This window comes from Lepisma saccharinum, chromosome 5 (assembly GCF_977018435.1).
Source record: "Lepisma saccharinum chromosome 5, izLepSacc3.1, whole genome shotgun sequence".
Taxonomy (NCBI): Eukaryota; Metazoa; Arthropoda; class Insecta; order Zygentoma; family Lepismatidae; genus Lepisma; species Lepisma saccharinum.
Window position 1 is genome coordinate 74,280,612 of NC_139233.1, and position 437,993 is coordinate 74,718,604.

Genomic DNA, 437,993 nt, shown 5'->3' on the forward strand with positions numbered 1-437,993 from the left:
GACCAGTATTTGGGTGACGGGTGGTCAGCCCGTCGAACCCCCAGCCGATGTAGGTCTTCTCGACCGGGTTACCGCTCACTCATTCGGAGCTCCCCAATTTCCTCACGATGGTGGGTTGCCACCGGCCCTATACGTAGGCCGTCCCGCAGCGAACGATCTCAAGACGAGTGAACGCCTTAACCCGCTCGGCTACGGAGGAGGACAAACGTCTTATTAAGAATGATTTAAAACACACACGGAAATCCAATTCTTTGTTCATTGTCCATGAAGTATTCCTAGGCTAATGAAAGGCTATTTTGACAAAATATCACTCATATGTAATAAACAAGTGAGATTGAAAAATCTGTTCAGAATTGAAGAGATTATTAGCTAAGTTGCTATTCGTTTTCTGAACTCTCATGTATCTAATGCGGGAGAAGATACACAACACACGTATGGTTACGTGAACTTTTTTGAGGTAACAAAATGATTTAGGAAACAAGGAATTCATCGAAGTTGATCACCGTAACAGCAATAATTCATCTATTTTTTTTATAGATGACTTGGGTTGTATGGCGTGACCATTTCGAATACACTAGAATGTCAACCTGTACAGCATACCCTGGAAACTTAATTCTTTCAGGGCAACGAGTCCCTGGAGCCTGGAACCACTGTCAAAGTAATAATTTATGAGGGTTTGTATTTTGAGTGTCAGAATGTATTTGTTTTCGCCCCTTCGTTACTTTCATCTAATCACAATTGAAATGACTTAAAATAAAACAAATCAACCACGACTTACTTTTCCAAAAATGGAGTTTCATTAGATCGTACCTCTTAGAAAGTTGAGGTGACTAGTTTCAATTGCACAGCTTTTCATTAGTGGATCAAGGCATCTAATTCCGTGGACAATGACGTTATTTTCCGAAAGTCTCAATTTGTCTCAGGCAATCACCCTCTTAAAATGGACGCATCTTCTGTGGTGATAAAATGACACGTTTGCTGCTAGTTCTTTCTGTATATTTTTTTCCCAGTGGCAAAACGCTGTCGCATTATAATGAAGACGTCATGTGTTGAACTCCCCCTCTTCTGGTGGAAGCACAATGCACACTGGTTCGGACTACACGTTAAACTGTAGGTTTAGTCCCGATTAGCCCATCTGAGCATAGAAGAGGGCTTAAAAACAAACTAACAAAATCGTCTTCTGGATACTTCGTGACATAACTTTTTTTCTTTACTTCAGCTGCATCTGCAGATTCTGTCGACATTTTCGGCTGATTCCTGTGGCAAACTTTGTGTGTCGAAAGAGGATAAATATGATAAGCCAGTCACTACAATTGAATAATTCTGTAGCTTTTTCTATACATAAGTGATTTATTAAAATGTATTCACTTCGGTATTGTATTGATTATTGTGATTCGTTCTTATTAGTAGAATGAATATAAAGTTGATATTTCGCATACCATATTGATATTTGAAGATGACAGGTATATAAAAATTGTAATTAAATAAAAATGAAGTACACTTCTGGAATTTCAATGCAGAGCTAATTAAAACTATACTATACTCTCTAGCAACCCGAAGGTTTATGGCTGCAGAAACACAAGCCTTCCATCTGTTTCTATCCGGGGCAAGATCAATCCAATCTTTCCTATCCTTACCAATTTCTTTTATGTCCATCTCAACGTTGTCCCTCCATCTTCGTCTTGGCCTTCCTACTGGTCTCTAACCATCATGTTTCCCAACATGAATCCTGTAAACTTTTATTTCCTCTGCCATTCGTGTCACGTGGCCTGTCCATCTAAGTCTTCTTGATTAAATTATTCTAATAATAATAATAATAATAATATTTAAAAAGTCGAAATAATTTATTGTGTTACTGGAGATGTTTTTATTTGGAGATTATTTTAACCATACCCAGGCTGGGATTTATATACGTATGTGGAGGAAGAAGCTTACAGCACCAAGGCCTCACTCCAATCCCCTCTACACAGTTTCAGTTATAACTTCTTGCCAAGTTACATGGTGTGGTTTGTTATTATATTTTTTACCACATCCGAAGTACCTATTTTTTTTTATTATGTGATACTTTTCAAAGCAGTCTTTCCCAGTGAAGGCCCGGAGCTGCAGTCCTCAAGTTTACCCTAAATTCTGATCTAATCTTGATCATACCCTGCATAATTTTGAGCCTCCTAAGCCTACTAGCTGCTTTTAATCATGGAAGTATTCATTTGATCACAGTTTTTGTTTCAATAGCTCTGGTAATTACTTTCACTTTCTAATGAGAAAATTGGCTTTATAGAAGATGATATGTGAACATTTCTAGCATAGATAATATTCACAAGTAAAATGTACATGTTATGAACACCAGAATACACTTATTTATTGAATCATTCATATATATCCAAGTATATGTACTTATTGAATTTGATAGGGTGGGCAATCGGGTGGGCACAGGAATTTTTGGGTGGGCGCTTGCCCACCCGTGCCCACCCCTGTCGCCGTCCCTGATCGTCAAGTATCCATTAATCGTTCATCCTCATCGTTTTTATTATCCAAATATGCAGAAAAGCGACGTGCAATAAATAAAACACATTATATATATATATATAGGCTTGTACTCAAAGGAGTAGAAATAAGAAGATTGATTGATTTGCTTTATTTTACTTCGCTTCTTGTGCCACTTTTGGCTAATTTGCGTAGATGGGGATGGGCGATGATGTGAGGAATTTAATGAATGGACACTCACAAACATCCATGCCCAGGCCAGGATTCGAACCCGGGACCCCTAGCGTCGTAGCGGGATGTGCTAAACACTAGAAATAAGAAGAAACAGCGAAAATAAATGTACTAATATTGAGTCTGAGTCTTCAAATAACCGTGAAATAGTGAAATTTTTCATCAAATTATCCTTTTCTCCTTTTGCCTAAAATTCGGTCCGAATTTCTCTGCAAGAGGGAAATTTCCCTGCATGGTTCACCCGAAGAAGTCTCCGGTGGACACCCCTGCCGTGGCTATAGTCACGATCTCCAACGATGTTAAGTGATAGCTATGTTCCGCTTCTGGGAAACTCATTACGGCTCCTACATCCTGGTTGGCGAGCGTGAGGATGAGTGATCCCCCGTCCCCTTGCAACCGGAGAATAGGAGGCAGGGACCAAGTCGTGACTCTGGAGGAATATTCCCCCCCACGGAAGTCCAGCGTCCAATGGCCTTGACCGTGCCGAAGAAACAAAAGACGGGCAAGATGAAAAGGTGTCTAATGAAGAGTGTGCACGTCAAAACGACGACCCATCCGGGACTCCCCCATCCCTCTGCCCCTCTCTATGATGGATGCGGATTTGCCTGCGCAAGGATTAAAATAGTGCAACAGCGTAGATACTAAATGATTAGATGCTCAAACTGCATCGTGCTCTCTCTCTCTCTCTCTCTCTCTCTCTCTCTCTCTCTCTCTCTCTCTACCTCTTCTCTCGGAACATGATGAAGAGATTCATCATAAATAGACCTCGGATTTGAACTTCTTGACATACCGGGTGTTTCTAAAATAACAACTCATTTCATGGAAAAACCTAACATCTGTCTTTTCTTTTAGGTCTAAATGAAAGATGCTCACAATAGAAGAAAGAACCAGTATTGTTTGCTGGAGACTGGCTGGCTCTTCTTGGAACCTCAGTTGCTAGCCGACGGCATCCTGGGTACTGTGTCCTACCAACAGATTGGTGCCCTTCCCCACTTTGCTCACATTGTGAGAGATTATCTGGACGAGACATTTCCGGACCGCTGGATTGAACGAAATTCACGACGTATATGGGCACTAAGATCACCAGATCTCACACCCTTGGACTTTTTTTCCTTGGGTTTTATGAAATCGCAAGTGTACAAGGTCAAGATCAACTCCGTTGAACAACTTAAGGGACGAATTATTCAGGCTGTGAATAACATTACACCACAAATGCTGGGATTTTTAGGGACTGTGTTGAAAGGTGGGGTTCCTGTGTTGACATGAAGGGTGGCCATGTTGAACTGAGGTGAACGTAGATCTAGTGGGACTGTACATTTAATCTGTGTTTGTTTTTCTTTCATTAAAGGGTGTTTTCACAGAAATGAGTTGTTATTTTAGAAACACCCTGTATTTTTCCTTTGCAGGTAAATAAGAAATAACAAGTTACGGCAGCGTTTCATTAAAAAACGCAACAACTGGTGAAGTTTTATAGAGCCTAAAATAACCTATTTTCCTTTTGTAATGATAGAATCAATACATGATCCTTTTTTATTATTAGTTTTTATGTATGTTTAATATTTTTTTTTTAGTGACAGCTCTACCTTTTTTTATGCAGTTTCAAATGTAACCTGCTGTAGGGCTGGTCTACGTGACGGTGAAAGCCAGCTTGTAGAAGGCGGTTAGTTTTAAAATCTTGTCCTTTCAAATCTGAAGGGGGTGGAAATGTCCAGTTTACTGGCTTTTTTTGAATCGCCTATATAAGAGAACCGATTGAGTAACTGGGGTTGGCATTCTCACGTTTTTTGGGCAAGAGGGGGAGACCTTTGGAAGGTTCTTTCGGTGCCGGTAGAGTGGCTGGGCTAGTCAAATGGCTAGCGGTCACAGATCAACCATTCGCTTTCTTCGAAATTCATAGACAAGTCCACGCATTTTTCTTGATTCGTTTGGTGACAAGCCAACGCTTAGTTTTGGTGGACATTTGTATTATACTAAGAGAAATGTCGTATCCGAGGGAATTAAGGGACGCGTTTAATTACTAGAATATGTCTATCCGTTGGTGACAAGCCAAGTACTTTGTCGTTGCGCGGAAATATTAGTTTAAATTTGTAGATTCGACACTGTCAAGGTGTCCGGTTTTTATTTAATCTGGGATTAAAGGGACTGTGACAGGGTGGAAATAGAATCAACGCAGCTTTGTTTTATATAATTTCAAGAATAGCGCATAATTAGTTGTTGTAATTTCAACCAAATTTAGTCTCCTTTTGCGTGGCATTTCTCATTATAAACAAGAAGGTGAGGGAATTAGAGAAATATGTCATGTATGCTAGTGACAAGCTAGATACAGTTTTTGAACTAGTACTGCTGGTCTAGCGTACGAACTTTTCTTATATATATATATATATATATATTACAGTGTTTCAATTAAAGAGGATCATGTCATTTCTTATGGGGGTTATTTCATTTGTAATTATTTGTACATATTTAATCTAAAAAATAAATAGTATTTTTATATATTTTTAAACTGAACGTCTGGGTATCATTGAGATAAAAGAACTGAGTTCTTTCTAATATCCATGGTAAAGAATATGGTAGTTATTCTATGTCTTTTAATTCGATTGAACCGTCTTTGTTAGTTTTTTTTATGTGTTATGCTAATTATTTACATGAGGAAGTAACGAAGACAAGTAACAGGTCGGGCCAAGGTAGGTTACTCTCCCCAGAAGAGAAATAGAGCATAACACTTGTTACAACCTATTTTAGGTTTATACTCTTTTTTTATATGTCTTCAAAGTTTTTTCAGGATTCTTGTGTGACACAGAGGTATTTGGCAGTAGCGTAGCGTCCTAATACGCCCATACGCCCGGCGTTCCCTGATTTAAAATTTTAAAAATGCGTAAATGCTGTAAATATAAAGTAAAACGTGACTAATTATATACATGTTTGAGCATAATGGCATTATAAAAGCTATTTTTCGCGATCCGTCTAAAACGCTCCACTAACAGCTCTCCTTGTAGCATTTCTCTAATGTCTTTGCTTGCCGGACGCCGGCTAGGTTTGGCGTACAGTACCATGCCTGCTTGTAGGCAGAGAGAAGGAGGGAAAGCTTGTGGCTTGGATCTCTACAGCACGGGCGAAATGCTCTCGCCATACGCTGGCGTACGGAGCGGAGCACCTGATTGGTTCTAGGGGCCATGTGACCTTTCCTGCCTTCCGATTCAAGGCGCTGTACTTCCGATGCAGACGACAGAAGTAGAATTTCTACCCGGTTTTTCGTGCTCCTGCCTCTGCTCGTGCTGTGTGATGCTACAATACGCAATATTGACTGACGTATCTTTAATGACCACTGCATTGGGCAATTTATCGCAAGAACAGTGAAGTGCATTAAAAAATTAAAAGAACAAAACAGTTTTTGTCAAACAAGTTGATAAAGTCCTCGTGGTAGAAGTTCAGCCTGTGGCTGCTCTACCACCTAACCCACAAAACTATTTATTTTAAAAAATATATTTTTTCGTTAGTATCTAACTGCCTAATATTGTGCCAGTGGAAATGTTTAGCATTCATTTCAAAACTCTTAACATCGTATGATCTCTTGACAAAATTATTTTAAAATGTTTATCAGCATTCTCAAGATACAATAAACAGTGGTCTGAAACTCTGAATTACTACTAATAGGCACTGTTACGTCAGTAGAGTGTACGATTGTTGGATCATCCACCCACCTTCGTGTCAGAGTGTTTTGCACAGCGCGCTAAGACGCCAGAGGTTTCCGGTTCGAATCCCGACCTACGCATGTTCTTTGTGAGTGTCTCTTCATCAATATCATCACTCATATTCATATTTGCGATTAGCCAAAAGTGGTAGAAAGTGAAGTAAAATAAACCAAATCAATCAATACTTGTATCATCCACAACAATGAAGTCTACTGTTGTTCTAGAGGCGCTTGTGATTCAGGTAGGTTTTTTTTAATTACTTGCGTCATGCCGAAAGGTTTCAGTGATTATAAAATACCGTTTTGCTACACATGTGTTACGTGTGGAGCAAAATACTCCGAATGGTGTACGGTGTTTCTGACTTGAGCAATCTAATTAAAAATGGTATAAAACACCAGTTCTCCAAGCATTTATTGCACACTGAGGCATCTTATTTTCTAGATAAAACAAGCATGGATCATGTTTTATCGGAACCCGTCTGACTTAATGTAATAAACACAATGAGATTTTAAATAGACAATACATATGTCGGCTAATTCCATAAGTAAACTCTTAAGCAAAAAAAAGAAGGCCTACCCTTCCTTCTAACTTGGCGTTCCCATCCGAAATGCTCATGCTACGCCACTGGTATTTGGTACCGAAAAATTCAATAACTAACGTGCTTGAAACGTACTTTCTCTCGATTTCCCTCCCTCCAAGTCAATGCTGTTTTTTTTCAAAGCTGTAATCGAAGCAGAATATCTGGTGTCACTCTTACCTTTATAATCCAAAGTGCAAGCAAATTTCTCATCTGTGTGGTCTTGCTCACTTTCACGTCAGTTCGGTGGTTTGTGGCATTCATGGATTGCAATAGGCCCGTAGCCAGAATTTGATTTTTTTTGGCGGGGAAGGGGGTTCATCCCTTACCAGCACGTGCGTTGCTAGAATATTTGTAGATGGGGTCAGGCCATATGTAAAACTTGATTAGTACAAATAATAATGACAATAATAACTATGATAAGTTATTAAAAATATACCACTTTCAATCCAAATTTATTGTTATTAATACATAAATCGAGAGACTGATTCGTTTAATGAATATCTAACACAATTGTTGTCCATTATACAGTATGTCTTATATTTTGTACAGTTAATGTACTGAAAATCAGAGTTATTGTATTTTATTCTCAACTTTTACACAATCATTAAAAAATGGCTTTAACAGTTAGTGGTAAATTTTACTCATGAAGTTTATATTCTGTGACCTCTCACAAAGAAAACTATAAGTTTTGGAAGCTGTGGATCCATTTATTCTTTGGATTAAATGGTAGAATATAAAAAATATAACGTAGTTCCTCTCTTAGACACTAAACCTTTTTCGATGTAATGCAGTTTTTACTGTGGTTATAATTTTATTTCTGTTTTAACAATAAAAATAACATTTAAATTATATATTTGTAGGATTTCGGGGGGATTCAACCCCCTCAGCCCTCCCCCTGGCTACGTGCCTGGCTTTCAAAGTAATTTTTCCCTGCAATTCAAGAAATTCCCGGTGAGTGGCCACGCTGGTATTGTGCAGCAAATTATACATACATAATTCATTCTTCAAGTAAATTTTGCTAACAGTACAAATATGAGCTGATTGAAGATTTTCTTCCGTTACAGTAATTAGCGTATAATTTTGAAAATGATGTATACAAATGAAAATTTGGTTAGGAAATTAATATTTGGTTGTTATATACCTATTAAAACTTCTTGCGAAATTTCTTTTGAAATTTTGTTTCTAACGATTGTGCCTTGTCAGCATTTTTCAGGAATTTTGAACCATTTTAAGTTTTTTTGAACCTACTTCAGGATTTTCGAATCTGATTTAAGATTTTTAGAACCTATTTGAGGATTTTTAAAACCTATTTTAGAATTTTTAGAACCTATTTTAGGAACCTAAAAGCACACTTTTTAGAACCTAAAAATCCGAGGTCTAATCATAAAGTAACGGAGTTAGTGAACCGTATATACTAGAAGCCGAAGAAGCACCTAGGATTAAAATTAAATTGAAAATAATATTAATGAAGTCACTTTTCTTTTGTATACGAGACGTACCATGCAATATTCTATTGTTACAAAAACTTTCAGGAAATTTTCAAATGACAGTGAGATATTGATATTCATAATGCTCATAATTAGGGCTCGAAAGTTGAGGAAAAATCCTTTTTTTCCTATTGTCCGAAGACGAGGCTCTACATAATATATGTTCATTTTGGGTCTTTGTAGGCCAGAAAATGGTGGGTTTTATTTGTCCTTTTTTGCCTTTCTCGGCGTTTTTTTAGCTTATTGGTCCTTTTTTTAGCCTTTTTAGGTCTTAACGGCTTTTTTCTTGCAACTTCACCTTCTTTCGACCTTTTTACTGCCCATTCTCAATTCGAATCATCATCAGTTCATCAGCTCTTAAACATTCTTTCTGTAGTAAAGAAATAAAAAAAAGAGAGAAATAAATATATTTGAACAGATCCCTGAAACGAGAGAAAAAACATTCTTGGACGACTGAAACAGGTAAGGTACAAGATCCTTTAACCGTAACTTGTCTGGAAGGTCGCACTGTAAGTGGCAACTTTCTCTTGTTTTGAAGCTTTCAGCACGGTGGATACGACCAGACAGCACACGCCTGCAAGGATCTGAAGGTGCCGCGCAGAGGAAGGGGGGTGGGGAGGTTAAAACTGAAGTCATTAATTAATTTGGATCACATTTATAAGTCCTTTTTTCCGTTTTTAGGTCCTTTTTTTAAAATTTTAGGTCTTTTTATAGGTCTTTTTTTGGCAATTTATAGGTCTTCAACTTCCGAGCGCTACTCATAATCAACGGTTCCGTTAATATTTTATAAATTCATAGGATAAACAGATGTAAGATGTACACGTGATATCTATCCTTGTCCAATATACGCGTATATATAGCCCCAATCCCAACACTGACTCACTGACATAAATGTTCTCCATGAATGAAGCACAGGAGGAAGAAAATGTCCGATTACGACCTCCCATGAAATCGTCCCAAAAGTCCGAGAAAATTAAGAAATCGCTCACTTGGCCCTTTTTTAAGAGTGAAAATGCCCGTTCCCACGGGATTTTTTTTTGCACACATTGTTTCATTAATGTTTTCATTGTCAAACTACATTATTTCTCACAGATAAATAGCTCGCAGATGAATCAACTCCTGGTTAGAAAAGGTGCTTCAAACAAGAGTGACATCTACATAAGGAGATTCAGTGCAGATACAATTAAATATTGGTATACTCAAAGTGAAAATGTCTACAATGAGCTTGTTTTAACTAAATGTTTAGAGGTATAATAACAAACAATTATTTAGAGCTTGCCGTTCTTGTTGTCCATGGAAACGGACGTTGCTGGGGAACGTGAGGAAAGTTATTTTTACCCCGAAATGCTAGACTTTTCAAATTTCAAAATATGAGCGTCAGAATTTATTACAGAGGGGAGGTAGGAATTTGATGTGGAAAACAATTATTTTTCAATTACGTTTACAAATGTGTCAATGACAAAGGAAATAGACAATTTTGAATATTTGTACCATATTAGAGTCCGTACACACATAACGTTACGTTGCAAACTTTTCAAATAAGCAAAACACGTCGGCGAGCGCACAAGACGTGGCCAATGGCCACGTCGGAAGTGCACGAGTCATTCATATAAATCATATCGCATCTGGATACCTGGAGGAAATTCTGGGGGGTAAAGGCGGCCAGGGGCGTGGTGCTGATCACATCACCTCAACTTTGGCTGTGATCAAGAAAGTGTGAGGCCCTAACTCCACACCCCTGTACGCCTTCATGGCATGGTGCTAAGCACAGTGCAGCACTTGACCTTTTTTTTTCTTTTATATCACATCTTACCACCTTTTCTGTCAGTTTTTTTTTTAACCATTTACCATTGTATAGCGATATGTTGTTAGAGGCTTCAAGTTACACAGATAATTTGCTCGGCATGTATTTTGTGTAGGTTACGCGTCATTAGCTAGAAGGCTGGATTTTTTTTTAAAAAATAATTTTTGATTATTTTTTATTTAAATCTAATTTTACTTATTTAAATATATTTTTTAATTTTTTTAAAAAAAAATCATGCTTAAAATTGCTTCTATGGTTTTTGGCACCATACATGTAGATATACATTTTTTCACAGAAAGACTTTTTCTGGTAAACGACCCTGTGAAATATTTTAAGAGTATGATTAAAGTAAATAAAAGAAGCATATTTGTAAATATACATTTTTCTGTTTCTAACACTGTGTACATGAACCTACTATGGAAATGTTTGTTGAGTGTGTTAGTGAAACTATAATAATTTCAGTAACTTTTTCCCAGTGAAAATAAAATATTCTGGATGTACTATACTTATAGCTGCGACATAAAATATTTTCTATAATATTTGTAGCTGAATTTTGGCATTTTTTCAATGATATTTGAGCAATATTAGCTGGCATATTTGTTTACAGTTTAATGATAATGACACTATTTACAATTTAACATGATTAGTATTTTTATATTATTCTACAAAATGTTTGCTATTTTTGCTTATAAAAATTACTGAATTTTAAATCAAGATAAATTTAAGTGTATTTATAGTTTACATATTACATTTCCATTCGTATGAGCTTCACCCCATCTAACTAACTAACTAACTAACTCCCTAGCCTTCTTAAACCCGAAGGTTCATTGCTGCAGCAACACAGGCCTTCCATCTTTCCCTATTTTGAGCAAGTTCTATATACTCTTTTCCATCCCTACCGATTTCCCTCAGGTCCATCTCAACGTTGTCCCTCCATCTTCGTCTTGGCCTTCCTACAGGTCTCTTACCATCAGGTTTCCCAACAAGAATCCTGTAAACTCCTCTTTCCTCTCCCATTCATGCCACATGGCCTGCCCACCTAAGTCTTCTTGATTTAATTATTCTAATAATATCTGGACATGAATACAAATTATGTAGTTCTAAATTATGTAACCTTCTCCACTCACCTGTCTCCTAATCCCTTTTAGGTACAAAGATTTTCCTAAGGATCTTATTTTCAAATACTCTCAATTTATGTTATTCTTTCAATGTAAGGGACCAAGTTTCACATCCATATAATACTACAGGCAAAATTACTGTTTTGTATATTTTAACTTTTAGTTTCTTAGATATTAAACGAGAAGACAAAAGTTTATGAAGAGAGAAGTAACATGCATTTCCTGAATTAAGCCTACTTTTTATTTCCTCTTTAATATAATTTTCATTTGTTAATATTACTCCTAAGTATTTGAATTTGGAAACTGGTTCAAACGAGTTGTTACCAATAATTAGATTTTGATTATTGGTTTTAGCCTGTAAGCATATATTTAGTTTTCTCTTTGTTAACTTCCAAACCTATCTCTTTAGCAGTTTTGAAAAATATTTTAGCATTATTCTTAATTGTATTCACATCATCCCCCAGTAAGTCTACATCATCTGCATATGCTAAAAACTGAGTCACACCATTTAATTTTAGTCCTTCTTTAGTTTCTTTTACCTTCCTAACAGCATATTCTAAGGCAAAATTAAAGAGCAATGGAGATAATGCATCTCCTTGTTTCAACCCATCATGAATTGTAAATTTGTCAGACATATTAATACGCACACGAATTTTACTTTCAGTTTCACTGGTGCATATTTTTATCATACTAACAAGCTTCTTAGGTATTCCAAACTCTACTAATATATTATATAATTTATCTCTTTTGACCGAATCATATGCTTTTTTGAAATCAATGAATAGCTGATGGACATTTTGATTATATTCCCACTTTTTTTCAAGTGTCTGTCTGATGTGAAAAATTTGATCTGTAGTTGATCTGTTACGTTTAAATCCACATTGATAATCACCTATAATTTCATTAGCATATGGGATTAGTCTTGTTAAAAGAATGTTAGATAATATTTTATATGTTGTTGAGAGTAGAGAAATTCCACGGTAATTATTGCAGTTCATTTTATCACCTTTTTTAAACACAGGAACAATTATGTATTCTTTCCACTGTTGAGGGATTTCTTCTTTATTCCATATTAAACAAATTAATTTATGAATTTGACATATTAATGAATTTCCACCATATTTAATTAACTCAGCTGGTATTAAATCAATGCCAGGTGGTTTGTTATTCTTTAGCCTTTTAATAGCATCTTTAACTTCAGTCAAGTTAGGTTCTGGAACTAAAGGTTCTGCTGTGTGGACTTCATATACTTCTGATTTATGTCCTACATGAACATTTAAAAGGTCATTAAAGTAGTTCTTCCATCTATTTAGAATATCGCTTGGGTCAGCTAGAAAATCACCGTCTTTATCTTTCATCAAGTTTACTTTAGGTTGCCACCCCTTTCTAAACTCATTTACACCTTTATATAAATCTCTGATATTTTTATTTTTGCTGTTTGTTTCAATTTCGTTAATTTTGCTTTTCAAGTAATCTCTTTTTTACTTCTAAACGTGCGGTTAACTTCTCGCTTTATTCTATTATAATTGTTTAGATTTGTATCATCAGAGTTATTTAACCACCTAAGTCTAGCCTGATTTCTTATTTCTATTAGATTATGACATTCATTATCAAACCATGGATTACTTTTTCTCGGTTTATGGTATCCTATACTTTCTTTAGCTGCTGATTCTATTGCATTACGTATGTGCTCCCAATTCTTATTTACGTCTGTTTCATTTATATTTTCATCATCATTTAAATCCTGCAAAACATCAAATCTATTTGACAGTTTGATTTGGTAATCTTTCTTAATTCTTTCATCAGTAAACTTTCCTGTATCAAATTTTAGATTCTGTTGCTTATGATTTATCATTGAGAGTCTTTCTCTTAATTTAGCAATTACTAAATAATGGTCACTGGCACAGTCCGCACCTCTATGTGTACGAACGTCAATTATACTAGTATGCCTTCTCTTATCAATGAGAATATTATCTATCTGATTATGAGTTTTACCATCTGGAGAAGACCAGGTATATTTTATGGATATCTTTTATGTTTAAAAGTGGTACTTTTCACAATTAAATTCTTTGAGGTTGCAAAAGTAATCAATCTTATACCATTATCATTACTTAATTCATGAAGACTTTCTTTACCAATCGTGGGTTTAAATGTCTCTTCTTTGCCAATCTGTGCATTACAGTCACGTAACAGAATTTTCATATCATACTGAGAAAATTTATCAAAGACCTGTTCTAACTCTGCATAAAAATCATCTTTAGTATTATCATCTTTGTCTTCCGTTGGTGCATGTATGTTTATTAAAATAATTTTACACCACCTACCCTGTAAAACTGCATATGATATCCTATCATTAATAAATTCTACTGTTTTAAGAGCCGAGATAATTCTATTATTTATGAAAAAGCCTGTTCCAAAATTATGATTTTCAGTACCACCATAGAAAAAAGTATAACTTCACCCCATCAGTACGTATATTCTGTTTCCTTAGTTTTCCAATCTTAGAGCCTAATAAACACCATTAAATGATTCCGAGATTAATGTACTTTCACCAAATGTGATTCTGATATCTACAAAATCCTTATGTACGTTATTCTATAAATTGTTTCTCTAAAGTGATTTAAAGCAGCGATTTCTTTTTTTAAAAAAATCGCCTCATTTAAATCTTGATTTAAATCAATCCACGTTGTTCACTAGTGACCTATTTGACGTGGAAATCAGCTTTTTACGTCTGCATAATGTTATTCAATAATCCAGAGTTATGAGTTTAAATTGCTCAAAAAGATCATCTGGTATTGCATTTCGACGAAATAAGTCAACGCGTTTCAAAAGAAAAGACTTAAAACCGATTTTACCTAAACGTTGGAATATACACTTGCAGTTGAATCGCGCAAGCTGTTCCTTTCAAATATTTATAGTTGCTGTGCAAAAAGCAAGCAAAAATGAAGAAAGTCTCTATATTCTTCAGTTTCATTGACATATTATCATACATGCCAACTAAACGTTGATGGGTATTTGATGTAGTGTTCCATTCTTTCTTTATTTTCAACATCGCACCCCATCGGCGCTCCTAGATCATTATTCCTGGCGCTGCCACTGTCAGGTAATAAAAATTGAAATTTTAATCTCCAGCTGCACAAGCACAGTTGCTTTCACTGAATTCGCTATTAAGAGGAAATTTAAAGTTCTATGATAACAACACTTTTCTATATATGCCTGAACTTTATTAGCGGAGAGCATAGATTTGATACAGGCCCCTAACCAGGATTTTTTTGAAGCCCGAGACTGTGTATACATATTATATTTATATGTGTGTGTGTGTGTATAAATAAATTAATTCACTATATTTTTATACTAGCCAATTTATTCCTTTAACAACTGGTTCAAAATATCAAGAAATTAGAAGACAAGTGATAGCCTATGTTTTTAATAAGTGTTAGATTTTATTTAATTATTGTTATCTATTAATAATTATCAATAAAATTTCATTATTTTATTGTATTATGTTTCTATAATGGTGAAAAACTGTTAATGGTCTCTCGAAAGGAAATATTTCCTTATCAGAGCTGTTGCTAGAGATTTCAGCGCCCAGGATGAGAATAGATTTTCGCACCTCCCTGAACTGAATTTGCACCCCCCTGCCTAGATGTAGCTGGCATACTTAGACACTGAAGATATATTATGTACCTGCTCTTTTCCGTTGAGTCCGACTAAAAGAAAACATACCATTCATGAAATGGTTGTGCATTCCACCTCATCTTCATTCAAGCAGTTTGTGGTAATATTTACATCTGCAAATTCGATTGCAAATTGAAGATTCTATTACACTAATGCTATGAACAATGTTTTACGTAACTAGGTGGAGGGGCAAAAATAAGAGACATAAAGATGATATTACTTCCTATTAACGTAGCATGTAAATGCTATGTGTTGTTTATACGTATATGTACTTTGTGGTAGCTAACGAAAGGAGTGAGAAATGGAGGAGAAATAACAGGTCGGTCTAATTTCTGTGTTCCACGGATAGTAGGGGTCAGTTTCCTTTCATTTTGGTCTTTTTGTCTCAGCGCCTAGAGCGACAATCCCCTTCGCAGCTTCTGTCCCGTTCCTTACTAGTCCAATTTCATTTAACTTTAAAATCTTATCTATGACTATATTAGTTCGTTTTAACTCCATATTGTTACCAGCTGTAAAGAAAGATAGAGAGAGAGAGAGAGAGAGAGAGAGAGAGAGAGAGAGAGAGAGAGAGAGAGAGAGAGAGAGAACAAGATGTATGCAAGAGGACTAAAAGTGGTAAACATTGTAAGTGCCAAAAGCGAAAGTGTTGGGAAATCGCATCGTTCCGCACATCAGACCGTAAGAACGTGCACACTAGTGACCTCTTTACACGCCCTTTGAACTACTTAGAGGGCTACCAGCCACATTTCATTTCACGTTTACCACATTATAAAGCATGGCAAATTTCACAGTTTAACGTGGAAAACGGTGTTTGAATTATTGTAGCACTTACAGCGTTTACCAATTTTAGTCTTCAATTCACACACCAACAGACAACATTCTTTATCTTTGTAGGTGCTGCTTAGAAAAGTATGTTTGAAGTCAAAACTAATTGCTTATCTTTGTTGTTATAACACTAACTTTTCCCCTCAGGAAATGTTGATGTGGGGAAAATTTTAGAACAAAATTGTCGGTGGGATGGTGGGAGATCCCCTTTCCCCCATGGGATTTTGTACCCTGGATGTGACCACCAACGCTTTGGTAGCATTGCAGCTGGACGTACAATTGTAGAGTTCAAATATTTAAGTCCAATGCAACGGGAAAAATGCAACTCAACCTGATAGCCTCCTCTGCCTGACCCAATCATGAAGAGAATGGCTGTCACACGGCGTACAGCTTGGTGCTTATTGCTTACATTCAGTTCTCAAAAGCATTCAAATAGTACAGTATTCCCATATTAACAATGCTTTAAATTTCCCTCTAATTGTCCTATACCAGCGCCATTGAACAGCTATAATTTTATTTTATTTTATTTATGAACATGATAATCTTTGTTTAGAAAATAATATATTTATAAGTTAAATTGTACGTATTAGGAATGCTTCTTATAATGAAGAACATGTCTGAATGTGAATTAACGAAAAAAAAATAGACATTTTCTCATCAGGACAGTGATTAAAAATAGTGAACTTCCCGACCAAATTAGGACGTCGGGTGGCCTTGCATGAATGGCTATAAAACCAAAACTACTGAAGACTTCTGGAGTCTGCCTCTCTCCAGAAACAAACTTGTTCATTTAAGCTTGGCGTACATTGAGAAGTGGCGAAACACGCAAATATCCGGCAACAGAGCTTCTGTTGTCTGCTTCTATTGAAATCAAATTGTATAGCCTATCACCCACTACAGGGAATCGCACGGAACCGAATCTGCAGGTTATCTTAAGGGTTATGGCCCACTGGGACAACGGAAGCGAAACTGTTCCGTTCTTTTGCCGCGCTTCCGGCGTCTCAGTGGGCGTTAAGCTTTATGCAAGAAGAATATCAAAATTTTTGTAGGTGTTTATACTCACATCAAAATATTCCATGGTTCGAGGGGGAAACCATGGACCCTTGCCACCCCCACCCCCTTTTGGGTACAGGCTTGCTCTTTGCCACATGCAGTAAATCATATTGGTTACTACAACACACGCACACACATCGGCCATAAGAACAGTGAAACATTAATCAACAATTAGCATTTGTTGATAATTACGACTGTAGCTGCGCAACTACAATCAAAATTCTGTGCTGTGATTTATTTGTCTTGCATTTTAAAATGCTGGTGTTAACAGGATTCCTAATGAGGCAAGTACATTTTCTGCGGTTTGACTTATGAGAAGGAATGAATTAAATCAAAATTTTCTGGAAACACTCGAAATGAACTGATGCGAAAAATAGAAATTAAGATTGTGCTGAAGTAAAATTCCCCTTTGTATTTTGCAGCACGAAAGTACAAGCGTGAAAAAGTGGAGTGTGTTGCGTAGTGTATGCGAAATTTCTTTATAAGTATTAACTATCACATTACGTGAAATAATTTACATGTTATAGTTTCAAATATTAATGTTATGCTCGTACTTGTCGTGTGTGAAAGTTTATAAGTAAATTTAGGATAGATTTCGAAAAGACAATTGCATTTTCTTTGTCATGGATGCTTTCTAACGAGTTAAATTATTCAGTTTCTCTTCTTTATTCTAAATATAATGACTAATGCTCCTGGACCAAATCTCTGTGCAAATGATGGTAAATATTTTTATAAACAGATGCAATTTCAAGTTCCATACAATTAAAGGCTATTCCTGTTCACCGTGTCTTCAAACAATGATTCTTCTCGTGATGATATTTTCAGAATGTGTTTATCGTCTGATTAAAGGTATAGTTTAAGATGTGTAAGGGGCAGTGGCGTAGCAACATATCGCGAGGCCCTGGACGAGATTATAATGCGAGGCCCCCATCCGTTCTTTAAATTTGAGATCTGAATGTGAATGTATACAACATATTCAGGTATACGTCAGCAATTTATCATTTAAATAATAATAATAATAAATTATTGACGAAAATGATATTTAATAATTTTACTCACCCTAAAAATGTCTTTCTCTGTTTTCCGGAAGCTAAAATCTGAAGCTGTAGAACAGGTCCGTACCCAGGAAAGGGGCCATCGGGGCCATTGAAGTTGACATCTGCTTTGTGGCCTTTTTATTTCAACCCATTATATGACACTAGAAAACAACACTGAATTAAAATAGTAATGGCCATATTACTTTTTCCGTTGGATATACACTTGGCACTAGCTGCAATACTGCCATAACATTGGTGGTGGTCACATCTAATATTACAACAGCATTTCGCTGACCACCGTGACGGAGTGCTTGGCAGAGGCTCTACTATGCCATGAGTCCCGGGTTCGAATCCTATGCGGGGCATGGAGTGTTTTTTGTGAGTGTTCCTTTATCCATCAACTCAAGCATTTAAATGCCTCACATATATAGACACACACACACACACACACACACACACACACATATTATTGTCATTTAATATACATAAAGAAATTAATTTGCTAATTAATAAAATGTAAACTAGCAAATTAATTCCTTTAACAACTGGTTCAAAATGTCAAGAAATTAGACGATAGGTGAAATGTTTTTAATAAGTGTTAGATTTTATTTAATTATTGATTTCTATTAATAATGATCAATAACATTTTATACTTTTATTATGTACTATATTTCTATAATGGAGTAAGTCTGTAATGGTCTTTTGAAAGGAAATATTTCCTTGACGGAGCTGTAGCTAGAGATTTCAGCACCCAGGACAGATTTTCGCACCTCCTGCTGTTCTGCACCCCTGCACCGAATTTGTTTCCCCCATGCCTAGATGTAGCTGGCATATTTAGACATTGACTCTTTTTTCGTTGAAACCGAGAAAACAAGGAATTCAAGAAATGTGGCTAATAAAAGGACAGTCTGTCGGTTGTGCATCCCACATCATATTTATTCAAGAAGTGCTTGGTACTTTTCACATCTGCAAATTGGATTGCAAATTGATGGTCTCATAAATGAATAATATCATCAACGTTTTACGTAACTAGGAGGGGCAAAAAATAAAATACATTAAGAAGACATTAGTTTCCTCTTAAATATAAGGTTCTGAAAATATTTTCAAAGAGGTGCAAAGAAGGTGCTGATAAAATGTCTTTGTTCAGGTCTAAACCAGTTACATTAACATTCTTTATTCAACACTGTAGCAAATAACAGAATTAGTTACACACATATTAGATACATAAAGTTACATAAAGTAACCAGTATATAGGAAGTGAACGTGCAGGGGCGGCGCCAGAAATTTTCGACCGGGTGGGCAGAAGCTCCATATTGATAGATAAGGGTGGGCAGTATAAATGTAAGACCATATATATGTGCATGTAAGACGTATAGTATATGTATCCCCCCTCTCTCATACACGCCCGATTTTCAACTTGCTTCTTTTCCCTTTCATTTTCTTGTTTTCCTCTTTATTCTTTTCTAATCTATTCTTGCAACTTGTTCCATTTCCTTTCGCGTTGTCTCTGATAGACACAATTATTCCAACGAAGTGTTTATCCATGCGCAGCCATACATTCACAGTCACATTTTCATGGATGTTAATATAATGAAATAAATGTGAATTAGGTTTAAGCTTGTGTTGCATCACATTTTGCCCTTCGAAAAAAAAACAGCACATACTTGATATTATGTATTCGGCGACAGTAATAGAAAGTGCGATGGTAGACAACAGTGATGTTTCTCGTAATTTATATGGATGTTCCTGAGCATAGTATTTTCATTGTATGAGTTTTTGACTGAAAGAGTTCTCTTACTCCTTAGGGGTAGCTTTTCTTAGCTTACAAGGTTTGTACAACTGAGAAATCTATCTGAATGTTTGCAGTAGGGGCGATTGGGTGCCAACATTTGAGGGGCAAGGGCAATATACTTTATTTCAGTAGAAAAAGCTTAGCATAAAGAGGTCAGAGTGCGGGGGCAAAAAGTGGCAAAATGTGGCGGGGGGGAACTGCATCCCTCACCTCCCGCTCCCTCTAATCGTCGCCACTGAATGTTTGGATAAAATTAACGTCTTATTAGGAATGATTTAAAACACACACGGAAAACCAATTCTTTGTTCATTGTCCATGAAGTATTCCTAGGATAATGAAAGGCTATCTTGACAAAATATCACTCATAAGTAATAAACAAGTAAGATTGAGAAATCTGTTCAGAATTATTAGCTAAGTTGATATTCGTTTTCTGAACTAAGCCACAATAAAACTTTAATTTAAATTAAAAGGAGAGGTGCATATTATTACATAAGATGAATTATATTATATTAAATTATAATTAGGAACAATATCACGAAAATATCCCCCAATAATATTTCCTTATTTATATGTTAATTATAACAGTGGGTTAAAAAATGTTTATTATATTTTTGTTTTATGTTTAACTAGAAATACTAGAAATAATCAGTGGCGTAGCGTTATAGTACGCCCGTACGCCCGGCGTTCCCAGATTTAATATTTAAAAAATGCGTAAATGCTGTAAATATAAAGTAAATCTTGACTAATTTCATATATGTCTGACCTTCATGGTATTATAATAGCTATTTCTCGCGATCCGCTTGCAACGCTCCACTAACAACACTCGTTCTAGCATTTTTTTTAAATGCCTTTCCTGGCCGTACGCCGAGCAGGTTCGGCGTACAGGACCCTATATTCCTTGCTGCCTTTCCGGAGGGAAAGCTTGGATGTCTAAAGCACGCGCCCAAATGCTCTCTCTTACGCCCGCGTATGGAGCAGAGGGCTACGTGATTGGTTCACGTGACCCTTCCTGCCTTCTGAAGCAGACGACAGCGGTAGAATTTCCACCCGGTTCTTCGCGCTCGTGCCACTCGTGCTATGTGTTGCTACAATACGCAATATTGACTGACGTAACTTTACCAAACCGAAATATAGCACTTCTTAATGGCCACTGCATTGTATAATTTATCGCACGAACAGCGATGTGCATTAAAAACTAAAAGATCAACACAGTTTGTGTCAAATAAGTTGCTGAAGTCTGTGGCTGCTCTACCACTTAATAATAATAAAAAATAATAGTTTTGCGGGTTATTATTTTTTAGTTATTATGTAACTGCTTAATATTGTGTCTATGGAAATGTTTAGCATTCATTTGAAAACTCTTAACATCGAATGGTCTCTGGACAAAATTATTTTTAAATGTTTATCAACATTCTCAAGACGTAATAAACAGTGGTCTGAATTACTAATCGACACTGTTATGTTAGTAGAGTGTACGATAGTTGGATCATCCGCCCACCTCCGTGACAGAGTGTTTTGCACAGCGCGCCAAGACGACAGAGGCCCGTGATTCGAATCCCGGGGTGAGCACGGGTGTTCTTTGTGAGTGTCCCTTCATCAATATCATCATCACTCATATTCATATTCGCGATTAACCAAAAGTGGTAGAAAAGCGAAGTAAAATAAACCAAATCAATCATTAGTTGGATCATTCACTACAATGACGTCTACTGTTGTCCAGAGGCTTGTGATTCAGGTAGGTTTTATAATGATTTGTGTCATGCCGAAAGGTATAAAACACCAGAGTTCAAAACATTTGTTGCATAGTGAGGCATCTAATTTTCTAGCTAAAAACTGCATGGATGATGATGCTTTATTGCAAACCCAGCTGACTTGAGGCAAATAAACAACACCTGTGGCGACTAATTCCATAAGTAAATTATTAACCAAAAAAAGGGCCGACCTTTCCTTCGGACTTGGCGTTCCCACCCGAAATGCCCATGCTACGCCACTGAAAATAATACATAGGAAAGTCATATTGATTTTATAAATGTTGATATTGTTAGGCAGGCAATATAGAGGATGTTTTATTTGTAACAATGTTACTCATGCGGGAGAAGCAATACACGTATGGTTACATGTATATATTTTTTGAGGTAACAAAATGATTTAGGACACAAGGAATTCATCGAAGTTAATCACCGTACCAGGAATAGTTCATCTATATTTCATAGATGACTTGGGTTGTATGGCATGACCATTTTGAACACACTAGAATCTCAACCTCTGTTCTGTACAGCATATCCTGCAGACTTTATTCTTGAAGGGCAATGAGTCCCTGGCGCCTGGAAACATAGTCTTTATGGGTGTTCGTATTTTGAGTGTCCGCGTGTGTTTGTTTTCACCCCTTCGTCACTTTCATCTAATCACCATTGAACCTTATCACCGTTATTATAAAAATTAGCAGTTTCTACTAATCATATTGACAAGGGTTAGGTGGCAGAGCAGCCCTTGGCTGAACCTCGCCCGCTGAATAAATACAATTTATTATTATTATTATTATTATTATTATTATTATTATTGCACAGTGTTAATTAGTAGATCAAAGCAGCTAATTCCGTGAACAATGACGTTGTTTTCCAAAAGTCTCAAATATTTGTCTCAGACAATAAATACACCCTCTTAAAATGGACCCATCTTCTGTGGTGGTAAAATGGTACGTTTGTTGCGAGTTCTTTCTGTATATATTTTCTTCAATGACATAACGCTGTCGCATTATAATGAAGAGATCCTGTGTTCGACTCCCCCCTCCTCAGGTGGAAGCGCATTGCACGCTGGTTCGGACTACACGTTAAACTGTAGGTTTAGTCCCGATTAGCCTATATGAACATAAAAGTGGGCTTAAAAACAAACTCACAAAAACGTCTTATGGATGCTTCGTGACATAACTTTTTTTCTTTACTTCAGCTGCATATACAGATTCTGTCGACATTTTCGAATGATTCATGTGGCAAAATTTATATGTCGAACGAGCTTTTCTAAATATGATAAGCCACTCATTAGCAATTGAAAAATTCTGTAGCTTTTTGCATACATAACTGTTTTTTTCAAAATTTATTCAGTTCGGTATTGTAATGATTATTGTGATTCCTTCTTATTAATAGAACGAATATAAAGTTGATATTTCACATACCATATTGGTATTTGAAGATGACAGGTATATAAAAATTGTAATAAAATAAATAAAGGGACACTTCTGAAATTTCATTGCAGAGTTTATTAAAACTATACTACACTCTATAGCATACTTAAACCAGAAGGTTTATGGCTGCAGCAACACAAGCCTTCCATCTGTCCCTATCCGAAGCAAGATCAATCATTTTTTTCCCATCCTTACCGATTTCCTTTAGGTCCTTCTCAGCGTTATCCCTCCATCTTCGTCTTGGCCTTTCTACTGGTCTCTTACAATCAGATTTTCCAACACGAATCCTGTAAACTATTATTTTCTCTTCCATTCGTGTCACATGCCTTCCCATCTAAGTCTTCTTGATTAAATTATTCTAATAATAATTAAAAAATCGAAATAATTTATTGTGTTGCTGGAGGAAGTTTTTATTTGTTTATTTGGAGATTATTTTAACCATACTCAGGCCGCGATTTATATACGTATGTGGAAGCCCGTAACTTACATCACCAAGAACCTCACTCCAATCCCCTCTACACAGTTTCAGTTATAACTTCTCGCTAGTGTTGCCCACGGGACGAGACGGGACAGGCTTTTAAAAATTCGAGACGAGACGAGATTGATCATGTGTCCCTTTGACAAACGAATATTTTCGAGACGAGACAGCATTTCACAGCATTTCCACGAGACGAGACAGGCCAAAGTCTCGTCTCGTGGGCAACACTACTTCTCGCCAAGTTACATGGTGTGGTTTGTTATTATATTTTTACCACATCCGAAGTACCTAATTTTTAAAATTGTTTTCAAAGCAGTCTTTCCCAGTGAAGGCCTGCAGCTGCAGTCCTTAAGTTCACCCTAAAATCTGATCTAATCTTGATCATACCCTGCATAATTTTGAGCCCCCTAAGCGTACTAGCTGCTGTTAATCATATTGATTTGATCACAGTTCTCTTGTTTCAATGCCTCTAGTAATTACTTTCACTTTCTAATGACAAAATTAGCTTTTTTATGGGTTGATAATATTCACAAGTAAAATATACATGTTATGAAAACCAGAATACACTTATGTATTGAGTCATTCACATCCCCAAGTATATGTACTTATTGAATTTGATTGGGTGGGGGTGGGCGCTTGCCCACCCATGCCCACCTCTGTCGCCGTCCTTGTGGCGTTTACTGGGTTTCAAACAACTTGTCATACTTGATTACGCTCAACATTCTATGTTTTAGAATGTAAGTCGCAACCGCTTTGAGCTCAGCGACATTACCTTGGAAGCTTTTTGGACTGCAATGATTATATTACGCCACTTTATAGCTCTCGTTCTGCTCTACAAAATGAGACTGACTATAGGATTTTATGTAGATTTTCAAGAAGAGTGAAAATAATCTATTTTTTTGTCCAATGTTTTAACAAAATATGAAAGAAAAGGAAGGAAAAGGGTACTGAAGCATCAGAGAGCGGGGGCGGGGGTAAAAAGGTGATAACTGTGCTAATATTACGAAAAGGTGGAACAAAGAGTGTTCATTTTACTTGATTTCATGTCCTAAAATACACATCTCAAACCATGAAAACACTTATATTTTTGAAAAAGTAATGCACCTTAAAATCCGTTCTCAAGTAATAACTAAACTAAACCCACAGCGCTACAGCCCTTGAAGGGCCTTGGCTTACCTACCGACTGCTGGTCTCCCTCCCACACTGTTCCTCCGTCACCTGTTATAGCGTGGAGGTCTTAGACCAGTATTGGGGTGACGGGTGATCAGCCCGACGAACCCCCAGCCGTTGTTGTAGGTCTTCTCGACCGGGTTCGCTCACTCATTCGGAGCTTCCCAATTTCCTCACGATGGTGGGTTGCCACCGGCCCTAGACGTAGGCCGAATAAATTCCGACCAGAGCCGGATTCGAACCTACGCCGTCCCGCAGCGAACTATCTCAAGACGAGTGAACGCCTTAACCCGCTCTGCTACGGAGGAGGACGTTCTCAAGTAATAAGTGATGATAACATTACTGCCCATAAAACATATTCACAGAACAAATTAAATGCGCGTAATAATCATGATATGTAAAGATTAGTACCTTACGATGTTTTTATTAAGAGTATGAACTGGACATGTCGATGTAAACAATGGACAGAGAAAAGTAATGTTGCTCAACTTCATTAAGGGTCTGAAGCAATGGTTTTCAACCGAGGTCGCGGCACTGTATTTTTTTTAAAAAAGTCGATGCTCCAACCCCAATAATATAACTTGTAAATATTTTTCTAACTTATTAACTTTATACGAGTAGGTACATTAGTTTATAAATTGTAGTATATAATCATAAATTGAAAGATAGATTGATTTGGTTTATTTTACTTTGTATTTATTCCACTTTTGGCTAATCGCGAAGATGAGGATGATTGATGATATGATGAAATTTAGAGACATTCACAAATAACACCATGTTCAACCCTGGATTCGAATCCGGGAGCCCTGGAGTAGCGCGCTATGCTAACCACTCCGCCAATGGGGTCGGCATATAATCATAAAGAGTAACAATTCACTTATGTCTGGGCTTGTTGTCAAATATAAAATTTGTTGTCAACCACCGGATCTAATGAAATGTAGTTTTCTCAGACCAATATCACTTAATTAATTTGTTAAGTACTGATTGTCACTGGCATGTTGCATTTGAACTTCGAAAATTCCAAACAATTAATTCTAATTGCAGATCGAATTATAATTATCAAAACTTGTAAAATTGATAATTAGGCCTACATTAAATCTTAATGATGCTGGTTGGAGAAAAACTAATGTGAGAACATATTTGTGCATTGTAACCCACCAATTCTGCCAGCTGAACAGGGGAAAGCAGCAGAATGACATCAACTTGACCAGAATAGCTGTGAAATGGAAAATTAATGTAATTAATGCAAGCCTGTCCGTTGAGAAACGCTGGTATAAAGTGTAGCCAGACCAGTACGAAAAACCAAGATAAGAGCTAGAAAAACTACGGTTGATCTCAGCGAATAGAGTAAATGACTTTCTTTCTCACCTTGTAGTGAAGTCTTATTGAAATGTATTTATTTATACCAGCTCGTAACGTTAGAAAAATAAGTGAAGAAATAATAAATTGTGTGCATATCTCTCTTTCAGATAGTTATTTGTTACAAAATATAAAATAGCATTCAGTGCAGCCGAAGAACGACGAATAGTGACATGAGAGTTGTGGTATTGTTAATCTCGATGATATCGTTCAATGGTGAATTAAAAAAATAAATATACTATGAACGAACATAATGAAACTATCTTGCCCAGGTTTCCAACTTTGGCTTCATATTGGAATTAAATTATGATGTTTTGTACAGGGTATCTATTAAAGAACTCCTGAGTTTAAAACAATCATAGTGCGCAAACGGTATTAGATAACTCAGGTTAGTTAATTACTTTGAAATCAGTAGCTCATCAAGTTTTATTCACGCCGTTTGGAGTTTATCCCAACAAAGGTTTGCAACGCTGCGCAGCGTTTACCTTGAAGTGGCCGAGCCGAGCCGAACACAGTGCAGTTCAGTGCAACGGCGACGCCACAACAGAAGGCGCAGTGTGTGATATGGCTAGTAGAAACTGGATCTGTTATTACTGTACAGCGGCACTTTCGATGGGAGTATGGTGGTGTTTAGCCTTCGGACAAAACCATTCGTCAATGACTTAAGGCGTTTAAAGAAACTGGAAGTGTGGATTGGAAGGAAAGAGCCTATTTCATGGCCTCCACGGAGTCCCGACCTTACTCCCTTAGACTTTTTCCTATGGGGACATGTGAAGAACATGGTTTATGCGGAGAAATTTCAAGATGTCAACCATCTAAGGCAAAGAACTATCGCATCTGTGGCAACCATCACCCCAGACGTGCTGGCCATGACGTGGCAAGAAGTTGATTATCGTTTGGATGTGTGCCGTGCTACAAACGGGACACACATTGGAATTGAATTGTAAACAAAACTTGATAACATTACCTTCAGAAATATGTATTTAATTTTTCCTGAGTTTCAGTTTTTAATAAAGTATCTAGCTTCAAAACCCAGGAGTTTTCTTATAGATACCCTGTATTTTCCCATTTCTGGATATGTACTTGTTGGTAGAAACTTTCTTTGTAGCATGCACATCTCATTATGTGCGAAGAATGTAAAACCAAACATTTTTTTTTGTTTTTTAATGCGTAGAGATTAGGAGTAGAAGAACTGCATAATTTGAGAGGGAGGGTAATTTCTCAAATGCTTATAAATGGATGTGATATAATCTAATTCCTTGATATCTTTGAAACCACTGTAGGAACAAGTATAACATTTGGACATAGTGCAAGTGAACTGTTGATATTCATGACCATGCTATACAAATTCTTAAATATGAATAATATCATACAATATAGCTTACACACGTTTATAAATTATCCGTTGCCCTTCAATTGAGTTCAAGAAACAAACCTAATAACGTGTCAAACTTTAAGTCAAATGTATAGGCTACTCAGATAGGCTAATTGGTACTTGACCTACAGTTTCACGTCCAATCCGAGCTATTGCCGAGGATCAAACCTGGGACCCATTGATTGCATACTGACGTGATATCCGAAATAGAAAATGATCAAATAAAACGGAGGTACAAATAGTGATATTTTACAAATAGAGAGTAGTGGATACATTTCTTAGGTACTATCTGAAAATATTCTGCATTCTATTACAGAGTTCATTCCTTAGCGGGCACTTCTAATTGCCGAAGAGTTTACGAAAAATCTCTAAAAGAAGGGGTAGCAGAAGTGACCTAAATAGTGGACTAGACGATCTTTGTGGTGAATTCAGGCATTCAAGAACTCAAGAATCTGTCCGAGCGATCTTTGCAGTAGAATCTGCCACCCAAGATCTCCAGAGTCAGTCCGAATGATCATTAAATCAGATCCGTCCGAACGATCTTTAAATCGGATCGCTCGCCACCGAAGAACTCCAGAGTTCGTCCGAACGATCTTTGAAGTTGACTGAGGCTCCAGAAAACTCGAGGATCAGTTGGAACGATCCATACAACTAAGGAAGCAAAGGAGTGTCCGAAAATCGTTTGATGAATCTTTATTGTTAATTTAATTAGAGGAAAGCTTATTTTGAATATTCCCTATTACTTGAAATGTGTTTTGGCTTTTACAAAACAACTTAAATAAAAATGTGTACGATATTTAATGTTTTTATACATTCATAGAAAACTACTAAATTTCTTAAATGACGATCATTAAATGGTTGGTCACATTTCCGTTTGTCATAATTGCAATTGAACATAGCCTATCTGAAGTATTCTCCAGTTTCAGAAATGTTTTTTTTTTCATTTTTTTTTGTCTCGTTTCTAAGATAAAAGTAAAGGAGTTATGATTCCGACCGAACGATCTTTATTTTATTGTTTTCATCTCCATTCGTTGTTTTGTTCTATATTTAAAATTGATTTGTGTAATATCTACATCAACTTTTATAGAATAATCTTTGTTTTGGACAGGTTGCTTTGAAACTTGTAATAGTTTTAGATTCATTTTGTTGCTTTGTTTAATTCAAATTTGTCATGTATTTGCCATCTTCATCGTTTCTATTTTGGAACAATTTTGAAAAAACACCAACATTAATGTTTGTGCCATCTATTGAGTACGTTACAATTTTAATTACTTTTTTCTGATATGTTTAATTTCCAAGGAAGGGCACAGGTTGTGTTTAGGTCAAATGTTTTTTTCTGATGATAATTAGTTTTTTCATGTAAACATTTTTTTTAGCAAATAATAAAATGTACTAAAATTAGGTGTCAGGTTTCATTTTATGATGTGTCATTCATATCATTCATTATTATAGATAAATGAGTCATTACAAAAATATCTCGTTAACTTATATAAATATTAATTTATTACTATCGTAGATACGGCCTACTCAAATTTAAAGCCTAATATTGAAGCTTTATTTGCATTTTATTAAAAAGAATCTCGAGTGTTTTTCATTGTGCAAGCGCGATGTCCGTAAATCTTGGCAGAGGCTTCAACTTCAAATACATTTGAGAGTGGTACAAGACTGATATGAACGATATTTAATATTTACAATAGCTGTCCCTTGTAACAAATTTAAGAACAGAATGTACTTTTCAGAAAGTCGCGCCTTTGCTCCATGTGTACTAATCAAAGACCGGCAAATCGACATTTCATTCGTTACAATTTTCTCAGCAAACTGACCAATCACGTTCATTTATATTGTTGTAATTTTGTCTATAAATCTGTTTCTACACTTTATATTGTCATTGTACGAGTATATGCAATATTTTCTGAGTAATTAGGCCTATACAAAATCCGGTTGATTATTTTACCAAAATCTCAATTGGACAGGCATTTATTTATAACGCATGAATTTATGAAATTTCTAGGTTTTTAGGCTCTCTTCCTCAGCTTCATATTTGTGTCTTTAGTTGTTTTGAGATATCGTTCGATATCAATTACTGACTTCTTAATATTCGTGTGCCATGAACAAACAGTCGTACCGTGTTGTACTACACGTGTTGTAGTAATATTGTATCAGATTGGTCTTGTAGTAGCCTATAATAAATTTCATCTTTGAACGAGGGTCATTTCTCTTGAAGTGGCAACATATGTGGTATACAAAAAGTTCGAAAGTGACTGACCTGTAAGTGATTTCACATTGAAACTCTTGCTGCTGCAAAAACAAAGTCCCAAACGTCGGGCAGGCAGTGGATACCTTCGAATTTGTGATAACGTGCGAAGAGAGTGCCCTACGGCAGAAATGATGCTCCCATACTTGGGCGAACATAACTAAATGGCTATGAATTTGTGTGAATAATTATTTTGCAAAATGGCGTCAAACAATCCTTTTTTTCTTTTTTTTACTTACAGAAGAAGCTGCTAAATAATTTGTAGTTCAGTACCATAGGTTCAAAAAATAGATACCGTGTGCTCTTTAGTGAAGAAACAAAGGCGACTTATTTTATTGTTTCTAAATGTACGGAGATAATACAATGCATTGGTGCCATTTACAAAATGGCGACAATTTCTGCAAGTTATTTGCTCCTATGTGCTAATTTCGTATCCGATCTGAGCTAATGCTTTGTAAATTGAAGCACTCTTTAAATTTCTTTAGAGTTTGTCATTACTTCCGAATACGAAAGCTAAGGAATTTTGCAAAAAGTAAAAATAAATGTGCAAAGTATGATAGACTATTGTCACCGTTGTATTTGTCATGAATTTAGGGCTCATGTGCTGAAACTTTTACAGATGCTAGAAAAATTTGAGAACTCCTCTGGTATTGCTTTGATTGAAATCAGAGAAAGCATTTCAAGATGATGGATGTGTAGACTACTTTTTCTGAGATAAGCAGAGACTTGTTCTCGTTCGCCTGTTCCACAGATAGTTGGGACAGAGTATAGCTGCGGAGATTCTTATCAGACAATGGGAAGTAGGCTAATCAGTACAAAAATACACCAAAAAAATAATTATGCAAAAAAAGTAATTGAAATTAAATTAATATATTAAACACTTGAGTGAAATAATTTATTTGCTTTGTTAATTCTGTTTCAACATGGCCTAAAGTCTTCAGGAAATGATCTGTGTGTATGTCCACTTGCTTTGTGCTTCTCTTCTCCTTACTCAGTTCCATTAGTGCCTGACTTGAAACAATACAACCAATTGAAATGAGAATAATAAAACAAATTATAGGCGTGGGATATACTATTCACCAGCATCGGCTGCTAGAAACATCACTGTTTATCTTATGGTTTGGCACACAGACTTTCCTGTTTATTGGTAAACTTCTGCCATTCAATTATTTATTAACATAGAAGTACAGTGCGTTCAAAAAGTCCCCGCACTCATACTTTAAATAAAAGCTACCAAGGCATTCATCTATTCTATATGAGCCTGCCAGGAGGGATTGGTATGACCTTGAAGAACGAGTTTATGCTATATTTAGAGCAGTGCCGCTGTCTGTTGCTGCGTTGCTCCGCGTCTCTGTGGGCGTTAAGCTTTACGCGCACACAGCGAATCGCTATGTTGGAAGCATATTTTGAGTATATCATATGAAAGATGTGTGGCGAAGTGGAGAAGTCTATTTCCCGATGATGCGGCACCAGGTAAAATCGCAATGGATGATTGTTTCAAATTTTGTTTCAATATTCTTTTTCTGTATTTCGGAAAGTGGTTTACCGTCTTGTCAGTGTGTTACCGACCTCAGAGATTGCAGTATTACTCACATTTAGTTTACAAAATATTTTTGGTTCACTTCAAGACATAGTTAACAAATGCATGTATTCAATACGTTGAGAAGTTCAATAAATTATGAGCAAAAAATTCTCAAACTTTGAGTGCGGGGACTTTTCGAACCCTCTGTATAATTTATGTAGTATGAAATTGTACGTAGTAAAGTTGGCTAAATGAATACAGATTATTTTTCTCAAGTCCTGGCCAAGTACATGACCTGCAAGGTTTACTCATGTAACCTCGAATTGTTTTATATAATTTCTTAATGGACGTCTGACTGCCACACAGGAGACCCGGGTTCGATTCCCGGAGTGGGTGGTCTATGGTTTATCCGACCTTGACCTGCATAAAGTGGCTCTGGGGTTCACCCAGTGTCAAATCAATTGGTACCTTAGGGCAACCTTGGGGGGTTAAAGGTGGCAGGAGCGTGCTGCTGATCACATCACCTCCAAAATGGCCGAGATCGAGAATGTGTGGGGCTCTACCCCCACATCCCCTAAATGTGCCTTCACGGAACGGTGCAATATGCACGGAGAACTTTACCTTTACGTTTTACCTGAGGAAAGGTAACGTAAATCCGTTCGAGGTTGTAGAGAATTTTGTCCCCGGAGGCAAAAACATCTCTGAACATGAAAAGTTATTCAAATTTTGAGTGATTTTTCAGCGGATAATGGATTACATGCAGAGGCAAAGTGACCTTGTGGAGAGACGGGTCTTTGTTTTCGTGCAGAAGGGGTCGTGATGCACAGTACCTCCGTGCTGGAATGCCTACCGGAACTTCAGCCACATTAAAATTCCACATCGGCAGAGAAGCTGCGTTCAGAAAATCCGGAACCCGTGTCCTTTTTGAATTATGTTTGTTTTGTTGGCTCCTCCGTAACCGTGACAGCGACGAAATAGTAGCCTTGACGAGGATACGCTCTTCTCCACGCCAAATTATCGCCGCGTAGGCCAGGGCTGGCAGACGAACGGACTGCATGCATCGCTAAAAATAGCGGCGCTTCTTGTATTTTTAGGCGGGTTTCGCTTGCATAGATGCGTAGGTGGATTACAGGACTTACGCCGCTCTTACAAACCCGGCTACCAGAAAGACAACGCATTAGCGCGTTTACATATATCTTGCTCGTTTATGGTCGCTTTGACTGCAGTGTTGCCAACTGTGCTATTTAGGAACCAGATCTGGTCTTTTTGAACCTCTTAAAAATTATGAACTGTGACGATGCTAAATTGAAGCAGATGGCGTCACACTAGAAAAACAAAAACAATGCCCTCCCTTTTGTGCATCCCATTTTTTAGAACATTATTTTAACTGTTAATATATCATTATCAGTGTGCGGTATTTGCCTTTTTTATTTATTTGTAGTAAATCATACCCTTTGTGATTATGTTTGAAATTCGTTTCGTGTTTTTTCGAGCCTAATAGCTCATTAGAGTACCTACAAAACCTATTTTGAGATTTAGTGTCTATTTCTCATTACATTACCTTAAAATGGCCTGTTTGGTGTGCGTGTGTGTGTGTGGGGGGGGGGGTGATACTGCCTTCGATCTACAGTACACTACAGATGTAAGATTTTCTTTTGTGCATAGGCGTCAGTAGTTTCCATGCGAAGGTGGAAATTTTGTTTGGATATTATTGAGTTAAGCTAAATTGTTATTGCCTTATCGGTATAACGTTTATTATTATTAGAAATAATAAAAATATAATATTATATATTTTTAAATGTGGTTATTTCACATGGTTCTTCTTTTAGGTTGATCGACACTAATGTATTAGGCCTATGTCTGCCAGCAACACTACTACATAGTATAAAATTTATTTTGTTCTTTATTATTCTCGCTTTCCAACAGTAGATTTTGCTTTTAATTTTGTTCACTGAAATCAACTACTGTCATATATATTCTGGTTAATTTTAAAGATACATTTTTCAAACTTTTGTAACAACTTCAAACGACACACTCAAATACTTATTTATAAATTGTATACTGCGTGACACGAAAATGCGAGCCTCACGGTTACGGTTGCCGCAGCACTGTTGCCATTCCTCACTCGGATTACAATATTTTATACTTTTACGTTATTACGTACTTCATCTTATATTTTTCTTTAAATGTATTAAATGACAGAAAATAAAATCAGAAACTCTTAAAGAATGTATAAAACATTTAAAATACTGAGCAGAATTCGTAACAGGGATTTTTTTTTAACCCGGAAAGTTTATTTCTTTTCTGTTAAATCAAGTCTCAATTTTTAAGCAGTTGGATATTCTGCACGATCATAAAAACTAAAAACAGGCCTACGCACTACTTTTTTCTTTACCAAACTCATCTAATACGACCGGGTATATTCTTCTTTCTTTTGCAGTGTTTCTATACTGTATGAAATTGATTTAATATTCTTCGCATTCTCTGTGGCTCCTTTTAATGATTTGAACTATGACAGTATTTAGAAGGGGGGGCGTTAGGGTTCAACCCCCCGAAACTTCTGGCATGTTGGATTCATGGGAGTTCAGAAACTAAAATTTGTAACACATTTTCAAAAAATTATTCGCAGTTTTCACATAAATACAACAGAAAGACAATTCTGAAATGATCGAGCTAGAGTTTTCAAACATTTTGAATTCTGAAATTTGAGCGAAACTGGTTTAATTCTCAGAATCGCAGCCCTCCTCCTGCGACCCCTTCATTTTCATTTCTGCTGTCCTCTTTCCAGTGGATCAGACTGAAAAATCCTTTGTGATTGTCCCAAAATTCCCGTTCCAACTTTTAAATTCCTTGTTTGATAAGGGTTTAAATCCCCATTTATAAGAGTTCAAACCTAGGATATCCAGCTTCGTAGCACATTACATAGTACATAGGTTACATTTAACCTATATGCGGTCCTATAAAACACATACTTGTATATAATGCTGTTTGGTAAGTGTAGGAACAATATGAGCGTCTGAGAGTGGGATCGAACTGGTCTATAGAAACCCCCCCCCCCCCGATTGACATTGTTTATTACAAATTAGAAAACAGCAGAACGTTTGTTAGTTTTATTGTTAATAACGGAAATAAAGTCCAGTTAGTTAGTATTCGAACAGAATAACCAAAGAAGAACAGCGTTAAATCGAAAAATTGAGGTTACAATACACAGGCATCAGGTTATGTTTTACCATTTAATGCAAAGAGTAATTGGTTTCCACAGTTTTCAAAATTCCAAAAATTAAGTTTTATGTGAATGGTCAAACAACATAAACTTTATGACTAAAATTTCTCTCTCTTTTAAAGCTTTTTCTTGAGGTACCTAAAACTTAATAACAAAATATAACAGATGTGCATTTCAAAACACATTGCATGAAAAAAAAAGTAAGTAAGTTGTGCTGCATATTCACACTTCTGATGGATAGAGCAGAAAAATCTCCTCAAGGATACAAGGACAGCAATAATAATAATAATCGTTTATTTTAAGTGTTGAGCACAGTATGAAACCTAATACAGCACTAAGTCAAATACAAAAGTACAAAGTTACACGAATAAAATACATAAGCTGTAGAATAACATAACATAACAAGTTAGCATATTTACACTTCAAGTTACAGTTTTCAATGAGATCTATTATATCTCTGATACTAATAATTGTTTATTGTTATATAATATTGTGCAATTAACTGTGTATTGTTCTAATAATAATAATGATCATATTTATTGAAGTGAAGGTTCGATTAAACAACCACTATGTTATACAAAATTAAAAAAAATTGAATACATAATTATAAAATAAAACAGTGGATCCTACAATTTTATACATCAACATAAATTCAAATTGTATGTTTCAACAAGATCAGCTACTAAACCTCTTGCTTTGTTTAGGCATGTGAGAATTGAGATATACCTATGGGAATATCTGGGAATTTTATAAGCTATATTATTCAAAAAGTATTCACTGTCAACTTGGAAATTTAATATCTTCTCTACAAAATTTAACCTTTTCATTTTTCTTCTTTCTTCTAAGGAAAACATATTCAACTGTGATAACCATTCAGAGTAATGTTGGTCATAGTAATTTTTTTTAAACTTTGTGCATAATAACCTGATAAAAAGTTTTTGAACTGATTCAACTTTTTGAAGGTGACTGGTTGCAGTCAAAAACTATAATTCATTTGCATATTCAAGAATAGGACGAACTATCGTTTTATACAGGAATATTAAGGTATCTTCCTTTTCAAAAACTTTCCATGAGAAAAATATATAACCAAGCATTCTCTTTGCTCTTTTGCAAATTTCTGAAATGTGCTCATCAAAAATGAGAGAGGAGTCTATTACTATTCCTAAGTCTTTATGACTGTCGCACACTTGGATTTTATTTTCATAAATAAAATAGTTGGAGACTATATAATGAACTTTCTTAGTACATCTTAAAACTTTACACTTTTTCAAGTTAATTTCCATTTCATTAATCTTGCACCAATATGTCATTCTATCGAGATCAGCCTGAAGTTGAGCGACATCATTATTTGTTAAAATACTCTTAAATATTTTTATATCATCTGCATATAGTAAACATGTGCTAGATTTAAAACATAATGTAACATCATTGATAAAAACAGCGATAATAATAACAATAATAATAATAATACTTTTGGAATCAGTTATTTATTATGAAATTTCAATTATTATTATTAATTAATAATCATTATTGTTATTATTTCTATTATTCAAATTTCTTGCGACGCCCATGGGAACAATTATGAGTGACTCCCCCCCCCAGAAAATTTTTCCTGCCTACGGCCATCCTTTGAACAGTCGTCCAATGAAATCGTTACAACTCGGAAGTGGCCATCATTGTACAATCGGCGGCACAAGTAAGGGAGGTTTCAGGCCTAAGCGACACGTATCAGTTGTAAAAGGACATTCAGAAATAAATGCAAGTTTCTAACCGTGTGGCACAACGAGCTGCAAATGGCAAATGTCGCTTGTCGCTGTTTTACTGCAGAATTTGGCTAATCGGGACGATTCGAATGAATGGTGGTAAGATGAGACGAATGAAGGGAAAACCACAAGCATACAGGGACGACACAAAATAAGTCCCATAGCGGGTAGTACTGGCTGTGAGTCTAGACACCAGAACCTCGTTAGTTTATAAAATACAGTCCGAGGTGCACTGCAGTGCTGCATCCCAGAGGAAGAAGCACACGACTGTTACTATGCAATAATCTGAGCAAACAAAATTGTATTTGGAATGCAATTTCGTTAATACGTATGTAATGGTGAAGTACACCCAACGACAAATAAATAGTAGGCGATTTGTCCTCCACCATTTTCATTCAGTCTGTTTTTCACAATGTGATGATCATGAATTGGAATAAGAACGTCAATAGCCAGAGAACAACACCTGCTTTGCATCAACAGAATTTCATCCCTCAAAACAATACAGGATATGGAATAAAAAGTAATGAAATTAATGATGGACAATTTGCCGTTGACTGTATGCTGTTTGTGAGTTTCCATAATAAATTAAGTTTATCTTGATTACGTCTGTGTTTACATAACACAACATGTGGGTGACTTCACAAAGGGCCAACCTTCGCAAGCGTGCACCTTGTAGCTCGGTTTGTTGAATGAAAATTACATTTTCTGGAGCTTAGGAAACGGAACTTGAAAGAGTGTCAGAACATAACTTTCGCTACAATTTGGAAGCAAAGCCTTTGAACTTTGTGACCAGAATAATTGCTGTAAATTTAGAGCTTTTGAGCTGAAAAGCTCATTTCATGTTGATCTCAGCACACTTGTCTGATATTGCATTTGAGCCAATTCAGTCAACGTGTTGCCCTCGAGATAACACACTTTGAACCTATGAAAATACAATTAAAGCGGTTGAAGCGCGAAAGACGTATCTTAATCTTGTAGTTTGGCAACACTGGTTGGTGCATCACTTGTAGCTTTATGGAAGGACCTTCGGCTACCGCCAGCGTCTCTCAAATGCCCATTGTTTCCTAACTACCTTCTATCATGTTCAACCTTTGACTTTCGTCACGAATTATGAACAAATATATACAAACCACGTTGGTTGGTATTTGCAATAAAATACAGCATAGTATTTGTACGTAAATTATAGTGGTCAAGCAACGAAGCGGATATCCAATGCATAATTAAAAGGCTGAATTGGCTATATTTTTATTAGTGTTATCCATATTTGAGTTATTTTCCATTTCTTTCGACCTATTTAAATAAACTATATCGAAATAGCTATGGCTGGAAGGAGGCAGCAATTCCTCCAGATACTGAAAAACTGTTATGTGGAAAGCAATAGGAAACCATCATATTATCCCCCGCACATCTTGAGAAATTTAAAATCTTCTGATGGTGTTCTCAAGAGAAAAAGGTTCCGATAATGTAATAAACCCTTTTGGGATCTCTGGATGGATGGACTGTCGGAAAGGACACGTCAAAAACGATAACATCTAGAAAGATTTCAACTTGCTATGTAATGCAAAACCGGTTATAGTATATAAGCAGAGATTCAGAAACCAGATCAGGGATAGTAAAACACATCCTGGCACATGTATTGTCACCAGCAATAAAATTAGAATATCTAGTTTCTGAAATACTCTCTTCTTTGCATTGCAAAAGTGTCTCCATACTATATGGAGATTACTGATCTTTAATAGCAATCTTCAATAGCAGATTCGTGCTTCGCCGTAGAGGTAGGCAAACATACATAACATTTTTCAGGGAATTGAGTATTTCAGGATCTAGGTGAATCTAGAATTGCGTATGACTGTACCTGTAGACATGCAAATCTACTATAACTGCGGTATGCATGAAAAACTACTTTGAACTAACCATCAATAAAGTTATATGTGTGATTTTCAACAATTTATTTAAGTTATTTTCAATTATAACACTAGCCAACAGAAGTTTGGGCAATGGAGGATTCTCATTGTATTCCAACCTCTGATGTTCGAATGCAGTATAAAATTTTTTTGGCATGCACAGTTTTATTTCTATTACATTTAAAGTTAGAAAAGTGCTACTCTTTTACTCTTTTATGTAGCATAGGTAAGCACGACATACAATTATTCTGCCTTTTTTTTCTACAAGCAAGTGAGCTGTCGAAAGAAATGTATTACGGTCAATGATATTCCAGTACTGACATTAGTGACGCATAACATCTTGTGTTAGAGATTGCTAGTTTTCTTCCTATGATTATTTCCTTTGCAACAAGACAAGCAGGTAAGGTAGATGATTAGATGTAAAATAATCGCCTAACAGTTAGGTGCGTGGGTCGTTTGTTCCTAAGCCACAGAAAATACATATTGGAAGAACAGTGAAAATAGCATACAAGCTGATCAGGAGAAAGACTGGGCACCACACGTATTCTGTAAGAATGTGGTTACATGGTAAAAAACAAAAACATATGATGACATTTGCTGTACCTATAATTTGGTGAGTACAAAAAAAAACACTATAATGACTGTTATTTTTGTACGGCAGCTATATATCTCCGTATCCAGGAGAAGTAAATGCAAAGTTTCGTACCCAACCTGTCCATCTGGCATGAGGTCTGTGGCACCTGGCGACAGTATGGCAGTTCCAAGTGTATCAACTGAATCTGTACTAGATGATGGGATTGTCATTGTAGTTCAGGATTCTCTGATTAGATGTGGATTTTCTTTGCTATTTGTATCTATTAGTGATTTACATCTTGATCTTCATTGCTTCTTCAAAACTTCTGAGACTAACTGCATTTGCAATAACAAAACAAATAGCCTGAAAAGTCATTCTGCAATGTTCAACTTGACATTTAAATGAAATTTTCATTCTGTTTGCTAATGTGACCTTTAGAACACCTTGTACGAGGAAAAACTCATATCAAGCAACATTTGTTTCTTTGTCATTGCTTAATATATTTTTTCTCCAAATATTGTGAGAAGTGAAAAATATATGTACTTTTAGCAATTTCATTAATTTTGTTATTTTGACTTTATGTACTGTACAAGGGAAACTAAGCACGTTGATACAATGAATTTTTATGTACTGAATTTTCACTTAAGGTTTTGTGTTTCAACACAGTATTTTGTTTCAAAAAATACATTTCCATGTACCTAGGTACATAAAAGGTCACAATAAATATCGCTTGTACGTATAATCACATATATATTAATATTAATGTTCGGTCATTCCATACCAAGCCATACAATGGTGGATGCATAACCATTTTAGAAAAAAATAATGTTTAGTATATAAATTTGTACATGTTTCTAAATATCAAAACTAATGTTAAAAAAAGAATCCTGACCTTGGTTCTCCTGGGGCGGTCATTTTTCCCATGTCGCATGGCTTTTTTTGCTCATAAAGCAGTTTACATAAACCTTAATATCTCAAAAACCACTAGAGCTGGAGACTTCAAACAAAAATCATTTTGTAGCTAATGAAGTAAACTTTCTATGATATTCAAGTATGTTTTGCTCAAAATTGCATCCTAAGTATGAAAATTATATTGGAAATTTGGGTAACAATAGTTAAAAAAAATGGATTTTTAAGTCAGATTATTTTAATGAAGGATTTAGTCTAAGGCTTGATTTTCCTTTTATGTGTAGACCTACGTGCAGGGTGTCTGCAAAAAAATTTCAATGCACCCCTTTCTTTCAGCATGGGTTCAAACATGGCCGTTTATGGAATTTTGACTGTTTTCGGGGTTAAATATCTCAGATGGATCCTCATGAAAAAATCTGAAATTTGGCATAAAGGAACCCATGCATGAACCTAACTCACAGTAAAAATCTCAACTTTACACTCAACTCGTTTGGTCAATATCAGGTAGCGTATGTGACTAATTTGTGGGTATTTCAAGGTATGACAATTGAAGATCTGTGAAATTTCATTGCAAAGGATTTGGTTTATTTGTTAGCCACGACCAGTTCGTGTTGCCAGCTTAAAATCTGTGAATTTCCGCAACATATTTAATGGAACCCAAGTGTCAGCAAGTGATTTTTTAAATGCAGCAGTGCATTAAGCTTAAAAGTAGGCTATTTATTTTGGAGGGACAAAGCTGGTAGAAGATATCATTTTATGTTGCCTGTACTTTCCACTTATTTTTTTCCAGGGAAATACATTTGTGGAAGTAGATATGAGGCATGCACAGCAGAAGATTCAAAGACATGATGTGATAGGATTTGAGGCAAGCCTGCAGGTGATCTTTGCATGAACAATCTGTGCTGTCATTCTTCCTTTGCCTAATTTGCTGAGAGGTAGTATCTTACGAATGTTAGTTATTTGTGTCTGCAAATGGAGTATTCTGTAGGATTTTTGACTTGAGGACTGTTATAAATACACTTTTGGTAAAGTAGCCAAAAACTTAATTAATCTTAACTTAGAAAAAATGATAAAACGCTTCTTAGGTCAAGGCTACAGACTGAGAGACAATATGATAATGCCATTCAAAAAAGTTCTTAGGTGTAATTTTTTTAAACCACTTAAAGAAAAAGTTAAGTAAGGGAATTTTTTAATCAAATTGTATCGCATGGCAGGCCAACAAAGTGTCAAGTAAGCCTTAGACCAGGTAAATCAATATGCCCAACGTATTGCAGTAAAATTTTCGTCTCTGGAGAAATTGACTCACATAAATCCCAGAATGGAAGTGATGATGTCTTTGTGCCATCGCAAGAAGCACTGAAGAAAATGGATGAAGTCTGTTGTCTTATCTATGTATCTTCTGTTTCAAAACTAAGGAAGCTGATCGTAGAAAAACAATAAAGTGATCTTGCTTTCAAAACTATTTGCATGACACGGATTGCAAAGAAAACTGGAAAGTTGTTTTTTCAGAAAGAATTAGAACTAAAGAAAAAGAAGGTTGTTACAATCCTTCTACTGATTGGTTGAGTGTCTGTTTTAAGTCCAATTTATGCACAGATAGGCTAATTAGAACTGGACCTACTGTTTAAAGTGGGATCCGAACTCCTACGTGCCTCCACCGGGTATCGAATCCGGGACCCTTGATTACAAGGTGACGGCATTAACGTTACGCCTTCGGGGGAGGCCCGACAAGGGAGTGCAATCATTTAATTGAAATGTTAAAAAGAAAAATGTAAATTAGAAAAAAACTAATGATTCTGACCTTTACACTTGGTCAAGAAAAAATATGTGATGAACTGAAGATTTCTGATCATTTAGTGAGAGTGAGTAGAAGCTTAGTGAAAGAAGAAGGAATTCTGCCTGATTTTACAAAGTGAATGAATAGGAAACTAAAGCTGACAACACGAACTGGACGTGGGTATCAAATAAATCAAACCCTTTGCAATGAAATTTCACAGATCTTCAATTTTGATACCTTGAAATTCCAATTTCTGGTAAGTCAATCATTAAAATCTCATGTTATTATATTTTCTGACATTTCTTTACCCTAACTTTAAAAAAGAAGGAGAGATGGCTTAATTATTCTAGAGCTTAACTTTACTCCGCAACGTCACAAATTAGTCACATACGCTACCTGATATTGACCAAACGAGTTGAGTGTAAAGTAGAGATTTTTACTGTGAGTTAGGTTCATGCATGGGTTCCTTTATGCCAAATTTCAGATTTTTTCATGAGGATCCATCTGAGATATTTAACCCCGAAAACAGTCAAAATTCCATAAACGGCCATGTTTGAACCCATGCTGAAAAAAAACGGGTGCACTGACATTTTATTTTCAGACACCCTGCACGTAGGTCTACACATAAAAGGAAAATCAAGCCTTAGACTAAACCCTTCATTAAAAAAATTTGTCTTAAAAATCCAATTTTTTAACTATTGTTACCCAAATTTCCAACATAATTTATGTACTAAAAATGATTTTTTTCTAAAATGATCATGCAACCAATTATATTTTAAAATTTTGTTGGATTTGGCATGGAGACAAGAGAAAGTCACTTAACACACATTTTTGATCTGATTTTTTGATTAAGCGGGTTGGAATTGTTTAAGAATACCCATGATCATGACTTCTACAGAACAAAAGTTAAAGTTTGTGGGCTGGTGTAATTTTTGGTCATTCAAAATTATACCCCCTTAAATACATTAGTATGTTTTTTGGTCTTTCTGGTGAGTATTTTCAGACTCATTCATTACATTAACTGCGTGCTCTCGTGATTTTCCTATTCCAAATTGAACTTTCACCTTAAATAAAGAAAGCATGATTTTGAGGACCTGCACTGTACATTCACAGTCTTTTTTTTATAAATCTCAATACATTCATCATTATTTTTACATAATTTGGCAAAATGTGTGAAGGGGGCTGGGCCAGGTGATCCCATGCTCGGTACGCCAATGGTGAAAACGTTCCTCTTTTTTCACCATCACTAATCGTAGCGATCTTTGTAAATTGCTAATAAGCAGGTTACACAGGCATAAAATTTCCAAACACGAAGCAAGAACAAAACAGCCATTACCCCTGTTAAGTACAGTTTGCGATACCAGTCATCACGAAGCATAGCTGCCATTTTTTACCTGCAAGTGTTGCCAACTATATAAAAACACTGCTATGGACGTGTTTGAAAATAATCTGTTAAAGTTAGAACTTTTCCACATTGGGATGTTAATTTCGTTATTGTCCGACTGCGAAAGACGAGACTAGATCCAGTAGACGAAAGGGAAGGTAGATATAATTAATGCAAGAAACAACGTTGTAGTTTTCAGATCAGTATTTCGGCTGTATGTGTTCGGTTGCTTTATTCATTATTCTCCCTTTGTTGTGTTTGTGATGTGCGGTGGCTGTTACATGTCGTAGTGTATCCTCTCTTAGCGTATTTTGGTGGCGACGTTATTGCTTGAGAAACTTTCAAGTTTTACCGAATATTAAGTGGATTTTAATAGCAAATTTTCAATGGCAACTTCTACCACCGCCGTAGAGATAGGCAACACGCATAACACTTTGCAGGTAAGCTAGTACTTCCCATATTTCCGGTGGCGTGTTCTCTTCCACTATGTTACAAATACAGAGATTTTGTATAACTGAACACTTTGTCTAGTATTATTGCAGATTTGGTGTTCGTCTTTGTTGTCTTGTTACAACCACCATCAATATGGAGGACTGCCACAGTCAAATTGGGTGTTTGTTACGCCAATTGTTGTAGCTTCTTAGTTGCCACCGTTTCATTAGGGCTATATCTTTTTTAGTGTTGAGGTATAGTTATAACCAGTGTCATGCCCAGGAGTTTCGTTATAGTGGATATCAGTGGTGGGATTGACATACGTAGGCTGAACTTCGCTCATGAGTAAGGAATTTCTAATAATATCTGCTTCTTTTCAGAAGTGAGTTGAATATTTGATATCTTTTCCCGTTTTTTATGTTTTTTCTTAGGGATGCTAGGGCAATGAGGGAGTCATGACCACATGACTTCTGCAGTATGCTATTGGTTAAAACCCCATTTTAGATTCCTTTTATCCCATCTTTCTTTGAAAAATAAAAGAGGTGTACATGAATACATGTGGAAACTGAATTGTAGACTAACAAAAATTTGTCGCCTGTACCTACCCTAGCCAGATTTTTTTTTTTTTTTGCCATGTGTTGTACTTATGTGCGTTGAGGGTCTCTCGACAGCATCAGATTTTATAGTAGGTGTGGAGAAGTTAAACCTCAAGTACTATTGGCCTTTTTTAGTTTTAGGTATGTGTGTTGACTCTAGTGATGGTAATACTAATGAGTTTCTTTCTTCTACGTTGTTTGTTAATCCATACACAGGTTGTTTTATTTCCCGAGTCTTATCCCAGTTTTCTTATTCTTTTTTTATAAGGGGCTTCATCGCATGGGACAGGTGCAAAGAGCCAAGGGCTGACACATCCAAAATTTTAAATTTTTGCCAGTCCATCCTGCAAACAGAAAAACGAAATAGAAAATCACTAACCATACTCTTTTACGTTTTCCCTCCACCGTAGTTATGCTGTTACTTTTTTCTTAACAAAAAGTTTGCATTTCGTAAAACCAGTTTATGATTTTGACAGTTTAGATTTTGAGAAACACTTTTGTGGGTCTCAAAATCGGTTTTGCTGTTTTAATTTTATATTATTTCTTTCACTGCTGTAGATCCGTCTTGGTGGCCTAGCGCGTTGAATTAGTCGACTCACGATCTCACCACCAAAGGTTCAGGGTTCGAGTCCTGGGGAGGTCATAGTTGTTCCTTTCTGAGCGTCCCTTTAAATATGTGATCTAATCATCCTTCATCCTCATTGTTACGATTAGGCGAAAGTGGATAAAAGCGAAAGGAAATTAGAGAAAAAACATGTTTTGTTGCTGAAAGTTTGCAACACTAGTTCGTAGGGAGAATGTTTTTTTTTCAAACGGTTGGCAACACCGTCTGCGAAACACATGGCGGAGGGGGTGCGCACAAAAATTGAGCCGTCGGTTGGTTGGTTGCCGAACGATCAAAGAGTGCTTAGGGATGAGAGAAAAGAGCATCAATAACAGTACCTGAAGAATTCCTAAAGATGGAATTCCTTTGCCCACGTGACCTCCAGATCCGGGTCGATTCTCGGTATGGCAGGAAGACGGATTTAAATTCTGTGTGCGCGCTTTTATTCGTGAGGAAATGAAAGGTTGAAAAAAAATCTTTGTTTCGTTCCCCTCCTTCCCCGCAGATTGTAAAAGACATTCTAGTCATTCACGGCCGAATTATACACAACGCCCTCTCTGCTTTGTGAGGGTTGGGGTGGCTCTAGGAATGTCCGTTTCGCTTTTGGTTTTGCTCCGTGCCGTATGGACTATGTGTTATGGTGACAGGCGCAGGCTTGTAGATAGGCACCGGGGAGAGAGGAAGCCTACAACCTCCCTCTCCTGGATGTGTTATCGTCTTTCAAAGTCTCCTTCCTTCATTTGATTCAGATATTGCAACGGAGTCTTAGATCCCGTGTTCGGATAAGTACATTCTAAAAGTTATCAGGCGTGGCGTCAATGGTGGGCACGAGTGGACAATGGTACCCAAAAATATTATCGTCAATTAGTATTTGCAAGATCTTACGCTCTAGAAATGTTTTGATCTTCACATTTACTATAGCTCTTGTTTATTCTTACGGCGAGCGGCCTACATGCTAGCAGGAAAAGTGGGGAGCGGGGAATACGCCGCAGATCAACCAGACAACACCGGTGGTGCCGAGAGTTACGACGTCGCGGGAGGAGCTGCTGCGCGCACCTCGTTCTACAAGCTGCTGCGTTTCTCATCGCTCTGGATTGGTCGCTTCTCAGATGTCAACAAATCACTTTAGATTGCTTGTTGTCTGTGAAGGCCAGACAGGCCGGTCGAGTTGCTCTACCGTATATATTGTGTTGAGCTGCTATTTGGAAGCTTGATCAGTCAACCAAAATATATCATTATAGCTCTAGTTGACACGAATGGGCGGATATGACCGTCCATAACGGTAGGTTTTTTTTACATATACCAATTAGGACCGTAAAAGTAGTTATTTTTATCGGAAGGAAGTATGTCTTGTTTCTCATGATAGAATCTGAGAATGAATGTAAGGGATTGGAAGATTATTGTTGCTTTTCGAATTGCTTACTTGACTACAGCGTAAGGGAAGGTAGGGACAGCTTTTGGTATGATCAAAGTATCAAAATTCAATCTGGCACCACACAGAAGGTCACAATTTTATTAAATTAGGTCTATCTATGAACTTCTATCTTCCTTTCATAAAATGAACAGAAAAGTATTTTTAAAAGCTATTTCCACCTTCACTTCACTAAGAATTACAATTCTGGAGTTAGTATTCTTCGCCTTGCTACAAAATTAAAAATGACATCTTCGGCGTTGATTTTAATATTAGATTGATTGATTGATTTAGTTTATTTTACTTCGCTTTTGTGCCACTTTTGACTAATTTGCAAAGATGGGGATGAGTGATGACATGATGAAGTTGATGAATGGACACTCACAAACACCCATTCGAACCCGGGACCCCTAGCGTCGTAGCGCATGTGCTAATCACTCCGCCACGGGTGCCGGCGATTTTAATATTCCTATGCGTAGTCACATACATTAAAAATGGGACACCTAGTACTGAAATACTCGCTTCCCTGCAAGGCGTTGTGTGTGTTGCCTAACCCTACGGGGCTGGTGGAAGTTGCCATTGAAAATTTGCTATTAAAATTCACTTATTACTTATAGTGCAGTCAAAATAGGAAAAATAAAGGAACTAAATCATAACAAGCTGAAATTTGGTACGTAGCGTCTTTATACCAGTAATAACAACATACCAAAAGTCCCCGGCGATCATCCTGCCGCTAGGTACGCCATATTGAAAAATGGCGGATAAATTCCAGATTTCCCTAACTAAAGAACTATTTGGCAATATCTTGCTTTTGGATATATATATATATATATATATATATATATATATATATATATATATATATATATATATATACAGGGTGTCATTTTAATGGCGCCCACAGACCACGGAAACGTGTAGAGGACATCAAAACAAACAACTTTTGTACTTGATACAGAGTCTGAAGAAGACCTTGCTAGAAGGTTGAAACGTTACTTTTAATTTATGTTTTTAATAAAATAGATTACTGCCTTGGTCAGCATATTTAGTTTTTCATAATCATGGAAACAAGGCTTAATGGTGTTATAACTTTTCTCAGTAACATTTTTCTCATTGGTGCGTCGTTTCGGCGCTACATTCGTTCAAAAAATGCCCGTTTTGCCGCCTGAATGCTGGCAACCACACACAACATTTGATTGCATTTGTGACGTCATATCCCGTCGTGAAGCGATGCGTTCCAGGATTGCCAGGAACACACATATTCTGTGAAAAATGACATAGCTACAATCAGCCATATTATGTACCGTAAAATTAAACGAGAAAACACGTTTACCAGGGAGTAAATAAACGATACTAAAAATGGTAGAATGAAAATCGAATTCAAGTAAAAGTGGTCATATCGAATTTTGTCTCAGCTTACATGTTAGATATATGCAAATGTACTTGTAGTTACAAAGTTGGCATCTACGATTTAGTCTTATACACTTCGTCCTTCTGATACTAGTTGTCTGTGACACACTGAACAGATGACAAAATAGAAATGATAAAACTCAAAATTCCAAAGGTAAGCAATACATAGATAAATATAATGTATATTCAGGGCATTATGAGGCAAGTGGTAAAAATGGTTGAAAATACAGGGATATAAGTAGTAGTAATACAAGCTCTCCGACGACTGTGTTTATCTATGCACCGGATACACATGTAATAGTTTGCAATTGTGAACAGGACAGTATATTCGCTACTGATTCATCATTAGATTGTTACTGTGGTTGTACGTGTTTTAGCCGAAATGTAACAACGTGAACCTCGGATACTTCCCTTATCAGCACAAAAGTACCACATGGCATCTTGACACACACCTGTAGATATCAACCTTGCAACGAGATTTGCATATATTTGACATGTAGCTGGGCGTAAGCAGCCACATCTAAACAGCCACATGTAAGCTGTAAGTCCAATGAAATTTATTGTTGTTGATATTTGATATGTACGCTGAGACAAAATCCGAATTTGACGCTTCATTTTGAATACGTTTTTTTACCATTCTCATATCGTTGGTTCACTTCTCCCTCCTCGGAGATGACTGCTGATCTTCTGGCTGGTAGGCTATGATGTTCGGTCTTCTGGACGCGTTTCTAGCTTCGTTTTACAGCTAATAATGTGGTTGGTAGTTTGTCATTTTTCACAAAATTTGTGTGTTCCTTGCAACCCTGCCGTGTGCTGTTTCGCAGCAGGAAATGACGTCACAGATACGATCAAATGTTGTGTTGGGTTGCCAGCATCCAGGCGGCAAAACGGTCTTTTTTGAACGACTGTAGCGCCGAAACGACGCACCAACGAGAAAAATGTTACTGAGAAAAGTGGTTTGTTTTGATGTCCTCTATATGAATCTGGGTTCCGTGGGCGCCATTAAAATGACACCCTGTATATATATTTCTTTTAACTCTACTAACATCAATTACAACGTGTTAAGTTTTCTGCAGATCATTGACACGGTAGGTAATGATGCCATATTGGAAGCACGGTGGATAATTTCAATATTTCGCATGAGAATGGAATTGACTTGTAATAGAATGGAATTTGGCAAACGGGTTTGGTATGTAAGATATGACAATATTCTTTAATATTTGCCATCTCATCAGGCAGGCTGTTGTTTTCATGTGTCACGTTCTGTTCACAAACTAAATTTGATTGTCACTATGGTAATGCACTCCTCTAGGTAACATACCACAAAAACATGTCTGAATCAAAGAGTTCGTCGCTTTCATCGTTGTCATGTTGATCATCGACGTCTTTACCATGGTCTTATCTGGAAACACTGAAAACGAGAATGAAATTTGTACAGGAAATATCTTGGTAAGGGAAACATAATCTGCTTGGATGCAACTACATTCTCCATCACAGTTTTTAGAGTTTGGAGCAGGTGGTGTCAAAGTGGTGACTGGGGCTATAACTTGATCTTCTAGTTTCAGGTGTCAGGGGATTTTTCTCGCCAGTCAAATACCATTTCTAAGAAATAATAGAAAAAATCGCCTAAAGTGACTGCACTATTATTGCCGCAGAGTTAGGCAACACACACAACATCTTGCAGGCAAGTGAGTATTTCAGGATGTAGGTGTCACATTTTTAATGTTGGTGACCGTACAATTAACAGAGCAAGGCCCGTTAGTCGAGTATCTCCCGTTGAATTTCGAAACCATGATAAGTATAATATTTAAATAAAGCTGGTCACAAATTTCTACTGGCTCTAATGCAGTCCCTGAGAGACCATTCAGGTGAGAATGATGGACTAATACATGTTTCATAATATTTCTGTAATTGTTCTGCTTTTGATATAAGTTGTCATGAGTTGGGTTGGGTTAAGTTTGATGACCACCAAGTGAATAGTAATTTCGTCATATCCACGGGATTTTCGTCCCTTGCACCGCTGTGTTGGAATATTAGTAAGACCCGTTTCATCTCGTAACTCATATGTAGACGCATACAGTACAATTTCAACTAGCAGTCCCAAGTCCCACAGCACAGAGCTACAGAAGAAAAAACTCGCGGTTAGAAAGAAATTAATGCTTAGTTTGAGGTATACCGAAATCGAAGATATCTTAGCCAATTTAAAATTAATAACAAATCCTTTCACATCACAATATTCTCTCTGCTCTCCGGTGCTGGGCAATTAATTTACTACATGTTTATAGTTTTACATACACATATTTGAGTATGTGAAGGGCATGGCAAGGCTCCCTAAAGGCTTGCCCCCGTCCCCCCTCCCGCACAGCTGGGTCTTGAGGTGTATAGATCCGGCACCGAGCTCCATCATGCTCTTAATGTCTCATCGCTTGCTGGTGGAGTGTTCCTTGAAGGGGGTGTTTCCTATGAAATTTGCATCTCAACTCAGGGCAAGCTCTGGTACCCACCGACCCCTCCTAGGAGACCATCTGTGGGAGTTCAGCTGTCCACCTCTCTTCTGCTTCTCTGTCTGTTTTATGGTTGATACCTTGTCTTTCTTTAGTGTACAGAGTAATCTTCCTACGTTTATCAATTCATTCTTGTTGTTTCGGGTCCTCAGATCTGCTTGCAGAACTCGTTTGGCGCCCTGCCATCTAGCTGTGAGTTTAGGAATCATCTGAGACTGCATCTGCTTGATCCGTAGGCTGTTGTATCGAGGAATTCGCCGAGTTCCTGGCCGGTGCATACGTTGTTATATGGACAAAGAAAAGAAAATACATATTAATTGACTATTTAGTACATTAATAAGCATATGCTTGGTATTCACAGAAAGGGATGTTGATCAAGGTTGCCGCCCCCCTGGGCATTGCCTGTGTGGTAAGTATGTCGAATAGACCCTTTCTAATAGAAATACGTATAATACCTTGTTGGAAAGGGTATGAATCAAGGATTCTGGACATGCAAGATTTAGGTTGAGGCAGGGCCAGAGGCCGGACTGGCCCACCGGGCAAAATCCCGGTACGTCCTCTCCTCTTAACGAGCTTCCGAGAACATTTTTTAAATATTTTTTTTTATACTGCTCGTTTCTCATTTCTAATGTTCTAAAACTCTTGCTAACACTCCTGCAAACATTGTGAAAATCCTTAAACATTCGGAACAGACACCGATGGTCTGCTTGAATATGGACCACCGCATCGGTAATATTTTTTCTTAAGAATTATATCATTCCATCTGTAGAAATTGAAAAAATTGCTGCTAGATGGAAATCCTTTCATCAATTTATAATAATGTTATATATTTGTTCCTCATGCTAACAACGTCTCGTTAAGTATTTTTGCACTAAATCCTGGAGCAAATTGCCATTCAAATGTTATCAGCATATACTACTAATTGTTCTTCAAAAACGTATGACAATGCTAAGTAAAAATTTTCCTGTAACTATTAAATGTAATTAAATCCTGAAGAGACGAAGTTGGAGGAAGCAGGTACTTTCAACACATTTACAATTTTGATTTACTTTTTGCCGCGTACACATAATCTGCACTGCACAGAGGGTTTGTACCTTATTAGTAGAGCCCGGAAGTTCAGGCATTTATTTTCGTTAAAATAGGCAGGCAAAAAGGCATTTATAATGTGGAAAATAGGCACTAAAAATGAAAAAAAGGCAAAATAAACCGAAAAAAGGCACATTTGGAAGTCGCTTACTTTTATCTATAATTTCTGGCAAAATGTTAAAATCTACATTGGGAAGAGCATTTCAATTTTCTCCGTCTTGATTGCACATAACTACAAGGTGTTTTTTTAAGTTCTCAACATTCATTGATAGTCGTCTGTCAGAGAGAATGTTTTTCATAATAGAAAATGATCTTTCTACTTCGACAGAAGTTATTGGAGCATACATATAACAAGCTAATGTAGCTGCAGGGACGGCGCCAGGGGTGGGCACGGGTGGGCAAGCGCCCACCCAAAAATTCCTGTGCCCACCCGATTGCCCACCCAATCAAATTCAATAAGTACATATACTTCGAGATATATGAATAATTCGATAAATAAGTGTATTCTGGTGTTCATAACATGTATATTTTACTTGTGAATATTATCTATGCTAGAAATATTCACATATTATCAACCTATAAAAAGTCAATTTTGTCATTAGAAAGTGAAAGTAATTACTAGAGCTATTGAAACAAAAACTGTGATCAAATGAATACTTCCATTATTAAAAGCAGTTAGTAGGCTTAGGAGGTTCAAAATTATGCAGGGTATGATCAAGATTAGATCAGAATTTAGGTTGAACTTGTGGACTGCAGCTCCGAGCCTCCACATTACGTATATAAATTCCGGCCTGGGTATGGTTAAAATAATCTCCAAATAAACAAATAAAAACATCATCTTAGCGTTACTTCCTCCGGCAATATATTAGTTTGATTTTTTAATTATTATTATTAGAATAATTTAATCAAGAAAACTTAGATGGGCGGGCAGGCCATGTGACACGAATGGCAGAGGAAAAAATAGTTTACAGGATTCTTGTTGGGAAACCTGATGGTAAGAGACCAGTAGGTAGGCCAAGGCGAGGATGGACGGATAACGTTGAGATGGACCTAAAAGAAATCGGCAAGGATCGAAATGATTGGATTGATCTTGCCCCGAATAGGGACAGATGGAAGGCTTCTGTTGCTGAAGCCATAAACCTTCGGGTTTAATTATGCTAGAGAGTATAATATAGTTTTAATTAGCTCTGCATTAAAATTCCAGAAGTGTCCCTTCTTTATTTCATTACAATTTTTATATACTTGTTATCTTCAAATATCAATATGGTATGCGAAATATCAACTTTATATTCATTCTACTAATAAGAAGGAATCATAATAATCACTACAATACTGCAGTGAATAAATTTTAATAAACCAGTTATGTATGGAAAAAGCTAAAGAATTATTCAATTGCTAATGAGTGGCTTATCCTATTTAGAAATCCTCTTTCCATACATAAATTTTGCCACATGAATCAGCCGAAAATGTCAACAGAATCTGTAGATGCAGCTGAAGTAAAGAAAAAAGTTATGTCACGAAGTATCCAGAAGACGATTTTATTAGTTTGTTTTTAAATCCACTTGTATGCTCAGATAGGCTAATCGGGACTAAACCTACAGTTTAACGTGGAACCAGTGTGATTGATTGATTTGTTGTTTTAAGTCCACTTTATGCACAGGAAGGCTAATCGGGACTGCACCTACAGTTTAAAGTGGGATCCGAACCACTGTGCCGTGCCTCCACCGGGTATCGAACCCGGGACCCCTTGATTACAAGGCGACGACGTTACCACTACGCCATCGGAGAGGCCTAGGAACCAATGTGCATTGTGCTTCCACCAGAGGAGGGGGGAGTCGAACACAGGACGTCTTCATTATAATGCGACAGCGTTATGCCTTCGAGGAAAAATATACAGAAAGAACTCGCACCAAACGTGGCATTTTATCACCACAGAAGATGCGTCCATTTTAGGAGGGTGATTGCCTGAGACAAATATTTGAGACTTTCGGAAAACAACATCATCGTTCACGGAATTAGCTGCCTTGACTTGATCCACTAATGAAACGCTGTGCAATTGAAACTGCCATCTCAACTTTCAAAGAGGTATGAACTAATGCAACTTCATTTTTGGAAGAGTAAGTTGTGGTTGATTTGTTATATTTAACCTTTAAACAGCCGAGCCGATTTTCGAAAGTAACCACTCTCTCGCCTCGGCCTTTGCGCGCGATTTTTAAATTTTTACACTTATTTCAGAAAAACGTTATATCTCTGAGACTATTTGAGCAATCTACTTCGGATAAATTTTGTTTGAAAACAAAAACATTGGAGCACGCGACCGTGTACAATTTAGAAAACCCAAGGGAGAAAAACGGGGTTGGGAGAGGCCAAGTCCCCAAGTTTCAATGAAAAAATCGCGTTCGCCCCCTCTTCTCCCGTTATTTTTGGAAAAAGGGCGCAAACTTTTGCATTGTTTTCAATGAATAGACATTTTGCAACAAAGGAAAACTTCTTTCAAGTTTTAGTTCTCATACAAGCTGAAATATGACGCAATATGTACAATTTGCATTTTGGCTAAAAATAGCTAATTTGCATATTAGAGAAAGGGGGAGGGGGTGGGTTTTCTTCCATATGACATTTCAAAGTCTTATCTCAACATCTGTCAGCGTTTACAACCTCACATACAATTATGAAGGTCCTAAAAGCACGTGAATGTTGTAATCGGCACGATGGGTCAATATGACCCATTGGCTGTTTAAAGGTTAAAGTCATTTTTCTGCTAATTTTGATAATGATGACGATAAGGTTCAATGGTGATTAGATTAAAGTTAGGAAGGGGCGAAAACAAACACAAGCTGACACTCAAAATACAAACCCTCATAAATTATTACTTTGACAGTGGTTCCAAGCACCAGGGACTCGTTGCCCTGAAAGAATAAAGTTTCCAGGGTATGCTGCACAGGATAGAGGTTGACATTCTAGTGTGTTCGAAATGGTCACGCCATGCAACCCAAGTCATTATGAAAAATATATGAATTATTACTGGCACGGTGATCAACTTCGATGAATTCCTTGTGTCCTAAATAATTTTGTTACCTCAAAAAATATGTTCATGTAACCAACCATACGTGTATTGCTTCTCCCGCATTAGTAATATGACAGTTCAGAAAACCAATAGCAACTTAGCTAATAATCTCTTCAATTCTAAACAGATTTTTTGATCTTACTTGTTTGTGAGTGATATTCTGTCAAAATAGCCTTTCATTAGCCTAGGAATACTTCATGGACAATGAACAAAGAATTTGATTTCCGTGTGTGTTTTAAATCATTCCTAATAAGACGTTCATTTTAATCCAAACATTCAGTGGCAGCGATTAGGAGGAGCGAGAAGTGGGGGATGCAGTTTCCCCGTCACACTTTGCCACTTATTGCCCCCGCACTATGGTCTCTTTATGCTAAGCCTTTCCTACCAAGAAAAGTATATTGTCCCTGCCCCTCAAATGTTGGAACCCAATCGCCGCTACTACAAACATTCAGATAGATTTGTCAGTTGTACAAACCTTGTAAGCTAAGAAAAGTGACCCCCAAGGAGTAAGAAAACTCTTTCAGTCAAAAACTCAAATTACTATGCTCAGAAACATGCATTTAAATTACGAGAAACTTCACGATTGTCTACCATCGCACTTTCTATCATTGACGCCGAATACATAAAATCAATTATGTGCCTTGTATTTGCAACACAAGCTTAAACCTAATTCACATTTATTTCACTGTATTAACATGCATGAAAGAATGTGATTAGAATGTATGGCTGGTGTATGGCTGCGCATTGGTAAACACTTCCTTGAAATAATTGTGTCCATCAGAGACAAAGCAATAGGAAATGGAACAAGATGCGACAATAGATTAGAAAAGAATAAGAAAGAAAACAAGAAAAGGGAAGGGAAAAGAAGTAAGAGGAAAATCGGGAGTGTAAGAGAGAGGAGGATACATACGTCTTACGTACACATACATGATCTTACATTTATAGTGCCCACCCTAATATATCAATAAGGAGCTTCTGCCCACCCGGTCGAAAATTTCTGGCGCCGCCCCTGTGTAGCTGGATTCATTTTGGTAACAGCATTTTCACCTTTTAGAATATCACAAATTGTTTTCAATTGTTTCAAGTCCTCATTTGCACTCACTACCCGTTTGCACTTTTCCGCAACAGCTGACCCCTTTTCTCCTGGCACTTCCATCATCTGCTGCATAGATTCCTCGTAGATTTTCATGGATGCTATAATTGTAATTGTCTCTGGCAATGCACCATAATGTGCAAAAATAAACTTGAATAGCACAGGAGTTTTTCCACTTCAAGAATTGAAGCCGCTTCATTTTCTGTAAGAGCATCTATCACCTCACTGATTTTTTCAAGGTTGTTAGCATAATATGTAGCTGCTGATATCCAGGTTCCCCATCTGGTCAAGACTGGTTGCGGAGGTAAACTAAGCTCAGACGCAACTTCCTTAAATTTTCGGGTTCGAGAGGGAGATTTCAGAAATATTTTCTTTGTGTTCGAAATCAACCTGTCCACTTCAGCAGTCAATCATGCACAAGGAAATGTTAACCGAAAGGCAATATCCTAACTGAGCATGAAATACATTTTTCTCACACTTTTCTCCTTCAGCAATGTTGAAACATGCATGAGTTCAATATTACTTAAATAAGGCGAAAATTATTCACATAATAAACGGAAGAAAAATAAATGCCAGCAACGTTTTATAAAAAAATGGTCAAATTTCATTGAAAAAGGCAAAAAAAGGCATTATAATTAAAAATAGGCAGCGGGGTCCCAAATAGGCAAAATAGGCAAAATGAAAAGGCTTCTAAAACATTCGAAACAACATGAGAAACGTATATCCGGAAAAAATTTATGAATATATGAAGTAGATAAAAAGAGGCATTTTGCCAAACTTCCGGGCTCTACTTATTAGAATATAAACAAAGAGACACCACATTTAGAATAAGCATGTATCGCATGACGTAGATTATGCCTTCAAGAAAGAAGGACCACTAAATACGGAAAGGGGATCATGACAGCAAGAGCCCCCCAGGGGGTGGCAAATTGGGCACCCACCCGAGGCCTCACGCTCCAGGGGACACCGCGCTAAATAAAAATAATAGTTTGTGTGAGGTTTTTTTTTACGAGTTTATAGGATGCTGCTGCTTCCAATTAAGTAACTAATGTGATATAGCCTGCATTCGTAACTTACGTATTTTGACATACTTAAACATATCCAAAATTACTGACATCATAAACAAAGTAGAAAGATAGTGTTCCAAATATTTGTATCAAAAATACTTAACATATGTTGTTTGTTTACTTATAGAATGATATGAAAATATTATTTTATGGAAACAATGCAAATTCACTACAGTGTCAAAATTCAATGAATAGTAAAGAAAACAATTATGTTGTTGGATATGATTAAATATTGCTACTTTTTAAGTTAAAGTAACAGTATGATATTGAACATTCCCGGTTTTGCAGTTAAATATGTACTAGGGGTACATGAGATTGATTAAGTGATCGATTTGTTGTTTTAAGTTCACAGTGCCCGGATAGGCTAATCGGGACCGGACCTACAGTTTAAAGTGGGATCCGAACCACTGTGCCATTTGCCTCCACCTGGTATCAAACCCGGGACCCCTTGATTATAAGGCAACGACGTACATCAGAACGCAAACGAAATGACCATGTAATAGTGTTTACATTATGATTTCGTAGGACACCTGTACTTCAGAGTAAGGAACAAACATTGAAAAAAGAAATGAATTATACTTCCCGGAAATATTTTATGCCCCAGGCCCCGTAATTCAACATTATGGTCTGCCAAATACTTAAGGACATACAGTATTCGTTTGAAGACCTCACGCTAGTGCTGCTTTTCCTGTTAAATCAACAGTCCCTGTTGCTCATCAATAGTTACGTTTTTCTGCAGTCCAAATTCACATTCGGTCCATTTTTTAAGGCATTGAATTTGACTTCCTGAAATTTCATGGTTTTGTAGTCGATAGCTTAAATGCCTTCAATCATCGCACCCTTCATTTGCCAGCATGCCCCCACCCTTCTTCCCAAACAGCTTAAAAAAAACAACAGAAAATCTTATCTTTCATCTTCGAGTACACCAACCACCTTCTGTCGACCGTTTCCCCATTTTCATAACACGCTTATAATGTCCAGGTGAGAAGTACCGATTATCACCATTAATTGGGTATCATGATTTATGATGCGAATAGGGCCCTTTTGAATGATTGAATCAAATTCGGAACTGTTTAAAACTGACGTCCACTCACCTGGATCTAAAATCAGAGGTGATCTGTCAACTTGCTCAGAAGATGAACATGAAACATACTCCTCCTCGCAATTAGTTACTTTTGGCGTCTGGTTCACAGACCAGGTCACCGCCGCTACTGGTACATACGACTTGGACTATATCGAGAACACATTCCGTAACACCATCATCACCATCAACACTAACACTAAAACACTTGAGGTCAAGTGTATCTACATTATTTCCGTCTATCGTGGCGAAATTTGAAATGGAAACTGTATTTACAGGCAGCAATATTTTCTTGAAGGCACCCTTCTGACTTTTTAAAAACGCGTCCTTTTGACCCCCCCCCCCCGCTTCCTATTTTTACCCTTTTAGAATCCAGCCAGATTGAAATTTACGAAATGTGTCCCATTCCCTAGACATTCGAATAATCGCGATTCTACACACCCTGAGGCACTACTGTGTCAAACAAGAATGACTTGATATTTGTTGACACTTCGGCATGGTTGTAAAATCTGGCAAAATCTGGAAACGTTCCTGCCCTGGGTGGGTTTGAGAGGCAATAAAAATAAAGTACTCATGGTGCAGAAACTTGGACGTTGAGAAGAAATGAAGAGAAACGACTCGAAGCTTTTGAAATGTGGACATGGCGAAAAATGGAGCGTGTAAAATGGAAGAACAAGGTAAGAAACGAAGCCGTACTGAAAAGAGTTGGTGAAAAAAGATCTATACTGGAGACCATCAAGAAGAGGAAAAGAAACTGGTTAGGACACTGTCTAAGAAGGAACTGCCTGCTAAGAGATGCCTTGGAGGGAATGGTTGAAGGAGGAAGAAAGAGATATCAGCTTATGGATGATATTAAATTAACTGGGTCGTATGCTATTACGAAGCGTAAGGCAGAGAATAGGGAAAGCTGGAGATTGCAGTGAAAAACCTGCCAATTAGGCAGAAAACAATGAATGAATGACTCTCCAGATCTTTACTTTTATTTCATCTGCGGGGGCAATATGCCGACCCAAGGTCCTTTGACCTGCACACCGCTTGCCTTGAGAGGCTTGTTTCTAAAGCCCCTTTTTCGAAATGGATGAAGTTGTAAAGTTTGACGTCAGAGGGAGGGAAAACAGCGAAAGAAAACACAGTACACCCCTGATTAAAAAGTGAAATAACCTTGTGTAATTTTTGCTGTATTCGTGTGTTCCTTATGGTTTATTTTTGTAGGATTATCATTTCATATCTAAGTTTGAGAAATAAATACTGTCGTCAAGTACAGTAAAACGCAATATTAAGGAACGGATATTGTTTCCCATGTTTCCTTCCGACGAGTTTCGAAAAATTATTGAGAAGATAAATTTGACGTGGTAAATTCTAAATTTGCCGTTCATCTTTTTACAAGCGCTATTCACAATCTGAAGTGCTTGGAATATCACCAAATAAGGGACAAAAGATGATGCCAATCCTGTGGTGCTAATTGCTTGCCTAAAAAATAAGGAAATTATTATACATGCAGAAAAGCTAAAATGAAAACGCAATGAAAATGAATTTTTGTAAACTGAGGTTTGCCTAAGTACTGCAGTCACATTTCAGTGCATAAAAGTGACAGGCAAATTATTGATTGTGCCAGCAATGGGACTGTTCTCAAACTATATTTATGCCTACTTTTCTTATTTTAGGTCACTTTTCTGCCTCTTTAGTTAAATCGTAACTATGAGTATATATGACGCTTATATAGAATTGAAGAAGGAACACTCACAAAGGAACATCCAAGCTCACGCCAGGATTTGAGCGAGTGCAATTTTTGAGAATCAGGTATTTGAATAGTACCGTAGAAATTAAAAAATGGGATGATATGAGTGAAGCAAAAGAACTGAACTTATCTTTAATCTCGAAATTCTTCACAGTAATGCTGCTACAAGCAAATCCGTGGCGCAAGAGCCGTCTTAGGGGCACAGCCTGCCAATCAGCTTTTCTTTGGGTGACTCGTGGTGAGCGTATCGAATCCCATCGCCGCTATTTTCTGGCTTTCCAGACTGGAGGCCGCTACTGCTTCTTTTCACTTAGCTTCTTCATTGTTCTCACGATGCTGGGTTAACACAGCAATTTTGAGAATTCGTACTACTGGGAATCGAACCCGGGACCATTCGCACCAAAATCTAGAGCGTTAACCAGTAGACTTCGCGGGAGGCCTTTTTACAATAATAGGTACGCTTAAATTTATTCCTTTAATATAAAATAACATTATCCTAATTTCATCGAATCACCATTCATCATCGTCGCCACGATCAGGCCAGAAAACAGAGAAATGCATTTTTTTACCCTTTGGGTGCCTATTTGCCTATTTGATTCAGAGGTTTTTGCTGACTACAAATCCGCACCCCTACCCATTATTCTCGAAAACAAGAGCGTTACGTGCTTTGCACTAATGGGGTATTTATTAGACACTCGGTAGACGGTTTCATCTTACCGCTGCGGTTGTAAACACGAGAGATTGTAGTAAAGGGCCCAGGGGACCTTCAAGGCTTTGATGCCGACTCTTGTTTTCGTCTTTTCGCGGAGCGGCACACCCTGAAATTTGTTGGGCCTTAGTTTCCAGACAAATAACCATTATATGATGCCTGTCCTCGGTCGAACATTAGGCTGGAAATCAGGGAAAGTTGGAGTCACAAATAGGTCGTTGATCCTTGTCGGCGAATTTTCACTGGTAGCTTGACAAGAGGGGACACAATTGTCCGTTACCAGAAATACAACTTTGTTATGACGCAATTTTTCTTTTCACAACAATTATGTTTTTCTTCCTTCTATTCGAGTGCAATCGCGTTTGCACAAAATATGAGCAAATAACTGATTTGGAAGCGCGAAGCACCTCAAGGCGCGAGGCCCTGTGCGGTGGCACGCGTTGCACACCAATAACGTCGGCCCTGCGTAGAAGCTTTGGTGGTAACCCTGAGAAATTGTCAATTTTGCCAAATATGAGTTGTGTGTAACTCAGATATACAAATATAATTTTTGACGAAAACACAAACTGTGAAATAACACATTGCAATGTTCATTTTTATTTTTTTCTGAAAGGTGTGAGTTGCATTTTCATACCATGTTTTGTCACGAACTGATGTGAAATGAACTGAAAAATTCAAAATATTTAGTGTTTATTTACTGACGCGACACTTTCTGAAGGCAGAATTATTTTAGAAGTTATGAAAAATCGTGAAAAATTGATTGATTAACTCTGCTCTAAATATCCGAGAAGCAAAATTTCATTCCTTTACACAGGAATAAACTTAATACTCTGATAACTACATACATGTAAATGTGCTATTAGACATGAAAGGTTTATTTTGTGTATTAATAAGTGTACTTTCAAAAATCAAATTTAGGGTTTTATTCACAATTTTAACACTGAAATGATATTTTATATATTGCTTTTGATTCTACTCGGTAGGGCGTCTCTGACTGCCAGACAGGCAGTGTTCGATTTCCTGGGTGGGTGAACTAAGGTTGGAATTTTCCCGGACTTGTTCCTGCATTAAGCGGTTCGGGGGCTCACCCAATCTCAAATAAATGGGCACCTGGGGGGAAGGGGGTAAAGGCGGCCAGAACATGGTGCTGATAGCATCACCTCCAGTATTGGCCAAGATCGAGAATATGTGGGCCCCACATTCCTTAAGAGTGTCTTCATGGCACGGTCCTATATACCCGGGGAACGTTACCTTTCATAATAAATTAACAAATACGTATGTGTGTGCCGGCCTCTGTGGCGCAGTGGTTAGCACATCGCGCTGTGACGCCATGGATCCTGGGTGCGAATCCCGACCAGGGCATGGGTGTTTGTGAGTATCCATTCAATAATTTCTATCATCACGCATCCCCATCTTTGCGAATAGCCAAAACTAGCAGAAAAGCAAATTAAAACAAATCATATCAATCAATCAATATGTATGTGTGTGGGTGTGAATTAAAACTTTCCTCCACCAACCAGTCTTAAATTATTTCGCAACCTCTTTCTAAACCTATGAGGTTCCAATACTTGTCGACGATTTTAATCTTCACATTGGATTGCAAATATTTTCGTCTTACATATCATTATTGTTATTTGTTTGGGGATTTTTGCAGTTTTTCCCACGCCTATCGCCTTAGACAAATATTTATAGGTTTCTTCCTTTTTCTCCTTTTTTGGGGGAGAGGTCTTGCCAGCCATGAGCCAATTCTCGTCTTATTCTCGATTTTTTCTAATAATAATTCGAACATTTCTCGTAACTTAAACACAGTATATCTACAAACACAATAGGAGTAAATTGAGAAATGATGAATTCTTTAAGACATTTGTTCTTTCGGTTACTTCCGATGTTCTGCGTTTGAGGGAGATCTCTTAGCTCAAAGACAGCAAATCGTAAGTGACTGAAGAAAAAAAGATGCCTAAAAATCATCATTGTTCAATTTACTCCTATTGTGTTTGTAGATATGCCATGTTAAAGTTACGAGAAATGTCCAGATTATTATTAGAAAATATCGAGAATTGGACGAGAACTGGCGGGTTATTGCACGGGAACACCTTCAACTAGCATGGATCTGATTGGCAAATAGGTTTCCATGACAACGAACTAGTTTTCACTACAACTACCAGGTGGCTCTGCACGCTAAATTTTGTCACGACAAAATTTCGCAAAATTTACGTCGAAAGCATAGGAAGTGACCAATCCTGTTTATTCTTGGTTTACCTTCTATATTGATTAAATACCATCCTCTAAGAAGTCTCAAATCACACAGGTTGAGTTTGATCGTTCTAAACAAAGGTAGAAACTCTACATATTTTATGTGTGTGTGTGTAATTTAAATTCGTGTAGAATTAAATTTAAGTTTAGTTGGAAAATAAAACTTTCTTGTGTCCTACAAATGAGTTTTGGTTGCATTCGTGAATAGTTATTGTTTTAATGGTAAACCTAGACATATTTACAACATTTTGGAATAGTAAATGATTTTTAATTAATGCCAGTAACAAGAAGACAATGTGCAAGTTCAACGTTGACGAATCAAATAAAAAGAACGTTTTACATTATGTGACTAATTCTTCCTCTATATTTGCATACGATGAATTTTCATTGGAACTCTACAGTACAATATTTCTTCCTTGGCAAATATGCTGCGTTACGGGTAGTTTGTTATTTTAGTGCAAGGGGGAGATATTTCGGTTCTATTATTGTTCATCTCATTGCATATCACGTAGATTGCAATCATTAAACTCCAAGGTAAATAATACAAAAATCATGAAATCAATTACAATAATGAACCATTAAGTAAGATTTTTAGTGTAAGAATTAAAATGTTGGTTCTTGTCTTGAATTTTATGAAAACCAGAATATGACCCAATATCACACATGTTTAGTAAATGTATAAGAAATTAGAATATTTTTCTAGATATTTCCTTTGGACAATCCAAGACTAGACTCCACAATTTTAATTATTCCTTTTTTAAATTTATTACATTCCAATGAAAAAAGTCGATTTCCTTTCTAAGTATCGAGCTCAAACATCGATATGCGTATTAATCTATAGTTCCTCACTGTTCGAGTACGTTGTCTTCCCCCGCCATATGGCTCTGTTTGTGCTGGGTATGAATAATCTGTGGTTTATAAGACCTTAGAAAAGTGTTCGCACAAGTCAATGGAGAATATATTCAGTGTCCCATTCTGTAATAGATAATCCTTGGTAGCGACACAAGGCTCGTGTCACTTGGCAACGAACCAATCAACAGCAACGTTTCACACCATAGTAAAACGACAACACTGTACACAAGACTACATTCGGCTGGTGACATGTTACAAATGTCGGTTGTCAATTCAGTGTGTGACACAAAGGCAACGAAATTATCTCACTTCGAAGTTACTTGAGACAAAATGCAGCCAATATGCTTTAATTCACTAAACAGAACATTCGTTTGGTAATGATAAACTTAATAGCATTTGAATTCAATTAATTCTCATTGTGTGATCATTTTCCCTTAAACACTTACGTACATGTTCAAACCAACCACTTGGCGGCGCTAGTAACTTCTCATTAACAGACGCAAGTGACGCATCCCATTATAAAATCTAATGTACAGTGGGATTCCTGAGTATTACCGTGCAAATTGTCCATGACTATTTTCATTAATTTTTCTCTCGGATTTCTACGTATGTATGCTGGTGCAGAAGTTGTCAACAGTTGGTTTTGAGTTTTCTCTTGATTCTTGAAGCTCTTAATGGGTCAAATAAAGTTCACGAACATGGTGATGCAGAATTTGCACGGTAATTCTTATGGATCCCACTGTACATACCTGTACATGAATTATTTCACAAACACCATCCCAGGGCGGGAACATGTGCCTTGGGTGCAGGGTTCTAGGGTGGAACAAATTACCAAGAACATAGTCTGTTTAGCTAAGAGGGGCAAGGAAAAAGGAAATATTTGTTCTTCAAATACGTTGTTTGTTTCAGCATAAATAAACGTACCAATGGCTCAGTGTCAACCATTGAACTATGATGCCAACCCAGGAAAGGGGTCCTTTGATGGATTTACAATGGGAGAACGTTTCAGTGGTTTGGTTCCCATTTTAAACTGTAGGTCCAGCCCCGATTGTCCTATATGAGGGTAAAACGCCCTTAAATGGTATTTTACGAAGCAAGGAAAAGTTTGTAATATTTCATGTCTACCTTAGATGTGATCTTGTAAAAGGTAAGTGAGCGACACACACACACACACGGAGAGAGAGAGCTTCCCCGATGGCGCAGTGGTAGCGTGGTCGCCTTGTAATCAAGGGGTCCCGGGTTCGATACCCGGTGGAGGCACAAGTGGTTCGGATCACACTTAAAACTATAGGTCCAGTCCCGATTAGCCTTACTGTGCATAAAGTGGACTTAAAACACCAAATCAATCAATCAAACAGAGAGAGAGAGAGAGAGAGAGAGAGAGAGCAGTTCTCTAGTTTAAAGCCTCTAGCGTTTGTTACGATGGAGAAAAGCATATACAAATGTGAAATATGAATTAGGAAAATGAAATTATGAATGTTGGGAAAGAAATACTGAAAGTGGTTAAGACCGAATAAGAAAATATAGAACAAAGAAAAGCAAGAAATTGGAGGGGAATATGGAAGAAAATACAGAACATTTGAATTGTCCATAAATTGAAAACAATAAGGAAAATTAAACTCGATTTTGATACAGAATTTAATTTAAAAAAGATTGAAAATCAAGAAAGAAAAGAAACATGAACGTTAAAAATTAGGAAAGAGTAATATCATAAGACTAAGAGAATTAGGGCAAAGAAACATCAACATAAAATAGATAGATTGAATGTAAGGAGGAAAAGAATTTTAAACCTCATTAATTGTCTGCGGTTGAACAAAGCATGTTTTCAGTCCACTTTCTGCTCAGCAGGCCTTTTGGGACTAAAAACCAACTGCTTTAAATTGAGTTCCGGAACACTTTGCATTGTTCTTCCAAAGGGGATTGAACCCAGGATCGCTTGATAACAACGTGACGGCGTTACTGCTACGTCATGAAGATGGTTCGAAAAGATACGTTAATTTCACTTAGAATTGTAAGCAGATAATAAGTTTCAATTTTAAACACTCAGTGCAATCTTTTGAAGAACAATTATTTCTTCTCATCCTACACAGTCGTGTGAAAAATTGAAGTATAGGTAAAATGACATTAGCAAGACAAAACACACAGTAGAATAACATAATACCAAACGTTATCTCTCCTATTTAAATTTGCCCGTAAATCTGCGTTATACGTAATAGTTTCTTACCTTCAAATGTTCCACACTGCACTTCAATCTCTGAGGGTGTTGACGACGTCAGCTCTCGAAAAGTAGGGATGATATTGATGCCACTAGAAAATATTTTTTAACATTCGTTGCTAAGAAATTTAATGAGAATATTATTGTTTACGCAACAAACGAAGGTTAATTATCCTTATATATACGATATATACCTAGTCTTACCATAAATACTGTCCCAAAGTTGTAAGTAAATAGACACAAAATGGTGATAGATATTGTAATATCAGAATAACATGAGGTGCATGGATGCATTAAGAACCAAAATCACAAATAATTATTCGAAATGGCCACCTTTAGCACTGACAAACTTCTGAAGTCTTCGTGGCCACGCATCAATGGAATTACGCAACACATCAAGTGGAAACTCCGCAGCTGCCTTCTGAAGAGACCGCTTTAAACTGTCAATATTGGGATGTCTCTTCTTGCAAGCCATCTCCTGAAGCTTGGACCACAATTTGTAGGCCGAAGGGTTTAAGTCTGGACTGGCAGAGGGCCAATCTGACGTGGAAATGAAGTCAGGAACATTTGCCTCCAACCACTGCTGGGTGGTGCGTGCTTTGTGTGCTGGGGTTGAGTCCTGCTGGAAGCTCCAGTTCTCTCCATTGAAGATGGTGTCGGTAAGATTCTTGCATAGTTTCTCAAGCACTGTCTGCTGGTACACTTTAGCTGATGTTTTTACCCCTTTTTCACAGAAATGGAGCGTGCCCTCATAGCAAATGTTCCAAACTTCATTTCCACTTCAGATTGGCCTTCTGCAAGTCCGGACCTATACCTTTTGTACTACAAATTGTGGTCCAAGCTTCAGGAGATGGCTTGGAAGAAGAGACATCCCAATATTGAAAGTTTAAAGCGGTCGATCTCTTCTGAAGGCAGTTGCTCATTTTCCAGTCGATGTGTTGCGTAATTCAATTGATGCGTGGCCACGAAGACTTCAGAAGTGTGTCAGTGCTAAAGGTGGCCATTTCGAATAATTATTTGTGATTTTCGTTCATAATGCATCCATGCACCTCATGTTATTCTGATATTACAATATCTCTCACCATTTTGTGTCTATTTACTTACAACTTTGGGACAGTATTTATGGTAAGACTAGGTATATATACGATATATATATATATATATATATATATATATATATATATATATATATATATATATTTTTACGTAGAATTATGGTAGTCTCGTGAAATTGGCACAAAAAATAGTATGCCAATATTTAGTGCATAATTTATGCTAATCTGTGCACGCTATCCTGGAATGGATTAGAAGCATTATAAATTCTGAGATAGTTATCTCACCAGCCAAATTATGGTTCCCGTGGGAGATTTTCTGGAAGAAAGGATCGTGTTCCTGGGTGAATGAACCCCAGAGGCACTTCATTCCTAGAAAATGTACCTGAAATCACGCACCCAGGGAATCGAACCCAGAACTGCTGCGTCATGGCAGTCGGATGTATACCGGTACGGATTAAACCACTGCGTCTCAATCTCTCTCTCTCTCTCTCTCTCTCTCTCTATCTATATGGGGGGAAGGGGTTGTAATATTGTATAATGAGTAAAGAATAATATGTATCCCTAGCCCCTAGCCCCAGGATAGATGCTCAAAATTAACATTATCACACAAACCTTGCCTCTGGGTAAGGAACGGGGCTTCAGCCCCAAAAGCTACGTGACTGCACCCATGTCAACGACTAATGAATTTTCAAGTCGGAAGCTACACATTTACGAAGTTATTGTAGTCAGAAAATTTGACTGCCGCGTTCTGGCGAAATTTTATGTGCTTTATATTCTCATTTACTAGAGTATCGAATTAAACTAGATTTTCGGATATAGAGTCTGATTCTCGAATCGATTAAGTAGAATTTCGAGACAATATCGAAATTTGTCTGTCTCGATACCATCACTACAAAAGTGAAAGATGTGTGTAGGTAGATACTCGTTCCTGTTGTTGGTCTTCCACAAAATGAACACACATACTTCGTGATGTAAAGTTGGCCTCCGCAACCTCTTACTGAGAAACGTTAAGAAGCGATCCGCGAAATTTTTCTTCTCCGAACTCCGTTTTCCCGAACCACTAAAGTAAAGGAAAAAATCCTCTTCTTGCTCTACTCATTGGATCCCAGGAACCGGTGGAAATTATAACCTGGATGAGTACTGGGAAATCGTAAAAGTCACGGGAGAGTCTGTCTGAAGATTCTCTCAAAATGAAAGACCTAGTATAGCTCGTAACGCATCTTTTGGTCTATTGAAAACAAAAAGATTTCATCGGAACAGTATCGGCGCCATGATGTAGCCTCTATGGCAGGGCCGGATCTGTAGATAATTGATTGATTTGCTGCTTTAAGTTCACTTTATGCACAGAAAGGCTAATCGGGACTGGACCTACAGTTTAAAGCGGAATCCGAACCACTATGTGCCTTCACCGGGTGTCGAACCCGAGACCCTTAGCACTGTAGATAAATATGAAGCCTGGGGCGCATAACTTGCACGTGCAGAGAGCCCTATGATCAAAGTTATCCAGATGAATTCTAGAAGTCTGGAAAAATGGGAAATTATTTGGTTTTCAATTAACTTATGTCTTCGGTACAATTGCGTGATGCAATACAATAAGTTTTGGTATTATAAATTGGACTTTAGAAGCCCATTAAAATATCTTAAACCCATTTGTGCCTGGATGTGCTAATTTTGAGCACATATAGGCTAATCGCGATTGGATATACAGCTCAAATTTTAATGTGTGAAAGGAAGGAAGTGGCATTTAAATCAGCCTTTACTTTGCAAAATTACTAAGGACGAAACACTAGTGGAAGACATAGTCGTAAGGGGATTGGTTAAGCCCCTTGAGTAATCTCTCGGTCCATGCAGGGGTCGACTTTCGATCTCGTCACTGAAGTTCCCGCCCGGCCTTAACATGGATGTTCTTTGTGAGTATCCCTTCATCAATTTCATGTCACCGTCACTCATCCTCATCGTCGCAATTATCCAAAAGTGACAGAAAAGCGACACTAAATAACAAAAATGCCAGGCAATATCTCGGGGCTTGTCAATCAGTGCAGGAGGTCAGAGAGACACCTTACCACCCTAGCGAATAATATGCTGTTTTGTATGGTATTTTGGGGTATACTATTAAATATGACTTATGTGACTGACTGTGGTCAGTGATCAATCCAAACTGCGTTTTCTCAATTTGAGTGCTCTTGCTGAAGCAAGCAAACACACCCGATGTAGTTCTAAATTCTCTCACCATATCTCATGTCAAATAACTTCGGTTTTCTTCAACTTTTGACAAATCGCGAAGATAAGGATGAATGGTGATACGATGAAATGGACGAAGAAACAAACACCTAAGGTGAGCACAGAACGCAAGTTCCACAGAACATTTATTCATAGCGTATGTCCTCATGGCGCAAGAAAATGCTATGATAATTCGATGGGGGGAGGGGCAAAATCATGACAAGTACCTGGATCCTCAATGTTTTAGTTATAGCACCGAGTGACCCTCCCCCTAATATGTGCATTGCGTTGATATTTGTTAGTTCGAATTGTTGTTTTAAGTCTACTTTACGCACAGAAAGCCTAATCGGGACTGGACCTACAGTTTAAAGTGGGATCCGAAACACTGTACTATGTGCCTCCACCGAGTATCGAACCCGAGACCCCTTGATTAGAAGACGACTACGTTTCCACTAAGCCATCGAGAAGGCCCGTGTTGAATTTTATGTCACTGATATAGTGAAGATGTTTAAAACTCTTATATCAATTATGCGAAGACTACCGTAGCAGAATAGGATATTTTCATAAAATTGGAGAAGTTCACTCTAGTGTGTGTATAATTAAACTTTTAGTGTAAGAATAGTGATGGGTTTTTGTTTCGAATCGTCTTTCCTTTGTATGTAGCAAAATATGTGGTCCATTTCAGCATCAAATGTATGGCATGTATATAATTACTCCCAAAATTACACTAAATGTAATACGAGGGCGTGCTGAAAAATAATGCCTCCTATTTTTTGTGACGGTGTAAAAACATTTTGGAATTCGAGCAACCATACATTGTACTCACAGAGATTAAATTCGTAGCGTGCACAAATATAACACATACATGTTGGTGTTGTATCGTTGCAGTTAAAGAGACTCACAAATTATTAATATTAATCAACTTACCGCTCAAATTACACAAATGTTTTCCCCCCATCATTGAAGAGCAACTCCCTACTTGAACGTCTAAAACAAACAATTGCCGTCCGAGTGCCATGGCCGCCACGCATGCGGGAATCCAACGAGGAAAGGAAGAGAAATGTCTGTGTAATGTAACTTTGAAACGAAAGCAAGATGTCATGTTGCTGAAACTAGACAATGAAACTTTAACGTTATCATACATTGTTATGTTTCTGAAACAGAACTGTGACTTTTTGTGGTGGTTACTGTAACGTCAACGTGAAGCTATGATGACAGAAACGTAAATGAGAGATTGTAATATTTCAGAAATATAACTGCAACTTGGTGTGCTGTATGGGAACATAGCCACATGTCTGAGTCTGTCACACCGGTACTGTCTTCTGACACCACCAATGTTGCCAATACACCTCGTAAATTCGAAGAAAAAAAGGAAACAACGTTTTTATGAATTTGTCATAATTAACCCCTTAAATGCACAAAATGCGTAACATATTGAATGTTCATGTAGAGAATAATTTTCATGTTTAATGTTTAAAAAACATCCACATAGACGAAGCTAATACTCAGTGCAAGGTTCATGTCTCTACCTCTTTTTGTACAAAAAAATCCACACATTCAAAATCTCTGTTGTGCGAATTTTTGGCCATCCTAGTAGTAGTAGTAGTAGTAGTAGTAGTAGTAAGTCGATTTTTGGCGAGAGAGGAGAGTAAGAAAAAAATGCACGTTATTGAAGAAAGCATCACGAGGAAGAGTAATGTATCCTAACGCTAATCATGGATGTAGACAGGAAATATGTTTGGAGCATAACGCAAAAAATAATCTCTGATATCCGGGACTATGAATCTTGTAATCCTGGGATTACAAGGAAACGGGATCCCGGGAAGTCGGGATATCGGGATATCAATCCCTAACACACCATATTCCTATTCGTACTTACTGTCTTATTACGTTCTCCAAGACTTCTACTTCATATACTTTGGCTACCATGGGATAGGAGACAAGCTTATATGCTTCGTTATCAATTGTAACAAATCCTATTCTTCATACATTTCTCTGCCATTGTCAATTGTTTCTCTCATTTCACTAATGTGCAAGTGCATTGTTGTTAAATCGACATTGTTATTTGTTTCCTTTCTTGACAATTTTGATTTCATTCAAGTTGTTCTTGGACGCTTTAGGTCAGGCCCGTACCCAGGATTTTTTTAAGAGGTGGCCAAGCCCGAAACCTTGGTTATATATCATATTAATCGATATATATGTCATCTGTCATATGTCAATTATTAAAAATTAAGTAATATCATTAATTAATTAATATATATATATATATATATATAAACATATATAAATATATATATATATATATATTTATAAACATATATAAACAAATTAATTTGCTACATTTATAAACTAGCAAATTAATTACTTTAACGACTGGTTCAAAATATCAATAAATTAGAATAGGTAAAATATTTTTAATAAGTGAATCTATTAAAGGTCTCTCGAAAGGAAATATTTCATTATCCGAGTTGTAGCTAGAGATTTCAGGGAATGATTTTCGCACCCCGTGCTCTGAATTTGCACCCCCCTACCTAGATGTAGAAATTTTATGTACTTACTCTTTTCCCCTGAATCCGATGAAAAGAAAACCTAGCATACAAGAAATATCGCTAATAAAAGGACAGTCGGTTGTGCATCCCACACCATCTTCGTTGAAGCAGTGTGTGTTCTTGTTCACATCTGAAAAATCAATTGCAAATTAAAGATAACTAGGTGGAGGGACAAACCATGAGAAACTTTAAGAATACGTTAGCTTTCTATTTAATTAACATGTAAATGCTATGTTTTATTCCCGACGAAAGGAGGTGAGAAATGGAGGAGAAACGACAGGTCGGTGCAAATTCTATGTTCCGGGGCCTAGGGTGTCAATGACAACCACCTTCGCAGCTATGGGCTCCATTTCTTACTAGTCCAATTTGATATAATTTTACAATCTTATCTATGACTGTAGAAGTACGTTTTTACCCAACGCTGTTACCAGCCCTAGAGAGAGAGAGAGAGATGCAAGGTCCCTCTAGTGCACTTCTTAAAATAAACTATACCACGGCTACAAATATCTTAATCTCAGGGGATAGGTTCTTTATTCGAGAATTTTAAATAAGAAAGCGTTTTATAGCCAAGAGGATATAGTTAAATGCGGATCTATATTCTGAAAACTGTACACAATACAGAGAAAATATATAGCGAAGCTTGTATATACATTGAAATATATATATATGCTGATTCCAAATTTACGTCGGTTATATTCTTCTTATAAATATATGTATAATTGAAAGGAAATCTTCTTCTTCTTTTCTTCTCACAATTTTGGGGAAAAGGCTTCTTCTTCTTTTCTTCCTTCTATTTTGGTAAAAGGCTTCTTTTTCCTTTCTATCTTTGATTAGGGAAAAGGCTTCTTCTTCTTTCTATTTTTGGAAAAGGCTTATTCTTCTTTTCTTTCTTCTAATTTATTGTCCTTGCCTTTAAAGCGTAATCTCATTTATTACATGTATGCGCTCGTTTTCCCCGCTTCTTTGGCGTTATACAAACGACACAAGCTATACTTATAAAAAGATTAGGGGCGTCTAAACTGACAGTAGCGCCACCTCCTATGTAACGACCAAAAGGGGAATAGCCCAGGATCGCTAACAGCAAGCGCTGCCTATGGCTACAGCGCCTTGAATAACGTAGTGTGGAAAACGACCCAAGAAACTGGTTCCTCGAGACGATGACAAGTAGATGGCAGTGCGATCGACACAGCAGCTAATTTTGTTATGAAAGTAATGCGGCTTAGTTAGTTTTTGGAATATATTGTGTAGATTTGTTTATCTAGAAAGGCGGTAAGTGAATTGATGGAAACAGTTATATTTGTGGAGTGATTTGCAGTCACGAAATGGTATTAATTTACACAGAAAAGTAACATAAATACGTTTTATGTGCAACGCAACACGAGCATCAACATATCGCATGTGAGGCTGGACGTCAAACGTTGGATTGTGTACACAAGTTTATTTTTGTATACTAATAAAATTGAAATAGTGTCATGAAGGGGAAAAAATGTTTCGTGGCGTACATATTATGAAGTCATTTTCCCGAAATGCAGATATTCGAAAGAATTTAATTTCATATTCCATGGAGTTGAAAAAGCCGATTACGATGTACCTTGTCATCTCTATCAACAAATTGCTTTACATTCGTGTCGATTGGTAAGTAGAACTTTGGTGTTAAGGATTGTGCATTTTTACTCGTGACTTGGCTGTAAAATGTCTACCTTGTACTTGATGAAAATAAACCGCAAATTAATTAAATTAATTAATAATAGAATTAATTAATTAATTAATTAAAATAAACGAGTATTGTCTGTGTGAATTTCCATAAAAATAATATTTGTGACAATGACAATATTAATGAACCTTTCAGGATAATGCATACACAATACTAATTCTCGCAGCAATTGTCATGTTACGTGTTACAATCCATACCTATGTTTTCTTCCGTATTGTTAATAAAAAACTCAAGGACAGGTCATGATCGACGGTTCATAATATTCTTTAATATTTTCGCGACTACTGTACCAAATATCATAACAATTTTCTGATGCAAAGAAATGTTACAAAGAAAAGAATCAGACGTTGCAGCAAAAACCCCATTTACTTCCATTATAAGCAGTCGAGCGCTGTACCCCGGTGTCAACACCAGCGCCTCTAGCGGATTTAATTTTCGAGTGGAACCAGCGAGAGAGAGCAAAACCATGCCGTTTTCCACACTACGTTATTCTAGGCGCTGTAGTATGGCCCAGTGCGTCTAATAACGAGCGCAACCGTAAGTGCTTCGGAGCGTCTAATTTGACACAGCGCCACCGAGGGACGGACAAACACAAAAGCTGACTATATTCTCCTCGTCAGAGGTATTAAATCAAATTTTGATCACTCGGTTCAGAAAGGAGATACATTTCTGAATTCATTTGCTCACTTATTAATTTTCCTAATTGTTTCATATACGAGCATATTCTTATTTATCTTAATTGGCTATTTACAACATTTTATTTACTCCTTCTATAATTTTTATACTCTTCCTTTATGTATTTTGCATTTACTATAATATATATAATCGCTCCTCTCCGCTCCTAGATTCTACAATGAACTCTGCTCTTCTTTGTATGGCGTGCTGCCATCTATCGTCGCTTTCGGGAAACAGTTCTTCCTTGCATTTTTCATTGTGTCGTCGGAACTGGCACGTGACAGAGAGAGAGAGAGAGAGAGAGAGAGAGAGAGAGAGAGGGGAAGAGAGAGAGAGAGCAAGAGCAAGAGATGTATGCAACATTCACACACAGGCTGACATCATTCATTGTTATTCCTTCTTTGTATGTGTTTATGATATTATTCTTAGTAAAGTATGTTTCAAGTCCAAACTAATTTCTTATCTTTGTTGTTATAACACAAACTCTTACCCTCGGAAAATTTTAATGGGAGGAAAGTTGTAATAGAACAAGATCGTTGGTGGGAAGGTGGGAGATCCTCCTTTCGCAATCGGAATTCGTACCCTGAATGTGACCCTCAACGCTATGGAATTATCCTTATAATGAAGAACGTGTCTGAATGTAAATTAACCACAAAAAGAGGACATTTTCTCATCAAGACTGCAGTTCGAAAGAAGTCAAAACAGGGAGTAAATATGGTGAACTATCTCGACCAAATTGGAACATTTAGTAGCTTCGCATAAATGGTTATAAAACTAAAATTACTAAATATAGTAGCCTGCAGGCTTCTGGAGTCTGCCTCTCTCCAGAGACAACCCATTAATTTATACAGGAAGAAAATCTAAATTCTTGCAAAATCTTAAAAATTATGCATGTTATTTTTGAAGGTTTGCATCAAAATATTTCATGGCTCGAGGGGGGAGGCATAGCCCCCTTGCCCCCCCCCTGGGTACGGCCTGTTTTAGGCTAATCGAAACAATGAGGATGTAGGGTTATTAGGTGAAACGAGGACAGGAAACAGGTGACAAACCCAACTGAAGATTATACTGGCTGCGAGTGTTCAGGCATCTGAGCTTCGTAATACTCGATCGTGAGAATTTCAGAAATTATCTGGTTCCCAAATTCCCTACAGATTATTCCTAGCACCTTTTTCAGCTTTGTCTCCAACGGTTGAGGAGAAAGTGAGTTTTTTCTTGCCCACCCAGGATTGCACATGTTTAAGCATACTAGCGGCCCCGTGGTGGAGTGGCTAGCACATCACGCTACGACGCTAGGGGTCCCGGGTTTGAATCCCGGCCTGGGCATGGGCGTTTGTAAGTATCCATTCATCAGTTTCATCATATCATCACTCATGAATTAGCCAAAACTGGCAAAACAATCGAAGTCAAATAAAGCAAATCAACCAATCGAGCAAGCATACTTTTGCACTGTGCGAATTTAGCGTTTTGCTTTGGATGGAAAGCCCACGCTACCCAGTGGTGGATTTGTAATTTCAGTTTGGGAGGTATGTTTTCTTAGGTATTGAAATATGCACATATTACCAGTCGGTAAAATAAACTATTGCCTCGCGGTTCTAAGTACCTTAGAATATGGGTTCATTAAGTCTTATGATAGCATTTCCACGTAATTTAGAAACTAAGTATATTTACATTCTAAGAAATCCCAAATTCATATACAACAATAGCTACCGAACTAATAATACCGAAAACTTGACCAAGCTTAAACTTTATGTCCATATAACTTACAAGTTTCTTGTGAACACTTTAATGCATGTAAAATATCAGCACCATGGCATGAAAACTTAAGTGGAAAACAGCCTGTTATCGCCTCCTCTCGGCGAGGTTGGTCACTTACAGAAAGGTGTCCTTCTTTAATCCACAAGGCTGCATACTTTTCCAGAGTGAAATATTTTATGACTGTACCATAAATTGACACGAATTATTTGTAAATTGTGTTTATTACATAGTCACAGGTATACCAGAGGCGCAACCACGATTTTTGTCTTGGGGGGGTGACAAGTACCAGCATAAACGTACCAACAACAATAATAACAATAATGACATTATTATTATTATTATTACTAGTGATAGTAATAGTAGTATCAACAACGTTATTATCCTCATAAATTGCGCAAAGAGGGGGTAGAAGTCGGTACTAAAGCGTTTGTTTGGAACTATTTGAAATGTACTTTTATTTGCATAAATTTTGAAATCGAATGGTGCAATTCTCCTCTGTGCCCCCCTGCAGGTGCCCTTGGCCGTCAATGTTTGCCCCCCTAGAATTGACTTCCGTCGAAGGTTGGGGGGGGGGGCAATGCCCCCCTGTGGTTGCGCCACTATATGCTTTCAATTCAATTTTCTTTCAGGGAGATAAAAACATCCCTGGCAGGGATGGATAACAATAATTTTCTTTTACCGGTGATAACATTTTTTATGGGAGGGGAAATCACCGGCATCCACTCCCACCGTTAATTCGCATACTGTAGTTTTGTATGCAATACAGATATTCATTCGTTCCATATCCACCCCTAACCAAGTAGATGTAGTTTTAAGTTTCTCCGCATAGCATTTTATGTCGCTAGAATTCAGCTGGTATACAGAGTCATCTAGCGGTAAAATGAAGTACGACAATGTCCTGTTGAAGAAGGTGTACCAGACAGTTCGCTTCACGAACTAATAAATGTAAAACTTTCTTTGCGGCAAAGAATTAAATTTCTAATAGATTAGTGGCATTTTTTTTGCTAAACACCACCCCCCCCCAGCTAACCCCAAGGTTCACCAAACACCCCAAACAGTATTTTATTAATATCCAAATATGGCATGGCCACAGTGGCGCAGGAACGGGGGGTACAGGGGTACATTGTACCCCCTAAATTTTTGAAGGGGGTACTGTACCCCCTAAATCCGTAAATCTAATTGTACCTCCTGTACCCCCTTAGATAATTTCACAGACGCAAGGTACTACTGTTAAAATAACCTATTTTCAATTAGCTCAATATAAAAGTTTAAATTGTTTATAACTCATAACCATTATCTTCCTTACCACAGAAATTCAAACCATTGTAAACTTATTCTACTACATTGTGCTTGCTGATTTAGTTCATTGACCTGTGTTCTTGGAAACTTCTTTAAGGAGATGAAAATTGTTTAAAATGTGTGTGGAACAGTCATGAGCGTCCGGAAGGGGGGCAAGGGGGCCCTGGATAATGAAAGTCAACCAAAAATTATATATTTCACACATATAATTTCATTTTAGCCACAATAATATGTGTTAATTATTGCATGAACATCATAAATTCAAATTTAAGCAATGTTTTTTTTTTTATGGAACAACACTATTTTTGGAGAAAATGTGCCTTGTTTGGCCCCCCTGGGAAAAAATACCATCCTTGCCCCTCCCTGGAAAGAATCCTGCGGACGTGCATGGGAACAGTGGAATCAGGTAAAGTTTAGCCTCCTCTCAGAAAATCACTCTCCAGGCGAATGCTCTTTTGCTTATGGGGGGTATAGTTTTCTTAAGAAACTGTCGCGTCTATTCGAAGAAGATGTAATCTTAGTCAGAAGAGTATACGACTGACCTCCTTTTCTTTTGAATTATTCAAATGGAATTTTCCGAAATGAAATACTTACACAAACGAGACTAAAAACGACTGACCAACTTGGAGGGGGGGTACAATCTACTCCTGTACACAGCAACAAAAAAAAATAGGTGTGTTTGGGGTGAGTTTCGCTCTTTGGAGGCTTCGAAGGTCGGAATACTCGGAATCCTCACCCTTTTGAGTGAGTTTCTCTTCCCTACCCTAGGGTGAGTACAGATCTGTCGTAAAAACCTTCCCTATATACCTCTTTTGGTGAGTCTCGGCTGCACCGTGATGCCACATTACAAACTTTCCCACTGAAAATCCACTCACAGGCCTTGTCATAGCGAAAGAATGTTACCAGCATGACAACGTTTGTGGTCCTGGACCCCTGCTAGGCTCTCCGAGGCAATTTGTCTACCTGCTGAACCCTTTTCCCAACAAATTAGCACCCTGTAGCAGTTCTCTAAATATTCAGCAGAGGCGCTGTACTGCAAGTGGTGAGACGAGGCTTAGATTTATCTCGGATTGATCATGTCGGATTCCCTAATTCGCATTTGCATTAAAGTGCTATCCTCACGTGTTATTGCCTTTGAATTATTGTAGGGGCATAGCACAGATAAGGGTGTATATATATCCTTATCTGTGGGCATAGTGCATCTGTCATATATATAAAACACATTTTGTGGAGTATTGGGGGACAGTCCAACCATCTCATCCCTTCGACTCCCGCTGTGTTATACAAATTTAACGAACCTATGGTGTTTTTTGGGTGGTTGCTTGGAAGCACTGAATAGTTTATTATACGTGTATGTTGAATGAAGTGGAGGCCTGATTGATTTATACAGTCAATTTAACAAAAGTCTAGTAATATTGTTTTTAAGTTGGTAGATGTGGAAGCACGTCTTACTCAAATTATCCACGCACATTCCAATACTGTATTGTTCCGATGACTCTCTTTTCTTGTCAGGAATATGCATTCCTTAACAACTGTACTTCGAGAGGCGTGAAGTGTGTGATGGTTGCTTCTTCACACTTGAGATGTGTATTGAAATGGTGCCTCATCATTAAACAGCATTCATTTTAGACGAAACGAACTTGAAAGTTCTTGTTACGCTAACTCTCTCTATCTATTTCTCTCTCTCTCGATACACTATCACAGATAGAACAGAAATGTAACCTAAGTTTCGATATTTTATACTGAACACCTAGAATATGTTTTTCTGCTGATTGCAAGATGGACGAAAGCAATGGAAAGATTAAAAACTATAGACTGTCCTATGGTGTTCAATATTTAGAAGCTTCGTCTTTTCATGGCCTAAAGTACATCGCGAGCAAGAACAGTTACTGGATAGATAGGTAGATATTTCTTCCTTTTGTTCTCTTATTTTGAATCCGTGTTGAATTTTCGGATCTAAAAACTTTGTTTTAGACGCATCCAGAAATTGCTTTAGATGACCAATACCCCTTAGAGAAGCTGTTTAAACATATTAGCAGTGCTCTGCAAAAATTTTAGTGGAATTTTCGACTTGGGGTTAAAATCCCGGGCGTCTTTAGCTAGGGAGGGGAGAGGATACAAGGAAAACACGTCTCCTATAAAATAAAATAATCCAGACAAATATATATAGATATATACATACAGTATGTAACATTCTTATTCGTACACACGGATTTTCAAAGATAATGTTTTAATATCTGAAAGGAAATACACTCTTTTGAAATTGTTTCTTTGCAATTCAATAACTAATATCATTAGGAACATAAAATCTTACCCAAATTCTGTATAACCAGTGACAATAATAAATTAAATGAAACTGAAAGAGAAACATGCCATTTTTTGTACAACTTTTCTATTCGTACACTTAATAATATAAGAGAAAGAAGTATATTCAGAGCAAATTGACTAACAGTTCTAATACTTTGATGCGTATCCTTTGGCTTTAATTACTGCTTGACATCTGTTCTTCATAGAATTAACCAGTTTCTGACATGTTTCAGAGCTTATTTTATTCCACTTGGCTTGCACAACAGTTTTCAACTCTTGTTTGGACTTGACGCCTGCTTAATGGACTCGCCTCTTCAAAATTGCCCATAAATGCTCAATGGGATTTAAGTCTGGACTTTGAGCTGGTGTTTGTAGTAGTTTGGTCACATTCCATATTAGCCAATTCTTGTTAACTCGCGCCTTATGCTTACTTTCATTGTCTTGTTGGAATCTGTAGATAGGCGACATGTCCATTTTTTGGGCACTCTGCTTTACATTGTTCTTCAATTTGTCCAAATAGACATATGCATTCATGATACCATCAATAAACTGGATGGTACCAACACCTTTGGACGACATACAGCCCCAAATCATTAATGACCCACCACCGTGTTTAACTGTTGGAACTGTGTTAATGTGATCATTGTCTTTATTTGATTTTCTCCAAACCCTATTTATCCCATCTGACCCGTATATATTAATTTTGGACTCGTCTGACCATATGACACTATCCCAAAATTCCTGGTCCTTGTGGATGTGCTCTTTCGCGAATGAAAGTCTATTCCTGCGATTCACCTTATTTACATACGGCCTCTTTCGTGGTATTCTGCCATGATATCCATGCTTCCACAAGGCACGTCGGACAGTTTGATCGGACATCATCTTGCCAACAACATTTTCTACTAACGGTCGTAACTGAGGAACACTTAGTCAGGGGTTTTCTCGCACTCTTTTTAAAATAAAGCGTTCATCACGTTTATTCAACCGCCTCTCTTTTGGTTTTCTCGGCACATTCTGTGTTGAACCTTCCTCCCTATATTTGTTTACTATGTATTGAACTGTGGAGTGTGATTTATTGACTGTTTGTCCAATTTTTCTTAACGAATAACCTCTAAGGGCCAAATGTATACCTAGGTAATAACATCCTTCAGATCGGAACTACGTTCCTTCACCTTGCTCATTTCGAACACGCTGATAGATAGACGATAGGCCTACAGCAATACCTACGCCAGCATTCCGCTTGACGGGGAGCGCGCCTTCATGTTCAAACTTGTTACGAAGTTGCAAACTGCACGAAATCGCACGAACAGCGGTGGCGCTGTATGCGAGGAAGATTGAAACTCTTGCCTGTACGAATAACAATGTTGCATGAAACGGCGTTTTTCTCTTTTCACACAAATTATATGCACTGTTTATACACTTTGAACATACATTTTTATTGACATTTGTTGGTGAAACCTTCATTAACATAAATTTTCAGGTACATATGAAAATGATTATATTTACTAGTAGATATGACATTTTTTCCTCGGAAATTCTATGTGTACAAATAACAATGTTACGTACTGTATGTGTATTTTACAGTATTCTTCCACCGATAATTGAAAGGTAACGACGCTGATGATTGATATTTTGTTAAATAAATTTAATTTTTAAAAGTTATTATCATTTTGATGTTGTTTCGTAAGTTTCGAACTTCCAAACATCCCCTCCCCCTTCTCAGCAATAAGAGCTCTAAACTAGACGTACATGTTATATTGAAGATCTGCGATTGATTGGTCGTCAACATGCCACAAGCAACCAGATGTCGCTAGTAATCGTCTCGTGACCGCCTATTTGAGCTTGCGTGATTATGAAAACGGTTCGTACACATAGATGATTATGACTAGTTTAATTTTAGGTTTGAGGCTGAATTATTCAGTCTATCTCCAATCTCAAATTGCTATTCAAAGAAGGAAACTACAATACATTATCACGTATGTACTGCAATTGACTCTAATTCCATACCTTGAATCAGAGGACGTTATTGTTCTCTTTGCGCTACAAATTTATTACGTGGAAATTTGTGGTAAATAATTCTGTTGGTGCTTTTTTTTTCTCGTCTGCATGCACATAGGGTTATGTAATAAGTTGTCTCAGATGGGCGTTTACAATTGAAACTTCGTAGATGCTATAATATTCTTTCAGTCATTTTAAGTAAATATAATTGTAATCAAGATTTTTATTACTACTAGCCGGACCCTGTGGCCGAGTGGTTAGCACATCGCGATGCGACACCAAGGGTCTCGGGTTCGAATTCCGCTCGGGCTTGGTTGTTTGTGACTGTCCATTCATCAATTTCATCATTTCATCACTCATTAGCCAAGAGGCAAAAAAAGCGAAGTAAAATAAACTAAATCAATCAATTTTATTACTACTACTTGTTGCACAACAATTTCTGAAGTAATGCACGGTATTTATTGTTTATATCTGGGGCGTACTCAGGGGAAAAATCAGGAGGGGTATTAACTGAGTCATGTCTGTCATATTGCCAACATTCGTCAGTGGTGCCAACCAAGATCGTAGACGTAGTAATCATCGTACAGTGGGATTCAAAAGTATTACCAAGCGAATTGTCCATCATCGTGTTTATTCACTTTGTTTTATGCAATGAGAGATTCAAGAATTAAAAAGGAACACGAAACAATGGTCATGGACAATTTGCCGAGCACTGTTTGTGCAATCCACTGTGCATGAATATTAATTATTGTGCTTCTCGACGTTCTATTTCAGATGCCTGTGGCTTCTGAACTTCCTGGCGGCTACAATCGGAGCCTTAGTCGTGATGTGGTTCACCTGGGATTCTTTCCGCAACCTTCCCACACAAACGGTGATCGACACCACAACGTACCCTGTGTGGAACATTCCTTTCCCGGCGGTCACCTTCTGCAACATCTATAAGCTCCAACATCGGCTGCTGTCCAAGTTTATGGACGAGTACGTAATCGTGTTATTACGTACGTAGTATATTTGAAAACTATAATTTTTCATAAAATTGTAACGGGTGGGCCTTATTTGGAACAGGTGCTCCTAAAAATACATATTTCAAGGCGTTCCCAAAATAATTTCTTGCAGGTATGCTATTTACGTTATACAAATTTTATGGTTTGCACTTAAAACCAACGCCTTTGGTAAACTTTTATTATTATTTTTTCCAACTTGTATTTCGCTCAGATAAAGTTAGAAAAATACCAAACATTGGGTGGCCTACACCTTATGACACTGCACCACTTTCTCGTAATACCATCTTAGGCTACATTATTATTTTTCTATTTACTTTTATTTGGAATTACCGCTTTTTGCAGTTTTCACCATACTATGTAAGCTAATTTGTATTTATAATTTCTAAGGGTTGATGTCCTTTTCCCTACATGTACCGTACAGTACTTTTCATATTTGAACTTGTGGAGCGCTCTATCGACATCTATGGGAACCGTCGAACATGTAATAATTCGAACTGCTGAGTCTCAAATGTTATGAAACTGCAATGCTGTTTTAATAGGAACGAATCCGTATGATTTTTTCTAAATATCTATACCTATATTCTACCTATCAGATATAAAATTGCAGTGTTCCATGCAATAATTTCGACGGTGTTGATAGGTTATTTGTATATTCATTTCCTTGGAGGGGAGTGTCCGCTGACATGTTCTTCCTTTGACCTTCCTTGTTTTTGTGCCTGAAATTGTGCACTTTTTTTCAATACAGACTTATGAACAGCGTTCTTCTTAATTTGAGATAAGTTTTGTCCTTGCACATTCTGACTATATCCAATGGCTGTGATTGTGCCGTATTTGGGTGTATCTAATATGGACATATGGCTTATGTAATACAATAATAAATAGGCCGCGGTGGCTCAGTCGGTAACGCGTCTGACTACCATGCTCAAGGTCCCGGGTTCGATCCCCGGCCGCTTCAAATCCGGGAACTTTTCTAACGTTGGAAGCGGTCCCGGCGCTCACCCAGCGTCGAATAACATGGGTACCTGGGGGAAACCCTGGGGGGTAAAGGCGGTCAGGGGCGTGGTGCTGATCACATCTCCCCTACTCACGACCGGATCAAGAAAGTGTGGGGCGTTACCCCCACACCACCTATACGCCTTCATGGCGTGGTGCTGAGCACAGGGGAACACTTTACCTTTTTTTAATATAGGGCAAATCCATTTCAATTCAGGCAGATTTGAGAAAATCTGTCAGGGTGATGTTACAGATATCCATGAAACTGAAATATATTATTCTAGATACAAAATTATGAGACACATATTTTTTTGTTTCACAATAAAAAATTTTTTGACTGTCTTAGGCTGCTTCAAAGTTTGGGGCCAAATTTTCACAAGTTTTGGCACCAAAAATTGTAAACGGCTGTTTCTCAGGAACTATTAAAGATATTTGGATTCTGTTATGAATGAAATTTTAAAAAATTAGCCCCCTTTTGGACCCCCAAAATCTCCAAAAAGCCACCTTAAAAAATTTTCAAAATTTTAGGGCAGTTACAGCAATACCTCAAGTTGAACATATATAAATTTCACGGGGTATATATGCCTGGTTGTAGTTTTACACAATATTTTAATAAGCACATTGACAAGCTGAAAACTTAAACGTAAAACATTTTTTATGCAAGCTAGGCGATGTGAACTCCCAGTACCGGCATTGCATATGTTAGTTCTGTTCATGAAAGCTTATCTACACATGCAGTTTCAGTATTAGAGATAGCATGCAGTCTTCCAGATTGTCCAAGGAGGTGTGGTGGAGAAAGAACTTTCAGAATATTTTGCAAAGGTATCACGCACTGATGTTAGTGTTGCCTAATTCTATCAGGAAAATTATAGCCCTTTGCAGGTCCATGTGGCAGCATGAAATTTACATGCACTTCCTGCATCTCAAAGTACACTTTAGTTGCTTCTTCAACCCACCAGCAGTCATCATACATAACAGTCAAAAACGTTCCCACTTTGATGTCGTGAATTCTACAATACTGCATAACATGTGAGCTGTTTCCAATAGTAACATTCACTTCTTGTTTCTCATTCTGGGCAGTTCTTGCAATGGAAACTACAATATCATTTCCAGTTCCCTCTGCATGCCACACATGACTTTTATGAATCATTCGCACTGCCTGCACATGTTCCCACTCTTTGTGTTTCATATCACGGAACATTTGAATCTCTGCAGATGGAATGTAAATCAGTGTAACACCTGATGTATATGTCTGAACAATAGTCTGAAATTCTTCTGCAGTCTGAATTCCTTTAAAATGCCCTGCTGATAAATTGTGCCGTGTAGCAAGGTGCTTAACTGTATAACGACCCTGCGTGACCATATGTTCAAGTTGTCTGAACTTCCAACTCTTGCTTTCATATACACATTTTTTATGCCTGTTCTCAAATCAGGTCACTTTATTCTTTTCTCAGAAAACACTGCTTTTCCACTTGTAAACATCTTCCTAATGACTCAAAACTCAAGCTAAGAAGGAATTGACAGCAATTTGTCTCAAATGAAAAGAAACAAATGAACATGTAAATATGAAAAACAAATGACCTCTAGTATGTTCTATAAATAAGAAATGTTGAATATGATCAGCAATGTGATGATATACCGTGTGGGAAATAACCTTTTGCTAGGGGTCCACAGTAAAAAGTAACAACAATTAAGAAATTATGGTAATACCAAATGTTTACTACGCCAATTGTGGTTACAAAAACAAAATTAAAAGTTAGTATGTCCGCCGTTTGCTTCTCTCACAGCACGAAGACGATCAGGGTAGGAGCTCAGAAGATTCGCAAACAGTCCGTATTCCATTCCATGTCACGGAGGACTTGTTCCAGATGGAGTGTTGCCCGGGAATAGCGGTCCGGTCCACGTTCCACTATCATCAATGACTCAACTGCGTCCTTCAGAATAGCCCCCAAGTGCTCCGCTGCATTCAGGTCCGGTGATTCACCCGGCCATTCAGAACTGCTGAAGAAGTCAATGCCACTTCGCCGAAGAAGGTCTTGGTTTTAGCATTTGCCTTGAAGGAAGGTGGTTTGTCGTGAACTAACTTTTAATTTTGTTTTTGTAACCACAATTGTCGTAGTAAACATTTGGTATTACCATAATTTCTTAATTGTTGTTACTTTTTCCTGCAGACCCCTAGCAAAAGGTTATTTCCCACCCTGTATACCAATTTCATGAAATATTCGGTGATGGACTCTTATGATTTGTATATTGTTTACCAATAATAGCCTGATGAAATAAGGTTTGTCTCCTTCAATATTACGATTGTGTTTAAGTTTTCAGCTTGTCAATGTGCTTATTAAAATATTGTGTAAAATTACAATCAGGCATATACACCCCGTGAAATTTATATATGTTCAACTTGAGGTATTGCTGTTAACTGCCCTGAAGTTTTGAATTTTTTTTAGGGTGGCTTTTTCGAGATTTTGGGGGTCCAAAAGGGGGCTAATTTTTTAAAATTTCATTCATAGCACACCCCAAAAGCTGCATATAAAGTTCGTTGTATATGCATTTGAAGAGGCTTTCAATAAACTTTCAGATAAAAAAAAACAGAATCCAAATATCTTTAATAGTTCCTGAGAAACAGCCGTTTGCAATTTTTGGCACCAAAACTTGTGAAAATTTGGCCCCAAACTTTGAAGCAGCCTAAGACAGCCAAAAAAATTTTTATTGCGAAACAAAAAAATATGTGTCTCATAATTTTGCACCTAGAATAATATATTTCAGTTTCATGGATATCTGTGACATCACCCTGACACCCACTGCCTGTCTGCATTTGGAATAAGCCTATAGTGAGTTTGACGTCAAACGTTTTTGGTGTTTCCCAGTGAAATCATGTGCATGTTTTCAGTGAAAATTAAAAGACATATCCCCACGCTCGCTCCGACAACACCAAAAGCGCAAGACAAGTTTACGTGCAATATTATCAATAACAGGGGTATGCTCAGGGTTGTAGAACATTCTCCGTGTTGCCTCCACATTATCGTCACAATATTTTAGTTCTTCGACACAAGAAGCCAAAAGCCTCATATTATCTAGTACGTATATCTAAAGAGCGTCCTCTTCCGTAGTCGAGCGGGTTAAGGAGTTCACTCGTCTTGAGATCGTTCGCTGCGGGACGGCGTAGGTTCGAATCCGGCTCTGGTCGGAATTTATTCGGCCTACGTGTAGGGCCGGTGGCAACCCACCATCGTGAGGAAATTGGGAAGCTCCGAGTGAGTGAGCGTAACCCGGTCGAGAAGACCTACAACAACGGCTGGGGGTTCGTCGGGCTGATCACCCGTCACCCCAATACTGGTCTAAGACCTCCACGCTATAACAGGTGACGGAGGAACAGTGTGGGAGGGAGACCAGCAGTCGGTAGGTAAGCCAAGGCCCTTCAAAGGGCTGTAGAGCTGTGGGTTATGTTATATCTAAAGAGCAAAATTTCGTGCGGGGGCATCCAATATACCTAGGTAGACAGATTACAGTACTCTTATACAAAAACACCTTAAATGGACTGGGTTACCGAAGTACCATTCTTAAAAATATACAATTATCAATAATTCTGTCGAAAAACGTCCTTTTTACACATATATACCGGACAACAAAGCACAACGATTGGCTAACATCATTTTCACTTGAGGAGACGCTGGTTCAGAAATATTGTCGGGTAACGTGCGTAAAATCATTCCATGTAAATAGTGAAAAAACTTTAACCCATTTCATTCCAATTGAAACGGTATATTGGCTAAAATAATTGCTCATTGAACACAAAAACAACACAGCGTGTCACAACTTCCAGCATTAGCAGGAAACATCGCCACAGATGCAATCTAGCATATGCCCTTATATATAACGAACTGATCCATCTCTCCCGGAAATACCCTATATATACACGGAATTTCGGAACTTATTTTGAATTGAAGTGGTGGAATTTTTGCCCACCCACTTCTCCTTCCTACTTCAAAATACGTTTCGACGTCTTTGGTACAGGTAGCTCTCAGTAGTTTATAAGCCCCACAACGGCGTCAACGTGGCTACCATCTGTGGGGGCCCCTTTGTTTTCAGTTGGAGAGGGACACAAGGCCACTTGTACCTTGCAGCCTTGCGCCGAAGAACCAACGTGTCAACTATGCACTCCATCAGTACATGTTGACATTTTCTTGACAGATCACACACTTTCCGTTAAGAATGTATGTGCAACCTTTAATTTTCTTTTGTGCCATCTTGTATTTGCTTTGTTTTTCTGTTGTTTTTCTGCTGTATAGTTTAAGTATAAAATGACCATTCAGTACTGTATCTGAGACTTTAAGTAAACAAGTATAACCAGATTCGCATTAATTATGAACAAAGAATTACAGCTGCTTTATTATTAGACAATTGTTTTTAGTATTTCTCTTTCCTCAGGATATAAACACTTTAAATATTTTTCCATCACATCACCGAATTTTCAGTCCTAGCCTGAGCATGAATGTTATTTTTGGGTGTCCTTTTATAGATTTCATCAAATAATCACTCATCCTCATCGTTACGATTAGCCAAAAGTGGCAGAACAGTAACGCTTAATAACAAAAATACAAACATATAGGTATGTAAATATACAAAATGGCTGATGCTCTTAAGGCATTTTTGGGAGAGTGCCTTGCTCAAGTAAGTCGGCGGTATGGCCACTGGGAGAGAAAAAATAGACAGCAACAAAGTTTATGTTGAGGGAAAATGCACAATTAGAAATCATAGCAAACATAAAGAACATAGAAAGGTCTGTAAAAAAAGGTGAAACAAGAATAGTAAAACAAATCATGTCAGATAATTAGATTCTATTTCTTGTATTTAAAGAACGTATTAAAAACAAATTGAAAACAAATCGTTACTTTTCTTTCGAGATACTAAAAAAGAAGATTGTATATAGTTCAATACCGGATTTAACTTACATATAGATGTGAAGATATCTTCATATTTAAATTTATTTACGCTGAACAACTTCAACTTATAAGTAAAAGTAGAATTTGTAGAGGTGTGTCCGTCGGGTGGTTTTTGTTTTCGGGAATTCTCAGCTTATTCGTTTGTGATGTTAATGAGTCCTTACAATTCACAGGAAATAATAATGCAGGGATTCATACTTGTGTTTTCCATGGAAAATCCAACAGATTTAACATATACGTGGGAAGTGAATTGCATTTCATTCAGAATGGAGTAATGTCTCATCCAATGTTCAAAAATATGTATCCACGTTTATGTATTCTAACTGGGATGAAGCAAATCCATCACCATTGATAAATTAAATGTAATAGATCTCAGTAGATGGCAGGACAAATAAAATAAAAAAAGTTAGCGTGTAAATATATATATAATATGTGTATTTCATGTATGCTTAGAACTTAAGTTGCAGGAGCTTGAAAATAATAAACTACTTAAAACTAAGCTTACTGCTTGATTCTTTTATTCATAAGTAATAAAAATCTGGAAAAGAGTCCAAATTCCCAGAGGTGATTTTCATATTATGTATTGTAAGATGTCACAGGTGTCAAGATTTTCTACCCTCCTAATCCTATAATTTTTTACCAGGGCACGCATCCTCCAGTGTCGCTTGTCCGTTGTCTCCTGAAAAACGGAGGCTTCAGGCAGAGGCACTGTTGAGCGTGCCCGCTTAAATAATATAATTAATGGGCAGCATCCTCAGTGAACAGACACCCACGCTCTATAGGACGTCCATAGCTTCTACAGAGCCTTATTAGGATATCACATGCTTTTAGGTCATGATAGCATTTTGCAATTATCTCATTGAATGATTGTCTGACTATTTTATATGCGTTATGTAATCAAATATTTAAAGCACATAAATTAATTTATTTTTTCACTTTAAGTAGTATTTTAATCAAGAAGATAAATAATTTTTAACTAAGCGGATCAAAAACCAAATTAATTATTTTTTGAAAAATCACAGGTTGATAAAAATATGTTAACCACCAACCACCAAAGAAAAATATCACTTTTCATGATATTAAATTTATATTGATAAGTTTGTCTTCAAATTTGATTTTGATTTTTTTTTTTTTGAAACGTGTGCCTGAACCTTCTTTCTGCAAATGCAATAAAATACATTGACAAGAATTTATTTCTAAGAACAAGTTGTTTTGACATGGCAACTCTATTATTTTGGCATCTTAGAATTTAATAAAAGCTTAATAAAATGTAATTTGTCGGAATATGAAGCATAATTGTGTAAGAAATAATGAATTATGTAGGTTGCACCATCTCACCTACCCTGCATGAGCTTCCGATACAATTCAAAAGCGCAGGAGGCATCGGATATATTGACAGCGAAAATTAATGCATAAATTAGTTCTGTTTCAGTATAAACATACCATTTTACAATAGAATTATCATTTACTTGAGTTATGCATCCATCGTAAAAAGTTTATAGACTGGTTGTTTATAAATGTTTTATATTATAAATGTTTATAAAAAAATCTGAAGACAAGGCCAACGCTGTATTGACGACTTTCTTGTAAGTACCGGGACCATTGAGCCCTTGTCTTATGAGCAGCACTTCTCTTGCTATAACCTGGGTCGACTGTCGTCCGGGATTTCATGATAGATAGAGTTCAACAAGCCAGCAGAAATTGGATTTAGTTACTTAAATATTGATAATAAATATTACGTTGCTATACAATTTTCCCTTATTAAGTGTAGTACATTTGTAAATGAAATCAAGAAATTTTGATTATTTTTCGGCTATACCAATCCAAATTAATAAATGACTGAAAGTAGAGTGCACTTGACTTCTTTTAAAAATTGTTTTTCGTGCATTTTATATCAATTATTATTTTCAATTATTATACCCTATTTCATCTACTGATTCTTAGGTTTCAGACACAATTGAAATTATATATTTGTATACTAAATAAGATATGTAATTTGCAATATTTCGGTATAATTTAGCCCTTATGTTGAAGGTATATCATTGAAGGGTGCTTTTAAACTGAAACAATGAATATGATGTTTTCCATACTTATGTGCATGGACCAAAGAAAATAAATTATTATTTCAAGGAAAGATCAAAGCATTGAAAAAGACAAAGTAATGTAATGTTAATACAAGTCTGAGAATAATATTTTTTTCTTTTGAGCTTCTCCGTATTTTCAGTTATTGTGATTGTGTTATTCTGTTAATTTGTTAAAAAAAAAAGAGAGTTTTAAAATAAAAATCTAAAGCCCTGTAGTAAGCTAATGACTTGGGACGGCCTATAAATTAGTAGGTCACGTTACACTCTGGCGATTTAGAAATTAATTTAATTATTATAATATAGTAAAATACAACAAAATACTAAATTTTCATTATCGTGATTTTGTTTATACAGTATTAGCATATAGTAGATAAATATTAACATTTCGTGCTTGTAGGGCAAAAGTTGATCCTTAGAGTCAGGGCCGCCGTTAGGGGTGTGCGACGTGTGCCACCGCACTGGGCCTCGCGCTTTGAGGGGCCTCGCGCTTCCAAATCAGTTATTTGCTCATATTTTGTGCAAAAGCGATTGCACTCTAGAAGGAAGAATAACATAGTTGTGAAAAGAAAAATTGTGTCATAACAAAGTTGTATTTTTGGTAACGGACAACTACGATGTCCCCTCTTGTCAAGCCACCAGTAAAAAATTCGCCGACAAGGATCAACGACCCATTTGAGACTCCAACTTTCCCTGATTGCCTGCCTAATGTTCAACCGAGGACAGGCATCGTAAAGTCGTTATTTGTCTGGAAACTGAGGCCCAACAAATTTGAGGACGAAAGGACTAAAACAAGAGTCGGCATCAAAGCCTTGAAGGTCCGTTGGGCTCTTCACTACAACCTCTCGTGAACCGCAGCGGCAAGATGAAACCGTCTACCGAGTGTCTTAGACTCCATTAGTGCAAAGCACGTAACGCTCTTGTTTTCGAGAATAATGGGTAATGGTGCGGATTTGAAGTAATCAAAAACCTCTGAATCAAATAGGCAAATAGGCACCCAAATATACAAATATTTGGAACATTATCTTTATATACGTAGTAGCAGCTTCTTTTATGATTTCAGTAATTTTAGATGTATTTAACATCTTAAGATAAGACACGAAACATCAGATTAGTTACTTAATTGGAAGCACCAGCATTCTATAATCTCGTAAAAAAAAAAAACTCACACAAACTATTATTTTTATCTAGAGCGGTGTCCCTGGACCGCGGGGCCTAGGGTGAGCGCCCGAGTTGCCACCTTCTGGGGCTGACTCTTGCTGTCATGGTCCCCTTTCCGCATATAGTGCGTTTTCTGGCAGAAAAAATACATATCAACAACGTGGGCAAATTTACAATACATGACTGCGAACACACAGGATACATTTTTTCTAGAGCTTGTATCGCTAAAACAAGATCTCAATCAACAGTCATTAAGAAAAGCTGGTTGCCAAATTTTAAATTTTATTAGTGCTATACTGCGAACGCGCGCTCGTGCTTAACAATAGGTAATAATTACACAATTCTAATATACAGGTTGGCGCTAGAGAAGAATTTTACGAGAAACGGATGCTATCGATATTTTAACATTACATAACACATAGACCTCGCGTTCCCTAACGGCGGCCCTGCTTATAGTTATATAAAATTAATAATAATAATAATAATAATAATCCGTTGCGCAACAGCCCATGAAGGGCCTAGGCATACCTACCGACTGCCGGTCTCCCTCCCACACTTTCCTTCGTCACCTGTTATAGCGTGGAGATCTTCAACCAGTATTGGAATAGTCGGGGGGTCAGCCCGACGTATCCCCAGCCGTTATAGTAGGTCTTCTCGACCAGATTACGCTCACTCGTTCGGAGCTCCCCAATTTCCTCACGATGGTGGGTTGCCACCGGCCCTATACGTAGGCCGAATAAATTCCGACCAGAGCCGGATTCGAACCTACGCCGTCCCGCAGCGAACGATCTCAAGACGAGTGAACGCCTTAACCCGCTCGACTACGGAGGAGGACAATAATAATAATAATAATAATAATAAAAACTCAGTCACTGTGTATGATAGATAATTGCATAGCTACATCGCGTTTTGTGCCATGATACACGCATCGCACTACTCATAGTAAGCTCTGCATTCCCAAGATTCCACATCTTGCCATCACTGATGCCTAGGGTTATCAGATCAGCATGAGCCAGAAGTAGAACACAGAGTTCCATAATGTAAGAATCTAAGTAACAACGTGTGAAGTCAATATGCCCTCTTCGTATGATGAGTGGAATAAAATGCAGCCAAAGGTTAAACTTAAAACACTAAATTAATTCTACCTTATAATACAATACCTGTAAGAAATGCTCTTTAACTCACAGTTTCGCATGCTGTGGTCTCATAGCAATTCTCTTCCCTTTCAACAATGTCGAAAAATTGTTCAAACAAGGGTGTAGTTAAGCTGATTGTAGTAAACACAAGAAATATTTTATATAATGGAGATAATACCCTTTTGCTTTATTGAATTATTTTAGGGGAGTAAAAGGGACAATTTCGATTGAAGGGTTTAAGGTAACCCCTGTAACTGCTTCACTGGTTGTAACCGCTTATATACAACTCGTTGCGCAGTGGCACTCGTTGAGGAGTTTGTAGTTTTGCTACTTTTATTGTGATGATTTTATTTATTTATTATGTGTCATGCCCTGAGATGTCTTGGTGCTCGTTGGGGCGAGGTTCGTGTGGAGGACTACAAGTGGTACCACAAGCAAAGAAACCTGCGCAGACCCGCGACTCCTGTGCACCGTACTCCCGCGTGGAGAGGAGGGGGAGAGTGGACCATGCTTCCTTATGGCCCGGAGGAAGGGAAAGCTGCGCGGGGACTTTTCGTCCATTTTTTTTCCTTGTGGTGGAATGCACCCTACTGCCCTCTCGTTCTATTCATAACTCGTTTCCACCCTGGCACTTGTTGAGGGTCTCTGTGTGGACAATTTATTTGATTTATTGTGTGTATTTTTACTTGTCATTATATGCTTTTTTCGATTGACGGGACCTGTTTGAATTGATTTATTGTCTTATATAGTTTTGCTATTGCCCTTGTTGTACACTTATGTACATTTTGATTTTTTAAATATTATCTATATAATTGAAATAAAGAAATAAATTCCTGAATCTATATTTCAAATGTAAGTTATGAGTTTTGTTTTGACTGCAAATCTTAATATTATTCCGTTCTTTGCGAGGCGTCATTTGTATACCATTATAACATAACCCCACAGCTCTACAGCACCTTGGCGGGCCTTGGCTTACCTACCGACTGCTGGTCTCCCTCCCACACTGTTCCGCCGTCACCTGTTATAGCGTGGAGGTCTCAGACCAGTGTTGGGGTGACGGGTGATCAGCCCGACGAACCCCCAGCCGTTGTTGTAGGTCTTCTCGACCGGGTTACGCTCACTCACTCGGAGCTTCCCAATTTCCTCACGATGGTGGGTTGCCACCGGCCCTATACGTAGGCCGAATAGTATACCATTATAGAGTCTCTTGATATTCATGATATGTAGTAGACCTAATATTATTATTACCACAAATATATTGTTGCTACCGTACCCGTCGCAATTATTTGTGTCACCTTGCACGGTTTAGTCATGTCTTCCGTGCAGATACAATTCTCTTGCTTCAGTTTGTTTATTAAATAATTTGCCTGAAAAAGCCACATTAGGGACAATCATTTTAGTTAAGCATTCCTATTTAGCACTGCAGAATTATATAAAGTAATTTTTACGGCCTTGATCTAATTCTCAAATAAGATGTAAGGAATATGGGAATTGGCAAACCCTGTCGTTACGCAGTGTCAGCGTAGGTTGGAAATAGTTTAGGATATTGCTAACAGTGGCGACAGCAGTACGATTAACGAGAACGATTTCGTTTCTTTACAGGTATACGAAAGGACTGGATGCCGAAGAAGTTCAGGATTTTTTTACTCTCGTGTCAGACCTTGGAGTCCAATATTTGGATTACTTCCGATATAACAATCCAGTTTCGAACAAAACGAAGAAAAACAAGAAGTGGACGCAATTTAACATCAGAGATTTTATGTTGAAGGTAAGATTATGAAGAATAAAATAATTGGCCCATTACACTAGCACTGGTCTAGTTATATCAATAAAGCCATTTGGCAAGAGAAATTTAGCTATCTTATTACTTCTATAAAAGGAAATTACATACATTTTTCTTTATGTCAATTAGAAATTAAACTTTGTTATCTTCCTACATGTGGTTTATCTTCTCAATTTCAAATACAATTCTAAATTCTGTAAAAAAGATCAAGATACGTATTAACTCATTTCCACCGCAGTAAAACATTCAGAAACAATAAAGAAAAATGTTAGAAAAATACTCATAAGTCCAGAGCCATCTATTGTTCACCATAGCAAACCATATCCCAACATAGTAGTGATTTTTTAAAAAACCTATTTTATTTCAAATTATTCAATAATAAGTTAACATCAGACAATATTGTAAAAAACTATTCAAATTTGTTAATATAAAACTTTGTAGAAATTATGTCAACTTGTATTCGATTCTGGAAAGAAAAAATATCAATAAAGAATGAGGTGAAAAATTATCATCACGACTACTGAAATAAGATGGCTGAAGACTAAAATCGAAAAATTGTAAGTAGTTTCTTCTTTCTTTATCCCAGGTTGCGTTTGTGTTTTACCGAAGCAATGTGACGTGTAATATTTGTGTATTACGCCTAGAGTGCTTGAAAAACGTCATAAATAACGTCTCATAATCTTATTGATTAAAGATCAAAGATTACCCTGCCGAAAAGTATTGTGGTGCATGATCGATCGCCTGCCCTAGCTCGCTTCCTGCGTATACAATGTTAAGTCAGCAGATGAGAAGGTGTTTCGCCCCGACTTTCCGCAAGGACTGAGAAGGAAATAGGCGAGGAGTCGGGGGAGAAAGTCAGTGCTTGATTGGGTTGTGTGGTTCCCGAATATCGCGGACATCCTCTTTTACATAGACCGCCCCAAGGGGCTCTGTACAGTATGCAGCATTGTGGTTTAAAGAAGGACACCATTCTGCAACTGGCCGAACTGAGACAACACAGGCGTTTTCCACTGAAGTTTTCATGGCAGAGTGCTGATATTTTACAAGTATTAAAGTGTTCTCAAGAAACTTGTAGGTAGATTGGATGGACATTAAGTTTGAACTTGAGAATATAAATTTGGTGAAGTTTTTATAGCTCTTAGGTGAAGTTTCGATAGTTCTTTTTGTGTGCGAGTTTGGGTTTTCTTACAATGTAAATACTGTTTCTAGATTACGTTATAATGTTGTTATCAAATCTAATCATCTAGGTTAGCACCAATTTCCTCAAATACAGCAAGGCAATAGTTTAGTTTACTCACTGGTAATATGTAAAAATTTGCAAACGCAAAAAATAAAAAGCATCTTCGTCCCGGAATGAAATCTCAAATACTCCACTGATGCGCACCCCCCCCCCCCCCCCCCAAAGCAAAAATCTTAATTCACACAGTGTATACAACTGTATACCCTGTCCCAGCTAACTATGGAGCAAGGTCGGGCATAGCGTCAGAGAAGCGAGGGAAATCTATTGGCCAGAGCGAAGCAGTATACCTCACTCATAATTTTCATAACTTTGTAAGAGGGTATTCGGAAAACTATACTTAAACCTATATACCTCGTATTAAGAGATTTGTTGAAAATACACATGTTACTAAGACAAGAAAAACGAGAATGAACTAAATCTGCAAAATCAAAGCGAGACGATACTTGATGTAAGAGACGATCTCGTTGGAAACTCTGGTTATCATGTTTGAAGGTAAAAGGTAAAAAAAAAAAAAGTAAAGTGCTCCCCTGTTCTTAACACCACGCCATGAAGGCGTATAGGGGGTGTGGGGGTAACGCCCCACACTTTCTTGATCCGGTCATGAGGGGTGGGTGATGTGATCAGCATCACTCCCCTGACCGCCTTTACCCCCCAGGGTTTCCCCAGGGCGCCGGAGCCGCTTCCAACGTTAGAAAAGTTCCCGGATTTGAACCGGCCGGGGATCGAACCCGGGACCTTGAGCATGGTAGTCAGACGCGTTACCGACTGAGCGACCGCGGCCACTCTGAAGAAATTGCTTAAAATAAATTTAAAATGCTATCTCTTTTTCAGACACACCAAGTGTATATCTAATTTATTTTTCAAATTAGCCGTGTATTTTATTTATTGTAATTGCAAGGTAAATCCAGTAGTGAAAATTGCAAGCCTGTGCTGCCCATTTTAATCTGTTCAGGATAAAATTCCGTACTTCGATGGTTCGCAGTGTCGAAACAAGATGTAAAGCAGAAAAACGTTATTAACTAAAGTTTTTGCTTTAATGAGATATTGTACGTTGTGAGCGTGGTGACACAATATACATGTTGCTTATACTAAACATTTCGTGGGTCAGGACGAGACACCTCGCCTTGTAATTAAGGGGTCCCACATGCACAGTGCTTTGGATTCCACTTTAAACTGTAGATCCAGTCCCGATTAGCCTATCTGAGCATGAAGTGGATCTAGAATAAGTTTTAATAACTTCTGATCCGAAACCGAGACAAGAACAAGCACAAACAAGAACGAGAAGGGCCTCACCACACAGGAGACGAAATGAGGTTGTGACAATTCTCGACTCGTCTCATCTCGATATCATTCCTATGTGAAATGAAATGCTTCCTACACATTAAAACAGTGCGATTTGTGATTTTATGAGAGGGAGGAGGACTTATTTTTACCTATGTGTTAGGTATACTTAGAATTAGACACTAATTGCTTAAATCTAATTTGATATACAATGAAACACAAACACAACGCCATTTTAAGTTAAACCCTAAAGTCAAACTGTAAGAAAATCAGATGAATGTTTATTGAGTTTGAGTTTGAGTTTATTGAGCAATTTTCACACCGAAAGTACCCCTGAGGGGCATTGGTGCATGTACATTACAAATACAACATGTTGACATCGCACATAATATATACATATACATATATACATCAATTTGGCAGAATTTTTTATAATATAACATAATATAATAGTAAAACATAGACTGACAAATTATTTTTGAAGTGAACTAGTGCTGTAAAAGTACATATTATCTAGTGTATACAATCTACATTTATTTTATAAAGTTATTTAATTCTTGAAATTCTTGAACTGAATATAATGTGTATTCCAATAACAATTTTTTCACTTTACTTTTAAAGATTGTGGATCTTTCAAAATTTTTGTAACTTTTTGGTAATATATTGTATAACTGGATGCCTGAGTAAAAAGGTCCCGTTTGGTATGCAGTTAGCCGCACTTTGGGAATGTGGAAGTTATCTTTTTGTCTGGTATTGTAATTGTGAGTGTCTATGTTCTTTGGATAGTTCGATTGTGTTTCGTGTATAAAAGTAAGTGTTTCAAGTATGTACAAACTTGGAAGTGTTAATATACGGAATTTTTTGAAAAGAGGTTTACATGTATCAGTTTTGTGTGCATTTGCCAAAATACGCAATGCTCTTTTTTGAATTTTAAAAATCCTCTGCGATTGAGCCGAGTTCCCCCAAAATTGGATACCATACCTCAAAATACTTTCGAAGTTTGAGAAATAGATATTTAGCATACATACTGTATTGAAACTATTTTTTAAGGTTCTTAATTGGTAACATACGGTGTTTAGCCTCTTGCATAAATGATCTATGTGAACTTTCCAGTTTAGACACTCGTCTATAAATATTCCAAGAAATTTTGTATTGTTAGTAGCTGTTATAACGGCATGCCCTACTGTGAAATTATCTTGCTTAATAGAAGAGTTTTTGGCTCTAGATACACCAAATTTTATTATATTAGTTTTTTCGTTGTTCATAGAAAGTTTGTTTGCTGAAAACCAGCTTTGTAGTTCAGTAAGAGCTTCTTCCGTTTTTTGAATTAAAGTTACATCGTTAACAGAATCTACTAAAGCCGTAGTATCATCAGCGAAAAGAGTAACTTGGGCAGTTTCAACATTTGCTGGAAGATCATTTATGAACAATAAAAACAATAGGGGTCCTAGTATCGATCCTTGGGGGATTAGAATAACCACATCTTTCAATTCGGAGTAATATGTTGTTTGCGTCCCATTATTGGATAAGCTATTTATTGTAACGCTCTGTTTTCTATTCGATAAATAGGATTCTATTAATTTATTTGATAGACCGCGGATTCCGTAGTATTTTAATTTCTCTAGTAGTATGTGATGATTCACACAGTCAAACGCTTTTGATAAATCACAAAAAATTCCAACAACAGAATACGTTTTGTTTATGGCGGAAAGAATATTATCAATTACATCAAAAATGGCATTTTTTGTTGTTTTCGATTTCACAAACCCATTTTGTTTCTTTATGAGTAACCTTTTATCTTCTGCATACTTTATTATCCTATTATAAATTAATTTTTCGAAAATTTTTGAAAAAATTGACAATAAGGAAATTGGTCTATAGTTTTCAATTTTTGTTTTATTTCCTTTCTTATATAAGGGTATTACTTTTGATATTTTTAGACAATCTGGAAAGCTACCATTTTCCATACACTCGTTAATTAATTTAGCCAAAGGCTCGTTAATGTACGTGCAAATCTCTTTGATCACGTTAATCGGCATTGAATCTAGCCCTGTTGACTTTTTGTTTTTCATATTTCGAATTATGTTGGAAATTTCTTCGTCTGTAGTAGGGGTCATATAAAAAGAATGCGTGAAAGATCTTTTCACGTTATTTAACTTTTCTTTGTATGTGTCCGTTACGCTGATGTTACGTTGCAGGTTAAGTGCTACATTAACAAAATAATTATTGAAAGTATTAGCTATTTTTTGAGGATCTGTCTCTATTACATTACCTGCTTCTAATATGATATCTTGATTCGTGGTCGTTTTTTTACCTGTTATATGATTAACTATTTTCCATAGTTCTGCAGTTTTGTTTTCTGAATTATTCAACTTTTTATCAACATACAACTGTTTGCAATGTTTTAATGTTTTCTTGTAATTTTTGTTGAACTGTTTGTAATGATCTTTAAGGGTAGGGCTGTTTGCATATTTACTCTGTTTATGCAATGATCGTTTTAATTTGCTAAGATTTTTAATTTCCTTGGTTATCCATATGCAATTGGTTTTGTTGTGAACTCGTGCTTTTTTTATGGGGAAACATTTATTAAAATGGTATCTTACAGTATCAAGAAATTTTTCGAATTTCGCGTTTACGTTTACAGCCATATTGTTTATAAAATCCCATGTTTCTGATTTAAGCGCGTTTCTGAATTTTGAAATGTTCTCATCATTGTTTGTAGGTCTAATAACTCTGAATTTTACGCGTGGTTTATGATTCCGCTTGTCTTCTATTACGTTTACCTTAATAAGCTGAGAATCATGGTCAGAAAAACCTATGCAAGTTTCTACTGAATATTTATTAACGTTTATATTGGTAAAAATATTGTCTATTGTACTTTTTGTTTTGTTGGTGATTCTAGTTGGAGTTGTAATTGTATGAAACAGACCAAAAGAGTTCATTACATCCAGAAAACTATTTTTTTCTGCTGTGTCTTTAGATATATCAATATTAAAATCTCCACAAACAACAATATTCTTTTTGGAGCTTTTTGTTACGAGATCTAGTACTAGTGTTAACTTGTTTAAGAATGCATCCATATTTCCACTAGGCGTTCTATATATTGATATTACACATAAGTTGTAAATAGCTATTTCAATCGCGGCGCATTCAAAGTCTTGTTCTACTGACAACTCAACAGCTTGCTTTATTTCAACTACGTTACTTTTAAGTTCATTCTGAGTGAAAATTAAAGACCCGCCTCTTATTATATTAGGCCTACTGTAACTAGATGCAATACTTAAATTATCAATATAATTAAACTTTGTTTCATCTTTCACTAACCAGTGTTCAGTGCAACAAAAAATACTAATTTCATTGCTGTTTTCTTTTTGTTTGTTGAAAAATATATCTATCTCTGACGCTTTTGAAGTCAACCCTTGAACGTTGCTATGAAATATGGTGATAGTTTCTAATGCTAGGTCACTGCTCGATGGATTCTTACCTCCCCTTTGTCCCGATCTCCCACTCCACAGGACTCACTTGTTTCGGTTCCTCAGCTGCATCCTGGAATCCTCGGAGTTCGATAGCCGGGGGTGACGTGGGGTGGGGGTGGGGATAGCAGCAGACACTCTTGATTCACGTTCGACACTAATTCCAGGAATTTCCTGCGTTGTCATATTTCTTTCAACGGAACGCGATCTTGCATATTCTTCGCACTGTTGCAAGGAATAACGCACACCGTTAACAACGAGATGATCGTAACGAAGGAACGCACTGTCACCGCACTTCCTGGCTTCTTCGAGATGAGGTTTTAGCTCGTTTCTAATCTGACGCACACGATCAGAGTAATGCTCCGAAACCGCTACACCGCACTGTTTGAAACTTTTAGATTTCATCAGTATTTTCGTCCTGTCTTTGAACGAGAGAAACTTGGCTACAATCGGACGGCAGCCTCTTCTTGAGCCAAAGCGATGGACCCTCTCGAACGAATTTCCTCCTAGCGCGATGCCTGTATTCTTTTCTATCACTTGGCATAGTATTTCCTCAGTCCTCTCCCATGTTTCCCGTTCTTCCTCCTGGACGTTGTAAAAAACGAGGTTGTTCCTTTTAGATTGGGACTCAAGGTAGGATACTTGATCATTTAACCTGGCGTTCTCTTCTTTTAAGAAGTCCATTTCTTGCTTAATGGCCTTCACGTCTTTCTTGAGAGATGACAGTTCTTCCCGGAAACACAGCACGTTCTTATTTATCTCGTTCACTTGGGACGATAACTGTTCCTGACCTTCCTTCAGCAACTTATACAGATTCTCGATAGTCATCTTCTCAGAGTCTGGACCCGGGTTTTGCTCTATTCCTCCGATGATGAGCAGCATGCAGAGAACTCCGAAACACAAAACACATTGGGCAAGCCATTGCCCGTTACCAGCCCCGTTTCCTGTGATTTTCTTCCATTTAGAAGCGTTGAAAAGTCCTATACGGGCTCTGTAGGATTCCACGCCTATCCCCATGGTGAAAGTGGGTCACCCAGGAGCGTCTTCGAAACCGGTCTGTGCGAGAGATATGAGAATCACTGCAGGTTCTATGGTTTGCCAATTTGCTTGTCAAGGGCACTGTGATGCTTAAGACTTGATCCAACTTCTTGCAAATTTTTCTGCATGAAAACAATGCACTGGGGGTCTATTTATTGAAAGGAAAAGTAGTTTTAAAACTTATAAATCATTTCTCTAATCAGGTAAGTTAGGTTTATTGCATTGAACCCACTTTCACATTCAGTTGATTTTGGATTGGATTCATAAGGTCTTTGAATGAGATGGGAATGTTTGATTGATTGATTTGGTTTATTTTACTTCGCATTTCTGCCACTTTTGGCTAATTACGAAGATGAGGATGACTGATGATTATGATGAAATTGATGAAGGGACACTCACAAATAATACCCATGTCCAGGCCGGGATTCAAACCCGAAACCTCTGTCATCGTAGCGCGGGCAATGCTAACCACTCCGCCACGGAGGACGAAGAATTGGCATGTCACCCTAAAACACACGCATGTACCTACATTCTACATTTAATACCACGACATATGAAAAGAAACCTTTGCTGGCTCTTCATATTGTCCACCAAAGATTGAAATGAAAGAAACTTTCGAGCGTATGGTTTTCCTTGCTGCTTGCTCTGAGATCTGAAGGATTTCGGTTTTGTATGCGTAATAATTAGGGCTCGGAACTTGAGGAAAAATCCTTTTTTCCTAGTGTCCGAAGACGAGGCCCAACGTAATATATGTTCATTTTGGGTCATTGTAGGCCAAAAAAGTTGGGTTTTATTTGTCCTTTTTTGCATCTTTCGGCGTTTTTGGCTTATTGGTCCTTTTTTAGCCTTTTTTAGGTCTTAAAGGCTTTCTTTTGCAACTTCACCTTCTTTCGACTACGTTTTTACTGCCCATTCTAAATTCGAATCATCAGCAGTTCATCACTTCTTAAACATCCTTTCTGTAGTAAAGAAATAAAAAGAAAGAAAGAAAGAAAGAAATATATTTGAACCATCCCTGAAACGAGAGAAAAACCCTTTTGGTCGACTGAAATAGGATCCGAAGTCCTATTTCTGTAACCCTAGTGTGGTTAGGCCAAATATGATTCTTCAAATATGATTTTTCAAATTATTGTTAATCTAAAAAAGAAGATGCATTTCATTCATATAGTTTTTTCGCACTGTGTGTTCCATATCACCAGAATTTTGTATTTTTTATTCATTAAATACGTAATTAAAACTGAAGTTATTCATTAATTTGGATCACATTTATACTTCCTTTTTTCCGTTTTTAGGTACTTTTTTGATATTTTTAGGTCTTTTTTATAGGTCTTCAACTTCCGAGCCCTAGTGATAATAGTACTTTCAGTGCTTGAACAGCGTCATTAGGTACAGCTAATTATATTACAAATAAATGCTTTACCATGAATTTTTTAAAGATATTTTTATATGTAGGCATGGGACATTAAAATGATATGTAGTGAAGTGGAACTCTATAAGTATGATATATTCAATAATATGGTTTCTATATCCAGTAGGTGGGAGATGATTTTTCCGTGTTGGAATGGCTTAAGATAAGGGGGGGGGGGGATCTTCCTCACACCCTTTAAATCGCAACCTGCATTAAAATGAATAGATTTATCTTTGTTCGCAATTTTCACATTTCGAACTCCTGATTTTCCGTTCCATTAAATTCAAAATGAGCCCAGAACAAGGTCCAGAGCCTTATAGGTTTCGGAATTATTATCTGATCTTAAATTATCATGAATTCTAAGAAAAACAAAAATAAAAATTCCTTGTTCAAATTTACCATTAAAAAAACAGGAAATTCGTGTGTGCTGTTCTGCTGTTCTAAAATGCAATATTTCCCATGCCTTCACATTCTGTACATAGGAATGAAAACATGTGAAGTAATAGTATATATATATGGGAGGCTGAATTTTGTACCCCCCAAATGAAAAACGTTCCTGCGCCACTGCATGGCCATACGAGGGTCACTATTTATATTTTGAGCCTTTTGACCATAACGTACTTCAAATGTTTTGTCAATAGCTTCATTTGTGTTGTTTATGTTGCCTTGGAGATTGCGCGACAACAATGAAATGGAATTAACTCGTGAACATTTTCGTGCGATGATTTTTTTACGATTTTCGACGTGGATTATCAAGACAAGAGTGCATCGATCAACTTACTTCCACATTTGGCGATGAAGCCCCATCCTTTGCCACTGTGAAACGCTGGTATAACGAATTTAATCGTGGCCGCCATTCGCTCATGGACGAGATTCGCGAAGGTCGTCCAAAATCAGTTGTTGTTCAAGAAACCATTGATGCTGTGCAAAACCTAATACTGCAAGATCGTCATGTGACATACTGTGAGATTGAGGCAACCATAGGCAGGGACGTCGTTAGGGAGGGGTCCGCGGGGGCACCGGCCCCCCGAAACGTTCACGTGGCCCCGGCAAACTGTTCTACATTTGCTGAAAATTTTACTTTTATGACAAATAGTGCAAAATAGGATTTTAATAAATTTTGCTTTCAGTTTGAAACACTGTTCTTCAATTTCAGTTTCACGAACCCCCAAGCAATACCTTTCTTTCCCACTTGACTGCTATAGTGGTTCCGGCCAAAGAATGGACTTGGAAATTATATTTTTATCTTTTCCGTCGAAAGCCAAGGAGGGTCACACGAACGGCTGAACCAATCGGCTTGACTCAGTTGCCGTGGTGAGGGGAAATTCTTGTGGTACTCTGCGTTGCCAAATTTTTAGTTTCGAGTCGTTTCCGAAATAGGTGGCACTCTCAACAAGGCCGAGGGCGGCGAAGCCTAAGGGTAAAAATACAGTGAAGCACAGAACAAGTCTCACATTGCCAGAAACTCGCGGGGAGAAGTTTCAGGCAATTCAAACCCATGGAGTTAAATGGAGAACAGCATAGTGGAGCCCCGCTCCTGGCGAGAGGTTCCCAAGAAGAAACAAGGTTTGATCTTGGGTCCCTTTTTCCAAGTGGCAGCTGTGTGGTTGGCCCACTCAAGGTTACTCCCCCTCCCTGGAAGTAACCCTTTCCTGCCCTTTTCACGTGCTACTATGACATAAATAGGGACTGAAAATATTTTAATATGAATGAAACAAAAGCTCAATTCGTCACGGTACGTAAATAGAGATAAACCTGCGATATGCAATAAATTGCATGAAATTTTGATTGAATGATTGATTGATTCGCTTTATTTTACTTTGCTTTTTGTGCTACTTTTGGCTAATTTGCGAAGATTGGGAGTGATGATAGCATGAAATTGATGAATGGACACTCACGAACATCCATGCCCAGGCCGGGATTCGAATCCGGGACCCCTGGCGTCGTAGGGAGATATGTTAACCACTCCGCCACGGGGTCCGGCAAATTGCATTAAATACCATCTTGCGAATGTTGGAAGCATGATCAGTGGCGGATTAAGCTTCCTCGCCGCCCCTAGGCACAAACTTAATGTGCGCCCTTCTCAAAAGAAAAGTAGTAACTTATTTGCAGTATTTTTACAGGCTAATATAAAAATTAGTGAACATACTGAAATAAAAAACAAAGGATAAAAATCAATAACAAACAATTCATTTTCTGTATGTGCTATACCTAAAATTATGTAATGTATTGAGAAATTAAATTCACCACTCACCAGTCATAAATGAAGCCGCTTCCGCCTCACTTTGGTTGCTGCAGACTCTTGTATAAGTTCTTCAAAGTTGATGTGTCCATCAGTCAAGATGTCTGCTTCGATGTGGAGAATAGATAACTCGTTCAGTCTTTTATTACACATGGTTGAACGGAGATAAGTCTTCAGTCTTTTTAGGGCCGAAAACGACCGTTCAGCTGAACAGTTTGTTACAGCAGTACACAAAAAACACTATTATTTAAAAAATCTTGTCTTACCTGCTATGAGTCCTTGCGATTTAGATAAATCGTTTTCAGCATTCTGATTAATTCCACGTCTTAGAAGAATGTCAATTGTAGACTCATTCAGACACCACTCGGCAGGATCGTCACTAACGAAATTTGCACTCTCACTGTCACAATCAGGAACTCCTACGAACTGAGGGGACACTATACCTCAGGTGCACTTTCTTCCTCCACTAAACCCACAATATTTTCGACATTTTGCGTTTCACGGAGTTCACTCGATGTAGCCGCTTACACTTCAATTTTTGGAGTGCTTTCGTAAATCACTTGTTCCTTTCGCCTAAAAAACGTGTCCGCTGTACCAAGCTTTTTCTGTAAGGTTGCTTCTCTTTCACGCTTTTCGTTCGCAAGTTTACGGTAAGCCGCCCCACTTAACTTCGTTCGCTTCATGCTGCCTGCTTCATTAAAAAAAAAAAAAAAAAAACAAAACACCAAATCGAAAACGCACTAGCAACAAACTGAATGCACCAGCCAGAGAATCCAGTAAGACAAAAACTAGTTGCGGTCCACGCGAAAGCTGCACTCACTCACTCACTTATCAGCAGTGTTTATGTGCTTATTTTTTTAAGACTGGCATTGTTACAGGTGCGAGTTTCAAACAATCAGTCTTCTTTCCTGCCTGGTCATTAACAAACGCTTAGTGGAAGATCGAGGGGTATGTATTTACAAAAACAAACCAACAAAGGCTGGGCGGCTTCCATTGTCATTGTAAGCGATAAAACCCACAGTACGGGTTAAAAACAAATTGATTGGCGCCTGAAGGAGGCAGAGCAGACGAAACATTTCTTGATAACACATTAATCCGATACATCAAGATTTCTTTCGTATGAAGCGAAAGTGTTGCAAACCGTTGATTTGAAACATTGGTTTCATAGGTCTAAATTGTCACTGTGTACGTAAGACATTTCTTTTATTATTCTTGATATTCTGGAAAAAAAAGATTTGCCGCCCCCAAGAGCTGGCGCCCCTAGGCACGTGCCTAGTGGGCCTATTTGGTAATCCGCCACTGAGCACGATGCTCCATAGATCGGCAAAGAAAATGTTTAAGTGCCCTTTTTTACGGATATATAGAAAGATTCATAGAGACCGATATATCCCAACAATATTCCTAATTAATCATTTTAACTGTATCTCTATGTTTAGTTATTCGACGTCCCTTTCCTGCCACTTTGGTTAATGTCGACGAAGAGGTTTAATGATGATTAGATGTAATTGATGAAGGGGCACTCACAAAGAATACTTGGACTCGTGGCATCGTAGCGCGAACTAACCAATCCGCCACGGAAATATACATTACTCTCGTAATCACCACCATAATGGCTCCATTAGTATAAGACCCATATGTGTCAAAGAAGAATGTGAAACTTTTAAATCAATTTGTGGTATTCTCAGGTGGAATACTAGTTTTATTTATTTACACATCAAGCCTTACACCACATGAAATATTTAAATTAAGAGTAAAAATATTAATAATAAATAATTCCAAATACTACTCGCATTTGCAACACTGCATGTATTTGTAGACCCATTGTTATTCCATCCAAATAGAATTATTTACAGTAATTTTATTTGTTTCATTTTTTTGTCTCGGTTCAACCTTCGTGGCGGAGTGGTTAGCGCAGATATATTGTGCTAGGTATTTTTACGTGAACAATTTTACTTTCTACAATGCGATAGGTAGGATTATAACAGGACTCTCAAATAGGAGGCTGCTTATATTTAAGTGGGTGGGGGAGCAGAGTCGGGCGATCACATTTTACTCCTAAGCTTCGTAATTGATAATTTACTTTTAGTTTTAGGCATCTTGGGAAGCAGTGTCGAATTTATGCAAATACAAGACTTTCATTCCATATTTTATTTTTTTCTTGAAAGTTTATTCACACGAAATTACACAAATATTCGAAACTAATACCAAGCTAATCTTAATCTGCACTACCAATATCACGGGACATTTTATCTAAAAGAAAATTGCGTAACACGGTCACTATTGCCGCTCAACTGAAACAATTGGCGAACAGAGCGGTTTGTGCTCAAAGTGTGACCATCTGTTCATTGGATCTAAAAAATGTTTATGACCTGACCTGTCTCCGTGTCGATGAGCAAGGGTCCTTGTGCTTCACCGAGTTTAATGGTTAAATTGATGAAGGGACACTTACAAATACCCATGTGCAGGTCGGGATTCGAACCGCACCCCTGGCGTGATCATAAACCGCAACGAAACCAGAGGTCCCAGGTTCGGACCTTGGAGAGTTGTGGTTGCATCATGTCTGTCCCATCGTCATTTCATAGTGTCATCATTCAATCTCATCATTGTTTAACCCAAGAGGTAGAAAAATGATACACTATATTAATAGCTTGTTAATTGTTAATGGTTTGATAGAAAAAAATCTTACATTTTGGTTTTGGACCCCCCAAACTGATCAACCTAGCTACGTCCCTGACCATAGGCATTAGTTCCACCAGCATATTTAAAATATTACATGATCATTTAGCTGTGAGAAAGGTATGTTCTCGTTGGATCCCACACAATTTGACAAAAACTCAAAAAGACGCTCGCGTCAATTGGTGCAAACAAATGCGCAATAAATACAATTGTGGTGCTTCAAAAGACGTATATAAGATTGTAACAGGTGACGAATCATGGATATATGCATATGAGACGGAACGTAAACAGCAGTCGACTGTATGGGTGTTTCAAGATGAACCCAATCCAACAAAAGTTGTTCGCGCTCGAAGCACATCGAAACAAATGGTTGCCTGTTTTTTCGGGAAAACTGGTCATGTGGCAACTGTGCCTTTAGAGGAACGTAGAACGGTCAACTCTGAATGGTACACAACAATTTGTTTGCCAGAGGTCTTCGGTCAAATACGGAAAACAAACAAACGCCGTCGGATCATTCTTCATCAAGACAATGCCAGCTGTCACACATTTCGTCTAAAAACCGACTTTATGAACAGTCAAAAAATCGAATTGATGGGTCATCCGCCGTACAGTCCTGATTTGGCACCCAATGACTTCTTCTTGTTCCCGAATGTCAAGAATAAATTGCGTGGACAACGATTTTCGTCGGCGGAAGACGCCGTTGATGCGTTCAAAAACCATATTATGGAGGTGTCTCAAGAAGATTGGAAAAACTGCTTTGACAAATGGTTCGAACGAATGCAAAAGTGTATTGACCATAAAGGAGAATACTTCGAAAAACAATAAAGCGATTTTCAATTCCAAATTCCTGTTTTTTCATTGTTAGGCTCAAAATATAAATAGTGACCCTCGTATTTAGAGGGGATGTTGGGGGGTTCAAATCCACCCCGAAACTTCTGGCATGTTGGATTAATGGAAGTTCAGAAACCAAAATCTGTAAATCATTTTTAAAAAAATGTTGAAAGCTTTACAAAAATACAACAGCAAAACAATGCTGAGACGATCGAGCTACAATTTTCAAACATTTGGAATTCCTGAAACTAGTGTGTTATTCTCGGAACTCCTCCATTTTCAATTCAGCTGTTCTCTTCCCAGCCTTGTTCCTGGTTCAGACTGAAAATTCCCTTTTGGTTCGCCCAAAATTCCCTTTCGGCATTTAAATACCCTGTTCGAAAAGGTTTTAATTCACATTCAACCTATATGCAGTCCCATGAAACACACACTTATATTAATAGCGTACAGTGACTGTATATTTGTATAATGCTATTTGGAAATGAAAGAACAAATATGATCTTCGGGAGGGGAGGATTGAACAGGTCCAAAGACCTATTGGAATTGGTGTCGTTTATTTCAAGTTACCAAATAGCAGACCATTTGTTATTTTTATTGCTAACAAGAGAAATAAGGTTCAGTTAGTTAGTGTTCCCGCAGAATAACGGAAGTAAAAACTGCGTAGATTGATAAATTTAGTGTACAATACAGAAACTAGTTTATGTATTTTCCACAATCTACTTTTTAATCGAAAGAATAAATGGTTCTACAGTTATGAAAATTCCAAATTTTCAGATTTATTGGAGAGGTTAAACAACATAAACTTTTTAACTTAAATTTCCATCAACTCTGAAAGCTTTTTCTTGAACAAGGAATCTGAAATATAATAACTTATGTATTTCAGTACAGTGATATTATGAAAAGTAAAAAAGACAATAAGAACAGTTGTGTTGGATATTCACTCATCTGTTGTGTTAATAATAATAATAATAATAATAATAATAAAGGAATAAAATTAGTTTATTTTTAAAAGGTTTTAATTTCTATTGCATAATAATATTCATTATCATTTCTATGATTCAAATTTTATCAATAGCCTGATCCCTCCTAAAATATTCTGGCCAACCCATCCGCTCCGAGAAATGTTTTCCTGTCTATGGCCATTAAATATTGTGTTGTACTACCATAGGCTATGTTGTGAAGTGAAAAAGAGGACGTTATATTTTATTTATTTGTAAATTCGACACCAACTGTATTTGTTTCTAACTTGATCTGTAATCATGTAATCTCGGTTAGGTATTTCTATTTCCTAATGTAAGTGTGAATACTACACGATATCACGTTCGCTTTTATTTTGTTTTTGTTTTTGGTCGGGACCGGTTATGAAGGGGAAATCTTTAAAATCATGGCGTTCTGGGTGAGAAATGTTCAATATTTCCGCATACGGTGAAAATTTCAAATTCTACACACGATTTTTCCTTCAAGTGATTATTTTTACATTTCGTGAATGAACACGGACATACCAAGAACCTCTGACACTTACAGTGCAGAAATAATAAAAAGATTAACCAGTTTTAAATACGATAATTTGGAATTTCGATAAAACTGGAAATCATTTCCTGAAGTCTGGATTTCATGGTGAGTTCGACTTGGAGCAGAGGTGCCCACAGAGGAGGATTATGGCGCAGATTGCGCCATAGAAATTATATATATAAAATTCAACATTTATATATTTTTCCAAAATATATGTAAAACTTTTACACATTAAATGCACAATATTTAATCCATTAGATGAAGAAAATAAAATGTTTAAGGGTATTATCGAAGGGAAGGGGGTGGGAGAAAAATCCACCTCCAAAATATTAGGCTTTATTTTACACGTGGTTCTGGGGGGGATTCTGAATTAAACGTTGGGGGGGGGGGCAGTATCCAACTCTAGGTCTTAGATTATGGCGGCTATTTTAGTTAGAGGGGGATTTAGCATTAAATTGAAGGGTGGTATCCAATTCTTGGGTATCACTATGCCCCACGACAGGTTAAGTTTGCAGCAGGTTTTATATATTAATCCAAGCGAGAACGGCGCTCAGCATCTTCCATGCCAGTCTTGCTTAACCAGCGAGCTGTTCATATCACAGACAGTGAGGAAATCGACAGTATTGCAGCGGAACAATATTCTGCGCGCACGATTGGGTCTATGTATGCGACAAGTTGCTGCAAAGTTAACCTGTAGCGGGGCTTATTGTCTAATGGCCGCGTGCACCAGCGCCGATTATTTCGAAGTTCAGATGAACAAGATCAATTTTAATCCACTCTAAATGAACTTGGTTTAAAGATTTGCATTGCACCAACGAAAAACGACGTTCAGGAGATTCCGTTCAACTGATCCGAGATTAATTTGTAAGGCCATACCTGATTGGTTGGCTAAGACAAATGACAATCAAGAACCCCATAGAGTAATGTGATGTGTTAAAGTATAAACATGTAGGAGAAGAAAATAATTCGGGCTGCAAACTTCTCTGAATTTGAGAGATGTACTAATCAACCTTGTCAATATGTACAAGGATGTAGTGGAGTGTAAAAAATATAATAATATTAAAAAAGAACTGACCGCACAACACAAAAGGAGGAGAAAGCATGGAACCTTCTTCTACGGGACTTTAATGTCTTACGAAATGCATTCGATTTTGAGAGAGAACAGCGTACGCTGAACCTCGCCCGCTGAAATAAAGATATATATATATATATATATATATATATATATATATGTATATATATATTATTATTATTTCTATTATTACTGTACTGTGGTAAGTATTTGAATTTTTCATTTCTTAATTCTTATATATTTATATTATCGTGTCGTGTAAATAGCCAGTAACATGTATTTTCGAAAATTTATACAATCATATTTCCAACACCATGTAGCAATATCGTAAACATTGCTGTGTTCTATTTTACCTTGCACGTAATATATGATATTTATATATGTTTTGTGTTCTGAGATAGAAAGTACAGTATTTATAAACATTACGACTTTGCACCACAGAACCACAAATTATTATTATTATTTTGGCAGTTTTTAGTTTACATAGTTCTCGAATTATCACCATTGTACATCCAACATCTCTAAGCGTTTGCACGTCCTCGATATCACTTTCCGCTGTTTTTATATTAAAAAACAACTGCCTGCAGTCGAAGCGTCAGTATCGTGAACCAGGATCAGACACCAAAACGGTGGCGAATGGCCGATCAGAAGATAAACTCGTTTTGATGTTCCTAGATCGCGATCAAGTGTTGAACCGTCTTCGTGCAATGGAATTTTCCAGTGATCCTTTCCCGATCCGAGTTTAAAATTTGATCTTCGTTCGTGCACACGGCCATTATTCCGGCGGACTAATCAACGTTATAGATCAAAGTATACGATATCAGCCAAATTTCGGTTTTTCAATGTACAGTTAGCTCGTAACTGGAACTCTGGTGGCGATTATCTTTACTGGTGCTTCTTCTTGCAGTTACCAGCCTAACTGGAAGTTACGATGCAACATGGATGCCTCGTGCAGCTATCGAAGTTCCACACTCGCAACTTCACTGTCAGATTAAACAAGATATGATTCATAAAACTTTTAAATTGGTACAGAAAAATACTCGTTTTGTTTGGCAGACCTTACCAACATCCATGCAAATATGGAAATTAAGCAGCATAGTTGCTAGAATTCGTTTGGTAAGGTTGTGTTAGGGCCGGTTTTTTAATGTTCAGTTAAGGTTCATGTTAGCATGTAACTGGAAGTTAGTGAAAATTTCGGTTTTTCAATGTACAGTTAGCTCGTAACTGGAACTCTGGTGGCGATTATCTTTACTGGTACTTCTTCTTGCAGTTACCAGCCTAACTGGAAGTTGCGAAGCAACATGGATGCCTCGTGCAGCTATCGAAGTTCCACACTCGCAACTTCACTGTCAGATTAAACAAGATATCATTCATTAAACTTTTAAATTCGTACAGAAAAAGACTTATTTTGTTTGGCAGAGCTTACCAACGTCCATGCAAATATGGAAATTAAGCAGCGTAGTTGTTAGAATTCGCTTGGTAAGGTTGTGTTACAGAATTTGTGTCCAGGATATCCGGTCTACCAGGCGGGATAATCTCCAAATAGTAATTTGGTGTAGTGGTTAGCGGCACCACATTTCGTAGCGTGTTTTGTTTTGTAATACGAGTTCGAGACCTGGTCACGAGTATTTTTTTTCTTGTCAATTATTTATTACGTGTGTTGCATTCAATTCACGCTTTATTGTTGAATGATCTTCTCGGATAAATATTACAGTAAATTTTAAAATTATTTTTACTCGTACCTTTATATTTTTAGAAGTTTAGAAAGCATGCTTACTATTAACATGTTGTTTCTTCGCTCAACAACATGCATAGAGAGGTACCAAGCATGCAGTCAAATGTACAATATTTACATATTAATAATAATAATAGTGTTTGTATCAATAAAACACAAACAGGTATTATTAATGTCTCGACTTTCGAGTTCCTCACGCTTCTTCTACAAGAAAGTCTGCGCTTGCGCCACATAACATCATTTCCCCTACGTGGAATTGGCCTTTATTAGAAGAAAACCAAATTTGTAGTGCTGTCTTTCGTTAATTTATTTCGTAAGCATGCAAAATCGATACGCAGCCATTGTTCCTATCGTTTCACAATGCAATAATGTGCTTTCGAGCGCGGCGTGCTTGTAGTTCTATATTTAAACGCCAGGCTGAGTGCCAGTCGACACAGTTTGAAACTATACTAACAGATGGCGCGCAGATCGATTTCCAGTAATTTCCGTGCTTCAGAATTGCCAACACACTGTTTCGGAGAACGAACCATGGTTTAGTTAACTGGCAGTTACTTTCACGTTGAAAAACCCGGTACTGGTTAAGACTGGCTGATATCTCCAACTGGCAGTTAGTTAACAAAAAGATTAACAGGACATTGAAAAACTGGCCCTTAGAGAATTTGTGGTCACGATATCTGGTCTAATAGGCGGGACAATCTCCAATCGGTAATTTGGTGTGGCCACATAACATCATTTCCCCTACGTGGAATTGGCCTTTATTAGAAGAAAACCAAATTTGTAGTGCTGTCTTTCGTTAATTTATTTCGTAAGCATACAAAATAGATGCGCAGCCATTGTTCCTATCGTTTCACAATGCAATAACGTGCTTTCGAGCGCGGCGTGCTTGTAGTTCTATATTTAAACGTCAGGCTGTGTGCCAGTCGACGCGGTTTGAAACTATACTAACAGATGGCGCGCAGATCGATTTCCTGTAATTTCCGTGCTTCAGAATTGCCAACACACTGTTTCGGAGAACTGTGTACTCGCTCGCACCTGTTACTCGCCCACCCTACCGCCATCATCCCCCTCACTCCCAAACCAAGTTTCCCACAGTAGTCGCCGCACTGAACCACCGCTGGCGGAACATTGCTTCTAATGGGGCCTTCATAAGGCGCTGCTGACCGGCCAAGCCGCCAGTCGCTGTGTTTCAACAATCAGCACACTTCTGTCGGTGTATGTATTGTTCATGCAAAATGCGTATGTAATATGTACATATTTTTGTTTAATAAACTGTACCACATACGTACTATATATTCCTACTAAAGTTGCCTTTGTACGTTACTTTGTAATACTTAAAGAGATGCCTGTTTTTATGAATAAATTTACTGTACAGTACTTCTTTTTGGCAAATAAACATGTACAGTTCGATTATCCGAACAAACCAGTTTTCCGAACACCCATGTCCCCCAATTACTTCGGATAATCGACGCTCTACTGTAATTTCTGTAATGAAGAGAGAGTTCAAACATTAAATTTTGAAGACTGTATTTAGCGACGTTTAGACCTGAACGTGCCAAAAGAGATGCTCGAAAAGACTAATTAATTATCTCGGGATCCTAAGAAAGTATTGACACCTCATTAATTTAATATTCTTGAACGCCTCCAAAGAGATGGATATAAAAAATTTCTTGCTCGCTTCGCTCGCAAAATTGTGTTGAAAGAAGGCGTATTTCTTTGGCATTGTGAAGTGTTATACTATAGGTGCATTACAAAACATAAGCTACATTCTCGATATTAATTAATAACATCACTTAATGTTTAGTGTTGGTATACTGATTAATTTAAAGCAGGTGCATCATTTGGAACCAAAATATATCGAATCCGCATTTCTAACTTCACGTCACAGAAAAATTTTACTTTAACAAGTTAAATTTGCATTGAAGATAAAATCCACGTAATTTTTGTTGTGGGTTACTAAAATAATTATATTTACCCCAAGAAAACGGGGAGGGGGGTGAGTTCTTTCAAATGAACAGCATTATATTATCGTCCTGAGCTTTACTTTGTGAGAATAACTACGTATATGGTTTGAGTGCGCGAATAATATAATTTGGGGGGACGCATGAATATCGACCTATCGGCCACTATCGAAGTTGTGTAGGGATGATCCCACTTAAGACTGTAGGTCCAGTCCCAATTAGCCTTATTGTGCATAAAGTGAACTTAAAACACCAAATCAATCAATCAATCAATGTTTAGGGGTGATCGCATTCCTACTCTCGTGCCAAAAGCGAGCTAGTTGTGACTGGCTATGCTTATTTTTAGTGTTTGAAATCTTTTGATTCGGATTTCTAGGAAACCAGGGCACCCTTTTATTGTCTAAAATGAGGACGTGGTAAACCTGGCCGTTCATTGCATGAACGGAATGCCAATGCCAATGCTTCATTAACAGGTTTTTTGTAAGTATCGGGACCATTGTGCCCTTGACTTACTATCATGTTCTTACAAAGTAGTGTATATACAACATTTCTCTTGCTATAACCCGGGTCGACTGTCGGCCGGGATTTGGACAATAGTTCATCTGTATTATTTCACTAATTTGAAATTGTTGAGTTCCTTGTTATAATTTTGCATTGACAGAGGAAGGAAATAATCACTATTATTTTTCAAACCATACAATAGTTCGGTGCACTGATAAAAAATTATAATCACAAACTAAATTTGCACATGACTTTAAGACACAAAACATAAAATAACCACATAGAATAATAATAATGATAACAATATATAAGTAACAAAGAAACAACAAAATCACAATCTGTGCTTTTATAGCTGCACTATCAAGGAGCACTAATCTGCTCCACTGAAAACAGTACTTTGAAGTACTCATAAACAGGGATTATATGTAACACAACATTTTAATACAATAGCATTTTTTGAATTTAGATTTGTTCAAAATTTCGGGGCATGGAGTGGGACATCCGAACCTGTGGTCGAGTTCCAATGCCCCGAACCGCTGGATTTGGATGCTGTTGGATCTGGCTCCAGAAGTTGTAATACAGGGCATATATAGCAGATTGAACATAATCTAGTTCAAGGTCCTCATGAATTTGTGAGATACGAGTATCTCGACTATGACCAGTAATAAGACGAGCAACATTATTCTGTATAATCTGCAATGTCCTTATGACTGAAGGTCGGAGATGACCCCAAGCTGGTGCTGCATACAGGAGTGTGGGACGTACCATCATCTTATACACATGCAAGCGAGTCGTCAGTCCCAAGGTAGGATTTCGTAAAACTGGGTACAATTGTCCAACTCGAGATTGTGCTTTTGCTGTCACAGTTGAGATGTGTTTATGGAAATTTAGTCTTCGGTCCAAAATCACTCCTAGATATGTGGTAAAAGGTTTGTCCGGTATAGAAGACCCCTGGAGTCGTAGAATCTTTGGTAGTTGTGTATGTCGACGTGTAAATAAAACCGCAGCACTCTTCAGTGAATTATACTAAATGCACCAGCGAGTAGACCAATCTTCCAACTCTAATAGTTGTTGTCTCATCCTGCTATAGCAAAGATCTTGTAAAGGGCTATTTGTAAAGATGGCAACATCATCTGCATAGGTAGCTAACATGCATCTATGAGTAGCAGGGATATCACTGGTATATAAAGCAAACAGAAGTGGAGATAAAACAGCTCCCTGAGGGACACCAGCATGTATGATCTTAACGGTAGATCGAGCACTTAAAAATTGCACCTGAAATTGTCTCTTTTGTAAATACTGATCCAATAATTGCACCAAATAAATAGGAACTTCCAATTCCGATAGTTTCACAATTAATCCAGAATGCCAAATTCGATCAAAGGCTTTGTCGGAGTCGAGAAATACTCCTAGAGTATCTCGACTGAGATTAAAGTTTCCTGTAACATACTCCACTACTCGGACCAGTTGCGTAGTAGTACTGTGCTGTTGACGAAATCCAAATTGATGATACGGTAGCAAACCTTTTTCATCCACCACGGCTTGTAATCGTCTGAGTAGTATATGTTCAAAGATTTTGCTATCATGGCTCAGAAGACTTATAGGTCTATAATTCTGTGGTAAAAGAATGTTCTTTCCTGGTTTTGGCAAGAGGATGATTTTTGCTAGTTTCCAACTTGATGGATAATAGCCGGTAAGAAATATAGCATTGAAGACTTTTGCTAGAAAAACTAGCAATTTTCTGGGGCCGTTCTTCAGTTGTAATGTAGTAATAGTATCAAAGCCAGGTGCCTTACCAGGTCGAAGAAGATTCATAACACCTTTGACCTCCTGAGGGGTTGTGAGAAGTGGATAAGCTGTGAGTGGTTCATGACGTAATTGTTCCAGTCGATGTTGAATCTTCTGGATATAATTGCCATTATGCGGTTGATCTGGTATGTGGAATTGGTCCTCCAGATGTGTGGAGAACACTTCAGCCTTCTCCTCTGGTGTATACACTATGCCATTTGGACCCTGGAGAGGGTGGGCAGCAGATTGTGGATTCTTTCGCAGATAATTTCTTAATAATTGCCAGAATCTACTATCCTGCATTGATATCCCAGAGAATTCGGTGTCCCAATCTGCCTGTCGCTGCCGAATGAGATATCGGCGAAAACGATCGTGAAATTGATTATAGAACTGTTTGTAGCGATAGTTATAAGTTTGTTGCCATTTCCGTCGGAAATATTTTTTACAGTTCAGGAGGATCATACCCTCACGGGACAGACAGCCATAGTTATTGTATAACTGAGGGGTTCTGATAGTGGAGTGAAGATAAGAAGTTTGTATGCCTGCTGTAAGGTTTTGTAAAGCCGAATCAATTTCGGCTGGGGTTTTTAAAGCTAAATGCAAGTCAATGACAGGCACTAATTGTCGAGTGTAAGCATCCCAGTCTGTTGTAACGTGATATTTTGGAGGAGGAGGCTTCAATAAATTATGATGAACAATTTCAAAGAGTATTGGTTGATGGTCAGAGTCTAGATCATGAATAACATATGGACCAGTCATAATATTTACACCTTGGTATATCAAGATATCCAACACATCTGGAAGTCCACGTCCTCGTGGATAATGAGTGGGTTCTCTTGGGGCAAGAATGGGCAAGTTCAATTGTTGGACACTTTGGAGAAGAGAGGCACCTCCACGGTTCACTACACGCGAATTCCATGCAGGGTTTTTACAATTTAGATCACCAGCTAAAATCACTTTGCGGACCAAGCGAAAAACAGTCTCTAGTTCTTGTATAGGAATAAGCTGTTCTGGAACGTTATATCCTGCTATAGTTCAATTATTGTGATTTCTAAAGCTTCTAGAGCTGGATTTGGAAGTTGACGTGCAAATAGCGAAGATTTCACAACTACAGCCGTACCTCCTTTCCGTCCCGGGAACCGATCGTTTCTATAGATGGTATAATTTGCAATTTTCCATTTATTACGGGGTTTCAAGTGCGTTTCATTCACCAGGGCTATATCAACATTATATTCACGTAAAAATTGTTTGAAAGTCAGGAATTGAGTACGAACTCCATCAGCATTCCACTGAACACACGTCAATGTTCTACTTATCGGAGTACCTTTACGGGCCATTTCCGAAAAGGTTATCCAAAACATCCATGGCAACACTGAACTTATCTACGATTGTCTTGGCATGACTAATTCGCTGTAGACCAGATTTAATTTTTTGAAGAAAACCCCTGAAATCGAAAATTTCTTTTATGCTAGTCCAAATGTCCTTAAATTCCTGGCCTCTTGTATTCGTTTTTGTACTTGCAGCAGTAACATAACTCCTAGTGTTTGGTAGTGCAGGGAAAGCTGTCTGGTCTTGTAAGGAAGGAGGTGATTGCTTAGGAGTGTCGGAAGAAGACTGTACACCATTTTTGCGGAGTTCTTGCGCTCGTTGTACACGTTGGAAAATTGGACAACCGCGAAAGTTAGCAGGGTGGTCATCTTCACAGTTTACACATTTAGCAGGTGATGTACGGTCTTTTTTAGGGCATTTCCGTGTATCATGTAATTGAGCACATTTGACACAGCGAGCTATGGCATTGCAGTTCTGTTGGGCATGTCCAAGTCTCTGACATTTAAAACACTGTATAAATTGCCGTGGGTGGTACTCCTCTATCACCACACGGTGTTGTTCAAAGTATGGTTCTTTATAGATTCCTTTAGCAAATTCAGTCTTTTTAATGGTCAGCAGAAAAAGCGCTAATGGCATGAGTTTATGGGTATTTTGATCCTTCTGTTTCAACTGAGATACCTTGAGCACATCATAACCTAGTTCTTTATAGAATCTTCCGATATCCATGATATTTGTATCCTTTGGAAGTTTTCGCAGTACAACTCGAAGTACCGGAACCCCTGTTTGAGTCCCGGTTGCATATTCAAGATTATGACTTTTCAGATGATCAATAGCAATATTATACTCCTCCATAGTAGCAAAGTGAATTTTTGATCCAGTAGAAGTATGGTATATTGTAGGATTAATTTTAAGTGCTTTGAAGTGTTGGGAGAGGGCATAGAAATTGTTAAGGTTAAACACATATATGGGTGGTGGTTTCATACGACGGGTGTCTTGAATATAATTTCGTGTGGTTGTATCATCCCTTTTATCACCACGAGCATCCTCAGTTTCGTGTTCCTGAAGAGCACTAAATTGATTATTCAGTGGGATGGATATTGGCTGATATATCGGTAATCTCCTTGCCGTCTTCTTGCTGAGCTGAAAGCCCTCAGCATCCACTCGGGAATCCTCACCAGATGAATCGCGACTATCACGGGGCCTCTTGTTGGAAACACTAGTTGTAGATTCGGTTTTCTGTAGTTTAGGGTCCGTAATAGTATCCGGGAGCGAATTCGTGGAATTATGAAGTGATTTTCTGGAGCGGAAGTTTGGAGCAGTCGATCCTGGTAATGTGTGTGGACCATGTATTTCTGTCAGATCCGTATCAGATGAGGAAAGCTGTAAACCACGTCGTCTGTATCGAGCAGTCCTGATTGGAGGGGATTTAGGTATTTCAAAGGCCTGTTTTTTCATTGTCGCAGCTTGAGGAAACGGGAAGCAAATTACGAAGACGCCTAAGTTGGTGAAAAACACCCCCCCCCCCAATTGCGTTTTCGAACATATTATCGGTGCACACAACGCCTATCAAAGTGTACTCCACGATTGTATCTTCCTGTTGTGTCCGGAAAGAATGAAGCAAATGTGCAGTACGTTGTCTTTGATACAGCACGATTACCCCGCACTCGCGAACAGTTTTCATTTTTATTTTTCGAATTACACGATTACACGAATATACTAGTTCTCAGTTCCCCCAAATACAGTCCGATGTGAGATTTTAATTAGGTTTTAGACACTTCAATCACCAATGGAAGGCTGACGAACCACAAATGTGGCTAACGGTGTATATATGGCGATCTGAGTCCACTGATTCAAAAGAACTGTTCTTTTGAATCAAAACAAAGCACCGTCTGTGTACTTCGCTAAGCACAGTTTTTAGCGATTTTTGTACAATTATTCACAACCACGGAACCGAGTGACTTACATAGGGCGTCTGACAACTTCCGAAACACTAGAAAATATCCGGATAACACTAGAACTTGATTCTTCTTACCGTAATTAGCGAAAAATAGAGAGCTCAACGCAACACGTCCGACTCACTTATTACCGCCACCGGAAGTCCACGAACGGAATGGAAAGTGTCTGATACGCTTGATGTGCCGAAGATCTGGAGATGAAGTGGAGTAGACTGTGCAGAAACTAAACACTGTTTCAAAATGCAAAGAGCATTAGTGGAAATTAAACACAGTGCAAAATTAGAGGAATCTTTGCACAAGAAGACACACGCGGAAATCTCTTTCTGCCTGCGGAAAATCGGGAAAGTAGATTTGGACTGGAGTTTGGCATATGACCTGACCAAGAAGATCCATACAGTTGGCAATGAGATTACTGCAAAATTTGATGAACAGTTGTGTGAATTATAAACCTCAGCTGAAAAGTTGATCCTGGGAAATCCGAATTCGAATAGACACTATTTGGAGATTTTCGCAAAGAAGCAGCAGCTAGAAGCGAAAAAGACGTGCTTCACTTTGGAAAAGTTGCTTCGTGAAGAGCTTACATCAATTGTGGCTGCCGGTGGAGGAACATTGTGGTTCGGATCTCACTTTAAACTGTAGGTCAAGTCCCGACTAGCCTTACTGTGCATAAAGTGGACTTAAAACACCAAATCAATCAATCAATCAATCAATTGTGGCTGCTTCCACTCAGAAGAAATCGATTTTCCCCCGTGATTTGTAACTTCATATCTTGTGATGGCTTGATCTAGCTACAAACTAACTTTAATTACCTGATGACCACGTTTACCTGCTATGACGTTATACATGATTGAGACTTCAACCGCTAAAGGCGGTATCTACTTGGATCTGCGATGTAAATAGTTTGGTTATAAAATGTAAATAGTGAGGTTATGAAATGTAAATATAGGATATATAATTTAGATAGTTAGTTAAGACTACAAATGTTTATGATAAAGGTGTAAATATTAGTTTAATTCAGGAATAATCAGCTGTGTGTGCCAGTGCAACCCAACTTGATATGTGGCCAATTTTAAGTCATTATTGAATTTGAAGCAGCCGAACAGATCTTTGACAAGCATTCCTTTCATTCCTATGAAAGGTACAACACTAATGCATTAGCATAAACCGGGAAGTGACTTGATGGAGTTAATTGACTAGAAGACAGTGTATATGTATATGATGACATGAGGTACTTGTAAAGGACAAAAAATGGCGGTTTGAATTCCTAAGACAAAATAGTCTAAACTTCAGTAAACTGATAGCAGAACTAAAATAAAAAGAACGAGTAAAAGAAGTAAGTTTAAAAATATTAGTGAAAGAGACACTTTAAGATCATTAATATTTCAACGTAGCCGACACCACGCGAACCAAATAGTAAATAAAATTACAATGTAATTGAAATCTGATTGCGATTCTTTTCATTACATCTTAGAGTATTTGCTTACACAAGGATAAAACAGCCACCACGGTGGCTAATTTTGCCACAAGAGGTTTCTGGTTGGGATCCTGGTTTGTGTTCGTTCATTATCGTTTCATCTGATCCGTCATTCATTCTCATCAGAAATGTAATACCAAATACGAGAACTAAATATTGAAATTAAGGAAAAAATAGCTGAATTTCGAACATAATCCATCTGCAAAATCATATAATCCATGGCTACACTATGTTGTTGCAATTATCTCCTGTACAATTTAAAAACTTGATTTTATGCCTTTATCAAGAACCCCACTCCTGCCCGTCTCTTCCCGTTTTGCCGAATCCCCTTTCGAAGAATGGCCCAGAGATGCATTATATCAGGTTTTTCACCAAGGAAAATTTTCAGCGAAAGGGGAATTTCCGTTTCACTGAATTCCCTTTTGCCGAATATTTTCAAGGGAGAGAATTTTCCCTCATCTGGGAAATTTCATGTTAAAACAAACAAAATGCTTATTAAAAAGTTATATCGTGAAAGATATCTAGAGGAAAGACGTCTTTACAGTTTTTGTGGATCTGGATAAATCATTAGATACCGTGAATTGAACGAAACTTACAGAAATAATGAAAAGATTGGAGCAGGGCCGTACCCAGGGAAGTGGCCATGGGGGCCGTGCCTCCCCCCCTCGAGCTATGAAATATTTAAATGTTACCCTTAAAGAACTACGAAAATAACATCAACGATCTTTAAATTTATAAAAATTTCGATTTTGTCCTTACATAAATGAACGTGTGTTCTTTCATCAATATCATCATATCATCGCTCATCAAAGTCATCGCGATTAGACAAACTTGGCAGAAAGTAAGCAAAATAACCTAATTCAATGAACCTCATAGCATTTCTGTTTCTCTCTTTGTTACACATTTTCGGATCTATCCCCCTCCTCCTTTAAAAAATCCTGGGTTTGGGTCTTGCAGCAACATATACAAAATAAAGATAAAACACGACTGTAAGACTAATATAAGTATGAAATCTTAACTAACTAACTCTCTAGCCTTCTCAAACCCGAAGGTTCATGGCTGCAGCAACACAGGCCTTCCATCTGTCCCTATCCTGAGCAAGATCTATATACTCTTTTCCATCCCTACCGATTTCCTTTAGGTCTATATCAACGTTATCTCTCCATCTTCGTCTTGGCCTTCCTACAGGTCTCTTACCATCAGGTTTCCCAACAAGAATCCTGTAAACTCTTCTTTCCTCTTCCATTCGTGCCACATGGCCAGCCCACCTAAGTCTTCTTGATTTAATCATTCTAATAATATCTGGGCATGAATACAAATTATGTACTTCTAAATTATGTAACCTTCTTCACTCACCTGTCTCCTCGTCACTTTTAGGCCTAAATATTTTCCTAATGATCTTATTTTCAAATACTCTCAATTTATGTTCATCTTTCAATGTAAGGGACCAAGTTTAGCGTCCATATAATACTACAGGCAAAATTACGGTTTTGTATATTTTAATTTTTAGTTTCTTAGATATTAAACGGGAAGAAAAAGTTCATGAAGAGAAAAGTAACATGTATTTCCTGAATTAAGCCTGCTTTTTATTTCCTCTTTAATATTACTCCTAAGTATGGCAAACTTTTGACCATTTCACTCTGTTGGTTGACTAACTGCAGTGAACAAGCCACTGGGCCATGAGGTCGTCACATCCATACGCCGGCACAGTAGTTTTATACACACATTTGTTTTCAGAGGAGCTGTGTATAAGAAGTATACAAGCTGCCTGATAGATGTGTATCAATGTGATACACGTGGCACATGTGTTGACACAAATTTATTAAAAAAACTTTTCTTTTTTGTACGTCTGACTTGGACCATAAGTATGAACTCTTATTGATACTTATTAATAGAAAGCAATAATTAAATAAAATCTAACACTTAATTAAAACATTTCAACTATAGCCTCTCTCTCTAATATATATATATATATATATATATATATACAACAGTATGTCCGTAAAGTCATGGTGGGGTTTCAGAGTCCTATGTGTATGTACGTGTATACATATTTATTTATTTGTGTATGTGGAGGGGTTTACACATTTTCGAGTCTGTCCCCTCCCTCACAAAATCCTGGGTACGGGCCTGGATTAGAGAAGAGAGACTCATCAATCTGTACATGAGCTAAACTCATAGTATGGAGAAGAAATGACAGATGGAAGTGAAATTGGGGGACAAGGATGCTGCCGATCAGCTACAATATTCACCATCTAATTAGAAGAATGGGCAAGGTTCTTTCACCAGAATATGAAGGGTTAGTAATAGGAGGAAGAAGAAGATTAAAATGTATACGATTTGCGGGCGACATGGCTTTACTAGAAGAACACAAGAAGACAGTTACTTGAAAGCCCACTGTGAGCATTCTGGATGAAAATAAATGTAAACATGAGAGATGTTATGTGTATTGGGAGGACACTAAGGAGAATTAACGTGAGAATTTAAAGCCAAAGTAATAATAAAGTTTATCTGGGATGTATCATAAGCAGGGGTAGAAAAAACTTAAGTTAATTCAGGCGCCAGCCCCTTTTTCTCAAGAACCAGCCTTTTTTATTTTGGAAAATACGGTCTAAGAAAATCACGAATCCATTTAACATAAAGCTACACATTTTGATATATGATCTTAAAAACATTTAATTTAATAATTAATACAAGATTGGATTAAAAGTAATTTATTATCGCGCCAGAGTGGCATTCCTAATAAAGGTTCTACTAGTAACAGCATAAATAGCAATGCAATACATTCTAATATGTGGCTGGCTCTACCATACCATTGCAGATTTTAAAATTTGGTTAGCAACACTGCAAAAATGTATAATCTCGTGTTTAATATTCTGATTTAATGATACACGCGATACAGAAAACGCACAAACATTAAAGCACACATAGACGGCAACACAATGGGGGAAAAGGCGGCCAGAGGAAGATGCTGATCACATCACCTCCAGCATGACCGACATCGATATAATGTGTGAGGCCCTCATGGTATGGTGTAAAGTGCAGGAGAAACTTTACCTTTACCTTACTGTACTCGTTATTTTTTTAAAAAACAAGTAATGGGAATTTCCATAAGCGAACTCGAAATGTTAAATAAAATACATTTTTTTAGAACTGATTTGAACATCAGGCGCCCGATATTTTTCCACCCCAGATCATAAGCATTGACATGAGCCTTAGTCAGTAAGTGAAATTGAGAATAGCTGTAGCAAAAGAGCCTTTAATAAAATAAGAAGTGTGTTCGTGGACCTATAAAGCGACTAATGAAGTGTTTTGTGTGGAGTGTAGCGTTGTATGGGTAGCCTGTAGGCTACGAAGAAGTGAGGAAGAGAAACTACAAGTTGTAGAAATGTGGCTATGGCGAATAATGGAGTGTGTGAGATTTTCAAACGTTTATATTTATAAGAAATAAAACCGCGTTGGAAGTAGTTGGTGAAAGAGCAATCAATGCTGAAAGATATCAAGGAAAGGAAAATACATTGGTTGGGACACTGTCTATGAAGCAACTACCTGCTAAAAGACGCACTGGAAGTAACTACTACTTCAGATTCACTTTCATCAGCCAATGAGTATGTACGTTGAGTTTTTGACTTCCTTGAAATTACTTTTCACTTCAGTCCCTGGAATTTTCCACAGAAGGGAAAATTCCCTCTCTTCAAAATATTCGGCAAACCAGGAATTGCAGTTTTGCCGAAAATTTAGATCAGGTTAGATATTTGCCTATGGGGCCTTCGGCGAAAGAGGATTCAGCCAAACGGGAGTAAATCCTCCTGCCTAACCTACTCACGTGTTTATTTTGCGTGTGAGGAATTATTTCCCGCGGTTGTACATCAACAAACGAGCAAAAATTTCAATTATTTATATATGTTCCTTTGTCGCCAACTCATCCAAATCGTTATCCTTATATAAAAAGAATTAAATGTCTAAAAATAGCTATCCAAGCATGCGGTCCTGTATGCTACGACCCTGGTCCAGTACTACACCTTGTGCCCAACCAACCTTCTACGTTTCCAATTGTGATTTATCTTCGGTAGCTTAGATTGATTGATTAACTTGGTGTTTTAAGTCCACTTTATGCACAGTAAGGCTAATCGGGACTGGGCCTACAGTTTAAAGTGGGATCCGAACCACCATGTGCCTCCACTGGGTATCGAACCCGGTACTCCTTGATTACAAGGCGACGGCGCTACCATTGCGCCATCGGGAGGCCGCTGTCTTTGGTAGCGTTCGGCTGATATCGGCAGTCGATCACGCAATACGCGGAGCCATTCATTCACTAGACCTCGGATTTTTAGGTTCTAAAAAGTGTGCTTTTAGGTTCCTAAAATAGGCTCTAAAAATCCTAAAATACACTCAGACAACTAAATGCATCATATCGATTGATGCACCAGAATGCATCGATTGATACACTAAAGTGTGTTTTATGGCTTCTTCAAAGAATCAGATTCACATTTGATGCATTTGGGTGCATTTTTGTATGTCGTGAGAGACACACCAAAGTGCATCATTTGATTTAAGTCAGGATTCCTTTCAGTCGAGATGCACTTCAATGCATCAGTTGATGCGTTTTGATGCATCTTGATGCATTTTGATGCACCAGAATGTATATTTTTTGATGATGCACTTAAACGTTTCGTCTGAGCTACATAAACTCTGTAGCTCAGACTAAACGTTTAAGTGCATCGTCCAAAAAATGCAGGAAGGTGTGTAACGAGTGCACTCACGGTCCCCGAAATGACGTGTCATTCATACCCCGTCACGGGGCCAAACGTCGTTATGTGTACGGGAAACCGGTCGTGACTCTTACGGTCCAGGTTTTCAAGTTCGGTACTGAGACGGTCATTTATTGTCGTACTATTGCGAGGCGGAGATAAATACCTTCAAACATTACACTGCTTTGTTTACCTTTGATATGTAGATTCGAACAATCATAACACACTAATAGCATAATATCCGATACCTGAAAAACGTCAAATAACAACACTGACGAACGGTAAAAAGTGAATATATATTGTAACAACAAAAAAATTATTGCAATCAACAACTGTTTACATACCCTCCTCAATCTCTCACTCATTCACTCTTTCTCTCTCTTTCACACATCTGAGGTATTTTTACATGTGAAGTATAGATACAAATCATGGATCTCATTAACATATCGTTCCTTTTTAGTTTTAAACCTTTATGTGAATTTAGGGTATTTGTCTGCCAGCTCCTGTGCTCTTTTAAATTAGTTTATGTGCCAGTCCTCGGAAAGCGGTTAACTAAGACAATTGGGTCGGCGTGGTTAAATCTTTCGTTCGAAGGAACGTATGAATCCAGTCGTAAGCACGACATTTAACAAGTTTCTCGGACGGGGGTAATACACATAAGCCTCTCTCGTCCAATGAGAACAACTTCGCCATTACATAGTGACGCAAAACTCAATCGGCTCCTGCTGCCGGAATACACAAATCAATCGTTGCGCGAGCAAAAATACATCAAAAACCACTATGCAACAAATAATACTACTTCACGCGCACGACCTTGCAATATAAATTACGCTTTCCACAATTAAAAAGGACTCATCAGTCAACTATTGACAAATCAAATGGCGCGACGGGGCGATCGGTTACACAAAAATGGAGCACACTTTGACAATTTACACTAAAAATTAAAGTAATGGAATGGAGCTTCTAACTCTGAATGCAGACAATTAAATTAGAACATCTGAACATGAAATGACCCTTTTTTTTATAACAATAACAAAATTTTATCAGACACGGAAGTTAGGTTTGGGGTTCCTGAGTCACTTTGCAAATAAGTGAGACTTCGGCGTTAACAGTACGGTGTTGATACTAACAATGCACGTTTAAATGGACATAGACCATCTGAAGAATACTCTACCGGACTCTGCTACATTGCGTGGTCATTCATCTCTCCTGGACGCGGGACTTGCACACGGTTCCTTTGCGGCGAAATGGTTCTCCGAGGTCGATCGCGACGAAGGATGATTGCGACGATATGGTGTACTTCCACCTCCTTAGAACTTCGGGTGTTCCTCTCGTCACTAGCGTCGGGTGTACGTGGTCACGCGCCTGTCCGGGATCTCTCTAGTGTCGGGCATCAATCAAGCGTCGATCTGGAATCATCTCTCTCTGGTAACGGACTTCGATTGGAACGTCGAACTGGAAACGTCCTTCGGGCTTTGGGCAGTGACTGGCTTTGACGTCGTCTTTGGCGCTTGCTGGGTGGCTGGCTGGCTGACCGGATGATGATGATGCATCGTTGCAGGCGTCAGGGAAGTCGACGGACTCCCTTCTCTATCTCCTTTAGCTGCCCATTATTATGTAGTCCACGCTTGGCAAAAACAAATCACCGCGTAATACTTCACCAAAAATAAGGCGCACACTGGTAACTCTCTATCTGCAATTCGCTCACGGTACGTAGGAAAACAAAGTCCACGGAGACAAACACTAGTCACACGAGAGTGTAGCGCGGAGATGCTCTCTCTATGAAATCCGGGTAAAAACTGTGTCCGACTCGAGGTACTCTCGATTTTATACCACTTTCGAATTCGTCCGTTGAGAAGTACGCTAAAGTGGCTTGGCTTGGGTTTCCGAAGAGATGGAAATGACCTCTGTCCATTGTCTTGAAACGCGGTCACCAGGCGCGTCCTCGATTCTTGCAGGCTTGGGTTCCAGCTGATTTTTCAGGTCATCCGTGAAGAATGGGTTCGCCCACCCGCTGCGACTCCTAGCCCGGTCCCGACGAAAATAATCCTTCCTTTTCTCCGTGGGCCCCGTGTTGGTGCAAATATGTCATGTTCTAAGCAGCAATGACAGTTCGGCTGTCACTCAGGAAAAACCCGTCTCCCAACTCCCGACGTCTGGCTCGGATACAAATTTATCCACAAAATAAATCAAACCTCACAATTTTATATTTGAACATAAAATGAATCAATAAACAAAAAATAATTTATATCGAACTGCGTTTCACATGTCACTGGATACCGTGACAGGTGCATCAAGGAACATCATCTGATGCATTGAAGTGCATCTCGACTGTAATAAATACTCACTTGAATCAAATGATGCACTTTGGTGTATCTTTCACGACATACAAAAATGCACCCAAATGCATAAAATGTCAATCTGATTCTTTGAAGAAGCCATAAAATCCACTTTAGTGCATCAATAGATGCTTTCTGGCAGCGGAGGCTGAAGGGGTAGAGCCGCCGTGCCATGGCACTACCCTCAGAAGAAACGCATACCTCGCCAAGTATTGTTAAATGAATACATTGATAGTTTACAGACAAGGAGATTCGAATCTTGCAATCAGTCAAGCTGACGTGACGACCGCCCCAACCTCCTCACTGCATCGCCAGCCGTTTCGTTCGTAACCTCGCGAAGCAACAGTCCGTGCCGCCCAGAAGCTGGCCAAACCCATGGACCTAACCAAGTTGACACACGTGGAGAGAGTTGAAGAAGTCTCCGTGAGGAACATTTCCACCATGAGCCGAGAACAAAGTGGCAGGGGGCGGGGTTAGCTCATAAGATACCGTACCCGTCTTGGCTTGGCACGGCGAGGAAACTTTCGCAGGGTTGACACAGTTGCCACCTTCACAGAAAAGTCGCTAAATACGACTGATTTGTAAGACGGGAAGTAATTTCTGCCTACTTTTGGAGAAACGAACCTAGTATATTTCCAAAGTTAAATGAACATTTTTAATAATAGATAGATGCACCAACAGGGCCATCCAGACTTTTTTTATAATATAAAAGTAAAAAATCCTATGATGATGCGAGTTTCCTTTGGCATTTCGAAAATTTCTTATCATAACAAAGATATTTTCGACATCCAGTTAGAATACGTTTGCATGGGGGGAGGAGAAGGTGATAGGAGATGTTTTTCCATTCCTCTTGTAATTGTTATATTTTTAGGGAAGTGTCCTGTAGTGTATAAAGATAGGTTAGTGAGTGAAGATGAATCGGATTAGTACGTTATTACTTAAACAAACGTTACCAAACGAGGATAAACATCTTGGCCAGTGGCGCAACCTCAAGGAGGGGCGGGAGGGGGGACATTGCGGAGATTTTTTTTTTTTATCACGTTGACACTACCCATCCTATTTGCCGCCGGCCGCCACTGCTTTCTGGTGCATCAATCGATATGATGCATTTAGTTTTCTGTGTGTAGGTTCGAAAACCCTAAAATAGGTTTTTAAAATCCTAAAGTAGGTCCTAAAAATCTTAAGTTGGGCTCGAAAAATCCTGAAGTAGGTTCAAATAAACTTAAAATAGTTCCAAATTCCTGAAAAATGCTGATTTGATTAGGTATAGTCATCGGCAATGAAAATGGGACACCTATATCCTGAAATACGCACTATCTTGCATAACGCTATGTGTGTTGCCTAACTCTACGGCGATCGCAGAACTTACCATTGGATATTTGCTATTAAAATCCACTCTTTGCCGTATAGTGAGGCAACAATCTTTTATCATGTTATCCACAGTCAAACTCCGCAAATTTTGACTGTGAGGATAATATAGAATTACTTATCAGTATGTTAAAAATAAACTGAGGCCCTGAACAATCTCTTCCTGTGCAACTCCCAGGGAGATTTCACACCGGAGCGACAAGCTACAGTGGACACGTGTCACTTAACGATTTCAGCAATCGAACGCAGGCTTGTGCGGCATGTCAAGTCGCTGCGGTGTGAAATGTTGTTGCTGATTGGCTCGTTCCCAAGCGACATGCCTCGCCTGTCGCTTTGATGCGAATTCTCCCTTGAAGTTTGGGGAGGTCACCTGCCTACCTCTTGGAGTATGCTGGTAGGTTAGTCCTTCACGTAAAGTTATTTTCGTCGCCCCATTCTTTCAGCACTATCTTTCACTCCTTACCGCCCCGCTAAGTACTGTCTTGTCATGTGTGTCGTAAAATACCTCAATGTTTGTATTAATTTATTTCAACTGTGCAAATTACTTATCATCAATATCTGAAAAAAAAAAAATACCATTGTAAGGACGTCGCCCACCAGCACCGCATAGGGTCCTCGAGAGATGTAACCCCCCGTGCCCCCCTTTTTATGTGTCTTCAAAATTCCAAACTGTTTGTTGCATTTTATTCCAACTGTGTTTATTCCTTATCAATATAAGAGATAGATAGCCTCCTCGATGGCGTAGTGGTAACAACGTAGCCTTGTAATCAAGGGATCCCGTGTTCGATACCCGGTGGATGCACATAGTGGTTCGAGTTTCACTGTAGGTTCAGTCTAGATTAGCCTTTCTGTCAGTGTCGGCAATTAGGGGGCAGCCGCCCCCCACTTTTTGTCACCGCATTATGCTAAACCTTATCTTCGAGGGAAAAGTAAACTGTCCTTGCCCCCCCCCCTGTTTTGCCACCTTGCCCTCCTAGTTTTGGAACCCAATCGCCGCCACTGCCTGTGCATAAAGTGGACAACAACAAATCAAACAATGAATATGAGAAACATAAAACAAGACTCTCAGAGGAAGTCGCCGACGACGCCCCATCGAGAACTTCAGAGGAGGGGCGAGAGTCCCCTTCGCCCCTTTCTGTAATCTGCCCTTGCGCACGGGAGACTCGGGTTCGATTTTCGGGGTACTTGTGTTTGAGAGTATTTCAACGGCAGCCATTTGCTCTACTTCTGTATCATCCATTCCTCTGACGTTGATGAAGACCAGCTTTGTTCGTTCCAATCTTCCTTGTCATAGCTCATTTTACAGCACGAATAAGCAGTAAATCAATGTAAATGAAATTCTTGTTCCCATAAAAGCAAAATAACAAAAATAATACACAAAATAAACAATATATCACTGACCTTGTTCAGTGAACTATACTGTCGAGAATGAAGTTCAAGGTCACGGCATAAATAAACTGGTTTTATAATCCTTTGTTATTGTGTAAACATTATTCCATTCTGTCCTACCCTATTGACGATTGATAACGTTGAGTTTTGGGGGTGGGAAAGGCATTGTTGACCCTACCGCCACCTGCTGGTTTACACTCGTACCCATCCGGATGGGTCCGTGGACAGGTGCGCTCCTGGTGTATTCTCCAGGAACTATTATCCTACCTGTTCCGACGCCAGATGTCGACGGTGTGCTGTTGTAACAGACTGTGCCTCCAGGCATTTTCAAGGTGTACATTGACACACAGTGTGGTATGAGTGTAACGTAACCGGTGTTGCTAATAATTTCTTAATGTGTTTCTGTGTTCTTTCAATCTATGGAGTTAGTGGATTTACATTTCTGACATTTGTCGGCTTCTTGGACAAGGTAGGTGAACGATATTTTATTCAGTGCTGTTATCCAGGGTTAAAATGTTAGCCTCTTGGGTGTTAGGCTTACGAACACAACCTCAAAACCAGATTCCTTCGTGTGCGTGTCGTGGAAGTTTGACGTAGGCTCATTTGAGGGTTTTTGGTTGCTGTTTTGTATCAAAGTACGATATGTGCTTGCTTGGGTATTGTTTATTTATTTCCCTTCGGCACCTGTGCTTCTGAAATCTCATTGTGGTAACGTTTTTCATAGTGGGACTACCGGAAACGGCGAGGTCAGACGTGTGACCTCGAGGGAAAAAAGGAGTCAGTCATCCGAACCGTACACCAACAACACAGCACCAATGTTAACTCTGGGTGATCACGGCATTTCATTTAAAGACCTGAAAAAGAGATATAGTTGGATCATGGAACAACAGCGTCACGCAGATAGATAGGTTGCGAATTCTACTTCTGATTGTAAACTGACTCTTGCATTTGCGAAAATTTCAAGTTTCGGCATTTCGCGTGGGCGTGTGAATTCTGCTGTGTGTGTTGTTAGACGCCCACGATAATAATTATATCTATCACCAATGGCCTTCCTTCATATGCTGTGGTTGAAAATGTGTAAATTCCCAGTGCGGCGGTTTAAATTTCCACATCTAGACTAATCGACACAGTAAAGAAATACCGAAGTATAAACAGGCCGGGGCCGACTTCGTAAATGTGTATCCAGAGTGATATTAGATGGGGGAGGGGTGGAATTGCCACCTCTAGTTTCTATATTCCCCTTCTGTTGCTAATTTTTGGCACACGTATATGTACACAATATAATTTAAAATTTATTTAATATATACCGATGATTGAAGAGTAGTTACTCGAATTTCCTCTCTGTGCAAAATTTTCAAATACCACAAACCGTATATATCTTGAAACGAACGCAGGGTGTTTGGTGGAAAGTCGATAAACGTATATAGCTATATATCACCAACTTGGAAGGAAAAAAGAAGAAAAAAATGTAGTCCTCCGCCATTGTCCTGCATATGAAACGAAATATCACCCCAGAGAGGATATTCCAGGGACGAGAGGGTTTAGAAGTGGTAAAGATTCAGTGGTCGTTCCAGGGCACTTGTAGAAGGCTATTTTCGCCCAGAAATACATTGTATCAAATATGTGCTTAGTTTTTAATATAAATAATGAATGGTACTATAAGTCTCGCGTGACTCACGGGGAAAATAAGATACATAGTTTCGAATCCCGGATAAATTATTGATAATTTATTATACTTTCGTCCCTCATTATCCCCTTGTAAGGATAAATCTATAACAATATAAACATACAACGTGAAATAGGGTAACTAAGAAAACAAGTCTTCTTATGCTCATGTGGCCCCTGTTTAACCGGCCAAAAAAATAAAAACACATTTAACTCTAGGATGGTACGAGGGTTTTCCCGAAAGTAAAACTATTTGAAACTTTGAGAACAGACTAGGGGGTTATCCTGAGATTTCTACCTGTGAGAGGGGTGTAAGTTCGATTTTAGGGTAAATTTAGAGGTAGACACCATCAATTTGGCCTTTGTGATGAATTTTAGGGGTTGTTGCGGAAATTTGGGATGTGCGTGGAAAAATCACTCCAACCTGAAAGCCTCAGTACAGAATAAGGAACAGTTTATAGCACATTCGGAATTACAAACCTTACAAAAATGTACACCAATGAAAAATACTTAAGCATGGCTATAGATTCAATAGAAGGCGTAGAAAATATATGCAAAATCTGAACAGTTGGGAGGGCCAACGCTCTCCACCGTCCCCCTTGTGGTCGTGGATCCACCACACCTTTTTAGATTTCTAAATTGATTGCCTGCCACAAAGATCTTCGAACAATTTGATATCATTTTTTTTTTTTTTTACTTATTTAGTTTTTCAAGGGTGATTTCATAAACGCAAATCCATTAGCATATTATATAGTACATAAATCGCCTTGATATCTGTGCCCGCGTTCGATTTCCGGTAGAAGCACTGAACAGTGGTTTGGATCCCTCTTGTAAATCAAATCCCGTCCCGATTAGCCTATCTGAGCATAAAGTGGACCTGAAACAAATTTTACATTGGATCATGTCCACAGGCGGAAGTAGGGCCTGGATCCCTGGGTGCAATGTTTATTTCATCTATAGAAAAGCCATTAACTATATATTTATTTGTTTCAAACATAATGTGCCTCAATTATATATATAATTGCAGTAGCCTTAAAAACATAGTAGCAGTGGCGGCGATTGGGTGCCAAAACTGAGAGGGCAAGGACAGCTCTCTTTGTAGACAAGGTTTAGCGTTAAGGCGAGGAGGGACAATTTCCCCTAGGTCTTTCTCGCTAGGGCAGCTGCCGATCACTGTTGCCAACTTCGCTCTTTTGGAGCCAGATTTTGCTCTTTCGTGCACTCGTTTGACTGTGAACTGTGGCACCCGTCCTCTGCCCCACTAAGATGCCACCACTGGCTCCGACCCATAAAGAAGCAATCTTTGCCATGAGTGTACATTTTGCACGTGACGTGATATTAATATATAGGCTGCGTCACCCACCCCCTTTTTCCTCCCCAGTTATTCTTATATATAGCGCTGTGGCTAAGGTGAAGATGACAATATTATTATCCGGGAATCATTTATTTTCCATTTCATTAAAATTTCGGTAACCACCAAACGTCTCTAATTCCCTTATTTTCGTATTTTTCACATTGATGCTTACTAATCAACTTGAAAAACAGTTTCCACTTGCAACATGGAGAGAAATTCATACTCTCTTGCATACTAAACCCTTTTTTAAATAGCAGTGTCCAATCCGACGATATTGAAATAAATGCACAACTATAGTGGAACCACAAGGAAAGAAACCTGCGCAGACCCCATCGCGCTGGCGGGTGGGGGAAAAATACAGGAGGAAGAAGCCTTCAGAGTCGCCAACGTCAGTGTTGCCAGACCTATTGATTTCTCGGTAGGATTCCATAATAAACTATTGCTATGGCACCTCCGACGGCCAGCTCAAAAACACGTTTCCTGCTCATCTTTACTTGAACATGGAGGGGAGATGTGGAGTGGAACTCCACTCAGCCCTGAAAAGTGCTGTTTGAACTGTGAAATTATGTCAAACGCTACTCAATTGTGCTAGGACATTATTTTTTTACTTTTACTACATTACTATTTTTAGATGGCTGTATTTTATCCCATCCTAAACTCTATTTCTATTTTAGTTATTTTACGTTGCTTTTGTGCCTCTACGGGTAAGTACGACAATATGGATGAATGAAAAACTGACGAAATGGATGAAGTGACACAGACACAGTGAAAAACGTCCTTGCCTTACTAGGTAGAAACACTGACTTCGTAGCGTGGGCAAATTATGTTATACATATATGTGTTTGTGGGTGTGGGTGTATTTCTAGCAGATGGGAAGGATGGGTGGCACCCTAGCATAAGCGTTGCTATCTTGAATTATTGAGGAAGACATGCTGTCTAATTCACCAAATATATTTCACATACGTAATGCATTTTTTCATTATGGTGCAGGACGCGTGCCCACCCCTATCGATAGCTGCACACGAACACCATCATAAGGCAAATTGATTTGTTATTGTTAGCATTCGACTTGAAAGATTGTGGAAAATCGCTGACAACGAAAGGCGGCACGTTAGCTTCATCTGTGAACACAACTTTCTACCATTTCCTGTCATAAAAATTCCTCGGGATAATAGAGGCATCCCAACCCCTTGTGTCGATGCTGAGAAAGGGCAAATTTGAGGGTGTTTTCCACGCACCCTCTAACCGGAAAATGCGGAAGAGATGAAAGATGTTGGTCGGTTCCTTCGGGCGGTTTACTTTCTTTTGTTTGAAACATGTCCACTCCTGAAATGGAGATCTTCGGTATATTTTCGCCAAACACAGGGTGCTGGGTTTAGCACCATTGTTACAAAAGTATCTGTGACGTTTACACCGTAAACAATGCGCGCCACTCCCCCTTGCCCCCCCCCAGTGCGCACAACTATGCCGCCCTTCCCCCCCCCCCCAAGAACGTCGTTCATCCTCTTCTATTAGATCATCGGATTTTGTAGCAGAACTTCTGGTTTCCAAGGAACAATCTCCCGAATTTTTCAAATCTGACCTGGCAACACTGCCCCGAATACCGATAACGGCAGGGAAGTTGCGCGAACGCTTTGGACGGAAGGTTTTTTTCCTTGTGGTCGAGCTATAGTGCGTAATTGTCCCTCCTCGCCTTAAGAGGCCATAGTTCGGGAATACGCTGTTGGCGAATGGCGGGAGGATGGGACCTTATTATTACCTTGAAATGTGTGTAACTTTGACTATTAATAACCCGTGGCTCTGCAGCCCGCAAGGGCTTTGGCCTATCTCCCGACTGCTAGTCTTCCTCCCACAATCCTACTTAGAGGTGTGGATTTCTTCGACCAGTAATGGAGTGACGTGTGGTCAGCACATCGAACCCCCAGCCGTTATAGGAGATATCCGTGACCGGATTACGCTACTCACTACCCAATTTCCTCACGATGGTGGGTTGCCACCGGGAAATTTTAAGGTTTTACAGGTCACCTCAGTGGCCAAGCGCGTAGTGTGCTGGACTAACCATCTCGCCACCGACGGTGGTTTGGACATTGATGCTTCTTTGCGAGTGTCGTTTCATGTAATCAGCATTCATCCTCATCGCCGCGATTACCTAAAGTGGCAGAAGCGAAAGTAAGACAAATAAGACTGAAATATTTTTTTCCAAGGAATTCATTCTCCTTTTTTATTTTTCATATTTTACGTCGCTTCTCTGCCACTTTTGGTTAATCGTAACGGTGAAGATGAATGACAATTAGATCAAATTTATGAAAAAGTAAAAAAAAGTAAAGTCCTCCCCTGTGCTTTGCACCGCGCCATGAAGGCGTATAGGATTGAAGATCAAATTGATGAAGGGACACTAATCATTTATTCCATTTTTATCGTAGCGTTAAAATCCCTCTGAATAGTCACGATATGTCTACAAATGGAAGAATTTTCAAGGATTCCTTTTTATACTCAGGGCGAAAAACAGTCTCTATCTACATGTGTGTAGCATGGCGCGTATATCTACTTGGAACTAGGTTAGTGTCACAGCCCGTTCTAATTTGTTTGCGTATTCACCCGAAACTTCTGATTAGTACAGATTGAACGTATTGCGATTACGCATCTCAATGACATTAACTACCGCTTGAACTTGTTTCTTTCCAGAAGCATCCTTTATGTGTGATTATGTATGCTTGCTTCAGCGTTTGAAGCTGGTATCTCACTTTGCTATCTTTTGCAACATTTAAGCACCCAAGCTGAATACTGTAAGCATGCAGTGATTTGATTTGGGAATTTTACTAGTGCCCTTGCATGGAGCGTCTGTGGGGTTCACCCAGCCTCCAATAAGTTGGCACGTAGAGGCAACTCTGAGGATGCCTCCATATGCCTTCGCGTCATATAGCAGTGTACAGGGAGTAGATTTATCTTTTTACGCCAGCCTCCGTTGCAGAGTGGTTAGCACATCGGGCTACGACGCCAGGGGTCACGGTTTCGAATCCCGACCTGCGCACGGGTGTTTGTCCATTCATCACTCATCCCTATCTTCGCGATTAGCCAAAAGTTGCAGAAAAACAAAGTAAAATAAACCAAGTGAGTCAATCAATCTTTTACCTTTATGCAACCTGTTTCAACATTAATTTAGATAAGGTACTCTTTCTCTAGTCTTCAGGTGAACAAATTTATTTTTGACGTTGGTTGGGATCGATTCTACGATGGACCTGTGATGTAGCTACTGCAAGTCAGTGTCTTAACTATACCTCAAAATATTCATTATTGTACAGTTCCCGCCAACGTGTGGTTTGTCTTATGCTGGAGGACATTGGAATCCATCTCGTGAATGGTCTTCTATTCTCCCTGCCTCTATTGCGATTAACGACATACGAAAAAGGAAAGATCTTCCTTGATATGGTTGTGTTAACGTTGTCGCCTCTCAACCAAGGGGACCAGGGTTCGATGCCCGGTAAAGACACGTAGTGGTTCGAATCCCACTTCCCAATTAGCCTGTCTGTGCATAAAGGATACATTAAAAGAACTAAAGAAGAGAGAAACGGAAAGGACTTGCAACTACAAGTTTCGAACTACTTTCATGTTTACTGCAGTTCCACACTTCACATAACCAGTCTATCGCCTATACGCTGGTATCACAATCACATGTTAAAATTGTATTCCGTGGAAATAGCTGATTTGAGCCAATTAATCTTTATTTTGATTGGTATTCAGCGCAGAAGCAGTTGACCATGATGCAAGGGGTGGATGACCTGTCCCTCTCGCTGATCTACGCGTTCAGATGCATTTGCATTCTAAGACGGCCCGTCGCCTGTTGAGCGACTTTGTTTCTCAGACAAACAAGCATGTTGCCAAGACAGGCTAGAAAGTTATCAAGTAGTTTCTCCTTTCTTATTGTGTTTCTTACCTCCCTTTCAAATTACCCACCATTCTAATCCTTCTTTCACCTATTTGTTTCGAAGATTTAAGATCAATCTAGTTGCTGTTCTTAGTTGGTAATAAAGTGTCCGGTTACTGAACCTGACGGTTTGTAATTACAAATAAAAACAAAACTCTCTCATGAAACGAAGTCAGTTTAATACATGTTGTTGTATGATATAAGTTAAGAAAAAGATAAACGTTGCCAATTGTAATGATCTTCAATTAGGCAAAACGTTAACAGAAAAAACAACATTTATTTAACCTATAACTTCATGTTATAAAAACTACATGAAAGACATTCAACAAAGACAAAACACAATCTATATCTAACTAGACTTGTTCACAGTATATCTGCTTAAATCCTTTATCTTTTTCTTAACTTCTATCATTCTACATCTGAAAGCATTTTAGGAAAATGGCATACAGTACCCGCCCAAATTATATCATATTTGGTTTTTTGAGGATAACTTATTTGAGCATACTTCAGTTCATCTGCTAATTTCAACATATTATTAGTGAGGTATATCACACAGTTGAAACAGGTATACAGCATCGAGAACTCTTTTTCAAATTTTACAGAATTTATTTTCTCATTTTGGGCAAAGCAGCAAAAAACTAGTCGTCATTATTAGACTCAAAGTTAGCCTACTATGCATAATCTGCTGTGCTATAACAACTTCAACGTGAACAATCAGTTAATACTTCCTAGGAAATCCCTTGCTATCAATCACAGCCTGGCATCTACGTGGCATGGAATCGAGGAGAGTATCGATGACAGATTGGTCGATCTTCTCCCACTCCTCCTTCAGCTGTCTGAACTTCTCATCCGCAGAAGTGGCTCTGGTGCCTCGGAGACGTCGGCTGAGCTCCTCCCAGAGGTGTTCTATGGGGTTCAGATCGGGACTCTGGCTGGGCCACTCCATAACTGGCACTCTGCGCTGCGCGAACCACCCCGTGACATCCTTTGATCGGTGCTTAGCGTCATTGTATTCTTGGAAAACCCATCTTCTGCCCAAGCTGAGACGTGCCCACGACAGCATGATATTTTCCAGGATGTTCTTGTAGACATGCCGATCCATGATTCCATTGATGCGCTCCAGGGGGTCAGTGCCGAGGGAAGAGAAGCATCCCCACACCATGACCGATCCACCACCGTGCTTGACTGTAGGAAGCTGATACTTATGGTGGAATCTGATGTCTGTATGACGTCGTACCTACTGTATGCCGTCAGTCAGGGACAGTAGGTACTACGATTCGTCACTCCAGATGATGGTATTCCACTCACGACGCGTTCAGTTCAGATGTGCCTTGGCCCACTCGACACGTGCCTTCTTATTCTTCTCGGAGACAAGCGGTTTCTTAACTGGCAGACGTCCATTCAGTCCAGCAGCCTTCAGCCTCTTATGTATCGTCCGTATGGATGGCTGGCAATGTTATGGACTCGCCAGTTCCCGTCTAATATCCACTGCAGTAAGTTGGGCATTCCCCCGAGACAAGCGCAGTATATTCCCATCCGCGACAGGGTCTGTGATGTGTGGTCTCCCAGTCTTCTCCTTCTTTACGTATCCTCCCTGGACCCGCCACCACTTCAGAAGTTTGCTCAATGCCGACTGGCTGATCGAAAACTGCTCTGCCAGCTTCTTCTGAGTCCTCCCTTGGCGATGGCCTACCACAATCGCATCTTGTTGCGCCTTGGTGAGATCGAGCGCTTGCTTTGTTTTACTTATCACTGAAATGATTATTATAACACATTTCAACAAAACAATTACAGATTGAGATAGAAAAACACTTCTAAAATGACGGTTGAAAAATTACGGAAAAACGCCATTTTCGAAAATCGGCGAAATAAACACTTCTGCTTTTTACAATTGCACACTACGTTGGGCTACGGTAACTAATACACAGTTCATAGTGCTGTGAAAATTTATGAGAGACCGGATAAGTCCCTAAAATGCTATCCTCAGAAAACCTGAATATGATATAATTTGGGCGGGTACTGTAAGTGGCAGTTTCATACAATTTCTTGACAAGAACAGTTCATTTTTGAATAGCACACCTGTGAGGAGCGGCAACTGAATCTGACTGTTTTTAAATCAACAATAAACTGAAGTTACTCGAGATAATGACATTTACTCTAATCTGCACGTTCCCAGTCGGAATATCATTTAACTGTGGGTAAGGAACTTCAAGAAGACGGCGTCAGCAATGAAAAGAACACCTGGTGGACATCGTAAGATTCGAAATTCCGAGGACAACGAACGAGTTCCGGTCTGTTTTGAGAAGTCATCGAAGAAATGACAAAGTTGGTGGAGCTTTGACTTACACAAGGAAGACGGAGGTTCGATTCTCTTCCTTGGTGATCTCAGGTGAGGTATTTCCGAAAATGCCCACGACCTCTAATAAATGGGTACCTGGGGTTCAAAGGCTGTCAGAGCGTGTTGCTGAGCACATTACCTCCACTATAACCGAGAATTCGTCAAGCCCTCTACCCCCCACCCCTCATGGCACACTGAAATGCACAGAGGAGAGCCTTATCTTTATCTTCCTTTCCTACCCCTTCTATTCCCAGAATCGGTATGTATGTGGTTAGTAGCACCTTGTGTAGTACCTTGTTATAGTTCTTGTCTAGTCTTACGGCTGGCGGCCTACATGCTGGCAAGGGAAGTGGGGAGCGGGAAATACGCCGCAGACCAACCAGACAACAGCGGTGCCGCTGAGAGTTACGACGTCGCGGGAGGAGGTCCTGCGCGCACCTTGTTCTGCAAGCTGCTGTGTGTCTCATCGCGCTGGATTGGTCGCTTCCCTGCTCCCCACTTCCCTTGCCAGCACGTAGAGCGCCCACCGTAAGACAGACAAGAGCTTTGGTGTTTTTCTAATATTCCGGAAACTTTCGATGTCACCATCAAATTTCTACCCGATTGCCCTCACTACAAAATTAACCCGGGACCACTTGCACCAAAGGTAATAAACATTTGGGTACGCAGGAGACCCAAAGTGACAGAAAAGCGACATTAAATAACAAAGACAAGATACAAATACAATACGAAAGCATGGTTGTCACCGGCCTCCGTGGCAGAGTGGTTCGCACATAGAGCTACGACGCCAGGGGTCCCGGGTTCGAATCCCGGCCCGGGCATGGATGTTTGTGAGTGTCCATTCATCAATTTCATCGTATCATTACTCATCCCTATCTTCGCAAATTATACAAAAGTGGCACAAAAAGCGAAGTAAAATAAAGCAAGTCAATCAATCAAACAAACAACCATGGTTGTCTTCCGGCCTTTCTTCACGCGGTGGGGACAGGGAGTGAGGAGGGTGGAGGAAATTTTCACACCATGTTGGACTATACTATCTTTCTTACGTTATGTCACCTTTCTGCATCCTTATGTTAATCGCGACAATGAAGAACGATGATTACAGAAAAACTACAAAAGCCGGGAATCGAACCAGGAACCTTGAGACAACCACTCGGACCAAGGATTGCACGAACAAGATACAAGTATATTTATGTTAAGTACTTAAGGAGCTAGTACATCCCTCCCCCTCCCAAGTTTGACCGTGCTGTTCTTTCGATGTAAGACAATCCTATGTTACGATAAGTCTTTAAGAACAGCATCGGTGCCTGTAAATTGGTTGAAAATTTCAGGCAAAATGAAATCATCCAGCAATTGAATCGTAGATCCTGAACTTGTGGCCTGGTTTAATTGCGAGCAATTGTGAAGATATCTCGAGGGAGAAGAGTGTCCGGGATATCCGCAAATAACCACACGCCGGGACGATGCAAGGTAATAATGTAAATTTACTGCCCAATCCACACATTAAGAGCCTTCTGTTAAATTTTCATTCCTTTGCTTTCGGGCTGGCTTCCTTTCGGGACTTGGATACTTGCAAGTGCCGTTGCCTGCCGCTAATACTATCACGGATGCAACCAGCGTTGCCACCATGCAAAATGTCGGATTGAAATTCAGTTTCATCTTATTCAACTTTCATTTCTCTCTCTCTCTCTCTCTCTCTCTCTCTGTGTACATGTGTGCTGATCTCTCTATCACTATCTTCCTATTTCATTAATTTATTTATTTCTCTCTTTATGCCAGTCTCCATGACGGAGTGGTCAGCGTGGAGCTGTACAAAGTCCCAGGACGAACCCTTGTCAGGCATGGGTGTACGTATCATTGTGATTGGCTAGTAGAAACCAAGATGAATTCAAATCAGGCGATTTTTTGAAAGAAAATCACTGGTTTAAATCACTTTAAATAAATAATTTATGGAATAATGTACATAAGGATTTTGTAGATATTAGAATCACTTTTGGTGAAAGTATATTAATCTCGAAATCGTTTAATGGTGTTTATTAGGCTCTAAGATTGGAAAATAAAGGAAATAAAATATAAGAAATGGTGTGAAGCTCATACGAAAGGAAATGCAAACACATTTCTCTTGATTTAAAATTCAATAATTTTTACAGGCAAAAATAGCAAACATTTTGTGTGAAAAAATATACAAACTACTAATCATGTTAAACAATAGTATCATTATCACTAAACTAAATAAACATTACAGCTGATATTTTTCAAACTATCATTTATAGAAAAAACTCTAAAATTCAGCTACAAAGACTATAAAAATATTTAAGTTAATATTTTAAGTTATAATTATAGAGTACATCCAAAATGTTTTATTTCCACTGGAAGAAAAGTTATTGAAATTATTATTAGTTTCAGTAACACACTTAACATTTCCATAGTAGGTACAGTATCAGAAACAGAAAAATGTATATTTACGTATATTTTTTATTTAGTTTAATCAAACTGTTCAAATATTTTACAGGGCCGTTTACTACAAAAAGCCTTTCTATAGAAAACATATATCTACTATACATATGTTGCAAAAGATCAAACAAGCAATTTTAAGCGTGTTTTTTTTTTTTTTTTTTGTAAATTAAAATCATGATTTTTATCCACCCTGGTAGAAACCCAACTGAAATAGCAATATTCTATTTTGTCCCTCTACTTTCACCTCCTCTCTCTTTGTCCCCTCTCTCACACTGACCACATATTTCTTTCATTATCTTATCACTTTCACTATCTTCTGCTTCCCATGGACGTCCAGGAAGGGCGGGAGCAAGGGGGCATGCCCCACTGGAAGAAGTATGTCAAACCTAAACACACATACTTCACACATATTATCTGATTTCAGCTACATTAATAACTTCAAACTGAAGAAGTGTTTTGACGGGGGCAACCCTATTAAGGGACAAAGTATGCCTAGTTTTTTTTCCTCCCTGGAAAATATTCTGCGGACGTCCATGCTTGTGTCTACTTCCTTCTGTTTTGTTTCTGATTCACTCATCTGACACTCTCTCTGTCTGTCTCCCTGTGTCAATATGCATGCCTCTCTGTCTCACCATCATCCTCCCTGCTTTTCGTATCTCCTCTGTCTCCCACCGTTTGCTTGTCTCAGCCTCTCAAGTCCCCGAGTGCACCCAACATGTCCCGCTAGAAATCACGCTGATCCATTTACTGCCCCATCAGTTTAGGTGGCAATTTGTATGGAAAAGATTACAATTTTGGCAGAATAAAAATGAAATTGGATATTTTGACGACTAAATCCCAGGATTTCGCGGCTCGACCAGACTGCCTCTGCACGTTCTCTCTCTCTTTAGTGTCAGTTTTACTAGAGAGCATTCCCTGACATTCGCTACGAGACACTGCGGAAAGCGGCCCGGCGTCATCGCTTCTCTTTCCCGGCGAACGGTGTCCGCGACAGTCGGTAGAGTCGGCTATTAAAATTACAGTTTTCATATTGTGTACTAACCTTGGCTACAGAAGGTGTTGAAAATTATGTCCCTCTGCTGCAACACATTCCTGGCATCTCCGAAGGAAATTGGCATTTACACTTGCAAGTTCGTCTACTGTAATTCTCCCGATTTTTCATGCAATACTCTCTCTTAACTCACGTATGGTGTGCGGATTGTCTTTGTATATTTTATTTTTTAGATTTCCCCATAAATAAAAATCCCAGGCTGACAAATCGGGGGACCTAGAGGGTTTTTGAAACACCGTTCAGTTTCTTGTGAGAGGCGGCGGATAGATTTCCGAGGAGACTGTTCTAACATTTGTCCTGTCTCATCGAGTTTTTCCTCAATAAGTACACGTGGGTTTTTCTTTCCACTTTTATTCAGAACTTACCCTGTTACTCTAAACTTTTTTACGAGGTTTAATATAGTGGTCCTATGTGGAACGGGAACACCAGGAAATTTCGTTGCAAAACGTCGTCGCATTTTTCAACAATTCCTCTTTCCGAAGTAACACTCAACAAGATAAATCCTTTGTTGTAATGTGAACTTTTGTGGTGCCATATTAAGCCACAATCTTTAACACACAGACACAACACAACACAACTTTCGAGGGAGGATTATACTGGCGTCAGTCTGCAACGTCAGCAGAAAGGGAAAGAGAGCGAAAGCAGGGAGAGCGAAAGAAACAGACTGTCGCGGACCCCGTTCACCGGGAAAGACACGCGCTGACGCCGAGCCGCTTGCCGCAGAGTCTCGTAGCGGATGTCAGGGAATGCTCTTAGTAGATGTTAGATATTTTTTTTACCACGTTCATTCATTTATTGAAAGTTTAAGTAAGAATTCAGTGGTGTACTTACTTTTGGTATGTTATTTCCTACCTTCATAAAAATTAATAATGTTTAAATGAAGATCATTTTTCGCTCTTGTATCTTTCTTTTGGCATGCTTTTTAAGTCCATTTTATGCACAGATAGGCTAATCGTAACTGGACCTACAGTTTAAAGTGGAACCACCTTCTCTCTATAGCAAAAGTAAATATTTTGTACGTAATTGTATTATATTGTACGAGCAGCCGAAAAACAGATAACGTACATACAATTGTGCTAATAACTACCTAAAGTATGAATGCAACAGAGAAGTATAAAACATAAAAAATATGTGTGTAGCTTTGCCCTCTTCTCTTCAACTCCATTTAAAGATATTGGGATCATGAAGTATTTATATACAGAGTGAACCAAAAGTAGGTGGACAGTGAATGATAACATTTATGGTAAATGGGGCTTGAGTACCAAGTGTTTCAACCCATTTTCTTGTAACGGTTTCAGCATTTGCAGACACAAACACCATAGTTATAATGAACACCATTGTTATAGTATAACCCTAACACAAACCCTATTCCACTACTGTTCACCTACTTTTGGTTCACTCTGTATTTTAAATAAATAACGTTTGCTTTCATCACACAATTTGCAACATGTTACAGAATATCCAAAGATGCGAAGTGTCTTGTTTTAAATTTTGTATAACAAGCTGTCTTGCCAGGAAGGGTAAAAAATCTTCAATATTAGGGTACTCATTTTATTATTTTAACTGAATGTTCATTAAAACTAATGCGTGATTCTATCGAGCTTCAATTTTAGTCGAGTTGATTCACGGAAAATAATGGTAATAAGTTAATTAGTTATTCAAGCGAAGATGGCGTGATCAACAACCGCTATAAAATGTTACCTAATTTTATGGGAAATCCTTTAAGGGAAAGTTTATTATTATGGCATCATGCTGAGGAAATTGACGCAAAAATGTGAAATGAACGGATTTTCAAGAACGTTGTACATGCCTGCATATTGAAGAGGAAACCATGCTTTATGTTCAAGTACGTGTTTTGTTATCTGGTGTACATACGGCTAATGTAGTGGTGTAAGCAGGAAAATAAGACATGAAACAAAATTGTGAGTGATGGGACACAGTCTTTACAAATCGATGGTAAAGTAAGACAGAAAAACGCAGGAGATTGCAATATTGCACTGTGCCATGAAGGAACGTCAGGGATATGAGGATGTGACTCCACATGTTCTCAATCTTGGCCATGCTGGATATGTAATGAACACCACGTTCCGACAGCCTTTACCCGTCTCGGAGTCGGTCCGAGTTACCAATGAATGAAAGGCTGGCCGAGCCACATATTACGCCATACTGACTAAACCACCGCGGTCACAAAAATGTGAATATAATTTTAACGATTGTAAGAATGTTCATGTAAAGCAGAAATAAGCCCTAATCCCTCAGATATACGTTTATATGTACTTAACATTTCTTATGTTGAAATGTATTTATAATGTATATTTTTGAGGATGAGAATTTTTATGAAGAAACTAGTTTTTAATACAAAATCTACCGTCTAAGTCACCGAAGGGCAGCAATGTCCTAGAAATCTTTGGAATATTGACGTATTATGAGAGTTGAGGAGGTTCATCAATTTTATTTTTGCCTCAAATTCTGTTATTTTGTACTACATTTTGTTTTTTTTTTTTAGTGTTCTCTCTCTGTTCACATACAAAGTTTCAGTAAATAAAGTGTTCTAAAGTTTATAGACGGGCCATAACTTTTTTTACAAAATTAATTTTAGTGTTTGGCTCAGTCAGAAGTGAACAAATATACCAAATTAGGAATGCACTTCATTGCAGAGTGAATATGAAATATTAACATCTTAGAGCACAAGCCTTGTGTACCAGGAGAATGTAAACTCTCCCCCTCCACCCAGTCGCCGCCGCCACTGTTTATTTTCACAGAATGGAATTAGCTGTATTTTCATAATTTATTTATCTTTAGTGATATGGTTCGTGACTTTCCATAACTCAACCATTTATTGCAAATTTTGTCATTTAACACAAAATTTGGAAAATCGTTTCTGTAAGTTATTCTCGCGTTTTGGAATGATCGTATTGGTGGCGTCTTCATGTTTTCTTGCGAAGATTCTGTCTCCTTACTTTAACATTATTGGCGGTGAATGATCAGCAATGCCAGTAAAAGTAATTGGTTTAAAGAAACTCTCCAGTTTAGTTATTTTTTCTCGATAATGTGTAAACTTCTGTATTGTTCTCACAAAATGGCCAACTTCGCGTTATTAGTTTTAGTATACGTACAACCTGCCTCTTTAACATTGCCAACCATAATTTCACAAGTGATTGTTGGAACTCGAAATACCTGCAAGCAGTGACGGTGGCGAAAAAAAATCAAAAAATCTCAAATTGTGATTCCAGTTAGATTCTCAGATCTTTTTTGCATTGCGAATATTTTGAAAATTGCATGCTTGGAAATGATTTTAAACGCCGCATGAATGCGGGGCAGGTGAGGACAAGTCACGCAGACATACATTCATTGGAAGCCATGGAATTTCCCGTTGGAAGTCCAGGCTGATCACATCTCTGGCCGAAAGTAGTCGAACTACTTTGCGAAAACAAATTGATTATTTAAAGAATTTACACTTGCCATTCCTAAGAAGTGTTGAGGATATTACTCTGTTTCATACAGCGAATCTCGAATTTAAAAAAGGGCCTGTTTCCAATGTCGTTTTCCTTTCTCCCCTTGAATATTTTGGTAAGCCCTGACCAATCTTTGGTGCCTTTTTGGCCAGGTTGTTTCTCTTTTGTTGTTTTTCTCTTACCCTGTTTGTATAAACTTTGTTGTTATTATTTTATTTCACACGCACTTAATTGGTTGTTACAATATTGCATAACTATTGCTTGGTGAAGAATTGTATACCTGATGCCGCAGGGTGCGAAATCGCTGCAGATTGGTGGGGGAGAAGGAGCAGACAGACACACACACACGACTCTTTGTTGTCGTTCTTTGCGTATGTTGTTGATATTAAAGTACATTCGACTCGCAAACTACGTAATTGTTTGTTTGTTGTTTGAAGAAAAACTCTCCCCCTGGAAAAGTTTGGTGGGAGGGAAATTTCAGGATAAGATCGTTGCTGGGGGGGAATTAATTCCCCCTGTCCCACCGAGATTTCGCACCCTGCCTGATGGTATTCAGAATGTGTGTGTGCTGAGGGGGGGGGGGGGCACCAAAATGTAAACCTCTCTCTTCCACGCAATACACACACCTTGGACTGACTGCATTTTGCAGACAAACAAGACTGGCGCATGTGTAATACTCTGTGGGGATCATGTTGTTTAATGTCCATGTGTGTTTGTGATTGACATTTCATCAATTTTATCTTATTTCCTAGCATCCTAATCTTTGCGATTAGCGGCAAGTGGCAGTAGTGCCAAGTAAAATAAATTAATGAAAGAATGGTTAGATTTTGTGGGAATATAATATCATGGAGAGAGGCAGGTAAGTGGAGAGTATAAATTTGTCCATGTCTGGGGCCATTCCCTCCCAGTCAGAAAATTACAAATGATTACGATTTTAAACAATTAGCTCCCTCCCTGGTGATATTAGCATTTTAGCTATATTGAAGTTATGCCTTCTAGGAGAATTCTGAGTTACTCCATTCCGCTCAAGGTTCTCGAGTTAAAAATAATGGAGGCACTAGTCTATCGCTACATTTCAGTAAGAACCAGAACACAGTGCTATCTATATATTTTTACAACCTTGTTTTTTTTATTGCCACTTTTCGCTAGTTTTACAGTTTTGCAACGCATTAAAAATCATGTTGTTTTTTAAAACTACGTTTTACTATTTTGTGCAAAAAGGCTATTTTGATCCCGTAACATTACATGGGGTCAGACCTTAGCATAACTAAAATCAGCACGTGTCTTTGAGAACTAAAATCTCCTTTCTCAGTCAGTTAAACCCGAGACTGGAAAGGGTTATACAGCATATAGAAGGTCAAATACAGGACAACTCGCAACCTTGGATTATGCTGGCTGCAGACAGATGCCAGAGGCTCGTTACCCTGCAGGAATTCAGTTTACCGGGGTGTACTATGTCGAATTCTACAATGTAAAATCTCACGTTTGATTTGACAGAAGTGTATAGTTCAACTAGGCTCTGGTTGCAGAAAGCAAGAGGTAGCAAGAAGCCGCAAATGAAAAGTTCGACACCACTCAACCTCCACCCCCTTTAGCATTAGTAGTTCAAAGCAAGAATCGTCGAATTGCAACAATACCATTGATTTTCAATAGAATCGCAACCATCCAGAAGTGTCCGTGATGTAGCAGCCACTAACACAATTAGACATTATTTTTAATTGTAATTTTTTGTTGTTGAAAAATTCTCTTGCACTAGCATAGTCTCAACTTTCTTACAAACTCGTTTAATATGTACGTACTTCTTCTGGAATGTTAACCGTAGCTCTAGTTGACAAAGGTTGGTAACCGATCTCTTAAGTTGTTATAGGAAGAACAGTCCGTATATACTTAATCAGAAGTTGCTTGCTAAAGTAAACGAGTTCTTCCATTACATTAGTTGCAGTTTGTCCCTCCTATTGTGCTATCGAACTGAAATACCAGTATAAATAACTTCAAGAACAGCACTCCATGTATCAAGCAAGCCAAGCATTATGCAATTCCTCAATATATTGATCAATAGTTCTAGAAAATTTGGCTACTCCAATTTTCTACTTCATTTCAATATTAGAAGTGTTGTGCATTTTAGATAGCAAAATTAACCTCGAGTTATAATGACAGTCGTGATCGCATTCTAAGAATCTCAAATTCAATCTTCATTAGTATATACATCTATGACGTTCCTTCATTTCAGAAATCATTGAAATACCAAAGTTAATGAAAAACCCACTGGGTTTTAGAATGGTTTTTTAAAAGTGGGCCCAACCCGAAAAAACCCGCTGTTTTTTTTCGGGTTGGGCCCACTTTGGCGAATCCTGGCAATTGCTCACAGTACTTACTGCGACAAAAGTGACAGGTAATATCTGATTTACAAATTTCTATCTCAGATGCCAGATGAGGTGGAATGCATGCGAATCAACATGGGAGAAAGCCCAAAAGAAGTTGAGGACGGAAATTAAATTAATAACTTTAGTTTCCCCTTATGCAGCACAGACATTCGAACAGGTGTTCTCGGTTACCAACCAGGTTAGATTGGAGTTAAGCTTCCAACGTTTCGAAGACATACATTGCTCTCATCAGGGATATTCAGGGATGATAACCCGAGAACACCTGTTCGAATCACGTCGCCAGGAAAGCTACAATTCCTTTTTTCGATTCCTTTACGGGGAGCACAGACATCTTTCCTGAATCTCCCGTAATGACATATTAGACAGTGGAAATTAAACAAAAAGACTATCGAAGACATATATTCTAACAGACCAATTAACAAAGCCATTAAAAGAAAGGAAACAATGCAGGCCCACATCTTCGCCGGGCGTGTTGCCTCCTGCAGCATCCTAACCTTCATCTTGATTCGACGAGATATCCAGGTAACCTAAATTCGCTTCTTCACTTACTTTCCTGAGTGAGAGAAACACGGCTCCGTTCCGCTGAGCTGAATTAGCGGAGACAGCCACCTCTGCTTTAGCAGCCACGCCATTTAACCTCCTATCCACGGTGGCGGCGTTGCCAGGTTTCTCTCAGCGTTGCCAAATCTTGTTTCCCTAATGGATTTAAGAGTACTCATACGCCAGGAAAACTGGAAATAATTAGAATTGTGTGACTGTGGTTTCGCCCGTCAAGTGTAGGTGTGTAAGAGGCAGTAAAGAGGCGCGAAGACAAAATTCGGTGAACTGACACCTAACTAAAGAGTTTATTTATTTATATAGTGTTAAGTATATACATCGTATGTCATAGATGCTTATTGACGACGCTGAGAAGGCCGACCTCTTTGGCGGAGTGGTAATCACAGCGCGCTGCAACAACAGGGGTCCCGGGTTAGAATCTCGGTCTGGGCATGGGTATTCTTCGTGAGTATCCCTTCACCAATTTCATCACATCATCATTCTTCCTCATCGTCGCGATTAGCCAAAGTGGAAGAAAAGCGCAGTAAAACAAACCAAATCAATCAATGATAACGTAGCGGAGTGGTTAGCACAACGAGCTACGAATCCAGGGATTCCGGGTTCTAATCCCAGCATGGGTGTTCTTTGTGAGTGTCCCTTCATAATTTTATTATCAAAATAAATAACAAAAATCAAATCAAGGCTAAGTCTCATTTTAGCTAAATGTTATATTTTATATGCCCACAGATCTCTTTGAGAGTCAAAACAATTGACATCTTGCAAACCTATCCACATCTACGAAACTACTAAAGATACAAATATGAAATTGATGGACTGAAAGGTTAGTAAGTAACAGTGGCGCAGGAACGGGGGTTACAGGGGTACATTGTACCCCCTCAAATTTTTGAAGGGGGTACTGTACCCCCCTAAATCCGTAAATCGAGTTGTACCCCCTGTACCCCCCTTTGGTAATTTGACAGCAGACGCAAGGTGCTACTGTTAAAGGAACCTATTTTAAATTCGCCCAATAAAAAAGTGAATATTTTTTATAACTTAATCTTCCTTACCACAGAAATTCAAACCGTTGTAAACTGATTCTACTACATTGTGCTTGCTACTAATTAGTTCATTGACCTATGTTCTTGAAAGCACCTTTAAGGAGATGAAAATTGTTTAAAATGTGTGTGGGACGATGGAATCAGATTTGCTCTCAGAAAATTACACTGGAGACGAATGCTCCTTTGCGTAAGGGGGTACATTTTTCTAAAGAGGTGGTCGCGTCGATTCGAAGATAAGATACAAATCTTCATCTGAAGAGTGTATGACTGATCCCATTTTCTTTTGAATATTTAAAATGGAATTTTCCGAAATGAAATACTTACCCGAACGAGACGAGACACGACACACCAACTTGGGGGGTACAATGTACTACTACTGTACCTCACCCATATTTTTCATAACTTTGTAAGAGGGTGTTCGGAAACCTATACTTAAACCTATATACTGTATTAAGAGATTTTTTATAAAATAAGAGTCCCTAGGCTATCTGAGCATGAAATGGATCAAGAATGTGTTTTTAATAACTTCAGAGTGGAAACCGAAAGAAAAATAAACACAAACAAGAACGAGAAGGACCTCACCACACATGAGACTAGATGAGGCTGTGACAATTCTAGACTCATCGCATCGGGATATCATTCCTAGGTGAAATTAATTTTTTCCTAGACATTTAAACAGAATGCAATCTGCGATTTTATCAGATTTTTATTTTTACCTATGTATTAGGTATACTAATAATATAATTGCTTAAAATTTGATTTTGGTATCGAACACAAACACCATGCCATTTTAAGTTAAACCCTAAAGTCAAACTGCAAGAAAATTTCATTAGTCAGATGAATGCACGAGATAAATGAGACACTGCAGGTTCTATTGGTAGAATTTGGATTGGATTCACAAGGTCATTGAGTGAGATGGGAATGTTTGATTGATATATTTGGTTTATTTTACTTCGCATTTCTGCCACTTTTAGCTAATCGCGAAGATGAGGATGAGTGATGATATGATGGAATTGATGGACACTCACAAAATAACATCCATGGCCAGGCTGAGATTCGAACCCGGGACCCCTGGCGTCATAGCGCGCTATGCAAACCCTTCCGCCACGGAGGCCGGCGAGGCGGGAATGTGTTTTGGATTTTCATTGTAGATTCAAAAATCTTTAACTGTGACGTGCATGCTTTTGTTTACATTAAAGTTTACCTTTTCACATAAACTAGAAATTGACATGTCATCCTAAAACACACGCATGTATCTGCATTTAATACCATTACATACGAAAAGAAGCTTTGGCAGGCTCCTCATATTGTCCACCAAAGATTGATTGATTGATTGATTGAAAAAAAAAATTTGAGCGTATGGCTTTCCTTGCTTTCTCAGAGATCTGAAGGATTTAGGTTTTGTATATGTAATGATAGTACTTTCGGTGCTTGAAGTGTGTCATTAGGTACAGCTAATTATATAACAAATAAATGCTTTGGCAAATTTTTCACAAATATTTCAAAGTAAGAGTTCTTACGAGTTGATCGGGAACCATCTCAACTCAGTTTTTTTTTTGTTTTTTAATACAACGCCCTATAGATGTCCGAGAAAATACGAAATACATGGCTTCTAAAGGGAATTGGATGTGGTACACATCTGCCATAAATTGTTTAAAGATATTTTTATGCGTAGCTATGGGACTTTAATATTAGAATGAACTGAAGTGGAACTCTATAAGTATGATATATTCAATAATGTGGTTTCTATATCCAGTACGTGGGAGATGATTATTCCTGGTTGGGGTGGCTCAAAATCCTCCTCATCCCCATTAATCTCAACCTGCATTAAAATGAATAGATGTATCTTTGTTCCCAATTTTCACATTTCAAACTCCTGATTTTTCGTTCCGTTAAATCCAAATAAACCCAGAACGAAGTCCAGAGCTTTATATGTATCAGAATTGTTATCAGGTTTTAAAATCTATTTGGGGTGGGGGTCCAAGGGGTCTTACCAGAAAGACTTACCAAGTAGTAAACGTAAATAATCAAAATATAATTGTTTAGCATTAGATATATAATCGATGATTATTTCCGCTGAACTTATTGGAAGGCAAGGAAATTGGCTCATACAGCTTTGAAGGGTTCCAAATATTTATGCACAGTACTAATGATAATATCCATAAAATATTGATCAGCAACTTTACTTTTCGATGATTGGATCTAACTCCTTTTTTGTTATTCAATAAATATTCAATTATTTTTCTATTTGACATTAAATCCTTGCCACGGCAGTTGTTTTTATGCAAATCTTGGCGATCTTAACTACACGAACGCTAGATAATGAGTACGTGCTGTTCTGTATATCTATTCTTTTACTATCTTTTACCTATTCATGTAATAATAAAAATGCAACATTAATTAATTTACATATTTAATTAATATTATAATTTAATTAAATATAATTATTCTAATTATTATTATGTATTATTATTATTATTGTTGCGACACTTTGTTGGAACCCCTCCCCAAATGTATTCCTACATACGTGCCTGCTAGGTATAGTAGTAGTAAGTGTGTGTATATATATATATATACACTGAATTTTGTACCCCCCAAATGAAAAACGTTCCTGCCCCACTGGTAAGTAAGGTACCAATTCGATGGAACATATTTCCATTATATATTTTTTAGAAACTATGGTAAGTCAAAGATAATACTGTTTGACTGAAAGGGCTACCAAATATTAGTCTATTGTGATGTGAATCATCCTCTGTAACCAATTCGTTAAACAATCTGTAAGTAATGAGTTTCAGTAGGTGTGGTTGTGATTGCTATGTATTCATGGTTGGTAACATGGCCCCCAGCACACACAGCTGCAATCTGCTTTTCAATTGATACTCGATTGCCGTTCTTCGGTGATTTCTCGACGAAATTTCTTTGGTGGGAGCTTGATTCCACCATGTTGTACTGTGGTGTTCCCTCAGTGGGTTTCCTCCGTAGCGTAGAAGCTGATCCTGCTGTTCTGAGGTATATTCCTGGTGGACAGCGGCGACTGCAGGATTAATTATATATATAGGGGTGCTGAAGGGGTGCGATGTTGAAACTATAGGAAATTTAAACATGCATGCAACCTTTAGCCACCACATCAAATACCAATCAACTTTTAGTAGGCATCTATGATAATATGCCAATTAAACTGAAGAATACTAGTTACTTGCGTAATTTTTGTTTGATTTTACCACAACAGCCACATGTTTCGAAATTTGAAAGCAACAGCTTTTGAAGGCAGTCCAATGACACATATTGTGTGTTTACACTCCAAGAAAGCGGTCATGGAGTGTAAACATTCAGACACAGTTACGAAGGGGCTATAATATAATGACATGACAATGTGACACTGCAAGAGTTTATAGTGCTTTCGGTTGAAAATCTATTTTGAAATAGGAGTGCTGAAGGGGCTGCCCTCCTTCGCACCCTCCTGCACTTCAGAGATCACAACCCTGCTGGTGGAGGCACGCCATCTCGATGACCGAATGCACTGAGTAGCCGACTCAATACCTCTACACCAAAGGTTCTGGAATCGAGTCACAGTGTGGACACGGCTGCTCATTTGTAAGTGCCCCTCCATCAATTGCATCTACTCATAGTTTGATCTCATTGTCGTGATTAGCTATAAGTGGTAGAAAAGTGACACAATAAGAAATATATACAAAGTTTGTGTTGTAAGTCAACTTGATGCACAAATGGGTAAACTGGGACTGGTTCTACATTTTAAAGTGGGATCCGATCCACTGTGCAATGTGCCTTCACCAGTGACCTCTTGATTTCCAGGCGATCGACACTTCGAATGCAAGTTCTGGCGAGTCAGGGACACCGCACAGACATGAATTTTCCACATCAAAGCCTCGTCTGAACTTTAGGTGACGCCAACAAAGCCGTTTTTGAAATTCTTCTTTCGAAAAATCGCTATGATATTCGAAAATCTGAAAAAAATATACATCTGCTTAGATTTCCTCTTGGAGCATTCACGTGAATCTTCGTGTGCTTTGCTTTCACTGTTGTTAATTGCTACGTAAGCCTATTACACTATTGCTATATTTTTCTCCTCTCTTCGAGAAACATTTTCAATAACTCTTCACACAACACTTAAAGAAGACCGCAGTGACTCTTCTCGCCTGGGACATTTTGACAAAGCTTTTCACCTGGACACCAACTCGTCTGCCTTCGACAGTCTTTCCAGTAACTGTCCAACTGGCAATCAGTCGATGGCATCGTGTAACTTAGGCTTTAAACTGTAGGTCCAGTCTTGAGTAACGTATCTGAGCATAGCAGTATATTTGGGCTAAACCTTGTCAGATTTACCTTACGACATGGAATATATTATACAATGGAAAATTATGTTCCTCTGTAGTACACTATACTTGCATATGAGTAATTTCAACCACTATTTTCATGTGTGTCTTCTTCAGTCCTTCCATTCGTCTTTGAGAAGATGGAAAGTTCCTAATGTTTGCAAAGCTGCATAAATTACACGGTACTTCTGAGTTCTTGGAGTGGACTTTTAAAGGAAACAGCATGTCTTTCGAAAGTGTGATCTCTGAAGTGCAGTGTCTCATTCACTTGTAGATTTTCCTCTAGGCACACGCGTGTTCGGGATAACCGGTTGTTGTTTCTCAACCTCCAACATTAGAGTTCCTCATCAATTGATAGAATTGGTGTCACGGTCATTCAGTGCATTTCCCGTGTTTTCTTTTTTACGTGCAGCTCGTTTATTACCGCACGGTGTTATTAACGTTACATGATTTGTTACTTTTTGCACATTTCTTTTACGTCGCGTACATCTGTTCGCATATTAACTGCACAATAAGAATATTTGTTGATTAATAGGCCTAGTATTCCCATGACTTTGCGCGCGTCTATGTAGTGATTACTACATGGTGCTGTAAAAAATGGATGTATACAGGGTGTCTACCAGTCTGGAAATCCTGGAAAAGTCAGAAAATTGATTTTTTTCTGGTAAAGTCATAGAAAGGTCAGGGATATTTCTTATAACACCATTAAGCCTTGTTTCCATGATATGAAAAACTCAATATGCTGACCAAGGCAGAAATTTATTTTATTATAAAACATAAACTAAACGTAACGTTACGAACCTATCCCTTCTAAGTCATTTCGTTGCAACTAATATAGAAGAAAGAAAGCAAGTAGATGTCATCTATACAGATATATCCAAGGCCTTCGATAGAGTAAACCACGATATTTTGTGGAGACCTCTCCAAACTGGCGCTAAATTTATTTGCTTCTTATCTAAAAGCCCGTAAGCAGAACATATATTTTAATGGAATTTTAACAGAAGAGTTCGCAGTTTTCTCAGGAGTCCCCCAGGGTTCGAATCTCGGACCTCTGTTGTTTTTAATTCTAATCAATAACTTACCAAAGTACCTGTGTGACTCATTCAGACTCTTATACGCGGATGACTTAAAATTCGGTAGGACTATTTGTAATATTGATGACTGCAAATCGTTACAAAATGAAATCAATACAGTAACAAAATGGTGCAGAATAAATTATCTTAATCTGAACATAGAAAAATGCTGCGCGATGATATACTCGCCCAACAGAAAGCAAATTGAATTCAATTACAAAATAAATAACACAAAAATTAAAAGGGTTAACGAGATGAGAGATCTAGGAGTTACATTTGATTCAAAACTTTCATTTGCAACACATGTTAAAAGGGTCGTAAAGGGTTGAAAGGCACACAGGAACCTAGGGTACGCAATTAGAATGAGTAAAGAGTTTATGAACAAAGAAATAATGAAAATAATATTTAGCGCTTTAGTCCGAAGCAAAGAGAATATGCAGCAGAAATGGGGCCTCTTTTACTGTAGTAACAGAAGATCGAACATTATAAATAAATCACCTATCAGGAGAATGTGTGAACTGTACAACAGATGTTCCGAAAGGGAACCAAAATTAGATATATTTCACATGCCTATTGCGACATTCAAAAAAGTTATTCAAGGAATGGAAGAATAAATGTCAACAATGTAAACATAAACGCACTTTTTGTAAATATATATTTCTTTCGTAGTTTATGCTCAATTACGTATATGTACGTACTTCCTAGAGTGTAAATTATTTACAGATCCTTTATTACACACATAATTAATGTACTTCTTCAAGGTAAATAACTTCTATCCTTGATTTATACTGTGTTTATTTTATTTCCATAATTTATGTAATTTATAATATTATATTAGTATATCCTTTTATATATATATATATATATATATATATATATATATATATATATATATATATATATATATATATATATATATATTACAGGGTGTCGCAAAACTCTTTCAACAACGCTTAGCTGCTGGTAGATATCATAAAAACAAGCAACTTTTCCCTATAAAGTTTACCTCCAAAGCGCTTAGTTTCTGCGCTATAAGCGCTTAAAATCTATCCTGTACGTATGCAACCAAACACAGCAAACGCTTGCTCTGACATAACTACCAGGGGCGCGTGGCAGGGTTGCCACTAGCGTTCCTCGTTAATTGATTGATTGATTGATTTAGTTTATTTTACTTCGCGTTTTGTGCCTCTTGGCTAATTTGCGAAGATGGGGATGAGTGATGAAATGATGAAATGGATGAAAATGGACATTCACAAACAACCATACCCGACCGGGATTCGAACCCGGGACCCTTGGCGTCGTAGCGCGATGTGCTAACCACTCGGCCACAGGGTCGGGCTGTTCCTCGTTAAGAGAGACGACTTGAAAAAAACAACTTGAGAGTCTTGCCTGAGCAAAATTCAAAACATTAATGATACTTGCGATGTTGTAAGAAGCATTGACAGTATTTATAAACTGACCAAGACAAATAATGGGCAGACTGAAATTCAAAATTACTCATTCTAAAATATCTCCATAATTGACTGATTGATTTGGTTTATTTTAATTCGCTTTTCTGCCACTTTTGGCTAATCGCGAAGATGAGGATGATATGATGAAATAACAAATGACACCAATGTCTAGGCCAGGATTTAAACCCGAGACACCTGGCGCCGTAGCGAGCTGTGCTAACCACATCACCACGGAGTGTTTCGTGTATCATGCAATATCAACAACTGCAAGGGACACTCGTGAGATAGGGGAAATCCATGAACGAACAAATGTAAACATGATGTGCCGGGATTCGAACCCAAGACCCCTGGCATCGTAGCGCTATGTTCTAACCACTCCTCCCCGGGGGCCGGCTTTTAATTTAACGAAAACGTCGTTTAGACATGAATAAATTCACACATTAAAACTAGTGCTTATTAAAAACCAAAGCCAAGAAATGCAAACTTATATCAAGCGCTGAACTGTAAAGGGCACCTGTATTATACTGTAACATTTTCAGAAGGCACCAAAATGTCAACTTTTAGTTCACCCTGGAAAGGGACACTCGTGAGATAGGGGAAATCCATGAACGAACAAATGTAAACATGATGTGTTTGCTGCCTCGTTTCGAACACTCAGACTGTAGTGTTATTACAATTTATTTATTAGAAAATTGTGAAGTAGCGTTATTGCGAATCGAGTTCGTTATGAAAAGCAGGCAAACCTCTATACTGAAAAGAAACAAAAATCTCCGACAGATTAATATTCTTGAGCCATTTCGGTGACTGAGTACGTTTAGTGATCAACACATGATCTCACTACCGAATGTTCCGGACACGATTTCCGACCTGAATAAAGGTGTCACTGGATCTTTCGTCCTCGTATTTACTATTTGCCTGAAAGTGCAGAAAAATGACGTACAATGAGAAGAATAGAAATTTACAAGAATTATCCCTAAAGTTCATTTAGATGTCAAAATCTCGCTCCTTTGCTACAGAACGTTGTTTCCAGGGTGAACTAAAAGTTGACATTTTGGTGCCTTCTGAAAATGTTACAGTATAATACAGGTGCCCTTTACAGTTCAGCGCTTGATATAAGTATGCATTTCTTGGCTTTGGTTTTTAATAAGCACTAGTTTTAATGTGTGAATTTATTCATGTCTAAACGACGATTTTCATTAAATTAAAAGCCGGTCCCGTGGCGGAGTGGTTAGAACATCGCGCTACGATGCCAGGGGTCTTTGGTTCGAATCCCGGAAAATCATGTTTACATTTGTTCGTTCATGGATTTCCCCTATCTCACGAGTGTCCCTTGCTGTTGTTGATATTGTATGATACACGAAACACTCCGTGGTGATGTGGTTAGCACAGCTCCCTACGGCGCCAGGTGTCTCGGGTTTAAATCCTGGCCTAGACATTGGTGTCATTTGTTATTTCATCATATCATCCTCATCTTTGCGATTAGCCAAAAGTGGCAGAAAAGCGAATTAAAATAAACCAAATCAATCAGTCAATTATGGAGATATTTTAGAATGAGTAATTTTGAATTTCAGTCTGCCCTTTATTTGTCTTGGTCAGTTTATAAATACTGTCAATGCTTCTTACAACATCGCAAGTATCATTAATGTTTTGAATTTTGCTCAGGCAAGACTCTCAAGTTGTTTTTTTCAAGTCGTCTCTCTTAACGAGGAACGCTAGTGGCAACCCTGCAACGCGCCCCTGGTATATAGTTATGTCAGAGCAAGCGTTTGCTGTGTTGGGTTGCATACGTACAGGATAGATTTTAAGCGCTTATAGCGCAGAAACTAAGCGCTTTGGAGGTAAACTTTATAGGGAAAAGTTGCTTGTTTTTATGATATCTACCAGCACCCAAGCGTTGTTGAAAGAGTTTTGCGACACCCTGTATATATATATATATATATATATATATATATATATATATTGTACATGGTGGTAAAGATCTGAAATACTGAGTGTGAAGATAAATACGTTGTGCATTGTACTTAATAATTTAAATATTGTATTCATGTAGGCTATTTTTGTAGATAATAGTTAGATATTTTATTCCACTCCCTTCAATTAACATGTATTATTATAACTCTGTTTGTTAACTGTTGTATACACATATAATTTAGCGTTGACATTGCTAGTGTCGTAGAGGCTTGAGCATTTTACATTATACTCAGTAAATAACTGTTCTACTTCACAGCAAATTATGAAATAACAATAATGTATATAGTTCAAAATCACAACACTGTTCTCTGATGAGTATACTTATTATTTGCACTGAATAAATACATTAATTATGCACCAATTACTATGATTCGAACTATATGCAAAACGTTCTTGTTATCTCCTTCAATTGTTTTCAACAACTGGTTGCTACGCAACAAAACAGTATGCTATAACATTTCTTTCTTTTTCTTTTACACAAGAAGTGATTATACATTTTACAATTTGAAAACAGTCACAACATTCTCCCTCCTTCGGAGAAAAATTTTAGAACATCGGTTTTAAAATTTTTAGATAACATGAAAAATTACAAAGAAAACAAACTTTCTCATGACATACATATTGTCATTAATTAACACAGAAAATATTTAAAACATATCATAATTATTTAAAACATATTAACATTTCTTAATAAAAGGCTGTTGAAATCTTTTGATATTACTTAAGTTTACATAATTCGTCCTCTCTTTCCTGACTACAATTAAATTTCTTTAAATTGGATACATTATGTGTTTGTACAGTTCTCTTTCCATCCAACGATAACAATTCACAACAGTTACCATTAATTTCTTTAACTAAATATGGACCAAGCCACAAGTCCATAAATTTGTGTATTCGTTTACACTCAGCACTGCTTTGTCCATGGTTTTTGACTAATACTATATCATTTCTCTCTATCCTTGTGTATCTATCACTAGTTTCCTTAGGCTTAATTTTATATTTTTCCTTCAAACGAGATTTGGCAATTAAACATTTATATTTCCAAGGAACTGCTTTCAATGTCTCAGGCCAATCAATTTGGTTTAAAACAGGATCTCTTATTTCATAATGCAAAAATAATTCATTTGGAGCGTATCCCGTTACTTCAGATACGGAATTATTTAAAAGTCCTAAAACAAAACTTAAATATTTTGACCAATGTTCATGATTTTTGCTTATGTACAGTCGTAATAATCTAATTAACTCCTTGTTGTATCGTTCAATAGGATTGGCAAACGGAGAATAAACTGAAGTTGTGATATGCCTTATTTTAAATTCTTCAACAAAAGTTTTCCATTCTTGTGACTTGAATTGCGAACCATTATCAGACAGTAGACTATTACATACAGGATAATGATAAAAATATTGCAGTTTAAATTTATTAATTACTTCTCTAGATGTTGCTTTCCTTAAAGGATATGCCATAAGAAACTTAGACATTACATCTATTACAGTCAATATAAATGTGTAACCTTGAGATTTCGGAAGTGGTCCTATCAAATCAACTGAAATCAAATAATGTGGACTGGTAGAATAAACGTGTAAATCATCCTTTTCATTTTTCAAAACAGCTTGTTTAGTTCTGGCGCAAGTTAAACAATTATTCAAATACTGTTTAATACTGAAGTTCATCTTTGGCCAATAATATAATTTCTTACATTTACTGAAAACCTTTCTATATCCAAAATGTCCTTGCAAATCATGCAGTTTATGTAAGATTTTCGGTATTAATGAAACTGGTACAACTAATCTCCAATTATCTTCAGAAACACATTTTAAAAATAAAATGCTATCTTGGAAAGCATACTGAGTCTTACAAGACTTGGAAAGATTTCCGTTCTCAATCTTCTGAATTAAAGCACTACAATATGCGTCGCGATGTTGAGACTCCTTCCAGAATTCCAAAGTATCTTCTTCAATAATATCCAATTTTAAGTTATTAATAAACAACTCGGATAAAGAAATATTTCCTGTAGTAGTATCGGGATATCGACTTAATGTGTCAGCCGCTTGATTGTTTACACCCGAAACATGGTGGATATCATAATCAAAACCTTGCAGTTTTAAACACCATCTATTTAAACGTGGATTTAAAGTCCTTGCTGACTCCAGCCAAGAAAGAGATTTGTGATCTGTGAACAAATTAATTTTAGTTCCGTCTACATAAATATAAAATTTCTCAAAAGCAAAAATAATTGCTAAACATTCGATTTCATGTGTACTGTAAGATAACTCATTACCACGAAGAACTCTACTTGCATATTGAATAATCCTGGGATTATCTTCTGGTGTCTCTCCATTTTGCCATAAAACACCTCCAATACCTTTCTTTGAACCATCTACATTTATGTTAAAAGGTTTAGAAAAATTAGGCTGTGCTAAAGCTTCTGGAGATATAACCAAATCACGTAACCTTTCAAAAGCTTCTACATGCACTTCCTTCCACGTCCAGAGAATATTCGACTTTAGAAGTTCATAAAGTGGATGGGCAACTTCCGCAAATTTATTCACGAACTTTCTTCTCCAGTTAACTAAACCCAAGAATTTTCGAAGTGACCTTTTGTTATTTGGTGTTGGAAAATTTATTATAGCAGAATTCTTGTTACTATCTACCTTAATTTCATTTCCAGAAACAATATGTCCAAGAAAAGCAATTTCTTTAGAAGCAAATTTGCACTTTGAAAACTTGATGGACATATTAACATCTTTCAATTTTTGCAGAACAGCTTCCAGGTGTGTTAAATGCTCCTGCCAAGTTTTACTAAAGATCAAGAGATCGTCTAAATAGCAAACAACAAAGTTGTTGAATTCTCTCGTGAAAATTTTGTTCATCCTGTCTTGAAAAATAGACACAGCAGATCGTATGCCGAAGGGAAGATATCGAAATAAATATTGTCTACCACGATATGAGAAAGCAGTATAAAGATGTGATTCTGGAGTTAAAGGGATCTGGAAATAGCCACACGATAAATCAATAGAAGAGAAATATTTTGATCCCAAAAATCGTTGTAACATTTCATGAATTGGTTCAACTCTAACTTGAGGACTGATCACATGCTTATTCAAATTTCTAAAATCCACTACTGGTCTCCATAAACCACCTTGTTTTGGCACAATGTGTAGAGGATTTAAATATGGGGAAGATTCTTGATATATGATACCCCAACTTTCCCATTTGGCGAGTTCTTCTTCTAAATTCTTTCTCCTAGAAATTGGTATAGGATAAGGTGCCGTGGCAATAGGTACGTTACTGTCTAACTGTATCTTATATGGTTCTACCTTGGCATGTCTTGGTTTGTCAGAAAATTGTTCATGATAATTCCATAAGAGTGAAAATAAATCACGTTTCTGTGAATCATCGATATCTTCAATTGCAAATACTTTCTCGTGAATATCCCTCTGGGAAGGCATATAATTTGTTTCAATATCTAACATATGTACATATTTTAACATTCTACATGACTGGAATTCATTCTCAGTTATGCAAGTATCATGCTTCACATCAGATACAAGCTTGTCAGATTCAACATTTATCGTACTAGAATTCTTATTATCTAATGTTTTACACACTTGCTTTCCTGATGAAGTTATTAAACTTATATTCTGATTCCTAAAATCCACAATTGCTTTGTACTTTCGTAAGAAAGGAACACCTAAAATAATGTCTGCATTAAGTTCTTTTAAAATGAAAAATTCCATTGGAAAGTATTCGCTGTCAATCTGAATATTTATCGTCTTACAACCGACAATTTTGCACTTTTTATTTCCAGCAAATCCACCTAATCTAATGTCATCCACCTTGTCCAACGTAAGATTACCAATACATGATGATATCTTACACCAAACCTCATAATTCATAACATTTGCTTGGCTACCACAATCTATTATACAAATGATAGGCAATTGACATATAATTCCATGTACAATTGGAACTTCTGTTAAAGGTACAGGGATATCTTCATCGTTAATAACCCAGTCAGGTTCTTCCTCAAACCATTCTAACAAAAAATTAATTTGCAAGTTACTTAATGCATTTTCATTCGAAAATTGCATAGCATCACAAACATTAAATAAATCATTTGACTCTTCCTTGTGCCTCTTGTAGGTAGTGCAGAGGGAAAGAGGCTCTTCCGACTGCCACTTTAATTTAAAGTAGACTGCCTTTCCAACTGCTGTTGCCTAGCATCATTTAATTGTAAAGACTGAACACCAGAAGTTGGATTTTGAGTCAAATTAGGACTTACACCAATATAAGATGTACTCGTCATTATATTACTTTGCATATTGCTGGGCTGATTCCTCATTGTATCACTCACCACTGGCACATCTCGATTTTGTGGTGGACAGTTTTCGTAAACAGAAGGAAACAAAGATCTGTTACTATTATAGTAACCATTCCTAGAAAATCTGTAGTTAGGCTGCCTAAAATTAAGACCATTATCTTGTCTGGAATTCTCATTCGGGATATTTCTATTATTATTACGGTAAAACCTGCCAGTATTGTAAAAATTCCTAGGAAACATCTGATTTCTATTTCGTCGGAAATTTCCAAAATTAGTAGAATTATTTACATTATATCTTGAACTCATAGATTGGTTTACATTGTCTGAACTATTTCCAACAGAGGCATCCAAATTATCAGAAGGCAGAGTTTGAGTAGAAGAAGAACTAGTACTTCTTGTTTGTCGAATATTTACTTGTCGTACATTTAATCTTTGATGTTCATTCTTCTTAATACCTTTGTTAGACTTGTCGCAATCTAAATCTTCAGGTAAATACATAAGTCCTTTCCTACTAGTTCTAATAACATCTAATTTACGAAGCATATTTGTAAGCTGATCCATCGTCTGAACACTATGACAAGCGATATTGTTAGCAACATTATCAGGCAACTGGCTCATTATCAATTGTATAACGTCAACATCATTCGGATTGTTCACTAAATTACAATATGTAGAATGTGTTTTTAGTGCAAAGGTTTCTAAACTTCCATGTGCATTTTGGTCGTATTTTTGATTCCTTAAAACAGCTAACTGTGACTGTAACATTTCAGGCGAAGCAAACTGCTGAATAAACTTATTTTCGAAATCAGTGTAAGAACAGAAATATCTTTTGTGTGTTCTAAACCAATAAGCTGCTCGATTTGTAAAACAATTCTGAATGATCTGCAATCGTTTATCAGCAGGCACTCCTATCAGATCTAATGTTGAGTTTAATTGTTCCAAGTATTCTCTTGCAGATTGCTTTTCAACTCGACCTGAGAACTTTGGTAATAAAGACAATTCATTTACCTTCAAATGTCTATCTTTCCTCATGTACAAGGGCAAAGAATTAGAGTTCGGTCTTGCATTACAATCTTCTTGAAAATTATGTGTACCATTACAATTTTCTATTCCATTCACAAATGCACTATCATGACTGTTTGGTGACTGTTGATTACCAGCAAAATATGTGCAAGGGTAAGAACGATTAAACAGTTTCCTTCTAGACTCATCGTTATCATTATGAGAATTAAATGCTCTCTGTGTATTATTCATTCTTGAAGCTGTTTTATCAGACCTGTCTGGATTAATTTGAGTATAATTAGTAGAACCGGAACACCAAGTGCAAGGATAGTTTGTGTAATTCAAATTACAATATCCTCCATAACTGCGGGAGTCCTCTGGCCTACCTAACATATTTGATGTTGTTTCAGGAAATGCGTTATTCGAGGAAACATCAATGTTATTCTCAGTTTGTACTCTGTTTTCGTTTAAAATACAACTAGTTCTGTTCATACAAGAGCAATTAGAATTTTCTTGCGTCTTTCTAGCATTATGTAAACTAGATTGTTTGCGATTTTGCTTCCAACTTACATGCTTAAGATGCGGTTCCCTTACATAAAACGTCTTTACTTTAGTAGTATCCGTAGAGTTAATAGAACTTCCATCTGAATCACTCAAACCAGAATCATGATTATGACCAGTTCCAGAATCACGCCTTACATTTAATCTTCTCGATTTGTAACTTTATCAATACCATGAACTTGAGTGTTCGTATTAGAATATTTGTTATGAGAAGTACCTGTAACAGCACAATCAGCACCACCATAATTTACATTAATTGGTTTGTGCATATTATTCTCAATGACATCAACACGTAATGCAAGCTGTTTCAAATTATTATCGTACTGATTAACAATTTCGAAACACTGTGAAACCTTAGAATCGAATGTTTCAACTTGCGTACAACAATCATTAATTCCGCATTTGAGTTTACCTATATCGTCTTTTGCACCTTGTAGAGAACCTTCAATTTCATTTATTTGTTTCTCACGAAGATCTTGTATACTAAGAATGTCTGATATTTTACAGTCATAATTTTGCATGCTTTCTTGCAACTTCTGGTTTAATTCTGCATTTGAACTTACACACGTTTCTGCTAAAGATTCGATTCTTATTGCCACATCAGAAGCCAACATGTCTATACGGTTATTAACCTGCTTAAAATCAAAATTTATAGATTCAATTTTAGACTGTAATTCGACATTGGAAGCTTCAATTTTGGATTTTAACTCTTCGTTGGAAGCTTCAATTTTGGATTTTAACTCTTCGTTGGAAGCTTCAAGCTGAGATTTTAATTCCTCGCTGGAAGATTTCGATTCTCTATTGGAAGCTTCAAGCTGAGATTTTTTAATTCTTTACTAGAATTAACTACCTCGAACTGAATGTTCTTGATTGTTTCTAGCAGATCGTTAAAATTAGGACTAATACTCTCTTTGTAAGCTGACAATTCATATGTATTATAGCTAGGTTCACAAGATTTACAAAAGTAATTCTCTACCGTAGTAGAATAAATAGACCAATGTACAACTGACAACTTAAGACAAGAAAAGTGAAACCATGAAAGACATTTATAGCACTGAACAAATCTGATGTCAGCTTTCGTATCACCACAACATTCCACCTTGCGAGTACTGGTATCAGTCTTATCATCAGAATTAACTTCTTGACTTTGAACGTTTGTAAACGTTGCTAGATATGTGCCCTCGTATTGCATAGCAGTCTTCTTTCTGCTACGAGATTTAGATGAATCTCTGGAAGACATTTTTCATTAACGAAAAAAAAACTTACACACACTTAAATCAATCCCAGACCTACTGATATTATATTTCACATCATTTATCCGAAGAACTACTTAACTTCAGAGTCCTGTCACACGGTCGCCACTTTTTGCTAGTGTCGTAGAGGCTTGAGCATTTTACATTATACTCAGTAAATAACTGTTCTACTTCACAGCAAATTATGAAATAACAATAATGTATATAGTTCAAAATCACAACACTGTTCTCTGATGAGTATACTTATTATTTGCACTGAATAAATACATTAATTATGCACCAATTACTATGATTCGAACTATATGCAAAACGTTCTTGTTATCTCCTTCAATTGTTTTCAACAACTGGTTGCTACGCAACAAAACAGTATGCTATAACATTTCTTTCTTTTTCTTTTACACAAGAAGTGATTATACATTTTACAATTTGAAAACAGTCACAACATGTTTTATGTTTATTTAAATTTTTGCACAATAATATTTCTTATCAAACTGTAAATTTACAAACTCAAAGCAAGAAATGTAGAACACTGTAATTGGGCATCGCCTGTTGTGTTTAATAATAATAAATAAACAACAATAAATAAACCTTCTAGCAAGGTCTTCTTCAGACTCTGTACCATGTACAGAGTCTGAAGAAGACCTTGCTGGAAGGTTGAAACGTTACGTTTAGTTTGTTTTATAATAAAATAAATTTCTATCTTGGTCAGCATATTGAGTTTTTGGATATTTCTTGTGTGTCTGGAAAAATCGAAATTTTTATTGTAGTGCACCAAAAAAAAGTTTGTAAAGAAAGGAAAAAGGGGAAGCAAGAAATATTAAATTTGTTGTGGACAAACTATAACGTAGAAAATAGGGTCATGTTTTGAACTGCGTTCATTTAGAGCTCTACTACAATAAATGGCTATTGGAATTTACCACTTGTGTGTGTGGGTGGGGGGACGTTGATAGTTATTGGGATTAATTCATATATTACTCAATTTTATCATAACTATACATTATTTATGCTATAATTTTTGTTTTCTATAAATATATATTTATTCATCATTAGTCAATACATGGTAAGTATCACATGAAAGCTAACCTCTGATATTTATTTGCCTCCCTTTACCTACCCAACAGCCAATTATTGTTGGGTTTCCCTTCTTGTTGTTACCTTTACATGTGATATATATATTCTAAATCTTCATTAAGTGGGTTTCTAACTGTGAATGTTTAGCTAAAATATTGTGATCTTGATCCAGACATGTTCATCTAGCTACACTAATTGCTCTGATGATTTGGTGTAGAAAAATTTAGTTCTTGGTATAGAAAACCTGGAAAAGTCCTGGAATTTTGTTTTGACGAAATTGCAGACAACCTACGAGGCGCATCCAGAAAGTAAGTTTCCCTATTTTTTTCCCGTGAAAGTAAACATAATGAGCCGTGTAAATTGCGCATGCGCAGCAGAGCTAAGACGTATCAATCATATGCCAGGCGGACAGATCCCGCCCGGCGCCAGTAACGAGGCAGCAGTAGTCCGAAATGGAAGCTCGTATTCCTTCTCCTGCCGCATGCCAGTAGCGAGGCAGCAGTGGTCCGAAATGGAAGCTCGTATTCCTTCTCCCGCCGCATGCGAGGTTCGGTCGGTGATAAAGTTCCTGAATGCACAAAGCATTGTGCCAATTGACATTCATCGTCAGCTCTGTGAGGTCTATGGGCCGAACATTATGAGCAAGCAGATGGTGCGTCGCTGGTGTCGGCAGTTTTCGGAAGGTCGTCAAAGTGTCCATGATGAAAAGCGCAGTGGGCGTCCGTCCATCATCACTGACGATCTGGTTGAGCTGATGCGGCAGCGCATCGTAGAGAACCGTCGCTTCACGATTACGGAGTTGAGTAGCCTTTTTCCGCAGATATCGCTATCCGTGTTGCATGAGATTGTCACGCAGCGCCTGCTGTTCAAAAAATTGTGTGCCAGGTGGGTGCCGAAAAACCTGACACCCGAACACAAAATGAAACGTTCAGGAGCAGCACTGACATTCCTGCAACGGTACCATGATGACGACGATGATTTCCTCGACAGGATCGTCACGGGCGATGAGACTTGGATTTCGCACTTCACCCCGGAAACCAAGCAGCAGTCAATGCATTGGCGGCATAGTGGATCTCCGGTCAAGAAGAAATTCAAACAGACGCTGTCGGTACAGAAAGTGATGTGCACCGTGTTTTGGGACAGGAAGGGCATTTTGCTCATTGACTTCCTCCCCAGAGGTGAAACGGTGAACGCTGACCATTACTGTGAAACACTAAGGAAATTGCGACGTGCCATTCAAAACAAGAGGCGTGGCATGCTTACTGCAGGTGTTGTGCTCCTCCATGACAATGCTCGTCCACATACGGCTCGGCGCAAAGCAGCTGTTTTGACGGAATTTGGCTGGGAGTTGTTTGATCATCGACCTTACAGTCCTGATCTGGCTCCCAGCGATTTTCACGTTTTCTTGCACCTCAAGAACTTCCTGTCCTCCGGTGAGCGTTTTGGCAACGACGAAGAGCTGAAGACGTCTGTCACACGCTGGTTCCATTCACAAGCGGCAGAGTTCTACGACAGTGGGATCCAAAAGTTGATACCACGATACGACAAGTGTCTCAATTCTGGTGGTTGCTATGTTGAAAAATAGCTGAACCTTTGCTGTACCTGTTGCCAATAAATGGTTTCCTGAAACTGTGTTGTTGTTTTTTTTTTAAAAAAAAATAGGGAAACTAACTTTCTGGATGCGCCTCGTATATACGAGAGGCTAATCTGTATTGGAGCTACAGTATTAAAGTGGTACCCGTTGTGGTTCCCACTGTGAATCGAACCCGAGACTTCTTGATAGAAGGTGAAACCTTTTCTTGGGAATCAATCAAAATATCCATGTTCTGCTACAGCACCATGCAGTAAGCACTGGTCGGTGGATAGGTATTAATCGGTAACAGCAAAGCATTTGTTTTATTGCACGTTGCTTTTCTGCCACTTCTGGCTAATGGCGATGATGTGAATGAATGGAATACTTGGAAATAATGAAGTTACAATCTTACATGGACAGGTCAGAGAATATAAACCCCTGGAGGATTATACTGACTGTGGGCTTTGCCGCCAGAACCTCGTTAGCTTGCAGAAATGCTCGGCAAATTGTCCATGACTACTTTGATTCATATTACTCTTGCATACGTGTTTTTAAGGAATGGATTTCTACGAATGCTGGTATTGCCAAGGTCGCTATCAGCTCGTTTGGCGTTTTGTTTAAATTTCTCAAGCTCTCATTTCATAAAACAAAGACACTAAACACGGTGATGGACAATTTGCTTGGTAATACTGGTGCATTTGTGTGGAAGAGAGGTTGACATAATTTTATGTGCTTACTGCCCTTAATTCGTCGCCATGGCGCCTGAAAATTTTCACCTGGCACCTGAATTTTCTAATTCATTTTTTAAAAAAAAAACGTTTTTTTAGAAATATATCCAGTTCGCTTATGGAAATTTCCATTACCTTTTTTAAAAAAATAACGAGTACAATATGTGTTTTTTAATGCTTGTATGTTTTCTGTATTAAGTGTATCATTAAATCAGAATAATAAATATGCTATTATACATTTTCTAATGTTTCTAACAGAATTTTAAAATCTGAGGCGATATATTAGATTCGGCCTTATAATGTAATGCATAGTTTTTCATGCTGTTACCGGGTGAGCCTTCTTTAGGAAGGTCACTCTGGCGCAAGAAATAATTAATTTTATTGCAATATTGTATTAATTAATAAATTAAATGTTCTAAGATCATATTTCAAAATGTGTAGCTTTATCTTTGTTGGAATCATGGCTTTCTTAGCTCGTATTTGAAAAATAAAAACAGTTGGCGCCTGATTGACTGATTTGGTTTATTTTACTTAGCTTGTCTGCCACTTTTCGCTAATCGCGAAGATGAGGATGAACGATGATATGATAAAATTAATGAAGGGATACTCACGAAGAAGAACATCCATGCCTAGGCCGGAATTCCTATATCTGGGACACCTGGCCTCGTAACGCGATGTGATAACCACTCCACCAAGAAGTCGCCAGTTGGCGCCTGAATATTTTTTTTCTTCTTTTCTTTTCCACAACCACTGGTTAGGACCGCTGAAATTCCCGAGCCGTGAATGGAAATTCAAGTTTATTCCAATAAGTAACCGAACAACTGCTAACTTGTGATGTGAAGTGGGTATTTCTAGCATCTTAATCGAACACCCAAGGTGAACGAGTGTGGGCAAAGTCCTGGACGAGTATGGAATGTGTAGGAGAGTCGACTCCCAACAAATCACCTCATCATGCTTTCGCTAACAACATTGCAAATCTAACCTAGAAGTACCTTGTTATGTGCTGTATACAAAAGGCAGTACAAAGAGTTTTTGCGCCCACGTTTTGAAAACTTGACATGGATTTATAGAACGGATTTGTGCATTTATGGTTTTGTTTCGTGGCACTACTGCAGTTTTTGTATTGCAACTCCAATACGTTAATGCAAATGCCCTGGTAGCACACATGATGTTAGCTAAGGTAAAAATCTGTAGATGACCGGCTGCTTGAGGTTCGGTTGTTGCTTATTCCATTTCCATCCTTATCTTGTTTGCATTTTGTTTTTTAATATCGCTTTTCTTCTCGTTCAGGTTATTCATAACGTTGAGGATGAACGATGACGAAATAAATGGGAAAATAAATACAATGAAATACCCATGTCTTGATGGCATTCGAACCCAGAATCTTCGAAAACTCGACACGCTTGGACACTAATTCAGACGTAAAATATTATAAAAAAGGAGTGAACGAGTTCCCTTTAACCATGAGCTTATAGTGAGAAGATAAAAGCCGGCTCAGTGTTGAAGGGTGTTAGTGGTCGACTTTAGGTCTCACCACTGAAGTTTCCGGGTTCGAATCCCTGCATGGGAGATCTTTATAAGTGTCCTTTCTCCAATTTCATCTTCATTCTCATCGTCGCGATTAGCCAAAATCTAAAGAAAGTCGGCGTAAAATAACAAAATTACAAACAAGAAGATATAATAATAAGAAGAGATGCAATGCGTAACATGTAGTTTTCGATGATTACTCTCAAGAAAGGGTCCAACACACTTCCACGCAGTACACCGTGGAAATGGCGAGGCTCTGTCGCCTGAACCCAGAACTCGGGTTAGTTGGGGAGTAATCATGTCCTAATACAGCCTAGTTTTTTATCATAGCATAGTTATAGGAAATTTGCCATCAGATGTAGGCCTATGTGTTGGTTTTAGATGTTGATAAGTATAGGGAAAGGATTTCAAGGCCTGAAAAGGGGAAAAAAGGTTCTGAAAATGTTTTCAAAAAGGTGCAAAAAAAGCTGATAAAATGCCTTTATTCAAATGCTCTCTTTTTCTGCCCCTTCTGTATATAATGCGCGCGGACTGCATAGAGAACTGTGGTTCTGTTGGAACTGTAGGTTTTGTTCAAGTTTGTGTTTTATCTCGCGGGTTTTGCTACATTATCTTGGTTGGTAACTCTTGGTGGCTGGAATGATTATATTATACCACTTTATAGCTCACGTTCTGCTCTACAAAATGAGACTATGGGATTTTATGTAGCTGCTCAAGAACAGTGAAAATCATTTATCTTTCTGTCCAATTTTTTTTTAACAAAACATGAAAGAAAAGTGAAAAAAAATGTGCGAAACATCAAAGGAGTAAAAAGGGGATAAATGTGCTAACCTCACAAGAAGGAGCAAAAATGTGTAACGAAGTGTATTCATTTTACTTGATGTCATGTCCTAAAATACATATCTCAAACGATTGGTATTAAAACATCTATATTTTTGAAAAGGTGCTGCTCCTTAAAATAAGTTCCATATCGATTAGGAATTGATCTTTATCGTAGTCTACCATTTGTTTCTGTTAAGAGCCTCTTCCCAGTATTTTGTGCCCGACGCAAATAGCCATTATGCTAACGCACCAATAATATTAACATAATCAGTCAGAATTGGAGATACTCTACTTAATTATTTCGAAAAAAAATTGAGAAAAAAACTTTGATTGTAATCAACCTTTACACAACAACATACAATTTTCTTCGGATCTGTTGCCTGGATGTTCACACAAAGTAAATAACTTGTCGATGATGTATATAAACACTAAATCAACAGTATATATATAATTTTGTATCTATACATTCCAGATTTATTATTTACATTTACATTGAAATGTTTCATCTTTCGTGGTTTGAAGTGGTCTAAAATGGAATGCTTCCACATGGGACTTTCTTTTCAAGGCCACTTAATAGCATTCATGAGAAAAGGCAATTTGTAGTTGTTATCCGTATTACCTAGGGTGTTCATACTCTTTCGTATAAGAAGGCTAGTAGGAGACATGTTAAAAAGGCCCATTTGAGACAACCAGCACGTCCCTAGTCGACATGGACGCCCGGTGAAACCTACTATTTGACAATAGATTTGTGTTAGTAACACACATGAAGAACATGACGACAATGTAGCGGTTGGAAATAGAATGAGCACACAAACATAATGTGGCTCTGCAGTGTCCATGTCCCTTTATGAAAAACATGCTAATTTGCACAAGCGAGATCGGAACTTGCTTTTCTCCCTGTAGGGGCAGGTTCCTTATATAAGGTAGTATGTTGAAAGTTAAAATACGCATGCGTACTTTCTTTGCCAATTCATAATTCTCTGTGTCCATAACAAATAACCATACATTCAATGGCCTATTACGTTAATTGAAATTGGGTACCGAGACGTCACGAGACTTGGACTAGTCTCGTTTATTAACGAGAATGCCTTTATCGTTCTCAATCTCGTGTAGATAAGTCCATGTCCTGTCTTTCTTGGCATAATCCCTAATTGAAAACCTACTTTTCTGTTTTAATTCTCCTTCATTGTTGCTGCATACATTTCTTAATTGGAGTTTCGAGAGTAGTCCAATCATTTTATGGTTCTACCTGGGAAAAAATTATAAACTGGTAACGTTGGCTGCGAGTAGTATATAGTAGTGGTCATCAATAAAAATCCAACACGTGTGCAGGTTGACATCTTTGAAAATGGCTGCAATTTCTTTTGTTTTCAGATGTATCTCACAAACTGTTGAAAACATAACATGTTTCGAACAAAAGTTGAAGGGGATTAAAAAATACACATTTTTTGTTATTACTTCTTTAAAAAGTCTATCTACAACGGTTACGGAGCTCAGGACCAGTGAAAATACGAACATTTGCAAGTTAGAGTTTGCTGCAGAAAAAGAATGCCTTTTTTTTTTTTTGCCCCAATCTAATCCCAGCGTAGCCTAATGGGTTAGCACTCGTCTTTGGTGCGAGCGGTCTGTGCTGGATTTACAATGGAAATCCTAAAAATATCCTTGTTTACCCAGCGTCGTGAGGACAATTAGTTGGCTACTTGAAAAGAAGTAAGTCTCGAAAGCCAGAAGACAACCACGATGGCACTCGATCAGCTGACCACGCGTCACCCAATGGCAAACAGCCCTCAGAGAACTGTTGCTCCACGGAGTTTAGTTTTCAAATTGAACTAATTCCGAAAACTATTCTTCATGAAATTAAAAAGAAATGGTTTACCAAAACCTTTAAACGTCTCACTAACTACCGTTAGTACCGGAATCTTTTCAAATGGAGAATCGTAATGACTCGAGGAACTCAAAGCGACAAGTGTGACGTAAAACTGAAGACAATAGCAATGATGTTTTCCCTTGTAACACTTCCCATCGCGAGCTCTAAATATCATGTACAGAAAAGAGGAATATGAGGTTGTCTCGTGTGGGAAAAGACGAAAAAAGCTGCATTTATGGGGTGGTCTCTTTCAATGTAATAAAAGCCAACAAAGCTTGAAAATGATTCTTTTTGGAAGTATTAACTTTTATTTGTATAATATTCGTTAAAAAAATTTAGATTTATTAGACTTTGGCCTCTACATTAGAAGTATTATTGTTATTAAGGTCACCTTTCCACCTCTCGCGACGACGAGGATGGATTGTGAATTTGCCGACTAATGACTTAAATAAAGGAGTGATTTGTCGAGAGAAATTGGCGCCTTAGGCCAGAAAGTTTCAGAGTTCATAACAAGGACATTTATTTATTTTAACAAAGATCAACGTTAATTTTTATTCGTAAAACCTACAAAAAATTTGGCATGTGTGCAATTACAAATAACCAAGTAATAACACACTTATATACAATAATTTTATAATCAAATCTGTAAATAAATTTGCACATAGCGAATTACGCACGATAAAAAGTAACTAAAAACTGATTAAACCAATAGCATTTAAATATCCATAATGTAATGACAAAATAATCGTAAATTTTTTAAAAAAATATAAGTATAAAATTATTTGTTTTTTATTCTCTTATAAAACTCCTCAACTTCATGAAACACAGTAGTTGACATATTATGTTGGTCCTTTATGTTCGAATATCGAAAATAATTTTCTACAATTATGATTTTTTTTAACATTGACGATTTTTTTTCTTATTAATTTATGGATACTTAAATGCTTTGCAGATTCTTCAGTCACTTTTTAGTTATTCAGTTTATCAAGTTAAAAATTGATTTAACGATTTTAAAGTTATGATAGATGACGTGCAATTCAGGGTGCAAAATCCTAAGGGGATAGGGGGATTTCCCCCACGAACAATCTTGGCCTAAAAAATCCCCCTCCCCACCAAAAATTCTCGAGGGGGGGAGAGTTTTTGTCAAATAAACATAACATAAGGAATTATTTTTTACTTCAAATATACTTCACTGAGGATAATATCGAAAAGGCACACAAAGTAGTGGTGTTGCGAGTGTTGATTGCTTATTTTATCCCTCTTTTTCAAGAGATCCCCTCTTTTTCAAGAGATCATTAACAGATCTACACACCAATGAGCCGCCCCCGTGGCGGAGTGGTTTGGACTCGCGCTACGGCGCCAGGGGTCCCGGGTTCGAATCCCTGCCTGGGCTTGGATGTTTGTTTAAGTGTGTCCATTCATCAATTTCATCATATCATCACTCATCCCCATCTTCGGAAATTAGCAAAAAAGTGGCACAAAAACCGAAGTAAAATAAAGCAAATCAATCAATCATTGCACACCAATGACAAGAATTGGTGTAATAAATAAAAGTAAAACAAGGATGCAAGACAAATAAAATTTAATTAATTTATATTAATAGAAAGCAAAAACTAAGTAAAAACTAATACATAATACAACTATTCCGTAATTTTTTGACATCTTTAACCAGTTATAATGGAATAAGTTTGTCATTTTATAAATATCTGATAGTAACAAAATTAATTCCTTTATATGCATTTAATAATAATGTTTAAATATTTACTAATTTACTTTATATTTAATAACATAGACACACATATATACACACGTTTGTGCGTGTAGATTAAGATCTTTCTTCTCCACCAGTTTTCAATGATTTGCACTCTGGACTTACTCATTCATTTACAAATCCATCAAATACTCCACTGCTTATCGGGAGGTGGGGAGTGTGTCAAATCCTATTATCCATCGACGACTACCGGTCTAAGAAGGTTTTGTATTTCTTTTCGGCAGCCAGTCCATCTTTCTTTCTGCAATCGGCGTTCCTTTTCTTAGGAACCTCCTCCTTCCTGAAATGCCACCGTCTCTTCGAAAGTTTGCCATGAAATTCTGCAGGAAGGAGACTCCACAGCGAGTACAGAGGAAAGGACAAAGACATCAAGGAAGAAGCAGGCATGAGTGACGCAATCCGAAGAGACCACAGTTCAAGATCAGACTTATAATTACCTTTCCTTATGACATACCTTACGTCACCGCAAGTACCTTATCTTTTCCGCAACAGGGACATAAACAGTAAAGCAGTACTCATTTCCATTTCCTCTCGAATGCTTTTTGGACCTCAAATCCGGTGCAAGGAAACGAATGTTCCAGTTGTTCTAAATGTTCAAAGATGCAAAAAATAATTAATAAACAAGATGTACAGCAAAAAGCGTACGTAGGACTGAAGCCGGCTCCCCCAGAAAGCGTAAGAATGTTTTGAGGAAATTGGAAACAATTCTGGAAGAATTGGATTGTAATTTCTGGATCAAATATTTGATGTTAAGTTATTCAAGTTCTACGTTGTATTACTGTCAAGAATTTTTATTGTTTAACACAAAAAAACACGCACTTATGTTTATCCTATCGATATTATTAAAACATTATTTTGACTGAAAATGCAATTTTATTTTTCAGTGATTTCAAATATTGTGTTCATCGTCATTATAAAAACATAAACGTTTATATTCCTTCACGTAAGTACGTACTGTTTTCTGATATATTCTCCATATAGCGGAGCGAGTAGGGTATATTCCTGTATGAGCAAAGATGTTTTAGACGTTTTTCTATTTCAATGTTTCCGCTGTCATGAAAAACCTGGAAAAGTCAGGGAAATCAACTCAGGAAAAGAACAGCCGTGGAAAGTTAAGGAATTATGTAAAAATATCCAAAAACCTAGAAATTGAATTCTTATCATTTTGCTTGCCAGGATTGGTAACTAAATAGACGTTTCTCTATATCTTCTCTAAACTGGCTTCTTATTTTGGATATTAACCTTGTTTTATTATACTTTTTGTAATTTATTTTTTAACAATGCCGAATAAACTGTGTTATTAGTAGAGCCCGGAAGTTTGGCAAAATGCCTCTTTTTATCTACTGCGTATATTGATAATTTTTTTCCGGATATAAGTTTTTTATGTTGTTTCAAATGTTTTAGAAGCCTTTTCATTTTGCCTATTTTGCCTATTTGGGACCCCACTGTGTATTTTTAATTATAATGCCTTTTTTTTGCCTTTTTCAATGAAATTTGACCATTTTTTTTTAAAAAAAGTGTATATAAATTATTTTTCTCCCAAAAAACGTTGTTGACATTTATTTTTCTTCCGTTTATTATGCGAATAATTTTCGCCTTATTTAAGTAATATTGAACTCACGCATGTTTCAACGTTGCTGAAGGAGAAAAGTGTGAGGCTGAGTTAGGATATTGCCTTTCGGTTAACATTTCCTTGTGCATGATTGACTGCTGAAGTGGACAGGTTGATTTCAAACACAAAGAAGATATTTCTGAAATCTCTCTCTCCAATCCGAAAATTTCAGGAAGTTGCGCCTGAGCTTAGTTTGCCTCCAGAACCAGTCTTGACGAGATGCGGAACCTGGATATCATCAGGTATATATTATGCTAACAACCTTGAAAAAATCAGTGAGGTGATCGATGCTCTTCCAGAAAATGAAGCGGCTTCAATTCGTGAAGTGAAAAACTCCTGTGCTATTCAGAACTGAAGAATGAACTATCGTTTATTTTTGCATATTATGGTGCATTGCCAGAGACAATTACAAAGCTAGACAAAGAGGTGAGACTCTTATAGCATCCATGAAACTCTTCGAGGAATCTATGCAACAGATGATGGAAGTGCCAGGAGAAAAGGGCTCAGCTGTTGCGGAAAAGTGCAAACAGGTAGTGAGTGAAAATGAGGACTTGAAACAATTGAAAACAATTTGTGATATTCTAAAAGGTGAAAATGCTGTTATCACAATGAGTCCAGCTACATTAGCTTGTTTTATGTATGCTCCAATAACTTCTATAGAAGTAGAAAGATAATTTTTTATTATGACAAACATTCTCTCTCACAGATGACTATCAATGAATGTTGAGAACTTAAAATCAAGACGGAGAAAATTGAAATGGTCTTCCCAATGTAGATTTTAACATTTTGCCAGAAATTATAGATAAATGTAAGCGACTTCCAAATGTGCCTTTTTATCGGTTAATTTTGCCTTTTTTTTCATTTTCAGTGCCTATTTTCCACATTATAAATGCCTTTTTGCCTGCCTATTTTAATGAAAATAAATGCCTGAACTTCCGGGCTCTAGTTATTAGATGAACATGGAAAATTTAATACATTACACATTGTTTATTAGTGTATTAAATATTAAATCATTGTAGAGTGATCTGGGAAGTTATTTAAAAGCAATGACTTATTCACATACACCTAATACCCCCCACGTTTTCCTCAACACCCCGTAATTTCCCCCAACAAAAGTCCAAATCGTCATTTGGGCTCTAAATTTACGCTTACATCCCCTAAATATTTAAGGACTTGATGAAAAATTCTGGATATGCTTATGCTTAAAAGTACCTTGAAGTTCTGAAAAAGTCACGGAACTTTGTTTTGCAAAATGAATGGAAATCTTGGGGTTTCTATTTTCATTATTTTACGTCGATTTGAATGATGTTTTATTGTGTTTGTTCCATGCTCTATTTCGTCAATTCAACAGTTATCCTCGTCGTAGCGATTATCCAAAAGAGGTAGAAAATAGATGTAAAAGTAACAAGAAATATAACTGCTTCTAATTCTTGGTGTATTAGTGGAAGTTACTTTAGGCAAATAAGTGTTCAACGCCTATGCCATTTGCTGCAAGTAAAATCATCAGAGGTTGGTATTATGTTGCTGTCAAGGTTAGTGTTGAGATATTTCCAAAAGAAATTATCAGAGTTCAGAAATATGTCACAGCATTTCCTTGAATCAACTTCACTGTTAATCTGATCTCGATATCACAGTCCATGGGGCAATACCAGTGCTCAGAAAAAGTAAACAAACAGAAAAAAAAAGAAAGAAAAAGGTTTCTATTACCACCACAAAAACGCGAACTGGATCAGTTCTTCTCGACAGGTTTGATGGCAAGTTTTCTTCTTGCCTCCTATTCGCTGGTTCTCGAAATAGTCAATGCTCTGGTAATTTCAGTCACACGCATAACAGGCCGATATTCAAATCGTCTTGAAGCCCCTTGGGGAAACCTGGTCATTATCCAGGATTTAACTGGAAAATTGCATCCTTCGAATGCAGAAGATTATCATGCTTGCCTTGTGGCATGCTTTATTAAGTCTCCAACACAGTGCTTTACGGTTTTTGCGGTCAGTTGAAGTATTCAATCTTAGAGTGAAGAACCACTTCACGTTTCTGACAATTCACCCAGTTATAGTAAAGTAGAGAGCCGGAATGGAGTCCCAGTACTTTTTTAAGGGGTTGTAATGAAACGAGACGAGACCGAGATACATTGTCCTAGTATCTGTCTTGTTCGAGAATTTGTAATTTACAAGTGAACTGAAAGTTCTTCTTGGGGATCGTATCCACTTGAGACTTGACAATATATTGTAGGCTATATCTATATACGTACAGTGTATGAATGTGTGTGTGTGTGTGGCTTTGGCGGATTAAGCGGGAGGGCACGTGTCCCTCCCAATATAAAAAGCCTTGACATCATTATATTTCAACAAACAAAAAATGCTTCATCAATCCTTTTCCACATAGTAAAAGAATAAACTAAGTTTAGCACAAATACATAAAGCGGGACTATATTTACTGGACATCGGAAATCGAATCTTGGGCTTACACAAATCGAGAGTCGCTGGAATAAATTTCCCCATGTTTGTGACAGTTTTGCTTGAGGAAATGAATTAATTTTCAAGCTCATATCTTTCAGTAATCATTGTTCATAACGTAGAATTACTTTTATTTCACAAAAATCTACTAATAGTGTCACAGTTTATATATAAATAAAATATACAGTTTTTATATAAGTAATTCTGGATCCCCCTAGGAATATAGAGGTTATTTCGAAGTGACAGCTTTTCTTAATTTCTGTCTTCAATGCCACGTGTCGAAGCTCGAACCCTCAAATGACTTATTTTTATCCTGAATGTAGACCCATGCTAAACAGGTTTGCAGTTATCACAAATGGGAGAGCTTCCACGACGGTTTAGTGGTAACACTCTAGACTTGTAATCTACGGATCCCAGGTTCGATTCCCCGTGGAGGCACATTGCAAAATGGTTCGTGTCACACTTTAAGGCGTGGGATTAGACAGCATAAAATGGGCTAAGAACTTGTTCGCTACAGGAAGGGAGGAAGTGAGCCACTTTCTGTAACGGTCTGAATATAATTCGAGCACTATTAATGACATTTCAAAAGGAAACACAGATAATAACAAAGGATGGAGGATATATTCCGAAAGCAGACCCTTTGTCCTAGTGGGGATTAAACTTTAAAATGTGTCAACTTTGAAAATGAAGCAAAGGGGGAGGAGGAGTTCCCCATGTCTTTCCACTTCAATTCGTACACTGCTTCTGTATAACTTTTACCTTTACCGTGACAGTTATTCAATGGTTTTCTTTGTTTATTCCTTGAGTGGGAAAGGGTGGTTTCTCAAGTTCCTATATGTAGCAGACACATAGGTGTAGGCTGGAGGGGGATTCATTAGTATACATTTCTTCTATGTCAATTCAGCTGTGCCTAGGTCATGGTATTTCTTTTTCTGCACATCCCACATCATCAACTTCTATCTTGCTTTTCTATGTAGTTTGCGTTCTGTCCATTTATAAATTAACCCACGTGTAAGAGTAGGTGGTTGAAGCCCTTAGACAAGTCACCACACCCTCTGCGATAGGCGCATCCCACGTCTAGGTAATGAACAATGTCAATTGTGAACTGAAATTACCACACCATACCTTATCGTGAATAATTCGTACATTGTTAGAAGTTTCCGTTAAATATACAGTATTCTCCGCCGTTAAAATTTGACAGCCTGCCGGTTATTTTACAAAAAGCAAGGGGACGCAACCGATTTTTATTTAAATTTGAATGGTTTAACATGTAAGATAGGTGCTGATTATAAATTGCACTTGAGTGGACCATCATGTATTTTTAAAACTAAATAATTAAAAATACATTAATTACGTTAACAATGCAATGGCCGTTGGTATTTTAATAATTGTTGTGGCCATTTTTGTACGGCAGTTGGATGGCGCAAGCTGTATCAGGGTCCGACCCTGGGACTTCTGCTGACCACTCCGCCACGGAGCCCTGTAGGGAAAGTAAGTTTATGTGAGTGAAAATGTTATACACCTTACATTCCAATGTGTTCGCTGTCGTTGATTGACTGTATCTGTTGTTGTTTTAACTTCATTTTATGCAGAGAGGCTGATCGGGACTAAACATACAGTTTAAAGTGGGATCTGAACCACTATGGTCCTTCACCGGATATCGAGCTCGTGGCCCTTTGATTACAAGGCGACGACGTTTCCACTACGGCACCGGGTGGGGGGGGGAGGCCCTTTATGAAGAAGTAGTTGTAAGTCTACTAGTTGTATAACGTTCAAAAACTTAGGTTTTTGATTTGTTGTAATTAAGATGCTTTGTTTTGGTGCATTCCTGTTCAGATAAAGTGGCACATACTTGAACTGTCCAACCTTATAAAATGTGCCACTTAATGTGAACAGGAGTGTACATAGCATTTTGATACTTGAAACGAAAACAGAAGCATTTTCTACGGCATTCAGACAAACTCTTCTCTCGATAACTCCCCTGACGTTCTCAATGGTAAATACAAATAAACATTAAAATAGTAATTGAATGAACTGTACGCATGTGCGTATACTTTATCTTCTGATGCCAATAGGCAGGAGTAGAATTTCCCATTAAACGCACAGGAATATCAGATTATGTCTTCACGTGGCAGGAAAATCGTGGAAATACTTGAATACGTTCGAGATACGACTGGGAAATGTTCAGATGTTTCTACCTCGGAGATGATAAAGGAGGTTTGAAGAAGGTCGACACAAAAATATCATCGGCATATTGAAACTTCTGAGTGAAGTTTTGATGCCAGCCATTAATGGTTGTTGGTTTTCGTGTCTCTCTTCGGGGAATTGGGTTCACCCAGTGGACAAGAGTAGTTTCGATTCATGTCTAGGGTATCGCCATCGGATGGACATTATCCCATTGTGAAATAGTTTTAGCCCACCCCAATAGTGACGTACCCTAGATTTTTCTTGGGGGGAGGGGGCCTAGTCCTTTTTTATAAGTTCTATATTTGTCATTTCTTACGTTCGACATTTAATTTGAGTAATGTTAGGTAAAAGAAAGAGGGGTGTTACCAGCGACCTCGCTAAAGGGGGACCCGTGGGGCTTTCCGAAACTTCCAGTTGGCCCCCTAATTTTTTTACATGTCTTAGAAGAAATTTTACTTTAATATTAAAAACGCCGCCAATTAGGAATTTTTCATAGATCACAATCGTTTTAATCTTTTATAGCTATTGTGCTTCTAGGGAACTAGGCTAAGTTGAATATAAACGTAATAATAATCTAAAAAAATAGTAAATGTTTATTTTTATATTTCATGAAGGTTGACCAGTGGCTCCACATTCCGCTGTTCGTGTTACATGTTGAAATTTCCTTTTGTTGTTCACATATTAAAAAGAAGTAAACCTACTCTATATTAATAAAACTTCGTAAAACATGTAAATTACGTATATGTTTGATGTTATGTATGTAAATATTACTAATATGTAGAAAACATACAATTTATAAGATACACAAACACATTTTGTCTTTTTATTTCGACTGTTAAGTGCAAATAGTCTTAAGTGCTCACGTACCTAGCACAGTTTTACTATCAGATCAAAGGAACATCGGTAACTTTCCGAGTTTTAGTTCTTCATGCATTTACTTCGTGAGTAAATGTGTAAATATTCAAATACTTTCAATACAGTATACTTGTATATTGTAATATGTGGTTTATTGTTACTTTGATGTCCCTGAAAGAAATATAAACCGTGTTATTTTTTAAAAATACAGTTCTAATTTTGGAACATCCGTATTTATAATTAATACGCATACATATTGTGGACTTAGATCTGAGTTTTTATTGGGTGGACTGTGCTTGTGGGTTTAGTAGGATAGTTATCACCTTTACTTACTGAGCAAATTCTTTACCATGCTTTGAACTGAAGCTACCCCTCACCCGTATCGTATCTTCTGTAGTGTGATTATTTGGAATTGTAATTCAGTAGAAGAATTGAATAACGTGCTTTGTGAGGTTAATTAGTAGAAATTCTAAACCATTATTTTATTTTTTTATCTTCTAAAAACTATGTTTAAGTTTCTGTGCACGCGCGAAGTGGAGTCAAAAATTCTTGGATTTGAAAGTATGCCGTCTTAGTTCTTACATCACTTACGTAAAAGAAGCTGTGAGAAAAACCTTCACATCGTAAAGTTCTGGAAACATATTTGGTGTTCGTTAGTAGGTTGTCGCCATGTGGATTACGTCAGTTTTGCCATCTAACAGTGTGATTTTTTTTCCATGTCCAGTGCTTAATGATACGAGATAGTAACATTGGCAAGGTAAAAAGGTAAAGTGCTCCCCTGTGCTTAGCACCACGCCATGAAGGCGTATAGGGGGTGTGGGGGTAACGCCCCACACTTTCTTGATCCGGTCGTGAGTGGGGGTGATATGATCAGCATCACGCCCCTGATCGCCTTTACCCCCCAGGGTTTCCCCCGGGTATCCATGTCATTCGATGCGAGTATTGGTAAGTATTATGCTCATATTATAAATAAGCTGTACACCTGTACCACCCTTGTATGTGACACCAAATCAGCAATGAAATAACTTGAACATCTACTATCACTGGAAGATTGTACCGAGGCGAGGAAAGGCAGACAAAGTGTAGTTTGTCTCGTTCTCGTCTTAGTCTCGAAAGGTATCTCCTCTCGATTCTTGAAAGAATGGATATGAAAAAAGTTAGAATAAATACTTAATTAGTAGACCTCGAGCTTTTTTATGTTGATTGTGCCCAAAATCGGTGTTTTGTTTTCACTTTTCGTTGTAATTTTTTGCACCAGAAATATGGCTTCAGTGTTGTTAAAGACTTAACATAATCCATATACGTTTGTTGCAATTATACAAAGTCTATTAAGAAGAGAATAATGAACATTATCGTTCAGGAAAGTGTCAATGATTTTTCCTAATTTGAAAAACAACTTATTACGTTTAAATGATGTAGTCATGTTGACTCCATTCTTAGCTTATTTTTTAAAAAAATCGATACGTTTTCACGAAATGCGATTAAAATATACACACAGAGGAATTTCGGAATTACTGCAATAAAGACCAAGCTCCTTGAATATGTCTAACTAGAAATTGAAGCGAAAAATGTAATCTCGGCCAGGAATCGAATCAATGTCTCTGGTTTCACCTGACTTTTTGCTCCCGCTGATTTACCTGTGGGTAATTGCCTATGTCAGTGCCAACGCAACGGTATCTGTTGCCAGTGCCTAGCACTCCTTTCAGTGCCTGTCTCCTTTCGTGGAGCTGTGTATTAGTACCTTAAAATCAGTAGACATTGAATGTATGATTTTCGCGTTATTTTTCGCTTTTAACCATTTAAACCCTTAATTATGATATAAGATATGCAGAGGCATGAATATATTTTGTTAGACTAGTATTTGTATCTATAGGTAGAGGAAATTAATAAATATGATCCAACATGTTTTGTTTATAATTTAATTGCAAAATTAATTTCTGGTACTTAGAAGTACCGCCAGGTCACTATGCATTTTGATTACTTATTATTCAAAATTTGTACTCGTACATATTTGTAATTTTTATCACTTTTAAATTTAATTCTTCATTCAGATGTATCAACATCTGACCTAATATCTTCAAGATTAGCTATGTACCAAATACACATTGTATACATACAATATGATATATTACACACACACACACACACACACATTTAATATATGTGTTTTATATGTCTATTAGTATTTGATATGCTACATATACGATGTATATAAATATATAAGTGTTAAAGCATATTATGTAAATTTACGAATTACCTGTATCCTTTATGTTCCTCCTACGTTTAGCCTTTTTGCTTTTGCAGCGAAATTTTGACTATTGAACTAATTAACACACACACAATGGCTTACCCAAGATGTGAGGATTTTGTGGGGGTCATAACCCCACTTTTGGCACATGATTCCTATTAGAGTGCGCGTCAAATCTCCTGCATATGGCCTTGAACGCCTGCACAGCACCAGCGAATCACAGACGTGCGGCGTTGCCTAGTTCAGAACCTGTTTCACCTCGCTACTAAATCGTGTACCTGGCGCTCGGATATAAATAGATTATTTCAAGTGTCAGTAGTTCAACAGATGGAAAGATAATGAATTTGCGAGTATGTACGAAAAACAAGCGTGATTGTAGCATATACCGTTCCCTCTGTAGAAGCAATGTTATTATAAACGTATTTGCATTGTATCGTTTCTGCTCTTCCTTCGTTCCTGTTTCATTCCGAAACTTTCCGATTAGCGAAGGGAACAGGGTACGTACGTTCCCAGTGACGGTGGAAGAAGTTGACAAAGAGGATTCCGTCACCGTTCGTTTTTAACATGTATTTAGTGGGTGTGTGCAAGTGCAGTATGTCGTTTAGTGAACCAAGTGGTAGTGGTAACGAGAAAAGAGGGAAAAATACAGTGTTGTACGAATCCAGGCACGACAGGTGATTTTTCAGGTGTACAATTTTTTTAAAAAAATGTTCGAGTGAAGAGGAGAGAAGTAAAATTGACTGTAAGAAGTGCCAGGCTCTAACAGCTTAAGCGTGTGGTGTGAATCAAGCTACCGTTTCTCGGATATGTTCTGTGGAAAAGCAATGTGGATGGGGGCATGTTTCAATCACCTAGAAAGCACATTAACGTACCGAAAAGAACGACAAACTTAGATGACTTTGAAAAAGACGGAGTTCGTAGAACCGTCTTTGAATTTTACGATCGTGGCGAATTTCCTACTGCCAAAAAGATAACGTACTCTTGTTAACGAAGAACTTGACAATGTAAAACAAGAACAATGGGCCGCTTGGGTTAAACATGCACAACAATTACAGGGAAACTATTTTGTAAGGGAGATAGGTCGGGACGAAATTTTGGACCCAATTATAATACATTTGAAGGACAGTGACACAGAGGGCGAAAGTAGTGTGGTCAGTGACGATGAGGACAACGACGGCAGTTGTTGGAGTGACGAGGACCCCTGGAAGTCCCTCTGGCATAATCAGGTATATTCTTTTCTCCAAATGAGTTTATTATATGTTATATTATCAAATGTTCCGAGCTCGCCGTGACAAGGCGTTTCGCTCAACCACGCTCTCTTTTCCAAGTGAGATTTCGACTTGGCACCGCTGCAGTGGGCTGCTATTGGCTATCGCCATATGCAGGAGATTTGACGCGCACTATAAGAACGTCTAAGTCAGGCATAGATTGCAAAATGAGGATTGACTATTAAAAATAGTATACATCCCCCTCCCCCTTAAAAAATCCTTAGAACCCCATTGTATTCACAAATACAAATGGAGCATTCTCTAGACGTCTTACGGTATACCTACAAGTATCAAAATGTTATTTATACCATACTTGAATATATATATCTTGAGAAAACTTAACTGTTTTGCACATAATACATACAAAATATATACAAACGAATAAAAAAAAATATGGAACACTTACCATGATTTGGTGGCTAAATATAAATGCTAATCTTCAGAAAAAGTTTCCCTTGTAAAATGGCTGCCTGTCAGCACCACCCATTGCAGGATATATGCTTCTCAACGTAAAAAAGCAAACTCAAACACACACTACTATGTATGGACCAGTGGCAGCTCGTGGTCTGACTTTATGGGTGTGCACTTCAGCGTCGCGTCCAGAAGTGTTTTATAACCCTCTCAAATACTCGCTCTTTTTTTTTTTTTGCGTCCATAATGATGCTAAATATATTGGTAACCCAAGTTATGAACACCTTTTACTGAAAATGAGGCTATAGGAGAGTTTTATTTCATAAAAAAATATTAATTTTTACGAATTTGAAATGCCGCTGCGAATTTTCCGTCGATCACGAAAAGAGCGATGCTATTGGATATATAGATAATTCGACATTCGATAACCTGACAAAAGCACTATAAACATAGAAATGCTGATCTACAATATTCAATATTATTGTCGATTTGCAAAATATTTGGTAAATACACTGCTCCACAAAACTTAAGCAACTCTGTACAACGTTGGATAGGTGAGATGTGGTGCCCATTGAACACTTGTATGAGACATGTACAAACAAATAGAAGCACAGGCAGTGCGAGTGCTCTCTATAATGCGTGAGTAGCACCTTATAAACCAAGATTAACAGCTTGTGCCTGCCAGCGCAAACCACAGTCCAGTATTGTCCCAGTCCTCAAGCAGTGAAGTGGTGGTTCGTGAGTGGGATATCAAGTGTAGACACATGAAATGAATCCTATACATCATTTGAGTGAAGTTGACCGAGGTCGAATAATTGGATGACTGGAAATGCGTCGGTCCCAAGTGGAAGTGGCAAGTGAATTCAATGTGAATAAAAGTGTCGTGTCAGGTTGTAGCTTTGCTTCCAAAATGGTCCTACTGTCAGTAGACGTCATGAAGGAGGCCATCCAAGGTCTACATCAGCAGCTGATGACCGATTTCTCAAAATCACTGCCAGACGTAACCGCCAAGAGTTCTGTTCTCAACTGGAAAATGATTTGTTTCAAGCTACGGGACGACGTGTTAGTCATGAAACTGTTTGTAGGCTCCTGAATAGAGAAGGACTGTATGCCAGGAGGCCTGTGCTGTGTGTGCCATTGAAATGGGAGCACAAACGTGTGCAATACACGTGGTTTCAGGAACATGTCGAATGGGGAGAAGACCAGTGGGCACGACTAATGTTCTCTGATGAGTCTCGATACGGCCTATCGTCTGATTCTGGTCGGATATTCGTGTGGAGAGAGAGAGGAACAAGATATCACCCTAACTTCATTGTTGAAAGGCCGTCCTTTGGAGGTGGTTCCATCATGGTGTGGGGAGGTATCATGCTGGATAGGAAAACGGACCTCCATATTGTGGAACATGAAACTTTGACGGCACAACGTTATCGGGATGAAATTCTCCATTCAGGTGTTCACAACTTCCATCGAGCATTTGGTCTGAACTTACTTTTTATGGATGACAATACACGCCCACACCATGCACATCTTGTGTCCGATTATCTGGAGGCAGAAGACATTGCCCATATTGAATATCCTGCATACTCGCTGGACCTTAATCCAATCGAGTATGTTTGGGTAGCTCTTGGGCAAAGAATAGCACAGTGCAATCTGCCACCACGAACAATTCCTGAACTGCAGACAGCCCGCTTAGAGGAATGGCCCCGTCTTCCTGAAGACTTGATAACCACTCTGATCCACAGAATGGAGGCCAGATGTCATGACTTTGTGTCTGTTTGAGGTGGTTACACACCGTATTGACAGCCTGTGCCCTCTCAGATTCAAGCTTTTCATGTAGGGTTGTAGTGGTATTGAACTTTCTGGCCACCCTGTACTACATATCTGCATTGTTGGTATTCATTTATGTTGTATTGTGCATCTGTACCTTCCTTATGTTCATTAAACTTGGTGAATTGACATTTTCTTTTCATTTAGTCCTACTTCGTTTGAGTTGCTTAAGTTTTATGGAGCAGTGTACTTTCCCCTTCGCTCCACTGATAAATGTGAACAAGAATAATTACATTTGCATACAGGAAACAAGCAGGATCGGGCGACTACCCAGGGGGCCAAACCGGGGCATCCTCCTTGATTAGAGTCAAATCCTAAGCGTGAGTTTATTTTTTAGTCCATTTTATGCACAGAAAAGCAGACAGACAGACGATCTACAATTTAAAGAGGGGTCCGAAACCACTATGTGCCTCTACCGGCTGGGTGGCTATTTGTTTTAAAAAGAGTTAATTCATTGTTGACAAGAATTAATTGAAGCTACTGCTGAATAACTTAATAGGTATATTGCAAAATCATCTAAGCTACGAGATTATTGTTGTTTTGATGTCATTATGAAGGTATAAAATAAACACATACCTACAATACACGTGTTCTATAACAACATTATAGTATTTTTAAAATAAGGCTATTATTCTTCGTCATTAAAACCGTAAATATATAACATGGTTACGATTTATATTGGAGGAATGTGGAAAGTATGGGGGAGCTAAAATTCCATCTCGCCCAGGTGAAAATGTTATCTTGAGCCACTCTTGCAAACAAGGTAGCCGATCCAACGACCACATGCAGAAAATCAGTTGTAATCTATCTGGCAGTTGTTTATTTTTAACAACCGACTGATCAAACCAAGAAACTCAAGCGAAATCAAGATAATAAATAAAAAAAACAATATTAAAGAAAATGACAGTACTCACTCAGTCCACACTACCCTTCTTCGTACTTCATAATTTGTATTTCCCTTCCGCCTTTTCTGTCTTATTACTGCAGTCGCTGGTGCGATTTGTACGAGTAGCTAACTTCCCTCCAGATATTCAACAACGTTAAATATTACGTATCTGCTTTCGCTATGTACAGTTTCCCCTTTCATCATGCTCACTTTGCAATGAAAGAGGAACGAGTTTTTGATAGCGTAACAATATCGCCACACAATGGAAAAAGCTGACTGAACAACGTCTCCCCCCTCCCCCTGACTGAGCGGTTGGATAATTCTTCTACAGCGCCACAAGGACAGTTTATTTTGGCCAAGTAAAGGCATGCAAGACATTGTTTAAAGCAGGCGTTTCGCTTTCAGTTGTCCTCCCCTCCCTCCTGTCTTCTTCCTTACCCTTGTCATGCTCGGAACAGGGTTGGCGAAGATACCATAGAAATGTCCCTTTTCAAAATAAAATAAACAATAAAAAAAATCGATTTACGGTGATGTGTGTGCTACCTCTACTCCGCCACACGATCTCGAATGGAATGGGATTGCAACACTACTGTATCGTGAACACAGCACTAGCAGTGCGATTTTAGCCCATAATACCGCAATCTAGAAGAGCAAATTCCTTCTCTTTTCTTGCGTGCTGCAAACAGCGGCCAACGAGCACCAGGCGACTTGTGTTCCGAGCGAACGTATCTCAGGCGCAGGCACTGATAATGCGAAGTCGATGGGGCGATTGGGCTTCGGAACGTTTGATGTTTTGAAGGAGATAGTGTTCAGTGAATAAGTTTAATAAAAAATAATTGCATTGCAGATTTATTTGGGTGTGCACGTGCGAATAGGCAGAAGCCGCTACTGGTATGGACCGATAGAGGACATACGTAAGCATGGTACACAAGAGTACCACCAAAATTTAACAAACTGTGTATCCAGAAAGTGTTTTCTAGGATACTTTAAAGTAGCCTACCGTCAGTAGATAAAGGGTTAAAAGCAAAATGTGTTGAAATTCGTCCCAAAACTTAACAGTAGCTACACGTAATATATCAAATTCGTCTTATACGAAATTTCATAGTCATAAAAAATGTGATTAGGACGTCCCTTTGCACATACGTATATATGCTTCTTTTTTAAAATAATTAACGTTTTTCGGTTTCACGTTTGCAAAAAATCTGGGGCCCATTTATTTGGAACAACTGAAAAATTAAATACTTGCATATTAAACATATAATACATACATACAAATAATCTATATACCTGCCAACCTGCATGGCACCTTTCACTGTTCATTAGTCAGTCATTGTTCTCAGATCAGGCTCTCTGATCGTGCATCGTACGTTTCACATCAGGTATCCACGTAATTTAATATATTTATAAGTTGTTTTAAGCGAAATTCTCCACTTTTATTCTTTCCATATATGATATCAATATCACATTGCAAACAGTTATTAATGGTTTCAATGTAATTTGCTGGGGAAAACAAGTTTCGTATTACTTTAGCTTCGAACATGTAAACGCAAGTATCAAAGTATTGCTTTAGACAGCACTCATGATTTTGAAACGTGGAAAGGCAATTATTTTACGGGGAACGTGAAAGTTGGTGTGTGTTGACAGACTGTAGCTACTGCCATATTAGCACTGACAACTAGGAAGCGTTCTCAATGATCACGTGGCTGCATGTTTTTCGCTAATAAATAACTGCGTGTTTTCAATACATACACAAATACATCGTCGCTTCGGAACATCAAATATTCATCTTTGCTGCTTTCAGATTACCAACATACGAAGTGGCATGCAATTCAAAAGGTTTTGCAGAAAAACCTCAGTTTTATAAATAAGGTTGGATGAAATTAGACAAAAAGAAAAAAAAAAGCTTTCCTTACGCTGGGCTCGAACTCGGGTTGTCCGCATGCTAGTCCGACGCGATAACCAACACTCCAAACGAGACAACATGTAACTCTTTCGCAAGTAGTCGACTGAAACGAGTTAATTTTCAGATTGCTAATTCCCAAGGTATAACATGCGTAGGCAGATGTGTCTTGCATTCTCTGTACTTTTGTTATTTCAGTCGCTTTGGTCTCTCCCTAGGTTAATCACGGCAATAATGAGGAATATTTTTTAGACAAAGATGATATACATACACACAGGAATAATCACCCTCGCAAAAAAAGCCACAACTCGAGTCTGGAACCTTCGACGCGAATTGTTTCTTGTTCTAACTATATCTGTGTATTTTTGTTAGATTCATGGTATTTCGTGAGTTGATATGAATAAAGTAAATAAATAAGACAAATAGGTGGAAGGGACTGGAGAATCGTAGCTACGGAACCATTGAAAATATATCCATCGCCTAGATAGAGAATCTCTATATCCCTTTGTGATAGAGAACTTGTTAGTAGAATGAAAATACAGATTAAACGAACAAATATGTTTATCCTTTCGTCAAAATGCCTAGAAAACAATATTACATACTTCTTCACTAATAGAAAAGAATATAAAAAATGTCCTTGGTGGGGATCGAACCTAGACCTCACTGATGAAAGCTCTGTACGCTAACCAACACACTATCAATAACACCACAATTTTTTTTCCAGTCAGTCTGTTTCCTTCCTCAACACCTGAAGACGAAAATGCATCTTAATTTCTCTCAATAATTGTTTCATTGCCTATTAATAGAAACCACGTATGTCAAAAATAGACGCATTATTTCTGTGAAAAATCCAATGTTTCGCACATCGTGCTTCTCCATTTACTGTTATTTGGACATTCACTTGGAAGTTAAAACTTAGCTTTGTGTGTTTGTTTTCACGTGCATTTGTGTGAGAAGAGTGGTGTGCATGTGTGTTCGATGTTTTTCTGGGTATTATTTTCGTTCAAAGCATTAACATAATTGTAAAATATGGAATTTACTGTAATCCAAGCAGTGAAAATATAAACCCAGTCCGTCAGGTTCGTTCCCAAACAACATTAAATAATGGAACGTAACGTGGACCGAGTATTATTCCATGTCGAGAACACGAGACATTACGTACGATCGACAGTCAGGCACCCCTGAAACTGCCCAAATTCCGTATACCTAACTTTGGCCCCACAAAAACATCAGTTACGTCCCTGGCAAAATCTAATGGAAATATTGCAGTGTTAAATATGAGTATTAAATTGTTATGGCGGGGCGGCGGGTTAGAATCATGAGGAGTACTTGGAACTTGTGGGAGAAATCCAAAACATCTTCCTTAACTTGCACCTATACAGTGCGTTCGTTTTGGCTCTGGGCCGAGATAGCGCGTGACATGGCACAGATGCCGGAATTTTCGTTCCGTAACGTGTCACTTATTTACACTCATATCTCTAGCATGTAGACAATTAGATTTATATTGCATTACGAGTACTTATGTGTGTTATACCTAAGAGTTGTTCAAAGTTGTTCACGCGCTATCTCGGCCCAGACCAAAAACGAACACACTGTAGATAGACTTCTAGAGTTTAGAAATGCTTGTTGCTGGTTGTTTTCGAATTCTTGCTAACGTTCATTTTCCACAGTATGTGGAGAAAATTCGCGAAGAATAAAACTTTTACCCTTTTGTGAATAATTCTGCAATAAAATATAGGCCAGTCTTTTGTATTCTGTTGTACTGACAGTTTAACCAACTGCCATTAATGGGTATTGAAATAATTTCGCGAGATTGTTATGACGGTTACGTAATTAGAATACTTACATCGCTTCTTACAGACAGCATAAATAAATAAATTATTCCAGCTGAGCTGAACTGTCACAAGGCGTAATGGACACCTAACTGCTTCCCTTTCTCATTTCGAAATTGAAATAATTTCTGTGATTTAAAGGTGTAGAGCGAAGACAGTGCAATCATACAGAAAAGTATCAGAAGGTACTTTACTAACTTCTGTCCGTATGATGTGGCAAATATATGCATCAATTGAGGAGAGCAGACACGAGCATCTTTTACAAGCAAAATAACAAGTTGAATTTTTTCAACTAATGCACCAAAAGTGCATCAACCTTTATTTGATGCATTGCGAATTCTGTGCGTAACATTGGAAACAATACATATCCTTTATGTAGGTCTATATATATATAGGATGTCCACATACCAGTCAAGAAATAATGCTTGTGCTCTAGAATATTTGCTATTTTTTACAGTATATAATAAAATAAAATATTTGGAAATCTAAAATTGTATTGAGTTGTGGTTAAGATTTGTTCACTTCGTTTTTTTTAAGAATTACATTCTTGTATACTTGGATGTTTGTAAAATGTATTAAATAAAGTTATGTGACCATTCCCCATCCAGGATGAAGATTGAAGCATTAATTTTTACATGCATTAATAATAATTAAAATAAATAATAAAATAATTAAACTCTTGTTTAAGTGCATCTTCAGTTTTCATCTTAAATGGCCTAGTGGTAGGGGTTTTACATTGAATAAAAATATCTAAAGTAGGGGGTGGTTAAATAAATGTTAAGAAAGAGGAAACGAAGGTCAAGAAAAAGGAAGGAAAGTCAAGAAGTCATGAAGTCAAGAATTTTGGTAGACACCTTGTCAGTCAAGAAAGTGAAGAAAAAGGCAAGAAGTTATGCCTGTTGTCAAGAATGTTTGCTATTTTTACAGTATAGGGAATTTACATTATTTACCTGTACTGGAATTTGATAAAATTGAAAATATAGAAATCTAAAATTGTATTGAGTTGTGGTTAAGATTTGTTCACTTTGTTTCTTAAGAATTAGATTTTTGTATGCGTGAAGTTCTGTAAAAATATTAAATAAACTAATGTGGCCATTTCCCACCCAGGATGAAGTCTCATCTCAAGCATTAATTTTTATGTGCATTAATATTTAAAGCAAGTCTAAATCTCTTGTTAAAGTACAGCTTCAGTTTTGATCTTAACCGACCTTGTGGTAGGGGTTTTGCATTGAATAAAAAAATATATTTTCTTAATTCCCAACTCCTCAGTAGAGGGCGATAAGTTATAGTTAAGAAAAAGGTCAAGAAAATGTCATGTAAAAGTCAAGAATTTTGGAATTCTTATTATGGTAGACACCCTGATTAAAAAAACTCATTTAACATTCATTTGACTTGAGCAAGCACCATGTCGGTACAAATGCTGAACTTAGGTACGAAACAGTGTTGGCTCAAATACCAGAATGTAGATTGGCTCAAAACGGATGCACTTCCTACGTGCTAGAAATGGTGACTGTGTCATAATTTACTTTTTGAAATATCATTTCGGACAAGGGCCTATATTTTGCTGTTACCGTTATGTAACAATTGGTATTTTGGTTGATAAATCACTGCCAGCTCTACATTGTGTGCAAAACCAGAAGCCATTGTCAAGGTTGCAGTTTCGACTCTTTGACAGGTGCTTGAGGAATGTTTCTACTCAGCAATTCATGCGTGTACTGTTGGAGGAAGGGAAGGTGGTGGTGTTACGTTCCAGCCATTGACCTAATAGCGTTATTGTTGCGCAAGATGGAGAGGAAATTGAGCAGTAATTATCATATCTCAAGGCATTTCCCAGACGCTTTGTGATGGCTGTAATACAATGAGCTATACTTACAAAATGCATTGTTGCTTCTCACAAATGGTGGCCGATTTCGTTACTATGGCACCTGTTCGGTAATTGGGATATTTGCCTCCAACCTATAAGAACGAAAATTATTCTTTCCTTCTCTTCAATATGGAAGACGTAAACTTTACACGTGGAAATGCTTACGCGTAATTGCCTTCATGTATTTGTATTTCCAAACCCACCTTCGTGGCGGAGTGGTTAGCATAGCACGTAACAACGCTAGGGGTCCCATGTTCGAATCCCGGCTTGTGCATAGGCAATGTTTGTGAGTGTCTCTTCATCAATTTCATCATATCATCACCCACCCTCATCTTCGCGATTAGCCAAAAGTGGCAGAAAAGCGAAGTAACACAAACCAATACAATCAGTTAATACTTGTATTTCTTTCTTTAGATTTTCACTTGCCCTTCTGAGGGATCTCTTTCTTCTTGGTTATTCTCTATCTCTTATTTCTTTCACTACCTTTCCCGTTTTCTGCACCGTTTTCTCCGTTACTGTCTTTACTTCTTTCTGTTGATTCTTTGATTTTTTGTTTAGGTGTCTCTCTCTCCCTCCCCCCTCTCCCTCTCTTCTTTTAGGTTTGTCTTTCTCGATTTCTACTTATACCTCTGTCTTTCGCTCGCTCCTTTCTCTCTCTTTCTCTCTCTCTCTCTCTCTCTCTCTCTCTCTCTCTTTTTCTCGCTTGCATACTTTCCTTCTCTTCACTTCTTTTAATTTCTGTTCATTTTTCTCACCCTGTTTTCTTTCTACCTTTTTCTCTTAAAACATTTATATTTTACGATGACGAGACGATGATTGTGACATTACACAATTTCAATATTATATCCTACTTCAAAACCCAACTTTTTCATTTTGACGCCCCCCCTTCCTTAGCAGATTTTGTACGGGCGCCAGCGTGTGTGTGTGTGTTGCGCGTGCAAGCACGCATGTAGGTGTATGTATAACAGGAAAATTGCAATTATGCAATTTTGCAATGATAATTATCATGTCACTAGTTATATTAGTTCAACTTTTGTCAGAAAGTTACATTTTCTAATTTTCACGTTTCAATTCATTTCTCTTTTTAGCGTTAGCACAAGCTGAAAGAAGTATTTTTATAGACGGTCGTGTCCGTGTCAACTATCGATATCTCTGAAACTACAAGAACTTTGAAAACAATCTATGGTGGGCTGATATACATAGCAAATAGCTCACCATATCATAAACTATGATAACTCGATCGCCCGTCTCTTTGGCCGTGAGAGGCGATATATTGGAAACTAACAAATGTGAAATTGTAAAATTTTATATGAAACCTAGTAAATGCTAGTTTCAAACTACATGAATTATTTTGATTGGCCTGTTCTGTCCATAGAAAGTTGAACAATGGAAGTGAACTATCGATAAATTTTTAATGCTGCCATATCACCAATACCATTCGAGCTATAAATATGTAATTTAGCGAGTTGAAAGGGATTTTTCAACTTCGTGCGATACACATATCGCTCGGCACTGTCGATTTGTATTTAAACAATTGAAACTATTCGAAGCAAATAGGTTTCTTTTTCTTAGAAACTACTAACGAAGGAAACGTAAAATGTGGTGAATCGAGACTTTTACCTAATACTAACCTAACGTTATGTAGAGGTATTTATTTCAAGTTCACTTTATGCATAGATGGACTAATTGAGACTGGACCTATAGTTTAAAGTGGGATCCGAACCTCTATGCGCCTCCACAAGTATTGAAACCAGGACTGTTTGATTACAAAACGACGACGTTAGCACCAATGTCCGTCGAAGTTTCCACCACAGGCAGGCTGCAAACCACGCCGACGGACTTTGGTTACCACTACTCCACCGGGGAGGCCCTAACGTTTGGAAAAACTGCTTTGACAAATGGTTCGAACGAATGCAAAAGTGTATTGACCATAAAGGAGAATACTTCGAAAAACAATAAAGCAGTTTTCAATGCCAAATTGCTGTTTTTTCATTGTTAGGCTCAAAATATAAATAGTGACCCTCGTATACAATCGAAACATGCTATATTTGTTCATTCTTTGGAAAGCACTGCAAAGATAGAATTTCGTACACCGAAAGACGTGACAGGTTCTGAATAAAAGGATATCTTGGTCTATCTGTCCAACATTTTCTATGCGGGTCAAACAATTGACAACAATAATCCCTATTAAAATAAAAGTAGAAATGGACATTTAAGAAAAAATATTTGTCTATTAGAAAATATGAAAGCTACAAATATAACATTTTGTGTAAAGCAATATGATTAAAATGATAATTTACTATTATTATATAAATTATCTTCATTAGCTATTCGTTAAAAAAAATGTAACCAATGAACTAGAGATATGCAAGTGTTCAGATCAGAGTCTACGTTGCATATCACCCTTACATAGTAAGTGCAGATTTTTTTCTAACGTAGCCTTTTACAAAATCTTTTTATTTTTATTGTATAGCCAGGATATTTGTGGCCTCGGAAAGTACGCAAATTACAGGCTTCCCCATGTCTTACCATTTGATACGAAGGCCACTGATTTTAGGCCAAAGCTTCCAGTATGGTGGCGGATCTCTCGATGGAAGTCCGGGGTTGAAGCATCCTGCTAATCCTAGTTTTGCTTCAAAAACTTCATCACACCACTATTCCTGCTCGTCAATGAATGTGGCCGGCTTTCATGGCGGGCTGGTTAGCAAAGCGGGCTATGACGCAAGGCGGTCCCGGGTTCGAACTCCGATCCTGGCATAGATGTTCTTTGTGTGCATCTCTTCATCATTGATTGATTGATTCAGTTTATTTTTACCTCGCTTTTCTGCCACTTTTGGCTCATTGTTAAGATGAAGATGAGTGACTATATGGTAAAATTAATGAAGGAACACTTACAAAGAACACCCATGTCAGGCCGAGATTCGAACACGGGACCCTTGCCATCTATGGCTCTGTGTTAACCATTCTGTCACGGAGATCGTCTGTATCTTCATCAATTTCATCATATCATCACTCATCCTCTTCTTCGCCATTAGCCAAAACCAAAAGTGGCAGAAAAGCAGCGTAAAATATTCCATTCGTTAATTAACCTAAAGGCGTAGAAAAGCGACTTAAAACAACTTCAAGCAATCATAATGTATTCTTTAGAGACATATATTTGGAGCTACAAACACTGATCAGAGGAGTTGCTCAATGTCGGCGTAACGGTCAGGCACATCATAAAGCCGTCTCCCCTCGCCTCCGATGGCAGCTTCGACTCTTTCTTCTCACACGAACATAGACAGGGCATTCCCAAGAAGATAAGTCCTCTTATGCTCGTTCACCTTTCTCTGTAGGAAGGTGTCATGTTCTTATTTAATTAACTGCACTCCTGATGAGATTTCGTTTCTCACAGGCGTGCCTTTTTCCTTTTATTATTTCCTAAAGTGAATAAAAGTACAACTTGCATTCTTTATTACTAAAGTACTCGTACAGTGGGATCCATGAGTATTACCCTGCAAATTGTCCATGACTATTTTCATTATTTTTTCTCTTACAGCCTATGTGTTTTTAAGCGATGGAGTTTTATGTATGCTGGTGCAGAAGTTGTCAACAGCTTGTTTTGAGTTTTCTTTTAATTCTTGAAGCTCTTATTGGATCAAATAAGGTGCACGAACATGGTGATGGACAATTTGCACGGTAATACTCATGGATCCCACTGTACAGTGGCTAGGGATGGAACCGAGCACGGGCGGACAGAGAACCTTCCCCGGCAAAGAAAGAAAGTGGTAGAGGTAATGTTATTCCCTGTACATTGCACCATGCCATGAAGGCACACAGGTTTGGAGCTAAGACCCCACACACTACCCTCATTGATTTGTGACTGGCTAGAGAGAACAGATGTAATATTTTCGGATTCGATACCCGGTGGAAGTACATATCCTACTTCAAACTGTAGGTCCACTCCGCATTAGCCTCTCTGTGCATAAAGTGGACAAACTCGTGCAAACTGACTTGGGTAAGTTACTCAAAACAAGTTACCATTACTTTCCGTTCTGAAGTAACGCATTACCTTTACTTTTGTGCAATAAGAATACACAAGTATCACATCTATTCACTTTAACGTATGTTTTCCCAATGTAACTTTACATTCACAGGTTTAAAAAGCACAAAATTACGTTACAATTACTCTTGTAATTTCGGTAAAGCTGAAGCAAGTATCAATAAGTAACATGTTAACAAGTAACGATATACTTTCGTTACGTTACTCCCCAACTTTGGTCAATATTCAATATTTATTGTAATATTTTACTGCGGCCAATATTAACAACCTAGCCTCCTCGCTAATTGTAGTAGTAATCGTTATTTAGACAAAAATTGTAACCTATTTATTAACACTCCATGTTATAAAATTCCATAAGTGACAATTGCATTAACAAAACACGATGTACAACAGTCATAGTTTATCTTCTCATTTACTTCTTCTCAACTTTTTGAGTCCACAAATAAATAAATAAAATAGTGGCGCACAAGTTAAACATATCAAGGCTAGCAACCGATAAATGCAATTTATAGACAACCAGCGCTATGTAACGAGATGTTTTATAGTTCTTTCCTAGAGTGCCTACGGACAGGTATGCGTTTCCTCAGTATCCCGTGTGGCTGGTGAGAAGTAATGAGCCCATTTTATGGCAAGTATGCCGGGAAAATATCCGAGATCACCCATGCGTGAGAGGAAAGGTATGGCGTCGGATACTAAACAACTCATTTGACAATCAAAACGGCTGAAGGTATTACGACATAGCTTTTTTCTTTCTGAAGAAGAAGATCATGGAGTGGGCGAGTGTTTCCTCTACGTGAAGAAATTGTGTTTCCCGGAAGTAAACATGATGCCGTGCGTTGAGGCGAGATTTTAGGACTCTTTGACTCTCTCTCCCTCCATTTCTCCCCCTGTGTGTTTGTGTGTGTGCGCGTACGTATCTGACTGCCACTTAGGAGACGCGGTTCGATTCCCGAGGGAGAGTGGGTTGATGAGCTCTTTATATTGTAACTGTAGGAGGCCAGGTGCCAAAATAATAATGGGTTTCCTACCTTAAAAAGCAAACTGTTCAGTCACAAACCTTGCACCGCACACTGTAACTGGAACCCACATTGTGCAAATGTGGAGCACAGTTTCTGAATATCTTTGTCGGAAAGTGCAGAATGTGAACGTTTGTCTTGAATACGTATTGTAACAAGATGGTAGTTACATTGAACATTTGTCTTGGTTCACAAATTAATAAAGTTTGAATGCTTATCTGTTATATTATGCACAGTGTAGATCCAAATCTACGTATAAATGGTTCATCGTTTCTTTTTTAAGTTACGAGTTCATCCCTTAAATGAAAAACCGGTCTAACTGTCCGATACAAAAAAGGGGATATTATTGTGGTAAAAGCAAAGTTTCCCGTGCACATTGCACCGTGGCGTAGATAAATGTAGGAGGAAGTGGAAGTAGGGCCCCACATATTTTCGATCTAGACCATTTTTTTTTTTTTTAGGTAATGTGACCAGCACCACGCACAGTCTCCGAAAGCAGTTTTCGGGACACTTAGAGAAAAGGACTGTCTCTGGTAACCCCGACATTTAAGACTTAACACTATGAATCATTAATATAGGCTATACGATTTATATTAAAGTGGAAAGGAGGGGCTATTTTCTTTTTCCGGCTGGGAACAAATTTAGAAATTTATAGCCTGTGAAAGAAAACCCAGAAAGGGAGCGCTTCTCCGCCCCTCTCAATTCGAACACAGGGAGCGTTCAGTACAACTTGTCTCCTCCTTATTATCGTCCTTACCTTTCGGTATGCAATTTAAGGTTTTTTGCACAATCTTTTACCGAGCCAAAGCCACGCTGACCAAGTTATCATCGTTTTTACCTTTTTCCTCCTCCGTCCTGTCATGTCGGTACGCTAACAGCAGGTTTACGACGAAATTGCATCGTCGCAGGATTCACAAGGTGTAATCATGAATGGCCCCCACACAGACGGATATTCTTCTGTACTCAATAGTCATCTCCATGATTGTCCGGCTGCTATCCGAGAACGCGATTTATGATGTATGGATTTGCTGGTCGAGTTTCCTTTCTTTGGAAGCCACTGTCTTTCTTTTGGTTTTAAAGTTTTGAGATCCACAGCTACATCTACTAAAATATATGGTCAGGATGTTCGACTTCACCTCCTTCTTCATTGTCTTTCTCACATTCAAAATAAATATATAATGGGGTGACTCCTTCCATGCAATACACCCTGAACTGCATTTTACAGACTAACGAGACACTGGCGTCTGGACTCTCACCCAGTGTAATCTTCTGTGAGAATTGCGTGCTGTCAATATGTGTTTGTTTCATCAATTTCATCTTATCACATTTCATCATCATCTTCATGATTAACTTTAAGGGACAGAAAAGCGAAGTAAAATAAAACAAATCAATAGGTCACATTGAAAACAGAGCATCCGGCTGGCGTAGTGGCTTAAACTGTCACCTTGTAATTAAGTGGAAAAATCCCGCCTCGGTTTCGACATCCGGAAATGATTTCTCGATTTTCCCGATCCCAAACAATGAATTTCGAATGGTCGTGTATTAAAAGTGCTTAATTCTAGGAGTTTGCCGCGCTACGAGTATCGAAAATTTTCTTGGAAATGGTAGTTTTCATCCAGGATATGCGAAGACACTCACTTCAGGCAGAAATAATGTGTAGAATTCGAGATTTTCACAGCGTTGGGAAATCCTGATAATTTCCCGTCCCGTATACCCCTAGATTTTCACCTTTCACCAATAGTTGATGCTTGATAGAGAATGCCAGATATAAAAAATGCAGTGTTTTCAGACGCCACCTTTTCTTAAAAAAAATGTTATAAATTACATTGTCTCGAAGACTGTTTAAAGCATAAGCCCAAGTAATATGCGAATAGAGTTCGTGTAGACAACGCAAGTAGACACGGACTAAGCAGAGTCTGCGGCCACCGGGTATCGCGTCACATCACTGCTCAGGCTAAGGGGCGTGACGAGATATAGCGTGAGTTGTAATCTTAATCCAAATGAAGCCATACAACATCTCACACCACACATTCATGGAGCACTCTTGGTGGCTAGAGCATTTTTCCCGTTGCCTGTAAGGAAACGTGTACAGCATTGAAAATTTCTGAGGTCCACTGACGTCTTGTCCCTTAAGTGGACAACATTACAGGTGCTGTCATCGTTCCAACAAAGTTGGAAAGTAATGTAACGTAAGTAACTTTTCTCGGCGCCTGCGTTACTAACGCGTTGCCAATATCCGTAACTCTTTGTTGTTGTGTTTTAAACTTGTACGTGTAAAATGACACTGGAAAAACGTGCATTACAGAAAACAGATGTGACATTTATGTAAACAGTTAAATATATTTATAGTATAGCATTGTAACAGTAACAGTAAAGTAAGTTAAAGCATTACTTTTTGGTTATTTTTGGAGGCAAATGTACCTGAAACGCCTTACTTTTGAGGCAAATTTAACTGAAACGCCTTACTTTTGAGGCAAAGGTGACCGAAAAGCGTGACTTTTGCAGACAAATGTAACTGAAGCGCGCTACTTTTGGAAGCAGAGCAACTGAAAAGCATTACTTTTTTGAAGCAGATCAACTGAAACGCGTTACTTTTGGAAGCAGAGCAACTGAAACTCATTACTTTTGGAAGTGGAGCAACTGAAATGCGTTACTTTTGAGGCAAAGGTGACAGAAACGCGTGACATTTGCAGACAAATTTAACTGAAGCGCGCTACTTTTGGAAGCAGAGGAACTGAAAAGCATTACTTTTTTGAAGCAGATCAAATGAAACTCGTTACTTTTGGAAGCACAGCAACTGAAACTCATTACTTTTGGAAGTGGAGCAACTGAAATGCGTTACTTTTGAGGCAAAGGTGACTGAAACGCTTGACTTTTGCAGACAAATTTAACTGAAGCGCGCTACTTTTGGAAGCAGAGCAACTGAAAAGCGTTACTTTTTTGAAGCAGATCAAATGAAACTCGTTACTTTTGGAAGCAGAGCAACTGAAACGCATTACTTTTGGAAGCAGAGCAACTGAAAAGCGTTACTTTTTTGAAGCAGATCAAATGAAACTCGTTATTTTTGGCAGCAGAGCAACTGAAAAGCATTACTTTTGAAGTGGAGCAACTGAAATGCGTTACTTTTGAGGCAAAGGTGACTGAAAACGCGTGACTTTTGCAGACAAATGTAACTGAAATGCGTTACTTTTGGAAGCAAAGTAACTGTAACACCTTTTTGTAAATTTCCTGACTGCTTGCAAAGGAATCCCTGTTTGAGTTTCCCTTAACATCCCTATCATACGGTAGAAATCTGTTTAAAGAATAATAAATTTTGAAACCCACCAATATATGCTGTATACAGACGGATGGATTCATTGATTCGAAGGACAGTCCTATCCTTGAATCTAGTGTTACCGAACCACACCGACAGCAGCGTGTAGGGACCATCAAAGCCAACAACTTTTTCTGAGAAATGATTTGCTTGTGGATGCCTCGATCCGAGTCTACGAGACTTCGGATAAAAAGGAAACTATTAACCTGTTGGTAGGCAACCATGTGACCATGTTGCCAGTATCTTGATTGTTTCTCTTTTCGGACATTGTTCACTCAGCTCAGGAGTAAATTGCCTTTGTTAGTAACTTTTTTGAAAAACACACTGAAATCCCAACTTAAACCCTATCCCATCCAGAAAAAACAACCTTGTGTGTCACCATTACGAGGGTCACTATTTATATTTTGAGCCTAACAATGAAAAAACAGGAATTTGGCATTGAAAACTGCTTTATTGTTTTTCGAAGTATTCTCCTTTATGGTCAATACACTTTTGCATTCGTTCGAACCATTTGTCAAAGCAGTTTTTCCAATCTTATTGAGACACCTCCATAATATGGTTTTTGAACGCATCAACGGCGTCTTCCGCCGACGAAAATCGTTGTCCACGCAATTTATTCTTGACATTCGGGAACAAGAAGAAGTCATTGGGTGCCAAATCAGGACTGTACGGCGGATGACCCATCAATTCGATTTTTTGACTGTTCATAAAGTCGGTTGTTAGACGAGATGTGTGACAGCTGGCATTGTCTTGATGAAGAATGATCCGACGGCGTTTGTTTGTTTTCCGTATTTGACCGAAGACCTCTGGCAAACAAATTGTTGTGTACCATTCAGAGTTGACCGTTCTACGTTCCTCTAAAGGCACAGTTGCCACATGACCAGTTTTCCCGAAAAAACAGGCGACCATTTGTTTCGATGTGCTTCGAGCGCGAACACTTTTGTTGGATTGGGTTCATCTTGAAACACCCATACAGTCGACTGCTGTTTGCGTTCTGGCTCATATGCATATATCCATGATTCGTCACCTGTTACAATCTTATATACGTCTTTTGAAGCACCACGATTGTATTTATTGAGCATTTGTTTGCACCAATTGACGCGAGCGTCTTTTTGAGTTTTTGTCAAATTGTGTGGGATCCAACGAGAACATACCTTTCTCACAGCTAAATGATCATGTAATATTTTATATATGCTGGTGGAACTAATGCCTATGGTTGTCTCAATCTCACAGTATGTCACATGACGATCTTGCAGTATTAGGTTTTGCACAGCATCAATGTTTTCTTGAACAACAACTGATTTTGGACGACCTTCGCGAATCTCGTCGGTGAGCGAATGGCGGCCACGATTAAATTCGTTATACTAGCGTTTCACAGTGGCAAATGATGGGGCTTCATCGCCAAATGTGGAAGTAAGTTGATCGATGCACTCTTGTCTTGATAATCCACGTCGAAAATCGTAAAAAATCATCGCACGAAAATGTTCACGAGTTAATTGCATTTTATTGTTGTCGCGCAATCTCCAAGGCAACATAAACAACACAAATGAAGCTATTGACAAAACATTTAAAGTACGTTATGGTCAATAATGCCAGACGATTCCGTGCAAATGTCAAATCGCGCCTAACTTCAATCAGTGTTGCCAAGGCTCAAAATATAAATAGTAACCCTCGTAAGTGACTATCTACTAGGATTTCTTTCTGTGCGGGCAAGGAAGGCAATTTTTAACCCCAAAGCCCCAAATTGTGATGCAGAGTCTCCTACTATCTCAACGGTGCTTGCAATTGAAATGTTTTTTTTTTTACGACGAACCTGTAACAGGCTTATTCGTAACTGCCAGTCTCCCATAATAATGAATGCACTGTATTGTTACTTGAATGAAGGGCGTATTTTGGGGGAAGGGAGTTCAGACACCCCTCCCCCTGAAAGACTAACCAAGTCCAAAATTAAATGAGCAAAATACTTGTTGCTGTTGTGTAATACGAAGTTGATTTATTTCCGCAGAACTTGCACAGAGATAAGGATTGGATTGTGAATATACAACTTTGCGTTAACAGTGCTTGTGAAAAGAAATTATGCATACCACTATTGATATTAATACACATAAAAATAAAAATTACAGGGACTTTACATTTCTTCAGCTGGACCTAACAACCTTTTTGTTATTCAGTAATTAATCCATTAACAACATTTTTGACATTTATTTCTTTGGTAGGACAGCTATTTTTTGCAAATTTTAGTGATCTTAACTATACATAAACCGTGTTTCTTTTCATCTGTTCATGCAATAATAATTATTGATTTACCGATTTTATTATCATCATTAGTTTAATCTTATTGACGTATTGATTATAAACATTATTATTATTATTATTATTATTACTACTACATGTGACACACTTCGGACCCCTCCAGATATATAGATCTAAATGAAATGTTTTTTTTTTTTTTAAAAAAAAATATGCCATCATTGCCTGTGCCAAAATAAGTGGCTGTAGCCCTCCCCCTTTTTTTTTTGGACGCCCGTAATGTTGTTTCGGTTTATTTATTATTATTATTTTCTTACACAAGCTATTCTGGTTTACATATTTCGTGGAAACATGACAAGTGATAATAAAGCAAATGCTCTCTTTACCTGACTGGGTGCGAACTTCACTGTAGAATAGCCAAATATCAGCACGCTCTTTGAAGCGTCACCGAAAAAAAAATACAGAGCTAGTGGAGCGAGCAGCGTTGCCAGTCCCAGCTGCCAGCAACTGATTTGATAGTTCACGGGTTTATGTCCTCGTTATGCGCTCCCCTCCCCTCCCCCTCACCTGCCCGGTGCTCCGTTTTCACTCCAAGGTCTTTTCGTCTGCGTGCGGATTCCACTTTGCGGGTCAATGGCCCAGCCACTCCTCGCAGGGCAGCAGGTGGATTTCGTGAAGTTCGTTCAGGGGAATCCACTGCTCCAATCAACCATTTTTGCTTTTTCCAGCGGCAGGAGCTGGTAACATTGTTCTGCGTGAATATTTTTGCTCATGGGTTGCAGTGGCACGCATGGTTTCACCGGAAGGCTTACATATATCAGAGATATTCCCACGGTTTTTTCAATGCAAAAGCCAATAGTAACATCGATGGTTTTGTCTGCTAGAGGACAGAACGTCGCAGACAATTCAGTGGCGCATATTCACAAATAGCAACGATGTTTGGCAAACTTGTGTTGAAGCCACAATTCACAATGCAGTGGTTGCTCACATTTGGGTGTTCTCAACAGATTCAGCCCTATCCCTACTCCTTTTGATTCCATCATTAATTGGAAAATAAACGAGGGAGAGTCAAATAAAAACCTTAAAAGTTCGACAAAAAATACAGAACAGGCTGTAAACAGCTCAAATTTGCATGAGGTATGGACTGTTGTTTACAAAACGACCTTAAGGCTGCAGCGCTGATCATGTGAGCTACACGACACCATTTTTGTCATTTTAGAGATGGCGTCTCCTGCATACACATGCACCAGCGAAGAGCAATGGTTTCTTACCGTCTGGAAGCCTAAAAATTATAGACATTCTACGACAAATGAAAATTCAATGTGTCTGTGCATGCTTACCACCCTGGCATGTTTACAAATAGAAGAGGAAGTTCGACAATCGACAATGGCCTCAGTCCGCACCCACATGTGTGGAAAGACCTTCGCGGTGGCACATAAGTGACTGCACGTAGATTACAAATACTCTTCTTCTTGAGGTATACTCAGACTTGAAAATATATGTGAATCAGCAATGGGTCTATGCTAAAATGCAGCAAACTTGTGCAACTTTAGAATCTACTAGATAAAGAACAAAAAACAAATTAGGTTTTCATTTACTGTCCCTCGTAAATTGATGAACAAGGCGAGAATTAATCAATCCGTGTCTTGGTCAGGATTCGAACCCAGAAAACTAGCAGCCAGTAGCGACGCAAAAAGATAGATGATGTAAAGGTGGCCAGGAGGGGAGCAGCAAATGCGGGGTGGTACACAAGATTTTTCAGAAATTCGAAAGTGAATACAGAATATGGTATGTGCACGTACATGGCTAAGGTAACGACGTTGTTGTTATATTGGTAGTAATTTTTTTCCCCTAAAAAGTGGATGACATGGGGATTGGCATCAACTGCTTTTCTGCAGGAATTGGCCCATCCTGTACACCCTTTGTAGCGTAACCACTGTTGACCGCTGTACATACGGAATTAGTTTTTTGATATTTTACATCGCTTCTCTGCCACTGTTGGTTAATGGCGACGATGGGAATCAAATGGTAATTATATGAAAGAAACACACACATCTGGGTCAGGACTCGAACCTGGAATCCCCCGTGACGAGATTTTGAGTCTCCTGTTCAACGTGCTCCAGGTGGTGCACACTTAAAACCTGAGCACCAATGACTTGCTATCAGATGTCACGTTACATTTTTTTTTTAAATTTTGTCAGGAAGACACGACGCGGTACTTGCCAACCGAGACAATGAGGTACTAATATTGCATACAGTTATTAGTATTATTATAGCAATTGCAGTAAAAATGCTATAAATTGAAGAGGCATAAATTTGACTAGGGCTTTTTTTCAAGTTCAACCTCCATTTGTGGTTCGATATTGTTAGTTTAATCGTTGCTAATTTAACAATATAAACTTTTCATAACATAAATTGGTAAATTTCTAATTCTTGTCTTGTTCTTTTTAGCAGGGACCAGACAAAAGGCCGGTCCTGGTGTTGAGCCATGGTGATCGTCACAAGGGTAAGTACATTCTGGAATGGTTTTGCATGCGACTTTCCAACATGCATTTCAACGTTTACACTACACGCCTCCTCTTAATTTTCGAGGGATAGAACAAAGTTTATTATTATTTAGAAATGAAGATGATATGTTTAAGTTTACGCAGTCACAAGAACATCCAAACGTTTCATAAATACTGTCAGCAAGATTCCAAGCTTTCGAGTGCTAACTGCATTCATCTTCGGGGATTACATCTCTCGAAAGGTCACCATTATCTTTGTACTCCAGTTACCAATGATTCAGGAGATCATCATCATAAATACGTTTTCACATAATCGTAATAATTATTGGAGTGAGATTATTTCTGGCTGTTATGCATTTGCAGCTCGAGAGCGAGTCGTAACTCTCCAATCACCAATCCAAGCCAACAATCAACCAATCAACAAGCGAGACGCTGGCGTAATTTCATCGTTAACACTCTTGTTTACGCTCTACGCTGTTCATAGGATCGCTACTTTGCTAGCTAAACTAGTAGCTACTGTCATCTGGAAATCTTCCGAAAATAATCAAACTGTTTGGTCAGCGTTTTATTTAAAAAAATTTCAGTTGAGGAATTCCTGTGAATTGTTGTGAATCGTCAATTTGGAAACATTTAAGTACGAATTTACGAAATTTCAATTAACTTTATTCATTATATGGCCTAGTCCAGAGGGTTTCCAAACTTTTTCGTTTCATGGCGCCCGTAGTGTTTCAAGATTTTTCCGTGACGTCCAAGTCAAAATGTATGCCTATCTAACACTTGCAACGCTCAGTTAGTGTCACACATTTCAAATTCAGAAACATTTTATGTGTTAAAGCAAAAGTATTAAATAAGCACATATTTGGAACAATCATATAATTGAATTTACAGTTCTAAAAACACGTGTAGACTAACAAGGAAGTCATTTCAGTGAAAATATTTGAACATGTCGCGGCGCCCCTGTAAGCCAGCCACGTCACCTCCAGGTAGTCGCGGCGCACACTTTGGAAGCCTCTGGCCGAGTCCATCAACCTTCTTAATATTTTGAATTTACTTTTTCTCATCGCTTTCCTTCTGATGAATGATGATGATATGCCTATTGATAAAAGGGACCACACCAGAATGGAACAGCCACCCCACGTGGCGGAGTGGTTAGCACATCGCACTACGACGCCAGAGGTCCCGGGTTCGAATGGATGTTTGTGAGTGTCCATTCATAAATTTTATCATATCATCACTCATCCCCATCTTCGCAAGAAAGTAAAATTAAGCAAATCAATCAATTAGAATCAATCAAACCAGAATGGAAGAGGGACCTCCCCGAATGCGTAGGGGTAACGTCGTCGCCTTGTAATCAAAGGGGCCCGACTTCGATACCCGGTGGGTACACAGTGTTTCGGATACGCTTTAAAGTGTAAGTCCAGTCACGATTAGCCTTACTGTGCATAAAGTGGACTTAAAACACCAAATCAGTAAACCATCAACACTCTGTAATAAAGTATGAATAAGAAGTATTCAAATCAAAGAGGGTTTAAATTCTCTTCGATGAATGGGAAATTCGATGTACTTAGGAATGGAAATGAAATACATTCATTTTACAATTTCAAATTAATATTAACCTGAAAAGGATATTACGACAGGATAATGGTTCAAGAAATGACAAGAGGGATAAAGGTACCAAGATTTCCAGTTTCCACCCAGAAGTAACCTCCTATGAAAACTTCCGTTTCTTTGGCTCTTATAACCACCATTGAGTTCTCGATGTTGATTCATCGACAGATGTAACTTAATTAGAAATACGTTTTTCGGGAGATTTTTTCCGCTTCCGTTTCGAGCGAACAAAGGTATGCAGATTTTTCCTCCCTGTGCCAAAAATCTGGTTATTAGAAGATATGAAAGACTACCTTCAATTATCCATTACACATACAGGTAATTCGAGATGGTGTAGCTGATCACTTACGTGCAATCTCAGCTCGTATTTTGCATACATATTCCTTATAAAACAAGAAATTGGGAACAGCACCTCTATAAATCCACCTTTAGATGAATATCGATTTTTTCCTCTTTCTTGACTAACCGAAACGCACTTAAAAAGAAGACAAAAAAAGACGGTGCAGTGTAAGCTATACAAGGAAATGGTAACGCCATTCAGCCTTTTTCTACATGTTGGAATAACGTGGTACTTTCAGAATGTAGTTCTTTCCAGAAAACAGGTTTCTTGTTTTGTCTCTGTATAAGTTGTTGCGAGTTAGTTGTCATAATATTCTAGGGGCCTTCATTACAATTGCATGCGCCAAGTGCACAAGCAAAAGGTGTACTCAGCATAAAAAGCTGACGATTTGAAGCGTCTTAAGACGGTGAAAGGAGGAGTCCGAGGAAATGTGAAATTCCTTCCATGACGTGAGTCTTCTCTTTCGTGATGACTCGACTAGCTATGAGGCATAATATGTAATGAGGTTTTAGAGCAGAGATCTCCGAATCAGGGGCTGCTTCCTCGAAGGGTGAATTCAAAGTTTGTGTGAACATAGAACTGTATTGAAATTATTGTTTTTCATAGACGAATTAATTATGTTCCGTTAAACTTACATTTCCAAGGTTTTTAACATTCAAAAATTGATTTTCGCATTTACTGGTATCTTACATATTGACAGATCACTTTAGATTCATTCTTGACTTCCCTTCCATGTAAACACCCTGAACTTCATTTTGCAGACTAGCAAGGCTCTGGCGTCTGAACTCTGTCAGTATAATCCTCTGTGGAGCGCGTATTGTGTCGTCCCTATATGTTTGTGATTGTCATCTTATCCATCTCATCTTATCACAATTCATCTTCATCTTCGACATTAGCCAAAATTGGCAGTAAAATAAACTAAATCAATTAAATAAATTATTGCTATCTCTCATGGCCAGACTGGTAGGTCTGTCACAACACCAAAAATGTGTCTTTAGAACTCTGGTAGAGTGAAATTATTTTATCTATTTATAACATCATTGGCTGTTCTGTATTGGCAGCTTGGGAGCGAGTCATAACTATCAAACCACCAATCAACAAGTGAGACGTTGACGTCACGTTAAACCAGCACCTATCACTAACACTCTTGCTCACGCCGTACCCTGTTACAAGCTCGCTTGCTAGATTCAAGCATTCACCTGGTGTTCCGAAAATAATGATTACTTACTGAGATACCGACAGTTGACTGACACAGGTCGACGGACTTGAATGGCAACTAAGGGCCTTTTTCTCAGCTTTGACTGTAAATTAGCTATTTTTATTTCAGTTTACTGATCCACTTCCATATTTGAAGATATACCCTTGAAACAGTGGCGCTAATGTCGAATGTTTATATGAGGGGAAGCCTGTAGTGTGCATATTTTCCGAAAGCATACTAGATATTTTGGCACTATAATAGCCACACGTGAAACTGAGAACGGTTCTATAATTTTTGCTTCTTGGAATATTGACCGGACCGCCCGCTGCTTATCTTGGGGATGCAATGAGCGTGAAGACGCGACGTTACGAGGTTTCACACAAGATCGCCGTTAGCTCCTGCAGTGAGTAGCCAACCGTTCACGAGCCATCGACGGTATGGCGTTCCCTGTATTTGAGTAATAAGAAACTCCTTCACTCCCCCCCCCCCTCCTCCCTTGATATACTTACATAGTGTGAAGCATCACTGTGACTGTTTATGTTTGATGGATCCGAATAATTTTGGTATCGAATCGTAAAGGATTCGAATAATGAAGATTCTGATGTAGGGTCCGAATCCTACTATAGAGCGACCACAAACAAAAGAACCTTCGGCCAGAAGCCTTCGCGCATCTTCCCCTTGGCCTACGGTGAAGCATGCTCCACTCTGCCCCTACCCTCCGCGCGCAAGCACGATACACAGGACACGCGGTTCTGCACAGGTCCTTTTGCTTGTGGTGTACAATCTGCGTCAAGAGTTTGTGGAGCAACGCCTGGCAAGACGGTAGAGACGGGGAGAAAGCGAGGGGGCGGATCGAAGCAGTGCGAGCTGCTGCAAGCAAGACAGAGTATAGATTCGGTTGCGGATAATCTTAGATTGCGATAATACCGATTTCGATGCCTAAACCTTACTTCATGTTTGAGTTTTTGTTTTTAAGTCCACTTTATGCACAGAGAAGATAATCGGGACTGGACCTACAGTTTAAAGTGGGATGTGTGCCTTTACCAGATATCAACCCAGGACCCCTTGATTACAAGGCGTATAACATCAACTTGCCCCCAAGATCGATCCCCCATTTTTGAATGTCCAAAATAAGGTGATTCAAAAATTGGACGACAGAAAAATTGATAATTTATTGTGGGCTATATTCACACAGTTTTATTCTTGCATTATTAACTTCATCAATTGAGAATTTTAAATTTGTTAATGTGTTCATCAACACCATATAGGAACGTTTAGAACTCATTCCCGACTCAGCCCCCTCACCACAAAAAGAAAGCGCACAATAATCGAAAAGTGATAGTTAAAACATAACACGGCAAGAAACATAACAAATAAACAGGGGTGTACAAATCTAGGACTTCTGGGTTCGAATTCTGTGTAACGGCATGTTGTTTTTCTTCCAGCTCAACCTGGCATTTATTGTCATCGTCACTCAAAGGGGCTGCAGACAGCTAGCTACTTAACAAGAATGACATCCCTTTCGAATTGACTGTTATTTTGTGATGTATTTTTGTATTTGAAAGATGAGCAGCTTCGGAGAAATCTAATTGTAATGTAGTGCCTCTTGTACACTCCTGGTCAGATAAAGTGGCACAAACTTCAACTGCCGACCTTATAAAATGTGTCACTTTATGTGAACAGGAGTGTACAGCGTCCAGTAAAATTTCCGAACAAAGCGTATTTTCAGGGTTGCCACGCGCAGATTAGATATAATATACGAAATACACATGAATAAAATGAGACTATTATACATTTAAATTATGAACAGCCTTATATCGCAAATTACAAAATTTATGAAGAGTAGCCCTTTCATTATGCACAGTCAGGAATAATTTACCGTTGTTAGGACTTAGTAAAAACAAAACACGCTGAAATTCCTACAATTTATTCTGAAAAACAACCGTATCATGTATTTCCTCTTGATTTCCTCATTACCTGGCTTGTCTGTCAAAAAGGAAGATGCATTATAGGAGTTTTTGAGCGTGTTTTAATGATCTCAAAGCAACAGGTTTCTCCAGATTGTATACTTGGTTAATCGGGTTAGCAGGAACGAAAGGTCTCTGATTACTCTCTAGCTATCTGTTACGTAACTACTTGTTTTCCTCTTCGCATTTTAGTGTTCGTTGAAAGTGTTGAGTAAAATTTCGCTTAATCATACTGCAGTTGGCTTCCAGTAGAGTAGACTGGTTAAGTAGTCGTAGTGAGCCCTTTGTAAAGTTGGAGAAGTGACTGGATCGTGTAGGTGTGCCTATCGTGTCAGAATCTATGAACAGCAGCTAAGGAAAAAGAATGGTGGATAGCAGGACTTACTGCAATGTAAACTATTTTGATTGGACTAATGTTTGTATGAACTAATCAGTAAATGATATCAACATTTTTCGGTCAGACCCAGATTTGTAAGGCTAGGGGGCTTCAGCCCGGTTGCTTCAACTGCAAGGAGGCCTCCACTGGGGATCAGTTGCTTCGAAAAGGGCCACAAAGTAAATAAATAAATAAATGAAACGAAATATTTGAAAAGTGGTAAAGAAATCTACTGGTCATTTAACATGATTTGACCAGCCCCCGTGGCGGAGTGGTTAGCACATCGCGCTTGTACGCTAGGGGTCCCGGGCTCGAATCCCTGCCTGGGCATGGATGTTTGTGAGTGTCCACTCATCAATTTCACCATATCATCACTCAATACCATCTTCGCAATTAGCCAAGAGCGGCACAAAGAAGCAAAGTGAAAAAATAAAATTAAGAAAATCAATGAAACATGACTTGGCTTGAGTTCCTTCCCGATGGCGCCAGGGTAGCGTCGTCGCCTTGTAATCAAGGGGTCCAGGGATCGATAACGGTGGAGGCACATAGTGATTCGGATCCCCTTTAAACTGTAGGTCCAGTCCAGATTAGCCTTACTGTGCATAAAGTGGACTTAAAACACCAAATCAATCAATCAATCAATGACTTGTCTTGAAAGTTATCAGTGAAATTGTATTTAGTGGAGGGAGATGTTATTAATTCCGGGATCCACCACACACATGAATCCGGTCATGGTTTCGGTTGTGCGAAACCTCTCGCATGTGCACACAAAACATGCACATGTGAGAACGATACCTTCCGCAAATTAATATCCTCTTTCAGTCTCCCTGTAAGAATATTCCAGAAAATTTTGTTTTTAATTCCTCTTATGCTCGAATAGGCTAATCGGGACTGGGCGTACAGTTTGAAGTGGGATCCGAATCATTGTGTGCAAGATTGCTCCACCATAATTCGGACCTGGGACATCTTGATTACAAGGCGGTAGATTTACACGCCACGATATCGGAAGGTCCTGTAATGGTTCCTTTAAAATTTTATTTCTCTCGATATAGTAAAATGATTTCATCCAAGATGAATTGGATTGCGAATTGAGGCATCACTAATGTAACCGAATTTATATGTAGAAACGAGTTTATGCTGTTCTATTACTAACGACCCCCTACCCTTCAACCCAATAATTCGAATCAATATGCATGTAACATAACATAAAATATCTCTATTATTCAAGTCATCACTTACATTAGACTCACTCAAATATTTCAAAGTGTTATTGGTGCACTGCAAACTCTGCCAACCCCATTAATTCAAAGTTCATGAGGTCTATGATGAAAGTAGATGATGAGTTAAAGAATTTGTTGGACGAACAAATATAGAATCATCCGGAATTCGAACCCCCCCCCTCCCCTCCACACACACATACAAAAATCCCGATTGCGTGTCGCCTTCTAATCAAGGGCTCTCTGTTCAATTCCTGATGGGGGAAAATTGCACATTTCTTCGGGTCCCACTTCAAACTGTAGATCGAGACACAATTAGCCTGTCTGAACATAAATTGGGTGTACAACCAACTTTTGTCCCAAGACTTTGGCAAACTCTTGTATTCACGGGTTGTGGCAAACTCTTGTATTCACGGGTTGTGACCGGCTAGCCATATTCCCAATAACATACCTTAGAGGGGTGCAGGTTAAAGCTTCCCCTTTGGTCCTATTTTACTAGAAAAGAACGTAAGGTACCCGAAAAGACTGTAAGTACATAGCACTGCCTGCTAAAAAAGAAACCAAAATCCTTCCTGTACCCTTACAGAAATTCCCATTTGATTTGATTTGCTTTATTTTATTTCACCTTTTGTGCCACTTTTTGCTAATTTGGGAAGATGGGGATGAGTGATGATATGATGAAATTGATGAATGGACACTCACAAACATCCATGCCCAGGCCAGGATTCGAACCCGGGACCCCTGGCATCGTAGCGCGATGTGCTAACCACTCCGCCAAAGGGGCCGGTCAAGAAATTCCTAGTACGCCACTGAATATTTCTTAATATATAGTCTATATTTACACAGGTGAGTGAAGAAAGTTTGAAAATACTATACTGAACTGCATAATCTATATTCACCCTCTGATATTATTAGAATTATCTAATGAATAAGACTTCATTGGGCAGATCATATTACACGCATGGGAGAGGATAGAAGAGCTTACAAAATTCTTGTTGGGAAACATGATGGTAAGAAGGCGAAAACATATATCGAACGGACTGAAGGAAAGAATGGTCAGAAGCGGATTGATCTTCACCTTCGGGTTTAGTAACTCCGGAGAGTTAGTTACATATATGATACTAGATCCCACAATATGGAGATACTTTCAGGGCCATAGCGACGGCGAAGTGTTGCCCCACATTTTTTTTGCATAATTACAACAGGGGAAAAAAGTACTCTGGTACTTTGTGCGCCACGGGAACCACGGTGTTTTTTCGTCCGAGATCACAATGAACGAAACTCTCGTTGTCTTAGGCTGTGTACCGGAAACTCTCCATTAGTGTAGCATTTTGCATGGGAATTCTGCCCGTCCAATGCAAGCTTGTTGAGTCCGTGTTCTGGGAATAGGGTTTTTGCGCCCTCGAGTTTGTTCCATTGCTGCTTTGTGCCTTGTGAAATTTATGTCATTGACTTCGTATACCTTTCTCGGTGTTAAGCAGATTTCGGGCACCGAGCAAGCTAATTTTCGGCTATCTGATATCTCAGGATAGAACAAAACTTATTTCTAGTGTGAACCTTTACAGCTGTACATACATTAAAGTAATAGCAAATTTTTCTATATCCCATTCCATCTCTTATCCTTGTTCGCCATTTGCCTTTTCCTTTCATAGGTACACACTATACTTTTACTATTATCTAAACTCCGTGGCACAACAGTTCTTTGTGGCCAAACCTGGCCAAGTGGCTTTCCGTCGAGCTCCATAGCTGTTTTCTGGCCTTCCAGACCGGCTTTACTATTGTCACTCGTGTATTATTTGTTTCTAGTTTGAATAATCCCCTTGCATCCTTGTTCTCTCTCCCTTCTCAACATGTTTGCCCTCTATATTCAGATATAATATCCAGTAGGTCTAAAACAGTTTGGTGAACATAAGCAGGCACGTTTCGGGAGAGGTCCTTACCCGTTGACCAAGTATCTCGCATAAAATAATAATAAAAAAATAGTCAATAATAATGGGCACATTACTGATATATTCATTACTAATAGTAGTAATGAAATAACACGAAAAACAAAAAAAAAACAGGGCATAAAAATAAAATTATAACGGTAAGCTATAATTACGTATATTCATTATCTAATCTATTTCTAGTTAAGACCACTACAAGTTGAATAAAAAGCCATTCTCCGAAACAGAATAATGTTAAAAATAATTAAGAATGCAAGATTTATAAGATAAAAAGTTTATTTTCTGCTGATGAAAAATTAAGTCTCTGCGTCTCTTATTATTATGTTGCACGCACTGTGTACAAAACTGACTTACGCGAATTTAAACCTATCTTAGTGTAAGTTCGATGGAAATAAAATTCCTATGATACAACAAGCAACACAAATATTTGGTTGTTTAATTTTAGTGCTGAAACACACATTTAAATTTATTAAGCACAAAAAAACTTATTTCAATTTAATTAGTATGAAATCTTTCAAGGGGGGGGGGGGGGTGACGTCCAGACCACCTGGGCATTACCTCTAAATACGTCATTGAATATAAAGAACTAAAATTTTACAACCATGAGCCGATTAAGGGGAGAGCAGAGGGACGTCTAAAACTTATGGTCTATTAACATAACATAGTGATATCCCCCCGTTTTGGACGTCAAATAGGCGGTCAATGCGTTACAACACCCCCCAGGAGCTAACTAAAGCTAACAATAAATCGCCAATTGAAATGCAGATTATATTTTTGCCCCCTCTATAGCATCTACTCCTCCCCAGAAGCGTCTAAGACACGTCTAACATTCTTCCTCCTAATAATTCTACGAATGTTAGTGACAATGTTTCTTTATGAGCAATGCAGTGACACTATCCGTTTACTAGTATTTTTACTACTTACATCCACTACGTTTCGACAGAGCATCTCATCTCTCCTCTTCAGGTGAACAACTTTTTTTGTCTTTTGTTTGTTATCCGTTACTTCCTAGGGGGATGTTGAATTATTCTTATAAATATATTAGCCATTTAATAATTAATCGAAAGATATTAGCCATTTAATAATTAATCGAAAGCCAGGGTGTTTCGTTTCATGGTCAAAAATAATTTTATTGCTTCTAAGCCATGTTGGCTAATCATCATGATTATATGTTTTTTTTTCTTTTTTTGTTAACATATCGCGTGGCAGTTGTGGGGTGAAGAGGGGAAGAATATACAACGTGAAAAATGTTAAGAAAAAATATATACAGGTTTTGTTTTGCGCGGGCATAACTTTCTTTTGCGTCCACGTAGCTAAATTCTGAAAATACTACCTTGCAGCTAAAGAATCATGGATTATTATGATATAAATCTAATTACTGCCCGCCAAGGGACCAGCCAGAAATAAGTGGGGGGGGGGCTAAAGATTTCGGAGTCAAATTCTCGGGGGGGCTAACTTATACCAGCTAAAAGGTATTTACGTAAAACTTTTCTACGGTATATTTTTACCAGTGACATATTTTACAGTTAGATCCAAAGATATATATATCATTGCATTTTGTTCCATCACACACAAAAGTCCTTTTAGGCACAGATTTTTCACGTCAAGTAAAATGCAATAATTCTATTGTTGTCTCTTCCGAAGCCATTTTTGAGTGGAATAATATCACAGAGTTACTAATTACTATTCATATAATAATAATAATCCTTTGCGCAACAGCCCATGAAGGGCCTGGGCATACCTATCGACTGCCGGTCTCCCTCCCACGCTTTCCTTCGTCACCTCTAAGCGTGGAGATCTTCAACCAGTAGTGGAATAATCGGGGGGTCAGCCGACGTATCCCCCGACTATTCATATAAACAGTACAAAATAAGTTATAAACGCTACGTATAAATATAAACATAACACTATTTCTATGTAAAGAGTTCGAGTACTTTTTTAGCTAAAATGAGAAAATGAACCACATCAAGCAATACGATAAGATACGTATATTTTCATGAGCAGCTACAACCTTGTTTAAATCCAAAGATTTTGCAACCTCTTTCTCAAAGAGAGAATTCATAGAGCACTCAACCTCTCGTTACCAATTCGATTACGAAGATAACACCTGATTTGCTGCAAACAGCCGTTGGAGGGGGTATGCACATTTCAATAAAACAAAGCTTGTAAACTTCGTAAAAGTCAGTTTTTAATTTTCAACCATTGCAAGGAGGTGCTGAAGGGTATTTATTTTTAGTTCCTTTCTACCTCACTATATAGTACCTCACACTATAGTGTACCATAACTCCAAATCACAACAGGGAGCGGCAAAAGATTGTAGCTTTTCGTGCTTCAGAAAAGTGGCACTAACTTAATAAAGTAAGCATGAAATAAACAATACCACCCTTGAATAGAAAATGTGTTAATGATATTATTTCCTCTGTTGTCATGATGAAATATCTTACGGTTTCTTGTTCAACGACTGAAATTCAGAACTTAGGGCTAAAAATGGAGAGGATACAAGAAATACCGTCAACATAGGTGGTGCCACTTTCAAGGAACAAACATCTTTTCACTATAAAATTCACCTCCATTAGGAGACAAATATATTGAAATAAAAGCAATTAATAAGAGTTGCAACCCTTGCACCGAGCATTTTGACTAATGAAAATAACTGCTGAAGATTATTATTTTATTTCAGAATATATTATGCATAAATACTGATCCGAATTGGATCAAAGATTGATTCTCCTGCACGGATACCACTATGATGGTACTGCAGAAATTGCTTTGTAACCTCACAAATGATAACACAGGGCCGCATGGGTTCTGTTGTTTTTATAATTTTGGGTGTTTTACATGCATTTGAACTTGCTGATGCTGAAACTGGCATTAGTTTTCTCACATCACGCAAGAATTTTTTACAATTCACGATTTTTATATGTGGGTTGTAGTATGCACGTTTCAGTGCAATTGAAGTGATTGTCGCTAGATGTCACTGGTACGTTTCAAAATTATTTAACAAGTAATAAAGACAAACAAGCTTTAAATACAGAGAAGTTTTGTTTTATTTAAATGAATTAATATGTTTCTTGCCTAAATGCTGAAAATAATACTATGTAAAACATTGTAATATCATTTGAAATTAATTTTATATGTAACTCTCAAAAGTCCTAAATTGCATGGTGTGGCCATTGCATCTCGTGGTTGTCTGAATAGCCCAGATATGTTTTGCTACATCTGCGGTGAATTTGTTCCCCGGGTACAGAGACAGGAAATTACAGATTTTGTAAGAAGAGCATATTACACATACTTTAAAATGAAACTAGGAGATCAAGATAAATTGTGGACCCCACACAAGGTATGTAGATCATGTGTGGAATCTTTACGAAACTATAGGACGGGAAAGCGGCCATCTATGCCATTTGCAATACCTATAGTGTGGAGGGAGCCTCAGGATCACAGCAATGATTGTTACTTCTGTTCCTGTGAAATTGTAGGTCGAAATATTAGAAACAAGAAGAGTATAGTGTATCCCAATATTCCCTCTGCAATGAGACCTGTGTTGCACGGTCCAGACTTGCCTGTACCGACACCTCCATCAAGTCTTGAGTGTGTAAGTGACCCTGGTTCACTAAGTGATTCAGGGGAAGGAAGTGAAATGGAAGATGACATTTATAGACACCCCTCACGGATCTCGTGACACTATACCGTTCACTCAAAGCGAAGTCAATGATTTAATTAGAGACCTAAATTTATCTAAAGAATCAGCTGAGCTTCTTGGTTCCAGACTTAACGAAACTAACTTGCTGGCTCGTGGAACAACATTTTCCTGGTACAGTCTTGGACACAGCTGGCTTGTAACGACCCTATTGAAGAAGCAGTGAAGCAAGCCCTCGGTGTCTGACCACCAAGCGCCTTGTGACTAGACAACCCAAACAGCATTGCAATTTTGCGGCTTGTATACCAGTCACGGGTATACATCTCTGTAAATTGAGTAGTGATGACAAAGAGAAATACGAGATGAAGATTGTCGATCGTAATGTCTCGTGTTCTCGACATGGAATAATACTCGGTCCACGTTACGTTCCATTATTTAATGTTGTTTGGGAATGAACCTGACGGACTAGGTTTATATTTTCAATCCTTGCATTACAGTAAATTCCATATTTTACAATTATATTAATGCTTTGAACGAAAATAATGCCCAGAAAAACATCGAACACACGTTCACACCATTCTTCTCACACACATGCACGTGAAAACAAACACACAAAGCTAAGTTTTGACTTCCAAGTGAATCTCCAAATAACAGTAAATGGAGAAGCACGATGTGCGAAACATGGGATTTTTCACAGAAAGAATGCGTCTATTTGTGACATACGTGGTTTCTATTAATAGGCAATGAAACAATTATGAGAGAAATTAACATGCATTTTCGTCTTCAGGTGCTGAGGAAGGAAACAGACTGACTGGAAAAAAGAAAGCATGGTGCTATTGATAGGCTGTTGGTTAGCGTACAGAGCTTTCATCAGTGAGGTCTAGGTTCGATCCCCACCAAGGACATCTATTTTTATTCTTTTCTATTAGTGAAGAAGTATGTAATATTGTTTTCTAGGCATTTTGACGAAAGGATACGCATCAAATTTGTTCGTTTAATCTGTATTTTCATTCTTCTAATAAGTTCTCTATCGCAATGGGATATAGAGATTCTCTATCTAGGCGATGGATATCTTCTCAATGGTTACGCAGCTGCGATTCTCCAGTCCCTTACACCCACTTGTCTTATTTATTTACTTCATTTCATATCTAACGAAAACACACAGATATAGTTAGAACAAGAAACACACCTCGCGTCGAAGGTTCCAGACTCGAGTTCTGGCTTTTTTTTTGCGATTATTCTTGTGTGTTTGTTTATCATCTTTGTCAAAAAAAATATTCCTCATTATTGCCGTGATTAACCTAGGGAGAGACCAAAGCGACTGAAATAACAAAAGTACAGAAAATGGAAGACACATCTGCCTAGGCATGTTATACCTTGGGAATTAGCAATCTGAAAATTAACTTGCGTTTCAGTCGACTACTTGCAATAGATTTTCGTGTTGTCTCGTTTGGAGTGTTGGTTATCGTGTCGGACTAGGATGCGGGCAACCCGAGTTCGAGTCCAGCGAAAGGCAAGTTTTTTTTTGTCTAATTTCATTCAACCTTATTTATAAAACTAAAGTATCTGCAAAACCTTTTGAATTGCATGCCACTTCGTATGTTGGTAATCTGAAAGCATCAAAGATGAAAATTTGATGTTTCGAAGCGACGATGTATTTGTGTATGTGTTGAAAAAACGCAGTTATCTATTAACGAAAAACATGCAGCCACGTGATCATTGAGAACGCTTCCTAGTTGTCAGTGCTAATATGGCAGTAACTACAGTCTGTCAACACACACCAACTTTCACGTTTCCCGTAAAATGATTACCTTTCCACGTTTCAAAATCATGAGTGCTGTCTAAAGTAATACTTTGATACTTGCGTTTGCATGTTCGAATCTAAAGTAATACGAAACTTTGTTCCCAACAAATGACATTCAAACCATTAATAACTGTTTGAAATGTGATACTGATATCATATATGGAAAGAATAAAAATGGAGAATTTCGCTTAATACAGCTTATAAATAGGGAGCGGTCATTTTTTGCATTTTACATCATTTTTTCCCCATTTTTTAGGATATTCTATAGGTCATATACCTATATTTTTTAGGTCATCAACTTCCGCTCCCTACTTATAAATATATTAAATTAGGTGGATACCTGATGTGAAACGTACGATGCACGATCAGAGAGCCTGAATGTTGCATTGGAAACTGCAGAGAACAATGACTGACTTATGAACAGTGAAAGGTTTTTCCATGCTCCAATGGGATTTTATTTATAACTATAAATAAACAAGGGAGAAGGACACAGGTGGGTATGATGAACTAAATTGTAATCTAAAAGTTTTAATTGAAGAAACAAAACACGTTCGCGGTTAAAAATAGGGCATTCAATTTCAGGCACTTTACACTAACTGAAATACTATTTTCAAAATTAATAATATTTGGATAACCGGCAAATCCAAACTTGATGTTAACCACGTAATGCACTTGATAATCAAAGAAACATAATTTTTCTTGAGCATGCCCTTTATTTTGTGTCTTGATTGTTGAAATAATACGTTGAAACGAACAGTAGTATGTTTTAGAGTGTGTTTAGAATCTCTTGTGTACTGCATGTAAATACTGAAGTCATTTTAGTATCCTAATCAAATAACAATTATTCAGTGTAATCCTTTAAAAGGAAAGCCTTTGTTTCTTTGCAGCTGTTCATGACAGAAATTCAATTGCAAGACAAGTTACCAAATTAGCAATAGTTCTCTTACATACTTGAAGACCCAGGGGGGAAAACGATGAATGTCGATTTTTCGCCCATTTTGAGATCGCAGCGCCATCTGATAGCTCAAAAGCTGTACTCTAAGAATGAGAACGGCCTTGGTTGGGAAACGGTGAGAAGTGCCTGAAAAACGCATTATTATTTTGGCATATATTGACGTATTTATGAAAGAGAAATACTTGTTTTTGATTTCCTGTCAAATCGTTTCGAATGAACATTCATCGTTTTTCCCCCTGGCCCTTCATTTGTGGTATGTGCTTGTCTGCCTTATACCGGATGATGAAGGAAGCAGATATAAAAGATAGACAATTACTGTTCTTGGGTAGCTCGTCCTGCTTTTGTCAGAAAACCTGATCAAGATACTGAACCAAGCCATCACACGAGATACGACTTCAATAATATAATTCCGTTTCTCTGGTCAAATAACTCCAAAGAAAGGCAATAAAATTGTCAGTGTGAGGAGACGGAGAAATAAGTTCCTTTTATCTTACATTATACTCTGTCTGTATGCCTAGTGTGGTTTGTCTGTCCCAAAGCTGAAGACAAACCTCTGTCTGTTGTAACGCGTAGCATGTTTTCTTCCAGTTTACAAATCACGTAAAATACCTTCGTTCACTTCAGTGTGCTGGTTCTGCAGGCTCAAGGTCATGTCGACTGATAACGAGATAGACCACGTGACTCCGGGGCCAACTGTCAGCACCGAAGACAAGCTTTAGTAACTTTTGCCAGGTTCTTCTAGGCCTTGACAGAGCGCATGCTCCGTAATTATGTGCAGAAAACCCATGGGTTTTCTGTGTATAAAATTTACGTATGTTTGGATTGTGTGCTCAAATGTTGCAGTAAACATAACTCCGTGACACACAACAACAATTACAAGCGCTTCAAAGATTAGAAACTTAGCAAGCGTTACTCATAAGACGATTATATTGTCCGACTGACAGAAGACCAGGTGGTGGGTTGGTAGCGTGTAAGTTTGACACGCAGGAGATACTGGGTTCGATTCCCCTTTGATTGCCTCCAATTTTTTTTCTTAACTCGAGCGACTATATATTTGAATTTATTTATTGCGAACATTCTTATTTTATTTGCTGTGCGAATTGTTGAATTTTGTTTTCCAAACGATTACGATAATTTCTTGTGAATAGTATTATATGTATTTCTGGATCATTTTCTCGAAATAAATGTATACTTTTCGCCAGGCATAACATTTTGTTGAGTATGTTTGTAAAATGATGAGATATGTGGAAAAAACTATCGCAAAAAATAATTTTCACAAATAAAATTTAAAACGGTAAAGTAAAGATTTCCACCCAAAAATAAAGTAAAAATGTATTTAACTTTTACTCAAATAAATTATTAAATAAAATGCAATAATTAGTTCCTCGAGTTAAATAAAAAAAAACATAGGGCAATAGAACGGGAATCGAACTCAAAACCTTCTGTACGTGAAACTTATCCTCTAGCACGGGGCCACTTGAAAATCATGTAATAGCTTCGCCTCATCAAGGCACTTGGAACTCATCGAAACCTTCAAGCGCTTTTCCTCGATTTTTTCCTTCTTTTTAAGTCCACTTTATGCACAGTAAGAAAACTGGATCTATAGTTTAAAGTGGGATTTTAACCACTTGGAACCACTAAACCGCGTATCAAACTTTTCCTCTGGAATTGTTGGCTAGCGTGCGATATTACCAATACTCGGTTCGGGCATGGATGTGGGTGTTTGTTCCAATGAGAATACAGATAATATAGAGGAAATTGACATGTGTCACAACTGAGAAAAAGGTGAAGAACGAGGATACTATTAATTTTGAAAATACTCTTTCAGTTAGTGTAATGTGTCTGAAATTGAATGCCCTATTTTTAACCGCGAACGTGTTTTGTTTCTTCAATTAAAACTTTTAGATTACAATTTAGTTCATCATACCCACCTGTGTCCTTCTCCCTTGTTTATTTATAGTTATAAATAAAATCCCATTGGAGCATGGAAAAACCTTTCACTGTTCATAAGTCAGTCATTGTTCTCTGCAGTTTCCAATGCAACATTCAGGCTCTCTGATCGTGCATCGTACGTTTCACATCAGGTATCCACCTAATTTAATATATTTATAAGTAGGGAGCGGAAGTTGATGACCTAAAAAATATAGGTATATGACCTATAGAATATCCTAAAAAATGGGGAAAAATGACGTAAAATGCAAAAAATGACCATCAAATTTGTTAGTTTCAGTTTAAAAATTGAAATGAAAATGAAATTAAACAAAATGCAATCTTTCTTTTAAAAAAAAGGCACCAAATGATAGCACATGCACATTCAATTAAAATATGCAACGAGGATTTTCAGTGCAAACGGGGTCTAGCTATGGTATTTCAAGCCTCTCCTTATCTGATCAGTTTGCTCCCCCCAGACGGGCACCTGGTGGTTTCCCCCGACACAACAAAGACTGTCACCAGTTCAGCATTTCTTTTGCTCGTAAATTGCAATCCTGCGAGATATATATACCTTGGTGAAAAGATTCAAGAATATTACCAAAATTAAAGAAGTGACAAAATATGATGAAACAATATACCGAATATTGCAAAAAATGACGGGTAAATGCCGAAAATCCGGGAAAATGACCTAAAACCTGACAAATGGCAACAAATGCAAAACAAATGCACTTTAAAATTACCTTTTTTGGGTTCTAGATGAAGTGTAATATTGTGTATATTGAATGGGCATCGTGTCCGAGATGTCAGAAAAAAGATGACATTTCATCAACTTCCGCTCCCTATTTATAAGCTGTATTAAGAGAAATTCTCCATTTTTATTCTTTCCATATATGATATCAGTATCACATTTCAAACAGTTATTAATGGTTTGAATGTCATTTGTTGGGAACAAAGTTTCGTATTACTTTAGATTCGAACATGCAAACGCAAGTATCAAAGTATTACTTTAGACAGCACTCATGATTTTGAAACGTGGAAAGGTAATCATTTTACGGGAAACGTGAAAGTTGGTGTGTGTTGACAGACTGTAGTTACTACCATATTAGCACCGACAACTAGGAATCGTTCTCAATGATCACGTGGCTGCATGTTTTTCGTTAATAGATAACTGCGTTTTTTCAACACATACACAAATACATCGTCGCTTCGAAACATCAAATTTTCATCTTTGATGCTTTCAGATTACCAACATACGAAGTGGCATGCAATTCAAAAGATTTTGCAGATACTTTAGTTTTATAAATAAGGTTGGATGAAATTAGACAAAAAAAAACTTGCCTTTCGCTGGACTCGAACTCGGGTTGCCCGCATCCTAGTCCGACACGATAACCAACACTCCAAACGAGACAACACGAAAATCTATTGCAAGTAGTCGACTGAAACGCAAGTTAATTTTCAGATTGCTAATTCCCAAGGTATAACATGCCTAGGCAGATGTGTCTTGCATTTTCTGTACTTTTGTTATTTCAGTCGCTTTGGTCTCTCCCTAGGTTAATCACGGCAATAATGAGGAATTTTTTTTGACAAAGATGATAAACAGACACACAAGAATAATCACCCTCGCTAAAAAAAAAGCCAGAACTCGAGTCTGGAACCTTCGACGCGAGGTGTTTGATTGATTGATTGATTTAATTTATTTTACTTCGCGTTTTGTGCCTCTAGGCTAATTTGCGAAGATGGGGATGAGTGATGAAATGATGAAATTGATGAATGGACATTCACAAACAACCAAGCCCGACCGGTATTCGAACCCTGGACCCTTCGACGCGAGGTGTGTTTCTTGTTCTAACTATATCTGTGTGTTTTCGTTAGATATGAAATGAAGTAAATAAATAAGACAAGTGGGTGTAAGGGACTGGAGAATCGCAGCTGCGTAACCATTGAGAAGATATCCATCGCCTAGATAGAGAATCTCTATATCCCATTGCGATAGAGAACTTATTAGAAGAATGAAAATACAGATTAAACGAACAAATTTGATGCGTATCCTTTCGTCAAAATGCCTAGAAAACAATATTACATACTTCTTCACTAATAGAAAAGAATAAAAATAGATGTCCTTGGTGGGGATCGAACCTAGACCTCACTGATGAAAGCTCTGTACGCTAACCAACAGCCTATCAATAGCACCATGCTTTCTTTTTTCCAGTCAGTCTGTTTCCTTCCTCAGCACCTGAAGACGAAAATGCATGTTAATTTCTCTCATAATTGTTTCATTGCCTATTAATAGAAACCACGTATGTCACAAATAGACGCATTCTTTCTGTGAAAAATCCCATGTTTCGCACATCGTGCTTCTCAATTTACTGTTATTTGGAAATTCACTTGGAAGTTAAAACTTAGCTTTGTGTGTTTGATTTCACGTGCATGTGCGTGAGACGAATGGTGTGAACGTGTGTTCGATGTTTTTCTGGGCATTATTTTCGTTCAAAGCATTAATATAATTGTAAAATATGGAATTTACTGTAATGCAAGGATTGAAAATATAAACCAAGTCCGTCAGGTTCATTCCCAAACAACAATAAATAATGGAACGTAACGTGGACCGAGTATTACTCCATGTCGAGAACACGAGACATTACGATCGACAATCTTCATCTCGTATTTCTCTTTGGCATCACTACTCAATTTACAGAGATGTATACCCGTGACTGGTATACAAGCCGCAAAATTGCAATGCTGTTTGGGTTGTCTAGTCACAAGGCGCTTGGTGGTCAGACACCGAGGGCTTGCTTCACTGCTTCTTCAATAGGGTCGTTACAAGCCAGCTGTGTCCAAGACTGTACAGACACCGAGAAAAAGAGTTTGTGCCTTATTTCTCGAAACAAGATTCTCTCGCGTTTTGTTGTGATGTGTCCGGTTTGCTGACTAAGTTAAATTTTCCTTGTCTTTGAACTGATTGGAGGCTATTCATTGACTCGAATAAAACAAGTTTAAAATTTGTTCTGTTACATAATAGAATGTGTAATATTGCTCATTCTGTGTCACTAAAAGAAACCTACAGCAATATGCAACTTATTCTTATAAAATTAAATATGAGGACCATGGTTGGTTAGTGTGTGGTGATCTTAAAGTTTTGAGCATTTTACTTGGACTACAATGTGGATATACGAAAATGCCATGTTACATCTGTGAGTGGGATAGTAGGGCACGAAATTACCACTGGGAAAGAAAAGAATGGTCAATACGGAAAACGTTGAACCCGGGTTCAAAGAACATTGTACAACAACATTTAGTCAGTCCTGAGAAAGTTGTACTTCCTCCTCTTCATATCAAATTAGGGCTGACTAAACAATTTGTGAAGGCACTTAGCAAGGAAGGACAATGTTTCCAGTTCATATGCAACAAATTTCCATCCCTGTCGTACGGAAAAGTGAAAGAAGGTGTTTTTGTTGGACCAGACATTAGGAAATTAATGAATGATAAAGACTTCGAGGAAACAATGACTGTAGCTGAAAGAGATGCTTGGATAGCATTTAAAAGTGTAGTGTTGAACTTCTTGGGGAACCACAAAAGTCCTGATTACAGATCAGTTGTTGAGAATATGTTACTTAAATTTCAAGAGCTGGGTTGCAACATGAATATCAAATTACATTTTTACATTCACACCTTGATAACTTTCCACAAAATCTCGGTGAATTAAGTGAGGAACAAGGCTAACGGTTCCATCAGGACATGAGGGATATGGAGAAAAGGTATCAAGGACGTTGGAGTGTTAGCATGATGGCTGACTACTGTTGGGCATTGTACAGAGAAACGCCAGAATCACAAGAAAGTTAAAAAAGCTTACTGAACTGAAAAATATGTATTGTGTAATGATTTTCTTGTGTGTATATTATATACTGCTATATGTCGTTTTCTATATTATATGGGTCCTTTGTGTCTGTCTATATTCATTTTAAAATAAACATGTTGATGCGTTTAGTGTGATAAGCTACTTATTCTGATTGAAGAAAAGAAACATTATAATAAAACAGTATGCAATATTGGACAAAGCCCAAATTTTGAAATTTGATTTGTAAGAAAACCTTGCGTGATAGAGAAAAACGAATTTCATATTCGTGATCAGCATGGCACAAATAATAAAGTTCACCTATTAAACAAAAAACAACATTAAATTGAATTTAATTTGCGGCCCTGTGTAATTAATTAAGATGTAGGACTAAGACTGCGAGCAAGAAAATTGCCCAAGCATGCTGATTTTCGCACTGTATTGCAATGATTAGTTGATTGGATTTGTATTAAGATCCACAAGATTCACAGAGACCTACAGTTTCTAGTGAAATCCCAACCGAACCACTTAATGAAATTTATACCTCGACCGGGGATGGAAGCCAGGACCCCTTGATATCAGGTTTAAGGCTAGACTATCGGGGCTGGGAGCCCAATTTTAATGTTAGAATTTGAGAATCAGGTAGTTTGTGTACTCTTTGTCCCTCTCGAATATTTGCAGCGATAAGAATAGATATAATGACGAAACCAATGAGAGAACATCTCTAACACTCGTGCAATTGTCGGTACTCCAATGAGGAACTAACAAACAGAAAAGATTCATAACTCTTCTTTAGATTTTGAACGTAGTCCTACATATTCATGTAAAATTCATTTGTCACACCTGCTAGACCTATTCAGGAACTGTATATGCCAACAACCAAAGAACAATGTCACAGTCACTGAATACGTTCACCTACCAGACAGGCACCAGATTTCGTAACAAGTTTGGAGACTCGATTGGCCAATTACTCAGTATCAAATAAATGATCAGTGGCCACTGTTATCCAGGCATATCTGCAGCTGTTCTCCCCCTATTTAATTTTACAAACATCATAAATAAGGTAACCTTGCGATCTAACCGAACTAGAAAATGTATTTGAACATTGAACGTGCCCCAACGGAAGTTTTATAATATAAAATGTAAACTTCTACTTTTAAAGTTTTCGCTCGAAATGCATCTACCGTATTACAAAAATCTAGGGGGCTACAGGGGGGCTGAGACCAGTTTTGGGGGCTTCAGCACCACTAGCTCCCCTGTAGGCCGTCCCTGCAAGGGACACGACAGATATTGAGTGGGAAAGACAGCCTAATCTTTCGTCTTTTTCCCTGTGTCAGCGTTTTCGTAAGATCGTGGCTGCCTGGCGTTTACACAATAACAGTAGCTTTCTGCATTGTTGCTACCGATAACAACTTCCAGCTCAGCTTGCTGGCAGAAAGAACAAACCCTTGAAACTTATAACCTACACCAAGATATATAGTTAATATACGAGGCGTGTTCCACATTACTAGTTAATCAACTATTAACATATAGAATACTAGTTAATCAACTATTAACATATAGAACTATAGATACATATATGTATATAAAATTATTGAGTTTATATTATCTTTGAAACGTGAACACTGCCTCACGTTACAATTGCCCCGCTTCCCACGAGAAAATTTGATCAATTTTCACCTTCAACAGCACTTTGTCATGTTCACTTGGATCTTGAAGAAGCTGTTAGCTACGAGTTCATGTTGTATGTATGATACGTCCTAGTACGTAATTCTGTCGATTCTTAGCAGTATTTTGTGAACTATTGTTAAGAAAGCTTGAAAAAATATAGCTGAACGCGAACAGAAGATAACTCTATAATAATTCAAATTACTTTCAAATACACAGTTGTATTAAACAACTGTACACAATAATTATTTGAATATAACGGTTCTTCAATTTCATGTGTAAACTTATATCTGCGTTTGGTATACATACGCACATAAATTACCATCCTCATATACATTTTAATAATTAAATCAGTATTAGTGAATATTATGTCTTAAACGTTACTCGAGATTATGAAAATGATAATGCTAGGTGAAGAATATTTATATTTTGTTCTTTTCCCGTTTTCACTTTCGATTAGACGTCGAATGCATATTAAGGTGGTGAAAATGTTATGTAGACTTGTTAATTAAAAAATACGCACGCGCGCGAAAATAATAGCTTTTACTTTTGCAGTTATGATTAATCAGACGAATTTAATCCATTGTGACATAAATAACTGGTTCTGCGGATGCTGGGAATCGTGTTTAGTTTTTTTTCTCTCTCTCTAGTCAGTTCATTTGAGAACGAAACACGAGACCCAACTGAACTTAGTGACCCGTGCAGGACTACACAAAACACATGCTTCATTCTCTTGTCTGTTTACCCCAGTTTCTTTATTCACCTGGCCACACACACTTTCACCAAGCATACATCAGTCTTTGGAAAGTAACTTTTTAAAAGTAAGTGAGTTTTTTTTTTCTTTCTGAAAAGTAACTCTGGTAACAGTTAATCATTTTGAAATGTAACTACAACTTTTACTGTATTGTGGATAACTCCTGTTACTTTTTTGCTAAGTAACATTTTTCTTGTTTTGCTAAAAAGCAACAGACTCATTTTGCTGAAATGTAACTCGGTAACAGTTAATCATCTTGAAATGTAACTGCAACTTTTACAGTTACTGTATTCTGGATAACTCCTGTAACTTCCTGCATGTATGAACTGCCCAACTAAAATTAACAACAATTTTCGCTAAATTACGCATACTAAACCACGCTTGTTCAAATGTGTAAATATAAAGGTAAAGCTAGCTATCCCCTCTGCTACGCACAGTGCCATGAAAGCACATAAGGGAGTGTCCTCACGCATATTCTCGATCTCGGTCATAGGGGAGGTGATCTGATCAGCACCACACTCCGGCCGCCTTTACCCATCAGGGTTCCCTCCAGGTACCCACTAATGATAGTCTGGACGAGATCCAGAATCACTTTATGCAGGGACATTGTTGGAAATATTTAGGGGATTCGAAACCGGTCTTCCGTGTGGCAGGATGGTACTGACTGTACCATCAAAGCAAATCCTAATACTGGAAGCAATTACGTCACGCAAGAGACTTGTTCGTTAAAAAAAAAATATACTTACATTTCTGGACATACTTAAAGAATGTTGACTAGGCGTGTGGCCACCACGTGTCAACGTGGGTGTCCGTCCTTACCCTGTGAAGTACCCATAGCGGTTCGAATCTTATTTTAAACTGTAGGCCCAGTGCTGATTAGCCTATCTGTGCATAAAATGGACTTAAAACTCAAACTACTCTCGAATATTGAGATTCTCGTTCGAGAGATTGGTATGATATTTGAAATATTAATCTGGACCAAAATTACTTTGGCATGCGACTTCTTCAAGCATGCGATGTGGATATCTACTTAATTATGTAGTTAGGTCATATATTTTGTTTACATCAGTGGCTGCGATTGTGGGGGGGTGGCATGAGAGGGGCAGTTGGCCCGCCATTTTTTGCCATGTTTGCCCCCGCACTATGCTAAACCTTGTCTTCCAAGGGAAAGTAGTGGCACCTCTCCTCTCCCCCTAGTCACTGGTTTACATTAATTGAAGGGCTCTGGTGTAAAACATGGTAAGTGACATTTGAGTTCATTAAGAAAAAAGGTTATTAGAAGCTATACCGTAGATGAATTGTTTTCGTGTTGTGTTTACCAATTTCAGAACGCTTCACTGAGTCCAATGCAAATTGTATGACGTGGCAATTTCACCCGAAAATTGAAGGATGGCACATTTTACTTTGTAACTCAAAAATTACCAAAATGTCACTTACCATGTTTTACACCCGAGCTCTTCAAGTATAAAGACAATCCATTGGTGGCATTTGTGAGTCTGTGCTACGTAATTGCATGGTATGCACGCAAATGTTCGGTTTTTCGAGGGTTTGTGGCGTCTAAACGAGACGTCAACCAAAACTTTATAAAGGCTCGTCTCGATACCATCCATACATGATTCGCACGTTGCACAAATGCAATACCAGAACAGTCTATATAAAGAGTGCAACTCAAACTATAAACTTATGGCAGGTACTCTGAAAGCAAAATTGAATGGAATCTATTTTCTGCTTGCATTACTTCCCAATCCTTATCGGTAGGACAATCAGGGATTTTCACAACCCGTTGAGACCTCACATCTTAATCAGCCCGTTTCTTAAATTGAACACAACCTTCTGCAGCATTTTCCTTCTATCCTTTTTTTTATTTACAAGATATTCGCTGCCACAATGCATCGGTATTTTGGGGCAGAACGTGGAAAAGCACGGTTCACCGGAAAAAGTGAGTGGAACGCGTCGATGCTCCATTGTTTTCTGGGATGGTGTCCAGCCGGGCGTCACACCAACATCCGCAGCTCCACCTGGGGGCGGCAGCCGGGAAAACGGAAATGTTTTTGCGTGAAAATGACCTCAGAGGAATGGGAACAAATAAAACCCCGAGCTCTCTCGGTTTGCAGCTCTTGACTCCATCCTGTTTACAAGCGGAGCGAAAACAATGCGAAACAACAGGTGAAATATTGACGACAAATAATTTCATAATAAGCACGAAGTACAGTGCGGTGCATAAATATTGTCATGCAAATTGTCGGATTTTGTTTCAGTCCTTGGTTCAATTGAATTTTGTTTCAATCCTTGATCCTCACAATACATGAAACAAAGCGAATAACCATGGCAACAAGCTATTAAATATGATTGTTGTACATAGCTTGAAAATGAGTGTATAACATGCTTGCAATCACTTGACTTCAATATCTATTTGTCCATATGTAAAAATAAATATTAAAAATAAAACCTGCTTAAAATAAGTTGAAACAGAGTTGGGAAAGAACGTTATTTGAGTAATGAGTTACCAAAATTGCATGAAAAATTGTAACGGCACTTCTTTACTTTGATGAATCAGAACCGTAGGATTTGCATTTTCTTGTGCTGTTGCTGTTTCAAACTTGTTTATCTAAAGTTACATTAGGAAAACATACACTACAGACTGGATACTTGTGTATGTTTTAAAAGTAGAGCTCGGAAGTTGATGACCTAAAACATCGCAAAATGACCTGTAGAATAACCTTAAAATTATTTTAGAATGACCTAAAAACTCTATAAAAAAAGACCTGAAAATAATTTTCGCTTAAAATGAAAGCTTGATTTATTTTAATACATTACAAAAGAGTTATTGAATAATTCGGTAAAATTCGTTGTTTAGTGGTTTAGAAAGTACAGATGTGTTTCGCGTACATCAGAATTATATATATATAATATATGTGTGTGTGTGTGTGATTTATGTTTTGACTAATTTTACTTTAAAACAAAGAATTAAGGCAATAATAGTGGCTGCAAAGGGAACCTCAAAGTATTTTCTGTTTGCTACAGGAAAAATAAATTTACCACAATTAATTATCATTATCAAAAATAATATTGTGCTTTTGCATTGACCATATTCTCGAATAATGGTGTTTTTGCTATAAAACAAAAGTGATAAAATATGGAACAAAACTGCAAAAATTCTGAAAAATGTCCTTGAAGCCAAAAAAGGCCACAAAATGCAAAATAAAAACATTGTTTTCTGGTTCTAACTGAAGGGAAACGAACTACTAGCAATTCAGATGCACGATTTAATTTTTCAAAATTAACTGCATTCAATTACTCCACAGAAATTACTGGTTTGGAGTTTAATATTTCATTACACAGGATGATTGCACAAGAATTGTTCGTAATATCCACTAAACTTGCATTGAACATGTTAAGACATAAAACCAAGTAGCTATCTGAGAACCTCAGTCATAATAGCTCTGCAACTACCTAGCGGAAGGTGAAAGGAATTCCATCACTGAAGGCTCAAACCAGAGTTCAAGGCTGTTGCCTGATGGAGTCATCAGTCATCAAAGTGATGTGTACTTAGGTGTACCTTAAGGGATTTCTGGCTAAATGGACAGACATAATAAATGCTTTTTGCACATCCATCTCCCCCTCCTTCTTCGATCCAAGTAAGATGGCGACTCTTTCAGGGTTGACACGTAGCTTTACGTGTGATGTAACCGACTTGGGACGTTAACATTTGCTCCGAACATATATAAGTAGAATCAGTGAGCAGAGAAAGTGCATTCTCTTGTTGATTGCATTACAGAAACTTTCATTTCGTGAACACAATTCTCGGAGATCGCCAACGGGCGAGAGGTTTACGGATTTATGAAGTTTTGCGAGCTGTAGAACATCTAAAATACACGAAGAAGAAAGTTGTATCGGTTCAAGATGCAATTACCTGAATCTGGGGAGAAAAATGAGTTTGCTTGAAAGATAGACAGCAACCAAAAGCTCTCACTGGTGCACTGCACCTGCCATGAAGGCATATAGGGCGTGCAGGTAGTGTCCCACACATTCTCTATCTCGTATAAGGTGACACGTGTACCAAGAAAACTACAGCTAATCAAGTGCCAGCTTGCCCACTGCAAGCGGGGCGAAATGGAGAGAACCGAAATTCTTCGCTCTCGAATATACAGTATTATATGGTGCTTTGCAGATACCGGAAATAACAATTTTCTGCATTAAGTTAGAACTCGCCTTTTGTACCATAAATAAATAGATACTGTTAGAATGTTAAACAATATCTGCACATTATAATGTATTCTTAGAGAGTAACTTCTCCCGAAAAAGTGCGCATCTTTTGTAATTATTGAATGATCTGCAAAGGGAATGCACACAAAAGTTAAGCGTAAAAGAATAGGTTGCATTTGGTTAATTTACCTTTACAAGTCGTCATACGAAACCGCACGCGATGCAAGTTCTTGCTTTCAAATTCTGGCTGAGACTCACTTCAGACCTTCCGAAGACACACTGAAAGTCTCCACAGTGGTTTAATATGCTTTGGATTTTTGTAGCACTGAACAATTCGTGTGTAAGACTTCCGGGAAGGTTAGGACTGCCAGGAATTTGACTACACAGTTGTGAAAGTTCGCCCCCCAATCCCTTCTGTTAATCCGGCCCTCTGGATAACTTCCTGCTTAATACTTCAAATCTCTCCTTTCACCTCACCCTGGGTGCCAAGCGAGCAGATTATATTTGCGCGGGAATTACGAAAGAGGAGTTTCACATTACAATTTATATTTTTTAGTCTCTGGTTCGTTACACATGTACAGCAAGTGAATAAACAACTGGTTTAATGGACAGTACCGTAATTATTGGAATCATAACATTTCTAGTAGGATATTGGTTTATTGTACGTTATAACCAATATATATATACATAGCGTTTCCATGTGTGTCTTGCATAGACCAAATTAACAGAACTCTAAATCAACATAATTATACGAACCTATGGCTTACACCATGGGTACTTCCTATACCGCAGAGTTAGCAAAACTATCTGCGGGCCTACCCTCAGCTTGAATGATATTCCGTTCATTACAAATGTGTTTCCTTACGCCTCCACTCTTTCTTATGGGCATCAATTATTCAATACGGAAATATCCAAATATTCAAAACTTTTCTACGGGGGACTTGGAACAGCAAACAGGGGTTGGCTTACACCAAATGCTACATTCTTATAATAGTCTAGCCACCAAAAGTGGACTAAACTTGAGAAGACGTTCCTCGTCGTCGGATCGATGGGGAAACACGGTTTTTTTGCTAAAGCCCACTGCCTTTTTTTATAGTCGGGGTAAACGTCCGTGGACGTGGACCCCGTAGCGTTGGAAAAATTCCACTGCAACGGTCTTTTGAAAGACATCTCCCCCACTGGGGTGAAAAAACAGGGAAATCTAATATCCAGTAAAGCACAATCCAATAAGCACATACACTTACATCCAGTAATAACATTAAAAGTACACTCATGGAAACACATTACTTAACCCTACACCTTGTAGCTGGCCAGCAATTAATTATTACAATATACAAAAACCAGTAACGGTCAATCCGACCATTACACAGTATCATCGATATTTCCCAGGTGATATTTGATTATGTATTTGCCCTTTTGTTTATTTAATATTGCTTTTTTTTGTCACATTTGGCCAATCGCGTCGGTGAGAATGAGTGATGATTGGATGAAATTGATGAAGGAAAGGAACACTCACAAAGATCATCCATTTCAGTCCAGGTTTTGAACCAGGAAACTTCGGTGGAGAGTCCGAGAGTCGACCACTTAACGCGCTATTGGTGATGCATCTCCGAGTTGATGAGTTCCGGTGTGTCCTGCAGCATTGATATATTGAAAAAGGGTTCGTCGGTCTTTATTTCTTAACCGAATGGTTATCATCACTCCTTGACTGGCATTTTAAAAGATAACCGCCCGAAATAAAATTATAAATAATTCACTGTTCTGCAGGCATTTAACAAGGTATCGATTTCACATTTAGCTGTATATTCATTGCATTGCAATGGCATTTAAATTAATTTTAATTACGTGAAAACTTACAATGGTTATTTTCAAGTACTACCTTGGTTAAATAATGTATACTTTCTATTTTGTTTAAATTGCCATCGTTTTCGAAGCCTGCTGTATGTGAATGATAATATTTTGTACTTGGAGTGCGAAACTAATCTTATGACATATAAGTATGCCAGGATTTAGAGGGTGTCCTAGGGCTATGCGTTCACCACGGACGTCATATATATATATATATAAACCTTTGAAAAAGAGCCTCAAAATTAAAAAAAAAAAACCATATCCTAGAATGTAAAAAAAATCTTAGAAATAACTGATAAAATTAATTAATCTAAATATCATATCAGAGTGAATTATATATCACCTGTTCAAAGGGAAGCTCACATTGTAGGTTTCTCCACACATCTATGTAAATTCTAGCCTACTCACACACACACACACAGAGTTGCATTTGAAAGGTGTGAGGAATTTCTTCCCTAGAACAGCTAATATGTATGCATATATGTTTCGGTACCATCCCTTCATGAGACTCTGGTTCGAATGTATACGAGAACAAACTAAGTTCATAATGGTGAAGTTGCACGTATATCTTATATCTTACTGTGTAGGAGAAAAAGTCATTTGTAGACAAGCACTGGCGTACGCATGATTTCTTTTCAGATGGGGCTGGAATTCAAAAGATGGATATTACTTGAGGCGGGAACGGTAAACACAATAAAGTGTTTTGCAATTTACATTTTTAGTATTTGTTTTAAAAGTTATGCCAAGACAAAAATGGGAATTGAGGATAATTTTAATGGGGTTTACATTTACCACTTAATTTTTTCCGAGTACTTGACTGCTTTCATCTGAAAATTTGGATTTTCTCAAAATTTCTGGATAGCTGTAGCCCCATCAACTCTCCCACCAATGTATACAAGCAGTGGAAATTGTGTTGCCGATATTGGAAGCAACATGGGAGTTCTCCTGTAGAGGACAATAAAAGACAATTACAGCCTAATCCGCCCCTTGCTAATTGTACTCCTTAATAGATCTGCCATTTATTCAGGAACTTGTCAAGTCTCGTTGCGGTTAGCTTTCGCCCCGGACCTTCTTTGCATGATAAGTTGTCAACTTTAGACAAAAAAGTTTTCTCTTTCTTTAACTTGGCCGCCTTTCCTCCGACCTCTTTCACTTTTCACATCAGCCCTCGCAGGGTGATCAACCTTGTTTTAGGCGACGAAGAACCACTTTCTTGTTTCTGCCTATCGCATTACTCCCAACAACGGTTATTGCAATGTCCACTTTCCCGCATACGCGTGTTTGTTTGTTTGGTTCGAAGGTCTCTTCCTCTTGTCAGTTGCGAGGCAAAGTTCGCGGCGGAAACTCCTTCGCTTCGGAATCCTGGAGTGTGTCTGTGAGGAAGTGGGAGTCGATGTGAATGTGTCGTTTAAACAGTGACGAGGCAACTGACGATGGCTTCAAAGCGGCGAAAGAGGCGACGGCAATATCGGTGAGTTTCTGGATTTCTATTTTTTGGCTTTCGATCTCGCCACCGGAGTTCCCAGGTTCGAGTCCTGGCCTGTCCTTTGTTTGAATTGAATTGTTGCTTTAAGTTCACTTTATGCACAAATAAGCTAATCCGGACTGGATCTACAGTGTAAAGTGGGATCCGAACAACTGTGCCGGGTATCGAAACCGGGACCCCTTGGATGTTCTTTGGAAGTGTCTCTTCTTCAATTCAGCATACTCATCACTCATCCCCATCGTCGTTATTAGCCAAAAGTGACAGAAATGCGACGTAAAATAACAAAAATATAAATTATTTTTGGTTATTGGTAGAGCTATGCTAACCATTCCGCCACGGAGTTTGGCGCAAGTGCGGATACAGGTGAAGGGCACGTGCCACCGCCGAGGAAAGTAACTTGACATCAGATACAATCAGATACAATTATTCTGGTTTACTTTTGCAGACTAACGAGGCTCTGGTGTCTGGACTCGCAGCCAGTATAATCCTCTGTGGAGTTTGTGTTGTGTTCTGTCCATGTCTGTGTGTTTGTGATTGACCTTTCATCAAATCATTTTATCATTCATCCTTACTAGCGAAAAGTGGCAGAAAAAGGGAAATGAAATAAAGTAATTCAATCAATTAATCAATCAATCTTGTAGTTTGCGGTTGTTACAGTATTTGAGCACGTCCACGATGCAAAAATGTACGCTCACTTCATCACTTATTAGTTGATCAATGTTGCAGTAATAATAATAGGATTTATATAAATAGTTGATTGGCATAAACGAGGCACAACCCTCTTTTCATTCAAAATTGAACATTGCATTAAAATGAATAACGCGTCTGACTACCATGCTCAAGGTCCCGGGTTCGATCCCTGGCCGGTTCAAATCCGGGAACTTTTCTAACGTTGGAAGCGGTCCCGGCGCCCACCCAGCGTCGAATAACATGGGTACCTGGGGGAAACCCTGGGGGGTAAAGGCGGTCAGGGGCGTGATGCTGATCACATCACCCCCACTCACGACCGGATCAAGAAAGTGTGGGGCGTTACCCCCACACCCCCTATACGCCTTCATGGCGTGGTGCTAAGCACAGGGGAGCACTTTACCTTTTTTTTTTTTTATTAAAATGAATAATGATTATAAATTATAGTTGCATGCATCAGAAATATATTTTTAAAAACTCAATCATTAAAATTACATCAATTAAGATAGCTGTAACCGTTAATAGTATTTCAAAAATTGGGATGATATTTCTTTACGGTACTTTGATGGTAGCCGAAATTGACGGCCTTTGACCTTCATTTCTACAGACAACTTTTTAGTGTGTTTGCTGATGGACGGAATAAGTTATAAAAACCGTTTGAAGTTTTTCTTATTAAAATTGTGAATGCGAAGCAGGTAGGACAATGCCCAATTAACACGGATGTAGAAAGATTGACGGGACTCACTTTGTTGAACGTACACTATGATGTTCATGTTCTTTGAAGTGGATGCAGATATTTAATGTTTAACAAGGCTTTCCTAATGGAAATCATAGACCCGTGGAGGCTGCACGCCCTTCCGTCAACAATTTCTGAGTGTGTTTTAGTTTGTTTATAAAATCTGTCGTCAATCTCTCGCACGGCGGATGCGTGAACAGCAGGAAATTTTAATCAGCGCGTAGTTCAGTAACTTGTAACAGAGGTGGCCAATGTTGAAAGAATACCGCTCGTACATATTTTTATGCGATATATTTCTAAAGTTTATGCACCCTCCATTCTGAAAATATCCAGTAGGATTAAAATAACTGTACAAGTGTGAATGCTATGCAGTAGAATCGAAATGTGCTCGTTCAAAATCTACAACATATCTTGTAATAAGTAATGAATGAGATATCAGCAAGGATCAGCATAAGTTGGCGATCAGTTTGTAACTCCACAAAGTTAAAACACTATAGCCAAAGCTTTACTGGCTTGTAATTAATCCATAACTTGATGACAATACCTGTTTGCATTATGTGAAGAAGATATAATGCATAAGAACGTGGGAAGTAGCACAACGATAATTTGAAGGAAGTAAAACTGCCTTGTAATGAGAGTTTTAGGGGGATTTGTGACTTGTCATAAATTCTCAAATCAGGGAAGTAGTCACAACTTGAAATAACCGAGATTATGTGGATAAAATATATTATTTTGTTCTTGCAAGCTGAATTTGTGCTGTACCGGTTGCAATATTCACACAATTCGCAAAATGGATATAGCCTATTGAATCTTTTAAGAAACAAACGAATATCCAATTCGGTGGAGGAAAATAATTTTACGTTTGCCAACCCTTGCACATTTATTTTACAAACTCAAGTGATGTGTGATGATCGTTAACGAGGAACTAATCTTCATCATGTGAACATTGAAATTTTCGTGTAACCGTGTGTAAGGTGTGGAAGCAGAAGCATACAGTTACGTTTTATGTGTCCCTAGTCTTACGTTAATAAGCATATAACTGTGACATTCGATCCTTATCACTTTCTGCAGGCGTAATTAACTCGTTATAGATTTTTCTGAAGTGTTTTATGTGAATGTCGAGGATCAGGGCTGATGCATTGATGGTATATGTGATGTGAATATCTTGCTCAATCAAGATAACGAAGAATTTAACTGTAAGCACTGTTACAAGTTATTTTTGGAAAAACAGTTTTCGAACTAGAGAGTGCAAGTTCTCGATGACCACGTAACTATACCATTTCTAAATTTTAATATGTGGACATGTTTTTCTTTAGATATTCCAAGATCATATGTAGGACCATTACAACTAATTATATAAAAATGTGGTGGTACAAGGAATAGCTTTTCGAGAATACCATGTGAATTCCTTTACAGAGTCAAACGTCCTTCTTTTGTTATCTTTTTAAGCTTTTCCTTTCCCGACATCTGATTTTTTTTTATTTGCTCTATTGTGCATTTTCGCACGCTTTTCGCAATTACAATAGAGTACAATAAAAATAGTTACCAATTTTTAAATTCATATTTAATTTTGTTTTTCAATCGTTAATATAAGGTTTTTCATTTATGTGTAATCGACATTGTACTCAATTAATCGAAATACATTATTTTGCCATCCCTTATTGGTATATTCATAGGGGTGACCGTTTTGGAAGACACCAAAATGTCAACATCTCTTCCAAGTAGAACATCCTGGACTGCATTTTGCAGGCTTAATGAGACCCGAGGTGAAAAGACTAGCGTCTGGGCTCACAGCCAGAGTAATACTCTTTGGGACTTATGTTGTGTGCTGAATTTTTATTTTGCGTCGCTTTTCTGACATTTTTGGCTAATTCCAATTATGAGTATGAGTGAGGATGAGATGAAATAGATGAATGAACACACTCAAAGAACACCCACACCGGGTTTCGAAACCGGAAACTTCAGTGGCGTTGTGAGATCGAAAGCCGAACACTTAACGTGCTCGACCACTGAATCGGCAACAAAAACTGAAGAGTAATCGTAACACTCTTTTGCACTGTTCGAAACTGCAGAATTTTCCCGAAGCGGTTTTTTTTCTTTTATTATTATTGGGGAAGAGTCGATAATGTGGTATGGCGAAGAGTGCACGTGGGAAAATGGCGCCTGGACCACAGTCAGCATACTCCTCCGTGTGTGGTCCATTTTGTGTTTGCCATAGTCCTTTGATCCACGTCATCATATCACAATTCATCCTTATATTCACGTGGCAGGAAAGTAAAGCAAAACAAATCAGCCAAACGTGGAAAAATCGACAGACAAAGCAAGAACTGAACTCTGGTGGAGAGAGTTTGAAAAAAAATCGTACTGGGAGTGATCAAGAAGAGGGGAAAGAATTGTTTGGAACAGTGGCAAAGGGGTAGAAGACAGAAGACAAATAGCATTAAATGAAGTGGATTTACACTGCTAAGAAACCTTAGCGCCAGATCGAAAAGCCTGGAGGATGAAGTGTAAAATGTGACCATCAGGTAGAGGACAATAATCGGATGAATGAATTACCATTAATATGTAATATTAATTCTGAACGCAATAAACATAAGTGATGCCACCACTAAATGAAAACTCAACTCCATTTAGTCTGGCGTCATTCCTCTTTTGCTGTGAATATCGTGAAAGGCACGCGCAAGCCAAAGAAAGTGAAATTTTCAAGAGCAATTAGCTAACGAGTCAGTCGATAATTAAAACATTGTCACTGCAATTTCTAATTACGCAACTTTACAGATGCACATAACCAGACGAGACCGGTCACTTGAGCAGCCGATGTGGTTTTCTAGGTGAACTGTGTGAGCTCTGGAGAATGGTGCATGGCGGTTACACGGTGCACGCTAACGGATGAGCATGTCGCGTGTGAAGTCACCAGAACGGTGCCAAGCGTCGTGTAGGTAAGCAACAGTGTTGCCAACTACTTTTAGATTCTGAAGTTTGTTTTGCTGTTATAAATAAGGGCCTGATTTTTATGTAGCCGACACGTGCAAACATATAGAAACGATTACTGTAATGTTTAAAAAGAGTTAAGTATAGTAAAATGTGTAATAATAATTTTCGTAGTTCCGTGTAAGTCACGACTTACTGCAGTCCATAATCAACAAGAGATATACGTATACGGTAGTAGTAGTGAGAAATGAAGTGCATACCAAGCCTTGATGGTTTAAAACCAGATTAAGCGAAAGTAAGATGATGGGTCTGCAACATTGAGATAAAAATTACCGAATTTTGTAGATAAATCATATTTTGAAGCTTTCTTCCACAACTACTGTAATACGATAACAATACACTCAGAAAATATGCGAAATACATGCTTCCAAGTGATAAAACGTACGACACTAGCGCCACTGCTGTCAGGCCGAAGCTATAATTATGACGGTAAATCAATGAAAACACAATAAATGGCACAAATGCAGCATTTTATATAAAAAAGAATATGTGCTGTACATAGAAAATATGTAATATAAAATATACATATGTAAAAATATGTAACATGAAATTCGCCGACATTTGCACTTTTTCCCGTGGCTATATACAAAGGACTAAATACATGACAATATAAAATCCTGGCCCTAGTGATAACCATTGCTTACTAGGATTTTCAGAGGGCAAGGCGTTGGGTCTATAACTAAAATTATAAATTCTAGTAATCTGGTGAAGCACTGGAATCGTTCTACATAGTGCTATTTAACTCACACCGTCTTTCTGTCTTCAGGTTAGTTACGACGATGAATAATCACAAGGTGAAAGTTTGACAAAATTGAAATTCTTTTTATGTTGAGATAGGAATTTTAGGGATCCTCCCATCGAATCCAGCACCTGTCTTTAATTATGACACGATCCTTGTATTTTCCCACAAATTTCCCAACTTAGAAATCTTAATAATAATATTAATAATGGCAAAGAAATGTATGAAAACATTAACTCCCCCTGTAAAATTTGGTTAATTTAACAGCGAGTTTTGTATCCAGATACTGGCAATACTTCGATGAAAACTAAAACTTATCTAATAAAAATGATGATCCTACACTGCTGAATCTGTTCCACAACTATTCCAGGTCAGAACTGGTGCCAGTGAAAATTAGTTTTTCATGTAGGGAATGCGAGTGAATACAATAACCCTGGAGAGTAATTCCGGCATCCCGATATTCAATGCTGACAAAATCATGTATACGCTCCTGTCGATCATTCCAAGCGGCTGCAAAATAGAGTTGATGCGTGGCAATGCATCCCGGATGTATGGACGACCATAAAACATAATGGAAAGAATGAAAAGAAAGCACGTTGTCAAAGGTGACAAAGTCTTGACACTACTCAGTATGCAATAATATTGTTATTATAAATAACATTGTGCTTTTCTCCCTTTTTATTGGGATTAAAAAATAAATTGTTTAGTAAATAATAACTTGCAAATGAAAATTATTGTACCCACCCATTTCTCAGTAATCGGGCGCATTCTGGTTCTGTATTGACAAGATTAGTAATACCGCTGTAGTTTCATTAAGTCAACTTTTGGCGAGAGAAGGGAATAAGATATGCATGTTATTGAAGAAAGAAACACCATGAAGAGGAATATAACGTTCGCGAAGCATGGAAGAATGACGGGAAAAATGTTCGGAATGCGCAATGCAAATAATCTCTAATGCTCCGCCCGGACGAAGAATATCGTAATCCCAGGATTTCGGTAAGGCTAGAAAGGAAGCGGGATCCCGGGATTACATTCCTTAGTTTTGCCATTCCCAGTGAAGATTCCCATACATGCTGTAGAGTCCTGACACGCCACGGGAGTGTGTAGTGCAACACATTCATTCTGTTGTACTAATCGTGAACTGGACCAGTGATTTATCCGCACAGACCCAATATCCCATCTCAAAATTCCCTCAACACTCTTCCCCCTAAATTAATTCACAAAGGTTCAATTTGTGGCCATTTTGGTTCAGAATTTAACCCTTACCCCCCTCCCCCCCAAACACGAACGTGCACCTAGATTTCCGTTCCTGAACCATCTTTGAAATGTTGGTTCACTCTAGTCGTTTGTGGCGGAGTAATTAGCATACTGCATTACGAAAGTGGTCCTACACTGTTAGAAGTTACCGTAAAAATTACAATATTTTACCGTTAAAAATTTAACGGCCTGCCTGTTAATTTATAAAAACGGTACACAACAGTTCTTTTATTTAAATTGGAATATTTTTATCACGCATAAAGATAAATAATGATTATAAATTACACTTACTTATGCCATAAATATATTGTTTAAAACTGAATAATTCAAATTACAATAATTATTGCAGCTATATTATGGCCGTTACTACTTTAAAAACGGTCAGGACCATTTTTTTAACGGTAGTTGGATGGCAGCGAAAATTGACGGTCTCAGACCGTCATTTCTTCAGTCAACTTTTTACAGTGTACTTTCAAATTCCGGAGAAGACACGGACGTTCAAGTAACGTAAAATAACCACAATAGAAGTAGAAATACACTAAACATTCTGTAATGTTCTCACGATGTGCAACACTGCTCGATATTCTATTCAGCAAGTCTCTTCAGTTTATACAAACAATCCGGCGTGCAGCGGAACGAGGGGAAGGGGTGGGGTGGTTTGTAAGAATCCAAGCTTCCACGTAAACCTGGCACGAATCGCACTGTTAATTCATAACCAGTCAACCGTAAATTTGAAGGCCCTTCGCTTCATTACGAGTGTGGCCATATCTCGAAAGTAGGCCGCGCTTCCTCCTAAGCGATGGGCCGCAACGAAATCTCGGATGGATTTTAATTAGCTCCTTGAAAGAGTACGTACCTGCAGTTGGCCGACGCACGACCCCGAGAAATACTTGGTGGGGATAACGGTTATCGATACAGTTTGCGAAATGATACCTTCTCAGTTTCTGCTCATACTGACCTGCATCTGAGCATGCGCCAGAGGGGTCCCAAGCCCTGCGGCTGGCCCTCTTCCCTTTTTTTCGTGTTCGGGTCCAAACGTAATATAGCAAAACGGCAACGCTGTTCGTACATACAGAATTGAAAGTCTGGCTAAGCTTTCGCTCATTCTTGGGTGTACAGGAGCGACCTTCTGAGAAGGCATCAAAAGTCAACCCCACTTCTCCGGTGTACATCCCGGTAACTGCTTCTTAGTCTAACGAGGTTCTGGCGTCTGGACCCGCTGCTTGAATGATCCTTTGCGAGATTGTTCGTCCTTATGTGCTCAGTGCCCCTTTACAGCTCTTAACTGCAGATTTAGATTTCTTTTCTTTTTGTGCGAGCCATAGGCTGTACGCACTACATATTTTTGATTTTTCTACACTATTTTGTTACATTTAGTTTTCTTTTAAGCTGTCTCTTACTTTGTCCTTTATATACATTCTTCCCCTCCCTCGGCAGTTCTTCCAGTCTTTCTTCCTTCCTCCTCTCCCCACTTCTCTTTTCATGCACTCTTACCAAAAAAAAAAACGCATACATTTTGCTTTGCACACACACTATAAAGATGGCTCGTCTGGAGCATGATCACTCATTTCGTTGCCTTCTCTAATAGCTTTCCCCCGCCGTTCTCTTACTTCTCCCAGGTATTTCCCCACTTGCTGCCCCGCTTCCTTTATCTTTATTCTGTCGTCTACCACTTCTATCACCTCCCTCCCTGTTAAGTTTTTCATCAATTTGTCCCTTAGGTCACGTGTAGAAGGGCAGTTCAGTAGGATATGCTTATCCGTCTCCTCCCCATCGCACAAAGGGCATATCGTTTCCACTGCTTCGTTTCTCTTTCTTAGTTATTTCCATCCCCCTAATCTGAACCATAGCAGCGTGCCTCTTTCATTTTTTCCCACAACCTGGATATATTTCGCTTTCCCCCATTCTCTTGCTCTTAGCTGTTCCCTGATGGAGGTCTCTGTTTGGCAGTCTGCTATTATTTCTTGTCTGTCTATGTCGAGTAACCTGTCTCTGATTTGATTTTCTGTTGAGATGCCCCCCCTTTCCTCCCTCTTCCCATACCCAACCCATTCCGCTATTATATAAGATATTTTTCACTTCCAGAACCCAGCTGTAAACGTTTTCCTCCCTTGTCTCTATTTCCAAACATTGTTCCCTCAGCGTAGTTTGGCCCTCTTGTGATAATCGCATCCAATATTTAACAACCCTCATCCGTGCTTGTACCGCGTCTCTGTTCAGGCCCAACTTCTTGAGAATCCCACAGTTGGTCGTGCCTCTGCTTACGCCCATTACTCTCTTATAAAATTCTGTTTGTATGCCAATTATTGTGTTGTCCCCCCTTAACCCCCACAGTTCTATTCCATAGTTTAATGTACCTAATACTATTGATGAATAGAGGTTTTGAATGACCGGGAAAGGCATTTGAGGTGCCTTATTTATTGTCCTTATGACTTGTTCTATTGCAAATTTTGTTTTTCTTGCCCTTATGTGGTGTGTCCAACTCCCTGTCATGGATAGTGTTACCCCCAGGAATGTGAAGTTTATAACCCGCTAGATTAAATCCCCCCCCCCCCGTATGTCCATGTCTCCTGTCTGCTAAATATGTAGCCATTTTTGAAAGCAATGATTTTTGTTTTTTTAATGTTTACCTTCATTTTAATATTTGATGCACCCCTCATATATGCTATCTATGCCCCTTTGAAGACCCTCTATTGTCTCGGACAAGATGACTATGTCGTCTGCATACATAAGGACTGGTATACTTTGCACTCCTATACATGGGATAGAATCCTGGTCCATTTTAATTTCATGCGCTACCCAATGTACCTAATACCTAGTGAGAATAGCACTGGTGATAGGATGCATCCATGTTTGAGTCCCCTGAGCGAAGGCTGCAGTGCCGAGACTTGGTTTCCTTCGCATCTTACTCCGAATTCTACCCTCGCATATATTGCTTGCAGAGCTCTGATCATGCGCGCCGGACATTCCCTTCTCATACAATTTTCCCCACAGAATATCCCTATGAACTTTGTCGAATGCTTTTTCAAAATCAATGAAACATGCGTATAATTTGCCCCGCTTCCGTTTTATTTTCCTCTGTACGAGTGTTTGTAATATGAATATGCTGTACCCTTTCCTGAAGCCCACTTGTAGTGGTGAGATTTTGTCGAATATTTCTGTCCATTTCTGGATCCTACGGTTTAAGATGTGTGTGTAAATTTCACTCCATATAGGTAACAAAGAAATGCCCCTGAAATTGTTTGCGTCATTTCTGTCCCCTTTCCCTTTATAAATAGGACAGATTATGGAGCTTGCCCAGTCCTTCGGAAAGTACCCCTCTTCAAAAACCTTGTCCATTAATTTGCTTTGTGCTTCCACCATATGAATGTCAGTTTCGTTGGCTTTGAAAAATTCCGGCCCAGTGGAGTCAAGTCCTGCCGCTTTCCCCTTTTTCAGTTTCCTTATCGCTATTTTTATCTCATCGACCCCTATATCTTCGTCGAGAATCGGAACGAAATCACCTAAAAAGTATATTTCCCGCGTAACTAAGGTATGGAGATTTTACCCTCAGAGACAGTAAAGCTGTAGTTGTAAGTAGTAGTAGTCTATGACAATATTAGTTTTAGCAATTGATTTAGGAAATTTTTAACAGTCGTTTTTATTCTTATATTAAGGTCCTGTCTACTATTTTATTTATTATTATTTATTATCTCCGTATTGTGCGACGGGCACAAATAGCCTAGGTGCTGACGTGCACATAATTTTAAAATCAATCAATCTTGCTCATTCTGAAAGTCGTAAATAATAAACAGATATATTATTTTGTGTAATGTGACTTCCACTTTCATTTTGAACTCTTTTTCATTGGTATTAATTATAATTTGTCTCCAAAAATTCAACTTTTATTGCCTTCTTGGTGCAAGGTTTTTCAATGAGCTCCCCCGTAATCTAGAGACGAGGAAATTCTATTCTTAACGTAGAGAATTGACAGTGCATTGACCCGCGACGTAGTTGATCTCAAGTAAGTTTTCATAAGCATCGAAAAGCTACTCTCAGCAATTGTTACAGTAACAAGTATTGTCAGCAAAATTCTGAATGCAGTGTACGTGTTTGGAAAGGAGTCGGAAGATTAGGCACATTGATTCCACCGTATTGTGGAAACGTCTGAAAATAAACTGAATAACTGATATGAAATCAAATGGTAATATAAAATTGTTATAAACTTATGAAGATGTTTTCCAACATACAAAAAATCTCTAAATAATTTTGTTACATAAGTTCTCCACAAACGTGTAGCAAATTATGTTACACTGGAAAGTCAACTATACCGAAGAAAAACTTTGTGTGCAAAGCAGAACGCTTGAAATGGTAACTCTTCATTCGGAAAAGTGCAAGGACATATGACATTGTTGAAGTAATACGGTCAGAGAGGGAAGTTGAGCCCACATCATAATATTTCGTTCAAAAACCAGATATCTGAACGGAATATTTTTGCTATATATACAGCAAGAACCTCAGAAGAAAATGCACATGTGTTTGTAACTGATTTTAGAATATCGCTCGTGTCGCTAAACTTACAAGCAAAAATTGTGAATGTTTTGGAGAAGACCCTAGGCAAATTTTGGTAAATCAATCTGCTAATGAAGTGAGAAAAGGAAGGAAGTCTTTTCTTGTTGAAACAAGACATTAACTTTATCTTCACTTCATTGAATTGATAATACTTTTGTTCAAATCAGATATGTTGCCACAAATTCCCTTCAATTGAAGGATATTACGCATACAAAGAAAATTCCTACTCACAGTAACTTTTAAATTACATTCGCAGAAAACAGCCCTATTGCAGTTCATGCGTGAAACATGTTATACGAGTAGTATTTTATCTAGAGTAAAGTAACTGTAAAAGTGACTTAGTCGCTTTAAGTGAGTAGTAACGGAGTTACTTTTTGGTTGAAGTAACTTTGCAAACAGTGGTTTATTATTGAAATGTTTGATTTACATCGGATTAAGTTATGCTGGTGTCCAGTTGATCCAGTGGCGAACCCAGGATTTTCGAAAGGGGGTGGGTTATGTATACTTTTTTTTGTAGTTGGCCCTCATTTTGCCATCTTTTCCTGCCGTTGGCATATTTTTTTAATACTGGGCGAAAGGGGTGTTATGACCCCCACCAACCCCTCCTTGGGAGCACGCCATTGATCGATCGGCACTACAGCACCCTTTCCATTCCAATATAGTTCATTGTGCACAGAATGCAGGAAGTGAAGAAAAACACCAGCCAGAGAACAGGTGCGCTCGATTGGTAGGTCAGCAACGTTTGATGGCTGCACATTCCTTGTGGTGTGTTTGGCCGAGCACCCGCTGGGGGACATAACTGTCCCTGACCTTGACCACTAGCGACACCTATCCGCTGCAAGTGTTTACTTTTGTGCGTTTCCTAATCCAACGCCTGTTTGGTCACGGTGACGGTTCTTCTTGAGTCTGAAGCAGTCTGAAACCTGAAAGATTGTGGGAATTCTGGACGGAGAGGGTTACGTATTCGGTGACGCACGTGGTATCGCTACACCTTCCAGGTGTCGTCAACCTTGGATGCACTTGTTCTCAAGCCATTTTGGTGGCTGCGGAGTTGCCACGTCTACCACTACTGCGCCACCTACCACATACCATTCAAGTTGCTTATCAGTTAATGCGCGTTTACACGCAAGATGAAAGAAAAGTATCCAGCCTTCAGAATGAGATTGCGGAGTACGGACAATACCTGGAATAGTTATTTTATTTACTATATATATTATAGTTAGTGGGCAAGTGGAAAGCGGAACGAGCAGTGACACCAAGGGTCGTTCGAATCCCGTCTAATACATAGATGTTTGATTGCTCCTCAACTTTTTCATCATCCTTCCTCATAGTTAACCTACAGAGGTATAAAAGCAACCGAAATTAACCAAAATATAAAAATACTATATTTACAAAAATGCTTGCTAATTACTTGTAACAGACATACATGCTCTTCTTATTACTCTTTAGCTATCAAGTTCTCAAAACGAATAATGCAATAATCAGGAAAGATACTGTTAAAAATGCAGTTTCTTTAGTGCATACTCATTTATAATAAACTCTTACGAAATATATTTGGACCTAAAAAAGATGGAACAACAGATTAGTGGAGAAGGTTACATAATACTGAACATCATAATCCATATTATTAGAATAATTAAATCAATATGTTTTCGGTGGGCAAACCATGTGGCACGCATGCAAGATTATCGAAATATTTACAGGACATTTATTGGTAAACCCAGTGGTAAGAGAACTATTGGATGTAAAAGACAAAGATAGAATGACAATATTAAAATGAGCCTGAAGAAAATTGGTAATCATGGTCAAAAGTGGATTAATGTTACCTAGGAGAGGGACAGGTGGCGGCAACAATAAACCTTCAGATTTAGGAAAGCCAGAGTTGGTTAACATACTCCGCGCCCTTCAAAGTTGAGAGAGAGCGCCTGGAAATGTTATCTCAGATTATCTCGTAACTATGCACTGCAACCGATCAATACAGCCTTTTCCATTGGATATTATCTCATTTTGGTAGTTCAGTGGATAGTGGAAGTACACAATTTCTATTAATGGCAGTGCAATTCTCAAACCTCGTCGCTTTTTTAGAACATCGCCCCTTTACAAGAGTGCATAACCATAAAAAAGTCACTAACCGCAGAGCACAATATCGCATCTAATGGTGATAAAATAAAATGGATTCAAGGATGATGTCAAACGCATAAGCACACAACACAACGCAAGTTCCGTACATGATTATACTGACTGACTGACTGAGTCCAGACGCCAGAGCCTAGCTAGTCTGCTAAATGCAATGCAGGGTGTGCACACTACGTGGAAGGGAGGTTGACATTTGGGTGCCTTCCGGAAGGACGAACCCTTACACCCCAGAAATTCAACGAGAAATAATGTACCGAAAGTTGATATAAAAAAAAGTCACTTCCCTATATCTATTTCAATTCGCTCCTTACTTTCCTATCCTACAATATGAATATTATATGGCTTTCCCAGAATATATGGACTAAAATATACAAATATAAAATATTACAAGAGAAACTCTGAAACAATGTACAGAAATATTGCTATGTTATGGCCATATACCTCCATATTAAGGAGATGTGGGCCAAATAATACCCATAAATAAACAAAAAAAAAACATTGTAATTGTACAGGCTCATCGAAGTTAGTAATAAGTTGTGTTTTATACAGTGGCGAGGCGTGACATTTTTACGTAGTCATCGCAAGATTTGCCGAATGTCAGGATCGATATTTTAACCGGGAAGTGGGGGGGGGGGGGGTTGCAATAATTCTGCGGGATAAACGGCAAGATCATTGCCCTTTCAAATTTAAAAGCTCACTGCAATACAATAGACATTTAAACGACAAAGGAATAATAAAATAAAATAAGCTGTCCCATACGATGAGAATAATGAAATCTTATTAATTTGCATTCCTTCTGTAATTGAATATAAAAATTGACATTAATGAATTACGATGTAAAATAGGCCTAATTAAGTTAAAATCTTACTTGTACAGAAACATCGGCAGTAATAATAATTTAGGTAAACGGAGACTTACTTTAAAAGCGTTGTCTAAATTTTTCGCTTATCGTAAATGCTACAAATTTACATGGCGATTTATCGAAGTGCAGTTATATAAAACACTATCAGTTAATTTCTAAGACCTTGTGAATCAAACACATTTGAATTAAACTGTATTTCAGCAAGCAGATTTTCAGGAAAAAATTTCCTCCGAATATGATTTGAATTTTGTTAAGTTTTAAAGTTAAAATAGAGCAAGTTCGGCAACGATTAGAAACGCCCAGCTGCATGACATGTCGTATTTAAAAAAAAAAAAGCCTTCTGTATCTTCATTCAGCCCGATCCTGTGACCGAGTGGTTAGCACATCGCGCTGCGACGCCAAGGGTCCCGGGTTCGAATCCTGGTCGGTCTTGGTTGTTTGTGAATGTCCATTCATCAATTTCATCATTTCATCACTCATCCCCATCTTCGCAAATTAGACAAGAGGCACAAAACGCGAAGTAAAATAAACTAAATCAATCAATCAATCTTCATTCAGGCGCTAAAAAGCTTCGGTATCTTCATTCAGGCGCTAAAAAGCCATGCCTGGCTCCGCGTGCCATGTGGTTTAGAAAAAATTGGTCACATGATCTGACCCATGGTCATTTTGCAGAAATTGCGGCCATCTTGGATTTTTCGATATTTTTTTTTAAAAAATATTGTCGCCTAATATGGCAATGTAATATGTCATGATATATGTTTTTGACACCCAGAATGCAATAATGACATGCAAATCGCATTTGGAGAGATAAAGTATGAGTTTTGTAGAAATTGAGGGCAAAATTTAAAATGCTGTTATAGTGTTTTACTGCTTGTACAGTGGGATCCATGAGTATTACCGTGCAAATTGTCCATGACTATTTTTCATTAATTTTTCTCTTAAATCCTATGTGCTTTTAAGCGATGGATTCTTATGTATGCTGGTGCAGAAGTTGTCAACAGCTTGTTTTGATTTTTCTTTTAATTCTTGACGCTCTTATTGGATCAAATGAAGTGCACGAACATGCTGATGGACAATTCGCACGGTAATACTCATGGATCCCACTGTACATACGTTTAAGAACACTATATTAATTCATTTTTCTTTTCCATTTTGCAAAATAATTCCTGGGTTAATAATGAAAATAGTTGAGCTATGTTTGTTTGATAACGTAAATTGAAAGAACGAGAACAGTTATATAAGACAGACTCTGGATGACAGAAACTCAAAGAATCAAGTGGTGTGTTAAATGACGGTGTAATTAGACATAGAGGACTTTTTTAGCTTGCCTATCCGTCCATTATTACAGTACGTTTGTAGATAAGGAAAGTCTACTGGTGTTGTTAAGGAATGTACCAATAGACTCCGTGAAGAAGCAAAAAACTATGACTTCAATTCGGATGATAAATTTGGTGATGTGTGTGATACAAAGTCAGTGATGAAGTTTGAGCAGTTTCAACCAACGGAGGGGTTTCTACAAGAATTAGCGGCTTCAGCCTGTAAAACCCTAAGGACTGAGCGTAGATGCAACACATTGTTTCAAGTTGCTTATTTTCTCATTCTTAATGGGTTGAAAACAACTGCAATGCACATTGCCAGTTCTCAAGCTATTCACATCTTAAGTAAATCAAAAAAGCTTATCACTATGTTCAACCGTCAAGGACTATTGATGCTCTGATATTGTCCTACGTCAAGATCAGAGCTGAAGGACACCGTATCCCAATGTCACATTCAATAAAGCTCGAGATTCTCATACGTGATTCTACAGACAGTTATTATAGAGAGAAAGGTACACTGTCAGGTATGCGTGGAACACACGGCACAGTACTCGTTCTTTTCCAAGATCGTGAGGTTCAAAATTACGAACCACATTCTATACTGGAAGAAATGAATAGTCCAGAAAACTATGTTGGTGCATTTAGTATTGATATTATATCACCTAGTCAAACAAAGAAATGGAAGCTTACCAATTGCTTCACTATTGTACAGTAAAGAGAATATGCACAATTTCTAGTAATTTTATGTCAAATAGTGATCTAGATACAGCATCTGACATTAGAAAGCCACAAAGGGATTTGGAACACGTGTGGTTTCTCTCGCGATTTCCTAATTCTTTTAATGTGTCTCAACTTGACTTCCCAAAAGCAGTAGACATACCATCAAGACATTCCCTTATCAGAGCATTGTTTAATCATCCATATCGACAATCACTGGATTTACTTCAATCCTTCCATACACAGCTACACAATATGATTATATACATGGTCAACTTGCAAGATGTTCTGTGCCAGTTGAATCAAGAGGGTTTATTATGGCGTGATGAACGAGTATATCGCATAGTTAAGGAAATTCAGCTTCTTCACCCGGAAAAGTCTTAGAATATATCTCTTGGCCTAGGAGATTTCATTTGCAAAAATATATATCTGACTGTATCTCAAGTTTTGAAATTATTGTAGAAAATTGAACGATGGGCCCACGTTGAGCTTAAGGAGTTGTAAATGGACATCATTATGCTCAGGCAGTTAGAACAATTCGGATGATTTATGGACTCATAGAAACACTTCAGCAGAACTTTTTTAGATAATTTTCAAGATCAAACTATTCAGGGATGTTTTCGATTATTTACGTGTGTAGTTCTTTCTCAATGCACGAAGAAAATAATTTATTCTGTGAAACAAAATATTGTCCATATTCTGGTCAGTAGCACAATAGATTTTAGGGAATTTCGACGTAATGGCCCCGACTTTAGTCAAGCATTTTGTCCTTAGGACCTGTTTCAGTCTGTATTAACACCGCTTCTTTGAGACCTCCCTCGAGGAAACAGACAATAATCGTGTCTTCCGTGTATGCAGTATAAAAAGTGCTTACTACTTTTCTTTGCATTTGATAGAATTATGCACATTGGTGTACTTCATATTACAATGATTGCTTGAAACTCAAAGAGGAACACCCTGTGATGCATGAAGACTTCAAGACTCGTCATTTCACCGTTTATTCCAACAAATTATTATGCAGTATTGCCTTAGGTCAAACATTAGAGCAACATTACGATAAACCAGTTAAGAGACAAGGATGCATAATTGAAATTGGACGATGGATGAATGTGCAGAAAAACTCATTGCAAAGATACTTACCTCATCTAGATAAACTAGTGACGAAGTGCAGTTCCAACAATACAACCAAGCAAAAGAATGTTAACTTTTCGAAATGTTGTTCCCCGTTTTCAAACATGCTCTTCCACACAAAGCGTGCCTACTGTCAGTGCCATTTATAGATGAATGTGCTGGTAAGCAGCCCAACACTGGGTCATTTAATTATGATTATATAGAAAATACAGTACTTACGATCTTATTATAACATAATATTTAAGACCTCCTGATTTTGATCGACCCTGTACACGCCAGAAATGCCTACGAGCTACGGTATGTCCTTGCAGCTTTTGAAACATCAACTGCTGTACATTTTTCAAATGCAAAAGAAACAATTTATGTTTAAATGTTTGATTGAAAAGAAACATAAAGCACAGTCTTAATGCCCCCTCCTTCAAAATTTAAAGGCTACATTCCATATATTCTTATTTCTAGAGCTTAGTATGCATTTTTTTAAAGCTCAGCCTGCTTGAAAACCTATAAAATGACATATAACTCCCCCATATTACTCCACAAAAAAATAATCGAAAATTCAAAATGGCGGAAATTTCTAGAAAATGACCACAAGTCAGATCATGTGACCGATTATTTTTTGAATGCCTACATGTAGTAGAAAACATATAAACAAACAAAATTTATCTCTCTCAAAATTTCAACAGAACTCTTCTAGCTCCTAGACTATCAAGAGGAACCGTAGTGGGCCTGGGCTCTCATTTCGATGCGCTAAACTTTGTGAATCCCTAGCGTATTTCCAGCCGTTTTAGGCTGCCATTTGACTAATTTCGCACAAATTTGGGAATATTCTGACTCCTTTTTTTGGCTCTTCCCTAATATATTTAAAAAATAATATTTTTATTATTTTTCTTGGTCATCGCCGCATCTCCCGATGACGGAACGCCTCTGGTTTTATACAGCGTATATTGATACTACACCTGTAGATTGAATTGTATCTTCTGCAAATTTGCTGTATAAAGAAACAAACTGCCGGAGTACCAATTGAGGCGAGTATACAAGTTTGAGATATTTATGTATGTCAACATACTTTGACGTAATCACAATTAGGTTAAAGTATTACATAGTCCTCCTCCGTGGCCGTGCGGTCTAAGGCGCTGTGCTTTGGACTCCGACTGTGGGACGGCATGGGTTCGAGTCCGCCTGGGTATAGGACCGGTGGCAACCCACCACCGCGAGGAAATTTGGAAGCTACGAGTGAGTAGCGTAATCAGGTCACGGATATCTCCTATAACGGCTGGGGTTCAACGTGCTGACCCCACGTCACCCCATTATTGGTTGAAGATCTCCACACCTCTAGATAGAATTGCTGGAGCGAGACTGGCAGTCAGGAGATAGGCCAAGGCCCTTACGGGCTCTAGAGCCACGGGTTATTTTTTATTATTATTATTACAAACATAGCAACCATATATTTTGTTCCAAAGGTTACAAGCAACAAGAATGATGTATTTTGTCCACAAGGGAGAACACGTGTCAAACCTACGTGAGCGCTGTGAAAGGAGGAGACTTTGTTTCGATTCTAGTTTCGCACGAGACTGGGCAAATTGGAATATAAGTTACACGGAAATTTCTGCAAAATCAAAATTGCTCTTATTCTTGGACTTACTCAGATAGGTTATATGTGTTGTTTAACGCAATTAACGGACCTGTTCGTCGCTCCCCTCCCGACGCCCATGGACGAGACAGAGTACGAGACAGGACACGAACCTTGTCTCGCCTCGAGATCATCCCTAATTCTCACTGCGATGGCGCAGTGGTAGCGTCGTTGCCTTGTAATCAAGGAGTCCCGGGTTCAATACCCGGTGGAGGCACATAGTGGTTCGGATCCCACTATAAACTGTAGGTCCAGTCCCGATTAGCCTTACTGTGCATAAAGTAGACTTAAAACACAAAATCAAATCTCATTGTGATAAACCTAGACAATAAGAAAAGCTAGAAAAGTACTTGCCTTGTTCAGTATCGAAAGTGCCACTTGAGGAATTTCTTTTTTTTATTATTATTAATCGTTCAGGAATTGCAAGAATGTGATTCGATCCGGTGGAAAGTAACCACTTTAATTAATGTTCTTTATCTGCCGCCGTTTTTATCAGTGAGATTCACCATCAGGAGAGTAAACAAGTCCCCACCTTTTCTGTACTTCCGGTTACGAAATTGCTGTCGTGTTCGATTTGACAATTAGTGATGAGTACTCCCGGCCTTTTGATGGAAGTGTAACCAGGTGTTACGGAGAAGCTGAGAAATGAAGGATACAATTGCGATAAAGAGTGAATCCTTAGCATTAGGAGGAGATTGGAAAGTACACTTGACTGTGTTGGTGAGTAAGAGGAGGAGTTTTTTTTTTCCTCCCTTAAGTTGTTCCTAAATTGCTATTGGGATGCATATACATAATGTTAAGAGACAAAATGGGCAATACTATTTCCATTCAATTTTCTCTTTCATCCTACCTGGTGGAGACTTTAATAAGGAGTGTAATTGTATCGACGATACAAGACTTAGAAATGTTTCAGTTTCGTCTCGATTCGTAATTGCTTCTCGGTATCGTCTGCATCTCGATGGGCAAGTCTAGGTCTTTTCTTCAGTCTCGAAATACAGTGCGTTCAGATGGGCTCTGGGCCGAGATAGTGAGTGAGTGCAGACGGCGAGGAAGGGCGCAGATGGCGGCATTTTCGATCTATACGTTCCTCTTATTGTTAGCACATATCTTTAGCATGTAGACAGTTATATTTATATTGCATACATAAAATAAAAATGCGCCGGCTAAAAGTACCTAATCCACTGAATGACAAACGTGGCATTGAACGAACCTCTCAACAGCAACGCTTCACACTGCAACGGTAGGACAGGCTGCATTCGCCTGGTGAAATCCTCAATTGGCACGCGAGACGCTTGTCGCTTCGGTGTGAAATCTCCGTAAGTCTATCAGAGTTAATGGGTACAATGATTCTGAGAAGAAAGACATCTTTAAACATTTTTTGCCCATCTTTTTGAAGAAAAATATGACAAGCGTCTGCGTGACGAGTCGTTGAAGACCGCATTACAGCTGATGAGACCTTTTGAAATGATGGAAAAAACACGCATTTCTGTGGTCTATGTAGAAGCGTATTTCTTGTTATTTTAATAAAAGAACAATATCACTGTATGTATTTATTCGAGATGTTTTCAGAATGGTATCGCACTATCTACCATGTCGAAAGCTGCAAGTTCATACCTAGGTATATTCATTAGCGAACGCTAGCATTATTTTTGTTCAATAATTTTTGCAAGGTGATATTCTTATTCTTTAATCTAGTTTTGATTTTATTGTATCTCCTCCAAAATTACTATTGGGGAAAAATTCTTTCTGACTTACCCATCAAATAATTTCTGGAGTTTCCTGTTTAGAATAAGTTGACAACGTTAAGGTATTAAATAATATGCCAATGGACAAGGTATTAAGATTCAGAAAACCAGAAAACAAGTGTAAATATCACTTGCAGTTTTCAAGTTATTATGCAGGGTGTCCTGGCTAGAGGTATACAAAAATATATGCTTATAAAGAAAGAACTATACATTTTATGTTGTTGGGTAAATGCTCAATCGATAGAAAATCCCCCCGAGATTTGATCGTCACCATTTCAAGGTTAGCACTGATTTGAACTCTGCTAACCATAGCACACACTGCATCTTTCTTTGTGGCGTCCACATGTTGACTGTCAGGCGTACGCTGCTCGACTTGCCAGGGTCACACTTGAGCAACACTTTCTAATTTTATGCTAAATGCCTTACGTTCTTAGGTTAGGCTAGTTATGTTTTGTTCTCTTAGTCTAAATAATATTTTTTCATTGTATTTATGCTAATGGAACCTAACCTAACAGGCCTAACCTAACCTCGTAGGCATTCCTCATCTGACGTCAGAACACAAGGTAGCAAAACTTTTGTGCGACAAGGAAGACCCGACTGGCCAGAGCGCGTCACATTGAACATTTGTGCGCATGCGCGATGTATACGACTCTGTGCTGACCTTGAAATGGTGACCATCAAATCTCGGGGAGATTTTCTTTCGATTGAGCATTTACCCAACAACATAAAATGTATAGTTCTTTCTTTATAAGCATATATTTTTGTATACCTCTAGCCCGGACACCCTGTATGTAAGTTGTGATTGTGCGACTTTTGAAACATGTATACACCTCAGTAGTACAGGTACCACAGACAAGTCTAATACATTTGTCTGTGGTAGTACTTAGGCTATAGGCCTCGGTATCATTTGTGTACGTAGAGAAAGAGATACTAATTTTCCCATGATTTTAAAAATACACGATAGCAACAGTAGTGGATCAGATGTCGTGATCACGATTAGAACATCTGTTGAAGTGAAGCAGTCAGTTGTGAGAATTGCAAAGGGTTGTGTAAACGGAACTGTTCACATTGTGAATCATCTGTTATGTTTAGCCTTCCAACTGGGTATGTCACGGGACTGATAATTGCAACAGTCATGACTTTTTCCTCCCTTGTGTAGAGAAAAGTAAACATGTTCACGGCGGGCCACGTAATGCATTTCCTTCTGCTTGTTTTCACACCGCATACATTTGCAATTGGATTGCATTGCAGTTTGAGCAAGTTTGTCAACTTGAAAAAGTGAAAAAATCTGTACACGTTACAGATTAAGTAACGAAAATCGGAATACATTTTCCACTCTTTTGTTTGGATTTTCAGTTTGACTATCGTAATTGTTGTTTTTCTTAAACTTCTTACTAAACATTTTGGAAACTTGGTTGCCAAAATAACTGTCCTAGTTTTTAATTTTCGTAACACAAAATGCAACAGTACTCCTATAACATTAACAACTTGCGAATTACTGTCTGTAGAGCTACGTTGACTTGACTAGACGTTAACACTGAACCAACTAAATTCACTGTTGACAACATAATTACTGTATGTTTTGAAAGCTACCAAGATTACCTACACACACAAAAAATAAAAAAGTTAGTCCTAAAGTTCTACCTTACTACCATGGCCGTAGGCAGGAAAAAATTTCGGGGGGGGGGTTCAATCATAATTGTTCCCATGGGCGTCGCCAGAAATTTGAATAATAGAAATAATAACAATAATTGTACAATAATAATTAAAATTTCATAATAATAATACTAATAATAATTATTATTATATTATTGTCATATCCTTGAGGGGCTTACTCAATCCAGCAGATGAGTGAATATCCAGCACAAGGTTGTTTTTTTTTGTTTTTTTACGTTTCATACAGTGTGTACTGAAATGCACAATTATTATACTTCGTCATTAAACTTTAGATACCTTCAAGAAAAAGCTTTAAATGTTAGATGGAAATTTTAATGATAAAGTTTTTGTTGTTTGACTTTAAAATTAAATTTTTGGAATTTTGAAAAGTGTGGAACCAGTTATTATTTTTAAAAACTTAGCCTGGTGCATGGATTGTAACCTCAATCGCAAGCGTAATGCGCTAAAAAACTGGAGATCTTAGGCTCTAAAGGGAATTTTGGGACAATCATAAGGGAATCTTCAGTCTATATTCCTTGTGACGAAGGAGCAACACTGGAAAGATAACAGCAGAAGTGAAAATGGAGGGGTTGCGGGTGGGCTACGATTCTGAGAATAAATCCTGTTTCACTCAACTTTCAGAATTCTAAATGTATGAAAATTCTAGCCCGATCGTTTCAACATTGTCTCCTTGTATTTTTGTGATGTTTCGGAAAAAAAAATTGAAAAATTGTTACACATTTTGGTTTCTGAACTTCCATTAATCCATGTCGGAAGTTTCGGGGGGGGTTTGAACCCTAGAAACCCCCCCTCTAAATACGGCCATGCTTACTACCAGTTAATTAGTTTTTTCTAATTATAACCAGTGGAGAAAATTAGAAAACTAAAAATTGTAGAAACATTTAGGTGTTCCGTCAAAGTCGTGGCGAGCCAATTTTAAAAAAGAAGGGACAATTCAGCAACCAAATAATATGTTAAATTTAACACGGTTTTAATTCGACAGTAAGTACTTGAAATTTGTGATCACACCATTACTCTTATGTAATCTAAAATGTCGATAGTTTAGGTTCAGAATTTGAAAATATAATTTTGTCGAAAACAGCAATTGAAAAATGAAATTTAAACTGCTCGTACAAACATGTTTGCATGAGAATCATAATTGAGTTCCCAACAAAACTTTATTGACGTTTGTTTTTATTTAATAACTGAGCTTGATTATTTTTTAAAGTGGTTGCTAGTCTTATCCCCTCCCCATTTTTTGGGTGTATTTTAGCTTCTTATTGCCTTTGTGAAAGTTCAAATGTCTTATTTTGTCATTTTGAAAGAAAATCCTTAGAAAATATTATTTTCTCAGTTTTCGTTTTTAGCACGGACGTCATTAGCGAGGGGATATGAGGATGCGTTTCCCCAATAATTTGAAAATAATACATAGCCTATGTAAGAAGATATTGGTGTGTTGTACTCTTTTCTCGAAGTGGGAGGGGGCGCGGAGGTATGCTGTCCCCCAGTTAAGAAAATTTGCGTAAAGCATCCCCCACTTCTGTCATTGTATCCAAGTCGAATTATTTAAGCATCCCCCCACCTATAAGTATATCCACTTCGAGCATTGGTTATATAGCATGTCCTCCACCAATAACTACAAACTAACAACACTTTTATGAGGAACCACAAACAGGGCAGCATTTAGGCGCATGCTGTCTAAGCTGCAGCCTATGGGCCCGCACCACAAAAAAAAAACAACAAAAAAACAAAAAAAAACTGTTAATATAAATTTTAATTTTGAATAGACAAAAATAAAAATAAATGTATTTGTTTTCATACTGTGGTGCGGGCCCTCAGCACTGACATCACTAACAAGCTTCACAGGAACAAAACGGGATAGCTTTGATGAATATGAGATGAAAGCTGCTGAGTTAGCTGATTGCACTGAGTATGAGAGTGAAACACCGCAAAATAAACATGCGTTTGGCACCTCTTGACTGTGTCCAAACACCAGAAGTTGAGCTGACCCCATCAGAAAAATTTCGAGCTCCTAGGTTCCTTCCTGTCATAGATCAATTTGAATCTTCATTGCGGCAGAGGCTTGAGGCATACAAACTAGTTGATACCCTTTTTGGGCTTCTCAACAAGTTGGATACGCTTACTAATGAGCAGATAATTGCAGCAGCTCAAAACTTAGTAGAAACATATAACAATCACTTAGACGATCAATTGGGAAATAAACTGATTCAGCTCAATCCTTTTTAATAAAGATGATGAGGAAAATGAAAAAGTCATTAGTCAGGAGAAGTGGTTGTATGAAAAAAACGTCAAAGATTGTTTGCCTAATATCGAGGTCGCTCTAAGAATGTACCTGTTACTTATGGTCACAAACAGCAGTGGAGAAAGGTCATTTTCAAAATTGAAGTTGATCAAAAACAGGCTTCGAACCTCCATGTTAGAAGACAGACTCAACGTTTTGGCTTTGCTCAGCATTGAAAGTGATATTTTGAGTCAACTAAGTCATGAAGATGATATAAGTAGCTTCATTAGTATGATGTGTAGGTGCAAAGCAATTAACCACTAAGATTATTTGACACTTTCATTTTAAGTCTGATTATTTGGGAAAGTACTGTATTTGAATTAAATATAAGTAAAATTTGCTTGTTTGTTACATTCCTTTTTTTGATCTTGCATTTACCTAACATGTTTACTTAAAATTACAATGTTATTTTTAAAATTAAAATATTAGAAAAATTTCTCCCCGGTAGGGCCTGCACCACAGGTTCAGCCTAGGGGTCTACAGATCCTAAATAGGGCCCTGACCACAAAGGTCACGGAGGTCATCACAGCATCTTCATCAGGTCAACTCGTTGTCATGCATGGAACACGAATGTACACTTTTGCACGAAGAACATTAGCATCACCACCAAAGTTTGTTTCATCACTTATTCAGAAATCGGGGTCGGATTGACAATTAAGGCCGGAAGACTCAATTTTTTACTTTTCCTTAATCTGCCAGCACGCACAACCTTTTGGTGTGTTTTCTTGTCCCAAATATGTCTAACATCGTGGTGCGTCTTGTTCAAACAGTGTTGAGAAATACACCTTATCAGTGGACTTGCCAGAGCTCATACAGCCAGAAAAACGAAACTGGGATCACACGTACGCCTTTAAAAATATGTCTGATAATATAAGCAGTTTGCAAGTGGAAATTCGTAGAATTATTGTTGTTTTTACGAGTAATTAGTTCTAAACTGATGTGTTGGTAATGTTTTTCCCATAAGAGTCATTCCATGCCAAATCAACACAGATATGTGCAATTTTCAACCTGACCATCTGTGAAATTCTAGCCTCGTTTGATATATCACATCACTCCCTTTCCATTCAAAATGTTTGAGTTGAATTCAATATGACGGCCAACAATATGGCAGACCTCTGCTTGGCACACACTACTATGGTTCCCTTTGGGCCTAACATGTTTCTATCATGACCAAATATACCCAGCATAACTACCTTACATTTTACAGCTGGTATAAAGGGACTTTTGCCCCACCCTAGTACATTGTAATGAGGCCTTTATCAGTCACATAGCTATACATATTATTTTGTATATTATGATCCCATTTCAGTCCCAGCTTGATTTTTTAATATGTTTTAGAGTATAGCATGGTGTGCCAAATATTTTTTTCGCGACTTTTGGCGATGACATGTTTTGAGATTTTCAAGGTCAAAGTCACGTGACAAAATTTTCTTTTATCCAAAAGTAGGCTTGTTACATATCATTGGAAAGCTCATTCCATTCCCCGCACAATGAACTTTATTTCAGCTTCCTAGGCCAAATAGGGGCAAAGTTACAGCACATTTAGTATAGTTAAGCGAACTCAGAAAGGGCAATTTCTGCGAACTTTGACCTTGAATAATTTGTAAAAGACAAACGAGACTCAAAATTTTCATAGTTACCGAGTTCCATACATAGTTTCAACTTCCCAAATTTCATGTAAATCGGAGATGGTCAGGTTGTGAGCTGTGTTGATTTCGTATGGAATGACTCGTAAGTATTAAATATCAAAGAATTAATTACCTTGAGAATCGAACCCGGATCACCCACGTTGCAGTTAGACGTTCTACCAACTTTTTTTTTTTAATGAAAAACCCCTAAGCAGCAGTTTGCACCGTCATTCTCTCTCTCTCTCTCTCTCTCTCTCTCTCTCTCTCATCTTTCATATCAATGTGACTTAATTCTCTACTTTTTCATCCACGACGAACGAACTCAAACATTAATGTCTCACCCAGGATTCGAACCCGGAACATTGTAGCGCACTACGCTGACGACTCCGCCACGGAAGTCGACCACCGACTGGAGCATAACTGGTTCTTGGAACCGTATACAAGCATTTTATTCACTTGCAGGGGCCGTACTGCCTGGACTCCTTCTAAAATTGTAGTTTGATTTTCCTTGATTGATTTATTCACTTTTCTGCCATTTTGACTAATCGCGATAAGACGAATATGATAAAAGGACAACTGAGGATAGAACACAAGCCGCACAGAGAATAGTGTTGCCCACGAGACGAGACTTTGGCCTGTCTCGTCTCGTGGAGCCTCGTGGAAATGCTGTCTCGTCTCGAAAATATTAGTTTGTCTTATGACACATGGTCAATCTCGTCTCGTCTCGAATTTTTAAAAGCCTGTCCCGTCTCGTCCCGTGGGCAACACTAACAGAGAATTAGGAGTCCATGTTCCAGAACCTCGTTAGTCTGCAACAATGCAGTTCAAAGCGTACGGCGTGGAAGAGAGGTTTGTTTGCATTTGAGTGCTTACACCTCGGATTTGCCTGGATGCACAATGGATGGCATCCCCCTTCCAAAAAAGAGACAAGTTAACCTGGTATTGTAAGTGGAAGCCCCATCCTCCCCTGACAGCATGGCGCCTCGACTGAAGTTAATCCGGATATTCGCTCATTTGGTGCATGGAATGGAGGAATCTTAACAACGATCCTACGTATAATAATACTATTAATTCTAACAATAATATATTCGTATTAATACTATACTTTATTGTTATTAGTTTCTAATAATTATCATTAATTACATTATTATTATTTTACTATTCAATTTTATATCAACGGCCTGTTTCCCACCCCTCCAAAAATTTCTGGCGACGTACGTACATGTTCTGTTCATGCACCCGTACATAAACAATACTCGTAGAGTATTTTACTGATTCAATAAACATGAACAGCGAAGTATGAAATTACGGGCGAATCTTTATGATATAAAAATATATGGTGACTACTTTTTTCAATTATTGAAAGAGGCATAATATTACATTTAATAGCTAAAATAATGAAACCGATTGTGGTCTACAACCAAGGCTTTCTAAAGAAATAATTTGGAGGGTTTTTATATTAAAGTAAATGTTCCCCTAAGCCACGGAAAATTTTGGAGGAACCAATTACCCCCACCTCCCTTAACGACGCCCTTGGCATAATGAAGAAGGGCTGAATTCACCTTGGTCATGAGCAGAACAGCGTATTTCTTCATGGGAATATCACTCAGGTTTTGTTCCATCATGGCCAGCCACAAGAGCCTCTCAACAGTTACAAGGTGAAAAATATGGAATGAATGACCTTTTTCTTCAAGGAGTACTTTCTCACAAACATCACATTTCTTGTCAAATGACTCCGAAGCCAGGGTAAGAAAACCGGTGAAAGTCGGAAAGCAAATGTCCCGGAGGTGACTGTACCACTCGCAGAAGGTTGGCCATCGTGTACCGAAGACTTGTAACAAAAGTTTCACACTGCACAGGGTCAATTGGAAGCTTCACTCTTTCCATCACTTTCTCTTGTCACAAGAGCTAGGAACAAAAGGCCATTTTCCAATCCAGCGTGCATTATTGCTCACGTAACTGTCCTGCTCATACAGTTTACGTGCTAAATCTTTATTGCGTAATTGTGCTACGAACTAATGGTCTGGTGTCTTTATGCTGGCAATGGGTAAACACAATAACCGCAGCGAAAACAAGTATTGTGAAAACAACAAATAAGGGAGCCGTTTCATCCTGGTGTGATATTTTCAAGATTCATTCAACATCGGTAACAGTGAGAACTTAGCCACATCATCAAGATACAACATAGTCAACAACAACTGGCCATCGAAGTTCTCGGGTTCGAGTCCCGGCCTGAGCATGGGTGTTATTTGGTGAATGTTCTTTCATCAGTTTCATCTAATTATCACTCATCCTCTCTTCGCGATTAGTCAAAAATTGCAAAAAAGCGAGGCTCAATAATGAAAAATTCAAATGCAACGTTCTTCATCACAAGATCCATAACCCTCGTGGCTATGTCAAGAAATATAGAACTTTAATTAGAAAACAATATATATGTATACATATGTGTGTGTGATGTAGAATCGATTGAAATATGTAAAATAAAGAGTTGATATGAGTGTTCTTATTAGTGTGGTTCCTCAGTTTAATGCGACTGAAAAAAATACATATTTACATAAAATTCGGACTTTGCTATAATTACAGTCAATTTCAGGTCTGTGGCGGATGAATAACCTTCTCATGTGGAGGCGGATGATCTTCCCCTCTTCTTTAAGCTCTTGTCCGCTAAGTTCATTGAAGTTTCTATAAATCTTGGATGATCGATTGATTTTAAAGCTCAACTAGCGAATCGCCGTTTACTCTGTTAATTAACTATTTACAGTATTGTTTGTTTTGAAACTCCTCAGTAAGGGAGGTTCGCTTAATTTTAGATGTCCAGGGAGATGACCACCTTTTTTGGATGTCAAAATAAGGGTTTGTCGCCATTTACTCTGGCGCCTTCATGGGGAGAGACCGCCTCAGTGACCGAACACGGTGTGGGGTGATGCACGACCTCGCTATCTAACGTTCTGGATTCAAATCCCAACCTTGGCATGGTTGCCTCTTCGTCTAATTGACCTTCATCCTCATCTACACGATCAGCGTAAAGGGGCAGAAGAGTGACGCAAAGAGGAATAGGCGAAGCTTAATCTTTATATTACCTTTTAGAGCTTTTTAGATGCCCTTCAATCCATCCATTCTCTCCCTTATTCCACCTATGTTTCAGGCGCCTTCCTGAAAGGTCATAACACCACATATACGTCGTTACCTTTGATTGGGGACACTCTGTAAAATACACTATTATTTTATACATACTTTATATATTTTTCTGGATTCTTGAAGGGGACGTCCCGCCTGCACTTTCCATAACGACAACCAGCACCTTCCGGCCACCTCACTGGACCAACGTGGTTGTTCGTTCTGCTTGAACAAAAATGCACGATTGGTATGGATAATATTTTGTGTGTTGCGTTCAATATTGAGATTGATAGATTGCTATGTGTATACACATTGTACGTATAATTTATTTATTACTTTTTCTTTCTCTTTTCTTTCAGGGAGATTACATTTGGATTGAACCGGTTACGGGTCGTGAATTTGATGTAGCGATTGGAGCCCGAGTAATCTCAGCGGAAGGGAGACGGATTCAAGTCATCGACGACGACGGAAAGGTGAGCCATTATGGGGGATGTTCCTGAGTAAAGAAAATAAAATCGATCTGGCAATTTGATTGTTGGAGGCGGGGATGGAACTTTCGGTATGGCCAAGTTCCCAATGTAAACAAGTGGAATACAGATTGTCTTAAAGTTTATAAGATAGGATACAAATTGGATCACTTAAATTTTTTTTAAGCGATATAGCGATATAGAGAAACAAAAATACCTGGAAAATATTGGGAAGTTCCCGGATCTTTTGGATGCAGATGTAAGGGACAATAGTAATATTTTCCAAGGAAATATGATCTTCTAACAACAGTTTCGTTTTTGAAAATACTTCTGCAGGTTGAAATGAAGCTTACATTAATTATAAACATAGAAATATTGTACTTCGATTACAACAGTAAAATAAATAATTCCTACGGTTATAATTATTATTATACACTAATAATATAGGCTAACCAAATTAAATAAATTTTATTCGAAATTTATCATTATTATTGTTGTTTATTATTATCATGCTATTCGATCCACAAGCTAGCACAACTACTTCCCATTATTATTTTTCTTTTTTGCATTTCATAGTTACTATACTAAAATGCACAGCTATTGTATTTTGTTATTAACTTTTGCAAATGTCGTTCAATAAAGGACTTTCGAAGTTAGAAAAAATACTCACAAAGTTTATATTGTGTGACCTCATCTAAGATTATAATTTTTCGAATTCTGAAAACTGTGGAACCATTTATTGTTTGAATTAATTGGTAGAATATCAAAATAGAACCTTGTTCCTGTATTTTTCACTCATTTTTTTCGATCTAATGCATATTTTACATTTATTACTCTGTTCGAATACTAACCAAGTGAACTTTATTTCTTTGTTAACAATAAAAACAACAAACCTTTTGCTTTTTTGCAACTTGAAATGAACGATGCTAAATTCGGGGGGGGGGGTCGATCGACACCCCTTCCCGACGCCCATGGAGAGTGCGCTTATTAACAACCAAAAGGCAAATGAGTTATAATATGATTATTTAAATAGTTCCAACTTCTACATTTAGTCAACAGATTTGCGTTAGACAATTATAATTTTCGAAACACGTAAGATTTGATTTGATTTGATAAAGTGCGGAGCCTACTCCCTCGTGTTTGTGTCCAATCTTTTCGCTTTACTGCCTAAATCCACTGATTTTTCCGTATCTGGTCTGTCTGAAAACGATGCATAGATATCTGAGAACAATTATTTATTATTTGCTCCCTATCTCATGTTGAAACCAAGAGCTACACCACACGCACACAAAAATTGTCGCCTTTTCCGAAGACACTGCCTTTACACCTTTGAATTCCATGCTATTCTTTTCAAAACCGGAAGTGCAGTTCTCGCCCGCGCCAAGGAAGCACAGAAATGTAAACATCCGGTGAATAGCGCCCATACAGCCACTGTTTCAGAAAAACAAGCAATCGTGGTTTCAGGGTTAATTTTCAGCTTGATTTACATAGTTTCTCATATAGTAAGGGAAGACTGCAATCTGGATCTGATCAAGATACGGCTTTGAATGACATTACAAAGAAGATTTTTGTGCACTACTATTCAAAATAATATGCATAAAATTTTAATCAGAAACTTACTTTTCTCCAACTACATGTAACATCATTTTTGTTATTCGATAAATATTCAATTATTCATCTATTTGACGTTAATTTCACTTGTTTTTAAGTAAGTTATTCCGATCTTAACTACAGGTAAGCTACGTAATGAATATGCGCTGTTATATCTCTATTCTTATAGTCCTTTTACCTAATCGTGTAATAATAATATAATATTAATTTGATTTAATATAATTATTTTAATTTAAACATTATTATTATTATTATTATTCCTGAGGCACTTGGTTCGGACCCCCCCCCCCCCACCCGAAACATATTTCTAGATACGTGCCTGCTCCCCAACCATCTACGGAAATCAATTCTAGGGGGCAAATATTGAGGTAAAAGAAAGCAAGACTAGTAGAATCTAAGCGTAGCAGGACAAAGGATACTCAAGATGGAATTAGTTTTCACGTCTTTCTTGCATTATTTCTTCCAGACTGCCAAGAGCACCTGCAGGGTTGCACAGAGGGGCAATTTCCCTCTCGATATCAAATTTTATACAAATAAAATCACATTTCGTAAAATTTTCTTGCTCGCTTCGCTCGTAATTTCTGCTTTTCTTACAGTCTTGTCAAGTTCAGAGCTGTAGCTAGGGAGCGGCGGGAGTTAGCGCTGGGCTCCGAACGATCTAGATGAAAAATATTGTAAAAGAGAATGCCATGGCGTCTCGTGAATTCTCTTGCACCATATTAAATCAATATTGTTTTCAGTTTTCAAAAATTTGGATCTGCAAGTTTTCTTGCTCGCTTCGTTCGCAATTTTATTGTTTTCCGTAATGCATTTTAAATTGCCAGCGAGAGAAGTTATAACTACTAAGTACTTCAGACTCTTGCTGCTAACCAGTTGTATTTACACAAGACTTGAGTCCTTCACACTCGGTCCAATAGATATGTGTGTATGCATTCAATGTATGAGTGTTGCCTCTGTATATTCTTGTATGCTGTAAAATGAATGTTTAATTAGCATGGTTTTGATTTTATTTTTAAACCTTTCCACCTTTAGTTCGTGTCTTGACACTCTGGGCAACTTGTTATACAGGTCAGCTGCTGAGTTTTTAGGTCCCTTCTTGTCTTCTCTTGTCTTCATTCGATTTTTATCTTTATTTCTCGTGTTCAGGCTATGGATATCTTCATTGGTTTCGAAAGTACTAATATTTTGTTTGTTGTATGCCAGACATTCATAGATATACAAACAGGGTAATGTCAGCAAGCGGAAGTTACGGAAGAGATTTCTGCACGAATATTTCCCATTGACTCCTGCCACAATTCGAAGTGCTCTTTTTTGTAATTTAAACAGTATGTGCCTTGTTTATCCAGCTCATGATTCCATACCTTATTACGGATTCAAAGTTTGCTACATAGAGACTTCTGACAGACCAAAAGAAGTAATGTTTACCATTACACGTAGTGCAAAACAGACTTTACTTAATTTTTGTTGAAACATGTCGATGTGGTTTGAGAATTTCAAGTGTTCATCTAAAACAATACCCAGAAATGTAGTTTCTTTTGCGTGCATTAAGTCTGTATTTTGGGACTTAACATTAATATTTTAAGTGTTTTTTTGTTTGAGAGGCTGTAAAATTTATGTAATTTGTTTTGCTTGTATTTAGAATTAAATTATTTCTTTGATACCAGCTATCAATCTTTAGCAATGTGTTGTTTACTTTATTTTTTTAAGGCATGCTCACAGTGATCTGTTAATATAATGTTTGTGTCATCTGCATACAGTATAGTCTGTGCCTCATCCAAAAGTTTTGGCATTTCGTTTACATAGAGCAGGAATAGAAAAGGTCCAAGTATAATGCCTTGGGGAACTCCACAATTTATTTTTTGAACTGGAGATTGATTAAATATTGTATTTCCATCACCATTTAAGTAACATATTTCTACAAATTGTTTTCCTTCATGAAGATATGATCTAACCATTTATGTGCTAGTCCTCGTATGCCATAATTTTCTAGTTTGTTTAGGAGAATTTCGTGATTGACTGAGTCAAAGGCTTTTGTCAGGTCACAGAAAATTCCAAGTGTGTGTTTGCAGTTATCAAGTGATTCACCCACTTGTTCAATGAGATCAATCAGGGCAGAATTTGTGCTTTTTTGCTTTGTGAAACAGTGTTGTGTCTTGCTTAGTACTGAATACTTTTCACAGCATTTTTCAACTTTTATTAGCATTGCACGTTCAAATTTTTTTCAGAACACAGAAAGTTGTGATATAGGTCTATAATTGGCTACATCTTTTGGATCATTTTTCTTGTATATTGGTTTTACAATTGCTATTTTTAGTCTGTCAGGAAAGATACCTGTTTCAAAGGAATGAACTAAAAATTGCATAGTAATAATAAATAGTACATAATTCCATAATTTCATTCCATTTCGCTTAAAATTTGGTTCGAATTTCCGTTCATAAAGGGAAATTTCCCTTCATGTGGCAACACTGGCTCAGGCGCCAGAACCTCGTTCTTCTTCTTCTTTTCTGGCACTACAGTCCATCACAGACCTGGCCTCCTTCAGAATCTTCCGCCATCCATCGCTATTCACAGCCTCCCTTCTCCAGCTCCTAATTCCCAGCAAACTCAGGTCCTCTTCTACCGAATCAACCCACCTTATAGGTGGTTTTCCTACTCTTCTCCTCCCATCCATATTCGTAAATGTGAACTCTTTACACACCATGTTATCTGACATTCGGTATATATGCCCCAACCACCTTAGCCATGTTAGTTTGATTTCCTTCACAATTTCTATATCCTGATAAAGCTGATATAGTTCCTTATTATATATTCTTCTCCATAATCCATTTTCATAATTCGGCCCATAGATCCTCCTCAGAATCTTCCTTTCGAAACTTCGATCATTGACTCAGCCTTCTTGGTTATTATCCATGATTCACATCCATACATTAAAATAGGTCTTATTAACGTTTTTGTATTGTTTAACTTTTGTTTTCCTTCTGATGTACTGAGACTTCATATATTTTCTGAGTCCAAAATAACTTCTGTTTGCGATACTTATCCTGTGTTTAATGTCTGTCAGAAAATCTCCCTTCTCATTTATATATGCGCCAAGATATTTAAATTCCTGAACTCTCTCAAAAGGGAACCCATTAACTTCAAAAGTTGCAGTATTAGTACTAGCAGGCACTTTAGTTATTTCCATATATTTTGTTTTATCTGCATTTACTGTGAGCCCCATTTTTTGTGCTGCAGTGAGAAGGTTAGCTACAGCTTCACGTAATGCTTTGTTGTTCTGGTTATTCAGTAGCGAAGCGTGGTGTCGCTGGAAGGGTAGGCACAGGCGTGCGAGTTCGTGTTGTTATGGGTGCGATTTTTTTAAAATATAAAAAATATAACCTTTAAAGTTGTTTTTGAAAAGGTAACAACATATTCTTGCATCTATCAACGTACTTGAATAGTAACTCTTGATGTATGTTAACTCGTAAATCGTATTTCTTGATTTTATTGTAAATTGATGCTTTAGATGTCATGGTGGCAGTCCTCAATGTTCCGATGCCCTTACTTTCTTCCTATGCCCGGTAATAGGCTTGCTTATATGTTTGTTTTTGTAGCATTCCAGAGTTATACAAGTCATTATTCCCCTTTCTCACTTCACGCTCACAACAATGAAAGCCGACCTCCGTGGCGGGGTGGTTAGCACATCGCGCTACGGCGCCAGGGGTCCTGGGTTCGAATCTCGTCCTGGGCATGGATGTTTGTGTCCATTCTTCAATTTCATCATATCAACACTCTTCTCCATCTTCGCAAATTAGCCAAAAATGGCACAAAAAGCGAAGTAAAAAATGCAAATCAAGCAAAGAACAATACAAAATAAATGAACGAAAAGAAGAAACAAGATAAAATAAAACAACAACGCAACAGGAGTTAATCGAGAAACTAACGCTCGCCCTCGGAACAAGTTGTCTTTGCCTTTCTACCCTCACCTTCCCTTTCCCCTCGTTGGACACCCCGCGCTGGACAAGAAATAGATGTGAAGCCCAGTTTGTACCGTGTGTCCAGCGTTGCCAACCTGCCAATCAGGAAAAGTGTGCCGATTGAACTCTTAAATTTTGCTAAATGCAACTAAATTGTGCTCGGATGACTTAAATTCATTTTATGGATCTATTTTGTGGGGAGTTCTGATGTGAACATGCGTTGTTGATTAGTTAAACAGTATTGGTAATTTCCCCCATTAAATTAATTACAATGGCTTAACCCAGAGGGGGCCACTCCGCGACTTGCACGTTATTGGCTAGAGCTTGTGACGTCACCAAGCGGACACGAGCGGAAGAAAGCTATGCGTAGAATGTAGCAGATGGTCCATGAAACGTGTTGTTTTCATGCATCTTTTGATATTATACACCAAAGCTGTTAATTTAATTTGACAACAAGAGATCAAATACGCGATAGAAGAATACATTTATTCCGAAACAATGCATAGTTTATTTTTTGCGTGATATCTTGTCCCTGTAGGCTGTAGTCCACTGCCGGCTTTTCTTTCCAGCTAACCTATTGCATTTATTTTAAATGTCTAATTCTAAGGAAAGTTCTTGTCCGGGCATATTCTGTTATGACTTTTTACTGAATGTCCTGGAATTTCCCTTTAATATTTTTACGCTACTTTTAAGATTCTCCAGTTGATCGCCACGATGAGGATAAATTTGTTTTTGTTATTTAGCGTCTTCTTCCACTTTTGGCTAATCGCGACGAACAGGATGAGTGATGATTAGTTTAAATTGATGAAGGTACACTCGCAGCAGGCACGTATCCAAGGGGGAGCTTAGGGGGCTCGAGCCCCCCAAAAAGTTTTCTGTTTACAATAGATAAAATGAGGTATTTGGTTTCTTGTGTCTGGAAATAAAATAATGTGACGATAGTTTAAGGAGAGAAATAATTATCGAGTCAAGCACGTATCCAAGGTGGGAATCAGGGGGCTCCAGCAACCCCTTCAGGAAATTACGCTACATAAAATTAGATTCATGGCTTCTTGAATAATGTGATGATAATTTGAGATAAATAATTTTTGAGCCAAGACACAGAATGTTCTATAACCCTGTTATTGTTAATAGCGCGTATCCAAGGTGGGATCAGGGGGGCTGGAGCCCGCCCTTAATTTTTTTTAAAGTTTACACTACATAAAATTAGGTTTTTGTTTTCTTGAATAGTGTGCCGATAATATAAGGAGAGAAATACTTACCAAGGCAACTCGGAGAATGTTATATAACCCTGTTGTTGATAATATTGCATTAAAACTTTTTTTTTGAGCTTTCGGTGTTGTCGCTGCACTATGTAAAGACTTGTCAGCATTGGAAGCTGCAAACGTAGCGCCACACGTAGGGCGATTCATTGAAATTTTTTAATCTGTGGAAAGCGGGAGAGGAAACGTTCATGAATAAGAGAAGGAGTCGAACTACTGGCAACATTAACGAATCGTTTTATCTGCGGAACATTCTAGAATATAATGAGGTTAAAATACGTGGCTTCAATTTCCAAGTTGATCTGTACAAGAGAATCTGTTAATGATAATTCAAAGGTAAGTGTGACAGTTCATTCATACTGTCGATTAGTGATCCGTCAGTGTCCATTGGTGGCTTTATAAGATCTAGTGATTCGAAGATGAAAAGGACTAAATACCGTAAAGTAACGAAGTCTACTACTAGTTCCAGTTGGGGTCCAAAGCTGAAGACATTGACGACAGCGGATCTTCCGGAGCCTCAGTGTAGTGCTAGTTCGGGTCGAGGGCCGAAGGGATCAACAACAATCCAACAATCAACAACCAACAATCTGTGTATTACTCTGTGCTGTTTGTGATCTACATGGATTTGTGATCATCCCTTCATCCATTTCATCTACTCACTATTCATTTTCATCTTTGCGATTAGCCAAGAGGTAAATTATACTTGAAATAAAACAAAAGCAATACAAATACAAAACAAAAATAATGGAACGATTATGCTGTTACGTTTTCCTGTATTTTAGGCACGTTGCATTTATCAGCCAACAGTCAGCGATTGCTTTTCGGTCGAATGATACTTCTAATAATCGGAGGTAAATGCAAGCTGAGAATTATAATTTGGTCTCTTATCCACCTGAGTTGAGAATCTAAATTTTTAGATTTTATTTGTAACAATATTTACTACTGCGAGGAATTAAAAATAAATTTACCGCTAATTTCGGCACTGGATTCCTATTCTGTAATAGTTAAATTTGTTGTAAGAACATAATACATTAATTTACTTTGTATAAATATTACATTATCCATCGCTTTTCCTAATTAAATCTCATACCATATCCAACACACACACAAAATGTGTTTTACTAATAATACAGTACGCAATTAGAAAATAAGTCTTGTGAAGCAACACAAATATGGCTTCCCCGATGGCCTAGTGGTAGCGCCGTCGCCTTGTAGTCAAGGGGTCCCGGGTTCGATACTCGCTGTAGGCAAATAGTGGATAGGATCCAACTTTAAACTGTAGGTCCAGTCCCAATTAGCCTTTCTGTGCAAAAAGCGGACTTAAAACGCGAATTCAATCAATCAACACAAATATGAAATATTAAATCTAGTTTTTTTTATTTGGTTTATTTTACTTCACTTTTCTGCAACTTTTAGCTAATTGCGAAGATGGGGATGAGTCATGATGATGAAATTGATGAATGGACACTCACAAACATCCATACCCAGGCCGGGATTCGAACCTGGGATCCTTGGCGTCGTAGCGCGATGTGCTAACCACTCTGCCACGGATGCGGGCTATTAAATCTACATGGAAAGAGTTTCTGCAGTATGTTTGAGTTGAGTCAAACAAATTTCATAATGTGTCAGTATTCTCGCGGCATGTATTCAAATGTGTACTAATACAGGGCTAAGGCCTACCTACCGAATGCCGGCCTCACTTCCACCTGCCGAGGCGGGAGATCATCCAACTTGTTACGAAGTGGCGTGTGGTCAGCACGACGACCCCCAGTCATTTTTGTAAGTGTCCATGACCGGATTACGCTACTCATTTGTAGCTCTCCAATTTCCTCACAATGGTGGGTGGCCATTAGTCCCATACACAGTCCGAAACCTCAGAAGGAAAGTTGTTACGCTTCCCCTAGGAGACTCGAACCTGCGCGCTCCGTAGCCAGAGACCAAAGCATGACGTCTTAGACCGAACGGCCACGGTGTGCGACTAAATATGTACTAAGTTTTAAAAGCAAAGGTACCTTCTGCGCGTTGTAACATGCCATGAATGAATAGGGATTATGATTCACAATCCCGGCCATTTATGAAAGTGGTGTTAGCATCACGTTCCGGCCCCCAAAATACTATTTTTTTAGACCCCTGGTGAACCTCAAAACAGTTTTCATGCAAGGACGTTGCTGAGAAAATCCCCCTCGAGACCAACCACCCTGGGAACAGAATCCTCGTCTTCAGCGTGGCAGCCAGATTATTTACCGACTGAACCAACGAGGCTTTTTAAAGCACATATAAAATAAATTAAAGCCAGCAAAATAGTATATATTTGTACGATATCTTTAAAATATAATATAATAGACGTGTATACAACACATTATATTGATAAGTATGCTTTATATTGAATAGCTTCTTTGGGCATTATTTACATGACAGCTCTTCTCATTGATTGACAAGAAGATTGAAAGGATGTGCAGGGGACAAACGTCTGTCCTGTAAGTCGTACATTATATTTTCAGCACAATTTCTCAACAAACGCACCATAGGTGGAGTTCTGGAGGGGCCAAAGGAGGCCTGGCCCCCCAACTTAAAAAAGACTATAAAATAACACATGATTAAGTTCAGTTACTACATTTTTGTTATGAAGCCATACCGCAAATCTTGACGTTTGGCATGATGTCATGTGCGGTAATTGCGCCGCAATAGCGGGTGTTAGACGATTTGATTGATGTGCAGGGCCGGATTAATTTGGTGAACAATAAACACAACGACGTTATAGTTACGTCACAGCCTAAAGAATAATAGTAGTAGATGTTGAACGCGCCAGTGGCTGTTTGTGCCCTCGGGCGTTTAATATTCGCAATTTAATTTGCACGTACTTATAACTAATTTGCACGGGTTTTAATTAATTCGCACGTATTTAGAATTCATTTGCAAGTACTTAGAATACTTTACATTTATATATTTGCATGTTTATAACTTTTTATAAATATATATTTATTTATTTTATGAAAAATATGTATATAAAAGGTAATTAGAGGTACTAAACGCTATGCATATGGTTTTATATTCATTACTGCAAAGTATGTAATGTATGAAACTATAATAATTAATGTTTATAGTATTGAAAATAAGAGTTTATGGTTTATGAACAGCTATGAACGGTGTTAATGGGTGTAGGTACAGGTCCAATTACGATTGGGGACGGTCCCGGTACTCGAACCCGCGATATGCAATATTATTAATTAGTACTATGTAATAATGTATGTTATTATGGTATGAAACACGGTGGTGCAACACGCTAGACAGAATACTGTCTCAGAATTTCGATTCCGCTCTGATGCCAGACAGAGAGAATGAATTAATATTCCGCCCAGGTAGACGAGAAAGGAATTTGGGGAGTGTGCGTTCAAGGTCAAATGACGTCACAACGTCAGGACAAAGAACGAACCCAATTGACCAATCAGAGAACGCGTCGGTAGGTTTTCAGAACCGGTTTTTCCAAGGTTAACCAGTACGCAATAACAGGGGAAAGCTATGCAATAGTGTAGGGCAGGGGAAGGGTTTGATCCAGACAACAAAGGATGTCTGGAAATGAAATGCGCAGCAAGGGTCAAATCTCTGAAGCTATGCGTCGCTTGTAGAACTGGTTTCAGCCGCCAATTAATATTCCGCTCAGGGTTGCCCCAAGGCACAGGACGCTTTAGCGCAGGTTTTTTTTATCTGTACTATGAAGAAGGGAGAGCTCTCAGGGACTGGGCCTACAGTTTTCACCATTTGTTTTTATCACGGGGTAACGAACCTAGGACCTTTTGATTATTGATTTAGGTAGTAAATGTATGTTACTGTGTGCTATTTAACTTATTATTTTACAATTTTATACCTATTTTTAACCTAAATAACACTATTTGTACTATTCAGGCAACATTTTTTATTAAATTTTGGACTCACAAAGACATTTTTTCAACTTTTAAATTATTATTTTACAATTTTATACCTATTTTTAACCTAAATAACACTATTTATACTATTCAGGAAATATTTTTAGTTATATTTTCGACACACAAAGTGTGTGTTCTCAACTTTTTATCTGTTTATTTCACAAGTTTAGGCTTATTTTTACCAAAATAACACTATTTGTACTATTCAGGAAAGACTTTTAGTTACATTTTCGACACACTAAGTGTGTGTTCTCAACTTCTATCTGTTTATTAGGCTTATTATTACTCAAATAACACAATTTCAGCTGTTCAGGCAACATTTTTTATTAAATTTTGGACTCACAAAAAGACATTTTCTAAACTTTTAACTTATTATTTTACAACTTTATGTTAATTTTTTACCAAAATAACACTATTATACTATTCAGGCAACATTTTTTATTAAATTTTGGACTCACAAAGATATTTTTACAACTTTTTAACTTATTATTTTACAACTTTATGTTAATTTTTACCAAAATAACACTATTTATACTATTCAGGCAACATTTTTTCATTAATTTTGGATTCACAAAGACATTTTTTTCAACTTTTAACTTATTATTTTACAACTTTATGTTAATTTTTTATCAAAATAACACTATTTATACTATTCAGGAAAGACTTTTACTTACATTTTCGACACACAAAGTGTGTGTTCTCAACTTTTATCTGTTTATTTCACAAGTTTAGCCTAATATTTACTCAAATAACACGATTTGAATGTGTTTTTTATTACATTTTGGACACACACGCACTCACACACACACACATCCACACATACACACACACACAGAGAGAGAGAGAGAGAGAGAGAGAGAGAGAGAGAGAGAGAGAGAGAGAGAGAGAGAGATTTTTTCCAAGTTTACAGGATTATTCTCTAGTTTACACAAATAACACAATTTAGATGTGGTTTGAATTAAATTTTGTACACATGAAGTGTGTTTCGTCAAGTTTTACCCTTTTATTTTACAAGTTTAGGCTTAATATTACTCAAATAACACAATTTAATCCAGTCAGGAAGGATTTGTTATTATATTTTGGATGCACAAAGAGATGTTTTCAACTTTTTTACTGATTTTTTGCAGGGTATGTATTAATTTTTATTTATTTTGTTTTGTATCATATATATATTTACAAATTTTTAACTTAGAGTTTAGTATTTATTTAAATTTTTTCAAAAACACTAAAGAAAAAGTACTTTTAGCTAAAATGTAAGCCACACAATATATTATTATTATTATTATTATTATTATTATTATTAGGGTTTACTGATTTCCACTATGCTATTTTTGGTTCTGTATTTCTATATGTATTTATTTAGGTCAGGTTACGCCTGCTACGTAGGAAAGTTTGTTTATTTTAGAGTTTGCTGAGTATTTTGTTACTCTTATACTAGGAAAAGTTTCCTAAATGTATCAGGTGGGGCTCCATCCATATACTTTTGTTTTTGCTGTTTGGAGATGATGCGATCAGCATCACTCTGCATCTGCTTTTTATTTTATGTACCCAATATTATTTTGAGGCTTAGTGAATTCTAGAGCCTATTTATGCAGGAGAGAGGGCTTGAAAATTTTGATTTCAGATAACCCACAACTATTTGTCAGAGTATTTTAAAGGATATTTTATATTTATTATGTGCCACTAGAATATTAAAGCTTGCTTAATTTTTATGTCTGTAACGCTGTTATTGTATTTCTAGCTAAGGCTTACTGGATAAAGTACACGAAATGTTTATCATTTCGACTATTTACCTTTATACGAGGCCAAATTTTTTAGTGTAACGAAAATTATTGTATGTCTATAAAGACTGAATCCCTTTACCGATGGGTCCATAACTGCACGCTTACCAACATTGTTTTTTTAAAAAAAAAATATAACCATTTATCAATATATTGACAATTCACAGGACAAGACGAAGTTCACAGACGACTGACTATATGAACTATAGGCCCACTTGCTAAACTTTATTTCTATGCTAGAAGAATAATTTAGCCTTATAGCCTTTTTCAAGGTATTTTTGAAGTATTACTGGTTTTTTTGGGTGCATCAACACTTGGGTTATTTCCACTTGGTTTATTATACGAGGCTACAATCACTATCTGAACACTGAAATTCTCTGATTGAAACTAAAAGCTTAGGCTGTAACTTAGTATGTATATCGACAATTTATAGGACAACACGAACTTTACAAAGGATTATAGGTGACGTAGGCCCACACGCCAGAGCCCTGTTAATGTGCAAGAAGCATTTACAGCTAATATTACGAGGAAATGAGGTTGATTTTTTACTGTTTCACAAGAATGCTACCTTTTATGCACCCAATATTTGCCTTTTCAAGTAACTACATGTACCAGAAGCACTTACAGGTCAACTCTAACTGGACTTCGACTTATTCTACATCAGGTGCTAAATTTATAAAGAACTATGATTGTGTATATTTCTGAGGAAGTACGCAAAAGCAGATTACCCGATTAAAGTATCTGAAAACAGATTTTTCTATGTAAGTATATTTTTATTGACTGGATTATTTAACAGATCAAACAGGAAGACTGCAAAATTCATTAAATGTAGTTCTATAGTATAGGTGGTTTCAGAGATATAAAAAGAACAAATATAAGATTTCGCTTTTTTTGCTTCTGAGGCTAATCGCGACGCTAAGGGTAAATGGCGAGGAAATGTAACGGAGGAGAAACAGTCACAAAAGTTATGGGCTGCATGTAAGTTAATACCACAGAGATATTACAGTAGGTGTAGGTTCTACCACAAGAACTTTTCTATCATAATAATACTGGTTATGCTGTACTGTTAGCTAAAGATGCTGATATTTGAGAAACTTAAAAGCTTATTTGCAAAATTTTAGATAAATAATAATCTGTTAGACTGTAAACATATTTTATATCCATTCTGCAAAAGATCCGATGACAAAATTTAAAAATTGTTATCGCCCAGACAGGGACTCGAACCCTGGACAAATAGGTTAAAAGCCTAACGCTATACCAACTAAGCTATCTGGGCACAAGGTATTCTTTTTTTGAAAAGTTAGTTATGTTAAGAAATATATTGAAACATTTGAGAACACTTTTGGTCTGGTTCGACAGAGACGGAGACAACATTTCCAAATTTTTACAGACTGGGTGTATTTTTCCACTGTAGAGGCCTTCACTATATGTAATTCGAAACGCTAAAGTTCAGCTAGCTTCCAAATTGAGGTAAAGATTGTGTTTGGCGAGATTAACAAGTTACAATTACATCCAGTTACGGACAAATAAAGCTAAAACTCTCAGATTTACTGTACTAGCCAAGTTTTAGTAACATTTTCTTCACTTTACTACAAGTACCAAAGAAATAGGTATATTTTATTTATAATTTGACAAAATGTACTAGTATTTAATTCACAAAGTTAGGTAAAAAACAGTATTTAAATATTGTTACTGCCTTCAAATTTTATGTTATTTAGCCACTAACAACTGGTTTACACTGTTTGGCATTCTTTAAATAGGAAAAGAAGGAATTATTTGTTTAGTATTTTTACTATTTTATATTTATTTAAGAAAACAATTCTACAGTTTAACTTAATTTTAACAAATTGTTACTAATTTATATATCAGAGTTATGTTATTTAGAGTGTATGAAGGCGTATAAAGTTAATATTTGTACTTATCAGTTCAACTAACTATTATATTTTACACACAAAAGATAATGTTTACAGTTAAATTACTTGAATCAGAGAATAATATTTTACAGTAATTGATTCATTCAGCACTAGTCAGTACTTTTATGCATCAGAAAGTTTTCTTAATTTTCTATTACGCATGCTATTTTGGGCTATTCTTAAAATGTATTTCTAGGGCAAACTGGTTTAATTTTCTGCTTATAATGCAAAGTTGACAGTTTTCGCACAATGCATTGTACATTTGTTATATTCTCTACTTACAATCCAAATATTATGCTTATTTAATGTATAACTAACTAACTCTCTAGCCTTCTTAAACCCGAATGTTCATGGCTGCAGCAACATATGCCTTTCATCTGTCCCTGTCCTGAGCAAGATCTATATACTCCTTTCCTTCCCTACCAGTTTCCTTTAGGTCCATCTCTACATTATCCCTCCATCTTTGTTTTGGTCTTCCTATTCGTCTTTTACCATCAGGTTTCCCAACAAGAATCCTGTATACTCTTCTTTCCTCTCCCATTCGTACCACATGATCTACACACCTAAGTTTTCTTGATTTAATCATTCTAATAATATCTGGATATGAATACAAATTATGTACTTCTAAATTATGTAACCTTCTCCACTCATCTGTCTCCTCATCTGTTTTAGGCCCAAATATTTTCCTAAGGATCTTATTTTCAAATACTCTCAATTTAAGTTCCTTTTTCAATGTAATGGACCAGGTTTATTTACTGTATTTAACTTTTATTTTTGTAATTAACAAAACTTAAAAGCTTATACTGTAGTTATTATATCTTTTTTCTATCAGCTTATTTTGAAATTAATATTATTAGGTATAGTCTTTGATTTATAACTATATTGCTTTTTTTATCAATTTATCTAAGAGTACACGCAGACAAACACATGTGTACACACTTTTATGTAAATAGATATGCCTTTTTTCAATATTTTAGTATGAAGATTGCACTTTAGCTATTTAAGCAAGGGCAGGAAAGGTAGGATTTCTGAGAATTTGTTGCAGGATTTTGTTGTCCAAGTATAGATGAGAACTGAGCTGGGAGACTGTTTTGAACCTTTTCATGAGAGTTTGCATGTGAACTGTATGCAAATTGAGCACTATTGACTGTGCATGCTTCTAAGTTTTGCTGTTATTTCACATCAACTCTGTGAGACTGTAGACAGTTTTCCCATTTCAATTAGTTTTTATTGATTGTATTTGTATATGTTTTGGGGACTTAGCAGTTTTATGTTATGAGGCAGTTTGTTGTAGAATATTTTTACCGGATTGTTTTGAGATATTGAGTGTCTGCTGTTTTACTTGTAATTATTTTCCTTCTTGTGTTGTGTATTTGACTATATTTTGTCCAAGTTCGTAGTATTTAGAATAATTGTTATTGACTTGTAGATGTAGGGAGTAATAATCCTTTGCAAGATGCCCTATACTTTAGTCTGAACATTATTCTTAGTGTTCACTTTTGAAGCCTTAGTATTCTGGTAGTATTATTAATGTAGAGGTAAATTAGGCTGAAACGTAGGCATTTTCTGATAAATTATACTCACTTAGTTGTTTCAGCAGGTAGACGTTGCATGATGGTTTACAGCTGATGATGTTAATTTGCTCTTCTTATGTACTACGTATGATGTAGCTTACTTGAGTAATTGAAATTTTCTACTGAAAAAAGGATTGCTTGGCTATTTTAGTCCTATGTTGTTGAGTTTGTCCATAAGCAAGCCATGTTTTTACTCTATCCTATGCCTTGGAAGAATCTAGATATATTGTGCTTGCAGTTTTATGTTTCTCTAAGGTTTCAGCTATGTAGTTTTTTAAACTGTGCTATGGGTGTGACTATTGATTTCTCTTTCTGCATGCTATGTTGGTTTCTGTGTATTCCTCTTGCTGCTTGAATCTGACTTAGGTTGTTTGCTTTTCTTCTTAGATCTTTATTTCTTTATGTTCAGTATTTTATATTTTTTAATATTTTTTACATAAAACATTCAAAGTACATTGTTAAAGTCAAAGTGCGTTAAAATTCAATTTTTCAAAGTTAAAGTTTTAAAAATACAATTTTCTACAATTAAAAGTTATAATAGTATATTTTTATTAGTAGAAGTTTTTATACTAGGGCAAATTATTTTGTTGTTAATGTAAAATGTGTTAGTTAATGTAAAATTAAAGTAATTGAAAATCAATTTTTAAAGTTAAAGTTTTAAAAATACAATTTTCTAAAATTAAAAGTTATAATAGTACATTTTTGTTAGTAGAAGTTTTTATACTAGGGCAAATTATTTTGTTGTTAATGTAAAATGTGTTAGTTAATGTAAAATTAAAGTAATTGAAAATCAATTTTTAAAGTTAAAGTTTTAAAAATACAATTTTCTAAAATTAAAAGTTATAATAGTACATTTTTGTTAGTAGAAGTTTTTATACTAGAGTAAATTCTTTTGTTGTTAAAATAAAATGTTAGTTAATGTAAAATTAAAGTAATTAAAATTCAAAGAAATAAAAAATACTGAACATAAAGAAATAAAGATCTAAGAAGAAAAGCAAACAACCTAAGTCAGATTCAAGCAGCAAGAGGAATACACAGAAACCAACATAGCATGCAGAAAGAGAAATCAATAGTCACACCCATAGCACAGTTTAAAAAACTACATAGCTGAAACCTTAGAGAAACATAAAACTGCAAGCACAATATATCTAGATTCTTCCAAGGCATAGGATAGAGTAAAAACATGGCTTGCTTATGGACAAACTCAACAACATAGGACTAAAATAGCCAAGCAATCCTTTTTTCAGTAGAAAATTTCAATTACTCAAGTAAGCTACATCATACGTAGTACATAAGAAGAGCAAATTAACATCATCAGCTGTAAACCATCATGCAACGTCTACCTGCTGAAACAACTAAGTGAGTATAATTTATCAGAAAATGCCTACGTTTCAGCCTAATTTACCTCTACATTAATAATACTACCAGAATACTAAGGCTTCAAAAGTGAACACTAAGAATAATGTTCAGACTAAAGTATAGGGCATCTTGCAAAGGATTATTACTCCCTACATCTACAAGTCAATAACAATTATTCTAAATACTACGAACTTGGACAAAATATAGTCAAATACACAACACAAGAAGGAAAATAATTACAAGTAAAACAGCAGACACTCAATATCTCAAAACAATCCGGTAAAAATATTCTACAACAAACTGCCTCATAACATAAAACTGCTAAGTCCCCAAAACATATACAAATACAATCAATAAAAACTAATTGAAATGGGAAAACTGTCTACAGTCTCACAGAGTTGATGTGAAATAACAGCAAAACTTAGAAGCATGCACAGTCAATAGTGCTCAATTTGCATACAGTTCACATGCAAACTCTCATGAAAAGGTTCAAAACAGTCTCCCAGCTCAGTTCTCATCTATACTTGGACAACAAAATCCTGCAACAAATTCTCAGAAATCCTACCTTTCCTGCCCTTGCTTAAATAGCTAAAGTGCAATCTTCATACTAAAATATTGAAAAAAGGCATATCTATTTACATAAAAGTGTGTACACATGTGTTTGTCTGCGTGTACTCTTAGATAAATTGATAAAAAAAGCAATATAGTTATAAATCAAAGACTATACCTAATAATATTAATTTCAAAATAAGCTGATAGAAAAAAGATATAATAACTACAGTATAAGCTTTTAAGTTTTGTTAATTACAAAAATAAAAGTTAAATACAGTAAATAAACCTGGTCCATTACATTGAAAAAGGAACTTAAATTGAGAGTATTTGAAAATAAGATCCTTAGGAAAATATTTGGGCCTAAAACAGATGAGGAGACAGATGAGTGGAGAAGGTTACATAATTTAGAAGTACATAATTTGTATTCATATCCAGATATTATTAGAATGATTAAATCAAGAAAACTTAGGTGTGTAGATCATGTGGTACGAATGGGAGAGGAAAGAAGAGTATACAGGATTCTTGTTGGGAAACCTGATGGTAAAAGACGAATAGGAAGACCAAAACAAAGATGGAGGGATAATGTAGAGATGGACCTAAAGGAAACTGGTAGGGAAGGAAAGGAGTATATAGATCTTGCTCAGGACAGGGACAGATGAAAGGCATATGTTGCTGCAGCCATGAACATTCGGGTTTAAGAAGGCTAGAGAGTTAGTTAGTTATACATTAAATAAGCATAATATTTGGATTGTAAGTAGAGAATATAACAAATGTACAATGCATTGTGCGAAAACTGTCAACTTTGCATTATAAGCAGAAAATTAAACCAGTTTGCCCTAGAAATACATTTTAAGAATAGCCCAAAATAGCATGCGTAATAGAAAATTAAGAAAACTTTCTGATGCATAAAAGTACTGACTAGTGCTGAATGAATCAATTACTGTAAAATATTATTCTCTGATTCAAGTAATTTAACTGTAAACATTATCTTTTGTGTGTAAAATATAATAGTTAGTTGAACTGATAAGTACAAATATTAACTTTATACGCCTTCATACACTCTAAATAACATAACTCTGATATATAAATTAGTAACAATTTGTTAAAATTAAGTTAAACTGTAGAATTGTTTTCTTAAATAAATATAAAATAGTAAAAATACTAAACAAATAATTCCTTCTTTTCCTATTTAAAGAATGCCAAACAGTGTAAACCAGTTGTTAGTGGCTAAATAACATAAAATTTGAAGGCAGTAACAATATTTAAATACTGTTTTTTACCTAACTTTGTGAATTAAATACTAGTACATTTTGTCAAATTATAAATAAAATATACCTATTTCTTTGGTACTTGTAGTAAAGTGAAGAAAATGTTACTAAAACTTGGCTAGTACAGTAAATCTGAGAGTTTTAGCTTTATTTGTCCGTAACTGGATGTAATTGTAACTTGTTAATCTCGCCAAACACAATCTTTACCTCAATTTGGAAGCTAGCTGAACTTTAGCGTTTCGAATTACATATAGTGAAGGCCTCTACAGTGGAAAAATACACCCAGTCTGTAAAAATTTGGAAATGTTGTCTCCGTCTCTGTCGAACCAGACCAAAAGTGTTCTCAAATGTTTCAATATATTTCTTAACATAACTAACTTTTCAAAAAAAGAATACCTTGTGCCCAGATAGCTTAGTTGGTATAGCGTTAGGCTTTTAACCTATTTGTCCAGGGTTCGAGTCCCTGTCTGGGCGATAACAATTTTTAAATTTTGTCATCGGATCTTTTGCAGAATGGATATAAAATATGTTTACAGTCTAACAGATTATTATTTATCTAAAATTTTGCAAATAAGCTTTTAAGTTTCTCAAATATCAGCATCTTTAGCTAACAGTACAGCATAACCAGTATTATTATGATAGAAAAGTTCTTGTGGTAGAACCTACACCTACTGTAATATCTCTGTGGTATTAACTTACATGCAGCCCATAACTTTTGTGACTGTTTCTCCTCCGTTACATTTCCTCGCCATTTACCCTTAGCGTCGCGATTAGCCTCAGAAGCAAAAAAAGCGAAATCTTATATTTGTTCTTTTTATATCTCTGAAACCACCTATACTATAGAACTACATTTAATGAATTTTGCAGTCTTCCTGTTTGATCTGTTAAATAATCCAGTCAATAAAAATATACTTACATAGAAAAATCTGTTTTCAGATACTTTAATCGGGTAATCTGCTTTTGCGTACTTCCTCAGAAATATACACAATCATAGTTCTTTATAAATTTAGCACCTGATGTAGAATAAGTCGAAGTCCAGTTAGAGTTGACCTGTAAGTGCTTCTGGTACATGTAGTTACTTGAAAAGGCAAATATTGGGTGCATAAAAGGTAGCATTCTTGTGAAACAGTAAAAAATCAACCTCATTTCCTCGTAATATTAGCTGTAAATGCTTCTTGCACATTAACAGGGCTCTGGCGTGTGGGCCTACGTCACCTATAATCCTTTGTAAAGTTCGTGTTGTCCTATAAATTGTCGATATACATACTAAGTTACAGCCTAAGCTTTTAGTTTCAATCAGAGAATTTCAGTGTTCAGATAGTGATTGTAGCCTCGTATAATAAACCAAGTGGAAATAACCCAAGTGTTGATGCACCCAAAAAAACCAGTAATACTTCAAAAATACCTTGAAAAAGGCTATAAGGCTAAATTATTCTTCTAGCATAGAAATAAAGTTTAGCAAGTGGGCCTATAGTTCATATAGTCAGTCGTCTGTGAACTTCGTCTTGTCCTGTGAATTGTCAATATATTGATAAATGGTTATATTTTTTTTTTTAAAAAAACAATGTTGGTAAGCGTGCAGTTATGGACCCATCGGTAAAGGGATTCAGTCTTTATAGACATACAATAATTTTCGTTACACTAAAAAATTTGGCCTCGTATAAAGGTAAATAGTCGAAATGATAAACATTTCGTGTACTTTATCCAGTAAGCCTTAGCTAGAAATACAATAACAGCGTTACAGACATAAAAATTAAGCAAGCTTTAATATTCTAGTGGCACATAATAAATATAAAATATCCTTTAAAATACTCTGACAAATAGTTGTGGGTTATCTGAAATCAAAATTTTCAAGCCCTCTCTCCTGCATAAATAGGCTCTAGAATTCACTAAGCCTCAAAATAATATTGGGTACATAAAATAAAAAGCAGATGCAGAGTGATGCTGATCGCATCATCTCCAAACAGCAAAAACAAAAGTATATGGATGGAGCCCCACCTGATACATTTAGGAAACTTTTCCTAGTATAAGAGTAACAAAATACTCAGCAAACTCTAAAATAAACAAACTTTCCTACGTAGCAGGCGTAACCTGACCTAAATAAATACATATAGAAATACAGAACCAAAAATAGCATAGTGGAAATCAGTAAACCCTAATAATAATAATAATAATAATAATAATAATAATATATTGTGTGGCTTACATTTTAGCTAAAAGTACTTTTTCTTTAGTGTTTTTGAAAAAATTTAAATAAATACTAAACTCTAAGTTAAAAATTTGTAAATATATATATGATACAAAACAAAATAAATAAAAATTAATACATACCCTGCAAAAAATCAGTAAAAAAGTTGAAAACATCTCTTTGTGCATCCAAAATATAATAACAAATCCTTCCTGACTGGATTAAATTGTGTTATTTGAGTAATATTAAGCCTAAACTTGTAAAATAAAAGGGTAAAACTTGACGAAACACACTTCATGTGTACAAAATTTAATTCAAACCACATCTAAATTGTGTTATTTGTGTAAACTAGAGAATAATCCTGTAAACTTGGAAAAAATCTCTCTCTCTCTCTCTCTCTCTCTCTCTCTCTCTCTCTCTCTCTCTCTCTCTCTGTGTGTGTGTGTATGTGTGGATGTGTGTGTGTGTGAGTGCGTGTGTGTCCAAAATGTAATAAAAAACACATTCAAATCGTGTTATTTGAGTAAATATTAGGCTAAACTTGTGAAATAAACAGATAAAAGTTGAGAACACACACTTTGTGTGTCGAAAATGTAAGTAAAAGTCTTTCCTGAATAGTATAAATAGTGTTATTTTGATAAAAAATTAACATAAAGTTGTAAAATAATAAGTTAAAAGTTGAAAAAAATGTCTTTGTGAATCCAAAATTAATGAAAAAATGTTGCCTGAATAGTATAAATAGTGTTATTTTGGTAAAAATTAACATAAAGTTGTAAAATAATAAGTTAAAAAGTTGTAAAAATATCTTTGTGAGTCCAAAATTTAATAAAAAATGTTGCCTGAATAGTATAATAGTGTTATTTTGGTAAAAAATTAACATAAAGTTGTAAAATAATAAGTTAAAAGTTTAGAAAATGTCTTTTTGTGAGTCCAAAATTTAATAAAAAATGTTGCCTGAACAGCTGAAATTGTGTTATTTGAGTAATAATAAGCCTAATAAACAGATAGAAGTTGAGAACACACACTTAGTGTGTCGAAAATGTAACTAAAAGTCTTTCCTGAATAGTACAAATAGTGTTATTTTGGTAAAAATAAGCCTAAACTTGTGAAATAAACAGATAAAAAGTTGAGAACACACACTTTGTGTGTCGAAAATATAACTAAAAATATTTCCTGAATAGTATAAATAGTGTTATTTAGGTTAAAAATAGGTATAAAATTGTAAAATAATAATTTAAAAGTTGAAAAAATGTCTTTGTGAGTCCAAAATTTAATAAAAAATGTTGCCTGAATAGTACAAATAGTGTTATTTAGGTTAAAAATAGGTATAAAATTGTAAAATAATAAGTTAAATAGCACACAGTAACATACATTTACTACCTAAATCAATAATCAAAAGGTCCTAGGTTCGTTACCCCGTGATAAAAACAAATGGTGAAAACTGTAGGCCCAGTCCCTGAGAGCTCTCCCTTCTTCATAGTACAGATAAAAAAAACCTGCGCTAAAGCGTCCTGTGCCTTGGGGCAACCCTGAGCGGAATATTAATTGGCGGCTGAAACCAGTTCTACAAGCGACGCATAGCTTCAGAGATTTGACCCTTGCTGCGCATTTCATTTCCAGACATCCTTTGTTGTCTGGATCAAACCCTTCCCCTGCCCTACACTATTGCATAGCTTTCCCCTGTTATTGCGTACTGGTTAACCTTGGAAAAACCGGTTCTGAAAACCTACCGACGCGTTCTCTGATTGGTCAATTGGGTTCGTTCTTTGTCCTGACGTTGTGACGTCATTTGACCTTGAACGCACACTCCCCAAATTCCTTTCTCGTCTACCTGGGCGGAATATTAATTCATTCTCTCTGTCTGGCATCAGAGCGGAATCGAAATTCTGAGACAGTATTCTGTCTAGCGTGTTGCACCACCGTGTTTCATACCATAATAACATACATTATTACATAGTACTAATTAATAATATTGCATATCGCGGGTTCGAGTACCGGGACCGTCCCCAATCGTAATTGGACCTGTACCTACACCCATTAACACCGTTCATAGCTGTTCATAAACCATAAACTCTTATTTTCAATACTATAAACATTAATTATTATAGTTTCATACATTACATACTTTGCAGTAATGAATATAAAACCATATGCATAGCGTTTAGTACCTCTAATTACCTTTTATATACATATTTTTCATAAAATAAATAAATATATATTTATAAAAAGTTATAAACATGCAAATATATAAATGTAAAGTATTCTAAGTACTTGCAAATGAATTCTAAATACGTGCGAATTAATTAAAACCCGTGCAAATTAGTTATAAGTACGTGCAAATTAAATTGCGAATATTAAACGCCCGAGGGCACAAACAGCCACTGGCGCGTTCAACATCTACTAATAGTAACTGTATAGTAAGAAACGCTGTCTAGGCGTCCGAAATTGGGGCTCCAAATTTCATTCTAAGATTTATTTTCAGGTTAATATAGCAAAAGAAAACTGTTCAGCATTCGGAAAATTCTCGTCTGTTTTCATCTGGGCCTATTTCAGGAATGGGCCTAATGCTGCAGCATCAATAGCACCCACCTTAATCCGGCCCTATTGATGTGTACAGTTTGAAGAAAGAAAAACGTAAAATGACTTTGTGTTGAGTCAACAGTTACTTCTGAGGCATCAAAACAACTTTTCAATTTAATTTTTCTAAAATTTCTGAAGCTTACTATTGTACCGTAACTTTTTTAAAGTAATACGAGTATTGTATCAATAAAAAAATAATGAAATGCAATAATCGTACTGTTTTGCTTCTTTTAAATCTGACAACCAATATACTAATTAATATTTGTTTACTTAAGCAAGGAAATTTAACATTTTCAAATCTAAAAGGCCTAAAACTCAGTGATTTTAAGCTGTTTTTTTTAATTTCCGGGGGAAGGCCTCCGGGCCCCTTATAAACTAGGGGATATTCAATACCTGAGAGTTATTGAATATCCCCTAATTTATAATATCATATGCTTCTCCCAGAGTCTGGCCCCCCCAAAGCAAAAGCTCATACTCCGCCCATGAAACGCACATAAATAAAGTAACACAGTGCAATTGTTAATTAGTGTTGGCTACCTACGAGATGTTCAAAGTATTACTTTCGCGGGCGATGTTTCAACTTCAAAGCTAATAAATCTTATCTTGCACTCAATATTCAATGAAGCAATTACACACCAAAACCAAGGACGTATTTAAGGGGGGGTCCAGGGGGTCCGGACCCCCCAAAGACTTACAAAGTACAAAAATTAAATAATGAAAATATGCATTGTTTAACATTTCTTGTATAATCGAGGGTTATTTGTTTCAATTTATTTGAAGGCAGTAAATATTTAGTGTTTTTACAATTCCTTTATTTAACATTAATTTGATGTGTGTGTGTGTGTGTGTGTGTGTGTGTGTGTGTGTGTGTGTGTGTGTGTGTGTGTGTGTGTGTGTGTGTGTGTGTGTAAACAAAAGCTAACGCAGTACAATGACTCTTTTGTTGCATAACAACAACATAATTATTTTATTGGGAGACGCTTGACACTAAACTATCCTACCACACTGACAATGACATATTAGGGGTGAAGCCCCCGCGCAAGACTTACCAAGTACTAACGTTAAACAATTAAAATATACATATTTAGCATTTGCTGTATAATCGAGGTATATTTCCGTCGAACTTTGAATGGCAGTACCAAATATATTATCTGAAACTTTAATTTTCGTCAACTTTATCTAACATTCTATCTTGTTATTTAATAAATATTCAATTCTTTATCTATTTGGCACTGATTTCCTTGCCAGGGCATTTGCTTTTATACAAATTTTAGCGATCTTAATTACACGTAGGCTAGATAATGAATACATGCTTTTATATCTCTATTCTTTCACCGATTTTTACCTACAATATTAATTTAATATTTATTAATTAATATTATTTTAATTTAATATAATAATATAATTATTTTAATTTAAGCGTTTATATTATTATTATTATTTCTGAGACACTTGGTTCGCCCTCCCCGAAATAAATGTTTAAATACGTGCCTGACCAAAACTGTTAATTTAATTTGATAACAAGAGATGAAATACGCGATAGGAGAATACATTTATTCCAAAACAATGCATAGTTTTTATTTCATCATACATTATTTTGCGTGATTTCTTGTCGATGTAGTCCACTGCCGGCTTTTCGTTGCTGCTGACCTATTTATTGCATCTGTTTGGAGAGACTTATTTAAATGTCTAATTCTAATGAAAGTTCTTGTCCGGACATATTCTGATATAACTTTCTCGTGAACATCCTGGAATTTTTCCTTTAATATCTTGCACAACGAAGTCATAACGCTGGGAGCATTTGCATATCTTTCTCCGTGGAAAAGTGCAAATGCAATCTCAAACTGTTTTATGGTGTCCATCCATTGATCTGATGGAACTGTAAGCCCTCCACGAGATATAATGGCTATCCAATCACTGTTACTGGAACTTTCGTCAGGAACTGGAAATGTTGTGCCTGGCTTTCCCAAATGTTTGTTGATATGGCGACACTTGTATGCGATATATCCACCAAGATAACGCAATGCATCCAAATTAACGTCTTGATCACATTGTAAAGTTGTCAAGTCTGCATGTAAGGTCTCATGTGAAAGTAAGTCTAGATCTACTGTAACCTGTGACGTGTTCTGAAAAGATGTTACATTTTTCTCATCAACAATTCCTATAAAAAGTTCATTAGTTATAAAATCTTTTAAGTTTTCTTCTTGATCTTCGGTAGTTTCTGCACATTCCTGGCGTTTTTCAGAAGCAGAAACTGGAGCACTTGTAGAGAGGGGAATGTCGTAAGCATTTCCTGTCATAATGAGCAACCGAATTCTATTGCGCACCTCGAAAGGTGACGGGCAATTATGAAAAATGCCAAGACCTCGGATTCGTGAAAACAAATTTTCTAAACAGTCCTGGTTCAGATGGGAGGTAAGAATATATGGTACGTTGAATGCTTTGACTTCTTCGAATAAACCAATCACAGATTTTATTGATATTAGGAAACCTTTTTGAAATGGAAGTATGCTACTTCTCTTTCCGACACGCAATTGTGAGCAAATTTCTGCAAACCTCTTTATGGTATTTTCTTGACTTTGGATATTAAGACCGTAACCACTACGCAATGGCGTTTTGTTGTCGTAAGGACGTCTAGAATTTAATACGTCGAAGGCATCATTTACTAGTTGGAAGAACTTTGCTTCACGGTCTTTGTGTAACACATGTTGTATGGCGCATGCTGTGTGGCGAGATAATAATCTTGCAGCCATTCTTACATTTTGACGGGCACGACCTTTCACATTTATGTGGGCATCTGTTATGTGATGAGTTACTGTCAGTTCTGATGCCTGGCGTTCCAGAAGTTCTTCTATGAGACTTCTCTTTATTACTGTACCACTGGGTAAAATAAATTCCTCGTCTAAAAAATGGTTTCGCAAAAGCTTTAGAAGATGGGGGACGTCGTAGAAAAACCACACCTTCCTGTTAGAGTCAACAGGGTTGGAAAAAAAGTTTTCGATGTATCAATACACAATTCCTTCACCACCTTGGCAATTCTTTCCCCCCATATCACACGTGACTGCTACAATTTTCAATCCTGCTTTCTCACATTCTTCGATAATATTTTGAAGCAATTTACTTGTCATGGTTACATCAAAATCATAATACACAGGTTGCTTCCACTGAACGCACAAACCTCTAAGCATGACTACTTGGACATTATTATGTGGTCCTAATATTTTATCATCACACGAATCGTAGCAGATGCGACAGTCAATATTCATTTCGTCAAACGAAAGTACAGTAAGGCGTTCCATATCGCTAAAATCACTTGTTTTAGCTTTCAATAAACATAATACTTCATTTAAAACTCCAGGTCTGCATTTAAATGATTTAGTCCACTTTTGAAGAGTTGAACGTCCAGGAAGTGGAACGTTACGTTTTCTCAAAAATGCATATGATTTTGTTGAGAGAGCCCTCAAAGCTAATGCATTTGCAATGTCTTCTGAATTGCACCTCACTCGTTTCCCTTCACTTAACAAGCACTTAACCTGACCTTTCGTAAAACACCTGGACAATATTTTGTATACTTCCTTATTCACTACCTTGTTTTTATAAGTCTTTGTCAATAGCACTTTCCGTGCATTCTTCACAGAACCTAAATATTTTGCTTTCTTTAAAGCTGCATCGTGTTTCTTTAACGCCGTGTCTTTCGCTGAATTAATCTTCTTTAAACGTTCGATTTCAGATCTTAATTTGTTAATTTCCTCACGAGCTTCAGTAACTTCCTGTAACTTAATTATAGGTTGAGTATTAGTCATTTGACTGCATTTTAGTTTAATTGGTGAGAGTCCCTTTAGCTTCGACATTGCCCTGATTCTTATCTCTCTTGATTGAAGGCGCTGTCTTCTTGCTTCAACCTAAAAAAAAGACAATATTGTAAGTATCGCAATAATTGCTAAGTTCATGGTGGGTGAGAAATAACTCTCTATTAAAACTTAAATGACCTCATAGTCATGCAAGGTGGTGCCCTTTCGTATTTTGCACGCACTGTTCGTGACTGACTCGACATCAAATTACCGGGACGTTGGCTGGGTTGTCGCGGTCCACATGAATGGCCAGCAAGAAGCCCTGACCTCACCCTACGTGACTTTTACGTGTTGAAGTGGGCGAAGGAAGAAGTTTATAAAACAAAGCCAAAGACTTTGGATCAGTTGGAGAATTGCATTCGGCATGTTCTGGCACATGTGGAATTTTAACAATTGTGCCTTTGTGAACTTCTAGCACTTGTAAAGTTGTGCCATTCTACTGTGCGACGTATAACTGGTTCCATTAAAATAGATCAATTAATATTATGGTTATTAAATATTTCTAATAGCGAGTTATTTTTCACCCACTCTGTAGTTTATTAACACTTTCATACAGATGGTATGTATTTGTATGTTAGCTATTTTACGTTACTCTTCAGATTCTCCAAGTTGATTGCGATTAGGATGAATTTGTATTTGTGTTTTTGTTATTTAGCATCTCTTTCCTTCCATTTTGGCTAACGATGAGGATAAGTGGTGATTATATTAAATTGATGAAGAGACACTCACAAAGAACACCCATGCCCACGCTGGAACTTGAACTCTGGAACTTCGGTATAAAGATGGAAAAACCGGGTCTTCAGCGTGGCAGTCAGACGCCTAACCGACTGGACCACCGTGGCTCATTTGAGCTTATATAAAATAAATTCAATTCAATCCAGAAACACAAAGTATTAGATTTTGTATGGTGTCTTTAAATTAGATATTTATTTATGCTATGATAAATATATATTGTAATGTGACTGACTCTTTACGTTTTTGGTGCTTGTTCGCCTTCCCATGACAATATATTGTGTTATAATATTATAATTAAAATATCATTGATAAAACTTTATTCGTTTTGATACGTATGCATTACAATGATTCGCTTCTTTAGCTATTATCTACAACCTCAATGTTTGACGAGAATGTTCAAAGGATGTGCAAGGGCAAAACGTCTGTTTTATAAGTCGTATATTAAATTTTCTCAACTAATTGTATAATACAAATTTGTCTACAAACGAGCACAATGTGAATACAAGTGTAAATTAAAATTAGTGTTGGCTATCCACGGGATAATCAAAGTATTTATTTCTCGGTGATGTTTGAGCTTCAAAGCTGAAAGGGTCTATATTACTCTCAATATTTAGTAAATAAATAACCAGAAACTGAGTTTTGATCGTGTAGTGGTTTTTAGAAGTTACACATGTGATGATGTGGAGGGCGTTTGGAGTAATGTGGAAATAAGTCTGAAGTTTGGAGAAACAAATTGAACCTCTTTAATTTGAATAATTTATGAAAAGTTAATTGTGTAACTCGTAAGTTGCTGCTGTCTAAGGCATTTTAAAAGCGTGGATAATAATAAGGCTGTTAAACATAACATTTCCAACCCAGTATTAAGACCAACACTAAGTATGTAACAATAAAATTGTAATGACCATTCTTGACCTATCTCACATGGGTAAGGGCAAAGAACCATTACACAATCTAAACTTAACTTTACATTGATTTGATTTATAGAAATGCATTACTTACCGATTCTTGTGATGTGCTTGGCATTCCGTGCCAATTAGGAACGTGCTGATTTGGAACTGCTTCGGCTCGAAGTTCTTTTTTCAAAGGCAACCCTAATAATTCATTTTTCAGGTCTCTTTTGTAATCTTCAGGTAAAAAGTGAACTGAACATACACGTGAATTGTTAACGTTAAACTTCTCTCTTCGTTTGCAACGATTCACCCATTCCTGCTGCAGCAACTTATTTTTTGGGAAGCAATGGTATTTTATTCCAGACGATTTCCTTCCATTATTTTTGCACGTGGCAACAGAACAGACAAGATGATTTCTACTCATTATACGGGCACTTCAAGAAAAGGTGCGTACACATAAAAATCAATACATTTATGGCAAGCTTCCGTAAACGCTAACGAAGTAAGTTCGATTCTGTCCTCTTAATGACGTCATAGCGCGCACAGCATCATGGGAATAAATCTCGGAACCTCGGGAATGGCATACCTTATAAAGGTACCTTGGGCTTAACCATTGTTATATTGGTTCAATATAACGATTGAAAAAGTTGGAGAAAATTCGACAACTACAAATTATTTTATCTGTGACCCCAACTCTCTAGCAATTTCCTTCAATAAAATGTTCCTCGTGAGCTAAGTAAGGAAAGATAAAGAAACGATGAAGAGAAGACGGTGGACCAGATGTGGCTGGATCAGCATGCTACCTCTTGTTTGAAACAAATAAGATCTGCGATTTTTTTAAATTTATTTTTTTCATAATATATTAATCTGAATTCAATTTATCTGTCTCCCAGGGGCGCATGTTTATAGATGATGCTATATTTTACCATTATCCCAAACACAGGGTGCTAGGTGCCAATAAAGTTCAAATTTTACTACGTTTAGCACAATTATGCTAGGGTTGGCATCACTGCGTGAGGCCGGACTCACTGTGTCCATTTCGGGCGAACGCGCCCCTGAAGTTACGCTTTCCCGCACAACTCTCACAGAATGTAATGGGACCAGCCGAGGCCCTCGGAGAAGTGGCTCGACATGCGACGATAGAGCCTCTGTCAGGGATGGAAATTTGTGCATATTATTGTAAGGCCTAGAATTACAGTTTTCTTGTATTAAGGCGTCGTTTCATGAAATTATAAGTATAAAACAATCCGTACCGGCCTCCGGGCCTCTTATGAGGCTTCGCCACTGTGGTTATTATTGTTATATCATCTGCATATACCATAATTTGCATTAACATGTTCTGCCCCGGGCCAAAACCTCGTTATTCTTAAAAATTGCAACCTAGGGTTTAATACCATGTAGTGCTAAGATGAAACAATCAATAGAAATAACACAAAAAAGATTTATCACATTTATATATTACAAATTCAAGCTATTCAAATACTATTTGAGTATGATAACCTGCTGAATCACCTAGAAATAGACAGACTTGATGTCAGAGCTGAAAAGCGAATTATATCTTATATGGAAGGAATCTTGGAGGGAAAATATATGGTACCAAAACTCCTTCGTATGATATGACTTAAGGTGAAATCATACAATTTGAGAGGAAATAGCGAATTATTATGTCTTGATAAGGACTACAAAAATAACAAGTATGTTATGTATCTCGTAATCAGTTATAATTCGAATACCATGAGATAGATATTGATAATGTTGTTAAAACAATTTTCAACTTCATATATAAGGATAATTTTTTAAGAACTCTTTTATAGTTCTATAGTTGAAATGTAACAATTGTATATTTTTAATGCATTTTAAAATTCTTGTAGTTTTAGGTTTGCTAAATATTTTGGAATGTTCTCTTGTCCAATACTGTGGTTTTGGATACCTTGTAACATGTAACCTTATAACATGTAACATGTAATACTGGTGTATTAAGGCTGAAAAGCTGTTCTCGGCAGTTTAGAAACCCTTATAAATAAATAAATAAATAAATAATACGTGGTGTGGACAAATTGCCATTTGAGTGCCCTCAACGAGAGAGAGAGAGAGAGAGAGAGATAGATAGATAGATAGATAGATAGATCAACATTATCCTTAGGATTATGTTCGAGGTCAAAACTAATTGCTTATCTTTCTTGTTATAACAAAGATACGATTGAAGGAATAGGAAAAAGGGGCAGAATATACAGGGTGTTTAAAAAAGAATCACCCTATTTGAAAAGGATATATATATTTTTTATTTATCAAACCAGGAACTTGGAATTGCTTTTAAAATACACAGCTATACATAAATTTTTACATAAAAAATGTTCATAAGTGCTCAATACCCCGTTGGATGCTCGGCATATGTCCATACGGTAGGAGAATTTGTCCCATAGGCTACAGATGTGAGCATGCCTGGAATCACTGCTGCCACTGCTGCTGTGATCCGATTTCACAGTTCATTCACAGTAGTCGGAAGTGGAGTCACATAAACAATGTCTTTAATGTAACCCCACCCAAAAAAAATCACACACAGTGAGGTAGGGTGACCTAGGAGGTCATGCATGCAATTCCTCATCGTTTGGACCCTTACGACCTATCCATCATTCAGGAAGTGTGTTGTTCAGGAATCTTCGAACATCCCGGTGCCAGTGCGGTGGAGCTCCTCTCCATCCTGTTCGAAAATTAAGTCATTGGAATCAAGCTGTAACTGTGGGAAAAGCCAGTTCTCACCGTACTGTCGCCGAAATTCATGCTGCATATTTGTAACAGATTCACACACTTCAAAGCACAGTACACAGAAAGCTTTTTGTTGCGACGTCGCCATCTTGCTTGAATCTGATGGGAGGGGGGGAGTGTGCTGTTGCTACCTGCCGGCAATCATGTGAAACTCACGAATATCCTCTTCCTAACAGTACGTTGTTCGATGTGTTTTAGCGAATGGTTACTGAGTTAAATGACTTCAAAATCGGATGATTATTTTTTAAACACGGTGTATTTCAGGAAGGCCTAGCATTCAGGAAAGCATTTGTGAGAAGCATTAGTTTCACAGTCACCACTAGATGACTGGAATTGTGATCTTGAGCCGTGTAGATATGCACCCTGCGAAATGCAGGTCGGGGGATAATGCTGGTAGAAATAGAAAAGTTAAAAGAACACATTGTTGCCCTGCATCGGCTCCCACCAACAGATGGAAGTGTGTAGTCACAGACACTTCTGGGTTGTAACATTCCCATAAACTTTCAATGGAATCATTACAACCCAGAAGTGTCCATGACTGTACAGAACAGTGAAGTATTAGAATATCTTGCACATATGGGTAGTTGGGTGTAACTCATAATATCCAGTTACCCACTATGACAATAAAAATAATACATTGTCATAACAACATTTGAAAATGGTTAGGCTAAGTTCAAAGTTCCACATTTGTGCAATATTTATAATAATTTAGTCATAACAGTTATTTTTGACTGGCAATATGAAAAACAAATATCTTCAATCATATGTGTTCTTTCAGACAAGAGATATGATACATTCAAATTTATAATTAAATTTATTGAAATTGTGTACATTTGCATTGGCATCAAGGTTTATATACAAAGGTCAACTCTTTAAAATTGTTCAATGTATAATATGATGTCATACTTGGTATTTTGTATCAACATTCAAAAAATGGTAATTGTAATCATTAGATAAGTATATTGTGATATACATAGTAAAATAGCTGTAACAGAGCAAATAGGTACATTTACTACACAAGCATTCAAGCTGTTAAGCACTTATGGACAAAAATATAAAACAAAAACAATTGAAGATTGCACATACTAAAAAATTTGGCTTGAACTAGTTGCTCTGATACTAGTTGTCTGTGACTTGAGAAAGAAAGAAAGGAGCTGAAGATGGAACAGAGATACCATAGCAACCAATGGTAACTGGATCAAATAGTGATCGAGTGCGCTGAAACTGTAGCTTTGTGTGTGAGATAGGATCAATACCATTACTATAAGTCATATCCCGTTGATACGTGTTTCAGTGTTATTTCTGTGCATCTTGCGGGAATTTAAATTCGTGTCGTGAGGAAGCCGGCAATTGCCGGCCTCATTTAACTACCAACCATGATGGACGAACAGGAACGGTCTGCGGCTGCCGGACTTGTAGAATTAGCACAAGTCGGCCACACCAACCCCCACCTCGACACAGAAGATATATCCATGATTGAATTAACAAAAGGCCCAGGTAAACGAACACATGAGGAAAGTGAGGAGCCTACAGTGCACGAAAAAATTTCGCGACCCACACAGGATCCACGCAGTTCCTTAGTTTACTGGTACTCTTCAGATATCCCTGGACCCTATGTCGTGTTATTAGAGGGATTGAATCGAAATATTGGCAAACTTTCTGCCGGCAGTCTCGGCAATAGGCTGAGAAAGGCCGATATTCCTGTCTATTTGATAGAACAAAGTGGAAAAAACCGAGTGCGTGTGACATTTAATTCCGCAGAACATGCCAACGCTTTTGTCAAAAATGCCCCCTTCCTCGACCTTCTTGAAGTCCGGGCAAAAATTCCACAAAGTTTAGTTCAACGAGAAGGTTTAGTTTATGGCATAGAGTTGGATGTAACAGAACAGGATGTCCTTGACGGAATAGCTTCACCCTTTCCAGTTATCAGTGCGAAACGTCTTAAGAAAAAACTTTGGAATGACGATGGAACAGCTAGATTAGTTGATACCAAATTAGTTTGTCTCACCTTCCATGGAAAATTTCTTCCGGAAAAGGTGCTTATCAACAGTGAAGTCTTGGTAGTCAAACCCCGTGTCAGGGCAGTGTTGCAGTGTTCCGTTTGTATGAGATACTCGCACGGCAGGGCCCAATGCAGGTCAAAACCTATCTGCAGTAATTGCGGATCTGAAAGCCATGATACCCCTTGTAACAAGCCCCCCTTTTGTATTAACTGTAAGCAAGGTCATGGTGCCCTTGATCGCACCTGTGAAATTTGGCGCCAGGAATCACAAATCCAAAATAAAATGGCCATGGAAAATTTATCCTACCATGACGCAAGACAAAAAATCTTGGGAACATATTCGGCCCCTCCTTCGAGGGAAGCGATCCTAAACCCGATTTATAATAAACGGGACTTTCCACCCCTCAAACCTAGCAAACTCAATACGACTCCTAGTCAACTTGGGCCACTCAGTAGCGCTTGGGAAAATCCTTTCACAGCGTTGACAACAGAAGAACCTAGTCTTTTACACCCGGAAGCAGGCCCCAGTGTCACCCACACCTCGGTGGGTCTCGCCAACCACAACAAATTTTCCAGACCCCGCCATCGGCCACACAGAAGTTTGATAACAAAGGTTAGGCGTCCGGGTGCTGAACACTTGGATTGTCGGCATGCCTCCAGTTCTAGTTCGGACACTGATAACGACATAACTGTGGTAGCACATCCCTCTCAATCGATAGGAAAGGATGAAATTTGTCCTTCCTTACCCGTAGGAAAACGGGCAATTCCCCCGGTATCTCCACGGCCGCGGAACCTTCAGCTTCCGCTAAAAAACGCTATGCCAGGAACAAGTCTCCAGTCTCAAGACGTCCATCGCAGTCGTTCTGACTATCAGACATTATCTAGCGACCACCAATCTCTATATCACTCTCTCCTGGACCTTATCCCGCACCTTTGGAATTCGGCTATTAAACTTCACGACTTCACAGAACAAGAACAATTAATTCGCAAAATTCAAGATCTTACGACACATTTACTTTCTATTATATCGGGCCGTTAGAATGTCCCGGTATAGACCGCCTTCATGTGTTCTTTTTGTTCTCTCTCTCTCTCTCTCTTTCCTCCCCCCATGTTATTTCCTGTCATTTTTCAATGGAACGTCCGCAGTTTTTCGGCCAGAAAATGTGAATTACAGCGACTTATGGCGGATTATAAACCCCACATTCTTAGCCTACAAGAGGTGAAAGGCACACGATATGAGAACTACAGATTACCACATTTTCTTTCCTACGGTCCTCCTTTCCCCGCAACACAACGAGGTGTTGCTATCTACGTACATGAAAATATTCCACACTCTCTTCTTTCTCTCCCCCCTTCTCTCCCTTTGGTTCAATACTATAACGTAGAAATTGTTGCTGTCCGCATTCAATTCCATCATCACTTATTCACACTCATATCCCTTTATATTCCTCCCCACCACTTTTCGCAGACCATCCCGTTATCCACCCTCAATGAACTTCTTACTTTCCTCCCAGGACCCTATTTAATAACCGGTGATTTTAACAGCCATCACCAGCTGTGGGGCAATGTCCTGACAGATCGATTAGGTTACACCATTGAAAACTGGATCATTGAGAATGATTTTATTATCATGAATGACGGTACCCCCACCCACTATCCACACAATGGTTCCCGCCCGACCAGTATCGATCTCACATTAGTATCCCCTAACCTTTTCTCTCATATCAATTGGATCAATGATTTTGACTTACGAGGGAGTGATCACACTCCGATCTTTCTTTGTTTACCGAACAATTTCTCGAATACAGGCGTGACTGACATTCCTGTCCGTCGATGGACACGTAACTCTATTAACTGGACCACCTTCCGATCTTATTTTCTTAAATTATATTATACGGATACTATACCCTCCCAACGGACTATGACATATACCAAATTCCTCCACATGATTACGTTAGCTCTTGATCGGAGCGGCACTCGCCAAAAATTTTTTACCATCGATCGATTTCCCAAAATTCATTGGTGGAACACTCAATGTGCCGCCATCAAAAACAGAAAAAAAGCACTCACAAAACTTTATGCCAAACACTCCACGCCCGAAACCTGGCTAGTACTACACAACATTCAGACTATCGCAAAAAATACATATACCAAAGCAAAACGACAGGCATGGAAACTCTTCTGTCAGTCCCTTGATGTGAATCTCCCAATCGGAGTCATTTGGCGCAAATTCAACTCTTTACGACACCCCCATGTTCCTCGTCCCCGACCGATTAATACTGCCTGGGAAGTTGAATTTATGGATCTCCTCACACCTCCTACAGTCACCTTACCTCCCCCCTTTATAGACCAGACAAACATTACATTCACAGCAGATTTCCCTGCTGTTACAATACCGGAACTTCAACATATTCTAGAGAACATTCCATCTACTGCCCCAGGATATGATGGTATCACTTATGACATCCTCAAACATTTACCAGAACAAGGACTTAATATTCTCACTGCGATTTTTAACTCTGTTTATCGTAGGGGTAAAATCCCGCGAGGTTGGACCCAACATGTTGTTATTCCGATATTAAAACCAAATAAACCAGCTATACATGCTACGTCTTACCGCCCTATTGTTCTCATACCAGTTATGGCTAAACTATTTGAAAGAACTTTACAACACCGAATATCTTGGAATTTAGAGAAACGCAATTTTTTTCCTCCCTCCCAAATGGGTTTTCGCACCGGGCTTGGCAGTCAAGATGCTATATGTACCCTTACAGTAGCACTTCAGAATAGCCAAATATTGCGACAATATTGCTTTAGTTTATTCATAGATGTTGCTCATGCCTACGATTCGGTTCAAATTCCAATATTATACCAAATTCTTGATACTCTTCATATTCATCCGGTGGTAGCACAATTAATATGGCATTTATATCAAGAACGCATACTGGTTTTTTGGTTTCCCCATAGTGTCACGGGACCACGATTAATCCGGAGTGGTGTCCCACAAGGCTCCCCACTCAGTCCAATTCTTTTTAATATATATACACAATACTTACACCAAACACTAAATTCTAATCATCATATCCTTCAATATGCTGACGATTTTTGTTTCTATAATAGTACATCAGATGCCACTCGAGGTATCTTAGACTTACGCAACTTTATCATTCAATTACGAGATCAATTATCGCTACGCGGTTTATCATTTTCCCCGGAGAAATCTCAGATCATTATTTTCAATCAGTATATGCTTACTCGTTATCCTAACAATTTAACTCATTTACATCAAATTCCGGTGGTTCAAACCTGTAAATACTTAGGGATTCATTTTGACCGTAAATTAACTTGGCAACCACATCTTACATATTTGCTCACAAGAGGGAAAAAATTGTTAAACATTTTGAAAGGGCTTGCCACTACCAAATGGGGGGGGCCACCCCTCCATTATGTTATTGTTTTATAAGAATTGTTTTCGTTCACTTTTTGATTATTCGGCTCCCGTATTGGGCGGGATGTCTGATCGCTGGCTACAAAAAATGGATATTTTACAACGTCAGGCACTCCGCCTTTGCCTCGGCTTAATGGCCTCTAGTCCCAATGTTAGCGTTTATGGAGAGAGTACTGAACCGCCTCTCTCCTTCAGATACCAATACTCTACCATGAAATACATATTGAAAACATGGGAACGACACCCTCACCCCTTCAATACCGTATCCGCTATTCAACGACAACTGAACGAAACTTTAACCCTCGATCGCTTTCGCCCTCGGCTTTTCTTTTTGTCTTGTTATAATATTGATCGAGACGCCTACCATCTCAGCTTCACATTTACATCTCCTTTGATTTACACTTTACCGATACTCACCGCCCCTCTCCCTAATATTAATTATACCGATTTCGGTCGACACGAATACTACAAAGAATTATGGCCCGACTACACTTTTATTTACACAGACGGTTCCAAAGATGCCGACCGCGTTGGATGTGCCTTTTATGTCCCTCGATACAATGTTGTACGTCAATTTTCCTTATCGTCAGAAGCGTCTATTTACTCGGCAGAGTGCTATGCCATTTATCAGGCTTTGCTCCACGCTCGTGAAGCACACTATACGCAAACTTTAATTCTCACAGATGCCCTCAGTGTATTATTTACGATCGCTCGTTGTGGTAAGGCAGCTTATCGTTTGCAACTCTTTCCCACCTTAATTTTACAGGAGTACTTTCACCTCCACCACAACGACCAACGAGTACAGTTCACTTATGTCAAAGCGCATAGCAATCTTAATCCTTATCAAGACCTAGTGGATCTTTATGCCAAAACAGCTGTGGACGTTCCTTCCCTCTCTCCTATCCGACTTGCCTATACTGATCTTTTACCTCGTGTCAAAAAAAAAATTAATTCCCAGTGGGAAAATTGGGCTCATGCCGCAGTGGCAAAAACCACTACTTATAAATGGTTCAACGATAAACTCCTTATTCGACCCTGGTTTCATCACCTAAAAATGCCTCGTGAAGTGATCACTTGTATCCTACGCCTTAGAACGGGACACGTGACCACAAACGATCATCTGGCAAGAATTCACCAAACTCCCTCTCCCAATTGTACCTGTGGAGAACATAAACAAACCCCCACCCATTTATTTTTTCAATGCCCGCTATGGAATACACAACGTCAGGCACTCTTTCACAGACTCCTTTGAAAAAAGGTTCCATTTCCTCTCTCCTTGCCCTCTTTACTTTCATCACCTTCCCCCTCTATTATGTGGATTCTCTATGGATTTGCTCGACAGTGTGAACTTCGCTTTTGATATCATGCCTCATCATTGCAGTGTTATAGTGACAGTGAAGTGAAGTGGAACAAAATATTGTGCTGTTTATACTAGTGCGCGAATTTCCAGCCCTCAATGTTTTCAGACCGTTGCCCAAGACTGCTACCATACAAGCGGTGAGGGGCATGAAGAAGAAGAAGAAGATGGAACAAGGATAAGGACAGATATAGCAATATGGGATGGTGATATATTTCTACAATAATTGTTGCTTTTAAAGCATTAAACTTGGCAATGTTATAATAACTTGGATGTTTAAGTTATATAGAAGCCTTTTATGACTTGAATGAACTTTGATCATGATATAATCTGATAAAGATTCGAAAGTTGTGAAATGACACTGATATGTATAAAAGATGCCATGTTGATTTTGAAGCAGTGAATAGGTATCTGTTTTCATCTTCCTTAACAGGCAGGCTTGTAAATGTTACAGTTCCTCAAATGAGTGCTTGGAGGAAGGTTGCATAGAGTGACACTTATATGTTCTACGTTTGGATGTGGTTTGGTCAGATGATGAATTTTGAAAACTGAAGCTCAGAATTGTGGATACAAAGACTTGCTTTATCCTGGAAGGAGATAACAAAGATATATTTTCTTCTTATGTATAGCATTGATATGTTATAAATGCTCTTGTAATTTTTGTTGTTTCTAGTTTTTTTTATCAATTTAATAATTTTAAAGGTATTTATTATTGTTTGAACATAAGCACTATTCATCAGTATATGTAAATTTAAATTTCCTTTTCAATATAGCACCATAGCTACCTATTGTGCTGATACTGAGTTTGAATTATACTGACTAACATGGTTAAACCACGAACTACTATTTTGGTCAGTGCTATTCTTTTAAGATGTAAAGCAGAACCTAATTTCCTGAAATGACAGACATGATAGATCTTGTGTTTATATATTTACTTTGGATGCAATAATAATAATAATCAGTGTTTTTTCTGGCGATACGGATGCCATACTCTTTATAGGTGGGAAATAAACTTAAAACATTTTATTGTAACAAAAGAAATGCGATTTGTGTGTATGCCTACATGGATGCCCGAAGATTTATAAACATACCACAGTATTTAGAGAAGAACAACAACAAACTGACATGAAGAGTACTGAAATCTTCCTTCCCAGAAAAAGAAGCATGGATAATAATAATAACAACAATAAATACCATTGTTATTTTCATATGCATTTATTATTATTAGTAGTAGAAGGATTACTCCTCCTCCTTCTCGTGTCTTATTAATTTGTGGTTCATATTCAGCCTGTTGACTGAAACCACTTTACGCACTGTTTGGTACCCCTGGTGTCGTATCACAAAGTGCTTACCACTGCTCACCACACAAACGTCAAACTGACCCTAGAAATGTTACTCCACCACGGGGGCTGGCATTAGTAAAAATAGGAAATATCACACACATAAAACAGCATCAGAGATCGGTTAGTTCGTATGACCTTTCCAGCCTGATCATTACCAGTGCATAGTTAGAGATCGGTTAGTTCATTGAACTCTCCAGCCTAACTATTGCCTATTTTGGTACTGTTTATGAAAACACATGACCATAGGCATGCATACCCCAAAACAGTTAGTGGTGCTACCAAGGACGTATTTAGGGGGAGTCTCCCAATGGCGCAGTGGTAGCGTCGTCGCTTTGTAATGAAGGGGCCCGGGTTCGATACCCAGTAGAGGCACAAGTGGTTTGGATTCCACTTTAAACTGTAGGTCCAGTCCCGATTAGCCTTACTGTGCATAAAGTGGAATCAAAACCCCAAATCAATCAATCATTTAAGGGGAGTCTGGACCCCCACCCCCTTAAAGACTTATCAAGTACTAAAATTAAGTAATGAAAAATAGATTCGTTTATCCTTTTTTGTATAATTTCCTCAACTTATTGGAAGACAAGGATTATATTGGGATCATACGGCTTTGAAGAACAGGAAGGATGTATTTTGGGTCCGGACCCCCCTTCCCCACCCGAAAGACTCATTAAGTATGAAAATTAAATGAAAAATACTAGTTTAGCATTTGTTGCTTAATTTCCTCTGAACTTATTGGAAGACAAGGATTATATTTGGATCATAAGGCTTTGAAGAACAGGAAGGACGGACGTATTTTAGTGGTCTGGATTCCCCCTCCACACCCGAAAGACTTATTAAATATAAGAATTAAATAATGTAAATATACTCATTTAGCATTTGTTGCATAATTTCATCTGAACTTATTGAAAGACAAGGATGATATTGGCAGCATACGGCTTTGAAGGACAGGAAGGACATATTTCCAGGGGTCTGGACTCCCCGAAAGACTGACCAAGTGCTAAAATTAAGTAATGAAAATATTAACATTTGTTGCATAATCTATGGTTATAAATTTCCTCTGAACATTTTAGAAGGCAAGGATTATATTGGCATCATACGGCTTTAAATGACATTACAAAGAAGATTTATGTACACTACTACTCAAAATAATATGCCTAAAATATGAATCAGAAACTTACTTTTTCCAACTACATGTAACATCATATTTGTTATTCGATAAATATTAAATTATTCATCTATTTGACAATAATTTCATTCCCAGGGCACTTGCTTTTATGTAAATTATTCCGATCTTAACTACAGGTAAGCTATGTAATGAATATGCACTGTTATATTATACAGTCTTTTTACCTAATCATGTAATAATAATATAATATTAATTTATCTATTGTAATTAGTATTAATTTGATTTTATTTAATTATTTTAAATTAAACATTATATTATTACTACTATTCCTGACTGAGACACTTGGTTTGGACTCCCCCCCCCAAACATATTTCTAGATAGGTGCCTGGCTGCTACCTAATTTATATGTCAACAAATAAAATAGTGATTATGAAAAGACTTTGTATGCTTGGTCAGTACAACATTATTGCAAGCATATTCCCTCCATGTTAGATAATATTTCAAGAACATAATAATTTAATAATAATAATAACACTAATATTAATAGGTAAAGCTATTCCTTGTTTTGCACCATTCTATGAAATCACATAGGGGATATGGAGGGTATCTCATTTTGGGCATCTCGTCATACTGGAGGTGATGTGATGAGCACCATTCTCTGGCTACATTTACTCTCCAGATTGTGAACAGCCACCTATGCAGGAACACAAGTGGGAAAATTCCCACCAGAGATTACTCTGGGTATCATGCATGGCAGAAAGATGTGCTTTCATGTTTTTCTCAATTCACATTCTTTTTATATCTCTTTTTCAATGTTTCACATTATTTTTCCATTTAATTTCTTAAGTCAAACTTCCATGCCTTACCCAAGATTCAAAACTGCAACCTCTGGTGACTCAGTGTGCCACAATTATCACTCTGGCACTAAGGTCGACATCAAGATCACTGCAACTACCAGTAAGAACCATAAATGTTCACTGCCTGGATGGTCAAACATGCCACTGCAGATTTGGGAATAAAGTCCTGGCCTGGGCATATGTGAGTGTCCATTTCCTCACTGATCCTCATCATTGTGATTACCCAAGTGACATAAAATAAGAATACACAAAATACACTTTGATATCAAGATATCAATCAAACAGTAAACAATGAACTGTACAAATAATTGCTAATGCCTTGTGCACACTGGCACGCATGTCCATTGGATGGAACCCAATTCAATAATTCCATAATTTGAGGGCGACAACATTACCAGTATACCATCAAGGTTGCCCTATGATAGTTAAAGAACAGTATTTTTATTCTGCAGAAGGTAATGAAGGTAATGAGGATTGGGCAGACAATGTTAACATTTCCCCACTGAAAATCAAGATCAAGCCACTTTTATTGCAATATACTACTCTCCAAACCTTTTTTGATGTTTTGTTATTATGTGGGCTATTCAATAAATGAGGTAGCAAAACTCTCATGTATACAGACAAGTTTTGATACCTTATTTTTTTCAACAGTCTCTGTATTTGTACTATTGAGACAAAGATTAGGGGTGCAGTGTTGCAAATAAACACCCTGAGTATGGGTTTATTTTTTAAAAAAATGCTATCAGGAAGCTACCCTACTATATAAGTTAAGTGTGTTTGTAATGATTATCATCCAGTTCTGTAATCTTGGTGCCAAATTACACAGAATTCAGCAGATTTCATGCTGTGCAAATATAAAAATGTTTCCTTTCGATTTTCAGGAACAATGGCTAACACCAGAGCGACGCATCAAAGCTATGCACCCAACCTCGGTGCAAGGGGTGGAGGATATGATTTCCCTAGGTGACCTTCATGAGGCTGGAATTCTTCGGAATCTTCTTATTCGTTACAATGAGAATCTTATTTATGTAAGTTTTAAGTTTTATGAAAATATTTTTTGATGTATGAACATTCATATTCATGAATTTGCTTTTGAAAATGTTTATTTTGCTATTTTCCCCCCATATGTACAACCAAGTTAATATAGATATGTGAGAAATTAGTGCCCTAGTCCTCATCAATGTGATTAGTTTGATGCAGGGCTCGAAATGGACCTGAACTTCTCTTGGAGTAACATAACATGAGAAACGTATTACTTTTTCACTACTTGCATAAGTAAAATGTTACCAAAATTACATGGGAAATATTCAACTGATATATTATTTGACACCCCTGCTCAGATAAAATGGCACGTCCTGTAATCTTGAGTGAGCCACTTTGCTTGAACAGAGTTGTACAATGATAAATTTAATGAGTTTATACTACTAAGTAATGTTAAGAATAAAATATTTTAGAATGAGAGAAACAACATCGTTTAGTTTAGAATAATAGTACTAATAAGTTTTGTATTATTATTATGGTACCTTCATATGTTGCTTCCAAGGAAATGGAAAGAAAACTACTATAATGCTGATTTCATGGTGTTATTCTTCATTAAATTGTTGATTAATAAGGGATTTTTTAATTAAATTGTCAAGAACTATTGTAAAATATAAATTGCAAAAAGAGTTAAGAGGGGTCGTTTTTGATCCTTCTTGCTGTAATTAAAACACAATGCTATTGGACAGTTAACTATGAAGTTGGCTATGTTGCTTTTGTGCTTTTAATCCGGTTTGTATTAATGCCATGTAATTTTACATTGCAGACATATACTGGTTCTATTTTGGTAGCTGTAAATCCATACCAAATACTGCCAATTTACACAGCTGAACAGATAAAACTCTATAAAGACAGAAAAATAGGAGAGTTGCCACCACACATATTTGCAATTGGAGACAACAGTTACACTCACATGAAACGTTATGGAAGTGACCAATGTATCGTTATAAGGTATTGTATCTTATATTTTCTAACAATAAATTTGTTTTCAAAATTGCATTTTATAAGAAAATGTACTACGTATAATATTTCCAATTTAGTTTTCATCGTGATCACATTATTCAGGGTGTATACCAGTCTGGAAATCCTGTAAAGTCATGGAAATGTCTGGGAAATTTACTGTGTTTCTGGAAAAATCATCATTTTTATAGTAATGCACTAGAAGTGGATTTGGGAAAAGGACAAGTAAAACATTTTTTAAATTTGTTGTGGACAAACTATAATTCAGTTTGATATATTAAGTATTACTGGTAATTACAGTAGAAATTGCATATTAAATACTCTATGAAAAGGGATCATATTTTGAACTATTTTCAAGTAGAAATCTACTGGAGTAAGTGGTTATTGGTATTTACCACTTTTTGTTGCAAATTTTGGGTTCTTTGATATTATAATTAATACATATGTTATTAAATTTTAATATAATTATGTATTAATTATGCTATAATTGTTAGATTGTCTGGACTTTCATTTTTAAAAAAAAATTGTTTGTGTGGCCAGTGTTATGTAAAAGCTTGCCACTAATGCCCCTATCCAACAGTCAATTTTTGTTCAGTTTCTCTTCTTATTTTTACTTTTAGCATGTGAAGTTAATATTATAAAAACTTGATTAAGTGGGATTTTAAGTATTGTGTTTAGTTAAAATATATTTACCTTCCTACATACATGTTTAAATACAGGAATTGCCCTAATTATTTGGTCTGTAAAACTTGGAAAAGTCAGGGAATTTTGCTTTTACAAATTTGTAGACACCCTGTTACTGTTTTGCTCCTGTTATTGCAGCTTTGAGTGGAAATAATTGACACTAGTGCATATAGATATATACATTGATATTCTGATTAGAGAAGATTTAAGATTTATGACTGTATGGCAAGGCCTGATGCAGAATGACTCTTCACTTCCAGTACTTGTTTTTACATAAACTAACCTACATATGTTTGGTCTCTAGTGTTTTACTGGTAAGAGATAATAAATAAAACTCTATAAATAAAACATCCCTGTAAAGACTGAACTTTCAGACCAAAATAACAAGCAACTAGTGACATTTGTCACATGGAAACAAACCTACAGAAATGAGTGCAACATCTCTTACCAAAGTAACATGACAAGCTCCACATGTCGCTTGCATGTCTCTCAGACTGGGCCGTCATCTCAATAGCATGCACTGTTTTTCGTGCATGCACAGGGAATGCTTTTTTACAGACTTGCGAGGCCTGTGCCACTTGTCATTTGTAACATTGCTGAGTGGCTTATCATTACGTGATTCAGGATCAGCAGTTTGAAGCTCTTTGCTGCTGTCCAGTCAGGAAATATTAATGGAATGTCTATGTCATTTATTGCCGAGTTGGATTTATTGAGGAGGAGAAGCAGGAAATGGGGGAGGGGGTTAGGAAGAAGGACAGGTGAATAACTGGAGATGGTGATGTGGAAAAGAGGGATTCAATCGAGAGTCGTTGGTGAAGCAGGAATGGGTGATTATCTTTGCAGTTCCGAGGAGATTCAGGTCTATCACCGAGATGGGTAAGAATCCTTACTTTCATATCCAAATATGTGCCGGGTCCAACCATTACGATATAAAATGCATTTGAGTGTGCGAGTTCTTTAAAGTCCTTTTAGAGTTATGTTTTCACCTCTCGCAGCTGAGGCTATTGAGGCTCACCATTATTTATTATTAATGTGTAAATAGGATCGAGCTTACACACCCCAGGAAATCGATCCCCTTACCAAGAGTATGTCACCCAAGGAGGTGAGCCAATCTCTATAGTTCACAGATAACTGAAGGTGCGATACGTGGATGGAGGTGCGGTTTCTTTTCATTTCAGTAGGAAAGGAAATGAAAAGAGTTGAAACGTGGTTTAGGCATTGGATTTCATTTATTTCTTCGTGAAATAAAATGAAACCAAAAGTAAATTATAGCCATTATAAGGCAAACTTATGGAATTTTCATTTTTCATTTGTATAAGCACAGAAGAAAATGGAAATGAGAAATTCTCGATACAAATTAAAGCTAGGAAAATTTCTATGTAAATTTTTCAATGCATAAATCAGTTTTAATTTGCAATTAAATTCAATCCTTTTTAATGCATACATTGACATTCGGTGTTTGCCTTGGAAAGGAAGAGGAACATTGAGAGGACGGGGCTGATCAACTATTTTAGGACGAGAGAGGTAATTAATTCCCTTTCTCTAATTATGTGCCTGCCGGTTCAGTCTTAAAGATCATAAAACCCAATTTGTGTGTGTCACCATTCATTTCATGAATATCGATAGTTTACTACATGTTCAGGTACCTCTCCAGAGAGGAGGAGGGAGCTTAAGCCAAGGGAGTAGCGATGAGCAAACGCCATCCAGATTTGTTCCCTGCACCGTAGAAGCAGTGTTATACATGGTACAAACCCAACTCTGCTTGCACTAAAGGCAATAATGGTAATTAGTCTGCTATGTGGAAGCTCCTAGTAAGTAGGATAAAATAAACTCAATTGTCAATATTTTTATAGTATTTTTGAGTTTGTTAAATGTACTTATTAGGTCTTCATTTACCTTCTGCTTGTTGATAAGTAATATCTGGCATGCAGCCCGTAAGTCTTATTTTCAACTATGTTCAGTCCAAAATGAGTATTGAGTTTGTTTGAATATTACAGAGAATGAGATAAACTAAATATACACTGAAATGTTCTAGCTACAAATGGAGTCATGTCACCATCCTTCCCTTTCAAAATTCCTGGTCGCTACATTGAATATACCTAGGCATAATCATAAACTGGAATAAGACATGTGATAATCACAACATAAAGAACTGCTGTCATCCAACACTGTATCTGAAACCCAACCAACCAAACATGGTCGTTTTGCAAAAATCTAAATTTTGCACCCCAGGCGACCATTTGAAAAATCACCATATATATGAAATGTACAAGTTCAACTCCTCCATGTAAAGGAAACAAATATATTTCAGAAAGGCATTTAGAGGTGAAATGGAAGTATGGTGTAGATTTTAAAGATAAAGGTAAATATAGTATCAAAATATATGGGGGTGGGAAAATTGGGGGGGGGGGGGTGCTGTTGTGTGTGTAAATAAAGCATTGGCTCTTATCTTTGTTAGCAGCAATAGGGTCTGATGTGCTGTTTAAAAAGCTGCTTGACAGACCTTGCCCCTCAAAGGGTTGTTGTGCCCACATGTTTGGATTTAGTTTTAGTCATTTCAATAATTAAACCATATTTTGACTAATAATTTTCTATTTCTTAGCGGAGAAAGTGGAGCTGGAAAGACCGAGAGCACAAAACTGATTCTTCAGTATTTGGCTGCAATTAGTGGAAAACACTCGTGGATTGAGCAACAGATTTTAGAAGCTAATCCCATCCTAGAAGGTTTGTGTGCTCTCTTTCTCTGTCCCAACCTTGTCTTATGCTAAGGGCTGCAAATATCACTATTCACTACATTTTTGGTGTAGTTCTGAGAATTTGATATCCTGTTTACACTACAGTGTTCTTTAGATTATTTCAAAAGGTGAAAGCATTTTTCTACTACAGTTAATCGCTTCATAATGTAAAATAAAATCTTGAACGTGAATTTTGCAGTAGATTTTCCAACACAATGTTCAAGTCTGGATTATCCCTTTGAATTACTCAAAGTCTCAGAAGGAAATCGGAGTTTGTCTGTTTAACAATGTTGGATAAGAATGTTCGATTCTCTCCCTCTCTCCCTCTCTCTCCTTTTTTATTGAACAAACTTTGTAATATGTCATGTGTGTTAGAAGCTTAAGATTAAGAATATACCTATTAGGCTGAACATTTTTATTTCGTGCAGTAAGTGTCCTTTCCTAATAAAAAGTGAGGTTCATTCATTGTAATAAGATTGAAATGACATTTTATATACCAAATTTTAAAAATCAGTTCAGTCTTATGCCAAAATTGTGTGTTTTATTTACTATGTATTTTAATCTATTACAAATATATGCACAACAGGTTGTGGGATCCATGCATCGATTCTTCCAAATCCTCTTTAAGTTTCAAGACATGTTGTTATCCAGAATATATGTCTTAGTACATATAATTATAATTGTACGTATTTCAGGCCTAGATAATGATATCAGTTTCTGGTCTTGTGTATTTTGGAATGTCTATGACCAGATGACGCCAGTTATAGGATGTGGCATTGTTCTCTGTCTGTGCAGACACATCACTTTGATGACAGTCCATGTTTTGTGAGAGCCACGCTCACATGCATACCAACTGCTTAACAATTTTTTTTTCACAAATATTTTATTTCTGTGTTCACTGAATTTGTGTTGTATCACTGTTTTCTATTTTGATTCTTCGGTAATTATTTTATTTGACAATCCACTTATTACTGTCATTATTTCTGGCTAAATAAACTTTCAAACCTGATTTTCGTTACGAACGAACAATGGCAGTTCCAAGCATTGCATGCTGAACAGAGTGATGACAAAAAGAGAAGACATGGGCAGGGTGTTTGATTCTCAGGGCACAGATGATAATGTTCTTGAGGAGTTATTGAGAAGCGAAAATGACAGCAACACTGATCAAACTCCTTGTGAAGATGTGTCTTTTTACATGTTCTTTTCCCTCAATATATTGGACGGGATGATTTGATTTGATTTGCTTTATTTTACTTCGCTTTTTGTGCCATTTTTGGCTAATTTGCGAAGATGGGAATGAGGAATGATATGATGAAATTGATGAATGGACACTCGGAAACATCCATGCCCAGCCAGGATTCGAACCTGGGACCCCTAGCATCGTAGCATGATGTGCTAACCACTCCGCCACAGGGGCCAGCTTGGGCGAGATGATACTATGAAGTAGAATGTACATCTCTCTCATCAACACGTAATATAAAGTATTGAATTTATTACTAATGTTGTGCAAATTTGTTAACATCAAAAGTAAATTCCAAATAAAATTATAAAAATTGTTGTGTTTTCCGTGATAAATTGTCTCTCACATTAGGAAATCAGTAATATTGCAATGAAGGAATCTCATTTTGTTATTATGTAATAAATAAGATATATTTTCACATGTAGTGATATATGTTAGGCAATATATTTTTACATGTAAGTGATATATGTTAGGCAATATATACTGTATTTATAAACTATTTTTAATGTGATAATTGTAAAACGATATTCGAAAAAATGCCAAAAGAACATGAAATTCATATGTGAGCATCACGCTCGCACGTATACCAACCTCTGAAACACATATACCAACGGAGTGTTAATAACCCTACTAATATTTCTTTAGTATAAAATTACATTGCCTTTACAAGGTAAAAATGAATTCATATGTATGGATTAAGGGTGCAAATATGTCATTCAGTTTCCCATTATAAATTATGCCAGTATGTTGTCACTTATTAGTATCAGCATAGAACATGCAATGCCAGTGGCTCTATTTTCACTTGTGGCTGAGACATAAATGTATATATGTTTCAGTTATTTCATCAGTGATTGTTAGAATTAATGTACAGAATCAGAAAAGCTACACAAAGTAACCAAAATGGAATTAAAAGTTATTGGTGTTGTTAATTTTATTTCAGCCTCATTGTGGTATTCATATATATATTTTTCTTTTGACAGCATTTGGAAATGCCAAAACCATTAGAAATGACAACTCGTCGAGGTTTGGCAAGTACATAGACATCCACTTCAACAAGCAGGGGGTGATAGAGGGAGCCAAGATAGAGCAGTACCTCCTGGAAAAATCCCGCATTGTCTCCCAAAGCACAGACGAAAGGAATTACCATATATTCTACTGCATGCTAGCTGGTCTAGGCAGAGATGAAAAACAGAAACTTGACTTGGGGGATGCTTCCCAGTACAGATATCTTACAGGGGTAAGTGAACTCTAAAAAAATTAACTCTCTGGCATTCCTAAACTTGAAGAATTAATTCCTCAGCAACGTAAGACTTCCATCTGTTCCTACACTGAGCCAGTTTCCTTCACATCCATCTTAATATTGTAGAAATGGGACAGATTAATCAACACACTATAGGTATGGGCTGATATACATATGGCTGTATCAGTATATTTACATACCTGATATATTTATAAATTGCTTGTAATTTAGTACAAATTCTTCCAGTTTGTTATTAGCATTTTGAATGTAGTCATGTATCATTCATGTGCCTATGTTCTGTAACTTGTTTATTTTTCAAAGGCCAAAAACCCATTGCAATTATCTGGTTACTTATATCAAGGAAGTTAATGAACTATTCATGTTCTTCAAGAACATTTACAATTTTATACACGATTGGCAGAATATTGGTATCGGTATGTTTCATATTTGTATTTTGTTGATATCAGCAAAAATTTATATTTATTCATCCTTATAATATTGTTATTTCATATTTGTCTTGGCCTTCCTAAAGGTCTCCTATCACCGGGTTTCCCAGCAGGGAATCACGTAAAATCTTCTTTCCTCTTCTGCCAGCCTCCATGTCAGAGTGGTTATCACAGTGCACTCGATGCCAGGTCCTGGATTCCAATCCCTGCCTGGACATGGGTGTTCTTTGTAAGAGTCCCTTCATCAATTTCATCATATCATCACTCATCCTCATCTTTGTGATTAGCCAAAAGTGGCAGAAATGCGAAACAAAATAAACCAAATCAATAAACAATCAATCTTTTCTCTCCCAATGTATTCCACATGGTACACCCACTGAAGTCTTCCCGATTCAATTAATCAAAAGGATATCAGAAGATGAATTTAGGCTATGCAGTTTAGGATTATGTAACCTTGTCCACTTGATTGTACACAAGTAGAAAACTATATACTTTCTCTCAATGCTTATTTTGGTTTCAATCAAAACATTTCTCCCGTATTTGAAATTTACAGCTTCTGTAATCATTACCAAAAAAAAAAAGAAGTAAAGTGCTCCCCTGTGCATAGCACCATGCCATGAAGGTGTATAGGGGGTGTGGGGGTAACGCCCCACACTTTCTTGATCCGGTCGTGAGTGGGGGTGATGTCATCAGCATCATGCCCCTGACCACCTTTACCCCCCAGGGTTTCCCCCAGGTATACCCCAAGTCCTCTAAGTATCACCAGTTCGGCATCTTTGACATAACCCCAGAGGAAGCCGACCGGAACCGTTTCTGGTTTCGAGCCACCACCTGTTTTTCGGCAAAGCGCTGTTGTCACTTTTACCTGCAGTGTTTAGACATCCATTCATTCACTGCGACGTTTTACTCCCACGATCTTTATATTGTATTAAAAAAATTGCACAGTACAATAACACAACCTAGCAAAGATAAAGAATCACAACCTCGTGTTCAAAAATCTCTAAAGAAACTGAATTAGCAACATCTCATTTAGTCCACGTGGAGTTGACGAGAGCTGTCATTTCTTGGACGGACGCTATTGGTGGAAAAGGTTTCAGGGGAGGATTTACTGGACTCCACGTGGACCTGATATATGGTTGTAAGGGGGAAAACTGATCTTTCGGAACTTTCTTTGAAGTAAAGTGAGGTTTCTTTGGGGACGAGCACTATATGCTGGGTGGGTGCTGGGACCGCTTCCAACGTTAGAAAAGTTCCCAGATTTGAACCGGCTGGGGATCGAACCCTGGACCTTTAGCATGGTAGTCAGATGCATTACCGACTGAGCCACCGCGACCACTTGTAATCATTACATAGTTTTAGTAAACAAACAAATATGTAGCAGAGCTTATGCGAGTTTGAATTTAGTTTAGTGCACTTGTGTGATTGTGTGTTGACATCATATTTTGCCATATTTTCACATATGATTTTCACATATGGATATGCTACCGATTAACTGAATGTGAAGACGTAATTCATATACCATGCTTTTGTGAAGTAAATATTTAAGGTAGAAACCATTGCTGTCACTTGACTTATTGTACATTATTAACTAAGGAAGTGAATGAACTATACAGTATTTCTCTCTTCATGCCATTTAATATCAGATTGTTGTACATTATCTGTTAATCTTTAAGAGTAAATTTCATATTAGTATTTTATTGGTTGTGATTAAAATCCCAATCAGTCCATCCCTGTAAATAGTAAAAACAGTTATTAATAAATCAAAAAAAATATATATAGTGAGCTTATTGATTTTGTTGACTCTTCTTTTTACTTCCTCTACAGGGTGGGAGTGTAACATGTGAAGGACGTGATGATTCAGCGGAATTTGCTGATATTCGGTCAGCAATGAAGGTTCTTATGTTTTCCGATCTTGAGATATGGGAAATTCTCAAGTTGCTTGCAGCATTATTACACATGGGAAATATTAAATACAAAGCAGCTGTGATAGGTAAGAGCTCAACTATTTTTAATGCAAGGTCCTTTTTATATTGAATTTTAGTTAACATATAAGAATATATTGTATAAATCACTTCCCTTTGTCATTGTAAGAGAAATTAGATATTTTTCTCCTTTTTATGCTTTTGGTTGAAAGATATATGTATTGTGAAAAATAGTAAACAGTATACAGGATTCCAATATAGAAAGATAATACTAATGATGGGACTTGATGCACTTACTATGCATCATTCTACGGAATGCCACTTGTGAGTCCTGAACCTCAAAGGGAGCTTTCAAACCAAAGTTGCAAGCAACGAGTGACAAAGTACACATAGCAACAAGTAACATGCATGGGAGTTTTTCACTGAATGAACAAGTGACAAGCAACGTGGCACCCTCCAGTGTGTAAAAAAGTATTTACTGTACATGTGCAACCACCGGTCCAATTGAAATTACACAGAAGTGACAAGCAATATGTGCAACTTGTCGTTTCACTTTGGTATGAAAGATTGCATTGATTTCTGAAGGTTAATTTCCAATTGACAAGTGTTAGCATGTCATTTGTGTTTTGTCACCTATCACTTTTTACTTTGAAAGCTCCAAAAAGACTGTTGTGCCACAGAGTTTAGTTTTTTTGTAAACAATATACATTAACTTTTATATGATTGTATACAATCCATATATTTTCAAATATGTGTACAATGAGGTTTTGAATAATTGTTATTTGTTATGAATTAGCACTTTAATTTATTAGTCATTTAAGTTAACTATGTACAAATTGACCTCTGACATACCAGTAAGTAAGGACTGAGCCGATAACGATGTGGTCGATACCAGTGGTATCTGTATCAGAAGGTATCAGTTAGAATTTACTTACTGATACCAGCCGATACTTTCCTGACATTTTGATCTTTCACGGGATCTGCAAAAAGTGCCGCGAGACACTTTCGCGGAGTCTAATTATCCTGAAAATTATGCAAAATTCGAAGTTTATTTTTATTTTGCACCAGTTTTGAATGAAAAAATATTTTTTTTATAACATAACATGTAATTTTATATTCTGGTGTAATTCTTCAATATTTTAAAGCAAACTCTTGATAAATTGATTTATATAATTTGAGTGGAATACTTACACTCAAAAATGTAAATTAATATTTTGAACAACTCTTTAATTATTACAATTTTCAAGTATTGGAATTGGTGGGAATCTGTGAGAGTATTGACATCGGTATCGGTTTATGTTGGTATCAGCTCAGCCCTAGACACAAGTGCAGGACATTTTCATGTACAGTGCATTTTATTTAGTGCCATTTATTTGTACTGTTAAGTTAACTGTGATAATAATGAAGTGTTTAAAATATACAAGAAAACCTAAATAAGCATCTTTGGGCTCTATTAGAGGTACACATTAACTGGTTGTGGTTGATGAGACCCATAGCCAGCAGCATATTATGAATCCATATGGATTCCTTAACTTTTTCATTGAGTCCATACGGATGCACTGATTTGTGTAATAACAATATACAGTTTAAATAATCATTTTATATCTCAGATAAAAATAAAAATATACATAATAAGAAATTAAATACTTTGGGCTTCTAATTATAATGAACTTCAGTACTTAAACATAGCAGTAAAAAACAGTGTTAAATTTGACACAAGTTTTCATCGGTTTTCAGATTGTCTAATTTTCATTGTGACTATTTTTTCAGGTAAGCGAGTACACATTTCATTAACATCCTTGTATATTTTCAGATAATTTAGATGCGACGGAGATTCCAGACCATTCTAATGTTCAAAGAGTAGCAAATTTACTAGGTGTTCCAAAACAGGCCTTGATTGATGCACTAACAAGCAAAACAATCTTTGCTCACGGAGAGACAGTTGTAAGTGTGCATTTCTTTTACTATGTATTTGAGGTGTAAGGGACGACCTTCTCAGAAGGCATTCAAACTGTCTTCCATGTAGTACACTCTTTGGAACTGTATTCATGCAGGCTAACGAGGTTTTGCAGCCTAGATCTACAGCCAGAAAAATCAGAAAAGCATCTTGTCCTTCTGTTTAGCACATATCCCCTTTTTATCAAAGAAATAGTAATTTTAATTGTTCGATGTTCATTGTTCATTTTTATTGTTCTTAATAAAAGTTAATCTTCTTAAGATTCATTATAGTCAAAGCATTTGTTATTTTAACTTGTTTCAAATTAACTTTTGCTGTTATCAAGAAGCTTATTTGTATTTTTGGAATTCTTATTTAGCATCAATCTTCTGTCACTTTTGGCCAATCACGATGATGAGGATTAATGACAATTAGATGAAATTGATGAAGGGGCACAGGACTCAAACCAGAAACTGATGGAACTGAGATCATGAGTCCAGTGCAACTATTTGTAAATAGCTAAAAATGAGGATAAATTATTTGTATCTTTTCTGTTTCTTTTTTTTGTTGCTGTGCATTATGATGTTGAACTTCATGCATTCAAAATTATGAATTACATTTGTTGAACTGAAAACTCATGTTTTGTGTGCAAATCTTTGATGTTATAATGTAGAAACCATGTAATTATCGAAATGGAATTATGCATATTGTGACTGGCTAACTGCAAGTTAGTGGTTTTGCATTTATCCACCGTGCACACTTGAAAAAGTAGCAACTCCTGTGGAGGCCAGTTCTGCTCACAGTCAACACCTTTGGCCACAGAGGCGACATCAGGAGCTTACCTTTCTGTATTGGGTGAATGGTGTCAGTAGCCTCCATACTGATGCACTGTAAAAAAAGGTAAAAAAAAAAAGGTAAAGTGCTCCCCTGTGCATAGCATCACGCCATGAAGGCGTATAGGGGGTGTGGGGGTAACGCCCCACACTTTCTTGATCCGGTCGTGAGTGGGGGTGATGTGATCAGCATCACGCCCCTGACCGCCTTTACCCCTCAGGGTTTCCCCCAGGTACCCATGTTATTCGACGCTGGGTGGGCGCCGGGGCCGCTTTCACCGTTAGAAAAGTTCCCGGATTTGAACCGGGGATCGAACCCGGGACCTTTAGCATGGTAGTCAGACGCGTTACCGACTGAGCCACCGCAGCCAAAGTTACTGATGCACTGTAACTTTTATAATCAGAACGGATTGGTATGCTATTAGGTATGAATCAGTGGTGTATTCTGAAAATTTTACCTGGTTTACTGCAACAATTCATATCGTATTTATTATATATTAATTAGATATAATATAAATAAAACACCAGTGCAGGCAGGCATGCGAGTAAAACAAAAATAGAAGTCTGACAACTTCAAAATTTTCTGGCAATTTCTCTATATCAGTGGTTTCCAATGTGTGCACCGTGGTGCTCTGGGACACTGTGGCTGGCTTACAGGGGCACTGCAAAATGTTCCAATATTTTTACTGAAATGATATGTGTGTTCCAAATATGTACTTATTCAGTACTTTTTACATTTAAAATGTTTCTGAATTTGAAATGTGTGTTTATTTTTTAACTTAAGAAAAGCAACCGAAATATACTAACTGAGCATTGCAAGTGTTCGATAGGTCTACATTCTGACTTGAGCAACATGGAAAAATCTTGAAACACTAAGCGTGCTGTGAAACGAAAAATTTTGGGAACCCCTGCTATATATGAAAAAAGTTGGTTTATCAGCACCAGTGGTAAACCAGGCAAAATGGAGAATATGCCATTGGTTTGAGTTATATGTTACAGCAGGATCTTTGCAGTGTTTACTAAAGTTATCAAAGTATATCTATGGACAAGACATATAGCAAAAAATGACAGTTGAATTTTCATCCAGTTGATTCAGTATCATTTTCTGTACTCTTCTCCAAATATGCTTCACTGGCTAAAATATCAGGAATGTTTCATTTAGTATTGCATTCTGTTGTTGAGTGTTAATGGTACAGTATCATGTGCCAACTAACTGTGCAAAGCATGTGCAATGTGTAGATCAGTAGTGTAACCTGTATATGTTCTCTTCTGTGCATAGGTATCAACGCTCTCTAGAGAGCAGTCAGTGGACGTAAGAGATGCTTTCGTAAAAGGAATCTATGGAAGATTGTTCATATTGATAGTCAACAAAATAAACAATGCCATCTACAAACCGAAGGCAACAGCAAGAAGTGCTATTGGTGTTCTAGATATTTTTGGGTTTGAAAACTTCCATACAAATAGGTAAGGCACATTGCTCTGTGTTAATGCTGCTGTATTTTTGAACAAAGTTTTATAACAAAACTTCAACGGAATTGAATTGCATGTATCATCTTATTATATTCCATAATATATCTTGGAATCCTTTTGTGAATATGTACAGTTATACTAAGAAGAGAAAGGTCACAGACACCTCACAAAAAAGTCTGTCATTTGTTTTCTCCTCTTGTGGTCACCATGGATGAGAATGTTCCCTTTGCATGTTAAATATTACATCTCTGCTTTTACTGTGTTGTTTTCCCCTTCACAATGATAAAAAAAAACATCATTAAAAACATTCAGAGATGAAGACGATGTATCAAACGATGCAGAATATTTTGACAATACAGGGGCAGGATTACATGGCAAGCATGTAATCACTCATGTTCACTTCACTTGCTTAGGGTTGAAAATTTGACAACAGCACGAGAGAGTTTTTCTCTTCTTGGCAGAGCAGTACATGTTTAGAAAATTTTGAACCTAGAGCAATCAATAATAATCACAACGGTGTTGTAATTAGAACTCTAGCTTGACCTAATATGAACTGTTGACATACTATACATTATTTGGTTTCATTCATATCACTAAACAAACTGAGAAACATTCATTTTATACATTTATGATAGGTTTATGGTTAAGAATGAACTTATATTTCAGAAAATTTACTATTCAGAAAAAAATTGTAAAATTCTGTTTTCAAGGGACCAAGAAGGTAATGAGTTGAATGCAGGAGAATATAACATCCAGAAATGTAAGATTGTATTTTTCACTGCATGCAAATCTAACATTTTTTTTTTTATGTGCATACAGTGGAACCTCGATTTTACATTTTTCAGAGGACCAAGCCTGAAGAAACTTAAAATGCGGGAAAATATAGAATCTAGGAAGATTTTATAACATTTTGCTATGTTGAGATCATGAAGATTAAATGTATAATGCGGAACACTGTACTCTCTGGAAACCTAAAATAGAGTTTCCACTGTATATAGTAGAATTATTGTTTATGGCAATTCCAGTGGAACCTGAATTTCATCACACATTCAATCTTCATTGTCACAATAGAACCAAAAGTTCAAAAAGTGTCCCAAGATTTTCCAATTGCCTGCATTTAAATTTTTTCATTTTGGTCCTCTGAAAAACATAAACATTCCATTGTATTTTAATTTACACAACTAACTTAGAAACATTGTTTTTGCAAATTAAGTGATTGTTAACTTTTTATTATTATATTTTTATTGCAGTTTTGAACAATTTTGCATAAATTATGCAAATGAAAATCTCCAGCAGTTTTTTGTCCAGCATATCTTCAAGCTTGAACAGGAAGAGTATAACTTGGAAGGAATAAATTGGCAACATATAGAGTTCGTGGACAACCAGGATGCTCTTGATTTGATAGCAATTAAACAATTGAACATCATGGCCCTCATTGATGAAGAATCAAAATTTCCAAAGGTAATGAAATTGCATGTAGCGTTGTAGTGTGAAAAATATGATAAGAACTTCTGATGATAGACGAAACTTGCCACATTAAAGTTTCATGAAGTTATTCCAAAACGATGTTCAAAAGGAAGTCGATAGGGGACTAAAGTATTATTTATGAACCTTAGTATGGACCCATTCTGTAAATATAATTACACCTTTATTATATGTGCAGTAGAAACATATTTTAAAAATTTTACGGTATTCTAACAAAATATATTACTTTATAGTAGTTAGTGATGGGGCATATTAATTGATTAATCAACACATAATTTGTATCATATATTGTACAAAATATATACATAGAATATTGATGTATCAGTTTATTAGTAAAATTACTAATAATTTTTAGGCATTTGTATAAATAACCTTAACTTAGAGCAAAAATTAAGTTCAAGGCTGTTTATAGCAAAATTAGTAGGTAAAGTGCTTCCCTGAACAGTGCAAGGGGGGGGGGGTGAAGGTAAGGGCTCCACACATTCATGATCTTGTCCAGTATGGAGGTGATGTGGTTAGCACCATGCTCTGGCCACCTTTACCCCCAGGTACCCATTGTAACATTGTAATCAAGTGGTCCAAGGTGTGATCCCTAGTGGAGAGACATTGCACGGTGGTTGGAATGCCACATTATATGGTGGGTCCAGTCTCAATTAACTTAACTGAAAATGAAGTGCACTTAAAATAAATAAAGTTTTGAAAATATCTTTTGCCACACATGTTGGCAAAATCAAAATAAAATTTCATGTTTTACATAACTTACAGGATAATTAAGACTTCTTGAAAGTTTCACATGTAAGTTTTACAAATGCTGGAAAAAATATTGGCTGATATCATTAATCACCATTATGTAAATGTAATGTAATCATAAGACATGATATAATTATAGACATATTTAATTATTGTCTTTTTCTTCCGCCAATTTGTAGGGAACTGATCAGACCATGTTGGCTAAATTACACAAAACCCATGGCAGCCATAGAAATTACTTGAAGCCGAAATCTGATATTAACACGTCATTTGGTTTGAACCACTTTGCAGGAGTTGTGTTCTATGATACACGAGGTAAGCATTATGCATTATGTACCTTTTTTTTTTACTTTATATCACAACTGAGGGTCAACAGAATTTACATTCTTGACCCAAATGAATTTAAGAACTAGGATAACAAGAGCCCTTAACTATTTTGTTTTAATATTAAAACAGATTGTTGTGGTAAGAGGTTAACGACCTTCTCACATGAGAGGGAGGGTACATATCAACTTTTTTTTTTATCTGTCACTTGCTCCTTTCATTGAAGATTTGTCATCTAGAGTGTTACTGAATTTTAGATGTCAAAGGGAGAGTTTTGACATTGCCCTTTGTCCATATGTCGACTGTTAATAATTTATTGTTATTTCGAGATGTTGTTGGAAGGGGGCGGCCGCCACTTAATTTTCTGTTAATTAATGACTTATTGTGAGTTCTAGGCATCTAAAGGGAGTAGTCACTCCCTATACCTTTCTTTACATCTGTCTGTGGTTTAGTTTATTTTAGGGATGGGACCGATTAATCGGTACTCTATCGGTATTGGCCGATATAGGCATATCGGTGTATCGGTTTATCGGTAAAATGACCGATTATTTTACCGATCTGATATATCGATTATTATCTGATAATTTAGTGCAAAATTCTGCCATTCTGTTGTAATTTTTATGGATAATATGCATGCCCTACTTTCTAAAAAAGTAAATGTCTAAATATGCAATTTATCTTGCACTGCAGCACCTTGAAACACACATTTATTAAAGAGGTCAGTGAATCTTTCAGGTTCTTCAAGGGCCATTTCTAATTTTATATCGGATCGGTAGAATATCGGTTATCGGTATCGGTAAATTTTATATCGGTACTTTATCGGTATCAGCCAAAATTTCATATCGACCCATCCCTAGTTTATTTGTATCCAAGGACTACTGTGTGTGAACAAATAACAGTACATGGTAATATAGGACATGTCAATACATTACAATACAATACTACATTAATAGAATAGATCTATTAATCTATACAATCTATTACACATACTAATACAAAATACATTACTGAAAATTTCAAAAATTGTGCCTTACTTGGGTATTATATAAAAGTCACAAAAAAAGCATAACATGAGAAGATATAAAACAGTACAGCCTATTACTAGGTGACACTAATTATCCAGGTTCCTTTGACATTTCAATTTACAAGAAGAATATATGATTATACTATGTTATATAGAGTTATATACATTTTGTCTTATGTAAGAGTCACTTCCATGTATTCAGCTATAGAATAAAAAACATGTTTCAGAAGCATGGATATGAATATGATCAATTTTGTTCTTCTTCTCACATCTTGTGGTAGTTTATTATAGAGATCAATTTTACAAAAGTTAAGGTGCCAGTCTTTCATATGAAGTTTGTCTTTATTTCTTGTGTTTAAGCCATGTATTTCCTCATTTGTGGCAAAGTTGGAAATGTTTTGCTTTACATAAATTAAGCATTCAGGGAAGAGTTAGTTTTAACACATTAAATTTATGGAAAAGTTTCTACATGAAAAAGTTTTCTTTACTTCATGTATGATACATTGTAGTGTCCTTTGTTCAAAAATGAAAACAAAACTTGAACAAACATCTCTTGTTTATTGTTAATGTTTAGATATTTGTGAGCATGTTAACATAAAAATTTGTTAGGAAGATGGTTTAGCATATCCTAGTGATTACTGAATGGCTTAGCCAAATTGTTAGTACTGTTGCCTTTGATGTGACTGTCCTGGGTTTGATTCCCAGTGGTAGTTCTTAAAATTTTGTTTTTACCCAGAATCATGAGGACAGTTTCTATTTGAAAACAAGAGTAATGGATTCCAGCCTTGAAAGCCAGTATTGGTGAGACTCAAATGCACTGATCAACATGAAACATGCTAGGTACACTTGGCCCTTCAAGGGTGGTTGTACCATGGAGAATAGATTTTTTTAGTGATTTCTGAGAATATATTTTTTTAGTGATTTCTGAAATCTCTTTCTTTAGTTTAGTTTTGCTTTTCCTTCTTGTACTTTATTCGTGTATTTTTGTGTGAAACAACCATCTTCCTGAATGGTTAAAAACTACAGTAATGCCTTCTGCAGGCTGTTCTCTTGCATACATATTATTTATTGTGTTTTATATGTGATTGGGAGCTTCAGGTGATGCAAGGTAAAACCAAGTGAGTGTACTTAAACATGGCATTTTACCATTTGATCTATATTATTCTGGCAATCTTGTGCAGTTATGGAATACATGTAGAATTCTCTTAGAGAAAGATGTGGCTTAAATATATCTGTTCACCATTGTCATTGAAACACAGATAGGATGTTGCAAAAATTCCACTTGTAGTTTATTATTACTAGCGTGTGGATTTATAGGCACTAAAAACCTCTCAAATAGGCAGGCAAATAGGCACCAAAAATGATTCAAATAGACACTTAAATAGGTGCTATAAAATAAGAAAAAGCACTAAAATAGGCACTTAAAAAGGCACCCAAAATAAAAAGACATTAAAATAGGCATTTTCTACTTGCAATGCACATGCATACTGTATTAGCATTCCAAAAGTGTGCTAACCATTCACAATTTCAGGGAATCGCCAGTTAAAGTAATTCTCGCAAAAATAACTCGTGCTAATGATTGTTACGTAATAATTCTCAAGTGATCAAAAAAGGATTTGCACCATTTTTTTAAAAAAAATATATATTTTAAAGGATGTTCAAATTAAAATTTCTCCAAAGAAATGAATCTCTACTAATTGCGCAAATTGCACACATATGCTTCACAAACAATTGACAATAGTTTGAATCAAATCCTCATTTGCAGGAAAGCTAGGATTACACAACCTGATTAATTTATTTATTTGAATGTATTTTACGTGCATTTCTTGCACGAGTAGATGAGCTGTTTATCTGTGTATGCGCATAAAATTTTAGAATAAATAATATCATTTGACTTAGTGTCAGTGCTCGAAGTGAGTGGGCATGCAAGCGGATGGCATCCTTGCAACTAACCCCAAAACTCGCTGCTTAGTGTAATAAAGTTTTTCATATCACCTAGCATTGTTGATTGATTTGCTTCATTTTACTTTACTTTTTGTGCCACTTTGGCTAATTTGTGAAGATGGGGATGAGTGATGATATAATGAAATTGATGAATGGACATTCACAAACATCCATGCCCAGGCTGGGATTCAAACCCAGGACCCCTCACGTCGTGTCATGACTAACCACTCTGTCACAGGAATCGGCAACTTAGCATTGTTATATTCACAATTGAGGTAATGTAAGATGAAGGCTCGTCACAGTGTGCATTTTTCATGATATATCCTTGTACCCGAATAACATGTGAGGTACAGAAGTATTAAAACATTTTCAAAGGAGTGGGAAATTATACGTGAGCAGCTCAGAGTTTTGAACAATTCCATTACATAAAACTGTACATATGTAGTACCTACTGTCCGTGACAAAAATATTGAGCCCTCTGTTTACGTGCTTGTAAAATTGTACTTCATGGGAAGAAAAAAGTCAAATATACCTCATTGGAAAGCTTCAAGTATCTACTTTTTAATAAGCATTATCTGAATATTAATCTTTACTTTGTTTTCTTACTATAATAAAAAAATCACTGGAAAGTGTAGTTTTTTCTTCCAATTTTCATGAACGGGGAACTTAACACCATACAGTAATAATTGACTGTACATATAACTTTGAGATTTTGTGTACTTGAAGTTTGATTATTATTTTTGCATCTCTGTAGAAAAAATCAAATGCATATTTTTTTGCACCTCTGTAGAAAAAATCAAATGCATATTTTTTTGCACCTCTGTAGAAAAAATCAAATGCATATTTTTTTGCACCTCTGTAGAAAAAATCAAATGCATATTTTTACTAGATTCTTGAAAAATTGGTATTTTAGGGAAACGTGCAAACTTGAAATGCATAATTACAAATTCAATGAAATTGCAAAAAGATGTTGATATAATGCATTTGATCAAATTCCAGAAGTTGGGCGTGTGTACCTCAAACATGGTTCCAGGTATTAATTATTCTTTTGCACTCCTAATATGGTAAACAGCTGCATGACATATGGCCAGGAGCTGCCAATCTCAGACTCCGCGGGCTGCAATCAACTTCGACAGCGTTGCCGTTTCGCTGCACTTTGCTGCGAGAATCGCGCAAGTGCGTTCCATCTAGCCGATCCAAAGTATTGTCGCAGCATAAAATAATGAATGAAATATTTCTCATTTTGCAAATGGAGTACTGCTGTACTGCAGTTTTTTTTTTGGGGGGGGGATTTCTTCTAGCTGTTAACTTCATATGAACATCGTCTCCTTCGATACCCGGTGGAAGTACATAGTGGTTCGGATCTCACTTTAAACTGCAAGTCCAGTCCCGATTAGCCTACCTTTGCATAAAGTGAACTTAAAGAAAAAGAAAACATTTAAACAGATATATTGAGTGCGACCATGGGCATCCGGAAGGGGTGGTCCACGCCCCCCTCACTGGAAAATGAATGTGTACCTAAAAATTATATATTTCACACATAGTTTCATTTCAATCACAGTAATTTATGTTAATTATTATAAATTCGTTGAAGAAATAGTGTTTTTTGAGAGGGCATCACTATTTTGGAGGAAAATATGTGTCCTTTGCCCCCCCCCCTGGAAAAAAATACCTTGCTTGCCCCTCCCTGGAAAAAATCCTGTGGACGTCCATGAGTGCAACGATGTTTGATGAGAGATCCAGTCTTCTCTGTATACAATAATAACACACCTACTGTGTACAGCGATTTCATAAGAAAGGGAAACAGGGCAAGGTGCGTACTAGCGATAGCAACGCATAAAAATTATATTTAAAAAAAATGCGCATTTGAAGCCTTCACACCAACTAACATTTTTAAATATATTTCGAGCAAAAATGCATGTAAATTGTGTTTATCGTGCAAAATTCACTTAAGCATTGTATCGTGTAGTGGTGGTGGTTTCAGCATTTAATGGGTTGCTATACATTCTACCTGAAATATTGCTTTTATATTTTGGTCTGTTACACAGCTGCAACTGTTGCAATAAGCAAGGAGTTGTGGGTTCATTTAGAGATTTGATTTATTTTACTTCGCTTTTTGTGCCACTTTTGGCTAATTTGCGAAGATGGGGATGAGTGATGATATGATGAAATTGATGAATGTATGATTCCATGAGCAGGCCAGGATTCAAACCCAGAATCCCTGGCGTCGCAGCGAGATGAGCTAACCACTCCACCACAGGGGCCGGTGGTTCATTAAGAGAGACAGAAGGACTAAAAACTAATAAATTTTCAATAAATATAATGAGTGAAAGTTAAAAGTATAAAATGCTGTTCATAATGGATTCTGTTGAACTGGATAATTAAAATAAAAGTCGTGTATCTTTCTTCTCGCCACATCTTGCAAAAAGTCGCCCAATAAAATATTGGGCCGATGCAAATTTTTGTTGTTCCCTTTTTCTTTAAATACGTTTTTTACTGTGCTGACATAACCCCCAAACACTCCACCGTGCACTTGACACCTTGGTTTAATCACTTCACAGAACCGTCATCACTGAATACTGTGCGTACGAACAAACAAGCAAACTTGTGAGTGGCCAACTGCCTGGATAGAATGCACGTAAGAATTATCATGGGTATGTGGGAATTCAGGCAATAATTCATGACAGGAATGTAAACACAGAAGTGACAAAAGAAAATGTCTGCATCTCTACAATGCTTTCCTTTGCACAACACCTATATTCCTTGGTGCAACACATTTTTCGGATCATTTCCCATGTCAAAGCTGCTTGGATGCTGAGTTTAAAGGGCAAGCGGTGACCCTTGGCAACAAAGCTCACTTGTTCTTAGCAATGATGTGAATTGCACGGGAACCAGTTGCCAAGAAAAAATTCTCTCTTGTTGTTTTCAATTCATACAGTGTGAAAGAATGAAATATGGAAATTTGATTTTTATTCTATGGCCATCATTTTGATATGCATTTCATAACCATTGGACTGGCCATTTCCGAGCTTGCAACATCATAATTAATCATTAATTGTGGCTGTTCCACAGCAGATAGTACTACTATATTTGGCTGATATATTTCCACATAAACAAGCTTCAATCACAAAAAGAAATCATATTTTTACGACGGTTTTACACGAAGCTACATACAATTGAATTCGACTTATATAAAAGATACACGAAAAAACTACACTTTTACAAACATTTTTCTCTCAATAGAAAACAGACAGACACTTTGTCTTGCTTTTGTCTAAATGCAGACACTTGCAGCACGTAGGTACATTTGGTATTTCCCATGTGAAAAAAAAAAGTTTATTTATAAAGTCATTTAACAGTTAAACATTTCTGCTTCATACAAGCTTGACAGAAAATTACTTTTCCATGGGGTGACCTCTATGGCGGAGTGGTTAGTACAACAAGGCTACAACTCAGGGGTCCTGTGTTAGACTCCCGGCCTGTGCATGGGTGTACCTTCATCAATTTCATCATATCACTCATCCTCATCGATGCGATTAGCAAATGTGGAGAAAAGCGGCGCTAAATAACAAAAATCAAGTTTTCCATCAGCAGTAAAACAACCTTCTGCAGCAATCCATTTTTTGATTAATACACTTCTGGCCGCCTTGTGCTTTGGCATTTTTAAACATATGAACATGATATCTCCACTCATAACTGCCTACCTCCTTTCACACGTACAACAAAGCAGATGAGTACTGGTTGACTCCTAGATTCTTTCAGGTGGAAAAAAGGAAGGGGTGGGTTGGCGTTGTTTTGTCCAAGCATGAATCACCAACAGGTTGTCCAGTTTGCTCACCCTGACTAAAGGACATTTGGTATTTCCAAAGATCTGACATCCCTAGAGATCCTCAAATCTGGCGAATACCAGATATCAGTCTCTTCAATGTAAACAATGGCTTGCCTTCTTCAATGTAGGGAAAACCAAAAATGCATAATGATGCATGTTTAGGCACAATTAAGCAAAATAGTCACTAACCCTCAAAATTGGCATTTATAGGCGCTATAAAAATGCATTTTTGGACTACAAACACCATGAAATGAACTTTAAACATTAACGCCTATATTTTCCTACAAAGGAATAAAAAAGGCAAATAGGCAAAAATCCAAACCCTAATTATTACTAATGCTGTAAATTCAGTACAAATAAGACGATTATAATAGTTTAAAATAATCATGTTTCAGTTTTACTCACAAAGTTTCCATCAAACTGAATTATGTATTTTCTACACAGGTTAACAATTCTACAATGCTCCAATTGATAAAATAACTTGAACAAAGCTCTTTAGAAAAAGTGTTCAACTGACCAATTCAAGAAAAAAAACTGTTAATGCTTTACAATTGATCAGGATTATCTTTCTCTATTTCTTTTAGCATGCTATCCTCTGTACAAACATGAAATTGATGTATGTTTTTGTTGAATATAGCTATATTACTGTCTATTTGCATTAGTTGGTTGATGATAGTAAATTTTTAAATAATTTACATATTTATTTTTCAGGTTTCTTGGAGAAGAATAGAGATACATTCAGTGCTGATCTTCTGCAACTAATCCACATCTCCAGTAACAAGTTTCTTCAGCTGTTGTTTGCTGAGGACATTGGGATGGGCTCTGAAACTAGGAAGAAGGCACCGACATTGTCAACACAGTTCAAGAAATCTTTAGATTCTCTTATGAAAACCCTTAGCAGTTGTCAGCCATTCTTCATAAGATGCATCAAGCCAAATGAATACAAGAAGCCAATGGTTTGTTTACAGCTTTGTTCATAGTACCTTTTTATAGTTATTTTGATTGTTCAGTAGGCTTGCTATTTACGAAATTAGATTCTCAGAAATTACTTCTTTTTTCGAGCTCCATCTGCACTTGCAACATGACTAGATATGCAGTAGGTGTATTTTTACAATACTTGCATGCATTTAAACTGTAGTTTAATAAATGTACACATTTTCAAAACTGCCTCTTTCCCTTAAATATGTATAATTTTTTAATAGTGACAGATAAAGTTTTAGTAACTATTTAGCATATATATTTTTGGGTACATATTTTAATTGTGATAATTTGTTGCAGATGTTCGACAGGGAGCTATGTTGCAGACAGCTGAGGTATTCCGGAATGATGGAGACAATCAGGATTAGAAGAGCTGGTTATCCTATCCGCCATAGTTTCAAGGAATTTGTGGAAAGATACAGGTTTCTCATACCTGGCGTTCCACCTGCCCATAAGGTAATATTTTTGTAGCGTGGTTCTTGTTGATGCCATTGATGCTTTTCAAAGTCAAAGTTTATCTTATGCCCATGCTAATTGTAACTGGATTTACAGTTAAATGGAATTCAAATCATTGTGCACCTCCACCAGAGATCAAACTAGAGACTCCTTGATTACAATGTGGCAGTGTGCCATCAGAGGGGCCCTTATTAATGTTTGGGCTTCCAAATATCATGAAACCTTAGTCTGCATTCATAAAGCTCAGTAGACTAAGGAAGCTTTCTGACTGAAGCAATAAGGGGCATGTGGTAGGCTATAAATGACATACGTCATTGGATTTCACACTAAGCGACAAGTGCCAGGCAACAGGCATTTTGGGAAAAAAATAAAAACACACTTCATGCAAACAGACAGACTGAGGTGACTCAGTGAACACTTGAGAGAATGGCCCACAGCTTGTGTTACTTTGGTACAAAAAGTTGCATTCATTTCTGAAGTTTTGTTTCCAAGTGACACATATCACACTTACCACTTCGGTATGAAAGCTGCCTTAAATGCAAGAGTGTACCTCCCATGGTCTAGCAGTCTGTAGACTGTCAATCCTGGGTATCCACTTAATATATTAATTATTATCCATTTAACCAGCAGTATATACGCTGAAATCTCTATTTTATACTCCTGCATAGGACATTTCCCTGCATTTAGCATTTAACCTTCTTGGTCTCCAGTAGCATGTCCAGAGTTATTGTAAAGTGGAATATGACCATAATGAGGGAAATTAGGTTTTCCTTTCTTTCAATAGTTGGTCTTATATTTAGTCTACTTTTTTCCTGTATTTGACATTATATTTTTAGGAATATATTTAGGAATGCTTGGCCAAAAGGGAGTTATGGGCCCCACCCCACCCCTTGGACATGTCACTACTGGTCTCAATAAAGCAATATTTTACCGTATTTTAAATTTCCAACATTTATTAGTTATTTACAGTCTAGTTTCATTCGTGCATGTCATTAACACTTAAAACAACATACAAAGTGTCCAAAAAGTCATGCAACCCAGTGTTTACGACTGTATGACGGAATAGCGAAACGAAATAAGAAGTAACACTTTCTGCCAAGAGAATGCCCTGTATATTGGGAAAATTTAGAGAGACAAACATATGTAAGAACATGCATGTTTTAATAACAAATAAGCAAAGTGTTGCCAAAAGCGGAATTTTTTTTTTTTTTTGCAAATCATGTGTATTGATGCACAGAACCCACCGAGGTAAATTATTGCAACATTTCACAATACCAACGAACAATTTGGATGGCCATCTATTGAATTTGACAGAAAAAGAACTTTGACGAAGTTTCAAAAACATTGCACAAGGGAATAACTGGGCTGTTCCAAAAATCGATGTTTTCACAATATTACGAGGGGCACTGGCAACACTGTTGCTGTCACGTGTCACTATCAGACATGTTTCACCTCAGGTTATCACACTAAGGCACTTTTAACGACAAAGGAGAAAGTTGGTTATTCTCGAACATATGCAATAAATTACATACACCTTGCAACCCTGAAATGTGGTTATCCCTACAAATTAAAGCAAATGTTCGAAGTGTCCACAATTTTCTTGGATACATAAGTTGGTCTGCTTGATCATGTTCTCAGATACCTTCCTGAGGGTTGCAGCACCGATATTATCAATTTCATGTGTAATGTTTCGTTTCAGCTCCTCCAATGTTCTGGGTCTCGTTTGGTATACCCTTTAAGTAACCCCACAGAAAAAAAATCTGCAGATGTTAAATTGGGGGAGAAACTGGGCCATAAATCCTTGGATATTAGACGATCACCAAAAAATTCTCGCAGCATACGAAGAGATTCATTAGATGTATGGCAAGTTGCTCCATCTTGTTGTAGCCAAGCATCACATTCATCTTCTTCCAGGAGAGCAACAAATTACATTATGAGATCCCCGTACACAGTGTATCCACTGTTGTCTGAAAGAATAATGGTCCCACAATACGACGTTGTGATATTCCACACCATACACCGATTTTCTGAAAGTGCAAGGGTAGTTCATGCAACTGATGTGGGTTTTCTGTTGCCCAATGATTGGAATTTTGGCTGTTGACATACCCATCCAATTGAAACCAGGCTTCGTCGCTAAAAAAAAATATTCAGTACATTGACACCATTTTGTCGAACGAATGATAGAAACCAATGACAGTAACGCAACACTGTCCCGTACCGAGACATCCACCGCTTTCAATTCATGAACAACACGAACTCTATACGGGTAAAATTTCAATTTCCATATAGCCTTGTGAGCAGTTGACTTGCGTAAGTCCAATTCTGAGGCGAGCTTCCGAACAGACTTTTGTGGCGATGTCACCATTGTTTGTTCAATAATATATATTATAACCAACTTTCTCCTTTGTCGTTAAAAGTGCCTGAGGTGAAACATGTCTGTTAGTGACACGTGACAGCAACAGTGTTGCCAGTGTCCCTCGTAATATTGTGAACACATTGATTTTTGGAACAGCCCTTGTGCAATGTTTTTGAAACTTCGTCAAAGTTCTTTTTCTGTCAAATTCAATAGATGGCCATCCAAATTGTTCATTGGTATTGTGAAATGTTGCAATAATTTACCTCAGTGAGTTCTGTGTATCAATACACACGATTTTCAAAAAAAAAAAATTCCGCCTTTCGCAACACTTTGCTTATTTGTTATTAAAACATGCATGTTCTTACATATGTTTGTCTCTCTAAATTTTTCCAAACAGGACATTCTCTTGGCAGAAAGCATTTCTTCTCATTCCGTTTCGCTATTCCGTTATACAGTCATAAACACCGGGTTGCTTAACTTTTCGGACACACTGTATATCCACCACATCAGTAGGTTCCAAAGGGTTGAGTCAATAAATGTAAATAAATATCATTTCTGATAGTGTTATGAATTTCTGATCATGCTAATACTTGAACAGCATAATAAACAAATAGTAAATAATTCTCCTTTAAAAAAAGTCTCCAATATGAAAGGAGAAAAATAGCAGCCAAGTTAGCATTGCATGTTTTATTTATGCAATATGCTCTACCATCAAAACATGAAACAATTATCTTCTAAGTCCTAGTCTTGAATATGTTTTAAGTTGCTTTCTTATTTTAACTGATAGAAACAGTATATTGTCTACTTTAGTTGCAACTTTTCATGACATTTATTCAAGACATTAACACTAGACCATTGTTCCTGTTTATGAATCTCTTAGTATTAAAGCTGAGCTGATACCAGTTGGAATTTAATCACCAATATTTTAGAATTTTTACAATTCTAAAAATACTTTCTGGAGTCTGTGTGTTTCATGGGGTCTCCCAAAGATGCTGTGAAACATTTTGATGGAGTCTAAATATTCTGGAAATTATGCAGAATTCACATTTTTTTAAAATTTTATTCTATTCTATTTTTTATATTATTATTATTATTATTATTATTGTTATTATTATTATTATTATTTTGCTATGTTGTGTGTTGGTTTCTGTGATTAAATGATTCTCATATGAAATTATAAATAGTTATGAGTAAAATTCTGGTAAATAGATTCCAATGAAGAACTTATACATTAAAATTTAGGGATGGGCCAATATGAAATTTTGGCCGATACTGATAAAGTACCGATATAAAATTTACCGATACCGATAACCGATATTCTACCGATCCGATATAAAATTAGATATGGTACTTGAAGAACATGAAATGTTCCTTGATATCCTTAACAAATGTGTGTTTCGAGGTGACTGCAGTGCAAAAGAAGTTTAATATTTAGACAATTACTTTTTTAGAAAGTAGGGCATTGAGATTGTCCATAAAAATTACAACAAAATGGCAGAATTTTGCACTAAATTATAAGACATTTATCGATATATCGGATCGGTAAAATAATCGGTAATTTTACCGATAAGCCGATACACCGATATGCCTATATCGGCCGATACCGATAGAGTACCGATTAATCGGTCCCATCCCTATTAAAATTTATAAACCCTTTGAATTGTTATAATTTTCAAGACTATCATCATTGGTACCAGTATTAACTCAGCCCTAGTTATTAAATAAACATTTTCCAATATGAAAATGTACATATTGATTAGAGAAGAAACAAATATGATAAAAGTCAAATAAAAATAAACTACATTTTTGAACTATATTTAATGTTTTAATATGATTTGTATGTTAAACATAAATTGCTGCAACTTTCATTATGCTTTCACTTTATTCACTACAAATTCTTTTGCACAAATTACATGGTTCATAACTAATCTACTATATTCACTTGCAGACTGACTGTCGATCAGCTACTGCCAGAATATGCCATGCAGTGCTTGGAAAGTCAGACTACCAACTTGGACACACAAAAGTTTTTCTAAAGGATGCACATGACTTGTTCTTGGAACAGGAAAGGGACAGAGTTCTCACGAGAAAAATATTAATACTACAGCGCTCAATCCGTGGATGGGTTTACAGAAGAAGGTATGTAACATATGCACAGAAATAATTATTATTGTGTTTGGAAAATACATTGCCCTACCTTACGAAAGCAAAGACATCAACTTCAAAAATTCTCTTGAACAGAAAAAGTTGATTTGAGAAACATATGCAATTTAGAAATTTATGTAATTGATTCCTGTAGTCAGGAATAATTTGTTACTTAACACTGCTGTGTGTAACTGATTTATTGCAATCACATTGTTAATTGTAAAAAGAGATAAAAAATGATATTTTGTGGCACATCATTAAGTCACAGTATATGCATTTTACTTTCCTGTTTTCTTTTCTTTTCTTTTCTGGATCCATCTAAATCCTTCCTCATGGATGAAAATTGGCTCCTTAGAAATATGTTATTTTAAGTTAAACATTATTTAAATACTTGAGCTGTTTATCTGTAATGTGTGTTTTAATCATGATTGATTTGAAATAACTTGCCAAGAATTTTCCATCCTTGAAGGAGCGGTTAGATTTGGAAATTTTGAAACCTTATGTGAGGTTATTGATACGATGTATATTAACTTATCATTTGAATCTGATATCCATACTTGATACTCCAGGTTCCTGAGAATGAAAGTGGCAGCCTGCATTATACAGAAGTACTGGCGAGGATATGCCCAGAAGAAAAGATACCAGAGAATGCGAGTAGGCTACATGAGATTGCAAGCCCTTATTAGGTCCAGAGTTCTATCCCACAGATTCCGCCATCTTCGTGGCCATATAGTTGGTTTACAGGTAAATTAGAAGAACCAAAAACTAAACTAAACTACACCCTAAGGTGCAACAGCCCTCTGAGGGCCAGGGGCTGCCAAATATGTTATTGCAAATTAAGATAAATACTTGAGGTTGGTGATTTAGTGATATGTGGTCAGCACGTTAACCTTCTTGGTCTCCAGTGGCATGTCCAGGGTTATTGTAAAGGAGAATGTGACCAGCTATCAACACCAAATTACAAGCACTTAATGCATATGATATTCATGTTGCACCATGAAAAGAAAAACACAATTAACGTTTAAGGCTTGAACGTGTAAACAGCACAACTAGATGAAAATATAAACCACAACAGTTCCAAGGTTATCAATCATTATTACTGGGGATCAAAAAGTAAGATGTAAGGGGATGGAGGGAGCCACCTTGGTGGCTGAGTAATTGATATACTATCTTGCCATGAAAAGTTTTGGGTTGGAGTCCTGATCTGGGCATGAGTGTTCCTTGCAAGTGTCCTTTCATCAATTCCATCTAATTATCATTGATCCATATGTCATGATTAGCCTACAGAAGCAGAAAAGCAATATATAAAAAAATGTATACATATGAAACAAGGTAAAAAGCAGGCTTGAATTGAGAAATGGTTAGCATAACTCACTGTGAAGCTAGACCTGAATTTTAAACCTATCAAGATGTAAATTTAGTTTATTGTGTTATGATTGTCATCTTCCATCCTCATCACTGAGATAACCTTAAGAAAAACATAAGATAGTGTAGCACATGTTGAATTCTAGTTACATATTTTTTTCTGAAATATATGTCTATGGTTGTAAATACACTCCTCACAAAAAGTTTGGAATATTATTATATTAGGCACAAAAAGTTTGGAGTATTATTATATTAGGCACAACAAGTTTGAAATATTATTATATTAGGCACAACAAGTTTGGAATATTATTATATTAGGCACAACAAGTTTGGAATATTATTATATTGGACAATAGGTGATAGGCACAGTGGCATATGTCTGCGAAGAGACTGGAACGTCCACCAGACAGATACCATGTGGTGTTGAATTCCAAGGCCATGTCTATCACCAATTGTCTAATATAACACTATTCCAAACTTTTTGTGAGGAGTGTATTAAAGGTAAGAATACAACTTTTCTACCTTTAATGCTTTGACATAGCTGAGAAAAATAAATTATTGTTACAAACTGCAATAACAGATTTTTAATATTTTGGTAATATATTAATGTTTCATAATCATGGATTAACTTCATATAATCTATTACAATGATGAACTTCTAATCAAACACACTGTTTATATTCAGTTAACTGGCTGATTTAGTTAGTACACAGAAGAATATTGTTGATGAAATTCTACAAAATACACTGTGACATTTTTTTAATTGCAGGCTAGGTGCAGAGGGTACCTTGTGAGGCGAATGTATCATAGAAAGATGTGGGCAATCATCAAACTGCAGTCGCATGTGAGGAGAATGAATGCTCAGAAAAGATACAAGAAACAGAAGGTTGGTCTTTTATTTATTATTTTGTGCTCATTTGCTTGAGTTCTTCATAAATAACCTGTGGTTCTTGAATTATGTTGACTATATGGATATATCAAAGGTTTTTTTTTGTCAATTTTTTAACTTTAATAAAATCTAGCCATGAAATTATTTTCCTTAGTGATGTTTTTATCTCCTTTTTGGTATGTGCAAACTTGATATTTTGTGACACAATATTATGAACACATGCAAATGCATTTGTTTTTTTCTGATAAGAGTATATCTTTTTTCAGATTTAAAATGCTTTAAGTAAATGGTTTCAATTAAAGGGATTTTCAGCATCTGTCTGGTGCATTTTAATGTAAGGTTCCACCAGAAGTATACTAAAACAAATTTCCATTAGAATCCAGATTTTTCACTGTTATGAAATCAGTTTTATGTTGTTTTTTAAACGGAGTTGCCAGATTTCTGTGGTAATGTTCGATTAAAATGCTAATTCATTATTTACACTGATTTGAAAATTTTTACAGTTTTGTAATACTTTAGATATATATCCTTATTTCATGATTTTCGATCCTAATTTTTTGCTTTTCATGTTAGTCATAAAATACCAAAACGTTTACTGATAACCTTATCTTTATTTCTTTCCAGTTTGAATATTACCATCGTTTGGAAGCTCTGAAGTTGAAAAAGAAAGAAGAAACGGAGCTACAAAGAGCTGGAAATAAGAACGCCAAAGAAATTGCTGAGCAGAACTACTGGGTAAGTGTTGCATTTAATAATTTTTCTCAATTTCACACATTACTACTTTTAAAAAAATGCATTTAGTGCTATATTCAACCACACTTTGTGCATATTTGTGTGTGTGTGTGTGTATGTATTAATGTTTTGAACATATGCAGGTTTCAAATTAGGTTCTCACTTCATTTTTCTGCATGTCCATGACGTTAATATCATGTATGTATCATGTTTATCATTGCCAGAATGCACTAAAGAAGATTTTACTAATTACATGCTTTCTAACAAGTGCTTTTAGTTAAAATTGTTGATTATTTCTAAATGAACTTTTGTATCATGATGATGTTTTATTTGTCAGAAGAAAGAAATTACAATGTAGATCAATGTGAATGTATGCAGTTGACGTAATTACTTGTGCAACTACTGACCTCTTTGTCTCTTCTCTTTGTTTAGAAACGAATGAAGGAACTGGAAAGAAAAGAATATGAATTGGAGCTGGAAGAGAAGAAGAAACGTGAGAATATGATCCAGATCATGAGAGAAGCTGAAGAGAACAGGGATAAACCAGTGGATGACAGCGAACTGGTAGACGAGATGTTTCATTTTCTACCAGACTCAAGCAGTGAAGCACCTGGACCAACAGCATCATGGGTAAGAATTCAAAATTGTTCAATAGCATTTCACATTAGGTGTTCTTTGTAAAATGTTACCACAGTAAAAATAGTAGATCAACAATTGTACACACATTTCTGTGTAAGTAAGTTTTATCCTGTTGTTTCGAATCCAACTATAAATTTTCCATTTATCACTTTCACCCACAGAGGAATCTTTCCTAATAGCCATACATATATTGGTTTATACAAAAAATAACCACTCCAAATTTTGTATTGAAATGACAAGATTAAGAATAATTTTCAAAATAAATATCATTCATAATTTTAACCAGTTTTTGGTTTGATTTTTGTTTCTCATTCCTGAATATCTGTATTATTTTCAGGACATACCTGCACCAAAGAATTTGCAATTGGATGATATGGATAGAATCCAGGCCCCACCAGATGATGAAGATTTGTCAGAATTCAAATTCCAGAAGTTTGCTGCCACCTATTTCCAAGGGAACATCAACCACCAGTATTCTCGGAAGCCTTTGAAACATCCTCTCCTACCTCTTCAGACTCAAGGTGATCAGTTGGTAAGTACAAGACTTTATTTGGCAGGAATTTTTTTAAATACTTGGAATTAAGTGTATATTCTGTGGGACATCTTATGAACATCCCAATTTTAATTCCCATATTATTATTAATAATATTAACAACTAGCAATAATAACTAGGTTCACTGGCATCCCCAGGCATGAAATGATTGGCCCTTCCAAAAATTATTGCCAAATTACACTGCTCAGCAACAACATTTTTACAGAAACAAAAGTAGCCATTTTAAAATAGATTTTGGTGTACTGAATAATGAAAATGTCATCCTCTATTGTTTATTGGCATTTGTTTTCATGTAAAGTCAGGAAATGTAACTGAAGGCTTGCCTTACATGTAGATCTTAAGTTTCATAAATGTGACTCTGAAAAATAATAATCGTTATAACACCATTTATAACACCATTAAGCATTGTTTCCATGATATGAAAAACTCAATATGCTGACCAAGGCAGTAATTTATTTTATTATAAAACATAAACTAAACGTAACATTTCAACCTTCTAGGAAGGTCTTCTTCAGGCTCTGCACCAAGTACAAATGTAACAAGATACAAAAACAGGACAATATATACACACAAACATTACTCCCCTCCAGACTATTAGAAAGTTGTTCTGGAACATTCTAGCTGTGGCTTTCCCTTGTCAACTGTACTTTCACCTAAAAAGCTAAACATATAATCCTTGTTCGAAAATGCTCATTAGTGGATACAGTGATATAATAACATAATTTTTTTTCATACACTCTAAAAAAATTTCATACATTCATATTCTGTGCATAATACCATGAAAATCATAAATCTTTTGGTATGTGAATGTAATGTGTTTGATGATAATCGAAAAAAAAAGTGGTATTTTATGTATAGCATAATCATAATTCATACATACAGCTACATTGGAAGTAGTGGCCAACTTTCATGGCAAAGTGGTTAGCAGATCATGCTATTATGTCAGGAGTTCTGGGTCAATCTAAGCCTGGCCATGGGTGTTTTTGTGAGTGTCCCTTTATCAAATTTATCATATTTTCACACATCCTAATCACAATTAGCCAAAAGCTGCAGTAAAATGCCGCTAGATAACAAAATTATCATATTACTCTCTTATTTTAATTGGAAGCTGCATCCCAACCAAAGAAAATCTTCGCTCTACACCCAACCAGGATATAGTTAACCAATGATATATTTCCAAACAGTGTGAATATAAATATCTTTTGTTAAATCTAATGTCAATTGCAATAATCATTTTTTTATATTTAATTTTGATTTTGATAATATTTGATGATGCTTGTAAGTAACATTCAAGTGATATTCATTTGTTACAGCTGTGTTTTACTAATTTACTTTGAAGTTTCTATTGTTACTACACACTATTAATAATACATTTTCTTGCAGGCTGCACAAGCTTTGTGGATCACAATATTAAGGTTTACAGGAGATCTTCCTGAACCTAGATACCATACCATGGATAGGGATAATACTTCTGTTATGTCTAAAGTCACTGCAACTTTAGGAAGAAATTTCATCCGAAGTAAAGAATTTCAAGAAGCACAAATGATGGGCATGGATCCTGTAAGTTATCATTCTCTGCATATGTTTAGATTAGATTAGATACTAGGGATGGTAATTCTTCTTGATCATGTGTACTGTTTGTTACTATCACCACATGTATTTCAGTACCAATAAAGCAAGCATAAGTTTTATGAAGCAATGTTCAGCTTTACTTGTGAAATTGCAGTATGATAAAATGATTTGTTCAAATGTTGATTCAAATCTAATCAGGTATACCAGTCGATGCTTTTTCAAAGTTTCTTCAATGTTTGCAAAACTACTAAAGTTAACATAAAAAGAAGTCTAAAATTACTTACATGAGGTTATAATCTGTACCTAATATTATTTCCTCGTCTTCCCTAGGGGGGAACCAAAAGTGGCTTAGAAATGTTGGAATAATATGGAACTCAATGTTATAACATAAATGTCAATTTTTGTACACATTTCTTCACATTCTTAGACATATTTTAATGTGTTGTAACAGATTTTAAGCTCAAAAATTTGTGTACCAATGTCTAGATTGGTACAATATTGTCATAGGTCTTCTTACATCCCAGTTATTTGTTTGAACCATTCATTATATCTAATTCATTTTTAATAATTTATATCAGCAGCTGGAGCAAATCCAGAAGTAATATTCCTTTTTAGTAATTTGGTGCTTTTAAGTACAATAAATCCTGCTTCATTTTGATATGGAACTATAGCACAGGATAAGGTGTTAGTAGCAAGATAGTGTGTAGTGTATATAAGTTCAAAATTAAGTTTAGTGGGAATATTGTTTGGAACATTATTGTTGAATAACTTACTTTAATAACTTACATGAACCTTGTTTTTTGCCATTCTGTGCCAATTCTCTGAAGGTCAGAAGTTGGCATTGTACTCATTGCTTGAGTATTGGCATGGAATGCCATAAGGTGGCTGAGCCACAATTTTATCATAATTTTTCAATAAAATTTTACTAGGCCTGAGTCTATATCAATGCTGATGTATCAGTATTGGGAAGTATCTGTTGGAATTTAATCACAGAAACTGGCCAGTAGTTTTCAGCATCTGGAAATCTCATGGAATCCACAAAAATTTTTGCAACAACAATGTGGGGAGAAATAGATTTTGTGATTGAACAATTCTCTTGTGTGAAATTATTAATATTTTAAAATTAAATTCTGGTAGATTGCTATGGCAGAGTTCCAATGTAAAAATTACATATATGAAGATTTATAAATATTCTGATCATCTTTGAATTATTTTTCAAGATTGATAGCATTATCAGTGGGAATTGATAGAGAGTACAAGACATTGGTATTGATTCAGTGTGGTATCTGCTCAGCTCTAGTTTTTATATATATTGTATGTGCCACAGGCTACCATTACATGGTCTAATCTCTTGTATTTTTGGCTTTAGGATTCATATTTGAAACAGAAGCCAAGATCGATTCGCCATAAATTAGTGTCTCTCACACTGAAGAGGAAGAACAAGCTCGGTGAAGATGTCCGGCGAAGGTTGCAGGATGACGAATACACAGCAGACAGCTACCAGTCATGGCTGGAGTCCAGGCCAACATCAAATCTTGAGAAACTCCACTTCATAATTGGACACGGGATTTTACGGGCAGAACTCAGGTAAGTTAGGGCTATAATGGAAGTTTAGTACTTGAAACCACTTTTCATTTCCTTCACTATACCTTCTAACTTAGTTTCAACCATGCAAATAATTGCATGACCATATCAAAAAACAGATATGAGTCATTCCATATGAAATCAATACAGCCCACAACCTGACCATCTCAGATTTTCATGAAATTTGGGGAGTTGAAACTATGCATAGAACCTAGTAACTATGAAAATTGTGAGTCTCGTGCATCTTGTAATTGTTAAATTATTCAAGGTCCAAGTTAGCATAAATTGCCCTTTTTGAGAATGCTTAGCTGTACTAAATGTGAAACATTGACAATATTATAATGTGCATATATCGTAAGTGAAAGATAGGCATATAACTTAATGCTGGCTAAAGATATGTTGGAAAAACCTTCGCCGCTTCATTTTTTATGAAATTCTAGCCTGATTTGATATATCACATCACCTCCTTTCCTTTAAAATCTTTGCGTTGAATTCAATATGGCGGTCAACAATATGCCGGACGTGTGCTTGGCACACACAGCTAGGGATCTCCCTGTGCCTAACCTATTTCTTTCATGACCAATTATACCCAGGATAACTCCTTTACATTTTGTAGGGGGTGTTAAGGGGCATTTGACTCGTCATAGTTAATGTAATGAAGCTTTTATCAGTCACATAGTTGCACATATTATTTTGTATCTTCTGATCCCATTGCAGTCCCAGAATGATTTTTTGATATGTTTTAGAGTATGGCATGAGGGACCAAATATATATTTTTTTACGATTTTTGGTGATGACATGTTTTGAGATATTCAAGGTCAAAAGTCAAGGTTAAAATTTTTTTAATTATAATTTTATCCAAAGGTAGGCTTGTTATATATCACTGGAAAGCTTGTTCAATTCCCTGTACAATAAGCTTTATTTGAGCTTCCTAGGTGAAATAGTGGCGGAGTTACAGCACATTTAGTATAGCTAAGTGGGCTCAAAAAGGGCAATTTATGCTAACTTCGACCTTGAATAATTTAACAATTACAAGATGCACGAGACTCAAAATTTTCATAGTGACTAAGTTCCATGCATAGTTTCAACTGCCCAAATTTCATGAAAATCTGAGATGTTCAGGTTGGAAATTGCACATATCTGTGTTGATTTGGCATGGAATGACTCATATGTATTACATGTATTTGTATTATGTGGCCAAGAAATGGCAACCTACCTTCTTGTCTTAGATTTTGCATCCAACAGACGTAACAATACACTACTCTTTTGCACTTCCTTCCTTTTCTTATGTTCACAATTTATAAATTTGCCCCTCACAAGTATAATACTAGACTGTTAGCCTTTACTGTTTAACTATTTCCAGGAAAAAAAAGTTTAAGTAGATATTATTTTCTTCTTGGTAAGTACAATTTCATAAACAAACTTAACGAATATGCTCTTAAGTTTATCACCCCCTCCCCATATAGTGTAAAGAACAATTACTCTTGTTATTCATGATGATATGTGAAAAACACAGTTAAAAATTACATGAAAAATAGTTGTTAGTTTTCTTTAGTTTTGAACCTATTGATTTGAAGGCCCACTGTATTTATTGTCTGAACCATGTTGGATACAAGTTGTAGCACATAGATGCAATGTGCTGCAAGTCGTGTCTGAGACACCCCAGACGATAATGGCAGTGGGCCTTCAAAATTAATAGGTTCAATACTGAAAGAAACAAGCAATACAGTGGTTTTTCATGTACAGTGGAACTTTGATTTTACATTTTTCAGGGGATCAAGCTGGAAAAACTTAAAAGGAGGGAAAACATAATATCAAGGGAAATTTTATAACATTTTTGCTCTGTTGACCATCAAGTTTCAATGTATAATGCTATAGCAGGCAAATGTAAAATCCCCGAGAATGTAAAATCAGGGTGCCACTGTATACTTGTTGCATTCAGTTTCACAGTTTTGATTAATTATACATTATATGGTAGTTTGAAGCAGTTATGTCATAGAAATATGGCTAATTAAAAATATTTGTTTCATATTTTTTTTATACAAGTGGTCTAGATCTTAGTATGGTGAGATACAATAAAACATACCCTTTACATTGTTAAATTTTGGCAAAGTTTGTTGCAAGTCTTCTTATCTTCAGTGGAATCTAATCACTGCAAATGTGCCTCACTGAGAATTGAACTTGGGGTCTATAGTTTATAAGGCTTCAGATTTTGCCACTTCCTTTGCATTGTAGATTTAAATTTAGCTAAGATTCTATTAAAAATACAATTAATTTCTAATGCTGCTTTGGAAGTGTTTGATGTATAAATGTAAGAAATTTTCTAAGCTAATTATGTATTGTCCTTTGATAAAATTAAATATACATAGTCAGTCTACAGTGAAATATAAGCATGGAAAACATTATTGAAACACTCCTGTTGAGATAATGTGACACATACTCCCAACTGCCCAATTATTAAATGTGGCACTTTATGTGACAATGTGGTTCATGAAATATTGAACTTTCTGTATTTTAGTTGCCCATTGACAGGGTGATAATGAAGCAACTTAATTGAACCATATTGTCACATTCATGCAGGTTTCCCAAATGCAATGGAACCTTAATTTTTTAAATGCAGGAATATATAATATCCAGGAACGTAAAATCCAGGTTCCACTGTATTTCATAGATAGTGGGCAAGTGCAGTCAGATTGTAGGCAATTCACGTTGCTGAGTGACATTCTGATTGCTATCTAACCCATGGATCTGATCACAGTTGCTTGTACTTGCACAGTGATTGCTCAGTGATTGGACATTTGCAACCAGATCAAGGAACTTGGTACATATGCATGTAGGACTGACACTACTAACCTCCCGTTAACAAATTTCTTACTTACATGTTGCATAGTGAATGGAGAACTAGGAGTGAAACTGAATCCCCAAACAATTTCGGAGCAACTCACTGTTCAAACTGATTACTTCAGTATCACCAAGGGAATATTGGGCTTTTAGAACATGTAAATTTATATCTATATATATACTTATTAAGACATATTTGTCTATCTTTCTCAGGGATGAGGTATATTGCCAAATCTGCAAGCAGCTGACGAACAACCCTTCTAAGTCATCCCATGCGAGAGGCTGGATCCTCTTGTCCCTGTGTGTCGGCTGTTTTGCTCCTTCAGAGAAATTCTTAAATTATTTGCGAGCGTTCATTCGGGAGGGCCCACCAGGCTATGCTCCATACTGCGAAGAAAGACTGAAAAGGACATTCAACAATGGGACTCGGAATCAACCTCCCAGCTGGCTTGAGCTTCAGGTGGGTTTAATGTAAATAAAAAATAAAAAAAACACAGAGCTAGATATGCATGCATGTATGTCATGTAATCTTGATCCTAAAATGCGGGCGAGTCAATATGACTGTTGATATGCTTACTGATACTTGAAAATTATAACAATTAGAAGAAAAAATTATGCATTTTGCATAATTTCTAGGATATTTGACTTTGTGAAAGTATCATGCTGCATTTTTTGTATCAGTTCAGTCCTACTTAAAATTATTGTGCATTTGAATAACATCAAACTTTTTAGAGTAGCATATGCAATATTCATGAGTCCAAATTAAATGCTGTTCTCTCTGTTGTTCTACCACAGTCATGGAGATATCAAGATTTTCATGTTATTAGTATTGATGTTAGTGTATTTTGTAGCTATGAGCCAAAGAATGATTACATAATTTGTTGAGTTTGTGAAAAAACTAATTACTATTTACAGCCATACTGTTGCCAGTACTTGAAAGAATGTACATATCAACATAAAATTTTTACATCTGAACTATAACATTGCAATGTATCAAAATTTTGCTTTAAAATATTGATAATTTCACATGATTGTTTCATCACAAGAGTCACTTCTCACCATAAAGTTGTTGCAAAAGGATATTTAAACTCCGAGAAAATGTTGCATAAAATTTTTGCAGATCCTGTGAGATTAATCCTGTATCCAGAAACGTATAGGCTGGTATTGGTGATTAAATTCCACCAATACAACTGGTATTGGCTCAGTCCTAATATTAACTTATCAAAAAGTTAGTGAAAATTTGAGGCTCAACTAGGAGTCAAACCTAGTTCTTTGGCATTCCATATTAGTGCTTTACCACCGAGCTACCGAACCAACTTCTGGCATTACTTCAGGCATCTCTGTGCAGGTTATATTGGTTAAGTTCACAGTAAGCTTTTTATTAATCTTCTGTGTGTCAGTAAGATATACTATTAATACTTAATTTGGTTTCAAATATTTATGTTGGAAATTCCATATAATGTTGCAGTTTATAAAACAAATTCTCTCTATTTTACAGGCTACAAAATCTAAAAAGCCAATTATGCTACCAATTACATTCATGGATGGGAACACCAAGACTCTTTTAGCTGATTCTGCCACCACTGCTCGGGAGCTTTGTAACCAGTTATCTGATAAAATTGGTCTAAAAGATCAGTTTGGGTTTTCGCTTTACATTGCTCTTTTTGATAAGGTAAGTGTGAATGTTTGCTATTATATACCAATTGAATGGAATAAAGCTTTGGCATTCTTTAATATATTATGTTATGCAAGTGGCCATAAAGTCTGGAATCAATGGGAGAACTCATGAACATCACATTTTCTTATGGAAAATTAATTTCACAAGTCAACCACCAGTTCCAGCATACTTCCTCAAATGTTTCAACACTGCTTATCATGAAATCATCCAGTTTCATGAACACATTTTAGCAATTTTCCAACTGCATTGTGGCTCCAGATATCTTCTATTGAACTTGGTCACCAATTCCATCTTGTCCACAAAGAAGAGTTATCTTCATGTTCTTCTTTTTCATTAGTGCCAGAGCTTACCTATAATCTGAAAACAATACCACCACTGATTCCAGACTTTAGGCTACTGGCAGACAGAGCCTCAACCACAATTTTTTCTCTGGGGGGTGGGGCAAGTAACAGGATAAACTTACCAATAATAATAATGTTATAATATTAATATATAATAATGATAATAATAACAATAATAATAATGACATTATTATTATTTTTACTAGTGGTAGTAGTAGTAGTATCAAAGACGTGATTATCCTCATAAAAAGAAAGGGGGTAGAAGTTGGTGTTAAAGCATTTGCTTGGAACAAACTATTTGAAATATTTTTTCAACACGTTCAATTTCACATTAGCTAATAATGGAAAACAAGCACACAAACTGTATTTTAGAATGACACAAAATAAAGATAAATACATTCCGAAGATAATTCTTTTTGTAAATAACATGTACAAGATATGTTTTACACATATGCAACATGGAGTTACACAAAATAATTATATACATATGCAACATGCTAACACTAAATTATGCACGAGGCGTATTCGTAAAGTAAGTACCGTTTGCAAATATTTCCACTGTAGCGATGCAGTCGCGACCGTGTGAGTTCTCCCTGATGTCCTTCATCCTTTAGTTAGCCACAGACATGCATGGGAGCAGGTCATGCTTTTTCTTTGTAGTTTTCTGAAGGTTTGAAATGTTCAAGAAAATCAATCGGCCTGCCGACTGTGATCTCCGGTCTGTGATTTGTTTTCTCAATGCAAGAATGGTTGAATTCTTGCCTAGAGGATAGACCTCCAACAAAGATGCCTGCTGTGACACATTAATCTGACTGCATCGTGCAATTCATAACAAAAGATGCGGAATGCTTAGCGAAGGCATTGTGTTACTTCACGACAATGCTCGTCTGCATACGGCCCAACAAACTCAAAATTTCATCACGTCATTTGGCTGGGAACAATTTGTTCATCCGCCAACAGCCCTGACTTGGCACCAAGTGACTACCATCTCTTTCTTCATCTGAAGAAGTTTCTTGCTGGTCAGCATTTTGACGAGGATGACGACGTCGAAGCAGCGGTGCATGGATGGCTTTCTTCACAGGCGGGAACATTCTATGATGATGGGATACAAAAACTAGTGCCACGCTACGACAAATGCTTGAACAATAGTGGAAACTATGTAGAAAAGTAGTTTAAGGTCTGTAAAATGCAATGCAAATAAAAAAAGATACAAAACTATTTTACTTTATTTTTTACACCCTTTCGGTACTTACTTTCCAAATACGCCTCATACGTTTTCAAACTTGATTAAATATATATTATACAATGTAATACAACACATATTATTGAAATACATTCCAGATAACAATTACATTGCAAGCGAAGCGTGGAAGAAAATTTTTGGATCCAGTTTTTGCAACTGGCAAAAACATTGATTTAATAGAGCTCAAATAATTCATGGGGTGTTCATGGCGGAATCCTGCCACCCCCTAGCTGTGGCTCTGAGAAACGCAAGCATTGCGAGCGAAGTCGCGAGCAACAAAATTTTACGAAAAGTATTTTCATTTGCATAAAATTTGAAATCAAGAGGTGCAATTGCTCCTCTGTGCCCTCCTGCAGGTGCCCTTGGCCATCAATGTTTACCCCCCCCCTTTCTATTTGCCCATAACAGGGTGCAAATAATATCATGTGGCGCCAAGGCATTCTTTTTTTCATTTAGATCATTCGGTGCCCATTGCAAACACCCCCTAGCTAGGGCCCTGAACTTGATGAGGCGAGCAATAAAATTTTACAAAATGAATTTTTATTTGCATAAAATTTGAAATCGAGGGGGGTCAATTGCTCCTCTGTGCCCCTGCAGTTGCCCTTGGCCATCAACATTTGGCCCCCCCCCTTACAATTGACTTCCTTCGAAGGTTGAGGGAGGGGCAATGCCCTCCCCCCCTGTGGTTGTGCCACTGCTGGCAGAAAAGGCACATAATGGTAAAAATCAAGAGGCAATTCATATTACAAGGTTGTTTTTCAGGAGATGGTGTAGGTTGTAAAACGTTTACTGTGTTTTTCATAACGACAATTTTTACTGAACTGTACAACCAAAAATTCTGCATTACACTGAAAATAAATCTCATGTTTCATTCAATAACCAAGAATGCAGTTGCAATTTTTTTCTGTAACTGATAAAACATTAAAAATGGCTTCTGTGCATTAACTGATTAATTAATAATTGGCTGATAAATTAAAAATATGGAAAGTGTTAGCTTCCAATGCATTGAGTTCATTTCTAGACATAGAATACAACAGTACTCAGTTATTAACCCAGGGTTTCAATTGTCTTATTAATGCATTTTACTTTGCTCAGGACTTTTGTAAGGGGCTATGACTTTCATTTTGCATACAGTGCTATAGTTTTTTCATGTTCAATGTTTTTAAGGATAATGGACAAAATGGAGTCCACAATGCAATATTTTATAATGCATGTGATTTTTTTTTCAATTTCAAAATTATAGAAGATGATGTACATTGAATATTTGTCCTGTACTCAACAGGTGTCGTCGTTGGGTAGTGGTGGGGATCACGTAATGGATGCCATTTCTCAGTGTGAACAGTATGCAAAGGAACAAGGAGCTCAAGAGAGGAACGCACCTTGGAGGCTGTTCTTCAGGAAAGAAATATTTGCCCCATGGCATGAACCCACAGAGGATCAGGAAGCAACTAACCTTATATACCAGCAGGTTGTTAGGGGTGTTAAATTTGGTGAATATAGGTGTGACAAGGTATGTACTACTTCCTTTTACTTTGTAAGTGGGTGGGAGAGACTTTATTCACAGGCAATCAATTAGTGGCTATATATTAAAAATATATATCTATCGTATAGTATCACCATCCTCCAGTGTCATATTCTCCCATGTTACATTGTATAGCTCTGGTAAACCAACTTTTTTCATATATATAGAAATTGCCAAAAAAAATTGATGTCGGATTTTCTGTTTTTCTTTTACTTGCATGCCTGCGTTGGTGTTTTATTTCTATTATATCTAATTAATATAAAATAAATATGTACAATAAATATGAATTGTTGCAGTACACTAGGTCAGACTTTCAGAATATGCCACTGCCATCTTCATTAGTCAATAATTTGTATGAATATCAAATTAATCTTGTATTTGTCCTATTTATGTTGCTTTTCTGCCTCATTAGGCTAATCACATTGATGAGGATGGATGATGATTGGGTGAAATCGATGAAGGAATCTTGCCCAGGGGAGGGACAGATGGAAGGCTTGTGTTCCTGCAGCCATAAACCTTCGGGTTTAAGAAGGCTAGAGAGTTAGTTAGTTAGATAGTTAAATTATGTAACCTTCTTCATTAACCTGTCTCCTCATCCCTTTTAGGTCCAAATATTTTTCTAAGGATATTATTTTCAAATACTCTTTAATTTCTTCAAATTTCATAGTAATTATAATTTTTAATTAATTGGTAGTTTGTGATTATTTGTATCAATTTTTATACTAGGGATAGGGACAGGTTAATTGGTACTGTATTGGCATCAGCTGATGTAGGCATATCTGTGTATGTTTGCTGGTAAATTATTGATAATTTTACCTATCTGATGTATCTGCAAAATTTTGCTATTTGGTTAATTTATGAATATAAATGAATAGTTTGTATGGTCTGGTTTCATAAAGTAAAAGTCTAAATATGCAGTTTCTTTTTCAAAGCAAGACCCATTTTAGTCACCTGGTTACATACATTTATTAAGAAGATTAATGAAACATTCATGTTCTTAAGGAAAATTTGCAATTTTATATCATATTCGTTATTATCAGTAATATCTGTATTTATCTGTATCACCAAAATTTGATGTGGATCCATTCCTAATTGATACTAAATCAGTTCTTCTGCAACATTAAGTAAATAAATAATCCAGTAAAATATTTATAATTAGCAATGACTAAGTATAAATCAATACTGCTGATATTGGCTCAGCCATACTTTTAACTGTAGATCTACTTCTGATAACATATTAGTTCATAAAATTGACTTAACTCTTTCCCTACCATGTTAAAATTCAATATGTTACCATCGAGATGTACTTAATATGCTGTCATTACCATACCAGGGAAAATATTTTGATGTAAAATCCATTTATCATAATATATAAAAAAAATAGATAGCATGAATTACATCATCTTATATACTGTAACCTGCTGGTTGTGTGCATGAAGAAATAGAATAAATTAATCTCGTGGGAAGCGTGAAAAGGTCCGGGATCAAATTAATGCACGAGCTTGAAGTAAAGCTACAACCAACAGCTACAAATTCGAATTATTGAAGGTTATGGCCAGCCTTTAGGGCTACCCCCTCAGTCTCAAAAGAGAGCCAATGCCTATTATCATGCGAACTCAAATATAACGCGGGGGTTAATTGTTCCCCATTCACCAATCAAGAGAGGACTTGTAGGCAAACATAAATGATCACAAAATATCGTGGAAAATCACAGTGCTGCAATTCATAAAAATTATCACACTAACAAAATAACTACATATAACGATCTACACCCCTTTACTACATGCTTCGACACTAATTCTTTTTTTGTTATCAATGCTAGATTCGTTATTTCAGTGTTTTACTTTATGCAAAGTTTATAAACAAAAGGAGAGGCACAGAATTGTACGAAAGTTTCGAAGAATACTTTTGAGTAACGAATTTATTTATTCCAATCATGAACAAGAAACAGTAAATTTCTCCAATAACAACAATATAAAAAAGGATAGTTTTATGACGTACAATTCTAGTTTTACGTATCCTTTTAGAGCTTCCCTCAAACTACAACATTAACAATTCTTACTGTGGTTCTTTCTTTTGTCACTAGTCATGGCAGTAATACATACATGCATTTACGCAAATTACAAAAATTCTAACGTGTACTAGTACATGCACGAGTTCCAATTGAACTCCTTTAATTGATGCTTCTAAAAAAACTGAGCATATCAAGAAATTCAAACATTGCAATTTATCGATATATTAACCACTTTTACCACATATCATTTCCATTTACCTTTGACAATAAGCAATCTTATAATCCCTATAACTATTTGATGCTCCCAGTATTTACTTGTTTATTAGTGCCAATCTCGCATGAATCTTATTTTTACATTTTTAGGAAATCGCAATTATAAATAGCAAGTAGCCCGCGTACACCTTGGTTTACGCTAACAATTTAGGCAAAAATGCCCCAAGATCATTCCGTTATTATTAACACGCAATCAAAAAAGTAGTTTGATGTTATGGTGAGATAAAGTACTGTAATAACGATTTTGAAACAACTAGTGTTTTCGTCGATTCGTCGTTTAATCCAATTACACTCTTCCTTTAGATTTTCGATTCGGTCAAATTAAACATATTCCAATCTATCACTGTCCACGAACTTTGCATTTTTTGCAATCACAAAGGAGGGAGAAAACAACACTGTACATACCTCCATTAGATTTCACATAGAGTACCAGACAGCAATCCCTCACTACCAGGGACGGTAAGTCACTGGAAATCGTGGCTTCCTTCACGTCTCGTCTTCAGGATATGGGCATCACACATAGGAACATCTCTGTATTCGTATTCCGTCACCAACATGGATACCAATTCATCTTATGGGCGAAAACACCCAAATCAAACTGGGCACCGTTTTCGTACATTCGTCAAACGCAGCTTTCCATGTAACGTGTAGAACTAATCAGAGAAAGATGTGAATACTGCTTCGCGATATAATGTCCAATATTCGTAGAGAGAGAAAACCAATTTACGGTGCGCGCAAAGAGCAAGAAATCAAAAGGAGGTTAAGTCTCGCCAGTGAAGCAACTTGCACACTTAACCATGCGGCGCACGGAAAATTCTCTCTCTCACTCGTGACGCAAAGTCACGTCGTTCTTATCGCGAAGATTACAGGATCGGAACTGGTGTTGCTTTTTTGCTCGAGAAGCGAGCACGGAGCGAGGGGTCGGTGGAGACCTCTAGCATGATAAATTATAATCCAAGGAAAACAAACAAGATGCAAGGCGTACGAATAAAATGAGAAATTGTGACGTTTTTCCACGCGAAAATACAATGCGTAGAAAAAAAAAACGTCACAATACTTACAGTTGTTCAAGTAAAAATTTGTACACATCCAGGTATGATCTTATTGATAGTGATGGTGGGGGGGGGGGGAAGTAAGGGAATGAACTGTAGCACTGGAAGAATAAACTTTACTTTCCCTAGAATGTTTGAGGTTTAGTGCTTAGTGAGAGTTCGATATTTTCAGAAGCATTCATCCGCACAAAGTCCAGCTCCACATATTTTTTCTTCTTTCCTTCCCTTTTTGGATTCTGAAGTCTCTTGCCTGATGTACTAGGCTGTTCACTGTCTGCCATGTTTGAAGAAACTAGAAACTATTCCCAAACAAGTACTTTAGTTTTTTTCACTTCCATATAATCACAAAGAAGGTAGGATCAGTTCCACGACTTGCATGTTTCAACAGTAACTGCCTGCGGAAAAAGAGAGAGAAAATAAATTAAACATGATAACGCGACCGTGGTAGAGTATAGTCCAGTGTGAACGCATCAACGTGACTGTGGTATACGGCAATCAAGAGACAAGGACATGTATGCATGACTGTGGTAGGGAAAGGGTTAAAAGAAACTTTGTTCTAACTGTCCAAAAAAATTGTGTAATTACATTTCTTCTATTTGTTTGCAGGAAGAAGATCTTGCCATGATTGCAGCACAACAGTATTATATTGAGTATGGCAATGACATGAACACAGACAGATTATTTAACCTTCTTCCAAATTACATACCTGACTATTGCTTAACTAGTGGAGACAAAGCTGTGGATAGATGGGGCCAGTTGGTAATACAGGCATACAAAAAGGTAAGCAGCATTACGCTCTCAAATTTTCATAGCTCTTCTGTATGCATTATACTCATCGTAACAGCATGTTTTACCTTAATTGCAACAGCATAACATTTATTATTATTATTATTTATGTTAATTCACTTAAACACAAGATATGAATGTTTATGTTTCACATTTAACTTTTTATGAGTTGCTTATAATTCATTTGTGTTCTTGAATTTTACTCACTTTGTTTATCACATTTGTTGCTTTGACACAAGTTTTGCTGTTATATAAAGCTTTGCTTAATATTTTTGTACTTTGTGTTTTCTGTGCAGAGTTATTATCTGAAAGAAAAGGTTCCTCCTTTGAGGGTAAAAGAAGACATTGTTAGTTATGCAAAGTTCAAATGGCCACTGTTGTTCTCGAGATTCTATGAAGCCTTTAGAAATTCGGGTGAGTACTTCATATAATTCAACCTAATCACATTTTGTCTCTTGACTAAAATATTGCATTATTTTACAAAAGACAGATAAACTATAAAAGCTCAAATGTGTGTGTAATAACTGCACTTCAACATTGTAGTCTTAACAATTCAATGCTTTCACCTTGTGAAAAAAAAATATTGAAATTAATAAGTGTATATAAACTTGCTGTTTTATCTATTATTTCTTTTACACAGTGGTTGAACTTCATCAAACAGTTCTCATCATGATTATTACATGATATAAGTTTTTTCATAGGTTATAATGTTAAGAGCTTCAAGATTGGCTAAACGTAGAGGTTCTTAGGGAGATTTCAGATCAAAGTTGCAAATGACCCACATAGGCGTAGTTAGGTAGGGGCTAGGGGGGCTAAGCCCTACCAAAGCCTGACATTAGCCCCCTCCCAAATGCATGTGGCATATGCACAAAATAATTAAGAAAAGAGAAACTGCACAAAAAATTAGAAAATTCATCATGAAACTTTCTTGTGGTGTGCCAGTCACACTTAAAAACTAACTAACTAACTAACTCTGTAGCCTTCTTAAACCCGAAGGTTCATGGCTGCAGCAACACAGGCCTTCCATCTTTCCCTATCTTGAGCAAGTTCTATATACTCTTTTCCATCCCTACCGATTTCCCTTAGGTCCATCTCAACATTGTCCCTCCATCTTCGTCTTGGCCTTCCTACAGGTCTCTTGCCATCTGGTTTCCCAACAAGAATCCTGTAAACTCCTCTTTCCTCTCCCATTCGTGCCACATGGCCTGCCCACCTAAGTCTTCTTGATTTAATTATTCTAATAATATCTGGACATGAATACAAATTATGTAGTTCTAAATTATGTAACCTTCTCCACTCACCTGTCTCCTCATCCCTTTTAGGTCCAAATATTTTCCTAAGGATCTTATTTTCAAATACTCTCAATTTATGTTCCTCTTTTAATGTAAGGGACCAAGTTTCACATCCATATAATACTACAGGCAAAATTACTGTTTTGTATATTTTAACTTTTAGTTTCTTAGATATTAAACGAGAAGACAAAAGTTTATGAACAGAGAAGTAACATGCATTTCCTGAATTAAGCCTACTTTTTATTTCCTCTTTAATATAATTTTCATTTGTTAATATTACTCCTAACTATTTGAATTTGAAAACTGGTTCAAACGAGTTGTTATCAATAATTAGATTTTGATTATTACCTAACACTTGGTTTCGGCCTGTAAGCATATATTTAGTTTTCTCTTTGTTAACTTCCAAACCCATCTCTTTAGCAGTTTTGAAAAATATTTTAGCATTATTCTTAATCGTATTTATATCATCCCCCAGTAAGTCTACATCATCTGCATATGCTAACAACTGAGTCACACCATTTAATTTTAGTCCTTCTTTAGTTTCTTTTACCTTCCTTACAGCATATTCTAAGGCAAAATTAAAGAGCAATGGAGATAATGCATCTCCTTGTTTTAACCCATCATGAATTATAAATTTGTCAGACATATTATTACCCACACGAATTTTACTTTCTGTTTCACTGGTGCATATTTTTATCATACTAACAAGCTTCTTAGGTATTCCAAACTCTACTAATATATTATATAATTTATCTCTTTTGACCGAATCATATGCTTTTTTGAAATCAATGAATAGCTGATGGACATTTTGATTATATTCCCACTTTTTTTCAAGTGTCTGTCTGATGTGAAAAATCTGATCTGTAGTTGATCTGTTACGTTTAAATCCACATTGATAATCATCTATAATTTCATTAGCATATGGGGTTAGTCTTGTTAAAATAATGTTAGACAATATTTTGTATGTTGTTGAGAGTAGAGAAATTCCACGGTAATTATTGCAGTTCATTTTATCACCTTTTTTAAACACAGGAACAATTATGGATTCTTTCCACTGTTGAGGGATTTCTTCTTTATTCCATATTAAACAAATTAATTTATGAATTTGACATATTAATGAATTTCCACCATTTTTAATTAACTCAGCTGGTATTAAATCAATGCCAGGTGCTTTGTTATTCTTAAGCCTTTTAATAGCATCTTTAACTTCAGTCAAGTTAGGTTCTGGAACTAAAGGTTCTGCTGTGTGTACTTCATTTACTTCTGATTTATCTCCTACATGGACATTTAAAAGATCATTAAAGTAGTTCTTCCATCTATTTAGAATATCGCTTGGGTCAGCTAGAAAATCACCGTCTTTATCTTTTATCAAGTTTACTTTAGGTTGCCACCCCTTTCTAAATTCATTTACACCTTTATATAAATCTCTGATATTTTTATTTTTGCTGTTTGTTTCAATTTCATTAATTTTGCTTTTCAAGTAATCTCTTTTTTTACTTCTAAACGTGCGGTTAACTTCTCGGTTTATTCTATTATAATTGCTTAGATTTGTATCATCCGAGTTATTTAACCACCTAAGTCTAGCCTGATTTCTTATTTCTATTAGATTATGACATTCATTATCAAACCATGGCTTACTTTTTCTTGGTTTATGGTATCCTATAGTTTCTTTAGCTGCTGATTCTATTGCATTACGTATGTGCTCCCAATTCTTATTTACGTCTGTTTCATTTATATTTTCATCATCATTTAAATCCTGCAAAACCTCAAATCTATTTGACAGTTTAATTTGGTAATCTTTCTTAATTCTTTCATCAGCAAACTTTCCTGTATCAAATTTTATAACTTTTAGATTTTGTTGCTTATGATTTATCACTGAGAGTCTTTCTCTTAATTTAGCAATTACTAAATAATGGTCACTGGCACAGTCAGCACCTCTATGTGTACGAACGTCAATTATACTAGTATGCCTTCTCTTATCAATGAGAATATGATCTATCTGATTATGAGTTTTACCATCTGGAGAAGACCAGGTATATTTATGGATATCTTTATGTTTAAAAGTGGTACTTTTCACAATTAAATTCTTTGAGGTTGCAAAAGTAATCAATCTTATGCCATTATCATTACATAATTCATGAAGACTTTCTTTACCAATCGTGGGTTTAAATGTATCTTCTTTGCCAATCTGTGCATTACAGTCACCTAACAGAATTTTCATATCATACTGAGAAAATTTATCAAAGACCTGTTCTAACTGTATAAAAATCATCTTTAGTATTATCATCTTTATCTTCCGTTGGTGCATGTATGTTTATTAAAATAATTTTACACCACCTACCCTGTAAAACTGCATATGATATCCTATCATTAATAAATTCTACTGTTTTAAGAGCAGAGATAATTCTATTATTTATGAAAAAGCCTGTTCCAAAATTATGATTTTCAGTTCCACGAGTGGCATCTTGTCGCCGTTTCGACATTGCAAATCTCTCATTTCCACGAGTGGCGCCATGCCAGTCACACTTAAGGAAAGAATTTCAAATTGTGTTTTAATGCAGGCAATATACAACCGAAGATATATGCAGGATGCGATTTATTCTCTAAAGGTGAAGTCATTGTGCATTTTATGGACAAATGTATGGACAAGATTTCAAAGAACATATATCACAGTTATTTCTATTGATATTTCACCTTCGAGCGCATGGTAAATAATAATGTTGCTTTGTTGTTGCTTTCAAACAATATAATAGCGGCTTGGCATACAGTGTTAACATAAGTGGAGTCTATTAACAGTGACTTCCTGAGTTTTTCTTTACATCAAAAATAGCCATCATTGTTGAGACATGGCCTTGTAATCAAGGGGTCTCTGGTTAACCTGGTGGAGGCACATTGCACAGCGGTTCGGATTCCATTTTAAACTGTAAGTCCATTCCTGGTTAGCTTCTATGTGCATAAATTGGACTTAAAAATAAAAATAACAATTCATTGTAGATTCTTGAATAGAATTACAGTTCTGATGGGGAAAAGGCATCAGAACAAAAAAGTTAAGTTAGTTCCTGTGGATCTGTGCATTGCGTACGGGTCATTTAAATATGTACACTTGAATGTCATGTGAATGTGTTGCGATCATGTAGAAGCAACTCAATTACTCGCAATCACTTTATTAAAATGATAGTTAGAGTTCATTAGTGGAATCGTTCCTTTCCAAGTCATTTGTGACCGTTGCACCACATCACGAATAGGTATGCAGATGCGCGGGAATTTTCTATTATGCAAGGGCGATGCACTTGAAAGTTGTATTCAACTCTAGTGATGGGCGAATCTTCTATGGATGCTCGGAAAGGTTGCAGTGGACACGCTTCCCCTGGAAGATGAGGGTCCACCTAAAGAGTATATATTCCACACATAATTTCATTTCAGTCACAGTAATTTATGTTAATTACGTATTATAAGGGCCTTGAAAGAACATGATAATTTCAGAATGAAGCAGTGTTTTTTTGAGGGGGCATCACTATTAGGGGGGGGGGTGAAATATGCCTTCTTTGCTCCCCTCCCGTAAAAAATCCTGTGGACGTCCATGCTTCTAATGATGCTGCTCAAGGAATATCGGGTACATCTTACAGTTTCAGGATATATTTATTCTTCTTGGAGGTAAGAAGAAGCTTATTTGTTGTTTCCAGTAACCCACGGGAAGATTATCATGGAAGGATACATGCTTGTGCTGGTTATACAGGGTGTCCACGCTAGAGGGATCGAGAAATAAGTGATAATTTCTAGTGAACAGAATGTATTGGTAACATAAATTTTTACTTTTACTTGATACAAAACTCACAGAGTTTCAGATGATGTTCAATGCAACTCGATATGTGCACCTTTGGTGGCTCTGCACACATCTAAATGGTATTCATCTTCCCGCCAAGTGTTCTCTAGCATTTGGGGAGTCACAAGTGCTACTGCATTTGTGATGCGGCCCCTCAGTTCCTGCAAATTTCTTGGTCTGTCTCCTTGATAAACAACGTCCTTAACATATCCCCAGAAAAAAAATCCAAAGGGGTCAAATCGGGTGACCTGGGTGGCCAGGCAAGGGGTCCTTCTCTTCCGATCCACATATTGGGGAAACGTTCATCCAAGAAGTCACGCACCTGTCGATGATAATGGGCCGGTGCTCCATCTTGCTGGAAAATCGATCCTGGGGGAAATTGGTCTATGGCGAAGTTCTGCAACATGTCCAGATACACATGTCCTGTGACTGTAGCCTCTAAGAAGAAGAATGGTCCAATGACAGAGTTCCTCGTCAATCCACACCAGACATTCACTTTAGGCGTGTCTCTCTCATGTTCTTGAATAACATGGGGAATTTCTGAACCCCATATCCGGCAGTTGTGCCTATTGATTTTGCCGCATAAATGAAAGGTTGCTTCATCCGAGAAAACAATCTTGTCCAGATACGAGTTGTCATTTTCAATTCGCAGAAGCATTTCAGCTGCAAAATGTGCCCTAAGCGGACGATCATTTGGCTTTATGTGGTGATGAAGCTCGATCTTGTAAGCAGTCAAATGGAGTCGCTTGTGTAAGACCTTGTGAATAGTCGATCTAGGAATTTGAAGTTCGGAACTAGCTCTTCAGATAGACTTCCTTGGACTCCTTGCAAATGCCGTTCTCACATGTTCGATTGTTGCCTCATTCACAGACACTTTCGCATGTTTGCCGGTTTGCGGTAGTGAAAGAACCTGTTTCTCAGAGTGTTCTGTCCCTTTGGAGAATCGCTTTATGACTAGGTGGATCCACATTCCACGTACGACGAACACAGCGTTGAACCCGAGTAACATATTTCTCTTCTGCTAGCCATAACACGCACTGAACTTTCTGTTGCGGTGTCCACATGTTTTCCACTGCGCGATCGACTACTGAATGGCGCCTGGCTTCCTTTCGAGACAAAAGCTATTGACGCGCATGCACGACCGTGTAGCTGTCTGAAAACAGCGTTGCACAATCTCGGAGAGTTTCCCTTTCCTGTCATATGAAAAATACAGCAATATCCTTATCTGGTTTTAAATGGCGAGCATTTATTTCTTGATCCCTCTAGCGTGGACACGTTGTATAACAGCAAGAAATCTTAATCATCTTTTGGAGATTTGAAATTATTAAAATATCATTCTTTGACATTTTGCTCATACTGTTTGTGAAATTAAGTCACACACATGTCACATGTAAAATTAAGTCTCACATGACAATATGATCATTCCTTTTGATTAAAGAGTTTTTTAATAGTAAAAGTCAGGCGTCGAGCAAACAGACTAGACTATAAAATTTAAAATAGAAAATTAAAGTATGCATATGAAAATGATCTTATAAAATCAGCTTTAAATGTCATATTTAGTGTCCTTTTGAAGTCACCTGGTCAGGGTTATATAAAAGTTGTTCGGTTGAGAATCCTCATTTAAAAAAATCTTTGCGATTAGCCAAAAGTGGCAGAAGAGCGAAGTAAAATAAAACAAATCAATCAATCAAAAGTCTAGTTTTAGAGGATAATTTAATAATATATAACGTAAATTGCAACTATATACTATATCCTTCACTCCATTGATTAGTATGTCCTTTTTTTATATTTTGTTTAAGTCTGAACTTCTCTTCAGATGCTTATGATAATACTTTTAGTAAAAGATCAAATTTATCCTTAAGCGTACATAGACACCAAGAATAGCGCATCTGTAGTGAATAATTCAATAAGTTACGAGGTTCTCAATTTTTTAATAGTCTGGAATTCTTTGTTTTCATAACTCATTTGTTCAGAATACATTTTCTTAAGATCCAAAAGCATAGGCGAAACTTGCCAGGGGCAAGTGGGTGGGGGAATAAATCCCACCCTGGGTAGATGTTCATTTTCAGTTGCACAAAATGTTGAACATTGCACAGTGTATGCCAGTGCATTCGGCTACAGCTGAACGGTCTCTGTCTGCAGTGAAATGTCTGAAAATATGGCTAAGATCAACCACGAGGCGAGACACTATTCAACATAGAAAGGGAAATTGTAGTAGACTGCAAAGAATTCTTCAGGGATTTACACAAAAGAGCAAAAAGGTCACGTACACAAGACGATTATTTAATTTCTGTAATTTCTTAGTTTTTTCACGGAACTCAGTTTTCCTCGCAAGTGCTTCTCAGTGCTTTGACTTGCAGCATTATAATTTGTTCATTACTAAGAGCACAGGATTAGCCATAAATATTATAACATTATAAATAAAATTATACTTTCTTTATCCAAAAGAAGAAATGTGGTCTTTAATAAATTTACAACCATCTATAAATGTGTGTTTATTCCTTTCATAAAAGCAACACTCAACATTAACACAATTCCATTTGTTTTTGATAAGATTATCTGGGAATCACCTGTTTTCCAAGGAGGATGGCCATGATTTTCGTAATGGATAAAAGCATGCATAATGTTAGCCCCAGTTAGCCCCTCCAAGTGGACAGACGAAACTACGCCTATGGTGACCCTTATCATTTGGAAACTAACCTTCAGAAATGAAGGTATATGGTTTGCACCAGTGACATGACACACTACTTGTGTTTTTTGTCCTTTTTGTGTCACTCAGACTGAACCATTTTTCCTGAAAGAACACATGGTGTTGCCTTAGTCTGTTGGTTGTGTATTTGCAGTGAATGCATATTTACTGACTTGAGGCAAAAGTACCTATACTGCTGTGTGCATTTTGCGGTTGTATCACTTCAGCGTGAAACCCCCCTGCTGCATGTCATTTGTTGTTTATCACTTAACTCAGAAAGCTCCTGAACAGTTCAACCAAGATAAGAAGAAACTCTCAAACTAAAGTGGATAATCATCTGTTTTCTCCTTTGTGTCTGAGTCTCCCCATATTGCCATATGTAAAGTTTTCTTCCCTTGCTTCATTTTCAAAGACTTCAACAATGTTCAACATTATATCTACTTTCGCTGAGTATGGTTTTCTCCTTAATGATGATACAAGCACTGGGCACTGAATAAAGGTGGTGGTGATGTGTTGAAGAATGCTGCACATTTTGGCAATACAATGGCAGAATTACGTGGTAAACAGTTCATCAAATTACCTACTCTCCCTCTGCTCTGTGCGGTTGAAAATTCAATGACAGTTCCACATAGTTTTCTCATCTTGGTTAAGCTGTACACCCTACTTTTCGTGTTCTTGCCAAGAAATTTACAAGTAAGAAAGTAGCACATCTGTTCTTGAAATCGAGGGAAAGTAACCAAGTTTTTCCTGCAAGAAACAGTGAATTTATAATGATTAAAATATGAATATGTATCATGTTACAATCAAATTTAACCTTTAGGGGATGGGAGCCTCACTCATGTGTAGACCAATGTGAATGATTGATTGATTTGGTGTTTTAAGTCCACTTTATGCCCAGTAAGGCTAATCGGGACTGTACCTACAGTTTAAAGTGGGATCTGAACCACTATGCGCCTCCACCGGGTATTGAACCCAGGACCCCTTGATTACAAGGCTATGACGCAAACCAATGTGAATGAAAAATGTAGTATGTAGCAGTGGTACATTCCTACAACCATGAAAAATTTTGTTGAAAATAGGCTGATACTTCTTGGGGAAATAATAACAATGTATAAAAGTGGCAGTGTTGCCAACTTACCAAAAAAAATCTATAAAATTGCTTCTAGCGTCAACCCTATGGAAGCTTAGATGAACCAAATTTGCTGGGAAGCACAAAAGTCCACTCTTTGAGGTCATGTAATGCCTGTCCCCCCCCCCCCCCATTTTGAAAAAGAAATGAAATTATGCAACATTTTTGCAAGTCATAATATGCTGGAAATTTTTAACATTGTGAATTTCCCCTTAGACCCCTAATTGTTGCACATTGTTAAAGTGTTCTTTTGTTCTCATTATTACATGTAAAAGTGAAATATATCAGCAAAAAGCTGTGGTTGAAGAGTTATATTACATTTTTATAATATCTATCCCATAATACCCAGAGGGAAAACTGATATTTTCAATTTGCACTTGTTAATAATAGTAACAATGAATACAATCTGGAACCCCGATTTTACATTTTCCCACATTATACATTCAATCTTGATGGTCTCAACGTAGCAAAATGTTATAAAATTTTCTTTGATTTTACATTTTGTCGCATTTTAAGTTGTTTTTTTTTTAGCTTGGTCCTCTGAAAAACATAAAATCGAGGCTCCACTGTATTTTGTTTTGTAATTCGAGTATGTCGCACACAAAAAAACAACAACTGAATTATCTGCAGTTTTCAAGGTATGATGAGTTAACCACCTCAATGTGGCAGCAAGTTTGATTTAAACCAGCTGTCCGGAATGCCATAAATTGGGTGGTTTCATTTGAAACTGGTTATCCGCTAAAGGTTAAGTTCTTGAATCGATATTGTAACTGAGAAAGTTCATTCTAATAAAAAAGAAGAAAAGGATAATCTAGACATTACATGTGCTTATTTCAAAAACTATAGAATAATCCTAGTTTGCTCACCTTATGACAACTGTTTGAGTTGAGTTGTTCTTGTTTTTAAGTCCACTTTATGCAATCGTGACTAGGCCTACAGTTTTAAAGTGGGATCCGAACCACCATGTGCCTCCACTGGACAACTGTTTGATTTAGTTGGCATATTGTGTAATAGAAATAATATATATGTGGCAAATACATAAATGAAAAGTAGCAAGTCTTTATGTACATTTAATTATTATAGAAGTCTAATCCAATACCAAAGTAAATAAATTTACTTTATTATTTTTGATGATCACTTTAGTTTTACTTTATTTCAAAAATGTTTTTTGAAGGATTGCATTATTTTCATTTCTGCTAAACTAATGTTAATTTATTAGTCTAGTACTTTGGTTCAGTACCGTCATTGACAGTAGTTTGTAACATTTTTCTTTTACACATTAAGATCTAGACAGTGAAGAGTGTTATGTTTGATAAGGTAGAAATAAAGTGGATTGTAATCATAATGCATAAATGGAAGTAATCAATGATAATTGAAGAGTAATCATCTTATTATTTTTAAAAAAGTCTTTTTAACTGTACTGTACTTTAGTTTAGTAAAGTGGCTTATCTAGTGCTAGCCCTAGGAGATAATCATAGTTTGAGCATGCTACCGATCACATCAGCTCCAGTATAGCAAAGATTGAGAATGCACCGGGTCCTACCTCAATGCCCCCCTCTTTCCATTTGCATTCATGGCACAATGAATTACACAGGACAGAAAAAATCACAAAGAATCCTTACTGGAGATTCAAATCTGGAACTGGTGGCTATGCTGTATATTTTTGCTTATCACTACACCACTGGCAGGGCAAAACCAGTATTTTTTCCACCCAGCCTTTTATCAAGTGGGTACCTGGAGGAAAGTCTGGGGGATAAAGGTGGCCAGGGGTGTGGTGCCATTATCAAGAAAGTGTGGGGCCCTAACTCTACATCCCCTATATGCCTTCATGGTGTGGTGCAAAGCACAGGGGAGCACTTTACTTTTTCTTTTTTTTTTACTTTTTTTACTATACCACTTAGGCTATTTCAATGATCTTAATTCAGATTTACCTTTCTGAATTTTACATTTCCTGCATTATACATTCAATCTGTACAGTCCCAATAAAGCTATATATTATAAAATTTGCCAAGATTTTACATTTTCCTGCATTTTAAGATTTTCATGTTGATTCCCTGAAATGTAAACGTAGGTTCCACTATAATATATGTATTTTAAATTTCATTTTGAAATATAAATGAAAAATGCTTTAAAACTTACTTTTTGCTCAGTAGTGTGCACAAAGTTTTCTCATAAGTTCCTCAGGGTGGGGTTGATACACATAGTGAACCTTGGATAATACTTATCTATTCCTTTCAAATTATCGAACCTGAATTTTTCATTCCTGGATTCTGCATTTTTCCTTATTATATATCCAATCCTCATGGCCCCCCATAGAGTATCATGTTATTAATTGTTTTCCAAATTGTACGTTTTACTGCTTTTCAAGTTCTTTATAATTTTGGCTACCTGGAAACCATAAAATCTAGGCTCCTCTGTATGTATAAAAATTGCTTCTTAACAGGAAGGAATAATAAAGTAAGAGAACTGTCAAATTTTTGTTTCTTTAACATTGTTATTTGCAGCAAATAGTTATTTTTGGGTTTGATACATAGATTGAATGTTTTATCATGAAAAATATTTCATTATGAAAACTAGTACATCTTGCTAAACACTAAATTTGTGTGTGTGTATGTTTCAGGTCCCAACTTGCCAAAGAATGATGTAATAATAGCAGTCAACTGGACAGGAGTTTATGTGGTTGATGACCAGGAGCAGGTCCTTCTGGAACTCTCTTTCCCAGAAATCACAACAGTTTCCAGCCAGAAGTGAGTTGCAGTATTAATTATTCTTGAATTTTATTGTTATTGTTACATAGTTGGCAGTTATTTAATCATTGGGATGCTTATGCAGAATACAAAAGCATCTATTATCAGACTGATACTATTGGTCAACTTTGAAACAATTAGTTGGATAAATACCGAGAAAATAGTACTCACTTTTTCCGCGAAACTGTTTCATTTGTAGTTCTATTAATTTCAGTGGCCACTGCCACCATCCTCATTGGAACAACAACACAACAACAACAACAACAACAAGCAACAGTGCAACAAGTTCCGACAACGGTGGCAGTAGCCACTGAAATTAATAGAACTACAAATGAAACAGTTTCACGGAAAAAGTTAGTACTATTTACTCTGTATTTATCTACTACGTCGTCTCTCATTTCCAAATTATGAATTAGCTGGATGATGGCAATATTGAAGGAAGCATATTCTTGTCAAATTTTCATCCATGCTTCTTTTTTTATGGATAGGAATATGCATTACAATAATTTTGCCATCATGTCCAGCTATGGGCAAGCAAGGAGTGTACCTTCAACTATTCAATATTTTATACGTGGGTCGTTCAATATATATGTTTCCCTATGCTGTAAAAAAGAATATTTTTAAGATACATTAGAAAACTATACATACATGTGGAGGAGGATCCTTCTTCACTTCTCCACATAATCCCCATAGAGATTCAGGCATTTGTCTCACCATTGCACCAATTTGTCCATACCCTTTGCAAGAAAATCAGGGCTCTGGCTATTGAGCACTATTCTCACATTCCGCTTCACTTCTTCATCTGTTTCGAAACGGTAACCTTGCAATTCAGACTTTAACACCGGAAAAAGATGGAAATCACTCGGCTGTATGGAGGGTGAGGCAGCCCTTTCCCACCCCAATTCTTCAATTTTGTGTTGTGTTTGCACTGCTGAGTGGGTGCGAACATCATCGTCAAGAAGAATGACACCAGCTGACAGGAGACCTGGTCGCTTATGTCCAATTGCGTTTTTCAGTTTATCCAATGTTTGACAATAACGGTCAGCATTAATTGTTCTTCCTCGTTCCAAAAAGTCCATAAGCAGAACGCCCTTAGTGCCCTTAACTCCAGCTTTCCAACATGCATGCACCATCCATGCTTCTGAACTCCTTATGACGCGAGCCCGCGTTTTCCGAACAAGCATTTACTTTTCGCCCTTGAGTGCATGTGCCTTCACGTCTGATAATGAATTGATTGTTGTTCCTTGTAGACGAAGGATGGCGCTTGTCAACCATGTGCTTCTTTTTAATGGCATTGCTTTATACAATATTTTATAGCACAGGGAAACTTATATATTGAACGTCCCTAGTACATTGAATTATTATATTGTTAAGCCTGTTATATTAGTAAGGAAGTCAAATTTTACATGTTAATTAAGGTTATTTGATGTTGAAAAGTACATAATAAACATCATGTCCAACTGGAGTTTATCCAGAATGTTCCATCTAGAGAGTATAAGGTTGTTTTTAAATGGATGTAAGGGCAAATTTAGTGCCAAAATGACCATATTTTTGGGTTTTTCAGGAAATTTTGCGGGTGTTAGGGTTGTGTGGATAAATCAGTGATATCAAATCTGTCCAGTTGGACAACAGTATTTAGTATACTGCATTCTAGGATTTGAACTATATCTCTGCATTCAAAATATTATTTTAGGCTCTAGGTATTATTTGGACTTTAGTTAGCCACAATACTTAGTTTCATTGAATTATTTGCTTTTGTTTAATTGAGTAAGTTTTATTTTTTCCATACAGGAACTGGGAGAGATATTGAAGAAATCTTTGTTCTCTTTACATTTATAAACGTGCAATATAAATAACATATGTTAATCCTTGGTTAGCATGATTCTGCTGGAATCACAGATATCTAGTTCCAGAGCAGCAAAGATCAGTTCACAGTTTAAGTTACACAAATTAACTGCAATGCTCTGCATTTTATAAAAGTTAATATTGGACTACAATTAGAGTATGAAGTGGGGATGGACAGATATGTGCCAATATACATGATTTTCCAGTACTGATAACTCACTCAAACTTTTTCAGGGCCAGTGAGGCTAATTAATCATTTGGTTGCAGATCTTAAATTTACTTGCACACTAAAGAGAGTGCCTCAAAATATTATAAAAAGCTTTTAAAAGTGGGCCCACATAAAACATTTTAGTGGGCCAGATGTAATCTACAAGCTGTAGTTTTTGGTGCCCTTGCTGACAACGGATATTCTACCAATGTGATATAAATCTTTGAATGTTCCATGAAGGTCCATTGAAATCCTTAATTACTATATGTAACCATTTGGACTGCAGTGGACTTTGTTGTGAACAAACATGGGGTCGTCTTCAATCACCCACCCAACCTCAAGAACATCTTGGTCCAAAATACACCAACCCCTCCCACTCCACACACCCCAGCCAACAAGTGCACCAAACCCAGGTAAGACCTGTCCCATATTCATCACCTCACCCACACTCCAGATCCCTACCACTGCTGGTGAGTTCACCCTTCACCCGAAGGACACCTGTCACTCTTAACCTTATATACACCCTCATCTGCCAAATCTGTGGTAACTTCTACCTTGGTGAAACCTCTACCTCCTTGAATCTCGGAATCATTAACCACCGTTCTTCAACCCAAAATCCAACGTCACTGTCACCACCCACACCAACAACCATAACACCACGTTTAACAGCTGTTTCTGTGTGGCCATTATCCACTTATTACCCCCCATGCACAGACACCTCTTCCCACAGGCACTGGGAAAGGGCCCACATATCAGCTATGCATGCCACTATATACCCCCTTGAACTCAACCTAGCCACCCAATAAATGCTCCCACCTTCTTTCCTGCACTCCTGAACTTCACCCACCCCCTAACATGCAGTAAACACTGGCAAAGCACCTTCACGTCAATGCCCATTATCTCTCTCTTCTTTCTGTCGACACTGATGTACCGACTCCATCTTCAATAGTCTGTGTTTCTACTTCGTGATCATGCAGCAAGACCACAAAATATTGAAACAATGTCTTATTTGTGTCAAGTGTTTACTGTCAGCTACCTCACATATTTTGGTGTATATATTACAATTTCTGTATAAAGAATATGTCTTTCTCATAATTAAACAGAATTAATTAATTGCAGACGTGGGGCATGAAGCCAATATTTTTTGCTAATTATAGTTTAGATAAATCATAATAATGCACAAAAAGTTTAATTAGATCCAAAAATAAATATTTTGCATACAGAGACCAGGTTGAAAACACAGAAAGCTGCCATGCTATGTATAACCAATATTGTAGTGTGTTTTGTGTAAGTTTCATTTTTGTTTTCACTTTTTGAACTTTGTATAAAATAGAAATATGTGCAAAGATGACCACATAATTATAACAATAAAATGCAGTTAAAAAATTATTACTTCAATATAGTCTAGATGCTTGCTTTTCCAATAAACTGCATATTTTGAGATAAAATTGATCCGAGTGCAAAATACTCATGTATATATCTGTGTACTTTATTAGTAAATAGTTAACTTAGTTTCAAATCGCTTACATGGTGTTTCTTCAGGTTGAATCAACCTGGAGATGAGGTCAGTGGTACTTCGAAATTAATAGGTGAAAACAAAGAAGAAACTCAGAAGAAAAGGTAATCTATTTTCTCTTTCCTATTGTTTAAGGCTTAGCAGGATCTTTCATCTGGGTTGTAAACACCTTTTTCTAAAAGAAAGTCTTAATTTTCAAGACACACTCCAATTTTTAAAATTCTGAAGAATCTGTTTTAAAATGCTCCCAGATCAATGGGAGAGATGTATGAATTGGTGCTTTTTTTTTAATAATAATAATAATGTTATTGGATGTCCAGATAATGGGTAGTCAAAAAACAAAAATAATGTCTAAAATTAATGAGTCCGGTGTCCCATTCTACACCCTCGATTTCGGAAGGTTTTTTAAAAAAAAATTTTATGAAGATTATGTGATGCTAATTATGAGGAACAAAAATTTGGAGTGTGGAAACAAGTACTTGTGAATGTGAAGCCGTTTGAAGTTGAGATATTGTCATTTGAAATTGTTGAGTCCAAATTTCCCACTGATTCCGGGCTCCGCCCCTGGTGTCATTGACCTACCGCTACCGTGGCCCCATCTCCACTATGCACCGGCTACCCACCTTTATCTATAGAATCCCTTTTAAAGGCATGTTAGAAATTGGCCGAAGTCACCTGCCCCCAACACTATTTCTCACAGTTTTCGGCATTGACACATCAAGATACCAAAATTTAAGGCTAAAATTATACCTACGATAGTAACTTACCTCTTTTTACCAAGGCCAGGCACTGAATTGCAGGTCGAAGTTAAATTTCAAAGTCCAAAAATGAAGTAACTGCTATGTTGAAAGTCCTTGTTGTCCTTTTCCGCAGAATAGCACCCTCCACTCCCGTCCCATCATAAAAATAAGACGTCTCAAATTATCCCATCCCACAAGTCATTTAGAAAATACAACCCTCGCCTTTTCGGCCTGCAGTTGCCAAAAAGAAATAATTAATTCCAATTTCTAAAGTTGATAAATGAAATCCAATGTCTGAAATGTCCAACCCGCCAATATATCACACAAATAACATATCGCAATCGCAAATGTTCCCATTGCACAAGTCAATCATAAGAAGAAAAAGAAAAAAAATCAGATGTGCGCCTGTGATATGAATCCATCATCTGCCATCATAGAAGCCCTGAAAAACCTCATTGACGTTACGCAAGGAACTTTAATTTTAAGAAAAACGTAAGTTTCGTAGCACGTAGATCTAAAAAATTACCTTCCCGCGCTATTTACTATCACTGTTTGTTATGAGGAACTAAATATTTTCACGAAAATATTTGAAATGTGTGGAAAATCGAGGGTGTAAAATGATAGCCCGAAGCCAAATTAATTGTAGTGAGTTCATCTAGTTTGTCACACTATCAAAGAAAATTCTTACAATTTGTTCATTATTTATAATCATTAGTGCATGTTTCAAGAAACTCTAAATGGAGGAAACATTACACGAAATTTCTCATTCATATTTTCATACCCAATGGACTATAAGAAACAAGTAATAGGCCACGGTGGTCTGGTGGGTATGGTGTTTGACTGCCATGCGGGAGACCTGGGTTCGATTCCCGGACTGGGTGATCTAAGGTTGAAATTTTTCCGACCTTATTCCTGCATAACGCTGCTTTGGGGCTCACCCAATCTCAAACCATGGGTACCTGGGGGCAACTGATGGGTAAAGGTAGCTGGAGCATGGTGCTGATCATATCACCTCCAAAATGGCTGAGATCGCAAATATGTGGGGCCTACCCCCACATCCCCTAAATGTGACTTCATGGTATGGTGTTATATGCACAAGGAACTTACCTTACATCTTTCAGTTAATCTGATTGTCACAAACTGAAAACAACGAGCATTTTAAAACAAGTGTAATTTTTCACATTTCAAAAATTGCCATGGCTTTTGAAAAGGAAGACAGTTTTGAGAGATGAATTTCTAACACACATGCAAAGTCCAGCTGAACCTTAAATGAACTCCACAATGTTGTATAGCTTTCAAAGTGAAAGATTCACATACATGTATTTTTTTTTTTTAGTAAATGTTGTTGAATATAGTAAAAGTAAGTTAATTTAGATTGTTTTTCTCTATTTAAGAACTACTGCTTATTATGTATTTTGAGGAAGGAAAAATTGTTAATCGTTTCTCAAGAAATTAATTGATGATTTCTTCTTGTTTTCATTTTACATTTCTTCTAGAACCAACAAAGTGTTTACACAAACTTTCACATTGGCAACCGTTCGAGGGGAAGAGTTCACATTTCAAAGTCCAAATGCTGAAGATATACGAGACCTGGTGGTATACTTTTTAGAAGGTTTGAAGAAGCGATCAAAGTTTGTAATAGCACTGCAAGACTACAAGGCACCAGGCAAGTATATTTTGTAGTTCATTTAGCATAATTATAAATTATTCTGTATCAAACATGAATGCTAGTTATCATATCAAGAACAATTTAGTGTAAATAAATAGGCGTTTTGTTGTTAAAAGAAATGTTGACCAAAGAGTTGTTAAAGTATAATGTTTTATTTTTGGATATTTACCTTCAGGTCACTCTGTGTCTACATAGTAAATTGAAGAGCTATATAGCTCTCATGTGCTATGTTTTATTGCTTTGTTCTAGAGACACAATAAGTTAATATTTAGAGATATAACTTAATCCTTCCTAATAATACTCATATATGCATAAAATAGTAATATCATCTTTCATGTCATAACTAAAGTTAAACTCCAAAGCACAAAAACCCTCTGAGGGCCAGGGTTTGCAAAATAGCTTTTTTGCTAGGTGACATGTGGTCAGCACATGAAGTTGTATCACCACTGTTTTCTGGCTTTTGCAACTGGAGCCTGCTACTTCTTTACAAGAAGCTCCCCAATTGGCCAACACCAAAATTTTAGATGCTTCCACCAGGAATCAAACCTGGAACTGCTCTCACCAAAGGCAGGAGCACTCTTTGGCTATTGTGTCATAAATACAAGAATAAATTAATGGAGCATGCACACGTCAAAATGCCAGTGTCCATGCATGTGTATATATATACACAAATCCACACATCAAAATGCTTTCAAGCAGCTAACTTTGACAAGTAAGTGTTTAGGGCTGTTTAAATGTTAAACATTTATCACACTAGGAGTTGCTTAAATGAGCCCAATTCAACAAATTCAACAGTTCAGTAACAGTGAAATAAAAATTTGGAAATCAAGTTATGCATGGAATAATTTATGAAAAGTACAGGAGAAATCCAAATTCCTTTTTGCAAAAGTGCATCATCACTTTATAACCTGAGCTCACTGCAATACCATAGACCTTACAACAACAAAACAAAGCTGTCACATACGATGAGAATTATGAAATCTGATTAATTTGCATTCCTCCTGTAATTAAATATAACAAATTGACATGTATGAATTACGAAGTAAACTAGGCCTAATTAAGTTAACATGCCTTACCTAACTTGTACAGAAACTTTAGCCTCCCTGTTTTTGTTGTGAATTTGTGAAATCTACAACTCATGCATTTCTTTATTTCCTCTTATGACTCCAAGAGGTCTCTCTCGATGGATAATAGGGCCAAACTGCACATCCACTAGTCTTCTGTGTTGATCTTTAAAAGTATGAATTCTCTTGTAAGCATAAAAAACTCTCAACTGATGCTGTTGTAGCTGGTATAGTGCGCAAAATAACTGAACAGCAAACTTTCTTAAAACTTAAAAGTGTTGTCTAATTTTTCTTTTATCATAAATGCTACCAATTTTCATGACTATTTATCCTGGACTGTTGTGGCTCCATAAAACACAATCAGTTCATTTCGAAGACCTTGCGAGTCAAAAACATTTGGATAAACTGTATTTGCAAGTCAGCAATCAGATTTTCATGAAAATTGTTTCTTTTTTAATATTTTTTGCATGCCGTGACTGCCAAACCATGCCGAACACTACCGAACATAGTGGAGAGGATTCGCTAAGCTCAGCGCATCAGATTTTACGCAGTCGCTAGAATGGTCACGGGTAACAGCATTGCACTCAACAAGAAATGCAGCAGGCCTAGGCTCTCATTTTGATGCACTACACTTTTCAAATCCCTTGCCTATTCCTATCTGTTTCATTCGGCCATTTGACTAATTGTGCACAAGTATGGGAATATTCCAACTTCTTTTTATGGTTCTTCTCTAAGATATTTAAAATGTAATCTTTTTGTTAATTTTCTTTGTCATCGCTGCATCTCCTGATGACCGGACACCTCAGCCGGACACCTCAGCTAGTGGTATATCGTAGTTTACATTTATCTTATTCCTATTGCAGGTGAAGGCTCCTCGTTCCTCACTTTCCAGAAGGGTGATTTGATTGTGCTGGAAGACGATAGCACAGGAGAGACAGTGATGAATTCAGGATGGTGTGTGGGTCGCTGCGAGCGAACAGGGGAGAAGGGAGACTTCCCAGCAGAAACTGTCTACGTGCTTCCAGCCTTGAGCAAACCACCCACAGATATTCTTGTAAGTGTACAGTGCCTGTTTTCATACCAGTATCTTCAACAGCTATCATTGAAGCATTTGCTCTTTTTATTTTTTATTATTTATTCATTTGTCTGTGGAACCCTCTATACTAGGAACTATATAGGTAGTTGTGGATAGACAAGTATCCTTGAGATTACATTAGAGTTTGAAACAGCTCAATGAGTTTGTGTTATCTGTAACAGGCAAATTAATAGTGTAAACTGCAAGGAAAAGTAATGGCATTGTTTTGAACTTGTTTTTAACAGCATGGTCAAAATTATTATTAAACTGATTGAGTGACTTTGCATAATTAAATGATACAGGTTGTTCTATGGTGTTCTTCAGATGTATTACTTGTTGACTACTAGACTCAACTTAATGAAACAAGTGTAGGCCAAAGGTGCTCAGTTTCTTGAATGTATATTTTGGTTCAGCCATGCCACTAGGTTGCATTATTGTACTTGTTCAAGGGAAAATCAACTTATTGTTCATTAATGTTGGGGAGAATAGCATGCAGCACCTGCAGACAGACACTGCAACTGTAGATGTTGATAACAATAGTGCGGAGGCTTCTCCATAATAGTTTGTATTTGGCATCACAACAGTAAGCACTACTGATACACCAAGGTTGTTCTGATTTGCATTTTTTTCATCCTGCACTTGTTTCATCAAGATACAAGTCTCACAGCCCATGTGTAATACATGTTTGTAACTTTGAAGAGCATTATGAAACACACTGTATAGATAATTCCTTATAGCTTGTACTTTCTGATTAAGCTGTTGATGAGAACTGTAGTAGCTCTCTGTGCCGTAATACAGGGTGATTATAAAGTTTCGATCCATTTTGGGGTAAATGGTTGATTTCCTCATTCTTTTGTGGGTGATGTGAAAGATGCTGACTGCAAAAGGGAAAATAGATGTGGTGTGTGGACATTTGCGGGGATTAAGCTTCAAAGAGGCAACTTTCGAAAGGAAAATCCACAAACCTGCTACAACCAGGGCTAATATCAGGCTACTGGTTCAAAAATTTAAGTGAACAGGTGCTGTGCACAGAACTAAATGTTTAGGAAGGGCCAGCATAGCAGCTGAAACTGTGCAACAGGCAGAAGATACCATCACAAAAAGCCGAAAAGCATCAAAAAGAAGGCTAAGCTGTGAGCTGTCTTTACCACAACCGACTGTGTGGAATATACTCAAGTATACCCTAAAAAAACAGTCATACCACCTCCAGGTCTTGCACAAGTTAGAAAGTTAGGTGGTCGTGAAAGAAAGTGTGCAGAACTGTTACAGGCAGTAGAGGAGGACAATTTGATGGAACTAGTGTTGTTTACTGATAATGCCTCCTTCCACACATGTGAAATTGTTATCCGACACAACTGCAGAGTGTGGGCTAATGAAGAGCCACAGTAGTCCTCCAATGGGAACGAAAACCTACGTCAATGTATCCAGCAGGCTGTGCTGACCTGACCTTGAAACCAACAATGGTCTCAAAGATGTTTGGTAAAACGATGCACCATTGGGATGTGAAAGTTTGCTGAGGTGACACTTTCATGGATCTTTTTCTGCACACCACTTATTATGTCAGATATTTTTTCTTTATATGTTGATTATGTGTTACCATATACTAGTGAGTTCATTCAATACATTTGTTCTAATCTCAAATATCTTTTTCTGAAAAATGTATGGAGACTTTATAATCTCCTTGTATTACCATAATGCACTATGTATGAATTCTTTGAAAGACATTGATATATTTTAGTCATCGTACATTTTCTATTTTATCAATTCACCTTTCTCTTTCACTATTGTAATTAACTTCTAGGGTCTTACTTGTGTTAAAACTGGGACAATAGCACAAGAATTATGAAACTCATTTTTTTCACTATTGTAATTAACTTCTGGGGTCTTATTGTATTAAAACCAGGACAATAGCACAAGAATTAGGAAACACATTCTTTTCATTATTGTAATTAGCTTCTAGGGTTTTACTTGTATTAAAACCAGGACAGTAGCACAAGAATTATGAAACACATTCTTTTCATTATTGTAATTAACTTCTAGGGTTTTACTTGTATTAAAACCAGGACAATAGCACAAGAATTATGAAACACATTCTTTTCATTATTGTAATTAACTTCTAGGGTCTTAATGTATTAAAACTAGGAGAAGAGCAGAAGAATTTGGAAACACATTCTTTTCATTATTGTAATTAACTTCTAGGGTCTTACTTGTATTAAAACCAGGACAGTAGCACAAGAATTATGAAACACATTCTTTTCATTATTGCAATTAACTTCTAGGGTCTTACTTATATTAAAACCAGGACAATAGGACAAGAATTATGAAACACATTCTTTTCATTATTGTAATTAACTTCTAGGGTCTTAATGTATTAAAACTAGGAGAAGAGCAGAAGAATTTGGAAACACATTCTTTTCATTATTGTAATTAACTTCTAGGGTCTTACTTGTATTAAAACCAGGACAGTAGCACAAGAATTATGAAACACATTCTTTTCATTATTGTAATTAACTTCTAGGGTCTTAATGTATTAAAACTAGATGAGCAGAAGAATTATGAAAAATGAAACTTTTCATTATTGTAATTAACTTCTAGGGTCTTACTTGTATTAAAACCAAGGCAATAGCACAAGAATAATGAAACACAAACATAAAAATGCCATTGGTGCTTTTGCTTCACCAAACCCTGTAGTCAGAATAAAAGAAGGGTGATCTATCAATAGCTCCTTGTAGCTTTTTAGTTCATATTTTGTGGTTTGTTGTGCCATTATCCTGATTTTAAATACCACGTACGTACTTTTCTTTCATGAAGCATTTACTCACATTGGGAACTTCAAGAAGCAAAAACATGACATGAATATCATACATATAGAATATAAGTACAAAAAGATATTTAAAATATTCTGCTTTTTTTCTCATCTAGATAGTTGGAAGGGGTTAATAAATAAATACAAATAAATACAATTACTTTTCTCTCTTTTTTGTATGTGGGAGTAATTTAAAGTGATGTTAACCAATAAATGCACTCAGCAAAGTAACTTTAAAGAAAATGACATCCCATATTTAGAGATTTGTATAAAATATGCTCACAGTTAAGTTTCTGATTGTGCATGAAAAATAATATTGCATAAAGCTCTGAACCTAAAATATTAGACATTCAAGTAGTAATATAGAGCATATATTTCTCACGTAACCTTGTTCTGTTGTATTGCAGGCTTTGTTTACTATGGAAGGAGCTGAGCATGGAAGGCGCTTGTATACTCAACAAGTGAATGGGACTGAAACTCGAGAAAAGCCTCACAACTTATCAGAGTATGCCATAGATCATTTTAGGTGAGTTACATTCAGATGTAGAGAGAAAAAAAGTGTCCAGTGTTCATATCTATAAATTAAAAATGGACTGACACTAATTTTTTTGCTAATACAAATAAAGTACATTTTCTTCCTTGTAAAATGCCAATAATAGAACTTTGTGTGTCTTTATCATGTCATCACTCATCCTCATCATTGCAATTAAACTAAAAGTAGCCAAAAAGTGATGCTTAATAACAAAAATCAAATCAAATTTTGATGTATTGGTTAATCAGTTCATTACCAATATTTGTTCTATGGCTAAACCAATAGCATTTTGAACTCATACTAATTACAATGCCAGTACTCTTCCCAATTCTCACAGATACCATTTCCTGAAAATTGTAACAATTAAAAGTTGTTCAAAATATGGATTAATATTAATATGTATGTAGGTACTTCATTGCAATTGCATTGATTTACAAGTGATTAGCTTTGAAATATTCAAGAATTTCATCAGAATTTTAAAGTAGATATAATTTAATCATGAAGTCCATTTTTTCACTCAATGCTCGTGCAAAATAAATAATTTCGGCACAATCTCCAGGATAATTAGACTCTGCAAAAGTGTTGCACAACATTTCAGTAGATCCCATGTAATAACCAAGTTCTGGAAAGTATCAACTGATATCAGTGAATAAATTCCAATTCTACAATGGCATTATCTCAGCCATGATGTTTTCTGATTTGATATTTCTATAAATAGCCTGTAATTTAGAGCAAAATACTATCATTTTGTTATTTGTTTATTAACATTAAGTAATAAGACACACATCCTGATTTTGTAAAAGAAATGTGTAAATATTTATATTTTCTCTAAGGACCAGGTTAGGGATATGACATTACATGGTACTGTATCGGTATTGGCCAATATAGGCATTAATTCATGTATCAGTTCATTCAGATAATTTTATCCATCTGGTACATCTATAAATATCTCATAATTTAGGATAAAATTCTGCCATTTTGTTAATTTTTATGGATAAAAACATATCTACATGCCGTAGCTTTTTAAAAGTAAATGTCTAAATATGCAATTTCATTTGCATTCCAGTCACCTGGTAATGTACATTTATTAAGGTCATCAATGAACCAACAATTCAGATTTTTCAAGGACTATTTGTAATTTTATATCGGTACCAGCAAATTTTATATCCGTACTTTATCATTATCAGCTAACATTTTATATATGTTCATCCCTGATATATTTTTAAAGGTGATAAGCAGTTTCCACTGCTTTTCAAGTCTACTGAATATCGAAATATGCTTGTAATAACTGTTTCCTATTGTTAGTAGAATTTAAGAATTGTGTACACTAGTTTAGTAGTCAAAAAGAAGAACGCAATATTTTAGGGATGGGCCGATATGAAATTTTGGCCGATACCGACAAAGTAACGATATAAAATTTACCGATACCGATATCCGATATTCTACCGATCCGATACAAAATTAGAAATGGTCTTTGAAGAACCTGAAAGGTTCACTGACCTCCTTAATAAATGTGTGTTTTGAGGTGACTGCAGTGAAAAAGAAATTGCATATTTAGACATTTACTTTTTTAGAAATTAGGGCATGGAGATTATCCATAAAAATAACAACAAAATGGCAGAATTTTCCACTAAATTGTCAGATATTTATCGATATATCGGATCGGTAAAATAATCGGTAATTTTACCGATAAACCGATACACCGATATGCCTATATCGGCTGATACCGATAGAGTACTGATTAATCGGTCCCATCCCTACAATATTTTATATATTTTATGTTTATAAAGGGGAGAGCTGTAGCTCAATTGTTAGGGCATCTGGCTACCATACGAGAGACCCGGGTTTGATCCCCAACAGAGGAGAACCGGGATTTTTTCCACCTGTTCAAGTGGCTCCGGCAGCCACCCAGCATAGTATAAAGTGGGTACCTGGAGGAAACTCTGGGGAGTTCAGGCAGCCAGGGGCATGGTGCTGATCACATCACTCCAAACTTCGGCCGTGATCAAGAAAGTTTGGGGCCCAGACCCACTATACACCTTCATGGCATGGTGCAAAGCACAGGGGAGCACTTTAGTTTTTTTAACTTTTTATGTATAGAATAAAGGTAATCAGCATGAAAGGAAGTCCACATTTTTTTAAATACCATTTTTTAAATGCACAATTAATGTCATAAAAAGTACCATTTGCACTACAATATATTAATTGAAGAAGAGTAAGGTTCTATTATTGTATATTTTCCAACATATATCAGATCAATACATTATTGGTTGATTTTATATCAATAATCTCACTAATATAATATATATTTTTTGTAGCAAAGGGGTTAGAGTTTATTCTTTGACATGAAGAGAGTTATATTTGAATTCTGAGTAAGGTATGCTATCGTCTACTTCTTCAGTTCATTTGTCATCATCATGATTAAGTGTAAACAGAAATGGAAATAGACACATCTCTAGTGTGCCATCATATTAATTGCAGGCCTCCTCCAAAGAGGACCATGTCTAAGGCCTTGACATTAACCTCTGCCAGAAGAGGGACCCAGGATGAGCTGTGGAGACACTCAAGAGAACCAATAAAGCAACCATTGTTGAAGAAGTTGCTGACGAAAGAAGAGCTAGCGGAAGAAGCTTTGTTTGCTTTCACAGCCACCTTGAAGTACATGGGCGACCTGCCTTCAAAGAGGCCAAGAATTGGGAACGAATACACGGATCAAATATTTGATGGGCCTTTGAAACATGTAAGTAAAAAAGTGACCCTTGCTATGAAATTTCTTTGAAATATAGTGAATCTTGGCTACTTATAGAGAATTAATCTGAAACCCAGTGGCATGATTTTAGGTTGCTGTATGTCCCGGAATGATATTATTTATCCCAGTGTTCCGAAAAGTTTCTTCAGGATGCACTAATGTCCCAGATTAGGATGGGAATCTAGAATGGATTAAGACTGTACTTTCATGAATTTTGTTATTTACTTACAGTCCTATACATTAATCTATTATGGAAGGTACGAAATGTTTTTTTTAAATGCTTTTTAAGTCTTGAATATTTGTTACTTTTGTTGCAAAAATGTGTCTTCTAAAATTAGGCTACAAAAGGGTTTTATTTATTTCCCTCCACATTTTTTAAAATAATTTCCAAAATACCTTACCATGTTTCAGTGTATAGTGCATAATAATTATGGTGTACATACATACTACATTGTTGGGTCTTTCTACTCCCCAACAGGCTTCTGGTCAGTAGCCTCTCAGATTTTCACATATGAAATATAGCAACCCTAAGCTTGATGTGGTAAACAGAATCCAAATTTTTGCACAACAGCTCAGTGTTAATAGTACCAGAGTCATTACTTGCAATTGTTCAATACCCAGTGGAGGCACATAGTGGTTTGGATTCCACTTTAAACTGTAGGTTTAGTCCCAATTAGCCTTACTGTGCACAAGGTGGACTTAACACACCAATTCAATCAATCAATCATTACTTGCAATCAACTGTGAATTACATGATATCCTTTTATTTTTAGTGTTATTTATGTTGTCTTCAAGAAGAATATATAAATAATAGAAGTTTTTGAGGTGTTGGAATGATTCCATGACAATGCTAAATAGGGCAGAGCTGATACTCTTACCATTTTCCGTCAATGCAGATGCTGATACATAAAGATTGTAACAATGCATAGTATTTCAGAATATTTATTACCGTATTTACGCGTGTATAATGCACACTTTTTTCCAAAATTTTTGCCCTTCAAAACTGTGGTGCATATTATGCACGGAATAATTCGGACAGCCAAAATGAAATCACGCATTTTTTTTCACTATGTCAGTGCATATAACATGTATATATCTACAGATTGCCTTTCTTTAGCAATAATAATTTTAAAAAATAACTTTTTAATGCGAAATGGCCATTTTCCATGAGTTGTCACTTAGTAATGGAAAGTTTTGCTACATCGAGAAAAGCAGCACCTGTTCTGGCAGCATTCAAGCACGAGCCTCCCGTCACATGGGAACGTATCAAAGTGGTATTTCTTGCGGGAGAAATAACTTCCACAAAAATTGTTTTCGCCTTACACATGGTATGAACAGAGATCGGGCGAAAAATATGTTTCTTGCACTCATTCCCTTCAGAAGCACTCTACCGCTTGCAAGTGGGTCTGATCTAAAAATAAACACCAGACCACACTTCAGTTATATCCAATAGCACTTGACCTCTGCCCTCCCCTCCCCCAAGTATACCAATGTTACCCACAGCCGATGGCTGCTACCCAACATGCCAGGCTTGTTTTGCCATTGTGATTTAGTTTGCTCTTGGATACATGAGAAGTGATCGAATATGCTTGGATGTTATTTTAAATCTACTTTGTAGCGTACAACTTCCAGTAATCGCTTTCATTCAAAACGTATTCTTTGTTCCCTGTAACACTTCATAAAGAAGTGAAACTGTTATAGATAATCAAAGCCACATGGCCAACTAAAGATCGTCAACACTCTTAATGCAATTTCATCCAGGTTTCCGCAAAAGTCCACTTCGATCTTACTTGCATCATAACTCCTGTTTACCACTTTCTACATTTTCATGACTGTGCCAATGTCCTAATATTTGCCAAAAGTGTTCCGTTGGCAGAGTGACTTCTCGCTCTTTTCTTCTCAGCAAACGTTTAGGGGGGGGAGGGGCAATGCCGATTGTCTTCTTGCTTGTGTGTGCACACAGGCTGATTACAGGCAAGGGTGGAAGTGGACCGCTCTTTCTTTCCTTTGACTTCTAAAATGGTCAACCAGTTCTGGATGCATTCTTGAAAATGAACAAAAACCATAGGACAAGTATAAAAAAAATATTAAAAAAATGCCCCCCTACCCAGCTTTCTCCGCCACTGGTCTGCACGGCAATGTAATAATTGCAGAATTCAGGTCCTATTTTTTTTCTTTTTTTAATGCTATTGTATTGAAATATTGCCCGCATTATTGTCTGTTGCAAGGTAAAACGTAAAGGAAGGGTTTATTCTTTCTTCTTCACACAGCTGATAAAAGTTCAGCCTTCGACAGTTGCGTTATCTTTGAAATACGGAGGATTTTCCCTGACCACCTGTTGCTTGAACTTCCAGCCGGTCGCCTTGTTTTTACGCTGCAATTGTCGCGAGTGTTTTGTCTAGCGTCTGCGAAGTTGTCGCTTGTGGATAACAGCAATGACTCATCCAGCGCGAAGGCAAGTCATTGTTTTGTATCTCTCAAAGCTGTTTTGATTTGACGATAACGAAATTCGATCTTCAGAAAGAAAAAAAAGTTAAAACAACTTCATGTTCTGCACCTTTATCTTCAGAACCTCAATGTGTAAGCTGCGAACGAATTTTGAAAAAATGCTCAATGTATAAGCTGACACCGATTATCGTCGATTAACGTGAGAGTAAATAAAGATCTCCCATTTTGATATCTGAAAATGCGCAGGTTTCATAAAGCTTGTTTTGAGTTCATTTTATGCTTTTGGGCTAATCGGGACTAAATATACAGTTTCACTTTAGTGAAATCTAATTCCAAACCAAAATGATTATCGAGTGCGACACTGTTCAATGTGTCTTAGAATACGCATTGGGTGCAAATAGATCGCAAGTTGCCCGTTTCCTTTTTCAGGCTGGCTTACAATGCAAGTCGAGGAAGAGGAAGGACTGCTCCCTGGAATGGGGGAGGGGGTTAATTAGAAGTTGGTCGAAAGAAGGAAAACGTGACATTTTTACGACGTATTTTACACAGCCGAACCAAAACAAAATTTACAGCCCCTTTTTTTTGTGCCTAGAAAGGTGAGATCTTCCGAGAGATCGGATCTTACCAGTTCATCTTGTAACAGACAATGCTCTAGTAGACCCGTATTAAATCCAACATTCATTCTGCCCAATTATCTCCTAATAATCGTTTTTGGTGCAAATTCCAATAACAACCCCTTCGAAATAACTACCTTTTTCCTGGGAACTATGAAAGGTCGTTGTATCGAGAGTTGACTGTAACAGATATGAAGGTAAAATAATTACGTCAACACTTACCAAATAGAAATAATTACTGTATATTTACTGCGCTATTGCGGCTTGACTCACGTAAATAAATAAATAACGTTTACACTTAATTTCGTCATTCACTCCCAGTTACTAATACAAGCAGTCTGAAATGTCCTCACTTCCATCCATCTTGTTCGATATTCCCGTTACCTTAAAACTTTTGATCATCATTTCAAGGGAGATGGAGTTCCATGCCTCACGAACCCATTTACAAACAATCGGCAACGACGCACGTTTCACCCTCCCGCTTGATGCGAGTTCATGCTGCCTTGATGTCATCCATCTATTGTAAGCATCACGCACTGCGACCTTGAATGGGTGGTTGATAACTTTGCTCCCTCCTCTCCTATGAAAAGCCCAACATCTGGAAGTTCAAGGTCGCGTGGTGAATGCATCAGCTACGAAAGCAAGGAAAAGATCGTTTTTATGATCTACTGATTAATTTTAAATGAAATTCGTAAATGTTAGTCCGATGCTAAGAAAGCCATTTCTGGAACCTGAATTGTACTGCGCATTATATACGAGATATATTTTTTGTTGCTTTTCCCCATCAAAAACGAGGGTGCATATTATACACACACGCACATTATACACACGTAAATACGGTAATTTGAATACGTAAGTTTGCCAAACTATGCATTTTGCATAATTTTCAGCACATTCGGACTGCACAAATGTGCTGCACACATTTGCAGACTCTGCAACACATCAGACTCCAGAAAAGTATCGTCTGATATCAGTGATTAAATGTTAAACAATACTTTCGATATTGATCAGTACTGGTTGAGTCCTAATGCTAAATGTTTCCTGGATGTACATGCAAGAAGGTTATCACTCTACACAGTCATGTGCAACTAGTTTGTTGTTTTGTCCAGAAGCCAACTATGCACTTTTTCCTTTCTTCAAGTATATATATATATATATATGTATTGGGATGTAAAAGGTGATCCATAAAGAACACTGGATTTGAAAAGGACGCCATATTTTTTTTGTTTGATTGGCAGCATTGTTTGTGTGATTGTTGTTATCAGTTATCATTGAAGTTTTGTGTTGAGAAGCATTTCAATTCTTCTACTGTTTGTGTGTGTTGTTAACGCCATGGAAAGGTACAGTAAGGAACAGCGAGTTTTGATTGTCAAAACGCACTACAAGAATGGTGAAAGTTTTGCGGTGACTGTTCGGAAACTCCGTACGATACTTGGTCATCTTCATGCACCGAACGAATCAACTGTTTGTAGGTTGATCAAGAAATATGAAGAAACTGGATCAACACAAGACATCAAAAGCCCTGGATGCCCTCGAAGTTGCCGGAGTGAAGCAAACATTGCTGTTGTGCGTGATTCTGTTGCTGCGAGTCCTGCAAAATCGTATAGCCGTCGTGCTCAAGAACTGCATACGGCGTCAACAACAATGCAAAGAATCTTGATGAAACATCTGCATACAAAGTGCAGTTAATGCAGGAACTAGAATCAGCGGATCATGGAGAACTATGGCAATTTGTTGGCTGGATCCTTGAAAGGGAACGAGAGAACGAGGGTTTCGCAAAGTGCATCATTTTCAGCGATGAAGCTCATTTTCATTTAAACAGGTTTGTAAACAAGCAGAATTGGTGAATATGGGGATGTGAGAACCCAAGAGTGATTCAGGAAAAGGAAATGCATCCTCAGAGAGTTACGGTTTGGTGTGGGATTTGGAGTGGGAGTTTGATCGGTCCTTACTTTTTTGAAGACGAAGAAGGAAATGCTCTGACAGTGAATGGAATTCGTTACCGTGGAATGCTAACTGATTTTCTTTGGCCTCGTTTGGATCAAATGAACATCGAAAATGTATGGTTCCAACAAGATGGCTCAACTTGCCACACTTCAGGAGAAACAATCAATCTGCTGCGTGAGAAGTTCCCGGACAGAATAATCTCGTTGCGAGGAGACCAAACCTTTCCACCTCGATTTTGTGACTTCACACCATGTGACTTTTTCTTCTGGGGGGGGGGGGGGGGTACACCATGTCACAAGTTTACCAGAACAAACCCCGAAATTTGTTGGAACTTAAGCAAGAAATTCGATGTGTCCTCAACACACTTGATGGGGAAATGTGTGATCGGGTCTTGGTGAATTTCATGGACCAAGTGATTGCATGTAAGGCTAGTGGGGGGGGGGGTCATATACCCGATATTGTTTTCCATGTTTAAACCTTAATATCTCCTGACGAGAATGGTATGTGTTTTGTGCTTATTTTTTTTCAAAAATAATTTTCATTTATAGCAACTTCAAATCCAGCGTTCTTTATGGAGCACCCTTTATATTTTATGGATTGTGATTTGGTTTGCCAGTTTACTAACAATTTGTGTTGCAATTTCCTTCCAAATGCTAGGAAATCCTTCGTGACGAGATTTATTGCCAAGTCATGAAGCAGCTGACTGAAAATAGAAACCGCCTGAGTGAAGAACGAGGCTGGGAACTGATGTGGCTGGCTACAGGGCTCTTCACATGCAGTCAAAACTTGCTCAAGGTAGAAACTCTTTTCATGTATTACCGTTTTTCATGAATGTGTATGCATTTTTTTTCTATTCAATGTTGTTGCACTCATCAATACTGTATTACTTTAAATTACATATCTGCATAATTTCACATTATATTAGTGTTATTTTATATACATTAATATATTTAATTTTTCAAGCATTGATTGATGGAATAATATTGATTTATAGAAATATCTCATTTTAAAACTCATTTAGTCATAATACTGTGTGTCCGAGAAAAAATATACCAATAAAGAATGTAAATAACTCAACAATCGTTAACAATAGAAATGTCAAATAATGTTTATTTAGAAGAGGGAAGAAAGGAATGTTTTTTACCACCAGAAGGGAAAAAATCGTAACATAATTAAGCACATGCGTGGCTTTGTTCGTGAGTAGTCTGTACAATGGCGCCGTTTACTGTTCATCAGAAAGTTGAGTGGTGCTTTTGGTTTGCAGAATTGAAGTCTCCTGTAACGGTACAAAGAAGATTCCGGCAACAATATGGACAGGAAGCACCAGAACATCATTACATTGTTAAATGGCATAAACAATTGCTGGAAACAGGGTCTTTGTTGAGGAAGAAAGGTAGTGGTCGGAAGCGTGTGAGCGAGGATAAAGTGGTTGTAGTTCAGGAAGATTTCCAGAGAAGCCCGCGTAAATCTGTGAGATGTGCTAGTTCTCAACTTCAAATTCCACGTTCTACTGTGCATGATATCGTACATAAAAGGTTAAGGCTTAGAGCCTACAAGTTACAGCTTGTTCAGAAACTAAAGTGCAGTGATAAACCCACTAGGTTTGATTATGCTGGTGAAGTGCTATCGCGCATGATGATGACAATGAATTCCTGACACGCGTAACATTTTCAGATGAGGCTACCTTTCACATTTCCGGAAAAGTGCATAGGCATAACTGTAGAATATGGGGTGAGCAGAATCCCCATGCAGTTATTGAACATGAACGCGACAGTCCAAAGTTGAATGTGTGGTGTGGTTTGACACGAGATTCCGTAATTGGGCCCTTTTTCTTTGAGGAAGCTACAGTTACAGGTGCAAGTTACCTGCAAATGTTGCAACAGTATGCTGTACCTCGTATACCTCATGGGTACATGTTTCAGCAGGAAGATGCCCCCCACATTATGCCCGTTGTGTTACTAACTTCCTTAATAACAATTTCGCTGGTAATTGGATTGGGAGGGGTGGACCCATTAAATGGCCACCACGGTCTCCAGACTTGACTCCTTTGGACTTTTTCCTTTGGGGTTATGTGAAGACTATGGTTTACCAAACACCTGTGCAAGACCTCAATGATATCCGTGAAAGAATTTAATGCATGTGGCTCCGTCACTCATCAAATGTTGAAGAACACTTGGATGGAGGTTGAGTACCGCCTTGATCTTTGTCGTGCCACCAAAGGAGCACACATTGAGATTGACTAAGGTGAATTTTTTTTTTGTTCTTTGGTTAAAAAATTTCTATGATTTTCTCTTCCAAATAAACATTATTTGACATTTCTGTCGTTAACGATTGTTGAGTTATTTAAATTCTTTATTGGTATATTTTTTCTCGGACACACTGTATATATAATTTATGTATGCTTCATTTTCTCATACTTCTCTTAAGCCCTTATACCAACTTTTCCTTCGCATTTTAACATTTTCCTGCTCTGCTCTGTTGTTACATTTTTCATCCTTAATTTTATTGATCCCAGATACTGCAGTGACAACCTTCAAAAATGTTATTTATGTTACTCTGTGTTTATTTTTGTTTCCATTATAGCCACAATGAATGTGTTGTATTTACTTGTTCCAGGAGTTGACAATGTTTCTGAGAACTCGTCGCCACCCAATTGCCCAGGACTCCCTACAGAGGTTACAGAAGACTCTTCGCAATGGACAGCGAAAGTACCCACCCCATCAGGTGGAAGTGGAGGCCATTCAGCACAAAACTACGCAGATCTTCCACAAAGTCTACTTCCCAGATGACACAGATGAGGTAAATATTAAACATTAGTTACTTGCTGTGTATAAATGTTTGTGTATGTACAAGTATTATACAGTGTATGAATTTGTCAGCCTCCATGGCAGAGTGGTGTTCATTGTATGCAAGCCAGAGGCCCCAGGTTTGAACCCTGGTCATTGTCTTTGTCCCATCATCAATTCTCATTGTTGTGATTGATGTGTTATGGTGCTGTCGGGACATGGCCACCATCTTAAAGTCAGACATATTGGATCAAGGCCAAATTTTTCAAATTGCAAGGTGGTCAGGTGGGGTATCATAACACATTAGAATTTTCCAAGAAATGCAATGCTGCAATTAGTTTTGTGATAGTTGTAATGGTACAAAAGTTATTGACACTGAAAGATGGCAACCGCATGCTGCAGTACCCACTGGTATGTCCTAGAGGCTGTGCTTGATGTGGTCCCCATCATGCTGAACACATTCTTCGAGGCATGAAATACACTCTGACAGCCACTGCGGGGCTTGTCTGCCACACTTCCTGTTTCACGAAACTTGTCTATCAAAGACTGCTGTGAGAAATTGGAGCCCTTTCAGGGTGTCAGTTGAAGTCGGCAGATATGACATGGCTTCTGCATTTTCGGCTATCAGGGTCACCTCAATCCTCTGTTGCAGTGTTAGTGACATTATTTGTTACCTGCAACAAACAGAAGATAGGGCAACTTTCAGTGTCAATAACTTTTGTTCCATTACAAAACTAATTAGAGCATTGCATTTCTTGAAAAATTCTAAAGTGTTTTGATACTGCACATATCCCTCTTGCCATTGAAAAAAATGACCTTGATCCAATATGGTGGACTTCAAGACTGAAGCATTCTCACACATGGGCCTCTTACCCCGATGTATCCAGGTGAAGTTGGATCTGCCATTACCACATCCCTTTCAGAGGGGAAAAAAGGTGTCCTGGCACTTTCGAATCACCCTGTATAATATTGTAACACATGCATGGACTTCCAGGAAAAATATGCACTTATGATGGTAAACTTAACCTTAGTTTTAGAATGGCATATTTTCACCATGGTTCTGGAAAACTGATTTAATCAGCAATTCTGATTTTTTCCATCTATCGAGAGTTCTAGATTTTGGAAATAACAGAGAAATGGTTATGAATAAATTTTAAGATATGCAGTACTGCTATGTCTGCATTTTAGAGCCTTGTCCAATAAGATATTTCTAAATTCTCTACTTTGCTTGGAAAGTGCATTAAGGTGTAATTGAATATTAGTTAATGTCTTGGGTCAATTTTTTTTTCTTTTAAGCAGTACACAAATTAATGAAAATAAATGCTCAAAACTTTCAGTGGCATAATTTGAAATTTAGGGTGATTTTGTATTTATTTTTCTCCAAAATGTTATAACACATGTATTTTTATTAGTGGCGTTTTCTACTATAAGCCTGTATTAATTTATATTGTAAAGTTTCTTCAATTGAAATTGCTTCACTTCTACTTCAAGGCATTCGAAGTTGACTCATCAACGCGAGCCAAGGACTTTTGCCAAAATATATCTCAGCGACTGAACTTGCGGTCAAGCGAGGGCTTCAGCTTATTTGTGAAGATTGCTGACAAGGTGATTTCTGTTCCTGAAGGAGATTTCTTCTTTGACTTTGTACGGCATCTCACAGATTGGATCAAGAAGGCAAGACCTTCTAGAGATGGTATGTCTACAATTTTATTCTGCCATTTTTGTGCAAAGAAGTACTTAACATGGTTATTCTTGAAGATTATTTTTTAACTCTTAAGATTTTGAATAATTAGATTATTTGAATTATTATAGAGAATCCTACTTTCTTGTGTGATGGTGATCAAAATTTTGAGTGTAACAAAAATTTGAAGTTTTGCTTATAAATAGTACAATTATATCATCTGGGAGATACATTTACATTTCTGATATGACATCCTACCTTTAATGTTTTAAATTTCAGGTACCTCTCCTCAGTTCACATACCAAGTGTTCTTCATGAAGAAACTGTGGACGAACACAGTTCCAGGAAAAGACAGAAATGCAGATCTCATATTTCACTTCCACCAGGAGCTGCCAAAGCTGCTCAGAGGTAGGTTTAATGTAATATACAACAATCAGAATTTCATTATGAAAACTGATTAAATTTATTCAAATTTAGTGTGTAAGCTGACATCCAGTGTCTTTATGGTGAAAGTCAAACTTGATATGGAAACTTTACAAATGTTACTCAATAATGTCCATCCTAACAAGTTCAAGTTCAAACCCAAGCTTCCAAGTCTGGAACAAGCATTGGAACAACACCTCTTCCTCTTCCAACGTCCCTGCTGATTAGCCTGAGACAAGGCTGCATTGCCTATTTATTGCAAGACAGATCAAACATGATATGTTATAAATTTTATGCATTTTTACAGAAGTCCATTTCTCAGTCCTACATTGTGCCATGAAAATAATATTTTCCTGGATTTTTCATGTTGCTGGATAATTCACACCAAAGAAAATATAATGTGTGCAATTTATTTTAAAAGTGAAATGTCCTGTTTTATATCCTAATCCAATTGTGTACAGATAATTTGAAAAACTGTGCTATGGGTTGTAACAGATATTATAAGCAAATATTTGGTAGATTACATTTTGGGATGAGTGTTTGTCTAGACACATACACGATTCTCTTTGTGGACTTCAGAGAGATCATAGCTATTGCTCAATTCTTGCCATGTGTTTTCTAACATTTGAAGAGTGATTTGTGCAAGCACTGCAGAAATTTCCAGGCTTTATGGTGGTTGTGTGTTGGCAATATTCTTTGCAAACCCCCACAAGACATTGGGAGGCAAGTTGCAAGATCTGCCGAGTATGCTGGCCAAGTAATAGGACAGTCATGTGGACTGTCTTTGTATGTTTTGTTAAGGAAGTTCCTGTCATCCAGTGAAATTATCAGGTTATGGTATCAGTAATGTTTATAGCATGTCAAAGGTATGGATTTCCTTACACTGTATTCTTGGCAAAGAAAACAAAACAACACCACAAACTGATTTGGTGCTCACTCTTGCCAGTTCATAGCATTGGTATCCTAAATGATAGCATTCTGCTTGTATGGAATATACTGTCATCTTGGTGGACTCCCAACAGAAGTTTCATGAGATTTGCAGGCTACTCCATTCTGAACTGTCTGGCACTATTCATATGGGTGAGTGTGTGATGTCACTATAGAATCCCCATAGTTTACTTTTAGGTGTGGCAAACCTTAAGTCAAAAATCTCTGTCGCTTATACATTTGTCTAAAACAAACTTTTTTTTTTGTTCAAAAGGATATCATAAATGCACAAAGGATGAGGCAGCTCGACTAGCAGCCCTGGTTTACAGAGTTAGATTTGGAGAAAGCAAGCAGGAACTACAAGCTATTCCGTAAGTAGCAATGGTCTATTTTAGTTGTAGATGGCCAAAAGTAAAGTAATGTCATGCGTTTTTTTTTAATATGATGAAAATGGGGTATGTCAGTGAGTTAGTGAACTATGAACTATAGAAGTATCAGCATCTAATATATGATTATAATATATATTATAGGTGGATTGATATTAAAAGTTGATCAATTCATAAAAATATGAATATGGAAAACTACTATTCTGCAAATCCATTATTAAGTGATAAACATTTCTGGAAGAACTTGAATGGCCCATTCATCTCCTTAGTTAATGTATATAACGAGGTAACTGCAGTGACGTAACAATGTGCAACTTGTGTTTTTAGGAATTGATTGTATCCTTTTGTTTCTATCAGGCAAATGTTGCGAGAACTTGTCCCAGCTGATCTTCTCAAAATTCAAAATGCTAATGACTGGAAGAGGTCTATAGTAGCAGCTTACAATCAGGATGCAGGTACTCATATTTCTCTTTTTACTTTGTTAACCATATTGTACAGAAAGGATTGATGCATACAGATACTTCAACATTGTGAGAAAGAATAGATCATAAATTTTATGTGAAACTCAAATATAGAACTTAAAAAATATTATTGCATACGAGGGTCACTATTTATATTTTGAGCCTAACAATGAAAAAACAGCAATTTGGCATTGAAAACTGCTTTATTGTTTTTCGAAGTATTCTCCTTTATGGTCAATGCACTTTTGCATTCGTTCGAACCATTTGTCAAAGCAGTTTTTCCAATCTTCTTGAGACACCTCCATAATATGGTTTTTGAATGCATCAATGATGTCTTCCGCCGACGAAAATCGTTGTCCATGCAATTTATTCTTGACATTCGGGAACAAGAAGAAGTCATTGGGTGCCAAATCAGGACTGTATGGCGGATGACCCATCAATTCGATTTTTTGACTGTTCATAAAGTCGGTTGTTAGACGAGATGTGTGACAGCTGGCATTGTCTTGATGAAGAATGATCCGACGGCGTTTGTTTGTTTTCCGTATTTAACCGAAGACCTCTGGCAAGCAAATTGTGTACCATTCAGAGTTGACCGTTCTATGTTCTTCTAAAGGCACAGTTGCCACATGACCAGTTTTCCCGAAAAAACAGGCGACCATTTGTTTCAATGTGCTTCGAGCGCGAACAACTTTTGTTGGATTGGGTTCATCTTGAAACACCCATACAGTCGACTGCTGTTTACGTTCCAACTCATATGCATATATCCATGATTCGTCATCTGTTACAATCTTATATACATCTTTTGAAGCACCACGATTGTATTTATTGAGCACTTGTTTGCACCAATTGACGCAAGCGTGTTTTTGAGTTTTTGTCAAATTGTGTGGGATCCAACAAGAACATACCTTTGTCACAGCTAAATGATCATGTAATATTTTATATATGCTGGTGGAACTAATGCCTATGGTTGCCTCAATCTCACAGTATGTCACATGACGATCTTGCATTATTAGGTTTTGCACAGCTTCAATGTTTTCTTGAACAACAACTGATTTTGGACGACCTTCGCGAATCTCGTCGGTGAGCGAATGGCGGCCACGATTAAATTCGTTATACCAGCGTTTCACAGTGGCAAAGGATGGGGCTTCATCGCCAAATGTGGAAGTAAGTTGATCGGTGCATTCTTGTCTTGATAATCCACATCGAAAATCGTAAAAAATCATCACACGAAAATGTTCACGAGTTAATTCCATTTTATTGTTGTCGCGCAATCTCCAAGGCAACATAAACAACACAAATGAAGCTATTGACAAAACATTTGAAGTACGTTATGGTCAATAATGCCAGACGATTCCGTGCAAACGTCAAATCGTGCCTAACTTAAATCAGTGTTGCCAAGGCTCAAAATATAAATAGTGACCCTTGTATGTGACAGTTTTTTTCTTGTTTTCATGATTTAGGATAAACTTTCTAAAGGATAAGTAATTATGAACATTATTCTAATCATTTTTGTGTCTAAATGTGGAAAATATGGAAAGGAAAAGAATTCTCACTTATATATTTACCCTGAGACCAATAAATATTTTGATCCTGAAGGCTGTGCTGAACCTTTGGCCTGCACCAGTCGATCTGTTTTAGGAAATTCCATTCCTTTTCTTCCAAAAAACTGCTATGATGTTAAAAATGTTGAAAAGATACATCTATTTAGAATTCCTTCTAGAGCATACATGTTAATTTCATGTAGCTTTTGTTTTTGTGTTGTCTAGATATCTGAATGGAAAATGGGCTCACAAGGCAACAAAATTATTATGAATATCTAGAAAACCATGAAATTAAATAACACAAAGATTCACGTAAATGCTAGAGAAGAAATTCTTATCAGTATTTTTTCAGAATTTGAGACATCATATCAGTTTTTGAAAGGAGAGGAGTTTTCAAAAATGGCTTTTCTTGCATCAGCGAAAGGTCTAGCATAGCCTTAAATATACATTCATGGGTGAGGATTGTTATAACTTTATGGGGCTATGACGGTTATTGTCATATGGCATCTTAATATTAAAAGAATGTAATGAATGTTGAGAACATTTAAATAATCTACTTACGTCCGTAAACCGGTACAATACGAAGTTCAGAAAATAACGCTAGATGGCACCATTTGTAAGTCATTATAAATTGTAAAATTCTTAAATCACATTGTACGAGAATGTTATTTTGAAGTTAAATTCAGAGTCATCTTTTTGCAAGTGCCTTTATAACAAATTTTAATCTCTTGTTGTTGAAGATCTCATTGTCGTAAAATTTACCGCCAAAAACAGTTTGCTTTCGCTATGCACAAGGACATTTTGATGTGACGGCGGCTGCACGCAAGGACAATTTGCAGTGATGGCGAAAACCTATAAAATTTACAGCGTAATATTCTCCATGCTATCGCATGAATAAAGATAGACAGTTTGTTCAAACGTTTATTACAAAAATATCTTGGACATATGCATCTGCAAGTATTGTGATAATATACAACTATTTTAAGTAACAAATTATCCGAGTTAAATCTGTTGTACAAAAAAGACGGTGGTACAGGTTAGAAGAAGAAGAAGAAAGAAAGAAAGCGGTTGATTCTGGAAAAAATGGAGCGGAAGAAGCTTGTTGGTGAAGACAAGGGATAATCTTTTCCCGTAAAATTTTGGTGATCACACATTTGTGAGACAAGGACTGAGTGTTGTTTCCACACCGGTAATGGGTGGGGAACGTCTTCAAGATTTGGAGAAGGAAGATGCGTAAGTGATATGTTAGAAATATCGTGCCCAAATAGTCCACAGAGGGACAACGGCATGGCGTCTTTTCCCGGCTACAGAAGGTAAGCTGTTGTTTTCCAAACTTTTAGCATGAGCTCATGTCGACGCAAATTAGGTAGATCTACCAAAAATTAACAGTGTACAAATATGCATGCATTCGTGTGAGGCGTGTGTTGCAAGATAAATTACACAAAAATCGTGTGCAACGTCATGATGTACATCAACTGACAGGCGACGTTTTCATTATCTGGTTCGAGTATTCTTTGTTAAATAAAACAAGAATCTTGTATTTTTCTATGATTAATAGTTGAACTGTGTACAGTGTGTTTGTAACTCATTGAGAGTGCATTAAATACCATAAGTGGTAAAGGATTTATGGTAATTTAAATTTTATTCAGAGTGACCTGTGGGGGGGCTTCCTCCAAAACAAAGGAAAATACTGGTTGGGGTTCTCAGTTCTCCTGGAGCGTCATACGAAAATTACTTATACTCAGATGGGGTTTCTGACGTCATATTTTATTTGGGGTAGTTGATCTCCCCCGGCAAATTTCCTCCCACCTGCGCTTTCAGGCGCTGCGAGAGTGACCTGTGGGGGGGCTTCCTCCAAAGTTAGGGATAATACCGGTTGGAGTTCTCAGTTCTCCTGGAGCGTCATAAATAAGATTATGAGACTCAGGGTGGAGCGTTTGCTGCTGGGGAAAGTTTAAAACAAATAAGTTTAAATAAAAAGTCAAATAAATAAGTTTGAATACAATAAATAAGATTCATGAGACTCAGGGTGGAGCGTTTGCTGCTGGGGAAAGTTTAAAACAAATAAGTTTAAATAAAAAGTCAAATAAATAAGTTTGAATACAATAAATAAGATCCATGAGACTCAGGGTGGAGCGTTTGATGCTGGGGTAAGATTAAAATAAATAAGTTTAAACAAATAAGTTTAAACAAAAAGTCAAATAAATAAGTTTAAACAAAAAGTCAAATAAATAAGTTTAAATAAAAAAGTCAAAGTAAATAAGTTGGAATTAAGTTCCTTTTGTTGTTTGTTTAAGCTTGTCTTATTCAGATAATTTGGAAGGGATAATTCAAATTAGTAAAGATTAAGTATAGGAAACGAATATGGGAACTGAACAGGAGCCTGTGACTCTGGACACCTTGCTTTTGTTTATTAAGGAAAGTAATCAGGCGTCCAGAGAAAACACAGAGCTAATGAAATCTGAGTTGATATCTCATACCAATAAATCCATGTTGGAGTTAAAACAAGACACTATGAAGACAAGTGAAGGTCTTCAAGAGCTTGCATTGTCAGTATCCCAGTACAGGATTGAATGCATGAGTAGAGCCGAGAGATTAGAAAAGAAGCATGAGGTGTTGGCTAAAAGACTAGACTCGGAAGTACAGGGTGTGCAGCTGGCAATACGACAGTTAAAATTGGATAATGAAAATAGTTTTAAATTGTTGGAGGAACAGGTTGTGGAGAAAGTGATGGATAGAGTAGTAGTAAGGAAGACTCCGTCGGTTCGGATTGTTGAAGGAAAGAAGGTAGTAAAGGCTGTCAGTGATAGTGACTTAACCGTAGTCAAGAAGGAAGTTTTTTCATCGGTTCAGGGAACTCCGAGGGGTTCGTTGTACAGGGTTGAGGATAGTGCTGCAGGGATGAATAGTTTACCGGCTGATGTTATGTTAACATTTAGATCGATGGAAAGTTCTTTGGCAAGGTTCAATGGGGTCTTGGATAGGTGGGAGTCTAGGGGCTCTGATCAGGATCTCGTAAAGCCAAATGCTGATGGGATCGAAGTAAGGCGGGTTGGTTGTCATTACTCGGAGTCGGGGGCGTTAAGGAAGCATGGTGTAGACAAAGCCACTTCTACTGAAGAATCAGATGGAGATTCTGCACTTAGGTGTTCAAAATTCAACCACTTCAGGTCCACTCAGCCTGAAAATGTAGATTCCTTAAGTGAGGCGGATAGGTCGGGTAATTGCTATCTGATGTCAAAGAAGAAGAGTTACATTAAGACCAGGCATGGGAAGGCAAAAATGAAAGGGTTGCAAGGATTAGTAGAACCTCAGACAAAGGTAATAAAGGATAATCCGGTACGCTCTAACACTAACGATAATAATAGAAACACTCAAGCGAAAGTCTTTAGTATAAAACCTCAGGACTTAATGAAATTTCCAAAATTCAGTGGGTTAATAACTACAGTAACTCCATCCGAATTCCTGGAGAAGGTTGAGGAGCTGCTAGAGCTGTATGGGGTAGAGGAAGGGCAATACTTAAAGTATGTCCCAAAATTGTTAACAGAAAGCGCCAAGCTTTGGTTTGCGGAACGGAAGGATCGCGTTACAACATATGATCTTTTCAAGAAAGAATTCATAAACTACTATGAGAGTTCTAGGTGGAAAAGTTCATGTTTGGCTAAAATTCTGAATGCGCCATATATCAAGAACTCGGAGGAGAGTGTCTTACAGTTTTTCTCAAAAAACTTTAAACTCCTGCGTACGATCCAACCTAAAGCCGAAGAGTCGCAGATTATTGCGCAAATGGGCATTCTTTTACCTTATAAACTAAAAGAGCACTTTGTAATGCATGACATATCATCGTTCTCGGAGGCAATTCATGTTATTGAAAACTTTGAGTCGCTAAAGGATGTATCAGTAAAAAGGGATTGGCCTTCTTCTCCTAAGGTAAAGGGTCAAAGGGGCGGAGTAAATATGGTGGCGTTAGGGTCACCTAGCTCTGAAGAAAAGAACCTGGGGGAAAACCAATTGCCAAGTAGTCCTCCTTCAGATAGGGAAAGGCTGTGGTATAGAAGTCCAAAGTCCAAATCACGCCATTTAAACAAGGTGTCTACATCAAATGACAAGTCGTTGGGAAACGAGTTACCCCTCACGTTGTAGGAGGTGATGTGAGGTCGGTAAATATAGATCCTCCCAAAAGCACAAGTGCTTCGGTGTCTACTAGTACAGGTTCAGATACATTATCTAAATCTTACTCGTTGTCACCATTGTTGGAAAATAAACAACTAGTAGGGGACAGCATGTTGCTAAGGTTAGCTCAAAATCATACAAGTTGTAGAATTGAATGTGATCAGAGGGGCAACCGCGGCGTAGGATTAACGATCAGTGGTCAAACTGCTGAACAGTTAAACGAAAGACTTCGGTCTTGTCAAAAGCTGTCTGACTCGGTAGTTATATTAATTGGGACAAATGATATTCTCAAGTTTAGGTCTGAAGAAGCTATTAAGCAAAGTTTATTGCAGACGTTGGATCTTTTGTCTAAAAGGACAAAGGAAATACATTGGCTAACGATACCTCCACTGGCTCGGATTATGCGCGACAAAGGTACCAGTGTGTGGAGAAAGTGGCAGAGCATCAATGAGCTTATTATGTCGTTCTATAATGGAAAAAATGTTAGAGTAGTTGACATTGTGCCTTTGTTCTTCACAGAGCAAAATGAAATTCGGGGTGATTTGTATGAAGAATATTTAGGGAATCCCTCGCGAGGCAAGATCGATAAAATTCACTGGAACAGAGCAGGAATGGCCCGGGTGGTGGACCTTCTTCGAAGTAGGGGTGTATTTAACGTTTTGGGCCGTACTAACTTCAAACAAGCGTCTCAACTCGTGGTTGAAGCTGAGATCCATGCGATCGAGGAATTTCCAGTAAATAGAAAGGAAACGTCGAGGTCGGAAAACCGACAAAGGACCCTTACCAACGGGCAGGGGGTGAGGGCAAATTAAAGTCATCTGCCATATTATTTGTAAATATAGAGGAGGGTATTGATGAGTTTGATCTGGGGGAATCAATAAATTCTATAACGCCAATTAATACTAGTAATCAAAGATGTGGATCTGCAATGATCAATGTTTCTATTATGGGTGAACCGTTCGTAGCCCTCTGTGATAGTGGTGCGGAACTGAGCCTCCTGGCTTACGACACCTGGAAATTGATATCATCGTCGGTCTCGCGGCCTAGGTTGGAGTCGGCGTCAAGTATTAAGTTAATTGATTATTCGGGCACGAAGTCTAAATCGGTAGAGGGTATTACGCGATTGAATGTCAATTTAGGGAGTTATGAATTTTATGTGCAATTTGTGGTTGTCAAAAAACTAAATGTACCCATCATATTAGGATTAGATGTTATATACGGTATACATGGCGAATTGAACTTCGATGTTGAGGCTTTGTTTTACCAAACTCCAAATGGCAGGACACTTTTGAAGTTCACTCCACTTGCTGACATAATGTCTAATGAGCAAGATTTGTCAGTTGCCAACATGTCCTTCGTGGCAGAAACTTCGAACCTTGAGCGATCAAACTTTGAAAATAAAATAAACGCCTCTTTAGATGAAGGTAGAAAATTAGATTCACGTTTGATCGATGTACTCTATGACTTCCAGCTGATGTTTACTGATAAACCGGGTTTATGTACCGAATACGTGCATCGGATGGAGGTAGACACAGACGAACCAATCGTGGCGCGAAATTATCCTATCCCATATGCCTATAGGGATAAGGTAAAGCAACAACTGAATGTAATGTTGGCTTGGGGGGGTAATTGAACTTTCTGTCTCAGAACATCGTTCGCCTCTGCTAGTTGTGCCAAAACCCAATGGGGATATTCGTCTATGTGTCTATCTGAAGAAAGTAAATTCCCACGTGAAACTGATGCAACTTGCTCCCATGAGAATTAATGACTTGTTGACGTCGTTCATTGGCTGCAAGTACTTCACCTCACTTGACTTGGGAAATGCGTATTGGCAAGTTCCTCTTCATGAAAGTAGTCGTAAGTATACGGCCTTTGCCTTTGAAGGAATTTTGTACCAATTTAAGAGAGTAGTTTTTGGATCAGTGAATGGCACGGCCATATTTGTTGATGTCATGAATCGGGTCCTTGGATCATTTATGGATTTTGTAGTAGTGTACGTCGATGACATTATTATCCGATCAAAAGACTTCGAATCGCACATGAAGCATGTAGGTTTGGTACTGGAAAGGTTGCAGCGGGCAGGATTTACCTTAAAATTAGGGAAATGCAAGTTTTCCGTACAGGAATTTAAATTTCTGGGACACATAGTCACTACCTGTGGCTTTAAAAAAGATCCTATGTACGTGGAAAGTATAGTCCAGCTACGCAAACCTGAAAACTTAAAACAGCTTCAGCGATTGTTGGGATGTTTTAATTGGTTATCTAAGTATATACCCAATTATGCTCTTGTGGCTCACCCTTTATACGAGTTGTTGAAACAAAAGACCAAGTGGCATTGGACCATGGAAGCGGATAAAGCGCTCAAGATGTTAAAGGCTTTGGTCGTCCAAGAGGTCACTCTGAGCTATCCCAACTTTGAAAGAACATTTTACATTCAAACAGATGCTTCCCTAATTGGGGTAGGTGGTTACTGTTATCAGCTTATTGACGGTAACGTCAAACCCTTAGGTTTTGTCAGCCGACTGTTGAAGTCCTATGAGAAATCGTACACTTCCACCGAAATAGAAGTATTAGCTATTTTGTACATGATTGATAAATTTTCCTCCTTCCTAAAAGGCAGACAGTTTGTTGTAGTTTCCGACCATAAATCCCTCACTTGGTTAGAATCAGCACATTCTTGGAATGCCAGGTTGACGAGGTGGTTTATCCAAATTCAACAGTATTCTTTCGTTGTTCAATATTGTAAAGGCGTAGACAATATTTTGGCAGACACTCTTAGTAGGAGCTTTCCTGACATTTCCAATTCACAATTTATGATAAATGTATCCGTTGGTGCACAAACAGATGAGGAAGTGTTCACGAAAGAAGAGTTGATAAGTTTACAAAGTCAAGATGACAAGTTATCCGAGATTATTGACAACCTGATGGGAACAGGACAGAAAGTCCAACCTCGTTCGAGATCATGGAGTCAAACGTACTGTATGAGGAATGATGTTCTCTATATCAAGGACTTTCATGATAACTCGCGTTTGAGGATTTGCGTCCCAGTGAAATTAATCGGTAAAATTTTAATAGCTTGTCATGATGATAAAGGACACTTTGGGGTGGCCAAAACTTTAGCTCAAATTTATCGCATGTTCTATTGGAGTGGAATGAAGACTGACATAAAAACATACATAAAAAATTGTGATCTCTGTCAGCGAACTAAGCCAAACAAACATCCGTCAAAATTTGTAGCCAGGTCACATTTTACTGATAAGCCTGGAGAGTTATTATTCATCGATTTACAGGGTCCGTTTATAATGGGGCCAAAACGAGAAAGGTTTTTGTTCACTGTGTTAGACGCAGCGACGAGATATTTAGTGGCTTATCCCGTTGTTAACAGCAATGCCTACACGATCGTGAACAAATTATCAAACATTTACTTTGTTCACTTAGGAGTTCCTAAAAGAATAGTCTCAGACAATGGACCTCAGTTCAAATCAAATATATTCAGGAATGCTATGAAATCTTGGGGGGTACAACTAACTTTCACTCCCGTATATCACCCGAGCTCAAATTTAGTTGAGCGTTACCATTCAGAATTAAATCGTTTAATGAGGGTGCTCTGTTCTTCGAATCATACCAAGTGGCCAGAGAAGGTGCCGGAAGCATTGAAATTGTTGAATGGATCTGTTTCGTCACAGACAGGTTATTCTCCGGCTGAGTTAAGACTAAACATGCCTATGCGTCTGGTTGACATGTCGTCTGTAGTTGCCCAGGATACTAATGTCACATGGGATGACAAATTGGTAATGGCCAATCTGACTAGTCACCAAAAAAGGCGGGGTAAGTTGATAAAGTTTAATGCCAAGGAGAATGGTAAACCAGTGATTAAAGAGGGTGCCTTGGTCTTTGTGAAAAATCAAACGTTGAGCGGTTTGGGGGATAAAGTGATAAAAAAATATTGTGAACTCTTTCTTGGTCCATATCTTTGTGTAAAAAACAACAAAGATTCTACGCTATCGTTGATAGATTGTGTCACAGGGGAACAAATAGTTGACCAATCCATTCAGAACTGTAAATTGTGGAATTGCTCAGAGGACAAGTTGGTGGTTTGGAAGAATAAGTTGAGGGGTTTGAATTTAGAGAATGTGGAGCAGTGGCTGAAGCAACTTGAGGTTGCTGATGAGCGAGAAGCTTCCGGCAAGGGGAATCAAAGTAAGGTTGTGGGAAGAGAGGATTAAGGTTTTGTAAAGTCTCGTGTGGGTTAAGTGAGAATTAGTCTGCGGCGGGCCCGTAGGTCAAGTGGATGCAATTCTGCGGCGAACCAGCATACGAGATAAAAAACCTGAGGTTTTCCTTCATTCTTTCTAATATGTTGAAATACATTCACAATCCGAATACGCCCCAAGGAGTCTTCCTTTCTAAAACAAATGGTACTTTATAACGTTCATAAGTCTCTGATGGAATGCGACTTTTCAGGAACAAAATTCGCTATAGCGTGGCGGGGGCCTGAAGCGTAAAGTGATCCTGTACTGGAATGTTGGGCACCTGTTGCAAGGCTCGGTGTTTCTTCTTCATGTACAATAAAAGAATCATCCAGAAGATGATTAGAATTGTATATAGTGTATATAAGTGTAATGAATCTGTAACTATGTGGCTGTTTAAGAACAAGTTTATGTATTTATGATTAGTCAAATAGTATTGACCAAACCTAATAATTCATAATATGTTACTGGTCTTTGGCAAGGGTTAGCCCCTGTTGGGCGCCAAATATGACGGTTATTGTCATATGGCATCTTAATATTAAAAGAATGTAATGAATGTTGAGAACATTTAAATAATCTACTTACGTCCGTAAACCGGTACAATACGAAGTTCAGAAAATAACGCTAGATGGCACCATTTGTAAGTCATTATAAATTGTAAAATTCTTAAATCACATTGTACGAGAATGTTATTTTGAAGTTAAATTCAGAGTCATCTTTTTGCAAGTGCCTTTATAACAAATTTTAATCTCTTGTTGTTGAAGATCTCATTGTCGTAAAATTTACCGCCAAAAACAGTTTGCTTTCGCTATGCACAAGGACATTTTGATGTGACGGCGGCTGCACGCAAGGACAATTTGCAGTGATGGCGAAAACCTATAAAATTTACAGCGTAATATTCTCCATGCTATCGCATGAATAAAGATAGACAGTTTGTTCAAACGTTTATTACAAAAATATCTTGGACATATGCATCTGCAAGTATTGTGATAATATACAACTATTTTAAGTAACAAATTATCCGAGTTAAATCTGTTGTACAAAAAAGACGGTGGTACAGGTTAGAAGAAGAAGAAGAAAGAAAGAAAGCGGTTGATTCTGGAAAAAATGGAGCGGAAGAAGCTTGTTGGTGAAGACAAGGGATAATCTTTTCCCGTAAAATTTTGGTGATCACACATTTGTGAGACAAGGACTGAGTGTTGTTTCCACACCGGTAATGGGTGGGGAACGTCTTCAAGATTTGGAGAAGGAAGATGCGTAAGTGATATGTTAGAAATATCGTGCCCAAATAGTCCACAGAGGGACAACGGCATGGCGTCTTTTCCCGGCTACAGAAGGTAAGCTGTTGTTTTCCAAACTTTTAGCATGAGCTCATGTCGACGCAAATTAGGTAGATCTACCAAAAATTAACAGTGTACAAATATGCATGCATTCGTGTGAGGCGTGTGTTGCAAGATAAATTACACAAAAATCGTGTGCAACGTCATGATGTACATCAACTGACAGGCGACGTTTTCATTATCTGGTTCGAGTATTCTTTGTTAAATAAAACAAGAATCTTGTATTTTTCTATGATTAATAGTTGAACTGTGTACAGTGTGTTTGTAACTCATTGAGAGTGCATTAAATACCATAAGTGGTAAAGGATTTATGGTAATTTAAATTTTATTCAGAGTGACCTGTGGGGGGGCTTCCTCCAAAACAAAGGAAAATACTGGTTGGGGTTCTCAGTTCTCCTGGAGCGTCATACGAAAATTACTTATACTCAGATGGGGTTTCTGACGTCATATTTTATTTGGGGTAGTTGATCTCCCCCGGCAAATTTCCTCCCACCTGCGCTTTCAGGCGCTGCGAGAGTGACCTGTGGGGGGGCTTCCTCCAAAGTTAGGGATAATACCGGTTGGAGTTCTCAGTTCTCCTGGAGCGTCATAGGGCCTCCCCGATGGCACAGTGGTAGCGTCGTTGCCTTGTAATCAAGGGGTCCTGGGATCGATACTCGATGGGGACACAAGTGGTTCGGATCCCACTTTAAACTGTAGGTCCAGTTACAATTAGCCTTACTGTGAATAAAGTGGACTTAAAACAACAAATCACTCAATCAAATCATGTTGTAACTTCATATTTTCTGAATCACTTGCTTATAAAAATGTAATTCTTCTGTAGGTATGAGCCCAGAGGATGCCAAAATAACATTCCTGAAGGTGATCTACCGATGGCCAACATTTGGCTCTGCATTCTTTGAGGTGAAACAGACAACAGAACCAAACTATCCGGAAATGCTCCTCATAGCTATAAACAAACATGGTGTTAGCCTTATTCATCCTCAGACCAAGGTAGTATTTTTTATATTTGTTGCATGAATTGTATTTATATGTTGTGTTCCAAAATTTCTTGGATATGTTAGTTAATCATTTGTATTTAGTGGGGATGTGTGAAATTTTAAGATACCAGTACAGCACCAATATAAAAAACATCCATTGCCAACATGTGATTTTAAATGGCAAATGTTCTGTTAAATTCCTAATGATTCCTTCACCTACTTTATTCATGTATGCATGTAACTAGGTGGTTGTAGTAAGTTCAGATTGTTAATAAGTTTACCAACATACTGATAATGACTGTATTGGCCGAAGCTAATAGAGTACCCATTATTCTGTTCCATCATTCGTAATATTTATATTAAGATATTCAGTTTAAACTATAAGTGCCCACTTCTACAGTAAGAAATTATGTTAACTGCAATGTTGTGAAATAGAAGAGGAGTGCCTAAACTTTGATCAAGATATTCTCCAAGTAACATCATATCCAGGAAAAGGTGCAAAAATATCACTAGAAGAAATACACTAGTTTTATTTGAAAAATATTCAGATATTCAGTAGGTAAAAAGGTAAAGTTTTCCATGGATATTGAACCATGCCACAAGGGGAGCTACCAGGTCATTTCAGAAGGGGGGGACAAATGTGAATCATGGCCTACACTGAAAAATTAATATGAGGTAGTTTCAATTCAACCACTATAGTTCATCACAGTCCTTCAGAAGAGGCATCATTCAGGTAAAATTGTGAAAATGTTCTGGTTAAAAGGGTAAAATGTACAAGGATAAAAATTGAACTTGATATGTGTGAGATTTGGTGTGTACATGTGATTTTGCCCTGGTAGACAACCTCTTCTGCTTAGTGATGAAAGCTATTGTTTATTAGTCAAAATGCCGAGTGTTTTTTTTTTTTTAGGGAACAACACTATTTTGGAAAGAACATTGTTCCCTCCAAAAGAAACTGTCTCACAAGGTTATGGTAAAACAAAAAATAGTTGTATATGGCAAATTAAAAGAACAAATATCTTGACCAAGGTGAATGTTTGAGAGATGAACTCCTTGTGAGAGACAAAGGACAAGAAGCATTCAAGATATATGAAGTCACTGAACAGAAAACACCACTAGCTTGTGGTCCTCTCAGCCTTCTGGTAGTTTTTACAGTTAATGTTTTACAACTAATTGTATCACAATCAAGAAATTAAGAGAGCTTGTATTTGGAAGGTATGAATATATTTTTGTAAAACAACTTTCTCTTTCCCCAGGACATCTTGGTAACTCATCCTTTCACCCGGATTTCAAACTGGTCCTCTGGTAACACCTACTTCCACATGACCATTGGAAACCTTGTCCGTGGATCCAAACTGTTATGTGAGACATCATTGGGATACAAAATGGATGACTTGCTCACATCTTACATTTCCTTAATGCTTACCAACATGAATAAGCAAAGAACAATACGTATCAAGTAAGAAGAAGACATTTATTGCCACATGCTAAATAAGGAGATAAAGAAAAAATGAAGGATAGAATCTTGCAGTATGTTTGTGTGAGTGTATGTAAAAGTTTGTGTTGTGTTTGAATGAGCTTTTCTGAATCTCAGAAATGTACATACTATGTTCGGAATCATAACAGGAGTAAAAGCAGTGACTGTCTAAAATTATTAGTAAGAGATAAGTATCACAGCATCAGATGTGAATAGTGAATTTTTTCTGTGTATGGAACAATGTTTTTTTTTGCATTTCACTGTGCAAAATAAATGTGCGTAGAATAAAACATTCCTTGTATAAACAGTATTGCTGATGGCCTGTGGCTTTAGCCAGTGCAGTAACTAAAGAAAAGTAACATCGTCTCTTGGTCAGGTGAAGGTAGTAAAAAACAATTGTTACGTTTTAAAGATGTAGCAAATAAAAAAACTTTCTTTTATAAAATTATGGTTACTATATGGAAATTTATAATTTGGAAATGTGCGTAAATATTAACAACTTGACAGGTGACGGAAGAAAGCAAAAGAAGAGTATGCTTTTAATACAGTATTGAACTTGTGTCAGTTCTTACAAGCATTGGCTTGTACTTTTTTAAAAGGTAAAAACTAGGCATAAAATTATGTATTTTTGTGTTGTACATATTTTTTGTACACATTTTCAATTGGTTTGGAGTAACCAAACATTTGTTGAGATATTGGATTAATGTGAAGCTCCTGTAAAAAAAAATGGTAATGTATTTTATTGTATTTAATATATGTTTGTCTTGAAAAATTTTCTCTATTCTTTATTTTCAACCAAAATAATCAGTTGTTTTAAAATCTGTATTGATTTCTTATGTGAGAATCAATATTTGTTAAGTGTATAATGTACAGAAGATGCCATGCACTATCTGCTGTTGACAGAACATCTTTTTTATCATGTAACTAATCTTCATTAGCATTAACAAATCTTCTAATTTAGTTCATCTTATCATTTCGAAGTTTAGTTGCAAAAATTTCCTCAAATTTGAAAGGTTAGTGTGGACCAATGTATATGGTAATAATTTGCAATCACGTCAATCCATATGAAGTGGTCCAATTTCCATTCAGTATTCTGAGGACAATTTGGAAATTGTTTGATAAAAGGTATCAGACTCCAATGGGACTTGATGTACTGATCATGCATCACAAAAGATAGCAGGTAAACAAGGCCACCTGCAAGGAAGGTACATACATTTTAATTTCATATTATTTTAAGGAAAAATTATCCCTCCTGTGGACACCTTTGTTGGTCAACCTTGCTATTTCTTAGAGTGGATTCGGTCTCCCATAAATGGAAATGCTCCTTCCACCATTATGCGAGAGGTTGCTACAGCCAAAAATCAACATATCCGGGAATGTGATTTAAAACACACCATGAGTGTATCCTATTCTGACCAATTGTGCGAAAGTCAATAACAAAACATACAAATATAATAAAACTATTATGATTTTAATAATAATATTCTTAAAAATTAGCAACTCATTCCATATTTTATTAGGATAGAACTTGATATTATAGTTTACAATCTAGCAAACACAATCAGAGACTTGCACAAGACCCAGAAAAAACCCATCTGCGAGGAAGCGTGCCTACAATAATATGCAACACGCACATGTATATAAGCCCAGATGTTCGACATAACTCGCACAAGCGAGCTTCACGTCACAGTTGTGCACAGGCATCGATACCTGCCAGGTTTTTCTATTACCCGACTCTTAAGAAGACCCATGAGACTTGATGTCGTTCTTGCAGGTAGACGCGAGCACTACTGTCAGTAGCTTCCAGTGTTCTCTGTATCCTGTACCACCTTCTGTTTGTTTCCTACTCTTCAAGTAACAACCACGAAAAAACTACTATCTTTCTCAAAATTGAAACTTAGGAAAAACTTCTGGGAGGTAGTGTTGAATGGTATGATTCAGCCCAAATTTAGCAGACTCAGTAGTTCACTCTTGAACGAGAAAGGGCAAGATCTAATGTAAATTTGTCATTCGCTGCCCAGATGCCAGCTTTCTGTTAAGCAAGGTGATTTGATTTAAATCAAGATTAAAATTGGGGAATTCTATTTTAAAAAATCACTTTTTGAAATCAATTTAAATAAAATTACAGAATAATGTACACAAGAAATTTGTAGATATCAGAATCACTTTTTGTGAAAGTATATTAATCTCGTAATCATTTAATGGTGTTTATTGTGCTCTAAGAAAGGAAATAAAGGAAACAAAATATATGCACTGATGGGGTGAAGCTCATATGAATGTAAATGTAAAATGTCATCTGAAAAAGACAAAAAATTAAATTTCCCTTTATTTAAAATTCAATAATTTTTATAAGCAAAAATAGCACATTTTATAAATAGAATAATACACAAAATACTAATAATGTTAAACTGTAAATAGTGTCATTTTCATTAAACTGTAAATAAATATGGCAGCTGATATTTGGCTAAATATCATTAAAAACACTAAAAATTCGGCTACAAAGACTGTAGAAAATATTTTTAGTTAAAATTATAAAGTACATCCAGAATTTATTATTTTCGCTGTAAGAAAAGTAACTGAAATTATAACAGTTTCATTAGCCGGACCCTGTGGCCAAGTGGTTAGTACATCGCCCTGCAACTCCAAGGGTCCCAGGTTCGAATCCCACTCAGGCTTGGTTGTTTGTGAATATCCATTCATCATTTCATCACTCATCCCCATCTTCGCAAATTAGCCAAGAGGCACAAAACGCGAAGTAAAATAAACCAAATCAATCAATCAATCAATAGTTTCATTAACACACTCAACAAACATTTTATTTATTTATTGAGAAAATTCCAGATACAGCACAGGTGGCCATTTTACACTGAAATTGACAACAATGAGAAAGCAATAATAATAATAAGCAAAAAAAAAAATAGAAAATAATTAAGAGTAACAAAACAACATAAAAGTGAATAGCAAATGAACAACAAAATAAGTAAAAGATGGCACTGTGTGATATTAATTACAAGCATTTCTTCTGATACAAGACCGAAAGGCAAACTGTGAGGAAAATATATCAATATTTGAGGGGAGATAATTGTATTGTGCTCCAAGTCTATAAAAGAGAGATCTTTTTTGAATCCTGTGACTGACTATAGCTAGGAAGAAGTGAAAGGCTGAATCGATTCTAGAGAGAGATGAGTGGGACATCCCATAGACCAGTATTCTATTATTGGGGAAATGAATGATTTGAAGTACAAGGTGAGGGCTGAGATGTCACTAATTTCAGTGAAACGGTAGAGTAAACCTAAGAGATGCATGGCCTTTTTTGTGGTGAATAAAATATGTTCCTCAAATGTGAGCTTTTGGTCGAAAACAATGCCTAGGTCTTTGTGAGAGGATACTGCTTTGATGTTATTGCCAGAGATGGAGTAAGATGACTTTAACAGATTCTTTTGAGAGAGATAGTGAGAGTAGTACAGTTGTCAGGATGTAATGTAAGGTCCCATGTCAGGCACCAGGAAGTAAATGTTACGTCATTCTGAAGATGATGAGTATGGAGATTTCTCTGAAAATTTTACAGTAATTTGTGAAAATGACTAGAGGGCGCTGTGAGATTGTCGGCAAGGTCATCGACGAATAATATGAACAAGAGAGGTCCTAGAACACTACCCTGTGGAACTCCAGAGAGGACAGGAAGAAAGTTAGAAACAGATCCTGGAAGAACGACACGTTGTTGGCGATCATTAAGATAATCTGTGAGAAGGGTTAGAAATTTGCCATGAATGTTGAATCTATTGCATAATTTGTGAATCAGGAGACTAACAGTATCAAAGGCTTTGGCCAGATCAAAGTATATTACATCTAATTGTGAATTATTTGAAATGCATTTCATAGCGTGAGAGTAAAACGGACAAGTTTGTAAGACAAGAGCTACCAGGAAGAAAACCATGTTGCTTAGAGCTTAAGTACTGAGAAACAAATTTGTACAGTCTGTCTTTGATTACTTTCTCACAGATGATGGACAGAGGAGAGAGTAAGGAGATTGGTCTGTAAGATGAAACAAGATTTTTGTTACCACTCTTGTGAATCGGTGTGATGTTAGCTTCTTTCCAAGCGTGAGGAAAGATGCCTTCTGAAAAACATCTGTTCAAGAGAATGGAGAGGGGAAAGCACAGGGATTGCAAAGTTTTCCTGAGGAAGATGGTTTAGATATCGTCTGGTCCTAGGGCACGGTGAGCTGAAAGAGACGACAATAGATTCTTCACCTCAAGGGTGTAGTGACAAGCGTTGTTAGAGAGGAGGAACAGACTGGTCTTACGTTTGGCAATCCTGCAAGGGAAGATGGCGGTCAGAAGCTACCATGAAAATAAGCATTGAAGAGTTCTGCCCTTCGGTCGCCTATCGCACTTTCACTATCATGTGTAATTTCAGCTGGAATCCTACTGTTATTTTTTCATGAGTTTATTAGATTATCATATTAGGTTCATTATGTTCAGTTCCAGAAACAGAGAAATGCATATTTACATGCTATTTGTTATTTGCTTTAATCAAACTGTTCAAATATTTTACAGGGCCATTTATCAGAAAGAGCCTTTCTATATAAAATATATGTCTATGTTTACGGTGTCAAAAAAAAGATCAATTTCAATAAAAAATATCAAAAATTATAAATAAAAATCATTATTTTTATCCAGCCAGCTGTTAAGAGGGGAGGGGATAAGTAAGTATTTGTATTTTCTTCTTTTGAATACATAAATGTCGAGGAATGATATGTTGTAATATGTGAAAATTCAGAGGTACAGCATCGATTTGTATAATTATTAATATAAGTGTAGCCACAACCAGCCATTCTAAGTAATTACATAAATTTCCTAGAAGAATCTGACTGTACTTGAGGGACCCAAATTTGTTTCTTGCGGACGCGTACTTTACGATTTTGTTACGCCACTGCATCAAATATTTAACATTACAAGAATATTAAGATGTAACAACAAAATGAGATTCACAATTATTATTATCATCTAAGTCCTAAAATTCAAAGTTAACTGGTACAATTAATGTGCAACAAAGTAAAAATTGGTAATAAATTGCTAATTAAAAAAAGTCAAATTAGCTGTATCAATTTATTACACCAAAGATTTCACACTTATGGGGCAAATGACTAACTATCGTTTTAAGATTTGTTGATGTTGAAACCGATTGTGTCGAAGAGCTTGTAGGTAAATACTTTGGGGCGCCTAGACAGGATTGTGGTTTAGCGCACCCCCATCCCCCTGCTCCATCAAGCACCGATATTTTATATTTTATGTGCGTCCTTCGATATTTTCTACTTAAGCCATGGTTTTTGACATTTACATCCTACAAACTTTGAATGACTCATTAAATAATATATAGGTTATATTTAAAGATTCTTAGTTTGTATTTCTGATTTTTTAAAGAAAGTTTAGCACATTTAAGGATATTTCTGTTGTCTTACTGCCTAAAGAATATCTTAAAAAGTACTATTACTACTACTTTGGTTAATGAAAATTCCAGCAGCATGTTACTGTATCTCTGCCAAGTGTAAATTTGTATGTCACATGCTATTAAATATAATTTTCATCAGAAATTAATAATTATTATAGCCTATTATACAAATATGATAATTTGCTGACATTTCCTTGATGACTGTGTATCGATTCACATTGATATTTCAAACTTAAAGAATGGATGGGGCCTTGCATTCTAATCTCACCCAGAGCCTTGCGATATGTTGCTATGCCACTGTACCTAAGATTTTGTAACTTCTCAAATTAGTTTCATTATTATGTCCAACCAACTACCACATATTTTCTAAATTTGTTTCGAAGGTCTTGATATAGGTTTGTGTGTCTTGTTCATTTTATGTCACTTTTCTGGTTTTGAAATCGTAAATCTTCTCTCGGTTTCATTTTTACGTTGTTTGTTTGTTGAAATGTATAAATAGCATTGCCTGCCACTGAGTGATACAAATGTTTTCTACCAAGGAATAAATGTCTGCAATTTCAAATTGATAAAAGTTATGAACATTTTAAGTGCTCCTTGACCAGTTTAGAATCTAAAATTTGGCGACGGTGACTGCGTGACTCATGTATCTGGAGACTGTGCAAAACCGGAATGAGTGTTTGGTGAAGATAAGCGAGCTTCGTCTTGCAAGGCCTTCCAGTTAACCGTGGCCTTTCGATGCTTGATGGGTCAAAACCCAGGTCTATAGTTTTACTTGCCCACTCGCCAGTCAGGCAGGCCTAGTAAGCGATTGTGGCCGATGGGCAGCTCTCTGAACACGATGTCATAATCTATAAACATATACCTTGGACTTACTATAAAAATCGTGAGAGTTTATTTCAAATCTAGTCACAAAAATATGATGAAATAAAAACAAAGAAATATGTAGATTTGGATAGAAAGAAAGTAACTTTAAGTAACAACACAATACAAAAATAAAAAGAACAATAAAATAATTTGAATAAAACCAGATATAAATGAACAGAACTGTTTCAGTCAAAGGACATAAAAAGTATAAATCAACTACAAATCTTGTGAGAAACCCACAAGGAAGCTGGATATAATTACAATTCAACATTTCAATAATCATTTCCCTAGTAAGTTCGTCATTCAGAAACAACCATCGCTTGAATAGTAAATTCTCGATGCCCTCTGCATCCAGGTACAATCATCACATTGACAGTAAATTCTAGACGCCCTCTGACGTCCGGCAAGAAACATCGGTTCGACAGTAAATTCTAGAGGACCTACATTGTTCGGGCACAACCATCGCTATGAGAGTAAATTATGGGCACTCCTTTGTATGGGGATAACCATCTCTTTGGCAGTAAATTCTGGATGCTTTCCATCGTCCGACGAGAATAGTTTCAGAAGCAAATTCTAGAAACCCTCCTTCCTATGAAAATAACCATCTTTTCAACAATAAATTTTGGATGCCCACAATTACCCAGAGACAACTACCAGTAAACTCGGAATGTCACCCAGGACAACCATCACTTCAACAGTAAATTCTGGATGCCCTCGTCATATGGCAAGAGCTATTTTTTTGACACTAAATTCTGGACACACACTATTGTATGGCAACAACCATCATTTAGATGGTAAATTCTGGATGCCCTACATCGTTCGAGGACAAGCATCACTACAAAAATAAACTCTGGGAAATCTCTGTTGAATGGGAATAACCATCTCTTCGATAGTAAATTCAAAACACTCTGCATTGTCTGGGGACAACCAACGATTTGCCAGGGAATTCTTAACATCATCCAGGGATAACCATCACTCTTATCATTCTGGACACACTCAGTCATCTGGTGAGATTCATCATTTCGACAGTAACTTCTGAATGCCCTCTGTCATATGGCAATAACCATTGTTTTGAGAGTAAATTTCCGAAGTCCTCCATCGTCCAGGTACAACCATCGCGTCAACAGTAAATTCTTGACACCCTCTGATGTCTGGAAGAGAACGTTCGTTTTGACAATAATTTCTCAATGCCTTCTGTCATCCGGTGACAACCATCCGTTTGGCAATAAATTCTGAGCACCACCCATCATCTGGATACAACCAACGATTCGCTAGTAAATTCTGAATGTCGTCCAGGGACAACCATCTCTTGAATAATACATGCTGGACACTCTCCATCTGAGGACAACCATCGCTTTGATAGTAAATCCTGGACACCCTCAATCTTTTGGAGACAAAAATCGCTTCAACAGTACATTCTGGATGCCCTCCATCATTCACGAGAACCATCACTTTGATGGTATTTTCTGGACGTCCTCCATCATGTGGCAAGAGCCATCATTTTGACAATAAATTCTGGACACCCTACATAATTTGGGTGCAACCATCTCTACGAAAGTAAATTTTTGAGGCTCTCTATGGTATGGGGACAACCATCTTTTTGACAATAAATTATAAACGCCCTCCATCAAGGGACAACCAACGATTCGCCAGTTAAGTTCCAAACATCATCCATGGAAAACCATAGTTTGAACTAGGGATGGCCAAACGGATCCGGATTCGAAAAATCCGGATCCATTCGGATCCAGATCCGGGTCTGAAAGTTTTGGATCTGGATCCGGGTCTGAAAGTTTTGGATCTGGATCCGGGTCTGAAAGTTTCGGATCTGGATCTGGATCCGAGAGTTTCGTATCTCAATCCCATTATAATATTACCACACCTTAAAAGGTATTATGATCTTCGATTACAAAGAAATTTTTCATTAGTTAGTCCTACAAGAATTTTTTTCAAGTGTTGTTCCTAAAATACTTTGCTACACATCAGCTAAGACACTCGTGCACAAAAATAATCTTACTTGTTTAACATAAAATGTTAGAGGTGATTTTGTAAATGCCATTGAAACAAATATGTATTCATTCGAATGTATTGGAAATGAAAACACACATAAATGTGAGACATTCCATTCCAGGATGAAACCTTTAAGGCGAAGAGGGACAATTACGCACCAGGCATGCATTTATTCCAATATCATCGGAATGAGCAATGCTACTAAAAAGATCTCCGGCAGAAATGAAGAGTATGAATTTCTCCCCATGTGGCAAGTGGAAGCGGTTTCCTAAGTTGATTATTAAGCCTTATACGATTTTTGAAAAATGTGATGAATTAGTATTTACCGAATCCCATGTATTCCTTATGGGACATCAACTTCAACTTCAAGTTACGGCTCATCAAATGGGAGTTTCGACTTTTCCTACTGCTATGACATAGTTCTACGTGTCCTTTTTCCGTCCATGTACTTTTCTACGTCATCGAATGTTTGATATTCCTGAGAGAACGAATAAAATAATGGTCCCATAAGCCTAGTGCATTTCTCCTTGCCTCCTACGGCCATCCTGGCAGTGTTGCCAAACCTGATGTGCATAATAGAGCTAAATTTCACCATTCATATAGCTAAAGAGGACTTTCAAGGAGCTAGATTAACGAAGGCTGCATAAAGTGCCTACTAGGGTAATTTTAGTTGTCAGAGGGGTAGGGGTTCTGCTATTACCGTTAGCTTTAAAGTGATGGCAATTTATTCTTTCTTAGTTTTCACCGCCTAGATTTGGCGGCATCACCCATCTCAATAATCCAATGATGTTAATATAAAATCGAAAATAAAGGGTTCCCGGATAACAAAATTGTCATCTTCATCTTAGCCACAGCGCTATATATAAAAATACATGGGGGAGGAAACAAAAGGTGGGTGACGCAGCCTATAGCTATACGAATATCACGTCACGTGCAAAATGTACACTCATGGCAAAAGTTGGTATTTTTGGGCCGGAGCCAGTGGTGGCATCATGGTGGGGCAGAGGGCGGGTGCCACAGTTCACAGTCAAACGAGTGCACGAAAGAGCCAGATTTGGCTCCAAAAGAGCGAAGTTGGCAACAGTGATCAGCAACTGCCCCAGCGAGAAAGACCAAGGGGAAATTGTCCCTCCTCGCCTTAACACATATAACAAGATAGAAATGTTATACAAAAATTATACAATTGTTCTACAGTTACAGTTTTACAAATTAAAATAAAACATTATAATATATGCAGTGTTAAATAATTACAAAGTGTAAGACTAACAAGGGAGGTTATCTAAGTATCCCCCTCCGATTTCCATGAAACTTGGCAGTATAGTGGGGCCCAAAGGAAGAATTACGTATTTTTTTGTTTCAGCTAAAAAACGGTTTTAGGGGGCAAAACCCCCTCAAATGTCAAGATGAAGACAAATTGAAGTGAGGATCTGACCCCTGTGTCCCCCTCCGATTTCCATGATACTTGGCAGGTGTATAGTGGGGGCCAATGGAAGAAATACACATTTTTTTGTTTCAGCTAAAAAACTGTTTTATGGGGCAACATCCCCTCAAATGTCAATATGAGGACAAATTTAAGTGGGCATTTGACTTATGTGTCCCCCTCCGATTTCTATGAAACTTGTCAGGTGTATAGTGGGGCCCAAAGGAAGAAATACGTGTTTTTTTTTGTTTCAGCTAAAAAACGGTTTTACAGGGTGAAACCCACTCAATTGTCAAGATGAGGACAAATTGAAGTGGGGATCTGACCCCTGTGTCCCCCTCCGATTTTCATGAAACTTGGCAGGTGTATAGAGGGGCCCAAAGGAAGAAATACATGTTTTTTTCTGTTTCGGCTAAAAAATGTTTTAGGGGGCAAAACCCGCCTCAAATGTCGGGATGAGGACAAATTGACGTGAGGATCATCTGACCCCTGTGTCCCCCTCCTATTCTCATGAAATTTGATAGGTGTATAGAGAGGCCCTATGCCCCCTGTTTCTTCCTATGCCATATTTAAGTGGTTTCGGGGTCAGATCCATACTTCAATTTCTCCTGATCTTGACATTTGAGTGGGGGGGGGGGGAATGAAAACACACACATAAATGTGAGACATTCCATTCCAGGATGAAACCTTTAACACATATAACAAGATAGAAATGTTATACAAAAAGTATACAATTGTTCTACAGTTACAGTTCTACAAATTAAAATAAAAAAGTTCTGGATCTGGATTTCGGATCCGCTAGGATCCGGATCTGGCCATCCCTACTATACACCTGCCACGTTTCATGGAAATCGGAGGGGAACACAGGGGTCAGATCCCCACTTCAATTTGTCCTCATCTTGACATTTGAGAGGTGGTTGCCCCCTAGAACAAATTTTTTGCCGAAACGAAAAAAAAACACGTATTTCTTAATTTGGGCCCTTCAAGTTTCATGGAAATCGGAGGGGGAGACTTAGACCTCCCTTGTAAGTGTATTAATTAATTACAAATCGCGCACGCGCGCACACACGTGTGTATGTATATTATATATATATATGTATATATGTATATTAGCAGGTAAAAATATGTTATAAGCATATTCTTACTTTCCAAAGAAGCGCATGTGGGATGGCAAAACGGATCCGGATCCGGATCCAAAAGTACCGAATCTGGATCCGAAAGTACCGGATTCGGATCCGAAAGTACCAGATCCAGATCCGAAAGTACCGGATCCGGATCCGAAAAATTTTAGGCTCCGGATCCTTAGGATCTGGAACTAACCTGATCCAGATTTCGGATCCGCTAGGATCCGGATCTGGCCATCCCTAGTTTGAACAGTAAATTCTGGATGCTTTCCATCATCCGTCGAGAATCGTTTCAGCAGCAAATTCTAGATGCCCTCCTTTGTATGAAAATAACCATCGTTTCAACAGTAAATGCTGGATGCCCACAATCGCCCGGAGACAACCAACGATTTGCCAGTAAGTTCAAAACGTCGTCCAGGACAACAATCACTTCAACAGTAAATTCTAGCAGTCCTCCATCGTCTAGGGACAGCCATTGCTTCGACAGTAAATTCTGGAAACTTTGTGTTGTATGTCAACAACCATCATTTTGACGGTAAATTCTGGATGCCCTACATCATTTGGGGACGAGCATTGCTACAAAAAATAATACCGGGCGATTTCCATTGTATGGGAATAACCATCTCTTCGGCAGTAAATTCAAGACACCCTCCATCGTCTGGGAACAACCATCATTTGAACAATAAATTCTGGACACTCTCCGTCATCTGGCGAGATTCATCATTTCGACACTGCAACGTCCTCCGGCTACACCATCATCGTCGACGTAGACACGCACCTTAGCTCAGCGTGCACGTTGCAGAGAATGACAACATTTCGTAATGTGCATAAATTTACCCATAATGCTAACTGTCTCTTCAGTGGAGAGATGAGACTGCATAGTTCTCAGGGATCGGGTGTTAAAAGAGCTTCTCCAAAGATTTTAGATGAAATGGGACCAATAACTTTTACCTCAACAGAACAACAGGTGATGAAAGTTTATATGCCAGTTTATTTCCTTAACAAAATAATATATACAGTATATATATATATATATACACACAAGTAGAGAAACGGAAAAACACATTTCTTACTTCAGCCGGTTTCTTACAAAGCAACCGAGATACTTTCCCATTATTAGGAGGGAGTAAGCCAAAACTATATATTATAAGGGCTTTTTATCTTTTTCACCAGAAGGTGGAGTTTAACTTCTCTATGGTGCTTGGACTCTCGCCTTAGTGGAGAGCACCTTCTCTCGCCCGAAAGTGGAGTGGGATTCGTGTATGGTGCTTGGACTCTCGCCGTAGCAGAGCACACCTTCTCTCGCCCGAGGGCGGAGTTGATCTTTTCCTCGGTGCTTGGACTCTCGCATAAGCAGAGGGCACCTTCTCTCGCCCGCAGGCAGAGTCTAACTAACTTGCCAGCCAGGCCTACGCCTTTATATAAGGTCGGCGTTGCTAGCGTAAGCGAGCGGAAAAATATTTAACTACTTATATTAACATTAAATAGTTACAAAAATTGATTATACATAGAGGTGGATCCATCTTTACTTGTGACGATCTGAGTTCGTTACAATCTTGAACTAACAATATTTACAATAAACCATCAAAAAAGTTGATCATAGAAGCTAACAAACTTAAGAGGTGGATCCATCTTTACTTGTGACAATCCGGGGTCATTACAATAACCCCTCCTCTGGGGAAAAAGAAAAATTAATCTTTTGATTTTAAATAGGTTACGTGTCTTGCCAAAATATTTTTTTTTCTTTTAAAGAACTCTGATACTAAGACAAATTACTCATACATGAGAACATATTCTTCAAACCCTTCTTAAATTAAAAGTCCATTTCTTTTAAGAAATCTCACAAACTGAAACCTCCCGGGCACTCGGATATGAAGTCTTCGAAGCGTAGCTATATACCAAGGATAAGGCCTAGGTGAGCCACCCAAAATAGCCGTAAATTGAGGAACCAATAAAGAATCCTTACTGTTCAAGTCCAAAATTCTACTACTGTTCTTACAGCCAGCTTCCAAATGAACCACTGGGTTATGTAGGGGAGAAGAAACTATCACGTTTGTTGAACTCTTGGAGCAGCTGATGGAAGTTTGGTCTTCGCTGGAAACAGTTTTCACTGGCGGGGTTTCCATTACATCCCAGGCATTGGCCTCATTGTTCATTTCCTGGATGGTAGTCTCCAGTTTGCGGTTTTCAGCTTCCAATCTCCTCACGCGGTCAATCCAAAGTTGTATCTGGGACGATTCAGGTACTTCTGGTTTGTTTGAAGGGACAACACTTTGCGGTTCTTCACAAGAGCACACATTTATTGGATTCGGTGAGACTAAAGCGGTAGGTTTCACCATTGGTAAAGGTAGCGGAGCATCAGACTTCACAAACACCGGGACAGAAGTAGTAGATACTAAATGGGTCTTGTCCACACTAGATTTTATCGATACACTTTTCCTTGAGGACAACTTGCACAAATCCAAAATTCCTGGATTACTTGGGGAATATGGTAAAGAGCTGTATCCCCACTGCAGATCATCGGCCGCCATGCACTTTAACAAAGCACTTTTCCATTGACGAGCTGGTTTCCTCCTCCTTCTGAGTTCTTCGGGATCTCGCAGAAGTGGTGGTATTAGTTTAATGCGTCTTTTCATCCTTGGCACAGGCTCACATAGGACTTGCAACTTCAGGTTGGCTAAGGTCAACCTCTCCTTTAGTCTCTTTTCATCTGGGAACACTTTATGACTACAATCCATTGTGATGAAATCTCAGAAATATTTCTAACACGTGGTTGACATGTTCAGTTCTTATCCTCGAGTGAGCTTTCATACGTTCAACTAACTCTTAAACAAAGAAAGAAGCACAGCTGTGTGACGCTAACGCCACCAAGTTCAACAACTGACAATCTCTTAAGATTCGAAAAGAACACATTCATATATACCTCAACATGTATTAATTCTTCACAATTTGTTACCCTTAAACATCTCAAGTTAAAGCTTTTAACATTTATAAAACTATTTTTCCATTGTTGCTAACCTATATAAAAGAACGTAATTACTTCGGCAGATTGAGCATAAGTTACTCATTACATTTAAACTGCTTCCTGCAAGTTACTTAAGCCTTTATACTCGGGATTCTTATACCCTCTTCATCTTCGGAGACACTCGCTCTGGCATGCCTCTCTGGTCTTACTGCACTCAAAGGAAAGGTACTCCGACCTCTGTATACAAACTTAAGCCTTACCAAAAGACATTCATTTTTGCAATCTCACTGCCCACGAGCCTTTCATCGGGATCTTCAACAGTTCCATCATAAGCCACAACATTACCTCCTTGGAGTCTTATCTTCTGTTCCTCATTTTCATAATAGGGTCAAAATAGATTTCTCAATACATATTGCTGATCAAATTATAGTCCTTTGGGAATTACGCATATTCTTCAGATCTTCCATTTTATCACCACTGTTTTATGCTTCAGTCTATATATTTTTATTTTTCTGGATCCCACTTTACAAGTGCCAATATTTATGCATCTGGCCAACAATCAGGTGCCAAAATTTAAGCAAAAGTACTCACTTGCTCAAGCCTGTTCAACTATTGGTCCCCACTTTATTATTTATGCAGTAGTCTCAACGTTTTATGTACTAAATTCACAACAAATCAGTCCCATTCACCTGTCGGGCCGAAAGAATTTAAGCAATGGTCGTGGAGCCAATTTTATGCTGTCGGGCGCCAATAATCTATGCAATATATGCACAGTACTTTCACCTTCACTGAACAGTCCTTTCAAGGTCCATAACGCATGGATCTGTCGGATTCACTTCATTACACAGTTCTGTCGGCTTCAATTAATTTCACAAGTTCTGTCGGGCTCAATTAATTTCACAGTTCTGTCGGGCTCCAATTAATTTCACAGTTCTGTCGACTTCAATTAATTTCACAGTTCTGTTCGGGCTCAATTAATTCCACAATCAAGCCCCACATTGTGAGCGCCATTTATTTATGCAACACTCGAGCTACAAATATTTATTTCTAAATCGGGCCCCACGTTGGGCGCCATTTATTTATTCTGTCGGGCCCCACGTTGGGGGCTATTTATTTATGCAACGTCCTCCAGCTACACCATCTTCGTCGATGTAGATACGCACCTTAGCTCGGCGAGCGCGTTGCGGAGAAAGACAACATTTCGTAATGTGCATAAATTTACCCATAATGCTAACTGTCTCTTCAGCGGAGAGATGAGACTGCATAGTTCTCAGGGATAGGGTGCTAAAAGAGCTTCTCCAAAGATTTTAGATGAAATGGGACCAATAGCTTTTACCTCACAAAATTATATATATATATATATATACAAGTAGGGAAACGATAAAACACCACATGTCTTACTTCAGCCGGTTTCTTACAAAGCAACCGAGATACTTTCCCATTATTAGGAGGGAGTAAGCCGAAACTATATATTATAAGGGCCTTTTATCTTTTTCACCAGAAGGTGGAGTTTAACTTCTCCATGGTGCTTGGACTCTCGCCTTAGCGGAGAGCACCTTCTCTCGCCCGAAAGTGGAGTGGGATTCGTGTATGGTGCTTGGACTCTCGCCTGAGAGGTGCCCTCCGCTGAAAGCGGAGCAGAAATTCTCATCGGTGCTCGGACTCTCGCATAAGCAGAGGACACCATCTCTCCTTTAGGTGCTTGGACTCTCGCCGTAACGGAGCACACTTTCTCTCGCCCGAGCTCGGAGTTGATCTTCTCCTCGGTGCTTGGACTCTCGCATAAGAGGAGGTCACCTTCTCTCGCCTACAGGCAGAGTCTAACTAATTTGCCAGCCAGGCCTACGCCTTTATATAAGGTCGGCGATGCTAGCGTAAGCGAGCGGAAAAATATTTAAGTACTTATATTAACATTAGTAGTTACAAAAATTGATTATACATAGAGGTGGATCCGTCTTTACTTGTGACGATCCGAGTTCGTTATAATCTTGAACTAACAATATTTACAATAAACCGTCACAAAAGTTGATCATAGAAGCTAACAAACTTAGAGGTGGATCCGTCTTTACTTGTGACAATCCGGGGTCGTTACAACACCAATTTCTGGACGTCCTCCATCGTATGGCAATAACCATAAATTTGACAATAAAGTTTCGAAGCCCTCCATCGTTTGGGTACAACCACGCCTTGAAACAGTAAATTCTCGACACACTCCGACGTCCGGAAGAGAACCATTGTTTTGACATAATTTCTGGATGCCTTCTGTCGTCTGGAGACAACCATCTCATTGGCAGTAAATTCTGAGCACTGGCCATCCTTCGGATACAACCAACGATTCGCAAGAAAATTCTAAACATCGCCCAGAGACAACCATCTCTTGAATAGTAAATTCTGGACACTCTCCGTCTGGAACAACCATCGCTTCGACAGTATATTCTGAACAACCTCCCTGCATGGCAATAATCTTTTCGGCTGTAAATTCTAGATGCCCTCGGACAGGCACGTACCCAGGATTTCCTTTCGGGGGAGGGGGGTGGGGTGGCTGAACACAATTTTTTAAAGGGGTATCACAATTGTATGTTTAAGGCCAGTGATGGAAATTGGGTTCCAAAATGTGGGCTGGGGGGGACAAGTAAAGTTTACTTCCTCTTAGTAGACAAGACTTAGCATTAAGAGGCCATAGTGTGATAGTGTGGAGCCAAAAGAATGGGGAGCAACTATCTCCTAAATCGTCGCCACTGTTTAAGGCTGTCATTTAAATCAGAGTGTGAAATCGGGACATTTTTTACCACTCAACTCCTCTGTTTCCATGCATTAACATTGTATGCCGGAACCAACTCAGTATGTGTGTTTGTCCATTTCTTCTCATCAGGCATCAAAACATCTATGTACCAGAAGTGTTTTTACGAGGGTGTTACACATGCACGGAATACACAATGCACTCGACAATGCGAGATTCAAACTGTGTGCTGGGAACGCAGACAGTTCTCGAATATTTCTCTCTCATTCGAGCCTGAACACCACTAATGTGTCTTGTCCTCCCATGTTTGCAGCTCTTATAAAAGCCGAAACCCACAAAATTGTTCATAATCAGGTCTAAGCACTCGCAAGTGTTCAAAAATTGTCTGTTAAGTGCGTGTCAAACCAAGTAGCCTTAAACAAAAGTATTTTTTATGCCATGAAATTCTCGGACTGCATACACAAAATTTGGTCCTGGCACAATCAAATCATCACTCAAAACTTTGATTTTCAGTTCCGAACTACTCGTAGCACTACTCGATGTTCCGCTGTCGTCAATGTCTTTAGCTTTGGGACAGAACTGGAACTAGTAGTAGACTTCGTTACTTTACGGTATTTAGTCCATTTCATTTTCGAATCACTAGATCTTATAAAGCAACCAATGGACACTGACTGATCACTAATCGACTGTATGAATTGTCACACTTACCTCTGAAGTCTCCATCTATTCTGTTGTACAGATCAACAGGGAAATTGAAGCCGCGTATTAATATCCTCATTATATTCTAGAACGTTCCGCAGATAAAACGATTCGTAAATATTTGCCAGTAGTTCGACTCCTTCTCTTATTCAAGAACGTTCCCTCTCGTGCTTTCCAGAGATTAAAAATTACAACGAATCCGAATCGCCCTACGTGTGGCGCTACCTTTGTTGTGCAGCTTCCAAATGCTGACAAGTCTCTACGTAGTGTTCAAGTTCGCTACGCCATCACCGAAAGCGTAAGAAAAGTTTACGTGCAATATTATCAACAACAGGGTTATATAACATTCTCCGTCTTGCCTTGATAAGTATTTCTCTCCTAAAATTATCGTCACATTATTCAAGAAGACAAAAACCTAATTTTATCTAGTGTAAACTGAAAAATTTCCTGGGGGGGCGAGTCACCTGATCCCCACCTTGGATACGCGCTATAAACAATAACAGGGTTATAGAACATTCTCTGTCTTGCCTCCATAATTATTTATCTCCTTAAATTATCGTCACATTATTCAAGAAGACAAAAACCTAATTTTATCTCGTATAAACTGAAACATTTCCTGGGGGAGGGAGCTCGAGACACCTGATGCCCACCTTGGATACGCACTATTAACAATAACAGGACTTCCTTCGACGTCCGGCGAGAACCATCGCTTCGACAATAAATCCTGGACGACCTCCGTCTTCCGGGGACAACCATCTCTTCAATAGTAAATTCTGAACGCCCTTCGACGTCCGGCGAGAACCGTTGCTTCAACACGAATTTCTGTACGCCCTTTGTCGCCCGGGAACAACCATCGCTTCGGCAGTAAATTCTGGACAACCTCCATCTTTCGGGTACTGTATCGCTTTAACAATAAATTTTGGACCCCCACCGACGTTCTGCGAAAATCATCGCTTGGACACTAAACGCTGGACGCATTTCGTCTCACGCCTGCCTCCGTGGTGGAGTGGTTACCACATCGCGTTACGACGCCAGGTGTGGCGGTTTCCAATCCCGGCCTAGGCATTAGTGTTTGTGAGTGTCCATTCATCAATTTCATCATATTGTTACTCATCTACATCTTCGTGATTAGCCAAATTGGCAGAATTGCGAAGTAAAATAAGCCAAGTAAATATATAAATCAATCAAGCCCTTCGTCATCCGGTCATAACCATCGCTTCGACAGTAAATTCTGGACGCCCTCCATCTTTCGAAGACAAATATCGCTTAGACATTAAATTCTAGACGGTTTCCAACATTAGGCGAGAACCTTCACTTCGACAGTAAATTCTTGACTCCCTCCGTTCTCCGGGGGTAACCATCGCTTCGACATTAAATTCTGGACGCCCTTCGACGTCCGGCGAGAACCATCTCTTCGACACTAAATTTTGGACGCCGTTCGTCGACCGGGGACAACCATTGCTTCGACAGTAAATTCTGGACGCCTTCCAACATCCAGCAAAAACAATCGCTACAACACTAAATTCTGGACAACCTCTGTCTTCCGGGTACAGCCATATCTTTGATAGTAAATACTGGATGCCATTCGACGTCCGTCGAGAACCGTTGCTTGCACATTAAAGTCTGGACGCCCTTTGTCGCCTGGCGACACCCATCGCTTCGACAGTAAATTCTGGACGATCTCAATTTTTAGGAAACAACATCGCCTCAACACTAAACTCTGGACGTCCTTCGTCGTCCGGCACAACCATCGCTTCGACAGTAAATTCTGGACACCCTCCAACATCCGTGGACAACTATCGCTTCAACACTAAACTCTGGATGCCCTCCGTCGTCCGCGGACAACCATCACTACGACACTAAACTCTGGACGCCCTCGACATCAGGCGAGAACCATCTCTTTGACATTAAATTCTGGACACCCTCCGTCGTTCGGGAGAGCCATCCCTTCGGCACTAGATTCTGGACGACCTCAATCCTTCGAGTACAGCATCGCTTCATCAGTAAAGTTTGGACGCCGTCCGATGTCGGTCGAAAACCATCGCTTCGACACTAAACTCTGGACGCCCTTCGTAGCCCGGATACAACCATTGCTTCAACAATAAAGATCCTATACACCCTTCAACGTCCTTAAGAACCGTTGCTTCGACATTAAATTCTGGACGACCTCCGACATTGTCGAAAACCATCGCTTCGAAAGTAAATTCTGGACGTCTTCCATCTTTTGATGACAAATATCGCTTTGACAGTAAATTCTGGACGACCTCGGTTTTTCGGGGACAACCATCGCTTCGACACTAAATTCTAGACGGCCTCCGTCGTTCGGAACAACCATCCCTTCGGCACTAAATTGTGGACGACCTCAATCTTTCAGGAACAGCATCGCTTCAACACTAAATTCTGGACGCCCTTCGACGTACGGCTAGAACCATCTCTTCGACACTAAATTCTGGACGCCTTTCCACATCCGGCGAAAACCATCGCTTCAGCACTAAATTTTGGACTTGCTCCATCATCCGACGAAAACTATTGCTTCAACAGTAAATTCTGGACGTCATGCTAGAACCATGCCTTCTAGAGCAAGTTCTGGATGCCTCAGAACGCCTCTGGACGACCTCAGACTTCCTGGTACAGCCAGGTACAGCTTCGATAGTAAATTCTGGAAGCCCTTCGACGTCCGTCGAGAACCGCTGCTTCGACTTAAAATTCTGGACGACCTCCGACATTGTCGAAAACCATCGCTTCGACAGTAAATTCTGGACGTCCTCCATATTTTGATGACAAATATTGCTTTGCCAGTAAATTCTGGACGACCTCGGTTATTCGGGGACAATCATCGCTTCGACAGCAAATTCTTGACGACCTCCGTTATTCGGGGACAGCCATCGCTTCGACAGTAAATTCTGGACAACCTCCAACATCCGACGAAAATAATCGCTTGAGCACTATATTTTGGACTTACTCCATCATCCGGGGAGAACTATTGCTTCAACAGTAAATTCTGGACGTCATGATACAACCATGCCTTCTAGAGTGAGTTCTGGACGCCTCTCCATAGTTCGCCATCAGCCATGACTTGTAAGGTTAAAGGAGACATTGTGTTTAAGTATCTCACCCACATTTTTTGAAATTTTATCCCATAAAACAATTTTAATTTCGATTTTGGACATGAAATTCTTTATATATTTCTTTTCTACTATTGTTTTTGCTAGGCAATGGAATTGTGATGATTGTTGAGGACAGTTTGTTCTTTTTCTTATTAATTGTTTTGTCTGTTTTTGTATGTGATGTTAAAAAATGAGTGAATGAACTTTGTATTGCAAATCACACAAATGTACTGTTTCGGAAGAAAAGTGTCATTGTTCAATAATGTTGATACTTTCCAGCTGAGGACTTCTATTTACAAGAAAGTCCCTAGTTTTCTTTCAAGTATCTGTGTTGGAAAAAGATAAAGCGTAGAGAAAAGAAACATATTTTAAACCTAACATATCATTTGTTACTTTGCAGGAAATAGTTAGTTGATAGTGACGTCAACTTACGAAAATTGCAACGAATGCAAAAGATTGGCTACTTCAACGACGCTCCTGTTATCTCCTCGCAACGAACCGGGTGGCGCTTGTGCTTTCAGAAGAAATTACTTAAACCTCGGCTATTAGCTCAGCTATAAACAGTGCAAAAAGACTGGCCTGCAGCCATTGGACACCCTTTGCAAAACGTTACTATTTTCTGCAGCATCAACACGCTCGCGAGGTGGTATTCTCTCTCTTTTTCTTTCTATTATCTAAGTTCCGTGCTTGACACTCGTATCACGTATTTGTGTTTGTTATGGAGACAGAGAGAGAATTTGTCTCGCTCGACCGCATAGCAACCACACATCCCTGCTACCTGTGGCGAACTTTTGGAGTGCACCCAGACTAGTTACATTTATCGACATATTGTCGGTAGTAGACTTTTTCATTTTATTCCCAACAACAAATTAGTACACATATTAAACTCTGAGTCGTTCGGACTCCTTAGATTAATATGTTATCCTCGCTCACACATATTTCCTCTTTAATATTGATTACTCACATTGACTACTCAATATAAAAAACTAAAAAAACTATAGTGCGACTCGAATCACTAATCAATGTGCCTCCACCGAGAATCGAACCCTGTTCCCTTAGCAAAAAGCATTTAGCATTTCTAAATACATTTACAAATCAACGTTAACGTTTCTCTTAAATTTCTACGCTAATCTCTTTTGCATCATCAACAATTACTCCATAAAGAACTACAAAACATAATTAGTATCTGTACTTTTGTAAGAGAGCAAAACAAACAACTGCAGTTCTCGGAATCCGTGGGAAAAATTTCAAGACGTATGTGCTTTTGCGTGGGAAACAACAATCGCTGACCACGCACATTGTCACATTCGACATCTGCGATGGACACCTGGTCTCGTAAGCATTCCCACTACTTTTCGACTCTAGCTGCAGGTGCAAAGTTAACACTTTTTAGAACAACTGCATGCGGCAACCGGGCGCGATATTCGTACCCCGTGAGAAGAAACGTGACTCAACTCAAAACATATAATCTGACATTGCACACAACACGTTCGTGTCGTGAACATCTGAATCAAAAATGATGAGTCGGCTTCCCGTGGGAACCAACGAAGGTCGAACGTGCACAACCGACACCTGCAGTTCTCGGAATCCGTGGGAACATTTCAAGTCGTACGTGCTTTAGCGTGGGAAACAACAATCGCTGACCACACACATTGTCACATTCGACATCTGCGAATGGATACCTGGTCTAGTTAGCATTCCCAAGACTCTTCGACCCTAGCTGCAGGTGCATAGCTGACACGTCAGCGATCCCACACTTTTTAGAACATCTGCATGTGGCAACCGACTGCGATCTTCGTACCCTGTGGGAAGAAACGTGACTCAACTCAAAACATAGACTCTGACATTGCACAACATTTTTGTCGTGAACATCTGGATCGACAATGATGAGTCGGCTTCCCGTGGGAACCAACGAAGGTCGAACGTGTCTCATCTCCACCTTTTTGCACAACCGACATCTGCAGTTCTAGGAATTTGATATGCTTCTCGGAATCCGTGGGACAAATTTCAAATCGTACGTGCCTTAGCGTGGGAACTCAGCTACATAAGCATTCCCACGACTCTTCGACCCTAGCTGCAGGTGCAAAGTTAACATGTCAGCGATCCCACACTTTTTAGAACACCTGCATGTAGCAACCGGATGCGATCCTTGTAACCCGTGGGAAGAAACGTGACTCAACTCAAAACATAGACTCTGACATTGCACAACATTTGTGTCGTGAACATCTGGATCGACAATGATGAGCCGGGCTTCCCGTGGGAACCAGCGAAGGTTGAACATGTCTCATCTCTACCTTTTTCCACAACCGACACCTGCAGTTCTCGGAATTTGATATGGTTCTCGGAATCCGTGGGAACAATTTCAAGTCGTACGTGCTTTAGCGTGGGAAACACAATTGCTGACCACGCACATTGTCACATCCGACATCTGCGATGGACACCTGGTCTGCATTCTTTGTGTACTATTTGATACTCAGATGCGCGCGAACATGCATTCTTATTGGTTCACACAGCTGTGTATTCACTGTCCACCGCACAGCACAGCCAGACGAGACGCAGCCACTGAAACATCTACCAACTGCAAGCAACCAATCCATACATATCCAATCAATCGGTGACGTCATCGATAAACAATAGCTAACACCAATCCCTTTCATCAACTGTCACTCCATTGATGACCATTGTTTACCTGACGCCGCCGCAGCCAACAACATATAATCACTCGATGACGTAATACCTAATACCTGACCACTTCCTTTCATCACCTGTCACTCAATCGATGACCATTGTTTATCTGACATCACCACAACCAATAACAAATAATCACTCGATGACGTAATACCTAGCCACTCCCTTTCATAACAACCAATCAATAACCATATTAGAAACTCTATTGTTTACCTGTCACAGCCTCAACCAACACATAAACAAATAAATACCTGACCATGCCCTATCATAACAATTAATACCGCAACCACCACCATATAAACATTCGATGACGTCATGGCGTGGAAACATGGCGTTGGAAAGTAGCGTGGGAAAATAGCGGTGGACAATAGAGTGGGAAAATAGCGTGGGAAAATAGCGTGGGTACAAACTTCATTATTTTCCGACAGTGTACTCGGGAGCGTAGGAAAATATTCGATGATGTCATAGCATGGGAACGTAGCGTGGGAAAAAAACTTCATTATTTTCCCACGGTGTACTCAGGAGCATGGGAAAATATTCGATGGCGTCATAGCGTGGGAAAAACCTAATTATTTTCCCACGGTGTAAGAACAAAATGCTGATTCGGCGTGCTATGTACCCCACTTAACTACTGATGTGATTAGCCGATTACGAAAATCTTTATTTCTAGCAGTGTAAATGTTTGACATATTTTGTTGATCATCAACTTTGTTTTAACGAATGAATCCTGCGAATCTCATGCATGAATACATACGAGTCCCGGGTTCGAATCCTGGCCTGGGCATGGATTCATGTCCATTCATCAATTTCACTATATCATCACTCATCCCCGTCTTCGCAAATTAGCCAAAACTGGCACAAAAAGCGAAATAAAATAAAGCAAGTCAATCAATCAATCGATACTTACGTAGACATGGTAGAATGTTATGTACTTACTCTTTTCCGTTGAAACCTATGAAAATAAAACTTAGTATTAAATAAATGTGGCTAATAAAAAAACAGTCGGTTGTACGTACATCCCACGCCATCATTGAAGCAGTGTGTGTTATTGTTCACATCTGCAAAATCGATTGCAAATTAAAGATAACTAGGTGGAGGGACAAAAAATGAGAAACTTTAAGACGACATTACTTTCCTATTAAATTAACATGTAAGTGCTATGTTTTATTCCCGACGAAAGGAGGTGAGAAATGAATAATTTCTGCGTTCTAAGAGCCTAGGGTGGCAATGACAACTACCTTCGTAGCTACAGCTCCATTTCTTACTAGACCAATTTGATTATAATTTTGCAATCTTATCTATGACTGTAGAAATAAGTTTTTACCCAACGCTGTTACCAGCTGTAGAGAGAGAGGGAGAGAGAGAGAGAGCAAGAGCAAGAGATGTATGCAACATTCACACACCGGCTGACATCATTCTTTGTTATTCCTTCTTTGTATGTGTTTATGATCTTATTCTTAATAAAGTATGTTTCAAGTCCAAGTAACTGCTTATCTTTGTTGTTATAACGCAAACTCTTACCCTCGGAAAATTTTAATGGGGGGAACGTTGTAATAGAACAAAATTGTTGATGGGAAGGTGGGAGATCCCCCTTCCTCCATGGGAATTCGTTCCCTGAATGTGACCACCAACGCTATGGAATTATGCTTATAATGAAGAACATGTCTGAATGTGAATTAACCACAAAAACAGGACATTTCATCATCAAGACTGCAGTTCGAAAGAAGTCAAAACAAGGAGTAAATATCTGTCCCGACCAAATTGGAACATTTAGTAGCTTCGCATAAATGGTTATAAAACTAAAATTACTAAATATAGTAGCCTGCAGGCTTCTGGAGTCTGCCTCTCTCCAGAGACAACCCATTCATTTATACAGGAAGAAAATCTAAATTCTTGCAAAATCTTAAAAATTAACCGTGTTATTTTTGTAGGTTTGCATCAAAATATTTCATAGCTCGAGGGGGGACATGGCCCCCTTGCACCCCCTGGGTACGGGCCTGCGGCTTGACTGGTCTAATTTTGTGCCATCGCTGAGTAGTGATTGAAGGGACGAATGAACTCGCTCACGCCCGGAAGGTCGGTGCCTGCGTGAGTCACACCTGTAGACTGGTCCCCGACGCTCACTACAGCGAAGCTCCGTGAACAGTGGCGCAACCACAGGCGGTGGGGACAGGGGGCATTGCCCCCCCAACCTTGGACCGAAATGAGTTCTAGGGGGGGGAGCAAGGTTGACGGCCAAGTTTACCTGCAGGGGGCAATTACCACCCACAACTTCAAATTTTAAGCAAATAAAAGTACTTTGCATAAATATTTCTTGCTCGCTTCGCTCGTAATCCCTGCTATTTTTAGTCTTATCAAGTTCAGGACCGAAGCTAGGGAGCGGCGGGAGTCGGCCCTGGGCGCCGAATGATCTAAATGAAAATAAGTTTGAAAATTGATTAATTGATTTGTGGTTTTAAGTGCACTTTACGCACAGAAAGGCTAATCGGGACTGGACCTATGGTTTAAATTGGGACCCAAACCACTGTGCCATGTGCTTCCACCGACCACCGAGTATCGAACCTTGGACCCCTTGATCACAAGGCGACGATATTACCACTACATCATCGGAAAGGCACAAAAATTGTAAAAGAGAGAATGAAATTATTTGCACCCTATTAAATTAATATTGATTTCAGCCTGCAAAAAAATTGATCTAAAAATGTTCTTGCTCGCTTCTCTCGCAATTTGTCATTGTTCTCTGTAATGCATTATAAATTACCAGACAGAGAAATAAGACTTTTCTTAATTGATTTTCTTTTAAATCTATGAACAATTGTTTTGAGGAAAGGGAGCGTGCACATTTGAGAAACAATTTATGTAATTTTTGCCGTTGGTTTATTATGAGATAGATGAATTGATTATGTAATGTATTTAAATAATATATGTTATGTATCAATGAAACTTTGAATACGCACACAATTTAGTGTCCACATCGCTCCATGTTGAATACCGGTATATGTAAAACATATATCGTGCATGAAAAGTTATACATGTTAATGTAAAGAAGAATTATATTTGGAATGCATTTATCAAGCATTTTTTGTCTTTCAAAAAATTGCTTATGTGCTTGTTT

The 437,993-nt window shown here is 37.4% G+C and overlaps 1 protein-coding gene across 4 annotated transcripts; it reads left to right on the top strand.

Moving 5' to 3' along the window:
- Positions 1–131,125: 131,125 nt before the first annotated feature.
- Positions 131,126–412,560, top strand: LOC145987886 (myosin-VIIa). Of its 4 annotated transcripts, none has more exons than XM_083122676.1 (41): positions 131,126–131,271; positions 208,771–208,825; positions 269,164–269,277; positions 312,495–312,641; positions 313,418–313,602; positions 316,898–317,019; positions 319,251–319,507; positions 321,781–321,946; positions 323,692–323,822; positions 325,927–326,111; positions 327,368–327,578; positions 328,532–328,667; positions 336,185–336,429; positions 336,752–336,907; positions 341,212–341,402; positions 341,978–342,152; positions 343,543–343,659; positions 344,287–344,397; positions 344,827–345,024; positions 345,371–345,565; positions 346,970–347,146; positions 348,528–348,745; positions 351,797–352,043; positions 353,082–353,255; positions 356,128–356,355; positions 360,313–360,486; positions 360,789–360,906; positions 372,046–372,172; positions 375,768–375,845; positions 377,978–378,147; positions 380,078–380,268; positions 383,503–383,621; positions 386,109–386,367; positions 392,043–392,180; positions 394,002–394,184; positions 395,663–395,864; positions 396,132–396,260; positions 397,477–397,573; positions 397,946–398,043; positions 410,177–410,346; positions 411,590–412,560. In XM_083122676.1, the coding sequence occupies exons 2-41, from the start codon at positions 208,808–208,810 to the stop codon at positions 411,794–411,796; spliced, it is 6,564 nt and encodes a 2,187-aa protein (XP_082978802.1). In that variant the 5' UTR covers positions 131,126–131,271; positions 208,771–208,807; the 3' UTR covers positions 411,797–412,560. The 4 variants fall into 4 exon arrangements, with proteins under 4 accessions (XP_082978802.1, XP_082978803.1, XP_082978801.1 ...); XM_083122677.1 differs by having other exon boundaries at positions 208,774–208,825; XM_083122675.1 differs by lacking the exons at positions 131,126–131,271; positions 208,771–208,825 and adding an exon at positions 239,452–239,588.
- The last annotated feature ends 25,433 nt before the right edge of the window (positions 412,561–437,993 follow it).

Excerpts from the sequence above, each read along its gene's own strand:
- LOC145987886 (XM_083122675.1), top strand. The coding sequence starts at position 239,517 with ATGTGTCGTTTAAACAGTGACGAGGCAACTGACGATGGCTTCAAAGCG. Across the intron at positions 323,823-325,926 it reads TTGCTCACGGAGAGACAGTT|GTATCAACGCTCTCTAGAGA; the intron begins GTAAGTGTGCAT and ends TTCTGTGCATAG. Across the intron at positions 348,746-351,796 it reads ATTTTACGGGCAGAACTCAG|GGATGAGGTATATTGCCAAA; the intron begins GTAAGTTAGGGC and ends TATCTTTCTCAG.